General features: G+C 41.3%; 5 protein-coding genes and 1 long non-coding RNA gene across 8 annotated transcripts in view; 2 read left to right on the top strand and 4 right to left on the bottom strand.

The window, feature by feature from the left end:
* The window catches only part of LOC104256336 (WD repeat and coiled-coil-containing protein), a 9,557-nt gene extending 5,698 nt beyond the window's left edge, over positions 1–3,859 (top strand). Inside the window, exons 3-4 of the mRNA XM_009810722.2 lie at positions 1,009–1,126; positions 3,256–3,859. Coding sequence (XP_009809024.2) covers positions 1,009–1,126; positions 3,256–3,527 — 390 coding nt within the window. The 3' untranslated portion in view covers positions 3,528–3,859. The remainder of the gene's footprint in view (positions 1–1,008; positions 1,127–3,255) is intronic.
* An 11,574-nt stretch (positions 3,860–15,433) lies between these two features.
* MFSD2B (MFSD2 lysolipid transporter B, sphingolipid) lies at positions 15,434–53,528 on the bottom strand. Its single transcript, XM_059835584.1, has 14 exons — positions 53,481–53,528; positions 47,954–48,070; positions 44,014–44,138; positions 40,395–40,518; positions 38,281–38,359; positions 34,091–34,260; positions 29,283–29,373; positions 29,067–29,188; positions 26,619–26,702; positions 24,881–24,961; positions 20,674–20,783; positions 19,308–19,451; positions 16,538–16,714; positions 15,434–15,491 (listed from the first exon to the last, which is right to left on the bottom strand). The coding sequence occupies exons 1-14, from the start codon at positions 53,526–53,528 to the stop codon at positions 15,434–15,436; spliced, it is 1,530 nt and encodes a 509-aa protein (XP_059691567.1).
* Positions 53,529–54,887: 1,359 nt separating this feature from the next.
* UBXN2A (UBX domain protein 2A) lies at positions 54,888–71,180 on the bottom strand. Its single transcript, XM_009821712.2, has 6 exons — positions 71,125–71,180; positions 69,542–69,677; positions 67,631–67,740; positions 65,909–66,049; positions 60,744–60,908; positions 54,888–57,825 (listed from the first exon to the last, which is right to left on the bottom strand). The coding sequence occupies exons 1-6, from the start codon at positions 71,163–71,165 to the stop codon at positions 57,537–57,539; spliced, it is 882 nt and encodes a 293-aa protein (XP_009820014.1). The 5' UTR covers positions 71,166–71,180; the 3' UTR covers positions 54,888–57,536.
* Positions 71,181–79,234: 8,054 nt separating this feature from the next.
* Positions 79,235–82,312, bottom strand: LOC132321987 (uncharacterized). Its single transcript, XR_009484984.1, has 3 exons — positions 82,177–82,312; positions 80,371–80,403; positions 79,235–79,469 (listed from the first exon to the last, which is right to left on the bottom strand). It is a non-coding gene; the product is annotated as an uncharacterized LOC132321987 (long non-coding RNA).
* A 955-nt stretch (positions 82,313–83,267) lies between these two features.
* On the top strand, positions 83,268–158,129 carry ATAD2B (ATPase family AAA domain containing 2B). 3 transcript variants are annotated; one of them, XM_059832451.1, is made up of 29 exons: positions 83,268–83,423; positions 98,339–98,493; positions 100,012–100,058; positions 101,105–101,258; positions 103,484–103,586; positions 104,142–104,250; positions 105,561–105,677; positions 107,099–107,174; positions 108,959–109,057; positions 110,223–110,334; positions 111,095–111,210; positions 112,000–112,174; positions 112,968–113,056; positions 114,062–114,221; positions 115,187–115,277; positions 121,218–121,529; positions 125,186–125,318; positions 127,259–127,445; positions 128,121–128,306; positions 128,950–129,085; positions 129,395–129,591; positions 132,172–132,331; positions 135,975–136,097; positions 140,770–140,907; positions 149,814–150,506; positions 152,147–152,274; positions 153,408–153,536; positions 154,918–154,973; positions 155,114–158,129. In XM_059832451.1, exons 1-28 carry the CDS (start codon positions 83,268–83,270, stop codon positions 154,957–154,959), a joined length of 4,323 nt encoding a protein of 1,440 aa, XP_059688434.1. In that variant the 3' UTR covers positions 154,960–154,973; positions 155,114–158,129. The 3 variants fall into 3 exon arrangements, with proteins under 3 accessions (XP_059688434.1, XP_059688439.1, XP_059688426.1); XM_059832456.1 differs by adding an exon at positions 92,981–93,002 and having other exon boundaries at positions 83,268–83,437; positions 154,918–158,129; XM_059832443.1 differs by having other exon boundaries at positions 154,918–158,129.
* A 10,584-nt stretch (positions 158,130–168,713) lies between these two features.
* KLHL29 (kelch like family member 29) lies at positions 168,714–416,623 on the bottom strand. The gene is made up of 12 exons (XM_059835718.1): positions 416,363–416,623; positions 306,871–307,012; positions 305,574–306,116; positions 241,581–241,719; positions 225,958–226,157; positions 219,258–219,517; positions 205,092–205,290; positions 202,243–202,425; positions 199,283–199,463; positions 189,696–189,889; positions 181,460–181,604; positions 168,714–168,897 (listed from the first exon to the last, which is right to left on the bottom strand). The coding sequence occupies exons 1-12, from the start codon at positions 416,621–416,623 to the stop codon at positions 168,714–168,716; spliced, it is 2,631 nt and encodes an 876-aa protein (XP_059691701.1).
* Between the last annotated feature and the right edge of the window lie 160,093 nt (positions 416,624–576,716).

The raw sequence follows: 576,716 nt of genomic DNA, 5'->3' as shown, positions 1-576,716 counted from the left end.
GACTTCTGAGTTTGGTAAGTCTGGCAGAAAATGCTGTATTTTAACTTTAGTCAGAGTATATTCGATTCAGAAATCGTTAACAGGCGAACAGGGATCTTCACCTTGTGTGCTGAGCCCTGATTGTTCTCTACTGCCTGAGTTACTAGCGGTATTTTACAAAATGTTGAGGAAACCCCAAATATCCCAGCGTCTTTGAGAGGGCAGAGTTTATCAGTGCAGGGGGCACGAGAGCACATGTGCATCTCCAACCTCCCCTCTACCGTACGCCCTCCTTGCGGATGGATGGGTCTGTCCACAGCATGGAAAAGGAGTCAGAATTTACTTTATCCTGGTTTTGTCATGACGCAGAGATGTTATCAAGGCTTCCCTGGGAAGTGACATGGTTGTGTGAATTTTATCCTACGCAAAGACAGAGTTTGTATTTTTGGTAACAACTGATCTTTTGCAGATTTTAAAAATGTTTTGCTCTGCCCCGTGGGGGATATTCTTCGAAGATGCTTTTTGGATTTTAAGGCTTGGGGCAGTGATGGTCAGAGGTGAGACAAACAAGCCCTTCTGATTTGTTAGTCCGTTCCTCGTCCCAAACATTCATGGGCAGCAGCTCTCACCTCTTCTTAGGTTGTGGATCAGGAAGGGCGGAGGATGAAAAACCTGCAGCTTTACAGACTCCCCAGGAAAATGTCCCTCACAGGTGGTAGGATGAGAGTCAGGTCTGCACTGTGGATGAAGCTCATGGCTTCTTCAGCAGCAGTGTATGATTTCCTCTCCTGCTGTTCTGACACATGCTGAATTAGCACAGTTACTTGCTGCTATCACTCGCAGATCATCTCTGTGAGAGCTGAGACTTTAAATCTTGCAAATGGGTCTGAATGAATGAATGTAGCATTTGACTTTCTGTAAATGATGTAGTTGAAGGCATGTCTGTGATCCTGTTTTGATGAATGCCATTTTGATATCTCTGCTTAAATATACATCACAGTATCTAATGAATCTTTCTTGAATTTACAGAAGCAGCTTTCCAGAAGTGATTCAGATGAAAGACGAGCTGTTATTCTTTGTGGTGGTAAACTCCGCCTAAATATAGTCCAGCAGATGTTCAATCTCTCTCTTGTAGAAATGCAACATGGTATGTTGTAATTATCCAATAATACAAACACTTCAAACATATGCGACATTCTTAGTGAGCAGTAGCAATATGCATAATCCCATGTGGAAAAAAACCCAAGGAATAAATAATGAAAGATTACTAATAAAAGTTTGCTCATTTGTTTTATAACATAAAGATTCTTCTCTGGGCTTTTACTGAGGAGAATCTTTACATTAAAGAAAAAAATTATCAAACTTTTCCGTATTGATACCACCTTGTCAAGTAGCTACTTACACAGGAAAATTACTGTCATCCAGTGTTTTATTTATGTTTTCGGCTATTCTAAATAGAGAAGTCTGAGTAATGAGGAGGTTAGAGGTTTAGAAACTGGTGGTTTTGGAATACAGTTTTCTGTATTTTAATCTGTAGTTCCAGCATCTGGTCTCCTTTAAGAAATCCTATAGTTTTTTATAAACACAAAAGTAGCTCCATAAATTTTAGCAGTGCATCTGTTTTTGCTGCGAAGAAAGCTACCTTTCTTAACACTGTGGTCTTCTTTGCTGTTATCCGTTCATCCTGTGCACATCCTGTGTGCCTGTGTATGTGTCAATTCTAAGTGTCTTACTTTTGGCAAAGGCAGAAAACACACCTTTGGGATATGATCTCTCACTGCTACATATGTTCTTGGTACTATATTACAGCTACTTGCCTGCTGTGTCTGCTGTCTGCCTACTTGTAGATTACTGAGCAACTATCCCAGCCTTAAGGCTGCCGTTCTTACCAGTATGCAAGTTTTGTTTTTCTTTAAATAGTTCTTAGAATATGTTTAGTATTCCAATACATAGATAAAACTGTAGTCGGGTAATTCACTAGCAATTGAATCTTGAAAAGGTTCTTACTGCTATCTTACATTAGTTTAGTAGTTTTCCTATTACAGGATCAGTTACCTCCATTGAAACACAGTGACTATTTTAGTAATGTTAGGACACAACCCAGAAACGTGTGATATACCCGATGATAACAGTAGGCAGTTTTGTAGATACTGATCTCTTAATTTTTCAGACTGGAATTTTATTTTGAGCTGTAAGACTTGAACAACTTCTTCTTTCTGGCAAAAAACGTCCCCATTACCTGCGTTAGTTTCGACTTCTCATTTTTATCGTAGAAATGTAAACTTAACAGAATTAGTTGCCCAGGAATGAGTGATCATCATGCTTATGGCTAGCCTTACTAGATAGATTTTAAAAGCAAACAGTGTTACAGTAGGTTTCTTTGTTAACTTTACAAACATTACTAGATGAATGGGCAAAGTGGGAATGGTATTTTCAAATTCCTGAATTGTATTGATTTTAAAGTTTGGTCCAAATGAGATATTAAGCCAAAAGATTAAAGGGTTGTGTGCTTTGAAGCTATAATCTTCTCACGACCTTACTTGTGACATGAAGTTACATAATGTAAATTTACAAACAGCTGGAAATAGTTCTCTGAATTCCCTCACCCCACATGAGCTCTATTTTATTTCTTCATCAACTTAAGGGATACAAGTACGAAAATTTTCTGGTTTATATGAATTGGTAGAAGCCAGTGTTTTGGATTCAGTAAACGATTTCAAATTGTAAAAATAATGCTAATGATGATGTAAAGTCAAGTAGCAAATGGACCAGAGACATGGGGTTTGTACAGTGTAGTACAGTATTTCTTCCTTGTATTTATTTGAATTAATTATATTGAAATTACATAATAGAAACAGTTTCTGAATTGTTTTTATGCTACTAATTTGTCATTTAATTTAATAAATTCCTGCTTTTTTACAGTATCTGCACAGCTTAAGCACTGTGAAGGAGCTTATGAATACCTAATTAAAACCAAGTCTGGATGCTTATGAATTCTGTTCAGAATTTCATTCCTCCTCCTTATTTGAAGCGTGCATTTATTATAGTCTCGTCTTCTAGTGGCAAAATTGGTCAGAAAGCTGTTTTGCATCGTTGTTAACTGTCATTTATTTTTGAGATTATACAACCTGTATCTCCCCATACTTTCTTTTTTTTCTAGAAAAACTGTAAATGTACAGAAGCATTTAACTTTTATTTTAGAAGAAATATGTTTTGTACCTTAAACATACCTAATTACAGGAAAACTTATAAACAGATGTTTATGTGTCTTCACAGGTTCATCTTGGATTGTTCTCACAGCGGACAGCGAGGGCTTTGTTCCATTAACATTTACATCCATGCAGGAGATAGTCGTAAGAGATGCCAGTACGAAAGGCTACAGCGCCCGTTCTTCCAAAACTTTGGACATCATCAGTTCTACAGAAGGGTGTAGACCCGCTTCTTCTGAAAGTCTGGATATCACAAGTTCTTTGGAAGTCCTCAGGGACTGCTCCTCCAAGACATTAGACGGCAGCAGTCCTTCAGAACAGCCCAGCAGTAAAATGTAATTTTTGACAGTGATTTTGTAATGCCTGTCTTATGATGGGAGACTTTTTAAATTTACTGTATAGGACTGCAAATTCTAAACAACAGTCTGTCTCAAATCTCTGTTAGATTTCCATAGCTTTTTTGTTGCATATCACTGTAAATTATTTATTTGATCCTTGGAACCATTAACTTTTTTTTATACTGAGCAGTGTTTTTTAAATATGCCTCTTGCAGTATAGACCAGGTCTTTGTATCAGTGATTGAAAATAGGCATTCTTACAAGCTCCTGAGCTAAAGTTGCCATCTTGGGCTTTAATATGTTGGTGTTTTTAGATGACAGTAAAGTTGCCTAATAAAGAAAACCTTGAAAACACCATGTTTTTTCTCCATTTCCTCATTTCTGTCAAGTCCTGAAATATTGTACCGTTCTTATTCAGAAACGTCCAGATGCTCTGCTTGCAGAAGTACATGTGTTTTTGCACTGCCTAAAGTAAGGGTGTAAGCACTAGTTTAGGTATATGGAATTTGGGACAAAGCATGGTCGTGTGGAATATCCATGGTGTGTAGAAAAAGGCCCTTTTCCCCTTCTGTGCCTGCCAATAATGCCTCTGTGCTTGCCTGTCTGGGTGGATTTGGGGAAGTGGTTGTCACATGTGTCATCTTCTGTGGTGGGTTGAGCCCAGCTAGCAGCTGAGCCCCCACCCAGCCCCTCGCTTGCTCCCCTGTGCAGGACAGGGGAAGAATCAGAAGGGCAAAAGCAAGAACAACTCATGGGTTGAGGTGAAGACAGTTTAATAGGTAAAACAGATGCTGTTTTGCGTGCAAGTGCAAAATAAGGAGTTCATTTAGTACTTCCCATGGGCTTCTGGGAAAGGAGGGCTTTATCATGTAAAAGGGTTACTTAGGAAGACACACCATAGCTCTGACTGTATTCCCCCTTTCTTCTCCTTTCCCCCAGTTTTACCTGCTGAGCACGACATCATATGGTAAAGAATGTTCCTTCGGTCAGTTGGGGTCAGCTGTCCCGGCTGTGTCCCCTCCCAGCTTCTTGTGCACCCCCAGCCTACTCACTGCGTGGACAGAGCAGGAACCAGAGAGAGCCTTGCTGCTGTGCAAGCACTGCTCAGCAATAGCCGAAACATCCCTCTGTTATCAATGCTTATGGTCACAGATCCAGAGCACAGCACTTAACGGGCTGCTGTGAAGAAAAATAACTCCATCCCAGCCAGACATCTTTATAGGCATAAAATGACTTTAGTTACGTATGAGTAACCAAGCATTTGCTAGTTAGTATTTCTAAACAACTCTTGTCTTCATACTGAATTTTTTCCCCATTACCTATGAAACAATACTGTTAATATTAACAACATGGCCTTCAGTACATCTGCTTTAATTTTCATAGGTAATACGTGCTGAACCATGTGCTGGTTTTGGCTGGGATAGAGTTAATTTTCTTCATAGTAACTAGTATGGGGCTGTGTTTTGGATTTGTGCTGAAAACAGTGTTGATAAAGCAGGGATGTTTTAGCTATTGCTGAGCAGTGCTTACACAGAGTCAAGGCCTTTTCTGCTTCTCACACAGCGAGCAGGCTGGGGGTGCGCAAGAAGTTGGGAGGGGACACAGCCGGGACAGCTGACCCCAACTGACCAAAGGGATATTCCATACCATATGATGTCATGCTCAGTATACAAACTAGGGAAAAAGCTGGCCGAGGAACCGCTGCTTGGGCTGGGCATCGGTCAGAGGGTGGTGAGCAATTGTTTTCATTTGCATCACTTGTCTTTCTTGTTTGTTGTTGTTGTTATTTTCCTTTTCATTACAATTTTTATTATTAGTATCATTATTATTGTATTTTGTTTCATTTCACTTATTAAACTGTTCTTATCTCAACCCACGAGCTTTCTCGCTTTTACTTTTCCTATTCTCTCCCCCATCCCACCCTGGGGGGAGTGAGTGAGCGGCTGTGTGGTGCTTAGTTGCCAGATGGGCTTAAACCATGACAAACCGGCAGAAGGGAAGTCTGATAACCCATCACCTTGAGAACATCCAATTTAAAGGCTGACAGAGGAAAAAGTTACATGGGCTTTTGTAGTGAGAGAGAGAGAGAAAATGCAAAGGTGAAATATAGAAAACAGCATGAGTTTATGTAGCATGGATTGCAGCACTTAAAAAAAAAGACAGTAATCCAAGATTTGCTACCCATAAAATTAAAGCATGGTAACATTAAGCAGTTTATCAGGCTTTCACAGTGGCACCTGCTGTGTGAGAAGGAATCAAGTGATGAGATTATAGGATTGGAGCTGCTGTCTCAGAACTAATATAATCCCTTTTTTATTGCCTATTTGGAAATTTAACCACTGTCAAAAAATCATCTGTCCACAAAATACAATATTGAAGGTACATTAGCGAAAGCTGCCAAGAGGACTCAGTTTTGTGCGGTGCAAGTAGAAGTTAACAGCTTTTGATGAACAGGGGAGGAAGCAAACAGGTAAGATAATTTGGTGATTGTGGGCTTCATCCTGTACATAACAAGCATCTGTTCTCAGTAACTGTCACTCTTTAATCAGGAGGTGGTCCACGATCACCATTACTCTTACCAGAAGTCGTTGAATTCAGAGCCCCAGTGCTGGGTGCACGTTCAAAGCAGGCTGAATGCTGGGGATGGTCCAGCTTTCTTCTCAGCCACCTGATGGTCCTTTTTCATGCCAGCTCCTGGTTTCAACGTCCCACTAACTCACGGGAGGAGAGGGTGAGGGGTGAGTGCTCTTGGCTCTGCAGGAAACCTCTGCCACCTGCACTGGCCCGTTTACCCCGAGAGGGTGCCTTGAATTGCATGTGCCTCAAATGCTGCTTCTGTAATTTTGTTATGCAGCCAAACGGTGTATAAAAATTAGCTGCTTATTTTGGAATTATTATCTATTATTTGTGTTATTTCTAGATTGACGAAGGACAGCGTCTCCCACCAGAAGCATGCTCAGCCTCAGGTTGCACCAGATGGATTTGTAGGACTCTTCCAGCTCCCCAGCTGAGCGCCAGGAACGACACGCACACAGGGCACGGCCGCGTCAGGCAACTAGAGCAGGCACAGCGGGTGCGAGTCATCCACTAATAGTTAATAGTTTGGTCAAGGGATTACACTAGTTCTTCATGGTGTGTTATGTGCATGTGGACAAATACTGCATTTGAAATACAACCCTAGGAATCTCAGAAGAATTAAATCCTTATACTAAGGGAACTGCTTATTTCTGATCAAGAAGTCACTTCTAAACCTATGGGCTGGTCTGCATTGAAGACAAACATTCAACAAAGGCCCAAATCACTGAAGATGTATCAAGCATAATACTAATGGTAATGAGACTTTACTTTTCAATGTTGAAAACTTCGGAGAGGGATGTGTGAGCTGTTGGAAGTCACCATGGTCTAATGCAGGGGGCTGGGGGCAGGAACTAGCAGAATCTGCAACTAAGGCTGTTGCTCTCTTGCTAAGATACCGTTGCTAAATTAAGTAATTTTTCTATTTCAGTTGAACTGTACTATGGGTTAATAATAACCTTTTGCATAGGTTATACGTAAGGCATAATGCTATAAGTGTACCAAGTATTATTTATGAATAAATTTAGTGGGATAACCAGCTTACTTCTTCCAGAAAGTTCATCAAAAGGGTTAGAATAGATTACATAAAAAAGACCCCCACACATACACAAAATCTTAGAGGTTTTAAACTTTCTTTTAATTAACACCTCTCACCTGAAAAAAAGAGCGAAGAAACTAGGGCAAAACTGATCAGAGCCGTTATCTTACTCACGTGCATTGTTACTTACCTTCAGGATAACTTCAGGATCACTCCCGCTGTGTGAAAGCATGAGTTCTGGGAGTTGCGTCTGAAGTAGAGTTCCTAGTTTACCTGGTTTTAAGTCTTTTTCGGAGCTTGGTTTTCATTGTGGCCAATTTCCCTGTGTCCACAGTTGCAGATGCTACAAGTTGATACCATGACGATGAGGAATGGTGTGTCCGATGTACGTAAGCTTGGGGATGGGGACACGTCTACAACGGGAGATAAAAAGCACTTGCTGGAATGTTACACTTGGGTTTATGTCCAGAAATGCGTAGCTAATGGTTTTCCAGATATCTTTGATGAAATGTTATTAAAAATCTTGTTTTTGTGTATTGACTTTTCATTTCATCTTCTTTTACTGAAACTTCTGATGGTTCTTGATTGAATGTGGATTTTATTCAAATCCATACAAAGAAAGCCTGACCTCTCAGTGCCTTTGAAAAAGATAAAACCTTAAATCAATCTTTTTCATCTCAAATCAGAGACTTCTATTCTGTTTACAATGTTCCCAAACTTTAAAAGATGAATTAACATTCATAAACCACATAAGAATGTGAATGTCCTTTCATCTGTTTCATCTTTAGGTCTAAAAGCAACCACTAAAAGAACTTGCAACTTATTGAAATAAAAAGGTACAATAAAACTACCGTTTCAATGTCACAAAAATGAATTATCCTGGTATAATGTGAGTTCCCTCATAAGCACATTTTCAGATGTACACATTGCTATGCTGGTTGTACACTAATATAGTCATTGTATATAATGTGTCTAATTGTCATGTGTAGTTAGTAGCTTATTACTTCTATCTTCTAATATATCTTCTAATTACAGGTATTATCCATATGGTCCATGGAATGTATCTGGAATTTCTTTCAGCATTATCGTGTTCTTCGTACGTATAATATTCATAAACATCCAGTAGTAGCACTGAGCACCGATGCCGACTGGACAAAAGCAGCTTCCCAGTGAAGGTCCGCAGTTCAGCAGGGGTCTCAGAGCCGCGGTCTCCCATGAGGTCAGCCAGACGCTTGGGTGAAGTTAAGGAGCCGATAACCATCTTCACTCAGAGTTCTAATACTTCTACCTGAGGTCTGTGCTCATGTTAGTCCTCTGGCTGCTGGCCAGCGTTAAGTTGGAGACGAAATTAATGGCATTGAAAAGCTGCCGTGGGAGCTCTTAAGCAAAAATTTGAAGCCTCGAGGGATGATGTCTTCTTTACATTGGTCAGCTGTCCTTGGTGCGGCTTTGTTGGTGGCTCTGCTGGGAACCTCTATGAGAAGTTTCTCCCAGTAGCATGAGACTCCAGTCCTCCTGTTCCCATGGCCACTGAGGAGCTGCACAGCAGTTGCATTTAAAATGGACTGAGCTACATGGAGGTTTTCTTTCAGTTTTAAAAATCACTTCTGTTGTTTTCAGGAAAAAAACCACCTTTTCTCAGGTGTTCTGAAATTCATCTTGGATGGTTTTATTTACTTACTGTCAGCACCTCTTATTTTTATTTTTATTCTTATTTTTTGTTGCTCTTTCTTTTGTTAGCAAGCAGGAAGGAAAGGGAAGAAAGCCAAAGCCACAAAGCCCAGTGGAAACTATCACGTAGACCAGTAGATGACAAATCACCTCATCCAAAGATCCTTGGCTCTTCCATTCTGCAGAATGCATGAACACAACACCAAGTAAATGGTTTCTCACAACCAGGCATCAAAGACATAAAAGAATCAAAGCTTCTTGAAGCCAGAAACCTTAAAAATCAAGTATAGCTTCTGCTGCCAAAGTCCCACCATGTTCCGTTGCTTTATCCCCAGTGGGATTTTGCTTCAGGAGCAAATCAAATAATTAATCCTCAACTACCAGCTGTAAGTTTTCCAAATGAAACAAGTGGAGAGGAAAAGTGGAGAGGTACAGGAGCAAGCTGGAAAGTGAGGGTTTTTTTTCCTCCATCCTATTTCTTCTAACGCAGGCAGGTGCTGTGCTTCCTTTACCCCTAGCAGCTCCTTTTTTTTTTTTTTTTTTTTTTTTTTGTGTTGTGGATTCCAACCCCAGCTGGTGGTGGGAAGAATCATCTTCCAGTAGTGGTCTATGCCCAACACAAAATGGCTCTGATGGATTAACCTTGCTGCCTACTCTGTCCCCAGTTTGTCCCATGAGATCCAAGTCCCTCTTTCCTATTAGTCTTTATTACTTCTCCAGGAACATCTGGCTCTCCAGGGACCCTGAGCAACCACCCGAGCAGGGGCCACAGGCACACCAGTGTTCACCAAGTGCCACCACTGACTACTCCAAAACTATGTCCAGTTTCCATTAATTTCTGGATTAACTCAGCCTGCCCTGCAATATATCTCAGTCCTGGGTTTATCGTTCATTTTCCTTTACTCAGGTCCACCCCACAGGCAACAGCACAATGCTGTCTGCTGGCAGCCAGAGAGAATGCAGCGGGGTCTGAAAAGAAAGGTGAAGGACAAGAAAGATTGAACTCTGGTTCCCTTTGTGTATCTTGCGTGAGTTCCCGTGCGAGTGTTCCCTACACTCGCCTACTGGTTCTCCTCGTTTGGAGCAGGTCTATCAGGCACTTCCTAATTGCCTTGTTGCTGTCCGCAGACACCAAGCCTGCAATCAGTACTCACAGCACCAGGACCAAAACACATTTCTTTCTGTGCTATGACACGGAGAAGGCTGACATCCCAGCATGTTTTCTGACTGTGCTCTCTATCAAGCTCCTCATTATTTTGGTTGCACAGCCAGAATAATTAAGATACATCTTTCTTAGCTTCTATAGCATTGCTTCTGCTGAATGTCCAGCTTCTGGGAATCCTCCAGCACTGAAATTCCACCCTGTTTCCTGCAGTTTCTGACCATCTCTTGGGTCAAGTTGCTGTTTTCTCCATTGATCTGCTTTTGTATGAACACAGGCTCAGGCAGGGACTCAGGGAGAGACAAGCTGAGCATGTGAATGTCTGGTAACCAGAAAGTGTTCACTGATTCTCCGAGTCTGCTCTGCATGTGGCATTTGGGTCTCCACATCCAACATCTTTTCACCCGGTCATTGATGTCAATCCAAGAGCCCTTAGGAGAGGATTGCAGGGTGTTTTTAGGGAACTTTCTTCTCTTATGGCTCGTCTTTCACCCCTACAAATCACTTCGGGAATTCTGTAGTTGCCCATTCTCTCTGCCTGGCCAGCTCAGCACAGCTGAGACTTTGCCAGGAGTCTGGAGGTGGCCACAGTTTTGCATTTATCCCACACTGATGTCAGCAGGTACGTCTATGCACCACCACTCTCAATCTGACATGGCTGGCACTGGCAGAATTGCTGAAGCTGCTGGATGTGGCAAATGCGCAGATTCTTCTTGATGACTTTGAAGGTGACCAAAGGGTGAGGTTGTTTTGGAAACACAAGGGAAATACTTCCTCATGGGCTGCAGCCAGTTTGGACAGAAACTTCTCAGCCAGTGTAAACCTGGTCCCATCATCATGATGACAAACTGGTGGCCTGAGTTGGCCCTAGGCAGGTAAAACCATCCTTTAGGTAAAACAGAGATGAAAGCCCATGATGGAGGTTACTGAGGTGCAACAGAAATCCTTTTGATCCTTTGCTGAATGTAGATGATCCCACATGTATCAGCAAAGACGAACTGGCAGGGGATGGGTGCTGGGTCTCCGAAGTGTACCTCCACCAGTGAAGCTGAGCAAGTGACCGTCAGTTCCAAAGGGTCAGTTCCAGGGCAGCATAGACTGCTGCTCTGTAAACATCTCTGAAACGATACTGGGGACCCAACTTTTCTGCAGAGTGCCACGGCTCTAGGACCATTCTCCCTCTGTTGTTCAGCTTTGTGTCATGCCTGTTTGTCTTCAGAGACTGTGAAGTCTCAGGTGCAACATAGCAAAAAAGTCTCCTCCTCTGCCTCAGAGAGAAAGACACATGCTGCTGCGTTCTTTTGAATGAAGATTCCCAGTGAGTTAGCATCTGTTTTATGCAGCAGATTTGGTGCTTAATGATGTGAAAGCTATCTGATTTCATACTTTAAGCCTATAACGTATACACATTTTTGTAACCATAATACTCAGCACTCTTGCTAGGTATCTGAACCATGGTCTTGCAGAGAGCGAAGGTAAAAAAAAGCATTCAGTGCAGCATGAGGAATTTGAGATCTCAAAAACTGCAGGAAAACAAAACTCCCTCCCTCACCTGCCGGTTGTATGAATCCAACTGACCTTTCCATCAATCCGTCTAGAAGTTTTCTGAAGGGGAAGACTCTATTGTAACACTTTGAGATTGGCTTTTACGTAACTATGATGTACAATTCATACGAGGTATGTGACTGACCACTATACACTAGAATGCTCCTGGCTGTACCCTACTGCACGACACTTTGAACTTGCCGTCTCTTCCTCATCTTTGAAGAGCTGGACAACAAATACCAGGTCTTAAAGAACCTGAGTTTCCCTTAAGGAAACTCCTCCTCTCAAGAAGATTGATTTAATTTTGTGTTTTCTATCTACAGCCCAGAAAGGCAAGCAGAAAAGGAGATGAACAAGTGATATTTGGAAACAAACTATGAACCCAGAAAAGCAGAGTTTGGCTTTAAAACATTGTCCACTTCAGCTATTTTACTTGGAATGCAGAAGGTGAATAGAGACAAGAGGATGCAGCAGGGATTGAAGCTAGCAGCGATTCTTATAAGGTGCAGGAGTGACTTAAGGAATTAGTACTCAAATCTACAGAGCCCTTCCTGAAAACCCGGTGACCTGACACCGAAGAGCCCAGCCTTCAGGGACTCCCCAGGGACAGATGTCCGAGGGGGTATTCACCTATTAAAGTGGGGGACTCAGCACAAGTGATCTAATCCACCTAAGCCGTGGCAGGTCGGCAAGCTCAGGGGCAGACAGGATACAGCAAGGCGGGAGAACGTGGTTAGCAGGAGACATGGCTGGGGGCGGTGGCTAACAGCAATGCCCTCCTTCAGTGCCTGATGGGGAACAGCAGCTCGCCTACATGGTTAGCTGTGACCTGCAGTGAGACGGATCACCAGCAGTAACACTCAGGAAGGTGATATAACCTTGGAAGGTTTCCACGTTATTTTTAGGCAGAAACTACAAGGAAGAGAAGACTAGTGACTAGCCCAGCTACTGACTATACCAGCAATTAGCTCAGCGTAGAAGATTTGGGCTGCCATCACCGTACTTCAGCAAGGGCAAGGAATGGGCATGGTTTGCCTTACGGGGCACTACCCAGTGACACGCAACTCCGTTATCCTTTTCTTTTCTTCCTCTACTTGTGTAAATCTGTCTGTTGGAACTGCTTGCGTGCAGGTGGGGAAGTGCTGTCCATTAGGCACCCAGCTGGTTTAATCCAGTCTCCCATATTCTTACGACTGTATTTGGGTATTACTTGAATGAGAGCCCCTGGGGATTGAACCTGGCCCTTGTTACTGCCAATCAGTGCAAGGCAGGAGGTTTACATTAGATTAGTGTTTAATCTGAATGGTTGTCAATATAAGAATCTGCTTCTTTCAATCACATGTTCTGAACACACATAAGGCATACACATCATTTAAAACTGACAAGGAGACATACAAAGATCATTCATTTTACAGCACCAACACTGAGCCCTAAAAAAATGAAATTACAAAAAAAATGTTATGGTGCACTTATTCTTCCATTCTTTTTACTTACAAAAATATACATTCATTTTCTTAACAAAAGTACAACTCTGATAATCAAATAAAATAATGAGATTTTCAAAATATAAAAATACTGTGCTACATTTCATCTATGGAAGCTTTCTATTTTATTTTGGCAGTTCCCGTTATTGCTACCGTATGCAAAGTGAGGACCGAGTACTTCTCTGTTAGATGAATATCACATTGTCTCTCCGGAGAAGAGGAAAACAGTTTACAATCAACTAAGTTTACCTTGCAAGAGACTGAATTCAGATTGGGTGTTCTGCAATTTAGAGGCAACTGCATGACTGATCTAGAAATAGTATCTTCAGCCACATTCAAATTACTCTATTCAACCACAGCCAGCAGTTTCTGCAACCCTTTTATCACTGGGCTAAGTATTCAGTTTATGTAAACTGACATGGATCCACTGCCTTGTAGCTACAGATTTATAGTAGCTGAAAACATAACCCATTAAAAAACATCAACAGCCTTTACTGGGACTTCTAGTTGTTTTTAAAGACGACTATTCAGAAAAACACAAATATTACAGAATAAACCAAACACCCAAAACTGTTTTCTATGATGTTTTGGAGCTATGTGATATTACTACATAACTTAACTACTTCAAAGTGCAGTAAATCTGCTATTTCAAATTCCATCAGACTCAAAATTGTAAACAGGCTTATGGTTTTTATTGTTGTCAACACATATGCCCCAGGCATACAAATCTTGATTTGTCCAAGAACCGAAACCAAAACAACCCCAGCCTTAGATGTCAATTCAACAGAAGTCTTAAACATAGTTAACTCTTGTCCATGCACACTCAAAATATATCCTTAAAAACTCAGTTATGATTAAGTGTTTTGATGAATTAGGACAGTTCATTAGGCCTTAGACTTCAAACTTGCCTGAAAAGGTTTCAGTATTAAACTTAGACACTCAGTGGATGCACTGATTTTACTTCACAGTGTCTTTCAGTAAAAGCTTTCCCAGTTTCCAGTTCCAGCACTGTGAGTCACTTCCCAGATGGCCCTGAGCAAATTACTTGTGGTCGCTGCCTCCAGAGACACCTACTGCAAGTGCTCCCAAACGGCGGCAAACCAGTCCTCCAAAGGCACTTCTAGTACAAAATAAAGGCACCCTCCCACATACTCACACAGTGAAGCCAGTGGGCTGTAAATTCGTGTCTTGTCTTGCATAGTGCTAATTTCTTCAAGGCAAACAAGCCTTCAACTCTTGGATTCATCACTCTCCTCTCCAGATTTAGAGATGTCTTCAGAGTCCAGTCATTTTAGCTTAAGCTTGGAGCCAGCCTCTGGAGGTCTCTCTATCTCCACTGACTACAGAAGAAGCCCAGAATGACCAGGTCTGAACTTAAGTGCTCCAGAAAGTGCCTGAGGTTAGGTGTGTCTTTCATCTGCAAAATGTGTTCAGCAGTGTGAATCTATAGTAGAAATGAGGTTTCAGTTAACATATCTAAAGCATGATGACATCCCTGACTGAAAAAAAAATAAATCACCATTTAAAAGTAAGGTGTAGCCTCATTATTAGAGAACACTGTGTGCAAGCTGAGATTAACAGCCATGCTATGGTGTTTTGTGAGGCAGAGAGCCCACACCATATGCAAAATGGGTGAGTATGATGATTACGTAAAGGCCAAAATTTACAGAAATTTGAATGGCATAGTCTAATTTTTGGAAGGGACTACTGATTTTGGGTATCCAGAGTGGAGATGTTGTTTTTGAAAATGTTAAGTACTTATTCTCTGACAGAGATCAGTTTACATGTGTCAGAAGCAAGGAACTCCAGTAATGGGAAATGTGAAGTTCTGTTTCATATAAAATCTATAAAGTTAAATTACATCAAGATCTCTTTCAGAAAAAACTCTTCGTGAGAAAACCTCAAAACATGTCTGCATCAGTGATCTGCTTAATTTCAAAACAAAGCAAATCCTAGCTTTATATAGTATACTTCAGGATTCCCAAGTGCTTTCCAAACACACTAGTATGTAATTTATAGGTAGAGATTATGTTCAAAATCCACCCAGCCTCTAAGGGTGAAATATATCACGAGTTAAAATTTGGGTGGTGCACCACATTTACAGTTTTTTCCCTTGACCTACAAGTCCGTAGAAACTCCTGTCGCAATGAGACCACAGCTTTCCGTTAATCATTGAAAAGCAAACAAAAAAACCCCAAGCCTCCAATAGCTTATATTCCTGAACATTTGTGATGTCTTTTTTATCACAGTGCATGGAGTTAGAGATATCTTTTGCACAGTGGTGTCCTCTCTTGATTTCATTAGTGACTGTGTCAGAATCACCCTTTATCTTTTTTGATAAAATGTGAGCAGAGAAATGACCCTGAAGACTCTCACAGAGTTTGTGCGTGGGATGTGAGACTGTATTTGGAAAGTCATTGTATTCAGAGCTTTCAGACCGAGGTGTCCTCTTTGTGGTCATCCAGGTTCTCTGTGCTTTGATGGCTCCTTCTGTTAAAAGCAGAACAAATGATATGTGAACAGACTTCTGGATTTTATTGCTAACTAATCAAGCTACAGTTTGGCAATCTCAAACAACTGAGAATGACCAGCAAGGTGTGGTTGTTATGGACAGTGACTAAAGTACCTAAACAGAGGGACCAGTCCATTTTAGATTGTTTAGCCTGTCCCCTCCAGTCTGCAGCTGCCACTCAAGAAAGCAGCTGGTGCACAAGAGGCCTGTGGCATATCTGCCAACCCCATGCATGTATCTTAGATATCTTAGGGCAATGAATTGGTCCCACATACCCATGCTTAGGCCCTGGTATTGATCCCTTAGCATGGAAATGAGTTTCCAATTCCAGTAACTTGGGATAATAAAACCAAGACAAAGTAACAACGTATTTTGATATTTAATCCACCAGTCTGCTAGGATAGACTGTTCTTATGTAAGTCCTCAGTATATCAAAGCTTCATTTGACAGAGGTGGATGATTTTGAGCTAGCCAAGATTTTCTTTGGAGAGGGAGGAAAGGGGAGGAAGGGAGAGTGATAGGGTAGAAAGGGAAAGAACAGGTCAAAGCTGTCCTTTCTTTTTCTCCCACGATCTTTCCTGCCTACGCCTCTAAATGGTTTGGATGTTTCTTATACGCCATATACACCAAGAATGCAGTCAAGAATCCCATTTTCTTCTATATACAAGTAAATTGTAACTATTCACATTTTCTCCAGAAATCTAATCTACGTAGAATATTCTTCATTTCTGGCTTGAAACACTGTACCACAATAGTGTTTTGTGTGCCACCCCGGAGAAAAAGTAAAATATAGCAGCCGATACATCTGATAAATGGTCCTCTAAGCAGGTAGTACTACACTACAAAAATAAGATACTGGAGCATGTAATGGTACCATTCAGTTAATAATTCAATTAATAGATTGTTGTTTTGTTTTGTTGTAAGGAATATAGAGGTGTATGTTGGTAGTTAATAATTTTTTGCCCAGTATTATTAAGAGCTGCTGCGGTGATGTTACCACTGTTTGCTGCCAGTTCAAACCTACCTTAACACTTTAAGCGCAAGCTTTGTTTCTTTCCGACTTTCTTCAGTGATTGGGTAGAAAAGAAGAATAAATAAACCTACAAGGATGAGGATAGCAGGGACTGCTCCAATGAGGATTTTAAGTGTGAGGATCACATCGTCGGATTGTCTGCATATCCCTGGCTTGTATCCAGTAAACCTAAACAAATTGAAGTAATAGTGGTGTATGTCCAAAGCTAAAAGGCAGTTGTTCCTCTGAAAGCTCCCTTCTTACCCCCAACACTCTTCAAGACTTTTGTCCCATTATTCCTACACCTCTCTTTTTTCCTTCCCCCCACTACATGTTTCAAATCTTGTTTTTTAAAGCTTATTTTTGTGCTCGATTTCAGATAACTGCATTACCTCTGTATTTTCTCATTATTATTATATAACATTTAACTACGAAGAAGAGCATGGAATCCCATGTAAGGAAATTGATCTATTATGTGTCTCCTATTAATATCCAGCAATGTATTTAGGCTCTGCTTTAAAAGTATGCAAGTAATCTGACCAATTTCAACAGCAATAATTAACTTAAATTTAAACACACACTTAAGCACTCTTTTCAAGATAGACAAATTTACTCAAGTGCTTAGAGTTAGGTACACACTTACCGTTCATTGACTCAGGGCTTCCATACAGTCCCACAACTGCTGATATACTCAAATTCCCATTCCCAGTTTACGGAATGAGTTTATTTTTCTCTGAACATGCACCTATGAAAGCTACAGCTCATTTGGCATCACTCTGTCTTCTGTGTTCTCCCACAAACATCTGCTTTGGCAAATTGCTGGGAGCTAACTGGAATGCAACTGAAAACGGGCTAATTTGTGAACAGCAATTTGTTTGAGGGTGTTCGCAGTAAGCATCTAAAATTCCTAAGCCCAAAATGTTCAGTCAAGCACTGCTTGTCATTTAGCAATTTCAGCTGAAGGCCCTGAAGCAAAATATTCTGGTTACCAAAACCTAACTTGGAGCCAAGGGCTAGAGAGTATTTCAGACAAGTTCCTTTCTAAGTGTTTATTGCATGCTTGTGTGCTGTAGCAGCTACAGGCAAAGGTCCTTTCTGCTAGGTCATGCACAAAAGCAGGTCAGGAGATGGCTGACCACTTTCTCAGCCTGACTGTCTAGTCAAAACAGACAAGGCAAAAGTGGAAGGAGAACACAAAGCATCTTGATGGCTGAGCCCAGAGAGTCATGGTGAATGGAGTTGGTGGCTGGTCACAAGCAGAGTCCCCCAGGGCTCAGTTTTGGGATCGGTCTTGTTTAATATCTTTATCAATGACCTGGATGAGGGGATTAAGTGCACCCTCAGCATGTCTGCAGATGACACCAAGTTGAGCGGGAGTGTTGATCTGCTTGAGGGTAGGAAGGCTCTGCAGAGGGATCTGGACAGGCTGGATTGATGGGTCGAGGACAATTGTATGAGGTTCAACAAGGCCAAGTGCCAGGTCCTGCACTTGGGTCACAACAACCCCATGCAACGCTACAGGCTTGGGGACGAGTGGCTGGAAAGCTCCCCCGCAGAAAAGGACCTGGGGGTGTTGGTCGACAGCCGGCTGAAGATGAGCCAGCGGTGTGCCCAGGTGGCCAAGAAGGCCAACGGCATCCTGGCCTGGATCAGAAAGAGTGTGGCCAGCGGGAGCAGGGAGGGGATCGTGCCCCTGTACTCGGCGCTGGTGAGGCCGCACCTCAAATCCTGTGTTCAGTTTTGGGCCCCTCACTACAAGAACGATATTGAGGTGCTGGAGCGTGTCCAGAGAAGGGCAATGAAGCTGGTGAGGGGTCTGGAGCACAAGTCTGATGCGGAGCGGCTGAGGGAACTGGGGTTGTTCAGTCTGGAGAAGAGGAGGCTGAGGGGAGACCTCATCGCTCTCTACAACTCCCTGAAAGGGGGTTGTGGTGAGGTGGGTGTTGGTCTCTTCTCCCAAGTGACAAGCGACAGGACAAGAGGAAATGGCCTCAAGTTGTGCCACGGGAGGTTTAGGCTGGATATTAGGAAAAATTTCTTTACTGAGAGAGTGGTGAGACACTGGAATAAGCTGCCCAGGGAAGTGGTGGAGTCACCATCACTGGAGGTGTTCAAGGAACGTGTGGACGAGGCACTGTGGGACATGGTTTAATGGGCATGGTGGTGTTAGTTGATGGTTGGACTTGATGATTTTACAGGTCTTTTCCAACCTTAGTGATTCTGTGATTCCGTGATTCCAAACTGAGACGGTCTAGGTGATGGGCAGAGCTGTGAGAAAGACTCTGTTCCTGACCCTGATCAGTGTCCAGTTCCCTAAAACCATGGGAATCGGTGATCCTTTTATGCTGAACAGGCCACTAGGCATTCCTGAAATCATTCCAATCCATGTAAAGACTTACAAGCTCGTGTACAGAGTCCAACCCAGACGCAACATGGAATGCACAAAGCAGCTGTATCACTTGTGGGAGACCTTCATCTGCTGAGCTTTCATGTTTAGTTCTTTATTCATATACGCCACTAGAATTTACATGAGCAATTTCAAAAAAGGAAAATCTAAAGGGAAGTCAGATCTTTCTGAACTGAAACATGTTAGGGCAGGCAACTTAATGCTCAGTGGTCTGGCTTATGTGATAACAATCCCATCTTTAGTGGTCAGCTGTCTGGAGCTGCTGGCACTTTCAGGCTCAGGGCAAAAAGGCAATTAACTCCACAGGGTAAAGGCAGAGCAACCTCAGAACGCTTTCAGAGTAGATCCACTAAATCGAAACATAGTGTTACTTACTCCAGGCCTGCTGCAGAAATTCCTAAGCCAATTCCTGCTGACATCTTGGTAAAGAAAACGTAAGAAGAATAGAAAATGGTTTCATGTCCTTTTCCATGAGGATTCTGCAGGCGAAAGTTATCAACAACATCAGGCAGCATTGACCTAGAGATGAGCAAGATAAAGATAAAACTGGAGCCAAAATCTCTTCTCAAAGTCCAAACTTACTAAAAGAGTACACCCCTCCTCCCTTTTTAAGATCTGACTGATGTAGTTACGCACATGAAAGAATTGAGTTCAAAAAGTCCTACTGCTGGACAGGAAGGCAAAAATCCATGTAAGAAACGCATGGCCACATATTACAAAGCAGAAAACCAGCTGAAAGACTATCAAACCCTTGCTGGGAGGTGCCAGAATTCTTTAGACTGACTGTCATTCCAGTCAAAAGTTTTGATATTAAAAAAAGAACAACAAAACCCACGTTTCTTAAGATTTCAGGGGACTCTGAATCTTTGACTAGTTTTAGTCCAAAATAACTCTTTTGACAAGCTAAAAAAATTTTCAGAAATCAATAAGGCCTATTCTCTCTCTACTTCAAAGAGACTGAATTTGGTAATGGGGAATCAGAATGGAAGCTGCTCAAATGTCAATTGTGAATTGACATGTTATTTCCAATATATTTCATGATTTTCTGTTGGAAAAAAGGGCTTCTCACTCTCTGTGCAGAAAAGCTTATATAGTCTGATAGCTTACTTCAAACCACGTTTCCTTGTTCTCTTGGAGTTTTCAGGGCATTGTACAAACGAGCAATGCAAAACAGCTCTCTCAGTAACAGTCTTGCTTTCTGGTCAATTTGACCTGAATAATAATTATTCCCTCTGGAGAAGAAATCTCCCATCCTGCTCATCCTTGAGTAGTTTTTTCCCCACATATTTTCAGTTCTTAAGCGCAAAGGACCTTGAATTATCAGTTTATTTTAACCATATCCTTGTGGCATTTGATCTATAACAGAGGACTGCTCAAGCAGAGAGACATAGCTTGTCTTATGTTTCCTCTGCTATGTTCTTAATTGCTCAGCATTAACTGATTTATCCAACTTCATCATTCCTATAGCTCTGTTAGAAACCAAACCTAAGCAACTGATTTACTGTTATCACAAGTTCTATAGCTACTTAGACTATTGATTCATCTACATACTCTTATGTAAAAAGAGTAGTTACAGTAGGCATAATCTGTTAACAACAGGGCAACCAAAGCAGAAAAAGATTCTTGGAAGAAGTGACTCTTGCCAAATTCTGCCTCTTTTGGAGGCAAATTCCATGCAGTAGTACATATATGTAATGTAGACGTTTACCCCTTCCCCACCTCAAATGTAAAATTCTCCTACCATGGCAACAGAAGAGATGCTGCAATGCTCAGACCAGAGACGAAGGCCACAAAGTAAGCCAGGATGAGGTTTGGAATGGTCACTAGCATGACTGCAAAAGGAATCATCCACTGAGGAAGAAGGAAAACAGTACGTATAACTTACAGTATGCACTGCTCAATGGTATATACATTGTTCCCTTCAAAATGCAAGACTGTGTTACAGAACTGTTCACACATAGCAATGCCTAATGCTTAAGTATTTTGGAGAAATGGCATTTCCAAAGAGCCCTGAGCCAATCTGTATTTACCTATCCAGTGAAATCAGAGAAAAGTAGGACAAGCAATGTTAGTGCCTTCTCTGTTAGCAGTATTAGGGCTATAACGGCAGTAGTAAATTAAACAGTCCCAAGAGCCTATTTATCAGTCATGAGGCCAACTGGCAGACCCTGGCCACATTCATACTACTAAGCATTCATAGTGTCCAAAAGAAATACGTATAAATATAAATACTTTTTTTGAAGAGCCCTTAAGTGGGCTAGTTCCCAAACTATGCCCAGATACTTCTTGGGAGATTGCTAACCAGCTTGGGCTAAGATTTTTCTGCCAATTTAGTAACAGAGATGACAGAACACCAGTTTCTGTTCTAGATGAGTGGAACTATTTAATTTGCTATTAGAGACAAAGCCTTGAAACATCATCACACTGCATTTCAAGGGGAAGAATAGGGGTTCAATGGTAATTTTAAACTGTAAATATCCCATTTCACAGATCATCTTGAGTCTTGAATGAAGAAGAGTTTGCTTACACCTTCATTTCCAGTGACTGCTTTAAAGCAATCTAGGTATTTGGCAGTAACTAAAACCGGGAAGGCAGTGTGGTTTACTGCCAGTCCACACAGCCAGATACACTCATGACATTGCACAAGTCACTAAGGCTACCCTCAAAACCAAAGTCATTTGGGATGCTCAGGATTTGCTTTCTGGCAGTACTTAAAACCACCAGATTTCCTCAACTTCAACTTGAGGCAATAGGCTTACAGGATTGAAAATCCACTATTTTAAATGCTGATTGAATGCATACAGCCCAGCTGTCCCGTACCCATCACATGCTCCATCTCCCACGCCTGTGAACCATGGCCACAGCACATGTAGAATACAGAACCAGGGGCTTATGTACAGGGCTTTTTAATGATGGGGGATTAGTTTAACATTAAGTGTTTCAATCCTCTATACTTGCAGCTTGGGAGCTGAGGGTATGAGAAGAGCTTTCACAGAGAGTGATTCCCCTAAGCACTGCTATTTACAGTTCTGTATGATAAGTGATTCTGGGACTCCTGGAGTCTAATCCATTATGTTTATGTTTTAAATGCATTTCCTATCTGAAGCATTTGCTCCTAACCTAAGGAGGCAGAAAATAACCTTTCCTGACTGCAAGTTCCCAGCACAGACAGATAATCCTTACATTAGCTCCATGTTGTGGCAAAATCATTATTTCACCACAAGAGAGCACTCCAGCAATACCAGATTTTATGTTGCCTATAAGCAATTTTATGGCTGCCTTATGCTCCACATGGGGCACCCACTCAGAAACCAAAGCACTTAAAATTCTAGATCGATAATAATAATCATTGTAACTGTAATTTTCTACTGAAAGAGAAGCACGACCCGCAGGACTGAGGCTACAATGCCCTGAAGTCTCACTGATGCAATGGTAGTGCAATCATGGGGGCAGTGTTCCTGCTGCAGTAAACAGCTAATGCATCTCCTTCTTTTCTACTTGTAAAGCAAAAACTCCATTATTGGCACCCTGCTCCCTAGTCACAGGGCTGCTGCCCTCCAAGTCATAAACGATATCCTACAGTTATCACGTGTCTTCCATCCATTCCCTGACAGTACTATGGAAGGCGACCCTACTGGGATGCTAAAGGTCGTGCTGGCCTGTGCAGCAGCACATTATGAAGAGCAAATCAGGAAAAGGTGCAGCTAGGATGTGAGTGGAAATGGGGATGGGAGTGGAAAAGGGGCTGCATAGCCAGGATTCACCCAAGGGCATACCTCCATGCTGCACAGTGCTGATAGATAGCAAACAAACAATTGCATATGTGTGAGGAGGTGAAAAGATTGGGGGCATTTTTGGATTTTTCTTTTCATTTTTTACTAAATCCTCCAAAACCCACAGCCAAAAGCTATTATTGGCTAGGATGGAAGCTAGAGTTGTGAGAGACAGATCTTCCATTTTTAGACACCTTGACAAAACCATGAACCAACAAGTTGCCATGCTTCTTAAAATTTCTCATGACAACTTCACCTCCAGTCACCAGCTGAGAGACTTATTGATTGTGAGTTCAATGTTTGCCCTGTGAGGGCAGAGCAGACAATCTAAATGAACATAGCATGTGGGAGCAGAAGCAAATAAACAGAAGAGAGTAATTTCTAGCCTGTGGGCTAGATCAAGGATCCTGCTTGGGAATGACCCTGTACTTCCAGGGAGTCTGGGCTCTAAGCTTCTAGAAGTTTAGATACTTACTCAGCACTTAGACTGTTGGTCATCTCTTGTGGGGGAATGAGTAAAAAGGGAGCAACATCAGCGGAAGGAAGCTGCCTTCTATACTCTTTCAGGGGTCTCTTCAACACAGAACCACTTTAACAGGAAAGATTAGTCTGGAGTAGTGTGAAATTTTTTTCAGGAAACTGAATTTCAAATTACATCTTCACCCTGAAAGCTGAGTAAGGTTTTGGAGAAAAAAAACCTTTTTTTCCTCCTGTCTCCTTCCCTTCCAAAAGAACATTCCCAGTGACAAACATAGGAGCCTTAAATCATGTGATTTTATTTCACAGTGAGAGAGGACAGATTAGTTGGACAGATCACACAAGGTGGTAGTATAGGAAGCCCCTGTGATGCACTGCCAGACACAAAATCCGTCACTGAGCACACACTGAGTCCCTTGAGAAATGTCTACAAGGTGAAACAGAGGTGGCTTTTTTTCAATCCAGCCCCCACTTAGACCATAATACAGTCAAGCAACTCAACTGTAAAATTAAGTTAGAACATGTTTACAGAGGTGCTGACAGGCTTTCCAGTCATGTTAAACTAAATTTATAGAGCCAAGTTGGTTGAAGAAAGCATTTTTCATTGCCAAATAGACAGAGGAGGAGATTTCCCAAGGAGGAAATCTGCATTCCCTGGTCCAGTCAATGGTCCAATACTGCTTTTGGCAATTGTCTTTGCTTAAGTGCTAAAAAGAAATGAGGATGGGACTTGGATTCCAGATGCCTGCTTCAAAACACATTAACGATTCAGCATATTTGGAACTTGGGTTTTAAAGTTACTTCTGATTCTTTGGAAGTCATTCCAACACACAGATTTTGATTTCAAAAATTATAACTATTCAATTATATTCGAGAATTGTCACCAGACCTAAACTTTTCAGCTTTGTTCAGATTTTGACATGTAGCCTCAGGCTTGATTTTCCAAGTCCTCATGCTTTGCTGTGCACAAGGCAGACAATTTCTTTCTTTCCTCTTTCATAACTAATTGAAGGTAAACAGGGGAAAAATGGGGAGGAACAGGCCTATACAATGACTTGCTGAGGATGATGACAGAAAATTGTTGCTGTCTGCACTAAGTGAAGGACTTAAAATAATCCATCAGAGATGAGGGCAGGCTTGCTGAGCTGGCTTTGCAGAGCTGTGTCAAAGTTAAACTAGGCTTCTTTTCTCAGGTAGGTCACCTATTTATTTACTTTGCTAATAACTGTCCATCTCTGTTCAGAGGGATGTGGGCACCCCTGCCTTTTATGTTTCTAGAGGAGGATGTGTAACAGACTTCTGTTTCCTCCTCTGTGACTGAATTACAGATGGGTCAACTCAGCACTGTATACAAAGACAAAACAAGCCTTGTACAACAGAAGACTTGTCAACCTGAGGCAACACAGATCTGAATTTATAAAACCTCATTGGGGTTCAGTTCTGAAAGCAGTGAAATGCGGAGGCTGTGCAGATTCTTGAAGAAGCTGGGACCTCCCTTCAGCATCAATCCATTTCTTAAGTTTCTCTTGGAAACTTGGAATCTGTCTGAAATTTGGTATAATGATTTAAAACAAACTCTGAAACTGAGCAAGTTTCGTGTAGCTTGAGGTTATAAGCACTTGAAAGAGCTCCTGAAGTGGCTCCAGTTGTCAAATGAAGTGAGCACAAGCAGATTTTTTTCTCAAAGGATTTGCTTACCGAAATCCCACATGCTGCACACTTCTTGCCAAATCGCTGCAGAAACTTCTGCCAGAAAGGAATGCTCACAGCTGCTGACACCTACAATTGACAAAAAAACCTTATCTGTACCGTGCTTACTGCCACTGTCTTCTTCAGCTGTAGAGCTCAGATGTCTTTTTGTCTAGTACATTATAGTCTGAAAGGAAGATGAACTTGCAGATTCCTGTTTCTCCTCATCCCTTCAGTGATTTTTTTTTTTATTCACTATTATATACTAAAAACAAAAGCTAGCCATGAGAGGTTTTTCCACAGAAGGCAGTATCTTAAAATTTCCTTTTCCTAATGTAAGCCACAGCAGTTAAAGCTATACATGACACAGTCATTAAAGTTCAAACATATTGCAAACCGTCATACTTTGTGCTAATGCCTTTTGCCTCATTATCTGAACCTGACAAAAAAAAAAAGTGAATTAAGCTCTACTCCATCGTACAGGAAGAAAGCTGAAGCACAAGATACACTTACTAAGATATACTTAGAGTACATATCCCATACTACATGTTTATTCTTAGGAACAACCTGTAAGATAAATAGTCACTTTCAGTCAACACTACTGTTTCATATACTGTAATACTCACCTGGTAGCAGCAACAAGTACAGGCAACATAGTACCAATGCACTGAAGTATTGCTACTAATGACAGTCTTACAATTGACCTAAATTCAAATGTAATCTCATTGTTACAGTTATATTCCACTCTACTGACTTGAACTATATGGCTTCTTGTCTCTCTTCTTGATGTCCATTACTTGCAGAGCCTTAAAATACCCAACAGTCATCCCTCGCTCTCCAACATTTTGGTTTTAATCATTGGAAAAGATCTGTCTTATACTGTGGGAAATGAAGAATCAAAAAGGAGTAGAAAGGGTGGGAGGTTGGGACCAAGAAGTGGAAATGAAGTTCCGCTAAGATGGTTCCACAAAATCTCTGTGCCAAATGGGTCAGAAATCATGCAACAGCTTCCCTGAAAATGACTGCTGAAGTATTCTATATGGTAGACAAATTCTCTACAAAATATTTCAAAAGTGTAGTACATGCACATCCCAGTAATTATGCAATATTAAATGTTCTACTTGTGTTTAAAGGATGTTGGTCAGAAGGATGAAAATGGCATTTTTCAACTAATACTACTTGTAATCATAAAGTAAATCATGCAGTACAGGAGCAGTGTGTAACTGAGTTATAAGTATCATCTAAGCAAGCAGAATTCTACCTCTGCATGCCAAGAAAAAAGGTTCTGTAAAAGGATCTTTTTATCACAATGCCAATCGCTCTAGAGAGGAATCTTCACATGTCTGGATATTTTAAATATTTATCCTTGCAAGCTGCCTAGCCCAGAAGGCTCATGTGTATGAATACACAAATTAAAGTTGTTTAATTTTTGGCATATCAGACTGGGGAAAGGGAAAAAGGAGCTAAAATTCCAGACCTCCTTTCTGGCAGCAGCTTTTGCCTTTTATTAGAGCAGGAAGTGACTTACAGGTAAAAGCAACAAACAATGAATTAAAAACTCCAAAGCATTAATTTTTTAGAAGTACAGTAGGGAACACCAGCTTTATTTCCAACGGGCAATGCAAAAGACAGCGTAGTTTCTTAACAGCTCTGCCTAGACACAAAACTCTTGTCTTCTGTTATTTTGTGCCAAAAAACAGTGAGAACCAGCTATCAAATAAAAAGATGGGAGAGAAGTGCGACTCACCAAGATGGTCACCACCAGATACTGGAAGTGATTGCGAAGATCAGCAGCATGAGTGCAGAATAGGACGAAGTTGCTCTGCTCCAGCTGTTGGATTGAAGACATTTGGTGACCACCGAAAAAGAAAGGAAAATTTAAAATGACAAAAATGACGTCTCATTCCATACTAGCCAAACATAGTTGGTGACTGATTTGTTAAATGTAGGATTTGGGAGTCCCATTCTTCCCTTGTTTGCAACAATTTAAAGAAGCAATAACTATCCTGCTGTCACTGGAGTAATATGCCAATAATATTGGGGCAAGCAAGAGGTAAACCATGCACCTAATACAGCATAAAAATGACCAAACCAGGAACTGCTTTACGAGACGATTCTGTCTAAAGGCTTTATTCCTTATGTTGCAATTGCCTTTTGTTGTTGTCACGGCTACGGCTACAGACTACTGCAAGAAATTGCCCTTCCTTTTCCATAGCCATGCCATTAATCTTTCACCAGAAGCTCTGACTCCGAAACAAGTTACTCTTCCGCTAGAATTACGCTCATGCCAACCTTCTGTAGTAAAGCAGCTAACTGCTGGTTTCTTATACAACCTTGGCTATGAAGTGTAGTTTTGGGTCAGCTATCTTTGTAAGTCTGAGTACTCACTGGATGGGAGGATCTAGGTGCACTGTGTTATAATGACAGATGAAGCCACTGCCACCATGCTTTTGCAGAACTCAGGGGGGTTCTGAACACCAGAATATGGTTCAGGCCCAGCTCCAGCAGTTCTGCAGAAGTAAAATTACAGGGGAGGATTTAATACTCATGCCACAGCAGTATGATCAACTCTTGCTCTTTTGTGTGCTTGTAGATTATAAGCGGCCAATCATCTGCATACAAATTAGGATAAAAATTATATCCTTTCTCCATTGCCACCAAAGCCTTCCCTAGCTTGTGGCCTTCAATTTAGATGTAGAATATCACACTCTGGCATTATGGCCAATGCATCTTTACCTGCCTATTCCTTTGCTCATCAGTAATCCACTCACTAAATTCCACGAAGTCAGTGTCCCTCCCTTGAATAATAATAGCAAGGGTTGCTGATGTTGGCTGAACTGGAGCAATACAACTTCCAGCTTCTGCCTCCCCTCACACCTTCCCTTCAGTCTGTACAAACAGAAAAACAAAGAGATATGGACTGACAGAAGATCTTTTCCTCTCTGGGTGTTGTCAGCAAGTAGTTGGCTGCCAGCAACCAGATGTGCACTGTATCCTTACTTACTGAATGGATGCTGGAAGGATCTGGACCATAAGGGACCTTTCATCTTTCATCTTCTCCCTGTCTCTGCTGTTGCTCACAGTACCTGCAGATCCCAGATGTAAGCAGAAATACTTCTGCTATTGTTTCTCACCCTTGGGCCTTCCAGCAAGGACTGACATGCTGTAAAGGACAGTCTACTAACTGTGCCCAAATCCAGGCCAACAGGAAACTTCAGTACTTCTTTGGAAGTCTTTGCAGGCTTTTAAGCAGCCCTTCCAAGGAATTTACTAATTCACCAGGGCTGCTGGTGAACACAGCACTGCTCTCTTACATGCCCCATTCTTGCCCTCTGTCCTGATATTCACTTCATCAATGGCTGATGCGACTAAGAGTCTGTTGACAAAAATGTGAATATTATTTGCTTTTCAAAATAAAGCCAACTTCAATTGATATGTACAGGTTCATATTAGAATAACGTATTTACTGAGTTGAACATAGCTCAAAAATCAAGTCTTAAAAAGACTGCTGGACTTATGGGGAGTAAGGGTTTCTTACTGAGTGGCTTTAAGTTTTTCTACAGCTTCTCTCTATGGGAGGACGTATTGCATCTTTTTGTGAGAGCCACATTCAACTGCAGGTCCTCATTTAAAAATTAGCTCTATCTAGCTCTGAGACAGGTAAGACCTCCTGCCTCTGAACATCATCTTGCTCTGACCTAATGCCTTCCATCACAAAAGAATCCATAAGAACCAGTTCAGCCACTATCTGAGAACAGTCACCTACGCAAAGGAAAGGGGCAGTGGTTTGAAGCGGCACACACTATAGAGAAGAACAGAGAGAAGAGAAAAAGCATTCTCTAAGCAACTGAAACCACAGGAGACTGTAGATGGATAACATATAATGACCCAATCTGGGTCACTAGGACTAGTTCCTCACCTTTTATGGGAGGGGGGAAAAAAAAAAAGCAGCCTTCTTTAAATGGCCAGGACTTTGGTTTTGCTTCTCGTTTGAAAGAACCGTCTCCAGCCACACAGGACCCCAGGCACCAAAAAAGGACTCTGGTTCCCTACTGATTTGTAGGGGAAGGCGCCACCCCCTAGATCACCACCTCCAGTCACCAGCCACAGGTTATTTGCATTTTAGCTGCCGCAGACTCTCCCATGCTGGGACTGGAATGAGGCCAACGCACAGACTTAGAGAGTCTGAAGTTACCTGAACTGCTGTCGAGATGAGAAGAAATGAAGCAGTAAGCTTCACATATGGACCGTGCTTCATGGTGAGTCCAAGTCCCTTACAAAAAGGAATTGCTCTGTCTGAATTCAAGGCATAAGGATCTAAGAGGAGCAGAATACATAAAATAACAATCTTTTTCAGAGGTGAATGTGAAATTATTCTTATTAAATCTAGGCATACTTAAATATATCTTACCATCTTTTTCCTTTACTCCGAGAAAAAGAATGACAATTCCAAGAAGATACACACCTCCTATGACCCCTGCTGCAATCATATAAACTTTTGCCTTTGGAAAGAAAAAAGACATCTTTGAAATTGCGACAGGAGAATGACAAGTCATAATGAAAATTTCAGTCTCTTTCTGGTGAGTCATCTGCAAATGAAAAAATGCCCATCTACATACAGTCAACTGTCTGTCTTCTACCTCTGAAAAATGTTCACTTCTGCAGTTCATTTATAAACAACACCTACTTTTGGATAAATCCAGGGCACACAAGTATATATCTTGCAAAAAAAAGAAGCTGTGAACAAAAGGGCTACTGTGTTGGCAACCTGAATGTTTTAAAAATTAGCTTATGTTGAGACTAGCTATAGACATACACAGTCATCTATAAAAAACATGCAGCATCCATAGAGTGATTCTGGTTTTTAGTAAATCCAGTTGATCTAGCTACACAGACTGCTATCTGTATCTTCAGGCGGGGTAGGAAAGGTGTCAGTACTGATCTAAACATAATTACTACTGTTACTGCATTTATACATAATCATCATAAAAACTTCCTTTAATGAATTTTAGAAATCACACTTTCACATGAAAGTTTTGACAATATGGTAGCTTGCATGCTTGTTTTCCTGGTTACTTAGTGAAATACTTAAGCAAATTTAGAAATCTTTTCTTCCTATTAGCCAGGGGAACAAAGCCTCCAAGGATACCTCCCGCATCATTAGATCACATTTATTGTTTCTAACTCTGATTACACTGACTCTTGAATAAAGCTTTAAAAATTATTTTCCTTTAGTATTCGGTAATAATTTATTTTATACTGTGTTCTCAAATATAAAATAAGTGCTGGTTATAAAGCTTTATGACACAATGATTATTTGATAGGAAAACTTAATTCCAAATTATCAGTAATATGTTGCAAATGGAATTAATATAAATCTAGGAAGCAGTTGGTAAATAGGCATGCAATTACAAGAATGTACTCCCAAATATAAAGTCAGTATAAATGCAAAGGTAGTCAGATGACCTATGCAAGTATAGATAATCTTCAAGACAACAGCTTTTGTTAAGATATTTACATTTTAGAAGGGGACATGGTGAAATAAAGGAATGCGGGACTATTCTTTATTTGGCACAAAGGTTTGGGGTTTTTTGTATCAGAGATATAAATTAAGTCACAGAGTACTTTTATACTATTGGTTATGGCTTGCACAGACAACAGGCTGCAGTATTGTAGATACCTGAATTCACTTAGAGGAGGTAATTTCAGCCTCAAAAGCAGCCTAGCCAGGAGAGAAGGGACTGAAAAAAATTATAGTAACAGGATTCCATTATGTATTTTATATCTCACGTCTATTTATTTGTTAATTTGCTTGAAGCAACTGAATTAAATGCTTTCTTTCACAGGTCATAGTCAAGTGTAATTTGAGCTTAAACTATCAAGAATATTCGTGGTAGGCCAAATAAGATTCTCTGACCCTAAACAAAACTTGTTAGCCCATCGATGAACTGTATCAATATCCATGCTTGGTTTCCAGTAGGAAATATCCAATCCTAAGCTTACAGTAACAACTTCAGAAGAGCTTAGAAATAACTATTTCTTCCACTTCCTTTCCTCAATAATGAGCAAAATAGTCATTCACCAGGTCTTCTTTTAAATTAGGTGTGCTCTTGAGCAGCTAAAAAATTAGTCCTTGTGACAAAAAGGCCATACTCCTGAATGGCACTAAGAGAAACAGTCAATATTCGGCCTCTTCTAAATATTTTTTTTTAGACTGATGGAGGTACTTCAGGTTCATAGACCCTAATCCTGCCCCAATTTATAACTCAATGTCCATCAGTCATACAACCAAAATTCAAGATCCAACATCTCCTGTTGATCGTGCAGTTAGATACATAATCTGTTGTTCGTGGTGTGAACAAAAGGCAAATGCCCTGTCATACGATGCAAGCAGCTCCCCCACGTGGCTCGCTGGCCATACATGCTCCCATAATCCAACCAAATTGATGCCAGGTTATGTGAATGGCAAAAAACTTTGGTCTTTACAAAACAGGGAGTGAGGTGGGTTGCCAGAGCAGTTCATTCAGACTATGGCCTCTGCCCAGGCCTGAGGGCTCTTTGGGAAAAAGGGCAGGAAAGAACAAGGAGTGAACAGAACCTTACCCATGGAAAAAAGTTGGATATCATAATCCAGACTGTTCCCAATCATGGGATACTACTCATCTACAAAACCTGAGAAGGTGACACACAAAACAGTGGAAGAAGGAAAAAAAAAAAGACCAACTCAAATAAACAGGAAATCCTCACAAAAAATGAACACATGGCTGCTTGTAAATAAGAAAGTGAAAAGAGGAATGTAATATCTCTAATTAAATCAACCCATATAGTTGGCGAAATAAAAGACAAGTTTCCAGTTACACTGCGACTTCTTCAGATCTGAAAAATGTTTGTGTGTCTAAAAGCTTTTCCATTGTTTCCCAGCGTTAGTAGCTAGTTTAATGGAAGACATTACTTCTATCTACAAGCTCTGGCTTCTTTAGGCTATATATCTTTACTATTTCTTCTGAATAAAAAACTACTTGACATTCAACTCATTGTGAAGCTTCTTTCTCCATCTCCCTCCTACCTCAAAAAGGACAGGAAAGCACATGTGGTTAGTCAGAAAATAAATAAATCCAGATCATGTATTTTTTTTCCTTGAAAGTCATTTAAGAGATTTGAAAGTAGAAGCTGGTGATTATGGCATAAAGCAGATTCAGACAGGGAATCTGCTGTACAATGAAATTCAGCTTGCTCCACAACTGTTCAAGCTACTCCTCTTGACAATTCACAGAGCTGCAATAGCACAGTAGTTTTCTACATCAAGCCATTGTCCTAGAAGCTAAAAAGGAAGACAGGATGATGTTCTGTGTCTTGTTAAAATATACACTAGAAGTTACCTAACAAGCAGCTTCAAAAATGCTTTAATCAGCTATAAAATGGCATGGCCACTTAGAGAAGCGGCCCAGCTCTCCCCATGCAGTTTCCCAGGTAGCTCTCTGAGAAGTCTTACAATGGCCTGTGCCAAAAGGATCAGGTAGCACAGAGGCAGAGAATAGTGTCTGGGAGTGGGGGCAAGCAAGGCTTGGTCCCCTTCCTGGACTACCGGTGCTAGTGCCAGGGTATGCAAATTCAAAGCATGCATAAAAGCATGCCTTTGGCTTGTGATTTTACTTCTGCTGGAGTGGTAATATGAGCTATTCAACTACAATAAGCAGAGCACGAATACGTACGTCCTGATTTGCACCAAACACCTGAGATTAGACTCAGGTCAAGGAATCTTCTTCATGAGGAATTTTATATATCAGTTAGTACATGCACTGACAGAGAAACAGATGAAAATATAAAAATACTGAATCTAGTAATTGGTAAAATGGAAACAACAAACTGCTGATTTCACAAATGACACAGAAAAAAATGTTACACAGGTAATTGTTTGATTCAGGGCCTGTTTCAGGACCACTGGAAACAATGGAAGACTATCAAATTGTGTTCACTGATGTCTGGATCAGGTTTTGGGATTTCTTCCCAGATATAAAACCTTCTCTGTTTCTCAAAAAATAGCAAACTGAAGCATGAAGAGATTAAATTACTTGTGCAGGATTACAGGAGAAATCTGCTGTGGAAAATGAAATAAACAAGCATGGATCTCTAGGTTTATTCCACATGTTAACCACTGAGCCCTGCTCCCACTAATTGCCTGTTACCAACCATCTACTTTCAACAGTGCTTTGTACCTTCACAAGAATACAGATTCCAAGTAGGACTTACAGTTTCATTCACATAACGGCTGTTAATTTTTACAGGAGATCACCTAGTGATAACTAGTTTGAAAAGCAGTGTTGCTGAACCGAAAGATCCTGGTATAGCCACCATTTTTTCATAGAATCATAGAATTATTTGGGTTGGATGGGACCTTTAAATTTCATCTAGTTCCAACCCCTCTGCCACGGGCAGGGACATCTTTCACTCGATCAGGTTGCTCAATGTCCCATCTAACCTGACCTTGAACACTTCCAGGGATGGGGCATCCACAACTTTTCTAGGCAACTGGTTCCAGTGTCTCACCATCCTTATCATAAAAAATTTCTTCCTTATATCTAATCTAAATCTATCCTCTTTCTACCCTTCTAACTATTGTCCCTTTTCTTGTCCTACAGGCCTTAGTAAAAAGTCTTTTTCCATCTTTCTTACAAGCTCCCTTTATACATTGAAAGGCCACAATAAGGTCTCCCTGGAGCCTTCTCTTCTGCAGGCTGAACAAATCCAACTCTCTCAACTGTTCTTCAAAGGAGAGGTGTTCCAACCCTCTGACCATTTTTGTGGCCCTCCTCTGGACCCGCTCGAACAGGTCTGTGTCTTTCTTGTGCTGAGGACCCCAGAACTGGATGCAGTATTCCTGGTGAGGTAAGGTAAGCTTTTCTTACTAAGCTTCTATTTTAAACTGTGAATCAGCCCCTAGTAAAAAAAAAGGATGGCCATATACCTCGTAGCTACTTTACAGTTTAGCATCTTCAGAAAAGCTCCTCAGTGTAATTCTGCTGTCACGCTGAGAAGTGGTTGCAAAGACAACAGATGGGAAGCCTTGTTTGCAACAAGGCAGTTGTCTCAGCTCCAGTATTACTGATTTCAAGGAAGTCATGTTTATGCTCATCCAGCTGGATGATATGATACGGTATTACAGAAGAAAACCACACCCCTCTCCCTAAGAGATTTTAGTGTGCTGCTATAGACACTTACTTGATGAGACAGGGGATCTGAGGGGTCTGGAAAGCTGGGAGTGTCATGCCAGGAGTCGGTTGTGTTTACTGGGGGATTCATAGTGCAGTGATGAGAGACGTGAGCACTGGCCACAATCTGACCCTGAAGAGCAGCTCCAATCAAGGTCCCAAGCACCTCCATGGTCATTCCTAAAGAAGGAAGCACAAATGTGCACTGAGGATGAGAACTTGATTCCTCCACTGTCTGCAAGCCTGCTCATTTATCTCACTGAAGAGCAACCTCATCAAGCCATTTTCTTTTACAGGGAACAAGCAGAAAAAGCAATACCAAGAACAGCAGAACTGGAGGATCAGAAATAGAACAGTCTCAAGGAAAGAGAGTTTTGTCATCTATTTTCTGATCAGATTTTAGAAGCCTCCATGAAAGAGCCTCTTTTATACAGGCTGCATGATGGATGTGGCTGAGATTAAGAGCCACAGGGCAACAACATAGAAACCTTTAATCTCGAGGACCAGAGCAGAACTACACTTCAAATGTTGAATGCCATTTTTCCAAAGCAAGACTAGGAACCATAACATCAGACTTTTCATCTCAAGCTTGACAGTAACTTGTGAAACATTTTTCAAACCACTTACCTGATCAGACCTCTAGGTTCTCCTACTGTAAAACAAAATGATGCTTACCTCGGACTTACGTTGGAAATAGTACAGTGGCAAAGCTCCTGGAAACAGCAGATGCTGTTCTTAACTGCCTAAGGCCACAGTCAGGCAGAACTAGGTACCTCAGCCTCAGAGCATGATTCAGATCACTAACACTCCAAGTAACATCAGAACAAGGGATCACCTAAAAAAACCAACCAAAGTTTCCATTTGGGAAAGCAAAGATCTAACCATGGGCATCCAGCTCATGCTCCATGTACTCAAAATCAGTCAACAAGGTGGCTAGTTGCTACAGCTCCATTGAAGGCGGGTGGTGAGTAATCTGAGATCTAGACACTTCTCACCCTGAGGGATTTCAAGCGTACCACTCCTGTTTCCACGCAGTATGGCCATACCCAGCACCCCCATGGCAGGGAGATAAACTGAGTTCCTGCCCTAGCTCCAAGGACTATTTATGCATTTTGCATAAAGATTCATCGGATTGAATACATGAACAGATTAGGAACAGGGACAGGGACCAAGACTCCCTGTTTATGAGGGAATGTTCTTCTCATTGACCTAAACATCAGGCTTTTTTCTACTTACTCTCTCTCAGTGACCCCAGGAGTCCCAAGTTCCTTTCTGAGCAGCACCATAGGGGATTTTAAGGGCCACTTCCAGAGCGGGTTGTGTCCTGGTGGTTATCATACTCTCCCTGGGAAGTGACAGGTGTTTCAAAAGCTCCTAGGTTCAGGCTTATTCAAGTTCCCTGCTCTATAACAGCCTTCCTCGGTGACCTTGGACACGTGCCTTTTTGTGTATCCTTGTAAAGGAATAGAAGTACTTCTCCACCTAACGGGAGGGCAATGCACACAGACCGCAAGATGTTCAGACAGTGCAGTAACAAGGGCTGTATGTAGTATGGAAGATCAAGTAAGGAAAAAGAAAGAGAGGCTCGCTAGGACACTTGGATCATTTAAACCATTGCTAGTATGTTTCCAAATGGAAAATGCTTCTGAATGGAAAATTTGAGGCTTCATGTAACATTAATTTAAATGAATGGGAGGTAAAAAAACCAAAAGCTTCCTCCCCAAACGTCACATCCAGTCTTACCAGCAATGTTCCAGTTCAGTCCATACACACAAAAATGCTGGCAGATGGTGGAAATCCTAACCTCAACCTGATCTGAAGTGTTTGGACACAAACTAGTCTCAAATGGGCCTTGCAGAGCTTCCAAACTGTTGACTGCTCAGTGCAAAGGCAATGCACCTCAGTCACACCTTTCATTCAAAACACCACCTACACATTTATAACCTTTATCTAGGGCTCTATATCTGCATTTTACAAAGCATTTGCATAGAATAAAACTCAGAAGCATTATTATAGGCAACAGAAATACAACCATTATAAAACCTTATTTTCTAAGAAGTAGCAAGAGCTGAGAAACAGGCATTTTTCAAAGTTCTTGTGCACTCAGAATTTATAATGTATTACTTTCCACCTCAGCCAAGAAAGCCGATCTTCCAGAAAGCAGATTGTACCTTGAAGTAGGTTATATTTTGCCCAGAACGTAAGTAGGATTTATGTTAAAGCAACTTTGGAATCCAGTATTTCTATCTTGCACTCATAGTAAGGAGCAGGACAAAATTTATAATAAGCAGTTCTGCTTGTCTCCAGTAGAGGGTAATGGATCCTCTGATTCCAATCTCTTTTTAAAAGTACATTTCATATTACACAGCTGTTTTTCTTTAAACTGTTGAAGAAATGCCTGAACAACTGACTGCATCCAAGAAAGTCTATCAACAAGAATAATTCTCAATGTAACCCAACGAGAGACAAGAGAAAAACTGTTTAAGTAAGGCCTTGTTGTTTAAAAAAATAAAAAAGAGAGAGATTCTCACATAATCATAATCAAACAAATATAATTTCAAAATATACAAAAATACCAACATTTGAAAAGTCAAAACTATGGCTCATTCCACCACCCTAACTCGGCTTAGAAGAACTGCTGCACACTCAAAAGTTAAACCGTTTCCTGATAAATGTATAACACCTCTTAGCCATGGAGTTCAACAGCTTTTATGAGCACAAATTTCACATGCCTGTGAAGCCTTGCATGGGACTAGCAGAGAGAAAAGCACATTTATTTGGATCACAGCCTCTGAAGACATAAAACCAGACAATAGAAAACACTAGGTACATGGATTTAGTTAGAATTTAGGCCAGATGACTCAGAATACAGTCAGTGCCAAAGAATATAACACAACTGGAATCTCCCACTGTTTAGTCCTGTCCTATGACTGCTAGCCCAGACTTTCTCTTGAGATACTTGATGATAATGCAAATTACAACTGCTCCATGTGGCTGGAAAGGGATGGGGTTGCTCAGGGGATATTGTATCTAGAATTCCTGACATGATATTTTTAACACTGCTGGACATTTTGCTATAACTCTGTGGTTTAGTTTTCAACATACTCAAGAAAGTATGTTGAGGGTTAGAAGGACTAATGGAAAAGAAAAGGATTCTTGCCCGGAAGAGAAAACAGACACAACAAAAAAATTACAAGTTATTCTAAAATAACACTGAAGGACAAGTTAGGACACAGAAAAGTCTTTCATGTGACACTTGAGCACTCTTTTCTCTTTACCTTGCTTAATGCTGGTGGCCATGAGAGATAGCAGTTACATAATAAAGAAAGGGTGAGAACAGAGCTGAAGAGAGTAGGAAGGGAAGAAACTGTTCTTACATTGAATTTATGATCTATACAGGAAATCTTGAAGAGATTTTCATTGCACTTCTTTGGTCTGATCGATTTGCTTCAAAGCAAAAACTTTGTCTGGTTTTGATTGTTGAAGAGCCAGAGATATGGTCTGGAAGCCCTCATTCTTTTAACTAATACAGCCAGAGTGCTAGTTATTTTACAGCAAGTCTGTCCTTAAACTGCCTAGTATATGTTAGAATTAAACAAACACAGATGAAATAAAAAGAGACATTTCAGTTGGTGTGAACACGCACACAAAATTACTTTCCTTTTTTGGTGGGGTTAACTGTCTTGGTTCTATGAGTTCTAGAATTTTTTTCAGAGAAAACAGCTTGGAGATTTGAATTTATAACACAAACCACATAAACCTAAGGAAATCCAAATTTAAAAAAAAAAAAAAAAAGAAAAAGAAAAGAAAATACTTAAAATTACCTTCAGGCTTTCTTTAATTGAATGTTAACGAAGATCAGCACTTTGTTTTTTCCCCCTACAAATCACCTTTAAATGAAATCATTATTCCCTACCCTGGCTTGGGTAAGAGTGATTTTTATTGTTTCGTCTGGCTAGCAATAAACTGAAAAGAGTTTATAGTTAATCAGACAATTTGAGACAATAAAACATTAATATCGCCTATTTAGCTAGAAAAATGGAAGCATTTACAAGACAAAATATATTTCATCAGATATTAAAAATCTCATATAAAAGTCCAGTTTAGGGATACAAACTGTTAGGAACTTCCTATAGACAGAGAATGATTTTAAATAAAACTCAGCCCTAATCCACATGAGAAAGCCCAGATCATACTCACGGTATGCTGTTGCAGAATCTCTCTCCTTCTGGTCTGTGCTGAGAAACATGGTGAGGGCAGAATATGGTACTTGGAATAACTATGAAAGGAAAGAACAACACTTAGGAAATGTCAGGGTAAATGCTGTATTCCTTTGATATCCGGGAAAATGGTTTAATGTGACCTTGGAATTCACTTATTTAGAACATTGTATTTTTTAGCACAAAGACTTGCTTTTCTTTCTGATTTGTAAAGCATATAACAGGAAAAAGTATCTTTCATAATAAGACTAATAAATAATAAATTACCAAGAGACTTTACCTTAACGCTGTGCTCTTTCAGCTTCCTTGGGAACATGTCCTTCATAGCGAGGCTATAAAGCATCTAGTTTTCCTTGCACTAGGAGACTATCATGTTCCTAGCTTGAGTTAACTAACAGGAAGCAAAGCCATAATGAAGACAATACAATTTTCCACTTTATTCAAGCCAGAACACTGTATAAATCCCCAAAATATTTCAAATACGTGTCTCACTATGTAATTCCAGGAGATAACAGTGAAAACTACTTTGTCTTCAGCACACACTCCTTAATTTCAGTTAAGAACAGGCAGAAACACCCAACTGCTATGTCCAGGCACTGACAAAAAGGTAGATGAGGAGTGTTGCTTGTTTGTTTTTACAGCACTGTATCTAGCATGTGGTTGATACCTTGTTGTAAAATCTTGGTGGAAACAATGCACTGGTAATATTTATTGCACTACTGGGTAAATGAGCCCCACTTTTACTGCAGGAGAGGCCTTATTTCCAGTAGTACTTCATTGAAAATAACTATTGAACAGTAAAGGCTTCACCTTTTGGATGGTAATGATGTGAGTGGGATCCTGTCCTCCTAGTGTTGAACTAAAATAAAAATAATTTCTAAAATCTTGGAACAACATACAGGCCAAAATTTCAGACTATTGTGAAGTGGAAGTAGGACATGAACCTGCTTGAACAATCAAGTTCTCTGTGGTGTTTCCACCACCACAGAGATCTGTGGCCAGGCAAACTAAGTCTCGCAATCTGCATCCTACTCTTCGTACAGAATGCATTTCTATTCACGTCCATCAAACATGCCAAGTGTATATGTTTTCAAAGCTCTGCCACGGAAAATCTGTGGCTTTCCTTCAAAAGCGAGGGGGAAGAAAACTATTTTAAGCTATTACGAATGTTTTCTGGACTCTTTTTCTCCAAGGGAAACACAAAGGACCTAGGGAAACATTCCAGCTTAACACAGGAATACAGAATTCCCAGGTCCAACAGATCTGTAAACAGGAGAAAAGCCAAAGTCAAACAAGAAATACAAACATTTTAAATGCCTGGGAACCACTTTTTCAAAATGTGATCCAGTGAAATTCAATCAGCCAGGATACACCCTGCCAAATTGCAATGCAGCTGTCTTACTTCCAGTCATAATCTGCTGTGTGATACTGGTCTGCATGGAAGATTTTCCCCTTTTTTCCCCTTGATATTGGCTACAAGGCAAAATGGGGTGATGCAACCCCTACATGCACAGTATGGAACGTGTCAGAGAAGTTCTTTGGGATCCACTGAAATTATGTCTTCTGCATAAATACTGCAAGTATTAAAAAATTCATGTGCTCAAACTCTTCTATCCAGGCATAAATATCATGATGACTACTATCAGTACTATTTCAGCTCCAGTACCCCGACTTTTCATTGCCTTCTAGCTTAAGTCAAAACACCCAGAACTAGAGCCACAAACCTACTTGGTCTCCTGATCTGCTCCTGAACATAGAAGTTATGAGAAGCTAGATGTCTAACTGGAGTTAGGAATCCAAATGTCTTTATGGATCTATACAAGAATGAGTTGAGTATCTAGGGCACTGCCAATGAAAATGATCGGAGGTAATCTGTCTGAATTAGCAGGTCATTTGCCAGAGAAAGCATTGGCAGAAACCATCAACCAGCACAGATTTTGATAAAAGGACATCTGCCTATCCCTTAAACTCACTAGAAGTTGAAATCAAATGTAAAGTTTTGGTAAATCTCAATTTACTAAATCTGAATGCATTAATATAGACAGAAAACAAGCAAGTTACTGCTGAGAATATCATGACCTGTAATCTACTTACTGTGGTCAGTGCTTGGAAAAGGCAGTAGAAAGTCAGGTACCATGCAACTCTCCCTGATACAAAAGGAGGCAGGTACCACATAAAAAAATAGGACACCACTGTGAAGGGTGTACACGCCAGCATCCTGCAAAGAAGATTAACACGTCAACAATCTCAACACAATGACAGCAAAACACATTGAATTTTCCTGCTAATAATCAATATAATGCAATTTATTTTATGTGCAGTTTTTCTAACTACCATAATGTCATGTTTTTAAGTATTAAACATTAGCATGCATTAAATGCACAGGTTAATATAAAATGTATAAAAGTACTTCCATAAAATGGGAAAAAACCCAGCAAATCTGAAGGAAAAGAGCTATACTTACATTAATATTCCACTCAGAGCAGACACAATTTCCTTGCACGTGCACTGTAACAGCATACCTATATTGCCATTCCTTAGTACATATCTCAGACTATACTTTTATTAGAAAGAACCACTGAAAAACGAAGCCCTATTGTCACATGTCTTCTCATACTTCAGCAATTTTTACATGAGCCTACTTATTACCAAGGATTCCCTCTTTTAATTTTAATGCCTTGAGTTTTCCTCTCAACTTAGCCTCTTCATTGCTACTTCAAGCAAGTGCATATACGTTGATACACTTAAAAATGCTGAAAACAGCATAAAAGATAATGGACAGCCCCCTGCAAAAGTTCCTACAGTCTGTATCTACTTGGGTATATGATAATTTGCTCCATTTAACTCAGCAGCAAAACTCCTAATCACTTCAAACACAAAAGGATCATCTTGTAAGGAAGGTGGCTTAAAAAAAAAAGAACATAAATTTAAATTCCAGGCACTGCCATTAACCAGCAATTAATGACATTAGTCTACAAATTATTTCAGGCAAACAACACTTGTCAAAGTCCATGATATGGAAGAAGTGATCAGATGCTATTATTTCCTAAAAGTCTGAGCTGCAGCAGCATCAGGGCTCTTCTGTATTCTTGTAAATCAGACATTAAACAATGTAATTAGATGACCGAGATCCCAACAAAAAATATCCAAACACATAAAAGAGAAAACAGATTAATCCCTTCACAACAGCACTACGGACATTGGGGGTCAGCTGATTATTTTGCAATCGTGAACTGAAAACCTGAAATACAAAAGAGTAATGTGGGTAAATAGTTTAGTAAAACAATGGCTTTCCCACACTGCTCTTTGGGATGGACAGTATCACTGGGAGCTAAACATTAACAAGGAAAGTGCCAGGTTCTGGTATTATCTGACCCTCCAGTCCCCAGGCCACAGTTCATCTACAGCTGGTCAGCAATGGAAAACACAAATAAGGGTAAAATCCTAACACATCTCAGGGAATCTACCTTCCTCTCCATAAGTGTGAGCTCTTCCAGAATGGTGTCCAGACAGAGTCAACACAGTAAAATATTTTCATAGTCAATTTTTCATGCAACTTTTCAGCAACAACCCTCTTAGTATTCTTCCCCCTTCCATCCTCTTTCCATATTTTCCTTTCCTCATTGAAGTCAGTGAGTTTTCAGAGCCTTGCTGAAGTTGCTGAATACCTCTTTTGACAAAATATTTGACCAGGTTTGTGTATTTCAAGTCAATGTCTGCTTGTGCCTTTTAAAGGTAGAAGAGATCAATGGGGATTGACGACTTCGTATTATACTGGGTACAGTATTAAGCTATAGTTAAATATTCACCTTCTTTACTAATGTTTTTGCTTTGCTGGCAAGCTTTTCTGACTGAACCAATTCCATTGCTTCAGAAGTCAGAATAATTTCAAAATACTAAAGCATTTTTAAGCTAATGGAAGACCCATTTTTTGCTTTGTGTAAATATGGTCTGACCTCCAAAGTGTAGGAACAAAATTCCCATGAAAAAAATTACCATTACCAAAAAAACAGACAAAATCCTTATGGAAAGAAAGCAGCTGTTTGATGAATGCATATAAAAGGCCAGGTTAGATAAGCACTTCTCCTGTAAGAAGTGCAAGTTGTACAGTAGTTGGTTTACAGTGCAAAGGGCTGATAAGTTCATGCTTGTGCTAGGATGGGAGTTACTCTAACATCGGTTTAACACTAACACTAAACACATGTATTTGCAGTATTTTCAGAGAACTGGAAAAAAAAAAGGCATCAGAATACATCTAATGTCATTTGTATAAAAATATCATTATTTTCTTTTTTAATAACTTTGTTACTCGGTTAATTCAGTGCTCATTAAAAAGCACTCCATTTACCTGACCACAAACCAAATCCTGAAAAGAGAAACAGCAGCAAGCTCCTCTTTTCCCATGGGGCTCTTGACAAAAAGCTTAACTTTGACCTGAAGGCCCTGTTCCTGCTGGGGCCAAGAGCAGCTGATCTCAGCCTTCTTCCAACAGGTACTTGCCTTCTATTCTTTGTGAGATGTAAGCTGCCCATGGACAAGTTTCTGTAGCCCTAAAAGCACACGACAGCAAGAGAACCACCAGCTAAAAAGACTGGGCTTATTTTCCGTGAAAATTCAACTTCTTTGCTCAGGATACAACATCTAGTCTTAGATTTTTGTTGTGAATCAAGTTTGGGGGTTATATTAATTCAAAGTTCATAATTAATTCAAAATATCTTACAATACATCCTTATAATGCATGAGATAGAGCAGTGAATAAAGAATCCCTATTTCACAAACTACTCAGTCTCTCCTTGACTTCCAAAATATAAAAAAAGAACCAAGAAAAAAATGCCCTATGGCATAGATGAGCTTGCGCTCTTCTAACATGGTCCAATCCTTTCCAATTTTCTTGCTTCACACCTGTCAATCTCCTTCCTATACAAGTAACATTCATTCTTCTAACCTCTCCTTATAGCACATGGACAGCACCTATACAAGTGTACTAGCTGGCGTGCTTACAAGGGATAAGTATGTCACAGTGAAACATCACACTGTCCCTTCAGAAATGCTGATGAAAATCTTACAGCATCTCATTCATTATAAAAGTTATGGTGATTTTTTAATGAAGTATTTTGATTATGGGGACATAAGAGAAGCTGGACCAGAATGACTGCTGTAATGAAGAATGTAATTGTGTCAGGGCAGTGCTGGCTGCTGGGCCCTTCAATGCCATGATGTCACATCTGTTCCACATGTATGCACACATCCTTTACTGAGGCCTAGAGAATTAAAGTTAGCAGAGCTCCTGTCAGGCTGATGCAAGAAGTGAAAGCACACTAGGACACTAGCAGAAACAAGTTCCAACTTTGTGGAAGAGTGAAGCCAGACTAAAGGAATCTAGACAAAATTGAAAATTCAACCACATATTCAAGAAAGTTTTAGATCTGAGCTTCCAGTTTTGTTAACAACACAGTGTCTTGGCTTTATTTGTTTGGATCTCCAGTGGTAGAAAGTCTCTTCTGTGTTTTCATGGGTGAACAAGTTAAAGGGAAAGAGATGACAATTTTTCTTTTTGATTTTATATATGTAGAATGAATACAATCACTGTTGTCTGGGAAACAGGAAAAGAAAAATGAGTCTAATTCAATGAGGTGACTGTATGATCACAACACACACACACAATATTCATATATATATATGTATGTAAATATATGTACACATTTATGCTTACCAAGGCATGAGCCGGCCAATTTTTGTCCATCTACTTTTGCTAATAAAAAAGCCAGCAACAGGATCAGTAACTGCACCTGAGGCTTTGCCGATGAACAGCACCAAAGAGGCATGAAATGGAGTAATCTGAAAGTACAGACAGAATACTGTAAACAAGAGTCATTGTTTCACAATACAATGAAACAGCATAAAGCAACTTTCCAGAAAAAAACCTCAGTGTTTTAAAGAATAATGATAGTTCATTTACAAAACATGTCTGCTGCTGTCATAGAAATTACTATTAGTTACCCATCGCAAACAAATGAGACACTGAGACAGGCACCACACAAGAAGGGATTAGAGGGGAAAAGTGCAAGGAAGGAGAGATTATGAATGTGGTTAGAACTAGGAAAATCAGATAGTCAAATAGTAGACTAAAGTCCTTGTATAGTCATAAAACCTGAGAGAGTCCCTCTGTAATTATCCCCTCACTTTGTTCCCCACATAGCCCCATTTCCCCATATCTTTATCTTGACCTGATCTAGAAAAAAGTAGAGGGAGCTGTTTACATGCATTCATGTTTTTTCATCTCCTGAGACTACCAACAAGGCTGCCAACTGGTGGCATGTGGCTGTGGAATAGGTTGTAGCACAGCAGACTTTATCCACTCAGAACTGAACTATGACAACTGAACTGCATAAGGCACATCTGCTCAAATCAAAGTTGCCGGCACATGTCCAACAAATCTCACTTGAAAAATGTAAATGGATTACATAAGAATAAAATGGCCAAGCAGAAAAACCTTTGAAGTTAACCCAGGAGGACCATACTTAAGTGCCTATGTAGGAAGACACTTTATCCCAGGCAACGTAGTTATTTTTCACATATATCTGAAGAGAACTTAGGAATTCATATCACACAATGGTTAAAAAAGGTGGGTTCTCTTCCAAGTGTTCAGTTCATGCCACTGAAACTACAGGCCTGAAAAAAGTCTTTGAAATCTCTATAAACATGAATGTTCCTCAAATCAATTATCAAGAGAGAGAGAGAGACTGCTGAAACAGCCTATGCAGCTTAAACAGCTACAGTGGAAAAAAACCCTTCACCTATATGCTTCTTCATGCTATCAGTGCTCCAATGCAACAGGAAGCCTGGCGAATGCAGCTGATACAACACCAAGCCTGAGCTAGTATCCCCTGCCTTTCTGCAGAGCTTATTGCCTCCTAGGCAGCATCACATGGCCTCCAGCTGGTGCAGGTCCCCTGCCCACAGAATTTGCTGTAGGTATTCCCTCAGAAGCGAAAGAAGGAAGCAATAATCTCTGAATGTCCTGAATGACCTTTGTAAAAGGCAGATGCTATGTGCTTTTGTAATCGCACCTGTTAAATTTTAGCCCAAATGAGGTGAAATTGCAGGGGCAGACAATCTTCCTGACACCACCAGCTCCAAGACATGTACTCGACCCTAGAAAGCTTATGAAGAGGGAAGGATTGGGAATGGTAGTCTCCAGCAGGTAATGACAGTGGCTCTCCAAGCATCCTATTGCTGCACTGTAGGATAAGGCTGGGGTGAGCGTTGGGCTGCGTCCCACAGCAGTTTGCTGATGTTCACCCCATCCACTTTTGTGGACTTGTGCTCTCCCACGGCCAGGGTGGCAAGAAACCCACCAACCCTGAGGCAGGCTAGCTATGGGGGCTGCACTGGAACTGCTCAGAAGTCACTACTGCTTCTCAAGAGACAGGTCAGCCAAAACAAGAACAAAATAGCAGTCAGAAAGATACAGGGGTTGAAATACTGCAGTTATGAGGGACACAGGGACAGAAAACTTCAAACTAGGTGGGTTTCACATTGGTATTTTGGAGTCTGTATGGTCACCCTGCCTTCATCATCGGTATGGGCTTACACATCCCTTGGCTGCATTTTCCTAGTCCCTAAATCTAGATAGTGTCTGTCAGCACCAATGCCAGAAACATCTCAATGTCAATAAAATACAAGATGAAACATGCTAAATTCACCCATCTCAAAAGGAATAACGATCAGAATCCTATTATCAGAGGTTTTGGTGTTTTCTAATAATTTGATCCTGTGTGGTTTGGAGTTACATTTATATGTCTGTAGTTTATACAGGTAATTTAGGTGGAACATGGAATTCAAATGGAAAAACTGTAAGGTATAGAAAGTGAATACAAATGTAATTTTCTTAGAAAGGATCCAGATTACATATGAAAGACTACTCCTAGCGAGTTTCACAATCTCTCAAAGAGCTAAAACAGTTCTGCCCTCTAAGTGGGCAAGAATTAAATCCAGGTAGTGACTGTAAAATTACATGCTCTCCCATGAAAATGTGTGGAAAAAAACACAGGATTTCAGAGCTGTTTATCAGGCCTTGAAATAAATCCTGTCCCTGCAGAATTACTTCAGAGAACAAACTAAACCATCAAGGAACAAATAATTAAGCCCCTTAATGAAGTAGAAAGTGTATCGTTACAAACATTAAGCAAAATTTTTGGGTTTCAGTAGGAGCCTGTTAACAAAATTATTATGTCATTTATTTAGGTAGTGTCCAAAGAATCGGACCCCAGCTTTCTGGACACTGTACACAAACACATGAAGAAATAAGCAGTCCCTAGCTTCAAGAGTTTTCAATTTCTGTTGTAAGCAGAGAGTGGAGAAATTGCCATATTTATAAGCACCCTGGGAAAATTGTATTAGTGTCGTTCCCATTCAGTTCATGCTTCATTAATCTCCAATGGCTTGTATTGTCATCCTTGATGTAGGTGTGAAACAGCTGTAGTCAGAGCTACATCCACCTCCAAGTTACCTGTTCCATCTCAAACTCCTCAGACTCCACACCATCCACTTGACATCTTTGACACTGCTGTCCAAAACTGGCCCCTTTTCTAGATCTTGTGACTTTGATCTCAACAAGACACTCAAGATCTCAGTTTTACACGCCAGTCTTATTGTGCTGCCAGTTTTATCAAACAAGTCACACCTCAGCTTCTGATATCAGACTTTTATAGGAAAACCATAAACCCAATCTTTCAGATACCTCCACTCCCCAAGCCATGATATCCTGTCTTTCTACATCTTAAACAGCAAATGGATAACGATATCTGATACGGAGCCTCCTATTCCTTCCAGCAAATAAAAAGTCATCAGTGCTGAAAGCCACTCATGTAGTTTCAGCTACAGCTGTTCTCACAGTGCCTGCAATTTGGCCTCATCTTCCTAAAATCCTTTTTTCTATCCTAGAATACTTTATCTGTCCCACCTAGTTACCACGCAGACATACAAGACAATCCAAAACAGTAAAAAATGCTAATGCATTGATTTTCTTTGTTTCTCTGCTGTCCTGAAATCTAGCTGCAGCAGCTGAAAGTCAGATGAATGGGATGACTCCTACTGCTTTGTTTTACCAGGTCTGCTTCTGCACCAGAAAGACACAGACTGGAAGCAAAGAACCTTCGGGAAGGATAACTCAGCTTTCTTTGCACAGAAATTATCCTAGACAAAACAAATAAAATTTATGTGAAATTGTGTTGACTACAGAATGCAACTGCAGTGATTTTTAACTAAACCAAATGAACTAAACTTCACAACCTCAACATGGTGCTATTAATGTTTCAGATGTCTCTCTCTGACTCTTGACAGAGAGAACTGCTTTTTCTTGTGTCTGCAAGTGTTTAAATTCTACAGTGCCTAAAGCTCTACTAGTGATCCCAAACTAAAAGCAAACAATGGCAACTTCAAGACATAAAGGAAACTAATGAAACAAGAAGGAAAAATGTTTCTGGACAAGTTTATGCAGTTTCCAGGACACTGAACAGCTAGAGGCAATGATAACAAGACAATTTAAAAGCTTAATTAGCTGATTCCCCTTTTATCATTCCAGGGACATTGTTGACAACATCAGAGTTGATGTAAGTCTACAATCTGTAAAGGTTTCTTGTGCTACTTACATGGGCTATATCTAGCAGGTAGATCTGTAGGAAGAAAGCAGCAGCACTCCCTGCCACTTGGTTTGGGGCACCTCCTATTGCATAGCATAACTTGCCGCAAATCGAGAGCCTGTATTCCTGTTCAAGATGAAGCAGAACAAATGATGACAAAAACAAGGTACACAAGTTAAAAGTTACAGAAGTCATAAGGTTAAAGTCTAAGGTTAACACAAAATTCAGGTATTTGCTTCACTGGTATTCCACTAATAAATCCATATGCCCTCAACCCCTACCATCAACAGGCATTTGGATGCTCATTGCTTTGATTTTTAATGGTTTTGTTCCTTAATTCAGCCCCTAAAAACAGATTACAGTATTCCTACTAGGGAATCTAGGCTTACATACCTGCTTCTCGCAAGCTATTAAAAAGGAACAAGTCTACAAACAAGGAAGAAGCAGCAAAGAAGTGCACATACTGTTACACTATTTTCTGAGCTTAGTTTTGTCTTTGAATATTTGAGATCTTTTTAAATTTGAAAACTTTTTTACTTTTTAAAAAAATGTTCTTATTATTAATCCTTCAGACCATAATAATTGATACATACTCTCATACCATAGTAATTAGACAACATTCATAGAAAGTAAGTTCCAGTCAAATGCAGACTGAATAGATCCCAAACATTTATGCTCCGTTCCTTCGTTACTTTGTCACAAAATGCTGGTGTGACCCTGGCAAAGTCACTTGACTTTGTACATCTTCCTTTTAACTTCAACTTTCTATATCTTTTGTGAAAGTTGGCATAATCGGGAAAGTTATTTTGGGGCCCAAGACCTCTTTAGGAAGGACTCTAAATCATTCTAGGCACGTTTGAAAAATTTTGCAAAACTGTGCTCTCTCATTTGCCTTTTGATGTTTGAAAAGTACCGTAAGCATCCAAGAATATTTTTTAATAGAATTGCCAAATAAGAGTAAGATAAAAGCGGAAAATAAGGTTTCATAACAGTAATTAACAGACAAAAAATGCATAGGCAGAGTCTAATAGGAATTCTAATGAAGAACACTGTGTTCTCCAATAGTAGAAGTTCCAGGATACTGGAAAGCCTTTAAAAAATCTTAAGACTTAATTTCATCCCATAAAATTCAAAATACAGGAAGAAAATGACTCTTCATTAATCTTGTATTCCTTTCAAAGTGACAACATATCCAACCCAAATTTAGACTTCTAGGCTTTCAATCCCTCTTTAATGATTGCTGTCAGCAGGAACCAGGAAACAGGAAGAGGAGCAGCAATATTAATCCTGGGTCTGCCCTCTCTCTGAACTGACTACCCAAGCCCTTAATTCTTACATTAGATCAGGATAAAAAGAGAGCTATGGTAATGAGATACACCACAATGATAATATTCTGATACATTACCTAATTTCTGAACATTTTTAAATTTACTAAGTACCATCATCTTTACTACCTAATAGAGTTTTGATAAGTTTTTGACATCTAGACAGAGCCTTTCATCATCTAATCATTTTCCTTTGAACTGTTTTATCTGACTGGGCGCGAACAAGCAAGCATGAGTATCAGGACTCTTTCCTTTTTGTGTTTCCCCAGAGAAAGACGGGGTGGCATCCTGTTACTATGCCCAGGTAAAGTGGACAGTGTGAGGGCATGAGCTGCAAAATGGTACCGCCACAGCAGCCCTCACTTGCACTTCGCATTGGCAAATTTCTTCTTTCCAGGAAAAGAGAAGAGTGGTAAACAGTCACAAGACAGACTTCATCAGAACAGTATACTATTTAATTTGATAAGAGATTTTAAACACAACAAACAGACTATATGCATATTTGCTGTACAAAGTAACTCTCTATTTTTCATACATAAGTCCTATTAAATGTGAGCTTTACTAGACTTGTGCGGTTTACAGAATCTTGTTCGCTTGACTCACAACACAGTCCTCTTCAGCTTTGCTGCAGGGACTGTGTACTTTTAAACTTTACCACACTTTTATTTTTTAATCATTCCCTTCTCCTAGCCTCACTTCCATCCTCCCAGAAATAAAATTACTTTAAGAGTTTATTTTCCTTTGATACCTTCCCTTCTGTTCTCCAAGCACTGGCAAGATGACTTCCAGCTGAAATCAAGACACATAAACCACTGCTACATAAATCCTGTATCTCATTCCACCCCCGCAACAAGCTGCGAAAAAACTTTTAGATCCATGATGCTGCTTTCCCACTTATTTACCCTAGTAGCTGTGATAGAATCACAGAATGGTTTGGGTTGGAAGGGACCTTCAGAGATCATCCAGTCAAACCGCCCTGCCACGGGCAGGGACATCTTCCAGTAGATCAGGTTGCTCAAAGCCCCATCCAACCTGGCCTTGAACACTTCCAGGGATGGGGCATCCACAACTTCTCTGGGCAACTGGTTCCAGTGTCTCACCACCCTCATTGTAAAAATTTCTTCCTTATGTCCCTCTTTTAGTTTAAACTCATTGCCTCTTGTCCTTTAAATAGCTAAGGCCATGATAACACAGAAAAAGTAAATGCCTCTATATAATATACATGATTCCAAAATGTTTTTGTAACTCAAAGAATGTTAAGTTCTTAAGAATTAGTCTAATTAAAGTTATGGTACAGGAAACAGTCAACCAAGATCTAAACTTACAGGCTGTAGGCAGAACTCCTGTCTTTACATCAGTTTCATGGTTAGAAAATTTACAATCTTAATACTTTTTTTCTTTTTTTTTTTTAAAAGTCTGATTGTGATTCCACACACCCAACTACTTTCTGAACCATACTCCCAGATCACCTTGAAGAAAAGTTAGTACTTTGGTCACAGCAGTAGTTAAGTTTTCACTAAATTTTATTTATGAATGTTATTTTCAGAATAAAACAAGCTTTCAGATAGATATAGCATACAGAGGTGTCCTGTTTGGTCAGCCACAGAAATGCAGGGAATCAGCAGTTCATGAACATCCTGAAATGGCAGTTACATCCTGATCACTGTTCAATACCTGTTTTCCTTTTATTTTGCCTAGTTACTTTTGGAACTCATTCGTACATTAAGCCACAGCAGTTCTACACATGAAGGACACGTACCATGAAAGGAAATGCCACTGCATTCATTGCAGATCTGCTGCCTGGTGTACCCCTGAGTTTCTATCTGCTGAGAAATAATCATTCAGGCTCTACGTTCTGGTGTCTCTTTCCAAAAGCAGCAGCCTATAATCTATTTTGACTCTCTGTATTGAAGTTATATGGTAATCACTATTTTTTGTACCTCAGCATCCTATGAAACACTGGTAAAAATGAAGGCAGGTCTTTGCACTAGTGAAGCTGAAACATGTCCTTCTTTCTAACTTCCTGGGCTTATAGTTAAGAGCAGAAAAGATACACGTGGCAGCAGAAACTGTCTTGAGAAGGATGACATCGCACTTGTGCAGAGCAGTGTGACCAACGGCAGTGCATTGGCTATGAGCAACTAACAGGGTTTTTCTCTTCAGGCTGCATCTCCCTGCTGCATTGCTTCCTCAAGCAACAGAAATTGTCTGATTTCTGTGAAAACTGGTGAAAGCCTTTTCACCTGTGTAAGTTTGTCAGTGAGCTTAAAGTACTCCAAAAATGCACTAGAGATCTGAATGTGTAGGCAATGGTCAAATAAGGAACACAATACAAAGTATTTACAATTAAAATATATTTCGAGATCCCTGTAGTGTAGTTGAATGTCAACATCAAATTGCTTCTACAAGCTTCAGAAGAAACATGAGAGATTGGGGTGGGAGGTAAGAGAAAGCAAGGTCAAATGAAGTTATAAACTTTTTTTGTTCTCAGATTAACTTGACAATTTTGTACTTACACATGACCCCATCATATCAAAGTTAATTGCATTTCAAAGTAAACCAAGAAAGCATAATAGCTGAGAGATTTGATTTTGCTCCTTAAATAGAAGAATAAGTTTAAACATTGTTATAGAAAATTAATGCATCTCACACACTGTAGTTCCTTTATTTTTAATGCTCTTGTAAGTTAAACCCATACTTTTCATTGCTTGTAATTTTTCCCTTCCACAACAGAACAGAAATTGAATAGTGTTTATAACAGATCATCTTATTTCTAAAGAAAGTATTTAAGCACATTGAAAAAAAACTCTTTGCAACTGTGTGCAGATATTGCATGAACATTACAGGCATAGGGAGCAGCCGCATTTTGTCCTCAGCTATTCTTTATCAGTTGAGCCCAGAACTGAACCAACAAGTAATTTAAAAGCAGTAAGAAGAAAGAGCAAAACCTGTGACTCAAAGATAAACGCTAGTCTAGGTTTATCTGAGAAACAATGAAAACATAACCAACGAGGAGCAGCTTTTGAGTCAGCTTTTCTCTCAATGTAGAATTAATACTGGTAATGTTTCTGCTCTGTGAGTGACCATACAACTGCCTCTTAAAAGCATGAGTGGGATAGTCACAGGTGGCATCCCAGGTCCCTCATACCAAGTATCTTGAGGACTGTTTTCAGGTTTCTTAGCAATGTCAGCCCACCCCTGAGTGGAAGAAGTAACAGGAGCAGGGCTTGGGTGCAGACACCTAGAAAGGGCATACAAGCAAGGCAGGATACAGTGGTGCTTTGCCAGGATACTCTTCCAGCAACGTAGCACTGAGGGGCTCTGTGAGCCAAAGACAGCATATCTCTCAAAAATCTTCAGATTTCTCCCATGAATTCACCCAGATGCTTTCTGAACACAAAAATTCAAACCCGAACAGCATGTGCCCACAGCGTCCAACGAGCTCCATGGCTTGAACACCTTCCACCACATTGCGAAAGGTTACCTCAGCCCCTCTCTTTTGAAGCTGCTCCTTCCCAGTTTTACCAGATACCCCCTCAAGAGCCGGGGGGGGTGTGTGTGTGGGGGGGTGGTGTGTGGGGGTGGGTGTGTGTGTGTGTGTGTGTGTGTGTGTCCGTCCGTCCGTCCTCACTCACCTCTCACCTGCCTCTCCACTCCCATCTCGGGGAGCACCGACTCTCAAGAGGACGCATTTAGACACTCCCTCACTCGCAGCGCTCATCTGGAAGTTAGGAGTTGATGAGGCTTCCTGAGGAGAGTGAACCCCCTCCCGCCAGCACCTCTCCCCTATCTGCTTTGATCGCAGAGACAGCCCCAGAGGGAAGAGAAAGTGGAAAGCGAACAGAGCTTTTTTCCTGCCACTGAAGTGGACAGTAAATATCGTATAGTGCACTCGAGGGAAAATAACCAGAGTTCCACGGAGCTTCTTGGTGACTGAGAGCGGAGGGGGCGGTGAGGATGTAAGAGCTATTTCAGGTACCTCGCTGAGATAGGCACCGCACAAAACACAGCAGCTCAAGTTCAGGCTGTCCCAAACCCCCTCGAGAGTGCCCACCCCCCGCCCCGTAACCTACCGGCAATGAAAGTAAAAAAAGAGCGCGCCGGAACCGGAGCAGAAGGGCGCGGGTGGGAGCACTCCGCACGCCCGGGACTGTGGCCGAGGGCTCCTCAAGCCCCGCGACGGCCGCCTTTCCCCCTCCCCAGCGCCTTACCTCCTCCTCCGCCGGGCGCTCCGGGGTGTCCTTCGCAGCCCCCGCCATGGTAAAGCGGACAGACCACCCCCGTTCAACACCTGCGCACCCAGGGCGGGGCGGCGGAGCGAAGGAGAGGGAGAGCGGGTGGCGTCTTCCCCCACCCTCACGCAGCGCGTGGAGGGGCGAAGGCGCTATCGCTGCCCTCCAGGCTCGGGAGAGGGTATTCCCCGCGAGAGGAGCCCTCTCCCCGCCTCGGGCGAGGGCCGCATAGCCGAGTCCCCGCGGGCGGCAGGAACACCCCCTTCGCCCTCCGTCTCCACTTCCACTGTGGAGAGGAGCGGGACAGCTCGCGGCGGTGAGAGCAGCAACGCCGCCCGCGCTCTCTCCTGCGGGGCTGCCCCGGGAGCCGTCCGTGAGGTAAACCGCCGGCTTTATGGTACGGGAAGCCTGCTAACCGGCCGGAGCGCCCAGAGAAAGGCCGCCCCAGCGCCCGCCCTGCCGCTCCCCTCACAGGCGCCGCGCACCCCGACAGCCGCTGCCCCCGCCTCGACCCGCTCAACGACCAGGTGTATGACGGTGAAGGTTTCTGGGGCCGGTTTCATCCAGAGGCTAAAAACCCCAGCTTTATCCTTTAGAGGAGATGCACTGTTCTCTGATTTCTATGAATTGATAACCACGCCAGCCAGCAACGCTGTCAACTGGCCGTGAGATCACACAAAACCCACACTTGACCCAGGAAGCACGCTGCGGAAAGAGCTGCTGCGGCCCTCAAAGGCCCTGGAGATGACACCCTTATTTACGCAGTACAGGTTCAGCACCACCACCACTCTGCCCAGAGGGAAATGGTCTTGCAAGCATGCTCCGCATCAGAGGGAAAAAAAAAATATTGCATTTTGAAGTATGAATTCTTTCAACAGTGAGACAACCTGAGAGAAGAGGGTTTAAACAAACCAACAAGCACACGAGGACTCGGTGGATCTGCTTGTCTTGGGAAGATGATGACTAATCTATACGCACAGGGCTTCCTGGCTCAACTGATTCAAAGAGCTCTGCTACTGACCGGGTCACTTGGTGGGTATTGGACAGCCACTGCAAACTACGCCATCAAGTACTGATAGGCAAATCCTGCGCAGCCTCATTTGAGAAGAACAATTACAGCAAATTTGCAAAATTCTGAAAGAACAAGGCATTAAAAAATCTTCTTAAAAACAGACCCCCAACGCAAAACTAAAATTGTGGCTGTAATAGGCCTTGTTGAAAACACTCTGAAGCTTTCAGGCTCCAGGCGGTCCCTAAAGGCTGAGGCCAGATGGGCTTCAAAACAGAGGTGGACTGCTCCATCCCTCAGCCTCAACACGTAATTTGTTCTGAAATACCAAGCCAGATACAAGATACGCAACATTCAAATGCGACATTTAGGTTCTTAGTTTTCTCTTCACACAACGTCCTCATAACACATTAAATCTTTGTTACCTGCATTTGCATGTTTCTTCACGAAGGAAAATACTACAGAAAACATTTCCTTTCTTTGTTCTTTTCTAGGCTATTTCAATTTTGCTGTAAATTATGCTAATGCACAGGCTTTACTCAAAACAGTGAAGGCTTGTGAAGAAACAATGAATAACTGATAGTATTTGTGTGTTTCACAAACTCAAGCATTGATCAAGCTAGTTTTACTGTTGTTTGACCAATGCACAATAGCCATCTACAGCGCTGAGCAAGAGATTAGGCTGTCCAGACACTACAGGTAGCTAATCAGTCTTTACAAATTGACCAAAACCAATTAGATTTAGGAGAGCCCTGTATTCACTCCAAAGATTTTCACCAAATTAGGAAATAAGTTGTCCAATCACAGTTCATTGCCTTTTTTTAAAGGCTCTTTCTAGTCTAACACAGGATTAGTGCAGTCAGCATCACTCTTGACTTTTTAAAGATTTACTCTCATTTTGTAATTAAGATCATGGCACTTTCAAACTGCAAATACACACTCAAGTACACCAAAGCTGTAGCCAGAAACAGTTGATTTCAGTAAAGCACAATATATAGCCAGACAGAATCAAGCTATCCAGTCTCTTAAAATACTGGTAGCAGACATGAATCAACATTGAAATACTAAATACTTACTGCTCCTTTCCAAAAACATGACCTTTTGATAACAAGCAAAATGGATTTACCTACCTTAAAATTTGACACACACCCCCCTTTCAATTTCAATCAATCTTACACTAATTATTTGAATTTCTATGTTGCAAATGCAGGAATAGTATACTGCCATTTTGACATTTCATGCACCTTTTAGATAAGAACAATCGAGCTTACAGTCAAGCATGTGTGGTTTTCTAATACTTAGTTTTACATTAAGACAAATTGAAAAGCACTGATTAATAAAATTCACTGTTCAGGAAGCTCTGCAAACTGTGCCTGCAGGTGACTTGTCTCTTCAATTTTACTAGTGGATTTGCCTGCACACTTCTTCCTACTACTAGAGATCTGGTAGGCTTTTCATATAGTAGAGGAGTCAGTGCAAGAGCAAAGATAATTTAGTTGTATTATTTGCTACATAAACCTGAAAGACACAGTAGCACATCAAGTTTATAGCACTGAAAACAGTTAACTGCATAGTTTTCAGAGATTTGCTTTCTGAAGACATTGAATAGATATTTGTGCAGTTGACTCATTTCACTACCCGCAAACATACCAGGAGAGATGCTGAAGCAAAACGGTTTTACACGCCTTGGAATGAAGTAAGTGTACCCCTAGTTTGAAGTAACATGACATTGAGATAGAATTCAAGTCATTCCAGTTAAGTAATTTTCTACTTAGAACAAAACCAGGAAATCCCAAACCCATCTTTCATTTAACCATGCAAAAGTACAACCCCAACAATCATCCCTTTCCGTAGGTAGCACAAATTAGTCAGCACTCACTGAAGGCCCCAGGATAAGTCTTACCTAGAGACTCTAGTTCCGTTCACAAACCCACATGCTACTTTGCAAACACAGTACAAAATATTTAGTCTTTATGTTGATTTCTCCTTTAGCAAAACATGGAATAGCTGGCTACAAATTTTATACCTCAAGTACATGAATAGCAAAATAAAGGATTTGGATGAAATGGGGTAGAAGGGGGAAGAAACCTCAGTTTTCAGATACGGATTTTCAACATCTTTGAAACTTGGCCACATGCGATTAGTGTCTCAATCAGCTGGCCAGTTCAGGACAGAGGCAGATATCTAGTACAAAAACAACTGTATCCGTCTAAGCCACTATTCCTGTATGGTAATCTCCAGAAAAGTTGGAGTTTTTGTGTGACAAGGCTAAAAGTGGATCTCTATCCTAATGAGCTAGGTAGTTTAACATCACCCTGTCTGCAAGACACCCGTAGCAGCACAAGAGAGGCAGAAACCGCTTCCACCACTAGTAATAACAATTCCTTCAGAGCTAACTTTGAGGCACTTCATATGCAGTATGCACCAGACTACCTCATTTCTGTCTTCTCACACGTGCACCTACCACCATGTGAAGACTTGATAGAACATTACACTGTAGATCTTGTGATAAAAGTTAAATCCTGAAGATACTGATATTGAAGATTTTCAAGTTAGTTGAGTTCAAATGTGAGCTTCCCTGCAGCATCTGTTGCCTAAAAGTTACTGTGGTAAGAATGCAAACTGCAGCAGCTTACACTGAAATGTAAGTGAAACCAATCAGTTCAGTTTCACTTTAGTCCAAAGTGCAAAAATAAATACTGTTTTTCCTTAAAAGGTGCTATCAGTAGTAATTAAGTCTCACAGAACTGTTCTGCCTAAATACACTCATTAAAGAACTAAGAAGCTTTCTACCTAGGGAAATTTGAAGGATGACCTGTTGTACAGTTACCTCTGCTACATTACATAGCCAGGCTCTGACCACCAAATTTAGTTGAAAATACTTCTGTTATAGCAGATGATAGCACAGCACACATTTTGCTCTCTAAGAGCACAGTATGTGAGGATGAGAGTGCATCCAGATATTGCTGGTTACATTTTTGGTTTTGTCTAGTTCCACCTGTATGTAGTTTTTGGCCAGTTAAAAGCTAATTTGATCTTGTACTTTTGATAGCATTTTTTTGTTCATTCTTGAGCTGTCCATTAGGTGTAGCAGCAGTTTTATAGTCATTGTCAGGTGCTTTTATCACTAAGAGTCTGAAAGGTTCAGTTGTTTTCCGAAGTCTCTGAACAACAACAGCATTTTGCAACTTTGCTTCCTCTAGTGTGAGTGTCTCGTCTCGCAGCTCTCGAAATGGCAGCGAAGTAGTCAGCGTGAAGGGAACACTTCCCTCTGATCCTTGGTACTTTGTTATGAAGTCTCTGACATGGCTTATTCTGAGAAGAAAAAAAAGAAAACTCAGCATTAGAGCACTCCAACCCCAACACAAACCATATGCACAACACACATAGCCACCACAAGAAGAGAATGAGACACCCACTTCACATAATAGCTGATGGCATAAAAATGGAGGAAGATAGATGGGGTGGTATCCTGAGGTGCCTGATCAACTTGAGAGCCAAGGATGAAGGTTTGCATGCTCCGAGAGCAGTCACAAGGGAAAAGGGATGAGTATCTTATTCTGAGCACTCAAGCACTTCACTATGGCTCAGATGGTAGTTACACAAGCCTACCATCTCTTAACCAGCTGGTGGAGCTCTTACCTGGGGTTTCTGTAGCCAAGAGCTAGAATAAAGATGCCTCCAGTGTGTGGTACATATAGCAGAACCACAATAATAAAGAAAAAGGGTTTGCAAAGATTGTCTGGATAGCTTATGAGTTAACTAGGTCTAAATATAGTCTCTTCCTACCAAAGCAGGTGCAGCAGTGAATTCATTACAGATTCAAGCTGCCTGTTAAAGTGTGAAGAACCTTGCAACAAGTGAGCAAGACAGAGGTTTTGCTGTGGAACAATCAGGATTGACCAATTTAATTAGAAAATGAAGATGACAGGATACATCTATACCAGTAAAATAAGCATAGTGTCAATGCCCATTCTCTGATCCTGAGGCCAACTGGTAGACACTGGCTGCTGGCAAATTATTAAACTCATCCTTTCTCTCTCCCATGCACAAGGTGGCCCATGGGGTTTACTACCTCCTGGGAATGGTCTGTGACCTGAGCTAACATCTGAACCAAGCCTAGGTATTGTTACAAAAATTGCTACTTGACTTGGGGGAAGGCCATCCTAACAGTTTAGCAGCACAGATGACCAAGTTTTCATGCCTTAACCATACTTAGTAGGACAGATACAGCCAGCATCTAATTCCTGTGCACGCAGGCCTCAATTAAGAGACAGTGCTTGGTCTTACAAGCCTAGAGCCTGAATAACCTCAAGCAGGAATAAATTTTTGGTTGGCCATTTACAGGTGTCTACATGCATTATATCAATGTTCGTTGGGTCCTAAGAGCAACCCAGGCCATTAACCACCAGCTATCTGCTTTAGGATGAACAAGTTCCTTTCCAGGCTCCATACCCAATGCTCCAGGGTCACACTAACTTAGCAACTGCTCAAGAACGGACGCAACTCGATTCACGACACAGCTATGTGTGCTGTTCCTACAGCACTGCTCTGCTAGTTGCTTCACTTTCATGTCTCCTCAATTCTCCATACTGCAGAATTACAATGCTACCTGCACTTTTGCTCCAATGCTGTAACTTCAATCTTTCATCAGTACAGTAATCAAGTCATATCTAAACTAGTAGTTACTGTGGCACGTACACATTCTACCTGCAAAAGGGTAAAAGTAATCAATTTACCCAGGCACTGCAATATATATGCTATGGGTTACTTACCTATGGTTTGATTTAACAAATAGTTGACTGTTTTCTGCTTCTCCACTGAAAGGAGTGCTATATATGCAATCACAATGCCTAAGGACATATACTCTGAAAGGATTTCCCCCTATTTCTTATTAGGTCATACACAAATACTGTATACAGCACAAACATGCTGGTCTTGTGGCAAAAGGATATATTATGATGAAATATTTATTGCAAACTACTTCAAAAAGAGCATCAGTAAGATCATCTGATCAGATGCAAAAAGATCATCATCAGTAAGGCTGTTCTTCTGCTTATCTCAGACTTTTTTTCCCTCCAAAAGCACTTAGCAGCTGTTCAAACTGCTACTTACCATGAAGACAAAAAGCTTCTAAATATACTTAAATGTGTGAAACTTGGAAAAATTAAGATATTAAGCCCTCCAATGAAGTATTTATAATTAAAATAGCAACTGACCCTTCAGCAACAGTGTTTCAGTTCATACCTCAGGCCACTAACAGTAAGAAATTAGCACAAGTTAAAGAAAAAGTTACAGTCGTTAACCTTCAACTGCTGAGCTTTTCTTCTGACCAGCCACAAAGGCATACATGGTTTATCTTGACAGAAGCCTGGGTTGTATTAAATCTATGATCACTTTAAATTGCTTCACAGGGAAGCACAGGCAACAATGAACTTTGATATAATGCATGTAGACACCTGTAAATGTCAGACTGTATAGTACTGGAGTAATTTATCAAATTACAAATTTGAGAAAGGTCTCTAAAGACAGTAGTTCTACAGTTTAATGTTAAGTTACTAGTTAATCCTACATTCTCAAAGCTCCTACATAAATATGCTGCTCTGACACCTTCTGACATTATCCTCATTTATAAGCCTCTTTGGGAACTGGAAATTTTACTAATTAAGAATTAAAACACATTGGATGCATACTGTTCTGTCCATGTTGACATGCAGGTGATGGACCTCCCCTACCTAGCACACCAACTCTGGCCCTCCTTAGAGGTTCTTCTGGCTCAGCTCTAAGTCACATCCCCCAGCTCCCAGCTGTAGTGCTGTCTATGCCCAATGACTAGCAGGTTTTTTACTAAGCAATTTGCTCCAGATGTAGTCACTTTGTGAGAGATCTGTCATCTTAAAAGCTGTTTCCTTTAGTAATGTGCAATACACACGCCTTAACTTCCACGAACCTACAAAGAACTCCTACAGTTTCCTCAGATTTTCATTTATGCCATTATGTGCTGACTATTAACATCTGTTCACATTCCTCTGATGCTCCTCTCTTGTCAGCCAAAAGACAATCAATTTCTCAAAATGTTTGAAAGCAGGTATTCTAGATACAGCTGAACAGCAGTCCAATGTTAAGTGAACTGAGGAGGTAGATTATTCACAGAAATTAAAGACTTATGAGTACAGGCATAGGACAAATAGTTCCGATGCAAATACGTAAGACAGTGCTAAAATAAATCTTACCTGTGTGAAACATTGAATTTCTGAATTATTCTTTCCCCATCAGCTAACCAGATTTGGATGTTAGTGATAGGCTCCGAATCATTTAAGGGTACTAAAGGCAGGCGTCTTTTGTTGTCAGCTCCCTGATGTTCATCGCTCACTTTAGATATTATCCTTGGAGTAGCACTGAAAAGAAAAGCCATATAAGGTTATGCCTTCTGTGTATGTCTAAGCTTGAACCTCCCTCCAGACTTCCACTTCTGGAGCTTTCTGTCTTGTATCAGAGTGCACTTTTTTTTTCAACAAATACAGGAATACTGACATAAATGTCAGCTTATTTTTTTTTAACCATACACCAATACTTTCTCTTGAAGACTTCAACATTCTATAGAATTTCAGTCTGCTCATGTTAAATATTTTTATAAGATGGAAGGGAACTTAAATATCAAAGGATTAAATATAAATACACAAGAGATTAAATAGTCTGAAGATTCTTCATGCATTTTTTGTACTCTAATCACACAGGTGAAACTTTAAGGGGTTTGAGTATTGAAACTGCATACTCAATGTTAATTTTCACTGTAACGTGATTACAGTAATTCAATTTAACTGAATGTTGTTAGCCTTGATTTAGGCTCCAGCATCATGTATTTCAGCTTAGAAGCACTGCTCATTTATCAGAGGAATTGACTTAATATGAAAATCCAGGCTGATGCACACAGCACTTGGATTTTTTTTTTTCTAATGCACTTTCAACAGCTGACCCTATACCATAAGGGCAAAGATCCATAAAATGACTTGACAGAATACAGGGATCTCAGTCCAAGTGCACGGTCTTAAAAAAAAAATTATATAAATCACTGGCAAAAATTTTTATTCTGAAGAAATACCTAGAGCTTAGTGCTTCTTTCAGGACTAAGATTGTTCAGCATGTACTGTCTAAGTCATCATAAGGCCTGATCCAATGGGCACATCCCTCAGCCCACGCGAGTATAACCAGATGTTTGACTGCAAAACAATAGCAGTGATTTAAGGAGCTACCATTTGTTCTCTGAGCTCAGCTGTGGCCACTGACTATGTGAACACTTCATGGGGGTTTACAGAATACCTTTCTCTTTGCACAGAAAATTGATGAGTTACTGTTTCTTGAGAGAGAAGCTGGTAACCAATGGCCATAGAATAACAGTCTTAACAGTACTACATCTGCTTTGTGGACAAACCCCATCCTTGCATCTTTATGTTCTTCTAACTGTCTTAGTTTAATCATAAAGCAGAATAGTCACAGCCAGTCTATTATTAGAACAAAGATGGCTAATGACTTACTATATTCAGGCTAATAGCGTTAGAGTCTTGGACTCAAGTCCTTCTCAGTCTGAGGTATTTCAAAAATTCTTATCACCCACTCCCTAGTTAAGTGCCCTAACTTCTAGGCTATCAGTCAGTAGAGGCACTTTTTATTTTTTCCATTGAAACTCTGCAAAAAGAATGAGGACCAAGGAATCTCATTCCCAAGTGAGCGATAAGAGATGTTCACTGCAACTGGAGGCAGATGAGAGGGACAGAACTTACTGGTTCGGATCACACAGAAATCAGTCGGAGCACAAGAACTTGGCACCAACAGATTCCAAGAGGCACATCTGTAAAACATTCTGGTACTCCAAATACAGGTAACTCACTATCACCGACCTGCCTCTACTGATTTACTTATCTCACGCCCAGCTTCTGTTCATGCTTGACCTCAATACCAAATAAACCCTAATTACCCTCCAGATCTGGAAAAAATCTTGAGCAAAATAATGTTAAACAGTCTCAGGAGCAGAGCACAAGAAGTGTTCAAGTCATACTTCAGTCCAGCAACAATCAGCTTTTGCTGTCTACTCGATCAGTGGGGTTCGGTTCCAGGTTTGGACACTGAGGTGTAAGCACCCATGTGCGAGCCGGCTGTCTCCAGTACAGCGGAGGCTGGAGAGGTAGTCAGTCATGCAGCTGCCAGCCGTCTGGTTTAGCCTGGGCTGAAGTACATTTAGCCTGTCAGTCACAGTTGTAGTTCAGACAACTGTCTCAAATGGATACAGGTTTTGGTGTCATTCTCAGACCAACTTCCCTCATGGTCACATCTCAGAATTTGTGGTAGGCACTGGAGGCGATTATTTCAATAGCAAGTATGTGTGACACTGAAGCCAACATGTTAAGCTAAGCTGCAAGAGAAAGACGACCTATATGCACCAAGGTTTAAAGCATTTCTATACTTAATAACTTTGCTCTTGTACAACTGACAGATAAAGCCATCTAGTGGTGGGAGCTTTGACTAAAGCCAGAAACTAAGAACCTAAGTCTTTTATTAGCCTGAGATCAAAGCATTATCACCCCTTTTAAAGGCTTATTCCTTTTATAAGATTATCAAAAGAAGATGTAAACTAAAGATCGAAGAGACACAAGAGCCTCCTGTCAATTTTCTGAAAAGAAAGAGCCCAAGAGTTAGGTATCATGGCTTACCCTGACTAATGGTTAAGCAGCTTGACACACAATGTTTTACCCTAATGAGGTTATAGAGCAAGCCCACTTTGCTACAAGGGTTTTCAGTCAATAGTTTAATTAACATGCTTCTGAGGCAGTCTTTAAAATGCATTGATAAACTTAATAGAAAAGTGCAGTTGCAAATCTTGTTACAGTCCCAAACTATTAAATGCAGCTGAATGATGGTAGATAAAACAATATGCCCAACAGCTATATAGCTTCATAAGGTATATTAGAAAAGTCTGATAAGCCTCATTTGTTTCTCCTGTACAACAAAAAGGGAGAAGATCAAGCTCATCTGAGTTACATCAACAAACATATCATTTCTAGTTCCTCCATTTTTCCTCCAACAAAAGTTTTAATGAGCCAGCCAGTCAACAGACCGATTCGTAATAGTTCATCCACCACATAATCCATCCATCTGGGGACACTGGCAGAAAATCTATAGACTATTAAAAAAATGTTTATTTGATAAGCAAAAGTTTAGCTAGGTCATAAGCTGAAGTAAACGTTTCAGTCATTTGCCTCTCATCTATGATTAAGCACACAAATGCAACTGTGGAAAGGGAGTTCTATAGCTTAAAACCTGTTACAGGTCTCAGACAGCCCTACTATTTCCCCACAAAGCCTTTCTGCTGACAGTAGCATATGCATGCAATGGACATTTATTAACATCAGGAAGTGAGCACTAGTTTATGGAGTAAGAGCACTTACGGCTCATGTTTCCAACATCAGCAAAAATATTTACTTGTCTTTAAAGAAAAGGCTCTGATAGCATAGCACAGAATAGACTAGCAAGAGTAGAGAAAAAAAAAAGGCATTTTTTCCAGTCAATAAAGAAAAAAAATGCTGAGCAAGTTGTACACCGAGACATCCTACAAGACCAGTCAACCGAAATTCACAGAATAGCATGTTTCCAGAACCTAACTCGCCCACTGGGAAGCAAGATCATTACTTGCTGTAGGCACAACAGAGCATGACAAACAACTGAACAACCTACCATTTAGCACTGGTTAGCAGCAGAAACCCAGCACACTGAAGATCTTTTTGCTTTTGCTACACAGGTCTACTTGTAGGTAAAATAAGGTTAAGTTCGTGACCCTCATTTGCTCAGGATTTCAGTGCTACCAAAAGCAAGTCTTGCAGCATCTCATCCATCTCTCAAGGGAAGATTTTTCCCTATTGACCGGATCTACTCAAGCATGTAACAACTGAATGGACTGTGCTACAGAAACAGATGAAACTGGTAAAACAGATACTTGCTCCTCTGAGGCAGCCTGGAACCACTCATCCTTTACCATTACCAGTCTCTTACTCTGCACATTATCATCTTCTTCCCCTGCCTCATCTGTTCCTACCTAGCTCATGCTTTCCCTCAGTGCTAGCACTGGGCCTTAGCAGCAAGCCCTTTCCACTTAAAACAAGCTGTTCACCTAAGTTTTCGCCACAGTCTACTAACCCCAGTTGGCAGGTCACTAAGCAGTCCCACTTGAGAAGGCTTCTTGTAGGCTGAATCCTGGTCACTGAATGTGTTCTGTTCCCTAGGCTGAAGACTGCTTTTATAGGCATGTAGGTCTTACACAACAGGGATATGTGAAGCAGGTAATTTGGCTGGAGTAAGCAAAAGTCACAGGGATCAAATACATGAACTCCTGGCCCGCCCCTCCACAACAGCCTTCCAAAATGCAGTACCATTTGGTTATAAATCAAGTCCAGTTCTAGCACTGGCATTAGTGGCTGACACTCTCCAACCACAAGAGAGTCACGGAGTAAAGGAAAGAGGATCACTGTAACACACTAAAATATCTTCCTGCAATAAATGCATGGTTAAATACTGAGGAATTATAAGAGAATGCAAAAAAACCTCTTACTTCTTCAGTTCCCTTTATGGGATTCTCATACTCCCCTTTTCTCACACGAAGTATTGCACATAGAACTTTAAAAAAGATTCTTTTCTCTTAAATCACAGAATAGAATATTTCAGCTGTTTCAGCCAGAAACAGTTTTGCTAATATTGAGACCCTGAACAAAGAAAGCCAACTGCATCCTGGCTGTATAAACAGGAACACAGCCAGTAGGTTGTGGGAGCCAATTATACCCCAGTGCAGCACTCATTAGACACACCTAAACACTGCATTCAGATTTAGTACCCAAAATAAAAGAGAGATGTTGATAAACTAGAGCAAGTTCCATGGAGGGCCACCAAGATGGCTGCAGGCTGGAGCATTCGCCCCATGAGGAGAGGGGCTTGTTCAGCCTGTGGAAGAGATGGTGTTGGGGAGGGGACATGTAACACCAGCCTGCCAGGGTCTACAGGAGGCCATCAGGAGGAGGAAGCCAGGCTCTTCATGGCAGACATAAACTGAAACAAGAGACATTCAGACTAGATATAAGGAAAATTTATTTCCCATGAGGACAGTCCAGCACTGAAGCAGGCTGTGCAGTTTCCACTCTTGCAGGGTTTTAAGGCCCAGCTGGATAAAAGACTGAGCAACCTCTCCTGTCCCCACAGCTGACCCTGCTTTGAGCAGGAGCTTGGATTAGAGAACTCCAGAGGTCACTTGGATTACAGAACTCCAAAGGTCACTTCCAGCCTGAATTACGAGATCCTTTACCATAGGTATAGTTCCCTTCAGCTACTCAAACATAGATCACATCAGACTACTCACCTTCCTAATCTGTAACCGTGTCCAGAAAAGGGATGAAACATTGGCTTTTTTGATGACAAATACACCTTATCTTTTTTATCTTCCACTTTCACGTCTACCTCCTCCTTATCAAAAACTTTTCGTAGCTCAAAAGGCAGTTCCCTTAAAGAGAAAAAAAAAATACATGTCAGAAAAAGAACTACTATACTGTTTTCAGTATACAAATTAGATTAATACCTGTTCTATGTTTATCCTTCCAAGGATGATGCTTTTTAAAAAAAACTTCACCAGTATTTACTAAGAGTTATGTTAAACGCATGACATAGAAACAACTTCAAGTTCCTGAACTGCAAATTAACTAGAAAGTGAACAGTAAAAGAAAAAAGACATCACGCAAGTTGTTGAATGATGTTCAAATTTACTCAGCAGTTACCACTCCAAAGCACATGATGTGTAGGAAGTTCGGTATTGCCATACATTGCTACAAAAGGTTCAATTATTTTATCCCCATAGTAAAACAAGAAAAAAAAGACAATAGGCTTTCAAAGAGAAAGAACTGAGTTTAGACACAATGTGTTTAATTACAAATAAACACGAATCTCAGCTTTTAAAAATTAGATCATCACTAATAGCTACATTCTTTAAGTGCAGTAACATCACCTCGGTAATGCTTTATTTGCATTAAGGAGAACACAACAATGCTTTTGTCTATGAGCTCTGATGCAGATACATTTTTGGGTGGTGGGGCTCAGCTGGCACAGGGGCTGTACCAAGTGCTTCTCTACCATCAATGATTATGCAGGAACCATCTTGTAATTAGCATCTTCACAAGCAAACGGTGGAAGAAAGGTGGCAAACTTTTGATGCATGCACACAAAGAAAGCGAGGGCTTTAAACAGTGCAATTAATTGCTATTACAATTAACACAGGTGACAGCCGTAGAGGAGAAATACAGTGTAAAATTAGAATTTTTGATGGGCTAGCAAAGTATGGAAAAGAAAAAACACAATGGATTAGTAATTTCACCTACTTGAAAATGAGTTATTAAATTATATTCTCCATAAAATTATATTCTCCTCTCCCTTTGTATGAGATGAGGAAACAGACTACATATTAAAGGCTCAAAATTTCTTTGGTTTGTATGGTCAGACTGCTTTTTTAAAGCAACACTGCAAACACTAGCAGAAATCAGGCTAGCTTGCTAATTTTTAACGGAGGATAAAAGTAATTTTGCTATATACACACAAACAACTGAAACAGCAAGTTTGTACTAGGAAAAGTGTCTGAAATTTTAAGACTGGTCACAGTTTTCTGATGTTACATGGAGCAACTGTGCCCATTTAAGGCTTTTCATCAATCAAATGAAAACAAAGGCCCTAAAAACAGAAATGCTCAACCACTTGTGCATTGAGTTCGTTAGCCAAAGCACCATTTGATCAGTAACTCTTACTGGGCACTCTGGTATATTCTTTACTTCATTCTGCACCTGCTGTGCCCCCTACCAACATTCACTTTTATCTATTTCATCAGCAACTGTATGACTACTGCAATTGAAAGCTATATTAAACCTGTTGATGTTAAAACAGCCATTAGCACCGCAGGAACCGAGACAGGCAGTGGCCTACGGTCCTACAGGGATACTGCAGTGCAGCAAAGCCAAGCAGCTATGTAAAAAATATAGAGCATAAGCTAAGTGCTATCCAAAGCACATTAACTCAGCCTGATTAAGAATGCAAAACTCACCCTTTTTTAATGGAGTCCAAGAACTGCTGGTTTGCAACATCAGTGTAGCTCCTAAGTTCACTGTCGTTTACTGTAAACCCATTTTTCCAAAGTTTAATGATTACATCAACCTATAAAGTAAGAACAATTTTCATTATAACACTGATGTAAAACCAGCTTGGTATACCCACAGTACCCTATGATTGTAAATCATCCACTGCATGGACTAAAAATATTGAGAGAAAGCTCATTATAATCTGTTTCAGCCCTGTGCCAACAGGCAGAGCAACAGCAAGGGGTAAGTGACATTTCTAAGTATCATGTGTCAATCAGGGTTAGAAATAAACCTTCCCCCAATCATTTTGCTTTCGTAGGTCAAGAACACTCCTTCAATTCAGCAGGAAAAAAAAAAAGAGCTGGAAGATCCCAGCCAGCTGCAACTCTTCAAGAGCTAATTTGAGAGCAAACATGCCTGGTGTTGGAACACCAGCTACCAGAATAGTCCAGCTGGGGATTCATTAGGGTAAAGCCTTGTTCTGATCATTCAGAAGGATTTTCTGAAAGTAAGGCATTGAGGTAATCATACAGAAGCCTTTCACTCAGGAAATGCAGCAAATATCAGAAAATTTACTTTCAGACAGTCATACATTTATGTTACCCTGGAATTCCTGGGTATATTCAAAACCTTGGTGTTAGGGGAATGAAAAAAATAAACTTTGCCAGAGAACACCCACTACTTCAACTTGTAGCCTTCACACTGTCCACTGAAATCTCTCCAACTTTAACATGGATATATTTTGGATTGCATTTTCATATTTATGCATCATGCCATTTAAGGAAGCATTTGATCATCCAGGTCTGATCCCTGAAATAATGTTGTCTTGATAGCTACTTGGCCACATGTGGGGTATATGAAGCACATACAAATGCAGAAGTCACCTCAGCTGGAAATTAGTTTGAACCAGGCTTGATAGTACTTGACAGTTTTTTGTTTGGTGGTTTTTTTTTTTTCTTCTTTGCAGTTTGTCTTGTTAGATGATGATTGCTACATAAATAGACAGCACGTGCAAAGTGCTGAATAAAATTCCTTCTCTTTTGGCTGGGTCATCTGTCAAAAAGTTATATAGCACTCAGCAAGATTAGATTCCTTTAAAAAGTCTTGTGTCTCATGGCACCAATGCATATGGAAAGAGTTCTCATCATGGGATGGTTCCTCTACAATGAATCAGTATGCAAGTTTAACATGGACTAATTATTCTACACCAACTTCCTGTTTAGACATTGACACAAGTACTGCCATGGAACACTATTTCAGAACTGCAATTTAAGGTATTGCTCCTGACATTCCTTTTCTCCCAGGCTCAGTTGGGGATCCATGAATGTAAGTTCCAGCAATGCCCACTCCAAATTTTTCCTTGACATCTTTATTCTACATGGCCTTTTCTCCAGTCCCTTACCAGTCTTGGAGGAGTAACAGAAAAATACAAAAAGGACAGAATCACTGAGGTACAAACCCATACTAAACATCCCACTACTACCACAACTATACAAATGAGAGCAAATGAAAAAAAATCGGGCTATGCCTCTGCATAAAAAGGCTGCAACTCTTTAAACAACTTCTTACGTAACAGTAGTTGTCATTCCTTGCACCTCATGATCAGCTCACTCTCCTTCCTAATAAAGGAGAGGTGCATTAGCCAATGCCAGCGTAAGTCCTAGAACAACACTAAACCCACTATAAAATAGTAAGAGACAGAAGCACAGGCCTAGTTGATTAAGAGGTGGGAGACTGTTCCTACTGCTGTCTGAATTCTGTGTCCATTTATTTACACATGTACCGGATGAGACTGCTGGACTTCTTGCATTTGTCTTCCAGAGTATGCCTGGAGTGCTATTATGTTAAACATGAATATTTTTTTCTTCACTGCCTACCTGGTTCTTCACTGTAGTTGGGGGCATACATATAGCACCAACCTTCTGAGCTTCTTCAAAAAGGTTATCTACAAAGTAGTCACAGTTTTGTTCTGTACCATTCAAAATCTGATCATCCGTTCCCGATTTACACATCCTGCAGAACAAAGACATAAGTAAAAACGACGCCTCAGACAACACATTAGAAGACAAGCAGTTACACTATAAGTTCAGTACCAAGAGATGTAAAAGGAATGCTCCCATACACCCAGCTGACTCGGTTGCTACAAAACATCAGGTCAATTTTGCGTTATGCCTTTTCTAGAAACTGCTTATGAATCTCTAACTGCTACTATTTGCATTTCAGAAGCATAATTTAAAGAATGACAATAGAAAAGGTGAATTCATCTATGCAGAAGCTTCTAAACTTGGTATCAGAGCAAGGAATGCAATTTAGATGATTCATACTTCTAATTCAGAGCATCAAACATTTAACTGCATGCCAATGAAAGGCCTTCCTTAAAGCATGTCCACGATATAGGTTTGGGTGACTTCCTTTGCCATAAGTTTTAAAAAACACATACAAGACAATTGCCCTAGGATTTATTCCCCCATCCCCACTTGAACCTCCCCATTCCCAGCACCATGACAGAACCACCACTACTGTCTTTGAAAGCACATTAGAGAAACTCAGGAACAAGTGACTCAACACCACTTCAGCACACTGAAGAAAAAACAATAGAAGATTTCAATACTGTGGAGACTGCCAGAGTATTAAAAAAGATGCATCAACCACATCTTTTTATAGAACATTGTATATGTGACATCTGTTTCTGTTAGGTTTTCACCAATCAAAATGCAGAAATATGCAACCTGAATGAATTATTATCTTTCAGGTTAGGTTCTTTGCATAGTAAGAGGATTATGCAGCTTTTGGTAAACATTGCAGGAGTTATTCCTATTGGAGATTCAGAAAAGTGTATTTTAAGCTATTAAAAAAAAAATCCCAGCTCTTGAAAAGTATGCCATTTTACATAAAACTCTGCACTGAATTCAAGAGCAGCAATGCTTACTTGAATGGTAATTAGATACATTTGCGAAAAAATGAATTGTTTGCAGTGCATCTATGCAATGCTATGAATCCCTACGGATTAACATCTTTAAACAGAAGATAAATTCAACAATGTTAAAGAAGAAATTTCAAAGTATGCTGTCCCCATTTTAGTTTTCTAATATAACAAAAGAAACTTGAAGCGTTAATCTAGGTATTCACTGTGCTTTACCTTGGAAACATAACTGGAAAACCAAACACCTCCATATTAAATGTAGAGGTGCACAGTGAGTTAGCAATTTGTAAGGCTGCCTTTAAGTAAAAATATTTACACAGCTTCTTGCATCTAGGAAACACTCCAGGTATGAGAAAAATCTTTTAGCAAAACAATGTAATTCTTTTTAAAACTTCACTATATGTGGAGCAGGTGGGTTCAGCAAAGAAAACTCAAAATTTTAAAATTTAACATGAAGTTTGCAAAGTCGTGACAGGACTCACAAGCAAGCAATAGGAAAGGCAGAGGAAAAAAGAGTAGGGGGGAACTGGCACCTACCATTCTTTCTTCACAGTTTTGATATTGTCCATGTCTTTCATTCTTGTGCTTCACCTAATTATGAAAAGAAGATGGTTTAAAAAAACCAAAACCAATCAGACAAAATGCCCAGTACACTTTGCCTCCTTTTGTAGCTGAAACACTCTTTATATTTTTTCCTGTGTTGATAGTACATTTAACCAGCAACCTCAGCCTCCCCCCCAGCAAGTCTCCAGATGGTTCTTTGTTTTCCTGCAGTTTCTAATTTAATGACACATGAACCATGCACTGGTTTCAGACATTCAAAAGGAATGTTACTTTTTCATAAATGTACAAAATAAATTCCACAATAATTATATGAATTGAAAATACACGCCCATATTTATGCTAAGCAAGGAAAAAATATCCCATTCCTTTTCTGAGCAGCATGATTTAAAGTCCCCTGATTTTTCACAATGCTATGAAACAGTTGCAGAAAAACTGCACTGCCACTGCAGGCATTCTAATGACCTTCACCTTAATAGTGTGCATTATCAAAAGGCGCAAGCTTTGTCAGGTTCCTCTTCCTGCCATACCTCAACATATTAGTGCAGCATCCCAGAAACTGTGAATTATCATTTCTGGTCTACCGTTCAGTTGGAAAGAAAATCCTGGATTTGCAAGTACTAAATATACTACAGGATTAGTCTGCCGAGTGCGAAGAAATGAAAAATGCCATACTGATCTCATTACACTCACTTCTGAGCTCTCTGAAAAAAGTTATAGGAAGTCAGGGACCCCCAAAAACACTCTTAAAAAAATCAAAATCACTCTAAAATTAGACAAGCCCCCAAGAGAATAGAAATTTTAAGTTGCAACTGTGTTTAAAGAGTTATTCCTGAAGACTGCTGGGTACAGGTTACACAGATGATGTTCTGCTCCTGGCAGGTTTGGGACTAAGTCATGATATTGTGCATGGCTTTTAGAAAGCATCAAACTAAGCAGTGACAGGCATCATACTCCTGAAAAAGTAGTATGCACAGCAAGACTAAAATAAATTTTATGTGGTCTTGACATCTAATTTAACAAGATGGAGAGGTTACAGGGAAACCAACATTCACTGAAGCACTAACCCAAAAAAAACCACCCCACATTCACTTTTTCAGTACTAATTCATGTTCCTCGGGAGGTTGATGTTGGTATTCTTTCATCTTGAAAGTTAAATCCTGGTGAGAGATGTTCTGTAGAAATGTATACAAGCTTTCAGAAAACCCCCATAACGAGCAAAAAGATTCAGTCAATACGTCCATAACAGGTTTTAAAGTTTAGGCAGCCTTCAATTTACCCGATGCTGTTATGCATTAGGTCAGAACATTATCCTTAGCACACCTTTGACATATCACACAAGATGTGGTACAGTCTTTTTTTCTTCCCCCCACAAATGTTCTGCCAGAGCATTACATATATCAGGCAAGCCTGTGCTGGTACATTATGACCTTATAAGCGTATCTGATCGCTGTACTTGGAACTCTGCACCTGCACTTGGAAAAAATGAACTTTCAGTATCAAGTATAGTGAATTTAAGAGTGCTTAAAAAATATAGTTTTTTCAAACTTCTCCCAGATTTTTAATACACTTTAGCACAAAGTAATTTTTTGTGTTTTGTGTTAACGTGCTTATCTTCCCATCTTTCACTATTCAATAGACTGCTCCCCAAAGCAACAAAAGCCACCTCCAGCCATCTGCTTTTGTTGATTCTCTGTGACTTATCATCAGAGCTGTTAAAAAGAGACAGACATAATGAAGCAGCTCTTCAAATTCATTCTTTTGCTACATTAGGTTGACCTCAAGTGTGCATGTATAGTATTCAAAACTGGTCAGCTGTGAAAGTCGCTGTTCCTTCTAAAAAGTACAACAGCAATCACACTTAGAAGAAACGTTTGTGTTAATATATCAAGGTAAAGAAATCGGCCTATGCAGCGTAATGATATTATGACCAAAAAGCCATTGGGACATAGCCGTCAGACTGCACTGCAAGCACTTTAGCTCAGCAAGCCAACCCAACTAGCACAACCAACCTCTCCCACGAATGTCTGACAGACATCCCTAGATTTCACCTAAAACATTGAGAGTTTTGGTACGTATTTTTTGTGTTTGTGATAAAAAGTAGCACAGAACTGAACTTCCACCTCCGGAAATTTGAAAAAAGGAAGAAGCTGAAGCTGCCAGCAGCCCACCACAGCTACATCGGTTAACTGTGGTAGGATACTCCTGGCCCTTCCCAGCACAGATCAGCTTCTCCTGCCTCAAGGGCTCTCCACGCCCCGAGGCTCCACGGGGGACAACGGGCCACTGACCCGGCGGTGGCCTTTCACCGCCACGTCTTTGAAAGAAGCAGCTCTCACCTACACAGTTATAGACACGCTAGTTTCGGCAGGTACTTTTGTGCTCAGTATTGTTGAGCCCACACATCCCGTTACTTTAAGGCACGAAAAACAAAACAGAAACTACCTTTGACGTTTTCTTTGCTCTGAAGGACAGAAATAGGCAAGCAAGCGCACACAGCCCCCTCCCCCCAGGCCAGCCTGCTGTACTAACTTTGGCAGAGAGTGCACTTCTCAAGTTGAAAACTGTTTACGGCAGAGCGAAGTCTATCACTACACGGCACAGAAACGATGACTGAAAACTGCACTGTGCCGTGCGACAAAGAAACGCGCAGCTACAGAGACGTGGCAAGTACGAATGAAAAGCGAGATGAGCATCAAATCTAATGGCCTGAACGTGACTGATACGCTCAGGTAAAAATCACAGAATAAATGCTTCCTCCCCGGCTGGCTTGAAGGGCTGTGCCTTTTGGAGAGAAACCTGACCCCCCCGCGCTGCCAGCCCCTGAGCTTATCTCCACTCCCGACCACCAGCCGGGCTCTGCCCGCCCGGCGCAGCGGCACACGAAGCAGACGCTCCGCGCCTCCTGCCAAAACCCTTGCTCAAAACACGCGCTGCCCGAGCGCAGCCCACGCCAGCACCCCGACGCGGTCGGTAGCCAGTGAGGTATTTTTAGAGACGATGAGACAATAACGCGGAGGAGTGACGCCCCGCGGTGCCCGAGAAAGGGGCCGGGCCGGGTGAACCCCCCCCCCCGCCCTGCCCGCGCCGAGGGCCGCCTCACGCTGACGCCCCGCTCCCCGCCGGACGGGACCGAGGGCCGCCAGCGGAGCGGAGCGGAGCGAAGCGGCCAGGCGGCGGCAGCGGGCAGGCTCAGCCCGCCCTCCCCCTCAAGACGGCCCCAGGGACGGCCACGGGCAAAGTTCAAGCCCCGGTCGGAGCTGAGGGAGCGTCGGCTCGGCGGAACGCGCTCCCCCGGCCCGGCCTCTCCCCGCAGCAACTCACCCGGCCGCCACGGCAGCGCGCAGCCCGGCGCCGGCCTGCCCGCCGCGCCAAGTCGTCAGTGTCCCGCGCCCCACCGCGCACGCGCGGCCGCCAACGGCCGGGGCACCCGCTGCCCCCGCCCGGACGGGGCGAGGCGGGGCGGGCGCAGAAGCTCCGCCCCCGCCCCCCGAGCGGCGGGGCTGTGGCCGCCATGTCGCGGTGGGGGGAGCGCGGGGGCAGGTGCGTCCCGTCGCGAGTGGGGCTCTGTGGCGATCCGCGCCCGCGTGTGCGGGGGGAGACGCAGCCTCCTCAGAGGCTGCACTGTCCTGCCCTCCCGGGGAGCGGCAAGGGCTGGCGGGGCTTACGGCCCGGTGCTTCCCGCCCGAACGAGCCGGGCCCCTTTCGCACCGCTGCGGCTCGTCCTCTGAGGGCAGGGGGCAAAACGTCCGGGCAGGGACCTGGTGCAGCACCGCGGCCCGCGTCGCTGCGCAAGGGGCTGCTGTCGCCCTTTGAGGGGCGGGTAAACCTCTGTATGCCAGGCCAACGCGTTCTACTGCAAAGGCGGATTTCTCCTCCTGACTGAAGAACAAAAGATACAGTTCATGTGTCTGTGTGCACGCGGGCAAAGGACAAAAAGCGGCATTCAGCGAGCGTCCACAATAGCGGAGAATAGGCCCAGTGTCTTGGCCAGACGGCTGCGCCCACACCTCCGCTCGGCCCAGCCGGGCTGCTCTCGCAGCACCGACGTGGAGCTGCCCCGGCTCTTTGTCTTTCTGCGTAGACGGCAGGAGCAGCCGCACACTGAACCCTTTGGAGACAAGGAATGCCTCATTATGCTGGAGGGACTAATTAAGGGCGAGTGTTGACATATTTGAAAAGGAGCTCTGCAGAGGCCTTGCACCGAGGACAAAAGAGGGGCATGGTGGTTTGGAAAGCAGAGCCCCCAAGTTCCTGAGGGTCCATTAGAAAGGAGAAAATGGGACGGGATCCTCGGGGAGGCAGGAAGCATTCAGCGGAGTCTCCCTGCTCTGTGCCGAGCTGTGACTTCGTGCTGTGCTGGGCCCACGCCGAAGTTGCGTTCTGCGGGATGGGGATGCTAGGAGCTATCCAAAGCAAACACGCCGGCGGAGCCGCCAGCAGAGCAGAGCGAAAGTGGCGATTCCCCACAATTCCCAGCTTGCACCTGCGTGCTTTTTAAGAAGGGTTTTTTTTTCCCAATAATTAGCAATGCACTGTAAAACATTTAGAATTAACGTAAATTGAACAGCCACAACTCGCTAATTCACATTGATTAATGGGAAATCCACAGCGAATTTACAAGTGCGATCAAAGGTAATTCTAAAAGCAAAGGTAATACTTCATTGAATGTCATCTTCTTGCAGGACCTGCTTCTGCAATCCTTTAATCGTATCCATTAAAATCACATTCTTCAAAAACATTGAAATAAGATGCTTAATCTCAGAGTTCAGTGAAGTAAAAGATGTGAAGTCTGACCCTTGATAGTTATAATTTCTTCCTCTTTGTAATGTACATCACAATGCACTATATCTTTTGAAGGCACTTTGGATTAATCATTAAGTTTTAACTGGATGAGATCTAAATACAGCTCCTGCCTACAAATCTTCAGGGAAAACAGTAAGAATTTTGCCTTTTGTTTTGGTGTAAAATACATGGAGTCTTACATTTCAAAATACGGATTTCTGAGATTTTATTGTCCCTGTTTTTTTTAAATGTTTTAAACAACTTTGAAATATTTGGATAGAAGACATTTGTTTGTTACAAGTGTTACTTACTTATTCTATTAAATGATGTTTTATGTATTTACAACTTAAGACTATCATAGCACTGTTGAAAAGTTCAAGGAATTTACAAAGCTCTAGATAAAACTTCAGAAGGTTGTTCTGCAGTGCTGGACTGTTTCATATTTTCTTCCAATATTTTAAGTACATTGGCTCCATTTCATGAAACACAAAAGTTCAGTAATATGCTTAACCCTCGCTTGGGGGCCCTTTCTGCAAAAGTTTTATAGACCCAAAAGTAAGCATAGAAGGAGGCAAGATTGGACTTACCTGGTGTAATGATGCGGGCTTCGCAACTGCAATCACATACTGATTTAGAAGATTAGATCTATTACTGGAAATCAGGGTACAGCTGGAGACGTGCTGATCTACTACAATAGGAATCGGTGTCCTAGTGAATTCAGTGGCTTCTTAAAAGCTCTTCTAAGTACAGCTGTTCTCCCTCAGGACTGAAACTATTGATAAAGCATAGGAGTAAGAAAAATCTTAAGGAAGATATTACTGTGTCTTCAACTCCAGTATAATGTAAAAAATCAGTTCTTCTTAAAAGCTGGAAATTTTCAAGTTAGAGTATTGTTACAATCAAGATGTCACTAAAATCCTTTTAAACTCTGTGCATTTCATAGAGCTTATTCTCTGGTAAGAAATAGTACAGGAGATGAACAGAAGCAAATGGTCCTTTTCTTACTGTGTAGTGAATAGAAGCAAACAGCCCAGACTGAGTTCGCTGAAAAAACTCTTAATAGGGTATTCATGAGATGAATACAACCATCTCATGCCCCCTTTGTCAGGAGAGATCAGATGCACTGGTGTGGAAGATAGTAACAACCCCTGCACTTGTTTTATAATGTAGGAGTGAATCTCAGCGTTGACAAAGTAAAGCACTGTTTTAGCTGTCACCACCCATCCCGTCAAGGTCACAGAAGAACCAGTGCACATAGTATATCTAAAAACAAGCAGAAAATTAATTTTGAAGGGATATTTATAAACTGTATATTTAACAAGGTTAACCCGTGCCAGAGGAAACCATCAGCTACCTATAATTAAACATCAATGCATCAGCTGTATCGATTGACCTTAACTTGAGATAGCAGTTGTTGCCTGAAGCCATTGTAAGCGTGTGCATACAGAGCTGGGACAGAATGGGAGGGAAATGGGACTTTAAAATAAGTAGAACAGAATCTGTTATTCTGTACTTGGCAATTCCATTGACAAAGACAGCACATTCCTCTGCATAGTGTCCTTTTCCCACATGCTCCTTGCAGGAATGTTAAACCTTGTGGGCTGCCACACAGGGAGAAATCGCTTAAGGAACCGATGTTTCTGGAAAGTTAGCTGTGCAATGGAAAAGTGAGTCATTGTTTTATGGGAGATGTTGGGTGAATCAGCATTCATGAAGAGGGTGTTACCCCATGCCATGAAAAGAGTATCCACACATGCTGCTGGACTCTTGAACTATAAATCCACAAGAACAGTGAATGTAGCTTCAATTTTAAAAGTAGCGTGGAATGCATAAAACCATGAAAAATTCAAAGACAGTCTGAGCAACTGTTTGTAGCAGATAACACACATTTGCAAATAACATGTGATGTGAATTCTCAAAACAAAGACACTTTTAAGTGAAACTAGAATTATGATATGGTAGTGTAGTTTAGGAGATTGTTTTTGGATATGTAACAAGAAAATATACGTCTAAAGCTAAGATTATGTGTGAGGACTAGGGAGATTTATGGGCAAATAATGTTTCCGATGGAATTCCCATGTGGCCTTAATCAAGCCATTCTGTGTTACTATGCTCCTCAAGTTTATCTACAAATGTGTTAATAAATGCCTATTTTTCTTGTATGCATTTTAGGACAGAGCCTGTTTTTTACTACAAAGCTATACATCACCCAGCATAGTAACAGGCTAGCAGTACTACTTTCATATGATTAATGATCATAAACACCAAAGTGAGATGATTTGCCACTTTTGTCCAAGATGGAAGCAATTTACAGCCTGAATGATAGTGAAAAACAGATCCTGCAGATTCCTGGCTTACAGTATCATCAGCCTGTGAGTTTCACACGATTATTAGTATTAGAAAACCCATCTACTGTAACTTTAGCTCAATGGGAAAAATGTTATGGAAGCTAATGGCTAGATGTGATGGGAAGATAATTTTGAAATACTAGGAGGTAAGTCTTACCACTCCCATTTAATGTCATCTAAGAAATCTACTCTCTGATCCCGCTCCAAGTTGCAGTGATGTTATCTACTGTAGTGTAGAAAACAATCTTCAGGTAGCTGTGCTGATAACAGGACTGAACATTAACTATTTAATTCTAAACCATAATTATTATACATTTTAAAATTATAATGGTAGTCATCAAATAACGGTCCATCTTTAATAACATTGGAAAATGCTTGCAATGTGGAGTGACTGTATCACCTTATGTGTTCAAGTTCAAGGTAGTACCACTCCTGACTACTGGACACTGCTTGTTTGATGTTTCCAGACTTATATCCCATGGGCATATTTCTGTAATGGACAATTCTCAAAGGAGAAACCACACAATCTTAATTTCCTAAGAACTCCTCGGGAAAGGACTTAGGGCAGGTTTACCTAAGCAAGATCTCTTTGGAATCTTTTTTATTTTGAGATTCAGCTGAAACCAGGATGAGTTGACAGCATGACAGAGAGGGGCACAGGAGAGCTTATAAAGAGAGTCCTGAAAAGATGATTTGATTTCCATTCTTTGGAATGGTATAGCTATTCAGAGATATTGCAAAGTAATCTCTGGTAAATTACCCATGACTGAAGCAAATGGTAACTCACTGAATAGAGCCCTCTGGTCCTTACTGGGCTGAAAGTCCCTACAGAAGTTCTGAATAAGGGATGAAGGACTTTCTCTCTTGTTGTAACACGTCCCTAATTTCCTTGTAAAATAGGGACAGGTAGCAACAAAATCTTCCATCTCCAAATATTTATTGTGCCATTAAATACTACTCACGGAGCAAACAAGGCTTTCCATCCTGGGTCATTTTTTAATGTCTTTTTACATCGCGAAGTCCAAATAAGATTTCATTCCCCAAGTCTTGTTTAATGGAAAGGGATTCTTTTGCTCAAGTACTTTTTCATGTTTTTCCGATTTCCCAGTGGTGTACCTGCCACAGCCAGCAGATATTGTGGCTTCTTCTTAATACGTTTCAGATATCTTCATCTTCTTTTCTGAACAACTGGAGATAAAAGGGTGTCGAACACTGCTGTAAGCTTCAGCATTTGCTATAAATTGGTTCCATTTGAAATACAGTGCTTCCCAATGGCTTTTATTTTGAGAAGCATTTAGACATCTGTCTGTAAAACCAAACTACAAATCTTGAAATTGAATCTTACTGGGAATGAGCTCTACAAAATTTTTACGTAATACTTGTGGAGTGTGGCTCCAATCCTTCTTCCCTTCCTTTCTTCATTGTCTTTTGTCTTTCGCTACTCAGAGTTCTTATTTTTTCACAGTTCTAATTTTTTCACAAAGCTTTTCTTGCATACAGAGTGCTAAAGAGGGTCAAAATAGGTTTTTAATTCTGTCTTCATATGACACTCAAAACAAACAACAGATATAAAAAATGGGAACAAGTAAATTCTTGGATTAGTGAAATTACTCTAAATCCATTTCTACAGTAATTCATCTTTCATTGTTAAACCACATTTAAATCTTTAAGTATGTGTGATATACAACATTAATCCTATGTTAACATGTCCTCTATATTACAAACAAAAATTCCAAACAAAACTAACAAGCAAACCTTGTAATTTATGATTTATTTATTTATATTGTCAGTACTAAAAATGGCGATGGAGCTCACATAGAAGCTATAATGCCGTAAGCTGTTCGAGTCAAAGTAACTAGTCCCACCTTGTAAGAGGAACAAGACAACTAAGAAACCTGAAAATAAAACCATCTGTGAAAAACAGTCTAGGGAGTAAACATCCAAAATGAAGCATGTCTTTACATGTTCCCTACTATGCTAATATAATGAGAATGAAGCAGTAAAAATGTTTAAAGCAGTGAGCAGGGATTTTTAACTACATCAGTCCCTCTACAAGAGTAGTCACTCTGGTGTCATAAAGAGTACTCACTTGAGTATGGCTCACAGGAAAGAGATCAGAACACTAAAAAAAAAAAAAAAAAGGACACAACTATGGTAAAAATATTTAGTAAATATAAAACGAATAGCTTTTAAGTTGTGGGTTTTCTGTTGCTTCAAGCAGATCTGGATAGGCACCCAGGAAAATCAATTTGCTTGCATAACGACCAAGTTTATTTTACTTTTAAAAAGCCATCAGCGTTCATGAGAGGGGGAGTGCTGTTTTGAATCAGGCATGTTGCAAACAGATGTTATGCAAGCTTCCCCAAACAGTCCTGCCAATGTATTGCAATCCTGAGTTATGACATTCACTGTAACTGCTGCAGTCTGGGCCCTTTTTTGGGCCACAGATTGATCTGTTGGTTTTCCCAAAATGGGGATGATATTTTTGTGATGCATACAAAAACTTGAAGAAGATCAACGTATTATTTTTCATTTTCAGACCAACAGAATTTGGACACCATATCTGAGTTACACAGCCTATTGGTAGTACAGGACAGAAATGGGAAAGTACATTATTTTTCATCATTTGATTGTGATACTAACTCTTAGCAAACGTATCTCCTGGTTCATTCCCATAACATGTTTGGTAAGGGAAAATCTCTTGCATCAGTCTTTCTATTCCTACTTTTGAAGGATAAAAGGAAGTGATTTCCAAATACCATTTTCAAAAACCATCCTAGGTTTTTAATTAAAATACTCCTTTAGCCTACAAGTGTATGAAATGGCTACATCCGTTCATAACCTTTAAACAAATAAATGAAGAAACAAAGGATATGAAATGTAACAAAACTAATCTCACTGAGCAGAGCAATGATACTTTTGAAAGACCCTGCAGATTCTTGAACAGGAGATGAAGTACTGTTGCTAATACAGATTAAAAGCTCTAAACAGAGAACGTCAGATGAGAAAAAGTCCACCATTCCTACTCCCAAATGGACTGTATTTTGGAGTATCTCATAAAAATGAAAATTTGTTGCTGTTCACAGTAAGAAAATTTTTGACTGGAAATCTAAATAGCCCATTTTCTTATTATATATCCCAATGTCATTGTTGCATATTTTATATTTTTAAGTACATGCTCTACTATACTTTTTCAGATTTTAATCTTGAAAAGAAAGATGTGGGAGTACGCAGGTAAAGCCGAGTAACAGATTTTACATTTATTGTTCTTTACTAAAACATTATTGCACTTTCCATCTTAAACAATAGAAATACTTTGATAAAGCTTGTTTGAGCCTAATGGCCTGAGCCACCTGATCAGTAATTGTTATACTGTTCTTTTTTGTTAAAGCAGCAGAAAGCACTGAAATAACTTGCTCAGTGATGCCAACCAAGTCTGTGAAAATTCAAAGGCTGAGACTTTGTCACCTACAGCTCTATGCTTCCATTAGTTGGCTACATTTCCTTCACAAAGCTTTTGGTTTCAGGGCTTATGTGCAGGCACTGTGATAAGTTCAATGAAGGGCAACAAGTTGCCGTGAGAGAGGAGCGATTCTTACTGCACATCAGCCAGAAGGGATTGGATTGTAGTTTGTGATAGTCTGAAAAGCATTTAGGCATCCAATGTACTGTAATACATGCTATTCTTCCCTCTAAAATGTGTTTATTTGATCTGTGATAGAGGGAGGTGAGAGAAAAATAAGCTTTCCAATAGCTGAGCAATGAACATCAAACACAAGCCGAGGCTACCGGGCAAGATACAGAAGATGTTATCGGTGACTTGTATGGCAGGTGAAGCAAGGGCGCATTCCTGATAGCCTGGATATCAAGAGGGTTTCTTAATAGTGAGACTCACCGGGCTGTGGAATAGTTTTCCACGGAAAATGGTGGAGATCCTATCCTTGGAGGGTCTGTTCGCCTAAGCTGTCATGCCAGTGACTGGCAAGAGCCGACCTTGGCGAGCAGAGCCGGCAGGCTCGAGTCCCCCAGGTCCCGGGGCAGAGCGCCCTTCTCGGCTGTAAACGGTGCCACCCTTCACCCCCCGCGACCCCGGGCAGCCGCTTCTTCCCTGCCCTTGAGCTCCTCACCTAAGCGCACCCTCAGCCCTCGGCTTAAGCCTTCAGGAGGCGGCGGCGGCGGCTCCACCGGGTTGCGCCGGGTCAGGCCCGTCCAGCGGCTCGCCAGCTCCTGACAGGCTTCGGGCAGGTCACGGCCTGGGCCTCAGTGGCCGCTCGGGCCGCGCCGCGGGGCCGGCGCCGCCGCCGTCGCCGCTGCCCGGGCGCCGCCGCTCCCCTCAGCCTGACAGGACAGCCCGCTCCCCGCCCCGGCTCCCCCAGAAACCGCCCCGCCTGCTGCGAAGCCGGCAGTCGCCGTCCCTCCGGTTCCGCGCGGCGCCCCCGGCCGTCCCCTCCCCGAGCAGGGCGGGGGAGCACAGCCAGGCGCCCCACCGCCGCCCCGCTCCCGGGGGACCCCGCCGGGGGCCGCCGGCCGCCACCTCCCCCGCGGCGGCCAGCGCCAGGCCCATAGAGCGCGCCGGCGCCGTGCTAGAACGTACGCAGCGGGGGCCGCCTCGGCCTGCGCGCGGCGGCGGCGGCGCCGCAGCGCCCCCTGGCGACAGTTGACGGCCTCGCCGCGGACCAAGGAGAGAAAGGGAGAAGGGACAGTAATGGCGGCCAGTTAGTGCGAGACTGAGCCGAGGAGGCGGCGGCAGCGACGGGAGGAGCCGGCGCGGCTCCGTCTGTGGCTCTGCCCGGCGGCCCGGCTTCCCCAGAGGACTTTTTTCCCCTCCGTCCGTCCCCTCCCCCCTTCCCCCTCTCCCTCCCCTTCCCTTCCCTTCCCCTCCCTACCCGAGCCCCCGCCTGCCCGCCCTCCCTCCTCCCTCCGCGCCGGCGGCGGCAGCGGCGGCGGCAGCGGCGACGGCCCCCCGTGTCCCCCCTCCCCGGGGCCATGGTGAACACCAGGAAGAGCTCCTTGCGCCCCCTGGGCAAAGCGGCGGCCGCTGCGGCCGGAGCCGGCAGCCATTTCATCTCGTCCCGGACCCGCTCTTCCAAAAGGGGCACCAAAGCAGATGCGGCCGGGCTGGAAGAGACGGCGGCAGCGCGGGTGAGGGCCGGGGGGTTCACGGGGGACGGGGAGGGAGAGAGGCGGGGGGGCAGCGGCGGCGGTGAGGGCCTTGGCCGGGGAATCGCTGGGGACAGCGCCGCTGCTGCCGGCGGGGGGGTGCCGCGGGTACGGGAGCTGGCGGGGGGGATTGCCGAGACGGCTGTCGGTCTGCGGGGAGGAGGAGGGACGGCGGAGCCGGCAGGGAGCCCGGGCTGAGGAGGGACCGTGGCGCCGGCGGGGAGCCCGGGCACGCGGGGGGCGGCTGCGGAGAGCCGCCCGCCGCGTCCCGACTGGGTTCCCTGCTCGGCGGGGAGAGGGCGGTCTGCGCCGGGGCGGCGAGAGGCGCAGGCCGCTGACAGGGGCTGGGGGCGTCGGAGGGGCGGCCGGGGACACGGGAGGCGAAGTTGCTGCCCTGCTGCTGCCGCTGCCTGCGCCGGGCTGGGGCAGGCAGGGCCGGCCCGGCAGCAGCAGGCGGGGGTCCGGCGGCGGCGCGGGGCTCCCCCTGCGGCCGCGCCCGGCACTGCGCCGGCTGCCAGACAAAAGTTCGGAGCTGCGCCTGCAGCAACTTCGCAGTCCTCGTGTCCCCCCCCCTTTTTTTTTTTTTCTTCCCCCTTTCCCTAAATGACCTCAGTTCGGCTGAAGCGGGTGTTCGCGGCGGCTTCGACGAGAGCAAGCTGATGACTGAGAAAGGTCCCCCGTCTTTGTGACATCCCCCCAAGCGGGGAGGATGCAATTTTGCCGTCAGGTTTAAGTTGAATGCTTTCCCGACGTAACTTACTGTAATAGCTTTGGTTGTACGGTCTAACGGCAAGTGAATTCTCCAGCCTGGTTTGGAAAATTAACATTTGGTAAAATCTAATTGGAAGAAAGAATTCGGGAGTCTCTTGTTTTCCTCGTTGTCTCTAAACAGATTTGTTGACAACAACTGCATTTTTTTAATTATAGGCAGGGCTTTTTTTTCTTGATAAAACTTCACGTATTGCTTTGAAGATTTAAACTAGTGGTTGTAGTTGCCTGATCAGCATACGTATTTTAAAAGCAACGCAAATATGGAAGTGAAAATTGAGTCTGAAAGCGTTTGACAGTCATGCACCAACTGACCAGTTCCCAGCCTCTGCTTAGGAGGAAGTTAATCGGACAAGTAGAAGAACAGCAACAGCAGCCAGAGGCAGATCAGAAGGATGACACCTGGAATTGTCAGAACGCCTTTTGCCCCATTCTTTTAAATACTAAAAAAAAAAATAAAAAAACCACTGACCAGATACTCTGTACCTTCTCTGCTTCTCTTTCAGTTCTTTCATGCTTCACAGTTCTTCCCTTCCCCCCATCTTACTTTTCCTTGTCCCCTATTTCTTCCTTGTTTAATTTCATTAGACTCGTGGGGATGCAGCACCGTAGCTGTAAAAAGCTGTTCTGCTTGTTCTACTATGCAGTTTCTATTTATTCATATCCTGGGTCTTGTGGTTTGTCAGGCAAAGTTTGGTGTAACTCTCATTGGCTTACTTTGCAGGGAGTTTACTGCTGCTAAAAAACTAAGTTGGGCTTCTTTCCAAATATTTTTCATCTATGGATAGTATTTTTATACTACAGATCATTTAAATGTTTAAATTATGTTATTGTCATGGTGTAAGGAAAGGATATTGTGGAAAATACTTCATAAAATCTGTAAATACATCCCAGGATATTGCCCATGCTTCTAAAAAAGCATTTCTTCTAAAGTTAAGTGTATATTTTGGTGTATGGGAATGGACTTGTTTCACTTCACAATGAATCTCATGCGATTGAGGTAATAATTTTTTTTTTTTTTTTTAAGATGTGATTGCCAAAGATGAGCAGAAGTTAGCTGGGAAGGGTTCCCCCCCAAGTGAATATTGTAATATATATATATCCCACTGTATTTTAAAGTTGTCTTTGAACAACTGGTTTTATTCTTCAGATGTAAGTATTTGTCAGCGATACAGTGTCTTTCTGAGCTCCTGAATCTTCTTGAAGTAGTGCCAGAGAAGGATTTCAGTGATTAGAACATGAATAAGTATAGCAGTAGGAAGACAAAGCCTTTTCTTTTGGAAGTGACTGGCGGCAGATAGCGAAGCTGTGTTTTGTGCAGAAAGCGTACTGGGATTATTTTCATGCAGTTGTATGTATTTTTTTCGAAGTTGACTGGAACAGCGTGTCCTTTTGAAATCTTTCGTGTGTCATGTCAGGAAACTGGCCTTACTACCAGCAGTTAATCGGGTTAATGGGCAGCTAGAGTTTGGACCTCTGGCAGAGATGGTACACTTCTTATTTGCGCTATGTGACTTAGTTTTCTTCCACGGAGGTTCTGACTTGGACTCCCAGAGAAATGCTCTTCAGTGGCAATGCCTGTAATTACGTTTCAGAATGTATTTTAAAAGATCATCTATTTGTTCCTTATTAGCAACAAAAACTGAGTTAATAATCTAATGGCATCCTGTAAGATGCTGATTAGACCAAATGAGGGGTTAGGAGTTGCCTTCCACCTCTTTTATATCTATTTCCTTTTTCCTTCTTCTCCTTTCTTCTTCTTGGCTTTTTCTGGTATACATAGGGGGTTTTTTTTGCATACATTTACAAGGATAGGCTTGAATCTCTCTTCTCCCAAGAACTTGAGTTAAGTTTCTAGTCTTCCAGTTCAATATTATGTTGAGTTACATATTAGTAGTGTCCATTTCTGTTTGATGTGAATCTGGAAGCAACACACATTCTGTGGAAATGGGCCATAATAGTCTAAATGCCTTTGTCGTATTCTCTGTATTCCCTCTACAGTACTTGCTCATCTTAGAGAAAGCAGTGACGTCAGTCTTTGAAAAGTAAACTGTTTTGAATTATTGACTGGCAACCACGCGTTCAGCAATTGAGATGAATACATGTGTGTCCACTGACCAGAAGCCAGATTAAAATGAACAAAATCCCTCTCTAAATGGATCAAGGAGCCAAGAAGTTTATTCTCTGAAATGATGTCATAGCAGAGTGCATAGAGAGGGTACGAGAGGCAAAACTGGGCTATGTTTTTTCCTGTTTCCAGGATTGATTTACACACTATTCAATAGAAGTTGAAGCTATCCTCACATAAATTTATATTCTATCTTTATATAAATTATATGTATTTTTTTCTTTCTAGCATGAAAACTTGGCAAGTGTTACGGCTTTATATTAAAGCATTCTGACAAGAAAAGTGCATCAAAATCTTCCAAAGTTTTCAGAAACATAGAATTGTAACACAAGGCTTATAAATCCAGTGGACTTCATTCACACTATGAAAGAATTGAGGACACTGTGACCATAACTGGTTAAATTTGTGCTCTAGATTTACTGATGTCTGATGTTTTCAGATACTGAGTTGTGATTGTTGGTAACACTTATTTGGCGAGCAAAATGATTTTTCTCAGTCATCTCAAAGCACAAATCAGAAATGTTGATCAATGAATTTATTGTGAAACAAACACTCTTAAATCATGTCAGCATATTAGTTAGACATTTTAGAAATGTATACAAGATCAGCTTAATTTAATTACCCAAGAAAGCATTAGCAGTGCCTTAAGAGCTACTTGAGGGCACTGTGGTAATCGTAACACGCGATCCTAGCTAAAAGTAGTACTGCCAATACCGTTCAACTTACTCGGTGGCAACCTAGAGCTCTCCATTGTACTTAATTGCTAATAGGAGCAAACACGGACTTGAGGACTGACATCGAGTGCTATAGTGTGGGGAGGTATAAAGCTAAGCAGCATTTTTGTGCTCTGTAGTACCAATATATTTCAGTGTCTCTTACTGTAATTTCTCAGTCTGTAACAGTAAATATTTTTTCTGATTTCCAGGTGATAATGCAGCTTTTGTAGCTGCGTTTTACTCCTTAGAAAGTCTTTAATTGTCAGCTATTGAAAACATAGAGATGAACTTTAAAAAGATTATTATTTCTCTTAAAATACTAGCTTTAAACATAACCCTTAGAGCTTTCTAAAAGTTAAATTTTCCTTTATGAAAGAGCCTGATTCAGATTAGCATATTTTCTTTGTCTTCTTTGCAGAGTGTCTTACAATGTTCTGGATGTTCTGCGGTTTAGAATAAAGCTATAGAAAAAAATCAGTTTCCTCCTTATGCTGGAAAAATTACACTTCCTGGCCACCCACATGTAAACCTCTTCAGGGAAAAAAAGCCCCTCTCAAATATCTATGTTTTAAAAGAACTGCATTGTCTTACTGTTTGAGTTTACAGTAGCATCAATAAAGGTGCTGAGGCTAACACTTTTACCGTTCTTTGAAATACATCCGGAAATGTAGAGCCGTGTGAAGTTATTCCAAACAATTTCATTTAAAGGAAAATTCCCAAGAAAGCTCATCTTTTCAGTGCGCAATAAAATGTCGTGTTCTTTCTGGTTTAGTGGTCTGCTGCTCTTTTGGGACTTAGCAGGAGAAAATCAGTGATCTAAAACGAATCATGCAGTCTGTTCCTTGGTAGCCTGGTATTAATACATCTGTGAACAGTGGGAAATTGAGCAATTGTTGGAAGCAAACTATGTCCAAGTTTGTGTCAAAATACCATACAATCAGCATTTGTAATCCTTCCATGTTTCCAAAGGGGTGTCCTGGGTTTGAATTCTTCCTGTGTATCTTGCTAAATCAGACTGGGCCACTATCAGAAGTCAGGAAACCTCTGAAGTGTACATGGTTTGTTTTGGGAGGCAGTTGTGCATCCTGTTCGAAGCTGGCTATCTTTGCCGTCACACTGTTACAGGGCCTTAAAAGGAAGCAATCTAAGGACTAATCCAGTGAGTGAATAAGACCTCCAAAGAACACTCAGGAAATGGTGTTGATGTTTGATGTGCTGCATTGCTTCCTCTGAATATTGGGCTTCTCCCAAAGTAATATTAATAAAAGCTGCTTCTCCAACTACTGTCTCTCAGTTTAAACTTAAAGCAGAAGGCTTAACCTATTGCCGTGAGAGATCCCATGACAATTTTGCAAGAGCGGCATACAGCTTGGGGTTATGCAAGATAATTAGCTTAGGTAATTACATTCTGATCACCTGCATCCCCCTGTAGTTTCAGTTGAATGTGGGATAGTTTTGCACATCCTGCCCTAAATTGTCAAGTATTTGCTATACTGTGGAAAAGTTTTCATTCCAGTCTAATGACGCTTTAAACGATTTCTGCGTAAAACTTTATAAAACCCTTCTCAAACCAAAGCATCCAGCAAGTAGGCGTCGGTGAGCTGAAGCTTTCACTGCTCTTATTTTGTAGCTGTGACCTTTTTAAAGGTTGTTGATCGTTTATTAGATGGTTTAGCTCTAATGTATTACTTTGTGTGTGGGTAATACCAGTCATGAACCCACTTACTGCACAGGGAGCTGACAATATATTTACAGCCTTTTTCATCCTATCTTTTTTTCTTCATGCTTTGCTGCTTTTTGCTGCTTTTTCTAAACAATTTTTCCATCTCAGTTTACTCTTGAAATACTGTCTTTATTACCTGTGATGGAATTTTCGTGGTTTATTTTAACCATTAATTTTGCTTTAAATTGTTCAAGTGTTGTTTGGCATTTATACTTGCTTGGACTCTCTTCCTGAATAAATTCAATTTCTTCTTGCTTGGTAGCTATTAAAACAGGCCACTTTTCAACCAGTTGTAAGATTAATGTATTATCTTCTGTAAGCTTTTTCATTTTGCACTGCTGAGTATGTGTATGCTGTAATAGCTTCAACTCCAGTTGAACTAGGTATAAAGGTGGTAGCTTTATACTCCTACCAGAAATACAGAATTTACGAGCTTGTCCAAGTTCTGTGGTTTTTGTAGCCTGTTCTGAATTTTGTGGTTTTATTTTTATGCTTCTAGTAGTGTATATTAAGGACCTAACTAATGTAAAGCTTTGGTGTAAAGTTTGCATCCAGTTGCACTTGGAGCAGATGCTTCAGTTTGGGCGTTTTCATAATCTGGGAAATGGGCTTTTTGGTAATCTGGGAAATGGGTTTTTTGCTCTTCTCCAACCTCCAGTCAGTTGCTTAATTTTAAATGGATAGGTAGTTGAGCCGAGCTATTTAAATAACCTGAAATGAAGAAGCTGTTCTTTCTGTTCATGTGGAAGAGATTACTTGCACTGAAATTTGTTGCCATGCTTCAGCAATCCCTCATTCCAAATTATTAATAACTACCTTCTATTATTTCTCTGATTTCTCTTTCAGACCTTGAATGTTGTTTTTATGATTTAAATTTCAATACATTACTCTTAAGATTTCATATTACAACTTTGCACAATTTTAATTTGTTTTTTCTTTTGAAATACTGTCTTCAGGTGCATTGTAGCTAGAGATAACAGGAGGGTGTTTAATTCCACATTTTTTTCCACACAGAAGGCCACCTTCCTGTTAGCTTCACTTGCTACAGACACTTCCTTGCTTAGTTTACTGAGTCAAGTACCTGGTCATGTCCAAACCTTGGGGAACCTGCTGGTCCAAGGGTTCTCTCTGTTCTCCTGCTTGCTATCCTCATTCAGATAATTCTGCTTCTTTTTTTTAGGTTTATAGTAGTACTAAAAGGAGGCCATGTCTTCCAGACTTTCTTTGGGGTGGGATTGTTCGGCAGGAACAAGATGGATTTTTGAGGACTAAGGGTAGGAAAAAAAGTTTTTGCTTGAATGTTTCAATTTTTTCCACTTCTGAATTGTAATAATTCTCAAATGTTTACATAAATACAATTTTTGCTTTAAAAGTCTTCATTAACAGAATCTAGAAACTCATGGAAATTGTTACTATGATTCTGACTAAAAATGTCTTGCTTTTAGTATTCCTTCAGTGTTAAATTAGGAAGATCAGTGGTTTTAAAAACTTACGATGTGTGGATCTTCTAGAAAAACTTCTGAGTGAGGTGTGGACCCCTGTACAGCAAATAGAGACTTCTTCTCAGTAGACTTGCTCTTCTGAAGGTGTGTGATTTCACATGAGCTGCAAGCTGTTAACTCTGCAGTTGTGAAAACGAATAGACTTGCCAATATTAATGCTTGCCTGGTCATTTGATCAGCTGGATCAGGTTACTGGTCCAGCTGAAACTAACCTTTGTCCCCACATTCTCCTGCTTCCCCTTGCCTCCCCTCCATCCCTCTGATGGGATTATCAGCTGAAAATTCACAGTGTCACCCTAACATTAGGGAAGGCACAAAGGGGAAAGGAACACTCATGGTGGAAATGCTTGGAGCTGGGCAATGACGATGGTGTGAGGACAAACCTCAGCTCCCTATTTATGGGCTCTCTCATAGTTTGGCAGAGGCTGCTCTGTAGCTCATTCTCCCTTTCTTTCATGAACCTACAAGTAGCCCATAGATTGCAAGAGTTTTTTGAATGTTAGATCAAAAGCCATTGAAAGGCATTCAACCTGGATACGAACAGGTGTCTTTTTCTATTCTAGGTGGGGGGAATGGTTGCAAGTGTGAAAATACACAGTAAACAGTGTTGTAGGTAGTGGTTTCTACTTTTAATTTGTAAGCTTTTAACTTTTCCAAAAGCTTTCACATTTATTAAATAACCTGAATTCTAGAATTGAAGAGTTGCAGGAAATAGAACAGAAATCTATTGAAAAATGAAGCAGATCATCTCATGCAAAAAATATGTTTTTTCACCTGAATGAGTTGGGAAGAATTTATTCTTCTGAAAAAGTCTAGATGATGGTATTCTTTATATTCTTAATGGCTATTATTGATGTAAGCATTGTTTACTGAAAAAAAAAAAGGAAGTTGAATGTTAAAAGAATTTAGATCATCCTGCAATTGAGGCATTCTTTACTATCATTATCACCAACAAAATACAGCATTAATAGTTGTTTATTCCAAGATCATCAAGCACTTAAGCATGAATCTTGTTATTTTTCCTTAACACCTGTGGAGAGCCGATGTCTGATAAATGACTGTGTGCAAACAAGTGGAAATTAGAGAACTTTGACGAGAAGATGGGTTCTTTTAAGCCAACTTTGTCTCTTTTCAAGCTATTAGTAAGGTTAACACACGAGGTCCTTAATGAAACTTGGAAGTTCTTCTTAAGGTAGTTAATGTGCTTTAATCCAAATACATTTTTTCCAGCTTCTTGTCATTTGAAGGCACAGGCAATACACTTACACTGGATTTTTAGGACACAAAGGTAGATGTTTAGCAGGCAGCAGTACATGGTGTACTGACATTAATACAGTCTGCTGTATTATGCTGTGACCTGGAGTTGAGTCATGTTACCTTCTTCCCCCAGACAAGTGTATCAGGTCTTACCTCTTCCCACCAAGCAGGTAATCAGTCCTCCCATAGAAGAGGGGCTAAGGGCATTTGCCGGAGAATGTGGGATGGGGTGGGGAGGGGAGAGGAGGTTGTGAGGATGTGTTGGTGCTGGACAGAGTGGGTAGTGCAATCTGTCATCTTGAAATTAGGACATAGTGTAGGTGCGTAAGGCAAGGTGTGGTCTCTAGTTTGAGCATGCTGATGAGGGTGTTTCAGCTACTGAAAATTTGTACTGAGCATAAGGACTGTTTCAGTCCTTTTTTTTGTTTTGTTTCTTTGTTTGTGAAGATGCTGTAAAGCAAAGTGGTGAACTTTAAAAAAATTGAAATAGGATTTGAAGGGATTTGCTAGATTCCGGTCAGATGACATTATCGCAGTCATGGTAGAAAGTTCGATCTAGTTACTAGAACTTGGAATCAAATAAGAGCAAAACTTAAAATATCTCGAAGAAATTGTGAAGTCTTTTGCTTTTTTTAATTGCTTAGTATGTCTAGCCCAAAAATGCATTAGGAAGGATACCTAGCTCTTGCCTAACTTTCAACAATAGATCTTAACATAGAACTTTAATGCAATAAATTTGTAGTAGTTAATGTTTTAATCCATATTTTTTACCTTTGCAGAAACTGATACACAAGGGAGCAGGTGGCTTATCCAGAATCACTGGACAGACAGATAGAGAGTGTTTTTGGTGTATTTTATTGGTATGTTTGAAATGATGTTATAGTTTAAATGCAGAAGGAGCAAGTTATTTGTTAACTGAATAGTTATCTGAGGGCAAAGATAAGTGATCAGCTTAATTAGTTGGTACACTGGGGACACAGCCACATTTTTTTCATGAAAAGAAGTTTTTATTGTGGAAAGACAACTTTCATCTTTTTATACCAGTGGGATAAAAATGTTTATTAAATGCATTAAATATCACTGAGTATGTATTTTATTTCTTTTAATGGGCAGCCCATTTCCGCAAGAACTTTGCATGAACTGGTAGGGGAAAAGGTAGATCAGATTTTTTTCACATGTACTCTTAAAATATTCATCCAGATTATTAGTATTCTGGGACATCTGAGAAGATGTGTTGTTAATCACAAGATGCATTTTGAATTATGTTAGAAGTAACTGGAGGACCTGGATTCAGTTTCTCCAAAGTTGGTAAAAATAAGATTCAGAGATGTCTGAAGTCATTATTGTCTTTTCAGAGTGTGAAATGGAGAGGAGAAAGTTACTTTTAAATATCAGAAGCTAAGAATTAACTAAAGTTAGAAGTAGAGGTTTTTGAAAACCTGTAGTGGAAACAGATGTCTTGAAAATGTTTATTTTGTTATTATTAAGACAAAATCAAATTTCAGGGTGTTTCATGCTTGTTCAGCGGTTCAAAAAGAAAAACTAATTAAAATAGTTTGTGCTTTTAACAAAATGTGGAGGAATAGGGTTGATCAGTTGAAGATTGAATTGTGTCTTAATTTCACGTCTCGGACATGGGAAGAGGTCATAGAAAAGAGGAGAATGCAGATGCTGAAAGGTTTAAAACACTGGGTTGAAAACTCTCATGTGCGATTTGTGAAGTCGTATGAGCAATCATGCCAACTTTCTAGGTGTGGCAGAGAGTTAGTCAGAAGAAGGGTGTGACCCACAAAATGCATGGCAAGGAGAGCAAGTTTGACCATGGTGGAAAACTCAAATACTCATGTCTGCATGCCTGTGTTTTAAAACAGCTGAACCTGTGGCAAACCAGATGGAGTCGTCTTCAAAAATTGCAAGGTGTGGTTGTGGTTTGGATGTTAGGTCATCCCTTACTCAAAAACTCAGTGAACTTGTGTTCATGTACTTGGAGATGACCGTGATAGAGATGGTTCGTACTCGTCCTGTATTACCAAGACTGCTGGATTATGGTTATCTTGGGATGTTCAGACCAGCAGTGTAGTGAGGAGTTCTTTAGACATTGTCTTGGCCAGGAGATTCAACTTAAAAACAGAAGAAACAAAAAACCCTACCCCCTCCCCTTCAATATGCTAGAAGTAGTCTTTGTATTTTAACTTGAAAATTAATCAGCTGTCGTGCTTTAGCTAGCTGGTCCGTGTGATACACTTGAAGGCAAGCCCCTCTGGGTGAGGACTCCCTTGGAATGTGTGTCCTTCAGTCATGCTGAAAGACTGTATCAGTGTAGTCACTTTTTTCTAAGAGGATAGATTGAGAAGGAAGAAGTCAGTTCTATTCATTGATTTCTAGTTTGTGTTCTTTCAAAATTTAAGGACTTGTCTCTAAATGTTATAAATAAAGCTCTATTAGTATCAAATTTATTATTTTGAAATTTAGGAATGGATATGGAAGAGACTACAGGTAATACTGTATATCAGTGTTTGTGTAACTTTTTCATGAATGTGTGTATTATAATAAACATGTTTTCCATCTTTCTCCTTTTCATACAAAGTAGAGAAAACATAGAGATAAGTATGCAGCTATATTTATTTTATTGCTTTATTTACTTAGTCATTTTAGATTTGGTTTCCAGATTTATCGCTACCATCATTCAACTGCTTTCAGTGAAGGTATGTTACCAGTTTGCCCCACTACGTCCGCAAGACTCTCGCTGTTGAATCTTTGCTCAACAGCTAATTTGCAATATTCATTCAGCTGTCACATTCCATTTTACTGTTGAATCCAAAGATAATGAAGACTATGTTTTGCCAGTCTCAACCATGGATGGTATCCTGTTAACTCCAGTTCTTGCCTTACTTATTATTAGTGAGAGTGCTTTCCATAAGAAGCTGTGCTAGGTGCTGGTTGTGCTGGGTCACAGCTGGAGTTTGGTGGGTCTCTCATTTCTGTTAGATCAGTACCGTTGCACTAAATTTTGTTTACCTCTTTGTACTTCCTGACACTATGTAAACTAATTTTTTTGATTCCTCTGTGCTTACTTTTTCTTTGTGGCTTTGGTATGCTTTCAGGCAATTTCTGACATGGTTAGGATTTTATTAATTCATATTCTCTGCATTCTCTCAGCATGTGAGTGCGTTTGCCTCAGTGCCAGTGTTTCATTAGGAGCTCTGAGTTCAGTGCATTGGTTCCTACTTCTGCAATTACATTATTCATTTCTCAATTTTTAAGTTTGATGCATGTGTTATACATTTCTCTTTCTGGTCCCAGAACATTTTCATGGTGTGTACTGTTAAATAATAAGTTTCTGGGTTGAAACTGAGGTACTATTTTTAACCATTAAAGGTATAAATGGTTTGAGACCCAGTTACTTGAGGGAGCAAGTTGAGTACAGTGGAATAGTTAGACCTCTTTTGCTATAAATGGGAGGAAGGGGTGGATAGACTGCTCTCTGTAAAGGCTTCTCAAATTGAAATTAATTTCTTTTCTTGTTCTAGCATATCCCAGTTTGGCTAATCTCTTGAGTGTAATGAAAGCTCCATCTCCATATTTTACTGTAGGTAGGTGAAAGTTCTGGATGGAAGTCTAGGTGTGATTTGATTCCATAGAGCTTGAGTTTTTAAGATTGTCTGTTAACTGGAAAATGGAGCTTGGATTCTTGTTAATATATTTAAAATGTCAATGATTTCGCATTGTAGTAGCTTTGTCACTACTTCACGTTAAAATATTTTGTATGTTAGTGCATCTTCTACAGTGGGTGCGCTAACTTAAGTTAGTATTTGGGCTTGACTATCTTAAAGTTTAGACTTGCTTTGTACTTGCTAAGTTACTGTGTAGAGTTAATATGCAGACAAATGAGGCTCAGCTGAAAATAATATCCTAAACAAAGAATAACAAGAAATTATTGCCTCTGTTAAGTAAACCCCTTCATTGCTAGTCTAGTTCCTTAGGGAACTGCACTGATCTGGTCACGTTGACAGTTAGCCTGCCCTTCCAGTTTTTGAAGCTATTGGCCAGTATCTGATCATTGACAGTATTAGAGATCTCAAAGACACTCAGCTTTTATAAACTGTGAATATTAGTAACTCAGTAGCAGAGGGAGACCTGAAGTAGCAGTTTTTGTCTCCAGGTTAATCGCTAATATTTTTTTTTACCTGCCAGCTGACCACTTGGCATGCATGTAGCTCAGAAGTAACTACATAGCTGTATTGCATTTGACCAGTAAGTAGACAGGACAAACAAGGAATAGTTGCTAATTTTGAGACTTTGGGACCAGAGGCAGGGAACTGGAGAAAATGCAGAGAAAGGTGGTCATAGGAGGCCTGGGAGGAGGTAGGATTTTTCATGGGAAGAGATAGAAATGGAGTATAGGAACCTATGCATTATTAATTTCACTGCTTGCAAAATAGCTTTACTGTTAGTCCTCGTAAAGCTTCGTCACATGCTTGTTCCTCTTTCTTAGCTTCATTTTCTTTGTCTCACCTAGCCGGTTTAAAACTGGTTCTGTGGCTTACCTTGAAACTCTGCTTCTACCCTGCACAGGGTAGCTTTTGTAATTTCAGAAAGTAGTTACTAAAATTGACTTAGGAATGATTTATTTTTGTAAGTCCACAAATAAACTTGTGGCTGATTAAGGTAAAAAGTACATGCACAAATGCTTACAGTATTCAGAAGTGAATATGTACGCTATTAAAATTTTGTGAAAAGTTGGTATTTTGTAGTTGCAGTGTGTTATGGAAAACAGCTGGGTGGCTGCACATGTATTTTACAGTGCTATGCAAGGTGCAGGTGTTTTTGTGTTTAGGAGTGGTGGTAGTTACCTCTGCTACAACTTTGACTAAGTTTTAGTTTTAGATCCCAAATTCTGCTTCATCTAATTTAAAGTTTTAGTTACGATCTTCTAATACAGATATTATTTTGAGTTACATTGTTGTGCTTCCTGAAGAAGTGAAATAATGAGGAAGAAAAAAGTGTGGGTTTTGTTTTGCTTTTTTTACTAGGATTAAATGAGTCCTAAGATTGAATCTTAATATAGACCTCTTTCTTTCCCTGGATTTACCTTGACAGGCTAACAATTACCAAAACTACTTTTAAAAAGAGATGTGAACATGGGCTGGTTAGCATTTCATACTAGTTTTTAGTATTTAGTATTTTTTAGTATTTTCAAAAGTATTTACAAGTATTTATAGTACAAATAAGAATCACAGATAACATATTCAGTAAATAAATACTATGTCATAACAAATACCATATTAATTTATTAGTAGTATTATAAGTACTTAATATTCGTTAATATTTGTTAAAAATATATATTGGGGGACAAAATATTAAGGCATGATGCAGACAGCCTATGTCACTCGCAGCTTTCTGTTCCTGCAGACAGTGGTCCCGTCCTCACCTTGTGTTTTTGCTTGCATTACATTTTGTACTTGTCTGATCCCTTATTGAAATGATTTAGCTCACTAACTAGGTAGGAAGCTAATCTAACAGAAGGAAAGTGAACTTTTGAAACTTTAGTGAGCTTATTTGGTTTATGGGTGGGTCAGGGAAACATCGGATGATGATCAAAAGAGTTTGGAGTTGTGCTGTGTAGCCAGGCAAGGGAGTGCGTGGGCCAGCCCCCAGGTTCAGTGGTGCTGAGTTGTCTTGTTGAACTGCACCCGTACATGTGGATTTCTTCAGGCTTTGCCACTTTCTAAATACTGTGCTTTCTTCCTCTCTTTAAGAAAAAGCCTTTTTTTTTTTTTTTAATTTTCTTGAGTATGTGAGACATGATGATGTTGAATTATCTGGAGTACAAATCAGATTGTTGTTGTTGTTAATAAGCCTGATGAACAAACAGTGGTCATCTCCTTGCATATAAGTAAAAGTATCTTCTGTTCTTAGTTTAAGTGCTTACTAACAACACCTGGACCAGAATATTTGGAAACTGGTTACTCTGTGGTTGCAAGAGAATATGTTTAGTTTTTTAATCAAGCCTGTTTCCATGAGCTGAATTTGTGGTTTATAGAACCTTGATTTTTTTTTTTGTAGTTCACCTTAACAGAAGCAGATCCTCCCAAAGTTTGCTGTCTGTCCACTTGTTATGTACAGCTCTGAAGCTACTTGCTACTGTCTTTGAGTTTCTGTCTGCATTACCTCTGATAAGCACAACAGAAAAAAAACCCCTCTGACAGTGTTTGGGTGCTTCTTAAAGGTGTTAAGACTAATGTTGCTAGTGTGTATAGTGCTGTTAATGAACGCACTAGACAAAAAGTGCTGTAAAAGTATAAAGTCCAGTTTCAGTTACTCCTAGCTGTGTGTTCTACAGCCTAAAGAAGAGAACAAGGGATTGCAAAGAAGGAAGAGCATAATGTGACTGTTTGAGCATTTTAAAGATAATGTCAGTAGAATAAATTAATGCTGTATTTCTAAGTATCTTAATTTTCCTCAGTCCTTTTTTCTCTTTACTGCGCTATTAGTTCTTTTGCAAGTGGGGTAAGAGTAGCAGTATCATCATGTATGATGTACAAAATACAGTGGGTTAAAGAAACAGAATGCTTGTTCAGAAATAAATGTAAAATATTATAGAAAAGTTTAATATTAAAACCTAAATATTTTCATAGTTTCCAGTAATGTTTTCAGAATAAACATTTTAGATATTTTATACAAGCTGGTTACTAAGAGTTTGATAGAGACTTCCCTTTTACTAAGCTTAAGTTTCCTGTTTTTCTGTAAGGATGTATATAAGTGAGCCAATTAAGTATGGTCTGATGCTTTTTTCTTTTCAGAAAGATGAAGGTAGTGATGGTAGTTTGAGTGATAGCCACATATCTCCTCCCGCCAAACGTACCTCAAAACATGCTGATCCTGTGTGCAAAGAGAAATCAAAATCACGCAGTACTGGGCAGCGAGAGGAATGGAGCATCTCAACTGGACAGTCCAGGTAACTTGGTGCCAAGAGAAAAATGAAGTCTTACCAATTTTTCCTGTATCGTTAACCCGCTTACGCTATTTCTGCTGTGAGCTGCAGCTCACGTTCAAAAGTGTGTTTTTGAAGTGTGTTATTTTCATACAATTTTCTTTTAGTTTAAGACTTCAGGAGCATGGTTACATCAATCCTCTCATCTCTGTGTTTCCTTTCTATGCAAATCTGTGTAAAAATGGAAAATAATTTTATTTGAGATGCAGTCTGAATTCTAGATTCTTGATACATCCAAGTTTAGTGACTTAATTGGTATTTTTATGTACTCAAGATATAAGAAGACATGACATTTTAATTAGGAAATCAATGTTATCCTCATCTTTAAGGAATGGATAATGGTCAAGTTTCTTTCTTTCCATTGTCATTTTCAGCCTCTCTTCCCTGTTTGGTTACAAGGACTCAAGTTAAATTACTGTATTTTATTAAATATAGTCTCAATCCTGCCACATTTTTACAACTTAAAATGAAACTCATTACTTCTCTTTCATAAGTCTGATTAATAACATTTTACAAAGCATTCTTGTGTTCATAAGGTTCTTCACATGATTACAAGTAGTTATGAGACAGTATAGACAGTATGTTCCTGGGCCATGAACTTTCAGTTAATACTCCTTCTTTTGTAGATATATATTTCATATTTATGTACAAATCAAAATTGTTCTTGCAGTGCTTTGTATGTAAGAATGACTGTAATTCAATACTGGACTGTCGTCTGCTAGGATGAAGTATATTTAAAAGCTATGTAAATCTTAAAATATCTTTTTTTGTTTGTTTTTCCCTTTTAAAAAGAATAAATATAACTTTTTATGTGCCAAGGACATCTGGGAATGTATTGAACTCATCCACCTTCTATTTCTTTTGTTTATAAGACTAGACTTGTACTGTACCTATTAGAAATGCTAAGAAACAAGAAAATATTTAATGTGGCTGGGAGAATTTAGATGACTGTGTCAAACGAAATTTGGCCAGGATACTGAAACTCATGTTGTTACTCATGTAGAAGCAACTGCGACATGTCTTTGCATCTGAGGATTTTTTTGTTGTTTTCTGCCAAAATCCGAAGCGCTGGGCCTAATAGTGATCTTGAGTCACTAAGACTTTTCCCAAAAGTTTTGCTGCTTCTACTTGTTTATCCAAAGTGTTTGAATGATAATTACCTTTGAAGAGCTGTATCAAGCTTCTGTTCTGAAACTTAAGGGGAGAGTTAATAGTAGGACATGGCATGAGGGAACATTGGAGGGATTAATAAAAGAGTTGTTCAGATAGTTGGGGGGGGATTCATAGAATTGCTGTTTGGCAGTTCTGTTCTCATTCCAGAGTTACAATGTTGCAGACTCCTAGGAGGCTACGTGTCACAAAGGTTTGGAAGCCATGGTGCATCTAATAACATTCCATGTCTAAAGTTCTATGGGCAGTGGGTAACTTGCTGGGCTAAGGGGTGTTAACATTATTTGTGGGTCTAATGTAATTGTTTCCTAGGTTAACTTCTCAGCCTGGTGCTACACTACCAAATGGACGTAGCTTATGTAAGTGTATTACAGTGGACTTTTTTGTATCTACTTCTACATTTAACAATTTTATGTCAATGATTTTCAGTTGCATATATTTTTGGTAACTTTGCTGATTACTCTGACCCTTTTGACTAGAAAAGTTACTGTTTTGGCTCAGTTTTCTTCTGTCAACATCTTGGATGCTCTCTGTGGACATGGGGAACATTCTTAGATGAAATTCCATTTCTCTTCTCAATTCAGACCTCTTGGCCGTGATCTTGATGTTCTCCTTGATTCCCAAATTTACTGTTACGAACTAATTTTGGCCTTCCTCTCTCAGCTGGTCTCTTTAATTTACTTACTCTCTTTGCTCATTTAAAATTTGGCCTTCTGTGGTTCTTAACATCACTTAATTCTACTAATGGTTTAGAGAGACCTGCCTTGTCTGCAGCTCCTGCTACCTTGAACAATTTTCCTATATGCTTGTACCTTACAAACTTGCCATCTCATTGATATCTCAGCTAAAACCACTTTGTCTTTTGTGTCCCTTTTTCATCAATTATGTCTTGTTTAGTTCTGTGTTGACTCTATGTGAGTGTTAATCCATTAAGCATATTTGCTCTGTTTATTATTTATTGTGGTGCCTAAGGAACAATCAGGAGGGGGATCTCTTTTTGTTTGGCATTGTACAGAGCAGCTGATACAACATACTGATTTCACAAGCAAATCTGTATCTGACCTTTTGATACTGTATTTGAAAGACTAAGAATTGAAACTGTGGACCAAGTGTGCATTTTAGTATTGGTGTTAACTTAAAAATATTGAATGGATATTTGAATGCCAAATTTTCATCATAAAGTAAGATTATCGTATAAGGAAACAAGCTTGAGTCTGAAGAAATAGCTTGTAAAACCACTTTGATAGGAATTTATAAAATATATTTTATTTAGTGAATACAAGGGTGCTCATACTGTGCTCCATAACTTTTGGTTTATTGTCCTTGCTAAGTATTCTCTTATTAATTCTTGTTTGTGAAAATGTTGTTTCCTGCATTTTGAAGTAGTAATACAAATTTCTCTTAGCTCTGAAAAGCCATCCCCTTCGAGGGGAAAAAAAGGGAGATGGGGACCATGCTTGCATAAACGGAGATATAGAAGTCAGAAAAAGTTGTCGGTCCAGGAAAAACAGATTTGAAACTTTGAATCAGAGTTTATTGTTTGATCAGCTAGTAAACAGGTATGTGGGGATACTTCAGTTGTATTCACAAAGCATCTCAATGATTTTTTAAAAAGTTAGAAAAACCTGTCTTCCAGTGCCATCTATGTGTTTTACTGTGGGAATGTATTAGTGTTGAGGCAAGCTAGATTGTGGTTTGAGTTACAGGCTGGGTCCTGTGCTGTAACTGCCTATATTATCCAAGCTCTAAATGCAAAGCAGCTTTCCAGACTTTCATTGAGGAGTAAGCTACTCTGTGTTTACACCTGGATAAAGCTGTGTATGTTGGCAGTTACTGCAGAGTGGCTGACGTGCCGTAAATCCACACCCTAGTTTGTTTCTTAGTAACCTGTTTCCGTAGTGATACCCTAGATGTGAAGTAAATTGGTGATTAGCAACAATGCTTGGGAGCTTTCTAGATCTTGCTTGTATGATTTTGATCATAAAATATCAAAAGTTTGTAGCTTTCTTTTTTTTGTTTTTGTTTTTTACCATTTGTTAGTAATTCACATAGGGTGGGTGTCACTTTTTGACATTTACTGTGCAGACAAAGTAGGTCAGAGGGAGGCATGGTCTGGTCTGAGCATAGGAATGGGAGCCAGAAATACTTTTCTTGAAATATTATTTCTGTGTGGCCCTGGGCAGGTCACTTAATATGCCTCAATTTTCTCACCTGTAAAACAGGTTTTAATAGTCACATCTGTGAGAGACTGCTTGCTCTAGTGCTTGGAAAATGATTTAAACATAAACAATTAATTACCAAGTATGATCTTTATTGTTAAATGTATTCTGTTGAATCTTTTATTAATTTAATTTTCTTTTTCAATTTACTCAGTAACTACTTGGTATCAGTTTACAAATTTATATTGAGTTACATTTATTTTTCTAGTTGCAGTTGAATCTCCCTCTCCTCATCAACAATAGGAAAAAGTCTACCATGAAGATTGTAATTTGATAAGATCATGGTACTGAAGTCTATATATGAACTTATACTGATAACAGTGTGTCCTGTAATCATTGGAGGTTTTTAAGAACAGGTTAGAGAAATGTCTGTCAGGAATGATTTAGATATTGTGTAGTTTGTTCTTGCCTGGCAGAGCAGGTGGATTTTTCCAGGTCCCCTCCAACGCTATTTTCTTTGATAGTAAACTATAGCATGATTTTACTTGAAGTGCTTATTTCGCACATCACAGATATTTTAGAAGAATTGTTTAAAATTGAAAGGAACGCTCATAATGGAACCTTGACTTTACTGACTTCTGTGACCAGAACTTCCATTGACTTTTTTCTAGGCTGGATTTCAGCCTTTAGATTTACATTTAAACAGCTTGAAAGAAAGGAAGTGAAAGTTTCTGCCTTCTTACAATTATTATAAAATTATAGTAGATTTCCACTGGAATTCTACTATAATCACCATAGAGAGCAGTAACTAGGTGTTCAGGCCAGGTGGCCAAATAATTGACTTGGCCTGGCGAATACCCTGTTGTTTTCTTCCTTATCAATGAAACATCTTGGCCAAGGTTATTATTTATACACCACTATTGTTTTGTCAACTGTTTGCAAATACTTCAGATAATGAAAATATAGGCTAATTAAGTAGTAGATGAGAAATGGTAGAGTAGTGAGCTCAAATAAAGAATGATGAAATTCTAGTTGTTACTGATACAACATTTTTAAAAAAAATAAAATCCCTTATGTATTAGTGTCTTTCTGAGGCCAGGGTAAGAAGCTGTAAAGTGTATGGGGTGGAGGCATTAATTGCTTTCCCAATATTATAATTAAGTAGGTAAAAAGCTTTACTTTCTTACTCTGCAAAGTTAATCTTATCTGACACCCAATCTAACATCTAAGCAGTTACAAATTTATATACTACAATTTACACTGAGCAAAAAAAATTTTTTAAAATGTTTTTTAAAATGTTAGAGCCTAATTTGAACCCCAAATTTTAATAGCATCAGCATTTCTTCTTTTGCATACTCTTTAGTTTATATCCTGTAGGTTCATCTTTCAGTTTTCTTTATTATGGTTGGTTTTGTAGTTAACTGGTAGATTCAAGAAGCTATCCTAAAATTTTCAGATTTTAATTCATTTGTGTATTTAGATGACTTATAGACCTTGGAGTAGCCATAACAGACCATAGAACTAGATGTGTTAGGTTGTTGGATGATGTGTAAGAAGTTCTGCATGTCTACTATTTTAAGACTGATTTTTTTTTTTTTTTGTGTTAACTGTTGCATATATTTTAGTACTGCTGAAGCTGTCTTACAGGAAATGGATAATATTAACAGCAGGAGAAATAGGCGGTCTGGGGAAGTAGAACGGCTACGAATGTGGACAGACACAGAATTTGTAAGTGTAGAGTGTCTCAGATCTTGAATAAAAGTGATATCAAGGGGGGGAGCGTGTTTGTTTTTGCAATCTCTGTGGATTTGTCTGTAGTTCTGTCACAAGGTTTCAGATCCTCTTCGTGGATAATGTTAAAGACATTTGATAAATTCAGAACAAAATTCATGGATGTATACTTTAATCATGTTTTATTTATTGATGAATTGACTTCCATGCTCTCTTGAGGTACTGTGGTGGTTCTCCTTTGGTTTGAAGCACACTCTGGTAGTCTGAAAACAGGACCAGGGACTATCATCTGCTTTTTCCCCTAAAACAGCTTGATACTGATGTTAACTATGTATTAGATGGACTAGGTACTGAGAGACTTATTTTATCACCTATTAAATGAGACTGCTTTTGTAGTCTTCCTGTGGAGGGCTGTGTTGGAAAAAGACTTTGCGGTTAGGGATTGTGTGGAATTACTTACTGAGCTGTGGGCTATTACTTACTGAGCTGTGGGCTAACACTGTGAGTGACATGGAACAGTACTGATAGGAGTGTATGTGAATTTTATTCCAGGAAAACATGGATATGTATTCTCGAGTGAAAAGAAGAAGGAAATCACTGAGGAGAAATAGCTATGGGATTCAGAACCATCATGAAGTGTCCACAGAAGGGGAAGAAGAAGGTATGGGTTGTAAAGAATTCTAAGAGTTTGTCTGAAATACTTAGAAAACAAAGCTTTCCTTAACACAAGATAGCAATATATTGCACTACAGGAAGTAAGCTGGTTTTGGATCTGGGTTTTGAGTTATTAAATAGACCAATTAACAAGACTACTGCAAATAAGTACACACTGAAGGATTCCTCCTCTTTAGAAGGAGGAGGAGTTTTAGGAGGGATATATACAAATAGTTTTCTTTAAACGAAAGCAAGTTTCTCTGAAAGTAGCAGACCAAACCCTGGTTTCTAAATGTTTATATACTATGTTCCCTTACTCCTGTTTTCTGTAACACTAAGTAATTGGAGCTTTCCTCATATTCCCTGTAACAATCCTCTGGTGCAAGCTGGGATGCGATGCATGTAGTCTACAACTATACATGTTCTAACTGACTCGCTATTTCTCATATACTGGGTGGCAGTTACCAGAAAGAATGTGTAATAGCCAGTTCTGCATCCTTCCTTTGGAGAAGGTGATAATTAAAGTCTCTGTTTTCTATCCATCCGCTGAATTTTGGAAGGCTTGTAGGCACACAACTGTATTTGAAATTCTACCTTCCTTTAAAAATTTGGATGAAACTGGTCAGTGGGTTCAAAAAGTATTGAGAAAGAAGGGCTATGGCTAACGGATGGCATGATCAACAGCATGCTTGTTTTCCTTAAGAAATTGGACTCAAACTTCAGGGATCCATACAGAGTTCAGCATAGTGTGTCTCGATTTTGAACTGAAACTGCTGTAGGAGGTATGGTCTGTCCCAATTAATAAGAATGCAGTCTTAATTCTGAGATCCATGGGTGGAAATACTGATCCTGTTAATAGATGGACCTAGGTGGTACCTTTGTACAGTGTGTTTATTTGCTTTGTGTAAAAATTACATTGTGAATCATAAAGTTGTACTTATTTTCATGCTGTCAAATACTTGATTTTCTGAGGCTCCTATGGGAAAAGAGTGAGAAGAAAGGCATTATTCTTAATTTGAAGGATAACTATTGAAGGAAAAAGATAGTGGATAGAAGTGATATTTGAACTAAAATTAATTTGACTCCATTTATTTTTCGTTCTGTTGCTTTTCCAGAACCTTCTGTGGGAAACTAGAAGGAAGTTTGACAGTGTGCTGTAGATTTATCTTGGTCTTCAAATTTCCAGTGACTTGCCAATGAGTGTTAATTAATAGGAGGGGAATAATTCTCAGTGGCCATTAAAATGTTAATTTTTAGGATGAAGAGAGCTCTGGCATCAAGTAGAAGTGTTCTGAAAATATTTTCTGTCCCCAACAGAGTCTCAGGAAGAAGATGGAGATATGGAAGTAGAAGAGGCTGAGGGAGAAGAAAATGATCGACCATATAATCTCAGACAGAGAAAAACTGTTGAAAGATACCAGGCCCCTCCAATAGGTGAGGAATTAGACAGTGCTCGTGCAGTTCTGCTCTACTGACCTCCAAGAATATCATGGGTGTGGGAAGGGAAAAGTTGGATGACTACTCCTCACTCCTGCCAGAGTTCCCAGGCAGCACTTTGTGACTTCCATCCTGCCTCTGTTTCTGTTCACCATGTCAATAGGACTACTGAGATACAATCTACCAATTTGTCAATGGTAGTGGCATTGCTAGTGCGTGCTGCCTCATTGAACTTTGCAAGTACTGCCATGTACTGGTCTCAGGGTTGGAGGTGAACAGATCAAGAAATAGTTGTCAGAAGTTGAATTCAGAAAGCAGTCTAATAAATTAGGTAATTACATAGAAAAAATAGTTACTGTTATGCCTGCTGTGATAAGCCTAATTCATAACTGTAGATAGATTGCATAGCAATCAATTACCACATTTTGCCTAGATGAGAAGTTTAGAATAGAAGAGTTCAGTTGGAAGGGACCTGCAACGATCAGTTGAGTCCAGCTGCCTGACCGCTTCAGGGCTTGACTGAAAGTTAAAGCGTGTTATTAAGGGCATTGTTCAAATGCCTCTTGAACACTGACAGGCTTGGGGCATCGGCCACCTCTCTAGGAAGGCTGTTCCAGTGTTTGACTACCCTCTCGGTAAAGAAGTGCTTCCTAATGTCAATTCTGAATTTGCCCTGATGCCGCTTTGAACCATTTCCACATGTCCTGTCACTGGATACCAGGGAGAAGAGATCAGCACCTCCATCTCTGCTTCCCATCCTCAGGAAGCTGTAGAGAGCAGTGAGGTTGTCTCAGTCTCCTTTTCTCCAAACTAGACAAACCTGTGTTCTTAGCCATTCCTCACAGGACATACCATCAAGCATCCATACAGGATTCAGTGTAGTGTCTCTTGATTTTGAACCTTTTAATACTTCTGCTTAAAATAATGTATTTTGTGCATATTTGGTTTAGATCAGTGATGTATGCAGTGTGCTATATCTTAAGGCAACTTGGAAATTAAGACTGTGATAGAGAAATGCTGTGGTTTATTTGTTAAGAGAAATTTCAAGACATCCCATATTATCAGCTGTGAAGAGGTTTCTGTATGGAGTTTCAAGTTCTGCAAATAAACTAAAAATGCTAGCGCCCTGGATGAATTATATTCTGTGCCATGATAGCCATAGCTGTGATGATTTGACGAGGCTGAGGGTGGAATTCCCATGACTGTATCAAGCCAAGTACAGTGATAGTGAGATAAAGCATAAGAGGTTTCATTTCCCTCCACCTTGACAGTTTTTTTCTTAATTTGAGCTTTCGGAGAAACCAGTGATAACATTATTGGTAAAGCAATAATCTAGCACTTCTGCGCTGCATTTAGATTAGTTTATTATTCTTTTGTAATTGGTTTGGTGTTACAAACCTGTAACTTCTCTTACTCAGTGCCAGCTCATCAAAAAAAGAGGGAGAATACACTGTTTGATATTCACAGATCTCCTGCAAGAAGAAGCCACATCAGGTAAATGTCAGTCTTTTGGTACTTAGTTGTTTGCTTTCCCTCAGTATATTTCTGTTAGCTTTTGATTTTCAAAACATTCTTGAGTGAGTTGTACAGTTCATTCACGCATGTGCATGGGTCTTGAATTGGATCTTAGGTTCAGAACCTGGTCGGCGTACAAAAATGAATTTCATAGCACTTCGCAATACCAGCAGAAGCTTTGTGATAAACAGAATGGTGCTGCAAGTACTGGAGGGTTGCACATTGCACTGTAGCTTTTTCTGTAAGGGTGTATATTTAGTGTTTAAATCCAAAGCAGCAGTTTAACAAATATCCCATTTCTATTCGACAAAAATAAACAAATCAGGGTAACGTTTTTTTGTTTTCTTCCAGTTCAAATTTCATCCAAGTAATAATAGCAATTTAATAACATACTTACCAAGCATAATTTTTGACTCTTTTGTGTCAAAGAAGTCTGGAATACACCAATTTGTCTTTGAAACTGTCAATAGGCTTTATTTAACAAAATAGATGAGATCAGAGCTTAATACATTTTTTTAAAAATAAACTTACTCAAGACTTCATGAACAGAATCCAAGTAAACGAATACTAGTCTCAGCTGAAACTCTTGTTTTATTGCTCAATTTAATGGGGTAGTGAAAATATGAAAAGTAAGTAACAGCAGAATCTTATGATTCTACAAGTTTCTTTGTAATATAAATAAAAACATTTAATTTTGAAGAGCTTTTTTAAATTTTGCTTAAAGTGCGTATGACATTTTGTTGGATAATCTCAGGACTTGTACTTGCTAGTAAGATACGAAGAGTGTGAAAGCTATTATCCCTTCAGTTTTAGCATGCTCATCGCGCCACTCTCATTTTATCCTTTCTTGTCAGGACACTGTCATAAAAATTCCTCCTAATTGCATGATATTCTCTTTGATACATTTAAATATGTATCTAATTTTTGGTCATTGAACAGTAAAACTGATTAACCATGTTATCCTTCGGCAAAAGACAGCTTGTTAGTGCATTATCATGGTCATACAAATGCTGCAGCTCACTATTTACTAAAAATACATCAATTTTTTTCTAGCAGCTAACTTTTTCATGCAAAAAAGTGCTTTTTTCAAACTGATATCAAACTGAACACCTTTTTGTACAGAAGATGTAATGTACATTCTCTAATATTTCTGAAACACTCAGTTTTCTGAAATACTGTCATACTAAAATAAGAAATGGTTCATACAGTCTTTGAATAGTAATTTTAATTAAATTCAGATCACAAGTTAAACTACAGTACACGTATTTTGTGAAACTGTTCTGCTGTTCAGAATTAATGACCTCATAAAAAGAGACCATATGCTTTAGGAAGTATGGAATTTTTTCAAAGAATATTTAAAGGGGAGGCATCAAACTGAGTAAGGAGATCTATATATTTCTGTTGTATTAGAGGTGGCTAACGTGGTTGGAAGCTTTCCTAAGTACAGTTGCTGCCTGATGAACTTTAGCAGCTTATTGGTTGAATACTCAATCACACTTGCTGAGGTAACATGGACTGGACCACATATCTTACGGGGATCTGTTTTAGTAATGTTCATGTTGAAATCGGATATCCCTCTGACAGTAAAAGATGTTGTTCCCTCCCAGATTATTTTGATACTTAATAAAACTAAAATTTGCATGCATCTTAAACTTGAACAGTACTGTACTTGCTGTTTCAATTTTCTTTTTATAAAAGAAACAAAACATGCCATTCTACTGCAAAAAGGACTGAGTGTTATGTTTATTTTGCCACTTCAATAGGAGAAAGAAGCATGCCATTCACAGCAGTGATACAACCTCTTCAGATGAAGAACGTTTTGAAAGAAGAAAATCTAAAAGCGTGGCCAGAGCAAGAAATAGGTATCAAAACATCCTTGGTCTTTAGGAGGGTTTGACTTTTTATTCATCAGAAAACAAGCAGAACTATTCTATAACGTTCTATCAGTTCTGCAGACTTTTGATTCTGCCTGTAATTACCTGCAGACACAGTTTTTTTGAAGTGTCATGACTAGATAATTAACAATAGTGATAAAAAGATGGAAAGATAAGAATATCTGTTTGATTCAGTTGGGTTGTGAGACAAACAACTTCTGTCGGTAAAAACAGATTTTTATTCTTGGTGTTACTTGGTCCCAGTTAGTTCAGTTGTACTCCCAATACTAGCTCTTATTCTTCTCTCTTCCTGTTGTGTAACAATATGTGCATTCTACACACCCAACACATATTTTTTTTGACCTTACATTTATTCACCAGTTATCTAAACATGGAAGGTCTATAAGGTATATTAGTAAATTTACTTACTGCCACAGATACAATACATTGGTTGGAAAACTGAACAGAAAAAAGAAGTGTTTTCTCATCTTTCTTTTTCCGCCTCTTCCTGTCTGCCACACGATTCCTTTTTCCAACCTGAGAAATTCCAAAGATGTACAACTACCAAAAGTGTAGTTCCAAGTGTAACCTGCATCTTATTGGTACCCTTCTTCCACCTTTTAATTGTATTTGACCTGATGTAATATCTGTGTAGGGGCTTAAAGCTTCTTTGAATACAAAGCTTCTTAGGAAGCTGGAACAGGTGGATGTGAGTTATGGCTGCAAGAAATATTTTTTATTTCCTTTCTTTGGACTCTAATGAGCTATATTTTTTTAAAATTTGTTTTCCTTGTACTGTTAATCCTTTTCTTACCATACTGAACTTACGTAGTTCATCACTGCCATTTGAGTGTGTCCTGTTATTTTGGTCAACGTTGTTTCCTCTGTGTTTAATCAAAATAGTCTGTCCAGCCTGGTTCTCCAGTTTGAAGTATCTGTATGGAAGCATAAAGCTATCTTTATGTTTAAGGAACTTCCAGATATACAAGAATAATTACCACAATAAAAAGGTTAGTTTTGATTACCTTATCAATCCAGGAAGGTCATCTCTTCAGGTAGCAGAAGGCATTTAATCTCTTGTTTCTTCCCATTCCAGCAAAATGACCAAACCAGAACAGTATTTATTTGGTGGGTTTTTTGTGTTGTTGAGCAGGTGCCTGCCTTTAAACTTCAGAGCAGAAGACTTAGCTAGTGGAATCCTGCGAGAACGTGTGAAAGTTGGGGCAAGTTTGGCTGATGTTGACCCTATGATTGTTGATAAATCGGTAGGTTTTGTTAAAACTTTTTATTTTCCTTCCCCCAAGTATGCATAAGCAGAATTCACCATGGCCTCTCATTAGAGTTGAAGTAAATTCATAATAAACTCACTGATCTTTTTTGACTGTTTCTAAAGCTGTTTTCTGTTTATTCCTTTGGGCTACAAAGCACTTGCTTTTGGCCTGTAGGTAATCAACAGGCTGCATACATACTGTAAATAAGCCAAAATATCAATTGCCCAACTATATTTCTTTGTTTACAGTCAGTTTGCGATTACTTATAATAGTAGAAACTGGGATATGCTGAGCAGTGCAGAAAACAGAAGTACTGACCACCTGGGTTGGTTAGCTTGATTCTAGCCAATGTGGGTCCTGTGCCTACTGAGAAACAGTGATGCACATTAGCTTATGGTGTGTGTTGTGCAGAAGCTGCTGAATTATTACTACAGCTGAACCATTGTCTAGAAGTACTTTGACTATATTCATGTTATGCTGTGCCTGAGCTTAAAAATGTTCTCAGACTTAGGCTGGATCTCTGTAGATGTCCAGGCATCCCTGGCACAGTTAACTTGTGAACCAGATAAACCTCGTGGGCAGCCAAGAGTTGACTTTCTCAACTTTTTTTACACTTTCAAAATTCAGGGAACTGCTGTTGACCAATGCAATGTTGTTTGTAATTTGTTTTCAAATATGTTGTATTATAAGTAAAAGTGCTTTTGTGGAAGGCTGTTACAATATGTGCTTTGTGTGCTTTATTTTTTTTTCCAAGGTGCGTTTTGATAGTATAGGGGGATTGAGCCATCATATCCTTGCACTTAAGGAAATGGTAGTGTTTCCTCTTCTCTATCCAGAAATATTTGAAAAATTCAAAATTCAGCCACCAAGGTAGGTGTATTTACTGTTATTGTTGTATTTTATTTTATTAAGCTCTGAAAAATGCTTCACTTGAAAACACACATAGGAGATTGATTCTTTCTCTGAAGAGTTTACAGTTCAAATAGACTTAAGTGTTTGCTACCCCACTTGTCTATCAGAGTGTAATAAGCGGGATAAAGAGTTACAAAAATCTAGTTTATTTTTCTTGTGGTAGGAAGGTAAACTTCGTGATTTGGTCAAAGAAAGAATTCTCAAGTGTTCTATTTAGTTGTACCTTGCCTTTTTTTCCATTATGTTATCAAATATTTTACTATATCAAGCTAAATGTTGATGTTTCTTTTATAGAATTATTCTTGATAATGTTATATTATGGTTTTAGTAGTTATTAATCAGGCATCTTGGTGTGTGATTTAAATGGGTGCACATAATCTAAAGTAAATTGAACATTTTGGGATATTTTTGTCATTTAAAGCAAGTACGTCTCTCCAAAGAAGTAACAAACACTGATTAAAGTATTACCTAAGATTTAATATTTGAGCAGGTATTTAACTAGTGTGAAACAATCGTTTGGAAGCTTAATAGGCCTTTGATTAATGTTCTCTACAAAGCAAAGATTTACTGATTTGAAAGCATAAAACAAACTTAGGTTTTATGAAGTCATGTTGAATATGCTAAATAATAATACTAGAACTTAAGTCTGTCTTCTTCAGGCTCCCTATCTTTATTATAAAATTTGACTTGGAGTTTTTCAGGAGACCTAAAATAAGTTTGTGACTGTGTTGATCCGTTTTTCTTCAGGGGCTGTTTATTCTATGGTCCTCCTGGAACAGGTAAAACCTTGGTAGCTAGAGCTCTAGCTAATGAATGCAGTCAAGGAGACAAAAAGGTGGCTTTCTTTATGAGGAAAGGAGCAGACTGTCTCAGTAAGTGGGTTGGTGAATCTGAACGTCAGCTTCGACTCCTTTTTGATCAGGTTAGAAGAAAATACATATTTTTTGTATAATTTCTGTATGTTGGGTTTGTTTGTGTTTTAGGCAGCCAAAGTTATTTGCAATTGAAACTAAATAACTGTAAATTTTCGTAGCTTGAGCAGGATTTGTCCAAACTATATATTTAGATGAAAAAATAGAAGAACGCTGACAACAGTTTTTCTTGCTCTGAAAACTGAGAGGAAGAAGTCTCTTGACTTGTACATTAATGAAGCAGACAAAGTAGTTTAGGTACAAACTGAAAAAAATATTTAAATCAGTGAGTTTGAGTTTGACTAGCGTGTTCAAGGTAAATGCTACATAGAGGAGGATGCAGGATTGCATCGGTTGTGTGTATATTTTACTGTCCTTATTTGGCTTGGAAGATGATGGACAGAAGAGAGAGTCACATGAAGCAGTGAAACACAGTTGTTAAACAAAAGCTGTTTTCAGACACAGATGTCTAAACAAACAGATTATGAGCAGATAAGATGCTGTTTTCTATAACTGAGTAGAAGGTGTCTCAGTTTGTCTTTAATCTTTCCAACACACAGTAAAACTGATACACTGGTGCCATCTTGCTTATTCAAAGGACAATGCAGTCTTTTTTGCTTTTGTCTGAAACAGTACTGTAGTTGAAGATTCAGTTGTATTTTCAGACTATGCACTTTTTAACAAAGGTGTCTCAATATATGGGTTAGTTTAGCATGTTAATGCTTTGTAATAAAAACAAACTGTTTTCAACGTTGATGGATAAATTATGAATTAACAATGAATTCAATTTTTTTTGCATACCAGGCATACTTGATGAGACCCTCTATAATCTTTTTTGATGAAATAGATGGCTTGGCTCCAGTTCGTTCTAGTAGACAAGATCAGATTCACAGGTAATATTTCTCATATGCTACCATTATCTTGGTATATGCTACATGATCTTGATAAACTCTTAAGTGAAATTTTACTCAGTTCCCAAGAAAGGTTTTTACTTTTGCTTAAGCCCACTTACACTAGAAAGGACAGATTATTGCATTTTTTTGGTGTCGGAAGTCATCTTTTCAGTTCTTCAGACAGACTGTAATTTGCTGAGAATCGAATTGTAATGGAGGTTACCCTTCAGCCCCATTATTAACTTCAAGATTTCCACAGCCTATCTTTTGATTGCTGGTTTTGTACTGTAAACAGATTGTCTGTTACCAAGCCAATAGAATAACGAGTTGAAAAAAATTGTATTCTAAAATGATGAATTGTAATGTTTTATGAATGAACTGGACACCCTTATAATTTTGATTGTGGATGGCGTGGTGTGTAAACTTCTCTTGAGTTGCTATTATGTCATTTTTTTAAAACGGTTTTTGCAACAATTTACTGCTGCCTGAAATTTTTCCTGGCTGCCTTCAATCTCTGTTTTGCTGTGCTTTTTATGGCAATGCTCATTCTATAGGTGGAGGCATTTGTGTGTATATCTCCCCCTGCTCAACTGAGGGGGCTAGGAGGGAAATTTTGGGGCCAGCAGACTAGGAGGTTATGGGAACATGTGGCTTTGTCTTGATGCACCTTTCTTCTGCCTGGTGCTTCAATTGCTCTAAACAGGACAATGCAAACACTCTTAATGGAAGAAAACTTTTCAGAGCTGCAGTAAATGGCTCCCTGAGCTCACATTCCCCAAAACTTTTAAAGGAGGAAGTTTGAATTTGATGTAATCCTTACTGGAGTCATAAAACTAAGTATAATACAGATGATATCAAAAGTTTCCTTCTTGTTTTGAGACTTGAAACAGTTATGCAACTTCTTTTTTTAACTTGGCTTTTTTGGTTTGAACTTATGGATGTTGCAGTTGAAAAAGTAAAAATTCTTGCTGTGTTCCCTGTGCATTCTTTTTTTGAAAACTCTAGCTCTATAGTGTCTACTCTTCTTGCCCTCATGGATGGACTGGATAATAGAGGTGAAATAGTTGTTATTGGTGCTACAAACAGACTGGATTCTATAGATCCTGCACTCAGGAGACCTGGTCGCTTTGACAGGGAATTTCTTTTCAACTTGCCCGATCAAAAGGTAAAACTTACAAAGGAGATTTATTAATAAATGTTTCTAGTAGATTAAACATTTGAATGTCTGACAACCAAGCTTATGAAATAAAAATATGCATTCTTACTTTTAAGAATGTTTAATTTTAGGAAGACATTTTTAGTAAAAACACATAGTATACATAAAGTTGTACTGAACTTCAAATCTTCAGACTATAGTTAAAACTAAACAGAGAGGTAAATTGTTTGCATTAAACTGAATTGCTTATCTAAAAACTGTGGTTTTGTATGGATTTGTATAATGACCCCTAACTATTGGGGTTTATGGTAAGAGAAAATAGCTTTCTTATCATGTAGACTGCTAAGCACATAAAAATTGTACATGCAAAGCCAGATATTATCTTGGCAACAGGAACATTTCAGTTCCTTGTTCTAGACTTCTGTAAACTCAGCTATAATATTTAATGAATTTATACTTAAAATTAAATTTACTTTGCATATTGATAGGTGTATTTGGATTCTCTAGAATTTTAAAATGAAATACTTCTGGAATTCATGTGTATGTACTGTGCTACTCAGCAATAAATGAATTGGTGAGGCATTTGACAGTAGAAGCTGTTAATCATAGGTGCAGCAATTAAAAATTAAAATATAAAATTATGATAATTCCTAATAGAACATGAGTTTTGATCAGTTTGTGTATAATAATGTTGTTGATTTAAACAGCAATTAAAATGTGTAACTGGTATAATGAAAAAATTATTGCTTATACATGAAATTAAAAAAGAAGGAAAAACTTGTGCTCTTGAGACTTTTGAGTCCTAACTTCTATCTTATGCATCTCAGTGACATATCAAAACCAGGTAAAAAAACTTTATATTTTCACATGGATAAATAATATTTTTGTCTAAAATCTTATGACATGGATTTGGCTTGTTAATTTTGTTCTCTTTTTTTTTTTCTTCTTTTATTTATTTAATTTTTTTAAATCAGGCACGAAAGCACATTTTACAAATTCATACCAGGGATTGGAACCCTAAATTATCAGATCCTTTCTTAGGCGAACTGGCTGAAAAATGTGTTGGTGAGTGTTATGATGGTAGTATTTTTACTATAGATGCTTTCTCTTCTGTGTAAAACTTTGAAGGTATGTTAAATGTATCAGGATATTTTATTATTTTTACCTTTCTAAACTTCTGTACTTTCAACAACATTTTTTTTGTAATAACAAAATGTGCTTCTGCCTTACTAAAACACAAAATGAGTAGCTAGTAGTTGTTTGAAAATACAATCCATGTTTCCTTTCTGTAACATCACTGTCCTTATATAGGATGCATACACTCAAAGAGAAGCAAAATGAAGTGGGAATTGGAATCTTTAGGAAGACTTCCTATTAAATTAGTATATTACAGAAGAGATAGGGAGACTTGGGGATTTTTTTCTACTTATGGAGGGAAAAAAATCGGTACTTGTGTGGGTTGGGGTTTTTTTTTTTTGTTTTTGTATTTACTGACTGGCATGCTCTCCTCTGACAGAAATCCAACAAACTAACCAGCCTTTCTAAAGATGAATTTTTTTCCAGATTGCTAGCACAGAACAACCTCAAAGTTTAGATATAGGCAGGGGGGAAAAAAAGCACCACACCATGAATACATTAAATATACCTTTGGAGCACCCAAAGACCTGCTGTACTGAATGGAGGACGGTTGTTCAAGATAAACCTGCTCCTTAAAAGCTAATCAGAAATAAACCCAAATATTTTCATTGGGTTTGAGAGAATTTAATAGAGGAAATGACCCTAAAACACGCACCACAATCTCTTCTCAACAATTTGTCATGCAAAGATACATCCTCTGTCAGTCATCTGCTTGGACAAACACTGAAGTTCTCAGAAAAAGGACAGTTTCAAGTATCTGTGCATTGGAATCCATCATCAGAGAAATACAAACCTCAAATTGAACATCAGTCCATTCAGACAGCTACAGTACATCCGAATTATCCTCTTCAACCACAGGGACATCTATCATCGAAGCAGCATCCCTCCGCTTTTGATGCACAAAGACCTCAACATGTTCTGGTGAGGAGAAAACATAACTATCCAGCAAACTCCAGTTTAAGCTTTGCCGGGTATAAGACAGCATGTGCCAAACCCATTTCATGTAAATTCTGCTTGATTTGTGCAAAGATGTGGTGCTGCTTAGTGGGAGAGAGGGGAATAGATGGGATAAATCCCCGTTGTTTCTTTGAAAATTCACCATATTTTTGCATTGAGAACACAATTATGTATTTTAAAATTTCAGACCGTAGGGAAAGCTATTTGTACGTTTGATTGGAAGACATTCTTTGTGCTCAAAAAAGCCTGTCAGTTCTGTGGAAAAGTCAGCTAAGAAAAAGAAATACCCTTTCCTGTTTTCTTTGGCTTTCCTACTGTCCAACTACTGTGCACTTGGTTGTCTCCATTCTTTATCTTGGAATTTAAATGTTTCCATACATCCAAGATTAAAACCTTTTGACTATTACAAGGACTTTTTAAAACAGCTGAAGTAAGACTGGTTTATCTTCTTCGTCTTGAGATTGCCTCATCATTTCTATAAGTGAAATCTGCAGCAACTAATTATTTAAACAGACTTTCCAGATTCTTTGTGGCCATTGCAAATCGGACTCATTGGTGTACTTTTCACATTGATACAGTATATACTTTGCTATTTCCTCTTGTGTGCAGGTTTTCTTTTTTAAAAAAAAACAAAACACCAAAAACCCCCAAACCCAATACCCACTCTTCCCCAAGTAAAAGCTGTCTGGACTCGACATGCTTTTCACACAGCAGTGTTTATACCTCTCTTCAGTTCAGCAAACTTGGCAACACTTAACTACAAGCGTATGGATCCTAATGAAGAAAACTGCTGAAATACTACTAAAGTAAATGACTTTGGGGAAGCAGGTGTATGTGCGACTCAGAACTTTTTAAGATCCAGGGGTGTAATTATAAGGAAATTAGAAGGAAAAAGCCCCAGGACTTGCAAAAAATAGGTTATTTCCTGAGGGTTGATTTTTGTCCCAGGTGTTATGGATTACATACCTTTTAGGAAGTTTCTATGTATGTGAGAATTAAAGAGCCCACTTCAGTGAATGGCCACATGACTGCAATGTGTGAGACAAAGTGAAGCAGCTTGGGGAGAGCATGGAATTGCTCAGAAGACCACACACTGATGTCTTATTAGTACCTTCCATAAACACAAGTAATTATTATGTTTTTTTCTCCTTACTGGAGATGAGCCCCAGATATCCTGAACTTTATAAATCCTTTCTTATCTCTTGTGCTTACTACATTGCTCTGAATGATAACTTTCTGTAGGTAGAGAGACTGTTACCTATTAACTTATTCTTGTAGGAAACAAAACACATTAGCAACTGAAAAAGTGTGAATTCCTCCATCTGTCATCTTGCAGATGAATCTTTTTACAATGTAATAAGCGTTGTTTAAATAATGTTAAATAGAATTGTAAAGTAGCAAGCCATCAAGCTCAAGATGCTTGTTAAAAATTCTCTTATTCTGTGCTTATTATTTCAGGAGCATTTTGTGGCAAGATGATATCTTGTTAGATTTTTCATTCCCATCCTACTGTAATGATGGAGGGGGAAGGTTTGGCATTAGTTCATGTTTTCCACAGTTTTTTAAAAAAACATAGTAATTTTTCATTTCTGTCATCAGGCTGAGTTGTTCGCTAACTGCCTTTCCCTGCAGTCCATTTTAGGAGTTGTAGGGAGTCGCATGACATAAATTGCGAGAGGTGGTCAAGGTTGTTCATCTAAACGTTTCACCCAGTTCAGTAGCAATTTGTTGTAGGTTTTTGGGGTGGATATTAGGCAGAAGAAATTTTAAAGAGGACATATTTTCTGCAGAGTAGAGATGGGAGAGTATGACTTTAAAATTTCAGTGATCAAAGTGCATTCTTTGGAAACCTACGTGGGAATGCACTTGTTTGCTGTCCTGCTCTTTGAAAGTTGTACTTTGAAAATGTTTAGCAGAGTGTGGTAATGATGGGTAGAACAAAATGGGGGCCTATTGACAGGAATAATTGTTTAGTGCTAAGTTAAGGTGTGCCAGTACATTTTGCCTGCCAAATTGAACATCCTTTGTGAGATGCTTCAAAAATGGAAGCAAATGCACTGAACCTTGGTTTTATATTACAGTGTCAATTTGGGCAAAAGTAAATTCAGGTTATTTACTGTTGGCATGATAGATTTTATTTTGCTTTGACAATACTTTATTCATATTTTTCTTCCTCTTAATCAGTGTGCACTTACTTCTTAGAAATAAAAAGCGCTTTAATCTTTCACAAGATACAGGATTTTTGCAGTTTTCCTGTCGCTGAAATGGATGTACAGTATGCACAAGAGTCCCTCAAAACGAGACACCAATTATTAGTCTTCAAATGTCATTGCTCCTGAGAAATGAGAAGTAGAAATGGAGACTAATTGTGTATCTGATCACCTGAGAATTTAATTTTAAAAATAGGCTACAGGCTATTATTTCCTAATTTTGCAATTCTTTGGAGATGTACAAGCGGTGATTAAAATGACTGTTAGAAAGTGATATTACAGCATTTATTAATAGAAAAATTGCAAAGGATATAGCTCCTGAGCTGCTGAATCTTTCGTCACGAAGAAACTAAACTAGTTTTTAAGGTAACAGTCATTCAGGGTGCTATATATCATAGAATGGTTTGGGTTGGAAGGGACCTTTAAGATCATCTAGTTCCAACCCCCCTGCCATGGGCAGGGGCATCTTCCGCTAGACCAGGTTGCTCAAAGCCCTGTCCAACCTGGCCTTGAACACTTCCAGGGTTGGGGCATCCACAGCTTCTCTGGGCAACCTGTTCCAGTGCCTCACCACCCTCATGGTGAAGAATTTCTTCCTGGTATCTAATCTAAATCTACTCCCTTTCAGTTTAAAGCCATTACCCCTTGTCCTATCACTTAAATGCCCTTGTAAAAATATCTCTAGCACATCTTTGATTTAAGCTTTGGTTTAGTGCTGTCCAAAATTTTTTGTTCAATCCAGTATGCTTGTTAAATGGGAATGTGATACCTGATACTGAAAGAACAAAGCAGAATTTAGAGGAAAAACCTTAGTTTTGATTTCTCTGATGCAGCTGTAGCTACTGTCTAGTGGGTTCACATGGTTGATGGAGCGTTGCCTGCATGGTTTTGATTTCATGGTGGGGGTTGATTAAAAAAAAAAAAAAAAAAAAACCCACAAAAAACCTCAGTGCTGAAAATAACTAGTTGCCTATTGATTAATATAGTGGATGTATTTGAACATATTTCAAATGTCACATGTATTTATTTCAAGGTAAGTTCTGAATGTGAATTGCTACATACTTTTTAGATAAGTCACATGGTGTGCTCATCAAACTTACACATTTATAGCTACTAGCCTCTTTGTAAAATTGGAAAGCTTAGTTTAAAAGTTGCAGAAGGAGTTTGATATTTATGGTGGTCTTCCATCTGGGTTTAGTTTTTTTTTTGCTTTTTAAAAATTATTTTCAAGTATATATGAGAAACTCAGGTGGAATTTGAAGTCTCAGCCAATTTAAGCTTTGTATCTTAAATTCTTTATAGCTGAAAAGTTGGTATCTTATTATTATCCCCCAAATTTATGTATCTGAAACATGGGGATGGAAAATTGTCTGTGTTCTGTACTAATTGCTTCCTTTTTTATTTTTCAACACTGTGTATGGAAACAGCTTTGTTCCTTATTGCTGTACGGATCTTGTAAAAACATATGTGCCAGCAGCACTGAAAGAACATCAGAGGGTAAAGAGAGAGAAACAAGGCAGGCTTCAGTTTTGGGACTTACTGCTGCCAAAAGACCAATACAAAAATAGAGTAGAAAAAGTGCAAATGGTGTAAGACCTGGCAGGGAGGAGGAAGTCTGGTTAAAAAAAAAGTTCATCAAGAATAATGTAACTGAAGCATTGATTAATTAGCTTCTATAAACACTTCAGTGTAAAACTGTGAACTTTATGTGGCAATACCTGAGTGCAACACGTTTTCCTATAGTGACTATAATTATCTAAAAGAGTTTTCCCACTGGAGTAGTGTCTTACATTTTTTGAAAGATGGAGCTATGGTGCTACAAAATACAGTGGCATATTAATGTCACTTGCTGAGAGATACGGAAAAATTTGAAATCTAATTTCTAGCTCTGGGGAAAAACCCCAAACTATTAGTACTGCAAAAGACACAGAGCTATTAAGTCTGTCAGTATTTCATAATTATCAGATCTGTGTTTTTCAGTAAGGATGATTAAGCACTTACAGGTAGCCACCTGTAGATATTTACGAAGCTAGGCTAAATTAAAAATCTAATGCTTTTTAATAGTTTTTCTACTCTTTTGGTTATATTAGTAAAATTATGAAACTCTAAGAAGTCTGAAACATTTTTCTTTACAGTAAAAGTTCACACTTTTCCAAGAGTCCACAGTATGCTTTTTTAACAAGAGATTTCATCTCTTCCCTATTCTACTCATGAAACATTTTTCTTTATACTGCTCATTTTTGCAGTCTGCAAAAGTTTGAAGTCGGTGATGTTCATCCAGTATAACAAAATTACTTTGCTATTAAAAAATATATTCATGTACAGATACTAAAAAAGGAGGAGAGGGGCTAGCCTATTAAAATTGCACACATACATTAAGACAGTATTAAGGAAAAAAAGAACGATGACAGACCTATAACCCTGGGCTGAAAATACGCTATATACCGCATTATATAGTGAAAACGTAGGTAATTTTAACCTCAATATGGGATTCATTTCTTACTATATTTCAATATACCTGTACATAATTTCTTGTTACACAACACTGTCACTGGATTATGACCTGATACCTTTTGGCAGATGCTTTGTGAACTTCGACAATTAAGTATTGCTGATTGTTTTTAGCTTTAGGCATGTTTGAAATATATGTAGCACAGCAATGGTGTTTCATGGAAGATATTTTTGTTTTTGTGTGCACTAGGGTACTGTGGAGCTGACATAAAAGCACTTTGCACTGAGGCTGCCTTGATTGCTCTGAGACGACGCTATCCTCAGATTTATGTGAGCAGTCAGAAACTACAGCTTGATGTTTCTTCAGTAGTTCTCAGTGCGCAGGATTTTTACCATGCAATGCAGAATATTGTGCCTGCTTCCCAACGTGCTGTGACATCTTCAGGACATGCGTTATCTCCTGTGATCAGACCACTGTTGGACCGTACCTTCACTAACCTTCTTGAGGTTTTACACAGAGTGTTTCCTCATGCTGAATTTAGCCAGGGTGACAAAAGTGAAGGTATGTGGGTTGGAGTGTTTTTTGTTTTTTGTTTTTTTTTTTTTTTTTTTTTTTTGCAAATGCTGTTTCAGTTTGGAAATATTTCAGCTGGCTTTCTTGTACTGCTGGCCTTAAAACTGATGTGTATTTTGTTCAGTGTTGTTAGTAAGTAAATACAATTTGCTCGGATGTTGCTTAATTATTTTTCACTGTGGAATTTAATAAACCGACCTATATAGACCAAGATCCCATAGGTGTGAGCGTCATCTGAAAAAAAGGAGGGTGCCCAAGTAATTTACAATTTAAATACGAGAAATAATGGGGTCTAATCAGATGGTGGAACAAAAGAAAATAGTGAGATAATGTTGCTCAGTGTGTTAGGACCTGAAATTGGTGCTCCTGTCCTGAGTGTCAGTTAGCTGTCCCCAATCCTTTGCTGCTTGATGGTGCAGGAGCAGGCTGCAAAGGAGTGCTATGGGAGCTCGCAACTCAGCCGAGGTACCTGGGGCTGTGTAACGGTCATCTGCTGGTTACGGAGAAAGTCCTGAGGCTTCCCTCCCCTTGAACTGGCCTGATGCACTCCTGATCCTCTGAGTTGATTCTGCTGGCTTAGCAAGTGGAGAACTATTTGCTGTTTTGTCAAGTTAGCTTTTTGTTGAATTAGTGAGTAAAATCATCTCACTAAGGGGTTAGATGTGTGCCAGAGCCCCGCTGCAGTGGGAGCAATGTGAGTGCATTGAGGAAGCAGGGAATAAGAAAGAATGTGACTGACTGTTTTGACTGGCAGTGAATCAATAGGTTCTGGGGTTTTGTACCCAGCTGTTCTCTGAGACTTACTTTAATAGTTACCATGGTCATTTCTGGGAAGTTAAATGTTGAACAAGATACCTTGTTTTTGATACTTACTTATTCTGGGATACTATTTCCTACTGTTCTTATCTGGGATCGCCACCACCTCCCCACCCCCCACCCTGCCATGTAAACAGTTTTTGTGGTTGTGAGTGATTAACTTGAAAATAGCCCAGTCATAAAACAAATCTGTGACAGCCATGACTTTCTTTTAATTCCTATTCCAGAGCACGCTTTCAGACTGCAGCCCAGGCAGCTTAAGCTTATCCTTGTGCTGGCTGCTGCAGTTCCTGCAGCCCAGCTGTGCATTTTTGCTCTATCCCTTGCACTTACTTTAGTATGTCAGGCCCTTTGTTAAACCATTTTAGCCAGGAAACTTATCCAAAAATGATGTATTTTTGTCAGGTTGGTTTTCTGCTGACTCTGGGATAGCTGGAGGTTTTAACAAGTGCTGGAGTTGGCATGAGATGGGGCCTGGGAGCATGTGAGTGGTGGGTGGGGGGAAGCAAGCTGGCTTGCAGCTGCAGTTAGATTGTATTAGGCTCCCTTGATTGTATTAGGCTCTCAGAACCAAAGTTGTTTAGGATGCTTAGGTCTCTCTGTATGCTGTTAACCTGTTGGTAATGCCCGATTAAGACATTGTCATTATTGTAAAGTTCCAGTTCAGAGTATTTTCTTTGGTTACATTCTTTACATGCCTATTTATTTATGCTCGTTATTGCTAACAAAGTGAGTATGGAAGTATTCATTGAGTTAAATAGTAGTTTTACTAGATAATTCTGCTGTTTTGGTTACTTTTAAATGTTTGTAGAGAATTGATTTTGAAGATATAAGAACTAAGATTTCTTTTGAAGTTTCTCCTGTACCTTGGCTTTTCTTCGTACACGCTTAAACCCAAGAAAATACTGAATAATAAGCTTAATCTGTTCCAAAACCAGCAAAATCCACTTTCACGTACAATGATTTTAAATGTAAATGCAGGTTATACATTAGGGCTTCAGTTTTTCTTGAATTCAGAGCCAGGTATATGGCAGATGCTTCCTGGTGTACTAGACTGCAAATCTAGTTTTCTACATGTCTTTGCAGTTCACTAATGATTCCTGGTTTTTGTAATTCAGTGACTGAGATGCTCAAGTGATGACACAGAGGCTTAATGCTTCAGATTAAAAGATGGGCTGACTTTTAAAATAATTATATATTTTAGGAAGTGAAAGCTGTGTCCAGTGTATGAGCACAGGACATACCCTATGGCTCTACGTGTAGTATAGCAAAAGTTCTGCCTGTTCAGGGACTGCAGTGAGCCAAAAATTAGGATGTTGGTGTCCAGTGGATTTGAAGGCCTCTATCCTTGCCCAGAGCTGAATGTCCTGCGGTTTCTGATCTGCTTTTTCTTGTTATGGACTAGCTTTTGGCCACTGGTTGGGGTCTGCAAGCTTTTTCTATCTTTGCCCCCTGAGGAGTGATTGTCAGGTGTGTGACTGAATCATGCCTTGCTAAGGGATGTGATACGTCCTCATCCCACATCAGCAGAATATTATTCCTGCCCAGCCTACTCTGAATCCAGTTTCTTACATCACACAACTAACTAAGGGAACCTTTACTGTCTTTTAACAATTTTTCCTGGGATCGTGTCTAGATGCATAGTCCTTAGAGGGTGTCTTTGTCCAACATTTAACCCTGCCTTGAAGTTGATTCTTTTTGTCCTGTGGTAGTGGTTTGATCAGTGTAGCAATACCTGTGCTATGGCTTCATGTAAATCAGGCAAATCATGTGGTGGGTCATATGTTTGAGAATAACACTTAGATTTCTGTATTTCACACTTTCATTTCACAGCAGTCCATTTTTCTAAGTGGCTGTGGCCAACCTGAGCTACTGTTAGGTGGCTGTGACCATTTTCATCCCGTCGTTGCAGACTGATTTCTCTATGGGAATGAGAATGAGTGGCTTGCTTAGGGTAACATCAACTAAACTCCTTTCCTGGACCAAATAAAGATCTTGTAGCAGTTTATTTCCCATTATCAAATTGCGGCAGTCTGCATTTAATCCCGTTGGAGCTCTGATAGCTAATTTAGCTGTACCTGATTTTCAGCTATCAACTGGTTGCTTTGGGTTAGTGCCATGTTTGTATTTTTTGCAGTTGTTTGTCCCTGCAGTCTGTCTTGTGAATGTAATCAGTTTAGCTTTTTGTTTCTGAATGTCTATACAGAAAGTAGTTCAGTTCATTATGCTACTATATTAGCAAAGGAATTAAAATAGATTACGGTATAGTATATGAACATGGAGTGAATTGAAATGATTTTGATAAAATGTAATTTGATATTCTTTGGCAGATTATCAGAAGGTGGAAAACAATTCTTCATAAACATACATTATCTAGGTAGTCGTGCTGAGAATAATTTTCGAAGAAGCGTACCTGTAAAAATTTGGGTACTTAGAACAAATAAATAAGTACAAAATTCTATATAGTCTGAGGAATTAAAGATTTTATAAGTTTATCCTTCAAAAACCTCTGGCTGTGAAATAAAACCAAAGGAACCATTTCATAACAAGTTAAACATTTGTTGTAGTCATAAAGTTGTTCTGCTTGATGGTTTAAAAAAATAAATTGTAATTATGATTAGACTTCTACAGTATTTAATTTGGTTTGGGTTTTGAAGTAGTAAGTACTTACTATTCTGTGTTCTGATGTTTAGACAGTTTTAACTCATTTTTTTCTATATTTGAGAATGTGTTATAATTTACATGAAGAAAATTGTAATGTCTTTTCTTGTTCGTTGTGTACGTACTTAGAAGTGATAAGGTTCTGATTAATATATTTCTTGGAACAGATGTACCAAGTCTAATATTAGATGATAGTGAAGATGAGAATGCTTCATCAATTTTTGAGACGAGCTGTCACTCAGGATCACCAAAGAAACAGTCATCAGCTGCTATACATAAACCCTACCTTAATTTTACAATGTGAGTGTTTCTTGAAATGCATATAACCAGATGGATACATATAGCCATGAAATTCTTACATCAGGAGTGGTAACAAAAATGATCTTTTGCTTTGTGGTGGCAATGGTGTTCTGTAATAGAAACATGTAAGTGTATGGACAAGAGTCTTAGATATGTGAATGGGCTTAGTAAAGGCCACATCCTAGACACAGTAATCAGAAATATTGCGCAACAGACAGGTGTAGCTTAGAAATAAGGATGTTAACAGCAATTCTTAATTGTAACAAGCCGTTTTGATTTGAAAGATTAAGAACTGGGAAGAGAGGTATGTAGGAATATTTTGGAGGGATTGTTTGCTTTTTCTTGGTCTAAAGTATTGTTGAGCTTTAGTGTATGCAGCTGTTTGGATGCATTATATAATTAGTGCATGCAGCATTTCTAACATCTTTTTAATTGTTTTTCATGGAAAGTTTTGGGAAAATGGGAATTTAGAAAGTGTGTGAGATTTGGGTGAGTCTTTCCTGTATGAATTGGACTGGCTACAGTAATTAACAATAATAAACTAGCATTTCTTTCTTTTGTATTAAGAATAGTTTTAGACTACTTTATGTGATGGATTCTGCAGGGAGTTTGCTAAATAAAGAAAATGAGGTTAGGAAAACTGTTCCGTAGTAGTGCTGTTTAGTAGAGCCATCTTGTGGAAAACTGCTAAAATTTTTGTGCTAAAGAGTGATGCCAGAACAGCATTCATGGAAATCTAAGCTTAAAAATAATGATTTAAGTTCAAATAGTTGAAGTACATAGTCAAGTATTTTAATGCCAAATTTAAGCTTTTGTTGTGAGGGCAGGAGGGGGAACCCAAACCCAAACCAACAATATATGTTTGTGTGGATGTGTGTCTAAATAAAATAATCTCGAAGAGTATGTTTATTTTTTTAAAGTATGTAAGCCTCCCTTAATCTATCTTTCTGAGCATTTTTGATTGCTGTTTGTGTGTGTAACCACCACCACCAGAATTGAAAAGCCAAAGGTCAGCTGTGTTCATAGCTGTTACAAAATGCTTAACCTGAAGTAAAATCAGCCAATGGTGTTCACTGCCTGAGCTGATTGATGTGCAGATAAAAATGCCTTAATGAGAGAAAATGGAAATTAATTAAAAAACTTTCTTGTTTCATAATCAATTTTCTATAATTGGAAAAGACTTTTAATGGAAAAAATCTAATGCTTCTCTTTTCATGTCTCACTCATCCCCAAAACAGGGCAAAAACCCCCCAAACAAACAAAAAACCAAAAATCCTTGTATGGACTCCTTAGGATTTCTTCTCAACAGCAAAAACAAAAAATAAGTTTACCTTTGCAGTTTTTCCTTTAAAATCTTTCTTTTGTCTGGAAATCTAATGGATAGAAGTGTATGAATATGCTAAAATAGAAGATGAATAGTGATTTTATTCAGTCCTACTTCAGGTCCTATTTCTTAAACAAGCAAAGTATTGAAATGTTAGGTGGTTCTTGGAAATCCTGGGTAGCACTTTAAGGGATGAATGTATTGACCTGGGATTCCTGAGGCTACTGAAGAGATGCTTTGGTAGTCAGGACTGAACTAGATGTGATTAAATAGATATCTTCACTGGAAGTCCATTAAGTCTTTTCATATGATCAAGGAATTGTTTTTAAATAAGCTGCTTATAATCAAAATTTTTGATGAATTTTATATGTGCATAGCTTTACACAGATGAGTTTGAATTAAATTCTAATATCAAAGAATAGACAAAGCTTGGGTTACTGAGACTCGGAGTCGTGTTGAGGTATACTAGAGTTAGTTGAATCTTTTAAGGCTATTGTAGGAAACTATTATCCATTACGGAAGGTCTTTTGGGTTCTAAAAAAACCTTATTATAGATATCCATCCATTAATAACATCAGCATGTTAATTGTATTTTGTGACTGTTATTTTGCTGCAGGTCAGCTTATCACCAGCCAACCTCTTACAGACCAAGATTACTGCTATCTGGAGAGAGAGGTTCGGGTCAGACTTCGCACCTTGCTCCAGCACTATTGCACGCTCTTGAAAAATTCTCTGTACACAGGCTAGATCTGCCTGCACTTTATTCAGTCAGTGCCAAAACACCTGAAGAATCGTGTGCACAGGTGACATTTCAGATTCTCTTGTAATGGGTAAATTATGTAATTCTGGAACAGGATTAGTTGCATCAATATAAAAGCAGCTAACTGGAATGTAACTTAAAAGCCAGGTTTTCATACTCTCTATTTTCATGTTTAAAAGAAAGGGGTCTCTAGAGGGTGATCGAGATGTCTCTACTGACTGGTGAGAGTAATTACATTTTTAACTTGCCCCCTCAGTCACATACCTAATGTCAAGTACACTTAAGCTGGGTATTCGGTTCTTGATTTTCATTTTATTAACTTATGTATGAATTGGTGTGCTGTGGCTCTAGGTTCATTTACTTAGTTTAAAATGGTTTGGGTTTCAAAACAGTCTGTGGTGGATATTGCATGGATTACAAACCAGTTTTAATTTTCATCTTGATTGGTCAGTCTTAGCAAGTTTTTAAAACACATATGATAAGTAGTTGCTTTGTAGTCTGCCTAGCACATTGATGTAAAATAATGGAATGATACAGCTAACAGTCACAAACGCTTGTTTAGAAAGCCTTTATCATTAGATAATTTTATTTTACTGGAACATTTGTATAAAAAATACCACAAACATCAGTCATTTCCTAGTCCACAAGGATTTTATTACTTGCAAGTGATAATAACAATTAGTTTCTTAGTTTAAATACCACTGTTTCTTTTAATTAGATCTTTCGTGAAGCTCGACGAACAGTACCAAGTACTATCTACATGCCTAATATTGGTGATTGGTGGGAAGCTGTCAGTGAAACTGTGAGAGCTACTTTTCTAACGTTGCTGCAAGACATACCATCTTTCTCCCCTATATTTCTGCTGTCTACCTCTGAGTCCATGTATAGTGAATTGCCTGAAGAGGTAAGTTTATTGTGGAATGAGGCATTATTAGGGAGGTATGTGCTCTTCAGAATATTTTGATTATGTAAAAACATTCTGGTTTGCACTGGTTTTCTAACTTCCTTCTAAAATATGTCAAACTGAAAACATAATTAAATGTTTTTAATTTTCTTTAATGAGGGATATACGTCCATATTACCAGTTTTCATAATCTCCGTGCTACTTTGCTGAGAAGACAAAATTGTTCATTTTGTTAGTTGTTCATTTTGACAAATTACTCCAGTGTAATTAAATGCAGATTTAGTCGAAGGGCCTAACCTTTAGCTTTATATCTTCTGAGGTTTAGGATGGTGGAGGGGAGTTCCTATTTTTTCCCTCAATATTTTCTTTGATTTTTTTTTTTCTCCTGTCCATTCTCTTCTTTTCACTGCAGAGATGGCCATTGTTAGGATCGTGGGATACTGCAAGTTTAGTTACTACAGAAAATTCAGTGAGAATTACAAGTATTTGTTTTTCCTAGGCTGTGTACACAGCTTTGGGTGGAGTTTACTATCTTCTCTCCCGTGGCTAATTTTGAAAAGTTTGTGACTAGTGTTTTAATATGGTCATTAATCATGTATTTTTGAGCGGGGGCTCAATTTTCATATGGCTTTTTTTTTTTTAGGTGAAATGTATTTTCAGAATCCAGTATGAAGAGGTTTTTTACCTTCAAAGACCAGGTGAAGAAGACAGATGGCGATTTTTCAAAGGGTTAATTCTTGATGAGGCAGGAATGCCACCACCAAGAAGGAAACAGTCTGGTAAGCTAAATTCCAGTAAAATGGATAAGAATGTGATCTGAATGTTTTCTTTTGTGATACTTTCTTTTTTCAAAAGGTGTGGGTACATGGCAGTTAGTTTAATTAGCATTTTACAGTAGTAATCGGTGCCCAGAATCAATTTCGTGCATTACAGTTACCAGTTTTGGAAAATGGAGAGCTGTGGGGTTAAGGATGCAGTGATAGATCGATGAGGCAGATTAAATATATAATGAAATTTGCAGTGGCATAATCCCAAGAGCCACTGTGTTGTTAATATTTCCATTGTCTGACTTCTTGTTTTTTCCCTAGCTCTTCGTGCTCTGGAAGTTCTTCCTCTTGCACTGCCATGTCCTGCCCGTGAGCTGTCAGAAGCAGAAAAACAGCGAATGGAGGACCAGGAAGAGAACACATTGAGAGAACTGCGGTTGTTTCTCAGGGATGTTACCAAGAGGCTGGCCACAGACAAACGCTTTAACATCTTCAGCAAACCGGTGGATATTGAAGAGGTCTTGTTTCAGTAATGTGCAAACAATGAAGTTGAAACTATTAGAAAAAGAATATAAATTTAAAAAAGGATATGGATAAGTTAATAAGAAAAATAGATGTTTGATCCATGATCTTTCCAATTTAAAATGCTGATTTTTAGCTGGTGAGATAGTCACAGTCTCATCTATGATGCAAGGAGTTGGAGCATGTTCTTTGGCTATACAAGTAACCTATTGAAAAACCTTGTGCATTCCTGTCAATGTTATAACTGAAATCAGCATTTAAAAATGCCACCACTACTATCGCTACCAGTGCTCCTGAAATATTTGAAACCATAAATAGAATTCTTTAATAAAAGCTTTTACAACATTGTAATCCTATAGGCATGCCAATATTGGGAAAGTGATCTGTGTTCTATAATGTATTGAGCATTAATGTTATTGTTGAATAATTTCGGCAATAATGCTTGTGGATGCCATTAATCACAGATGGTAGCATATTGTAAGGCATTAACTGGTCGATTATGGAGTGTGCACACCTAACTGATGAGACAGTTCGATCTGCAAATATATTTTCAGGTGCTGCTATATGAATAGGATTGTGTTCGGCCTGACTTTGAGATCAGATGCTGGCCCACTGCACACTTGGCAAGCTTGCCAATTAAAAAAAAAAAAAAGCTTAATTGCTTCTGAAGAGAAATATCTCTTTTGGAAGACATTAAGAGATGAATATGGGACATTAAAAGTACAGCATTGTAAAAAGCAGATTTACAGTGTAAATTCCATGCAGGATCGAACAGGCATCTTTTATGGGCCCATGCAGTCCTCTCTTAATTTGAGCTTTCCATAGTGTTCTGTAGCTGACCTTTTTTGAAAAACTGACAAGAGCTCTTTAATGCGGCAGCTTACAGTGTGAGCATGGTCTGAGTAGTAACTTACTTGGATTTTTTTTTTTCTTTTTTTTAATGAAACTGCTGGGAGGTCCATTATTGTAGGAAACTCTTCATACTCATAGGAACGGCAGTTTCTTTCCCCAAAGAAATTGTGGTCTAAATTTACGTGAATAAGGGCACGTAAAGAAAGAATAAATTGCCTTCCTTGTTTTGTAGGTGGAGCATAGAAATGTGAATTTGTTATTTCAAGACTTGCCAAAAACCCTGCTAATGTATCACAGCACTAGAAATTAAATATAATCCTTTTCATCCCACCTGGTTCATTTAAGCACAGGACTATCCTTTCCTTTTCTACAAAAGCCTTTCTGCTTGACTTTCTGAGAAGACGTGTTAAGTTCATTTCAATCCTACTTGTGTTGCAGAGAATGCTGCCGCCTGATAAGTCAAGGATTTTCCTGACTAATTCGGCAGCAATGTTTACAGTTGCCAGTGAAGGTTCTTTCTGATGATGTGCTAACGAGAAAAGGAAGCCTGTGGCTTGGCTTTCCAATCACTGAACCAGTTATCATCATGGTTCCATAGAGGGGGACAAAAAGATAATTTTTGCCATTTTAATTTTTCATCATAAATTTCAATGTGTATATTTAAGGAATTAGGTGATAGACTACTGTCTACTGAAGTAATGCAGTAATGTTAGTTTATGTTGTAATATATTTTTGTATGAATGTCCACAGATACTTTATTTTAAAAAAAAAAAAAATCTTACAGAGCCATTATGGCTTATCTGAATATGTATTTAACTCTTCAGTATTTTGGCAGCTACCATCATACATGGATGATTTCAAAAGAAAAAAATCAATACTGTATCTGAGGCTGCCAGTATTTTTAATTGATTGTTATCTTAATCACATTGAAACATCAAGTATAGGGTTTTTTTTCCTTGAAGTAAGTAACAAATGAATAGATCTTTTTTTTTGTAAACTTTGTTACAGCAGCTGTGCTTATGCATTTGACTATCAAGCTTGAGCCCCTTATGGTACTATTAATTATGTTAAATACTTTTTAGTGTACTCTAGTGGTTGCTAAATCTCCAGTTACAAGCTAAGCTCATAGTCAGCAGTGAACTCTGACACAGGGCTTTCTCTTTAGACAGCCCTTCTGTACAGTCAGTTTAATGTCTTCAATCAATAAAACCTCACTTTTTTTTGAACAAGTGATTGAAGGAACTATTCAATAGAAGATATTTAAAAGCTGATAATTTGACTGTTCAGTTTAATGAGAACTTTACCTACAAGGTGAACAAAATACAGCTTCCCTAATTTTTCCTAGCGTTTTGAGTTATACTGGGTTTTTTTGCCTTTCTAACCCAAGGCAGTGTTATAACACTATTTAAAAAAAAAAAAAATCGGCTAAATAAAATTGGAAGTACATTTATGTTAAAATGTTTTGCCTCAAGAATACCATTAAATTAATTTTGAGAGATAAATTGGTGAGCTACTGAAGAAAAAGTAGCTTTGGAAGTCCTGTGTTGTATTTAGTCTGATAAAACTTCCTTTTTCAACATAAATTTGTTTAGAAGTCAAAATGTTTAGTTAATGTATTAAAGCTAAGCATGTGGAATGAATAAGAGTATAAAGATGTGAAACTGGCAATTTTCAAATGGAATGCATATGGTCCTGTGTAATTTCTGTATGCTATTTGTTTATAGGTTTCAGATTACCTTGAAGTTATCAAAGAGCCAATGGACCTATCAACAGTAATAACCAAAATTGATAAACACAACTACTTAACAGCCAAGGATTTCCTGACAGACATTGACCTGATCTGTAGCAATGCATTGGAGTACAATCCAGACAAAGATCCTGGAGGTAAGGACCTACTTCGTTTTGGCCTACCTAAACCCAAAAGCCTGGTATTTAAGCACGTATTTGGTTGCTATTCAGGCATTTAAATAAACTGCATGTTATGTGATAATTAGGGGATAAGCAAGTCCTAAGGGGCTGTGCTTTTAGGATGCTGAGGCATGTGGTGCACTGCGGGACATGGTAAGAGCAGGAGAACTACAGCACTCAGAGTTGTTTTCTAATAAATTAGATTTTGTAGTTCCTTTTCAAATTTGATAGCTCCTTTTCAGTGAATAGACTTTATATATGCAACAAAACCCCAACGTAATTTGGAGAGCTCTGTAGAGAATCCTGCACACAATCTGGCAGTGGTCTGCTTAATTTCTGTGTGTGAATTTCATATTCTAAGCCAATGTGGAAATAAAGAACTATGTATTTGGGGATAGAAAGAAAACAGGATAAATCATCAGGCAAGGAAGTCAGTTGCAGCTGATTAGGAGAGATTAGAAGGTATTGTCTTGACAAAGTGTGATGGGATGCTTTCAATTAAAATGGAATTTGTAGATTGAAATGTATGTAAAAACTGTTCACACTCAAAACTAAGGAAAGAACATCTTGTGTACTCTTCGCTAGGGCTGCCTTATAATGTACATTGCCAAAAGAAAGCCTTTCCATTGGCAGCTTCCAGAGTCACCAATAAAACAACAACAAAAAAGCACCCTTTTAATGTAGTTGTACTTAATATAGGTGGTACTTGGAAATCTCAGTCTATCTGCAAACATAGTCCAATGCGTTAAAAAGTTTTTCATTAAATATTGTGAAATTATTTTACCAGGTTAAAGCCTGATTTTCTGTGTTTTTCTTGCTTCTCAAATTTTTGATTTTCTGAGGCATTTGCAAATGTGTCATGGGTGGACTAGATACAGTATAGTCTGGTCAAGTAGTTACGCTTGTTTTTCACATTTGCCTTTTGAACCCAGTGCTGGTTCATATCTGCAGAAAATGAACTCCTATTTCTTCAATTTATGATGCATTTTGTTTTAGAACTAAAAAAAATACTTTGATAAAATACAGCAAAAGGTCTTCTGTCTTCTTGATAATGCACTTTTGAGGACTTCTAATGTGTAATTGATGTGAACTAATCAAAGCCCTTGATGGACAATTGGGATTCTGAGTGTTGCTCAAAAGCACCTGTTTAGAAGATGAGGACTATGAGATATACCTTCTGCATGCGACTGACATATATTCGTGACTTAGTGATGGGCTTTGGGAAAAATTGGCATTAACATACACCCTTTGTTCTTATTTTTAGGTCATTTGGATCTGTGGGCTTGGTTGTTTAATTCTAGGAAATGTAGTCTGAAGAGATTTTTTTTAAGTTTTAGAGCAGATATTACAGGATTACAAACTTCCAAGGTCAGATCTGCTCAGGATCATAAACAACATGAGTCGCAGCTTCAGTGTGGTGGAAACATAAAATAGCAAATATGGCTTGGGGAAGATTTAGTGGCAGAAGTTTTCCCTGAGCTTGTCCAAAGAGAAATATATGTAGGGAACCAAAACAGGGACATTTTGGTTTCCTTGCTGTCAGGACTGAGCTGGGATAAATGGATCTGGCTATTTCTAGGTTAAGTTTTGGATTGAAGTTTCTCATCATTGAGTAGGTAATGAAAGATAGTTCTGTCCTCTGCGTTGTCAACAGTTGATGATGTATTGCTCTTCTGGCATGCAAGAATTCTTGAGCCTGTGTATGAATACACTGCTGAAACAGCACATCATGTCTATTCTGAGTAAGCAATGCATGTGTTCAGATGCATTAACTGAATATTAACCTATAAACGTTCACATTCTTTAAAGCTGGGCATATATGCTTGCCTCTGCTTCATGCTTGAATTTGCAGAAGAATCATACTGTATCTGCTTCTATCCTGTTGTTCAGTTGGAAAGGCAATAGGAGGAGTACCAGATTAGCTGATTTTATATGCAGTACAGATATTCAAAACTGGCATCTTTGGGGTTTTTTTCCTGGTATTTTGCTATAAAATTTCAGATAGGTTGGTGTTTTTTTTCTTTCCCTCCGTTGTTTGACCAGGAAATGTTCTTAAAGGCATGGAAACATAACCATTGTACATTATAGATATAATAGTATTTGCCTCCTTGATGCACTGTCTGTGGGAAAGTCTTGTCCGTCACAGGTTGTGAGGAAAGTAGTAGTTCAATCAAATACTCTTGATTTAATTTTTCTTTTTTTTCCTTCTTTTTTTTTTCCTCTTTCTTCTGCGAGGGCGTCTTTATTACCTGACCAACTTTCTAAAGTTTAATATTGCAAAATTACATCTGCAAAGAATGCAGTGTGTTTTTTGTGATCATGAAACATAATGCTTCACAAATATATGTGGGTAAAAATTTCTAGTTTCCAGTTGATTTAAGTGGTGGTAGATTACCCCAGAAAACATATGTAGGGCTCATTTGAGCTGGATGCTGGCTATTCTTTTTCACTCAGCAGTTTTTCCATCTGCAAAATTTATTGTTTCTAGAATTATAAACCTTGTTTAATAAGTGTTTAATGAATATGCTTAATTGTTGTCTTTAGTGATTATTAAAACAGATTAAATCTGCTAATTGTATAATATGTTGTAGACATTAATGTTGATGTTTGCTGTTGAAGTACCTCCATCAAATGGAAAAAGTAATTCAGTATGGATGAATTGACAAATTAAATATGTTTGTACTAAAAGCAAACCGTGAGTGTTGTAGGTTTCATTGAAAAGCAACATTCTAGATGTCAATTTTCTCCACATACGGGCTTACTTAATAAGTTACAATTACTTTTCAAATGTCAACAGTGTTGGAATAATTTCTTTTGTGTGTTTCAAAGGTATAGTAACTGGTCTTGTCTGAAAAAATGTTTTTTCATGAGTCACATTTAGGCTTCCAGTGTGGGCAATATTTTTTGTCCTGTTCCCTGAATAGAGATGAAAATGTAGCAAACTTAGGGCTTGTTTCTTGCCAGTTTTTCTGAATGGATTAAAATGAGAAATAGTTATTCAATATAAGCAATAAAGTGATCTTTTAGCACAATTTTGAATTTTCTAGCAGGTGTTAAATAAAAATTAAGCTATAATTTAAGGTTGGAAAAAAAAGAAGGGGAGGAATATAAGCAAGCCAGGTCTACCTTACAGATTCAGGAGACGTCCACTATGATTTTGCAGGCAGTATAATTGTATGAACGTTCCTAGACCCCAGTGGGTAAATTCATTCCTGGACAAGTCTCTTGCTACTTTTGGGACTCTCTGCACTGTACTCCATTACACTGTGTAGATCTGCCTGTGGGAAGTGGCTATAGCTGCTGATTCTAGCAAGTTTCTAAAGATCACAAGTTGATTTAGGTGTGTTCATCGTTCACTGTTTGTATTTGTTTATAAATGCCACTATTGATTAAAGTAATAATTTGTACTTCTGAAAACTCCCGTATCTCTTAAATAGCTGGGTTGTGATTTCTGAGCATGCAATGGTATTGATCCATCTACATTTTCATACATTTGTAATATTTCCCAGTTACTTCTGTCTATATCAGTGTTGTAATATACAATACAGAACAACATAGAAATGGTAAATAATTTACATAATTGTGATAAAATTAACAAGTGTGCTGTTCTGTTTTCTAGATAAAATAATTAGACATAGAGCTTGTACTTTGAAGGACACTGCTCATGCTATCATTGCCGCTGAGCTGGACCCAGAATTTAATAAGATGTGTGAAGAAATCAAGGAAGTGAGAAAAAAGAGAGGTATGTTTAACTTCATTTATCATAACACAGCATATATGGGATAGAAAATAGAATTTAGAAGTGTCCACATAGAAATTTAAATTTAAGATGAAATATACAATGTGTGTCAGACTCAGGCAGTGCATGTTAAAGGATGACTGAGCTTGAAACTTGTCTACTTTTTCTAGCTATGTTAGCTGGTCCAATAAGCACCATCCTTCTTTACAAAAGAAGGATGCATTGCCTGTTGGTACAAAAAGTATTGTAGAACATGGTGAAGAGATAAATGTTGTGATTGCTGAACTAACTGAAGATGTGGTGAAACCAGAGCTGTATTCTAAAAATGCCATGTAATGCAGTGTAATAACAATTATGATTAGGGAGAATGGCATTTAAAACAGTGGATTTTCAGTTCACCCTAGCATGTGCACAAGTGTACTTTTGGTGATAATATGTTGATTTTTTGGATTAAGAAACAGCTATTACACCCACATTGAGGATGACATGAGGTTGATATTCTAGTAGTCCAGTATCGGGAAATACAGCCCCCTACACTGGAGGACATTGCTGACTTAGTTTTGTTTAAATTAGTGCAGTTGTTTTCAACCTATAGTCCATAGACCTCTAAGTCTGTGGACAGCTTCTAAAGTGACCACAAAAGGTAATCAAAAGCCCAGACATACTCCCAGTAGGGCTCTGTTTACATGAAAGATTCTGTATCTCCATGGAAAATCTTTAAACGTCTGAAAATTGAAAAAGGTTGAAAATCGCTAAACTATATAGCATTAGAACAAAATTTCATGCTGATTTAGGGATTACTGGTTTCAGTAATTCGAGCTTCACTTTGGTAAGTTGTTTCCTGCTTTGCCTCCTGCTTTGGTAAAAAAAATGCATTATTTGATTTCTAGGTTGAATTTGGCTGGTCTTAACTTACAGCTGCTGGTTCTTGAAATACTTTTGTCAGTAGATTGAAGACCCTTTATTAATACATTTCTTTGAACTATGCAAGTATCTGTAGGCTTTCTCTTCTTCAGGTTAAAACGGATACAGTTCCTTTTATTTTCCCATTCAGTCATGCATTTTTTTTGTCTAATTCTGTACAAGCTTCCAATGTGTGTCTTGAATTGTGGATAAGAGACCCAATTGTAATTCACTATGGTTGTAAAATAGAACTAATATAATGCCTTCATTTCTCCTCTGTACTTTTCTATTAGAAATATAAGAATATTCACAATTCTGGCCTTAGTGTCACGCTGTGAGCTATGCTCAGTTAATTATCCATTATGAGTCCCCCACGATTGTTAAAGGTTATTGCTTCCGAGGTTAAAGTAACTGCAAGAGCTTTTTGTTACAGAGAATGACTATATAGCTTGTAAGTCCCTCCTTGCAAGTCTCCCAAGAGCTAGCTGGAATGCTGCCCTTCTTTTTGTGTCAGTGACCAAGTAATATATATTTCTGTGGGCAAAACCTGCAGACCCTGTTGAAAGATGTGGGTTTTCAGAAGTCGTGATTAAGGCTGATGGTGTCATGCAATGAACTTGTTAAATCAGAAAAAGAAGATACTCTTGGTGTCAGGTGCTGGTTAGTGGACCTTCAGATATAGGTAGGTGACTAGCAGTACCAGTTGTTTGTGAGTGGCAGCAGCTCACATACAACAATCGACAGGTTTCAAAGTGCATTCTATGCATTGGCACGGAAACTGTTACAGTGTCATAGATACCCATAAGTCACATTTCAAAGAAGCTCATGCTTTTAGACCACATTGTGGTGGTTACAAGAACAAATGAGCTCTCCAGTTGGTGCAGCTGCAGAGTGTAGAAGGCTGAGATCACTTGCAAAGACGGAAGATTTGGAATGCATGGAAGAAGCTGTGTTAGATTAACTGGTTATGAACAAAGAAAAATATATTAAGCTCTTGAGGTCTGAGGAGACCTCATGCTGAAATGCAAGCACAAGAGATTGTCCTATACCTGGATCAGGAGTTGTGCCAAAGATTGTCGTACAGAACATCAAGAAGATGGCACTTCAGGCATGTAGTCTTGGCACTGGTCGTTGTAATGGATGGAAGGGATGTGAATGCTGATCAACCTTGCTATTACTCCCATTTTGCTCTACAGAATATACTCAGCAAGACAGCAGATCAGCAAAATCACAGTGCATCTGCTGGTCTAAACTTTGCCATGTACCCTGTTTTGGAACATATTGGATGAGGGATGACAAAGGCATATACTTGCATTTTTTTCTTTTGATTGGATGTCCACAAGGTTATTAAGGGATTTCTGGTTTCTTCTTTGGATTGATTACCAGATGGTCAGGTATAGAAGTGATCCCCAGATCCTCTTTCTTCCCCTCTGCTTCATAATAAGAGTGTATTTTGAAATAATGGAATGTTTCAATGAGAAAATACTTGAGGAAAACTGTGTAAGCAGTGTAAACTGTGCGTTTTGCTGTCCAAAAGCTTTGTGCCACTGGTCACTTAAATACAAGGGTGATTGCTCATACAAGGCTATTTGCCTGAGTGGAGCTACCTGATGAAATCATGCTGAATTGGGCAGACAGCCTTGTTGCCTGGCCCGTGTATGAGACAAAGTGGTGGGGAATTGAACCCTTAAGTACTTCTTTTTCATATCAGCAAGAGATGTCCAAGCAAGGCCTTAATGAATGTTGAGGTTGAAGTCACAGGGAGTGTGCTTCACTGTGTGATGCAGGCTTTTTTTTCCCACTCAGAGTACCCTAAGCTGCTCTTTTCATCTTCCTTTGAAGTGCCAGACTGGCATGTAGACAGTCTGATGGGGGGGGGGGGGGGGAACCCAAAACATTCAGTGTCCACATTTCTCTGCATATATTTCTGGACTCATCTTGATAAAAGATCCTACCTTCAAGCTTTCCCAGAGTTAAAATTCTTAGCTTGCCAACAGGACTCTTGTGAAAGAAGGGCAATAATGCAAATAGTGTACTACAGGGAAAAAGAAGGCCAGGTTTATCATGAGAATCTACTGGCGGTTCTTGGACTGAATATAAACCTTGTATTAATACCTCCTCAGAAGAGGTCAAGGTAGTGTTGCAGTCACAGATTGAGTCAGTGGGTGGCTGTGGCCATCAGAAAGGAAATTTGTCTTCTGACAAAAAGAACATGCCCTGTACTCGGTTAGATCTTGGCCAATATTTTCTTTGCTACATTTGGAAAGACTTCAACATTCAACATGAGATTTGGATGGAATCAAACAAGCTGATCTGCATGAGGCTTCTAATAGATTCTCTGGAAGTATTATCAAGTGTTTCTGTCTGGAATCACAGAGGAGTTTGAAAAGCAAGTGACACATACTGTAGGCTTTTTAATCTTTACCCAGTTGAAAAGCCATTGATTTTCTGAATTGTGCTGTGTATTAGCTCTTAATTCATTTCCAAGATACTTGGAAGATGGGGTTTAAGGCTAAAAAGCTCCATATCAATTTTCTTGACAATTCTCTTGGCAAGCTATTTAGCAATCTTGCATAGTCTTAAAATGGAAGGTATTTTCTACATCACTTTCTTTTTCTACAACTTTTCTGTTTTTTTGACAGACCTGCCATTTTTATTTAGTACTGAGACAGTTGACCAATCTCAAAAGATGTACTGCAGTGTAACAGAATAATAAATGGTATAATAAAATTAGTATCAAGAATCTAATCTAGAATTTCTTGTTCTTGTATTACTGAAATGAGGTACTGTTCTCGAAAGACTGTACATCTAAGGATAACAAGTTCTAAGCTGTTAAATGAGAAAAACCACCTAGATTATTGGAATTTGCAGCTTCTTGTTGAAACCAGCAGATAACAAGGTAGAAGTGGTGGATGTTTCGAGTAATGAAATATGTTTGATATGCAGTTTAAAATATTTGTAATGGTACCTAGAAACTTATGCTGTAACTGTTAACTGTTAGGTGAGAGTTCCTTTGTGCATCTTTTAATTTCTGCATCCATCAGTTCTAGAGCTTCTTGTCATCTCTTGATCACTTGGTTCTGGTTACTATTGGAAAAATGGTATGACATTTTGAAGACTGTTTTAGTGGATGGATAGGAAATTCTAGTTCACAAATATGAAGCTTCAGAGATTTGTTTATGTCTTTAAAATGTGCTTAACCAATATGAAAGTTTGCAGTTTTAGAATTTAATTTAAAAACCTATGAAATAGTAGAAGCTATGAGATGAATTTATATTACAGAAAGCAAACCAGACTTTTTGTTAAAAGCAGAATCACATTTTCTTAATCTAAGAGCTCATATTGACTCTGAAATGGATCTGTTTTACATAACATAGATCATGGTGACAATACAAGGTTTTTATTCAGATACTCTTTTTGATATGGCATACAGTGCCATTACGAATTGCTACTTATTTTAAATCACCTGTTTAAAATTAGGAAAAATTAAAACTGTCAATAAGAATTTGCTTTGTGGAGGAAATACGGATAGAAGAGTGCAATCTTTGGGGACCCAAGAGTCAGATCTGACAGTTTTAAGACTATGCAACCAGTAAATTATTTTGTCAGTAGAAAACAAATATTCTCTGATTCTAATCTTTGTTTTGACTGTCCAGCTAAATATTAATTGATGTGTTCTTATTGCAGCATGGTATTCCAAGTTTCTTTTTAAATTCAGTAGTTTTATGCAGCTTGGTTTATTTAAATAGCTATGGTTATCTTCTGTATACAGGCTTATCAGTAACAGTAGAACAAATAAATCCTCATGGTTCCACTGTACGGAAAACAGAAGCTAGAGCTGAAGACGCTTTTCGGAACAGACAAAACCCCACAATGGCGTTATGGCCCAACTCTGCGAATAAATGTGCGTGTGAGTACTTTGGGTGATAATTGTGCAAAATTAGAGGTGCTTCCAATGGCAAACATTTCAAATGTGTCTCTACTACTGTTTACTGATTATTTCCAGAAGTAATTTTAGGCATGAAACATGTGGAACTTTAGGAAATACTCTTTTTCTGACTACATGAAATCTCTGCCCAAGAAGTTGTAAAGAAGCAGGATTTCTGTTTTTGTGATAAAGAATAACTTTTTCTAATGTAACATGAGTATTACATTTTTCTTTGTAAAAGACCATTTTCAGTATAAGTCAGCTCTGATCCAATGAGAAGATCACTTCTATCTGTTTGATAAGTGTTAAGATTTGTTTACTCTGTGTGTGTATTCACAGGTACATACATGCTGTTTTCATACTCTCTCACATGCAGTATAGTTACTTACTTCATATCTTCCGTGCATACAGTATCATGTGAAAAGTTAGAAAAGAGATTACAAATTTAACTGTATTTTCCTTTATGGCACCGGGTTTTCAATAATCGGTACCCATTATTGGAGAATGTTAAGATACTCTTGCTGCTGCTTCCTGGATTAGTCCAATTAATTGATCAAAATCTCTATATTTGTGAGGAGTGACTGTTTAAGTGTGGTGAGGTAATCAGAGGCACTGCTAATTATTTTCAAGAGGTAAGTTGATTAGAACAGGGAAATACACAACAGATATTTTTGTTTTAAGCAAAATAAAGATTGTAAGAGAAAGTGAGTATGAGGAATATACTGATAGTTGTGCACGGCCTTCCTGCTGAAGATGTGGAATCCACTGTTAATATATTATTAATAGCATTATCAATTATTGCTTAATAGGCAAACTGATAGATTGGAGCTGACAGATTTTCATTGGTCTTTGTGCTCTCCTTCATGGTGCTTTTCCTAGATGAGAAAGAGTTTTCTAGGCATGGTGATAGTTGCCCAGAGATGAACATTGTTTATGTATGAATGATAGTGTTGATGTCAAATAGTTTAATTAATTAGAGGTATATGGTTTTATTTCCTGAAACTGTAATTTCTTCCGTTAAAGGAATTAAAAGTCAATCGTACAGAGTTATAGCTTAAATAAATTGTTATGTAATAAATTGATGATGTGGATCCAAGCTGTTTATTCATTTGGCAGCTTGTGCAAAAACAGAGAGAGGAGGGAAAGGATTCTCAATTGTTTTTTTTTAGTTTCTGATGAAATCCAAGATGGAGATTCTCACTCTGGCTGATCTACAGAGCACTTTCCCGGTTCTACATGCTGTTCAGCAGACGGTGCGGTTTATAGACCTCCAAGCCAGACATCTCTTAGGAAGAGAGATAGCTGTTGCTGGTGACTTGTATAAAAAGAAGCTCCGGTACCTCTGCTCTCTTCTCCACCTAATGTTGTGGATGCAGTGGCAGTCATTTGAAAACTAGAGCCGTCAACTGAAGGAAACTGCCAGCATTTGTGTGTAAACAAAAAAGAAGTTAGTGTTAAGGCACTGATCCAGCTAGTATTTTGGTGATTTAGGTTGGAAGCCAAGAAAATTTGAGACTTAGTGGTGTTTGGGACTATGATGAAATGAAAATCTGCCTTTTAAGGCTGAGTCTAGGAAAGGTAGCTAGTCCAGGAGGGATGTGATGCATCTAGTAGTCAAGAGAGAGAACCAGGAATTGATGAGCAATCAGAAATCTGCAGAAGAAATTCAAGTAGTACATGGGCACATTTAAAGATTGATGTGGTGTTAGGCAGAGACTAGAAATTAGGAAGAGATACAGTCTTAGAAGGGTGTTTGGAGGAAGGAGCTGGAGTAAATTGAGAGCAGAACTGAGCAGATTGTAGGGAGCTCGTATAGCAGCAAATTCTATGGTGGATTGTGATTGTATAAATGGAAGAAACACGTTTAGAGAAGGGATTTCTGAACAGAGTGGAAATCTTTTATGGTCAAGAACTGAGATTTTTTTTTTTTAAGACTAAGCACAAGTCTGATGAGGAGCAGCTGAGGGAGCTGGCGTTGTTCAGTCTGGAGAAGAGGAGGCTGAGGGGAGACCTCATCGCTCTCTACAACTCCCTGAAAGGGGGTTGCAGAGAGGTGGGTGTTGGTCTCTTCTCCCAAGTGACGAGTGACAGGACAAGAGGAAATGGCCTCAAGTTGTGCCAGGGGAGATTCAGACTGGATATTAGGAAAAATTTCTTCAGTGAGAGAGTGGAATAGACTGCTCAGGGAGGTAGTGGAGTCACCCTCCCTGGAGGTATTCAAGGAGTGTGTGGATATGGCATTGTGGGACATGGTTTAATGGGCATGGTGGTGGTTTTTTTTGGTTGATGGTTGGACTTGATGATCTTATAGGTCTTTTCCAACCTTAGTGATTCTGTGATTCTGTGAAATGTATTACACAAGCCGAGTAACAAGGACAATGATTCATGTATTTTAATTACACAGGATAAAAACTGTACTTTCCAATTAATAGTTCTAAAAATCTTCCATTTTTTCTGCCATTTGAACTTGAACTAATTTTTTTCCTTAGATAAATCTAAGGAAAAAAATCACCAGTCATAATATTATTTTCCTGATCAAATTAATTTTTTTAGGAGCTTTGTTTACAGTATTTTAGTTACCTATTATTTTGTGATTAATTTTATTTCTCTAATATATTTTAGATTTTTTTATTTATTTATTTTATTAGCCCAGATAGGTGAACAGAAGTGTGGCACAAAGTAGTTGTTCTATTTGAAGGCATGGTGATATGCGTTCCTGACTCAGATTTAATCTGCAACTTCTGTTTCCCTTGTTGAAGGTTCACCTGTGGTGGATGGTGTATCAGAGTATAGGTGGGTTTTAAATGTATTGCATTACTAGAAGTTGCTGAAAATCCATTTGGGAGAGTTCTGCCACAGATAATTCAAAATATTTCCATATTGACTGTGTGTTTTGAGAAAAGTGCAAGTGTTCTTGTGGGAGCTTAGAATGGGACATAGGTCAAAAGTCTGATATAAGTAGTTGTAGGATCATAGAATCACAAAATTGTTGTGGTTGGAAGGAACCTCTGGACGTCATCTAGTCTAACTCTCCTACTCAGAGCTGGTTGCTCAAGGCTGTGTCCAGTTGTGTTTTGAATATCTCCAAAATAGACGCTCTGTGACATGCCTGGGAAACCTTGTCTAGTGCTTGGCTACTCTCAACGATAACTTATTTTTCTTAATTTTGATTTGAATGTCTTATATTTCAATCTGTGCCCAATACGTCTTGTCACTGGGTGCCAATGAGATGGGTCTCGTTTCTGCTTTATATGTACATGTGTGGAAAAGGAAACTACCAGCAATGTGCAGTTTGGTGTGTCTGGTAAATTAATCATCGCTAAGTGGTTTAGATACACGTTAGCGCATAAAACATTAGCATCTCTTTAATTATTGGGACGCTGTATAGTAAAGCTTTGTCCTACTGCTCTATTTTGCCAGTAGATGGAGTATGTTGCATATTATTTTACTGTCTTGCAGTTGCTTCTTTTAGTGTCACATACAAATAAATTGTATGGGGAAGATTTGGTTTTACATTCTTACCTTTTTTTGCAGTATTTAACAATAATATATTGTAGTGATAGACTGCAGATTTTACGTTTTCTTCATAGAGGTCTTTTATGGTGTATGACAAGTATGATAGCTGTGAAAATGGCATTTGGAGCAAATAAAATATTTTGTTATGTGAAATATTAAAAATATAAGTTTTATATAAAAGTCATTTTATGAAATATGAAGTAAACACTCTGCTAACTTTTCTCAATAATTGAAGTGATTAGTGGTCTCTGTAGAAAGAACTGTAGTGAGATCCAGCAAGGATATGAAAAACTGCTGCAGGAAATGTAGTTCCTAATTAAATAATAATATTGTGTGTGTTTTTGTTGTTGCTGTTTTTTTGGTTTTTTCTTTGCTAAATGACGATCTTTGCTATCATACAAAACTATTTGTTTCTGCTTTATAATGGAAAGGAGGTTTTGTTTTGGCAGGAGTATTTTTAAAAAAGATTTTTAGAAAGAAAAGGTCTTTTGTTTATGAACTTTCTCAGAAACCATTTTATTCTCAGTCTTTGTCTGATTTTCATCTGTTTAATCTGTTTTCTTTGACCTTTCTGATATAGTGGTGTCAGTGATTACTGTACTTCAGGCATTCATGTGACTACAGTAATGTCTTATCAAAGGACATGGCAGACCAGATGTCATATGGTTTTTATTATTTTAACTATTTTCTGCCTTTTGGACTAGTTCTGAATTTGGATTCAGAATTTGGATACTGGCACGTTAACAGTCATCCAGATGCTAACATTAAAATCCTGGTAGCTGCTGATGTTTTGTCACAAATCCTACACTTGCTTCTGTTTTCTTTTCTCCTCCTGCTCTTCAGAAAAGGGATTTGACTTGGATTAATTCTCAGTTGAGATAGAGGCAAGTACTGTAGCTTGAAAACAACATTAAAAATTATTTTCTGGAATTTGAGGACACCTTTACTCAGAGCTTAGACAACTGTCTCTCTTTATTTCTTTATCATTTTGTTCTGGGTAGTGTAGGAGTTGGCATTCTGGATGAGAGTAGTTTGATCTCCTGTATCTGATGCTGGCTTCAACCAGATGCTTTAAAAGGAAGTTGCAAACATTTGAGAAATAAAAATTATTTCTTTCATGCGTGATTTTGAAGGAAACTTAGCTGATTCTGAGTTGATTAACAGTTCTTTTAAAACCTATAGGCTTTGTAATTCTTCTAATTTAAAATGCCATTTAGTGAACTTGTGGGAGTTCTAATAAATCCTGACTGCCTGTTCTTTTTTTGGGATCCCATCAAACTTCTGGACTCAGTGATATCTAGTGGCAAAGAAATTTTCTTTCATCACTATTAAATACCTGCCTCTTGAATTAACCGAATGTCTTTTTTCTCTAACAGAGGGCAAAGAGGGTCCTACAATTTACCTGATCAGTGACTTTTTTTATATTCTCTTGTTTTTAATCTCCTTTCTAACTCAGTGATGCAAGATTGCTCAGCCTCTCTTAAGAAGGTTTTCCCGAAAGCATTATCGCCACATTTCTTATAAACATGGTAAATAGAGAGACTTTTTAGAAAAAGTTTTTTTTAATGACATCTTCTAAAATATTTTTTTTCCTCTAAGTGGTATGCACAAGTGATGTAACAAAAACCAGTTTTCAGACCTTTAAGATATATCTTACTCTTCCTCCCCTTTGAAAACTCTGGCAATGTTTGCTTTAAATTGTTTAAAGATTTGGTGTAAAGTTTTGTCTGCAGAAGTTGTTGATTTTCTTGTGTTTATTACTGTTTGCTTCGTATTTTTTTTTCTAATTTTACCTCCTTGACACAGAAACCAACCAGCAGCCATGAGCCTTTCAGATATGTGATATAAATGAATGCTGTAAACTCTATTGAATGTAATTTTAGTTAGAGCGGGAGCCTGATCTCTGCTTGTGAAGTTGCAGGTGAACCTTGTGTTTGTTCATGGCTCTCTTGCAGCAGGGAAGGTGTCATTCAGTAGTTCTTAAGAGCCAGCTGAATGTACCAAAAATGTAAATAGCTGTAATAGTTGCTATTGTACAATAGCAACTCAGCAGAGGGAAAATGAGCAGATCTATAGAGGTGGAAGATCTAAGACTGATCTCCACAGGTGATATTAATCTGATTGTCTCTTCTCTTTTGACTTCATTTTTCTCTTTAATTTTCCTATGGGACTGTCTTGTCATGTGCTTTACTAACATAATTACCCGGGTTTCATGTAAATTATATTTTTAGCTTGGTTTCCCAAGAAAATAATACCTGTGCTCTCTGTCCAACTCGGCTCCCCTAATAACTTCTGAATCATTTAGCTGGATTCAGACAGATTTGACAGGAGTTGAGGGCTGAAAGACTATATTGCTGCAGGTTTTGTTAAAAGTGGTAGCTGGATAAATCTAGGCATCTACTGAAGGAGAAGGCTATAGGTTGAAAATGGTAGTTACGTGTTCTACCTGGCCTTGTTAGCTGATCAGTTACAACATTGTATTGGCCAGGCATGGCATGCACACCTCAGGTGTACTGTATCTTGTGTCCTGTTCAGCTGGGGTGGGGAGGAACTGAAGGTATTGGGAGAGTTTTGTGAGAAATACTGGGAAGAGCTTGAGTTGAGAGCATTATAGGGGATGGTGGGGGAAAGCAGTTGACTAGGAGGAGAAAATGCTGGGGATTCTGCAGCCAAAGTTTTTTTTGAAACATACTTCATCTCCTTCTTATGGAACTTGACTCCTTGTTGAGTAGAAGTGCCCATGTTCTTCAAGTATTTGTTTACATAACACGAACTGTTATATATGCTGATAAAGATCATAAATATGTTAAGTTGTTGCATGCAATTTTTTCTAATGCATTTGTCAGGTCTGTGCCTTGAGCACCTTCCATCTAGGTGAAGAAAATGGCATGTCTTTTAGGTGTCACTTCAAGCTACTACTTGAGGTGCTGTCCTGCACCTCGTTACTAAAGGCGCTGTCTTGCCTTTTCACTGGTTGCGTATTCTGACCATCTCCCCTGTGCCAGCACCATCATTCATGACTTTGGAAGCTCAGTTGGGGAACTGAAGATGTTGAAAACTAACCCAGAAAAAAGCCCATAATGTTTCGGATAGATTTAGTTCCCTTATCTGTTTTACTGCAGGAACAGTAGTGCCGGCACAAATGAGGTAGTGGAAATGCTATAACTGGCTTTGGAGGGAGAAATGGCTTTGTCTGTTAGTGGAAGCTGGCACCTCATTTTGCTTTTCAAGCTATTGTGGAACTGTGCTCCGTTCTTTCTTGCTGCTTATCTCTGACTGCAGTTTGGGACTTCGTGACTAAAAACTCCAGAGACTTTCAAGTGGACTATTCAGTGCCCCTTGGTAAGGAATGTGGAGCTACTGGAAGCAGCTAAATTACTGTGGCAGATATGTAGATAACCTGGATGCTGCATAAGAGTGCAAATTGCTGGTAATAAGTGCTTTCTCAAGGCTTTGAGTTACTTAACACACAAGACATCAGAAGTTTAGGGTTTTGATCACAGAAGAAAAACTTGAAACACATGCATTGCTTCAAGTGGTTCTTGATGATACTGCAGACACAAAATCTAGATCCATGGTGATCTTGCTTGCCATGAGCATCTCCTCTGGATTTTAATCCCCAGGAATTCCTCATGAAGTAAAGGTAAAACCAGAATCTACTGTTTGATGGATGTGAGTTTTATCATTTAATGACAGAGGATTCACATTCTCTGATGGACTTTTAAGCAGTGCAGAGGCATATAAGGGTCTTCTTTTCTGCAGCATAAAGTAAACTTGTTAGCCTCCACTAATACGGTACTGCACTCAATATACTGTAGTAGTCAAACTACAGAAATTTCAAAAGAAACATATCTGCTTTGACTGCTACATCTTCTCACTAGAGTTCCTCCACATTAAGGCAAGCAGACTTGCTTGCTTAATGATTGACAATCTTTGAATCTTCTAATTATATGTTTCCTTTTCCAACTATTAACTTTATTTCTATATAGTCTGCAGTTCTGTAACTCTGCTGCTGGATTTGAGGGACAGCAACAGTGGATACCTCAACTTTGAAGCTTCTGTACCATTGACCCATGTTTTTGAGATCTGTTTTCTTGAGACCATACTAAACAGAAGGGTGACGGTTAACTCTAGATCTTGGAAAGATTACATGAGCTCTGAAAAGTTATGTGAATAGGTTGTAGTTTGTCATCAATAAAACGGTGACACTGACTGTGGAAGCCACTATCAAATCTGCAAAATAGCTGGAGAAAGCGTATTTTTTTCCTCAAATCTTAAGGATTATTTGTAACAATAAATACATGTTCCAAGTGAGACTATGGTTTTTATTGCGATGTGATTGTATCTTTTGATAGCTTTAAATCTGAAACGTTAAGATTTATTCCTGATGTAGTGGTTAAACTACCTGCTTACATATGCTACTCATGGGGAGGAAACTCAAGTGAAATTCTGCTTCTCTGAGCTTCTGTGAATTAATTCTCTACTCTTGTACCTGCATAGTGCTTGTATTTTCAAAGCAAGATCTTTGTAACTCAGTGTGAGGTTGGCAGATGCAGATCTAGGACTTAATACCCCATAAATCAAAGCAATCTACAAATACCAAGAACCTTATGGAGGTGCTCAACATAGGAGTTAATTTTGAAATGGAAGGAAGTTTGTTAATCTCTGGTAACTATTGGCTGTGATTTTCAATTATAATCACTTGGCTGCAACTTCAGCACTTTTGCAAAAATATGAGCAGTCTGCATCATTACTTGAATTTGAATGTAGAAGTTTCAGTTTTTCCCCAATCTCCTCCTTAGTCTTCTGAGGTGTGTCTTGCTAGTGGTCTTGAAAAGGATGTTGACAGTAGTATTAGGTTTGAATGGTCTTCCTTCTGTATTCGCTGATCATATTGCAAATGTGTCCCAAAACCTCTCTTAGATTTGTGTCTTAGTTGTATCTCACTGCAAATAGGTTAGTAAAAAAAAAAAAAGCTCTTTCTGAAAACAAGTTTATTATGTGATTTTTCAAAGGCACTGAAAGTACAAATAAGAAATGTATATACAAGAATGCTTAGCTGTTTTCTTTCAGTGTTTTACCTACAAATGGGTATATATAAAACACATTAAGTAGGAAAGGCTAGCAAGTCTTCCTTGTTTCCGTAGTTTAGAGTAGGAATTGTGTACACGACTGAGTGTTCACTCCTTATACTTCTAAAAGTCCTTGGTATCTGTCATTTCCTCACATTGACATCAACAGGCAGCTTGCTTTTTCCTTGAAATGTGAACACATTTGATTGCTTCACACACTACAGCACATTCTAATACCCTGGTCTCTTTATGGAGGGGTACCTGTGCATCTAAAAGTTTCTTTTTTTCATTGTAATTCAGTTCGAATAAGGAGAAAATCAAGACGGCGCTCACAGTGGGGCAAAGGCATTATTAAGAAGAGGAAAGTCAATAATTTAAAGAAAGATGAAGATGATGCAAAGTTTGCTGATGATGAAAATCATGGAGAGGACAGTAAAATGGAAAATGGAGAACTAGATACCAGCCCTGACTTCCTTGAGGAGAATGGGGAGGAAACAGGAGATCTCTCTATGACAAACGATGAATCCTCTTGTGATATTATGGATATAGATGTAGAGCAGAGGCTTGACAATGGGACATCAGGAAAGGAAAACAATTTTGCATCCACAGAAGAAGAGAGCTCAAATGAATCTCTGTTAATAACCAACAGTGTTACCCTGAGTGCTGAAAAGGAATTAAGGAAGGACTTTGCATCAAAAGTGGACCGTGTGAATGGAGAGACAGCTGTATACCGCTCAGAGGGTCTACGTGTTCCAGCATGTCATAATGGTAAAATGGAATTAGTTGATGCTGTTCCACCCTGTGACAACAGCAATGGGTCTAGTAACAAGCAAAAATCTTCATCTGAAGATCAGCCAAAGGAGAAAAAGGAAGCTTCCAGTGAAAGTCATGGAGCTGATCTAGTGAAAGCTGAGTTACCACATTGCAGCAATAATGAAAAAACACTACAGAGCACAGACATTGAAACTAAAGATGCTGAAGCAGATAAAGAAGGTATAGCTTGTTTTCAGTGTTTCTGTCCTTATCTTAGTGTCCAAGTTCATATGTGTATATTTTTAATTGTAATATCTTATTTTAAAATTATTGTTATATGATAATATTTTGTGAACTGCTGTCTATTTATTTGAAGCTTTCGGTATGCTTACAACATTTAATTCCACATAGATAAATTAGAAGTCCACCGTTGACTTGCTGTAATGTTTTCTTAGGCAAATAAGTGTATCTCCATGCTTACACTATTATGTTTATTTTTGCAGGCTTTATGGGAAATATTGTAAATACTGAGATAACATTTAAACAATGATTAAAGAATTAAAAATATTATCAATGCAGGTGAATATGATATATGTTTTGGTCTATATGTTCTGATCTATATTTTGATCTATATGGTATGTTTTGACTTTTATTATAAATCTCTAACAAAACATCATTGACATTGGATGAAAGACTATAGAAATACAAAATGTATTCCTTGAAAAACATTTGTTCATAGCAAAAGTTAAAGCAGTTTAACTCATAGCAAAAGCCAGATAAACCATTGTTTATCTGTTGGAGAAGGTATCTGCCTTTGGAGTTAGAGTCAACACAGTAACAGTGCAGCAAAAAGATAAGAGAAGGAGAAGGGAAACCCTGGTAGTGCATAAAAGAAGGGGCCACGTCCTTTGAAGACAAGAGACATAGTTTCCTTGGGGAAGAGAAATAAAAGTCTTATGCATGATTGCCTTTTTAATTAGCTTTTCAGAATTATCTAAAATAATGAAATCTTTACTTCAAAAGTTAGCGCTGAGATTTACAAAGTAAATGAGCTTTAACAAGAGATCTGAATTATGAGAATATCACTATATACATGTTGACTGTGTTTGTACAGACATATTTTTCTCTAAGGGGAAGGAGAATAGTAGAAGAAAGGTCCTAAGAATATCAGAAGAAGAGTATGATGTATGTTAAGAGCCTTTACATTTCTAAATTTAGTAGTTTAATTTTAGATACATTAAGGATGGTTATAATAACAGGGCATCCTCAAAACAAAAAGGCATTTTAAATAGTTGAGGAGGAGAAAAACAGTGAATGAATGTAGGGAGAGAATCAGGAGATAGAAAAACATTTTGTTCTCCACAACAGGATTGGACAACAGCTTTAATACAGAGGTGGAAGAAAACAGAAATGTGTCACAAAAGCATGACGTTTCAGGAGTAGAGCAGATGTTAGAGTTACTGTGTTGATGAAGACATGGGATGCTTTGGAGAGAAAAATGAGGATTTAATTCACTTAGGCAGAAAGATTTTGAGCGTTAGCTTAATATCTGAACTTCACTTAAGCTGTATAATTTGACATTGCTAACTAGAAATGATACATTGGAAAAACTCTTTCAGTGACATTCAGTTTTCTATTGGGACATTGGAGTTCAGTTTTAAGGATGACCAGTTTCATGTGTGTTTTCTGAACTGTGGTTTTGTGCACCTGTAAACATTTAGAGTTCTGCAAAGCTGATGAATAATGTGCACTGCTACAATCATGCTTGCTTGGTTCAAAAAAAACCAACAAACCAACCAAGCGAAATCAAACCAAAGTGAAGAAACAAGCTGTTTGTTTTGAGAGACAGACAGTGCTGATAATTGTTTTTCAAATTACAGGTGTATTCAAAAGCAAGAAAGCACGAAAAGTTGCTACGGAACAGTCAAAGCCCACAAGTTTGGAACAGGTCCCAGAGGACCCATCGGATCCCTTACCCTCTGTAGTTGTTGACCGTGACAGACTAAAGGTAATGGAACTGAAAAATGAGTTTGAACTATTAATGAAACTGTCCATGAAAAATGCTTCCTTCCTCTGTTCAGAAGCAACATTTCTTTTATTTTTGACTGCAAACAAATATTATGGCAGCAGTAACTTTTGAAGATGATTTGTCGATCCGTATTTTTTGGATGAAAAGTTAAAACTACTGAATCCTTACTGTTCCATCATTACTACCTTTACAAATCCAGTAATGGCACAGCAGTCCACTATTTTAATTGCAGTTTTTGCAGGTACTCTTATGTGTTAATTGGACATGCCAGTTACTGAGGAACTGCTGGGTGCCTAGTAATTAGGAGTTAACATCATCTTTTCCCTTCCCGTGTACGTATACTTGGTGGAAAGAACTGTTAGTAGATTGGAAAACAAATTGGAATTTGTGCTGATGTTTTGGCGTCACAGACTGAACCCCTGCTAGTTAATTTTTTTCAGTTTTGTCTCTTTTTAAGCAAAGTTACAATAAAATTCGCTGTCTTCTGTTGCAGAAACTAGCTTGACCTACTATGAAATTTAGATCCCACTTGCTGTGTAGTACAGATGATAATCTCTTCGGAAACAATAGAAGTGTTATGAGAGGAAAAAAATTCTTAAAATTTACTGTATGCTATTATGTAAAATGAGCAGTGTTTCATGTGTTGTCCCCCACTTCTTTCATTGTACCATTTTTCAACATTTGTGAAATTCCAAATGTGTTCTCATTTGGCGGTACTTACAATTTCATGCCAATGCAAGTTCTTCAAAATGCCTGCTTTAGCTATCAAGGCAGTTTTTATGGTTTGCTTTGTCATAATTATTGACCAAGGTGAAACAGGATGAAGCATCATTCAAACAGGACAAACATGGCTCCAGCTATACGGAGTATAAAATCTAAGACAAGAAAAAAAAGTGTGGGTATAAGCAGAGAAGTAAAAAGAGACATTGAGTCCTTTTGGATCTACATGGAAGCAGTGGCCTTACTGACAGCCAGGTGTGGTCCATTTTATTTGTATGTGTCCCTCCAAAATAGGGCTTCAGAAGGAGATTGCATTTCTGATTTGTCCTTTATAATCACTTTTTATTTTTTTATTTAAACCCTCTTAACCTTTCCTTCCATTGTTCCAACAGAAACTCCTTGATTTGGTGGTTAAGAAAAGTGACAACCTAACTGTTGACCAACTTGAGAGATTGTATTCACTCCTCAGTCAGTGCATCTACAGACATCGTAGAGACTATGACAAATCACAACTTATAGAGGTGATGTTGTACAGTTTCTTTTATTCTTTATCTGAATGTTGTAAGACTGTTTTTTCAAGAACTAAGTTTAATCTATCAATTTATTGTTGTGCTAGCAGGCAAAAGCTTTAAATAGACTTTGAGGAAGGTATCTATAAACAGAAAAAAGTTTAGTGTAGTAATGACTTAAAAAACAGAGGTTGTTACTTTCCTCAGAAAAGGATTAAATATTTAACCTAAAAGAATGGAGGAAAAAGAGGAGAGAATACAGCAGCATGGAGAAGCACATGGTAGCAAAGTAAAAATGGAATAAAAGGAGTTTCCACATTTGTGGCATAATAATAGTGGACGTAAAGTGGCTACTTTATAGGCACACGGAGCCAATGTTGCTGCGGTTGCCCTTACTTGCATTTGCGTAACTAGGCCAAAAAAAAATTATGTACCTCTGCTCCATGCAGTTTGCCAATTGTGACTTTCATACAAGACCTTAAAAGTTTGCAAACTTTCTCTAGATCGGTAAGTATACCCTTGGGACAGTCCAGTACAGCACGATGTAAGCCAGTTGTCTGCTTTGCTGTCATCCTTTGCCTCTAAAGTGTTTGCTGTCAAAGGCCTCCTGTCTGCATCAACAGTAAGTTGGTCATTTCACCATTGGCGTAGGCTGATCATAACTCTGGACATGCATTCCCTCCAGCGTAATTGTTGTAGCTGTAGAGGGGTTTGAATCAGTTTGCTGATTCAACTGATAACCAACCCTGCTGAAAAAGGACAGTGGCTAGTTTCCAGTTGGGTCACTGAACACCGAATATTTTTCTCCATGAATATTTTACAGCAAAATCTGGAAAGGCCTTAGCATAGGATATTGTAGAGTTCCTGCAAAATACTTTTCAAACCATTTTCATGCTATTCCTCTGCCATCTTTACCTAAAAATATGTTGAAAGTCTGTGCCAAATGTTAGATAGATTAAAAAGACATTTATCCAGCAGGGGTATGGAGAGACCGATCTTTACTTTGATTCTCCAAACTGTGCAGGTATGTGTTTACAGCTGGGTCACCAATAGCCTAAGTGTGCAGTCAGACTTGAATTCATGCAGTGTGCCATTGCAATGCTTTCTTAATACCTATTGAGTATATTAATTACATAAGTGACCCTAATACACTTGGGTTTTCTCATGGACTGTCATAATGGAGTGCTTTTCTGTATTAATACTTCTTTAATTAGTTTCCTCTTTTACCATATTTTGCTAGCAGGTAGCAGCTAATAAACAGAAGTGTCTATTTTCCTATTAATTATTTGTTCAGATTTAAAAAAAAAAAAGCCCAGTAAATATGATTATGTAATGTAACTTTATTTCTGTCTCTGTATGTTTATGTATAATTGATGCTCTGTGTCTCTTGCAGGAGATGGAAAGAACCGTTCATGTCTTTGAAACATTCCTGTGAACTCGTCAAGATGGGTGGGTTTTTCCTCTCAAACTGCTCATGGGAGAGCAGTCCTCTGAGCCATTTAGTTTCCATTTGCACCAAGTATGTGCAGAGCCTTGGTCTTAAGTGCTCTCTCTTTTTCTTTTTGTTGAATTTGGTGCTATTGTCTCAGGTACCTGAAACCAGCCAGCCTACAAGAACCAAACGGAACTTCATATAGTTGTATCTGATTTAAATAAAGAATACAATGCCACAGCTTGGAGATTTTTGGTGCTACAGAAACTGTTCTCATTTCTGCTCTTGTTCACTCTACATGCATTATCTTTGGGGAAACTTCAGGCAAAGTGGAGACCAACACATACAAGAGAACTGGAAAGAGCAGATCTAAGTTGAATATTTTTAAACAGGTGATCTTTTTTAATTTTTTTTTTCCAATTTTTCTCTTCTCTGGGGTAACGGACAAAAAAATCTGTTCTAAAGAAGGCAATGATGCATTGTGGTAGGAATCTTGAGTAACTGGATGTACAGTAATTTGAAGATGAGGCTCTCTAGAACTGCCTTTAATGTGCCTTTTAGTCAATTGAGAAAGATAAGGCTAATCAATTGGTTTGGATTATAGCAAATGGCAATGTTAGAAAGCTGTCTTCAGAATGAAGATCTCCAAAAGGATGATTTGTATTCTCTTCATTGGATGGCAACCAGTATTATGGTTCTATAATGCCTGTCTTACTCTACCGAACTAAACTAAGACACACTGAAAAAGCCACATACTTTACCAAAATGGTGGAATTACTTTTTCATTGGTATATATTTGTTTTAGAAACAAGTTACACAGTGAAACTCTTCTGTGTTGCTAAAAATGAAGCATTTTCCCACCATCTCTTTGTTTTCCATTTTGAGTTCTTTAAGAAAACCAAGTTTAATACTGGCAGGTTTCTTTCCGAAGTTCCGTGTTTGTAATATAGCTTGGACTGTGCAGTGCAGGTAAGAAGACGCTATAGTTGATCAAAGTCCTGGAGCCCAAGCTCACTTGAAAATAAAACTTAAACTAGGCTTCACAACTCGGTCTGTGCAAAGCACTGTTAATCTAGGGGGATTGGAGGACAGCCTTTTGAATCGATCTGTTCGGACCAAAGTTCTCTGGGTCTGAATTGTGTAGTTCAAAACCTTTCCTTTCTGGCAACTGGAGAGAACAGTCTAGGCAGTTTCAAGAAAAACATGTTTTATCACAAGCTCAGTATTAAAACATTACTTGGGCTGATTTATTTCAAACCTACGTGGAAAGTGTTTTAGAGAAGTTGGCTGGTGTTACCATCGTTAACCATTCATTGTGACTGTCCCTACGTAGCTGCGGAAGTGTCTTTCCAGAAATATGCAACACAGTGTGATTAGTTTTTAATTAGAGAAAACAGTCTTGGACTACTGCAGAGATACTGAGCTACCTCAGCTTTTTATATTTTAGTTACCAACAGTGTTTATGGAGGACTGTAATCACTCTGCTCCCATTTACAAACTGAAGCTAAGGTACTTGTTTCCACCTCTACGACTAATAGTAGTATAGTGCTGCAGAGAAACAAAACATGGCCTTTGGGCTATTGCAGTAATCCAAAGTGCTTTGTATATTGTGGTTAAACATAATTCAGTCTTAGATCTTTTTCTCCCCCAAATGCCACTGTTTATAGCTAATGGCAGAAAAAGGTTTTAAGCATTCATGTACATCTAGTTACACCTTCTAAATGCAACCCATGCAGAAACACTGTATTTTTTAGGTGGGAAAGTGCGATTAAAACCAACAAAAACAAGCAGAAAATACATTTTAAATGAGATTCTTTGATCTCAGATTTGATTATGGGATTTTTTTCCATGTTTCATTTAGTATTTATTAGCATCATACCTGTTTGAGATATTTTTGTGTCTGGTACATTAACAGCATTTTGTATTTTAATGGAAATTGTTACAAACTTTAAGATTTGATTAAATAAAATGTAGCAGATTTTTTGTAGCAAGTTTCTGATAAAAGGGGTTTTTGCAAGTCTCAGGTTCTTGCTGCAGAATTTTTTAAAAATATTTATTCCAGTTTCACTTACTCAAAGAAGTTTTTGTTCAAGTAACAGCAGCACTTGTGGAAGATAAAACTGCATACATTTTTAAGAAGATAATAAATTTATATGAATTAAAACAGTTGAGAATTTTAGTCACCAGTGAGTGTGAAAAGCAAGTTCAAGCTAATGCCTAGCATTAAAAATGGTTCTAAAAGGTCAGGTTTCTAAAGGAAAATTTTTACTGTCAGTTGTTGATTGGGAGAAATCGTAAGAGGCAACTTTACTAACTGAGGAGCTGCCATGTTGTTTTAGAGAAAAGTAGCTGATACCAGATGTTCTAGTGGACAGCTTACCTAAAATGATATACTCGCCTTCCTAGCCCAAATAACCACACTTCAGTTTTTGTTTTCCTTTACAGATGTCTGGTGGTTATAGAGTTAAAACAGCTGTTGATCTATCCATGTGGTCTAAACTTGTTTACTCTTTGTATGTTTTTAATTTTTTTGCCACATAGCACTGGCAAGAGTTTGTACAAATTGACCTCTCTTCCTTGTTTCTTGTTGTGAAAATTGCAAATAAACTCCTGTGTGAGTCCTTGTGCTGGGGTCAATGCAATGTGGCCGGCCAGAAGAAAGGAGGTTTCTCTGGGGGGCTGGTGGGGCTGTTTTGGAGATAATGGAGTTGCTCTGGGGTGAAGTTGATGGCTATGGAGTTAATTGTATTTGCAAGCTTGAATCTCACCTGTGATTAATTTTTTTGTTTTGTTTCGTGTCCTCTGTATTGTTACTTGATTTCCTCATATGCCAATGTATTTATAGGATTACTGTTTTTTGTAATATCTTGTCTTCCTTTTTTTTTTTTAATTAAGTTGGTGGGTCAGCTCTGGTTTTACCTTCAGTCTCCTGAACGGCAGGTCCTGTAGCTGATAGTCATTTATTTTGTTTTTGTTTTGTTTTGTAATCACAACATAAGCTTGAATTTGGGCTTGTACTTGCATCTTTTGTATCTTGTACATTGGGTTATTTAGACATTGGGGAGTCCTGTTTGGCTTCATTAACATATGTCTACTTTGTGGATTAAGTAGACTTCCTTCATCAACTATGGTATATTTTGGATTCTATAGTTTTATTCAGAACTGTGTTTAAATTGATGTTTTGCATTTTGACTTCATTTTACGTTAGTTTGAAGTAAGTTATTTAATTTTTTTGAACTTCTGGAAATTTTGGACATTTTACTGTAATTTGTAATATAACTGCTGTGAAATACTTGAATAAAGATGACAAGAAAACACAGCTTTAGCTCCTTCAAAAATGTATTTAAAAGAAATGCTGCCTCCTGGCTGATACCGGTCTTTTTCTTTCCAGACCTCCTTGACTTCGCAGTTCAGGTGTTTTACTCTGCTGTTTAGTTGTTTAAGGTGTAATTTTGCTTTCAGTGTTTGTCCATTAAAGAAAAAAAATTCTATTATTATTTTGACTGACAAAGTGAAATTAGCATTGTACATTGGCGAGTGAATAACGTAGTCCTTAGGAAGTTCTGCTCTGTGCTTAGAAAATGTTTTATGTTCAGTTGCAGGGTTGCACCCGGGACTGCTTGTAGTACGTCAGCATCCAAGTAATACCAGAGTTTCTCATTAGAGGTTTTTTTTAAAGAAACACTCTTTTCTTCCCGATTTATCAAAGTTCTTCTTACTTTTTGTGTTTTGTTGGGGTTTTTTAAAGATAAACTTCTAATATATCTAGGAATTCCTTTAGTTACACCGCCCCCCCCCCCCCCCCCCCATAATTCATGCATAGCAGAGCAAGCTGCTGGAGGTTATGCAAGTGAAGAATCAACCAACATCTTACTCATTGGCAATTTATCCGGAGCTAACTGCTCCGGATGTGGTGTATATAATGTGGTATATACACCACTGCATGTGGTGTATATAATGTGGAACAGAGTATGAGAAGCTGTTTTATAGATCTGTTATGGCCTCTCTTGAGGTGTAGGACGTATAACACACCTGCTCCTTTTCCTCTTTTCCTTTCTGTGTGCCTTAAACTGTAGGGCTCCTGGGCAAAGACTAGTTGAGAAAGAGGGTAGTAGTAACTTACTTCACATCTGACTCCAATCCCACTTTTATATGCAGCTTTGAAAGCACAATTAGATAGTAAATAAAATACATAACTTATTATATAAATACAATAATGTAGTAATTGATCAGTGAGAGCCTATGCTCATTTTGTATCAGCATGGTCAGGTGTGTTGCTTTGATCTGAATGGCCTTGTGGATACCAGTACCTCACTTAACACCATTCAAGGGATTTGCGGTCTGTGAATAAAAAATGTAGGGTATGAGGTCTTGCGTATCTGTTTGTCTTTTGGGAGTGGTCATGGCCATGTTAATGGAGAGAACAGTTTCAGCCCTGATTTCTGACAGTGGCTGTAAAAGTGATCAGTCAAAAGGGACAAAACTGTGCTTTATTTGAGCATTGACAAAAGGATTCTTGTAAAAATACTTAATGAACTTTGATTCTTCAGAAGCATGAATTAGTGAGGAATAGTTGGATTGCATCACGTGTTGGTAATAAAGTCTTAGTTAAAAGCTCGTGCAACACTCATATTTGTCAAGCGTTCAGTGCTTAACGCCGCTTCCTTCTGCTGTTGGTTTCTGCCTTGAATGTAGTTTTGAAATGCAATTTCCCTTATTTCCTTAAATTTGCAGTGTTGCACATCTTCTGTTTCCTCCTTTAAGCCCCTTAGATAATTTGTTTAAATAAATTAAAAGTGAGATCCTTTTGTTCTGTATCTTGGGTAGGATTTGGATTTGGACTTGTAATATATGGGGTTTTAAGCTAGCACTGCATGTGAATAAATTCTGCAAGCTAAATCAGTAAACTGATTAATGAAGCCAAACACTTCATTTTTTTTCTTTTCCTTTTATGCATCACTTGTGGCTGTGTAACTATTAATGTAAAAATGAGGGATTATAAACTTTAACACTAATTAATTCAGCCTCATTCCATTTCTAGGTGAGTAGTTTTTTTACAGTGTGATCATTTGCATAGGGAGTATATTTCAGTTGAACCCACTGCCAGTAAATGGCTGTGACTACTACTAAATTCCATTTATTTTAGGAATGCATTTGAGTTATTGCTATATTGAGCCTTTCTTTAATACTAGGGAAAATAATTTTCAATTAAAAATACAATAAGCTGCTAAGATTTAAAATGGATTCACCACTTTTAGTGGAGTGTTCGTGTAAACTGGCCATCCCTATTAAGGTTTGCTGATACTTGGATGCTGGTTTGGAATAAAGCTGCTTTCAAGTTTCAGGTACAAAAGCTATTCTGTAGTTAAGCTATGTTGGAGGGCTCCTCACATTCAGTTACAAGAGTGGGGCAGGTTGGGAGCAGAGGAGGAGGTGGTTCAGGCTCTGCATTTGAAGCATTGCTGCTGCAGCCCTTAGGATGTGTTGGCATACTGCAGAAGTTGAGTGGGTTCTGTTGTGGTGGACTCCTCTCACTGTTTTGTTTTGTTCCTGCTGTCTCTCAGCAGTCGGGAATTTGGCAGAGTACGTGTGAGAAATGTACAGGTCCCTGAGACTGGATGGCTGCTGGGAATGCTCACACCGTTTGTCATCCCGATGAATTACATCGTAATGAAAACCCCTTTGCGTCATTGTAAAACTTGGATTGTGCTGTAACCCAGAGATGTTCAACTGCGTCTGCACGGAAGGAGGTGTCTGTAGAGGATGGCTTGTCAGCTTTGGGGCTGTGGGCTGAGAGGAAGGAAAGACTTGGGGAAATTTCAAAAGGGCTCCCTTTGAAGTATTTCTTCAGCAGAGGCAGTGAAGCAGAGACCAAAATATTCATCCTAGAAAATAATGTTAAATGCAGACTAAATGAATTTCCTAAGAAATTGAGTCTTTCTGCTGTAGAGGGAAAGAAAAGAATGTTGGTTTAGTTGATCAGTGTGATACCTGATTTTTGGTGATAGGGAAGGACAAATTGCCAATCTGTTTTAGGTTTCTAATGAATATAATTTTGAAACGAGTTTTGAAGTGATGCCCACTGCATTCTCTGTGACATTACAAAAGGTTTAGTGAGATAAAGGAAATATAATGTGAATAGTCAGATGTTGTATGTGACTATTAACATCAGTTTAGTAATAAATTACTGTTTTGTGTAGACATTTTAAGTATCGGAAATATAAGCATATAAGACTACATTTTCATGAAGCACTGGAGATATAACTGGTTTAAGATTAATTAATCTAGCCTTTATATTGGGGTTAGAGTGCTTCAGAGTCGTGCTCTAAAATTTAAAGCCTGTCCCAAAGGCAGAAAGCTTTTTTTTAATATAAAAAGCTTCGTTTTGACAAGATTCAGAGGACAGCCCTGAAAGCACAAGCTGAGAATAAATTTTACAGTGTTAATCTTTTCAATAAATGAGAATAAATTTTGGAACTGGAAGTGAGCTGACACCTAATGATGATCTAAATGTTTAGCAGTTTGTCATAAAAATTCAGGTTTATTCACGGAGAATAATGTCAGCAGAAAACACTGTTGAATCTGATGCTGTGGCACGTATGATTTGATCTTATGCATGCACAGGGTCTACGAACTTACGTATGGCTTAACAGTCGTTTCAAGAAAGGCATCTAGTCTTGATCTGCAGAGATAGTACATCTATGCTGCTCTTTGAGCCTTTTCATCAAGTTAAGCTCATGGGTAGAAACATGTGCCTCTTTCCTCATTTTTTTTGGTCTGGCTTCTACTTCCAGGCACTGCTTCTTGTCTTGTCTTTATGTTCCAGACTCTTCATACATAGATTATGTCGGGTCCCATCCCCCATCCATTCCCTTCCCCCCCACCCCCCCCGAAGATACTAATGCACTGTGATCAAGTAACCTCTCAGTCTTCTTTTTGCTGAGCAGAATGAGCTCTTTATAGCTTTCACTGTATTTTCTCCAGCCTTTAAGTCAGTTTTGTGGCTCTTTTCTGCAGTAGGTCAATTTTTCAACATCTTCTAAAACATTTGTTCACAGAGGAAATTGATGTGATATCCAGCATTGGTCCCACCAGTGCTATATATAGAGCTAAAAATCACTGATTCCTACTCACTCTTCCCCTTTTTACACATCCAAAGATCAATTTAGTCCTTTTATGCCATGAAATTGGGCTGGGAGCTCTTGTCGCTTGACTCTTCTCAGACTTGCAGCTTTTCGCGATGCTGTTCTCCATCCTGAATGTCAGCCCTCCCTCATTCCCGCCTCTCTGAGGTCCTGCTTAGCTTTATGAAAAGAAGTTTTGTTTAGTGGTGCCAGCCAGCCAGAGGAGCCAGCACGTTATGTGTGACTTGTTCGGTCGCCATTATCTTTTCCTTTGCTAATCTGTGTTTCCACAGGTCTGTGACTGGTGATTTATGTCGACATTTTCCTTCAAGAACTTTGGAAGAAGAGGATTCCCCCATTAGAAATACTCTGATAATACCAAAATGAGAATTACTTGAACAGATTAGATATTCCTCAATTAATCTGCCTATTCTTAGCCTGTTTAATATTTGCTGTCTGAATACTGTACAGTGAGAAAGTTGAAGTATTTTGTCACATGCTGTTGAAAATCTATTACCTTATCAATCAAATGTGTAATCCTGTCAGAGAATGAGATCAGGTTTGTGTGATACAGCCGATCTTCTAGAAAATCGTCGTATTTAGTCTTATCTCTTTGATTCATGATCAGTTTAGTTAGATATCATCTTTCCATTTTTACTTGGGATTGATGTCAGGTGAGTGCCCTGTAATTACCTAGTCATTTCACTTGCCCTTTTGATAACTGTCACATCATCAGCACTCTTTCTGAAATACCCACGTGTTATTAAAAATGAATGTCAGCAGGGCAGAGACTTCTGGGCTTTCTGGAGATGGCTGAGTGTTCAGACAGCTTCTGAATTTGAAAACCCCTATCCACTAGGGAAAGGCTAATACCCTCTCCAGGTAGCATGCGGTCTGGATGTCTTAATTCCCATAGGTACTTCTTGCCAAATAGAAAACAGAAATGTGAGCCATTCCCAAGCACTCCCTGCCACGTTTGCACTCTTCATTTTCCCTGGAAAGGCTGTGTGTGGCATTTATATGTTCCAGTACATACACAGGCGGCCTGCAGAAAAGCTGGGGATAAATGGAAGCAGGTAAAACTGAACTTGGTGTCAACAAGTAATGGAGCACCGCATTCAGTGGATATGAAAGTAACTTATTAAAAGATGATCTCTTGTAACGGAAACCGAGTGGCTACAGAAATTCCAGTGGGCTTGGGAATTTAGGCTGCTTTGTGAAAGCTGAATATTTTTACTTTGGTGGAGGGACAGTGTTTCTGGTAGAGCATAATGCTCATTATACTCTTAAAGCATTTGGTGCGTCACCTTCACTACTCAGTTCGCCGATCCTTACTCTGATGCTGTTCGCCAGCACAAGGACATTGTATTACAAATTAGGGACTGCTTTAAGTTCCCAAGATACGGAGACGAATTGGTTCCTTCCTACCTGTAAGAGCTATTACTTTTATAAACCTGTATTTTTTAGTGAGGTGGGAGGAAGGGAGGAGCTGAAGCTTATGTAGGTGTGTCACCAGTGACTTTAGATGTCTGCTCTTAGACACAAAAACGTGAGAGAAGGTCACCGATGCTGGATGATGGAGGAAGCATGTGTATTGCCTGTGGTGCGAGGCATGACTTTAAGCAATCTTCAGCTTAGCCCCAGGTGTCATCACAATTCCTAGTTCTGTATCAATTTGCTTACAAGCTACATGCTGAAGTTGCCTGTCAAGCTATTAAAAACCCTGGGTTACTAGTGCTGTTCTCTGGACAGGTCGTGAAAGATTTTGATAACCATTGCCAGTCTGAATCTTGCTGTGTAAGATTGGGGATAGGAACTCTGAAGCAAAAGAGAATGCTGTTCAAAAATAACAGATGATGAAATTAAAACCAGCAGGCAGCCTTTCAAACCTTCATTGTATAGACCACCGCTAATGAAAAATTCAGAGGCAGATTTGGCTTGATGACAGCACTGGAGCTTCCTTCTCCCAGGTAGTGACTGAGCCAAAACATTTAATTCTGTGTAAAGCTGCTACCGATTGAAGTAGAATTTGTTTAGATAAAGAAAATTGGAATTTGTTACTCTTTAAGAAATCCACTAGCTAAACAGGAATTACTAAAAGTAGTGTGTGTTATCGAAAGAAAAAAGAGCAGTGACTAGCAAAGGGAGAGTTGTTTTTCAGGGTAGTCTGCCACTTTCTTTTTTGTTCGCCGTCTCCAGCAGCTGGGGGCCGTGCTGGTCTGCTTGTCGTGCCTGCACAGCTCGGCTAAGGAGCCCGTGATGGCAGCTCTTGCTTTCATGAATTCTAACCTCAGCGAGTGTTTAATCATGCCTCAAACAGATTGGTTTTTCAGAGGAAAAACGGTGTTTCTGTTCTGGTATCGCTGTCCAGCTTAATGTAATGAGTGATGGAAGCACTGTGCCTGAGACACGTCCATCTGCTTCCCTCCAGACCGTTCTCTTTCTGGCTTTTTCTGCAGTCTTAAGTTTATCAACCCAGAACACTTGCTGATGATGGGAACTTACCGCTGCCTTTCCATACGTGCTGGCATCTCTACTTCAGCCGAAAGCATGTTTCAGCTCCTGTTTTTGAGCCGACTTGAAATGGGGAAGAAGGCATTAAGGGGTGAGCCTAAGGGTCTTATCCAATTTAAAAAGCTTGTATTAGCATGACAAGTTGTAAAAATGTCGAAGTGGATACAGAGCCAGCGTCTTCCTAGGGACCTGGCACAGGCTGCAGCCTGCCAGGACTGGACTGCATACGCTGTTTGTAGGTCAATCCCCTTTTATATTACATTAAGTCACCTTTTTCAGTTGGTGATGGGGAGGCAGTATGGTTCCGAGACCTTGCCTTTGCATTTGAGACAGCGGAAAAAAGCTTTGGGATCGGTTCCAACTTCCAGAGACATTCTTCATGAGAAGCTGGGCGGGTGGGGAAGTACTTGAAGCAGTTTGTGCCTTTGCTGTCTCTGCTGATTAAACATAATGGTACTTGTGAAGTCAGGCAGAAGTGCAGGCTGCGGCTCCTCTCCCAGCTAATCCCCGCAGCTGCGGAAAGTGGGTGCTCGTGCTGGTGTTCAGTTTGTCTGGACTCCACCAAGGGCAAGCTGAAGTGTAATGAACGCCCTAATTAGCTTGCTCCAATTGCACTGCACTAAGCTCAGCCTTAACACCTAGCTGCAGTTAATTAAAAGACGGGGTTGCTGAGGTTTTATTAGTACAGTGTGTTTGAAACTAGATGAAATGACGGGAGAACGGCGGATGACTTGTGTAAACTGTCAGGGATAGGCGATTACCCGAGCGCAGTGAACAGCCCCATTTGGAGATTGCTTTCCTTCCCAGGTGAGCCAAGGGAGAGTCAAACCAGCGAACAGAAGAGTTTTTATCATTATCAGGTTGCTGAGCCAGCCTGTCCCCTGAATTTCTTAAAGCTTTTAAGAAGAAAAATCTCTGAGCAGATATGTGCACATGATTCATTTGGCAAAAGCTCTCAGCCAACTTCCCAGAGGGGAACTAAAATAATTTCCACATACAAGTAAAGCAAATAGCCTGCGTCTTGTTCATCCTACCAAGTATTATTGACTAGGGCCGAGTAAGAGATCTTTGCAGAGCGTTGATGAAAAGGTTGGCAACTCATTCCACTTGGTCTGGATTATTGCAGCATGGTTGTATAATATTGAATTGCAAGGCTTTTAGTAATCTTCGCAGGCTGTTCAGCCTGAGCCACTAAGCCTAAACTAAAATGTTTAAAAACTGCAGTTCACGCTCTTAAATACTTGCATAGATGTACTTTAAGAACCAGAGACAATTTCAATATATGTTAGATTCTTCCTGCTAATGTGTAGAACAGGTACTGCCTCCTAAGATCCAGCTGCAATGTTCCACTGCAGTGGTATTTGAGACTAGTTATATTTGGCTCATCTTTGTTCCATATCCAGTTTTACAACTACCAGATGACCCCCTAATGAAACATCAAAGAAACCATGAACGGTTGCACTTCAGTGCTCTCTGAAAGATGCATCCAGTGAGTTACAGAGCTCCCACTCTGGTTACGACGGCATTTTGACCATAGGGCAAAAGTGGCTTTCATCTTTTAGACATCACAGCGGCAGTGCAGTACAAATCCTAACTTTCATTTAAACCAAACCAAAAACAACAACAAAAAAGAAATAAACTGTTTATCAGTCTTTTTTTCAAGACAGTTTCCTAAACTATCTTGAGCCCTTTTGTTCTTAATAGTAAGTTTGGGAAAATAGGTGAAGAAACAGTCGTGCTGAATAAAATCCAAAATCCCTTCTAAGAATTTTTTCGGAAAGGAGAATGGATGTACTTTGGAAGCTTCTGAGCATTGACATGTTAGCAATACATTTTTGGATTTGCCAGAGAAGCTAGCTGGATGGAATGAACATATTTTCATCCATGGCTGGGATGAAACCTGAAGTCACCGTTCATGCAGTGTTGTTTCTTGTTCAGTCGTCACAAAATTAATCCAATCTGGATGCTGAATCTAGATCTATAAATATATTTATTATAATATAACAAGAACTTAACAGTAAACATAAACTATATACAATACCATTACAGATAACCCTGTTTTTAATATTATTCACAGAAATAGCCAGTTCTGTTCCAGTGTGAGAAATGAAGAAATAAGCTAAATTGGAAATGTTGAATGTGTTTAGGTCTTGTTGACAGGTAGCACCTCCTTTGGAGGTAGACACACACCAACACTAAAATTAGTCCTGCCCCAGGCAGTTAGAAACTTGTGCTCCAATCTTTAGGTTCACACTTGCACCCTGTTTGACATAAATACTTTAAATGACATACTAGTATATAATTTTGTTGTGCTTATTATTTTTTTTCCTTAAAGAATAAATAAACCAACTGCATAACAAAGGCTGGAACCTCACTGTCAAAATGAGAGACTTGAGTCACCCTATAGCTTGACTCAGCTGACTTGAGCACTTTTTCTTTAAATACTGCAAGATACAAATTTCATTTTTTTTCTTTTATTTTATAAACCATTGTTAATAAAATAAGATGATCAGCTAACCATCTGCATTGATTTCCCCAAAGCCGTAGGCAGACCTCCCTCCGTATAAAAAGGCTAGCTTATTTGGTATGAAATCCAACTAGATACTGACTGTAAGATCTCACCTACGCCCTGTATAGGACCCTCCTTCTTGAATTACCTGCATGGCGTTTGGGATTTGAGTCTGCAAAGGCAAGTATGGCAACTCTTTTCCCTCTGCTTGGAAAGAAATCAGACAATCCTTAGTTTGGGGGTACTTCCTATTTGTGAATTTTAAGATTCTTTCCCCTGCCCCCTCTATGTTACCCAGTCCGTCTCCCATTTGATCCTTTTATGTATAAATTTATAAAGAATTTCCACATCACAATGCTCTCTGGATAGACAATATTTTAATATATATAAAAATATAACCCCTGTGCTGTGCATATACTTACAACTCTACATAGTAATCATTTTAAGTCTTTTATACTGGGCTTAAGTCTATGCATTTTTCTACCATGGGATTTAAACTCGTGTGTTTAAAATCTGTAAATAAGAGAAGTATAAGGTTTCCACACCTATGGGGAAACTTGAAAAATAAAATAAAAAACTTCTCAGACTTTATGTAAAAGATAGTGGCGTATATCCCAACGTAAGGAATTTTGGTTGAGCGCCAAAACTGAGTGCGTAGCCACAACAGGAGGCATCTTCTCCGTTTGATGAAAACATGGAAACCCCACACTACACTGTGTGTTTTAATGTGATCCCAATCAGAAGTGAAGAGCAAGTTTATCAAGAGAATGCCTCTGGAATTGAAGCTGTTTTCATTTTGCATTATGGGAATTGAGCACTGCCAAGTTTGCCCATCAGCCAAACCCGTCAGGAAAAGGTTTAGAGGCCCCCCACCACCTGTGGGCATGGCCACCCGTGCCCACACAAGTATCACCGGGAGCAGAAACTTACCCAGCCCAACAGACCTTTTTGTTTTTCATCAGTTTACATGGAATTTATTACCAATGGCTATGCTGCTTCTCCCCAGTCCCCACCTCACCCCCCTTCTGGGCTCTGCTCTAGAGAACTGAAAGATTCGTTTGATCTGATGGAAGACTGACATCAACCTAAGCCATCTGTCACACAAGATTTCTCTCAGTCATTGGTATTGAAAAGCATGTATTTGTAAAAACAAATGTAGGAATCAAAGTGGTAAGGACACTTTGACCTTTCAGATAGACTGATGCCTAAAGTGTAATAGTAAAACTAATCTGCATGGTTATTTTAAGAATCAAGCTTGAGCTCTAAAGTAAAATGCAGATTTTTTTTTTTTCCCTCTCTTCCCCAGCTTAAAAAATACGTGAAATTCTATTGCACCTGGGTTGACCAAAAGCCGACGTCCAGAACAAGTGCCACTATAACATCTAGTGACACCCTTGTATTAAGTTACAATATCTTACATAGCACGGAGCTCTCTGCTCCTTGTTCACCAAAAGGTGAGGATGATTTTTCTACATTCAATGTAGACACTATTCAAGACTTTAGAGCAATATGTTCACTGGCTGGCTTCGCTGCTTTTGTTTCTTAAGTAGTAGTATTCTTGCCTGCTTGCAACAGGTACGAAGAGTTCTCCATCCAACTCCTGGGTAACATCAGCCGCTCTGAATGTACTTCTTGATTACTACGCAGCCGTGTCGAAAAACAGGGCAGGGCATATTTGGTAGAAGTGTCCATGTATTTGTTTTAGGGTCGTAGGCTTCCATGTTTCCCAGGGCAGGTCCTTCGCTGCTAACGATCCCACCAGTGGCATAAATTTTTCCATCCAGAACCACAGCACTGTATTTTTTAAAAAAGAAAGTTTTAGTTAGTCTTCTTACCCAACAATTTTCTTTTTAGGCTTAAAACAAACCCAATCTTTTGTAACAAGGGGTAAATGATGAATACACCTTTTATTCTTATCTATATAAAGCTGTGTGGGCTTTTCTCTTCCCTCTCCCTTTCTCTCCCCCAAATTAATCCTTTTTGCGTTCCTGCCAGTTAGGTAAATGTTGTCTCTGATTTAAACAACTGAAATTGGTCCAGGTAAGATGTTTCTCCAGCCCATGTATGGGATCTGCAGCAAATGTAGCAGGGCAATGCGTCCCTGTAACACCATGCACACGCAAAAGCAATCCAAGCAATTTGGGGTCCCTGCTGCCTTGGTTGGAATAAACCCTTGCTTTGAGTTACTCCTCTAGTTATCAATGAATGCTGCAAAGCGGAGAAAAAAATCCTCCAAAAAATGCTCTGTTGCTTCAGCGCCTTCCACGGTTGCGCTCTAGGCGGGAGCCTGGAGGTCCTGCTGACTTGTCCTCCTTGCACAGCCCGGGGGGCTGTGTCAAGGGGAAAGCCAACCCGGGGCACACGAATCTGATGGTTGGGGATGTGCAGCTGAGGGATTGGCAGGGGAGCTGTGTGTATGTTGGCATCTGAAGAAGACAAAAACCTTACTGCTTTTTTAAAATGAAAGTGTTCAACTTCAGACACCTCTTGCAAATCAAGGACAATGATGCTGGCGTAATCCCGTGGTCCGTAGGCTCTTGAAAGGAGAGAAGGTGCATTGGTGTGGAAGGTATTTGAAAGAAAAATTGCCCTTCGGCCTCATCTCTTCCTCCTCCTTCTGCTTAACACCTTGGCCCTTCCAGCAATCGTGTGCAGGGCATGACACTTGCTTTGGGCTAATGAAGATGAACAACAAGGGGCTGGGCTCCCGTGTGTGTATTTGGAAAGGGCAGAAAGACGACAGAAGCAGCAGGCTGCTGGGTGGGAAAAGCGTATTCAGGGCTGCCCCCCAACGTTTAAAGAGGTTGTTAAGCTGGATGGGGTCGGCGGTGCCTTTTCTGGTGGTTGGGTTCCCTTCCAAGAGGTTTTCTGGTGGTTGGGTCCCTTCCGAGAGCAGTCGGTGGATGGTTGTGTTGGGAAGGAAAAGGGAGATTTGGAGCGTGAGTACACACCAGAGGATAGCAGGGAGAAAGTGAGGGAGGGGAAGATGCGAAGTTAATTGCAGCCGAGAAGGTGGCCTAGATCTAAGAAGATGGAGAAGGGTAGTAACCCTGTAGGCTTGATAAAAGCAAAATAATTTCTTCTGGCTAATTTTGGAGCAGCGGGAAGAAGGAGGATAAAAGTGATAAAGGCAAAAGACAGAGAGCGCTGGAAGACCTAGGATGAACTGAGACTAAAATGGCACCGACAAAGCCATGTGTTTCTGAAGAACACAAAACTCTGATGTCCTTGTGGAGAAGCAGAGCCTGAGGTTAAAAATAAACCCACAATGACAACAGTGAGGACTCAAATAAGCCTAGTCCCTGGGTACCGCCAGGAAATAGGAAATAATGAGAATCTTGTCAAAATAACTGTTAATCTGAAAGGAGGAGGAAGGAGAGAGAGAGCCTTGAAACACTTGATTAGAGCCAATCCACAAATCAGCAGGGCTGGATGATACATAGCCCAGGGTCCTAAGGGAGTTTGCTAATGAACTTACTGAACCACTGGTAATTATTTTTGAAACGTCAGGGAGAAATGGGGAAGAACGAGGACTTGAGTAAAGCAAGTGTCATCCTGAAAGACAGCTCTGAAAGAGAACGAGCCCACCTCCGAAGGGTGGGCTTGGGTCCCCACCGCCAGGAGGGAGCGGAGGTGGCAGGACCCGCTGACCCAGTAAATCAGACAAATTAAACCATGGTTTAGGACTAAGATATTTGTTGGGGGGTGGGAAGCCCATCTCTGTACTGGAACAAGTTACTATTTAAAAGCAAGCCAGGCTGGGAATTACAGCTTGCAAACTATGGCATGGGGTGGGGGGGAGGATGGTCCCACCTCATGCTGAAATAGTCCCGATGTGGTGGAGGGGCTGCTGAAACCAGCAAGGTGAGAGTTTAGAAATGAGGCCGTGGGGTAGAGGTTGCTGTTTGTGTTTCACTTTGTTCTCTTAATAGTGAAGCTGAAGGAGATGGAAGCTTATTTGATTTGGGATATGCTTTGGGATGTGCCAGGTGGAAGAGGGTCCAGTGTCAGAGATGGACTGCGGTACACAGTAGCTTTGCTGCCTTGGTTCTCTAATAAAATGCTGATCAGGCATTTAAAAAGTACCCCTACACAAAACGTGACCAAAAAAAAAAGCAAATGGATTAATTTAACAATTTTGTTGGGTGAAGTGGGAAAATATAAACAAACTCCCAAACAAAGAAGAAAAGATCCCCAAGAAAGGTCTGGCTGCAGAACTATCAATAATGGGTAATTAAAAGAAATGCTAGCATGGAGCCTGGGGCTTGTTCCATCAGTGTTGACGATCAAGGTCCACTGCCCATGAATGGCCTCAGCTAGGTTTTAATTTACTGGTGTGGACATGCTGGTGTAGATGACAGCACCTCACACCAGCACAGGAGAAGAGGACCTTGGTGGCTGTTACCCCTTACATAGAGGGGTCTGTCTAATACGTACGGCTTGTTACCCGATGAGACTGCTCTGCATGGAGCTTTTGATCTGGATGGGAAGAAGGGGATGGACAGAGGGAGGACTCAGCGTGGAGAGGTTTCCACCTACGCTGTAGGTGACTCTGGGAACAGGAGCCAAGCAACCACCAGCCCTTCCTCACTGGCTGCGTGCTGCATAGCTGAAGTCTGGCCTTAAGTGCCCAGTATCGCCTTGGGCATCTAGTGTTAGATCTTTAAACGGGGACGTGGGTGATCTACAAATTCCTGTGTAGTATCTTATCTGCCCACATCTCTTCGAGTAAAGTCTCCTCTGGGGCATGTTTAGTGGCAGCTACTCTAAGCCAGAGCTGCTGCGACCATAGAGCAGCTGAGTAGCCAAGCACACCTTCCTGAAGCGATCTGGGTCCAGGTTCCTCCCCAGCCCATGCTCTGGATTAGGGGTTACAGCGGGTGGGCAAACCCTGCTCTTGCTCTCCAGCACTGAAAGAAATTCCTGGCCAGTGGCTGAGACAAGCAGCTCAATACTGTAGCCTCCCATCATGGTGCTGATGCCTTGGGGAAGAAATGGGTGCTGAATCCCACCCTCTGAAAGACTATGAATTTTAAATGGTGACCAGAGTAGCTTCTGCCCCCTCCATATGCAATTCCCATAGAAAAGATTGGCGTAACGCTTAGCTTGTGAGTCATGCCTAAGGTTAAGAAAAACAGCGAGCTACTCCTGCTATCAAGAAACAGGCAGTTCTAAGTACGCAGTGGGTATTTATGTGTGCAGGGGACTTTGGAGACATTCAGGCATCTCTGAGGCTAAAGTGGGAGGTAGGTACTTAAGATCAATTAGGAATTCAGTCCTAGATTGCTGCTACTTTGGTGTATTAGGAGAATCACTGCTAATTTCTGGGACCTTAGGGAATAGGAAACTCAAGTGGGCTCTAAAACCTGGAGGAAAGTGAGTAGAAAGGAGTATGCTCATTGCTCTCTCTTCATTACTGTGACAACATTTCTTTTCTCCCCTCCCTTCCATCCCATCAGCTGTAAAAACATCGTTACCAAGGCTGACGTACAAAGAAAGAAATAATTACAATAATTAGGATGCGAGTTTATTGCTCGGTGCCATTAATCCTGAGAGATAAAATGATTACAGGCTGTCAGAGCCTGGGAAGGAAGGAAGCTCCACGCCGCAGAGCCTCGCTGCGAGGACAGAAACCCTCCGGCAGCTTTGGGGGCACCGACCTCCCCAGCTAAGGAGCAGCCGGACCTCCGTCTCTCCAGCAGCACGCCCAGGGTGAAGGTAAACGGTGTCAAAAAGGAGGTCACTTCATCCACTCCTTCCAGGAAAACACATTTCAGCATTTTGCAAATTATTACCTGGCAGGCTAACGACCCTGCTTTCTACTCCCTGGGTAATTACTGCAGTTTACTAGAGAGGCTTCACCTATAGCCCTGCAGCTGAGTCACCGGCGGTGCCAGCGCGTCCTTCATTGCCCAAACCGTGAGCAGTGTCAGAGGATCACGCTGTGACTGTCCCCCCACACTGCCACTGCTAGTCCGCTCCGTCTGCTGACCTCCACGAAGCTATGAATCATGCTCCTAAGAAAACCCCAACGAGGCTGAGGGGCACCAAGGGCTGGTGGGGACCTGGCTGTCCATGGTTGGAGTGCTTGTGTAATCTGAACACCCTTTAAATCTCTTCCGTGCCTATCCACTTTGCAGTCCTTCCCCAGCTTGAGCAAACGGGGCAGAGAAGATCCCGCTCTGACAGCTGGACTTTAAAGGACTTGATGGACAAAATGAATCATTGAATCATAGACTCGTAGAACAGCCCAGGCTGGAAGGAACCTCGAAAGATCATCTGGTCCAACCTTCCGTGGGAAAGAGACACTAGATGAGATTATCTAGCACCCTGTGCCATCACATCTTGAAAACCTCCGGTGATGGGGACTCCACCACATCTCTGGGGAGGTTGTTCCAGTGAATGATTGATCTCACTGTAAAAAATTTCTTTCTTACATTGAGATGAAACCTCTCCCAGTGCAACTTGTACCTGTTGCCCCTTGTCTTCTCCACGTGGCTCCTTCTGAAAAGAGAGCCTCTGTCCTCTTTGTAGCCATCCTTTCAGTACTGGCATACTGTGATGAAGTTCCCCCTGAGCCTTCTCTTCTCCAGGGAGAAGAGACCTAACTCCTTCAGTCTTTCCTTGTAAGGCAGGTTCTCCAGCCCTTTGATCATCTTCATGGCCCTCCTTTGGATCTTCTCCAGTCTGTCCACATCTTTTTTGAATTCTGGGGATCAACACTGAACACAGTACTCCAGATGCAGCCTTACAAGTACTGAGCAGAGTGGGATGATCACATCTCTACCTCTGCTAGTAATGTCCCTGCAGACGCAGCCTGGGATCTGATTTGCCTTTGTTGCTGCATTTGACTTTGAATTGCTTTTTAATGAACTTTTTTAATAACATATGAGCAAACCTACCCGTGCTCCAGCTCAGACGTGGAGCACCAGGGCTCAGCACACACGAGCTGGTCCTGCTTTCGGCTGGGGCCCTGCTCAGGCAGCTCAGCTGTCATTTGCTTGGTGGCCACCTTCCCACCAAGACTGTTATGAACCCTCCACTTTGCGTTCAGTAGTGAAAGTCCCCTGATGGGCAGTAATTTGGAAGCAACCCAAAGCTGAGGATGTCAGTGCCTCTTTGCTGTAGTGTTTGAGAGCCAAGTGCCTGGGAGCTCCTGCTCCAGCCCTTCCCTCTCCCAGTCGTGATGGGCAGACATAGCTCCAAACAGTGGGAGTACCAGCAAAGTTTGTTAATTTTGATTATTATTATTTTAAAATTTCCTGCTTAGTCCTAAAGATCACATCAGCCTTACCAGGAAATGTTAAAAAAGAAAGAAAAATAATCCTATATTGTAATGTCTAGGGTTGTAAAAGAGATTTGAAACAGCTGAATTAGCATGTTGTTTTGATTCCCTGAAACTTAATATCTTCTGAGTCCACAAACAAAGCTCCTCTCCCTCCTCACTCCTGCCTATGCACGCACACGCGCTCACTAATTTATTTGGAGCAGTTCCATAAAGGTTATTAAATATTATCAGTTAGTCAGACACGGAATCTGCTTAGAAGAAGAAAAAAACCCCTGCACTTTTTAGGGGATGAATTTCTTTCCTGCCCTAAGACTTCACAAGGACTTTACTGGAGGTGGAACTGACCGATGCTTGCCAACTGGGTTGAGTAAGCGCTAGGACAGGAGAAGGCTGCAGGGTACCAGCTACTGCGGGAAGTGGCTGCGTGCGGTGCTAGGCAGAGCTGCAAGCACCCCGTAAGCTTTTGCTTAAACCGGGGACCTTTCAGTGAAACCTGCACCGTGGTTTGCAACACCAAAGTGAAAGGCATTGCCGCTGTCTCTGTGGGGGGTGGTGCTCAGGGTGCCAAAGCGTCGTCCTGAGTTCGGTAGCGGTGCTGACAACCTGCGTGGCTGTTTGCGGCCGGGTTGGCAGCCAGGGTGTTATGTTGGAGAGGGCTCGGGCTCGGGTGCTGCCAGAGGTGTCATCTTTACAATGAGATGGATAAATGAGGGTCCAGATTAGTCATGGTCAATTAGGAGGATATCATGCCACTTCTTGGAGCTGGATTATTAGTGTGGGTGTTTTGGCCAAGCTCCAGTTATATTCTCCCCTACTCTGTGAGCACTTTCCCGTGCTAATGATCCAAAATCATCATGTGGCATTGTTACTTTTTGCTGAAAACCAGCAATGTTTTATTCCAAAGTCCGTCGCACATCAGTAACGGCCTGAGTGCTCTGTCTGTATCAGTTACGCTTTAATGCACACCGAAATCCTTCATGTCATCAACTGCTACAGAAAATATTGCTATTAGTCTGGTGCGGCAGTTCTCATCCGCTGTCCGTGCAGCATAGTCCCAGCCACACGTCTCCTTCCAGATATGCCGGAAGATTTCAGTTTTCCCTTCTGGACCACAAACACTTCCAGCTGCAAATGCTGCCTGCTGAACAGACCAGCCTTTACTTCTGTGGGCTCAAGAAGCGCGAGGCTATTAAGGAACCATGCTCCGTAATAGCTTCACCTGGGAATAGCCATCCAAACAAGCTGTGCTCTACCCCCTTCCAGTGCCTGGAGTTACCACAAGCTTTGCAATGAGGAAAGGAATCAGCTGAGGGAGTCTGTGGCTGGTGCTGTACATTAGCAATGCCTAGTAGTTAAGCACAGGAGTCACTGTGCTTCGCTGTTCAAGAACAAGGGCTTATTTAAAAAGAAGAGGAAAAAAAGAAATCCACAAACTGACCCTGGTTTTGTGCTGTTCAGCCTGAGTCGAAGTTTTATTAAAGATTTCCATTTGGCAGAACCATCTAATAAATCTTACTAGTTAACAGTCAGAGGAGGAGGAAGAAAATGCTTTTCTGGTGTCTGTTGGGAATTGCTGGTACTAAATTAGCTGCTCTGGAATTATTGCTGGCACCATCATGCTGCCGCTGTTGCCCCGTGGAGGCTCTCTGTAGCACAGGCCAGTTTGCACGCCGCCTGCATCCTAAGCAAGCAGAATATGGAATTTTTAATCATGAACAGAAATGCGTTTAGTATTCTTTTTGCTTGTGGAAAAATAAACCCTTGAAGGGCATGGCGGGAAGGGAGAGCGCCTGCCTGCAAAGGGAGGACTCTCCAGCGCTGGAGGGGAGGGATGTCTTTGCAAGTCTTTCTGGAGGGAGGTGTCCAGGAGAGCAAGGTGTGATCATCTCAGCTCTTCATCCCTGTTGCCTGCTGTCTGCTGCCTCTGCCTCCACAGATCCCGCAAACTTGGAGCTGCCAAACCGAGACGGGGTCCATGTGGCAAACAGGACACATTTGCCTGATGTTTGGGAAATGTCAAGTATTTCTCTCACCCTCATGTGTCACGTGGAAGACATTCAAGACCTGTGCATGAACTCTCAGAGAATTTTAAAACGCTTCAGGCCTATTATAGCTCTTTGCCCATTTGGCACCATTCCTCAAAGGGTTAATTCTAGGTCAACAAGAATTTCTTATTGACTTCTGTCAGGCTGGGCTTAATCTGAACATGATGCTCAATTTGCTCTTCTGTTGATTGTGAGCTGGAGACCTGAACCATTTATTTTTCATTTTTCAGTAAAAGTAATTTAACTTGATCTTAAAACCATGCGAATGGACCTTTAATTTTGCACATGTGGGGAATGTCACACACATTTCTTTTTCCCCTGCTCGACGCCATCACGCTCCCTAGTCATGCAGAAACAGTGCGGATAAAAAAAAAAAAAGTGATGTGGTCAAGATTTTTCCCAGCAAATTCGGTATTGAGTGATTCCTGGTGAGAGGAGATCAATAGCATGCAGTTAAGTTTTAAGTTGTTTATGTTGCTGCTTTTAAACCATGTTTTTTTGTGATCCATGCTAATGAGTGGAATGAGGCATTTATAGATTCATAGACTAAGGTCAGAAGGGATCTCTGTGCTTAGTTAATCTGAGCTTGTGTATACGCAGGCCATGGACTTTTCCCCAGGCAGCATCTCTCTTGGAAACATATCTAATCTCCTCTTAAAAATCCCGAGTGTTGATGAGTTCGCTCCCTCCCTTGCTGGTTCTCTGTTTAACTATCCTTGTTGTTGGGAAAGAGCCTCACTTCAAGGCTGACTCGACTTTCTAGCCCTTGTAACCTGCTACACCTTTGTCTGCGAGACTGAAAGCTTTTCCACTTCCTCCCAGTGATCAAGTCACCTCTCAGCCTTTTTTTGATAAGCTCCTTAAATTTCATGTCAAAGATTTGATTTGCAACCTGGGGTCATTTTAGCAGCTTCCCTTTGAACTTCTGCTGATATATCCACATGTTGATGCGTGGACCCAAGACCTGCATTCAACCCCCACTGCCGTATGCAGCAGCACTCTCTTTTCCCAGCTTCAACTTGTTTTCATTTCGGTGTTAGGGCTCATATTATATCTCCAATATTGCATTGACCTTTTATCCACCACAACGCGATGAGAGCTCATCTTGAGTAGCTCTGAGTGGCCTCCCTTATGCCCTCCTCTGAGTGCCTGACTTTCTCAGGGGAGGAGGGCTGCTATGCAGGTACAGCCCGCAGTTGTGCTTCCGCCATGTATTACTTTGCATTTAACACACTGCTGCTAGCTTGAGACTGTCTAACTGAGACATGCAGATAACTGGCGAGAATAACTCCTTCTGTAATATTTTTTACCCACCAAGTGTTATGCCACCTGCAGCCTTTACCAGGGGAGATTTTCTATTATCTGGGTTGTTGGTAGAGATATTAAATAGCATTGAAGAAGAATCAATGCTTGCTACCGGTGGCCTTGCTCAATGATATCTTCTCATTAACGACTACATTTTGAGATCTGTCAGTGAAGCAGATTTAATCTCTCTAATGTGTGCCTTGTTAATTCCATATAATACCAGCCAAATACCTTGGAGAAATTGCAGTATATTATAGCATCACAGTTGTCTTTAGCAGCCAGAACAAAGATTTATTAAAAACCAAAACAAGGAACACAATTTCCCTCCAAAAAAGCAAAAGATGACAGGTTGGTTTAACAAGACCCATTTTCCAGGGAAGCGCATTGATTGCTGTTCATTATATTATTAGCATCTAGTTATTTGTTGATGAAATCCCAAATTAACGACCCTGGTATTTTGCAGAGGACCAACATCAGGCTAAGAGGTCTCACTTAGCCTGATGTTGGTACTTTGCAAATTTAATTGCTGCACTAAAATTCCCCCTTTCACCTTTGCAAAATATGGAAACACTTTGGTAGTGCCCTGATCCATCCTGAACTGTGAGAGTTATTAAAAAACAACATTAGTGGTTTGTTCAGCTTCTCAGCGAAGCCTCTACAGATGGCTGTGTCTAAGATGGCCAGGTTGCCTGATTTGAGAACTTGATTTCTGACCTTTTTCGTTCACATCCTTCCCTGCTGACATCAGTGACCGTTTTTGGTCCCTCACAGCAGCATATGGAACCAAACCTTCTTGCTCTCTTCCAAATACAGCTGAGAATGAGGGATATGTGGAAGAGTGGATGAGGGAAAGGCTGTGGGTGTTGTCTACCTGGACTTTAGTAAAGCCTTCGACACTGTCCCCCACAGTATTCTCCTGGAGAAGCTGGCGAGTCGTGGCTTAGACAGGCGCACTCTTCACTGGGTAAAAAACTGGCTGGATGGCCGAGCCCAGAGAGTTGTGGTGAATGGAGAGAAATCCAGTTGGCAGCCGGTCACAAGCGGAGTCCCCCAGGGCTCAGTTGTGGGACCGGTCTTGTTTAATGTATTTATCAATGATCTGGATGAGGGGATCGAGTGCTCCCTCAGCAGGTTTGGAGATGACACCAAATTGGGTCGGAGTGTTGATCTGCTGCAGGGTAGGAAGGCTCTGCAGAGGGATCTGGACAGGCTGGATTGATGGGCCGAGGCCAATTGTATGAGAACTACCTGAAAGGGGGTTGCAGAGAGGTGGGTGTTGGTCTCTCCTCCCAAGTGACAAGCGACAGGACAAGAGGAAATGGCCTCAAGTTGCGCCAGGGGAGGTTCAGGCTGGATATTAGGAAAAATGTCTTTCCTGAGAGAGTGGTGAAGCATTGGAAGAGGCTGCCCAGGGAGGTGGTGGAGTCACCACCACTGGAGGTGTTCAAGGAACGTGTGGACGTGGCATTGTGGGACATGGTTTAGTGGGCATGGTGGTGTTGGGTTGATGGTTGGACTTGATGATGTTACAGGTCTTTTCCAACCTTAGTGATTCTGTGAGAAATATCCATCCGATCGGTCTGTGTTACACTTTGCTACCTCATCAGCCTCGTCAGCGATAGTTCTATAACTGATTAAAATCACAGATTTGATCCCAAAAGGTTATACTGCCTTTCTTTTTACTCCTCTTAGCCCTTAGTACTTCACTGGTTCCCTCGGCCCTCTGTAGCAGCAGCCAGTTTTTAACCTATTTGTTACTGCTAACCTCCCATTTTCCCTATTTCTATACATACTGATTTATTTAGTTTTTGTCAAAGGTTTTACATTTCCTTTAGGCTGAAATATTTTCCCCATTTAAGAATTTTTGAAATTGTGCCTTCTTTGGCATCCAGTTGCAATGTATTGAACTATTCCTTTTTTTGGTGAGTATCCCACTATAAATGTAGGTTTCCAGTCCACTGTTGCTTTAGGCTTTGAAACTAAAAGTTTGAAGTTACTTGTTGCTGACGGGTGTCATATTCTACTTAAGCAAAGCCAGTTTATTAGGGTGCCTAAGCAGCAGCTAATGTTTAGGTCACTGGTTTACTCTCCTTGGTCCATCACAAGGTCATGTACTGGATTCCCTTCTGTGGGGTCCAGAGCAAAGCATCCCTCCCCAGGTTAGAGACCCTGGGAAGTTTTCGGGTGAGATGCTCAGCCAACAGCCCCTGGTTGAAATCACCCATGACTGTGCAATTTCTCCTGTAGTGTATTCCAGATACATAATTAACAGATTTTTGTTATGTTTTACAAAACAGAGATGTTCAAAGAGCAGTTCAGCCCTCTCTATGGGAAGACACAGGCATGTATCGAATGTACAAGTCCCTCGCTTTTACTGGTTAGGGCTCTAATCCTGAGCTGCATCGTACCCTTTATTTCTGGTTTTCAGGGGAAGAATATCATTAGCAACTGCCTGAGCGCTGCAGGCTCCTCATCCTGCTTTGCCTCCTGCTAGAGCAGAGGGACAAGAAAGACTTGACCTTAGTGCAGGACACAGACAGCCACAGCCGCCTGGGACGGACCCGGCGGCTCCGACCCCTTTACTTACAACAAAATATGCTTCAGCAGCCAAGAGAGGGCGCTCCTTAAATTAATAAAAGGGAAAAAAGGAGAAAACTAGAAAAAAACAGCAAAAAGAGAGAAACTGGGCATGCTTTCTTAAGAAGGAGGCTTTTTCCACCAAAGCAAAAGGTTAAATGCAACAAGTTAAAACACGGAGGTGTTTTTCAGCCATAGGATGGGGCGTAGGGACACCCCTGGGGCAAGGAGCAGAGCTTTTGGCTGAACGTTTGGAGACGCGGGTCCGTTGTGGGCCCGGCTGCTGCCCTGTCGCTGCAATTTCTCCCAGCCCAGCCAGCCTCTTGCCTGGGCGCTTGCCCGGCACAACCCCTCCACCCTGGTTTTGCTCAGTGCCTCAAGACGCTGCTGCAGCGGATATCGATAACAAACCCTCACCCAGCGCCCACCGCAGCGTTTGTGGACCAGCGATGGCTTTTCCCCGTGAAACCGATAGCTCAGCCAGTCCCCAGCGCGGGGATCTGCTCTGCGAGGGGCTGGCGCTGTATAAAGCCTGAGACAAGCCCGTCTTTCTGGAACAGCCACGTAATACTTTCTAAAAGGCCTTTAAGTTCTGCCAGTACCTGCAGTGGGTGCCAAGTTTTATTTTTGTCAGCCAATTTGGGAAGTTGGTTAAACCTGTGACCAGGATCGGGGAAGCGAGCCCAAAAAGCAATCAAAAGCACGTAATAAATAATAATTAATATTGGTGCGTGGTGCTTACTCAGTAATTTTTTTTCTTTCAAGGATCTTTTAGTTAGTTAGGAAAAACATGTTCCACATTATGGTGGTCTCTCCTACAGCAGATATTTATCATCCTCCGATTACACATGGCAAACTGAGGAAAACTGCATTCCTGTAGTCACTGGAGGAGCCCAACACACGTCCCTCCCTGCGATCCATCATGCCTGAACGTGAGGAGACACATGAACTATAGTAGGGTCCTGGATGTGCACTTTGGGAAATGCTGCATCCCTTAACATGTACAAAAAAGAGATGAGGAACACCCCCAGATGGTACACACCTCCCTTTCCCTCTCCCCTTCACTGTTAGCTTGTATTAGCTTATTTATCAGCAGAAAATGTTAAGGCACCGGTAATTCAGTTTTAACGGTTTTTCTCACCTGCAGAACTGCCTGGAGTGGTTCATGTTGGGACCTGCTTTAATATTGCCTTTCTCTGGGTCATAGATGGTGGTTGCTCGTGCATAAGCTCCTCCAAGAATAAAGATGAACCCATTGAGAGTGACTGCAGGAGCGTATTTGTTATCTGTCAATGGAAAGCAACACTGAGATCAGTTTTAGGCTCAGGTTTGGAGACTCTTTTTTTATTTATACATTCCCCTTATTTATAGATAAGTCACGTTTCTCTAAACCTCCAAGGCTAGCAAAAGAAAGATGAGGAAACCTTTCCTGGTTTTGTTCTCCTCTCTCCAAGTTCCCAAAGGCACTTTTAAAGTTCATCAGTCCTTCATCCCCCAGTACGCATCTCCCTCTAAACTGGTGAAGTACAATTATCCTCTCCCGAAGCCTAATGGAGTCACCGTGAAAGCTCCACTCTTACATACGAAATTAAGATGTCAAGTTGTTGCAGAATTTTGAATTGCTGCAAATTTTAACTCAGATGCTTCCCATGCCTGCGCAGGAGCTAAGTACAGAAGAAACCCACAGTGCAGAGACTCACTTAATAATATCCAATAGCTGATTCTCTTTGTATTCTGCTTTTGCTTGTGGGAAGGTCACCCACATAATCCAGAAGATTTTCTGAGACCCGATTTTTTTTCCCCTTCATCTGTCTCGTAAATTCACCTGCATTTTTATTTTCAGATGTGTGTGTACCTCCAAGCAGTCCTGTATTTTAGCAACGCACTGTGTGAGGCTGGAGTTTGAAAATAAGCAAGTCCCTTATCCTAAGTCAAGTTCAATCAGAGTTTCCAAGAAAGCTTTAAAATTCTTGTGTTAGCTGCGGCATTATTAGAAATATTGGTAAAACTAACCATAAATTATTGAATAAAATAATGCTAATTTAATTAGTTGACTTGTCCCGTATGCTGCTAGCACGCCATATGCACATTATTAAATATGAGCCAGTTGGGCTGAAATTTCTCATGATGGTGTCTGTCTTGATGTGATACAGGTTTTTTTAATCAACGTTGCAGTGAAACCAATCGACAGTGTCTGGGAACAAAAGATAGGAAAATACATTGCTTTATTTGAGTCAAAATAAGCCTCACAACCAGTTCTCTGAGAAGCAAGAGCCTAAGCCCTTTGGGGCGTGAAGCAGATGCTTTCTGGGTGGCTACTCTGGTGTGAGGGGACACTTTTATAAAAATTATCCATATGTAGCTATATGTTAAAGCCTCTCCAAAATCTGCATTTTTATATGCTCAGAGAAGGATGACTCTCGTGCATCTCCAGTGGAGAATCAGCCTGGACACAGTCCTGCCGGCTTCAGCCCCTGCAACCCTCCTCCCGGGTGCGGGGAGTTGCGGGCAGTGCACCAGAGAGGAGGTGCAATATTATCTTTACTGTGCTCTTACATCTCTGGTAATGGCCTCTGCATAACGTTGAAGGGGTCTACACGTTCCTCCCAGACCTATAACTCTATGACTGTGTTCTTTTAGGAACACAAAAAGAGATGGGCTTAAACTAGCCCCAGCAGCTTTACTTTTGGCATTTGCTTACCTCTTGCACGGCTGGCGTTGTAACCCTGAGGTTCTTGTAAAATCACCTTATTCCATTAAATATTTAACAAGAGATTTAATTTGACATGAGTTAAGCAAAAGCTGATGAACTTCTCCAGAAGAGAGATAATTTCATTAAATGGGGTTTGAAATGGTTAAACTAGAAGGAAAATAATGGGTTTGCGGTGTCTCCTTCTGTTCCAGCATGGCCATGGGGTGGTCTGGCTCAGTTCATCTCACCCCACATCGGTGCATGCCCGGGGGACGTATGGGGGTGCAGCACCCGGTGTGAAAACAGACAAAACATGTTACGGGTTAAAGCTGGGCTCCTATTATGCTGAGTATCTACAGTCATATGTCAAAAAACCACGGATGTATTAGGAAAATGTCACTGATCCTTGGGAACAGATGGGAAGAAACTAATTCATCCAGAAAATAGAACAAGGAGTATTCAGTTTCTTCTCGGTGCCACTAAGCCACTATAATTCATCAGAAAGACTTATCTGTCCTAACAACCCGTCTCGCATCCCTTTCCAAATCAGACTTGCATATGTGACATTTTTTCCAGTTAAGACACTCATCAGAAATTTTCCATATTTAATTATCACATCGTCCTGGGTTTTTGTCTTCGACTAGCACTGTTCTGCAAAAGAATGAAACTCCTGCATAAAAAACCCCTCTGCTCCCAAATCTCACAGGAAAATTATTTGGGGCTCCCTCAAGGCAGAAACAGTGACTTCTCAGGAGACTGAATGACTGACTTCACATTCCTTTTTGTTAAAGAAAGAGAGGGAAACCCCTTGGTTATTTTTATAGTGACTTTTTTTTTTCTTTTCAAATAGGCAGACAGTTTGATATTCTTTTTCTTTCTTTTTTTAAGAGGCAATTGTTGTTTGATTCTCATCAATTTTTCAATACATCACCTATCTGTTGTCTTTTTACTGCTTTTGGCTAGGTGTGGATGACCACCTTCAGTCTTTAACCTTACTTCATCCCAGGTGCTACCCACACTCTTCCCTTGTTGTTGTCCTTCCCAGGGCTTGGTAACCTCATGCAAACACTCAGGAGACTCCTTCTGTCGCTGCTCTAAGTCCTTAACATGCCCATAGTGCAAGGTGGGTGACGGGGGAGCCTAATTTTACAAAAGCATGTTCTGGTTGGGCTTTTTGGTCAATGCTACTGGGTGTGAACATGAGCTTCTATGGGTCAGAGGCTTACTGTGGGACACAGCGGGGACATCGGTGATTTCAAAGGTCTGCTGGAGGGAAGGAAGAGAGGGGAGAGGGAGCATGGAAACAGAGAAGCAGCCTCCTTTCCCCTCCAAAATTCAAGTGTGGGGGCTGTTGGATATAGTAATCCATTTCAGGCTGGAAAAATCTTAAGTAGGATTTGTCCAGGACAGCAAGCACACTTGAGATTAAAAGGCAGAATAAATGTAAAGGAAATAATAGATAAAAGGTACTCTTCTCTCCAAGTGGATAACACCATAATATCACTCTCCTTTGCTGTTGCTATAGGAAAATACGCAAATATTTCTATTGTAGTGACAGGTCATTGCGGGAAGGGGTATGCACTCAATGACAATCTTTGAGCCGGAGGTGTACTTCACATGGGGTTGATAATTTAACCTACTGGCGTTCTCCTCACTTAGTAACGACAGCGTGCCGTCTGTGATGTGTTTTGTGGCTCCTGTATCTCTTGGTACATTATATGGTCAAGTAGCGCAGTGCTGCTTTCCCTTCCATGACTGCCTAAAGATCTTCCGTCGCCTTCCAGTAAAGCACTCGGTCAGAGCCTGAAGTGGCATTAAAATGAATGGCAGCAGCACTTCGTATGGAAACAGGTTATTAAAACCAAGCTAGTCAAACATTTTTATCAGGAGGAAGAAATAAGGGCATGCCACCAGCCCAGATATAACCCCAACCGAAGGGTGTCCCTGCAGGCACGGGTGGCTGGCGGGGTGTGTGTGGGGGTGATGCACATGATGAAGCAGACTGGAGAAAGGAGACTAGTTAATAGAAACTAAATCTATTTTAATAATAAGTGCCTATCCTCCTCCCTGCATACTATGCAGACAAGCTCAAGAATGGCATAGTAATGGATAAGATAATGTCCCTCAGCCGCCGGGAGTCTGCGGTCTGATCCTTCACACAGCTTGTGAGGCCGAAGTGCAGATACTGCAATTAACAGCAAGCTCTCAGATGTCAGCCCTTCTGGCTCGGTGCTCTCCTGCTAGCTGATTTTTCCCAACTACACAGCCGGTCACAGGGCCCTACAGTTTCCCCAATGACCCTTGAGCAAACCCTCCCCAGAGACCCTGAAGTTGAGCATCCTCACTTGCAAATGCCACATTTTGTGTGGAGGGGATCACCAGTGCCAAAGCAGAAGGCTTCATCTGCCATAGTGGGGCAGTTTCAGCATCAAATTTACCGGCAAAATGTTGATGAACTGAAAAGAGTTGGACAAAGCATGGCCACACAGATGAAGCAGAGGTAGGAAGTGAAAGGGAGGACATCTGCTAAAGGGCAAACACAAAAATACTGACTTTGCTGGGCAGAGGGCAGAGTAAGTATGTGTAGGGAGAACGCATCAGTGAGTGGAAGAAACCATTCTGAATGGAGGATATGGCATATAGGGAGGAGAAATGGGTGAGACAAAGGAAAGTAAAATTCAAGCTCACTAGTGGGAAAACCATTAAGAACTAGCCATGGGAAGAAAAATACGTTGAAGGATGAGATGAACCACTCACTGCTTTTGGACTTCTAGGTGAGAGCTGGCCAAACCCACACACAGGTACTGAACTATTGGCCTTGGGGAGAGGGACAGGCCAAGACATACATCTGATTTTTCTTGTAAAGTCCAAAAACAAATTCATGGGAATGATTATGCATTTTAACCAAAATAAGCCATGGGACAGTGCAGTAAAAATGCACAGATGCTGCTAATGCTGTTTTCCAGATATTTCTTGCATTCTTAGCTCTTTGATTGTCCCACTTTGGCCAGACATATCACTGCAGAAGTAAATGGTATGGTGAGGAACTAGATACTTGGATTAGAAACCAGAAATGCTCATAGATCTTTGACCTCTGTGTTCCTATAGTCCTCACCAGATTTTAAAATTTAATAGTGGTGATGATTAAACACTGGTTTTCTTACAATCCAGAAACATTAATAAAAAGTTGTAATTCCACTAGTACAGACACTGACTGTAAGGATATCAAAAAAGGTATATTTTAGTGCCCTGGCATGAAGGCACAAAGTGAACTAAAAGGCAGTGACAAGATAATTAGGCTTACTTATAATAACTGACTTCAGCATGTCTATGGCCATCTTGTTAAATAAGACAAACCTCAGGAAGCTGGGCATGAAATACATTTTTAGCAGAGCTATATAGGACAGCCCGGCAAGAAATGGAAAGGCAGGTGCTGCAAGTACATAGCCTGGGTTCATTTACAGTTGTAGGACTTTGATTCGAGAGCAGCAAACTTCTTACAGCTCAAAACACAAGAAGGGGATGTGCAAGGTGGTTTACCAAAACCAGGTAACGTGAAAGCCCTGGGAGGCTCCATTACCGCAGTAACATCAAGCTGTGGGCTGTGCTGCTGCAGGAACATCTGCTGACTCCAAAGGTGGGGAGGACAGATGTGGGACAAAGGATGGGGCACTGAGAAAGACCCTCTCCTCACCAAACATTGAGGGGGGGGGGTGTGTGATCAACATCTGCCCAAAGACTACCACAGCATCCATGTGCAACATGTTGGTGACTGTCATACCCGGTACACGCAGGCATCCATGCCCCAGCACCTCCTTGCAGGTGAAGGCTAAAGAACAAATGGAAACTGGGACTGAATTCACTGCTTATTTCTAGAAGAAATCCAGGCAGAATAGAGCAGGGGCTGAGCTGCGTGGACATGCTATCAGTCCCCACTCTGTATCTCCTCTGCACAGCCAGGATGTCAGTACCTAGCCTGCTTCAGCTCCCTTCAGATTAGCCAAAAAATGACCTTCCCCCTTGCCATGGTTGATGCCAGTGTTGTCTTGGGTTAGGCTGGCACTTGACGCTTTGGAAGAGATGGACCTGTTTGGTTCAAATGCATGCCATGCTGCATTCAACTCACTATCATAAAATACCACAGTGACTTGAAACAGGTACTACTGGTCTAAAAATCTCCAGAGACCTTGGCTACTGTCAATACCTGCATCTACTGTTGCATATCTGAGTATGCTTGAGGTGTTTCTAACTAATCTGTTGTCCTATTTGAGGTCAAACAGGTTTCACTGATCTCTGGGATGACCTTAAACAACACAACTCGTCGTCAGATATCTCAGTTGACTTAGCTCAGAGGGACACCTTAAGAATTCACAAATCAACACAAAAAGGCTCTGTGGCTGTCAAAAGCATCCCAGCAGTGATCATATCAGGGTTTATCTTAGCTCCATTTCGTAAAAAGCACCCCAAGACTCCTTCTACTCCCTCTTTCTTTTAGACTGTAGTGCACTTGCAGGAACATCCAGTTCTTGGGGGGATACTTTACAAATATGGGTGATACTAAGGTTCTTGTAGAGCTGGAGAAATTAAAGTATATTTCCAATATTCCCACAGGCTTTTAGTGAAGATCAGGCATCACTTCAGCTCAGTTTCGCAGACATTCTCCACCAGGGTGCAATTTTTCAAGCTCTGTATTATTTTACTTTATTTGCAAATAAATTGATGTTATACATTTCCCAACAAAGACACACAGCAACTCCACATTTCATCATATATTTTATGCCTTCAGCTTGACTAATTAACTTTGCTTACACCAAGAAAACAAAAATACCATCTTTTAACTTCACTGGTGTCTTTCATGTATTTTTGTTAGGAAATAATAGTACACATCCATTAGAACAATGGGTGATGAACCCAGCTCTGGACGGTTTGGTCAATTTTTTCCAAGCACGCATGGTGTTGATGTGTGCTAGGCAGTATAACGAGCCCAGGGATGACTTCTTAGCTCCTGTGGCACTTTTACTATTTTGGTAAGGAAAAGGAATACCTCTTTGCATAATGCATTCATATTTGCAATACGCTCTGAGTACAGGAAAACCTCATACTGTCAGTCAGTGGATTAAATGAACAGCAGCAGCTGTAGCCATGTGATGGAAAAAGCCAGGCAATAGGGTTGTTTGCACTGCTGTATTACATAAACATGACTTGCCGGTTAACGCCCTCCCGCTGGGCGCTCCATGCTGCATCATATGCATGTCATGTTATGTTAGGCTGGACACAAACAGCAGCAAGGGAGTTGGAAAGCAGCAGCGCTGCCTGCACAGGGGAGGCTACAGCCGTGACCGTACCAGCTCCTCATGACCTTATCTACTAGGGAACCCCAAGAAAAGAGTCATAATAATTATGACAAGCTACAGTAAAAAAACCAGCTTATTTTAGCTTTCTGCATATGCTTAGGCCTTACCTGAATACCTTATAACTGTGCTCCTGTAATTTATTACTTGTTACTCCTATTGCTCTACCACGCTCAATACTGAGACCAGCTCTTTTTTTAAATGAAGCACCTCATGTCACAGTTTCAACGTGACTAAGAGGTTTAGGATGGTAAAACAGTGGAACAGGTTGCCCAGAGAGGTTGTACATGCCCCAAACCTGGAAACATTCAAGGTCAGGTTGAACGGGGCTCTGAGCAACCTGATCTAGTTGAAGATGCCCCTGCTCATTGCAGGGGGGTTGGACTAGATGACCTTGAAAGGTCCCTTCCAACCCAAACCATTCTATGATCCCATGATTCTAAGATGCAAAAGCAAGCCACCCCAAAGCAGCTTCTCTGTGATGACTTTATGAGTGTTGTTTCTTCAGCCACTCGCGTACAGCCAGACCGAAGGCTGCCCACAGCCACTCCGCGCAGAGCAGGAGCCCAGGTCGGCTGTTACCCTGCAGTAAGGTCCTCATGAGATTGAACACTAAAGCCCATTTCCAAAAGCAGCCTAAACATTCAGGGTGCAAATTGCCACAGAAAGAAAGTAAGTTGCAATCTTCTGAGTGCTATCCTAATTTTGGGAGGAAGTCTGCACCTCTGATGTTGGCTGGTACAGTGGAAAGTTTGGCCTCGTGTCTTGCTCTTTATTCTGTAAAATGTTTGGTGAGCTCGAGGGCATAATAAAATAATAAACACAGTTTTAATAATCTACATGTCTCAGAGACTTCAGCCTCTGAAGCACGTATGCTTTGGACACCGCTGATAAATCCCAGCTAAGAATGACTGCCACTTCCCGCAGGACAGGAGGCATTTTAACAAAACCACAAGTGATCTATTAACTGAGCAGTGCTGTAAAACCGCATGGAGCAACACATAATGCCAGAACAAAGTTTCACTTCACTTTGCGATTTTTTGGATCTAAAATTACTAGTTGTCCATACCTAATAACTGCTTTCCTTTCTCCTCCACTTTGAACTCGTCAATTCTAGCCGATAACTAGCTGTATTAATGAGTGACAATTGCCTTCAGTAAAGATCCAGATAATTGCCTCTCTGGTACAATATACCATGCATTCCTGCCAATCTGTTGTAAAAATATCTCCCCCCACCCCTCAACTCATTTGCTTTCTGTGAAGGCATTAAAATACCTGTAGCACAGAGATTTCTGTTGTAATATGGGTTTACTCTGACACCACGCATCCCTTACCGATCATCGGAGACTCTATAAAACTCCACGAATTAGTCTGAGGGATGTAGGACTGCAAGACCCCCGCAGCTCGGCCGGCTTCGTTCACCCCACCGAAGACGTAGATCTTCCCACCGCAAACGGTTGCAGCAGCCGAATGGACGGCCTTTGGCAGAGGAGCAATGGTCTCCCACTGGTTGGTTATCGTATCGTACCTAGGGCGACAGCAGCCGGAGTGAGCTGAGATGATGCAATGCTGGGTGAACAGTAAAGACAGGATGGACAGGCAGAGAAAGCAGGCTGGGATATAACGGAAAGGCAGCTTGACAAGCAGGAGAAAAGCAGAGGGGGAAATGTATTTTCTAACATCGTACAAATTCAGCCACTTGGTAAACAGTGTAATTAATGCTTTTTCTAAGCTTTTAAAACATTGAGAAAAGCCTACAGAAAGCCGGTTCTATTTTCTGTATATGCCTCTCAAATCTCATTATAGTCCAAGCTAAAGAAACTCTGGACATCTTTGTTGAGATGTCTTCCACTAATTAATTTCTATTAATGAGTATACAACGAGATTATTCTTGCAAATCAGTGCAGTGATATCCAATAGCAACCGCAGGCAGGCAACTGTTAATATACTTCAGTTGTTCAGCTTGTGGAACACATCTCACCTGCAACATAATGCAACATGATAGCTCTTTTTACTCTAGTTAACTGACCACATTTTGTGACAGAATAAGTTGCTTCCATTTAATTTCATTGTGCAAACTGAACTACTATGCTCCATTGCAGAATGCTGCAAACGTTAATGCTGGAATAAGATTTCTCCATCGCATCCATATTTGACATGAAGCAAACAGAAAAGAGTATGCATGGAAATGCTAAATTAGGTTTAAAGTCATCAGTATCTGATTTAATTAAGCCATTGACCATAAGGGATGTGTAGTTAATAATCCATGGATGAAGATTCATTTTAGACAATGTCACAAGCACAGGCGTCAACTTTTTTTAAAGATAATGTGCCAGGGATCCAAATAGCTGCCTTAAAATGAGACTTGGAGACAGTGGAAAATAATGTGATTTTTAGGCTTCTATATTTCCATGTAATGGCACATTCAGTCAAGTAGGAGTTTCCTGCATAGTGATTATTCAGAATTGTTGACTGCAAGAACAGAAGCCTTCACCACCCATTCAGGGCTTTTGCTCTTAATATTAGTGATAAGCAATATGCAAACATGAAATGAATCCATGGCCATGAACCCATCTGTAAGAAATGATTTAGCAACAGGGGAATTATCCCATTGTAACATGTCCCTCAAATTCTCACTGCCCAAACTTGGGGAAAATAAAAGGGAGAAAGCCTATAAATGGTGGAAACAGCACAAAATAATGTGCTTAATCAAAATGCATTAATGAGTTTCCAAGTAATATAACTGAAAGTAATTAACACACTCATAAAACTGAAGCAAAAGCAAGAGGGAGGCAAACTTTAACTAAAAAAGATGAGGAAAGTCCCTTATAATGAGCACAGAGAACTGCCTTGTACAGTGTTCTAAATTAGTTACTGAGAAATTAAATTAATCTACAACAAAGTGATCAAAGCAGAGAAATATAACGAGATGAAACAACATGGTGCTGGGAGCATTCAAGGCGACACACCTATATTGGTCTGATTCTTAATGTTTGGGACCAAATCTGAGCCTGCAGATGCATGTTTGACTGCACAAGCAGCTCCTCCAGGTAAGGCACCATATGCTGCATCTCCTGCATTTGCCCACAGCACTCTGGACGGCACTCACGCCCACCCTAGCAGATATGAAAAAATGTTGCATAATATAAAGTTTCATACACTGCTTTTGGGTTACACTTTGCTAACTGTAGTAATGTGGGGCTTGGTAATTCAATGTCTTATTGTATAATAAAAGCTGGTTAAGAAATTGGTTAGAATTGGTGAGGAACTGGGCAAAGAAACAGAGCTGAGAAGAACTGACCTAATGTGTCTTTTGTGGCTCGACGGGTGTGGTGTTTGTTGTGTTGTGGGTTGGGGTTTTTTGGGTTTTTTTTTTTTTTTTTTTTTTTTATGGTTGGACTTGATGATCTTACAGGTCTTTTCCAACCTTTGTGATTCTGTGATTCTGTGATTTAGTTCCTTGACTTCCAAGATATAAATCATATCTGTCACCTGATACCTATTGTCTCACACCATCCGCTCTGACCTAGCACCAGGAACATTTGTGGCCAGTCTAAGTGGGCTGAGAAGGGACGGTGAGCGGCCGTGCTGCCTCCCCCGGCGCTGGCAGAAGTACCTGGCAGACCACAGTTCCCAAGACAGATACGTTCCTGCCAACGACTTTCTGATTCTTGTAATACACTTTTGGGAAGGAGGAGTTATACCCTTCACATTTGCTGGGTGTTGGGTGTCGTTGAGGACCATGTCTATAGGGATGCTGGAGAGAGGTTCACATTACAAAGACAATAGTCCCTTTTCTGGACGAATTTCACCATTAGGACCTCAGATCCCCTAGACCCCATTTTTCACTGCTCTCTGTTTATGCTATACGATGACAGAACTGATCTTTCTTTTTTCTACCCTCCTTCATCTGCCAGTGGGAAACCAGAAATGACCAGTTACGCTTCATCTGCCAAAAACCAAAGGCTGCAAATCTGCTGGCTATAGGTGCAAGTGTTGCAGCTTAAAAAACCACTCCTGTCTTGAGGGTCATTAGGTTTAAAAAATCAGTGAACCATAAAGCAGGTGGAAGCCAGCCCTTGTCCACCTAACACAGGCATCTAACGTGGGTTTCACATAGGCTGCTCAGTGAAGCAATCCTCTTAAGTGCCTAACTTAACCCTGGGGCTGAAGAAGAGAAATCGGTGCCTTCAAGGCCTCCTGACACCTGTTCATCAAGTCCCTCCATTCCCCAGGAATTTATTCCTCTGCTTCATTCCCTCCTTGCAAAACTGTAGACCTGATTTCTAGTCTTTGTTTTGCTTCAACTCCCACCCACCAGGAAGTAAGGAGTTTCTTCTGTTGGATTATAAAGCTGTCTGCTATCAAATCTCTCTCTTTCATGTATGGACTTGCAGAAAATAATAAAGTCACCTCTTCACCTTCTATGGGATAAACTAAGTAGTCTAAGCTCCTTAAGTCTCCCACTGCAAGGCAGGTTTCCATCATTTTGGTGTATCTCAAGTCAGCTCTTAATGTGTTCACACAAGGATTTGCACCAGATTAACCAAATTGGTTTAAAAATGAGTAAAGTTGAATCTTTGTAACCTTCCAGGACAGGAAATAATGACACCTGCTTCACCTTTCTGCCCTAGGGCCTCTCCGTCTGTCGTGTCATCTCCGTTGTTGCCATCACTCCACCGCCACTAGTGCTAGCGGGGCTCCTCGGCTGCCTTTAACACCGGCTCTGCTCAGGGGCCAGCGGGGAGGGAACTGATTTAAGGAATAATCACTCTGATCTCTTTCCATTAGTCAAGCTTTGCATTTGATTCCCCTGTTTGAAGCCATAGATGGAGACTTAATGGGAGCTGGCTTCAAGCCAAGCAAAGGTTTTTCTTCCCTCTCCTCCAGTGCTCCCTCCAGTCCCCGTGTGTCCATGCCTGTCCTTGGTTATGGACCTACCAAGCCCATCCAATTTGCTGAACTTGAAACGTCAAGTACATGCCCTTTCACGTGATTGACTCCTGGTTTTGCAATCCTTGCACGCTACGGATTCACGCGTGGTTTTACACGGATGCCCTCGCACGCCTTCCTCTGCGCCCAGAGCAGTGCCTGCACCCCCACGGTCCATGGCCCTGACGTGCTCCGGACATCAGGCTTTCCATGCATGCAGGATAGGTGTGTCCCCGCCTGTGTCCCCACCACGCACCGTTGTCTCACCTGACCCTTGTGCAGTCACTATCTTCTGCTTTATGTATTATTTATATACCCATGATATGGCAAATGATCTGAACCCCGCAGAAAATACAGCCCAGGCTTGAAGAGAGCACACGCAGAAATAACCTTGCTGGTTTTCACAACTCTCCACTCTTCGGATTTCATCCGTGGGCCTGATCTTTCTCTTCCTTCACTCATTTCGTTCAACGCCTCCTTTCTTGCTCTTTCCCTACCACCTCAGCATTAACAGCAGAAACCCCTTCATTTCAAGCTGTACTGTTTGCTTCTCTGCCTTCTTGACTTTTGGTCTCTTCAGCACCTGAAAACAGTATTTTTTTTTTCTCCTCAGTCTCTAAATTTCTCTCCTTCTAGGTTAAACAGCCATATGAGTATCTTTATTTATTCACATTATAAAATCCTTACATCACGGTCAGTTGCTTACAGACATGCACCCTCCAGTTTCTTATACATTATTTAATTCTGTTTGCAGGAAAGCTACTACTTAAAATAAAGCTGTACAGTGTCATATTGATCTGCTCTTCAGATGATTCACATGTTGTTTAAAATACATTAATGGATTACTATTTTTTGCCTTTTTTATTTTCTTCTGACTGTTCTGAGGGGCTTAAGAAACTATCCTTGGACAAGGCTATATATTTAATTTTCTTAAGATGTCAATAAAACAGTAGGTTCTGAAGCAGTTTCTAAAGCTTATAAAGCTTATTCTTTACATTGAATTTTTTAGACTGTCTTCCAAGTACACACTGCCAGCCGAAGTAATCTCCCAGTTTTAGACAACCCTATTGTAAAAGTGCTGTCAGGTCAAGGGGATTCATCTTCTGTCCTTCAAACAGATAATAACCACAAAGCACCCACATTTCCACACTTTTAGTCACATACATTGTCTTGTCAGCATATGCAGTCTTCTCAGCTCTCAAATTGCATATATTACAGGGCCCATCCATTATCTAAAAACCTAGTTCATGGATCCACTTCATTTCGCTGCCTCCCAACTCAACTCATATCTCAGAAGAAGACAGAAAATGTAATACCCTCTCGCCTAACACCTAATGACTCGCTCCCTGTCACACGGAAACTCGCCAGAGGGGCTTGATGGAGAACTGCAGTCGCACCGTTATTTCCCTAAACACTCATTCCAAAAACATAACTCTCCCTGAACATATACCCATGTACAGCCACAAAAATGGACTTATAACTCAGGCCCTCTGGCACACGCATATTGTTCTAAGATGAGTAACGAATGACTCCGACTCGTCTGTTTGTGATAGTCTGTAATAGTATCCATTGAACCAGAATTTTTACTGCCTCTTTACAGACAAATGGCAGATAAAGGGTAAAAAATCTCAGCCCTATTGAAGCTGATGGGAAAACACCCACTGATCTAAGTGGCACCAAAATTTCTGGTTGAGGCTGCACCCTTCAGCAATGACACAACCAAAAGCAAGGAGAGAGGAGCACAGGAGCTGATGCCATAAATCATGAGGAGTCTGGCGGTCCCTACTTGCTTTAATGCTTTCTAATGGTGCAGCAGATGTATTAGGTGCAGTCAGGTGGTAGCATGTATAGCTAAGATAGTCTGACATCTGTTTTCAAAAAACAAAATGCAATAAAATCTTTGTAAGATTTTAATCATTTAGGATGAAACATTCCAAGAATTCCAGGAAAAACAGGTAGAGAACAAGAAGGAAACTGGGAGAAAATGTTATTTTCTCCACCTTTGAAGACCCTCTGTGGTGACACCCTGCGGTATCCATGCTCTGGGGCCACTAACTGGTGAGGGCAGGGTAAGTCACCTTGGACTGGAGACGTGCCCTCCGTCACGCCAGCAAATACGCATCGAAACCTGGCCAAAGCTGGGCATGGTCACGCTTGAGCTAACTGAGCAAGCGGAAAGCAAAACGTGGTTGGGAAAGGTAAGCTGCATGTGCACGAGGGGAGGTGGTAGGTGGTCCAGTGAGGGCAGGTGTCCAGTGCATTGTCCTTCACACTGGTGGCACAGCCCAGGACCGCATCGTCCGTCAGGCCTGGATGAGCCCCCACACCTCCATCTGGGTGGGTACCAGGGCAATAATCTCAGATGCTTCCTTTGGGGTGAAAAAACCCCAAAACCCAAGAGCACGCGATCCTGAAATTCAACACTGAGGAGAACAATGTTAATCTCAGTGGTAAATGTATTATTTTTGGCATCACCTGACTTGGAGCACGTGATCATGTCACCTTATTATTTTAATATAGTCCTTTTGTAAGAGCTGCTGGAATGACAGGTTTCCACCCTCCCGAGAGATGGTATCTCAGGGTCCCATCCAAAGCAACACAGTATTTGAAGAGGAATGTGCACCCACACAGAAATATGGTGGGAGAAGGCTGGTCACTTGCAGCTCTTGAGTGGGGGGGAAAGAAAGAGATGGCAAAGTCAAGAAGTGACCATTAACCGCTTACGGACGCAGAGAACTGAGCAATTAAAGTGGCTTTACTCTGTATTTTAATGTGGGGTTTTTTTGGAGTTGCAACCCAAATTCAGAAAGCCTCGTTGCTTGCAAAAGTGGGTACAGTGAGTTAAAATTCCTGAACACTTGCAAAAATTAGCAGCCTAGTCCAAATGGGGAATGCTTTGTCTGAAAAGGCCTGATTTTGCTCCGTGCAGCTACGATGGTCAGCTTTTTCTCACCTGCATTTCTAACAGCAGACCCCGAAACATCCCTTCCAAACCGCACAGCTTCAGTCATGCCATGCTTTGCCTCTGCCATCCTCACTGTCATTTTAATGCAAAGAATAGAAAAGGAAACATCCCAAAACCTCTCTCATTTCTTGGCATAACCCAAAAGAGGCCATGTTGCACTTTTTCCATGGCTGCGTCTCACAAGTCACTTTATAGACAATAGCAGATTAATTATAACCACGGGTTTAGCAAATCCCCATGACAAGGCATCCTTATTGCGGTTGAGACAGCGTGCGCTGAAATGATAGGGAGGAAATCTGCTCCTTTCCCACATAAAAGTCTCTTGGTAGGCTTGTTACAACTGCAAACCAGCATGGCTGCTCTCGCTGAGCCATGCAGGGTATGCCGAGGGCATACCGAGGGTATGCAGGGTATGCCGAGGAGACTTTGCTTGATTTGGGATTCATTCAACTGACCAATGTTTGGGATACTTTGTTAAAGAGAGACCATGAGAATCAGAGCAGAGAAAGAAATGAGACTCTGGGAAAAATTAAAAAAATATCATTCAATCAACGACATCCATCAAGACACCTATCTGCAATAGCATTATTTTGATGTTCCTCTTTATCGAGAGATGGAATGAAAGACTGCATCTCTTTCCTGGGCTCACTCCTTCCCACGTTCACAAAACCATTTCTGATAGTTAAAAATGTACTGACTTAAATTACAGGACAATTCTGCCCTGCTGAGGCCGCATCTGGAGTACCGTGTCCAGTTCTGGGCTCCCTGGTTCAAGAAGGACAGGGAGCTGCTGGAGAGGGTACAGCAAAGGGCTACGAAGATGATTAGGGGACTGGAACATCTTTCTTATGAGGAAAGGCTGAGGGACTTGGGTATTTTGAGTCTGGAGAAGAGAAGACTGAGGGGGGATCTTATCAATGCTTATAAATAGTTCAGGGGTGGGTGCCAGGAGGATGGGGCCAGTCTTTTTTCAGTGGTGCCCAGTGACAGGACAAGAGGTAACAGGCACAAACTTGGTCATAGGAAGCTCCATCTAAACATGAGGAGGAACTTCTTTGCTTTAAGAGTGGCAGAGCCCTGGAACAGGCTGCCCAGGGAGGTTGTGGAGTCTCCTTCTCTGGAGATATTCAAAACTCGCCTGGACGCATTCCTGTGCAACCTGCTCTGGGTGACCCTGCTCTGGTGGGGGGTTGGACTAGATGATCTCCAGAGGTCCCTTCCAACGCCTTCTGTTATTCTGTGACAAATACCTTCAGAAATCAGAAAAAAAAATCTGCATAAAATGGTGAGATTGCCTTCAAAGCAAGTCCCAAGGGCAGTGCCCACCTTAAGCTCAGAGTAAGGAGGGAAGCAATGCTCACGTGTTGCATTCACTGCTATTATTCTCATTCTTCATTCATTCTTTGCTGCCTGCATTTCCCTGACTTGCTGAGAGCACCATCACCAACGTCAGTTCTTCAGCCCGTGCGTGGGCTTGGGGGGAAGGCTACCTGCAGACCTTGTCCCACAGCACATGTCCTTTCCTTTTGTCACATCCTTGTCTCCTACGCAAAATAGTGCCAAATTTGTGAACACAGAGGAACACAAAACTGTATGTGAATGGTGATCACTCCACACCAGATAGGATCTCCCTGGCCACACGTACATTCCCCAAACTGGTCTGTCCCACGCACTGAACTAGGCAGAAATCGTTTGGAGAAAAAAACGATCATATGATTAAAGATTGCACCAAAAAGTAGATCTGCAGAAGGAAACTTGATTTTCAGGATTTCCTAATTTCCTGTGTGTTTGACTTTGAAACATTATTTAAACCTTTAATACAGGTTTTGGTATTCAGTATTTATGGTATCCACTTAAATAAAAAAATAAACACCCCTTGCATAAATGGAACATAGATGTTGCAGCACCAAAATCCAGAAACAATAGATTGAAAGCATCTTTAACACTAATCTTTTGAAAAATGTTAGGTTTTTTTTTTCCCAAATCTTTCTTTATGACCTACCCTTTCTGGGCTAACTTGTTAAGGCAACTTTTACTGGAAATTGCCTGCTTCAAAATCTTGCCGAAGAAGTATTTAAATTCAGCACTTAAAACTGACAAAAAGAAAAAAGCCCATATTTTTGGTTGCCAGATTCACTAAGGAAAAACATTTCACAAAAAATGTATCATTAATCCATTGTCACAATGCATTTTTAAGTGTTTGGGTAAGGCTATGGCCATATTGATCTTTTTGGAATGGAATATTCGTATATCCTGCATTTCAAAGCAATTTCTATATGCATATCAAACTTATGGTTTTATTGAATGCTATGGTTGACAGGAAATTAGTTGGTTTGGAATTCTACTTTGTGAAATGTTTCTTTTGTGCTTTTTTTCCTTCCTTTTTTTTAAGTTCCATGTGAGAAAAGGAAAACTTTTATAAGTGGAGTCTTCTTGAAAAGAGAAATTTCCATTCTTTCCCATCCCTATTCAGCCCCTCTCGGCCAGGAATTCAAAACTGTTTCCATTTATCGGTTGTTTGACTCGGAGCTTGGCAGGTCCCAGCCCCAGGCCAAGAGCACTGAAGGGAGGATCTTCTTCCAGCCAGGTCAAGGCGGAGGTGCTTTACCAGGAGAGCACATGTGAGAAACTTACTTTGCTGTTGATTTTTTTGGGTTTTAAAAAAAAAAGATGGTTGTGGTCTGTAAAGCCTTTCATCAGTACTAAATTCAAAGGAAATTTATTAGTTCATTGTATAATATGTGTAAAGTGTCCAAAGAAGCTTAATTCCTCTCTTCCCTCCCCCGAGCAAACTGACAAACAAACTGGCAGCTTTCGTCTTTGGTTTTGAAACAATGCTTTCCACTGAAGCTTTAAAAAGAACTCTAATCCTGCATAGTTTCCTTCTTTCTTAGCTGTTATAAAAGCTTATTTTAACACATACAGCCCGTCTGATGTGTCCTTTAAAAGGGAAATGGTCCTTTAGCATAGCATGAAGTAAAAGCTCCAGCAAACAGCATGGTTTTGGGTTTTGGTTTTTTTTACCTTTCCACATGGTCAACGTTGCCTGCCACACCGACCCCTCCAATGGTATAAATTTTCCCATCGTACACCAGACTGTTATGTCGACACCTTGGGACTGTCATGCGGGACACGAGGTTCCAGTTATCGAGCAAGGACATGTAACACCAGACATCAGCGAGCGTGACACCCGACTCCATGCCCCCTGGCACCGACATGCGGGTGAGGGAAAGAAAAGGGGAGAATTATGTGAGATCCTGGAATGGCAGCAGCTTTGCACACAGCAATCAAAGCCAGTTACATAGTAAAAACTCTTCAAATGACATTTGACTAATTAAAATAAATCACCCTCAATACTGAGCATCTGTTCCGATGATGCATATCTGTGTCATTTATTCATGTGCCCCAAAGGCTGGGTTTTTTTTCAATAAGATGACATGAAGAAATCAAGATGTCAGACTACGAGGGACATGTACATAAGGGGATAGACCCTTTTCAGTGTTCATAAATAACTTCCAGTTTATTAAATTACTGCAACACTTGCAAGAAGGTGTCAGGAGGCAGAGCCCATCTTGGCTTGCAAGACACAGGCCAGTCTGAAATATAAAATCCTTAATACAGTGATGGATTGAAGCAAAACATACATGGGCAGAATAAAGTCAGTGCTTGCATTGTAAGCTTAATGTCTAATTTTCAGGGATAAATTTCTTATTTATTTTCATTTGCTGATAAAGGAAAGAACCAGTTGTATCACTACTGTAAAAAAGTTTAAGATGCTCCAGTGGAATATTTATATTGGTCATTTTTTAACTTCTGACTGAAGCTTCCAAGGTAGCCACTTAGTGGGTGTCTTACTATCCCCATTTTGAAGCATGAAGAGGTGAAATGATTTATTTGAGACCACAGTAGGAGTCAGTGGTTGAGCCAGGAAAGGAAACTAGCCTCAGTTCTGTGGTTTAATGAGAAAACCAGGCTTCCTCCTTGGTATTTTGCTCTCCAAACCTATGCTATACAGTGTGGGGTCCAGTACTTGGAGCTTACAGGAGTTCATTCCCATTTCTGTTGGTTCCCCTTCCCTCTTTCCTGTGTCTTGTAAGTTTGAGCAAAGCAAAATATCCACTGACACTCAGCTAGGCTTCCAGCCACGAGAGACTTTCAGCTCTCCTACTGTAGCCACCAAATACCATCAGGTCACTTATCCAGATTCAAGGGAAAGAGCTGAAATAAGCTTTGAATTTAGGATTCAACGGCTTTTGTTAGCAGGCATGGCACAGCCTAAAATGGCTCTACATATTGGAAAGTAACTCAGCTAAGAATAACTAAAAGTCACCATCTCACAAAAGCCTCCATAGAAGGCTTTCACTCCAGCAGCAAAATAAGCATGGGCAAAAAATGTCAAGAAATAATTTCCAATCAATCCTTAGGGCCTCTATGCAGTATTAATAGGATTTAACACCACAGGCAGCAATTTACTGTGGAAAATGCAGTGAGGAAACTCGGTAAGGGAAAGGCAACAGCTGTAATCCCTTACTGGTATTGCCTGGAGCGTCCGCGCTCCCAACTACAGCCTCGGATCTCACACATCCGCACCTCCCTGCCCAGGCTCCTCTTTTTATCATCAAACCTCCACTCAGCTGCCACCAGAGCAACCTTGCATCGCCTGGTGGGAATTGATTTTCCCCCTCGAGCCAAGCAGAGGTACCACCAGACTGCAAAAAACCCAGACACCGTGATGCTATGGGCACAGCGTAGACAGCTACTTGGGGAGTTAAAGCCTTTCAAGGAGCATGGTCTCAGTTTCATCGAAACTAAGAAGATTATAGGGCTAGTGACTACTGTCAAAAGAGAGGTCTCAACAAGAAGTGCAAAACATGAATGCTCCTGTAAGCAAATACTGTAAGTGTAGGTCACATATTCAGCAGTTCAGTCTGTCTGTCTCAAATTCCATAACCCACCATTTAGACTCAACTACAGCCAGTATTTTAAATTGTGTTTCTACGGCAGTGAAACCTCTTTGCATGCTTGATGGTTGTCAGACCTATTTTCTTCACGTTGCAACTGCAAAATATTGCTGTTGACTGCTTTGAGAGAACGTTAATGCCGCAGAGAAATGGAGAATGATAAAAGCAGGGAAATCCCTCTCTCCCAATCTCCCTCCCACTTGTCTTTTTTTTTTCCCCAGGAGCAGCTGGGTAAAAATCCAAAATTACAAAAAATTGTAAGGAGGAAACTTTTCTCCCAGCCCACTAACTCTGGGGGATGAAAGGATTAAGAGCAGTCCTGTGGAGAAGGACTGGGGGAAACTGGTGGATGAAAAATTGGGTATGAGCCGGCAGTGTGAGCTTGCAGCCCAGAAAACCAACTGTATCCTGGGCTGCCTCAAAAGAACTGTGGCCAACAGGTCGAAGAAGGTGATTCGCCTCCTCTGCTCTGCTCTCCTGGGACCCCACCTGGAGTGCTGCGTCCAGCTCTGGAGTCCTCAGTGCAGGGAAGACATGGACCTGTTGGAGTGGGTCCAGAGGAAGGACACAAAAATGATCAGAGGACTGTAATATGTCTCCTGTGAGGACAGGCTGAGAGAGTTGGGGTTCCTCAGCTTGGAGAAGAGGAGGCTTCAGGGAGACCTTATTGTGACTTTTCAATATATAAAGGGGTCTTGTAAGAAAGATGGAGAGAGACTTTTTACCAGGGTCTGTGGTGACAGGACGAGGAGCAAGAATTTTAAACTGAAAGAGGGTAGATTTAGACTGGACACAATTTTTTACGATGAGGGTGGTGAGACACTGGAACAGGCTGTCCAGAGAAGCTGTGGATGCCCCAACCCTGGAAGTGTTCAAGGCCAGGTTGGAAGGGGCTTTGAGCAACCTGATCTAGTGGAAGATGTCCCTGCCCATGGCAGGAGGGCTGGACTGAATGATCTTTAAAGGTCCCTTCCAACCCAAACCATTCAGTGATTCTATGTTTCTATGAAATCTGATGCTTACCTGAGAGATAGATGTTGTCCCCAGCGCTGACCACGCTGAAAAACTCTCGATCATAGAAGGGCAGGCTGGCCAATGGGTACCACTTGTTGTTTTGAGGATTTAAGCAAGTGACTGCTGTTAGAGCACGCTGATTCATGCCAATCATCTGACGACCCCCAACTAAGACTATTACCTCAGCTACACCTAGGATTCAAGTAAGAAAAATAATGTTATAAAAAAGTGACACGTCTCAACCAGGAAGGAGCCTATCAAAAAATACTCAGCAGTCAGGGTAATTTTAATGTATCATATATAAATCTGTTTTAGACTGCGCAATCAAACCAGGAAGGGTGAGAAAAAAGGGAGCGTGTGTGAGGAGAAGAGCAGTGGGTGAGGAACGACACTATGAACATGCTTGGGAGAACTTGGGAGGGAGCGTGCTGTCTGGGCAAAACTTGAAAGGGAAAGAAATAAAAAGGCCTTTCCATGTAAAGATGTCTGTTGACTTCAGTTGGACTTCAGTCTTTGAGTGAGATGTGCATGTAGCAAATTCCTGTTCCACTGAAGAAAATGGGAATTTTGCCAAGGATTGTGATAGCTTTGGAGCTTGGCCATTATCCAGGGAAAGCATGTTTGGACTTTAACATGAAGAAGGTATTCTCACACTAAAAGCTACTGTCTGGAGATTTAGGCTATGGTTATGGGTCTTCATCCTGATTTCCTCTCTCCGTATTCTCTATGAACAGATAATTTTTTTGTGCTTTTCCCAGAGAAAGCAGATTTTCCAGATGTAGATAACATGTACTCAAGCCATGGATCAAGATCTTAGTGTACTAGGTGCTAGGAAACGCGACAGAGATAGCTCCTGCCCTAATATAGTTATTAACTGAGATTTATCTGTGCTTGAACAGCTCCCCGAAGCCCGTAACACATAGGGTGTACAGCAAGCCAAAATTCTCTGTTCGTGCAAATGGACAAAACTTTTGCAATCCACATCTCAGAGTTTTTATTCCTCAGCCAGAGCTGAGTCAAATCTGATCTGAGTGTTACTCCTGACTCATCTCCACAGTGACAGGTTGCAGTTTAACTCTGGGACGTTTTCTGGCTCCAACCCCAAGAGTCAAGCGCTGGGGATAGTTTGGGTTTAGCATTTAGCAGAAGTGTTAAAAATCTTTCTGCAGCAACTGTAAGTCCCAGTGCAACCTGTTGCCAGGAGAGGTAGGCTCAGAAGCAGGACCGTGAAGCTGGAAGGAATCGCTATTTCAGGAGCTGTGCTAGCAGCCGGACCCGTTGCGGTGATGTGTTACGGTGCCTAGCCTAGAGACAAGTGTGCACGGGCGGGGGGGTCAGAAGCACAGAAGTGAGATTGCCAGCAAGAAAGATTAGGAGCTGCAGCGGAGAGAAATGCGTCCTCAGAGTAATGGATTATCGTCATTCTTCATTAGCTTTTTCAAAAAATATATTTGTGTCATTCAAGCAAGGTTACTCTCTTAAAAGTTATTAAGTTAAAGTGCTGTACAGTTTTAAATAAATATTTCTCAGTAACAAGAGATCATTATTTTTGTGCCACACCAGAAAATCTAATCACCTGTGCAAGACATAACTTGATTATAATCAATGACCTCGAGAGGGCATGTGACATGCTGCAGCGAGTCCACAAAGGGTGTTTAGAGATCCTTTGTGCCTACATGAATGCCGTTGATATGCAAAATAACATGATTCTATATAATTAGACTCTGACCTAAAAAACTATAATCACGCTCTCTTACCCCGAGAGAATCACTTTTCCCTCATCAACAAGCTTCTGGAAATGGTTCATATTACACCTACAATTTTATATACATAAAATAAGCACTTTTCAAAAATCCCTTCAAACATCACACCATTGGTTGTCTTCAATGAAAGACTTTTTAGGGTAGATTGTTATTGAAAGTCCTCTACACTTCATCCTTCTGAAAGGTGCCTTGATGAGGCAGTCTCCAGAAGCTGCAAATGCCGTGGTTTGATATGCCATCTCCGTGCCACATTAGCATTAGTGGCAGCAACAGAAAGTTTTGCCTGGCTTTGTGATTGTACTTACGGGAGGCAGAAGTACAGGCAGCATGTTAAAACAATTCACCTGTTTCATCTGACTCCATCCTGGCTGCGGTGTTCCTACATGATATTTGTACTGCTCTCTGTTCAACAAATATTTAGGATATTTCTCACATTACCATGATACGGGCTCTGCTGGCAAGTTGGGCACTTGGGGTTTTTTCATGTATTTTTCCAAAAAGGAAAATGCACACGTTCCTCAGGCGAAAAACTTCTTGAAGAGAGATGGTCCTCCATAGCTGCTGGGTTTTTAAAAGGGAATATATCATGTGTGATCCATTTGTTGTGGAGGCAGCAAACAGCCTGAACTGGTACTGTAGGACTCACCATATGAAAATAATACATTTACATAGGGCTGTGAAAGTGAAGCTGTTTTATGATTATTAGTCAGATCCTCCCCACAAGAGGCTGAATGGCAAAGAAGCAAATTATTCACCTATTTTTGCAGCTACAGAAATTGAAGCACAGAGGGCAAGGGGCTCACTTTCAGGACAACAGGGGAATGTCACTGTCTCTGCCAAAGATAATAATTCCTAAAAATTAGGCTCCTTCTAAATCCTGTTTCAGGAGCACACATCTAAACACCCACATCCGACCATTGGGAGAGGCTCCTAAATGCTCGAGCAAAGCAGAAATGGAAAATTGAGCTTGAAATATCGAACTCCGAGAAGGAGCCAAGGGAAGGAGCTGAGGTCCGTGCCCCATCCCAGGGCATGGCCATGCCCGGGAACTGCCGGACCAGGGGGCTGGTGTTGTTGAAGACACTTTTGCTTTACCTGCAGAGAGCCTGGGCCGGGTCCTCGGCGTCTGCATCTCTTGTCGGGCGTGTGGCAGCATGTGATAACGTTTGGCTTCGTTCACTAGATCCCGGCAAGCCTCCGAAGACTTTATCAACTCCTCATTGTCAACAACATTTAGCAGATAGCTGGGATGGATGAAGGGGAGACGCACCACTGCCAGCAACTCCGCAGCATACTGCAGGGGGGGAAAAATAATAACACACTGCAGCCTTCGTGACGGAGTTCAGCCACTCGGCATCTCTGCCTCCTTCCTTGCAAACCGTCCCCCGTCACCCAACCTGGAAAGACTCTTGTCATGGGTGCTGCATACAAGCCCTGCCTAGTGATTGGGTGGGATAGAGACAACGCAGCCCTCAGTGCTCCCCAACCCAGGCTGGTTTTGGTCCCAGGAGACTGAAAATAATCTTCAAAAGGTGGCAACTCTTGTTACATAGCACTGTGTGAAGGGACTTTTGAAATAAAAGCTCATTCTGAACTCAGGCTGAATATAACACCTTATGCACTGGAGACATGAGTAAGTTTTCAAGTTTTCTGAATTAACCTTGAAATGTGAGCGTGGTTGTTGCACTGTAAAAAAAAAACCCAAACAAGTATTTTCTGGCACTATAAATGTGAAACAAAAGCCGGTAAATAGGGTGGATTTCAACAACTGCTATGGCAGAGACTGAATAATATCAGCCAATTTGCTAAAAATCTTTTAATCAATAGGGTTTATTTGTTGGTGAAACAAATCATGTACTTCTAGATTTTGGGGAAGTCAGACTCCAGAGGGTGCTATACAAATACTGACAGTAAGTTTCATCTTCTAAATAAATACATTAAACCTCAGAGGGCAAAGGACACCCGAGCAAATGAAGCTGTCTGTCACTGAACACGGCTTAAAGGAGAACAAAAACCCAAGAGAGAAAACTGCAATCGAAAAACCAAGAGTCCATCTCCAGATTATTCTTTTTCTATATAATTGGTTATATCACAACACAGCACAAGAGTACAGTGAAAAGCAGAGTAATAGGGAAACGTGGTTCTCGAGAAGCAATGCACACAAACAGGATGCAAACTAAGGGTGCACAGCAAGAATCATCTGTTGTCATAAATATTCATATAGCGGCAGCATCCAAAGATCCAACTGGGATTGAGGCCAGGATGCAAATAAATATTCCTGAGGTCTGTGCAACTGGTCCTGAGAAACGCTGGGCACCAGCAGCATCTGCTGGCCTGCAGATGCCTCCGGTCTTCCAGAAGCTACTTGGCTCTCACTTTCTTTTTCAGCAGCGTGCCTGTCCCTGCAGCGCGCGAGAGCCAAGTCACAGCAGGAGCAGGGATGGGAATGGGGCTGGGGCACAGCGAGATGGGAGGGCAGCTAATGGGCTGGCCAGGCAGGTGAGGGTGCAGTGACACCCGGGACTGCTTCCAGGGCTTCCCCTTCCCCACCCAGATTCACCTGGGAGGAAAACAGAGATTTTTCCTCGCAGAAGGAATTCACACCGCTTTCCTGCCAGAGAGCCACGTCAGCCTGGTGCAAGCTCTGTGTGGTGGGCTGACCCTGGCTGGACACCAGGTGCCCACCAAAGCTGCTCTATCACTCCCCTTCCTCAGCTGGACGGGGGAGGGAAAATATAACGGGAGGCTCATGGGTCGAGGTAAGGACAGGGAGATCCCTCACCAATTACAGTCATGGGCAAAACAGACTCCACTTGGGGAAATTACTTTAAGTTATTACCAATTAATATCAGAGTAGGGTAATGAGAAAAAAAGCCACATCTTAAAAACACCTTCCCCCCACCCCTCCCTTCTTCCCGGGCTCAACTTCACTCCTGATTTTCTCTGCCTCCTCCCCGTGAGTGGCACAGGGGGACGGGGAATGGGGGTTGTGGTCAGTTCATCACATATTGTTTCTGCCGCTCCTTCCTCCTCACACTCCTCCCCTGCTCCAGCGTGGGGTCCCTCCCACAGGAGACAGTTCTCCACAAACTTCTCCAGCGTGGGTCCTTCCCATGGGCTGCAGTTCTTCACGAACTGCTCCAGCATGGGTCTGTTCCACGGGGTGCAGTCCTTCAGGAACAGACTGCTCCAGCGTGGGTCCCCCACGGGGTCACAAGTCCTGCCAGCAAACCTGCTTCAGCGTGGGCTCCTCTCTCCCCATGGGTCCACAGGTCCTGCCAGGAGCCTGCTCCAGCGTGGGCTTCCCACGGGGTCACAGCCTCCTTCGGGCATCCCCCTGCTCCAGCGTGGGGTCCTCCATGGGCTGCAGGTGGATATCTGCTCCACCGTGGACCTCCATGGGCTGCAGGGCACAGCCTGCCTCACCACGGTCTTCACCACGGGCTGCAGGGGAACCTCTGCTCCGGCGCCTGGAGCACCTCCTCCCCCTCCTTCTTCACTGACCTTGGTGTCTGCAGAGCTGTTTCCCTCACATATTCTCACTCCTCTCTTCCCCAGCTGCTGTTGCACAGTTGTTTTTCCCCCTTCTTAAATACATTATCCCCGAGGCTCTACCACCATCACTGATGGGCTCGGCCTTGGCCAGTGGCAGGTCCATCTTGGAGCCGGCTGGCATTGGCTCTATCGGACACAGGGGAAGCTTCTAGCAGCTTCTCACAGAAGCCACCCCTGTAGCCCTCCCCACTACCAAAACCTTGCCCTGCAAACTCAATACACTCTGTCAAAGTGAGGATGTAACTACCCATGGGGAGCTGAACCCCATGGGTGCCTGCGGGGCCGTGGGAGCAGGGAGACGACCAGGGTCTCAGGCTGACTCCCAGCCCCCTGCTCACCAGCCCTCCTCGACACCAGGGCCAGCAATTTTAGGTACAGCCCAAAGAGTTTAGGTCTGGCCACCCTGCAGTTGTCTGGGGATGAAAATGAAAAGTGATGCAAAAAGGAATGGAAAAATGACAGCGCTCCTGTTCTGAACAAAAACCCCCATGTGAGCAGTGAGTCCGTGGCTCCTCGCTTCTACCGCTGGCGCAGCAGGGGCTGAGTACAGCTTGAGATCACTTCATCAGCCTCCAAACCAGAAACGAAGACACTCCTCTCTTTTCCCTTGCTGAAATCCATCTCTTAGGCGCTTTCTAGGAGGTAAAACAGCTGCTCCCCTTCCCCGGAGTCACAAATGTCAGGCACTTGGCTGCAGATAACTTAATGTCATTAAACGGTACCTTGTAGGAGAGGGAGCAGTGGACATATGGCAGTGGGTGGCAAAGCTCTGATTTCAGGAAGTGCTTTTTTTAAGAAGGTTGGGGGCGTTTAACCTTACACAGGAGCCAAGATGAAACGTGGCATTGGGACAAGGGAATAATGTAGAGAGCGGGTATGGCAGAGAAGAGCCAGACAACCCCCAGAGGGGAGGTTAATCCCTGCTGCAGTCTGCTCAGGAAGCAGAACGAGTCACTAAAGGACAGTTTAAATAAAGTTGTAAAATATATGGAGTATATAGCAGAACCAGCACCTTCCCTTGGCATGGTGGGACACGCCAGCGCTGCCCCTGATGCTCCTGAGGCTGGTCTGCACGGAAAGCATCCATACCATGAACCAAGGCAAAACACAGGAGCAAACAGTTGTGCCACTAAATTAGGACACGAGGTTTGGCCGGCACCAGGATGTCCCGAAATCGAATGTGAATTAGCACTGGGAAGAGAGCTCCCCTTCAGCAGGGACAGACAATTCCCACGGGCCCGGCAGAGCGACCGCCTCCATCTCCCACCTTTCCCAGAATAAACAGGGCAGCGCCGCTGCCTGAGCACGGCGAGCTCTCCCTCTCGCTCGCCCACCTTGCTTTAATTAGATAAGTGAGAAAATGTGATTCTGTTTCTCTCCTGGATTTCCCCCCCCGCCTTTCTCTCCTCTTTTGTCTGAGCTCGTGGCTTATTTTGAAGGGGAATAATAATTAGAACATGTTGCTCCCTTTCATCAACTTGAAAGTTAATGTCACATATCAAAACCGATGTCACTTTTCACTCTTATTCTTCCTTTTGCTCAAACAGCTAGAAAAAGCCAGCTCTGTGTGTGTGTGTGTGCACGACTGCGTGCAGTCGCGACTTGTGCTCATTGCTGATGGCATTAAGGGTACATATAATAGCAGTGTTTTTCACCAAGGGATTTGAAGAGTACGTACCATCGCAGCGTCTCTAGAAGAAAGGAGAGGCTTTTATAACCCAATGGCTTTTCGCACCAGCTCTTTTAAGCACTATAGTCAAGGGTGAATTTCATTTAGACTCGCTGATTTAAGAATATTCAAGTGATTTAGGCAATCAGCAGCCTCTTTCTTTTGGATTCTCCCTTATGAAGGCTTCCTAGCTCCGTTAGCTGTGATTGTACTAAATATCCTTTTACTATTATCCTTTTCATTTAAGACTGGAATAAGCACCGTAAAGCATTTCAACCTCCTTACCATCAGTTATTTGCTCTCCATTCTCTCTTGTCTTTGCCTTGTTCCTTATACAGCTATGAAATATCTACTGCACCTACTGATGTTACCAGTTTTTATTAAAACAGCAGAATACCTGTGCAGGGCACATTGCCAAATTCAGCAGACAACAACCTCGGGTCCCTGGAGTTGCGGTTTGCGCCTGTAACTCTGCGGATGTTTTCTTCTCGCTACTCGGCTGCAGGCGCTGGCTGGACAAGTAGAAATATTTCTCAGGTCGTTGCTGGGAATCACTTAGGACTACTCTACAACCTGCATCACATGCCAGGGTGAAGCAGAATGCCCATTCTGGCCTAAAATTAGGAGTTATCAACTCGTAAACATGGGATACTATGCCTCAGCTCCTTGAAAATGGATTTCTAATGGAAATCTAATGAATTTATTGTTTAAAAAGCTAGGGAAGTTTTTGAACACTGTCAGGGCTGGTTTTTCAGGTGACGTGAACCTCAGCGTAGCTCCTGTTGGATGAAGGGAGCTGCTCGGTTTTTGCACCAGCAGAAGATCTAGTCCGTAAACTCCTTGCTGAGTGGTGATGCTGGCGGATACCCCTGCGGTACTGTGCACGGCCAGGGTGATTCTGCAGGAGCCAGGGCACCACTGCCACATGAGCAAAGGCTTTTTGGACAGTCACTAGGGACGCAGTAAAGGAGCAACTTTTAAGAGATGCTATCTGGCCTGCTTCAAGGCACTTATTTCACCAATACCGATTTCAGTGGCTGAACTGAAAGCAGGGTCTGCAACTAGCCTGCAATCACAAGTGTGTTTCAAAAAACAGGGAAACAAAAATCTTAGGCGATCTTATCTTTCCTCAATTACCTAAACATTTCATGGGAAAGATTCAGCTCTAGATTCAGACACCTAAATAGGTACATACAAGCAAGTATTTACTTGTCAGCTAGACAGGTGTAAACTCATGTTATAATTAATAGAGATTTAGTCAAGACAACTTAACACAGTCCCCAGAGCAATCTGAACTGAAAGGATGCATCACGCACCAGGGGAATATCAATCTCCCCTCCTGGCCTAAAACTGTGAGCCATCAGCTCCTGGGAGAGGGAGCGTGTTCCTCAGACCGTGCCTCAGACCATGCCGCATTGAGATGTCTACAACCAGCCGTCAACCGAAACTGTATGGTGATTAATTCTCCCCTCTGGTGGGAATTTTCACGTTCATTTGCCCTGGGCGCTGTGCTCGGAAGGTCACGATCATGCTATGAGGAAGCCTAGATGTTATCATTGGGTCAGCGTTCACTCAGAGGAATATATGATCAACACAATCCGCTATACCTTGAAGTAGACCCTTTCAAGCCTTTCCCGATAATCTGTTCATACATCAGTTGCTCCCATATTGCTAGGCAGGCCAGAGCTTGAGCAAACTAGACTACAAAACAGTTGAATGCGATTTTTTTGTTCCTGGCTGGTAGTTTGAGTGAGGACATTTACTTTGCTAAACTTTTTGTGACACTTCTCCTACTGATTATATCGGTATTATGAACGCTTGCTTGCAAGTGGGCTTTGTTCTGGTATCTTCTAAGTCTCAGTTAAAAAACCCTCTTCAGTATCACATTAAAAATAATCTTTTATTCTCAAATCTCTAATCCAGTAAAATCCTCACAGGTATTCTCCAAAAGGACTCTCAGTGTGCTCCTGCATAGACTTGGGCTACAACAGTATACAGTTAGTTTTAAAAGGAAATATGTTTACTGCTACAGACTCAAATTTCCTGCTCCTTAAATGCTACACTGGGAATAATGCCCAGAGAGGTTAAAACAATGTTTCCCTTATGCCTTATAACTCATCTGTCTCTCTAGTTTACTGTTCTTCCTACAAAGGACCCTTTGTGCTCTCTGCCTAAAGAAACAGGCTTCAGCTAGAAATACAAATACCGAAGTTAGATTACCCACATTACGATAGGGTTTTGCTCCAATGAACTGCTGTTTCAGCTCTTTATGCATAATTCCAATAGAGCTTTTAAAAACATTATGAAGTAGGAATATATTTGATTCATCTGAAAGCTATGAAGGAGTTTTTTGTCATCTCACATGAAGCCTGGGTTCAGACTCGCCCCATGTCTTGCACCGGCCCGATCTGAGAGCTGCAGCAAGGACGTCCTAGGACGGAGGAAGCCATCAGGGACAGATCTGAAGCAGAATCAGTTACCCACTGCACAAAACTCCTTCAAATGAGAAGGGGGCACTGTCATTAAAAAACACCACCCACACCCCGAAATGGCAGATGCTAGCCTTTGATGCCTATCCCATGGCCAGGTAACAGACCCCGCAGTGGGCTGTGCCGACGGTGACGGCTGGGGATGCGGCGTGGTGGCAAAGCAAGAAGGCGCACTGGAGCGGCGATGTGAGCGGTCCCTGCCTGCAACCGTCTCCAGCCCAGCCCAGGGTTCCCCAGCAGGTTACCCAACCTGATATTCAAAATATTGCTGCCTCCAAGTTTCCAAGTGCAAGTCCAGCTGGGAACTGGCTGGTTTGGGGAAGTCAACGCTGTTGGTGCACTGCTTTGCCATTCTCAGAAATATGTCTTTTTCGGCTAGATTTTCATGGCACTGCCCTGCTACTTGGTAATGAGGGTACTTGCTTTGATAGATCTAACCCCTGGGTGTTACAAAGACACGCTCTGTTCCCAGTAACCTCCTGCACATTCCTACACCCGAGGTCACATCCAAGCCCAATCTAAGCTCCCTGATGCACGCTGTGTCTTTATTAATCACCCATATTGACTTCTTGGAATTGCAAGGCTGCCTTCAGATTAAACCAAAAGACTTGGTAGGATGTCAGCTGACAGCCTCATAAACACGTGGCAGAAAATCTGGTTTGCAGGCGCTGGCTTCACCCGGTGGCTCGGTGGCGGGATGCCACATGCATAAATCTCATGCCTAGCAAGAAGGAAAGAGCAGCCCCTCTGTCTTCCTGAAATAAGGTTTCAATGTGACATCTTTATGGCAGCACAGCTGACTAAACACTGTAATGTCATCAGCGCCACATAAAGTGAACTGCTGTCCTCTTCTCTGAACTGTTTGCAAAGCAACACACGGGTAGGTATTTCTAGCAGTAATATGATGAGAGCTTTTTAAATACGCAGGAAGATAAATCATTGATCCATCATACATGGAATTTACCTGATACTAAGGCTTAAAAAAACTTCACTCTTACTATGCAACCTTGATCTTGCTGACTAAACTCTATCAAATAATCCCCCTGAATCCCTCCAAAGGTTACTACAGCAGTGAGTGGTGCTTCTTTTGTTTATGGGCAGTCACCTATTCAAACACCTGTATGCACACTGACGCACCACAAAAGCATGCTGCCAACAACAAAACGGCTGAAGCTTATAAGATGCTTCACAAAACCACATGAACTCCTGATACATCCATCCCTACAGCACACTGATGCATGCATCCGTGCACAATAATACTCTGAGATGCTTCTTGCCTATGGTGCAAAGCACTTTTATTTCTGGAGGTCCACCCTGAGTGCTGGGGCCATGTGCAGCACAAGGCAACACAAGTGAGCACGTGTGAGGAGCTGCTTGCGGACATGTGTCTTTGTAAGGCCGTTGCTCCAGCAACAGCAGAAAAATATTTTGCAAAAAATAGGAAAATATATTGGAAAACCCACAAATTATGAGACTGAGAGGACTGGGAGACAAGGGAGCTCCTCAAACCAATTTAAACTTCTGAGAAATAATTCAGCAGACTTCCAGTCAAGGGTACCCCTTTAAAAAAACTTAAAAGTTTAGTACGGGGGGAATTTAAGGAACAGCTAATGTCACCTCCATCCTCTTTTTTTAAATTTAATGCAGTTTCTTCCTCCAATATATAGCAGGGGGGGGGGCCCAAAGGTCCGTGCTCTTCTGTCCTGATTCTTCCTCTGTTCCTCTGGTGCCTTCTCCCCCTGTAGTCCCCCTTGTACAGGCCTGTCTGCAAAAGCCTCATTGCATCTGAGCTCTTGAGCAGTCCATGCCTGGAAGAGTCCATGCCTGGGAAATCAGAGGGGTTACTGCTCCTCCCTTGCGTTTTTCACTTTCAGAGAAATTGGAGCTTCTTGCACTTTCATTATGGCATCTTTTTGAATTTGTCTGCTCTTCCTGCAAATGGATTTCAAAGCATCAGAGTAGTCTGGGCTTTTCAAAGAAGCCTAATTGAACTGTAATAGAGTGTTAGTGCCTAATTCACTTAGGCTTCCTTGGAAGCTTCCTTTTCATACTTCTTCCAGCACTGCTTTCCTGAAGCTTAATGCCCTTAAGTACAGTGATTGATCAATTAATTTCCTATAATGATGAACTTACTTAAGTTGTACATGCTGGTATTGGGTATCAGCATCTGAACACATCATTGCCTCTCTGTTGCCACAGAGCAGAGCTGGGATTGTGCTTGTTCCCTGTCAGATTCTCCATTTTCTTGGAGCAAGCCACTCTTCCACGTAACTTTGGAAACTTTAAAATGTGCCTGAGAAATTATGCTACCATCTCAACAGCCTAACCACTGACCAGGGATCTTCCACCTGCTCTCACAGTTACTGACTCCTTCTCCTCTGTCAGATCTTGCCTCTGAACTGCCATTCTCTGTCACTGCCAAAATATAGCTCATGGGCATTTGTAACTTTTTTGACATAAATCCTTTTCTTCTCTCCATCACCCGTCCTCACCCTCACTGCCAGATAAAGGGCTTTCACGTGGGCTTTGTGTTTGCTTAGACTAATTTGCCAAGTCTCAAATTCATCCCAGTGGTCCTTACTGTTGTTACACCCCTTGCATCCTTCCAGGCAACTCCTCTCCTTCGGGCTTCAAACACTTGTAGACGTTTATCCCTCTTCAGCTGTCATTAGGCCAAGTCATGCATATTCACATCTTTTAATCTTTTTTTTTCTCACATCAGTTCCTTCAGTCTTTTAATCATTTGTTCTTCTCTAAATTACCTCCAATTTGTCTACGCATCTCTGGTTCTCAGGCACCATGAAGATGCTGTTTAGACAAAACTGCCTCTGAGGGCACAAGCTCATAGAAGGCTTGTTAATGCCTTTACGGTTGAGACATTTCATTTTGCTGCTGGACACCAGATTTTAAACAGGGTTTGAAAAAAGGGCACATGATTATATCCTTGCAGAGTGCAACAAAAAGTGACTGCCATTCAGCCGAGCCTCATGGCTGCAGTACATGCACTACTCTGGGTAACGTTGAAATGTTTGTCCTCTCCTCACTTCTTGTCTCTCCTCAGGGTGAGAGGGAAGCTTCATGTAACTGGGAGTCTTGTTTTGCCAAGGTTTCTGTTATTAATAAACATGTCTTTATATTTTTTATGTCAGAGAAAACAGATACAACTTTGGACTTGGAGCAGAAAGTGGCAAGGTTTCCAACGAGCTTTGGTACGTTGTGCTCTGGGCAGGCAGCAAATTGCTGCACATCCAGCAACGTCATAACTTCCCCATCCCGCGCTGACGCTGGGCACAACTGCAGCTCTGCGCAGCTCCAGCAGTCGTTAGTACCAGTGGAAAACATGGCTCGTTATCCACTGGATCCTCCCAACAGCCCACATGGGAGGCATCGCTTCCCTTCAGCTTATAATGTTAGAAATGGGGGCAAGAAAGGTGAAAAAACCTGCCCAAGGCCACGCAGAGCGCTGGGGGATGAGCTCAGGTGAAGACTGCTTGGGGCCTGGCAGAAATCTTCGCTTGTTCGGACGGCTCAGACCGTCCTGGTTTCCAGACAGTAAAGCCTCAATTATACAGTACATTTTTTGCATGAGTTCGCCAGAGTTGTAATAAGCTTATCAAGGGGATAACTGTTAAGATAAACCCTACAATCTTGTCCATCAGTCAGGAAGAGAAATAACTAGAAAAAACAGTAAATTCAGCTTTTCCAGATGCGTCAGTCAGCCACGGGCTTTCCACTCAGTGACAAGCAATCGAGAGGACTCCTACAACTAGCGCTCTGTGTCCGCTGGTACAGGAAATTACCTACCTAGTCCAGACCTCACATCATAGGTTGCTTCTTTTGGTTAGACCGATTTTACGTGACCGCACTACCAGCAGCACTAAAATAGCTCCATAAACATTACCATATGAGCTGGTGCGCTGCTCCAATGCACTGGATACAGTTTTTTACCAAATCCCAGCTTAAGACCTGTCATTATCTGAACTGCCTTTCTGTCTTACGTAGATGGATCAGTAACTTTTAAAGCACTGTTATTCCCTCTTTGTAACAAAGCTCAGCTATTGTTTTTTGTAAAGCCACAGAGCACTTTTATAAGCACCGTGAGACTTCGTATGAGCACAGTTTGCAAAATTAAAAGTCAGCCAGAGCACAGCTTTTCAACTTGCCTTGCAAGCAAATCCTGGTTCCTTCCCTGCCACTGCCCTTCAGCCTGGTGGAGAGAGAATTAACAAAACCAGAAACAATTAGATACCTGAAGAAGAGCTTTTAGAAAGGCAGAGAAGAGCAAGAAGATAGCAAACTCAATGCCCTTCCAGGAGAATAGGATGATCTGTTGAAAATCTCCTTCCCAGAGGCTCTCAGAAAGGGATCTGGACAGAAGGGGAGGCAGTGATGGATAAGTTGCCGTAAGAGTGCGGCACAAGGAGCTGTGGTGTGGGGAACACAAGTGGCAAGATTTACTGTCCCCAGGCGTAAGCTTGCACTCTGGAGTGACACAAAGCCATTAAAGCACACGGAGTTTTGGAGGGCTGCAGCTGCCCAGGGGGGCAGAGGGTGCTGATTTAGAGAAGGCTCCTTCTCCAAGTCCTCTGCGCAGATGTCTCTGCGCAGAGATGTCTCTGCCAGCCCCTGCCAGGCTTTGCCAGGGAAGATGGACATGCAGGTGAGACAAAGAGCACAGACCTTTCCCTGTTTGTGCTAGGCATCCACCTTTGGGAGAATCACCACTTCAGCGTTCGGAAGAAGCTGCCAAAGAGGCATTTCAATCACTTGCTGTTGGGGTTACTGAAAATAAAAACATGATGGTAGAGCCTGGCCTGTCAGGCAAAGGGAGATGGGGAGAGGGGAGATACAAAGAAAGTGCAGACCCTGGAAATCCAGGCTCTGAAAGATTTAACTGCCAGGACTGCCTTTGGGAGAGAGAAATAAAACCAGACCGGTCACCCGAGGAGTGCAGTAGAGCAGGAGTGGTGGCTCGGGGCTGTTGCAATCATAGCTAAAACCTCTCCAGCAACCCTCCCAGCAGATCCCACCGGCTGGGTGCAGAATCAACAATCCTGTTGCTGCACTGGTGTCCTCCACGTGCTGGTTCCCCATCCCAAAAAGTCTAAAGAGAGCTGAGTGAATCCATCTCACCAAACTGTGAATAAAGTCGAAATATCCACGCACAGCTCCTGCAAGAAGGTTCATCCCACGTTCCGTATTGCCATGGTTGCCCAGTTCTGCAAAGCTCTGAGCAGCCTGGGCATCTCACGGGAGCTTGGGCAGTTCCTGGCATGGTGGGCCTTGCTGCACACCAAGCCCAAATTTTCACTCATCATCTTTATCAGAAATAAGATTCTTTAGGTCTATCTTCCTTCCTACGCACTATCAGAGCTATTTGTTCCTGGGCTCTGAAAATGCAGAAGTCATTATTGTGAAGATGGTACTTTTCATGGTAAGTATGAGTTCCTACTTTTGAAAGTAAGTACCTATTTAACTAAGAGGTTTATAATAGATCAAGCAGTTCGCAGAGTACAAAAAAAGTGAGAGCTACGATCCAAAGAAACTAGTTTAGTGGTAGGATTGGGCATGAAAATAGTTATCTGCTTTGTATCTTTAATATTAATTTATTCAAGACCCTCATCTCTGGATAAATACAAATTAAAAATTAAAAGCCCTTGTAAAGTAGTGCATGAAACCAAAGCACCACAGAAAAATTTGGAGAAGCAAATAAAACTGCCATAGTAAACTACAAAGGCGCTGCAGAAGCAGGGCAGCGGGGAAGGCAACCTGGAAATAAAAAAAACCCAGAAAACCAACCCAACCGCAACACGAAAGGAGGAGAGGAGGAGATGGTGGTGGTGGCAGCAGCGAGAGGGGGGCAAGAAAAACCACCACTTAAAAAAATAAATTCATATCATCACCGCAGCAGGGCTCAGAAGGAAATATTTAAACCAGCAATTTTGAAAACGTAACCCGGACTGCCTGGTGAGTGACACCTTCTGTTTGCACCAGGCAAACAGGCTCCTGAGGCAGGGCTCCTGTACGCCGGCCCCTGGGAATAATCCCCGAGGTTGCATTAGGTTCAGAGCTCAGAGCTGCACAGAGCTGACTGCTGTCATCAAACTTTAAGGAAGCAGGGAAACACTCTGCAGAACAGTGTCTTTTTCAAGGCCAGTGAGAGCCAAAAAGGGGCTCATTTCAATAAATGAATGATATTGTGTAAATGTTTTAGGCGATAATAATATCGGGCCATACTAAATGGCATCCCTGGCACGTGCAGGAGGTGGTCAGAGAGAGCGGCGGGTCCCCAGCACAGGATTACCCTGCTGAGCTACATCACTCACTTGCACAGGGCAGGACAAGTTTGGAGAAAGCCCCTGGGAGCTGCAGGCTGTCGGCAGGGACCAGGGGCTGAGCTGGCAGCAGCAGTGCAGGCAGCACAGGCAGCAAGGCTTGCCCTGGCACGGAGTACCCCACTGTCCTTAACTATCCTCATCCAGCAGCCTGGTGAGGTTGGGAATTGCTATTTCTCCCACTTTCCAGGTGAGGGGCAGAGGTGCAGCTGCTCCGCATCACATCCAAGGACGTATTTAATATCCTATGGCACATTCAGGCACTTGAATTCCCACTTAAATCAAGAAGGTACAGCCTTTCGTGATTTGGGACAGCATCAAAAATGTGTGGTGAAGTGTTTCCTTGAGTCCCAGTCTGGTCTGTAACTGTGACCAGGGATCAACAGAAATTGGCCTTGCCAGGGGAGGCCAGAAACTTTAGCCTCCAAAGGAGGGGAGAGGGGGAAAACAACCTTCCCCTTCTGGGGGCTGTGGGGAGAACTGGCCTCCAAACTGAGAGGTTTGGGGTTCAGTTCACTAACCACAAAAGCTGACTTGCAAGAGCTGCACCGAAGGCAAGTGGCATGTTTTTAAATACCACCAGGGAAGTCTGGTCCCAGGAACAATCATCAGCCTCCAAACAGTCATCGCTTCTAGCTTTTATCTGGAGACAGTGCTGGGCAAAGTAACACAATTAGTCTCATAAGTCAAGAGCAGACTGCATAGCTCAGATGGTTGAGGAAAGGCTAACTCTAATAAATATATAATACCCAAGGGGTTATCTAAGCAGCGAATAAAGATACAGGATCTTTTTTTAATGTACTGAAGTTACACTCATTCTGTATGTGGCATCAAAAGAAATACAGATTTTCTGACAGATTTTTATTTCCCACTGTTACTAAAACACATCCCCTTCTTAAAGCAGCATCTCACACAACTCTAATCCTTCCCGATTTATCTCCGACCAAGCCTGCAGTCAACAACTCGAGGCCCTAGCTTTGTACCTTGCATGTTACAAATGAGATTTTGATTCTAAATGATCAGATACGGGGATCAGATTTTGAAATAACATACATTTTGTGCATAGCCTTCATTCCCTTTCTCTTTTTTTATCTGAACTGCCCATCCCATCTCCTACACACCCTCGTGTTTAAAATTGCACGAGGATGGTTTCTATTTTAAAGGAGGCATTCATGGGAACAGAACAGAGTGAGGCTGCTGAGATTTTTTTTACCTGAGCTCTGATTGCAGCGTCTTTCTTAATCCACTTTATCACTGTTTCATACACCAGCTCCTCCGCTTTGGTGTTCAGGCTGTCATTGGACATGTAAGAAATGAAGTCGTCTTTTGAGATATTAAGGATCTCTTCTTGGTTTGCCACCTCTGGGAAAATCTGCAGGGCATACGCTTTGGCCATGTTGTATAGTTCAGTGCACTGCATGGCTTCAGCCATGGCTAATATTCCTAAGCAGTTGCTAGCAGTCAGCTGTTTTTCTAAAAGGAGCAAGAAAAAAAAAGAAAAAAGCAAGTGAGAATTATTAAAAGCAAGATTCACATTTTTACCGAGAAGATGAAAAAAAAAAGTGCCACGAACAAACCTCCAACCCTAATTAATTTGAGGGAGTTAATTAGAAGCAACACCCTCGTTACTTTAGGATTGGGATTAAAGTACGTAAATCAAAGTCTGTCTAACAACTGAGCTGGGGATGGGGAGAGAAATGCACTTTCTGAGTTTGCTTTTCGTGTAAGCCTTCACGAGGCACTGGGGAAACCTACTGACATAATAGTATCTGGGGCTTCCCAAGGGACGGGAACCCTCCCAAGAGACTGCTGCTATTTCTACCGCCTACAATGTTGCTTTAAAAAACAGCAAAGATGTAAATGCCAGTGCAGACACTTAAGAATAAATGCAAACAGCACTAAGGACATTTCTAAGGATGCTGCAGTCACTTCATGATAATTTTTGCCCTGTTCAGCTACTAAGCTACTTCAAATAAAAAAAATCCTCCCCCCCCCCTTTTTTTTTTCAAAGGAACTTTGTTGCTGCTGAATGTGATGACATCCCTTATGCAAAACACAGATTATACTAATGCCTTCTGTTAAATGTTGTGTAGTGGGTTTCAAAGAAAATCATGCACAGAGGAGACAGCATTATCTCCTACCCGGCAAACAGAAGTAACGGCACAGTGTGTAGCTTTGCGTTAAAAGTGTGCTACACCATACATTTGACTGTACTTCTTTCCTCTTCAGCTATTCTGAAGAAAAACCCACCAGTTTCAGACATTTATAAGAGGAACTGGCAGATTCTTCTCAGCTTTTGTTAACCAAGCCACTACTAATAGGCAGAATATATTCTTTTAAGATACAAGACCAAGAAAAAAAATAAAAATAAGAGAGACAGACTGCAATAGATGACAAAAGCATCGATACCAGTGGCAGGAGAAGTATATCACATTTGGGCAGTGTCACATCCTAGCGCACCATTTCAGAGCACTGGACAGAAATGTGCAGTAGCCCCACATCTCTTCAAAAAAGACTCCCATCAGATTGCTGCTGCTGGAAATGCTCGGGGATTTTTTGCCTACACCCAGCTTCTGCCTTCATCAGATTTCAAACCTGCACACTATCTATACATGGCTTTTATTAAAATGGGATTATGACCTACTTTTTTTTTAACCTGGCATGAGATTAGTTTTGTGGTTTTGTTTTTTTTCCCCCCCTAACTCTTTTTATTTTCTTTTACAGATCCATCAATCTTGAAACTAGGTTATCTCATTTTGCATCAGTTGATTGTACTGACTCCAAGGAGCCCATTTCCTCAAGCAGACTGCAGCAGCGGCACTGTTTGCTGTCAGTAGATTTTGTCACTCAAAGACTGCCCAGAGACAAGCTGCAAACTGATAGCTATGAAGCACAAAGCTCCCAAAATGTCTTCTTTTCCGAAAAAAAAAAGAACCAAAACCCTCTTCCAGGTTCCTTGGTTCTGTCTGTTGGCACAGTTTCATGTATACGTATGGCTGGGGGTAAAATAATCTAACAGAGCCCCAAACTCTCATCATCGCTTGGCAAACTCTCAAGTCAAAGACAAGTCTTACACTGCTCCACCTTATCCTCACAGGGTTTCTAATAAAGGTAATAATCAAGTTTGACTCATTAAGCAGCCATTTACTAGCAAATGATGGAAAAGACTTGCAAGAATGAGTCTTCACCTTCAAGGGACTGGGTCTGTCTCTATCAGGAGAGATTCCCATGCCATCCCCACCTGAGCCTGTGGCGTGGGGCAGAAAAAGCACTGGTCACAACTGGTTTCTTCTGATCTGGACAGGTTTTTCTACCTCTAACAATGCTGTGTGACTGATGCAGCCTGGTACACTGGTGTCCAAGCAGTTCCACCTTGCCCCTTTGAGCTTCACTCCTTCTTCTTCCCTGAGAAACCGCTCGGTGGCAGACCCAAATGACCTTATCCTTGTCCGATTCAGCAAATCTGATTGATAAGGCCATTTAGAGAGGAGTCTCGGGGAGATGCAGATGGCGGTATGTTCAGGAGGCTCCTGATGCACTTTTTTGCACTTCGTCACTTTTGATGTGATGAGCACTGCAACAAGGTGGGCGCAGTGATGTCTTTTTAAGATGAAGGCTGGCATGTGAACTAGAGGGATTCATCGCAGGTGAGCAAGACAGAGGTTGGGACAACAGCTATAAGAGGTATGGAAAATCTCTGTCCTGTGAACAGAAAAAACGCACCCTGCATTTTTCACCTCTGACTTAAAATTTGGTGGCAAGATTGATCTCTCTTGAGTCCAGCAATCTATGGTGCACATAGTATCCCTGTATACTCATAAGCAAACAATTCCAAGAAGCAATCTGGTAATATTCTGGATTAATCTTGTAATATTTTGGATAATGACTTCAGGATGAGCAGAACAGTGCCTTACCAATGCCTGTTACTCTTCACTGACTATACTGGGAGCCTACATGACTATTTAGATACAGATTTCTGCTATATAATATAGCCCATCCCAAGTGACTGCAATCTGGGGGCGCTTCTGGATGCCGACATGACAAAGATAGCTAAGGACCAGTTCTGCTCCATCTGTTCCTGAGCCATTTTCCTTTGGACACTGACATGTTTCCAATAATTGCTGGTTTTGCCACAGTGACACTGGACTTGTAACAACACATTTTTGTGGAGTTTCACCTTAAGTTCGTTCAGAACATGACTGCTAACTACTAAGCTATTCCCAGCATTCAAGGACAGTTCATAACAGACTTTTGAGTGGACTTTAAGGATATCAGATGTAATCTAGAAGGTTCTCACTGGTTTGACAGAGTGCTGGATAGCATATTTTTTTCTATGTACATCACAATATTGCAGATCAGCAGCTGGTATTCTCCACTTGTGTTAGACATGATTTTGGAATGGGATCCTGTGCAGAGTCATCATGAGATAATCAGCCAGGCAGACTGCTAAGACAGCACTTCTGTAAGTGGGATGACTTGAGATAAAGTCAGAGATAGATGGTATGTAGGAAGGACTACTCAGTGAGACTGCAGTAACAGTATCGTGGAAGCTCAGTGGTTGATGTAAGCCCACTCTGTGTGCATGAAGTACTGTATTTTCACTTACAGATGCTTTCTAGATGATGACTTGGATATCACTAAAATTGGCTTAAAACATCCATTTCCTCATTATAGTCTGTACATTCTGATGGGGATCTTATTCCTCAGGTATTCCTACTAGTGTCAAAAGCATGTGAAGCTGGGAGATAGACTTTCAGATGTATTCATCATCCAAAAGATTTCACTTTTCCTCTAAGAGTGTTCCTCATTTCTCCTATCTCTAGATATGGTTGATACTTCAGTTTCTCCAGAGCTGGGCAGTGTGGTTCTCCAGCTGGCTCAAAATTCTCTACCTTGGCTGAACAAAAAATTAGCCATAATACTTTCTCTCAAATTCATAAGGACCATAAAGGCCTCTTCTTCCCTCAGGTGCATATGCCTGTTCATGCAGGTCTCATCACTGGTCCGTCATTCAGTTTTTCTCATAGCTCCCTCTCACACTCTTTGCAAACTTTGTCTTTGTGCCCTTTGCCCAGGACACTAAGAAAATTCAGAGCTCCTGCTCTTTCCTGTTCTCCTCCACGAATCTAATAGGTTCCACTAACTTCTTTAGACTGATGGAAGAATACTTTTATTTTATCAGCAGAAGGCTGAAGTACACGCTCACAATTTGTTCACTCCCGTGATGAGGGTCCCTGCATCATGGACCCAAACCGTGATACTGATGAATCACCTGAAACCCGATTTGAGCCATGACAGTGATAATAGCATAAAACAAATATGAAAAAAACCACAACCCAAAACCCCCTCAAGTCTTCAGCCATATGGATGGAGGAAATACCTATGATGTCCTGACCAGTTTGCAAACATTTGCCTAGTTATCATATGGTGCCTGCACGAACTTGTCAGCATCGTTGCATCAGTCGGCACAAAACTGTTGTCATTTCTCACGGTCTAGACAAAAGCAGAGGAGACAGCATGTGGGGGAGAGAGAGAACGTGGCTATAATTAGCCCAGTGAAGCTGGTTAAGAAATCTCCTGTTGAAATGAAACCATTTTCCTGATACATTTGCAGCATGTTTCCACCAGAAAGTGCAAGTAGAGTTGGGGTGCCTCTGCCCAACGCTGCTGAGAGGCCCAGGTTAGAGACACAAGAGCTGCCTGGACACCAACCACCCAGGACCCTGCTGGAGCTTCACGGCTGAAAAAGGATGACCTGAATTTCCCCTGAGATGGTCCTGTGCTGTGCTGAACAGACCTATTAATTCGGGGCTTTTATTTCTTTGGGCCTCCTTGGACTTCCCTCCTCTTCTGTCCCTATTTAGCCATGGCCACTGATGGGAAAGAATCACTGTTTATACTGGTGAATCCTCCAGAAACCCTAGAAACCCCCCTGATTTTTACCATATTTTTGCTTTGTGGGGAGCAGAGGTGACTGAGATGAAAAGAAAACACATAGCCACAGAGAAGACAAAACGCTTTTCCCTGAACTTTTTAGATGGCAAATGCTCTACTATCTCTGCAGAGCAATCCAGTCACAGCTATAAATAAAAATAAGCAATTATACTCCATGAATTCTCCAAAGGAGAATATGAAATTCCAGTGACTCCCCATATATCACTGAACTTATAACCAACTCTACTATTTCATACCCTAACATGGTTCACTGAATTCAAATACTAACTATCGGAAAAGAGAAATCTCACATTGATTTAGTGAAATAAATGTATTTTGGTTTTGTGGCTGAATCTTTAGAGACAGCACAACTTAAACTTATCTGTTCCTGGAAAGGCCCTAAGATCTAATCACTTTAAAAGGTGGTGAAGGGGAAAGCAATGCCAGAGCCAGAGCCCTCACTCAAGCTGCACAACTAACACAGTGGGATTGCAAAGCATAGCTTTCATTTCCTCATTACTCACTTTTAAACAAGGGACATATAAAAAGCTGGAAAGAAGAGAAGAGTACAATACCACAGATTCTTTACTGATGCCTACATTGTACCAGCTTAGTCACACCACTCATCTTGTCAGCAGGTCAGCTTAGCAGTGAAAATTAACACAGCAGTAAACTGGACTCATTTGAGTTTGTTTTTGTTTTTACTTAATGAGTGCAACATTTTCTAAACTCTCATCTTCCACAGGCTGTAATTCTAGACGTCAATTTTAAATGAGAACTGCCCAGGAAGAATCTATGGTTCATGTGGGTTGAAGATATATTTGGGGTCCAGAGAGAATGGCATCTCCCATACTAAGTTGAGGGAGCTTGAACAGAAATCAAGATGTCCAAAAAAAGATATTTGGAACTTGGACATGGGAAGTAAGTCATATAAGATCAAGGTCACACTTTTTGTACTAATAAGTTTGTGCTGATAATTTGTAAATTATTACTGTCTCATTAACTGATATTATAGCCATGTTAGTGAAGGAGTGGCATGTGATACATGCAGGAATTTGAACCAACATGTGTTTCATTTGAGCTCCAGTTCTGTCTCCTCTTCTGCATGGCAGAAATGGGGCTGGATGGTTCCAGTTCAGACCAGTAAAGCCTAGTTAACAGAGCTGGTCATCTTGGACTGTTCTGAAATAGTCTATATTGGAAAATATATAGCAAATGCAAGGAGCAGGATGACACCGTGCTCTGGACAAGAAGAATGGGCTTCTCATGTGGCCATGAGAGGGTGCACAGAGGCACTGGTGATGATGTTGATCTCTACACCCTCGCTGGGGCAAATGCTCCCCATGCACACAGGGCACACCAGTTACCAAGGGAGGGCACAGCAACGTTTTATTTCCATCCACCATTTGTGATGATAAGTATCCATCAGACTGTAACTCTGTGTGAAAGAACTCCATGAACATTTAACCTGGAGTAGTTCAACCAGATCTTGTTTACAAGAACACTGGACATGTGAAAGACTTTCTCATGGATGCAAGAAAATTCCAGATCCTGACTCCTCTGTGGCAGTCCACCTCCAACTCTTTCAGCACTTGACCAAGTTGGCCTGGTGTAGCATCCAACATTTGCTGTCACAGTCAGAAGCAACCTGTGTGTTACAGCCTGGTATCTGCAGTGATCAACCTCTGGGAAACAAAATGTCATCATGATACCAAGTATGAATCAAGAGTCAAGAAAAAAGTCTATCCAAGATGTGAAAGGAGTTGCCACTCAACCACAGGCTACACTTCTCTAGATCATTTTCCACTGGCCACCGTGTCAGCATTTTAAATTCAAATCTCAACCCAAATAAATACTGTTTTTTAATTTTATTATATTTAATCTTGGGTTTCCTAATTATCTTTTAAGACTTGTTAGAAGGAAGGCTTACAAACCTTAAAATGAGATCTTAAAACCTCACTAGATGGAGCAATTCTTACCTAGAAACGAAACGCAGACTTTACAGAAAGTATGAAACTGGAACTTGCTGGCAGCTTCCAGTAGGGTTTTTGCATTGGCTGAATCTATGATCAAAGAACCTGTATAAACAAACTCCAGGAGTAATTCCAGGACATCCGCAGTGAGGTTCGACATGGCCAATTCCAGCTTCTCCCCGCTTCTGCTACTGTCTCGTGGTGACCTGGTAACAGCAGACAATTAAATTATGGACATTACACCATCCCCATTTTGTTGGCATTTATTGCTTAGTGAGGGCTAAAAAATTGCTTTGCACCTCATTATATTTCTCCATTATTTTTGTTTACGGAACTGAAGAATATGAATCTTAAAATAACTGAACTTAAAAACTTTAACCGGATCTGAAAGAGAAGAGTCTTAAAGCAAGTCTTACAAAAAATCTGTTTATTGCTACTCTGCATTTTCATGCAAAAACAGTTGCAAAAGAAAAGGAAAGGAAAGGAAAGAAAGAAAAATAAAAATGAATGAGCCAACATTAATGAAAATGAGGAACAGGATTAGCTTTCAAAGGGAAACAATACATTTTAACATCTTGGTTAACATCTCATCTTCTGTGCATAATGTAACCGTTAAGGAAAAAACACTCTCCAATTTCAAGAGAAAAGGTCATCTACTTTTTCAGGACTCCAGCACTGCAATAATTTTAAATGTCATGTGCATTTAAGGATGCATTTAAAGACCTTTTCATAAAAAATAACAATAATAAATATTAATTTCTGTTTAGCTTGTACTTCTCAGCATTTATATTATAGATATGATAGATATGATATGCATATACAGACGGTCATATAAAAATATATCTATATGCGTATTCTAAAAATCTATTGTTCCCTTTTAGGCACTGAAAAAAGGAAGCCCTTCATGGCAATTGCTTTGAAAACTGAATACAAGACAAGATAGACAGACAAAATGGTTAGAGCAAAGAAGGGAGAGGGGGAAGGCAACAACCAGCTCTGCCACAGGCAGCCAGCAGCCATCCTCTAGGAGTTTCATGACTGTGGCCTACGGTTTTTCCTGCATGAAGTGCTGAACAATTTGGGGATCAAAGTATCTCCTGCATTTGAAGTGTGGATTAGTGCTCGTGAAATTATTGGACAAAAAGAAAATTATACTGAATTAAAGTAAGGGCCCAGTTCTTAATGCATGGTTGGCTGATGTGTCTGCAACACTAAAGACAGGTTACACCTGAAAGGCAAAAGTGATAATAAATTTGGTAACATCAAGGAGGGGAGGGGAATCTGTTGGAGTAAGAAAATAAACTCTTTTAATGGTTAGGACCATCCAGCACCTTCTCAAAGAAACATGAACTTCTCCTAGTCACTGGACAGTCAATGTCTGCTCGCTCCAATTCTGCTAAAGTACTTGCAAAAGCCATTGCACAATTGACACAAAACCGGCAAACGATGCTGTGTGACTTATATAGACTGGCCGAAGCATCACTATTCACAGGTGATGCCAGCTGTAAGCATGAGCAAAAGCACTACCAACCTTTTGGATTCACAGAGCTGCCTAGAAAGGTGATGGTCAGACCTCTACTACCATAATGGAGGAAAAGTAAACAAATTAAGAAGTTCAATTTTGTTCCCTCATAAAACAACATGACACCCCACCCCACTCACCCCAATAACCCCTAAAATAATTTGGGGAAATGCTTAAAATTTGCAGCGGATGCTTTGTCACTGGTCTTCCATTGACTAGCCCTGTTCAAGTCAAGGGCACAGCTTTAATTTAGACGAATCTTTGCAGGATCAAAGCTTTGAACAGGTTTCATGTTTGTACTGAAATTATTTAGATGGTGTCCGCTATCACAACAGAGGAGCAGCTACTAGTCCTTAATTCCATATGCTTCTCTAAGGTAGTGAACAATGGTTGCTCCCATTCACAAAAGGAAACTGAGGCACAAGGAGACAAAACACTTGCCTATGATCATAGAGAAAGTCAGGGGCACAGCAAGGAACTAAACTGCATTTTTTTATTCTAAATATTAGAGTGTCCCTCTGCATGGGAATACAGGTGGGTTAGATCCTGTTCCACAAGCAGATGGATAAGAATACATACCAATCACGATACCTGTGGTACCCCTACATGCACAGATGTGTACGCTACCCTGAATCCTTACGCTTCACCACAATATTCTTTCTGAATCCTTGCATATGGGTTCAATTTTGCACTCAAGGCAGAAAACCTCAGGTGTCAAACCAGAAGTGTTGCCATTTCTTAGATCCTCAAGAGGCTGTCACAAAAAAGTGATTTTTTTTCTTTCTCACACTCACATACCACTAACATTCCCCATACCTGATTTATCTCCAGTTGTGCACACATCCGGTGCTGCACCCTGGGCTATCAAAATGCCTCCTGGTACCGATGTAATTCTTGCTGAATTGTTTCCAGAAGCAGTTTGTACCTGACAGCGAGTTCATATTCACGTGGGCCGGTTAGTAAGGACATAATTGCCTAAAATTTAAGTGAGATTTGGAGGTACCCAGCAAGTGAAGAATCAGGCTCTTTGCACTGTGGGAAGCCTGACTATAAGCAATTATTTATTTAACGCCACTAATTGCACTGTGCTTGTGATGGCTGCGGGATTGACTGCACATGACCCGGCAGGAATCGCACTCTTTCTCCCAGCGCAGAGATGAGGAGGCACAAAGGAAAGAATGACGTGACACCAATGTCAGCGTAGACACATACCCATGTTAGCAACAACTGCAAGCAGCTATTTTTCAGAATAATTAAGTAATAATCTCTTTTACTTTGTAATACACCAAGCAATAAACTGCTGCTGCAATTGATTAAATGCCAAAGAAAAGCTAAGGTGTTTAATCAATCACCAGAGCCACTTACAGCAAGTATAATACAAAGCTACAGAGATTATTGATACTACACAATGAGCCAGAAATGGGAAAGAAAATTATCCCTATTCCTTCCTCTGTGATGCCTTGAATGTGTTGTGCTGCTTTGCTTGTGCTTTCTAAGCAACGAGCACTTGGGTTTCACGTTTAGCTGGACCAAATACTGAGCCAAAAGGAAATCACAGCTACCCTGGTTTCCATGCTGGGGATCTGGCTTGGTACGGGCTGGGGAATGAACGGGGAATGGGCTGAAACAGGTCCTAATGGATCAAAAACAAGTTTTTGAGGGACTGGAAGAAAATAATGTGGGGACACGGACTGATGTGACTGAAGAGGGAAATGCAGTGATGAATTTCCATAGATTTTTTCTCTGAAAGTATTTCAGTGAATCAGGTTGTGGCATCCTCCTCCAAGGCTGACTAAAGCTTTCTGTGTTCCTTGTTTTCACATGTATTAAAATATCAATATGCTCTGTGCGGTTGTAGTTCATGTATTTGGGATAGAGCCTTCTCTCAGCTACTCTAGAGAAACTGCAATGAAGTGGCTAAAGCAGTATTACAAGAACAGAATTTAGCCCCGTACATGCATATGCAGTGGATTGGGGAAAATCTGTATGAATGTATAGAGCTGTGCCCCAAATAGCTCATCCTGTACCACGTCAGGAGGAGTTTTGTCAGTAGCATTGGTAGACGCAAGCATTTAGAAAAGTCTGCTCTCAGAAAAGCAGTGACTTCTTGCCTTAAAAGCTGGGAAAAGATACAGCCCTACCTGGTACATACACTCCTGTTCCCCCGCTCCTGGCACGAACACGCAGTATTTTGGGAATGGAGAGCATGCCTGCTTTGTGCTTCAGTCTCACTTGAAGCTGGGCAATGTACACTTATCGTCCGTGGACATCATTAAATGTGGCACATTCTGCTATTTGCCCTGAGAACTCTAAAGTTTAAACAGAATGATGTCATTTTATTGGCCTTGTAATCATTGCTCATATTATAAAGGTCACACATTTCACATTGTGGCAGAAAATCAATAGCTCTCCCAACAGCCTCTGGGGGAAAAAGTTTTGCTTCTGAAGAATAATATATAATAAACAATTTTAGTCCGTACTTTATCATGGCTGTAATCTTGGAGAACAGCTACAGTAAAAATCTGGCAAAGGCTGATATATAAACTCATTAAAATTAGGAAGTGATTTAGAACAGGACTTTTAAAAAGATTTATCTTGAGCTAAACAGCAAAGAGGTTTGTTTAGGTTTCCATTTAAACAAGCTCCAAGAGCTCTTTAACAGCTTAATTTTATGGTAGTTGTTGAGGAATTCTTTCAGATTTACAAATCATGTATTTCCCCAGCAAGGTGATAGACCTGAGCAACATGCAAGCAGAACTGAACCCGCAGATAAGCAGGAAGCACGGATACACTCTGCATGGGTAAGGGGGGCGTTACTGAAAAATACTTTGTATTGTCTGGAATAATCAGGTCTAACAAAATAAAGCCAAGGCCTTTGAACATACTCTGGCTATTTATCCTTCAACTCAATTACTTAAACTAGAGAAGACAAAGGCACAGGGAACCTTTTAAAGCAAAAGACGGCTCGACTACACTCTCAAATAGCAAATCAAAATTGGTGTCCCCTTCTGTTAACTAATATATAGAAAAGAGCTAAAGTGTTTAAATACTGATAGCACGAAAACTAGCCCTAAAACCTCATCTGCAAGATTAGAAGTGGATCTGACAAAAGAAAAAGTAGAGAACTTTACACTTTTGGTATTCATTTGTCCTTGAAAATAATTTCCATACATGTAATACACACAGCCAAGAATCAGCACTCTGTTTTCATGCTTAATAAATAGTGATGCAGCTGAGTTTTCTGCATCTTGAGTTATAAATACATGTGTATCTATGCATTTTCCCTGCATTATTCGTATCAACACGTTCATGCAACAGAACTCCTGTGTGATTCAGTTCAAAACATTTAATAGTGAGATGCCTTGATTTGCAAAGCTGCCTTTAGAGTCTGGCTAAAGTAGCTGTGTAAGTGAAACACCGCTAGCACATCAATTTGTCAATTTATGGACAGCACTACTGCCTCTAATTCAGGTTTCCCTCCTGGTTTGGATATGCTGCCTTTAACCGGCTTGCAACATTATTTTGACTGACTAATGGTTTGGCTACAGCCTCACTCAATTTTACATCAAATGCGAAAAGCTACCTATACCCGGTACAGATGCCAGCCAACTCTCTGTTTACAAGCTATAGTCAGAAAGTCAAAACAAATTCTGGATGTTCAAAATGGAGCCATCTGCACGGAATAAACATGAAAAATGTGAAACATTTTATGTAAATGTACATTACTGCCTAGGAACAGTTGGTTCAGCTTCCGCCCAGGCTGCCTGGTTGGGAACAGGAGGACTGACAGAGTTTGTGACACCTATTTACATTCAAAGCCATATGACTCACTGTGCCGTAGACTCAAAGGTATGGTGTATATTTAAGCTTTTTGCTCCAAAAGGGCACTGAAATAAATGATTATCTTTTAAAATAAAGACACATTCAGAAGTATTATTTGCGTGCTTTCCCTCGGCACGTGGGACTTGGTGTGTGTCTTTTTCTTTCTGTCTCTTCAAGGTCCATCGCTTCTGCTTGTGAACCTGCTTCTCCCAACAGAAGACAACGGCGAAGAGCTAGCTCCATAATATAGGCTCAATTTTGTTTATATTTCACTCAGAATTTATTTTTAACAAATACAAAATCAGACTGATTATGGTAGTGTAATAAAGAAAAATGTTGCTAACTTTGACTATCTATTGTTTGGGATCTCATACAACACAGGAATTTGAGTATCTTCCACTAAAAGCACGTGTTTGAGCTACCAGGAGGCTAGAGGACTGCCGGCACGCAGGCAAGACCTCCAGCTCCAGCCTGGACTGAGGCATCTGAAGCCCATATTTTGGCGCTGGTCCCTCCCTGCATGGACCAAAGCAATGGCCTGTCCCACCGGCCAGCTGCCTGCTGGCCTCTTCACCTCGCGCCTTCCCAGGATCTGCCTCATCAGCTCAACAGGCTGATCTTGCTGGCTTGCTTTCATAATTAGGAACATAAATGTTTACCCTACATTAATTGTGTTCCCATTCCACTAGAGCAAAATATTTGCTACCAAGATAGATAAGGCAAAAAAAAAAAAATTAAATCACTTTGTTCCCTGGCCAGTGTTTTGGTCTCCAGAAAACAGGAAATCCAAGATTTTTATGTCAGATGAAGCACTTCTTAAATGAAGAGAAGCTACTTCTTTTTATCTCTGTCAAATTATTTTGATTACCAAAGAAAGGACTCCAGACTGGGATAGGCAGCTTCTCATGAGGCTTAAGAGTCTGTTAGCCATGGGCTCATTAAAAACTCCTGTTCAAGTCTATACAATTTAGACTGAACATCTTGTTTACTGTGGAACATAATCCTTAAAACATTGAAACTCCAGACAAAGAAGAGAGTGCAATGTTGCTGCATCTTAACTGTCCACTATTTGACTTTTCATCATCTTCAGAGTTGTTAATGGTTCAAAACCCACATGTCTATTTATCTTGGGAGAAGCAACAAAGAAACTTTGTTATATTATAGCCAACCTTCAGCTATGAACAGAACAGACACGACACTCTACATGGAAAGTCGTATTTCATACCGAAGAGCTTGATTTATCATAATTACACGCTCATGAGATATAAAAGCATAGATACGCAAACATACCAACATACATTTCCAGGACATATGCACCAAGATGCATGTGCATATTGAGGTAACAGGTTATTTACTGAGTTATTCAAGTTTATGTAGCTGCAAGGTAATCAATCATGTAAATGATGACAGGAAGGGACATTTATAGAGCAACAACATTGCAATATGTATGTCATAAGGCACTGAATGTTCTATTACATAGGATTTAAAAAAAAATAAATTACACCCTAGCATTGCTTCTCCTTTGGAATTATTTTATCCGCCTAAAATGTATTAACTTGCAAATCTCTGCCTTCGTTATACTATCTTGTAGATAAATATTATCTTTGAGCCTCAGCCACTATCCATCTGTCTCATGAGAGACGAAAACATATACTGTAATGGTGCTATTGTGCGATTACGATAAAGAACTAGTAAAATCACAAGATTAAATAAATTACATTGTTTAAACACAGGCTTGCAAATTTGTTATGAAAATTTACCTGACCGACAAATCCATTTGCTCACTTTTTACCAGGATGTTGATACAAATAATGTTCCTTGTTCCAGGCAAACAAAATTTGGCAAGACTAGTGTAACTTATTGGGTGAAACGCTGCCAGGTTGCACCTGCTCTATCAGAAGAAAATCAGGAAAATTAATGGCTGTAAGCTCGGACATGCACTAGCAACTCCTGCTAATTCACCATCACAGAAATGATCATTACAAACCAAGACGAGCAACGGGATTAACAGCAAATGCTTTTGTTCACGGACAACATGCCCAGAATAAAATAAAACAAACAAAAGAGCCACATCTCCTATATACCCTTAATGCTATTCACCAATGGAACACAATCTAATTGCTCAGTCAAGACTGTTTCTAAAGGCGCGGGATCAGCGGCAGCCTGTAACGCTATAGTGTCGGAGATCACAGTCGGAGGCACAAATCTGCCTCCCTGCTGAGATTTAAGAAAGAAGATGACGAGTTTGAAGATGCTGGCTTAAACGACTAGCAAGTGAATGAAGAAGTGAATAGCAAGTGCCCTTAGAAGAACAGCATTTCATGACCTAGACTTTCGCTAGGGACTGAGAATAAACTGAATCTCACAAGGTACTAGTGGGGAAGTAAAAAAACTAGGCCAACTTATTATCAACGCAGGATCTAACTTGTTTGCAAGTATCTCTGGCAGCCTAATTCAGCAAATATGTGGCAAAATAGCCTGGGGTGAGAGCAACTATTTGTTAAAGGTAAATAAAAGATGCAAGCAGGTTTTGGTGGATTATATGGGAAGAAGATTAAAAGTAAAATGACAGAATAAAAAATTTATTCTCATCAAATTTAAAGCTCACCCCCTTAACCAACTGCTATCATCTGATTTGTTTTAATGATATTTATTACACCATCAAAAACCAGCTTAGCAGAGAGCTGGCATTATGCAGCTAATAAATCTGTTTCTTAGGAATGTGGTGAAATTTATACAAGTAATTATCTAGGTAAGTCTATCCAAGGCTTTCTCATCATTGCAATGTCTAGAGGGAAACCAATAATAAAATAATGATAACCACAATTATTATTTATTACTACTACTATGATTATGGTAGTGCCCAAAGATCCCAATCAGCATTTCAGTAATTAGAATTAATTCTGTCAGGCACCGGTTCGTTCTCACTCAGCTACAGGGTGTTGCTAGTGCTTTTCTACGGTATATGTAGAGCCAGCCTGTGCTCTGGACATCAATGAAAGGTAATATATCGCACGACCTATGGCCACAGTATATGTGGGAAGGGCAGGTAGCTCTTCTCACCCCGTCAATCCCTACCCACACCACCCCACAGAACCACTTGGAGTATTTCAGTCACCAAAGCTTAGCGCTAGGCAAGCAAAAAAGAGGGGATTGTGATCTGATGTGACCATAACCTGGTCATACTAATTCAAATTCATTATCCCAATCCAGCAGTGGCTAATCTTTGATGATTTAAATGAAAGGAAGTGAACTGCTGATCCCTGGAGCTACCTGTGAGCACAGTGGAGAATGAGATTTGATTACCCTCGTTTTAGGGCAAGACTTACTTTTGGAAGCGGCCCAAAAATGACAGCTTTCAAGAACAGGGCTCCAGTTTCTATGCTGTGAAAGTTTTTTTCCTTGTCTTTGATCCATTTAGCTCGAACTGCACCTCATTAGATAACTGTTCCCCTTCACCCCTAAATTTCAACACAGTCAAGCCTAGACAGGGCTGTGAGGTGGAAGTAAAAATGGGTAGGTCACCCGCACCAGCATCTTATGAGTGGTTGTATGACAGCTGCATGGCTTGCACATCGGTCTAGCCAGAGCAAGAGAGGTGATTAGTCTGTCATTCCTTGGATAAGATTTGCAGGATTTGTAGTTGCGTCTGGAAATTGTGTGAGCAAGAAGCCCAAACTACAGCAAATAGAGATGCTGTCAATGAGGGAGAGGAGCGAGAGGTTAAGAGATTCTGCTCGGTGCCTCTGCAAGCTGCAGCCATTACGAGGCAGAAGCTTAATTTCTGCGCTGCACCTCGAGGCTTGAAAAGGAGCCCTTCTGTCCTCCTCACCACTGTTTCTCTTCAGAGCAGGGCACATCGATCTGTCCCTCCTTTCAGAGCCAGCATCCAGCCCTAGCCACTCACCCTCCTAACCCACGGCCACGCTCGCCGGGCTGGCAATAGCTGGGCTGCGACGCCTGCTTTGGGTTTTGGGGCAGTTCCTTAGCCTGACAGCCCAGCAACACCACTGAATGTTTGCAAGCTGCAGTTCGTTTAGGTAGAAGACCATACATTTTTACTTGATGAAAACATGTTTTCCAAGGCCTGGCAGCTGCAAAATTCGAAACCCAGCAGGCAGCTCTGACAGGCGGGCGGGAGCGCGGCTGCTCGGCCAGGCAGAGCAAGCGAAGCGCGCTCACGGAAAGGGGCCACGGAGAGCGGAAAGCTGTTTCCCATGCCAGGATTTTGCGCCCAACACACAGCAATTATCAGTCCCTCGTTTAAGAGAAAAATGTCGTCCATAGCGTAATTTACACCTGCACCCTGGCAGTAAAGGCTGAAGAATATTTTATACTCTCATGCAACCTCCCATTCTCACAGGCTCCTTTATATGGATTAACCGAAACGACTGGCGCTGTCTGTCTAGGCACTATACACCTCTCCTGGTACCTGAAACAAACATCGCATTTTTAACTCCCTATTTCTCTGTTTTCAAAGAAATGTTACAATTTGTTTCCACATTCATTCTGTTCTAGAATGGAGCTGAAGCATGCAGATGTAGAAATGCCGCCTGCTCCTCTCCCGGAGTTAAAAGCAAGGTTCTTAATAAGCAGGGAAACACGAAGGGGTCACTAAGAGTAGATTTTTCTTTCATCTGCTATTTCTCATTTTGGGCTTTTTACAACGTAAACACAAACCAGACAGTCTGTTTTCCAGACACCTAAATGCTTCTGCAGTTTTGTCAGACTGTTTCAGATGGATAGTGGCAGGTTTCTCTGTCTTGCATCCAAACGCTGCCTTTCCACACAATGGTGTAAAATGCAGAATGACACCTCTGTCTTCAGTGTAGGTGTAAGGCAAAAGGAATTGGGTCCTCTCACCCTAAATGTTTTACTTCTCCTGCCTTCCTACCCAGCCTTCAAGCCCTGAGAGAGTATATACAGCCCTATTTTAGGAAAAAAAAAAAAAAAAAGAAATCAGAAGACTTGCAAAAAGAGGCAAGGTATCGTGGAAAAGCAATTTGGCTATGAAGTCACTGGCTCTGCTCCTTCGGAAGAGAAGGATGAACGTAGCATTGCCAGACTACACTGCATCAAAAATGCCTGCTTCTTGTGACCAAATCTCTTTGTGTATGCGACTTACTGCTCTGTGCTAGTGAAATTAGGCAGCCAGGATGACTTCAAGATTAGGAAGCATCACTAAAATCAAATCTTGAAAAGATAAAAGCTTGTAGGACAGGATCTGTGTATCTTTAGTAACTGACCACAGAGAAATAAAACTAGTGTCTGCTTATAAAAGCCAGCATTTCGGCCAAGAAGAGACTTTTATGTTGTGTACTTCCTATTATTAATGTCATATTTGGTAGAGGTTCCAGCACTTTAGGTTGGATTAAGAAGAAGAAAGCAGCAAATTAAAATGTTCCTGTGAAACTCTCTTTGTTATGGAAAAATCAGACATTTCATTTATCTAGCAGCTGTATTTGTCTATCCCAAATGCAGCTGGAAAAAACCAATGCCTCTTCATGGGATTTTCCATTCCTTCCTTCCTTCCTTCCAGAACACACACACATCTTCCACCATTTCTTCTAGGGCAGATGATACAAAGACACAGAGCTCACTTCTCTCCTCCCCCAAACCAAGGAGCTACAAGATTGACTTAAGTAAGAAAATCTGTGCTCTGAGAGAGGGGCATTTTAGATACAGGGGTTTTGATGGATCCTGATCTACTTCTTTCTTTCTGTGTACATATACAAGCATATATGTGACATTCAGACAAACACTAGTTTCAGGAGGAATAATTCACGTACTTTTAGCCAACTATGACTCAGGTGTCTAATCAGAGCTGCATGACTAGCCCTTCTCCGTGGGCAATGAAAAATGAGCACTTCCAGAAGGCAATTCACATTATTTATCATAAGGTGGGATGAATCGCCCTACGGACATTCCTGTCTTCCCTGACAACTGCAGAGGAAGCCTAGATAACCAGCTTAGGCTGGACCCCTGAAGGAAGCAATGTAACACCCATCGTAAGTTTAGAGTCTAAGCAAATCAGCTCGGCTCTCTAACAGTAAAGAGGGATGGCCTCCTCCTTCGTCCTGTATCTTTGACACCTATTTTACTGTGAGAGTATTTGCCTCCTGGAGAGGTCTGTCTCCCTCTCTGTAGACTATAGCAGCGGTCTAGAAGGCGAGGTTAGACTAGATCTGCCTTAGATGCCAACCTTCAGCCTAAATGTTGGTTGACTAACAGCCAGAGACAAGCGCCTATCAGTGCTCCAAAGGGATCTCCTACCTGCCTACACACAGGTAACTGAATTAGGAGAAAAGGCTCCTTCTGGAAGCCTTCAAGGTGCTTCTCTTCATTATCTGTATCATAAATTAAGCCCTTGCTTTGGGAAGGCTCATTTCTTAAGTACCTAAAATATAGGTGCAAATTAGAGGGCGAAGTCAGGCAGACTGGAAGCAATTGTGATTGGCGGTGCACTCAAAATACCTAAGATGGCATTTAGAGGACAGACCCCTATTCCAGCTGCTATTTATCATCCACTTTCTCCTGAAGTCCTACACTGCAGTAATCTTGTATGGGTCACAGTTTGAAGAAGCTGACTAACCACATGACTTCCCTAAGCAGAGGTAAAGTATATCAACTCCTCTATATGCTCTATGCCTGAAGGAGTAAGCAGTAAGGCCAAATACTCAACCCCATACCTGTCATAAAGTAGGCTCGAATATTCACCACAAAAAAGAACATACTTTAAAGAGGATCTTATGAAGAGAACTTAAGGAAACCTAGCACTCCCCAAATATGTTTAATATTGTATAAAATTGTTCCTGACGTTGTTAGTGATAGCCCCACAGCCCCTGAGGTTATTGCAGTATGTCCTACTGCCGGACCAACCTTGGGCACGCACCCATCTTCACACATCCCCATCCCTCCCCTGCACCTCACTTTCCTCCCTTCGTGGGCACAGCAAAGTGGAACAGATGTCAGGAACATTTCACACCTGCTGTTCCCAATACACCTAATCCTTTTCAGATTATTTCAGTCCTTTTCACTGAAAAGGACTAAGAGTGGTTTTATGGTCAGCTGCTGTTGGGAGGAAGATGAACTGGCTTAGGCTTGAGTGCTGTACAGCTCCTGAGGGGGACTGCTTAACCCGTTTCCAACAGCACAGTGCTTGGTATGGTGCTGAGCTTAGGCTCAGGACTGGACTAACCCATCCTCAAAAGGGCCATGCTCATATATTTAGAAGATAAAGCACATTGAACCAGAACTTTTCTGGACGAGGACCAGAATGCTTAGCACATTGCAGGATTAAGCATTTTCTGAGAAACTAAGGGTGTCTTAAAGTGCGCTCTCATTACCAAATTTGTTTCATAAATAATAAATCACTTCAGAATTGTTTTGGTCAATCAAACCTGGTTATCATCTTTTCATTACAGTGCAATAAAAACAACTTTTTTTTTTCCCCTGCTATGATTAATTCTCATCAAATAGCCTTCTTCAAAATGGGCAATAACTCTAGTTCTATTATGCTTTTTGTCTGTATTTTGTTTTTTTTTGAGGAGGAGATAATTGATCTTATTTCTTTTTGAACATTTCACTTTTATTCTTTTGAGACACTACTTGCTATTTTACCATCAGATACCAACTCCAACACACAGTGGAATCAATGGCAGAACATGAGATTAACAATAACTAGCCTGTGGCAAAGAACAGACGGAGTAAATACTCTGAAAGATATTCTTTTTCTGCATGTTCATATAGACGCACATAGCACCTTCATTAATAGATCATCTTCTCATTGACATTTCTGATGACCTGTTGGTGCCTTTGGTTGGAATGGCATTAGAGTTTAAACCTAGCACACACTGATTGAAATGGCCTTTATATTATACTTAACATAAAGAGATCTCCTTTATTCTTCAAGAAAAACTGCCATTTCTTGTTTTGATTTCTATAATAATACAAAGATAAAAATCCCATAAAGCTTAAAGTGCCATCTCAAAGGAGATGCTAACAGGAGAGGATACTGGATGTGTTGTATTTATAAACGTACTGACTCTGTGAACTATAATGATTTTGTATTATTAAGGGCATGATCCTACAAAATACTGAGTACCTCTTGCAACTTGAGTTCTTGACTTTCATTGACTTCATGGGGTTTCTAAAAGGACTAGGCTTTCCACTGCAAGTATCATCTAAAAACCAAGTCTTTAGAAATTCCACCCCACAGCCCTGAGTTTATTGTCTCGCAAAGACACATTTGCTCAGTTTATGGGTGAATATTTATTTTTCTCACCTGACAGTTTTGCAAACTCAACTAGACATCAAGCTGGATTTTTCCCTATTCAAGCATCATCATCAGTAATAAAGGTATTTTTGCCTTGGATACACCTGTGCAACTCCATTAGCCTTCATCAAGGTTATGTGTGTGCAGCTGAGGTTATATATGGAAGGCAACTGGGATGGAGAGGCCTGACTGTGGACACAAATCGACCTCCGGAATATTTATTACTGCTGATGATGTGAAAGAAGGCAAAAAGTGGTGAAGTTGGCAAATGGGCTAAACCTTTCACTGTTTTTTTCTTGTAACACATCTGAGCCTTATGTGAGCAGCTGAAAGACAATAAATGCTGAAATCTAGGGTTTTGCTTTCATAGTCTCTTTTCAGAGCATTTAAAAAGGTTTGGGGTGGTTTTTGTTTTTTTTTTTTTTGTTTTAAATGAGTTCATATCAGAGCAGTGTTCAGTCTAAAGTATATCTCCATTTGATAACTAAATAATAAAGCAGCAACATTCCTCAGTGTGCTTCTAGAAATAGATGCTGCCTGGTGACTTCTGCACACTAGCAGATGTCTTCGCAGCAAAATCCAAATGACAGTCTTTGCCCAGTCAGTTATTGTATTTCCGTAAGTTGATTCTAAGATTTTCTTTCCCTAGAGACTCTACTCCTTATCACCCTAAAAAGCATATACTGTAGCCTTAACAATTAAATGATAATGAGCAGACAGAAGAGAAAGGACAGGAGAGATCTGGCATAGCTACAGCTAGCAATCATTAGATTTACAGAGGGGAAAAGACATGCTTCCTAGGCCAACATATTTTTTATGAATAATTGATAAGGCAGTCAGCACAGTTATATCATAGAAATGTAATATATATCCATAATTATAAAACCAGCTTTGTGCAAAAGGACATAATACACTGAAAGGAGATACCAGCCAATATGCCATCCTGAAATAAAATACAGTCACTATTGTGTTAGTTGGCAAAATTTAAATACAGGATTTGAAGCAAGCAAAATGTTCTTTAATCCCATTTTTTAGCACAGTCCAGGCTCAGTCTGCTCAGGAAAATACTGCAAGGCAAAATCAGCAGCTGCATTAATTTGCTGATGATTGAGAGAAAAATGAAAGTTATCCTCATGGTTTTTTTCTCCCTACTTGCTACTCTAACTTACTAATAATACGAGAGCACCAATTTATTCCTATGCGAGTATATGAAGCATACAAATTGAAAAATCAATGTAATGGAAAAAAAAGATTATCATGCACTGTTTAGAATCAATCAGCTAGAAACAGAGGGGGGAAAATGTGAAGGCGGAGACATGATGTTTAGAAAATGTACATATTGTACCTACCCTGAGCTAGAGTGTTTGTAAGAAAAAACTACCCTTACTCTAACATGCAGACTGAGCTATATTTTGACCAGAAAATCATCTTATTTCCAATCTTTTCTAGAGAAATTAGTCAGTTGTCTTTTCTTCTTTTAAAAGTCCCCAAATAATAAAAATATCAATCCCTTTGCCCATAAAAGCCACACAAAAGCATGTAACAAAGATTGCAGGGTGAAGGGATCACAATCTCAAAATGCTTTATTAGCACCATGTCTCAGCATCGTTCACCAGAATGCTGATGGCTTATTGTAGCCCGAAGGACAGACTTTTGTCGTATGTGACAGAGTCCCTTGAAAACATCGACAGCAATAGTTTTTATAGTTGTGGTCTGAATCACCATTAGCAATTGAGTTTAAAACTTAGGTCTCTCAGTGGTGGAACACTTTCTTCGGCCAAAACCGGCCTCTACTGATCAGAAATAATTACACTGTACAAGTCAGATGTGTAACAAATGGGTCTGAGTCTCAGTTTGGAAATACATTCAGAGGAGGTGGAAAGAATGGCTACTGGCTCTGTGACAGGAGATTCAATCTTCATAAACCTGCAAGAGAGGGGAGGAAAAAAAAGCGACACAAATGCGCCCTACAAAAGAACAGAGCAGATCACAGCTGGAAGGAAGGCAAACCTTTTAATCAGGTCCTTGAAATACAAGCTGCAGGAAGCTAGAACATTTTGGTGGACTTCAAACTCTTTGCCTTCAACAATAATTTTCAGGTCTGTAAACTCTTTCGCTCTGCGTTGCTGGTTCAACTCCTTCAACATTTCTGCAGAACAGAGAAGACAGACAGTGCCAGGGTTCCCATTAAGAGTTTTTTATTTTTACTTTTTACTTTTCATTTTTTTTTGTAAAGAAGTAGAGAAACAGGAAACAACTGATATTTTTGTCGGTAAGATTTGGCTCAACACAGACAGTCAGAAGTTACAAACATAACATATTAAAAAAAGAAAAAGAAAAAGCAGGAACCAGTAGGTCTAAACAACTGAAATATTTATACAGAAAAAAAGCAAAACCGATCCTAAATTTGGAAAGGTTAAAAATGAAAACAAAATATTTCAGCATCAGCAAATCAGAAACACAGAGAATGCATTATCACAGAAAAGTTAAAATAATTTGTTATAATAAAAATCAAGAGCTAATGAATTTCTAATCAAATGCAAATAAGTTTTGAACATACTAGAATAATATTAGTAAAAATATGATATTCTGATGCAATATGAACTGGATATGGGTCAAAATAATAAAACCACAAAACCTGCAAAAATAACTTATCCTTAACATAGTAAAAATGTGTTAAGCCTCTCAGTTAACAGAATAAAACAGTACTTCTAAATAATATATAAATTACAGTGCATAAAAGATTAGCCAAATTATCAATGCATCTTGCAATATACCTCAGCTATATAGACTACAATTGTATGTTTCAGAATTAGCTTAAAAGCATCCTTATGATAAAAAATAATCTCACGCAGAGAATAAATTACTGCCTTTTATAGCAATTCCCATTTTTTGCACTCCAAGGATTTTTACCATCACAGCATTTTTATTTTTTAGCCTTCAATGGCTTCATTTACAGCAACAATCAACTTTCACACATCATGAAAGAATCGTAATGATTAAAATAACCTATGAAAGTGTTTCCATCCTGCAATAAAGCACCTACCTTGCGTGATGCCTCCTTTTCTAAAGCCTATTGGTACTACCAGAATGAAATAATAGCATGCCACGTCTTCACATGTGGATGTGAACTACTAAGCAACCTACACGTTCTATATACTGGCTGGACTTCTAAGGCTAAGGCTTCCCTCCAACTTTGCAGACCAAAGTGGTTATCAAGATTAATAACACTTTTCACCTGGGCAATAGTCTGGCGGTTCAGAAGCCAGTGATCAAGATGATAGAAGAGCTGATTTTAAATACTAAAGGATTTTGGTTTTATTTTATGTTTGCAATAGGTCAAGGTTCTCATTTTCTCAGTGTAACACCCTGAACACATTCCTCTTCAGACAGATCTGTAAATCAAGAACAGTTCTTTACATGGAGTCCCTCCTTACACCAAGCACAAGGGACCTGAAGAGAGTGTAACTATAGCTGTGTTTAAAGCCACTGTTGGGCTTGGGCACTGGGCTGCCAAAGCATCGCCAAAGGGCCTTACGGTGAAATGAAGACCCAAATAATCTTTGCGTTCTCCTGCTTCCCCAATGAAACTCAACAGGAATCATTTCAGCAAAGCACTAGTGGTTAAACAGCATGAAAGCATGCAAGTATACAACTGTTGCACAAAAATAAATTGAAGTTCTCCCAAGCCCCAACATCTGTGGTGCACATTTTTCAGGCCTAAGTAAATACACATTTACGTCTATTTAATGGAAACACAGTAGTGTCTGAAAGGCTAATGATTCTGTGGTGAAATGGGTCAGTGCTCTCCAGAGAGCAAGCAGATCATTAGAGAGGGCACAGAAGTAACAGCAGGCTTGTGTCAGATCTATAATAGGGGAAAATAAACCACTCTGTCCTGTGGGTGCTATCGCAGGGACTGTTTTTAACAAATGAATCTGAGCTAAAGTACAATGATACTTTTCGAGCAAAACTTAAAACAGGATCCGAATGTTCACTCTTCTGCAGGGAAGTTTCAGGCTTTTGCTGGAGGTGCCTGAAGTCTGACTTGACCATGAATGCTTCAGGCCTGGGTTAAAGACCAAGGATGCTTTGGACACGAGGGGTGTTTTACCTGATTTAGGGTTAAAGTGACTAAAGTCTTTACTTTCACAGGAACAGCACCAGGTGCTTCCTTAGTTGCATATTTTTGGAGGTGATGGTGGAGGAAGTATTTTTCTGTCCCTTTTCACATACGAACGACTTTTTTTTTCTGTCTTGGTCCATTTTCTCACTTTCACATACAGTAACTACATTTTTTCCTGATCAATTTTCTATTATTTCATGCCTTAAAGACAGTTACTTTTCCCTCTAAACTTTCTGATACTCCCTCAACCCCTACTTAATTTCACTCTTGTTTTCTGTCATCCCCCTTTTCAAATTTGTTCAACTACTGTCCTCCATCCCCGTTTGCACTTTTGCTACATTCCTATTCAAGATCCTTTTCTCTGTGGCTTTGCAATCTTCCTTGCATAAGCCTTTCAAGACAAGGGCTCCAACCAAGACTAAGTCATACAAGTTTAAGATTACACTTACAAAAGGGGTCAATCTCCTTCTCACCTCATTCCAGTTCCTCCTTTTAAAGCTCATGATCAATTATTCTTAGTATTCAAAGAGCACAACTGTATAAATAGCTACTGCATGGATGGATCCTGTGCTCCAGGAGAGGAGAGGAAACAGAGTTTAGTTGCACTCTGAATGGGCTGGGGGTTTTTGAAGGTGGGCTCAGGGTAAGCAGTATAGTAGAGACCACCCGAGAACTTGTGATTATGACCGAGATTGCTGAATAACAAGACACAAAGTTCAGCCACCGCAGTGATGGATGCTGTGCTCTCTGTGCTATCTCCAGTATTGTGAGAGCTTGTTTGAGCATCTCAGTCCCCAGATGGCTCCCCCAGGTAATGAGCTTTTTCCTTGGACTTTACTAAGCACCCTTTAATTACATCCAGTCCTGCAGTTCCTGGGCACGGTTTCTATCTATGCTCTTTACACACTTCAGTGTGCTTTATACTGCACGCATTCATTAAGGGTTGCAAACCAGAAAACACAGGTCTGGAGCAGTGGTGCAATTTGGCTCATAAAAAAACAGAAATCAGAACAAGCCCTAATCAGAAACTGAAGCGTCTCTTTTTCGTATAGCCATTGGGAGGCCATAATTCCCTCCTTGTCCCCCCGACTTGTACTGTCCTCCACAGAGAGATGACTACAAACAGTCCTGTATTTTTTGTAGCTCAGTTTCTGAACTAGAAAGAGGCGAGGCAGGTAGAGAGGAGAAGGAAGTCAGGAGACTGCATTGATTCATCGATCTTCCTCGCTGAGGCCCCTTTGTATTACTAAATAACTAGCAGGCATTAGTATTGGACACAAGGTTATATCAGAACGGGCCCTCATTCTCAGAGTATTTGTAATGCTCACACTGTGCTTAGCCAGGCATTAATGATTTATGAGGACTCAGGATGAGTTGCAAAACAAATTTTTTCACCAGGTAATAATGCCTGCTGATGAGTTGTAAAAGGAGAGACAACACAGTGCAGTCCTGGCAGTGAAGAATTATCTCAACTGTCTTCTGCTAGTCTCTCTTCTGGGCTCCTCCTAATTTTCAGCATTTCCTCCAACAAATGGAATTTCCTAAAACCTTCAGAAAGGGATGTGCTGGGAATTTCCTAGTGGTTATTTATTCCTCTGGTTTCTTTGTTCTTACAGAGGGTTTTTTCTTTGTTTGCTTTTTTTTTTTTCATTTTTTTTTTTAAAGAGATCCGGGTAAAAATGAAGTGCAAGGACAGTTACGGTGCAAGGTTTCAGCAGGGTGGGCACTGATGTTCCCTCTCCTCAGTGAATCACAGCAAATGCTCTCACATCCATAGTGCAAGGGTTCTCCTTCCTGCCTCAGGTGCACACACGCCTTAGGAGTGCAGAAACCAAGCCAGTCCTTTCTGTCCTCTTCATCATTACCGATGCTAAATCATTCTCAGTCAAAGACTGGTTGAATGTTTTCTTCAGAAAGATGTACTCAATAGACACCCCCATATTCTTCCATAATTACATGAGCCATGTAGCGGTTGAACCTAAAGGGGATTTGACCTGAAACCTGCAACTGAACATCTCTGTGGAGCTTGTGAAAGGAAGCGCTTTCTATCTTGCCATTACCAGCCTTCGGATCATTGCTTGGGGGCATTTAAACATAATTATATTGAGACTCCCAGAGACAATATGGGCCAGAAGGTGTAAGTGACTTTCCTCCGGTCAGGAACAGAGCCCGAAAGAACTCAGAAGCTTTGATTCCTGGTCCCCAGCTCCACCCATAACACTACCTTTTCTCCCTCTTAATTAATGGACAAATTACAAATTCAAATGAAGAGCCCATAAGCCTTGGATCAAATGTAGGACCAAGAACAACTGTGTAATTGTGTAGATCAAATAAAGGGAACAGAAATTATGTAGTGAATCTTTTATTTAAATTACTTACGATCAGAAATAAAAATGAATGAGGAACGTATTCCCAAGTTTATTTGTTCTGTATTTCAAGCACAGTGGAGACTGGATACCCAGCCAAAGGTCCTCTGTAATGCACATTCCTGTGGCACAATGGAAGCTCTCAGGTTTCTTTCCACTTTTAATATAGAACTCTTCTTAAATTCTAGTAGATAAGGCTTTATAAGGGGGCAGCGAGAGCTAGAATATAATGAGCTGTGAAATATGGAACAACACTTTTTACAAACAATTTTTTTTAAAATTTGCTTGGAAAAACTAACCTGTTATAAAACTGAAAAGGCTAATTGATGAAACATCACTAATTATTGTTGTGAAGAACATGCAGAGACTGGTGCTTGCCCGGACAGCCTCATGCTTTCATGATTGGGACAGAAAATGTGGGAAAGCCAAGAAAAGTTACCAGAAGGAAAAGCCAATTACTTTCTCGCCTTAATAAGTACGGAGATTAATTTCCAAGGTTATGCTCTAGTTATGTAAAACAAACATTTTAACCATTAAGTGCCAGCATTGCACACACTTGCTCATTTTGATAGGGGTAGAGAGTGTGTAGCTACAAGAAATTAAATTATGAAGCAAAAGACCTAGCAGTTGAATAGGAGTTGCGAGTGACGGGAGAGTGTGTACTGTGGCAAGCCTGTCCTATTGAACCACATGAGTACTCATGATTTTTCACCAATTTTGACCAGTCTTTCTTTGTCCTCACCGCTATACCCACAGACACACCGAGAACTCCAAAGCCTGCAGAGTGTCACAATAAACTGCTCCATCTACCCTTGCGCTGTTGGTATGTAGCTTGAAGCAGCTGCATAAAGAGGTAACAACCAGATGCCTAGTTGCCTCATTAGGCCAGCCTGATGAAGGTATGCGGACACACTTGGCGTGTTCTCTGCTCCCCTGGGGTGTCTTGACACTGCAGACCAACTACCACTGAACATCACCCCTTAGGGTCTCCCATGATTATCAGGCAGGGGGTTAGTTATTTCCCAATACACCATTGACTACGGCAGCTTCCATGTGCTGTGAAGACAAGTACACACCTCTGGAGAACAGCTTTCTTCTTGGGTCTGAGGACAAGAAATAGGTCCCTTATTCTCTTTTGGCCTGAAACGAAATAGCAATAGAGAAAAAGGGGAAAGAGCCAAGCCTTGTTGGGAATCATTAACAGCTGAGGATGTCTCAGATACTACCCTTCCTGGACCCTAAAAATTATATGCCCGGTTATCTGGACTGCCTCTGCAGTCAAATAGAGACAGAAGCGTATCTCATGCACAGTCCAGCCCCTTCTGCATGCTCAGCCAGGTAGGATGCACTACCACGGGTGTCTCTCCCCAGGGATTACCAAGGGAGGTTAGATAATTAGTTGACACCAGATGCACTATTTTTTGGCACAAAAGGTGAGAATTAATCTGTGGCAGATAAATACCTTCAACTTTTTTTCCTATTGGATCTCAATTCCAGTTGAACCTCTTCACAAAGAGCAGAAGGAGAAGGGGGTGTATCAAAGCTGGGACTCGCCTATAGAAGGATCCTTTATTGGTGAGACGGGGGAGGTAGACAAATGGTGAAACACTCTCGCTCTGTACTATGAAGTGCTAATTGCTTGGGATGGAGGTGCAAAATACTGCTATATGATAGTGGTGTGTCCAGCCCTCCTCTCCCAGTTTGTACTGATTACAGAGTTTCCACAGGACACCAGCCTGCTCCAAAGGCATCTGAAAATGCTTGACTGCTTGTGGCCATCTCCTGAACATTTTGCTTTTGTAAACCCTTAAGCCAGATAAAATGAACTGAGAAAAGCTCAGTAGTGACTATGGGAGCACTACGGCCCCAAAGCAGAGGCTCAGCGAGGCCGTGCCCTACTGAGTCTCTGCTACCCACCTACACTCCGTAGTGAAGATGGGGCATATGCTGGTGGAGCGGTATCACTGCTGGCACAGCTACACCAACCTCTGAACAAAAGGCAACGAAAGTCATCTTCTGCTGGGTTTTGCCAGCACAGCAATGTGAAATGCAAGGTGTGAAGTTGTCATACGGCTATGGCAGTAGGACTTTGTAGTGCAGACCAACCTGTCTAGATCTTAGTCTTGTTGACACTGTTATACACCTGTGCTGCTAAAGAAAACAGTAACAGATGCTGGAGATTGGGAAAATATTTTTAAATCCCATACCAAACAACACATATGTGGCAGTATATGATAATTCTACTCAAAGGATTGTTGGCAATGAGATGCCCCATTGCACTAAATAATTTTTCATTGTTCACATAGACAAATTCTCGCCTTATTATGATGAGAAAGGGTCAACAAAGTCAGCTGCAGTGATTACTCACTTGAGGAAGACAGCTACAACTCTATGTGTAAATGGAGTCTTTCTAAATATATTAAAAACTCAGGGAAGTCACAGTATCGTGTTTTGAAACCAATTTTCAGCCCATTATCATCACTAGAACTGACCTTAGGAGGTACCTCAAAGACGCATTCACACATTACAGAATTGGTATTTCCCTATATTAGGCCATACAAATATTTCAACATATTTTCTGACTATACTCAGAGATTAACCACACCCCTAATTTCTAGAAAATCCACGTTAAATGCAACTTTGGAGAGATGTTGGTATCACAGCTATGTATAAAAGTAATAAAACAGGGAGTCTGGGGGCTAGAATGCCTTTGCTGCTTTGATTTATAAGCTGAAGTCTTCTATGGTATCCATGCCTGCTAATTTATAATCATACAGGGTTACAAATGCACAGTGAGCGTATGTGACTGGCTTTGAAAATGAACTACATTTACATTACATATATGGATCAACAGAAAGAATGAGAAAAAATATGGAGACAATCTGATCTCTTTAGTTTTCCAACACAGGCTGTGATCCACGCAAGGACAAGCAGCAAGACCAAAGGATCCAACATAAAAATACCCCCTGAGACATTGAGATAAAGATGCAGCTTCCTATATCAGGATCTGCTGTTTTTTTGTTTTGTTTCAGGATTCACCCCTGATTAAATATAAAGTTGGCTGCAGCCTGTTCTATATCGGCCAAGGCAAACAAACCCCAGGGGATCCCAGCAAATTGCCAGCCTGGCCCCCTGTTCCATATATAAAATGCCACTATTTCAGTTAGCACTGTAACTTGATTTCCAGGCAGACAATAATTTTCTCTGGAGACAAAATGAGAGAGACAGACAGAAAGAGAAGGAAAAAAAGAAATCTGTGCACACTGGAAACGCAGAATTGCCCAGATTCAAAGAGAAATTTAGTTCTGATTGTTTTATTTACCAGCAGGCAGCCTTGAATATCAATACACACTTAAGGGAAGGCTAAAATATTTATTACTACGTGATCTGGGATGGATTCAGTATTACCCTAATTGCTTGTAGCAGAAGACTAGCAGACAGCTTTTAGACCTTTTTGATCTCTTTATGTAGTGCAAGGCATTAGCTAAACGTTTCCTAGTTTTGAAGGCTTTGAACAAGAAGCACCCATCTGTGAAACCGATAGGGTAATCAACAGGCTCCCCGACATGTCAGCAGTAGTCAAACGCTGACCAGTTTTGGTGGTGTAAGTACAAAAGCTGTGAATTGCGTATTAACAGCGATCAGTCACAGGCGTGTGCATACGTACAGCCGGCAAACAAAACGCTTGCCTTCCAAAATAAGAAAGTAAGAAAAGACAGGTTTCTGAAAATCAACCAGTGATGCATCCGGGACAAATCGCATGTATTAGCGTGAAAAAAAAATATAAATACAACTGTAAGGTGTAACACCTGACAATCAAAGACTTCAAAGCACTTAACATCCATTAATTAGCAAGGGGAGGGGTTCCTCTGCCCATTGCAAACAAAGGCAGTGCTGCCCAGTTTCAACAGGGGCAGGACTTAGTTTTTTCTTAAAATGTGTGTAAGTGTAATCAACACAATTCTTTGAAAGAAATCCTTCTTTACTGACCAGTGGTAACGCACGTATTTTCTAGCATTCATATACTGCAGTATATGATGCCTAATGAAAGCAAATAAAACCAACTCAAATCTTTGGCATTGACATCTCACCCTTTCAGAAGATATTCTACATCATCTATAAATAATAAAGTACTAAATCTAAGTATTTAGGCCTATATACTCAGTGGATGGCTTAGCACCAGGCATGTTACGCACTGGGTTAAATGCATGTGACAGCATCTCTTGGTCCAGTGGACATCTCGTATGATAGAGAACTGTTCCTTTGGTACAGACTGTGTCTCCACAGTGAGTCTCAGTGATTCTTTACACTATCAGAAGAGACAAGTGTAATCAAATATTGCAAAATAAAAAAATGCAAATGCTGCCAATCAATTCTAGGCCCTCCCTTGGGATAGTATGCAACCCAACACTCCGCTTCAACAACTGGTTCCCTGCTCTACAGCTTCAGCATGCGTCGGTGGCTGCACTCATGTCCGCTCACAATTACCCAAGTAATCGTATAGTTAAACACAAGGCTGTTAACTTCCCTAAGAATCATAAAAGACTATGGCTTTGGAAAAAAGATAAATAAGCTAATTTTTGTGCCCCGTGAGCTTTAAGAACGTGGTATCATATGTTAAAAAAAGCCATAATTTGTGTCAAATTTCCTTTGAACATCTCCCTACTTATAACATTTTCAAATCTCTAGATTCTACCTGTCCTAAAGATGTGAAAGACTTTAGAATTGTTTTTTTTTTTTTCTTCTTTTATAAACACCGTAGTTTTCAAAGTCTAACAGTGTTGCAGCTGTTCAGGAAATGTTCTGTAAAATGTCCTCCTCACATCTGCCTAACTCATGTTTCCCCTTAATAGGGTAAACCTTGATATTTAAATCTTTATTTTTAAACAAACTTTTTGGAAGGGATTGCTGTTCATATTATGTATTTTTTGTACAAACCCTAGCAAAGCCACTTCCTAGTATCCGTGTTGCCTGAATAGTGAGTTTGTACAGTATGGCAAGAGAATGTGAGCTGTGACTGGCTGATAATGTAAGAAACCGTTTAACTGCAAATGTTATTTGTATTCGTAGAGGAACAAGTTATCAGGAAGTGTTTAAGTAGCTGCCTTACCAAACTCAGAACAAAAAAAAAGACACTTTTAAGAAATCCCATTGAGATTAAAGGACAGAGATTTATTTAATGAGTATTAAAGTTTATGGGCTCTCTAAGAATTAAGCAAGCTTATAAAGACTATTTTGAGAGCTGAGTGGCTTTCACATAATGAAGATGGTTGATAAGGCTTGGCTAAAACGTTTCAAATACAAACGAAAACAAAGGGACACCTCAGAAAACATGGTGATTAAGTCAAAATTTCAACCGTGAAGGCAATATACAAATTTCACAATCATTTCATAATCCAAAAATGCTGCTAAGACCAACCCGCAAAAGTGCTGAACCTATGAAAGGATGACAACAGGCAATTTTGAATCTAGACAAGCATGAAAGAAGCATGTTTTTCTCCTTCTGTGTAGTTATGGAAACAGAGATATAAGCCCCCTCCTAACCGAACACGGGCTTTTTTCCTCTCTCTGCTCCCATCCGCAACTTTACAGCTGTCACCACAAGTCATCCCGCTCGCCCCTGCAAGCCAGCAGGCAGCAAGCAGGCATCTAAGGCGAGGAGAGAACAAAAGAGGCTGCAATACAGCTTCAGTTCAAATGACAGCCTCACCACGGCTCCAGCTTGCACCGGGAAGACAAACTTGTAAAGTTTTACGAAAGAATTGAAGTAAATTTCTTTTCTAGAGGTCTTAGCGGGAAATCAAAGGTCTATTTTAATTTAAGATACTAGCAGCTTCTCTTGCTAATGACCAAAATATCTAGTCCAACAGCTCCCCAACGGTAGTTTGCAGGATAACAGGGGTCCATAAAGCCACTTGCACTGTTCTGAAAAGCCATATTCAGAGTAAAACATTAACTGTTTCCAGTTTTCAATCTGAGCATTAAAGACAGTGAAATGTAAGAAAAGTCTAGGGCTGACAGGTATCTTTGAAAGATGTTGTTGAATCCGTGCAGACCTGGAGAGGGGACATGCTACAGTTTTAGGTAAACTGAAAATAACGGGATCTAATTTAGATACAAGATTTGTATGTCTCACAATGAAAATGGGAAATGCGCTGACGTAAATGATGTAGAAACTTTCTTTGGTACACTGGACTTCGGGAGAGTCACATTAGTATTCCCATTGATTCATTTCTTGGGCTTGAACTAGAATATAATCTAGGGTGCCAAATTTAAAACGGAAATAGATGTCCATACATAAGCTATTTTACTGATCTGTAATGCACAAAAACAGGGCTTACTACTAATTTGGAGAAGAGGGCTGCCTTTGAGGTCCTCTCAAAGGGCAGATGCTTTCTTGCAGCCTTAAATTCAGTGATGAGATCTCCAAAAAGGAACATACAGAACTGGAAATGAAATAACTACTGCTGATTGTCTGTGCTCTTTTTGATTTTTATTTTGCATTCTTCAGGAACAAACCAGTTGGTGATTATTTACTTTGTCTTCAATGATATTTTGCCCTATGACACAGACTAGAACTTGGTGTCTCTAAATAGTGTGAGCTGTGTGTCTGAAGTAGTTTCAGGAGAGATAATTATTATAATTCTATTTATTATTTCTCCTTTCTCTAGACCATTAATTTTCATATATCATATACATATTTATGAAAATTGCAGTACTTTTAATTAACTACATGGTATTAGCAGTTTATATGTACAAATGAACAACCCTGGGAACAAACTCATTAAAAATCTATGGCTAAACTTCAAAGGTTTCGGGATTTCACCTCTCGCGTACTTGCCCTCTCCCCGCTCTGGCAGCAGAAGGCTAACATGTATTTAAAAAGAACAAATATCTACCTGTGCAAAAGTTGCCCTTTACATTTCACAGGAAATGTCAATATTTCAAAAGTTGGTTTTGTCTTCCCAAGCATCTGTGACCCTTTCTGTGGACTGAAGATTTCATATACAGGGTTTTAAAAATGAAAATTGTTCTAAATTCTTTTTTTTTTTCCATTTGTATGTACATTTCTGCATTGCTTAATAAAATGTCATTAATAGTGACAATATGGCACAACTGTCATGTCTCACTGCGCTGACGTCTTTAGGTTAGTTTGGAAGCATTTTTCTAGGTCATTATTTTTAATTAATAGAAGGAATTAGTATATTTTTATTCAAAAATGTCAAACTGTTTTAATCATAACACAAATATAAAACATTGACCTAGAAAATAAGACGTTTCTCTGGTACTAAATAGCAACAGCGTAATTAAAAGCATGACATTCTAAAATGAAAATAGAGTATTTGGCCATTTTACATCTTAATGAACTATCATCTACTTGCTATTTAAATTTTATTAAGCTGGATAACAAATATAAAATACATTTTGAAACAACAACAGCTCTTGTAACAAATTCTGGAAATATGTACCTTGTTAATGATGGTTAAATGACTTTTCTAATTAGTGCGATTTGGAAAAAAACTCTGAGTGAAACAGTGTCTTACAGCAAAAAATAGTTTCAAGGACAACTTATTTCAGTGAAGACACTGTCAATACTACATCAGGCAGTAGCTATTTATCGATAATCAGAGCTTGCTTTAACTCACTTATATCTGTGCAGTAACTAGGAGAGTTAAACTGATGCAAAGCCCTTGTAGGTGACAGTAAGTGCTTACCAGTTCTAACCAACACACTGGTTTAACTGAGAACAGAATCCAGTTCCCACCACTGTACTGCAAAATAAATACAGTTATACAGACACACGCTTGCAATACCCTCAAAGGAGCATTGTTTCTTGATTTCCTGACACTTCTTAATGTTCATTTTCTATTCAGCTTAACTTATGTCTTGGGTTTTGTTTAGTTTTCCTTTTTTCCTTTAACTGTTACATCTTTATTCTTCAACTCCCTCTTGTACACTTCCGATTTTCTCCTAGCAGTATTTTTTTAAAGGTAGTAATATATCATTGAAGAATGTGATTAAGATAATTTGGTGCATTCCTAAGGACATTAAATTGCTAGACTGAGTGTAATTTGGGTAGGCTGCAACTTTTTTTTAAAAATACATAATGCTGTAAGTGCAAAATAAAGCTGAAGATGAAGCAGCAGCTCTGGGGTCCTTATCTGCAAGAACTCTAAGAAATGAGAGAAACCCAGAAGATTTAGATTAAATTTTGCAAAATGCCCAAGTAACTTTTAAGTCTGTGACTTAACAGCTCTTGAAAATTTAACTTATCTATAATTTGTCATAGAGAGAAACAATGATTTCTTCTGAAATAATAGGGTCAAACTGCTTTTGACTAATCTAAGTAATGTCAAAGGTTAAAAAGATAAAGCTGGAAGGAAAGTAAAACAGCCATTCATCGGAGCTTTAAATCTCTCCTTGTTCTGCAGGGAATAGTCTGCAATGACAACTTCACACAGAAATAAGACATCCGCTTTTGTAGGGAACTATACAATTCTTGTCTTAATCACACAAATTTTACATCATTTTAACACCAATCTTTAATACTTGCTTAAGTAAAAGAAGTCAGAGTTCAGAACTGGAAGTGTAAACTCTAGCTGTTCTTATGTTTTTTTTCCTCTGTAGTTGATGGACCCAAAAAGTAGCCCAAACCAGTTCTTTCATGGTCTTTAGTATTCAATCGATAAATGAGAAAAATGAATATACTTCTTTAAAAACAACTGTGGACTACTGAATAGAGCTTCTAGAAGGGAAAAGGACATTCAATAAATGACTCGGTTTGACTCTACTTGAAGAACAATCTTTGTCAAGTCTTTTTTGAAAGCAAAAAGAGAATATGGTTGCTGTACACTCACACAGTTGGTGGTGCACCGAAACAATGTCTTCCCTATGCCAAGAATTAGAAAGCCACAAAAATTTCTAGTATGTTGAACTTCTTAAAAGAAAGTAATTTTTTTTTTTAATATGTAACAACCCAGCTGCTGTAGATTTGTATAGAATCTACTGACTGCTGAGTATATTTTTGGGTTATTTTCTTTTTTCTTTTAAGAAGAGGGCCAAGTAGGCTTACAGGCAAAATTCAGAGGAGTAAAGCTAGGAATAAACCTAATGAAAAGACATCTTGGAGCACGATAACCATAAATAAAGTAAGATTGTAAAGCAAGAAAATTAAAAAAAAAAAAGAAAAAGAAGGGACCCGGAGTTTCAAGGGACTGTGCCAAGCCATAGCAAATGGAAGGCACATGTTTGTAAGTGCCCAATGTAGACGTCAAGACCGTAATGAAAATCTGATACTATTAACTGTGCAAAGCAGGGTTGTTTCAGGACTGTGCCAGTGCAAATGATGAAAGAGGTTGTTTTACATCACGAAAAACACATACTACCTCACATGCACATACTAAAAGCGATCCAGGAAGATTAATAGTTGTTATGCTGGAGTTAAATCCTCATAGACCAGGGTAACTCTAAAATAATGGAAGTATAAAAGATTTTAAAAAGTTACACAACTTCCTAAGTGACAGGTATGAAGAGAGAAACCCTCTGCTACTTTGGACCTTCCTCAAAGAGACTTTTTTCCTCCCATGAAAACAGAATTATAACTCTGCAGCTGTGGCAGATGTTAGTATATGAATATTTATATATCAGGAGGATATTTTGGTCTACCTCACCAGGCATGTTAATATTTGAATAGATTAATCAAAGCACTGAGTTCACGAAGCAAAGTGCCCCCTCACCTCCTCATAGATGGATGCGGTTCATATTCTGAGTGATGTGATGCTCCTGATGTACTCAGCCCCAAAGCTCCCGCCTGCACCATCTCATCAGGTACCTCCAGACCACAAAAGGGAGTGCAGGGTAGCAGCGCTGGGTTTCGAAAGGACCCAGGGTATGACAGAAAACCAGCACAACACAGCGCAGTGATGTGTGGGAATCACTAGCTCAGGACCAAATGCAGACTGGTCTGACGGTGCTGTGCTTAAGCTCATAGCTCATCCCTCTAGGAAGGACTTCCAGCTGTCCCAATGGTTCACAGGTGTAACTAGCCCACACTCGGACCTGTGACAACAAAGCCCTCCCGGCACAGAAGAGCAGGGTTTGCCCCATCAGCTTAAGTCTCCTTTAACTCAACTGCTCTAAATCACTCTTCTGGCATCTAAAGCAAAGCACCACACATGTCCCGAACCATTGGCCATGATGGGATGGTGGAAACTTCAGCAATAAACCTTAAATGCATTTTTGTCATGGAGCTATAGAAAATTTCGAGTTTGCATGAATAGTGGTAACACAACAAAACTTTTTTAACCAGAACTGAACTAAGTTTCTTTTTTAGAAACACATTATGTAGACACACACACGAAAGGCGCTGACATTACTGTGGGAGGAATCTAAATGGCATTAAAGCAAGACTACACTTTAAATTGCTTTTCATGCCTTAAAAACCAGCAAAGGAGAACAAGGTACTGTACATGCCTATTCATTTCTACTAGACTGGAAAGTAACACAACTCTTGCCCTTTTATCAATTTCAAGCTGAAGTATTTATTTTGTATATCTATTTTCAAGTTTATAATTTCAGATATATGCTATACATGCACTGACAATATATATTGTTAACTCAGTCTTATTTCCCAGTATTAATGGTATCGCATGCGGATCAATGTTTTTAATAAGAAGAATCACAGCTGTCCTTGAGTGATGGAAAAATAACTGAGCTATCTTTATTAAAATCTTTATTCTTCTTTTCTTTTTTAAATGAGAAGTGGGGCATTCTTGGAAAATCTACAAAATATTTAAGGAAAACATCTGAGCAGGTTGCTTTTTCTTAAGGCTGGGAAATGCTAGAAAGATCTTTTTGATGTGTCAGCTTTGACAGTTGTTTCAGTCCACCTCTGTTAGCATTGCAGCAGACGGCTGAGGATGTGATTGCTTTCGTTGCGCTCACCAGTCCCTCAGGTAGAGGACAGGAGAGCACTCCTCAAAACACTGCTTATTAAAGTTGAATTGTGATAAACACATTTGTGTACTTTTACACAGGGTACGTATTTTGGGCGGAAATTAATCAAATCTACATTTAGCTATGTAAAAAGCATTTAGCTTTAACTTTGTTATCCAGGTTCCTTCTGCAGACAGAGACAGGCCTCTCCAGAGGGAGAGTCTTCCCGCTTCCTTGGACATCTGTTTCAGCACAGCTGGGTTTCCCCCAGGATTGTCCATCTCTATTAAGTACAAAGGAAGGCTAGCTGATTAGCTTTGATGAACCATCCACATTTTTCAACTCCTTTGATCCAGCTGGGTTGACTCTCATCCACTAAAAGGCAGAGACTGCTGAGGGCTGCCTGCGTCGCTCCCATGCCACTGGCATGAAGGACACCATGCATATGCTGGCAGCTGATTAGGACAAAAAGGTCTCCTGGTCTGGGCAAAATCAGCACATGACTTTTTTCACTATTTGGGAAGTCACCGGGAGGAACTGAAGAGGCTTCTGAAGCCATAAAAGCTCTGAAAGCTCTGAAAGAAAAAGCATGTGAATTGAATGCAAAGAAGGAAAGGGGAATTCAAATAGAAAGAGAAGGAAGTTTAGGGTTTACTTTTGACAACCAGGCCGTTGGTCTGGGCATAACTGAGGTGGAAAACAACCCAAAGGCTGGATGACTGCTTTTGAATAGTAGCTACATAAAAGCAAAGCTTAATTGGTAGTGTTTTGTTCCTGGCCTATTCTAGTGCAACTTTCATTACAAAATTGCCGTTCAGAGCCTAGGAATATTCGCTATCCAAAATCATGTTGAAGAAATAGAGTAATAATCCGTATATCCATAGAGACTGAGGAACCACAGCAGCATATCAAAGAGAGAAAGAGAGCTAGATATGCATAGGAGGCAATTTATTTATTTAAAAGCATTCAGGAAAGCTTGTCTTTAATCTGAACTACTTCTGCCAAAAAATAATAATTTGAATGAGCACCGAATCAAGGGCAACTTAAGACTTTGATCTCTTTATGTGTTTACGCCACCCCACTGCTTGATGGCTTCACCATCCCCTGCCACACGCGGAAGGCCGGTTTTCTTAGGAGCCACTACTCATCCCTGGTTGCATCCTCAGCTGTGGTCGGGCTGTGATCCTTAACGCGCTGCTATCCCGGAGCCCCCGACCCTGCTGGCACAACAGCCCTTCCCACGATGTTTCGGGGACAGGCACAGGGCAACCTCCATCGCCTCATTTGATGGTGAAGTTGACAAACGACGTGTTCGATTTGGCTCTGGAAGTCCGAACGCACCCTCTGCGATTTTGATCAGAGAAGCAGCGCGGCTCCGTTTGCCTTAGAAACCACGCATACATCATTTGAAATATTAAGAGCCACAGCTAGGCTGGGACTTAGCACTCCAGCTTTACGCTGCAACCCGAATCTTCCGGCTGACAATGAAATGCTTTGTTGCTGCTCTGCCAGGACGTAATTTTCTTTCCACCCAGCAACAGGCACGAAGGCATTTGAAATCACACTGTAACCCTGACAGGCGCTCTGAAGCCTTTCAAGGCCGGCAGAAAGAAAAGACAGAGAGGGAGTGAAAGAAAGACAGAAAGAGTATGCAAGGATGGGGAAACTACACTGAATTAGAGTTAATTAAACCCAAGCTTTGACAACGTTTAAATAACAGGATTCTACACCTAGCACTGGAACGCCTGTACGAGCTGTCACTTAATTTAAAAGAGCACAATAGCTAAATGCCAGTCTCCAGGCAGATCTTTTGCATCTTTCTGATACTGTATTAAAAAGTTATTATACAGCAGAAGTTCAGAATTTTTTTCAGTTTGATAATAGCCTTCTCAAACTTCATATCGCAAACACTTGATATGGCACTTGTTCTTGTGAAACCGGGAGGAGAGTTATCCCGGATAGCTCTAGAAAACCAAAAAAACCCCAAAATCTCGAAGTTAATCCCCTAAACTAAGTCTCATTCTAATCTGAAGATGAAAAAAGGAAAGCATTTTCCTAGCAAGACAAATAATCTAATAGTAACATGCCCCTATAATAAAGTAAGTTTATAAAAAAGATCAGAATCCCCCCCACATTTGTAAAACGTGATCAAAACTTAGTGAAAACTGTATTGCATGTTTCTGAGTAGTGCTACACTTGGCAATGCTATGTTCAACTTTTCATTTTCAACATGCTTGAAGAAGGATCTCATTAATTTTCCCATATCCCATTTGGTGATGCTCACAGATCTCTTTTCAACTGCAAGTTTTCAAAAATGTTTTCTCAGCTTGAATTTATTTGAATTAGCATTTCTCATCAAAATCAAACCAATCAGAAATCAAGTACCATATTTTAATATAAATGTTGATAAAGAAATCTTTTATATTTTAAGCTGCTTTCTTGAAAATAGTGTATTTTCAGTGAAATTTGGCTACTATTTCTTCAGCTATTCAATATTTAAAATTTTGCTATATTCATATTGGGGTTTTGGTATTTAATCTCATATAACTCACAAGACACTCAAAAGCAAAAACATGCAAAATGACCAAAATTGTCAAATCAGTGCACAGGAGTTACGTGGAAGAAAAATACAGCAAGTCAGTATTTAGTCTCTTAATAATGATCATGATGACCTATAGTATATCAAGAATAATATTAAGGGGTCCTGATGGCAAACTTGACACATCCATTTGAATATATTTTTGACAAAATTATTACAATAAAGTAAGGTCACAGAGGTAATCCACAGTAGAGGTAGCAATTTCAAAGAGATGCTAATTTAGAAGCCAATTGCTCTCAAAAAGCAGAAAACAACCTTATTTTGCACTAGTCAGCTGGAAATACCACACTGGTGGGTGCCCCTCCAGATAGGACATCAGAGGATGGCAGCTGAGCTTCAAGTGATCTTGGTGTAGGTAACAGAAATAAGATAGTCAAGTTCAGCCAATAGTACAAGCAGAAAGGTAATCACCAAGGACAAGATTCAAGTTGCCGGAGGTCTCAGGTGGACACGAGCTTTAGGGTAACCTAGAAAGCATGTGCATCAATACTGGCTGACAGCGGAGCACCCAAAAACTCACTGGACATCATCTCCGTTGTGAGGCTGCAGCTCCCTGGACACCAACCCTGCAGCTCTCAGTCCAAAGTCCCAGCTCACATCAAACTCCACTGCAGTCCAGAGTACGTCATCAACCCTGTCCCAGGTCCAGAGGAGCAAAGTCTGGGGGATACCTTCTCTAAAAACTAAATAATTGATTTCTGTCTGAATGCTGGAGCCTGAAAGCTACATTCAAAGGTAGGGCAGACTGAAAGTAGGACTTCTGTAAGGGTTGGTTTTGAAACTGTTTAAATACTAGCAGAAATCAGCCAAATGAGATGGATGGGTAGACTGCCTGACTGCAATACAGGCTGAGTATCTCCCTTACAGAATGCATTTACGTGTATGGATAACCCTCCCTTCCTTTTGGAGGCTGTCAAATGTTAAATAAATGATCGGCTGAAATACAGAGTGCTCTTTGTGAGAGAATGCAACATCGAACTCTTTTAGCGGTTCTCCCTCTCATGTGTACCTGAAAGAATTTCAGTGTCGTACTACAATATGATGGGGTCACTGAGACACAACATTATCCACACTGTGAACCGTGGAGCCGAGCAAAAGGTGCCAGGAAATCAAATACTGTGATACAGGACAAATGACATTTCTAAAGACAACAAATAACTCTTTATTTCAATCTGGTGGAAGCAAAAACAGAAAGGGACAACACACTGTGAAAAATACAGGAAATGAGAAAAGCCTGGGCTATTAATAGTTTCAGTACAAATTAAAAGAGCACAGAGAGAAATATTCCTTTTTTCCCCTCTGTTGGGCTCTACTGCCCTACTAAAAATCTTCTCTCTTTAAGCAGTAACCTTCACGGATCCTAACATGGGTCTAGATTTGCTTGCGTGCCTCTCTCTTGCTGAGAAATCGGTCCTTCCTAATTACTTCTAGAGCAGTGACAAAAACCTTGTTGATCCGACCGGACAAATTCTGGCAAGTAAACCATTCAGAACTGTAACTATGAACACGCCGACTGCTGAGAGACGGGGATGATAATAGCACTGTTGATAACAATAAAAGGGACATAGGGAAGGATAAGAACTTAATTTTTGGCCATGTTCCATTTAAAGCAACTACAAAAGACATCTAAAAGAGATGTCAGAGGCAGAGACTCTGACAAGCTATCTAAGAGAAGATGTCAAAGAGGCAAGGGGCTGCTTACAGAGATTTCACTACGCGGCTGAAATGATACAATCTTCCTTCTGGACTGTCTCCCCAGAGACTGAATACAGGTATAATGATAATTTTTTTTTTTTTTTTTTTAATTGAGAAAGCAGGACAGCCTTAAAGGATCTTGATATGCAATATATTTTTGTTGCAAAACCTCATGTTAGGAAGTGTGTTGTCATCAGAAGCAAGCACTCTCTCCCTTTTCTTGAGGGAAAACATGCAGCAGTTCTGTGGTTTACAGTGGGCAGCTACACTAGTGGAAATGTTTTTGTGCTTTACTATTTGCGCTTTAAATACAAAAGATAAATTTCTATCTCTTTACACCTTTGAACAGTGGGACACTTGTGCTTGGTCTATTCTCTGCAGTCTGTTGTAGCATTGTATGATACATGCTCAGATACAGGTCCTTCTCTAATAGCCCTGAAGATTTCTTTTCTTTCGTTCTTCTTTCCTATTCAGAGGCATCATGGCTGTTGTCACTTGAATATTGACAGCATTTCAGATGACTCATCATTCTAACTGATCGATAGCATGTGTCTTCTATTTAAAAACAAATGCATGAGTACTACCACCCTGTTTGAATGGACTTGCTGCTCTTCCAGGTCACCCGATGGCTATCTGGTTTTTAATTTCCCCCCTGCTCTCTATCAGTCTTGACCAGTCTGGGATAATTCTGAAAAGGTCTTGATCTTTATTGGTGAGGAGACTGAGACCAGGGCATGGACATGAAGGAAGAGCATTAGAGAGGCTGTTTGTGAACCCCACTGTATTGCAAGAAGCCCTCATCATCAAGAGACTCAGGAAGGGCTTGACTGGAACAGAGACTGAGTCATGGATCAGTGATTTCTGGTTTTGCTCCTCAGACTTAAAGGCTTTGTAGTGACTGGTGCCTTTCTGTATATTTAACTAATACTTGTTTGGAAGATTTTGAGTATTTCTTTCCTCCATTTGTTCTGGAGTCAAGTTTGTCTGTTCCCAGGATGAGGCTGATGCCTTCAAAAAATGCAGATTAAGCACTTTCTGCACAAGAGATGCTGGCATAACCTCGCATCAGTGTCTGTGTGCAGGCTAGACTGGCAAGCATCGGTATCGGTAACAGTGCCAAAGACAAGGGAAGCAAATGTACCTTCTGGAGCATGAGCAGTTAGTGATATAGAGCTACATCTTCTACATGGCTATATTTAGGGGAACCTCCCCTGCACTACAGAGCCTTTGTGTGCCCTTCACGTACCTAAGGCAGGAACCCTCTACCCTTTCCCCATCTCTAAAAGGGTCTTCCTGTATAATTTCTGTTTCAGCTTCTCCTATAGAGTTTCTACTGTCTTCGTCCTTCACCAAGGTCCTGCTGGGCAAAATGTTGATGCCTGCTGGACTCTTCTGCAACGATAGTTTTGCCAGGAAGAACAAGTTTCTTGGAAAAGCCAAGGAAAGCACTCCTACTCTCTGTTCTCCAATCGCCAGATCAGGAAACCGTGCGACTCCCACTCAACTCGCTCTGACAGAGTTTTCCACATAGTATGCATGTACTATGTACAGCACACAATTTTTTTTATTAGAAAACTGCCTTTATTTTCAAATGGTAAAAATATACACCCATATAGCAGAGTTTCTGTTACTACCCATACGTATGTGCAGCACATTGGGGAGATTCGTATCACAAAGAACATTTTTTGTAGTTTTTCTTTTCAGTAATTCTCCAGTTTCAACACAGAAGTCTATTTCAGAAAATGCAAATGCTGCTGCATTAGTGGTTCTGTGGCACTTAAACCCCCCTGAGCAGCATAACTGAGAGACCCCCCCCTGGATTTTCAGTGACTATGTTTTACAGTAAATGAGTGATAAAAGATGCACTGCTTGGATTCTTGTCTTTGCTAATAATTTCCAACATATATGAAGTGAATGAAATGTTTAAACTCAGGGATGGGGGATTAAAGGATATCCATGATGAATGAGCTGTAGAGCTGAAGAGAATTTGTTGTACATCCTGACCAATATAGCAGTGAAAGTAATCAATCCATTACCTCTCCACTGAGAGAAATGGCAGAGAGATAAGAGGATAATGAATGCCAGGCACAATACTGATAAGGAAGACACTTAAAATGACCAGCCAGAATATATTCCACAGTTAATAGTGCTGACAAAAACAGTGACAAAGTAATAATTTATTCATGGAATAAGAGCCATTCCTGTGAAAATCAAGGTAGCATTTTAAATTAAGGCAACTATTGAAATTAGAGTAGCCTTATTAACCAGTAGCCATTAATGAAGTATTGTAGAAAAGAATACTTTTAAGGGCTCATTTTACCATTAACATATGGGCTAAATTACAAAATCCTGTTACTTACAAACGCAGATATTTTTTTTTTTCTCCACCAAACCCTTCTGGCTTTTTCCTTAACCCTTTTCTTTAATGCAATAAAAATTCATATGAAGCTCTGCATATTCACATGCAGCCTGAATGGATAATGCTTTTGCCCAGTGCTGACATGTCCCCTATCCCACAATCTTTTAAGAGGCTGACCTAGATTTTGAGTCCAATAATAACACTGAGTACTGCTGAGACTGAAATTTAAATGCATTTGATGATTCAAAATGCAACAGTTAATTAAGAAACCACACCTATCTAAAAACTGCAGGTAATAAAAACTGTTCATTTTTCTCTCTCTGTGCCTGAAGATTGTGCTGTATGAACATACTGTGCAACATAAAGTGTTGGGGATATATAAGGAACAGCAGTGACTGTGTTGAATGAAATAAAATCTGCATTTGCTCCAAATGGCTAAGGTTACAACTAAAAACCAGGCTGTTCAATCCTAATTTTCTTTTCAGATTTCATTATACCATTTCTTAAATGCTTATACTGTTTCTAAGACTGTTTGGGGTCATTATCCACTTGGAAGCTGAACCTGTGGTCAAGTATACTGGTTTTCCTGGTACACAAACAAGCTGTCTAACCACATAACCTTCTGACCCAAAAGTCTATTATTAAAACTTTAAAACTTCTATTTTCAACAAAAATATCTTCCAATTATTCAAAGAATCTCTTTCTCATATTTCAGTCCTAGTGCTAGACAGAGATGGGTTTAGTGGGTTTATCACTTCCCACATACAATAATTTTCTCCCTGTATATCCATGACAGATACAGAGCTGTACTGTCAGATTTGTGGTCCCATCTTAGATAAAATTAAAACATAACTTTCAGGGACTTAATGATATTTTGAGAATTCTATTTTTATATAAAAGCAATTTTATGTATCCATTATAGTTAGGAAATTATCTATGCTAATAAATGTGCCCACCAACAACCCTAACGGGGCAATTACATCTTTCCTCCTTCTTTCTAATAAGGATGGTGAAAGATTTTCATATGCTTCAAAGTATTAGTTACTTAGGTCCTTGACTAGAAAGTGTCTGAGGGAGAAAACAGTCACTAAACTAGGTAAAGGTTTCTTTGGTGGGCAGCACAGAAACGCTTAGGGGACAGGGAAAACAGGTCTTTAATGTACATACACAATATCTTCTGTTGCAATTGAGCTCACAGAGCAGACGGCTGCAAGACGGAGGAAACAGGCTTCAGATCCCCCAGCTGCCTGTATTAACCCACAGTCACCGAAAGCAAAAAGAGGGCTCGCTCAGTACTATGAGCACAAAACAGACTTTTATTCAATTCCATCTGAGCTCACGCAGAGATAGTGACAGTTTTCTCAAAAGGGAACACAGCTCGCCTTCTCAGCTCCTAAGCGTCAGTAACGAGCCGCTCTAATCGCCTTAGAGTGGCTCAAAATAGCTGGGCAACGGAAATACTGCTAAAAAAATTGCTGCAGTAACCCCTGTTTTAGGCCAAAACTATGCTGTTTTGTCGGGTTCTGGTTTGGGTTTTCCAGGTGATATTCTGCCACATTCCCGTGGGTAGATAGAGAATTTTGAGAGACCTGATAATTTTTTTAGGCTCCCAATACCCTGACTGATCACTGGTCCCTATGGCTACAGAGCCTTCAAAAACCTGAATATTTGGGCCATATCACCCCCAATACTGGGGATTCAGAAAGCAGATGATACATCCTTCCCCCCTTCCTCCCCACCCCCTTCTTCTCTCCCTCCCTCCCTCCACTGACCTTCTTTCCTTCCTGCCCGCCTTTTCCTATTTTTCCAAGAATTCCATATCACTTTTGGAGGACTTGTCCTTTCTTTCAATGTCTGGAGTTGGCAGTAGTGGATTTTGTGGATTCCCAGGGGGAACTCCGTCAGGTTTCCCTGCATTGTGTGAATACTCCCTATGGGTTCTAAAGAAGCTGTGACCCAACACCATGATGACCACTGTAAGGAGATTCTGTCAGGAGCCCATGGCAACTGTCCGCCTAATACAGAGACTTGGACTAAATCATCTCTTTGAGGATTATTTCAATTCATGAGAAACGAAATCACTTCTCTAAATGAACGTGGTCTTTTCTGGTTTGGTATGATTGGGACAACAATGTTTGAAACACTCAGTGCTCATCAACACCAATCCAACTGACAATGGTTTCCAGCTTACAAAGCAAGATGAGGAATATGAGGAATAAATTAAATGAATAAAATTAAAATGTCAGCAGAGAAAGGAACTAATCTCCATCAAGTCTCTTATGTAATCCAGACCCTTTTGCTGCTGTTATTATTCAAAACCCTCAGGGAACTAAGGATCTAGGTCATCTGCAGGATAAAGAGTGTACTATCCAGGAATCAATATTCACAGTAGTAAATTAAATTATAGTCCTCTCCATGCAAAGGGTTTTGTTATTACAGGGAGTGTTGACAATTTAAACTCAACAGGAAAAAATAAATCTAAGCTATCAGATAACTTTTTCACTATGGTATATCCCTACATACCATGCTGTCACCTAAACTGTCAATAATTCTTTAACTTTCCAGGAAGTAAGATACTGCACTTTCCCAGTAAGCATATGGCTGCTATAATAACAGGCTTAGATGAGCCACTGCATCTGTTGGAAGGACCATTTCAATTAATAATGACAAAGTTACAATGCCATTAACACTAAAGAAACATCAGCACCACTGAAAAGGCATTTGAGGAATCTTACAACACGCCATTGCCATCTGCAACGTGATTTTTAATGACAGTGGTGTGATAACAGAATTTCTGATGCCTAAAACGCGTTAGAGAAGTTGATTTACAGGTATGCTGGTAAACCAGCCTGGCAGCTTTGCGAGTTGCCGTTAGCTGCAATGTCTCAGTGTAGTTCCTACTGTCTCTTCCACATGTTTTTGGTGGTCAGATTGCATTTACCTATGACCAACACCCCAATTTAAGAAACTGCCCAGATGCGAAAGTCAAATCTTATGGTAGTTTTCAACCTAATTGAAGTTGATAGCATATGATTGGGAAGTGAAGGCAATTGTATAGCATTTATCTAAGCAGTCACATTTCTGTTTTTAAACCTCCACAGAAAAGCTTCTAATTTCATGGTACATTATGAATCTCATTCATTGCATTAACTGATGAGGAAGGCAGACTGGTTTGATTGATTGCTTAAACTGGCAGAGCTCAACTCATCTTAACCGCACACTCTAGGGCATTCATGTCCTGCTCTCTGCACTGCGCCGGGTGCTGGCACAACCCCTGCAGCCTCCCTTGATCCAAAGCAAAGGGAAGTGGCCCAAGCAGAAGACACAGAGCTTCCACTTTCCATCTCTAACAACACGCCGTTTCCTTGTCTAGCACCGGCCATGACTTTTTTGACTCAATTTCTCTTTGTAATCTGGTGAGAAAAATGAAACGTGTATATCAAGGAGAAATGTTGCTGGAGAAATGCAGCACTATTCATGTAGGAGAATCAGCTGATTCCTTTTCTCAGACGTATATAATCCCACACAAAAGACTCTATAAAGCCACATAACAATGCTCCTTTGGGAAACTTCAGAAACCTGAAATTCAGTAAATTGTGCAAGTAAAGCATTAAGATCAGGATTAAGGAATGAGAGAAAGAATTGGTTCATTTTTAGCTCACCAGTCATGCAAGGTTCAAATACATCCAAACGCCGAAGTCACAGTTTGCTAGTTTATTACAGAACACCCGAGGCTCAGCTTGCACAGAAAATTAGGAAGGTTTTCCCTAATTGTTTCCCGAGTGTACAGATGACAACACATAACTGCAATTAATATATTCTTCTGCTTAACTTGGGAGGTGGAAGGCATTACTACGAACCAGTGCTTCTCTTGCCAAATGAACCAGCAGATGCAGCAGGCCCAAGAGATGCTGAACCTTCTGATCCCAAAGACAGCCAAGTTGTCATGATGCTTCAGCAGCATCAGATGCCTTTGAGGAACATGAAAGCACCAGGCACTGCAACGGGTTTTCACGTGCCACTCCAGCTGAAAGCGTGTGGGGAAAAACCGCGCTTGTCCTTCCAAGTGTGCGTGACATCTAGGTGAGGGGAAAGGACCTCCTGAGATTATCATTTCGCTCTTGTTTCTGTAGTGCTCCTCTGCCATTCACAGCCAGAGCGCCGAAATCACAGGACCCACCACGCCTGACAGAACAAAGAGCTTCTGTCAAGTGCCTCTGCTGATCATAATTAAAGTGGCACAAAAAAAATATTTAGAAAAATAGAGAAAGGAGGGAGCAGATGGATGGAAGTAGGAGCTGGTGGTTCACTTCTGGCTGCTTCTCCTCAGCAGTCAGATTGCAGCAATAACAATGGGCTTGCTTTCCTGATCCTGTCCTAGCCAGATGATTAAATACCCCTTTTTGTCACTGCAGTCTCCTGGTGACTGAGATCTGCTCTGGTTATAGATGAACTATTCCTTAATCATAGTGAAAAAAATCACCAAAGCTGCTGCATTCTGTAGCACTCTGCATTCACCTATTTGCTGAGAGCGAAGCAAAAAAATAGTAAAAATAAAAAGCCATTGCACATTAACCTACCTGGCCCAGGAAACACATGTTTAAAAGACCATTACAAAGGACCGTTACTATGTTTGAGCGTGCAGCACAATGTATTGCCAGAAGACAACTGATGGACAAAGCTGAAGAGCAGCCAGATCTGACCAGAATCCAAATCCTGCCCCTGTTTTATCCCCTCTTTATCAAGCCCAAATCACACTCCCGCCAGCTCCTCTCCCTCCCTGTCTCTTTACACACTGAGTTAACAAAAAATTTCTTGTAGCTGTTAATGAAAGCTTATAGCCTGCAATATACCGTTGAGCTGCCCTGATTCTATCTAATACACATTTTATTATTTCAGGATTAATAACAAGAACAACCGACAACACTACAATATACTTACATGGCACCTTAATTTGAAGATTGCAAAGGATATTACAAAAGACTGAATAAGTATTAATATGTCTTTGTCCCTGGCTAGCAGAAAACACTGATATACACACAAACAAAATTCATTTGGGATCTGAACAAAGAATCCTCAACTCTGAGTGAGGAGAGCGTCCATAAGCCTACTCGTATGCATAACTTTAATGAGATATTAAAATACACCGCCGGCCCATGACCGAGGTCAGTATGCCATGCAGCAGCTTAGCAAGCTTGAAGGCAGCCTCGGATGGCTGCAGTGGCTTGTGTCCCACGGCAGCCTGCACAGTGCAATGTTGTGTTCTCCAGTACCACGAGCTACTGTCGGGCTCACATTTACTGTGGTCACTCTGGTTTACATGTTTTTTGTATATTTTATGGAACACACAGTTGAAACCAAGGCTGTATTATGGCTTTACAGTTAAGAGTTAACTGTGTGGCATTCATTTATTCTTCTGTGCTTTAGATCTTATCAGAAAGGTCCGATTACTTATCAGTGCTGATGCTATATGAATTACATCAAGATGAAGAATTTACATGAAAATAAGTCATCAGCACTTCATGCTGAGTTCCATATGACTTCAGAGAAAATTATAACCTTTCTATATAATTTGAAATTCCTCCTTTAAAATTTCTTTACAGTATTCTACAGGAGGGATGAAAACCTTCCCCCTTTCTCCTCCCACTCCCCCACCACAAAAATCCAGTAAAGGATGCTATTATCTATTAAATTAGGTATCCAGATGAGTGTACAAAAGTATATATACTTTAAAAACAATCTCATAATGCTTATAATCCAATTGGACTACAGTAATTTAAAATTTTATAGGCCTTATCTATATGATGTTATGCATAATTTTAAATGCACAAATACTTGCAAGCTAAAATGACCATTTTGAGTATACAGATTGCAATATATTAGTATATGCTTAGATCATAATATGGCTGAACTGCAGTTTCATTCACTGTGTGTAAAAGAGAAATGTAACTTATGTTCAGAATTTGAGTGCAATGTTGAAATGATCCAATATCAAATTGTACACGTGCATACAAATATACAGCTTCATTATTTTTACATTGAATTTCTTCAGCTCTAACAGCATCTATATGAGGTTTAAGCCCAGGTAATTTCTGACTATTTGGAAACAGTATCCCAGTATGATGAGACTCAAACATGTGTTTAATTGTGTGCTTTGCAGCCCACTTTAAGTGAGCATTTAAAGTTATTGTTAATTGTGGCTACTCTTTGCTAAAGCTTCCCATCAGCAGATCTCTCTCCAATTCCAAAGGAAGGCAGAGCCATAAAGCACAGACTCCAGGTCCACTGGCTGCTCTACAGGACACATTAAATATGTGCATAAAACATTGCAGGATTAAGGTCCAAGTCAGTTTGGAGTTACTGACTGAAAGCTTTCCTTTCTGCAATAAACTAACACTCAGCTCATCGAAAATGAACCCCAAACCAGACAAGCCACGTTTGGAAAAAAATTCAGCTGGTGTAAACCAGTTGTACCACAGTATGGTAACTCTAAAATGGCCATAGAGAACACGGCCAATTTTAAAATGCACCACTGTAATGAAAGCAAGCACTCGCTCTTCCAGTCCAAAGCCCTGAAGGGATGTATTTTTTTCCTGAAACAATTATAAATAACTAAAAAAAAAGGATTTGGTATGAAAAATGCCTCCCACACAGCCATCTCCACAGCACTGCTAATGTGTTGCTGTAACGCTTTCTGTGAGTGATTATATATTTCAGCTTTCGCATACCCACTGAGTTCAGTCATTTTTTCGATTAATTTAAATGTAGTTACAAATAAACATTCAAAAAATATAGGTAAAATGTAATTCTATTTTATTTTTCAATTTTATGTTTTAAGAAGCATTTCTTCACGTCTTCCTGCTCTTCCCCTGCAGAGACACAGCTCCCTCTCCCCAATTTTCAAAGACGAGCCGTGTCACTCTGTTACTCTTAGTCTGAACCTGGGAGATAATAGGGCAAATTTGACAAAACCTGTGCAGGTAATGAACACTCATTCATTTATTAGTGAGTCTCACTGGGCACTATTAAACTTGTAATAAAAAAGTTATCGAAAGGAAGAGAACAAACCTACTGAATTAGAAACCCAGACACTGGTGATATCTTCAGCTTTTTCAGTAATTCCCAACAGGTGGTTAATGGACAGCATTGCTCCCAGCTACAGGGAATTCAGGAGTTAACACTTAAGGCTGACAGGGAGAACAAATTATGATCCCACTGTACAACATTACGTGCTCAGTATTGCTACCACGGGGCAGCAAAGGTTGGGGACCAGTGCACTAATCTTACTGCATAATTATAATATTACCTTTCAACCCATTTCTGGGAAATCCCGAAGGTCCGCGCAAAGTGTGGGTGACTACGGCAATTCAGAGATAAGCAACACTGACTCTGGTAGTCCCATTTCCCTAGCCTAGAAGTGATTACACAGGATAATTGGAGATGGTTAGTGGAGGTGTATGCATCTCTGGTAAATTCTTGATATGGTACTTTGTACCCTGCATTTTCAATTTATGGGATAAGTACGTGAAATACTGAGACTGGGTATCTTGGGAGATTTTATGAATTTAAATAAACAAAATATACTTTGGAAAGCAAGTTTGAGAATAGTTTTCATATTCAAAAATAAATTACTTTTCAAATGTTCATGAGTGTTATGATTAATGCTACTAGTAGTTAATTAGCTAAATAAATATGATTAACTGTGTGAATTTCTCAACTTTCCTATCTGTTGCTTAGATAAACAGTTCATAGTGAATGCTTTATTACATACATAAAAATGTCCCATGTTATAATGCATAAGTACATATTGATGTTACATTTCCTTGCTGTGATATATGCATTAAGTCCCAGGCCACTTTGAAAAGAAACTACAGATCTTAATAATTTATGTTCCAAGTTTTAGCCAGGATTATCAATGGTAGCTTTTGAGCTTTTTCTTTTAGTAACATAATATATCATAGTAAAAATGCACAGACAAGCGATGTGTCAGTTTGATTTTTTCCACCTGATTCAGCAACCCAAAATTCAGACACAGCAGTTTAAGCAGAGTTGCACACTGAAGAATTTAAGTCTAAGCATTTAATCTGTTCTTTCCATAAATTTCTGCTGCTTGTGCTATTATAATGATGTTACCAGAGGAAGTTTATTTATATCACAGATTTTCAGCATCAGCACATTCAGAATACAACAGCAATCATTCATTCAATAGCTAACAGCAATGTAATAATATCATCACTAACACTAAATATCAAAAGAACATTTAGAGAAAAGACAACGGAAATAAAGTCACTTTGAACAATCAGTAACGCAGAATTCACTAAACCCAAAATGTATCTTTTAAATACATGTACACACAAGCCAGCACAGAAATAAATAGCAATTATGCACAGCTATTTTGCAGCAACAGGTTGCATATAATTAAACAATAATAAATAAGGGGATCTTTATGGGCCCATTAATAGGAACATACACTCTAGAGAGCAGCATTTTAAGATCTTAAGCCTTGTGCATCCCAAAACACCTAAAGAGATTTTGTTCATGAGCAAACTACAGCCAGCATGGCTGTAAAGCAGCGGGGGCAAACCTGACACCGCTCTGTCTAGACTATGCACAACAGGATCGCGGTATGCAAGCATGAAATGCCAAGACCGATGGTGACAGATATGAACCAGCCCCTTTTTTTTTGAGACTACGCACCGTAACTTCTTTTTTAACAGGCTCAGATCTACCATGAAAGCTGTTCTCCCTGCTGTTCCTAATGTATATTGTAAAGAGCTACTGAGAACAGCACTTTAAGGAGTCACTTGTCATTCTCTCTTCCCTCCCCTGCCTGCTTCCCCAGTATTTAGATAATAATGGATCTGGTTAAAATCATAAAGTCCAAGAACATACTGCGGAAGCTTAAAAAGGCTAGACCTGTAAAAGCACAGATAAAGACTTCTATTGAAAATTATGTTAACAAAGCGATACTCTCAAAAGGTGAAGAATCCTGTGTGTACCCACGTTTTAAAAGAAAAAGTAAATTATTTCTCCTTATTTTTGCAGCGTGTGTGGGTGTGAGTGTGTGGTGGTGGGAAGAAATGCAGCTTCAGAAAACGAATGGGTGAGCACTGGGAAGGGGAAAGGCAATGTCAGAATAGTTTGTTCAGGCAACAGGAAACGTGAACACTGGGCTTGTAATAGGTTCCTACAGGGCTTCAGTTAAAATGGAAGCGTTGATGAGTACCACTGCATATGGCCAAAATGCTGCCTGGCTCAAGGGGAGAAATCACGATGACATTACTCTTCCATGGGGACAGGCAGCTCAAAGGTACCAATGTGTGTGTGATGCAGCTTGTGTCTAAGTACAGATCTCCTAGAGCTACCTGTGAGCCCCTGCTACAGCGTGAAGGAGGAGAGTTTTCCAGATGGACTGGAAGGAGAACTACGTGGTGCTCTTAGAGATGCTTATAGGCATACTTCCCCAGCATAAGGAGCAGCATGGGAAGAGAAAGTGCTGGGTTGAAAAGGAAAGAGATGGTCTCCTAAGCAGATATGATGTCTCAGGTGTGATGTCTGAGAACAGCAGCTTCTTCTGTAGTTAACAGTAGTGACTAAAAATTGGTAGACAGGAAAGGCATAGACTTTTAAGGACCTTTAATGTGAATGCAGGTAACATATTTGATGAAACAGAATAAATGGGGGCAATAGAGAGATTCATAAAGTTGGGCAACCTGAAGACAGTCTACAGTCTTTCCAGTAGCTTCCTTGAAAGTTCTGAAAGGAACAGGACTGGTCATGTCAAAGCCAAAGAAAATGAAGCTGTAGTAGCTGACATAGGAGATGAAGAGAGACAGGAAAAGAGCTTAGGCTATGAGAATGACCTGGAAAGCCCGTATCATGGAAAAGGAGAAAAAGCTGCAAGACTTGTGCATTCAACCTGGCTGTGAGGAAGGAGACATACATGTTGAACAGGATACCTGGAGAGGGCAGGTGAGATGATACTGTTGCTCACAGCACCTGAGTAAAGGAGGTAGTAAATCATTGGTTTTGAGTAAAAGGATCTTGAGCTGATGGTAAGACCTCTGCAGAGTCACAGGCTGAGATTTTAGTAGGACATTAAGGGCTGGAATCCATCCGACTTGGTGTAAATGTCCCTAGCTGGGCTAGTCGTTCATGGCTCTCTCAACAGACAGTGGAGATGTAGTCAACAGAGCCAATGGATCCACATGCGCAATTCACTTTTTGAGGATCAGACTAATTGCCCCCGACTCTCTTCATGCTCTTGTCTAGATCTCCACTGACTGGAAAAAGAGCCCATGACAACTACCTCAGATGTCAACATCTACCTGTAGATTGCCTGAAGTAAGGTGAGATGCATCTTACCCTAGGAAACTGGAGTAGGTCTGGAGCCCAGGAGAGAACTGAAAATCATTAGACTAGATACGTCTCTCAACATAGTTTTTCAATCTTGCTGCAAAGCGTAACTCTCTTCTTGGGAATCTGGGGAGCAAGTGGATAGTTATACATGGGCTCATTATTGTAGAGGGCAGAGATGATAATATATAATGTTAGAATGTGTGGTTCAATACATTACTTGTGTCTACTTAAATAATATGAATAAATCAGCCTGGCCTAGCCTAGGTATTTAAAACTATAGAACAAAATAAATAAATATAATTGTGGTCAGAGAAAGCAAACTGCCTGGAAAGTACAGGCACAGTCACATTGAAAAATGCCACCTCATAAAGGCAGTAATCTCTCTCAGACAGATCTTCATTATAGCTAATCACTATTTTGCCAAAGGCACTTACGGCAACGTATTTCTAGGGGAAGGAACAGGAAGGCAGCAGGAAAAAGGAAGAAATTTCTCAAGCCCCTGCCCTCTCACCCCAAAACTGCAGCCCAATGCGAAAGTCAGATATTTCACTTCAGCTGAAAAATTCTAAGAAAGAGTTCAAATGGAATATTGCAGCAGGTGAAATTGAAAATGGGGCAGATAAGTGGTTGCAAGGCATATACTCCCCTCTGGCACTTTTTAATCAGGAATACAGGACTCTTAGGTGGAGGCAATACCGCATACTTACACTGGATTATATGGTCCAAGTAATAACCTTGCATTGGTAATAAATTAATTTTTTTCCTATAAAAGTTGACTTCATTTTAACACAGATATCTCTGCTGAGGGGTATGGTTGGATATTTCCACATCAGCACACATGCTTAATGCAAAATGAACAACTGTGCTCTCCCCCTCCCTCCTGATGAAGCAAAGATAGTCCAAGACAAAGCCTGGTTAATAAACCAGTTGTAAACAATCAGAGAAGACAGGCAATGCACTGAGCTGTGAATTGCCTTCATACAAACCAGGGGATTGCAAGGTAGATATGGTGTGAAAGCCATCGCAGAACCAAGATAAAAGAGATAATAAAAAGAAAAAGATAGAGGACAGCAGACAGACAGAAAGCAGCAGGAATATAATTTCCTTTAAAAATAATTGCATTCAATTTATGCTCTTACCTTACACTCCCGGTATTAAGTAATCTAATCAGATGCATATGGTTTTATTCTCCAAGGTACACATGAAACATGCAATAAAACCCCCATAAAACATGACCTGTGGTGACTTACTGCAGATTTAAGAGAATATGTCTATTTTTTTCTCCTCTTGCTTCACTTAGCAAAGGTCTTGAGCAACTTTGTGGTCTGCTTCCACACCCCACCTCCCATGTAAATCTCTCCCCTTCGTTTTAGATATATTTTTGCTTACTTGCTCCCATCATCTTTTTGGTTTAGGGGCACTGGAGGTGAACCTTTCTCTTTTCTTTAGGCACGAAGGTCTAGCTGGAGGACCTCCGCTCACTGCTGTGAAGTAGCCATCCTTTCTGAATCTTAATTTTGCACAGCTTCCTATGACCAGCTATTGACGACAGTGAAAATTCCCTTTTTCCTCCCCTAACCCAGTCTTAATGTGGGAGAACACACAGACATTCACAAGGGACTAGCAGCATCTATAAAACTTTCTTCCTCTTTGCTTTGACAGTCTGAGCAGGACAGTTTCTTCAGTAGCAACAATAAAATCCCAAGTTAATGTTTTCCAGCAAGAAAGCTGGACAGGTATTTCATGCATTTGATTTAGAAACAGAGCTTGAAAGTAGTCAGGGCAAGACAGATACTCTGTGGAATAAAGGCAACGATATTGTGGATTTACTCATTTATATATCTAGGTTGTGTATTATATGTCATTAGCAGATTTTGAGCCTTAAAAAAAGTTTAAACTATAAAAGACTATTCAACAAAGTATGCAGATCAGGCTGTATTTCATAAATTGACTTATAGTTGTTCTCTGATTGCCATGCAATTGTTCAACAAGCTTTGTACCAGACCCATTTTAACAGCTAGGACCTGAAATCAGCCCAAGTACAACCCTATCATGCAGAGACGTGACATTTTGATCTCCAGCTGATATATTCCCGAAGGCAACGGTTGAGGCAACCTCCAGCGTGCCAGTTTTCTACCTCCAAAATCTTCACCAGAAATGTTTCCCCTAATTTCAGCTGTTATGCCCATACATAAAAGAAAGGTCTCCTTTAGACCTGCAGAACACAAATCACATAGGGCATCACAGATCACTATGAATGTCTTAACTCAGCCCTACGACCAAACAGAAAGCCCGGGCATTTTTCAGGGAACTCGTAAAATCCGATTCTTCCAACTGCATGTGCAGAAAGCTGCAGCCCCCTCCTTGTGTTGCTTTGCAGTTCTGTTTATGAGTAGCCCCATGTGTTCATTTTATTTATTAATTCGGGTTATTTATTAACTTACACAAGACTCTAGACACCCTAACATTATAAATTTAAAACAAAAGGAGACAGCCGAGAGATAACGCAAGGGAAACCCCACGGGGAGAGCAGATGTGCCATGGACATGACTGGCCACTTTGTACTCCTGTTGCCCTCCAGTAAGAGAAGGCTGAATGCATTGTTTTAAATTTCTGAGTAAATATTGGTACTTGTAGAGGTTAAACAAGATGCTGTACTAGAACCTGCCAAGCCTTTATTTATACCTAGCCAGGGGACAGGGTAGGCAGTTACAGGATGAGCATGCACTGACAACCTCTTTTAATCCAATCACACAGAAACCACCACAGGAATGGAAAGTAATTTAGCAGGCAGGCTTGTCTGACTTGTCCTCATTCTCTACACTGAAGATTTTTTATTTATTGTGGTTTTAGGATAAGTATATAAGCACATGATAACAACATAATACACTAGCATCACAGGCCAGCAGAAACTGTGGTATCAAACCTCAGAGAAAACAATTTCGGAGTCAGGATAACAAGAACTCATTCCACATTCAAGACCACTCAAACTAATGCAACCTCCAGAAAAATGCAGTATGATCCCGCTGGGTAATTTGCAAAGGCAGCTTGAATCATTCGGTCAGTGAAATCATGAAGTGCCACCTACTTCAAGTCCCTAATCCTCCATAAACATACGTCCCCTGCAGAACTCCCACATGTCAAGTTGAACGCATGCAGAGCTATTCAGGGTTTAATGCAGGACTGTGATGGTGCATGACTCTGTCCTATATGGGGGAAAAAAAGGAGCATGTGTAGGAATAATGGGAGGAGAAATTGAAATCCTGTTGGTAAATCAACATTAGGGACTGAGATCTAAGTGAGTATGTGTGTTAGCATGTGTTACTCTCATTTCAGAAGAGAGGAGCAGATTGCCGAGAGCAAGTGTTGTGATTCAAAGCTGTGTGACAGATATGCTCTGTGAACCCTAGCGAGTCACCACAACTTTGTGTCTTGGCCTCCTTGTCTAAAGGGTGGGGGAATGAGTGGGAAGGGACCTGTTCCAGCCAGCGAGCATGTTGGGGCCATGCACAGTGTCAGCCCTGTCAAACTGTTTGCCAGCTAAGAATCTGACGACCCATACAACGGTGAAATATTTTCTTTAGAAGATACTTAACTTTAAGTAGCTGCATTGCTCTAAGCAGCCTCCTCAGGTGAGATTTCTCTGAACCCTTGCAAATAATTGTATTTTATGCTTATTAGTCAACAAGCCAAATGCTTAATTCAGTTATATCAGCATAATGCAGGAGGGAGCAACATTTGGCCACCAGACATTCATCCAAGAAAAACAAGTAAGTTTGTGAGCATGCGAGGATGGTTTCCTTGGGAGGAAGTCTCATGGTTGCATCTTCCGGTTTTCAGGAAGACTGAGCTCTGATAGAAGAAGTGAGGCCTTCCTAACGCTCCTGAGATGTTCCGCGTTTCTTCAGTGCAGGTAATGTAGAAGCCTCTCTTCTGTACTCATTAGGTATTTAATGAAATTGGGAGAAAAATTACAGTCTTTGAGAACAGTAACCCTTTGTGAAATCTGGCTTATATGGGCTAATCAAATTAACAATAGTGAGACCCACTGATATCAAAATACTGTGATCATACAAGCTTCAGACCTTTACAGAAGTCTTGGATATCTCTTTCAGTTCTCAATACAAGCTGAACTGATTTTGAATGAAAGTGAACACACTGAAGTGACAATAACATAGAAAACCTTTGTAAAGAAATCAACCAAAGCCTCCCTACTCCCAGAGAAACCCTACTTACCTTTCCAGCTACCTTGCATAAAAGGTAAACAAAGAGAAAATCCTGTTATTCTCATCCTTCTGCCATATGGATTTCTTTCTACTTTGAAATTATGAAACACTGACAGAAGGAGATTTCAAATGAAAATGATGAGTTATATAAGCTTAGGAGAGGTCCTACAAGTGCCTCCTGCAGAATTTCGTCCACTTTTTTCTAAAAATCAGATCTAACCACTGTACAAGACACGATGGCAAGGCAGGCAGCTCAGAGCACTGTTTCAATTTAGCTATTTTTACTCTCTTTTACATTTTTATGTGTAACACAGGTTGATGAAAAAGAATGTTTGTTTAAAGAGATTGGAGAAAAACCCTACAGTATCCTCTAAGGATCTCAGTTCCACAGGGGTGGGAGTTAATCTGATCACATCACAGTGTAAAAACTGGGTCCAAAGAATCAGTGGATAATTTTGCTTATGCAAGTGACCCCTTAGGTCTTTAGTCATCTGCACATGCATTACTATCAAGTTTACATATATAATTGCTGTAAATCATACATATATTTTTGTGCACATCTGTTTCTGAGACTCATACTCATATATGTCTTGCTTCCTTCAGCTAAACAAAAATATAATGTTTGTGTCTGTAGTTTTTTCCTCTGCCTCTCATAATCATAAACAGTATCACCTGCACAATTAGATAGGACTATAATAGTCCTAAGCCTTATAACATTATCCATTAAAATGGTCCCTTTGTTTCAATAACCATAAATAATTTGGCAGAAAGACAGTATATTTATTCATTCAGCTGAATCTCCAGTGTTATATGATGAGTTCCTATCATGTCTTTGTGATCTGCTTATATCCCGCTGGCATTCCTGAGCCTCTGGTATCCCGACAGAGTGGGGCCCTCCAGAAACCTGCCCCCATTAGTTTATTTCTGGTGACTTTTATTGCAACCTTTGATGAACAATGACATGGAAACTGTAATCTGAGAACTATCTCTTCCAAATCTCTTTGTAGGAGGTGGCATGATGGGTTCTACCAAAGTAAGAATGATGGTATGGAAAGAGAAGGAGGAGGAGAAGGAGGAGGAGGAAGAGGATGAGGAGGATGAGAAAGAGGAAGACGAGGAGGGGGAGGAGGAGGACGACAAGGAGGAGAAGGAGGAAGAGGAGGAGGAGGAGGCGGATGAGGAGGAGGAGGAGGAGGCTGTGGAGGAATCCACTGTCAGAACCCTCCAAATTAATTCAGGAAATATCCTGGCACTCCTCTGCTGCCGTGCTTCAGGAACGTTCTCCAGGTTGGGGGAATCTTCTTATCCCAGGCCCTACAACAGGCATCCGGGACTGGTAACATTTGAGAAGTTTGCCTATAAAAGCTTTTAATCCACAGTAATGAGGCAAACTAAGGCAGCAGCAGAACAGTCTCTCCATGACAGTATATTTAGATTTCTAAGAATCTGATGGGCTAAAATGGACGGCAGGTGTATCACATTTCACCATTTACCTGTACTTTTCCAGCCATGCATTACTACAATAAATGCTAATACCACTGCTGATACACATTCATTTTCTCTTAAGTCCTTAGCATGTTGACCCATGAGAGTAAACCTCTCTGTGTTTTAAATGCTTTTAGGTTTGCCTTCTCATACTGGAGCGTACTCAGATGGCCCAGCCTTCTCAAAAGTTCTTTGTAATTTTCCCAGTTGGAAATGGCTGTTTATTTTAGACTAACGGCTGTCTTGAAAGCTTAGTGGATGGGGAAAGAAAGCTGTTTGGGCATACGCACAGATTACAATTAGTTATTCACAGAGTGTATTTTGATTGCAGAACATTTTATATTTTATGTTCATTAAAGAAGAAGCTTTACTTATGTTTTTCCCATGTACTCATAGACAAATCTGTAAAAAATGAAGTTATTTTCTAATAATATCTAATTGCTACAGAAGTACCAATGAATGTGCTTCTAAAAGAGTAGTCTTGATTCACAGCCGTAGAATGTTCTTACTATTAACAAGGAAAAATTGTTCTTATAAAACAGTTCATTTGTCTGATATGAAGTGGAAGACTACCACACTGACACTAAAGAAAACTGAAGGTGTTCTTCAGGCAAATTTTTAGAATTAAGATAAAGCAATGATAAGAATTATTTTTTGGTTCAAGTGAAAAGTCAAGTTCACCATAGGAAGGGAAATAGCAGGAGCTGTCAGAAACTGCTAATATTCTGAAGTTTAGGGATAACCCTCTAATGACCCTTCTAAGTATAAAGGTAATAAAAAAAAGAAACTTTAATGCAAAACAAAAATGAGAGTTAACCCAGAGATTCAAAGGAAGAGTCACTAAAGGGGTTCTGAATCTATACTGAGAAATTCCAAGAGTTGCTGGATCTTCCTTTCAGATGTAGAAAGATCTAAAGGTCTTTAAGGCTGTATGATAAAACCTCTTTGTGAAGATGAAAGACATGTACTTTATATTACATTTTGGTTTGTACATGCATCATCATGGGCCATGCTGTGAAGCTGAGAGCCCTCTGAAACCCCACCACACTTTCAAATGACTGCTTCAAGTTTTAATGAACTGGGTGGACTTTCAAAATTTGTTTATTATCCATTTGCCTCAAATAACTTGGGACTAACAAATCACAACCCAAGCTTGCAGACTTTTTATCTATCACCAGCACTAGCCCAGGGGAAGCAAGAGAATGTCTTTGAACAAGGATTGATAAGATGTCTATTGACTGAGGATAAAGCCGAGCCATGCTGAGAAAGCAAAGCAGTTCATGGTGATTTTGTAGAGCTAATGTCTGATTGGCGAAAAGGCGCTTCTGAAACATTCTAAAATTAAATCTGTCTCAGTGGCATAGATGGAGGCAAAGTACCATTAAACACAAGATCCAGGCAAAGCAACGTACCCCCATAATGGTTTCCATAAAAGAAAGCACAAAGTAAACATACAAATGCTTCGCCTTAGGTCAAAATTATTCTGCCTCCAAGCCCTGGATTCTGCTGATAAGTAATGTAGCAAGATTGGACTGGGATCACCAAGTTGTTTTCACTCAACATTTTTGCTCTTGAGTACTCATGTACTCTACTGATACAAAGCTCTGGCAACTTGAGTATTTATTGAATATACAAGTTTCCAAACACATAGTGTTGCCATCTACATACTTAAATTATATTTTCACTGGTGCTGGCAAAGAGAAAGAGGACAAGTGTTATTTTTGCTTTTAGGATACGATCAGCAGTAGAAGACAAAAGATAAATTGAAAAAATGTGGCATTTGGGAGATGCTCTGTAGCTAGAACACATACGACTTCCTGACTTCAGGCTGTCAGTAACCCATTAACTAAGAGAAAACTGAATCTGACAAAGACATGAGACAGACTTAACTTCAGGGACTGTCACATTTAAAATTGTAACGTATTTAACTTCTAGGAACAAGGAAAGCCCAAAGGAACAAAGCCCTGAGTGTGGTCACCAATGTCCTCATGCTGAAAATGGGTGTTGATGACTAAAAGAAGAATTTTAACATCTTTTCAAAGATAAAATAATGCATCAAAGACTTTTAAAAAAGTATGCTGGAAGAACCAAATGAGATGTTAAGATGCATGCACATTTTCCCGTAGAAAAATCCCCCAAATCTATTTTCTCTAATGACTTTGTCCCACTTCCTCAGGGTTGGTGCTGCAGTACTGTCAGCAACTCCAGCGCTGGGGAAGGAGGGGAAGACTAAGCCCAGGCTGTGCCTGCTTTTTTCCTGACGTGGGCACTGAAGAACATGCTGTACTGGACAAAGCTACCTGGAACTCTGGTCCCCTCAACCCCAGAGGCAAATCTTGCTGTGTACTTGACACCGACTCCCATGTCCAGCTTGGGTTTCACTAAAGGGATGGTGGGAAGGAGAATGAAAAACAGCCTCAGCCGTTTGCCAGTTTTAAAAATAAAAAAAGATAAAACGGATGAGACAGGTAGGAGTAAGCAAGCCAAGTCAGTCCCCATTCTGGCCTTTTATTGCTAGGTTTATTGCCTTGGTATTTCATGAAATGCTTTTGAAAGTGGTGTACTTTAAAGTATAGCAAAATAAAAATGCTAATCAATAGTCTCTCTATAGGAGCAACTACCTTATGCCAATTAAAGTGCCTTAGAGAAAAACAGACTTCTAAAAACCAATTTTATATCTTACAGTGGGTTTCGAGGTGCGAGAGGGGCTGAAATCCAATTTCCCCTAAGGGAAGATTAGCCAAACACGATTTAACAGCAAGGTCTGCATGTAAAAGGATGCGGCTAATATGCCTGTCTAGCTGCCATGTTGTAAGCCAAGCTAACGGCATTATAGAATCTATTAGGGCGTCACACACAAATGTTACGGTTTGATCAATTCCCACTGCTGGCAGTGGTTTTTTAGTTTTGAAAGCAGAAAAAAAAAATCCTCACATGAAATAACATGCCATTGCAATGTTTGACTGCCTGCTTCTGTTGCACTTAAAACTATGGAAGAGGAATGTTTGGAGAATTCTGGCTACTAAAATGAACTACAAAATCCACTATTTCATACTATGCTAAAATGCAATATATTTTGCAAGCACAGTGACAGTTTACTTGATGTCTCATAAAAATGAAGCCATGAGACAGCGTCTGTGACGAGCAGCCCATAACCAATACCCCAATAAGGATGCAACAAGTGAGGGTTGTATAAAAACTGGCTTTAGTTTATGGGAAGGAGAAGGGCTAGAAAAACTGGATGTGTAAAGTATATAAAATTGTGTACAGTACAAAGTCTGTAAAAATAAAATAAGCTTAGTCTGCCATGCCTCCCTCTAGCAGTTAATTCACAGAAATGATGGCGGACAGTGTACGCTCATTTGTTTAATTTGGGCAAAGAGCCAGGATTTGAAGTTGAAGGTTCAGCTTCTCTACTGGCAGCTGATATTACAGAGGATGTTGTCCATCTGACGCTGTCCGTATGTGGGCTGAAGGAACAGCATGCTGTCGTTCCTAGTCCTAATGAATCAGGAAGATTTGATAGAAAGCATCATAGAGACCCTATGAAGTAAAGGGTAACAAGCAGAATTTGCAGCGAAACAAAAAATAAACCATTTTAAGAGTGAGTATGGGAGAAAAGCAAAAAAACCTCCCAATAAAGCAACCTGCAAAACCATGCATTGAGAGGAAGGAAGTCTGTACATTTACTTGGAACTCATGAATAGTAGTTTGTAAGCATGGGTTCCCTGAGGATACATCTGCACTAGTAATTTCAACATTGCCAGGGAATACCCTTCTGCACCAGAACTCCGTTATCTCTGCCACTAAGTTGTCACTCATTTGGTTTTGGTCTGGGCCAAATAAAATTCTCCCAGGGACCTTTCCCAATAGACTATTCACACACAGACACCCTCTCTTGATGAGTAGGTCAGTTTGACAAGAAGGATGCAGGCTGTTCTGTGCCAGCTGGATCTCTGTACCAGGGACCCATCTCATATGTACTTAATTTATTAGTGTAGATGTGGTCTGAGAGGCTTAATTCACCCAACATATCCAGGTAGTACTGACTTCAGCATCAAACATACCAGCTTCTCATATGGGAACATATAGGATGTCTGACACATTCCATGCACACCAGAAAAGAGTGCCTACTAGATCTGTGTTCTGGACAGGAGACTCAAGAAAAAATATTCCCAGAATTCTTTTCATCTCTCTAAGAACCTTATTTGCCAACAAGGAGCAAATGGGTCTGGGAGGGCAAACTGTGCACACTTCAGACAGCAGCCAAAGGGAAACTTTCAAAGAAGAGATTTAAAGTAGCTCTGTGACTAGTTGAAAGTTACTCTTTTCCCTACCTAATTTTAATTTTAAGGAACTGTTCAAAAATTTAGACTCAGAACCACAGAATAATTTAGATTGGAAGGGACCTCTGAACTGTTCAAATAACTTCTAACAGAAACACAGAAGCCCAAGCCTTGCATTTTGGAAGAAGACCTTGAAATCCAAAATAACCATAACCACCTCTTCCCTTTAACTATGGAAAAGATGAATGAGGAAATGGAGACCTGCAAGGCAGTCTGCAAGAAGTACCAGGCAAATGACTCAGCATCCAAATGTCACATCCCTATCCCAAGCTAGTTGCTAAAGTTTGCTCTACAATCAATAGAAAAGGTGGCCAGCCCTCTAGCAATGCCTCTTTCTCCACTGATGATAGATGGAGACCAGTTGGTGAGCTATTCAAGAGCCAACAGTATATGTGGAAAAGCTAGGACCAGCACTTAGATTCAAGGACCTAATTGTAATTTTCCCTGCTGTAGCTGAAATAGTTGAAGTCTCATGTAACAGTGTGGGTCCTGGCTTTGCAAAGGCTTTTGACCAGGTATGGCAATTTAGGAAGGATATAGTCCCACTGACTTTAGTGAAAAGCACTATTCCTGGCTGCAAGACCAGGGAGGTACTCGTAAATCACAGACTGCTTGGTGCAGCGACCTTTTACTTTTTCTTTTCTTGTTATAAATGTAAAGTATTTGCATGTAAATAAAAATAATGTAGCAACAGTATAACAGAGCAGCTGTACAAAATAAACCAAGGTAACTTACAGACAAGGTGTAAAAGTTGGTAGAGGCTGCAATTCTGATGGCCCTGCTAGGGATTATTATATTGAAGTTTGAGTGGCTTCATAAAGAAGCTCTGAAAATACGCTAGTTTACTGAAGTCCTTATTCCTTTCCTTATACGTGGCTCAATATATAAAGTTATAATTTAACTCTTTTTGATGTTGTTCATGGGGTCTCTGACATGATTATGCTGGAGAAAATGGAAAACATTACAAATATCAGAGTTAGAAACCAGCTGTTTTACAATTTTGCAGGCCGGCATCCAAGATATCAAAAGATTAAAAACTATGTATTTTTAAGAAGTCTTGGGAGAAAGACAGCAAAATGCCATTCTGACCAACTGGGAAGTATTTTACACATTCTGGAAATGAAGCTGATGAATCAAGCTTGCAAAAGCAAACAAACCTCAACTGGGTTTATTTAAGCTTCCAAGCAGACAGACACATGCAGGCGCATCCGACTTTGGAGGAACAACAAACCAGAGATTACCACTATTTGCATATGGCAGTGCCTTGAGTTTCAGTCAAGGATCAGACGCCCACTGCGGGAACTCCTGTCAGGACACACCGTAGGAAGGTGGTCCCTTCCTCCCAACATTTGTGATTTATTGGCCCAAACTTGCAGCAGATGCTGAGGTTGCGAACGGAGAGCACAATGCTTGCGCAGCACTGCCTGTTCCTGCGCCTGGGTTACACTCAACAGCAAGGTCAAGACATAGGGAATGAGGTAAGGGTAAAGTGAGATGGTTGCTGTATATTAAGCCGAGGAATCTTTATTTCCATCTAAGTGTTGTCCTTGAAATGGAAAGGAACACCCTCCTCTTGAGCTCTGGACGCTATCTTGATTGTATGGCCAAGAGGTAGTTAGTGAAACCCTGTATGGATAGCTGGAGACAGAAGGGATCTGTGTGGTGTTGTGATGCTCCTGTCACCTACAGATCCTCTGTGTTAAACAGAACCCTAAGCCACCTTTAGGACCATGCCCACTATTCCCTCTCCTTGCATGCTGTTTCACACCTGGTCTGTTTTTCTCTCTTTCCCAGCTTCCTTTTTTGTCTCCTGTCTAATTGATTCCAAGCTTGACCAGCTTTGGAATTAATTTAACTGCATGATATCATCACCATGACAGGCTCAGCCAGCTTGTGCTGCCATAGCCCAGTGTGAAGGAGAAGGGGTGGGAGGAGAGGAGAGTGTGCTGGCCAGATGTCCTCCCAGAACGGAGAGGTAAGCCGGGGCCAGAGGCTGTGGCATACCTGTGTGCCGTGAGCCTCTCTCTTGCGGATGTGTGCAGCATGCTAATAAAGCAAAACAGGAGTTTCTCTCTTCCTCCCTGTACTTTCCTTTTGCCTTCTTTTGTTGTGTTTGTCTAAAGAATAGGAATAATCTTCCAATCTGTAGCTGAGCCTCCTCAACTTCACATTGTTCCCTTTCTCTGCAAGGATGTCTGGCACCACCTGAAAGGTGGCTAAGCAGAGGGTTTTGCTTTTTTGTTCCTTTTTAACAGTCCTCCAGCTAAAGCAAAGGAACACTCAGACTCTTCAATAAAGGGGCCATGTAAATGCCTGGGCAAAATTAAAGTACTGCAGATTATCAGAATGAAAAATATTATCTTCCAGGTTGTCCTTCCTTTTGCTGTACTTGCTGATCTCAGTAGAAGATCAGAGAAGGCTGAATGTACTTTTCAAACTCCATCTGTTCTAACGCTGTATTGCTTCATATTTAAGCTTTTCACAGCATTTTCGCTATTAAAAGTGCTACAAAGAATCAAGTCAAATTAAGGACAACACGTCTCAGAAACGATACATGACTCGCAGTGAGAGGCAGGGCCCTTACATGCTACTCCAAAATATTCCAGAAATGACACTTATTAATACAGTCACTGCCAACCAAGTGTCCGGCATTATCTGAGGCTGATGTAGTGTGCAACTGTAGGTGCAGTCACAGACAAGAGAGAAAACAGAGGCTATAAAAGCCGCGGATTCCTGATCACCCCAGGGCCCTTTTCATCCAGAAGAATTTTCATTGCAGCTAAGATTCCTGTCTCCCTCTCTCCCATTCCAGTTGGATGTGGCATTCTCCATTTCCTATATTTAACCACTGCTGCCCGGCAGCTGCTGCCTTTCCCCCAGGAGCCTGTCAGCTGTGGGAATTCTAAGAAAAGTGTTTAGAGCCCAACAGGTGCTGGATCTCGCCAATTTGCATCCTTCGGTGCCAAATGGCTGCAGGCTGCTACCCGGCTCTCTAGTACAGACGTTTGCAGAGCCACTTTGATTTACAATTCTCGCAAGTCGGTTTCGGTTTAGGTAGGCAACTCAACAAAACTGAACAAATTCCCAGGTACACAAACAGAAAACTCTGAGGATGTAAGTTGCTGGTGATGCCCTTGACTTTTCTTCCTGTCTTCCTTTGGCACAGTGCAGCTATGACTTTCCGTCTTTCACTACAGGTCATAAATTTCAGAGAGGAAGTATTCTGTGGCCCCTGGTATGTACTGGCACAAAAGGCAAGTGATTCTTGGACTCTCCTAAACGAGATGTTTTCATACATGTTTACCTGTGATTGCAGAAGGTTGGACACAATGACCCAGGAGGCCCCTTCTAGCCTTGCATTTCTAAAAGTCGCTGCAATCCAAACAAGTGAGAATAATAACTTGGCAATCTTGCAGCTTCCTCCAAAAGAAGAAAAACAAAAAAGGTTCTTGTACCCTCCCTCTCCTATTCGTTCTGTTTTCACTGGATCCCTCTTTAGACACCTATGCATTTTAATATACATACGGTCTTTTAATGAAGATTTCTGTCCTTCAGCCGATTTCCAGCATCTGCATGTTTCCCACAGTGTCACCAGCTGCTTCCCCAGCTGCTTAAAAGCATACATATTTGGGGCCACCATGGCTATGGTCCTCCCGGCCATTTCCAGGATCCACCACAGTGGCAGTGGCTCTGAGTATCTGTTGGTTTCTGAGATGCTACGTAAGGATGAAAAGAAACTGTTTGTATATAAGGGTCATTTGTATGACGGTAAGTGAATCAGCATGCGTGGTTCAGAAGAAACTGAGGCCAGATAGAGGCAGTTTCACAAGGGATTCCTGGAAGTCAAGCTAGGGAAAAGGAATTTCAAGTAAGACGAAACATTTTTCATTATTAAACAAGTTAACAATAAAGCATAGCCTTAGGAAGGCGTATGTTTGAACAATTTGGAGCAGGCAAGATTCTCAGTGCAAATCAGTGAAGGTTCATTGCTTTCATTACACCGCTGATGGTTTGCACCAACTGAAGAGCTGCCCACTGTGCATAATTTCTCTGGACCGGGGTGGAAAAACCATTAGGTTACATGGTCTTTTAATTGCTAATGAAACTGCAATCAAGATTACTTCCAACCAGATTTTAAAATTATCTGGTTCCTTTCTAAAATCAGCAAGGAGCTAGACTCTTCTAACACCACTGAGGAAAGGTTTTATAGCACCAGTAGGTTAGTTGCAACAGATATTACACTGCCAGCCGCAGCAAAGATTTAACATAGGATAAATGCTAATAGGTCTGTAATTCTTTGAGGTAAAAGTCTACCATCATTTAATAAGAAGGTGATGTTATTGTACGTACTGACTGCAGCTCCTTCTGCATTGCTATAGATAGCTACTGTACTTAAAAGTGGACATTAATGCTAATTTACAATGAAATGCTGGCTGAATTACATATCACATCCCCATGAGACTATAATGAACTCCCCATAATTAATATTATTAATCATGGGCCTAGCACAGGGGGCACATATCATGCATTTCATGTCAAAGGTTCTTATTAATAAACATTTCCATTTTCCCAGATGATGAGCGCTAACAGCCTGCCAGAACTCCTTCTATCATTCAAAACTGTCCCAGCTTTATAACCCGTAACAGAGCTCCGCGCAGGTATCTCTTCTCTCAGACTTGGGGTGGTCAGCACTTTGCAGGAGCCACTAGGCAACCTGCACGACGTATCAAAGCTCTGTTTTCACCGAAACAATTCTACAATAAATCTGCATGGGGTCAACGGGGCCTGAGAAGCGACCCCTACAACCACACGCAGTGAGACATGAAACACTGAAGATCTGACTCAAACGCTGTAGAAAAAGGATGTTCAAAACTGAGGTTCTACTTTGATTTTAACTCTCGCTGATACGCATGGTCTGTGCAGTAAGTCAGCAGCCTGAAACTATCATATCATCATGGCTATACTCATTTTTGAGATCCAGTTTTGCTGCAACAGATAACTTTTAAACTGCTACTATCAAAATCTTTCAACGCCAAGAACTGAACAAACTCCGGATCCTTTTCTCCCAGCTGCCTGTATTTTCCATCAGAGGTGAAAAATATTTTTCATGTAAAGCTTTTTGTACTTTATCCTTCCTCTGGCTTCCTCTTTTTAATGGTGATGTGATATCTAATAATAAAAATGTCACTAAATTCCCTGTTCTTTTATGAAAAATCATAGTAACCTCTGCTGAAGATAGCTCTATGCTCCACATCATTGACAAGATAATGGTTTCATTAATGTGTACTTCGGGACCCTACACTTATGTGTCTGTGGCATGGCTCCTCTGGAGTTGCTATGGTCTGTGTCGATGACTGCTTGAGGAGCTGGGAATCTGTGGAATCCAGAAGAGCCCTGCGCATCAAGACTCTTCCTTATGTGAATATTTACTTTACAAGACTAATTTTCTTTTTTTTCCAGTCAAAGTTATTATTCCAATACAATTCCTAGTCTGGACACAATTATACCAGCTTACAGGCGTGATCATACTATCACTCTCAATTTTCCCGCTTTACTCCTTCCAGAATAAGTTATTCTAAGCATCTTTATAACAGTGCAATTGCACCTACACTGAGGAGCTGTGCTCTTCTCACTACTCAAATTTAATTAATCCAAAACTTCTAGAAGACAAGTCCTAACAGCCCTTCTCAGCACTTGAATGCCAGGGATGGAAGGAGTGTATTTTTTTCAGTGCACTGACTGGGAAAGATCATTCAAGCTCTTACCTGAGCTGCAATAAACAAACAAACAAACAATTTCATTTCTGAGCCCTTTTTTGTGTCTGCTATCCATCTCTAAGATGATATGTTTTCAGCAGCTGAGAAAGGCTGTCTGGCTCTGCTTCCCAGTCCTGGTTTTAAATGAAGAGGGGCCCGCTGCTGAGAAACAGGAGAGCTCTGATCTCATGCCTGCTCTATCTGAGGAATCTATGATGGCTGTTAACTGCTGGGACTCCTGCATCGGTGCTGAAAATGATCTGGCAGGATAAAAAAGCAGGGCTACAGTGCAGTCAGGCCCAAGGAAGTACAGTCAGTTAGGCTCAGACTTCATCTCAGGCGTGCATTCTCTCACGGTGTTAAAAATGGCAGCAACCCAACGTGTGGCGAGCTAAACTGTCTCCGTAAGGACCCATTGCTGACAACTGCTGTCACCCTCCCGTAATGCAAAGCTCCTGGCCAGCACTTGCTTGCCTGTTGCTGCTGACCACCGCAGTTTGCTCGCGAGTTTTTGGGGGTATTTGCAGTGTTTCAAGCGTTCAAACTGACCATTTTCTCTACTCTCTGACATCCTTCCAAAATCCAAGAGGAGAATAACGTAAAATCTGCCAGAATATACATAGTTTTTTAATCTGTCCTACATCTCCCAAAATGCCTCACTGAAATAAAAACCTGTTTACGTTAAAAAAGAAAAAAAAAAAAGAGAAATCCAAATGTTGGCAAAGGAAAGTGTGAGAAAAGGGAGGGAGAGAGGGAAGTGGGTGAAGACAAGTTGTCTTTTAAAAAGTACAACTGTTGTTCCCTTTTCCTTCCTTCCTTTATCCTGTCCTGTGGGCATGTGGGCTAATTAGCATGACTCGTACATGCCTGCCATCGTATTACATAGGATTTATTACACACAACTCTTTGTTGAGAATTCTGCCTGTGTGGGAAGTAGCTGAATAAAAAAAATAATGATGAAAGTCACAACTTTCAAAGTCTAACTTCTCCTGCTTTACTAGGAGCTAGCACCAGCTGTACAAGTCAATGAAAATTAACCTTCCCCCCTACCCCTTGGATATCCAGTAAACTCGGATTTGATCCGGATGTTCTGATTTCCACGAAGTTAAAATGCAATCAAATGCCTGATTTTGGGGGATAGATTTGCTTAAATTGTATTAATTCACAAGGATAAACACAATTAGTAGAGCTCATTAGCTTGCAAAATGTAATTTATTTTCTTGAATATACCCATTTCCTTGGATGAAGAGCTCCATTAGCTTTATTATATTTGCAAAGCTTATATAAAAATCCAAACCATGGCAACAAAGAGAAAATTGTTACTACACAGTCACAGCAGTCACTTTTCCATGTTAAATAAGTTTGGCATTTATTTATATTTAAATGAGTATATCTACCACTATCAAGACCAGGATATGGTGCAAGTGCTTATACAGAATATAATTAAAACTAATTCAAGCAACAAATGTGGCCTGAAATTAAAATACCCCCCCAACTTCTTTAACTGAAAAATGATTCAATGTTCTCCCTCAAAAACCCTGTTTATAATCGCTTAATTGTCATAACCAGCAATAGTAAAGGGACTCCAGCCGTTTACAGTCTCATAAGATGGGTCTGCATGTAGGCACGTCTGGTTTGCTTAGTGATGTGCTTTAATTTTGCTGTAATATAAAGGCTAGAGAGTGGAGAAAATGAATACATGGCAAAGTACCTGTCATTACTTGTATCATATCACCGTGGTATTCTACATGCACAATATGAAAGCGACCGGTGCAATTTTCATACTGTTACCATTTTTGATATTATACTGTCTAAAAGCAGTGACACACAAAAGAAATGCTTTTATCATTTTCAATGCGGGGATGATACTAATTACATCATCTGTCATCATTACACAGCTAAACAAAACTTTTCTTTCATAGAAAACTGCCATTTAGCAAATTAACGGGTAATGACCCATAATATACAGAAGATGATAGAAATTTGGGAATTACATTCACATTACTTTGTTTTCTGCTTTCCCCTCAATTTTATTCCCTCATATATCACGAAAAGGAAGAGAGATGGAGAATTTCTCCAACTATCATCTAATTTGCCAATAGCCCTACCGTCCTTTTGGAAATTGGTGCAGGATCATCTCTGTCCATATCAGTGCATAGTTTGGTTCTACTTAATGATACAGACTGTCTGCCAGGCCAGTAAAAGCCAGATGTTAGTATACTGATGCACAAAAAAACTGCCGCTGGGGCCAGATTTTAAAAATTAGACATGAAACAATGAGCCTACATTCGCTTGCAAATAATGGATGGATGCTTGGAAAGCAGGTACTGGAATGTGTGTTGCCTCCTAAAGTCTGACCAGGTCACATAAGATGATGGCATGTAGGAGGTACCTGAGATGTTCCAACAAGGAACCCAGCAGTAAGGCAGGTAGGGTAAACACCCCTCCAAGGGCCCTCCTGCTGCCTGCACATTACTTCGTGCCTGGTATAACCCTGCAATGAGCTATATTGTGGGAAACGTTTAAGTGCCACTATTGAAAGAGAGATCTGTAGGGATTACAAGAGGCACAAACCATTGTGGACGAGCCCTTAGCTCAAAATCCCATGCTTTTGGAAAAGAAGAAGAATAAAAAGACTTCATTTTTCATTGTATCTGATCATGCTATGTTCCTCAACATAGAAGCAGAAAGAAAATGTAGGACAGAAGGTGGATTATAGTACAGATTTCAGATGTGATGTACTTACTACCAAGACAATGTAGCAAATCCATCTAAATCCAGAAAAGTACATTTTAGCCAGGTCTTTGCTCAAGGACTTCTGTGGCCCAGATCAGCAACTTCCTTTCATCATGCACCGACTACAATGTGAGGAGAATTAAAAGGGGAATTCCAGGGTGAATTAAGATAACAGCAAAGACCAGTGAATTTGCTATGAACTAGCCATACTTTCAGTCATCAGTAGGTGCTTCAGATACCCAGTAAGAGCAATTGAGCATTTGGCCTTTAATTCTCATCGTCCACATCGCAATGTTTTAAGACTTTTCTCTTGCCCGTAAAATGATTTCCTGACTTTAGTGAAATTCTGAACTGAATGTATCTGTAAAGTAAGGAGGAGTTCTCAGTTCCAATTTATCATTGTTAAAGTGGATTAAAGGATTTTTTATTAGTAACACTTAGAGCTCACTTGTTCATGTACCTGGAGACTTCTACCAGAGCAAACTGTCCCCAGCAGACAGCCTGGCCAAATCAAAAGCTGAAAATGAGTGTGTGATGAGCACATTACATAGCCTGATGAGAACCATGATGAGCTGGGAATTAGTGAGGAAACCTTTGAGAAATGACCAAGCACTGGTGGAAACAGCGTACATGGCAGTCTTTTTTTCTGAGTCACTGCTGAACCAAAAAGCTCAAGCACCCTGCGGGACACTGCATTACTGCAAGTGATGTCTCCTGAATGAGGTATGTAAGCCTGTCTTTTAACCTTAACCCTCTTAGTAGGCCTTGATAGGCCTAAGCAGTGTAAGACAGCACTGAAATTATGTGAGATAACAGTGTAAATAGCAGTTTAACAAACAATGAATCAAAACTGTTGACAATATATGCCCAAATCAGCTTTAGTTATGCTAATGAAAATGATGCCTGGTAAAACACTGGATGTATGACATTCAGAAGTAGCTTTCCATGGGCAGATGAGGAAAGCCAGCTTGAGCACAAACAAGGACTAGACGTGTTTGCTTACCCCACCTAGATCAACATGTTTCAGTGTTAATAGGCAAATATTGTATTAATTTTAGGTAATTCAACCCAATAATATCAAAATACCCTCTTAATACAATGACAGCAAAATAACACAAGGGTTGTACTTTGTTACGTTGTACTTCTGCTGGTGAAGCTGTGTTCGTGCTGAGGTGTCCATCTGCTGAGACTCTTGACCCTATTCCTGAAACTTAGGGTGGGATTCAGGTTATGATGAGATATTTAAATTCAAGTGCGTTCAAGTTGGTTAGGTGTATAACCTCATATAACATCTATGGAAACCTAATCAGTGCAGTCAACAGAGCCAAGAGTGATTCAACTGGGCAACCACAGGAGCTCAGTGCAGTCGCTGACACTGGTCCCTGATGCCCTTCGACATGTTCTGGGATAGCCAAGACCCCTACAAATAGCCAGCACCTTTGGGAGAGCTGTGCCTTGCCAGTACCAAGAGACCACATAAGATGTACTACCGCCCTAGGTAAACATGGCCCTAGCTGCCTGTGTTTAAATGACTGAGTGACATGCTTACTTTCTAAATTTAGGTAAGTCAGGGAAGAAAACCTACCTAACAGACCTGACTGCTTGTTAGGGTTCTTTAAAATAAGAATTCAGTTTTGAATATAAATGATTCTTCTTTCTCATTTACTAACCACATAATAACATTCAAAGATGTCATCATGTCTTTTCCTTATTACGATGTCTTTTTTTACATATTCTGTTGTACATTTAAGATTTTAAGTAAAAGTCTCTTCACCTGTTTTAGGAAGGTAGGTTCAAGGTTCAAGGTAGGTTCCTTGAACTCCCCTAGTTCTGAGTTCATGGCTGAGAGACAACTACCAACCCAGCCAAACACTATCTCATTTTTCTTCCCTCCAAACTCGAAATACTAATTTCATGTCTTGGCATAGTTCCAGACTATGTAATTATAATCTAGATCCAGAGTGGGTAATTATAAATTATATCCTTAAAACCACCTCTCTTATTTCATTTGGATGCAATATGGCTACCCCTTTTTCTGTCATAAACGCACAGTGCGGTCCCACTGTACTCCAGGGCTGGCTGCCTCCCACTGCGGTGTGAAGCTATCTTAAAAACCCAACATTGCTCTCAGTGCGTTCAAAGGGGTAGGAACCAGCCAACGTTACTAACTCAATAACTGCAAAAGGACTTTGTATTTTTGAAATAGGCTCCTTCTCTTAACTGTCTTGTTTTGATATTTAGAAGTTGTCTTCTAAATATGTTAACACATTATTTCCAGACACTTACATAGATCGTCAGTGTATAAATAGCCCTTCTCTACTTTCTTTAAAACACTAAAAGAATACTCAGTCTCAGGAAATACCAAATCTCACTGAAATACTGAATCTAACGCTCCAACATCCAAGAATTTGGACAAAAATACATGCTAAAATAATTCCCTGGCTTTAGTAAAATTCTTGATTGAGTTTACCCTTAAAGCCAAGAGGTGTTCTCAGCACCACTTTATCTCTACGAAAGGGAATTAAAGCATCCCTGACTGATAACACCTAGATTCACTGCACATGGTTTGCCTATATGGCAGTTTTGAGAGAAATAAGAAAAAAAGAGTAAAGTAATGATGGCTTATCCAAAGGCATAAGGGGCTCTTCCAGGGAAGGGCTGTGGAACTCGTTTAAGTTCTCACAGAAGAAAATCTTATTGGTGCGGGGCTTTAACAGATTGACTATTCTTGTAATGTACTGAATTTCTATTCATGAGCAGATTTGACTGTCCTTGAATAGCTGATTCTTGGACAGGATGTCAAATTTGCTTTTACCATTCTAGCAAGTAAAATACATAAAGAACCGTGTTATTCTGGAGCTGAAGGAACACAAGCCCCTGTTCTTGCTACATTTATACAAATTAAAGAGAGATTCCTGTATTTCTTCAGAGTGCAAGGATTCTCTACATACTGGTGTTTAAATATCTGCATCTGTCTATAGCTGAAATCACTTGACTGATTCCTGCTGGAGGTACTTGCTATCCATTTAGCAAAAGTTCTTCTGAAATGCTCCTGAAAAATGCTTTTCTATTTGGATGCTCAATATGGCTTCCAAATCAGAGCTCTAACCATCCTACAGAAGTATAAAAAAAACCCTCAAAAAATTGCACTATTCATAAAACAGCACAGTTTGGCCATGATAGGAGTATATCTAGCAGAAAAACATCTAAATCCCAGCAAATTCAACCATCTAGAAAATTCACATCTGTAACAAAGTCTGCACAGCATGTACAAGGCAAGAGCGGAATCTCCTATTTCCTAGGTTACAGGCAATAGGAATCTACTAGTACTGCTCCTCCATCTGTTTTCCACAGGATGGTAGTGTTTTGTGCAAAATGATCCTTGTTTTAAAGAACATCCACAGCTTGGGGATGCAAGGAACATTTCCCTCTTCATTCACAAGGAAAAGGTCATGCAGAGGAGCTGGGCTTGACGTTGGATTTGAAATCAGTCAGACTGAACAGGAGTGTCAGCCCACATTTCTCTTAAGAACTCTTCCACTTTAGACAATTTTGTCTTTTTCATACCATTTTTCTCATCCTCACCCAAATACTTCAGTGTGCAGATTGATGGACAAAACACATTTTGTCTTCCTCTGAAACAACAGAGAAATAATGAATAAAAACATAAATGTTCTCTTTAATCCTATGTTCTTGGTTTTTTTTGACGTGCAATGCCAATGATGAGCACTGTGCAAAATAAAATGTACAAAGTCTTTAGGCAAACCCTCCAATCTGTTTTAGCTCCTTGGAAAGTATTACACAGTCATACTGTGCAAACTTGACTAAGTATCTTGGCACCTTGTCTAGTCAAATGCTTCTGACTTAATTGCTGGTACACATAGGTGTATTTATATGTTACTGTCTATGTTCTTGGTCAAATATTTATCATGAACCTCCTGATTTTGTCAGCAGCCCAAGGATTTTTCCAGTACAGTAGTAAGCATGTACAACGCTACATGCTGTAATCTTCTGAATTTAACATGACAAAACTTCATGCTGCTTTTACTCGCACATCTAGATGATGGAAGTTTTGTCTACGAGTAATCATTCCTGTAAGCTTATGTACCTCCTTCCTAGTGATGATTTCATCACTTTATGATACTTTCCAGAATATCTAGTCTGGGAATCTAATGTAATGATTTGTAAATATTAAGATGGAACTATATACAAATACCTTGTTACCCTCACTTGGTACAACTGGAAACCTGAATATAGGCACAACACAAAACAGACTGAATGCAAGAAGCTTAACCATCCTACTGTGCAGAAAGAACGTAGTAGCATATCTGTGTGACAATGTACAGGAACACAACATACAGAAACAAGTATGTCCATTGCTGGGAACAATTTTCCTGCACGCACCATTCAAATTGTTGCCCAAATTATTTCCTACTTAAACAATGAAAGAAAAACTAAAGAAAAGAAAGCATTACTACAAATGCTCATAAACTTACAAAACACAAATCATTCCTCTCCTCATAGTATGTATCCTCTGAACATAGAAGACATCTGAAACAAGCAGATTTGTGGGACGTTACACCAAAACTATTTTCCTGACAGTTATTCTTGCTTTTGCTTCAGCCAAAGTCCTTGTATCGTTAGTCTTATGAAATATGTACATCAATTATTTAAAGACAAACAGTTAGTTTTTTAAAAAAATTATGTCCCTAAAAGCACTTTGAAGATGCAAGGTGTTATGTAATCCCATGTTGTTATTATTATTATTATTGACTGCAGCTTAATGCCCAGCCTTGCCGTAGGACAGCGGAGCTTATCATCAGCAATCTCAAGGCACAGCAGGGTAAGAAAAGTTGCTATTTGGAAATGTTTGTATTTCACAAATCTGTTTAGACTTTTTTAATCTCACATGGGACAGAATCATTCTCGTTCTGAATGCAATGAGACAGAAATGATTCTTCTTCATTCAGAGTTCAGACACTGCATGGAGGACTGCTGATTACAAAAAAAAAGCATTTCCACTTTCTTGTAGCGAAACCAAAAACCATTTGCAATTTAATAAATCCACTTGTCTGGAGATCTCCGGACTGGAGATCACAGAATAGCCCATCTTGAGAACATTTAAGTGTATATACAAATGCACAGTCTGGCTCCTGATGGACCCAGCTTGTTCAGTTTGGACTGAGCGTGAAGTCCCCATTCTCTGCTGACTCTCCATAGTAGATATAACTTGACTGTCCATTTTTTAAGTCATGATGGCAAAAGAAGTGGAATTATCCTGCTGTGAGGAGGAAGAAATCTTAGTGGGAAATTCAAGGAAAGGCCAAACTTGTGGAGAGAACTGAACGTACAGGAAAGGTAGCTCTAAGGTGGCTCTAGGCATATGAGGACAGCATGAAAGGCAACAGGTATGTTTCCCGTTGCATCCAAAGGGTTGGATGCAGACAAGGGTTGCATCCAAATATGTGTCAGGAATTGAACAAGACAGAGGACCAAGGGAAGACAAGGTCACAGAAATCAGGAATTAAACATAAGGAGTTCTGAAAGGAGAACAGAGACTCTGCAAGTGCTTTGGACAATTAATAAGTTTCAGAACATCCAAATGCAGTTCTAGCTCTCTGCAAGGGATTTTTGGAACAGCATTTGAATGGATGGATAGGTAGCCTGCCTGGAAATCTGGGTTGTATTTACAAAGAGTTGCCACTTATGTATTCTGTGCCAAAAGGGAGCCTAGATTTTGGTTATCGTCCAGCCCCTGAGAAATTTTGCACTTTGTGAGTATAGTGTTGTGTGGACGGGAGAGAAAATAGTAATTCAACAGAACTCTGCCACCTCTCAGACTTATTTTGAATGCATTTAGTGGCCACTGTCGTGGGCAAAACCATATTTGTTAAGAAACCATGTTCTAAGCAAACCATGTCTTAGACTTCAAAGTGGGAAGAAACTCAAGACGTCTTCAAATGTATCATTGTCTAGTTACCTAAGTGGATCTGCAAGTGATGACATAATATCACATAACAGAGTAAAATCAAAGTTCTTCAGCTCTATACTTTCAAAACCAGATGAACTACAGCTGCAAATCTGGTGCTTATTTAAAAAAACAGGTATTAAAAAAAGCAGCATGGAGCACATGAATTTTAGAAGCAGTTTCAGGGAGTTTTAACACACTTGGGCAACCCCACACTTTTTTTTGCAATAATCCTCATAAAATATTGTTAGTGGTGAGAGGCTCCTACTCCAGTTGAAACCTGGAAATCTCAAGTCACTCACATGCTGAGAGCTGTCAATCAAAAGAGAATTCGATGACCTTCTTTATGCTGTACATTTAGCAAGGCAATGTTCTAGGACTATCACAAGTCCTCCTTGACTCTTCAGTGCACTAAATCACTGTCTGGCATGACCTGACTGATAGTGGTTTTAAAAGACAGGGCAGGAATTACTGAAAATACTCCACCTGGAACACAAAAAGGTGAAATGTATTTCAATCTCGCTCAAGTGATGGCTTAGATACCCTCATCAACTTTGCAATTCCATTAAGATTATTCTAATGACAGAAGACTGTAATTAATCTTGAAAAAGATTTGATTTTGGAGGACCTGTTCAAGCAGTTTGCTTTAAGTTCATTACTGTACATGAACATGCTAAAACATGAGCCAGCAGTGTGCCCTTGCAACAAAGAAAGCTAATGGTATCCTGGGCTGCATTAAGTAAAGTATTGCCAGCAGGTCGAGGGAGGTGATCCTTCCCCTCTACTCAGCACTGGTGAGGCCAAACCTGGAGCGCTGTGTCCAGTTCTGGGCTCCTCAGTACAAGAGACATGGACATACTGGAGAGTCCAGCAAAGGACCATGAATATGATGAAGGGACTGGAGCACCCCTCCTATGAGGAAAGGCTGAGAGAGCTGGGACTGTTCAGCTTGGAGAAGAGAAGGCTCAGAGAGATCTCATCAATGTATAAATACCTGAAGGGAGGGTGCAAAGAGGATGGAGCCAGGCTCTTTTTGGTGGTGCCCAGTGACAGGACCAGAGGCAATGGGCACAAACTGAAACACAGGAGGTTCCCTCTGAACATCAGGAAACACGCTCTTAACTGTGAGGGTGACTGAGCGCTTGCCCAGAGAGGTTGTGGAGTCTCCATCCTTGGAGATATTCAGAAATCATCTGGACACGGTCTTGGGCAAACAGCTCTAGGTGGCCCTGCTTGAGCCGGGGGACTGGACCAGACAACGTCCAGAGGACCCTTCCAGCCTCAACCATTCTGTGATTCTGTGAACTCTTATGCGACATTACCAAGTTGAGCTTACAAACGATCACTAGTCATCTGTATCTTGGTACCACTTAGGATGCCCCAGAAAATCAAGACTATCTTAAGGAAAATACAGTGAAGCATGTACAATGCAAAGAGATCTCCACGCTAACCTAACCCTCCTACAAGAAATAGGAGATAGAATGCACTATTATTTCTATTGTAGACTTGCTTCCCCACAACCATGTGCATACATATTAATATATATTATGTATATACATGTACACACACATACTAAAATTTTATGTATAATTTTATATCTGTAATTTCGCATAATCAATTTATCTTTCTACCTATCTATATTCTGTGATTCTATAGGATGTGTGGATGAGGCACTTAGGGACATGGTTTAGTGGTGGACTTAGCAGTGTTAGGTTTACAGTTGGATTTGATGATCTTAAAGGTCTTTTCCAACCTAAATGATTCTATGATTCAATGATTCTATGATTCTATACATGGAAACAAAAATAAGGGAGATTTTGCTAAGGTGACACAGGCCATGTATTCTGGTGCAAGGTAGAGAACTGAAGACAGGCTCTCTAGAGTCTTCATCACACAGTATCCTTTAATTAACGTTATTAAAATTCCAAATGCTAGTTTGCACTTTGAATTTAAACACCTCCCACCCCGCAGCATTCATGTCTACAACTAGGTACACTCACAGAATTGCAGGTCAAGCTGAAATCCCTTTGAAAATTCAGCCCTTTGTGAAGAAAAAGTTGATGGTTATTGACAAAATGTTGTAGTCTACCTTGTTACTATTCATGATTAGGGAAAGTAAATATTGTCTGAGGTCTAATGAGAATTCCAATGCAATAAAGACAAGTGTGAAAGGTGCAATCAATAACTGATGATGCAACAGTACTCGTTTGTAGTTTTGTTATTGTTTAGTTCATGGTATTTGGTGATGCTTGAAAATGAAGTGTTAAGAAATTAGTGTTACAAGGATTAACATTCAGATTTTGTTTCTGATATTGTTATGTTTCTACAGTCATTACATTCTGAACACTAATTAGCATCTGATTTCTTTTCCTACTAGTTAACGACTGCAAACCAAAGAATTATAGAACAAAAATACTATGGAAACAAACATCAATATTCTCACAGAATCACACAGAATCTCACAGAATCACTAAGGTTGGAAAAGACCTGTACGATCATCAAGTCCAACCATCAACTAACACCACCATGCCCACTAAACCATGTCCCACAATGCCTCGTCCACATGTTCCTTGAACACCTCCAGTGATGGTGACTCCATCACTTCCCTGGGCAGCTTATTCCAGTGTTTCATCACTGAAACACACATGAACATCTACAAATTAAAACCCATGATGTCCATGGCTAATTTTACACTTCAGGAGAAAGTACTGCAATGAAGAACTGTATTTTCCTCATTTTTTTGTGTTCGCAACTATGCTTCAAAGTGTATCAAGTTTATGAAGAAAGTGTCTTTTCAAATGTATAACACATCTCAGGGTCCAAGCTGGAACGTTTATGTCCTGCATATGCAGGGCTATCCACCAGGGGTTCAGTTTTGGATTTACTACAAGTCTTGGCTATAAAGAAGCATACTGCCTTATGAAAAAGTCAAGGACTAAATCTCAGTTACTCAGTTATTTCTACAGGGAAACCAATCTCTTCTAGTCCTTCATTAGACTGATTAATCTCACTCTGTTTGGGCTCTACTGGATTGGCAGGCACATAGATGTTGGTCTCTGTCACTGCCATGGCATGGCATACTGGTTCCTTGTGCCAGAAACTGAAGGGACAATTTCCGTCCCTATCTCTTCTCTGCAGGCATGTTGTGCAAGCAACAACTTGTGCTGGCCCATCATGTAGCCTGAAGATACTGAAATTATGTTTGAGTATTATTTGCAACTCTGTATTTTCTGAAGAAGCATATAAAAATTTGTCTACGTGAACTTCAGTGGATCTTCACTGAATATGCTCAGAATGAACATCTTCATGGTTCTCAATATTCTGCTTTATTAATTCCCCTGGCACTTAATCTTTAGATTACAGAGCAAGACTGAGGACATGGATAGAAAACAAGGGCTGATTCTATTCTAAAATACTAGGTTACGTGTCTGTGTTAAGGTGACATGGCTTTTGAAGTCAGCTAGGAGTATTTGGCATAAATCCTATCCAAAGGGCAATTACAGGCCAAACCAGACACCTCTCAAAACTGCTGTTGATTGTGGATGGTGAAAGATCCCATGCATTTCATAAGGCAGCTCTACAGTTCTTCACACATTGCTAAAAGCAATAATTACTTTGAAACATTATTTATGTCTCTCATAATGTGACTGCCTTATAAATTCACTAAGTAAACGGATCATGTAGCTAAACTTAACATTCATATTTAACACATTAAAGCAAAAAAAATCCCTTCATAGAATATAACCCATCCAGACCAAGAAGATTCTCTAATCCATGCAAAAATTATTTTCTTACAAGTAGTTTCAATGGAATTAGGTGGGAATTAGCTGTGACACTGTAAAGAGAATGACATATCTGTTTAATGTCACGATTCTTGTTTATCTAAATGTATTTTTTGCAGAGCCACTGAAATGACTCAACTCTTTCAGTCACATAAGCGAGACCTCTTGACCTATTGCAAATGAGACGGCATACTAGCAGTGCCTTTAGCTCTTGGCAACTTATTTGTTTACTTTTGTTTAGAAACAGCCAAGTAAAAACCTAGTTCTTCATGAGTACGGTATAATATGGCCCAAACACATACCCAGCCAAATGAAAGATAATTATAGGAAATGAAACACGACGTTTCATATCAGCTATCTAATAAAGTCTAAAAATATAAGAAACCCTATCATATTAACCAGCAAGAACTGCGCTTTCACTTAAGGGATAGTTGGGTAATTATTCAAACCTGTACAAGACTGGATTGTCAAGTGAAATAATAATACAGAGTATCTCAGGATAATGAGATAGAACTTAAGGCCATTAGCAGTGGCTCTTATTATAATACTGGCCAAGGTTCCCCAAGAAAGAGAGAGAATATTTAAATGAAACTTGTAGAGAACTAGTTTGAACTTGTCTATTTGAAGAGCTTAGTACTGTCTCATAGTTTCCATTCCTTCCTGGAGAGAAAGGTGCCTGTCGCGTAAGACTGTGAAATCAGTCAGGCTTTAATGACTGAAATCCCTGAGGGCAGAAATTAAAACAAAGAATAATTTGAAAATTGAGCCACATTGAAATCCATACAGTTTATATTAAGAATCTTATCCTAGCAAGGTTTTAAAGTCTGGTTAGAGACCCACTTGTCTTCTCTTTCCTCTCTTATTGAAAACAACCAAACCCAACATACATCTTCTCTGACTTCAGGTTTGACAAGAAGAATTATAGCTTTAGACTAGGCTTTTTAAAGCTTTTTAAAGGGCTTTTAAGATTGGAAATGGAGTAAAAGATTACTTTTTCTCTATAAAATAGGTCCTGCTTGTAAGACATTTGTATATGCATGCTTCATTATCTTAACGTTTGTTTGTTGAATAACTCAATAGCTGATGGTCATAGACAAGCTAGCTAACCCCTGGGAAAACAGTTGTCTAGCTTGCAGTTTATAAGGTACAGTACAGCTAATGTGCCAGCAGTTGTCATGGATTAGAAACACTGCTTGTTTTAATATTCTTCTTACGAGTGTCTCCTAGGTACAAAGGTTTCCAAATACCACACCAGAGCTAGGACTGGAATGCCTGGCATTCTCTAGTGAGGAACTCTCCTCCTCACCTTAATGAACGCCTCCTCAGCTGACTGCACTCAGTGGCGCTTGGACAATTAGACTAAACTAGGGTTTACAGCAGTTTAAGCAAGAATGCTGACTAAGGCTTTGCAAATCAAATATTAAAAGACTGATTAAATATTTTATGATCTTTTTACTTAGGCTCTGATTTGAAGTTTACTTCATCTGCTAGCTAGATATACGCTGAAGGTTAATTGATGGAGGATGAGTAAATAACAGCTGATGGTGCTGGCTCTAAGTATGCAAGGCATTTAAGAGTATTCCTAACCTCAAGTGTGCAGTCACTGACGTGCTCATTTGTCTCACTAGGTTAGTGTCACTAGAGCTCAGATATGTGATCAAATTACCGCAGTGAGAGTGGTTTAAGCTTATGTGTTTTTCCTTGTATTGTATATTTGCACATCTCCAATGACACCAAGTAATCCTTTAAATTGTGTTAATTTGATCATGTATCCGAGTATCCAGTGCAGTAAATTGGGATAGGTGGCTACGAAAAGTGGAGATGATGCCTTTTAGAAGACAAATAGCTTCCACAAAGAGAGACATCCAGCAGAACCACTACAGCTCAGTCTACCAGGGTTAGAGTATAAATCTCTCCCCTTTCTCCTTCTACAACATCAAGGGTTTGTAACTTATAAACCTGACCTAACAAATTGCTTTTGTGGATTTTGATTTTTTTTGAAGGGAAAGAATCAACAAAACTTTTATAAAACAATTTTTGGTCAATTTTTGGCTACCTGACTGGGCTGGTATCACTTAAAGCCCATCTTAAAGAAAAATCCAGAAGCTCACCATCCAGCAAGCGTTCTCATCATATTTGGGGCTTGGAGTTGGAAACTTAAAAACAGTCCAAATATTTAGCTTTAGAAAAGTATTGCTGAGCTTGTGCCTGAACTCCTTTTCAAGAGATGTTTGGTAAGGATTTGCACACACCAAAGTACAATTTACGTAATGAGCAGGAAGAGTTATTGGACTAATAATTTTTAATAGAGATTCCTTGTCTTTAATACAGAGCTACACAATAGAACTTAATAGCTTGTGGCAAGTAAATAATTTACACATGGATCGTGTCTGAATACAAATGCATACATAAAACATCAGAGACTTAATGAAGCCTTTGGGGTGGTTTTTTTAAATCAATTTAATTGATTTTGCTGATAGGTCCGCATTTATATTTTTGTAAGCTACATTTCACTTTACCTGCACATGTGGCACAGTCATGATTTTTAATGAAGGCATGGAAAACTCTGCAAATGAAATTAGAAACTAGGTACACAGAGCATAGGTATTTTTGAAGTGTCTAAGGTAAGACACTCGGAAGTAACACTCCAATGTGACCCAACGGTGTGGCTCATTTAGAAACTACTTATCACAAAAGGTCAACTTCTCAGGAATGCTCATGACTACTATGGGTGTTTTGCAGCATTTGAGCCCAATGAAGCTGGTAATGAAGAGTTTTCCCCTCAACGCTGAACGTTTCGGGTTGTTCAGCTTCAGTCAGCAGGGTTACTTGCATTTGGCTTGGGCTCCTACTAGAGGGGGGAGAAGACAATGGTTGAAGAAGAAGGTTAGTGTTGTGACTAATGCACAACTGAAGCCAGAAGGAAAGTGGTCAGATGGAAACATGGGTGTGTGTTTCAAAGGGAGAGGCATGGGATGATGCCTGCTTTACCAGTGGGAGCACCAGGTTATGTGACAGGCTAGAAAACTGTTTTTCACTACAAAATACGCCCACAGCTCGTCCTCCCTCTTTCTAAAGCACTGCTTTTTGTTGTTATTAACTCATACAAGCTATGCATTAAAGAAAAGCACAGAGATAGACACCGAAGCTGGACCAGCGGGCCTGAGGAGTGCAGTGGGGAGGCCCGGGGGTCTGCCGGTGTCCTCAGCCCCGCCACCCACCCCCTGCCCTGTGCGCCCTGCAGGTCCGAGCCGACCCGCCTTACCTTTGGGGTGCCAGGGGTCCGTGAACTCGTACTTCCCCACACCAATCGTCCGCAGCATCTGCACCCCGTTGGTGTTCTCCGGGCCCCCTGCTGCGTTGGGGGGCAGTGGGGCGGCCGCCTGCCCGTTGGTGGCCGGTGCGCTGCTGGGCAAGGTGGCCGAGGGCAGGGCTGGTGGTGGCGGTGGCAGCATGGGGCAGGCCAGGTGGCCGTTGCCCACTGCCCCAGGGCCCGGGTGGGCCACTGGGCCCACGCCACTCATGGATGACATGCTGAGGGGCTGGCTGTTGGTGTACAAGGGCTGGCTCTGGAGGTTGACCACCATGTTGCTGAGGGGCTGGGAGGGCTGCGGCTGGAGCTGGTAGTGGGCCGGCATCAGCGGGAGCTGGGGGGTGACGTGCGGAGGGAGGGAGGGCGTGACACCGATGACGGGGGCCTGGACGTTGGCGGCCGGGCTGAAGGTGGGAGGCTGCGTCATCCCGTAGGAGTGCGTGATCAGGGCGGGCTGGCTGCCTGCCGCCACCGTGGTGACCCAGGGCGCTGCACCTGCGGCACGAAGGAAGGCCGGCAATGGTAGTGGGCTTGGCATGGAGGAGACCAGAACAAAAATAAACACCCCCAGCCTCCCCCTCCTGCACCCACGTCCGCCACCAAATTGCACCGATGTGCCCTTTTCCTTCACAGTATCTAAAGCGGTTCAGGGTCTGGAACCGTTCCCAACTGGTAAGTGCATAAAATCGCTACAGTGATGTGAGTGCAATTGTTAAAATACTCATCAGGTGACATGCGGCATGTTTGCGGTTTTATGTATTTTGCGCTTTATGCAGCTTAAGCGCACGCTTCCAAGAAAATTAACCTCTTTCCCCACCGTGCTTTCATGGCTCCCTGACAAACACTCTGTGTGTATAATAATGGTGCTCCAGCCACTACAAAGAGATTGTAATTAGGCGTCTGGCATAGCAGCACAATGTATGATATGTGTCTGGAAGCTGGAAATCATTTCAGGTAGTTCTGGACATAAAAGAGGTCTTAAAGTATTACAGAGTGCCTTTTCCTCTAGTGAAGGCAGAGAAGGAGAAAAAACCTCACTCTTATGAACTTGCAGGCATCTTAATACATTTATATTAGCCCCAGCACAGAAGAAACTTGAGGGGTCTTTACAATGAGAGAAAAACCCTGCTAAAGAATAAAGAAAGGGCTCACAATGAAGTCTAATTTATGGAAGTAAATGGAGATAGTGCATTGAATTTGCTTTGAACGATTTTCCCTTGTAGAATTACAAATAAGATTAGAAACATACCTGGGTTTTCATTCTCCCTCATCTGTTTAGATGGAGGCTCATCAGTGTCCCAGGGCGTGGACTGATTGATGGGTGTCTGTCCCCACCTGACGCTCGTTGCAAGCCCTTGAGGCTGATTTTCAGTCTTGGAAATGCAAGGTGCCTACAAGAGAGAGAGAAAAATAAAGAATAAAAATGTTTAGACTATTGAGAATAGTTACTATTCCTCATAGCTAGTAGCTTGCTTGTTTGTTTGTTTGTTACAGTCCAAGAGCATATCCTAAAATCTTTAAATAACATTCTCCTCCAGGCTTGCATGACATGTCTGTATGGAAAATACCATATATTTGAAAAAAAAATACTTCAGGAAATTTAATAGATCCACCTTTAAAAAGAAATCCACCACGAAGTAGCATTTTCAGAAATACGTTGCTTCTCCTGCCTTGAAAATAAAAAAAAAAAAAACACAACCCACATATGGTAATATCCATTCAGTTACAGCTTACATAAAATGGGACAATCTTCTGTTTGCTCAATCTCTCCCAAAAATGGTGAATTTTGTTTAGCAGACGGCAGAACAAGAGAGACTTATTTACAACCATAGGACAAATTACTGTAGAACAGTAAAGAGAAGTCTTAGTATTTACTGTCTGTCAACCCTTAAAATTGAATGCCAATAAAAAAAGCAGCATAACAGTCATTGGCCGCTGAAGTGGGTATGTTGGCAGTTCTTCAGAGATGTTAAAATAACTGTAAAGTACAGGAAGTATCGGGGCTGAATAATCATCAAAGGGGATATGATCTGAAAGAGATTTCTTGATAAAGAAACTATCACGTGGATTTAAATGCTAAGCCAGCTCACCCCCCCGCAGTTTTAGGGGATCTTCCCAAACAACCATGCCTTTGCTGAGAAAAGGCCTGTAGAAAACAAGGGTGCTCCAACAGGTCTCCTTTATTTAACTCTGCAGTGCATTTCATTGCTGGAAGATTAGAAGTTTTTTTGTGTTGTTTTTACCGGTGTCAGAACCTCTAAACCAAGAAAACGGAACCAGCTGCCTATTGCTGAATGAGTATTGAGGACTGAAGCTATAAAGAACAGGAGACCAGTCTGAGCAATCGCTTGTTTGCCTTACATCTGGGAAGTAATTTAGCTCTGAGACGGGGGTAGAGCAGCTCCATAAATGCCCTGGGTCACGTAGTACCAATGAAATCTCTGTCGACACCAGCAGCTTTTTTTCCCATCACCAGTACCTCAATCACCCCATGAAAAGAAGTCATTACCAAACCCATTTATGCCCTCTGCAAATACATGCACACCTTTCCCAAGCCTGTCAGTCATTCCTCAGCTCCTTAAATCCACAGGAGGTGCCTGCATTCAGTGGCTTCCTCCCGCCCTCCCTTCTGCCCCACTGATATCTCTGCTAGCTCTTCTGCCCTGCTCCAAGGCTCTCTCCTTCATCTAAATGCCTTTGACATCTGCCACCCACTCCCTTTTCACCCTCCTTGGGCTCTGGGAGTTCGGAGTCTTGGCTGCAGACCTTGATGGAGGATAGGGTTTTTGCTGTGCTGCTCTCTTTGCTCCCAGAAACCACAACGGAAATATTTTCCCCACTAGAAATGCTATACTTTGTTAAATGCAGATGGTCACGGGGAAATGTGATTCTTAATGTCTTTTTTTGTACAGAATCTGGAAGTGAGAATTTTCAGCTTGTGTCCAAATTAATTTTTCTTTTTTTCAAGATGCAGCAGTTAATATTTTTTTTTTTAAACTTCAACTTCTCCAGTTTTTTTTTCTCTTCTGCTGGCAACAAGGACAATGATATCCAAGTTTTAGATTCACATTTCCTTCTGCCCCCACCATTTTAATTTTCTTAACTTTTCAAACCTTCTACAACTTTTGCAATTGAAATAAAAATAAGAGTCAGGAAAGGCAAAAAGGGAGGACATGCAGACAAGCAAGAGCTTTAAGATTCCTTCTGTTGTATTCACAGCAAAGAAAGGGCAGGAGGGGAAATAATAAATCTCGGTTTTGAAATGCTTTCTATTTATAAATTGTCCTGAGAAAAGGCTTAATCTGTATACCTTTAGCTTTTACATTGTACCAGGTCTTTGACACAGGAGGATATAACACTGTTGGAGGTTTACCAGTTCATGTTAGCAGTATCTAGCTAAACTGTTTAACAGTGGCCAAAGCACTCTGCAGTAGAAAAAGGAAGAAGGAAAAAACAAAAAAGCACCACCAGCATTCTCTGCCTATAAATCAGCTAAGATACTTCCCCCAGAAACACTACTATTTATCCCAAAGCAAAGCTTTAACAAACAGTAAATGCAATATAGAGAACTGGGCATTTTTATGAATCATCAAAGACAGACAGGAGGATTCAAGACTCAAATCATGCCCTGCGCGTTCCACATGTGGCATCTGTGTGTTGCCTTTCTTTGTTGTATGAACTGGGTCTTATAAGCGGGTTTGAAATACATACTTCTCATTATTTTGTGGCATTGTCAAGATGTGCAGCATCTTGTGTAACTTTGTTACATCCCCAAGCTGCTTAAAACAGTGTCGATCTAAAATAAGAAAAAAATATTCCTGTACCTTAAATAATACAGAACCACACACATGCTATAATTTTAAAAGAACCCATATGTTCTGTACAGAATGGTTAAGAAAGGGAGTATGTGACACAGCTCTCCTAAATTCTACAAAAATTCAGTTGCCTATCTTGCGACTGAAAGCTTGCTTTCCAAAAAAACTAGAGGACCAGATGAGACACATTGGAAACCGGTGGAGTTTGCGCCCGAACCTAGACCTAAATTCCGTACTTTGAGCATTAATAAAAAGGAAGGAGGTTTACTGTCAATAAATATTTCTCCTCCCCTTCCACAAAATGCTATTTTCCTAATTTTTTTTTCACTAAATGTGCTCACAAACCCTGCTTCTTAGAGGCTGAGTGGATTTAAATGCACAAGTCCAGCATGTTGCTTTCAAACTGTACCCCTGAGCTTGTATTTATTTGATCAGAAAGAGCTGGAGATTAGTTGGTATGAAATCAAAACACACATCCATGAAACATAGTTTAGACAATAATGGTGGTGGAAACAGAAAAACAGCTGATTGATTGAACTTTTATATATATATACATATATATATTTTTCTGGTCTCTGATCTAATTTCTGCATTATTTTTCTTAATACATGAAGGATTACATTACAAGCGTTACATGTCTCTGATCTGATTGCAGCAATTACTGATTTGCGTATCTGGAAAGCAAAATTATTTCCAGCGTTATCAAACAGAGGAACTTTCTGTCCATGCGCTCAGGCACATGGCAGCAGTCTATTTGATGCTTTTAATGTACAACACAAATGACCAAAAAATGGCCTGTATTATGCTAGTTGTGCAGGGGGAAGAGATGGGTTCCATTAGTGATCCACAGACTTCACAGAAACTAATTGTACTATGTTACACTTTTATCTTTAGCTTTCATGTCAGATGCTTGTTTGAATTAACCACGAAACACATGAAAAAAGGCAATGCATTACAAAATCTACTGGGCATACATTTTAAAATACTGCCAAATGTCTATTTACATGAAAAGACAAGAAGGTTTCTAAAAGGTCTGTTGAAGCCTGGCTAGCCAACAGCATCACTGTCTATTTAATTGCCTGAAATTCATGGCAGACTACAAAGATTACTAAGCAATCATCAGCATCTTTGCAGCACCCCTAAAATGCTCAATCTGTGCTCTTTGTCACAGATAGAGTACCCCAAATCCAAATCCAAATCCGAGGACTTTTTCCTCTTTCGTTTGAAATAACCATTAAGAACAAATGCAATTTTCAGCTGAAGCTTGCATTTCACCTCATGCCTGCCACTTTGAACTCCAGCAGTGAGCAATCTCCCAGTTTTAAGGAAATTAACTGCAATACAGATGTACAGGCAGAACAGAGCAAGATGGAACAATTTCAGAATTACATGAGACTAACACAGACAAGTTGCCAGGTTGTCGATTTTTTGTAGCTCAAACAGTCATAAACCATGGCCCATAGGCAACAGTAATTGGTGTACAGCTGGTCCACTGAACCTTATTAAATTAAAACATTAAAAACCTTCAGATTCATGGGGCTTTGCAGAATATCCACAAGAAAGTTCGCGAGTTCACAGCAATCCGCTGGTGCTCAAGATTGGGAATTAGTGATTCGGTCTATACTGCATCAGTTTACATGGTTACTATCAGGTGTTCAGGAGGCATAGCTACAACTAAGTCTGACTTTAAGTCCTAAGTTTTACAAATCTTTGATGAAATGAGACCTAAATTTTTAGTAAGACCTTTTTTACACCAATGGCAACATAAAACCTACTGCACTACTACCAGCGTTACAGAGTATGTTAGTGGAATTAAAAAAAACCCCAACCCAACAACCAAAATTCCAATACAATTTCCCTCAGGCTCAACACCACCAAATGCTTCCTGGGAGGTCCTTATGAACACATCTGAGCAATTTCCCCAAAGGCTTGTAAAACTGCTGACATACATCCTGCTATGGCTCAGAGTGCTAAGACCTATTCAAACAGTTTCATGAGCAAAAAAGAACTAATCTGGATAGAGGGATCCTATTTGTGGTTCCCAGCGACCAAAATTATTTCACTACGGCCTTCATTTAAAGTGATGGATGAGAAGTAGCGATTCTCTGTTCCAATTATCCAAAAGAGATTGGGAATGGCAGCTTAATACTAAGCTAATGTATCCAATATGCAACCCACTCTATTTTCTCTCCCCATTGAAAATAAAAAGGCTAAGACACACGCATGCATAGAGGCAAACATTCCCTCCCACGGATTCAGGTTTTATGGCCTGTCATGGGTAAAAGCAACTGCAATTTAATGAGGGAATTCCTTTTAAAGCTGTTAGCTATGCCTCGCTCTAACAAGTAATGACTGGTGGCCCTGGTTGGATTTTAAGCCTGAACGTGTCTGGTGCTCTAAAAAGCTCAGTGGTCTCTGCACCAAAGAGTTTCTGGTCTAATTTGTAGTTCACGCTGCTAAATATTGCATGAAACAGGTATTACTTGTGTGCATGAGGCATGCATGTAAAATGTGAACCACACAGGGTTAGACCTTCATCTGGGGTAAATTCCTATACCGTGTTGGACAGGATCCCAAGCATATTTCTGAGTCTAGTCTATAGCCAAAGAAGCTCTTAAGGATAGATGCAAAGCTTTTAAAGATGCAGTGATGACAGCAATATCTCCCTAGCACCGGCCGTTGGGCTGGGCCACAGAAATGAAACTGTTGTTTTAAGAGAGGGATGTACTGTAATGTATTTAAAACCTAAGAGATATGGACAGGCCAGCGTGCAAGAGAAACAGAACGAGCTGTCCTGCAGTAAAATCTCATTCAAGAACTTGCTCATGGGTGGAGAGAAGAACTCATCTACCTTACAGTTCCCATCACCAGGCAATTCTGCGATGACACAGCGTTGTTTTTCTCTTTCCAGAGCTAATGTGGGAGCAGCGAGAAAGAGAATAATACAGTTAACTCATAGGAAGAATGTTGCTACCCTGCATAAAAGACAAAAGAAGTCTTAGTTCCCTCTTGAGTGGAGGGAATAATTCAATACTGGCATCTTAAACACCATCCAGCGATGAGCCACCTGCCAGCGTGAGCTCTGGAGCATTGAGGTATAGCCTCCAGGAGAGACACGTGGCTTAGCAGTGGGGTACAGTCTGCATCCATTCCCATTTTTCAGAGAATTTAAAGACACCCCCTACCTTGAGGTTAATGACACAGGCTTGGAGAAGCCCATGACTGCAGTGGGGCCCATGTCCCAGACAGGCGCAGCACAACGGCCTTTACCCAGCCCTGATCCCGGCTCTGTGCGTAGCAGAGCTTCTCACCACCCAGTCTGTGAGCTGCTAAGGAGGCAGATGTGTAAGCATGTCCAGCTTCTTCCCCCCACCAACATCAACCCAACCTTTCCTGGACTGAGCCTCTTTGCCACCTGATTTGCATTTGTGCCTCCGTTACCCTCCCAAATAAGGCAGTCGGCCAAATTCCCAAGCTCTGACAATGCAATGGAAGATAACTCCATACCGGGAATGGGTCAACTGCTACTGTTCCGTTAACACTTTCTAAGGCTCCCTATCCACACTGGCTGCAGGTCTGGGGAGGCAAGAGGAGGAATGAGGTTATGGAAAAGGAGAGAGAAAGATGGGATAGGAGAAGGTTGTGAATTGAACATAAGTGGTATCTATTTCTTTCTGGTGGCTGCACTGCCCAGGACAACCACCGCTCTCACACTGGTGCTCCAGTTAGGTGCTCAGCATTAGGTGGGAATGAATGTGGGACCATGGAATGATAAGAAGCGCTTCATAAATGGCACTTTGTATTCTGCCTTGGCAAATTTCACCAGCAGAGGCTCAGGTACTCACCCAGCTGCCTTCGTTTCTCAGCGAGAACATCAGGGAACGGAGCTGAGGTATCGAACCGAGGTCCCGGCTGCGACACTTGCTGCTCCAGGACACCAGGGACATCAGCGCACGACACTGGGTTCGAGCACAGAAGCCCCACTTTAGCCTGAACAGAACCTCCTCAGCTAACACGGTTGGCATGCAGATCAACCCCAAATCAGAGCAAAGCTACAAATGCAAAATCATCTCACAACGGAGGAAAACGCGCAACATCAGGAACAATGCGGCAGCACGTACTACAGAGAACATGCACTACACAATGCAAGAGGGCTCTTAAAGATCCTGCAGGCATCCCATGGTAGTGGCAGATAAATCCAGTTCATCATAAGTGCTTTTTGTCAGAGGGCAAAAGGAAACAGGGGTAATAATGGAATAAGTGCTTGTCAGACCAGAATCCCAAGGGCGTACAAAGGATGTAACCTTTGTGTACTGGCAAAGTTACTCAAGAATGACCTAATGGCAGACTGCTTGAAAACTAAATATTTATCTTGAATGCAAATGCTGGCCATTGATAGGTTCAGAAGTTGCTCCGTATGGCATTTTTGTCGCAAATTCCACATGGATTTCTTTTAATTATCCAAACAGGACCATGAATTTCATTCTGGATCACAGCCTAAAGCATTAGAAATAAAGAGAGGAACGCTTAAAAGGTAAAAGCTATGTCATGTAAGGCTCCAATCCCTGCATTAAGTTACTTTTATAAAAGTTCCCTTTTGTATTGGATGCCGACATTTTACATTCAAGCCCTCTGAATTCAGTGTTTCAATTGTAGTACACGCTCTGTGGCAGGAAAGTGCATGTTCTCTGCCTACTCAGCAGGCACATTAAAAAAAAAGAAAAAAAAGAAAACCAAGATAAGCTTGTGAGTGTTGAACAGTGCTGCATGATATTACTGATTTATTAACTTGGCTTGATCAATAAGGCTATCATCAAGGGCACATTTAGTTTGCACATAAATTTCACTTTCTAACAAGCACTTTTGTGTGCTCACGTTGCTTTCCATAATCTGATCCAGGTCTCAGGAAGCTTTCTTTAAGGGAGAACAGAGAATTCTTTTTCTAAAAAAAGGATCAAAGTATACTCGTTCAACTCTCAAACAAAAGGACAGTCAGTACTGTAGAAACAGCATGCTTACCTTTCACAGCAAAAAGAAAAATAAGCCTATAGTCCAGATTTATCACTGCCTTAAGTTCATCAACATCAATTGAGCTATTAAATCGTGGCTGAATTTGGCTCATAGCAATTTAAAAATTTCAACTTTCTTTGAGAGTCTTCCATCAGTAAGATGCTAATTTAATGCATAATTTAAACTCCACTGTCCTTTAACTCAGCGCTTGTAAATAATTAAAAAAGAACTAAAAATCCTTTCACATTTATAAAGTTGTCCCCCTTTTTCTACTGCAAAACAACAAAGACTTTCCAATCTCGAATTTATTTATTCTTTAAATCTGAGAGTAAAAGCCATATAAAAGATGAGGAGAAAATGATTTACAAGATAAAACAATTAGCTCTGGGATATGTACATTAAGACTAATAATTTTCACATCATATTTTAAGGGAGTGGAGGAGGAATCCCAGATATATTAAACTTTATTCAAATTCTATTGAAATGTTCAATTAAGAGCATCTTATGAAGGTAAGTTATGCAGTCACTAAAATTAAGATGTGAAAAACAGGATTAGAGAGCTGCATCTCTCAAAGAGGCTATATACTTTAATAATCCATGCCTTTTCCTATGCACAAGATAACATCTAAAATCTGGCTATTCCTGTAATTGCTCCAGTCTTGTTAAAAATTTGGGTTGTGCAGGAGAAACACAAATGTATTCCACAGTAAAAAATAATAAAATAATATACTGCATCCCCTTTTAATCCAAAATCACATATCTCAATGGTTCTTATTAAAATCTTTTTTTTCTATGCAGACAGATGAAAATGCATTTTAAGACTCAAACAAGTCTGTGCAAAAACAGCTCGAACCCATCAATCTCCCAGTTGGTTCTTAAAAGAAGCTAAACATTCACCAAGCTGTTCCAACCAGACGTGACTGGCAGATCCTTTTTGGGAATGAGGTCTCAAGATGCAACCCTGCTTCCATTCAGATTCACAGCTTTAATAACACAAGAAGTTCAGTGCAGGATCAGGCAGTTGGGCAGTCATTTAATTCAATTTACAATAGATTGCTAATATATGGGTATTCTGGAAACACAGTCACTGTTTTCTCCAATTTTTCCACTCTGTAGATTTTACATCAAAGCATTCCTGCTCATTTTGTTTCCACATCTCCATGCTACCAGTAGGAAGCTGCCCAGTTCTCCTATTTTCCTTCGACAGAAGTGTTTCGTGGACTAGCATGAACGCTTCAGCCGCCTCAACCATCATCCTTTTAAAAGATTTATGGCAAACACATTGCAAACCAAGCTATAAATCTAGCAAATGGCTACAAGGCAAACTTTGCTGTCCACAGCCACACAATTTAAAGTAAAACAGATAATGGTATAGCTGTGGCTAGTGTTACTAGTAGCCCTGCCAAAATTGTGCTACATCGCCACCCATTTTTTCCAGGCACCTCACTCTAATTTTTGGGGTGTGAATCAGATGATCCTTCAATATTACTCTGTGGCAACTTGTGATGCTAAATAGTCCTTCATCATCCAAGGATAAATGGGTACTGTTAAGATTAAGCTCTATTTACATTTCCTTCAACAACAAATTGCTTTACATTGCTTTACTTTTCATTCCTTTAAGATGAAATTCTTCTAGGTGTCCAGTTTGGGCCATTGGACTCATTAATAAGAGGAAACCCAGCCAGGTGAGGAGTTTGGCCAAAGTCTGTGCTTTTGAAAATCCTCTGTTACGTACCTTTTAAAGAAAATTTATGCTACTAAAAACATAAAACCTCCTGCTCTCTTTGCTCCCGGGAAGTTAACACAAAGTAAACCACCTCTAAAAATAATCTACCACTCAAAAAACTTCAGGGTGACAGGGAGAGAGAGAAAGGTTATTGTGAGCCCTAAATAACGCAGGTTGGTTCTGTAAGCCATGTAGGGAAGGACAAGCTAAAATTTAATGACCTTTGGTAGGGATACCTCACCTACAACAGGAAGTCGTGATCTGATCTTCCTAATTCTCCTCCTCCGCTGTTGCAGGTCGTGGTCCATCAGAAGTTACTATTTCTGCTAGGATGGGTGGAGGGCACACAGTGCCCTTGTAACCCCCCAGGATGAACTGCCAGGGAGACCAGACTGGGGTCTTTGCAGATAATACCCCTTAAGAGGCAGCGTGTCCCCTGCTGAACTTGCTGTGGCTTTCAGGAGAGGCAAAGGGAGTTTTAGCTGTTCTTTGTGCAACTATTGCCTCCAGAAAACAAACTTGGTTTGCTGTAATAAAGCTTCAGTTAGAACACAAATCTATAAATACCTCACAGTGCAGATCAAAATGGCCAACTTTGGTCACAAGTATTGATCAGAGTGAGAGAAGAGTCAAAACAGGACCAAACACCTACTTTTAAAAAAAAATTAAAAATGGGATACTTTCCTTTCCACACAACAGGTAGAGATCAAAATAATCTTTGTTGCAAATCCAAAATCTCCTTTCCCACCCATAGCACAGTTTTTAGAGTAACTATTAGCTTCAGACAAGCACTGACTGTACACCAGACTATCCAGACCTTATTAGAACAAAGCACAGAGCCTTATCTGTTTTTTTTTACATTTATTGATGATTCTGTGCCAAATCCAAACATAGATCACATGCTGATCCCCTTAAAATCACTGAGTCATTAAGAAAGTTGAGTCATTAAGCAAGACCCTCCACCTAACAGCTACCCAACACCCCTGCCTCAGAAAGGGTCACAGAGTTTGAGAGATTAAGATGCTTTGAGAAGAGATATAAAGTTGGACTAGATGATCGTTGTAGGTCCCTTCCAACTGAACTACTCCTGTTCTATTCTATTCTATGCTATTCTAGTCTATTCTGTTCTGTTCTGTTCCATTCTAAATAAAAAATCAAATAAACATATGTATATATACATATACACCTCTCCCCTTGTACTACTGAAATGTGGATGCTATTAAAATGTTCATCTCTGCTTCTTTCTAAAGGAAGTCCAAACTCCATGTACTGAGGAAGAAAACCAAGAGGTAAAAGCTAACAGACTCGCTGAGGATCTGCTTTTCTAATGCTGCATTTGATTAATCATGTGATTTATTTTCAATGACTGGTTCAATCAATCCTGATCAAATTAACAAAGACAATGATCAGAAATACCAGACTAAAACACAATACAAATGATTTGGTTCCAGGGGATCCAATCAAATGAACCAGGATTAAATTAACCAGTGATCGGATTAAGAAGAAGTTGTATAAAGTCAGAAATGTATCAGTACTTCGGGCCATTTGCTGTGTCTGTAGGTTGCCATTTCCAGCTCTTCCTAGAGCTCTCAATAAACTTTAAACAAAATTGGTTTTTCTAGGTATCACACAGGTAATGTGGAAATAATAATGATAATAGTAATAACAACAAGAACAATTATTATTATTAATACTACTACTACTACTACTACTACTACTATTACTATTATTTCACAGTACCACAGTATCTGGGGCTCTGCCATACTAGGCACTTCTCTAAAGAAAAAATACACTGCCATGCACACCCACCCCTCCCCATCAGTCTGTACCTGAAGGAGTTTACAGTCTATGTGCACGACAAGAGATCAAAAGGTGACAGAATATCAGGATACAATCAAAAAGACAGAAAAACCCATTTAATTCTACAATGTTAGCAAAGCACAAAGATGAAAAAGCTACAACAAGGAGCATTAATGAAAGTTGCCAGTGATACAGCTGGAAATGTAGGTCTTACCTAAAAATCACAGTAAATGCAAGTATCACAGGAAAAGTATTTCCATTTGCTGTGTACTGACCTAAACCTTGAGCAGCCAACAAGGTCCTGGAGCACTGAACAGAGACGTACCTTCAAACGCCTTGACCTCACCCTGGTTCAGCTGGATCCATCAGTAACCAGCTGCAAAGGAACTCTGTGTCCAAAGCTAGGCAAAAGAAAGGCTGGGGACATCAGAACCCAGCTTATTTGGAAGTAAATAGGAAAACGTAAATGCTGAGAGTTAGAGAGTGAAACCAAACTCAATTCCTGCCCTATTTTCCACTACGAGAATCGTTTAAAAGATAAACTTGAGGGATGTGGAGAGGTATTCCCTAAGGACTTTTAATAAAGCGGCTTTAAGATGCTGGCAGGCAGTCCTGCTTGTAAATCCTGGCCCCACATGCTACAGTGGGCTGAGGAAGGACACTGGACTGGTGGACGTGCCACTCACACAGCAGTGGTCACAGAATCACAGAATGACAGGGGTTGGAAGTGACTTCTGGAGATCAGCTAGTCCAACCCCCCACCAGAGCAGGGTCACCTAGAGCAGGTTGCACAGGAATGTGTCCAGGTGAGTTTTGAGTATCTCCAGAGAAGGAGACTCCACAACCTCTCCGGGCAGCCTGTTCCAGTGCTCTGCCACCCTCAAAGTAAAGAAGTTCCTCCTCATGTTTAGATGGAACTTCCTATGACCAAGTTTGTGCCCATTACCTCTTGTCCTGTCACTGGGCACTGCTGAAAAAAGACTGGCCCCATCCTCCTGGCACCCACCCTTCAGTATTTATAAGCATATAAATAACAGTAACTTGTGTCCTCAGGAACACAAGACAAAGGAAAGCTACACAGCCACCAATCACGCTGTGCACATTAGGGGCTAAAGGAGAGGGTTCTTCCCAGCTTTCCAAAAAAAATAAGGAGTGTGCCCATAATCTGAACAAAGGCCAAAGCACATGTAAACGGGTCAGATCCAAATCAACTGTCCCACCCATTTTGTGTCTCTTACAGAAGCACTCAGGAGTCATACAGGAAGACTCCTTCCCTATCACTTGGTACAGTACCACTTCAATTTCTAGGTATACATTGCCCAGTAACTGTAAGCAGACATCATGTCCATCCTGCGAATGCGTATCTGTCACGAGACAGGATTTAGTCACTTGTGATCACCCCAGGACTTTTCATGCATGCAGGGAACGGACCAAGCTAAGTATTTTGGCAATCGATAGCTGACCTCTGGAGTGTGGGTTGGTCTTTGTCCCAAATGAAACAACTGGAGACATCAGACTAGCTTCTGATGGTCAGCAAGCTCCAGGCTCACCCACAGGATCTGGTTTGTATGGCCATGGCCATGTGTCCTATCCTTGCAGCGCGCCGTTTGCACCACAGATATTGATAGTGAAGGACTATCCTTGTAAGACTGAACGTTTGAGGAGCTGCTTTACTTACTGAGCTTGAGAAAGTATTTAGAGAAACATTCTTCTCTCCCTTCCCGTAACTTAAAGACTTAATATTTTATCTTTGTTTTCAGCTACCACAGTGAGTATATTTTAAAGCACCAGCTCTTTCCATGCTCTATCTCATGCTCTATCTTGCTACTTTTTTTTTAAGTCTCTATGCAATTTTTTTCATGAGTATTCTCAGTTTCATTTTCTTACTTTATTTTCCCTATGTCTCTATCTCTCTCCTCACCCTTTCTATCACACTCTCTCCTAAGTGAAATGAGAACCCAATTATACTCCTGAACTTTCAAATCCGTCATGTGCTAGTGGGCTCAAAATTAGGCAAATAAATTCCCTCAACCCTACAAATTAAATTGAGTCTTTGCATATGTTCTTTTAAGAGCACAAAGATGTCAAGTATTCACCCAGCTGTCACAAAATATGATGAGCAGGCACTTTGCATTCATATAGATTTTCTAAATCGTTTGTCAGATTTAACAGAAATGCTAATGGATCCAAAAGTAAATTCTAATCTATCCTAAATATCTGGTTATTATTTGTATTACATTAGGACTCAGAATTGTCAGTTGAGGATCAGGGCACAATCGCAATGCATTTCGCACACAAAGATAAAGATCATTTGGATGATGTGCAGGTATTATTTTGCACTTTCTCAAATTTTATTTCATTATTTTATCCAACACCCTCCTCAGAGGTATACTCAACTTCATTTAAGGACAAAAGTACCATCAGCTTGCAAACATCATTACCTAATGCATCTGCTATTGAATCCCAGGTCTTACATTTGCTAAAGCCAGCAACTGTCTCCCAGGTGTAGATTTTGAAGGAAAAAAGCTATCACGGAGGTCAGACTTTGCTCATGCTTCATTTCAGACAAAGCTCGTGATGGAAGTGGGGCTGAGCAAGATCAGCCTCAGCATGTGGAACTTGCACAGAGCTGCCGACGCTGGCAGGTTGGACATTACACAGTGCACGTGTAACTGGTCTGTGTAGGTCCAGCACGTCCCAAACGTGTAGGACTTGCTGCCCCGGCAATAAACGCCTGTACAATATTTCTCATGTGGTCAATCCAACACATTCAGGGAACCTGTGATATGATGAACATATCCTGGAGAGTTGTTCTCTATGTACTACCCTGGCTGTTTGTCTAAAAACCTATTAGGGCACCACTTAAAGCAGGAGGGCAGCAGATCCTGGCTGTCAGTGATAATCCACTGCCAAAATCAATATCGTTGGCAGGCTTGCTTCATGGATATTTACAATCAAAGAGCACATTTTCCAAGAATGTATTGTCAGTCCCATTGTGTTGGCCCAATTTCAGCCCCAGTAATTACATTTCTGCCTGCCTAATATTCCCCTGCTGCTTCGAGGAGCTGTGGGAGCCCTCTCATCCAGTCCCACGTTGCTTCACAGCATCACGGCCACGTTCAGCACCAAACCGGACAGACTTTCCCTGTATTTATTGTACCAGCAGTTACTACCTAAACGGCTTTGTGATTCTTAAAGAGGTGAAAAGTGTAAGATATTGTTGTTGCTGTTATTTAAAAAAATGCTTTATCTGCCTCTGGAACTAGTCATCTTGAGACATCTTTTAATTTCTTTCTCTTTCATAAGTAAATTTGTACATTTAAATTATTTACCAAATGTTGAGCTAGATAGGTCTCAGTCTGTATTTTTTTTTTATTTCACTAGTAAAAGTAAAATATCTATAAAATGTGCCTGTCTACAGCTTTTCAATACCCAGCTTCAGGGAGTTCAAGCCCTTTCAGGTCTAGCCAGGAGAGCTAACTCCACTGGCAAACTAAAAATCTGCCTTTCTCAGTGGAATAAAACTCCTGTTTACAGCTGTATAGGGCATAAAATGGGAGGTTTTAAACTTGTGACATTTCCATGTCTGGAAAAGCTGTCACATGCCCAGCACAGCATCTTTCCTCGAGCTGTAAGCCCAGGGGCCTTAGTAGCATTAGCCCAACTGTAAGAGTACCAGAGAGAAAGAATGGTGTAACTAGAACACTTTCAAAACCTCCTAAAATCTTTCCTACAGTCAGAAAAGAGAAGTTTCCCCGATGGGAAGGAACTCCTATTTCCAGCTGTACGTGCTTGCAATCTTGCTTCTCAAAAACTTCTCGGTAGTGCTCAACTGACTGACTCCTGCCCGTTGGAAATCCTGGCTCATGTTATTTTGGGAGAGATCTCTGAATGCACAAAGTGAGAGAAAGCACTGTTCTTTAAAATTTTTTATTATTATTTTAGATTTAAAGACTAAGCAACTGTTGGAAGCTGCTCTGAGCTAGAAACTGGTCAAATCAATCCTGTAAACATGGTTTTGTGGGCAAAGGAAGATGTGCTAAATACAAGTCACCGTCAGCCGCCTTCGTCTGCATTCCCTGCACTCATCTCACTTCCCAAAGGGACCATTTGGAGTGTTTAAACAACTGCGATTTTAAATAGAAACCGTTAAGCATATTTTGTATCAAAATGTAAAAAGAATGGCAAACAAAACAAGCCCAGCAAAAAAAATGAACCAGAAAAGTATGCATATGAGAAAGACTAATAAAGTATGAGTGCATGAATGTATTCTGGAGCATTTGCATGTGTCAGAGGGAGTGGAAAGGAGGTGAGCGCAAGATGAGAAAATATGAGATGAGACACAAAGTGACAGAAAAAAGCACCAGTTCAGGAAGAAAGAAGCAGGCAGGAAAAGACTGTCTTGCAGATAAGCAAAGACTCTGTGTATAACATGGGGAGAATTTTTAAAGGCTGAGCTTTTACCTACTAACATCAATAGGGTTATTATAACTAACTTGGTAAGATCTAGGGGCAGCAGTTAAACGATGTAATACAGGTACCTAATTTAGGTGTCATGCCTACTTCTCTCCATTGGCTCTGTTAGAAGCTGGAGTCTGGCAGCCCTGGATAACAAGTGGTCTAAATTACTCATCGCTCTCCGGAAGGTAGGAGCCATTGTAAACTCTCTGACTATGCCCCCGCGTGCACTGCAGCAGAACCAGAGTGAAAGAGGGAAAAAAAATATGACAAAGAACATCATGCAGCTATATTACAAGCAGAAGAAAGAAATTCAGGAACTCTATGAAGAGAATGATGGCCTAAACCAAAGAAGATGGGATACTGGAAGTTAATCTATCTGTGCAGAGAATTTAATGTAAAAAGATTCAAAAGAAAATACAGTCTATGTAGCTGCAGCCTGGTGCATCTGAAGGGAAAAAAGCCAAAAAACCCCAAACAAACCTGAAACAAACTAAAAAAAAGAGAATGCATAGGAAGGAGAGAGATTTTTTGTTTTGGAGTATCTAGTTCCTAATTTAATTTTAATCCATTCTGACATTTATCCTCATGGATAATTCAGCACACAAATATAGGGCAGAAAAAGAATCCATAAAAAAAATAAAATAAGAGCTGCTTGCAAGGGCAGTATCAGTAAAAATTGCCCTTGGGTAAAAATAGTTCCTACTGCTTTGTGTCCTGCTCAGCTTCAGGCGATGTACCAAGATCCCAGGAACAACTTTTTTTTCCCCTGTGCCATCATTTGTGGCTCTCATCCAGCCTCTGATTATGCTAATTGTATTTGATGGAATTTGTATGTACTCTCCTTCGCTCTCGTCTCATCTGAACATACACAAGATGCATTTTTAACTCTTCAAAAATAAATAAATAACGTAACTTTCTCCCCAAGGTTGTGTAAAAGTCATCCTTATTACTAGTTCTAAACAGCAAATATACAGCCTTTATTACTAGCAAAACAAATAACCCTTTCTATATTAATATGTTGCAATGAAGCTTTTAGTTAGTGTGAGAGGAATGTCATAATGTAGGAGTTTGCATAACACAGTCAGATCATGTCACCTAGACACAATTTCGTTTGCATTAAATTAAATCCATCATCATAGGAAGTGCAACTTTAATAAAAAGATACAGTCAAGTTGGCTAGATCAAAAGCCTACATCATTTTGAGACAGACACTCTAAGCAAGAGAGATGGTGAGCTGTTGTAAAACCATTCCCAAGGGTTAGCAATAAAACCCAGGACTTAAATTCCAGAAAATATGGCTTTTTTTCTTTTTCCCTTTTAAAACTGTTCCTGACCAAGTAACTAGACATCAAAACCCACTTGATTTTGGTGAGAAAAAAAACAAATGACCTTAATGGCCTCAATCCAGGTTCCTTGACTGTCTTTGAGGTCCCCAAATGCAGCAGTGACTGGGTTATTTCATACTTCATGGAGATCCTTCGAACCTCTAAATTATTCTTTAATTCTACTAACTGGCAGCTACAGAGAAATACAATTGCAAGAGTAAAGAACTTGCTTCCCCTCCTAAATCAAAACAAGACTGGCTTTTCATTCTTTATTTACATTAATTTTAGTGAGAACCCCCCAACGGGCTGCCCTATGCACCACGGTTCTGCTCTTCCGCAGCTACAGCCTCCCGTCGCTTGTGTCCCTCCCCAGCACGCTCACCTCCCAAAGCACGTCGCGGGAGGGACCATCCATGCTGAACACCACAACTGCCAATGCCTCCTAGGGACAAATTTTCAAGGGTATTCAGGTGTCTTAATAAGACAGGTAGGCACCAAAGGAATTTCCAAAAGTGCTAAGGCAGAGAGGGCACTTGATTTCTGCTAAAGTCCAGAGAGATGGAGTTAGGATGCCCAAACCTGCAAGCCTGAAAATCCAGAGGCATCTAAAGGCTTTTGAAAGCCATACTTCAGGGGCTTGTCACCTCCAAAAACGGGACACGGGCGCATTTGGAAACGTGAGCTGCTATCTGCATTGGAGAGTGTTGGCAGAAATGAAGCAGGGGATTCAGGCTGGTCACCCAATGTCCCTGACACAAGGCTCCGAGTCCCAGGCCACAGGCTTTACCCATCCTGCAGAGATGCTGCGCATGGTACCGGCCCGTGCAGCAGCAGCAGGGCCAGATTCTGACCAGCTCACCCGCCTGAAACAAAACCAAACTCTTCCAAATGCAACAATGCCAGCTGAAACGGCTGAGGAAGGTACAAGGCGCATGTGTGAGAGAGAGGGACATTGTCCATTTGTGTAAGGGACAGAAAGCCCCTTCTTTGGTCACGCAGGTCCTGTTTAGATGCACAACACCCTTCTTGTTGAAAGGTGAGAGTTTCTTAGAGAAGAGCTGCAGAGGAAAAGCAGACCAGGCTGCCTAGTTGTGTGCCATCACAGCCGGCGTGGGTTTTGGTCATGTTCCCTTTCACCGCCTAGCCCCAACAGGTATATATGCACACACGTTTTGATGGTGACATCTGAAGGAGGCAATAGTGAGCCACTACCCTGTACTCACGGCTACTCATACTAGAGCTTTCTCCAAATGTGTTTTGATTTTTTCCAGGCATCTGAACGGCCTGCACAAATTACTGGTGTAAATATTAGATCTGGAAGCTGGGACCCCCTGCCACCCCCTATTTTGGACCCTGATAGGAGCAGTCAGCCTTTCTGGATGGGCTCTTTGAGCCATTTGCTGGGAGTGAGAGTTCTCTGCATGGGAGTGCAGACAAGAAGATGCTGCCTGCCGTGTGAATCTATCTGCGGAGGAATTGGCTCTCTGCCTCAGCCTCTGTTTCTCCATTCTCCACCTTTGTGCAATGAAGTGACTGTAAACCGCTCCTCTTTCAAGGGTGGCTGCACGTCACTAGTAAAATGTGTATCATTTATTTGGAGATCAGTCTAAAAGTAACTCTATTTAAAAAAAAGGGGATAAAAAAGATTCTTCAAAGCTCTTGGCATCCCTGACATACTCTTAAAACACAATACCACAGGAATTACAAAACATAAATCATCCATATGAACAGAAACACTTGTCTCCACTCGTGTCTGCTACTACCTAAATTCTTTCTGATTCTTCGGCACAGTTGTTATATACATGCAAATTTTAATTAAGGGAAAACTTGGCTGAATACTAGATAAAATTATTTGTTGTATAATATATTTGAAAAGCAATGCATCATTCTAATAGATTATTCAATGGATATTTGCAACCTTCTATAGAAGTGTTTAGGTAATGCAAAAAAAAGATTAATTGAATAATTTATTTGATGGACAACAGCATTATTTATCAAATACATTATTCAACTAATAGTATTCAACCAGTACTAATTAAAAGCAGAGAAGCAATTGCTTTCAAGTACAACTCATTCAGATTCCAGTTTTGGCTCCATTAAGAAAACGGACTTTGCAGGGGAATGTCTCAATGCAAGTGTAGATAGTGCAGATATTCTTTGTGCTAAAGGAGCTACATCCTGCACCACAGTGTCCTTGACCAAATATATCTGCATGACTGTGGTAGGATTGGCACCTCTGAATGAATTGCTTGCCTGTACTGGGGCTGGATTTGAGTATCCTCAAGCGTGGAGGTATTTTAGCACATGGAACAGATTAAATGAGTATATTTAATTTTTAACCGGCAGGGTGGATCCAACTCGCTAACTGCTCCAACAACACTCTTACGTGGGAACTTTCAGATATGAGAAAGAAATAATCTTGCATCTCCTTTGTTACTTGATTTCCCAAGTTTTTGCAAACCCTCTTCCATCCTGTGACTAACACCCATCATTACCTGATAAAGGTACCCAGCCTGGTGACACGCCATGCCTATGTCCCATGATGTTGCAGGACCATGTGTGCAAGCCAAAGATCATCAGAAGCATTACTGACACAAGCTGTCGTGCCATCAGGCATGCACCCAGCAGAGGCTGCTCAGTTTTGCCCTGTGAACAGGGCACTGCTGGGACAAGCCAGAGAAACCACCTGTGCTTCAGACACATCAGCTTCTTATGCTACATTAGAACAAACTTTTTAACATTTTTTATTTGGCAAGGAACAATGCAGAACATTAGGCCTTAAGAGCAAAAGGCTTGACAACAGATGAGTCCGATCCATCAAGGGAAAAGGCAAAGACTATCCCTTTAGTACCAAGCAATGACCTCCTAGCAGCACACAAGAGTGGAGAAATGCTCATTATCAGACGGTGTCACACAGCTCACCCAGTCACCCTCCCCACAGATGGGAAAACCACCATCGAAATAAAACCAGCTTCATGATCGTGGCAGAAGGCACATTTAACATAGCCTGCACATGACAAAGAATAAATACCATGCTAGGTCTTTATAGGCATCATAAACTCTTGTTAAGTTCCCGTCAAATATACCGTGGAAAAGGCAGCCGTAATGGTTAGCAAATAAAGACCCTCTTAAAGTTTAGTAAGCCTTTAAAAATATTTTACTATTTCACCAAAAAATGTCTCCCCTATTTTGAGGGGGCTCTAGGATAATTTTCAGGGAATAAAGTTCAAAACAGTAAAAGAAGAGTTTGGATGACACTGACTAAGTATTAACTGAAACTATTTCGCTAGCTTAATTTACGTTACTATTTTAAGCAGTGTTACTTTTAATGATTCAAGACACATTTCCACTCTAATCCCCTACTCCCATTTGGAAGGAAACAGACGAATGTGATGAAATGCAATGCAGATGATAAATTCATGCCACTAGAAAAGTGGCAAATGACATTTACTGGTCTCTCAGTTCCCATTTCATGATTGATATAGAACTATAAACAAGAAAATAAGTACTGTTAAAAATCTTTCTATACAGTGGCAAGTAGGGTTTTAATGGTGGTTTGCCTGTGCTTATTAACAAGGCATGGCACTTGCTGCACACTGATCAGTAACCGCGTAAGAGCTCAGCCTACTGTAGAAGTCCTGAGTCTATGTACTTTCAATTTTAGAGCATAACCATCATACGCTCCACAAACCAATGAAATTTCTAATAATACAAACCAATGATGTGTTAAATTGAGACACTTCTAGCTTGAATGCCAAAAACTTCACTATGATTTAAAGGATCTGTGCTTACCTTTCTCTATCAATTTACTGTTAATTTGCTACTGTTGGAGCAATTTTCAAAAAAAAAGAAAAGGGTAATATTTTATTTAATTTCTAATACCAATCCTGGTCATTTCAAATACACACTCAAATGCCTTTTATTGTACAAAATGCAATATAGTAATTCAAGAGGAGTAGGAGATGGCATGAGATGTGTTGGGGGGAGCAGGCAAAAAGAAATCACTTTGCAAAATATCTGCATTTAGAAATAGGTGGCAATCCTCACTACTCCCCTTAGAAGAGGCAGAGGCATTAAAAAAATTTTAGGCTATAAACGTTTGCCTATTTCAACTGCACCAAGCATTGCATATTTTGTTTCTTGTTTATTACATGGTTTTGCTACTGTGTTGGTTATCATCATAGTGTATAGCTTTACATATAACTTGCATCAAACAACATGAGAATGTCCTACAAGTGTCGTTTTTTTCTAAATGTGCCTTCCACCTTATTTCACCCCAGCTCCTCAAGACAGCACCTAACCATTTATTTATGACTCTGTTTGCACTTTATACCAAAATCTGACATACAGCAAGTTTTTTTTTCAGTATCCCGTTCCCACTTTCTACTCAGATACAAAGATAAATTGTAATGACCTTGCATGAATCATACTGACGTCACACAGTCTAGTCCGTGGAATAATTATGAAAGCACTTTTCGATCTCTGTCTCCAGGGGTTCTCTGACAATCCCTTAAAATCTTTGCCACATCTTTCCACTCTCCAACAGGCTGCTGGGGCAAATATAAAGTCACAGCTTGAAAGAGAATGGCAACTGGTCAGGGTGACTTCAGGCACGTGTAATAAAGAACAGTTAAAATTGGGTTCGCGCTAAAACTATTGCTTAGCTGGGTTAGATCTGGCCTTCAGCAAATCAGGATACACTGAAACCAGTACAATTCTTTTTGCAGCAGTTATACTGCTAAGCAATTCGAGAAATTTCAAGCTTTGCTACTAGACAACAGCAGAGCATAGCTCAGGTCAAACTGATCCCTAGTAGAAACCTAGTGAAATGCAGCAGCTCTACCAAGTATAGATTTGCTCCTCAGAGTTCAGGTATAAGGTTAGAAATTGGTAAGTTAATTGTCCAACATCAGGACCTGCAGCAAAAGCAGTTGCAACAATTAAATGTTAACTTTATATATCAGGGGAAAGCAGGAAAGATACCTTGCCCATCAGTATCTCTTACTGACCTTCAGTTGGCTGGATATTATCACGCTCAGACTACCTTGTCCTGTGCCACATTCAGTGCACAGTGGAGAGAAAGGTTAACCAAACAAAGACTTCAGACCTCGTTTGTGAGTAGAAGGTGCTAACCGCTCAGTTCGCCTTATGGACATGGTATTTAACAACCTGCCCTGGAACACTGTTTGCTCCATCTATCCTTGGTCCAACATCCATCCCCTGCAACTGCTGGAAACCCCATTAAAGCAGCACCATTTACTGCAAGAAGGTATCTGCAGGCACTGCGGCCCCAGACACAAAAGAAACACAGAAGACACTTTAAAACAGCACCTGCATTGTCAGAAAGTCAGTGTTAAGAGTGTTACATTGCATTGATGAGCTGGACTACTGAAGCTGTATTTAAATTATTTTTGCCTTGTGATTTATAAAATCACAGCATAATTTAAGTTGGAAGGGCCATCTAGAGGCCATCTGGTCCAAAGTAGGGCCAATTTCAAAGTTAGATCAGGTTGCCTGGGGCTTTGCCCAGCGGAGTCTGAACTATCTCCAAGGACGGAGATACTACACCTTCCTTAGGCAACCTGCTCCAATGACTGACCACCTCATTTTGCTCTATCTAATTGGAATTTCCCTTGCTGCAACTTGTGTCTGTTGTCTCTTTTCCTTCTGCTGTGCTCCTCTAAGAAGAGTCTGGCTCTGCCTGCTCTTTACCCTCCCACAGGTAGCTGTACACAGCAAGAAGAGCTTTCTCTTATTAAGGCTGAACAAACCCCATCTCTCTGAGCTTCTCCTGTGCCACGTGCTCTACCTCCCTCAACAATTTAGTGGCCTTTCATTGGACTCACTCTGGTACGTCCACATGTTTTTTGTACTGGACTATCCAAAACTAGACACATGAGTGCTGAACAGAGAGGAAGCATCACTTTGCTGGACCTGCTGGCTACACTCGACTAACGAATACAGCCCGTATGCAGTTCACTTCCATTTCCAGAGGAGCACACCGATGCCTTGACATTCAATTTGTCCTCAGGTCCTTTTCTGCAGAGCTGACCCCTGGGGAACCCCCAGGAACCAGTCACCGGCTTCATGCCACAAACACAACCCTTCAAGACTGGTAGTCCAGTCAATTTTCCACCAACCTTTCAGTATACCTATCCAAAATATACCTCCAATTTGGAAATACAGCTCCAATTTGCATAGAAGGGTACTATGGGAGACTGTCAAAAGCCTTGCTTAGGTCAAAGTGAATGACTTCCACTGCTCTCTTCTTGCCTGGTCCCATGGACTTGTGTATGTCCAGGTGACTAAGTGGCCCCTAGGCCAGTTGTCTTCTACCATGGGTAGCACTTTAGTCCCCCAAACTCTGCCACTAGGAAGGGAGCCAGAGACACCTGAGAGGAAGCCATCCTTGGATGATAATGCTAGTTGCTCTGCTACCCATGCTCCAAGAGTATGTCCTTGTGTGAGAGTTTCTTGGGGAAAATTTAAGATCAGGTTGGGCCTGATGAGCTCCCTGATTTCTAAGGACATAACACCTCTGTAGAGATAAAAAATGTTGGTGTTTATATCTAAAGAAAGGCACTACCATCTGCTGTCTGCTGAAGAGAAATAAGCACTATGGGACACACAGGACCTCAATTCTTTCATCGAATTGCTTGACGATAAGGTAAATTGGTGAAAGCTCTTTGTCAGCTGGTGATGTCTATGCCATGGGCAATGCAGGCCCTGAGGCATAAAGATCCCATATGCTTTTCATCAGTACTGTGCCGTTCCTTTGGCAACAGTAAGGCCCATCCCAATGGGACACTTGGGCCAGGTGGGCTCAGGACCGAGTGGATGCAGCGAGGGAAACCTGAGCAGGAAAAAATGCGTGACAGGTTCTTAAAACTGAGGTAATTTGTGGCTGCGAATTTCACAGATGAGTTGCATTTTAGATGACCTTACCTGACCTTTCGTGAGTTTTAGATGATCCACAATTTCACTGAAGGCTCCCCTGCTCCTTTCAAGAGGAGACACAATTAATTTCTCTGTGCTGTTTGCTATTGCAGTTATGCACACACATCTGTATTTATACACGCAAATGTCTCAGTGACAAACTTGCAACTACCGAAGCATCCATTTCTGACCAATTTCTCATAATTTAACACAATGGTTGTGCTGCCTGTATTGCATTCGTGAACTGCCAAATTTTTCTTTGGAAATGTAAAGACACAGAGGAGAAGCCAAAATCAGTCACCTGCTGAAAAATCTTACTGTACCTAATATTTTCTTATTTGTCTTTTTTTTAATTGAACACTGACAAATAACTCTGACTTTTTGCAGACAGGGAGGTGATGTCGATTGCCTACTGTAAACCATGATGCAACAGGTTTAACTTCATGCTCCAGCTAAATGTTGAGATCTTTCACAAGCTTCAGCTTTTCAATGTCAATGTTTGTGTTTTGACACACATTACTACAGATGAAAGTTTAGTCACAGATGTATAAACTCCTAAATGGTTTTAGTTATGTTATAAACTACAAAATTTACCACTACAAAAGCTTCTCTATTGTAAAAATAATATCAATGAAAATGCTGAGAAAAAAACTGGTGGTTGTAATACGATTCAACATTTCTTTCCATTTTTTAAGAACTTAAAACTTCTTTTCATTCCCAAGGAACTTTTCATCCATGACATACCCCAAAAAATTTCAAAGTGACTTTGAAATAAGATCAGCCACATATATATATAAAAAAAAATCTTAACATTCTTTGAAAGAGGAAAGAAAAGTCCTTATTTCCAATATCTTTTAATGTATTATTTTTTTTTACGCCATCTAAAGAAAGCTACCGAGGAACATGGGTGTCTTGCTCAGCAGTGATGCCTGTGATGTAGAAAGAGAGAGAAAACATTCAGCACTTAAGCAGAAATACCCTGACAATTCTTTGAATGCCTTTCGCACTACTTCAATCAAATACATTTCCCCCCATTCAGAACAGTAAGTCGCCTTATAGCAGGTCTTGTTCCTTGCACACAACCATCCAGTTGCCCTGACATCCCTCCACTCTTTCCATCCCACTTCTGTAATAGGCTATGAAAATGAGACCAGGGAGACTTGGATGTGTGTGTGGGGGTCAGTTCACTGTTCTAATTTGTTTGAAAAAGTTTCCAAGAGACATATTCTCTGATTGAACCATTTTGGGAGCCCTCCCTTCATGCCGAATTGAGTCTATCCTTGGGGACGTGGACTCTGAGCACCTGGGCACAGGGGGAAGCTCAGGCTCAGAGCAGGGAGCCGGGGGTGACACGGTATTCCAGGCTCCTTCACTGTGGACTGTTCGGAGATGCCGAGCCTTCCTAGAACTCATCATCCTTCTGGCCTCAGCCAGCCTGACTGTGGGAACCATATCAGAAAATGACCTGGAGCTGCATCTTCTCTTGTTTTTTCATGGAGGTGAGAGAAGTTCAGATACAGCACAAGTTCACAAATAGCTACCTTTGAAGTAACCAGTCCTTATTAAACGTGTCTGGTCTAAAAGGTGATCACAGAAAAAGCTAACACCAGCTCTGAACTATTGAGGTACATGAATTGTTTTTGATCTTAATGACCATAAATACAAACTACCATCTGATCCACTTTCTCCTTTTACACTGCTGCCCTGCCCTCCTCTCGATCACCACTTTAGTCTCTCTGGATACTCTCCTTACCTTGATAAGCATCTCGTTGATAAGCAGAGGAGCTCTGCTTCTTCCCTATCTTTAATATCAGTGTCCATAGATTGCCCCATCTTGTCAATATATTTAGAGACAATTTTGGAAGAGTATATGCAAATCTGTTTTTTGGACACTTTGCTTGAGTACTTCCCTCCACTCACCGTCTTTTGCTTTGCCACACACACACACCAGTTGTCACTCTATTTTTGCATAAATTGGATTCAACACTTGCAGTGCAAAGTTCTCTGCATCACAACAGCACTGACCTCAATTTTCAGTTTCATGGCATTGTTTGGTGACTGCATGTCATCATGCTGTCCAGTAGTAGGATGTAGGACAAGATTAAGATCAGTAGCCTAGTTTATCTATACCAAACCTGTCTTGGGCAGCAGTTACTATTCACGTACTCATCACAGAGCCAAACACAATTTACACGTGGTAGACCTCACCTGAGTGACTACCGTCAAACTGCATTTCCTTTGACCCCATGGGCATTAAGGCTGTATCTGTAACAGGGAACCACGTAGTGCCAACTTTTGCAATGCAACTGGGAACCATTTGGGAGATTGTCAGTTGGGTCAAGACAAAATGTACCAAGAACCATTAACACAACTGAGCATTACTGGGTGTCAGGGACCCTGCCTGTGCCCGTTCACTGACACTGCTTAACTTAATGGTATACATGCAGCCTGTACTTACTAAAGGAGTACCTTTGCAACGGGGCAGCCTTAGTCACTATACACAATTTTTACCATGAGACTGTTTTTTCTACCACAGATACTCAATTGCAGCATCACTGGCATTTTCCAAAACGTTAACTCTCAAAATGTTAGCTGCTGTTAAATTCTAAAAATGCTTTAAATGATACCTGTGTTTGTAGACGTTCAGCTTCATTTATGGACTCTGAAAAGACGATGTGTAGACTTACAGCTGTCTGAAGTGACAAAAAATAAAACCTTGAAACAAACGCATCTGTGGATTCTCATTAGGGCCCTAACAAGTGAAAAGACTGTAGCGCCGGCACATCTGAGGTCAGGGGAGACACAAAGGAAATTCCTCGTGAGCACAAGGGCCATTCAGACTCTCCAGAACAACCACAGTGCTGAAGAAGCTAAAAGAGTTTTATTATAAGCAGCTAAAGACTTACTGCACAGAGCCTGACAATGTCTTCCTAAGCTGAAATGACAGAAGGGCAGATAGTTTATGCAGTGTGCAACTGAAGACTAATTCAATGCCCCAATTTCTTCCCTGTAGCCATTTCAATGACTTCAAGGAAGCTATTTTGCCAAAGGTATTATGAGAATATTTTTATTTCAATAAAATGGCTACTTTGGTGTAATTAATTCCGACGGATGTTTTAGCAATTACGTAATCACTTAACTAATTATCTCAAATACCTTTTTGGCCATCTCCACTAAGATAAACACCTCAAACTAAATTATACTGAGTAAACTGCAGTGGGATTTTACAAAACCTTGGCTTTGGGAGAGACAGGATGGAAGTTAGTGCTTGGCACTTAATGTCATCAGCATTATAATGATTCAGCTAGAGTATATATAATTTTGTTGCTGACCTTACATTATTATATAATTAAGGTAATTTAAGTAATTACTTGCTAAAAAGACTAATTTTGTTCATCAACATAAAGACTCTCAAAGCACAGCAATATGAGGGAATTAGATTCCAATACAGCAATTTGGGGAGAATTAGAACCTCCAGTGAATAAAGTGAAACAGGAGTAAGCAGGAAAACAGAAGAAAGGACAATAAAAGTTCATGAAACCTGGTTACTACTCTCTGTTCTGTCACAGACATCCCCTGAAACTCCCCAGTACTGTAAACATAGTAAGGATTTTCCTGTTGCATGTAAAATATTCACTGTGAGGCTTCTACCTATAAACTTAAATTTAGTAAGTAAAGAAGCTAAAAAACTCTTTCCCAAGCCAGACAAGCAAAAATCTTTCCTTAGAGATGTCTGTAATCAGAGTCACTCCTCTGAAGACAATTTTGCTTCTCTCCTTCAAAATAAGATTATCCTAGAAGAACCTAACCAATTAACTCTTTAATTGAGTACACCGAGTATGCAGCAATCTCAGTTATTTCAAGCCATAAGCTCATCCATAAAAATAGACCACCTCATTCCTGCACAATAATGTAATTTTAAACCGTGGAGTTTTTCCTCTGGAGACATGTCTTATAATAAGTGATCATATTAAACACTGGTGTCTTTTGCAAACATACCAAGAGTTAAAAGGAAGACTTTGATATCAAGAGTGTTACATTTGAGAAACTTCAATAAAAGCTTTTTGGATTACTGTCAATTCACTATTTCTTTTAGAAACCTGCTTGTTTATCTGTATTTAGACACTGTAAAACTTTCTTTGTCTTTAAACTTCATAAAAATGAAATTCCTATAGCAGAAAATAATTTATCCAGATTTAAACCTTGTGGTTGTTCCTGATGTTATTATTACCCGGATGATGACATGTACCTTCTTTTATGACAGACAGAATATTCTGTTACAAGTAATCAGTATTTTGTTTGTTTAATAACTAAGAAATTGCTTGAGTATATAACTGAGGAGTTAATTATTTGGCAGGCCTATGAAACATGCTAATTAAAATTTTAAGTTACGAGAAGCCTACAGAAGTATTTAATAGAAGAAGCTACACTTGAAAAGACTATTTTAGTACTTCAAGCAAGTGTGCCATATTAATAATATAAACTTTCAAAGTGCTTTATCTATAAAGCCAGGAGGCTTTGATATATACAATCTGTATTTTTAATGCAAGTGAAAGAACTTTGAAGCACTCTTAAGAAAGTCAAGCTTAAGACTTACAGGAGTGCAATGATATTGTGAAGAATACAGGTTTTCCAAAATAAAATTTCAAAGGCATTACAGAACCTGATGCATTAATAGTGGAAAGTACTGCCAAGTTCAAAAACATCACTGCAAGCAGAGAAACTCACCACTGACCATATACATAAGAGAGACAAAGCAAAAGGAGAATCCCCAAAGAATCTGATAGCATTTTGGAAACAACTTGTCACCCAGACTCAAACATTAAGGGATGAGAGAAATTACGTCAATGGCACTTGCAGAGGTTTACTTGTTATTGATGTTGCTTTTATTTGAACATTGAAATGTTGTTGTAACTTGAGCTTCATTAAAAGCTCATTCCATTAAATCCCAAACAGTTAGAAAATGTAAGCCAACTAAGGTAAGACAGAGTCTGTGAGGGATTTAACTTGAATTTAAGATGCTTAATTTTCATTAAACTTTTTGTCTCAAATTATTCTTTAAACAAACTGGAGGTTAAATGACATTGAGATTTTAAGTGAATACTTTCAGAGCTGCTTCATCAAGTAATTGAATTAAAGCTTTCCTCCAGTTACAAAGCTTCCTGGGATTTACTTTTGTCTTCTCGCAAACATTTTTAGTTTTGCTAGGTCAAAAAAAAGACTTACCTTTCTAAATAGACTTGTCATTAGAACTAGCTGGATTATGTATGCTAATTATCTGTGCTTCATCTTAGGATTTAATACCACTTGCCTCCATAATAATAGTAGGTATGATTTGCATGGATGATGCAGTTTGCATCTTCCCCAGGGAATAACGGAACTAATGTGGAGCTTTATTGCTTATTTTTTGACACCATTTTTTATACGAAGAAAGAAAAAAAAAACAGATTGGTGATTAATAACTTCCATTTCCTCTGTTTGCTTACTTTTGTCAGGTTTTCCTCCAGGGCATGGTAAGAATCTTTACAGTATGACACTAATAGGACCGTCACATCCCTGAAATTGCATCGCATAAACAATTACATGTAATTCAGTTCATGGTTTCCTCAGAGGCTTCCTCAAAGGCTACATTATTTGGTTCCTGACTCTAAAATATTCTCTCCTTCATATCTACCAACACTAAAAAGGATAAGAGGAGACTTCATCAAAGCCTAGTGCTACCCTACAATGGGAAAAAACTTCTCATTCTTTAACATAATGGACAAAGACAAAAGGGATCCAGTTACTGGGACCTGTAGCAGGGTACATTCAGATGGGAAATAAGGTGAAGGTTTTGACATTAGTTAACCACTGAAACATCCTGTCAAGGAACAAGGAGGATTGCCCATCACGAATCAAACTAAGGGTGAAGGGGATTTTCAAGTCATGTTCTTGCTCCACCATAAAGTATGGGATCTGTTCCAGGATCATGGGGTGAAACTCTATGGCCTTTCAGAAGGTAATCACAGGCCATCATCTGTGGCCTTAAACTCTACCAATATATGAATAAAAAAAATCTCTTGTATGTTGGCTGAAGGGGTTATGAAGAAAAAAAATGTGTCACGTAAAAAAGAAAGCCTACAGAGATATTAAATGGTAAAAGGAAAGCAACAAACTACTAATAAACAGCATTGACTGGCTTGAAGAGGGTTCATCTCCAAGTGCTTTCAATTGGAAAAAAATGGTGGATAAGTTTGGCTTCGGGCTAATAAAGTACAATGGAAAGTTGTGATAAGTCTGAGGAGTAAAAAGCCTGGAGAGCTGTATTTTAGCAATGGAATACTAAGGGATGAACTTCTGCTCTGGAAATGGGACCTTTTCCTTTCACACCCAAATAATTTTTAGCAATTTTAACAACTATGTGAAACACAGCTTATTTTGTTTGCCATAACCTAGAGAAGTAAATGCTTTTGTTTTTATCGTCTGCTGGTGAAATAGCGTTACTCATTACATGCAAACCCCCCAGAACCTGTCTGAAAGGTCCAGCCCTTTCATATACGAAGAAGAACTCAGGTGGTTTGAGAAGTACAGCTAGGTCTTACGGCTGTAGGTTTCCTGTCAGCCATCTACAAATACTTTCATACAAGTAAACAATAGACAGCATTAAAGAGAACAATGAAAAAAATTCTGTACATGCACTCTAGGTTTTCAATGTGAGAGTATTAATGTGCTCATCATTCTTCAGAATTGAGCCACTTCTAGAGGAAGTTCAAAAATAAAATAGAGTAAGCAGGTTGAAACATTTTCAGTGATGAAATATTTCCATTGCACCTTACAACTTGAGAATCCGCTGGATGAAAAATGTCATTTCCAGGAGTAAATAAAATAATATGACAACATGAGAAAACGATCATTGTAAAATATTTACTCCCATCCGTGAGCATGTAAGCTCTTGCTGTCCTTGGTGGGGATAAATTTGATAACCACTCTAACAGGTAATGTGAACAAAAGGTGTATCATATCCACCAGTGTGAAGAAGAGATCTTCATGACACATAGCCAGCATGTCTGCTGATGCTGATTTTTTCATCTAATTCTGTATTCTCCAATTGACCTGCGGCTTCTTTATTTCTGGAGCTATTAGCATCCTCCCTGTGGCTTCAAGGCTATTTCCTGAAATTGTCCTTTTTATAATATTAGTATAGCAAGACTGGCATGAAATAAAACCCTGACAAGCAATCAAAGACGAAGTTATTTTCTAAAGGAGTTTCTCTAGAGAATCGGGTCAAAAGCCTACTTCTAGCCTTGAACACTTGGAAGACATGAAAGAAAGCTTTGTTTCAGAAGCTTAGATGTCTACACACAAAGTTGATAATTGTTTTCTCTTTTTTTCTGTTTATTGCTTTTGAAGAAATTCAGTCCGAGACCTGGGATGCATCAAAGAAAGATGTGTATTCGGATGAGCTTTGTTTGATGGCAAGAGCTTTTCCTTATTAAGTCATCAAAACAGCCTGGAGTGAGAAGGTAGCAGAAGCCTTCTGGAAAAAAGTACCAAGCATCACTGAGGACAATCACAGCGCACAGAAACTCGACTGCTTTTATATTCTCTCTTTTTATGTGCACACAATTAGGGAGCTAGATGTCACGTGTGTGAAGAGCCAAGGTGTCTGATCCAAAACTCATCAAGTCAATATAAACATGCCCTTTGACTTCAAATGAGCTTGGGATAAGCCCTCAAAGATTTTAGCACTAATGAGTCAGAGCTTTTCCAGCATCACTTGGATAATCTTCCAGGTGGGGGTGGTGGAGGGCGTTTTCAAAAGCAGATCTGAGCTCTGTGTATTGGTTGTGATCCATCAAAGAAAATACTTTCTTTGGTCCGATGGGGGCTGTTTTTCTTGTACTCTCTGTAATGGTGCAAAGCATTCTGCAGGAATACCAGCACATACTCACCTACCAAACCTCTTGCTGCTGCAACAATGTAGGACGCCGATGATGTACTTCTGTGTTATAACATGGTTTATGGCTTTTGCTCCATTTCAGAAAAGGCCTTAATTTGTACAGAATGCTCAGTATTTCTTATAACCTATGGATATTGCCTCTGGAGTGAACACGGACATGCTGCCTATGACTTCATTGCCAGCGTACAGAAGGACAGGGCTACTCTGTTGATTCTCTCTGGTCTCACATGTCTTCCATATTTAAAAAAAATAAAAGGAATTCTATGCCCCAAACCACCAACTTTCACAGTTGCATCAGGACATTTGTTTTTGTTGCATTCAAACCTGAGCCAGCTCAGCTTGTATCAGTCAATGGCAGGCTCCAAACCCCGTCCATTTTAGGGGCAAGTAATGAAAATGCTATGAAGTCCTGTGGGACTGAGCCCTTGCCCTGCCTGCCCTGCTCATACCCTCCCTCCTGGCTCTCCCTCACTTGCCAAGAAGCCACTGCTGCTGCTCTCTGACAGTAAAGACTGGTGTAAAGATCCTGGAGCACATTTAAGTTGCTGGAAAGTACACAGACAGGAAGAGGAATGGCAGGAGTGTAAAAGATGAACCATGGAATGAGAGAACAGCTCAGGAGCCACCAAGCCATCCCCGTCACTCCCTTTCTGTCCTTTTCTTCCATCCTTTTGCTTTGTTATGTCTAAACCATGCCCCTTTGGATACTGATTTTCAATCTGTAATGCCATGAATTTCAGACATTGCCTTCTTCTAGTTATTTGGGCCTTTATACTATTGCATTGATTACAAAGCCAGAGACATCACTGGATTATCTGCTCTTATCTCCTGCATAACAGAGTTAAAAGACCTTTTCTAAAGTGTTTGAGTAACAGCATCCTTTTAAATGGCACGTCTTCCTACTCCTTTCTATTTTTGATTTCTGAGATGACATGAATAGAAATCTGCCACAATTCTTCAGAAATTTTCCCCAAAATAATGATGTCCACTATGGAAGCAATGTATTTAATTTCTATACAAAACCAGTGCAGATTCAGATTTCATCCCTCAGTATCTAAGAAATCTTTGCCTGATTGACTATTGAAGTTACCTTTCCCTTGCAAGAGTTTTAGAGCTTGATTCTTGGCTCAGTCTCTGGAGAAAGAAGGAGGCAGGAGATCCAGGCTACAGACGTGCCTTCCCCGTGAAGCCCTCGTAGGCATGGTTCCACAGAGTTTTGTTCTTCACTCAAAGGTCTTATTTTTATTTTCTGATTTTGTTTTTGCTTTTGAGAGATAATCTCCATTATCACATTCTTTCCTGTTCAACACTTTTTAATGCATGTATTATCTTAGGAAGGTCTTTTATGCTCTTGTGTGAATTCCAATTGTTATGGCTCATTTTAATTTCCTTTAAGGCCCTTGGCCATTTTTCTGTTGGAGTATAGCTGGTTCCACTTAATAAAACTTTTGCTATGCAGATACATGAAGCTTCCATGTCCCACCTTTGAACCTCCGAATAAACAAGACTAGTCTATCATCTGATACATTTCATACAGTCAAATTCAAAAGAGGTGACGGAGCCTAAAGCATGGGCAAGGTCATGCTTAACTCTAGCACGTACAACAATCAAAAGAATTGGGAGTATGTGTCTACAGAAGGTCAAGCAATTTAATTTTCAATTTATTTTACTTTTGCCCAGTTTGGGTGCTTATCTGTATCAGTAGTGAGGAACATATATCTATCATATGGCCATATATTTGGTCTAGATAAATCCTGCTGTACCTGGAAACCTTCATCAGGGGTACAATTAGCAATAACAGAATTACATAGCAAAGAAAGATGCTTCCCAAAGTCATCTCAAGTCAACGCCAGAGGATTTGTTCTCAACACTGCTTCTGAAGAATACTGTTGTCTGAATGTTAGCTATTTTTGAAGCAAATGGTACTGTTTGACAATACCAATAGTAATTTCAAGTGTTTTCTCATGTGTAATTTCTTTTTCCGCAGTTTATCATATCAAAAGAGTTTGGATAAAGAAAATAGCCGTGACTTCTCTATTTAACCAAAACCTTGTTTTCTCTCATTTATTTGTTGCCTCTAATCAGACACAAAAAAAGTCAAGTATTTGGGAAAAGGCCCTTCCTTTCATTGTGTGTAACATCATTAGGGACTGTGTGATTTGGATTTCCATGTCTGAATAGAAGTAATTGGAAAATATAATTTAAGTATTTTATGTCTGGGAAAGATGCTGGGATAAATTCTGCCTTTCTCTGCGTGAGGCAAGGAAAAGTAAATTGAGTAAAGGGCTCCAAAGCCGTCTAGAAGGCTGTATCCAAAGTAGTGCATGGAACAAGAAAATGGAAGCTTCCAGGATATGGCAGAAGGCAAACCAAGAGAGGGTCCCTAGCTGATCTGCTGAGAGGTACATCTGACATTGCTGCTGTATGCCCAGCAAGAATTGCAGTAGGTATCTGCAAATGGCTACCAGCTCTTCACATGGTATCTGTCCGTGGTCTACAAGGGACAAGCCATATTAAGTATGCTACCCATCCAGTTAATGCCATCAAGGCTACCCAGAGGCACAGATATTTTGGGAAGAACAAGGATTCATTTTGGCTTCCATGGGTGCTGCAAGACTCAATGGTAGGGAGCTAAGCAAGGTTCTCCTATTTTTAAAAGCACACACAGGGTTGTGGGTTGTGTATCGCCAATGGTGAAGGTCTTTCCTATGGACAGTGGAGCTCTAGGATAAATAGGGTCACGTTTGCTCAGTTTTTAGGGTAAAAATTATATGATTTGAGACCTGAGCTTTTTACAGCCATATGCCTGCCTGTGCATGAGGAACCAGCCAGAAGGCAGATGTGTTGCTATGAAGCATCTATTCCTTCTCTAAATGTGTGCAAGTTTGGAGCGTACACTTATGTTCTCCAAATCCACATCTAAAATATTGTTACAGGTGCCTCAAACCAAAAAAATGAATATATATACTTTGTTCACTGGCAGAGGCCAAATTTAATTCAGTGTGTTCTTTATGACCTTTGAACACCACAGTCATCTTGCACCAGAGCAGAACAAGAAAAAGTGTATCATACCTCAAATCCCTGGGACTTCATCAGAAGGAAAAAGATCACAGCACTACTGAGAGTGACTTAAGTGCCAAAGTCGGGTAGAAAAGATCCCTCTTTGGGAGCCTTCAAAGCAACTGTTTCTCCCCAGTGACTTTATAAGGAATTCATGCACTTACTTTACAGGGGCATCTTCACCAGGCACCTGAAACTTAGGTGCAAATTAGGCACTTACAATCCTACATACGATGCACTGGTGACTGGCTTGGAATAAAGAGACTTGCAAAGGATTAAATAAAACAGCCTGAAGGATGTACAAAATGCATGCATACAAAAATATACAGATAATGAATGTTACAGCTTTATACACAGACTCCTAAGACAAAACTGACTGCAGCACAAATGCTCACAGCAGCCAGAAGTATGAACACTCAGATTAGGAGTGAGACTGGACATATCTCTATCCACCCTGCACGTGGGGATGGGTAACACCGAGTCCTTCACAACACTATCTGATATTCCTTAAGTCCAGATAAAAAAGAAGGATTTGAAGTTGGGGACTCTACCCTGCTCTCATGCTCAACCCCAGTGCTGCTGATTTTATAAGATATCCAAAGACAGATACTAGAGTAGGAAGGGAGGAACATGCCTCAAGGCTACTGAAATGTTCTCAGTAATAGGTTAAAAATGTGAAGCATTTAAAGTGTCTGATGTTCCCTTTTATATTCTCCAGGCGATTTCCTAAATCAGCTTCCAATTTTACTCATTTTCGGCTTTAAAACAAGCAGCATCACAAATGATTAAAAGAAACAACAACAACAAAAAATAAACACACACCCAGATGGTAACTATTATCTGAGCCAGAAAATAGAGACAAATACATCCACTTAGGGCAAACTAGCATATTGTATTATATCACTATGATATACTGTAATGGGATGTGATTTACATTAAAACTTGTTGTGAATTAGAGATTTAACTTATGGCCTTTCTCCACAAATTACAACAACAAACAAGAGCACGAAAATAAGCTCTAATAATGGCATGCATCCCATCACCATTTGCTGGATTATTTCTAGACGGATAAAATATTCAAAAGTGCAGTTTCATAACATTATTCTAGAAATGGGATTCAAGCAAAAAGTCCTGAATCCCTGTGGTCAGCAAAGGTTTTATGGCAATATTCCCAAGAATTGGGGTGTTTTAGGTGAGATTTTGACTACGGAACACTCCAGAACAGTTAGGCAGATGGTGTGACCACAGCTTATAACGTTAAATTGTCATGGTCTCACTTGTGCTGCCTCCATCTATTTGCTCTATCCACCTCTTGACTTCTACCATAACCTTATAAGATACTTATTTTAGGGACCGTCTTTTACCTATGTATGTTGAAGCATCCAGCACAAAAGGCGTCAGCACTTCGGGCTTTCCTTTGTTAATGCAACTGAGCTAAACAGATAAACAACTTGTCAGGGATGAATTTGCCACTTTTATTCTCTGTAGCAAATTGTACTTCTAATTGGATAAGGTTTTTTTCCCCGTGTGCCGTCATCTGGTTGGTAATGTGGTGCACCTTTAAGCACTGCAAAATCTCTTGCTGAGACAGCTGCGTTTTGTGATGGATTCTACACAAACATACACATAAACACAACACATTTCAGTTCCCTAATTTATATAACTGCTTCCTACAAAGATCCTAGGACTGAAAGTTGCTCTGAGAGGGAGGTTGACACAGTAAGTGGATTCCAAAGATTTGAGGTTTCTTCTCCCTAAGTAAGTGACTTGCTAGAGCCAAGCTCATCTGTATGCGCCAATATTCTCTAAATAATAAAAAAAGCAAAATGTTTGCTCTCCTGACGAATGTGCACTCAACTTTATCCACACGGTGCTTTAACAGCTCTGCAAGTATGTAAAAAAGCTATCTAATTTCCTGTTTAACTTTGTCTAGAAACTCTCACTGAGATCACGGAAGGCAACTTCTCCCTGCTGAACGTGTGCCTGCCTGAAAGCTTGAGACTGGAAGCGGAATGATGAATACCCACCTCCAAAGTTAAAATAGTCCAATTCCTTCCTGCTCTGTTGCAAAGAGGAAAAAATGTTTGAGCCAGAATTGGTAAGCAAATACAAATGTAGCACCTCCAGCAGTACTGGAGACAATGTTAATCCCAACAGCCTTGGGCACCAGCATGAAGCCTGGATCCTCACCCACATGGTCAGCCACAGACAGCATTTATTCTGCTGCACCTCCTCTGTTTTTGTTACAAGCTACTGTGATGAAGGCTAGGATGGCGTCCTGACGTGTACCATGGTTGCAGCTCTGTTTACAGCACAGACTGACCTTTCCTTACTGACTGAAGAAACATGAATGACGTATCTGTAAATGTTAGCCTTTTTTTTTTTTTTAAAAAAGGAACGTTATTATCTAGCCATTAACAATAGGAAAGTAGGAGCTGAAAAAAAGACAAAATTTAGCTGCTCGTGTCTCCTTGGCTTTGGGAGAGATTCTCACATCAGTAAGGAATTTCTGAAATGAAGAAGAAAGCGATGTGCAGAGAAGGGAGAATGAAAATCCCATTCAGGATGAGTGTATCTGATACCCAGAGTAGTGTGACTGCTTGTCTCGGGGAAACAGCTGAGACAGCTTGAATTTTTTTGAAACTTCTGGAATTTGTGTTCACTGCCAAAGGAAAATAAGGGAAACTACTAGAAACAGAGATAACAGTGTTACGAGAACTACACCAGCAATGAAATGTCAGAGAAAACAGTAACGGGAAGCAGAGTATGTCAAGGAGAGATAGCATATGATGTCACCATGGTTTATTCTGCGGCGAAGGAGAGGTCAAGTTTTGTAATGCTCAGGGTCAGGCAGTAATGAGGTAGGAGGCAAAGCCACAGAAGTGACTCACAAGCAGGAGGTTACACTCTTCTATGAAAACTAGAAATTCTCATGAATTTTGTAATGCCAAATATGTTTTTAGCAATTACCCTACAGGCTCATTTCTCCCTCATTGGCAACTGCCTAATATGTTTTTAGTAACTGCAGCTATCCCTGAGTTAAAATAGTAAAATAAAGAAGGCAGAGATTTTTCTTGCTACCATTTTTAGCATTTGTCCTTTTTGGATGAAATGAATCATATTGTTTACTATGGTCTTTCATTTTAGTTCTCTGTCTTATACTCCAGCTGGAAGTGGGAAGGATAACCAGCACTGTGCCCAGTTACCTCACAGTTGGTGTTAGGAGAGTACTAACACCTGAAACGAGATGGAAAACATACGTAGGAAGTCAGAAAGACATGCCATGGGGATTGCTCCTTTGCTGTTGTGCTCAGAGGGACAAATTACTGCTCAGCAGAGCAATGCAGACCCACCAGCTCTGCCAGCGTGGCACCTGGTAGCCCCAGGTCTGAATGTGGACACTTGCAACCGCCCCGTGGCATCAACCTTACACAGGCTACAGGAAATTAAAAGGACAAAACCCACATCAAATTCAGCTCCCACACAGCGTTAACTGTAAGCTCATACTTTCCCCCATAACCTATGCAAGACGTTTCTGAAGAGTAAGGAGTGATGTGCCATGACAAAGCTTCAGTACAGAAATGAACCTCCAGCTACACGTGAGCTAGGAAGTATCAATGCCAAAGAGCTAAAGAAAAACAAACAGAAAGCAAAGCGATCTGAAAAAGAAACAGTAATGGTAACATGGTATAAAAATATCAGATGTAACTGAGACGAGCAAGCAGGATTTAATGCATGCTAGCCTTGTTGGTGCTGTATAAATGTCTATTTCTGTTCCATTCCGCTGTTATTCAAGGGTCAAGCATATTCAGTGTCCTTTATAATCAAGCTGTCAATATACAGTCTTGACGCTATACATTGATTTTCTGCCACAAAAAAGAGGAAGTTATCCCTTTGTGTTCAGCAACGCCGCAGCGACTTAGTATTTCTTAGACCACAACATTCAGTATCACCACAAAGACTAGGGCATCCTCCTGGCCCCACACATTTTATCTGCAGTTTTTAGGCATGTAAGTTCTTTACAAACATGTCGACAATGTAAGGTAGCAATTTATTTAGTAGCAATTTATTTAATAGCAATGGGAAATCTGTGAAGTTCCAGATTGCACCAATAAACTAGTTATGCAAATTTCCTTGAACTAAAGGGAAAAGGGCAAGAAAATCCCCCTGAAATCCTCTTAAGGAAGATATGAAAATATTAGGACTTTAATAAAAAACTGTTCACAAAATAAATGTTTGTAACAATAACATTTAGCACTTAAATAGTTCTTTCTCCCTAAGTTTCTACAAAACTTCACAAAAGAGATCAGACTGAGCCTCACAGTGGCTAAGGAAAGCGAAGAGTGTTACGTGACTTGCCCAAACCAGTATACAACACAGCTAAGAAAATTTTAACTTTCAGTCCCATTTCTCTGTATTAAGCATATTCTTGTCTTGCCAAAATCCCCATGTCTTCTTAGCCATGAGCAGGGATGATACAAGGGCTCTTCTACCTGAACTCCCAGCTACTTAAAATGAAAATGAAAGCCCATAATGCTTTTTCTAAGGAAATTTAAACGTTAGAAAAAGCAGCCGTTGTCAGAGCGGTTCTACAAGCATAAATATCCCATCATCATAATTGTCAGGAGTATTTCTTCTGTGTTCAGATAGTATTTGTCAAGAAATATGTTACAAATTACAGGAAGATGTATTCAGCAGGAAAGGAGGTGGAGGGCTGAGCTCTCACTCTGCCAATGCTCTTCCGTTACAGGATATTGATTTGGCAAGATATGAGCCCACCCTGCAAGACATTATCCAAAAATGGAATAAGTAGAAAGCTGGAAGGAGCTCTACCAGCCACCCCAAAGGTGATACCCACAAACACAGCCTGCCCCTGTTGTAAACATCTCATTAGTTTTTAAAGGTCTCCTAAGAAGACGATTCAAAACCCTGTCAAGGAGTCAGTGCTTAACTGTATCTGTCACCAGAAAGATTTTCCTACCAGCTGACTTAAAGCTCCTCTTTCAGTATTGCTCTCCAGCCAGCGAGCTCCCCTTTTATATTTGTGCAAATTTATTTTATATTTGTATTTGGGTGGTTTTTTCCTTCCTACTTCCACTTCTATTTACAGAATTGTATTACACTGATAAACCGTGCAGTCGACTGAAAGCAGCCTTGGTTTCCTCCAAGCCCTTCATCTCCTCCCTGTGCATCGCCATCCACACGCGCCAGCACTGTGTGTGCCAGTAAGGCAAGCAGGAGACAGCCTTGGCACAGGCCAGCCTATCCAAAGCCTTGTCTTGGGCTACCTTCTCAGCTCGACCACACTTCCCTGGTTTGCTTAAGAAAATGTTACATGTGACCATACCAAAAACCTTACTCAATTCCCAACATACCACCTTCACTATTTCCTTCTCACCTGTTGGACCATTTTTGACACCCTGCTACATGCAAGCAACAGAAATTGGTCTTTTACTTTGACAATAAACACCAATGAAGTACCTTTAAATTACTTTCAGTGAAAGGCTTCTTATCACACTAAATATTTGCTTTTTTCCAACTTTATTTGCTAGCCTGAAAGCTTATGATTTCCTCTTTAGGGAGCTGGCTGGCTGACAGTCGTCTTCTAACAGGATCCTGTAGGTCTCTGGATACTTGTCATAGGTGGTTCCCATTTCCAAAATAGACAGGGAAACTGTTTGAACGAGATCCACAGAAGAGTATGATTCATCTGTTTGAACAAGATCCAGCGGAGCTGTTTCAAGTGATTACAAGATATTTCAGAGACATTTAGTGGCCAATTTTACTTGGCTTGCAGCTTAACTTTGAGGTTGACTTTTTAAACAGGAAGATTTTAGATCACAGATTTTTAGAATTTTGCTGAATTATGAAGAATGCTGTGAAAAAAGAAAAGTTGGGAATATATGTATATATATGTCATAAAATAGGACAACACACTGGTAGCATGGGATATGAGACTTCTCGAACTACCAACTGCTGACACAAAAAACGTGCTGCTTCCCCTGGGGCTGTTCTGACCAGAGCGGGAGGATGCTGGTCCCCAGGTGCCAAGTCACCCATCCCGTCCTCCCTCAGCACATTTCTCATGCAGTTTTTTGACCTAAGCTGCAGTTTTGATCACATTTCCATTAGGCATCACCAATTGTGAGTACCCACGCATGCTGAGCGGCACATTGAAACTACTTTTTAATGTCTCACTATAAAACTTGCTTTCAATATCAAACAAAACATTAAAGATCCATTATTTCTCCATACCAGCTAAAGACTTTTTAATGAGATTAATTACAAGAAAAGAAGAACGTATTTTTCAGAAGATCAGCTGAATAGCACAACGCCTAATGTTTAGTAACTTTAAATAGCGTCTATTAGATCTGATGTTATTTGTAAAATGCCTGCGAATATTTATAGCATTTCAAGTTGTTAAACTGGACACATTCGAAAACTGCCAGAAATAAAACTGCCTATTTTTCTGTTACGTGCCTGTTAGAGCTCACTACACTTTTCAGAGCTCTACAGCTTTCATATGCCTTTAAGAAATCTATATGTGCCTTGAATGGGAAATCATTCGATTTCGCAGAAATGAGTAAATGATCTATACATAAAATCTGAGATAAAGCAGAAGTTATCAGCATTAACCTCTCTTATTCTGCTCCCAGGAGTCAGTAAAAAAAACGTGTTTTAAAATGGCTTTGTAGGACGATGGCTCTGTCACGATGGTGACAATCTTCCCGCATAAAAGACCAAATAGCAGATGAGGGGAGGTGAAGAAAGAAATTATTACATAATGAAATTTAAAAATACTATATGCAGGCAGCAAAGAAAGAATATTTACTTATGAATTTATTTTTTAATCTCAGTTCAGGCAGGAAGAAAAGAGACCAAGGAGAGGAAGCGCAGGGGAGATGATGCTTCACTTGCTCACTGGATCTCTTTGAGGATATTACAGACTTGACAAGGAAAGAACAGCAAAGATTACCTATCTGGATTTCTGAACCCCCCGACCTTGTTTCTTGTTAAAGGTTAATGTCTAGGAGAGGAAGAAAATTGACATACTTCTGTAAAAGCCTAAAGGTAAAAGACAAAGGGCAGTCTCAAGTGGATACTTTTCCAGCTAGAAAAAGCTGTCGCAAATCAGCGAAGGCACCAAGACTTAGTTTTGTTGCTATTTTTATTATTAATATAAACAATCTTTATTTGCATCAAGAGTTCTAATTTTGCAAGAGATGCCAAGTGAGAGGCAAAGGAAACTACTAATTCTGAAGGACTGGGATATATCAAACACCTGAGCATAGGAGCTCCATGTGAAGCAGGAGGAGACTCTGCCACAATTCCTGGGAAAAAAGATCCAAGGAAAGTAGCCTACATCCTACGTGCACAACAAACCAGAAGATGTGGCTAACCTGGCTGCTCTCATTAAGATACACAACTGAAACGCAAGTTATACGAGGAAGACAAATGATATTGCTGAAATGCAGTAAGAAGATAGGAAGCACCAGTTTGGGTTTATCTGTGCAATCAAACGTGTACCTGTCCTTGAATACGGGAAGAACAGCACAGCTCTTTGTAAGGTGCTTGGCTTCAGACCTTGCAACACAGCCAGAGGTGATGGGCCCATTGTGCTCTCTGGTACCAATCCTGAGCCACAGAAATGCATTTCTCAGCATATGCAACTGCTTCTCCTAAGTATTGCAAAACCGAAATACATTTGGGACACTTTTAATAGATCTTCAGTATTAGCCAAGGTAAAAAACCAAAAAACATTCACCCATAACTTCATAATTTCATAGCTGAGGTTTTCAAGCCAAATGAAAAAACAGACACAACAACAACAACCATCATTCTCTCATCCCCTTTCCAAATCACACAGTACTGCAAAACTTGCAATCAAAAAATCACAAGAATTGGCAAACTTGATTTACAACATCATGAATTACATTATGTCTCAGAGATTTAAATCCCTGGGAGAGGCATGTATTCCACAGGCTATGGACGTTACGGTGACCTTACTTTAAGAGAAAGGACAGTGCCAAGGTTGACAGGTCCCCAAATTAAAATCTAGTCCAGAAAATACATTTTTCAAATGTCCTCCTGATTCTGAAAAAATCTATCAGCCTGCCAAAGCAAGGGCTGCAAGATTATTAAAGTGCCAACTACAATTTATGCCCAAGATACCCAGCTGGCCATCTCTCATGTTACATACTGCCAAGGCTTTGGGTTGCCCATCCTTCAAGGCCCCCCATTTTATTCAGACTGAGGTCAGGTCTTCTCACTCCAAGGACTCTGACGGCAGAGCCCCGTCCCTGACCACACTTCCCAGCTTCTTGTTGCTTTCTTCTCCAAAAATTGAGTGTAAGATCAAGCCAGGTGGGCTATTCCTGCGTATTTTAATTTTCTTTCTTCATTAATGTCCCACTGCTCTGTTCTGGGGAGTTGCAAGAACATCTGCTACAAGAACAGACTTGTTGTAATTTCTACTTACTGCTGTACAGTGGCATGTATACGTACAGCATGTTTTGTGTGTTTGGTGCATAGCAGAGCTGATGTGAAACGGGACAGATTAAGAGAAATCAACTTCAATATAGTCCTCTTGAGAGGTGGGAAATAGGCTCAAGCCTTGCCACAGCCTGGCTCGGGGGCGGACGCAGATCAAGCCCTCCACTTTTCAGGAGAAAGCCCAAACTCCCGTTTGGCTGCAAGTCACTCGGTGCAGCCTGCTGGGATGGAAATATTTTAACTATTCATCAGGAGACAGAAAATGAAGGTGTGAGCAACACCACGGCGAGGACACCCCCCCTCACTGCTGCTAGCCCCTAGCAGGGACGATCCACCCAGGAGGAGGAGCAGAGTGGGTGCATGGGGCTGGCTGTTCACAGAGGGACAGATCCAGGCTGTCCCAGGCAGAAAAGGGATGGCAGCTCCCGTCAGTGCCACCCCGGGTGCAGACTCGAATCACTGAGCTATGAGGTGGAAAGGGAGCCATGCGCTTCTCCGCCTCCGTGAAGTCTGCCTTTCTCTCCCCCACTTTTCTTCCATGGACTAATGCTTCATTTTGAGTGCATCTGACCCCTTCATTTGACACTAAAACCTTGTTCTCCTTTTACCTTTTTTCCCCTCTCCATTTTGCTGCTGCCATGTCAATCAGAAGAAACAAACCCAGTGCTGTTTAGCCATCTATGAGCATTTAAAATTACACCGGTGATGATTTTTTCCAATTTGGCAGACTTATAGACAGATCAATTATTTGCCGAGCCCTAATTTTAAACCCATCCACTGTACAAACCGCAGGTCACGACAGCAAGGGTTTGTTTTGCAATCAGCTTCTGTGCAAGAGCAGGATTCCTCTATATTACAATACTCTGGTGGCTCTTGAGCAGAGAAGGGGGTGTGATGTGCAGACACGCTCACGAGCACAAACAAACCGAGAGCCCTCGGGCGGTGGTGTTGGTTGGTCACCTCGCAGATTAGTTGCTGTTTTAACTACGCAATGTCCCTTGGAGAGAGGAATTTTTCATGTACCGAAATAACCTGCTTGTTCAAGAAGAGCAGGGACAACAGGCAAAAAAGCAGGATGGTGAAATAGGCACGTAGGCATCTCTAGCAACACAGTGCCGCTTACAACATCCCTCCTTTCAAGTCCCCTTGGAGCCCTGTTTGCTTCCACACACACCTCCCTTACAAATACAGACACTTTTATATTAAAATCAGCAGACTCACAGATAGATGGACCAGAAGGCTGTCTGGTTCCACTGCAGCTTACACTATTCTGATACTGCTGTGGTGTTGCTTTGCTGATTTCCACAATACCCCTCATTTCATTGCAACAGCTACCCCAGCTCCTAAAATCCCCCATTTTGCTTTCTTTTATTCCCATCAGGCAAAAATCCCAGGATGCCTCATGCAACTCAACCAGTGGAAAAGGGAGACAGCAGGGAGCCAGGTGGGAGGGGAGGAGGAAGCACACAGTGTGGGGCCGATATGCCATCATGTTGCTCAATGCCCTACTACTGCAAGGAGTTTGGACACGGCAGTGATGAACATGGCATGAAAACGGGGGAAACAGCTACCTGATGCTCACCTAGTTTAGCTCTGCTTGGCCCAGCTCTACGTCAGAGAAGGACAGGCCTTTCCCTTCCTTGCGGGGATGGTGTGAGATCCCCATCCATGGTGGGTTCAGCTCATATAAGGTGCATCAGCCTTCTGCTCCTAACCTCCCCCTTCATCTCACCCAGTCTTCAGGCTTAGAAAAAGAAAGTGGCATTAGAGACCATAGTGTCACCTCCATCAGAAGAAATTCCACTCTTCCCAGGAAGATTCCCCATAGCAGATCTGTAGCTGAGTTTTAGCCCAATTTTGTGCAAGGGGGAGCTCTCACACACTGGAGAATGCAATCGCAAAAGCTTAATGGAAGCACAGCAAAATAATAATTTAAAATGCAGGGAGGAAAGCGAGGAGAGACAGTCCTCAACTGTGAAAAGTTTGGGTTTATTTTCCAATTTTACTGTAGGATGCAGCAGACAAATCCGGTGCTATTATTTATTGAGAAGTGTCCCATGTGCGCGGTAGGGCTTTGCACACAAATGAGACAGTGTCTGCTCCAAGCCGAGACACGAACAGTTTGACATCTGAATACGCCAGAGACAAGCTCTCCGTGAAGTGGTGTGGATATTTTCAGAGATCATTGCTGGAAGTCTTAAGGGAAACGGGGTGTTTGCAGGCAGAAGGCGTTTCATAGAGAGAGGCATTTCTTACTGAATACATAATGCAAAGGAGTTTCAAACAGTAAACAGGACACAGAATGGGTGGGCAGAAGACAGATTTAGAAAAATGTAAAATATGAATACGAAATTGTTAAGAGAGGGAAGTTAGGAAAGAAACTACTAAAAGGAGCTATGAATAGAGGGCAGAATTGAAGGAGAGATTGGAGAAGTCAGTATGACAAGACTCAAGTGGTGACCAATGCCGACCATGGAGCTCGATTCAGATCAATGGCAAGCCAAGTGTGTGATGGGTGAACACCACCCCAAGACCTCCATGACAATGCGCTAGTAGGCTTTGCTATTAATGAAGCTATAACTCCTATGTATGGGGTACCACATGGGAACATGGATCGCACCAAGAGCCCCAGTACAGTTTAGGAACACTCTGGAAACCAGGATTTCATTAACACCATCTACATTTAAACAAGGAGTATATGGAGGATGGCTTGAAAGCCCTCCATCACCATTTGGTCCACAGTTGATTTGCCCGTCCTGAAGCAGTTAGCCAGTGACCAAGAGGAGTTAGGGGTTGCAAAACTCTACAGTGTAACAGCCCCTCTCTTGAGCCTGAGTTTGGCTTCTTCAAACTTCAAGTGAGGATGGTGATAGCAAAGGCATTCCATGTCTTTACTCTGGGCCTTGATGCCTCTCCACATACAACAGCTCTATGCCAAGCGCTGGCTATCCTGTGTCCTAGGATTGATGCAGTCCCACCAGCCTGAGCTTGTCTCCATGCCCAGACCCTCTGGTGAACTGGGGGCAAAGGAACTGCAATGACAAGGACTCCAGGGAAGCTATCTAGGCTCACCCTTTTCTCAGGGGAAACAAGGTGCAAGAGGCCGAACACCAGTTTGTAAGTGGTCTCCACAGCCTTGTTCTGCAGAACTAGGGCTATTTTGGTGCCTCACAGTGCACCTTAGCCAAACCTGGAGTGGTGAGTTGGGTGGAGCAGCAAGTACCACCTGGAAAACTGCACTAGCAGGAACAATGAACTGTATTACGAGTGATGGTGCAGTGCTGATGGGTTAATATCACCCATGTGAGACAGACAAAAGGACAGCATGCTGCTTCCTGGAGCTCTGCCATTGCAAAAGGAGAAGTTTGTGGGATAGCAACATCTCAGTACGCTTCAAAACCTGGATAGACGCTGCCCTGGCCAGACCCCAACTGCTGCAAAATACTCCCTCCCGAAACAAGAAACTGCAAAAGTGAGGAGCCTCAACACAACCCTGCTGAGCCACAGATTCCCTCCGACTGCCCACAGGGGACTGCCACAACAGCACAGCCAGCGTGACCGTCAGCCCCAACCCAGCAACATTATGGGGAGATTGAGACATGAGTCCTGATGTCCACTCAGGATCAGGTCTGTTTATGGAGACAGCAAAACCGTCTCCATTTTGGAATTACCGGGTACTTGCAGTGGAGGGGAATGCTGGGCGAGGTTAAGTTGTTTGCCCAAGGTCGCAAAGGCCAGCAGTGCAATGAGCTAGCACGTGCCAGAAATTGCTTGCTGACTCCTCGGCCTCCAAGTCAGACCACCTGCTTCTTCCTGAAAGAAGCTACTTGCGCAAATACTTCTTTCCAGCGAACTCTTTGCCAACCCTCGGAAAAGTAACTCCCAGAACTAGCTGGATTTGACAGGGTCCGATGTGGTGCTGACGCACGGGGAAGTGAGGGCAGCCCCCTGCCAGCCACTACCATCCATGGAGGACCCACTGTTTACAGGATGCACTGTCAACAACCTAATCTCTTTAACCCCATAATAATGAAACTAACACACAGAAAAAGAACACGGGAAATTCTTCTCTCGGCAATGAACTCCCTTGGAAACACACGTAGTCTTAGCTCCCATTTGAATTTGGCCAGTGTGTTTATTAGCCATAATGCATACAAATGCACTTTGCAGGAGAAATGCAGCGTAAACAATTAGCTCATCAGGCTATACTATTGGAATGGGCTATACTATTGAGTTATGTCAATTAGTGATTCTGCTCTGCCTGTGTGGTGCGCTCAGGCTCCCCCACCTTACATCATCATCTCCAGGGGTCTGAAGGTTGCAGACATGGGTATGGGGTTTCAACCCAAAGAGCTGCTTCCTTGCTACTTTTAAGCAATCCATGAAACCAAGGGTGGAAAACCTCACAAACCGACCTCCGGCCATTAACCCATTTCAGTGAGTTGCGTATTACAGGCTTTGCAAGGAACTGTTCTTTAGGGTAAAAAACAAAGTGCGTGTTCTTTTCTGTCTATGTTTCAGCAGGAAAGGCTGCACATCACAGAGGGACCTTTTGTTTATTTGGCTGGGCTCTTCCTTCCTATGGGACAAAATCTTTGATTGATACAGGCAATTCCTACATGTCAATACACACTTTCAAATGCATGGCCCACTTCAGTGTCAATACAGGGAATAGACAGGACATCCGATATTAATGAGTATTGATTGACGTGTGAACATGTGCACACACACAGAAACATGGTGGAAACCTGATGGCATGAAGCTTTGAGTAAATGTGCCATGGTAAAGAATAAATTAATATTTAACACAGAGAAAAATTATTATGGGTCTTTTATCTTGCTACACCAGGAAGACCTAAAATGCATTACAACCCAAGAGTGACTTTGCTCCTCCTCCTGGTACAGGCAGGACGGGATGTGTGGAGGAGGGAGAAGAGGGGAGGAAGGCTTCTGGGTCACCAAGAGGCAGGGGAAGGGGAGTTTTTTACCTTCTGGAGGGTGGGAACAATCTGGGCATCACTGCTGTGTAAAGCAACAGAAGACAGTTACTAGGCTGAGGGTGTCGTCCTTATGCAGAATTTGTGACTAGTACTGCATAAGAGTAGTGAAGCCAAGAAAAAGGGGAAAAGAAGTGTAAATGAGTTGTATGAATTAGAGCTCTTGGGCTAAAAATATCCATGTTGGAGGGGGAAAAAAGAGAACACAAAGGGTCTACAGGAAGACAAATGGATACAAGCAGGATTTTATACTTCATCTGACAAGCAGATCTAACCATGTCATTCAATACATCCAACAGGAACAGGGCATCCAACAGGAACGGGGTTTTCTATGAGCCAGAAACATAAAAAGCATGAACCCTAAACCATGCACATGCGCTAGCATGAGAAAGGTTCAAGAAAGACATCTTTCTTAAGGTCATGCAAGTGTCACTTGCATTTTTGATTTCACAAAAGAATTTGATCAATAATCAGATACATCCTTCCCTCTTCTTGGAATACATTGAATTGCAAGAAATAACTAAGACATTGTGAGGAAGTCAGGCTGTACTGTGGGGTCGGGTTGTACTCTGGGGTCGGGGTGTATTGTGGGGTGGGGGACTCACAGCACGTATGGACTCCTGCAATGAGAAGCCACCTCTTTCCTTAATCAAAACACAATCACTGAATACGAAGACTTGCACAGCCAGTACTGCAGTGATAAAATTGGACTTCTCCCGTACTGCCAGCTTCATGTTTGCCCAAGAATGTTTATTTTTTAATACAGTACTTTTTCAGACTCAAAAGATATGGTCCAAAAAATCAAAAACATTGCCATACTGCCAGCTGTAATAATCCTAGATGTGTCTCCAATCTAGTCGTAGTTTGTGTCTTCCATTGAGCCCTAGCTCTTGGTGTACCAACGACTAACGAAGAATATGACTTTCATTAGTGATTTCTAACTGCTTTGGTTGGAAAGAACTCAGTCACTGAAGGCTCAAAACCCAGAAGGTAAACACCTGAGCTTCAGTTTTGGGGTGTGTTTGTAGTAGCACAAAACCCAGTATCTTTGTTTTTAATCCTCTGTGTGTGTCAAAAGGATTTTTTCATCATTTTTAATAATCTAAAATTTATCAGACCTACTCTGGGGGAAAAAGGGCCCCCAGTTTCATCAGTAACACCAGGGTATCTACAGAAAGCAATGTTTGCTCATTTATGCTAAGAATTAATATATGGTTCCCACATTAAATGCCTATAGTTTAGTGAGTCCTATAATCTGTTTTCCTCCAAGACAGACCATTTTTGCTTTAGTTGACTATCTGGAATACGGAGGAAAACCGACAATTTTAAGGTTGGTCACAACTCACGTAACTGGGACAAGAATATCACTTTAGAGAATTAATTTAAAATAGAGAGCCTTTTGTCAAACACTCTTCAATGACCTCAGGGGCTAAGCCCCCCCAAATTTAGAGTTAAAATATAGCTTAAATAGACATAATAAAAGGCAAAGTAGGCTAGTTTGCCTATGAAAACTGCCCATAGGAAGCATGAACCAAAAACCACGTGTGCGCTCAACTCTTACCATCCCGACTGAAGCCAATGCCAAAGCTCCCTGATTGCAGGGCGAATCCTGCCCTCAGTTTTTATTTAAGCAGCAAGATTTCTGTACTTGCTGGGAACAGAAAGAAACGAAATAGAGAAGAGGAGCTCTCCTAATATATACACAGCACGTCTCATTCCTCATTTTATGGCTGTGCAACTGGAAGCGGAGAAAGTTCTTCTGAGGCCCAGCAAAAATCTTCCATTCCCTCTCATTTTGGGGCTTATTTTGGGCTGGGGAAAACATGGCCAAGGAGCTTGGCTGAATGAATACCTTCAAGCATTTTCCGATCCTGCCACGGCACTGCCTTCGCAGACCTCAAAATCCCTTCATCCATCATTTATAAATAATCCTATCCATTGCAAAAGGCAGCGAGCATTGCCTCGGTTACACACTGGGAGCACACTGACCAGCTCCCGGCCTTCTGCGTTGACCTGGCGGTTAACTCGGAACTGCTGCTTGCCTGGAGCATGCTCCTCCACGCTCCGTTTCACGTGGAGAGTAGAGAGAGCTGAGAGCTTTCGCTTGGGTTTGCTTTTTCCTTTTTTTCATTTCTAGTGCACGGGGTGGGAAGAAGGACAATTGGGATTCGGGTTCACAAGCCAGGCTGTGAGCAAGCGTATTTCCACAACGCTGCAGGAGTGTATGCAAGTGAAAATGAGATGGTGAGGAATATGACAAGGCACTTTTACCTAGAACAGCTCCTTCCGAGTACATCCATGTGCCTGCTGCATGATTTTGCTTCTGCTTCTTTGAGCGAGCCATCCTACAGCTATGCTAGCTGGTGTGCACCTGTATTTACAAGGCAAACTTAGCAGGACGTTAAAAGTCAGCGTTGGAGGAGACAAAACATGAGAGGACACGCTGCCTGCTTCTCAGCCTGCTCTTGGGTAATTTCAGTACTTTCCTCGAGCACCTAGGTGGCACGATGACTTCAAACTGTGGCCACCACTGTTAGCACAAAGAATTAAGTACATAAACAACATTAACTATAATAGTGTTATAATGTACGTAACCTCTTACTAGGGAATTGGAAATTTAAGCTGATGTTTTCTTTCGCAGCAGAGGTAGGAAGCCAAGACAACACGTTAGGTGGTGAAAGTTAGAAGGGAAAAAGAACAATTTTTTTCAGATGCTTACTGTGGAGTGCCTACAATATTGTACAATAATAAGCTGAAAATGCAGACTTTATTTCCCTTTGGAATTCAAATGCTTGTACATCAACAGGGCACCTCTAATATCTAAGTAATAAGCATAGCTGCTCCGTAAGGACACTATTGAAACTCAAATTCCCTCAATACAATTTCAGATCAAGAGTGTGAGCTCAGGGAAGGAGAACTTTATTACATTTCATAAGGTTTTCTTAAGCATTTTCTGAATTTAAAGCTAAAACCACAACCTCCAGTGAAAGAAAGTACTGCACCCTTCTCCTTTAAATCTGTATTCATTTATCTGATAAACTTGCCACTGGATCAAGTAAAAATGCTTTTATTGTTTCTGCAGACCTTGGACATTACATTGAAGAGTTCACGGAAGCTGAGAACCATGACTGTGCAATATATATTTATAATGCAACTATTAAGATGTTCTGATTTGTTTGCTTCACTTTGGTACATATAATACAGTAGCAGAGCTGATAAAAATTGTATGCTTTCGCTTTCTTCTTGATAGCTGATTATACCTGGCATGCCTGGGCAAAAAGCATTTGCTACACTGCTTGAAGAATCCAGGTACAGTGCAATTGGCTGGCAATTAGTTTATGAGATATGCTAGTGAGCCGCACCGGTGAAATGGCTGCCCGCACAGTAGTCATTGAAGAGTTAATGTCCCTGGATGAGTGCAATATTTCTGCATCTTCTCAAAGTTTAAGATTAAACAAGTTAGGAGTTCAAAGCAAACAAACTGCCTAATCAAACAGCAGGCGCCTTGTGAGGATTCTCTAAATAAATACTATTGCATTTCATACCACTACCTCCAATTGCACTGAACCTCTTATTTGTTTATGGTATCCCTGGTTCAAATGGCAGAACCTCCAGATCCAATTTAAAATGCTGAAGAGGTCACTTAGAATTGTTGACTGAACCTGGATCAAACCATAAAAGAGACTTTGTAACGAAATAAGTATTTACTAATCAGATTATCTACCCAGAGCAACGATCTTTGTTGGTAGGCTGCCATTTATTACGCTTTCAATCAACCCCGTGGCTTCTAATAAGCTGTGTTTTCATGTTTTTCTTAATATAGAACTGCTTGTCATTCAGCGTCGTACAATGCGCCATTGTGCTTGTGCTCCGGGAGAGACGCGATGCCCGGGCCGAGGCGAAGGCTGACGGTGCTGCCGCAGAGCTGCTCGGCTCTCTCTTCTTGCTGACTTGCTAGGGGCAGCAGGCAGAAGCCAGCAGCAGTGGCGGGCCTCCTCGCCGGGGTTCGACAGGACCTCCGGCGCCCTGCAGCGCGTCTCTGTGGAGCTCAGGGCTCCGTATTGAAAACCATCATGACAAAAATTTGTTAGGTCATTTTAAAGATGCAAAGGGAATAAAAAGACTGCTGTTAAGAGACTGCTTCTACCTGTGTGAGGATGCAAGTGTTATTATCCACACGTAGAAGGCACGGGCTGTTAATTAGGAAAATGAATAAGAAAAAAGGTTTCATGAGGTGCACAGGTAATGATCCAGGTGCTGCTACATATAAAATATGCTGAGAAAAATGAGCCCTCGCAGAGTTTGAGGAGATGGATTATCAAAAACACACAGTCATGCTGACAAAACATACACATCTGCTTTGCCAGTACAATTAAGATGCCTGTGCTCATGAAACAGGGAGTGGGATAAATAAGTGCTTGGCTGCACGTGTTTCTGGTTGTTGCTGCAAGAAAATACCTAATATTTGGTGTCAGTACCACATCCATGGTAAATGCATCCGTCCATTACATGGCTGCTTGCTTGAGTTGGAAGATGCAAAACAGGCCACCTGAAAATGTCTAAAGACACAGGCCTGCTGGAAAAATATTCCCTACCAAGATAAAGCACTCCCTACCCAGATAACTTACTATTTTATGCATCCACGATTAGTAGTTTCACGTAAATTTCCTGCATTTCTAAATCTTAAATCTGTGGATTTTAATACTGCCTCATAAACCAACCACAGTTTCAGTAACGCAGGATGAAGGCTATAACCATGTCCTTAACTCACTGCCATGCGCATAAAAAATCCTACAAGCTCATCAGCAGTTAATCCATCCTATCAAAAGTGCCGCAGTCCGTTGACAAAATTAGAAATACAAGTTTGTTATTTTAATGAGTCACTGACATCTGCTGCTTATTCTTAGTTTTCAGTCGTACTCCCCTGCTCTGACATCACGGTGCATGTGATTTTTATTTGGTTACCGCTCTTAGCACTGGATCAGTCCTTTATATTACTTTGACAGCATTTCTCCTCATTCATTATTTAACAATACTTTTGCTTACCAAGCACATTTCAACACAACTAACTAAACTAAAAGCATGTCCTAATCCTTAATGAAGTCCAAATGCTTCTCTTGGGAGGCAGGTAAGTATCATCATTTTCTGGATGGGAAAGCAGATATTAAGTAATTTGCCAAGGTCATGCAGCCTGTCTGTGGCACAGCTTAGAAAAAAAACACTCTCAGGAGCCCTGACTATCCATCCCCAGGTATAAGTAACAAACTTTACCAGCAACGGCTACTCCGTACCCAGGGCAAAGGTGCAGGGAGAGAACGTGAAGGCATGAACAGGCATTGCAACCATCCTCCTTAGCAGACTGCAGCAGAAACGGCAGCAAAGAAAAACCAGAACATGAGGTTTTTGTCCCACCCCTGATGTCTTTAGGGTAAAAATACAAAGAAGAAGGTCCTGCAAGGGGTCATCTCATCACCAGAAGGCTGTGAGCCTCCGCAGTTGGCTGACAACAATGTTCATTATCAGATAACGCTGAAACAAAAGCGGCCCAGTGTCCTGCTTGGGAGCCCGAAGGTCTTGAGATATTAACAGTGGATTTTTTTTTTTTTAATTCCTGCATTTCTCAGTCTCTTTTCAACTCCATGTTTTTAACAATGATGTTATTTAACACATGCCAGTATGAATAAGTTTATTCTTTCTTCTGATCTGCTCCTATAAAAGGAGATTGTGTTACACAGACTGCCTATAATTCATTAAGCCAAATTCCCTTCCATCTGGAGGCTTATACAGTTGTTGAAAAGCTGTCACTATAACCTATTGTCACTGCAACTTTTTATGACCCAACCTACATTTTTATGTCAAAATCTATCTCAACAGTTTTGCAGTACTTACTTTCAATTATTTCTGTATCATCAGCCTTTAGGTAATGCAGCCTTCAAGATAATAAACTGGGATAAACTTCTCTGTCTGGCTCTGTTCATACTGAAAATAAATACGGTTTTGTATTTTAACAAGAGCTACACAGAAGGAGACATGGCTTCATCTGCACATCCCAGTGGACGCACAAACCAATGACATTTATGGATTTCACCCACCCCCAAATAAAACAATCATAAATAAATGCAATGGTCTATGTTAGAAAGAAAGGATGGCTACAAAAAGGGAATTCTCCTCAATGAAAGAAATGGAATTAGGCTGTCCTCATTTCATTTCACAAGAAAAAGGCACATATGCATGCAAATTCCGCATGTTACAAAGGGCAGATACATAAAATGATGCATAGAGGTAACAAGGCCAAAGACCAACAGCAGCTGCTTTATTTGTCTCAAGCCACAATTTACAGAAAGATATGCTTTCCTCCTAGCATCCCACCCTCTGCCAGATGCATCTGATATGTAAAAGGAGATTAAAAATCCAGCGTGCAAGGAGTCAAAACATCCTCAATTCTGGCCAACTTGGAAAGGAGCCTTACTGTCTGAAATTCCAGCAACCAGGACATGTCCCAAGTCCTAAAACTCTGTAAGAAAGTCCTTCACACCACCTTTTTCTGACCTTTCATAATGGTTTTACAACGGATTATGGCGTTGCCTATACTAGAGGGTTGTACCGGCATAAGTCGTGCCGATATGACCAGGACTAATTCTGCAGCAAAGAAAATGCCAGAACGCTAACAGACAATTAGAAACAACACAGGAATATACCTGATGGGTGGAAAAACAGGTTTTGGCAAGCTATTCTATCATAAAATTAGCCAAGGGTGTATCCGTGTTTGCAATATGGCTTTATACTAGCACCACTATGTTTTTTAATAAAATGAAAATCACAACCTGAACTGTCATAGTTGGATCAGTAAGATTTAAGGCTTAACTAAGCCCCTGAATTAAAATACTCTTTCAAGAGGGAAGGAAATATCAGCATTTTTTGAAAGCTCGGTGTTGTCCAACTGAAATAGTTTAAAAGGCAGGACTGGAAAAGGAAGTGTCAGCTTTGGAAGCAACTAAGATCAACGTGTCTCCAATATGGTATATCTGGCAAACTGCTGTGCAATAAAATAAAGTGTGACACATAACTGCTGAAGCAGTCTCGGGCCAAAACTCACGATTCTTACTCATCTCGCACTAAAGCAAAACTCTGTCTAATTGAAATGATGGAGAGAAGCTGAGCTGAGTAGGAACAGTAGGGCTTGGCTCATGCAATATATATATGTATGTTCTGTTGGTAGCTCGACTGCAGACCATACAAGTAATTTAAGGTTTTATCTCTTTGGTAGAAGTATGCATGTTTGGGTGGGGAACTGAAACAGATGGAATAAAAGCAATCGCTGTCAGGTCTTATGTTCATAAGACTATCTTTCTGAATATAGACAGACATCCTCCCCATGTACCACATTTTCTTCCTGTAGCACCTACCACCCGATGAGCTGTGGATCAAGGATGTACTGTGTGAAGTCCTACAGAAATGAACAGCAGCAGGATGGCCTCATGCCCCCATATCTTAACTGAAAGGAAAGAGGAGGGCTGTTTAATCTAAGTCTCTCTACCAACTGCTATAAAATGGTGGAATAGTCTGTAAGGAAAAGGCAAAAGCCCAGTGGCTCAAATCTTATTAAACTAGGCTGGACCAACACTGCAGGGCTTCATTCTATCAGAAATGGGAATAGAAATTCCTTAAATTTGTGGATCAGTGATATCAGCCTCTCGTGCTTACTGTGGTATTGGCTATGTGTTCAAAGGCCCTTCACTTTGTGCTGCCTTGGGCTTAATTGCTGTGTTTTTGGAACTACTTTAAATGCTGAACCTAGAGTAACCATTTCAAGGACTGATTCAGCTACAAAAACAAGTGGGACTGTATTTGTAATCACGCAGGTACCAGCAGTGTGCGCACACACCCCTTTTGGCCTCGTGCTAGTTCCCCAGCTGGGCAGACTCTCCCTCTCTGTTCTAGATCTTGGCACTGGACATGCCATGGGTCTGCTTGGGTTTTGCATTAAAGAGAACAGCAATAGGGAAGGGAAAAATATCTCAGTGGTCCCGAAAGTTCATCCTCCTTGTTTCTGGTTTTAGGTCCTAATTACTCTCCATTACAGCCCTAAAAAGTTAATGCTTCTTCACCTTTTAGCCGTGTAGTAATCCAAAGAAGAGCACACTTGAAGTGGCACAAGCAGATTTTTCTCCCTCTGTCTTCATCCAGAGAAATATCTAGCCAGGATATTCTAAGCAGTTTTCTTACCTTCTTCTTGACATGCTGTAGCCTGCATGCTGTGGTCTCCTTTCAGGTCCAATTTTCACAACTCAGACTAACAACAAAACTGAGAGGATGCCGACAGGAGGAAGAGAAACAAACATATTAGATAATCTATTTAATACCCTCCTGGTGAGCTCACCAGGTCTGAAATAGCAGTGTTTTATAACAGGTATAATCTCAATTTAAAAGCTACAAACTGTGTTCTCCATCAGAGGTAAGTTCATGGTTCAATCTGGCACCACAGAAGGTGGATCTTCTAGGGAGCACATGGACAGGAAAGCCAAGAGGAGAGAGGTAACAGCATGAGGATGTATAATTGCTCTCTTTTAATACAGAGGGTAAACACAAAACCAGGTTTGCCCAATAACAAATGGCCATGACCTGTCAGTGAAGTCACCAGCAGAAAAATAAAATTCTGAAAGGGCTTCCTTAGACAGTGACGGGGATCAAAACTTCGTCTGGTCTTTAGGTAGTGCTTCGTATATTTATGAATCCACTTCAAATAATGTGATTTCATGCAATGTCAAGAGTTTAGATTCAAGGAGCAGAAAGATCCTTTCCAGGTCTACATCTTATGGGGGCAAAAAATCTAGTCCTTTAAAACACTTTCAGACCAGTTTCTTTATAAATAAATGCAGGTCCATGACCAAGGAAACAACTCCCTTTAGATGGCTTAATACTCTCAAATGCTGCAGGAACATCAGCTTGGATGTAACATGGCTACAGGCCAGTGCAATAGGCATATTTAGGATTATTCCTCAAGCCTTTTCCTGCTAGTTCATCTCAACACAGAATTTTTGCACAGTTTAAAATAAAAAGACATTACAAAAATCTTCTTTTAATTAGGGTAACTGATGTTCTGTGACCACAAAACCCACAGGTTTCTAAAGAATATGCAGACCTTTTTAGAAGTATAAGGGAAAAAATCCAGCAGAGGAGTTACATGTGCTCTCAAGGGAATGTCCTTTCTAGCAACTTAACTTCAAAAAACCAAGATCAAGTCCTTAAATGAGTATGAGGAAGCCATCATCCACAGCATTCTCAATGGAGCAACCTTACCTCCAAAAATATACGATCATTCTGCAATATCTGAAGGGGATATTCAAAGCAAATAGAACAGAAAGATTTGAAAAATTATTTTCTTTTGCTTTAATGATGGGAAGATCAGAAATGATGAGGATCTCTGGGATGATCCCTGAAGGCCAGGAGCTGAAGTTGGAGCTTCTGTTGCTACCAAGAGAGAATCCTGCTCCTCTGACAGTTCAGAATGAAAGGTCCATTATGAAATGGATATTTGCCTTTGGCACTAGACTGAGTGGCTCCTCTATGTGTTCTCTACAACTGCCAAGTGGACCTGCAGTCCTCACACAGACGCTGGATCTTGGAAGGAGAAAAAACTGATGAAATGAAGATGATTCAGAGTAGAACTGGTTTCTTTTTATGCATGATGGCCATACATCAGGTCCTGGATGCTTTAAGAGAGCATTAATTACAGATTTTTTTATCCCTTGTATCCTGTCTTCAGTGGCTGCTGAAGGGTGAAGAAGTCCTCTGCCAGTGGGCTCTGTTAACATCTCTTATCTTTGGTGATACCTCTGCTCCAATGACCAAAATCTAATCTTGTCTTGTCTTTTGGCTAAGACTGTGGGACAGGCTACAATGAAACTATTCTGGCTTCGCCAGCATCCTCTGTCCTTTGTTGCCCTGAGTTTCAACTTCATTCCATGCAACCCATTACAATCCCCATTGCAATCAGGCAGCTAAAATCAACTGCTGCCAGCCAAACAGATCATGAAGCACTAACTGTAGAAGGAGCCCAGAAGGCAAACCTTCTGCTTGATACTCTCTCATGATTAGGCATAACCCCACTTCATTCAGATGCAAGGGAAAATGCTGTGAGATTTAATTAGGAGACAGGAACAGAGCGAATTCAGGAGGCTGGCAACATGTTTCATGTAGTTCGAAGAGACTGTTCCTTGTGATGTGTCTCCACTGACTACCTGCTGCAGGACGGCTCAGTTAGAGGAGCTGGTATTTCCCTGTAAATACGCAAATAGTCCAGAATGAATGAACTTGCAGGATGGGACAGGATTTCTTCAACTGGTTACCAAGAGGAAAAGCTGCCCAGCAGAAATTTGCCTGAAATGGGAGCATATCTTATATTTTCAGAGGAGAGGACCCTTCCTTCTTCCCCTCTCACAAGAAATTTTCCAGGAGAAATGTGTAATAAACATGATTAACACTAACTTTTATTACTACTGAGGAGGTTATAAAAAGAAATGTCTTCCACATAAGCTTATGAGCTAGCCACTCTCCTCAGTTGCGACTGAAACAGCTCAGATCTATTCATCTTCAGGGCATACCATACACCCCATCAATTTGTCAGGTAGTTTCCACAGGCATCTCAAGCATGTTGAACTTGGTTAATTATTGCTGCTGAACAACTCTCCTCCTTTCTCCTGTTTGGAGGGAATTTGTCATTGTTTTTGCTTTATTGTTGTTTTCTTTGCTACAGATTTTGCTTGCGATGCCTGCTGGGGTGCTTCAAACATTGAAGACAATTTTTAAAATGCTGAAAGGAAACTAATAATCATAAATAAATAATTCTTTAATTTCTCTGAGGAGTTGTCCAGCAAAAAGAGAAATCGCTGAAGTAGTTCAAATGTACAAAATAAGACAGGAGGAAGAAAAATGCTTTCCAGAATCTCCCTTCAGGCTTTCTTTCAATGACCTATTGCAAGAAAACCAGAGAAACAAAAAGAGGAAGACAAATCTGACTTTTCATTTATACTGCAAAGGTGATCTACTCAAGTCAAAACTTAGGCTTAGCAAACTGAACCCCAAGATCCCTTTTGGCTTATACCTTTACAGATCATGTTTGCAGCCAAGGCACCAATAGGACAAAGATACTGTGGATTTGAGGGGAAAATAAAGCAACGAAAATACAGAGATGCTGCCTTCCAAATCCCTCTGATATAAAGGCGATAGGAAACATATATTATTATTACTTCATTTGATAGTTTTTCAACACAGGTTTCTTGTTTTCTAAATTCCACATCTATCACTTTAAACTTGCCAAAAAAAAAAAAAAGCATGTCAGAAGTAAAAATAGTCTCTTGCTAGGAGACTTCTACTACTGCCCATCATTCAGGTGGACATCTGTTTACTTCCTTGCTTAAGGATGAGCAAGGATAGGACATGGGTTAAGCTGAAGAGGCATTAAAGAGTCAGCGACATGAAATGAAAGCATACTTCTCTTTGACAGCTGTAGGCCGTTATAATTTTTTTTTTAAATTGTGCATTAAGTTTTTGGTTAACATATCTTACATTCCATGTAATGTAGATTTTACGGCACTCAACTTCCACTAATAAGGATTTTTTTTACCCTTGTAACAACTTGAGTTATGCCTGATAAACATTACCAGTACTTGTCATTCCAGTTTAATTTTTCCAAATCAATCCTCTGGTTTCCTACCCAACTGACAGCATAGGCATGCAGTAAAATTAAAAGGGGAAGACCTTTGGACTGACACAAAATACAAGCAGAACAGAACCATAACCAGGTCTACAAACGCCAAACTGAAATGTTAATTTAATGGCATTTTTTGGGATTACATCAAATTCTTCTACACAGGACTGAAGTTATACACAGATGACCACAAGCAATCGAGTTACTGTAAAATACCAATAACCAAGCTGCAGTAACATATTGTGTGTTTTCTCTTAGTGTGCCCCTCTGGAGAAGCAAAATGAGCTTAAGCCACATGTGTACATTTGAGACTTAAGCTAACATGTTTTTCTTTAGAAGTGAGGCAGGTTATAAGAAGGCACACAGTCCATTACCGCAGCTGAGCTGACAAAAAATACCTCACCACATCATGGTATTGCTGCCCACTGTGATCAGGGGTCCCCAGTGCTGATCAGACTCAAAGTGGCTTTATAGTCCCAAGGGAGCTAAACCAGCCTCAACAGAAAGCCAGTGGAGCACTGAATTAGGAGGCTCCAGTGTTGCCTAACAAACTAACTCATTCATTTAAAAAAAAACCAACTTCGTTTAAAAAAGTTTGCTTACCTGCAGTCTCTACATTTACAAGCTCTTTATCTTAGAGGGCTCTTAATTTTTTATTTATACATGTGCCCACAGCTTGAAAAACTGTGAAGAAGAGCATCTCTAACAAAGGATCTTGTCACTAAAGGGAATGGACTATTGTCTTTCTCTTTGGAGAACAATGACTAACAAAAATCAGTCCAAAGTAAACAAAACAAATAAGCCAAATAATTAAAATATGCCTTCCCTAATTCAGGAGCTAATTTCTCATTTTGCTCAAGTTCTCCCAGCTCCACATTGTGCTGGTGACTTTTTCCATCTACTCGGGGGCCAGATCTCACTACTGAATTTCAACAACCGTAGCAAAGATGCCTTAACAGCTTTGGAGAGAACATTTAATTTTACACGTCTCTCATTGAGACGACTTTATAGTTGGTGTTGAACAATTTTTCATTTCTTTACCAGGCAATGTAGACTTAAGAAATTTAAGTCTGACCAATCTGATAGCCTTCTACAATGGCAAGACTGGATGGACAGATGAAGGGAGGGCAGTGGATGTTGCCTACCTTGACTTCAGCAAGGCTTTTGACACCGTCTCCCACACCATCCTCACAGGCAAACTTAGGAAGCGTGGGTTAGATGAATGGACAGTGGGGTGGATTGAAAACTGGCTGATAGAGCTCAGACAGTTGTGATTAGTGGCACAGAGTCTAGTTGGAGGTCTGTAACAAGTGGTGTTCTCCAGGGGTCAGTACTGGGTCCGGTCCTGTTCAATATATTCCTCAATGACCTGGATGAAGGGATAGAGTGTGCCCTCAGCAAGTTTGCGGATGACACAAAACTGGGAGGAGTGGCGGACACACCGGAAGGCTGCACTGCCATTCAGCGTGACCTGGAGAGGCTGGAGAGTTGGGCAGAGAGGAACCTGATGAAATTCAACAAAGGCAAGGGTAGGGTACTGCACCTGGGGAGGAATAACCCCGTGCATCATTACAGGTGAGGGGCTGACCTACTGGAGAGCAGCTCTGTGCAAAGGGACCGAAGAGTCCTGGGGGCAACAGGATGACCATGAGCCAGCAATGTGCCCTTGGGGCCAAGAAGGCCAATGGCATCCTGGGGTGCATCAAGAAGAGTGTGGCTAGTAGGTTGAGGGAGGTTATCGTCCCCCTCTGCTCTGCCCTGGTGAGGCCGCATCTGGAATGCTGTGTCCAAGTCTGGGCTCCCTGGTTCAGGAAGGACAGGGAGCTGCTGGAGAGGGTACAGCAAAGGGCTACGAAGATGATTAGGGGACTGGAGCATCTTTCTTATGAGGAAAGGCTGAGGGACTTGGGTCTTTTTAGTCTGGAGAAGAGAAGACTGAGGGGGGATCTTATCAATGCTTATAAATAGTTCAGGGGTGGGTGCCAGGAAGATGGGGCCAGTCTTTTTTCAGTGGTGCTCAGTGACAGGACAAGAGGTAACGGGCACAAACTTGGTCATAGGAAGTTCCATGAGGAGGAACTTGTTTACTTTGAGGGTGGCAGAGCACTGGAACAGGCTGCCCAAAGAGGTCTGGAGATACTCAAAACTCGCCTGGACGCATTCCTGTGCAACCTGCTCTAGGTGACCCTGCTCTGGTGGGGGGGTTGGACTAGATGATCTCCAGAGGTCCCTTCCAACCCCTGTCATTCTGTGATTCTGTAATTTCAAAACAGTAACGAGACCAGGGCCATCCTAAACCTGAAATTTTATACCCTGCTTAAGAAACCTAAAGTAGTCACTCTAAAAATTCCTGAAAACACTCAATCTACTTCCCTAAAAGTGCACTCTTTAAACATATATAGGGCTCTCTTTTTTTATTGCTATGAACAATGAAATCTGTAAAAATCTAAATTAATATTTCAAGCTTCCAGAATGTTTGTCAAAATATACAATAAAGTTGTTTACTGTGTATTTGCAGTAGTTATCTGCAGCTTATATTGCGTTTATACAATTTTTATAGAACGATATTATTTAAAAATGATTGAATTTAATTGCTACATCTTAAAAACACTGTAATCAAATTAACTCCAGCTTTATTCTTCAAGTGCCACCGAGATTTTTTAAGTATTCTAAGTAGGTGCAATAAAACAAAGCAGGTATGAGGACATTGATCAAGCAGTAGGATTATCGTGGTAAGAACAGTAACAAACAAGAAAGTAAATAAGACAGGTGAAGCAGACAATAGCAGACGACTTACTACTTTTTGCATTTCCTGAAAAGTGAATCATATGAAGCTGATGGTAATAAAAATAACATTTCTCCCATTGTTTGAAGTCATTTTGCTGCAGCTTACAGAATTCATGTAAAAGAAGTCTTTGTAGCCTAAAGTTGGAAGAAAAATGTTCCCATTCAAAGAATTAAGTGATTTGCTGAATTACTGTTTTTTGTTCAACATAATCTCAGTTTTCATTCACTACAGTGGATGATAGTGTTGTTACTGTAAAAAGCCTTCAGGAACCTTTTAAAGTCACGTAACTTTTCCACAAATGTACCTCCAATAAGACTATGAACAGATGTATTTTATATAGGCAAGAAGCAGAGGCATTCTTCCTGCCCTGGAGCAATAATTCACACTTTCAGGGGTCTCTGATCGTACCCAAAGATGTGGGATGGAATTCTGACTTCTACCAAGCCATTAACTTCAGCTGAGTTGGGACTGTACTCCTACAGGTATAGCTTGCTTTTTGTCTTAGTCTGAACAAACCACAATGAAAATGACAATGTACGCTTAAAGCCTTAGAGTTTTCAACTCATCCCAAAGCATCCCAACTATTCATTAATCAGCCTGATATACTGTATCTATCTGAGCAGCTCCCAGTAGAGCACAGCATTAAGCAGTGACTCGTATTTGATACAGGTAGATTATACATCTCAAGTAAAAGATGTGTGTACACTGGTACAACTTTTTTCACTGTGAGCGTGGGAGGTGGTTTGGGGAGTTTATTTGGTTTGCTATTTCTTTTTTTCCTTGCGTTCAGATTTGTTGTGATTGTATTTATTGCTACCTGTTTACACTAGAAAATGCAAGCAAAAGAAATGCACCTTGCACTGCAAGTAGAATAGTGAAGATGACCTGACATTTATCGCTAGGGAGGTATCACCTTCCAGCTATTGCCAGCAAACCGAGCCTTACTGATGGATTAGAAGAAATATCCTTCAGGGCTACCTCAAACTTTTAACTCCAGCTTGTAAGGAGGTCTGGAAGTTCTGAGAAGACTCCCAAATGGATGAGGACTACAAACGGGTATTCAAATCTCATTCCTGCAGCACTAAATCCACACACAATGACCTTTAACTTTTCAGTAGCATTGAAGTGAAGGCGTATTATTGCTAAATAAATACACAAGCCGAAAGTTCTCTGTGCATTTGCAGCAAACACCATCTGCCCAAGACTGTTCTTGCAAACACAGGATATCTTCTTTATCTTCTTGTTTGTTTTGCATTATATAAGACGAAGCCAAACAAGCCTATACCCTTCCCAGAGGTTCACTATCTTACCTATGCAAGCGCTTTTGCAAAAAGGCCAGGCAAATTCCAGCAGAGTCATGCTAATAACTGAGATTCTGGCAGAAACCTAAAGCTTGAGGGGCATTTTTGTTTCTAACATTTATGTGCACACTGCATTTTTGCAAAATAAAACGCAACAGAGGGTGTAAGGACAGAAAGATGCTCGTTTAAGTGCTGCTCCTTCTGCGAGAAAAAAACTAAATAATCACAGGGAAAAGAAAAATCCAGAGTGAACTTGCATTAGACTCCTCCCTCCTGGAGCTAATGGAAATGTGTGGTTTACAGGTAAATGTATTTTTTAATAAAATTATTTTTAATTATTCTTATATTGTTAGGAAATCAACACTGCACTAGCACTTTCTCATGCATCGCTGGCCTCGTGCAGACTGGCTTTGTTCAGTTGTATAACGTTTAAGCTATGAGGATGTCTTTCCACTCAATTGAGATAGACCACAAGTGCCAAAGACGATAGTGTCTCCTTTAACCAAAAAGACAGGTTTCTTGCTACAGCATAAGATTACAGAGGATCCCAAATGTAATTTTGGAATTAGCAGTTAATATACTGTATCTTTTTATACCTGACCTTAAAATACTTACATGTCCTTCGGTTACCATGGTGCTTTATGTAGATTACTTCACACGAGGCATCCCTAATTACAAATCATACAATGTAGCAGGTTGGGAATCCAGAAATCATGTTGCCAATAAGCAAATAAACCTACAAGGGCATCTTATCAGAACAAAACCACACAGCCCTCATGCACAACATACTAGTTTGGTGGAGATTATCATAAGAACTTTGTAAGATGGCTGTACTTTTGGAAAGTGCCTGGTAATGAGAAAGAATTGTAGGATCTTGTTTATACAGTATTAAAAAAGGGGGTAATGCACAGGATATACCATTAGAATTATAAACTATCTGGTCTTTTTGCCTCTTTTCTATCAGCAGGAAAAAAACCCCCACCTTTAATTTAAACCTCCCCTTACAAAAGACTAAAATATTCATATACAAGCACTCTAAAGTGTTTCTACAAATATTAGGAAAAACATTTATAGCCGTAAAACTGTACCTCTCAGAGGATACCAACTACTTCTACAGTGTTTGCAGTGCTTAGGACTATACAAGTTCTTCCTGAGACGCATATTTGCAAACATTTTGTATTTGAATACAGTCTTTCCATATTATAACTGCTTGATTACACTTACACGAATGCTAAGATGTTTTATGCACATTGTATTTGATGCTATAACCTATTTCTAATATGAGGCACCATCTGAGCATGAAATGTTGTGTTAACTGGGAAACTAAGACGAGTTAGTTCTGCATGGACCAGTAAGGAAAAAGGATATTAATTTATTGAGTAAATACTTGAGTTGAAATGTAGAAAATTTAGAAATCTTATTTTCAGAGATGTGTGCTTTAATTCTAGGGAATAGGAGTGGCTTTTGATTTCAGTTAGCCCTGACAGAACTTAAAGGATAGCTCTGAAAATGACTTGAACAAAGAAAAGATTAAAAGTTTTCCACTGTAACAACAAAAGCAATCTCAACCCTGCCGCCAACCTGCTCTCCAAATTTATATTCAGGAGTGGAAGAAGCTAGCAAAACCAAATCGGAGAGGTGCGGAGTAAGAGAAAGGTGGCACTGGCTGGCATCTGGATTCAACCACCACCTTGACAGATGACTTTACAGCAGAAGTTTTCTCTGAACTGGGGCAGTGAACAGCAGCTGCCTCATCAAAGCTTTCGCAGCTTGTCTCACTCCAAGCAAATCTTCTGCAGCGATAAATTGTTAGGAACAAAAGACCCAACGGCGCTACCAAGAAACAGCAAGTCCAGCACTTCTGCAGCTCCATAACAACATTTAGGCTTCAGCATCACTGGCAAGAAGGCACTTGCCAAAGTACTTCTGCTTAGTTTGGGTTTTCTTTGCTTCCTCTTTTTTCCCCCCTTTTTACAGCTTTATAAGCTCCAATAAACCATCTAATTTCTTTTTTGCTGCTTTTATAATGGCATACTGAAATACAGTTGCAATTTAACAGAGTAAAGGCTTTTGTTATTTTCTGTCAAATCCCAGGTTGCATAGACTATTATTTCTCCGAAAAAGAGAAGGAGCAGGACCTATTGATAAGATTGTTAGTATTAGCATATTGACTATCTCAAAGGCTTCTTTCAGTGCTTTTCTTGAAAAACTTTCTTCGGTTTCCTTAAGTTAGCTTATCTTTACATGTTTATAACCTGTTTTAAAAAAAAAAAATCTCCAATGAAAATTAATCTGAATTAAAATGAATTTGATTTAGAAAATACTGACCCAAAGGCAAAAACAAAGTGAAATTCCTTTGTCATGCTTAAGACTAAATTAATAACTGTGAGTATTCTGTGGTGGCATTAACCACTGATTTTGGAAATAAGATACTTTGATCTAATAGAAGTTAATTTAGACTCTGCTTAAGGTATAATCTGTATTGGAGATTTTTAATAAGGATACATAAAGTGTCTCCAGTAAAGAAATGGCAATGCAACAACCTTCTGATCTTCCACTTTAAATCTCTTTTCCTTCCGTTTTTAATAATAAAAAGCCACAGTTCAACCTGTGATCAATTTGCTGTCCTTCAGCCAGTGAGTGCACAGAAGGATAAACAGATATGTGAGTGACAAATAGTATGAATCACATCTTTTAATTATTACTAGTAGATATAATAATTGACATTCAGCTGACCATGTCTCCTACCTCTGGACCACAAATGTACAGAGCAGTAATCTGAGGGGCACAATTATGGGGCACTCAACAACAAAGAAGCTCCTAACATCTCACACCACCTTACTTGCAGAGGGAACATTAGCTGGAGTCTGAGATCAATAGTGAAAATACAGTTTCCAAAAGAAAATTCAGTTCACATGTCAGTTCTTCCACGTTCACTCATGATGAGGAGTAATTCACCCCCCCAAGCATTCCTGCTGATTTCCAGAGTGATTAATTCTACTGATTAAAACTGTATCTAGCTGCAAGGGCTACCCCTTGGTGCAAGAGATGGAGTTCATGCATCCTGCTAAAATGTGTATTTTTAAAGATGCAGAGCACCATGTTATCTCTTGGGGTTGTGGAGACACGAAAGGACTGAATATTAGATCAAAAGGCAGCAATGTTTATGTTAAGGAATGTAGATTATTCTGGCAACCTGAATTAAAAGAAAAGTGGATGCTATCAAGACTATTAATGTTTAGGCAATGGAAATATTTTTGTAATTAAACCTCCTGACATACCTACACAGGTAACTTTGATCTGATAGAAGTGGGTGGTTAAAGTGGAGAACAAGCATATCACCTGGAATAAATGTGAAACGGACTCTCCCAGAGTACTATTGAAAGCTTCACTTCTGCTGTAAATGACTGTTTTAATTTACATGGAAAAGCAGCAGTGAATCTTCACAAAATTAAAAACAATACTTTATTAATAACACGAATGAAAATGTAAAAGTTCAGTTGCTAGCAGCTATCCAGAATTACAGGAGTAGCACCAAAATAATTAAAACTACTTGTGTTTCAAAAATAATAAATACATGTCATGACCCTAAGCAGCAAAACAATGTTAAAATCCATTTGGTATGTAAATTCACTCGAAAGATAACAAGTCACATATCTCAAAAAAGAAATGAAAAGAAAAAAGAAAAAGGGAAAAAGAAGAAAATATTTACTACATAAATTATGAAAGGAAAATCAAAGAATGTAAAAAACTCAGTTGTGTCTCTACTCATTATTTTGCTTTAATTTCATCTAACTTTGTGAAAAGACCCATAGGCTAGGGACATTAATTTCTTGCTTTCGCTGTTTTACTAATTCCTAATGGAGAATTACAAAAGAATTTCAATCACATGAATTGGAATCTTAGGAAGGAATGGGAAAGAAAATTGAAGAAAACTGCAGGATACCCAAAAAGCTAAAAATAAATTAGTATATTCTAAACGCCTTTCGAAAAAGAGTAAAATTGCCCATGTCACAACCACAATCCGAGCTGATTTCAGCACCGGCGAGACAGAGAGAAAATAATCTAGAGGAACTTAAAAGCAACAAATCTCTAGGACCAGATGGAAGTTATCCCTGGGTATTAGAGAAGATCAAGAAAGAAACTTTCGGGCTACTGGCAGACATCATGGAAAGGCTGATAAGTTCCAGATGGAATACAGAAATCAGTAAATATGGCACCAGATTACGAAGCGATATGAAATAACATTTTAGTGTGAAATTAGCAATACATACGGTTTGTAACACGGCAGCATATCACAATTTTGACATAATTTGACAAGTCGCAATATAAGACACAGTGTCAGAAGCTATCAAAGCAAAACAAACCAAATCTCCCAGGTGGTTTGCTGGGAGAAATGCAGTTATTTCACTCAGAGTTTTTACACAGTGGTTCCCGATTTCTTCCTGCCCAGGCTGGCAGTGTATTAAAGTATTATTGCTTTTAATATGGCTAGAGGTCCAAATGGGAGTCCAGCTGGGCTGAGCACTGGCCCAGCACTACAGGAGGTTGCCCGACTCCGGTAACCCTATGTCCTAAACGGGTGAGATGGATGATTCTGAGGAGATGTCAACGCCAGAAGTCAAGCAAATTTTTCAAGGTCACAGAGCTGGTTTGAGGAAAAGAACTCCCATTTTCTCAGTCCAGGCCCTGGCCATTAGATTACGATACCCGAGTGCCATTGCTTCTCTATGCATTCAATGACGGTCCTTAAATTCCTCCTTTTTCATAACTATAATCATATCTCACTTCTCTTGGCACTGTTTCCACCTTAGCAACTTCTACTTCTGAATCACTCCACTTGGAAGAAAGATGGAATACTAAATAATGTTTCCAATCTTTGGTTTTTCTTGTTTTGTTTTTTTTTTTTTTTTTCCCCTTGCAAAATAAGCCATTCCCAGAAATCTACTGACTTCCTTTTCTCCTGCTGGCTTCCTCATCTCTTCCTCTGCTCATCACCTGCCATGGTCCCTGGTACCATGAGGATGTCACTGGTTCCATTCCTTCTCACACCAAGGTCAAACTCTTAAACAATATAGAGTGTCCACCGTTCTCAAAGGCACATTTGCTTAAGTCATTGAAGTCTGTAACAAAATTGATGTGAATTTAAGCTGAGGGACATTTACTTAAAAGGAGTGCAAGCACTCAGGTAAACAATCAAGATGATACACAGCAATTTCATATACTCCAGTATTTGAAACTGGGAAACTTTAGCTTGGATTCACTTTCTAAGCATCCGAATGAGGTGTCTCAGGCACGTTGTTCCCAAAGCTCCCTCTGTGGTCAGTGACAGGGTGAGTAAGACCTTCACTGGGCACCCTCCTCTGATTCTATGGGGATCATCCTAACTTTGGTGTCTCGTTTAAGTGTCTAAAGTTGGACGGGATGCATCTGTGTCTCTCTAGGCATACTGTAAAATTCACACCACAATACGACATGAGTCACAGACAAAAGCATTAAAAAATAAACTCAAAGCAATTATTCACCACGATCATAACAATGAGGTATAGGTGTTTCATCCTAAACCTCTACTCTAGTCTGTGATTGATGCCATATATATTAAAAAAAAAAATTAAGGACTGTGGTGTTTGGCAGCAGAAAGAGGGACAATGAAGAAGAGTCATAAAGTTTTTGTGAAACAAAGTTTGACAGAAATGTAAAGCAATGCACTGTGGTCTCTGAAGTAGAAAACACATGTCAAAAATAAATGAAATTGAACTTGACCACAAGACGGACTTTGAAAACACCCTGGAGTAATAGTGGAATTCACTCTTGAAAACACCACGACAATGGTAGGGAAGAGTCAAACAGCAGAGCGACTGGGAGGCAGAGGGCTTAGGCACCAATGTCAGAACAAAATAAAAGCCAAAAAACTAGTCCATCACAAAAAGGCACACTCAGGGTAATGTTACAGGCTATGTTTAAAATGCAAGAAGAAATCCAGAGTTACGGATGATAGTCTTGCTCTCATACCAGTTGGAAGTCACATTTTTCAATTTAGAAATTTTGGGACAGACAAAGGTAAGATATGTACCCTAATGAAGTGAGTTGCAGTGGTAACACTGATGGATGCATTAGCTGCATGATCTAGCAGGTCTATCTTTTTCTTTTAATGACAGCAGCTGTATCATATGACATGACAATATTAAGACAAGACCTACTGATCAAACATTAGTCCCAGCCTTGTTTTCAGTCTGAAATGTACCTCCTTCCCCTCCCAAAATATATTTTAACTGAATTTAAGGTACAAGAGAGAACAAAGCTGCTTTCAGGATTAAAGAACAGAATCTATGAAAATCACTCCAAGAAGCTTAATTCATGTAGCTGAAGAAATAAATGGAAAGAAAAGATCTACTTAATTAAAAAAGTCTTCAGTCCCAAGCCTGAACCACTGGAAGGCTCTGGCAGATAATACATAAGGAATATACATGGAACAATATAAGGAAGGCACTAGCAGATACTGTATAAGGAATATACAAGCATCAATCAACCTGCTAATAAACGGAAGTGTGGTCTGCATAAAATATCTTTTTCACTGGTGGCAAAGTAAAGAAATCATGACTGATTGAAAGGAAAATGCAAAGGTTAGGTCATACCAACCCCCTCTTCTCTCTTTCCATAGGAAATGTAGGGAAAGTTACAATTTAAATGTTCATCTGCAGCAAGAAATCCGTGTTTGCTGGAAAAGAAAAAAATAACTCCATAGTTATCAGGAGGTTCTGAAAAAGTGAAATGTCCATGCTGGGAATAACAGTTACAGCTTCAAGATCTACCACAGCTACTTCCAAGGCTTTTTAGTCACATTCATAAAAAAATCACATGCAGCCATCTCATACTGAGCTACTAAAATGTTTTAAGTTTGTGACTCCATTAGAAAAACTGCAAGTACTGCGTAACTAATGTATTACGTACTGATAATGTGTTCAGTGCCTCATGTCAGAGCATCATAAATATTTACTTAGCTACAACAGTCATTCTGAGCTTGGTTATGCTATGCAATATAAACTTCGCCTTTTCTCAATGTAATGTTTATTCTTGGGATATATATACATATTTTTCATGCATTAAGCTTCAAGATTTTCTTCACACTTCTCAATTAATGTATTTTATTAATTGCAGTTTTCTCAGAGGCCTGTAAATTTGGCAGCTGAGCATCCTTATTTATTTTCCTTCAATGACCTCTGTGTAAGACTTGCTTAGTTTTCTCTCTGTCAGGCACCTTGGGATCCATATTTCAAGCTGGATACTTTTTTCTTCTTATCTCTAGTTATTATTATTTGTTTGTTTGTATTACAGCGGCATCTTACAATCCCAGCTGAGGCTAGACACGCCAGGAATACATAAGAAAGAGTACCTGCCTCAGGAGAGTCTCTAGCTCAAAAAAATTACAGAAAAAATAGGAGATAGGAAAAGGATGGAGGAGAAAGAGATGCAAAGAAGTGCTGTGACTTGCCTAATGTGATACACAGATAAGATATGCCTGGAGCCCATCTATCGCAAATACACTGCACGATGAACCATTGAAACCAGCAATAAAAATAATTAATTTTTTGACATTTTTTGAAGCACAAGAGAGAAAGAAACTCAGCTTGGCTGTTCTATAGCACTAAGTCTTGAAAAATCAACACAGGAGGCTTGGTATTATCAGTCTGGACTCATGAATGGGCAGGAATAATCATGATGTCTTTACTTTACTGGTGATAACAGTCCCTAATATTACATATCCCTGTTACTATACCAGTGTTAGGTCTTTTGTCTCCAATAAATACAACTCATATCATGAGCCTCAGCCTACATTGCTCTCAGATTTGAGGTGGGGTTTCTGCATTGTCTTCTGAAGCATCACAAAATTGTCTCTAGAAAATATTTTTTTGAAGGACCACAAGAACAAAAGGACAACTGGAATGAAAATAAAAATAATTCCGCATTGCCTAACCTATTAGGTGACTACACGGTTATATAGGTGGAAGAATGAAAAGGAAGAACTTGAGATTAATGCATCAGCAGCCTAAACTCTGGAACAGATATTAAAAAAATAATTAAGAGATGCTGGGGCTGTAACATGCATCCTGTTCTTTTCCATGCAGTATTTTGCTGGAGCTGCCATTGATTTCCAGCATAGAGTGACACTAAAACCACAGGGAATTCTGCCAGAACTGCTGTCCTCCACCCCCCTGCTCACTTTCAGGGCCTCCACACCATAGGGCAGCAAGGACCAGAGCAGGCACCTTTGCAGTCACTACGTGCTTTGAGTGATCTGCAGCAACACAAAATATTGCCTGCTGGAGACCAGCAGACTCAACGCTCTTGGGACATGGTACAGTAGTCGTGGCTACAGTGAGCTACAACTCAAGTTGTTGTGCATACCCCCAGCAACACCAACCAACCGTCACAAGGATGGTCCGACATATCTTCTCTGTGTCTCCTATTTTACTTTCCTAGCAAACTGGACTTTTAATGCAAGGTCTTGGCCTCTAAGCTGTTCCAGAGCCTTGGTCCTGAATACTTTAAAGACTGTGCCAAGGTGTTGAATGAAGATGACAGTCAACAGCTCAGCTCTTCAGGTGAAGGCAACATGCCGTGGCCAGGAAGCTGTGGAGGGGAATTCTGCCCCACTCGAGGGCAGTAAGAAGCATCGCTACACACCTCACAGCATGCTCCATGTCGAGGGCAAATTTCATTGAGCTTATCATCACCAAGAAAGATTATATCAAAGTAAACAAAAAAAAAGTAAACAAATAAAACCCACAGTACTGCACTGTGTATGCTTCCCAACACACTAATCTACAGTAGACACTGCAGTGTGACCTGTACAGGAGAGAAAAGAGCAATTCACAGATGGATTAAGTGACACAGGACTTTGAATCTCTATTCTAAAACGGTGTTCTTGAAGTCATAGATAGGGAGATACATTATAACCACGTGGGTTATGAATATATGTTTATCCAACTAGAAACAAATTTTATTTGCTTAACCTCAAAATACAGTGTGTCCCGGTCTCCAGCGTAGCTTTGATTTCTTAATCATGTTCTGAACAATCTGCCAGATTTCTTGAAACATGCTTTTGCAATTCATTTAGCATCAGGCAAGAGGAGAATTGTATTTTATATAAATTGTGATTTTTTTAATGGACTTTTTTTCATAGAGAAGGCCAGAAGGGATCTTTTGAAATTATTCAACCTGACCTCTTGCATAATAGAAGCCACAGAACTTCCCTGAATGGATTATTGTTTGATCTATAGCATAGCTTGTAAAGAAGCATCTAATCATATAAAAATCAACAGTGATGGAGATTTAGTGCAAAAATCTCTTGGCATGTTGACCTCTTGGTCAATTGCCCTCACTGTTGAAAATTGAGGCTTAATTTCTGAGTTTATCTGCATTTGTCAAGCTTCAATTTCTCAACACTTTGTTTGGCAGACATATTACTTTTGTTTCACAAGTATAACGTGTATTGTTTATAATAAACAAGGCAGGCAGAAAAATGCATCTTATTTCCAAAAGCAATGTCAGCAATGATTAAAAATGAATACCTGCCAAATAGCTGACTCATTCCCACACTTCAGTCAGAGCTGGCGCTACCAATTGCCTCCCTGATATTTAATGTCAAATGATCTGCTGTATCAAACTGAAGAGATGGCTCCACTGCAGTTATAGTGCCTTTAAATCAGCTAACTTAGTTCTGGTAGCAGCCTGGCCGTTACAAATCAGGCTGATGGAGAAGGGAGGAAGGGATTGGTTGTCTCAGACCAAATGCGGATTCAGTGCCCTGTGTGGTTGCAGAGCATTGCATAGCAAACCAGAATAACCCAGGAGGCTTTTCTACAACCCAGCTCACACAAAACCCATCTGAGAAGGTGGCAAATGCTCAAGAACTCGGCAGTGGCTACAGTACTGAATACAACTATAGGGGAAACCTCTCTCCCTGCTCTTGGCTCCTTCCAACTTTCTACTTCAGCTACAGAAGACAAAGGTCCTTTGGTCACGGGATACAAGTCCCAACTCTCCTCACCATGGAGATTTTCATACGCATGAATAGAGCAATACCAAGTGGAACTGGTCCGGCAAGACTCGCTGGGTGCATTTTTTCATTATCCTTGGAAAAATTCTTAATGGTTACCAAATTGGTACCTAAATAGCAACATCTAGTATAACAATTAACAAGCTGCAGTGGAGAACAGACCTTTGATCTAGGCCATATAACTCTTGTCCACTGTCCTAAAAAACTTTACAATTAAGTCTGCCTTTACCCAGTGCTTATCTTCGAGTGATAACTGCTCTCTTCTTCCCTCCCTCTATTGCTTTTATGCAGTACTTCTTTGCTGGTTTTTTTTTTTTTCCTTAGTCGGAAATCTCTTTTATTTTCCAGGATTAAAAGGTGAACCGGAAGGCTTTTTTACCTGCCCGGACCAGAGTTCAAGTTTCTTTATTTCCCCAGAAACTACATATGAATCGCTAGCACCTGAAAACAAAGCCTGATCTGGATTCTCCATGCAGCCTCAGGCATCAGTGATTCATCAACCCCTGCACAAGACCTGACACAACTTTCAAGTCAGTACTTTACAAATGCAGAAAATGCTGTTTAAATATTTTGTTTTAAAACACACTTGCAAAGTTCAAGGCCGCACAAATATGCTGCTAACAATCTGGAATGTTAAAGTATTATTTAAAAAAAAAAGTTATTTATTGAAGTGATTTCAGTGCACTGCTAAGGTGCTGGTTGGCTGGTTTCAGTGAAGCTATTTCTCTTTGTGGATGTGCTGTTTTATAAATCGCTCACTCATCGTGAATCCTGCTGGATACCAGAGGAATCCTATTTAAGCTTCTGGTAAGCAATTTGCTTGGTTTACTAAATTTTCCAGTCACGCATCCATGCAAAAGCTGCGTTCCCTTCCCATTCAAACTCTCCTTTCTGCCCGCTATTTGTCTTTGCCACATCTGTGTTTATTGTGTGGCCGTGGGCGATGGCATGCCTTCGCAGCTAGGATCTGCCTGATAACCACTGTAGGACTTGGCTGCCTCTCAAAGGTGACCTGCCAATCAAGTTGCCAAATTTTTTCATCCATTTTAAGCCACGTGAGCCAAATGCCCCAGCAGAGAAACAAGAGGGAGGAAGGCAGCGCCCCATTTCAGATTCCCTTCTCCTTTGGCATTCACTTTGCCTGGCTATGGGTGGCTGGCTCCGGCTGTGGCATGCCCCAGAGTGCACGAGACAAAGGCTTGAAAGTACTCTGTGGCCAAACTTTAAGTTTACTACTTAAGTTTTCTCCTCATGCTGCGTGCTTCAGTGTTGACAGTTAACTCGCATTTAAAACAACCCTCTGCAACAGAGCTGTCAGACGGAGATGTATCTGAGCCACACAGACCCTTTAAAATTCTTCCCTGGCTGAAGGGACATCAGTCAGCCAGGAGAGACCCTTACCTCTGGGTTAGGAGTCTGAGGGATATACGCAGCATAACCTTTTTTTCGTGTTTTTTTTTTTTTTTCCAGTGTTGCTACGCAGAAAAACTTGAAAGCAAGGAAAATCAGGTCATGGTGTGCAAAGGGAAGGGAGATCATTGACCAGGTTCCTGGAGGAAGGCTCTGCACTGAGCCCACCACCTTCACCCAAATGCTAGTGACTGGCTGCAAGCCTGTCTATGGCACGTGCAGCAGCTGGGGGCCTCTTCAAAGGTGCTTATTTTACTGAATGGGGACATTTTCAATCCTGTTAACGCAGATCACCTCCACAGCTAGCCTTCAGTCAGGGTTCACACATGTAGCCCAGAAGCAATTCACAAAAGGGACCTATTTTGAGAAAGCAGCTCAGAAATTGAGTAAAAAAGTGTTCAAGAGGAAAACACATCAAAAACATCTACTACAAATCACACTGGCCACATTAATAATTAAATATAGGTTTTTCCCTCTCCAATTTTACCTAGCTGCTGTGAAAACAGTTTGATAAGATAACTCTTTATGAATAATCAACAGCAACAACATTAAGCCAGCAAGCTATAAATAAAAGAAGGAAGTGAAGACTATAGGGCTTCCTCTGACACACACATACGCAAGCCACCTGGGAAAGACAAACTAAGACAAAACTGGAATATATATATTTCTCTATAAGAATATAACTAACTGCATTAAAAAAAAAAAGAGAATAAAATCCAGGAAAACAACAGAAATACTCTTGCTATCTCGCACGCCAGGTCTTATCTTGTCCCTATACAACAGGTGGCCTCATGCATATCATCAAGCGTCCTGTAACCTTCTCTGACGTCCCATCCCTGCCACATCAGCCAGCAGTTTAATACAAAACAGTACTGACAGATACTGTAGGCATTTGCCAAATGCAATGAGAGGCTCTTTGGAGCATCTGATCTACTTAGATCAGGGTTTTGCGCTCTGATTATTACTTCACGTTGCTTCATCTACACTTTCTGAAGATTAAGGAATAAAACCGAACAAACGTCCCTTGCACCCTCAGGAAAACAAATTCCTGCATCATTGTTAAGCTTAAAAGGAGAAAACTCCCATAGCAAATTTTTGACAGTGCTTTTGTCCGTTTGCTTTTGAACAGTCTTTTCTTCTTCAAAAGGCAGGGTGATAATAACTGGGTTTGATTTTTAATATTTCCGACTCTTTGGTTTATTTTAGATGTGTATTTGATAGTTCAATGTAGAGTTGACCTATTCTCATATCAAACCCCAATCGACACCCTATGAATCTGACCTGACTGAAACCATTTCCCCTGGATTTCCCAGCTAACGTTATGTTAATTTGCCAAGCTTATTTCTAAGAGTAACAGAAAATTTCCAAATAGGAAACACCATTTTATTCCCTGTTCGCCAATTATATTCCAGAGCATTGCTGCTATACACAGTACGGACCGTACAGCACAACAGGAGCTCTGCCAGTAAACTAAAATATTCATGAGACGTAGGGTTGTGCGAGACTGTTAACATGACTTGCCTCTCATTTAGCACTCCATCGGGCTGTACCGATGGCAATGTCACCAGTTCCAGACGACTCTTCCAGGCTCCAGCAAACAAGGGAAGAAGGCAAGAAACCCGCCATGCGCAAGCACAGGGCATGCGGAGCAGACTGGAGGCAGATGGGCGTGCGAGAATATTTAATGGCTGTCTCCTCCTCTTGGTACACGCAGACCTGCAGCCACAGATCACCTTAAATGGCATTACCCAGAAGAATTCCCTAACTAAACACCAACAAAGATGATTAGAGGTGATAAACACACGACAATGACAGGGTATCAGCGTTTTGAAGACTGCAGTGGCACAAACAAACACATCAGCAGGAAACGTTGTGGGGAAAGCAAATGTCTATAAAAGCCACATTCTGCTGCAGACATAATGGAGGAAAAATAAAACAACTGAACTGCTGGCTTTCCCAGTTGGCAGGTATTTTAGAATCTAAATGGCCCTGAAAACTTACTACAGTATAAAATTGCTGTAATTTAAAAGACTTCTAATTAAAAAGCTATAACATTAACTTTTGGTCCTCTCCCAACCCCCCACTTCTTTTCCTTAAATATTTGCCTCAACTGTACAATAAAAATGAAATAAAAAAGTGTATCTAATCACTGAAGAAACTATATCAGGCTGAAGATTTAGAAAGAGAAAAGTAAAAAAATGCCAGAAAATACACACAGGTTTAGATTTACTCAAGTCTACTGATATGTACAGCAACCCGAAGCCTTTATTTTCCATGAAATCCACTATGTAATTTCTTTTTTGCTCATTCCAGCTAGATTGCCATTCTGATTTGATCACAGGCACTGCATAGGAAAAACAGCCATTAGCTCATCCAGTTCATGCTGATAGTGCAGGATTGTCCCCTAATATGGTTTCTGCAGTGATACCCCATCCAATTATGCAGTCAAGAGTAATAGGCCTTCCTCCACATCACCTAGCAATACAGTAAAGCTCACTATTAGCAGCTGTCCCCCTGGCTTAGTCTGAAGCTGTCCTCTTTTCGATTTTTGTTTAAGTCCTCAAAATCCCACCACTCATTGGGAGGAATCTCTGCTGCGCCTCCGTGAAGGACAGTCATGCCCACGGTTGATGGCTGGAAGACAGGACACACAGGTACCTCACTGCTGCATGACTCACTAATCCCAACAACCTGCTGACTCGTTGCATTTCTGCTGCCTTTGCAAAAAGGCTTCGCAATTTAGTACAAAATAAATTAACGGTGGTAGAGGTTCAGCTGCCTACACTTTAGTGTCTAGCGCTGATTTATTGCCCGAGGTAACTCAGACATCTGTACCAGTCTGGATGATACAACAGAGGTCCTATAGGAGACCTATGTCCCATGAAGCCGAAGACCTGGTGGGGTACCCCACTGCATCTATAGTATCTGTAGTAACTTATTTTTAAGGAACCTGAGTCTCATCCTTTCTACCTGAGGCCCAAACATTTATTTTCAGTGAAAACCTCAACAGACTATCTGTTGAATACAGCCCACAACCGAGATTAGCTACATTTACAGGTTGGATACTCATCATAGTTGTACACTGCTTCCTTTCAAATGATTCATGGGGTTATTCCTCTGTTCACACTTACTCAAAGATACTTGTGTTACAGTGCACTTTCTGACCTGTCCAGGCACACCTCCATTAATTAACACAACTGTGTTACCAGCTCTTCAGTGTCACCACTCCAAATACTGTGCAAGTCCTGCTGCTTGGGAAAACAGGTGTCTAGCTTCTGCACAAATAGTGCAGAAAGATGCCAATTTACATTCCTTACTGCTTTGTCCACCTCAGTCCTGCACCAAACTTCTTGTGTAGTCCCTGGTCTTTTCACTATGAGAAACCATAGGAAATTGCACAGGATAGTATTAACCGGGATGATGTAAAAATGCTAAATGTTTTCATTTAATGTTGCATTTAGATGGGAGGTTCTGGAGGTTGGATACTACAGCCTGGATCCAGAATAATTGAAAGACAGATTTAGGTACCTAAATAAATAGTATTCTCAGCATGCACCCATCTCAATCTCATAACATAAAAGCCATCTAGAGTGAGATGCAACAAATTGTAGATTTCTACAGTGCATAGATTTCTCTGCATCTCAACAAGTCACCCTAGGCTTCCTTTGAGCTCCCCCCAACCCCTGTCTATACAGTATATTTATTTCAGTTATTTTCAGCTGTAGGAAAAATCTTTTAGTGAGCCACAGACTATAGCTACTTGCTTGGAGAATTTTCCATTTATGAAATATTGTCCATGTCCCTAAACCATTTTAGCTGCCATATGTGCTCCAGACAGGAACACTGGTAAGATATCTGTATTATGTGGTTCTGCTAAAAGTTTGTTGGGTTTTTTTACCTATTGCCCCAGACTTTTATTGCCTGACAGTCTGCTGTATATGGGTTGCTTTGCCAATCATATTTGTTCATCTGCTTCTAGAGCAGGACTGCCAGTTGCCACCATTGATAGAGATGGAAGTATTAAGAGTTGTAAAGATGCAGTAAAAACCCCACACAGTCAGGACTTCAGTTTTACAACGTTCTTTAAAATGCAAATAGAAAATCAATGAGAAATTACAGTCCAGTTAATTTCTTACAATCAAAAAATAAACAACTGATACTGATAAATCAATTCATATTGTATAAGCGGTGACAGTGGAAGAACCGAGGGCTGAATAATTAACCTGCACTTGTAAGGTAACTTAAACGCCACATTTTGGGGCTTTGAAAAAAGACTTAAAAAGTTATTTCCTGTGCCCAGAAATATGGACCAAGAAATGGATCTTCTTAACATCCAATTGAAAATACCCTCAAAGAAACCCTCCAGGTACAAATAAATCCAAGAAAGATCCAAATGGAAATTATGTAAAAAAAGTGTCAAAAAGTCAAAACTCACAGCTTTCCATCCCAAACAAGCAGAAATTAAAAGCCAAAAATATTCTTAACCTGTGGCTTCACAGCAGCAGCACCATTAATCCTTGTCCATTCTCCCCTTCTGCATCCGATCCCCAGTGGCACATACTCACCTGCCCAGCACCATGACCCACTACCCCGTGGTGGCATGCACCCACACAGCTGTCGGCAGGGTTGCACTGGGAACCACCAACCTCCCTTAAAAAATATTCTGATGCTTGTTTCCAGTCCCCTTTAGACAGTGTTGATACTGCTGCAGACTTTGACACTTGAAACCAGAGCTTTAAAATTTCATTGCTGAAAATGTACAGGACTGGGAATTGGAGAAGACTATTTCTATGTCTTCATCTTATATGGGGTAGGACAGGATTTTTGGACCATTTTTGCTCTCCTCCATGCTTTCCTGCTCCAAGAAGAAACCAGAACTCTGTGTCAGGTATTTGGACTTGATGTACTATGCACCGTGCATATGTACCCTATGTCTCACAAAAGCCAGCAAATTCAGCAGAAAACTCCCTAAAGGCAAGAACCTAATTAAGTATCTTCTGCCCAACAGGAAGGCTGGGGGAAGGAGCGAGTCTCAAATCCTCCTGCACTGCACTTAGAGTTGTCTGGGTCTGCAGCCCCACGGTGGGATGGGGAGATAAGAGGCACGTTTGTATCCCTGCTCTTAGAATACTGAATATTATTCAGAAATGTTAAAAGTGTTATAAAATAGTCCTGGAGACTTAGGAAGTGTAAGTCTGAATCTTCTCAAACTAAGGAGGCAACTGAAGTAGGTGTTCTATTTCATAGGCTAGTGGTCTGATACTGTGGTTACGTTATAAAATTAAAGGATTTTTTCATACTGCTTCAGACATGTGACAATCTGGGGCTTGACTGGTGCACTGAGAACTTCTCTGCCTCCTACAAGAGCAGCCTGGCTTATATCTACAGGGAAATGCTTCTCTCCAGAGCTCAGCAACTTGTGATGCCAGCTCTCTTACAAACGCTCGTTATTCAGATCAAGATAAACCCACCTCCCAGGCTTGGAGGTTCCCCGAAGCATGCGGCTGTAATTGGATTTTTCACCTCCAAAGGACACATGCATCCTGGATTTGCAACTTCAGACAGACTGACTTTTAATAACAGACTGACTTGAGAGTGAAAGCATCACATTCTTGCAAGACCAAGAGTTATTCCATTATTTGCAAAGTTAGAATCATGTTTACAAAAACCCCATCCAACACACTAAAATTAAATGTGTAATTACAGCAAGATCCTTTCTTAACCATAACATTATGAAGTGATGTACTGTATCAGTTTGAGAAACAACTCAGTCTCCAATACTTCTACCTTCATTTCACTGTCACAGAATCACAGAATCTCTAAGTTTGGAAAAGACCTCTAAGATCATCAAGTCCAACCATCAACTAACACCACCATGCCCATTAACCCATGTCCCACAATGCCACGTCCACACGTTCCTTGAACACCTCCAGTGGTGGTGACTCCACTACCTCCCTGGGCAGCTTATTCCAGTGTCTCACTACTCTCTCAGTAAAGAAAGTTTTCTTAATATCCAGCCTGAACCTCCCCTGGCACAACTTGAGGCCATTTCCTCTTGTCCTGTCGCTAGTCAGTTAGGAGAAGAGACCAACACCCACCTCTCTGCAACCCCCTTTCAGGTAGTTGTAGAGAGCGATGAGGTCTCCCCTCAGCCTCCTCTTCTCCAGACTGAACAACCCCAGTTCCCTCAGCTGCTCCTCATCAGACTTGTGCTCCAGACCCCTCACCAGCTTCGTCGCCCTTCTCTGGACACGCTCCAGCACCTCAATGTCCTTCTTGGAGTGAGGGGCCCAAAACTGAACACAGGATTCGAGGTGCGGCCTCACCAGCGCCGAGTACAGGGGCACGATCACTTCCCTACTCCCACTGGCCACACTCTTTCTGATACAAGCCAGGATGCCGTTGGCCTTCTTGGCCACCTGGGCACACTGCTGGCTCATCTTCAGCCGGCTGTCGACCAACACCCCCAGGTCCTTTTCCGCCAGGCAGCTTTCCAGCCACTCGTCCCCAAGCCTGTAGCGTTGCATGGGGTTGTTGTGACCCAAGTGCAGGACCTGGCACTTGGCCTTGTTGAACCTCATACAATTGGCCTCAGCCCATCGATCCAGCCTGGCCATAGGATCTGAACCCCAAAACTGCCCTGCAGTTCTGAAGCCTTACCCAAGGACCACGTGTTTGGAGACTACTTTTTTCCTTCTCTTGTTTTAACGAAAAATAATTCTTCTGTTTTTGTTGATTCTTTCAAACAGCAGGATGCATGCCTTTTGTCGAATACAGGACAGAGCCCTTCCTTCTTCAGACCTCAGCTTTTTTCTTTCCCTCTTAAATATGAGCAGAGCATCCACTGCCAGGTCTTGAAGGAAAAAGCTTCTCAGGAGAGCGCACACCTGACCCCAGAGCAGAGATGATGAACCTGCCACTTGGAATGCTCTATCCAAAAATCCTCGTTCCCCACAGTTTTTGACAGTTTTAAGATCTCCTGGTGCTACACTGTTTTTTAAAAAAGAAAGCTGCTGCTGATCTTATGTCTTGTATTCAGATTTCCTTAAATCCTCTTTTTTTGTAAGGCATACTCTGAGAAATGCCGCTCGGTGGATTTTGGTAAAGGAATACTTGGTTTCTAAGTCCCAGACAGGTTTAGCTGTAAGCCAGGGACAGTTCTGGCACATACAGATACACAGCTGAAGATCCCAGGGGTATTCTGAACTGTCAAAAAATAAGGCACCTATGGTGTTTGTAGGTACCCCCAGGGTTAGGCAGCAGGGATTTTTAGGTTTACAACTCTGGATTTTAGTGTTTGAATTTTGATTCCCTCTCTCCCCCCTTGGGAGCACCCTGTTTTATGGCTGACTTGAAGTGATGTGGCTTCAAATGATTCACGGAGTCCAGATCTGCTTTCATTTAAAAAAGATAAACATTTTCTAATGCTGATTGTTACGGGGAATAATGTGAAATGCAGCCTGACCATACTCCAAAACCTCAGAAGCCATAAAGGAAAGCAAAGCAACCCAAAATTTATTATGTTGTAAAAGTCATAAGATTTTGGGGACTGCGGCATGACATCGGAACATCTGGAGTTGGCAACACTAGAAGGCACTAATGCCAACAGGATGAAAAATGTGATAAAATAGATAAGCAATGTGTACCACCACAGGGCAGATGCTTGAGTGTTTTATAACTACATAAATATTTCATTGTTATGAGACTTAATGAGATTTGTCATGACTTTAAAGTCTGTATTTCTAACACTGTCATGATAAACCTACCTAGAAGGCTCTCAGAAGTTTGGACCTGAGAAATGTCAGGCCAAATATAGAGAGGTAACAAGGTGAAATCCAAAAGCTGAATGAAGCATTGTGAGCCCCAAACTCCACTAACCTGTACGGACGCCTGTACTCCTTTCATCAACAGCTCATCAAGATCACCAAATGCTTTTGACTGCAGCCTTCAGTGATGTGACAGTGACTAACATCTGTCATGCAGTTTGTTTTCACATCCCTCTCCTTCTGTGCCCACGTCTTACAGAGAGACCTACATGGGTTTACATATTGCTAGACACAAGAAATGGTCTCCCTGGTGCCCCATTGTTGAATGATCCTAAAATACTCAGTGCAATCTGGTTAACTGCTACATTATGTTAACAACTGAGTGTAATCCTAGTTACCATGTCATTGCTATTTAGATAAAATGAGCGATATGATTAAAGGAAATATTTAAGAGCTACAAAGGCAGGAAAAAACCTGGGTAGAAAGCAGTATTATAAAAATAAAAATGGTGGAACAAAAGAAAGAAAACAAATGTGGACATTTAGCATCGCAGTCTAGCTGAGGCCCTGACATTTGCAGTAGACCTGACAAAAACGTGGTGAAGTCATAAGTAGGATTAACACAGCAAGCATCTTTCTCTAACCATAGTTTTAGATCCCAAACAGTGCTGCAGCTACAGGAGTTTAATTTTCAGTCATTTTCTCCACAAAGACTTTCATGTCACATCATCCAAAAATTTTGCATTAGAAGAACTGTGCTCTAATGCATGCACTGAAAGCTCTAGAAGGAACAGTAAGAGGTTTAAAATCAAGAGTCTTCATGGAAAAAATATATAACTTGTTTTCCCCCAATTTCTGCAACTAAGAGAATGTACTCCAAATGAAGCAGCTAAATACTTATGGCAACTGCAAAATAAATCTTTGGAGTGAAGACCTACTCAAGTCAAAACCTTTCAAGAGGATCACAGAAGACACCACAGTATTTAAGTGGAAGTTTGTGGTCCTTTAGTAATTTAAAAGTAGTTTTTATCAAGTGTTCTAGGTCTTCTAGATTCACCACCTAAGGCTGGAAGAACTTGTAGGGTCATTTGGGATGATTTGATTTCCCAATACCATCTAGCTGCTCCTTACAGTCACTCAGTATTGTTTGTAAGAGTTACATGTTCTCCACTTCAGCTATTTTCCCATGTGTCAGCAACTAAGCAATCATCCTCCAACCTTCCTTCAGCAAACTGAATAGACTGAAACACATTTTACGGCTTATTCTCCAGGCCTGGATAATTTTAATGGTCCTCCTTGCTTTAATATTTTTCCATCTTCCTCAATCATGGACATTAGAACTGAGCAGAGTATTTAAGCATCAGTCTTACTAATAGAATAGACTTCAGTCAAAATACTTTCTCTGCTTTTGCTTGATATTTCTCCTTTTATACAACCAAGGTCTTTGCTGACTCTCTTAATTATGCTATTTACTGACAGCTAATTTTGAGGTGACTTTCTAGGAAACCCTGACACCCTTTCCCGAGGGCTTTAAGAGATAAGTCCTGGTGGTTAAAGCCATGAGGCCTAAGACATTGCTGGCTCCCAAAGTCCATTCCATGGGACAGCAGAGCAGAAGGTACATCCAAGCTTCAACTGCAGCAGTTGAGCAGATCAGCTTTATGCAGAAAGTCATTTTTCTATTCATAAGCCAAACCAATAGCATGGGCAACCAAGCTGCAATTGCATATCCTCATCCTGCAGTCCTTGCTGTAAGTGCATCTGTGGCAAGGGAGTAGACAGCTGAGGCAGTTGTGTTTAAAAATGATGCCATTGTGACTTCCAGAGTTTGCTTTTAGAAACTCTTTCCAAAGTCTCTAAAGCCTAGAATCATGTTTTTGCAAACAGAATCATCCTATAGGCATGCCACAGTGTCTTGGTTTCTTGCTGTCTTATTTTGTGTTTTCCTGGACTGTGGAGTACTCCAGATCACCTTTCTTTATTTTCCCCAACTGCCTTCAGTCAGCTGTAAGTTTTTTCTAGCAATGGTGATATACTATCATTTGATAATATTTGGTAGAATGTACAATTTGTTCTTGCATTGCTCTAAGAATTTTAAAACATTGGGCCCATGCCCTGGCTGTTCAGGGTACAAGTATGGATGTAGCCTTGGAGTACCTCATAATCTTTAATATGTTTACCCTCAAAAATACCTCCTCAATGTGGGTGCTTTCCCCTCTTTCACAGTTACTGAAACAAAACACTGAAGTCCAAACCCACAGCTGTACACACCTAAATGCTACCAAAATCAGGAGGCGATAGAGATTCAAACACCTGGATGATCTGCCCAAGACCAAGACCTCTGTGAAGAACACAGCCAAGAGCTAAACCCAAACCCCTCAGATCTCCCATTAGTTCACTCACCACTCCTCTACTGCACCATTCAGGGTCCTCCACTACCAGGTAATGGAGATGGAAAATGTTTACCTGACTTCATAATCATAAAGAACAGACATCTACAATAGGGACAGCACCTCCTGCATGTGTTATTCAGCGTGGTGGGCCATCAGAGTACAGACACTGGAAAGAAACACAAGGTGTGGGTTGTTACAGCTGAGTTCCTCCCCTTAGTGCTTCAAAGCCAGCCCAAGGGTCTCGCTTATTTTCGTCTTTTCTCGATTTGAAAACAGTGCCCCATCTCCTCGATAGCCTCAAAACTTCATTGTTCTTTGTATTCATTTTCCAGCTCCCCATGACTTCTACAGATACTCCATCATATTCCTTTATAGTCTTCCCACATAACTGAAAATGAACAATTTGATCAGAGATGGTAAACTGCTTTATTTGTGTGGCTTTACCTCAAAATCTTGAGGTTGAGTGTTGTCTCTACAGAGAAAATAATTTGCCGTAACAGCAAACTCCAGTGTGATAATGTCACCGACAATCCAGAATGAAATTTTCTGACACTTTTCTGTTCATAAGAAAGAGCAAATACCTTGTTTACGACTAAGCTATATGTAATGGGCCAAGTGCTTCCTACTAGTGTCACAAATGAGAAAAATTTGCACTAATGAAGAACAGCAAAAGGAAAAGCAAAATAAAAAGGGGAAATAAATGTATGCAGTGAAACATTGGGCAAAGTTTCTGCCACTCTAACAATTCAGTATAATCAAGATGTGACGTTTTTCCCTCAGCAGGTGGATGATAATAATAATAATGATACTTACAATATCAATAACCATTAGCAGAACACATATTTTTTTCACATTTACATCTTTAAGTACTTCTACAGCTTTTGCTGACACAGAATGATAAAATGATACAGAATGTGAGGACAGGCTTTGTTTCAATATCAGATATCCCAAATCAATCTACAGGGTCCCTCTGTAGCCAATGGGAACAGAAAAGCATGTCAAAGGAGAGCTTCAACCCCCCTATTTTAAGATGAGAAAAATCATGTTTTGGAGAGTGCTATTCCTCTCTGCTGAACAAAAAGGGAGGCTACAAGCTATCTTTAAATAGATGCCTAACATTTGGATGGATAAAGATTTACAAGGTGAATCAAAGCCTCAGTGATTCATCACAAGCTGTCAAGTGAAGTAGTATCAGGCTTTTTCCTTGTGCCTCATCTGCTAGACTTTGCCTCTTCCCAGGAATGCAACAGAGACCTTCCAGGTACACAACACTGTTGGAGGTAAAAATAAATGGAAAGGTATGAAAATGGATGAGAAGCAAAAAAAAGTGAATTCTATATGACAAATCTGTATAGTAGGCACAAAAAATAAAGCTTTCAAAGAGCAGGAAAGAAACAAAAGTTGAGACAGTTCATTTATGTCTCATCTATTTCATTTTTAGTGCTTAAGTAATAAAACAAACCAAAAAATGTCAGTGAGAAAATTTGAGATTTTCTGTTTTCATATAAGAAATTTCATTAAAAAGAAACAGCTTTTTCTATTTTCTTTTTTTCATTAGGAAGAGTGCAAATACAGTTGAAAGACTTGATGAGTCAGGAGAAAATTCAGCAGAGAGAAGGAATGTTTTGTCAGGATCAGGAGAAAGGACGCAGATGTGCAGAATGGCCCAATGAGCAGCAGAAAGATTGCTGTCTTCAGAAAGATCGCTTTTTCAAGGGAAATATTGCCAAGTCTGTTCTTTCGTTCCTACCACAAGACACAGTCCATGAGCTCAGTCTTTCAGATGACTGATGTCGCCTCTCAGCCAGGCCTTCAGGGCTTGGTCTTGATGACACTGTCAGCTTCTCACAGTTTGGTCAAGGACCGACAAGCTCAACTTTGGTAGCAATGAACAACACAGAGCACTGCGTCTTTGCCACTGGCCTGACATCATTGTATTTCCCCATAAAAGGACAAATCAAAGACTGGCTGCGAACTTGCACTTTTACAGACATTTTTCTTGAAGCATCTCCATTTAGTTTTAGACAAGCCAAAGGTAGGCTCCAAAGTCTATAACAATACCTAAATATTCAGATAGATTAATATCTAAAATTATGTGACCACGGTTCTGAACTACGTCAAACAGAAGCTTGCTTCTTCCTCAAATTAATTTTTCAAAACACTCATGCTTGTGCCAAGTCACTCCTCAGACTCTTTCAAGAGACCTTCCAGGATGGAAGCACCCCAAAATGGTCTGAGTATCAGCAAGAACTGGACCTCTGCCTCGGCAGGAATTTCAAAGCTGTCCATGTTCAAATAGCTCATAAGAGCTGTTCAAGGAATCCAACAGAGTCAGAATAAAGAAAGTTGAGTAATAATAGTCCTGTATCTGTAGGAGGTGAATGGGGAAAAAAAATAATTAGTGGGAGTCCTGAAGCTAAGAGTAGCCCAGGAGTCCTCAAGGCCAGTCGCTAGCCAGTTTCCCTGAATCCTGCTGCTCCAACATTGCGTTGTGTTGCAAATGCCATGGATTTTTCATTTTCTTCCTCTGAAACCCCAAACCTGTAATATTAAATAAGATTGAGGGAATTTCATTTTGTATCCAGAATACACTAAGCAGACAGCAACCCACTATTGTCTGTTGTAGCCCATTAACTTTATATAAAAATGCAACGGAGCTGATTTCTGAAAAAGCAATTTATCAGTCTGCAGTACAAATATGGTAGCAGTTGAAAGTTATTTTATTTGAATTTAGGTGTTCGTTGGCCAGGATGTACCATCATACTTTCTTAGCTTGTCAAGACCGATAAAAACACAGGTTGAAAGTGTATGATAGGTGTAATTGCCTTACTCTTCCTTATCTCCCCTTTAACCAAAATGTGTAAGCTTGTATTGCATTTCTTTACAGAAGAAGATAATTATTACTGTCACTGTCACATTTGTTTCTCGGTCTTTATAACAAATGAATTAAACCTGGCATCTGACCAAAGATCCTTCAGTTACCCTGTCAATGCTAATTCATGATACAATACATTTTGCACAGATTGGTGCAGTGAAGGAAGGATGGATCTATACTGTATAAAGTTCAGAATTTGTTTAACATGGAAGACTGGTCCCTAGTTACACTATATGCTCCAACAGAGTAGGTGTGTCTCCAGATGGAGGGGGAAAGAATTCAGATGACAAGATTCCCTGGAAATTAATGGATATCATATCACCAAATCCTGAAACTCAGTTGATAGAATTTGCCATCACACTATTTGACCTCTTCATGTTTAGAGTCCAACAGGTAGGTTTCAGATTTGCAAAAGCAGCCAGATTTCAAGAGCAGCTTGAACTGTTTTATGACTTACTGTGGTTACAACAGCTGAAATAGACTAGAGACAGAAATAATCACACCTCATGCTTGAGACTACACATTAACTTGAGCAGGAATTCTCCCTTTACTCAGCTTGCTGCAAATTTATTGAAAATACTGAGTTTTTCCCAAAAAACGTGCAGCTTCACATACAAACAACTTAGACAAGATATCGCATCTAGTGTGTCAATGTTCCATCCAATATATGACAAGTCCTAGTTTACAGAACAATTATATATAAGCTTTTGGCAGTGGTAAACTTTGTAGGCAGCTGTAAACTTTATTGACAATGTAGAACCAAATAAAGGTTTGCCTAAGAACTCTAATTCATAGCTCAATGCCAAATTAGCATAAGTGAAATATGAGTATTTAATATAATAAAGCATGAGCTGCAAGCGTCTAGCCCATCCCAGGAAAAATGTGAAACCAGAAGGTATTTTAATGAAAAACTGGAAGCAAGTATCACAATCTAATGTTTAAAAGCCATAAGAGTTAATTTTAGTTTGAAAGGAAATCATTTTTCAAAGTTCTGTACTCTGTTTAAAAACAGATTGAGCAAGTTTATTAAATTAGCAGACCACTGCATTTATGAAATCCATAAGTCAGATCAATGGTGCATAGTCAGCTCTAGAAAGTAATTGCTGGCTTCTCTCAAAATGGACAATCCAAAAACTTCCAAGGACTAGTTTTTCCCTCCATTATTTATAACGAGCAAAACATGGTGCAATAGATTGTAATTCATAATGCCTTTTTAATGTTTTTATAGCACAACGTTTGGACTCATTTCTAATCTCTGTGGATGACAGGTTGCCATTACTGAATTTCCATTAATATGAATTATGGGTACAATACATTTTACCCAATATTTTCTACCCCAGAACTAACATGATTCTACAATAAAAAATTACATGGTCAGCAATTTTTTCAGAAACAGAAATCACTAGCAGCCATCAGAGATTAGTCTTGCTACAACCCTATGCATCTAACCTTGACCTTGCATCCACCTGACTCTACAGAATCACCAGCCATAATTTACATGCACATTTATGGCTGTTAAAATGCCAGTATTTAGGTAAGTGTCTACCTATGGCTTCCAAGGAGCAAGTCAAGGCTTACTCAGCGGGCTTTCCCTCCTCTGCACAGCTGGAAATTACTTGGTCATTTGGACCAAGTAATGCAAGATGGATGGACATGAGCTGAGTCCTGTCCCTCCTGTGCATGCCTCCAGCTACTGATGTGTGTCTGAAGAACTTATTCACCCTAATGAAAACAGCTCTTAAGGACCAGGCAGACTCAAGCACACTTCAGCTCTTTTTCTTTTGCTCACCAGCAGCTACCTGCCATGGATATCTCTCCATAGGAAAGTCTCAATTCATCTAAACGATTAAAAACATACTAAACAGTAGGCATGAAAATAGCCATCCTGAGGTCAACAGGGCTACTTGCATGCTTGAAGGCAAGCATATACTTCATGTTTTACTAGATGGTTGAAAGACAAAGATACAACATATGGTTAAAGAAATCCCCAAGCTGCAGGCTGCGGGAAGTGCATACTGGCTGTCGTGGTTTAACCCCAGTGGGCTACTAAGCACCACACAGCCGCTCGCTCCCTCCCTCCTGGTGGGAGGGGGGAGAGAATCAGAAGGGTAAAAGTAAGAAAACTCATGGTTTGAGATAAAGACAGTTTAACAGGTAAAGCAAAAGCCCTGCACGCAAGCAAAGCAAAACAAGGAATTCATTCACCACTTCCCATCGGTAGGCAGGTGTTCAGCCATCTCCAGGAAAGCAGGGAGGGCTCCATCACACGTAATGGTTACTTGGGAAGACAAACGCCATCACTCCAAATGTCCCCCCTTCCTTCTTCTTCCCCCAGCTTTATATGCTGAGCACAACATCATATGGTTTGGAATATCCCTTTGGTCAGTTGGGGTCAGCTGTCCCGGCTGTGTCCCCTCCCAACTTCTTGTGCACCCCCAGCCTATGCTCTGTTGGGGTGGGGTGAGAAGCAGAAAAGGCCTTGACTCTGTGTAAGCACTGCTCAGCAATAGCTAAAACATCCCTGCTTTATCAACACTGTTTTCAGCACAGATCCAAAACACAGCTTCATACTAGCTGCTATGAAGAAAATTAACTGTATCCCAGCTGAAACCAGCACACTGGGGAAGTATACACATAGCATACTTGCAATGTAAATCTCCCACTGGAGGCAGAATATCAAGCTGTATGAACGCATAGTCTCTCCTACTATGACTGTTCTTATCTTTTATGGACTGAGCTAGGATTAGCAGCATAAAACACACTTTAACATTATCACTAATACCAGTAAAGTATGGCAGCTGCTTTGGAAGAAATCTTTTTTAGTGGTCACTAATGAACTTCCCACAGACCATGCTGCACCAGGGCAGAAAGGCAATATAGCATTTTTCTTTGATTTTCAGAAGACATGTAACAATAAAAATCTATTAAATGGAATAAAGAACTTCCCAAATGCTAGGAATGGCATGGTCCCTGCCCTGAGGAGCTCACATCCAAAAATGACAAGAAAACAACATGTGAAGAAAGTAACACAAGAAGCAAGTAAGTAGAGGACAGGTAACAACGTCAAGTAATACCATATGTGTTTCGGCACACACACTCCAAACAGGTATTTGGCAAAGTCTGCTCCTAAATACAGATGCATTCAGAAATACTCACGGCCCAGCCATAATCAGAGGATTAGTTTTTGCCAGCGTCATGGTGGTAAATAGTTCTTTAGGAGAAATCCACGTACAAAGAGGGCAAGGGGCTTGCAAACAATCTCTGGAAGCACATGCCAGGCATAGAGGATAAACAAAACATTTATCAGAAAAGCAAACAAAAAGGTAATCAAAACCAGAGTCCTTGGGATAACAGATGGCAGGATCGGGGACACAAAAAGATACATGGGTGGAAGCCGAGCAGGAGGTTGTTTGAATGCTTCTGACATTTCTTTAAATGTCAGCTCATAATTATGACGTCTCCACCACCACCTTGTAGGTATATAGCCACTTCTAGCAGAGGCCTCGCAGCTCGCAGAGAGCTGCACTTTAGCATTTCGAGCTATCCATCATGTTCCCACCTTTTATTCTGGTGAGAATGAACAAGCAAACACCAAACTCCCACTGAACACCTACTACTTCAGCTTTAATTTCAAGGTTTCCTTGCTGTTCAGTTAAATCTCTGGGTGTATTATAAGATTTATATGGAGTGCTACACACTGAGAAGCACTGTGAGGTAAGTGGGAGAAAGGGCAATATTTAAAGAAGTTTGGAGAACCCTGCGCATACAGCGTACTCTATAAACACTCTGCCAGAGAAGGAAAAGTGTGGTATAATCTTTTACATAAGTTTACATGTGTAAAACCTACGTTAATAAAAATCAATCCTTGTTCACTATTTGAACACAAATCCCATTAATAATTCCATTAAGCTACCACTTCACTTCATTATTTTACCCGTTTGCACTTCACTATATTCACTGTCAACATCTGCTGCCTTCCCTGAGAAAGAGGGCGAACAAGGCTACGCAATCGCATTTATGTTCAACGCTGTACCCTCGGCTTGCTCGCGAGCGGTGTTGATATAAAGGGCATTTCAACTCGCTCCTACCCAGAGACAGAATACATTGCCTTCCAACACAACCAGCCTCCATCCCACGACTTAACATCTAACATCCATCCCCGAATTCAAATTACCTAATTATCACAGCTACTCAGCATGCTTGTTCAATACTTTACTAAGCAGAAACTTTAAAGAGGAAAGGGGGGGGGGAAGAAGAAAAAGGAGTACAGACACACGGAGAGTAATAGATAACAAGCAATGTAAGTTCATATTTTGAACGTAAAAGCTTGGGGGGGGGAAGACCTAGAGAAAAAGAAAAACTTCCCCCAAAACCAAGCCCCACAAGACAACACTTTGATCATGTTAAACATTCAGGGATGCAACAGATAACATAATCACAATGCACAGCAGGGTCCTCAGTGAAGAATGGGTACACGACTCTTAAAAGGTTGTTACAGCAAATTTAAGCAAACCAATTGCACATAGACCAGAGAGCAGCTAAACAGAGGTTTTCAGGACTTCTGTTCTGATCACTGAGGCTCATTCCAACTGGCTCAATTTGATCTAACAATCAAAAAGTCAAATGATATGAAGAAAGATATTTCCTCCAGTAAATTGAAAAAGGTGGAGTGGGAGCTTATTTAGATATGCTTCCTGCAACTGCATTTCTTTTTCTTTCTTGCTTGCTTTCTTTCTTTTTTTTCTTTTTCTTTCTTTCTTTCTCCAGGCAGTCTAGCTCTTGTAAAAGGGTTTCAGCAGCGGTATGCACATTTGCACATTGCTCCATCTATGTCCTTTTATTCGGTCCAGGAACACTCACCTCCAAAGGAAAAGCGAACAGCTAGGGCACTAAACACAATGAAGCAGAAACACAAAGGGAAAAGCGCTGAGAAACAGAAGCTCATTTCCAACAGCACTGAACAACTACCCGGTTCTAATAGCGTTGCATTTGACTGAACCTGACTGGCAAAACACCCCACTATTAACCCCTAAGCTGTTCATCAAATAGACTCCTAAACTGTTCCTCTATAAAGGTATGGTAGATTTGGCAGATTTCATGGTTGATGGGATGAGGAAAGTGAGTCACCAGAGCTATTCAAGAAATAACACCGCAGGTGAGATGCACCAAGCTTTGTTTCTATGGCCTCTTCTCAGGGGAAGTATCCCAAATATAACATATGCTCATGGATTTCTGTCCAGGTGCCATCATAAATGGACCAGTGGACATATCCTGCAATAAATACTTCAGGTAAAATATCTGGCACTGAAAAGTCTCCACATTTGTCAGCACTGACTGAAAATCAAGGCCAAATCCACTCCACATGGAGACACACACATTAACTGTGCTACTTTAATTTTGTTTGCACAGGCTGTGGCATCTGCAAGAGGGGGTGTGATCTCTGCAAGAGCCACGTGTGGGCACACTAATTTTAGTTCATATGATAACTGAAATGCTGAAGGTAAAGCAAATGTCAGGTCTCCCTTCTTGCAGCTCTAGAAGGATGCACCATCAAGGCAGTTTGGGGCTCTCTGCTCATGGAATCAGGCAACTTCTGTTAATAAAAGGCATTCATAATTTATCTCCAAAAAATCAAGATGCCTACATAATTGTACCTCAGGCAGCTGGAAATGGAAGCATGCAGATGAGAACAGGGCAGGATAAAAGGATATAACCATACTCTTGGAATTTCCCCAGTCCTGGCAACTATCACAGGTTTATTGGGCCTTCATTGGCAGAAAGCAATATTATTTTTTATTCAATGCTATGGTCAGGACGGAAGAGAACAGACAGTCTACTAAGTGAAAAATCAATTGTGCAGGTAGCGAGAGGTGTTTCTACTTCAACACTTAATGGTTAACATGATCTTTCATACCAGCTGTATGCCAACACCCCTCCAATATCTAACACAATCTCTTATTTCCAGATCCAACAGAAAAGATAAAAAACATTCCCTGCCACCAGGAACGTCTGCAGAACATATTCTTCATTCCGATACAGGAACTGAATTCACCAGCAATTCGTGGCCCACATGCAAAACCGTAACGATTTCTGAAAAATGGCTGAAACAACTCCCTAGAAGATACACTTCTAGCCTCCCTTAAGACTATGTATTTCTAATGGGAAAGTGGGTTCACAAACCATTTTAGTTGCTGTGACAATTGCAACAGGGACTGACCACACCACCTTAGTGCACAGGTACACTGACTGAAAGAACAGACAAAGTGGACATGTGCTCGTGCTCAGTCAAGTATGTACCCGTGTGTACTCAGTCAAGTATGAAAATGTAGAGTCAAGTAAAACCAATCACACTTGGCTGAAACACAAAGCCATTCCAGTAACTAGAAAACTAAACAGGGCCAGGACCTGTTATATGGCTCTGAGGCCAAATGATATGGCCTGGCCACATTCACAGGATTATATACTTTTACCCTCCAAAACAAGGTGGCTATATCCAAACTACCGATTGGGAATGGCTGCTGGCCCTTGCTAATCCCCAAGCCATGCCTGGGAATTGTTTATGACAGCGCTAGCTGGCCCCGGCAGAACGGAAGGCAGAGCCTGTGCTAACAATTTAATGCTATAGATGGTCAAGTTCCAGCTCTTGGGCCTGTGCCCTGGCACCACTTAATCTACTAGCATAGACCTAGCCAAATGCAGTTGTATTGTGAGCAGAGCTGGCTGGAAAACAGACGCAAAAAAAGAAATAAGAGTATCTGACCAAATTTAAAATCTCTATGCGTTTTCATGATTCTCTTCTTTATTCTTCTGGTTTTTTTCTGAAGTTTTAAGTTTCCAGACAGCCTTATTTCAGCAGAGGTCTTCTATTTGCCAAAACAACAGAACGTCAAAATAGTTGTGGTAAGTGCAGAGTGTGTTTTATTTCTTACCCATGATTTGCTGGTAGTTGCCAGCAAGCTATGGCGCTTCCAGTACAGAAAGATATGCTGTAGGAAGTGTCAGAAGAGTTTAAATCAGGTGTCTGATGGAAAATGGGAGAGAAGGACAAAGATGTCAAGAGTGAAGCAGAAAGGCGAAAAGATAAATGAATGAAAGCTTGGATTGCTCCATAAACTTTGCAGCATTGCTTAAGTTTGCTTTAATGTCCTAGTTCAAAGAGTTAGATGCAAAAAGGCATGCTGCTTAACAACTGCTGCAATTGCCTTACCTCTCTCTGTTTTTGAACCACCTTCTTTGTTCTGTATCAAAAGAATGACCCAAAAGGCCTTTGCTGCAGAGCGCATCCCTTTCCTTGCCAACCGGTCATAAGGCTTGGTAAGGAAGATCGGCTTTGCAGACTTATTGCCGAGGTCAAGGTAACTTCCATAACTACCTTTGCGTGGCAAGTGCCACCTCTCTGTTCTCTGAAGGAAACCTTTTAAAAGAGTTTAAACTGCTTTTTCTCAGAGAGTCTTCTGCACAGCTGTTTGCAGGCTTTCACTGCCAGAAAATAACCAGACTGGTTTCATTCGAAGGGGCTCTTGGAAGCCACCAGTTACACCCCCTGCTCAGAGAAGGTTAACACAACACTGGATTGCCTGAGGCTTTGTCCACTCATGTTTTGGATAACATCAGGGTATGCAACAACATCTCTGGGCACCTGTGCCAGTGTTTGGCTACTCGCAGTATGAGCAATTTTTTCTTTCTTTCTAACCAGGATTTCGTTTGCTGACTTTTGTGTGCATTGCCCTTTGTCTTTTCATTGCGCCCCCCTAAGAAGACTCTGGCAGCATCTTCTCCATAACCACCCACTAGGAAGCTGAAGGGAGAAATCATACCCCCCTCAGCCTTCTCTTCTCCAGGGTCAGCAAACCCAGCCCTCAGCCTCTCCTCCTCCACCACAGGCTCCACTGCCCTACTGTACAGGACAATCACCCAGCACAACATGAGGAGCGGTGTGGCCCACAGGGAACCGAGGAGGAACACAAAGTGAAGTGGTCAGCTTGGGTCTGTCTGGATGAATTTATAGGTGTCTTGCTCTCTTCTTTCACTTCTGGTTACTTTAAAAGGGTCCTCTCTCATTCCACTCAGTTCATTGCATCAAAGAGCATGCTCCAGTCTTTACAGAGCACTGACACTGAGCTTTTGCTGTCCTGTCCCTTTACAAAGCAACCAGTCAGGGAAACAATGGCAACTTACAGCAAAACTCAGGAATTATCTACATAATGTGAAGATGGAAATGAAGACAGATCTGTTGAAAACTTGAAATAGCTGTACAATTCATAGCTTAGATGACATCTGAAAAAACTTGAAATAGCATTATCCTGCACTGCTCCAGAGCTAAATGTTATTGTAAAGCAGTTCACATTTCTAAGTATTTCTGAGAAAACAAGGTGAATGGCAGCATTGTATGGGGCAAACAAAGTATCTGTGATACATATCTTCAAGAACTGTATACATGTGCATGTCTTAATCAAAGCAGCACATCTGAGATAATTATGCATGTGTATGATGACCTTAAAAGCCATCAATTCTACACATCAGACACTTTGGTCACAGGAAAACTACCAGAAGAATTACTGAAATCAGTGGAAAAAAATTTTATGAAATGGAGGTTAAAACTTCATGAGCAAGAATGGAATTAATACACTCAAATTTTCCTCTGTAATCCAGCTTGAAGAACCTTGCAAAGATAAATGCTAGACCTTTAAAAGCAGGGATGATAAAGATAATTAATGGAAGCTTAGAAAGAAAATAATGTCTCAAATCCATGTAGGGTATAACTATTGCTCAGTTTTTGAGGACAAGGAAGATAAATTATTCAGTCTTACTCTATCCCAGCATGAGGCAGAAATTCTAAAGGAAACAAGCTGTTCAAAAACAAAACTGTGATGACTATGCCAAGATAGGAGTTAGGCTCAGAAGACCTAAAATAATTCCAAAGTTCTAGTATTTATAGGGCGATGAGGATTCTGGGTATTGTTTTAAAGCAAACTGACAACACCTTTGCCTTGTGAAGTATACTTAAGTGGTGATTCAATTCTAGGATGATGTCAGGATCATATCATAGAATGCTGTTGGTTGGAACGGACTTCTGCATAGGCGCTTGGTCCACTCCTGCTCAAAACAAGGTGAACTTTGATGTTAGATCAGTGTGCTCCTAGTCATGTCCAGCTGAGCTTGCAGTGTTTCTGATGGTGGAGATTCTGCAGCTGTTCTGGGCCTTTGCTCCAGTTTTGGACCCTGCACTGAGAATTATTTTTTTTTTCCTTATGTGTAATCAGAATTTCTCTTGCTACAATTTCTGCTCATTGCTGCTTCTCCTTTCACAGGGCACTTCTGAGAAAAATCTGGCTCTCTTCTTTATACTGTCCCAATTAGACAGGCATAAAGAGGAAATAAACTCACCCTGAGCCTTCCCTTCCCCACGCTGAACAGACCCAGCTCTCAGCTCCTCCTTGTATGTCTTGTGCTCTAGTCCCCAAATCATCTTGGTGGCTCTCCACTGCACTCGCTCCAGTAGGTCAGTGTCTGTCTCACACTTTGGAGTCCAAAACTAGACATGGTACTCCAGATGTAGTCACAGAAGTGACAGACAGAGCACTTTGCTTGAGCTGTTCACTACTCTCGTTAATACATCCCAGCACTTGGTTGACCATTGTAATAACTTGGTCTCCACCAGGACCTGCAGGTCCTTTTCTGTAAAGCTGCTTTCTACCCGTTTGCTGCTCAGCCTGTACAGCTGTATGGGATTATTTCATGCCAGGTGCAAGGCTTTGCGTTTGCTTTTGCTAAGCTTCATCAGGTTACTAGCAGGCCATTTTTCCAGCTCTTTGAATGGTTCTTTTGAATGGTAGCACTGCCCTCTAGCAAATTTATTGCTCCCCTCAATTTGGTATTCGTGTATTCATTGCAATGCCCAAGTTATTAATAAATATATTAAATGTTATCAGCCCCAATATTGACCACTCATCCCACTGCCAGTGGGACTTTGAACTATTGCTGTCTACTCTCCCTGAGCCTGGTGGTCTTACCAGTTTTCCACCTATCTTGTAGAGAATCCATGCAGTACATATGCCTCCACATTAGTTAAAAGGATACCATGGGAGACTGTCAAAACCTTGCTAAAGTTAAGTAATAAAAGCCCCAGGCACCCCCCTTATTCACCAACCAAGCCATCTCATCATAGCAGACCATCAGGTTGGTCAGGTATGATTTATCCTTGGCTGCTCCAGTCACCTTCTGGTCCTTTGTGTACCTGTAAATACCTTCAGACAAGATTTGCTATACCATCCTCCTAGACATCCAGGTTGGGCTGGCCAGCTCATAGTTCCCGGAATCCCTTTTCTTGCCCTCTTTGAAGATGGTCTTCTCCTGTCATCAGGAACCTTCCCTGATCACCATGGCCTTTCACGGATCACAGCAAGTGACTTCAAAATGGCATCAGCTCATCTGTCTCCCTCAGTATCCCTTGACGTATCCTGTCTGCTCCCACGGACTTGTGTATGTCCGGTTGGCTTAAATGGTCTGTAAGTCCATTCCTCATCCTCCAGCCCTCTCCTCATGGCTGTCGTCTACCATGGGCCATATTTCACTCCCCCAGACTCTGCTGCTAGGCAAAGGGACCTGGGAGAATCTGAGAGCAGATCTTGCCAGCAAAGACCAAGGCAAAGGACGCATGAGTAACTCTGTTTCTCCTATGTCCATTTGGGACTCTGTCCCTTTATCCACTGAGCGGTGGGCCCACACTTTCCTTTCACTGCCAGTGTATTTACAGGCACTCTTCTTACCACTCTTCACGTCCCTTGCCAATTTTAGCCACAGCTGATCTTTGGCTTTCCTAATTTTAAGCCTGCACAATAAAGCAGTGTTCCTAAATGCCACCTGGGTAGCCTCTTCTTCCTCCTATGAGGAAAGTCTGAGAGAGCTGGGACTGCTCAGCCTGGAGAAGAGAAGGCTCTGGGGATCTCATCAGTGTATATAAATACCTGCAAGGAAGGTGCAAAGAAGATGGAGCCAGGCTGTTTTCAGTGGTGCCCAGTGGCAAGAGGGCAAAGGCAAGGGGCACAATCTGAAACACGTGATGTTCTCTCTGAACATCAGGAAATACTAGTTTACTGTGAAGGTGACTGAGCACTGACACAGGTTGACCAGGGAGGTTGTGGAGTCCCCCACTTTGGAGATATTCAAAATCTGTCTGGACATGGTCCTGGGCAACTGGCTCTAGGTGGCTCTGCTTGAGCAGGGACCAGATGGACCAGATGTCCTCAAGAGGTCCTATCCAGCCTCAACCATTCTGTGATTCTGTGATTCTCTCTGTTCCCATACACCTCCTTTGTTTATTTTAGCTTGCTCAGGACTTCCATGTTCAGGCAGGATGGTCTCCAGCCGCGCCTGCTTGGCTCTTGTACACTAGCTAAGCAATTCCTTTGTCACCACTAGGCTGTCACTGATGAACTTCTGGATCATTCTGCAGGGTCTTGTACAATACAGCTCCTCTTACAAAGACTGGCATTTCTAAAAAAGAATATGGATTTGCAGGGGAACACGCGGTCAAAGTATGCCCAGCATTGCTCTTCGGGAGTGTTCCACTTGCTGGCTGACAAATGTACCTTGATGCATTATGTCAGTGGTTTTGAATGCATGGGCTTTGTATAACACTTCGTGTTTCTTTGGGATAAAAGTATATCTTTAATTATATATAATATTATAATATAAACAGCATATAATCTTAAACATTCAAATTACACAGCCAAAAAAGCTTCTCTTTCTTGACATGTTTGTGCAACAACTTAGCAGTAGTAAATATTATTCACATACTTCTCAGTACTTTGTTTCAGGATTACCATAAAAAACCTGGTATCATAAACAGTAAGAAATAACGCTATCATATGAAGAATTTATTACTAGTTACTATTCATTATTTATACAGTGGGTGCATATCGCTTTACACACAAACACCACTTTACACACTGCATATATTTCTCTGCAGAACTTCTACAAGCTTTGTTTTCCAAAGTGAATCAGTTTGGTGACACTAAATTGTAGTGGGTAACAGCCACATACGTTTGAGCTTGACAGGAGCAGAGAACAACCAAAAACAGAAGATGCAGACTGACTTCTGGGAGAATTCAGAATAGTCATTTCCTCCAAACCAAAGTAAAATGTGCATTTTCTTTAGTGAAAAGCCCCCATTTCATCCAAGAACAGAATGTTATAACAGTTAACCAACAGTTGGACATTTAGTAATGCTTAAAATTCCAAGAGAAAACCTAACAAAGTAACTTGGGTACCTGCAAGTTTATCCTTCTTCTACGTGCTACTCTGAAAAGTAATGGTCAATTATAAATCTCCATCAGAGCTGCTTCTTGAGAGTGAAACTGGAGTCGAGAAAAAGGGTGAGGAATTCCTTTTGTGGTCTCCCCTACAGTACTCTTGCAGGCATTGACAATAAGCCTGTGTTTTGCCCACTCACAAGATAGTGAGTCACTGTATTTCCATTTATGCAGAAGATATCTGCACCTTGTGTGCATTGTTCAGATGGGATGGAGCGCAGATTGGTATCGCTGATGCAACGTGACTCCTGGCATTACTTCTGTGGCATCGACAGAGCAATCATCCATTGAAACAGCACAGACTGCCTATGTTTCATGCCATCAAGTCACAAGATCCTTGTGCTCCTCTTAAAGGTCTGGGCAGATTTCAAGAGGATTTTCAGGATTGTAGACAGGGCAGTGGTGCTGCTTTAATGTCACTTTGGCGTGTCAGCTCTGGGTGATCAGAGCTTCCCGGTATGCCCAGAGCGCATCAGCCTGTGTCCAGCGTTTGCAGGTGCAACATTCAGCAGTACAAGGAGTCAGAGAGCAGAGTTTAATATACTGTTTATCACTCCCAGGGCCAAATTTATTTTTATGTCTATATCAGCTTCATAGACAACTGTCATATCAAGCAGGAACTCAAGGCCCATAGAAATCACAGGGAGAGGTGAAGCTTGGCTCACTTCTATTTCTTTCTTTCTTTTTATTCATTTGGTTCATTTGTTTTGCAAGCAACTTCTAAATTGAAAACGGCAAATCAATCAGCAATGTGAGGAAACCAATGCCATCAAGAAAATATTATATGTTTGGAAAACAATTTATTTTCCTTCTGATATGCATTAAAATTGTGATTTTTAATATGGCCACTGTTTTCCTGTTACCTATAACAAAAATTATGGTATAAAGACATCCCACCCAACCACTTCTGCAGCCTTCTACAAACTGTTTGCATCAGGCTCCTCTGTACCTAACATATACCTTAATCCACTTATCCTCCCCTTCAATGATTTCTCTGACATTACCCTCCTCATGCAACACCAAAATCAGAAATTACCTAGTTGAGAAAGGATCAGCTTTCTTCAAAATAATTTCCAGGGCCTACCTGGCAAAGTCAAGCACTGACAGCAAAAATAAATAATAGGAAACCGCCAAGTGATTCCTTGTAAAATTCTTTTTGTAGCTATGTTTGATGGTGACAATAGCAATATGTTCCTAAATGACAGTGACCAACCTTAGGATTTTATGCATCTACAACTCAGATAACCTGCCTTCCCTCAGAAGTACTGCTCCTTGAAAATAAAACCTCTAGTAATCAACATCAAATCATAGGCAAGGAAGCTCTCAGGCAGGCTTTTTTAGCCTGACAGGAGGCTGGGACAAGTTCTCTAATGAAACACCCGTGCCTCCTGAATGGCAGAAGTATATACACTGCTGCATTTTTAATGAATAATGTGCAACTAATACATGGGAAAACGAAGTAATGATGAGGAAGAAATAGGAAAATAAAAAGAACTCTAAATCATTTCAAGGAATCAAACAATCAAGCACTTAAATCCTGGCCAACACACATTTTGTTTAGGTTACTGTTATTACTGATATTTATCCCTTTTGGAAGTCAAGATAGTTTTTGATCAAAGTGCCAAAGCCTAGAAATACTCCTTTTTCTTTATCTAATGCTGTCATGTTTGTGACCTTGTAAGTACTTGGCTATGTCAATTAGTGCTTCAAAACCACTGCCTTTCATCTTCAAATGGAACTGGGCCTAGAAACTGGCCAGACCTCTTAGCTCTTTCAACAGATGATAAACACATTGCAAGTCAAAAAATCCAAGCAGCTTTTTATGACTTTACAGATTAATTAGCATGCTAAGGCTTTCAGACCAATTTCAGTCCAATAAAGTATCTGCAGAAGCTGACAAACTAAAACCACATTTTGTATGTTCCAATTTCTGCACTATTAAAAATATGTAAAAATATATCTGAGAAAAAATACTAAAATAAGATAGTAAGAGGAAGTGACAGATGATCAACACAATTTAAGGCCTCTCTAGGGCCACAGACCATTAAGAACAGCCTTCTACAGAGATGCCTGAAAACTGCCCAAGGCCTCTCTCCAGTTTGTTCAAAGGGAAGAATTGGTTCCTCTACTTCAAGGCCTTCAACATGTCAATTTTGGAACCCACCACTGATCTCACTTTGCTCTCTTGTCCCTCAGTGGCACAGTTACCTCCAAGCAGTTGTAACTTTTTCATAGTAGCTTAATATGATTACTTCAGCAGAAGTAATTTCTGAGTTCAATTTACAGACATTTTTGGTCAATCTCTAATTAGCAAAAAGAAAAAAAGTCAAAAAAAGTCTCCTGGGAGTCAACGATCAGATCTCCTCTCATTCGTGGTACAAGCTCTGTCTATTCCTCAAAAGCAACTCTCAGAATTATTTGATGATACTAGGAGGATGCTATAACGATATTTTTTATGGTGAACTCTGCTGGTTTCACCCTCCCTGGGCTGGTGCGATGGCACGTCATCACCAACGTCATACGCTTTGGCTGTCTATCCTTGCTTGCAGACTCCTTACAGAAGGCACAGTCTGGAAGCTGCACTCCAGTTAAATGGTGTGTCACCCCAAAAGGTAAATTGTGCAAAATTTATTGAACTTTCCAACCTAGAGAACCAGGAGAATGTGATTTGGGTGCCAGGGAAAACCTGTCCTTGCATTCTTTTACAAACCATCAATTGTTACATACTCTGAGCATGGCTCTGATTTCCTATATATTCGTGTAATATTCTGCCCTAATTAGAGCTTCATATACACCAGAAGTCTCTGCATAAGTGTGAACGGGCTTGCATCTCATTTACCAATGAAACTGGACATTACTTTATTTTCAAAATTTACCCATATGTAAATATATGCTCCTGGAAAAAAATCAGTTGCACTATTTGACATCCAACAACTGAAGCCTCACTTATCACAGTAATTTGCCAAAAGAATCAGGAGGATCTTTAACACAGCTTTTGCCATTATTGCACTTGGGCTGGACTGCTACATCATGTCCAGATCAAAGAATTGACAGGCTACTATCTGAAATGGTGACAAAAATATGCCAACTATCAATACAAACCCTCAGGGGAGTGGAAGAGTAGCTTTGCACAGAGAAGCTGGAATAGCAAATCCTATATACTTCATCACTGCATGTTTTGACCGTTTTCTAGCAACTGTTGTATTCCAGTATTTATAATCTCTCTCTTTATGCAAGCCTCTTATATTTTATAATAAAAAGAGTACATAAATTTCAGTTACCATTGCAGAGCAAATTGTTGCATGTAATTAGTCATGTACAACATAAGGCGTAACTTGAAAACCAATGCGTGTTTATTTTTCCTCTGCTTAATCAATATTTTAAATATTTGTGGAAGCCATACACCAGCTTAGCAAATCATCACCTCAGAAGCGAGAGAAAGAGAACAGACAACACAAATTCCACAATGTACAGCAAATCATCTACATCTGACAGACTGCTGTTGAGGAAACTACATTTTTTTGGACCTTAAAGGAAAGAAGCATATAACATTTTACTTCTGTGCCGTTCCACTTTATTCCTTTTTACCGTGCATTCCTCAGGCATAGTGACTTGTTTTTCCTCTCACATAATTATTTTTTCCCCTCCCCATGCATTTTTTTAATGCTATTTAGTTGCAGCGATGCACAGAGACAAAGACAGTGGGGGCAATTTTTTCCCCTGCAAACCTTGCCTGACTTTCCAGAGAGGTTAACAAACGCTTTACCATCTCTGTCTTCTCTCCCACATCATAACTGTGGCTATCCACAGTAGGATCAAATCTACAGTAGCAACAACACACAAGTCTTAAATGCTGCGGGAGTACTGTAAGTACAGGAGGCCAAGATCGTATCTCAGTTATGCTATTTAAAGACTTTATACAGTTATCCCTGAGCTCAACTAGAGAAAATCTTATCAAAACTGAAGACTGGCATTTTTATAAGATTTGTCATAGGTTTAACCTTGAGAATAACAAATCATTAAGTGTGTGTGGGCTTAAGAATCAATTTATGTTCCAAGCAAAGGGTTTTTAAAATTAAGGTTGGAAAAAAAATTAGATCTCGCCTCGTGTTGCACAGATTCTGTTGATGTATCAATCTTTTCAGGCATTTAAAAATAATATAGAGATGATAAAAGTAAATGTTCTATAACCAAAAAATCTCTTGGTAATAAAATTTCAAATTACAGCCCATGACAACACTTCTAAATTGAAGCTGTGATAGAGGAGCTTTGATGGAGAAAATTGTACAAGTAACTTGCAACGTAATTCGGAAAAGCAACAAAGAATGAAGGTGCTGCTGAGATGAACAGAAAACATAGCTGGAATGGTGTGCAGCATCTTTAAATGAATTTTAGACTGTTTTCTTGCCAATATCTTAAGCAGTGCTGCAGTCTTATATGGATTTCTTTGATAGCTTCCTTCTACCAACAAATAACCTCACTGCAGGAAAAAAACCCAAACCCCCACCGCACACAGACAAACCGAAACCTGAGCTCAATCGTCATACATGACTGGGCTCAGAGTGTGACAAACGGAGCTGAACGCAGGAGTTTAATGGCAGGAATTGCACTCTCCTATTGACTACTTCAGGCGTTCAAGGGGTTGAGGAAGTATCTCCAGTGAAGGACTCATCCCTTCAAACTGCGCTGACTCTGAGTGCTGGTCTGGCCCAACGCTTTGGATACAGCACAAGGCTAGGAAAGCCAAATTGACTAAAAGAGCTGGAACTTTGCTCACAGAGGCACAGAATGAGCAGAAAAAACAATAATCACTACCTCCGAGTGCCTCAGTTTCCCTGTCGGTATACTGGGAGTGCAACATTAAACTATTTCTTATAGGTTGTTGAGCTTTAAATAGTTTTTCTGATGTCTTCTGGCAGCCTCCGATGAAATGGGCTACAGCAGTGCAAAGTATCATTGTCATTTTGTTTAGCAAAAAATAAAGCTCAGGAAAATACAGCTTTTTTGTTTAAATAACTCAGATGAAACATCCGTAACCACTTAAATGTGGCAGATCCACTAAGCATGATTTGTACCAAAGCATCTGTGGTAAGAAGGTTACAGGTACGCTTTGAGAATAAATTTCAAAGGTCTGCAAAGTATAATTAGTTCTAAAGTTCTCCTACACATTAATAATTAGTAATAAAATCCTTCTAAAGCCCTCCACAGAAAGATGTAAAAAGCTATTCCAGAAGCATAAAAACACAGATGCAACCCAATCCCCTCATAGTCAGTGTTATATATCTTAAGCTTCCCTCTGAAGATGGTTTCACCTCTCTCCAGCAGTTAATTTGATCAATTTTTTCTCTCCCATCCAATGCTTTTTCCGTTCATAGCACATAACTTGGGGTGAAGTCTTTAATCTTACATACATCTACATAATAATTTAAAGACTAAATGGTTCAGCCAGATTAGATAGTCTACCGGTCCTTAAAACCATTTATCTATGAATTCCCTGACCAATTTCATCACCAACACAGCAAGTTTCACAGTCCAGTTACACGTCAGAGAGAAAAGAAGTTTTTTCCCCCATTTTGAAATTGTCACTTTAAGATTCAGTTAATCGGGAGCTGAAGGACAGGAATATGACCAATGTCTGCCAATACAGGTATCCAGAAGACAGATCTTGTCAAACAGACTTCATTTCAGTCTTTGACAAGATTATGACTCTGTTTGATAACGCGTAATGGAGGACGATGGCACGTATATGTATTTTTAATAACTATTGACTTAGCACTTTGGCAAAAAAGTCTGGAGCAATTATTAACTGTGCAGACATGGGAACAGAGAAAGGGAGCAGTTTTATCGCCATGCAAGGGAATGGTGAGTCTGGTGCTGAAAGAATGCATATGGTTTTGGTACCTATATTTTCAAAGGCAAATGAAGAATGGAGGGGATGCAAAAGATATACAGTTATTTGGAGGCTACTAAAACTGGTAAACAGCAGGCAACTAGAGAAACCAAGGACCGAAAGGTTTATAAAAAAAATGAAACTAACTTTTAACTGGGATGATAATTAATTAGTAGGAAACAAAATGAAGGGAGATGGACGGTTGGCCTCTATGTGTTGAGATCTTCAAACCAGCTCAGGAAGATACGCTAAAGTCAAAAGTGGTAACTTCATGACAGTGATAGTCCTTTCAGCCCTCAGCCTCGAGGAACATTGCTGTCTGTACTCATATCCTGAACAATGAGACAAGGAGAACCAGGTTCTCAATCTTCTTGCTCCATAACACCATGATTACTTCCTTTATTCACCATGTCACCTCTTGTGTGAGGCACCCCCTTGCCATTGAGTTTAATGACATCTGCCATAATGTTGGGGAAGGTTCAGATTGCAGAAGAGGAGCTAAGCAATCAAATATCCTGCTCCCGACCACAAAACAGAACTAAGAAATTCAGCTTAAGATGACACCTGCCCACCATGAGCTGGTACCCCATAAACATGCTCACAAAAAGGCTGCAGAGGGTATACTGTGAACTCACCACAGCTCAAAGCAACTCAGCACATTCCTGTTTTTTAAAATAAACCAAGCAACTGCGTTGTTCTTCTGACTTGTGATTTCCTCATTATACGGATTTAATTTTTTATGCCTAACCATTTGCTGGATTCTACACAGGAAAGACTCTGGCTGGTTACATTGCTAACCACAAGTGTAAATCTGCTGTGTGTGAAGGAGAGAGACAGAGTCAGGCAGGGTGAACATGAGTATGTATGAGCACCTGATGTTTTCTTCTGACACCGTTCCACATCATTAATTGGAAGCTTGCTAGGCACCATATCCTTACATCTCTGTTCATCCTACCTACCCCACTTCCCTTTCAAAGATTTTTCCTCTTTAGTACATGCAATTTTGAATTTTTAGAGCTGTTTAGCTGATTCTCGGCAGAAGAGGCTGGGGCAAAGACTGTATGCATTTTTACACATTTATTTTATGGGAGATTACACAGCTGATTAACAGTTCTCAGAATAAAAAGTGTCCCATGTTACCTCCATTCTTGTCTATTTACTGCTTTTGATCTATTCATGCCAAAACATTCTTACTAATGAAAGTAATCAGAAAATTGTCTAATAAGGTAATTTAGAAGACAGTTCACATTGAGCATATGATCAAAAGGCATTTAACTTGCTGTTCCTGCCTTCTCTCCCCCAATAAACACATGGTTTACTGGCACTGCTATGCTTCAAAATGGTTTTGAACATCTGGGAGAAGGGTTGATCAGCTCTAGACAATCGTTGGACTCTAGGCAGACCCAGGAACAAAGGTCGTGATAAATGAAATGACTGCTTTGGCTCCAAAATTGCCTCAATCTTCTCCAGACAAAGCATGATTGAAATGCATCTATCTGTGGACAGCATCTGGAGAACTCAAAATATGTTTTGATCAGAATCTGATTGGCTGCTTTCAAATGAAAATAATTTGAAGATGCCATGGAAAATTTTTAAAACCAATCACACTGTACACTTTGGCCTAATGTTTCCTTCTGCAGCATTGACCTTGTTTTTCTACAGTGTGAAAAAAAAAATCAATGTAATAATGGTACTGCAGTAAAATTTCAGCTTGCTCTTGGCTTACTTTAAACAACTTTATTGTCTCCTTTCCCCCTGTCTGCGTCTGCTGCATTTGGCACTTGCAGTTATTAAAATGAAACCAAGTTGAAAGAAAATGTTAAATATCATAAAAAGAAAACCAGCAGTGCTTCTGGCTCACTTTGCTAATGCTGTGGTCACCTTTACAATTTGCCAGGGTTTTCTATTCCCCAGCTGTTCTACCTGAATTTGCATGCAGAAAGAAACCCCAACTTTCTACTGGAAAAACAACTTGTACTTTGCAGATTTAAAAGAGCTAAATGTTTAAAAAAACAAGGAAAAGTCACCCTCTTCCCTCCAATTATATATTAGAACAAAGAAGCCCAATGGTTTACTAGTGATTTTAATTCTTTGCCGCTTAATGTTTTCTTACTCCTTAGTGTGTATTTCTGCACAAATGAGAGAGCCTAGTTATAGCAGTCCCACTGTTACACTCCAATCTGCACTAAGAACGAGGCTTTGAAAACCTTATAGGAAAGTACCAACTAAAGAGAAGTAAAAACACCATTCAGCCAAAATTATGCCCTTGGGTCACTTTCCACTCCCTCTGGATGAAAACCACATCCACTTGTTGTCAACCACAGCTCTGCCTTGGTCAACAGACAAGAAGAGCATTCCCAAAAGCAAAAGTGGGAACCACACGTTCCAGGGAAAGCAACAGAAAACCCAGATGTTGGCAGTGCTGAAAGGAAAGAAGCATTTGCTCTGCTTGGGCCTCTCAGGAGCATGGGAACCCTCAGTCTTGGAGCAAGAACGACCTACTCTAGTGTATGCACAACACACAAAAGAATAAAAAAGACCTAGACTGCCCGTAGAAAATCTTTCTTCCTCCTAGTAGCTATACCATGAACGCAGATTTTGCAAGGGACAGATGAAGCTCCATCTCTAACATCCCTTCAACACATCAAACCCAGAAAAACAGCTAAATTCTTACTTTGGTAGTTGAAGCTGGAGACGAGTTGGCCACCAGGCTTGTGATCACATCGCTGTTGACAGTGGTGCAAGCGGCGGTGGCCGGGGTGGGGAGCCGGGAGGGGACGATGGGCAGGGGCAGCAGCCCGGGGCGGTTGTTGCTGTTGGTGCTCGCGGCGTTGCTGCAGTTGGTGCTGCTGACATGATTGCCGTTGGAGCTCCAATCCCGGCGATCCCACCCAGCCCGATAATCTCTTTCAAACCGGCTGTGGTGCCGTGACATCTCGATGGAGGGCAGCTTCTTCTCAAAGGGAACTCGAGAGCTTGCCTAAAAGATCAAAACCAAAGAGTTGTTAGGAATAAGGTCCCAGCACAGCAATTGTACTCTGTAATCACTAGGGCAAGTCCCTGCCATGCCTCTTCTGCTTTAGGAGAGCACTGCTTCTCCCCTTTTCCCAGCTGAATGTCAGGAGGAAGAGAGCAGTGTTGTAGTAAATGTTAATCTAGAACACAAATGAGAGAGTTTGGACAACTACAAGCATGTTGTGGAGAAACCAATCCCTCAGACCTGAGGAAACACCATCTGCCCAAACTCTCCAGCAGAATAACAAGCAACAGCACACAAATCATGAAAAGCCGAGTTAGAAGAAAATCATCACTCAAATATTCTGATAGCAGGAAAATGTTACCAATAGCTCCATCTTGCAGTTTTCTCAGTAGCCTTCAGATCATTTCTACAGCTCTTTTCTGCACCTGATGTGTGACCAAATATTAATCCTAAATATTAGAGGGAGAAAAATCTACCTGCTAAGTCTATCCATTACTTCTCTATTTTCAAAGCCAAATACTGCTTTAAGCAGCCCCCTCCCCTCCTTTTTGCTAGACCTCCTCACTGGAAACTCCTACAGGAATGCTTCACCTTGTGAGGCCTGAGCTCTCCGCAGTGTGGCTGGTCTTCAGGGTAGGCCAACATGTCCTGTCTCTTCCCATGCTTCTGGCTAGACTTAAAACACTTAATATACCTAAGGTGATCAAATGACCAAGTCATTTGTGCGATCATCCCATCCTTATCATTCTCCTCAGTCTTTGTTAGCCATAGATTTTATCCGTCAGGAGCAAGACGTCTGAACACAACACTGGGAGTTGAGACTCCCAACGTCTAATCCTAGTTCTGGTAATTATATGCTACATAGTCTAGAGCAGTTACTTAAGTCTTCCTGCCAAGGTCTCCTAACCTACAGAATGGTGGCAATAATGCTATCTTCCCAGCAGAGTTCAGAGTAAGTGAAAATTTACAGCATTTGAAATTGAAGAACAGTATAAATAAATGCTAAATATATTTATTCCCATAAATAAATAATGAGTATCTAGGTCACTGCAGCTTCTGATTTATTTTATTTACATCACACGATCCAGTAAGTTCTTTGTAATAATAACATCAGGTCAGATGAAGCAATTTTGTTTCACAAATTCTTAGATACAAAAATGGACAGTAAAAACATCTGCTTATAATGGCTGAGGAGGGAGCTGGAACCAAACTTACCCAGAAACTTAAAGATAAGAAACTACTTAAGAGAGATATTACTTAAAAGTGGTATAAAACAGTGCACCTATCAACAATGTTAGTTATTCACCTGGTAGAAATTTAAAAAAAAGGCAAACAAAACCAACTATTATGACTAAATAATTAAAGGTTCACCTGATTCACCAGAAAGCTACTAGCTTGAGACAAAGAAAACTCTTCCCCAGTTAAAAATTCAATAAAATAAATGTGTATTAAAAAAAACCCCCAAATTCCCTCCCACAATCATTATCTTCAGCAAAAGGATGAACCAAATCTCCCAAGAAGCTGCATTTGTGATGGTTATGTTCCCCTCTGCAGGAGTGAGCACCTCCAGCAAGAGCATACATTGGGGACTGCACAGCAATGTTGCAGATGCTGACCACAAAATTAACATTCCTCTTAATCCAACAGAGCCAGCTATTTTTCCTCTGGTGGGATCTGGTGCAAGATTTGACTTGATGATTTGAGGGTTGAGGATTCACTGACATTCACTTAGATTCCTCTTTCTTCTATTTTTGTGGCCATCTGATACTTTAATTCAGAAAGCTCATTTTATATTTTCTAGAGGACCATGTGGACATGACAGCTATACACTGAACACGGCAAAAACCAGAGACACAAGTGCTGTGAAAGGTGCTGTGGTGAGAACAGAAACTTTTGTTTTAGTAGAGGTGAAGAAAGCAAGTTTTTCCTCTAGTGGCAACCATCTCAGAATAAAATCAGTACCTAAAGATAGTGTCTTTAAAGGTTAGAAATTCCACGGTATAAACCCCCTGCGTTTTGTTTTATAAACCTTTTGCAAAGCCAGGCAAAAAGGGAGACTGTAAACTGCAAGCTACAATTTCAAAATATCCTTTATTATTCCTTGCCTTTGGAAAAGTTTCTTTTTAAATCTGCACGGTCTCCACCACTGTATGAAGCTATCTTTTTTGACTGTTTGGATGGTGGCTGTCAAGTGAATGCCCTTCTCCTTCCGAGCTCGAGGATCTCCATTAGTTGTATTAGTGTACTTCTTGACAAGGCAACTAGAGAGAACCAAATCACATATCCCCCACCCACCCACACACTTGAGTATATCTGACATTTAATTCAGCAGAGAGCAGAGGCACACATGCACACAAGTCAATAGCTAGCAGTTTTTGCCACACGATCCAAGACACCAGGCCCCCAGCAATTCTACTATCAGATGAGACTGACAGGCAATTACGTCAATAACAAGCAGGAAAAAAGCCTGTGACTAAGCCACACATTAAGAAGTTTACTTACAAGCCACCAGCCTCTTCATGAGCAAATTCACTTCTTTGTCCAGGTACTGTATTTCATGATATTTCCAATAAAAATTAAAAGCCAGGGCTGACTGTCACCTTTTTTTCTATGCACCGCATTAAATATACACTACTTGTTTCAACATGTCATTTTTGGCTGGGTTCAGAGATATTTGACAGCAACAAGATGTGCAGAAAAACCGGAGGGGATAACTAACTAATAAATGAGTATTCAACTGCTAGTGCTTGCTATTAATTGTTTAAAATTAGAAACAATATAAAATGTTCTCATAAATAGCTGCTGGGTGAGGTAAGAAATGTTTTGTGAACAGGCTAGCTAATTTTTAAATATATTTTTGGATCCAGAGTTTATGCTTTGTCTAGACTATTTTTGTCAAGGATCATAATCATAATAATAATGCTTTAAATGTATTTTGTACTCATAAGAAAAACTTCTCCAACAAAGCCTGTCCCAAGCCAAGCATAATCATCACATTCCTCTGCACAGAACTTGACACAGGGCAGCAGAAACCATCTTGAGAAACGGCAGTGATGGAGGCCAGTGGAAACCACACACGAACAGCGAGCACGACAGCAGTCACTGTAATCAAAGACGTATGAGCATTTTCATCCTAACCCAGTCATTACCAGTTCCAAAAAACCCAATTTTAGGCTAAGATTTTCCAGACATGGGTTCTTTTGGATTTTTTTTTTTTTAAGAATAAACAGAAAACCCCTCCTTTCTGTTGGAGAGACAGGGAGAAGGAGAAAGACCAATACCTAATACTTACAAATAACAATATCAATACCTACAAATAATTAATGTTTCCCTTATTTAAGAGAAGTTTTCCTCAACATTCATATGCATGCATTTTTCTCTTAAACAGCTTTAGGTCCCTCTAAACAGCACTAAGGAAGAGAAAGAAGGTTTTTACCTTGTTTTTCAGACTTGGGGAATTGCCAGTGCTGTCCACACTGAAGTCACCGCCCCAGCTAAGACTGGGCTAATTATAGATCTATCAACCTCCGTTTTGGGCCGATTTTTCAGCTAGCATGAAGCTCCCCGCTGCCGTGTCTAGAAGTCAGTTCTCGAGCAGATAAGCCTAAAGCTATCTCAGATACGTCTACCCTACATCAGAGCCATAAAACCTCAACATAGACATAGCTGGCAATAGAAAGTATGATTTGCGTATCTCAGAATAGATGTCCATGAGGAGGCATACTGCATGCTGTTACTGCTCAAAATCACTCTATACAGTTAATTCAGCTGACATACTATCTTGTGAAGGGGGTAAAGTCAATGAGACAGGCCTTCCCCCACTCTCTACTCAAGACGTAATCACTGGAGTCGCCGGGTGTCTTTAATCTCGACTAGAAAGGAAACATGTGTTCCTGTTTGTCACATAGAATCAAAGGATTTTATTGTGCAGCCAGAAGGAACAAAAACTCTCTTAGAGGGAAAAAACCCCCACCCTACTAAAGACAGAGAGGAGAAGAGAGAGAAACCCATAGTTGTTACTGGATGAACTGATAAATTCAAAGCAAAAAGGAGATCAAATTGGTATTAAGGGAGAGCTGTGGAAAAGGCTATAAGCGAAAGAAGAGAGATTGAGCAACCAGAGGAAAATAAAAATCCCACGGCAAATCTGAAACGAGATTTAGTGATATGGCAAAGCAAACAAAATGCCTATCTCAGTCCCCAAAGACTAACATCGCTGTGTATGTGTTGCAAAAATCATGCCAAAACACAGACAGCCCTCTCAGTTTCAGAGAAGGTTATGCAAAGTACTCTGGAGCCGGGCATGAGGATTATACATGCACCCAACCCTTTCCTCCATAGTTTACTTTCACAGCAAGGTGGGCTTGGGAGGGTAGAAGAAGGAAGAGTAACAGAGTAATGAAACAACACTGAATGCCCTTCTGAGGAAGGGTGACAGGTATCTCTCCTAGCCCTCTAAGGCCAAAATACGCAATGCAGCAGGTGAGAAAGTCCATAAAAAGAAATTACTTTAAACCTATCACTCTTGAGGGAAAGTAAAACGTGAGAGTACCCCTGCTAGAGAAAATAACTTTTTCTACAAACAGGAGTTTTAGAAGTGTCTCATATAAACAGTTTGCTCAACAATAAAATTTGAGAAAGTTTTTCTGCAAAACGTGAGCGTCTTCGGGACTAAAATGTGGGGCTCCTACACAGATGACTACATCCAGCCTCCAAATTTACCCAAAACACTTTGGCCATTTGGAAATCCTCCTACCTTCTTAGTTTAAAACCACCTTCCTCCTGGTACTCATTTTTCACCACATCTCTTATACAAGCTCATTTGTTCCTTGTTTCCACAGCTTCAACATGCATACACAGAGGCAAGAAAAAGACCAGGGGCGTTTGAGATAGCAGCGTGCTAACTACAGGCCTCTTACCAGGTTCAAACAGATCATTGCTGCAGATTTATTAAACTTAAGTGATTAACATTTCATTTTATGCTTGATACATTTAAACACAGCCCTTCTTCCCCCAAGCCCAAAACACTCACTGTTCTGCAGAAAAAATGTTTCCTATTAATGTTCCTCTAAATGGCAGTCCGGCTTGAGCCTTAGAGCAGCTTTTTCCCTGCTCTCCATGCTTATCTAGTCAAGGTCTCCTTAAAATGCCTGTCCTCACAAATATAAGGAAAAACAGGCTTTCAGCCAGTCTGAAGCTAGAGAATCAGATTTCTTACACTGTTAGTCAACTTCATTAAGCGACTTCAAAAATAAAGGTCAACCTTTTAATTTAAAATTTTCCTGGGTAAGCATTTGTTTCTAAATTTACCTTTTAAATAATAACATTAGAGAAATATGATATGTGAGAGGTTGGAAGACAGAGCAACGGAAGTAGATACATGGTCATTAGGGAAATGGAAGAAAAGAAGAAAGGAAGAGTTTGAAACATTGAAATAAGCAGCTAAATAGCCTTACGTTTTTCAGACTGGATGAACGGAAGAACAGATAGAATAGCCTAGCAGAGAGCTTCAGAAGCCGTTAAATGCATGTAAAGCCTAAGTATTTTATGAGATCCACACAAAAAAATAGATGAGGAAGAAGACAGAGATTTGCTGTAATCAGATCTAGCATGAAGAACTGTAACTGATAAAGAAGAAGATGTCTAAGTACCTAAGCTTGAATGATTTCAGATATGTGCTTCAGGGAAAATGTTACTGGATGCAGTTTTATCAAAGCATACTGACACAACCACCTCTTCCTGAGGCACAGGACTGAAGATATAATTTATGCATACGGCACCAAAATCACATTGAAATGTATCAATGTTACCATAAATTCCGGATATAACTCAATAGTAAGGTCATACATGCACACATATTACAAACATGTTAATGTGTCTTTAAGGAAATCTTACAAATAAAATAGGGTGCCAGCACACCTGGCAGCTTCAGGAGCTACTCTTCACTTCAGAAGTGTGACAAATAAAATGGTTTTTTTGAGCTCAACATTATTTATAACCTACAAAGACTTTCTTAGACACATATGGAATCACTGTTATAAGCCTACATGGATCTGACTAATCCATTTTCACAATTTTTACTTAACTTCTTTTTTTCCATTTGGGTGACTTCATTGAAAGACTTCTTTGTTAGACAAAGGCAGTAGGAATCCAATCAAGAGATTCTGTAAAGCTGAACTACAAGCAGCTGTGTAGAAAGATAAGGCCCAGACATATTTGAGGGGCAAGGAAACAACTTTATTATCAAGCAAGGTCTACTTTTGTAAACCCCTGATTTAGTCTTGTAAACAGTTGTAAAGCTCTTGTAAAATCCAAGACAAGGCAGAGAGACTTGAGCTGCTTTGCTACAATCAGATCTTCAAAAAAAAAAGAAGGAAAAAAAGCCCAAATCCTAACCCTGTAAGTGATAAAGGAGCAGTAGATTTAAGAGATTATATAGGGTTTAATTTTCCAAATATATGCTGAAGGAGGCAACGCTTTGGGACGTATATATAAAAAAAAGCAGAGCAGCAACACAACAGTGCCTTCTCAGCATACAGTTCACTATGCAAAAACCACAAATGAGACTTTTGCTTCTGTGTCTCGAAATACTGTAGAAAAGTGTGTACCCTTATTATTTCTGAGTACTTAATATGGATATGGAAATCTTCTCTTTAGATAAGTAAAAAGATAAACTAGACTATCAAACTGAAAAAAAACCAGCCACAATGAGAGTGGAACCACACCTTACCAGTCTAGTTTCTTTCTCTCCAAGTTGGGAGAATATGGTCTTCCTAAATAAGGGATTACTAAAATATCTGTATGTGTATGTTTTATTACTAAGCTTCATGGAAGTTTATCTTCAATATGATCATTGCCTATATTTTGTCATTTGCTTCCAAATGCTAATTCCTTTACAACCTGAGTGGAGTAGATAACACATCCTGCAATTCACTGATCATGAGCATTGGTAGGGTGAGAAAAATTCACAGGGGTCCAAAGGCGTCTGTGGTCCTGCTGCTCACAGTGTTGGAACAGAAGATGAAGACCAGTCCCACCCTGAACCCTGCTGCACACCAAATTTGGACACACACAAAGTTACGGGGTTTACATCAGGTGTGGGGGTTTCCTTCTGGGGAAGCCTGCCATCATCCAAGTGTCTTGGACTATTTTGAAAGGCCTCCTCAGATGCGCTTATTGTCAATTATAAATTGATAGAAAATATGTGAAAATACAGTGGTTTGGGATACGTATCTGGAGAAAATTCCTAACTCCATTCCTCTCTCTTCAGGCTTTTATCGGAAAGATCTCCCACTTGATCTGTTTCTCCCCCTTGGCTTGTTGCTAACACCCCCCGAAAAGCTCAGAGCAGAACTCAACCCTCAGCACCCTCCATTCCCAAAAATCAATTCTAGCTGCCATTTGCTGAAGATTCTTGGGCTTTTCAAGGTCCTTCTGCAGCAACATGACTGGAATTTTGCACAGCAGTTTTCTAAATGAGCGTCCACCAGAACTTTACACAAAGGCAGAATAACTTTCTCAGATGTTTCTACAGGGTCCCAGGTAGCCGGCACTGCCTGGAACCCAGCCTTGTTAAAACTGGGGAGAGAGAAAAACATAATGTTCCTCTGTAACACTCCTGCTTGCAGAACACTGCCCAAAACATTGACTTCGCTAATTAAATTATCTCATTAGCATGAAAAGCAAACAAAAGAAAACCAAATGCCAAAAGCTGCTGTGTTAAAGGCCAGTTCATGGAGGGTTTGTGCAGAAAGACTCACATGGCAGAGCCGGTGGCCAGCACCCCAGCTCCCGGCACAGGGACTGACTGAACATCAACTGGTGGCCAGGGTCCAAAGGTGTCCGCCGGGGAGAGGTAGAGGAGGGATGGCAGGGACATGACTAGATTTCTTCCGGGGAAATGTGCCATCTTCTTAAAATGCATTAAGTGGTTGCCAGCACCTGACATACCTAATCTCGCCTAAGACTTCATAGTTAATAAAGCATAAATGTAGAATAAGCTACTGTCAGTGTTGCCAAATGTCACAAATTAAATCTTACAAAATTTAATTAACAGGATCTTGGCTCTTTTGGGGCTGGTTTCTTGCAGGGGAGGAGGGGAGGACTAGGTCTTCAAATTACATTTGGACAAGGCAGGAGAAAATTCCTTTGATTTACTGCCATTCTCAATTTTCCAGCCCTTGGGGAAGACTGATCAATCAGTCAAAACTATCAGAGGAGAAAGCTCTCTGCCAAGGAAAGGGTTAAATGCAGCATATTTTACAGCAACAGCTCTCTGGATCACCCGTATAGCTGCAAAACTGTCTAATAAAGAAACTGTATTTGAATTTCCCTCTTAGAGGATACTTTTGGGTCATCCCACCCCTGTCATTGTTCACATTTAAAAAGCTTCAGCTAGCACCAGGGGAAGTAGTAAATTTTCTCTTCCAGGACTAATGCCCTCTGACCACACAGAGTTTTCTGACATTTTGTTAAAAGGAGACATATATCACTCCCCCAAATCAAGACCACATGTACACTTACAGCATGAAACAGTCACTAAGCATCTGGTATATAAAAAGAGCTTACTAGATGCAAAATGCCTCAGAAAAAAACAAGAAACATTAAATCTACTGAACATTAGGCTAGCACAGTCCATATCAATGTGCATCCAAGCGCCTTTGAAGTTGAGGTAGGAAAGTGCACTTATCCTGATTCTGCAATAAGAAACTGAATTTCCAGAGACTCTGCAAGATCCCTACACCGAGGGGAATAACTACAGTTTTTCCCGTTTCTGGTGTCCTAAACGCAGGACTGTTGCTAACCTCCACTCACATACACTCAAAAGCTACCTTGCTCTTCATTTAAGGAGCCACAAATATTCTTGTCACACTTTTGGAGGTTGTGAAGGGCCTGGAGAGGGGAATTTCTCTACATGTTTCCATGAGACGTTTGTTTGCTTCATGGCAGCAGTACGATCAGTACCAGTACATCAGTACCAGGCGCCCCTTCTCCTGGCTGGAAATATCAGACTTCTAGCTCAGCCGGCAGACACTCAGGGCTTTCAAATCTAAATGATCCCTTCCTGGTGCATGTCACTGAAGTTGGCCAGAGCCCACGTTATCTGTCCATCTGCAGTCACAGCTCATCATCTCTGTATGGCCTAACCATGCTTCATAAAATGGATTGATTTTATTTTCAGTTGGTTCAATAGAATAAGTATCACTTACATCCACTTGGGTTTTTTTTTGAAAGGCAATGCTTCAAGAATTAGAGGGACAGTGCCACCATCCTAATGAATTAATACCACACCCAGTGTCAAAGTTAACTATTGCTCAGCTTGCTCCTGTGCCTCTTAAAAGCTATCTATTCCTGTTATCACTTCTTCCACCAGCCTTTCTTGCTTCTTACTTAAAATTGCCACCAGCGACTCATGTTTTACGTTTTCAACTGTCGGATGAAGACTGTTTGCTGAATGCAATAAATCAGCAACCTACCTTTTCTAGGCCAGAGGTCTGAAGCTTTTAATTAGTTGCTTTAGAAATAACATGATCAAATAAGAATCAGCTCATTTCTCAAAAGCATGAACCACTCACCATGTCTCTCTCAAGATATGTTAGGTGATGTAGAACCTTTAAAAATTACAGACAGAAATCGAATCATGTTTGGTAAGCACCTACTTAAAGATGGATTTAAGAATACCAAGAATCTAGTTAAGAATATAACTTTAAAACTCCTAGATTTGCAAGCATTGGCCAAAATGTTTGCATTTTATCCTGAATAGCAATCATTCATCTTCATTCAACCAAAGCTGTCAAAAACTGTATATGCAGTCTTGTAGCAAGACTCTTATATACATGCCAAATGCCTGTATAGCAAACATCTGGCCTCACTTCTGTTCCATGGATTTGCCAAAGCTTAAGTCCATCAGTTGTTTTTTTCTTGTGACTTTTGGGTTTTTTTCTCTCTGCTGTGCCTCAGGTCGTTTTTCTTAAAATGAAATCATTAAAACAGGCAGAAAGAGCAGAGGAAGGAGTAGTAAGAAGAGCTGTAGCATCTGAGTAATCTTCCAGTGGGACTAATTTTACTAAGTATTTGTGCTACTGCTACCAGTCAATCACTACAAGTATTATTGAGAAGAAAAAAAAAAAAAAGAAAAAAAAATTAAACTGCATTTAGCAAAGAATATTGGCATAGAAAGAAGGAAAAACACATATGCTCTTCTATAAACTAGAAACTCAGTTTACTCAAATGTCCTCAATATCAATATAAAATGTATTAACACAAAAAAAACCCCTTGCTGTTCCCTTACTTTGCATTCATTTTACATTCGTACTTCTCCGAGGCAACAGATCAGAGTGGTGCATTGCCTTCCCCTCAGGCCAAGTGTAATAAACAGGCAGGTGTAATATAAGGCTGCGGTGTCTCAGCTCTCCTCCCAAACAATTGATCTTCCAGGCCTACAGTGTAATTCAGTCTTGGTAGCTCCCTTCACATGCCTCATTCCTGATCGGTCAATTATTTCAAATCAAGCAGAATTAAAGTGTTATTTTTGTGAGGGGGGATGATATTCACCAGTGACCGAAGTGAAACTAATAAACTAATTTCCCTTTACTGCCTTGGGCAATACAGAAAAATTCAAGTCTATGAAGGAAAGACTGCAGCTGTTTCATCAGTCTGTTGCCCACATGCGCTTGCAATTTACTATCTTTAAATTCAATTTTTGTTCACAGGACAATTTTGGAAACAGAACACAACAAAAAGAAAACAGCAAAAAAGGAAGCAGCCAGGGTATATGACTCTGCAAGACAGAGCTGGGCAGTGCAAGCTTCCTGAGAGGAGGGGAACAGCACTCTCCTGTTCTTTGAAACAGAGCGTATTCCTCCTGCCAATAGCAAATTTATCCAGTAGATGTCAACACCAGCAAAAAATATGCGCAAAGCCCATCTTAACAGCAACTGTAGTCACTTCAATTTACAGGAGTGCATCAGAGGATAGTTTAATATTTGGAAGCATCGCATACTTATTCTCTACCGTCCCATCCCTGCATCTTCCAGTATGGATCCAGGCTGGCCCATCTGTCAATAAATGAATGTGGAGCAAAATAATTTCTTTTTTTCCTTTTAGAATAATTTTGTCTGGTTTGCTGGAAAATGGAAAAATTGCTCATGAGCATGTGATTACTTTCAGATTAGATCGGAGGAAATTTGTCAGAAGAGGAGCAGGGAGAAGGGTAAGCAAAATACTATACGGTGCAAAGTGACTACTACAAGCAAAATCTTCATAGTTACTAAATATAATCTGAAGAGGTCTGTTCCCTTCTGACCTTTCACTGCTTGGTTAAGCAATGCAATGATTTCATGGATTTTGCTCTTTCCTCAAGAAGCTTCTCAGCCTACAACAGTGACCTGAGATTCCCATGCCGACCCCAGGTCAACAGATACTTGTTGTTCCTGTAAGGGTTTTTTCTTTTTTGCAATACACCAAGGACAGTCTGTTGTAAGCCTTTTAGTGTTATCACTCAAAAGACTGAATTTGCTGACAAGTTTTAACCATGCAAAAAACCAAGGCCATTGCTGTTGACACTTTTAAATCTACTATTAAGATCTGACTGTTTGAACAGCTTGTGTGCAGAATCTGAAGTACAGATTTCTGTTTCCTTTTTGTTTATTTTTAGATAAACCTTGTGTTTCTACTCTGCAATGTTTGCATTTGGCTGCTGAGCATGCAGTAATCGCATACATTATATGCATTGCTTAGAGACGCTTTGCATCACAGCCCATCAGGTGTTTTTGGATAGATGAAAAAAGGGAAATAACAGATCATTTTCCTGATTGATTAATCTTTCCTCACATTGCCATTTCCTTGTAAACATGAGGAGGAAAACCAAAAGTATGTTGTGACATCTAATAGCGAGACATTGAAGCAAATTATTTCATTACTGCTGCAAAACTTAGTAAGGAGTTTGTTTTCACAGAGATCTAAAACATGGCAAGGAGACATAAATGAATATATTACAGAGACATCACTTTGAGCAGAGTTATTCCTCACATGTAAACCTTGCAGCTCTTACGAGAAGCATCCATCCCATGTAACAGCAAGGATGTAGTTGCAGCTTATCTAACCAGTTTGGCCAGAAATTCAGGCTCTTTGAGAAAGCCAGAACAGTGGTCAAAAGCTGAGACTGTGAATTACCATCATTTAAGGAATTCTTAGGCATCAACAGAAGCTGGCACGGGAAGATCAGGCAAAGGTACTGCACTCCCAGTAAATAATCCTAACAGATGATGGCATGTGAGAGAATAAAGTCACAGCTCTAAACACTGGGGAAAGGCATCGAATGCAAAATCTAGCCCTGTGCATTGCGAGGCACCAGCAGCACACCCCGTGTCGGGAAGCCGCATCCTGCTCCACAGCTCTGGGTGCAGGCACGTACTACCCATAAATAGTTTGGAGATAAGACGCGTATCTTATGAGGCACACCGGAGTTTCGTAGCCTTGTATGAGCAATTCTTTTAATTACCGTCAACATTTTCTCTGAATCCCCATCTCAAAGAAGCAGTGGAGCCTTTTGATTTGCTGTGACACCTTGATTGCCGCGTGGATGAGTCACTGCGCCATTCCTGTTAGTCTTACGGATTTATAGATTTTAAAGGCCAAAAAGCACAGGAGGCTGTTACGATGGCTCTGCTCTGGCTCTGCGAGCAGCGCAGCCCCGCTGCCTCATCCGGCAGCCTGCCTGTCTGGCAGAAATAGGGACGAGGTAAGTCACACATAAAATTATAATATATGTCTAAGCTTGCCCATAAACACCTGAACCGTTCCCTCTCAAAGAAAAAAAATAATTATTGATTATTGCAAAGAGCTAACATACTCCTCTCATCAACACCTTTTTTGCTGGTAGTTTCTCCAAACCGGGGAGGCTGCAGGGCAGCCTGTGGGAGGAGGCCAGGGGCTGCCCTGAGCCGCTCACAGCCGGTTCCCGCCGGTTCCGCGATGGCCCCACCGCAGGGCACAGCTGAGCCCGCCAGCCAAACCGGTGGCGCCTCTGTGAAACATGTCTCAGAAGGGGCAAAAACACTGCACAGGCAGTGAGGAATGAGGAAAAAAGTGTGAGAAACAGCCCTGCCGACACTGAGGTCAGAGAGGGAGGAGGGGGAGAAGGTGCTCCAGGCGACGGAGCGGGGATTACCCTGCAGCCTGTGGAGAGGACCACGGTGGAAGCAGATATCCACACTGCAGCCCATGGAGGACCTCACGGTCCTCTCCTCTTGGAGAGGAGCCCATTCTGGAGCAGGCTCCTGGCAGGATCTACGGCCCGTGGAGGACCCATGCTGGAACAGGCTTATCCTAAAGGACTGCAGCCCATGGGAGGGACCCTCGCTGGAGCAGTTTGTGAAGGACTGCATCCCGTGGAAGGGACCCATCCTGGAGCAGGGAAGAAGCACGAGGAGGAAGGAGTGGCAGTGAGGAGCCGTTACGGACTGACTGCAACCCCCATTCCCCATCCTCCCATTGGGGAGGGGGGAGGTGGAAGAGTTAGGAATGAAGGAGTGAAGTTGAACCTGGGCAGAAAAAGTGGCTTGGGGACATTGTTTTAACTTTTCTCTTTGTTTCTCAACATCCAACTCTTTTTTAATCAGCAATAAACTAATTTTCCTCGAGTTGAGTCTGTTTTGTCCGTGACGGTACTTGGTAAGAGATCTCCCTGTCCTTATCTTGATCCATGAGCTTTTTCATCTTATTTTCTCTCCCTGTCCTGTTAAGGAGGGGGAATGAGACAGTGGCTGGGTGGGGTCTGGATGCTGGCCATGGCCAACCCACCACTGTGAGCAAAGACCTGCAGCAAAAAAGAACTATTTTTTTTTCCCCAGAATCTCCCAAGGCAGTTCACGCACTCATTCTCTGTAGTAGTGGGGAGGAGGGACAGAAAGAACTGAATATTTCTGTATCTGCAATATTTTCGTGTGTTTATGAAAGGCACCATGGGGAAGACCTCCTACATTATTATGAAGGCTGGGGTTTTGCTCTAATAATTGCTTTGAAGACATGTGCTTTATTCCCAGGTTCTTATAAAATTTTGCTCCATGCATTGTATCATTGTATTTTTGCCTATCCACTTGTAAATAATTTCTAAGCTGACGTAAGTGTATGAGCTGCTTGGAATGATCTTCACAGATGGAGTGCTCTACCCATTGCTTTCCTAAATAAAGTACATATCCATTGCATTTCCTTGATCTTTTAGGTAAGTAATAACATCCACTGAGGATGGATTAGACATACACTTCGAAATAATGCCTGTCTATAACTAGATGTCTTATTTCCCAGCATTCACATAATGGCCCCATTACATGCTTGATTACTGTGGCCAGGCTAAAAAGAGTAATCTGTTTAGAAGTTTCCTTTCTTTTTTTCTTTATTAGCAGAAAAGTCCAACTTTGTCTATTTACTGAAACCCGTGATTTTCTGAAGGTTATTTTCAATGGTCCCGAAGACTGTCTCTGCTAATTCTTTAGAGACAGACTCTCCGATGCTTTTCATTCAAAATTCTTAATGCCCTTTCTTCTCTCACTTTGCTCTTCATTCCGAAAGTTACAGTTTCTAGCAAAATTTTCATACACAAGGTTATCCAGTTCCTCATATTTTAATACAATGATAAGCATTTATGTGGCACTCTTCGTCTTCAAAGCACTTTACAAACATTAAATATTTAATGCTGATGGCATCCCTCTTACTCTCAACCCCATTTTACAGGTAGGGAAACAGACTCACAGGTTAAGTGATTTTGTTTCAAGTCACATCACAAGTTACTGGAGGATGTGAGACCAGAATATATGAGCTCAGATTTTCAGTTCCGTACTCAAAACTAGACCAGCCTTGTTCCTTCACTTAAATAATAAAAATAATAATGAAAAACCTTGCTCTTGTTCGGGGAGAATTTATCCATCTCTTTGGAGGTTCTGAACACAACCCAAAAAAACACAGGAAAAGGACCCCAAAATGATCCAGAAGGTCAGCTACCAGCTTTGCAATCCATATCCTCTCTTTCCAGGGTTCTAGAGGGAAACCCACAAATGTACGTTATCAGAAAAAGGGACTGTATGTTTATCAAGTGTTTATATACAGCCACACACACACATATATATATATATATATTCTCAACCACTACCTAAACGAGAACGGAGACCTTCCAGCCAGAGAAGAATTTGCAATTTAAAAACTGAAGTATGTTTCAAAATGGCATCACTAAAGAGCTTTAGTATTTGATAAGAAGATTACAGTATATTAAATTGCACACAGCAAAAGCCTTTTAAAATAAAGTGCAGGAATAGTGAAGTTAGGCATTTGCAACAAGATAACAAGAAGCTAATCGGCCAGTGGAAAAGGTGCGTGCTGCAGAGAGTGTTCAGGAGCCAGTCAGGTTTCAAAACTCAAGTAATGAGTGGGGTTTTTTTTAGCTTTAACATTTTTCATAATCCAAGCGGGAGGTCTAAACACAGGCTGTATGCAACATTAACTGTATTTCCCTTTAGCAGGCTTCTATGGGAACAAATGCTCAGTGTCAGGCTGGTACTATACGTCCATTTAATTGAGCTGAGAGAACTCTCTTGCCCCCGAAGAAAGCTCATCTCTTCTCTCCATGGATGCAACTATAGAGCTAGCAGATAGTATCTGGCCCTCACTCATTATTTATACAACCACCTAATTATCTCCAGAGACTCCCTGTTTTGTAGAAGTTTCTTTTTGGAAACGTCATTTGTTGGCTGAATGGAAAGCCAAATCCAGCCCTAGATACCGTGACAGTGAGTGCCGTATCCACTGACAGCTGACACTAGAGCAACCCTTGCTGCGGCACGCAGGAAGCGGCACAGGAGCCTGCAGTACCACTCGCCAGAGAGATGTGCTCCTGGTGTTAGACTCGGGCCTGTTTAAGATTTCTCCTGGGACATACACGCGTGCAAGACCAACAGTACAAAAACACACTTAGACTTTAAGAGAAACATGGTATGGGTAGAAGCCAAAGAAAAACAAAAAAAGTATCTGCATATTGCACAATCTCCTCCGCTGTGCCATTGGGTTCTATCTTATGCTTACATTGCTCCAATGCCACCACACCCAAACACCCTTGATACCCGCTTAACTGTGACAAAATCCTCTGAGGTCAAGAACTGTTGTTATTCCCTCCTTTCCCGCTGATGAACTGAGAATGGAGAAAATATGGACCAAAGCTAGAAGCAGCCCTCAGGTAAGGATAGCAGAGCTCAGACACTATATCCAATTTCAACATGTACAAAACTCCTCAAGGCTTAGGTACCTCAGAGTCTGCAGGAAACCACATTTTTGCTAATAAAGCTATTTAGGTGCCCAACGTCCTGCTGTTACATATGCCAAAGGAAACATCATTTGGACATTTATCACTGCAGGAACATTGGAAATTCCCAAATGAGGCAACCACTGCCCAGATCCTGTGGTGTCATGTAATGAGCCCCTCCAACACACATGGATGCTCTTAGCTGAGCGCCGAAGGGAGGTAATACAGTGTGACTCGTCCTGCCGAGGGATCTGGTTTCCAGCTTCGGCTCCCTATATAATTCAAGCACAGGGCATTAAAGAAATCTGCTGGGCTCAGAGGTTTCCATGCCAGGAGCTGGATGCTGATGTGCCCAGCATGGCTATGTTCAGCACAGCATTGGGGCTCGAGCTCTCTTTTAGGTGGTAGCGTCTGTTTAACTCCAGCTTTAGACTGAAGGCAAGGAGTGGGTATAATCCTCTGCTCTCTTGAGAAGTCCTGCGTGATTCTGTGTTCAGCTCAACAGAGCACTGGAGCTCAGTGGAAAGAGATAAGAAAAACAACCAAGGACGTGCCAAATGAGCACCATGCCCCCTCTGCTCTGCTAACAGAGCTTTTGGGCAGACTTAGCCAAACCCCGCATCTCAGCTAAAGACCATGAGGGAGGGCACTGGACTTTCTGCTGCCACCACTCCACCACTCTTTGGGACCGAAACCGCCAAAATTTAGCAAGAGTGCCATTATCTTCCTCAGGCACTCACATGCTCAGCTACTGCATGAAATACATGCTTCTGCTTTCCTGGTCAGATGGAGCCTTTTTTTTTTATTTTTCCCCATTTCATTTTTAAGATTACAGGATTTACACAGATGCTGGTAAAATATTTTGTAGCACTGCCATAAAACAGCAGAGTGGAGGCAACACACACGTATTATGAAAGCTATGTCTTTATAATATGCAGCTTTTCTGTTATAAATTACATTGACCGGCTAAAGCACAGGTTACAGTGAAGTCTACACAAGTCATGTTGTGTCAGTAATGTGCATATGGAAGGAAAAAGAAACAACAATTTCCCCGTGGATTTTAATACACTTAGCAAAATGGCCAAGATCAAATTCCTCAGGGAGGGGGAGCCAAACCCTATTCATGAAGTCACTGTGTTTTTTTGAAATGAGAAATACAACTATGCAGTTGTCACAACTATGGAAATATCAAATAACGTTGAATTAAAGCCCTTTTCAGGAATGTATAAAACACAGCTTGCTGTTACTGTCCATTTTTTAATCTTGCACTACTGGCTCTCTGAAGCAGACAAGAAAACTTGACTATCTTATTCGCTTGGCTTACAAGCCATTTAAAAGGTACCGTGCCCATCCCTCCACCTTTCTAATATCACAACTCGGGGGCATCTCAGGGCTCTGTGCCCTGGCAGCAGTGGGGTCTCAGGGTGATGGGAAAGGTTCGAGGGAAGCTCAGTGAAGGAGGTCCTGAGTTAGCTTGGAGGAGGATGAGGAGGGAGAAGGGGCAACAACAGACCACCTTCAGATGCAGCTTAAAGCTGGGACTCTGCAGCATGGAGGAAGTCCCCTTGCAGCCTTTCCCAGTTTTCTCCCCCAGTGTTGATCATTCTTGTCATCAGCTTTTTTCCTCTATCCTTACCACTTCTCCATTTTGTCTCATATTTCTACTCACCACCTCCCCTTCCACTATGTGCCCCTGTTCAGGTCCCTTTCCCTCACTGCTTCATGTCAAAGTAAGAATCCATCCAAGACCTTCCCCTGCCCCCAAAACAAGACTGACCCAAACAGGCAGTTTGCAAAACTTTGTTTTCTTTACTTGGCTACTCTTCTCTTTTTGACCTTTCCTGTTCCATCTTAAAATCCCTAAATTAAATAATTTGGTGAGCAAGAGTGACCTGATGTACCAATAGTTGGGCAAGCTGACACCATTAAAAAGAAACAAAGGATTTGTACTCTATTCTCAGATGCAGAGAGGAGAAAATAGAGGTGAAAAAGCAGGTGGGAATTTAGTGGTGATGAAATGGAAGTGACAAACTTATAATTTATTAAGCTTCTAAGCATAGTTTTATCCAAAAAACAGGGCGGGAGGGAAGTTCCCTCCTAAATAAGGTATTTAGCAGAAACCTTTAAAAGCACCAACAACCCCTTTCTCTCCCATTTCAGCTATCCACTGCTAACCCCTCACAGGAGACTTTAGTTTTGGACAATTAATTTTATTAGCTTAGAAGGGAAAACCTCAGTGGCCAGCAGGAAAACCTGCCAATTGACCAACCATTTCTATTTGCAGTGGAATTCATGGAGTTAAATCCCACGGTGCAGTTTGTTCCAGGAGTGTCCCTGGCACATCCCAGTGCCTGGGTGCAAAAGTTGGGCCAAAACCAGTGATTACAATTTTGTAAGTAAAAACAAAGTATTGGCTCTCAATAGAATCGTTCTAAGGCTGGCATACATTAATTTCTTCTTTTCTGCGTTGCCTCTGCATACCCGCTGCTGGCAATGCGACAACATGTAAGCACTGAATGTTGTGCTTAGTAGCTTAAGAGCTCCAAGACAGATTGCCATTTTGCTCATTCTTCCTGGGCCAAAATGTGTTTTCCCAGAAAAAAATAAATAAATCTCCTCCTCCCAAAACAAATACAGCCCGTTTCCCCCCCGCAGTTGTCTTCAAATTTCGAGAAGAATTGGAGTGGCACCACCCTCGGAGGAGGCAAAGGAGGGAATGCATCCTCGGGAGGTTTTCATTCGAGACAGAGAGGCTCTCCCCGAGACAGCTTTTTGCCAACTCATGGAGAGTTTGGAAAATGAAGGCAAAAGCCTCCCATTTGACGGAATTCAATGGGAAGGCAGCGTGGCGCATGGAGCACCGGGGCAATTTGCTTTTGGCAGCCTATTTTGCTAAGTAGGTGGGCTGCATTCAGGGCCAATTAGAGGTTGACGTTTTCTTCCTTAGGTACAATGCGCTGCGACACAGCTCGGACTATTCTTCCCTCCCTGCGTCTGTGTTTACTGTGGCTGTTCATTTTTACTGTTGGCAAGGGGGATGTTTAATAAAGCAGGCCATTCCCTAGTTACAAACACGGTATATCATCGTTTGGTGTATGTACACATATGGTATGAAATAGAACGCTGTTAAAAGTCAAAGCAACTCCTGCCAGAAATTTTTGATGGCAGCGTTGTAAAAAGAGCGTTGGGGCGCGATGCAGTTCTCTGTTTTCTGATACCACGGGAAAAGGGGAGAGACAGAATGGTGGGTTTAGATCTTAAGTTAAAAGGGGATTGTAAGAGTGAAGAAAAAGGGGCAATATCCAGATTGCAAAATTCCCCAGTCCCAGTTCAAGGTCTCAGCTTTGTTTTGGCTTGTGCTGCTCTACAAATGGAGCCAAAGAGGTTCTTGATCCAGCTTTTCATTTCCTGCAGTGCTAAGCTACAGGAATGTTCCCATTTAGGGTCTGCTTTAGTCCCGTCTCTAATTAAGGTAGTTTATTTTTTCAAACATGCTACCTGAGACCTGCTGATGTTGCTTCAGGTCATGCAGCCATGCTTCAAACTGCTTTCTAATATACCTAATAGTGCCACAGTGATATGTTCAGCTTATTACTGTTACAGAAGCAGTAGGGTCATGGTATTCTCTGCAAAATACTTCTGTAATGGAGTGGATTAATTTAATGAATGCCATTTACCGCAGCAGAAGTGACAATGATTTGATGTTTTGTTACAATTAAGACTCATTAGCCAGTGACTTTTTTCTTAGTTGTCTGACACCATAATAGATATAACACATATCAGATACAAAAGTTCTGAACTTCTTTCTAGTCATTTTTAATAAACGTGAAGGAAGTGCGAATGAAAGTCTCAGCATTCAGCTTAAAAGATGCCTGCTTGAGGGATGTCACATACACCTCACCGCTCAAACTACGGGGAGAAAGCAAAACTGCACACAGCTTCTAGGAAATCACTGGATGAAACCCGGCATTTAAGCTTTCAACCAAACAACTGGAAGTTCAGTCCAAGACATCCCATCACCTGGCTATGATGCAAAAAGACTTTTGAGAAAGCAGGCAGAGCCAGTCTTGATGCTTTGCTTTTAACAAGATCCCAGAGCATCGCCAAGACGGGAAACCCTGCATCCAAGAAGCTGCTTGTGGAGAGACTGATGGAAGAGTTTTGAAGGAAAACACAAACCCTGTTTTAGTAACGATCCCTTCTTTCCCAACCAGCATTTGAATGCTGAGGAATGATCCCCACATTCTTCTACTAATGCAAAATCTTTTGTTCCTTGGGAACACAACTCGTTTGCTTTTCACAAATCTTGAACAGCAGTATGCTGAACACTCAGAAACCGAGACAAAATCCCCTACTAAATAAAAAAATGCATTGCCAAGTAAAAACAATATTGCTCAAACCAATGTCACTAAACTCCAGGTTAAGTTTTCAGACTACAACAAGTCAAAAGCCAAAATAGTATTTTTGCGAATGCAGCGTTCCCCAGCATCGTTGGGGACACAAGATCACGCTCAGCTGTACAACCTGCAAACACATCTTACTCAGCAAAGAAGTGAAGCTACCAAACTAATTGAATTGTCTAAGTCAACAGCATTTAGAATCTGGATTGCACAAATGACATATATATATATAAAAAAACCCAACACTCCACAAATATCCCCCAAATCCTCAGAAAGACCCACAAATTTAAAAGTTTTCATTTAAAAAATAAACTTAGCAATTAATTGAAGAAAAAAAATTTCTTAAACATGCAAATTATAAACCATTGATTTAATATTCAGCAATGATGCTTTTAAAAAATGTTCTCTAAGTCACCGGTACCTTTTCTTTAATCAAAAAAGGAAACGTAAAATTTTTAGCTTTTAATTAAACCTAAGTCATAATCTGGTCACGCTAGGTGCTGTATAGAAAATTGTTTCAGAATACAAGGTTGTGAATGAAAATAATTCAGCAATAGCAAAATGAACACCCCAAAAAACAAGTCCAAAAGAAACATGAAAAGTGACTTCTTTGCCTTTGAAACCTAGAATAAGAAACACCCAAAAATACAAAAACAGGGAAATCAAGAAAAAATCAATACCATATCTTACTGTTCTTGCGCAAATTCAGCATCATTCACTTCCATTCCGCCTGGGATGGACGCACGTACACTTGCCAAGACAGACATAAAAACAGACTGTATTGACAAAATTTCCAGCTGATGCTGCCGATGACTTCTTTGGATCAACAGATCAAGTCATGGCAGCCTTAAGATGTAAGAAGAGAGCAAAAAGTAGGAGAGGGAGGAGGTGACTCAGCAGGCAGGACTGGAAGCCCGAGACCCAGACGGCTGAATGCAAAAAGCATCATGGGGGGAGTCCTCTGAAGCTTCCCCCACCCTTAGGCTTCTCCAGCTCTTCTGAGCACATCTTTGGTAGGAAAGACTTTCCCTAAAACTACTTGTAGAACCTGGTATTTAGACACCACTGACTGCAACCTGAAAATGAGCCATCCCTGCAAATTCCCAATTCACTCCCACCTATATGCAATCCCTGTTAACTCTCCCATGCAGATGCAAACCTGAGCAGTAATGCGCTAATGAATGGAATACAAAATCTAGTTTTCCCTTCTATTGTAGAGTGAGGATAAAAATCACACTCCTGCTCCCTTATCCCATGCCAGAAGAGTTATAACCCCATGAAAATCACCTGAGTTAAAGATAAGCTGGGAGCTTCAACTTTATATTCATTTTTATCAAATCCTTGAAACTGCTTCATGGGGTTTATTTTAATAGGTATTTCTACTAACAATAATAACTCCCCTTATCTCTACTAAAGAAGAGAAAAAAAGCAGATTGCATCATAAATCTTAGTCATACCAGTTAATAATCTTCAAAATCATCCTTTTAACATGGATGGCACCTGTTAAGTCAAAGCACTTTTTTTCCTGATGGTTTAAGAATACAGTCTCATCCCAGCTCTCGTTATGAAAATGGAAGGTTTTCAACAAACTGCACTGGCAGCTGCAAGATCATAAAATCCTTCAACGGTCTCTGAAGCCGAGCTGTAAGCATGGCACCCCTTATCTATAATTAGGGAAAGGGGAATAAAATCTCTAAAATGCTGTGTTTAACCCCCCAGCCCCTCACTGCACGGCTTTGTCCCTGTTTCAAGTGTCAGCTGCAATGTAATTTTGTTTATTAAAAGCAGAGGAGTTACAGCAATGATTATGTCAAACCTGAACTACAAAAAGGACCACGTATTTGCAATCTTTTTACATAAGGCACACTGATAAACATCATTTATTTCACAATTGCCTATGATATGCCATACAATGCACCTTTATATATATTTAAAGCAATTTTATTCCAAGAGATGCACATCTGATTTCAGTGGAGGGTACGTTTTCCCAGATGCATTAAGGTCTAACCAAATTTATTTTTTAAAAGAAGAAGTGTAACTTATTACAACAATGCAAACTATTATTGTCATAACAATGTAAAGTACCCATGGATTTAATACTACAAATGCTCTATTAATCACAATCTCATTTGGCAATAGTGTCATTTCACAGTATTTTATTATACAAACATTTCTCCAAGAGCGATGCCATCTCATAGAAGAGGTGCAAAAACCAGGGCACTTTCACTCCAAAGTATCTGAATTGTAGTTCTTTATCAAATTCTTTGAAAATAAATAGAGTCACTCCACTAGCATTTCATTCTTCTTCCAAATATAGTAAGGATGCAAAACTTTCAGCTCTAGAGCATGGAATATGACACAAAACTAGAGTAAACTATAATCTTGGCTGGACGGGGAAATTGAGGCAGGAGTGACCTACTCAAAGTCACAAACTATGTCATGAACAGAGTGAAAGGAAAGGTTTCAGATGCTGATACAGGTCTGTGGTCCAGCCACCGGGCCATGCAGCTTCTCCAGCTCCGAGGTAGCTCTTAGACGGTACCAGCTTCATTTGCATTAACTATTTCTAATTAATGCATTAGCACAACGGACTAACATCAAAATCTTAGCTGTAATAGGGTGACCTTGTATATGCAGGTTAACAGGTTATACGTGACATCATTATTATCAAAACTTTCAGTATTTTGATGGTTCTCTGACCTTCTCCCATGCCACAGGATGAGATATTCAGCATCAGTATCAGAGTACGGAGTAGAAATTAGACATGACACCCATCCATCCCCTTGGGAATTACCACAGATGCTCAGCTCCTGCTACACCCTAACTACAAGTCACCCCAACCAATAAAAGAGTCTAAACACAAGGGAGCAGTTTGGGAGCAAATCTTTAGAGTAAGCAGGCGGGTGGTAACTCTCCATCGCCTACCTAACTTTCTGATGTAACAGAGAAGTCCAGTATCGCTCGAGGGTAAATCAAACAGTACCGTATGTCGCAAGAGTTATTCCAAATGATTCAAAAGCATTTTCCACCATCAGGGAGAAAATTTGGATCAAGACATACTGATAGCAAAGTGAATGCAAATACCTGAGTCTGAAAGCATAAACTCCCAGATATCTTCTAAATGCACCTTTTGAAAATGCTGAGTTTTTAATAGTTGAGGCACTAAGAACTGTAGTGCCTAAACTATATGTTCTTACCGCCTTCCTTCCAGCCTTAAAAATCCCACTGACATACATCACACACCTCGGACCATGCCACCCTCTCCTGCAAAACCCTCCACAAGATTGTAGCTCCCCAGTCTCACCTTCGGGGACCCGCACCCTTCGCCCCTGCCTACGACTCCACTTCTTTCCCTTCTCGCTGGCTGCCGCCGTCTTCGCTGCTCTCCTGCACTGCCCTTCTCCACGTTTCTCTCTTTCAAATCTGTCTGCGATCATGGAGCCTAGCAACGTTAATCTGCCACTCATTTATCATATTTCAAGCTCAGATATACAAATCCGCTTCCCTTTGTCTGTTTGGATCATTGTGATTCTGTTTTATGGTCTCGATTCCTCTTTTCTGGTCCTTTGCTTACGGGCAGTTGTTTATTATTATTTGCCTATCTGGACGTTAATCTCTCTGAAGCCAGAGTCCTTGCCGCTGCCTTCCTCCGGTCAGCATGAAGCCGGGTGCTCTGTCAGTGCTTGATAAACCATTTGTCATTCAGGCAGCGGATAATGCGGCGGCACACATGTCCATTTTAAGCAGCATATACGAAAGTACTGAGAATAAAAGTGTTAAAATAGCAGTGAATGATTTATAAATATATGTGGGGTTTTTTTTCCTCCATGAGAAACACAGAAGGCAGGAGTTGCATTCCTGGGCCAGGCTTGAAGAGGTACTGAAAACTTGCAGATCTTTGCTATTTCAACAAGGGCTTCAATGACCCTGGACTTCTGTAGAAACCCCCTTTCTGATTTCTTCAGCTGAGGAACAATAATTAAGAAGACACATTGAAAGCCAGGGTTTTCAATTCCCTTTCTCGGCTTTCTCACACATGCTATAAAGCTAAGACTTTTGATGAAATGGTTTGGAGAGGACAAGCGTTAAGAACCAAGCAGAACTACAGCCACTTCTCCCTCTACGTCCTGGCAGCAGCGAGGGTGATAGTGGTAGCTACCTGCAGGTTAAATAGAAACCTTCCTTTGGTACAAATAATTCAGTTGTTCTCTATATTCTTCGGACTTGACACTGTGTGTCATGTCACCCTCTAAGGAATTATTTTTACTTTCACACCATCTTATCTCCCATCTGAGGTGGTCAATATTTGTATGTTAAAATCTCACAACACAGGAGAGACTGCATAGAGAAGATGAAGACCTCCTTGCTTTAAATTCCTCCTGTGTAGGAGAATTACGGCTCCATTTGGAGATTTCCGAGGTGCCAAAAAAAGGGAACTTTCCAAATCACTTGTTGAAGCCTTTCCTAGCAGCTCAGCGTGGGAGGAGCTGGAGCTGAGCCATCTTCCCAGCGGGGCTGTCCCCAGCAGCCAGTCCAGCTAATGGGGTTTTAAGATACTTTTAAGAACAAAACCAACCAAACAAAAACCCTAAACTCAAACCAGAGGCGGCTAAAGCAAATGACGTGTTTTAAACCAGAGTTTTAACTTGAGTTACCTGGTCACTTTTGCACAGGCGTGTTGGGACGGCTATGATTAAATACTGCCGTAAACTAGGATACAGCTGGACAAAACAAGTAACTTCATTTTCAGAGATTTCAGGAGGTTCGTGGTGAGCAGAGGCTGCTCAAGACCTCCAGGGAGAAAAAAACTACAAAAAAACCAACTGCGTTCACGTGTTACAAAGTTCTCCTTGACATTATCACCTACAGGCAGAAACCTTCCCAAACCAGAGGCTGTGGGGAAAGCCCTGTGGGCTCTAGAAATAAGGGAGACCAGCGCAAGTGCAGAGTAAGCAGGCGTTTTACACCGGCCTCTTTAGTTTCACTAAGCAAGAGTTTGGGATTTCATCAAAACAAGATATGCAATACATTCAAGTAATTTTTTTTTTTTTTTTTAAATTTTTAGTAACCCCTGGCTTTGCTTTTTCCTTTTTTCTTGTGACAATCTGAGAAAAATGACAAGGAGGTCCAAGGCTGTTTCTATGTGCTTGTAACAATTTACCTGAGGGACTAAAACTGCCAATGTTTGAGACAGGTTTTTAAGTTAATACATTAGAATTAGTATAGAAAAAAGTTATTTGAAAATAAGCAACCTCCAACCCCTATTACTGCCATAGAAACTTATTTGGACCTTCAGGTTTCAAAACCAAATTGGTCACAATTTTTTTTGTTTGGAAAGTGGATTTTTGCTACCTCGATATAGGCTATACTTGTTCTGAAATTAAGGCCATCTGTACACAAACTTGCACAACAATAATTAGACTGATTTTTTGAAGTCCAGTTTAATTACTTTGGTGACAACACTTGCATAACAGCTTTTAGTTTTATAACTAATTAAAAATGAAAAATTTACCTTTTAAAAAGCTCTTTCCTTAAGGTAATTCACATTTACAACAGGTATCCTGTTGGAGTTTCTAGTGTGGCTTAGCTACCCACTTCTGCCATGGGAAGACTTTAAAAATACCTGCTTTAAACAAAAATGCAACCTTCCCCAAAACCATTCTTACATGCCTTTTCACACCATCATTAAATTATCCAGTTTTACGTTGTATCTATGACATTCCCATATATTACAACATACGTCAGGGGCACCCAGAGCTTTGGATGGCCACTCTGGTGTGACATTTATATGAGACCGAAAGCTAAACAATAAAGCAAATGAACAAGCAAAAATACAATGTATATCCCACTTTATCCTCCTTGCAGGTTTCACTGGACAACTGGAGTATAAAACCCAATTTGATTAATTTTCTTTGAAATCTGAAGACAAATTCTAGTAATTTTTCAACGTGAGCCTGGCAGTTTTCACAATAATCATTTTTTTTCCTTAGTAAAAGCTACAGGAGGTTGTGGAAGAAGAGGGTTAGATTTGGTCTGTGGAACCTGGATGCAGCTTTGGTTGTAACAAGTCTACTTCTCTCTCTGTATTATACCAGTATATCTCACAGTTCCTTCCCTAAGTGCATTAAAAATTAGTCCACATGCTACCACTGTACTGTGTCAATTATATGTATTTTGTCCAAACGTTGTAAAAGTGATACCGCTATTTCTGATCTGCTGAAAGTGTTTTTTAGTTTATTCTCTTCAAAGTAATTTTATACTGACTTCTCAGTTAGTACTTGTGAAACCTAGGGTAGGAAAGGCTGGGGAACAGGTCTAATGTATGCACATCAATTTTTAAATAGTTTTTTTATGTTCCCTGAGATGAAAACGCATGCAGCTTGGCTCATTTAGGAAAGTCACAACATCCCACAAAGTCTCCTTCCCCATCGCAGACACAGCTGTGTCACTTGGGCTGTCTCACTGGAAATCTCAAACCTTATTGAGGTCGAGTGCTGCAAGGAAGGAGCCTGGTGACCTCTGCAAATGGCTGCTACAGGGATTATTTTCCTGGACATTTGTCCTCTCCCTTCTCCATTGCATTGGTGTGTGCGTCTTTGCCCTCTGTGCCCTTTTGGACTGTCATCCCTTCTGTGCTCCTGGCACGCTGACTCCCACCTTTCAGCAGCAATGTCAGCCCTCACCATCTCAGCGCAACGCTCCAACACCGCTCATCTGTAGCTGACGCTGCCTGTAAATATTCGCAGAACAGCTTGTAAGAAGGGACAACAAAGCAAATCTCTCCCTCCTTTCTAAATATTTGGTGCCACGCACAGAAGATGCAACCGTTTGGCAGGGTGCGCTCTGACTCCTGCTTACCCCTCTGCATAATTGCCTTGCTGTGTTTCACAGAATCACAGAATCACTACGGTTGGAAAAGACCTGTAAGATCATCAAGTCCAACCTGGGGGGGAAAAAAAAAAAAAAAAACAAACAAAAAAAAAACCAAAACAACAACCCACCACACAACAACAACAAGCCACAACCCACCCAACACCACACAGCACCATGTCCATCAAGCTACATGCCACAATGCCACATCCACACGCTCCTTGAATATCTCCAGGGAGGGTGACTCTACCACCTCCCTGGGCAGCCTATTCCAATGTTTCACTACTCTCTCAGTAAAGAAATTTTTCCTAACATCCAGCCTGAACCTCCCCTGGCGCAACTTGAGGCCATTTCCTCTTGTCCTGTCACTTGTCACTTGGGAGAAGAGACCAACACCCACCTCTCTGCAACCCCCTTTCAGGTAGTTGTAGAGAGCGATGAGGTCTCCCCTCAGCCTCCTCTTCTCCAGACTGAACAACCCCAGCTCCCTCAGCCGCTCCTCATCAGACTTGTGCTCCAGACCCCTCACCAGCTTCGTCGCCCTTCTCTGGACACACTCCAGCACCTCAATGTCCTTCTTGTAGTGAGGGGCCCAAAACTGAACACAGGATTTGAGGTGCAGCCTCACCAGCACCGAGTACAGGGGCACGATCACCTCCCTACTCCCACTGGCCACACATTTCTGATACAGGCCAGGATGCCGTTGGCCTTCTTGGCCACCTGGGCACACTGCTGGCTCATATTCAGCCGGCTGTCGACCAACACCCCCAGGTCCTTTTCTGCAGGGCAGCTTTCCAGCCACTCGTCCCCAAGCCTGTAGCGTTGCATGGGGTTGTTGTGGCCGAAGTGTAGAACCCGGCACTTGGCCTTATTGAACCTCATACAATTGTCCTCGGCCCATCGATCCAGCCTGTCCAGATCCCTCTGCAGAGCCTTCCTACCCTCGAGCAGATCAACACTCCCGCTCAACTTGGTGTCATCTGCAGACATGCTGAGGGTGCACTCAATCCCCTCATCCAGATCATCAAGATTTCATCTCAGGTGCCACCCTTTGCCACCATCTAGCCCACCTTTCCTGCGTTACGCTTTGCACGCATGATACTTGGAGTGAGTCTCTGAATGCTGGTTTTACTCTGTGCACACACACCACCTAACACAACGAGATCTTAAGTGTATGACCCTGGCTTGGGGGATTTGCTGTAGGATTAAGTAAAGAAAAAATACAGTCAATTATTCAGTCGTTTACTGCTAATAAAAAAATGTTAAACAAGAACACATGACACCCTTCTCTGACCCTTTCACACAACACCATTACTTTTTTCTCCGGACTCAGCATCCATTCTGGCAATCGGAGTTTTGGCTACTCCAATTCCATCAGCAACTGACTGAATACAGTGCGCTCTGCTGCTCGCCTAAATTTAACTTCGTGCTGTTCCTCGGCATTAAGCAGCTGTCTTATTCTACCTCAGGAGTCCCTGTGTGTCTGTGGTGGATGGAGAGACTCATCTACAGAGTTTCCAGAACGTGCTGGGATCTCCCCTGAAAAAAGAAAACAAAGAGGAGCTGGAGAGCTCGGGAGCGGGGGGACCGCAGTGCCTCCCACCGCAGCTCTCCTTGGTGTTACACGGGAAGGTAAGAGATTTGGGATGTGACAGCATGGGGTTCAGAGGGGTAAGATCAGCTTTGGGTAAGAAGATGAAGAGTTGGCGCGATACTGTGTATGGCTGCGTAAGAAGTGAACCCCAGTGCCAGCAGCTCTTGTCAGAACCGAAATTCAAAGGCGACTACAACCGCTGGCTTCTTCAACAAAAGCTGACTTTTATCCTGTTGTAAAAACTGTGTATCCACCTCTGTACTGCCAACCAATGACAGTGAATCCACCTACACCACAGTTTTATCCAAACAACACCGAGGTCTTGACTTTTTTCACATTGAACAACCCTCTTGTAAGGAAGAATAGCTGCCAGCCAACGTATACCACAGCACTGAGCAGCCATCAGGCCAGCATCGTCCTACCTCCAGCATGCCAGGTTAAAGTGAAGGAAAATAAGGATTAAACCTATAAAACATTCTGAAATACAACGACTATCTGCTGCACGTTAAATTCAGTTCTGTCATACTTGGTTTTCTCTTGCGTGAAAACAACCCCTCAGAAATATGCTCCAAAGCAGAACCAAACTCCCATCACTTCTGAGGCTTCCTACAGCTTATTTGGTGTCCTGCTTCAAGGTGAATAATTGCAAATCAGAAATATCTTATTGCACTGTTAAGTGCTGAAAGCATCTAAGCGTTGTACGCTTGTCATCTAAGCAAAGATGGTATAGCTCCTGTCTTCAAAATAAAGTCAAAAATTAAAAAAAAGTGGAGCAGAAACTCACATGAAGCGAAAGAAAGCTTGTCTGTCTCAGTACTATACGGTCGCATCCAAAACAAACTCAGATTTACTAAATACATATAACATCAAGTTCTTCTAGACATAGTTCTTTCTAGAGATAGTCTCTCCTAGAAGAAAACTGGCCACACCAGCAACACTATCAGAGTTCAAAATTTGTTTTGTCTCATTTGGCAGGAAAATTACAACACTGACAAATTATACTGAATGGCAATTTCAACCGACATACATTTTTGCCCTCCTTAAAGGGAAATAGATGAAAAAACCCTAAGTTCTTTAGAAAATGGTCCTGAACTAAAAGCTTAAGGAAAAAAATAATATCTTCTCTGGATGAAAGTTAAAATTCTCATCTCAGTTTCATATGCTCAGTTTCTCCGGGTAGACTTTGAGAGCAAATTATGTAACTCCTCTAGTTTTTACTTTTTCATTTGGAAAGATGTGAGAGGTTTACATTTTCATAAATGATTCATGATTTTAAGTAATCAATTTGATGGACTGGGTTTTCCAAATGTGATGGTGATCATTCCTTTGGAAAGCAAAAGCATGCCAGAAGTGATCATCCAGAAATGAAGGTACCTAGAAGTGACTACTCGCATGATAAAGTTTAGATCTGGAGTACAAGTCTGATGAGGAGCCGTTGAGAGAGCTGGGGTTGTTTAGCCTTGAGAAGAGGAGGCTCAGGGGAGACCTTATCGGTCTCTACGATTACCTGAAGGGAGGTTGTAGAGAGGTGGGTGCTGGTCTCTTCTCCCAAGTGACAAGTGATAGGACAAGAGGAAATGGCCACAAGTTGCACCAGGGGAGGTTTAGATTGGATATTAGGAAAAATTTCTTCACTGAAAGGGTTGTCAGACATTGGAACGGGCTGCCCAGGGAGGTGGTCGAGTGACCATCCCTGGAGGTTTTTAAAAGATGTGTAGATGAGGGGCTTAGGGACATGGTTTAGTGCTTGATGTAGCAGGGTTAGGTTTATGGTTGGACTTGATGATCTTAAAGGTCTTTTCCAACCTAAACGATTCTATGATTCTATGATTCTCTTTAAAAAACTCTGAGATGTGTACACACAGATTATTAAAAGTAAGCGATTCTAGGATAACTACTGATCAGCTGGTTTATTTCTGCATTTCACCCTGCTTGGAAAGTACACTAGGCTGTTCCAGTTCTATTCTTAAGTGGTTTCAGTTTCTGTCTTTTATGCAGTGGCACAGCAGTAGTCATTAGTTTTTTCAATATTTAATGTAGCTGAAGTGCCATAACATGGAAGAGATTTCCAAACTGAAACAACAATTGTAAATATTTTCCGAAAGGAAACTGGAGGAGAGCTCTCCCTCAATCAGAGAAGGCATTTCTTCAGTATGTGGAAAAACTGTTGAAGAACAAACAAAGTATCTTCCATTGGGTCAATTTTTCCATTTTGCTAAAAATCTGTTTTTAAAGCATGAGTGGGAAGAGGAACTTTCAGTGACGAAATGTAAATTTGGAGGCCAAAATACTGAACAACACTGTTCCAATACTCCAGCGTCGACATTTGTTTGCCTCCCCCGCTAAACGAAGGAAGGCTCTGCTGGATTACGTGCGAAGGCATCGCTAGGGAGCGAGAGAAGTAGAGTTTCTCCAACTACAGCTTACACCATTTGTGAAGAAGAGGAGGATCACTGCAATTCCTGATGCACGCCACAGATGCTGGGAGGGAATTACACCAAAGATCACAGCATGTTTTGCAGAAACTGAACTCCTTACATCTGGATGTAGAAAAGCTTGAATTGCTGCCACATCGCTGGAACGACCTTTGACACAGGGCAGTAACTGTTAAACTCCAAATGCTTTATTCAGTTAAGCCTTAAGAGTCACAGAATCACACACAACACAGAACTGCTGAGGCTGGAAGGCATCTCTGGAGATAGTTTAGTCCAACCCTGCTGCTCAGAGCCAGGTCACCTACAGCAGGTTGCCCAGGGCCATGTCCAGTCAGGTTTTGAGTATCTCCCAGGATGGAGACTCCACAACTGCTCTGAGTAACCTGGTCCAGCACGTGACCCTCCTCACAATAAAAAAGTTTTCTTTTATGTTTAAATGGAATTTCTCACATTTCAGTTTGTGTCCATTTCCTCTTGTCCTGTCACTAAGCATCACAGAGCCGAGTTTGACTCTGTCCTCCTTGCTCCCCCCATCAGGTATTTACCCACCTTACTAAGATCCCTCCTGAGCCTTCTCTTGTCCAGGCTGAACAGTCCCACACCTCTCAAGTCTCTCCTCATTCAAGAGATGCTCCAGTCCCTTAACCATTTCACTGGACTCGCTCCAGTAAGTCCACATCTCCCTTGCACTAGGGAGCTGAGAGCTGGACCCAGCACCTCAGATGGGTCTCACCAGGGCTGAGTAGAGGGGAAGGATCACCTCCCTCGACCTGCTGGCAATGCTCTTCCCAATGCAGCCCAGGTGGCTGGCGGCCGCCGTTGCCACAAAGGCACACTGCTGGGACGTGGTCAGCTTGCTGTCCACCAGGACCCCCAGGTCATTCTCTGCAGAGCTGCTTTCCAAATGGTCAGCCCCAGCCTGTATGGGTGTGTGGGGTTATTTCACCCCGTGGGGCACACCACTGGTTTTCAGTTCACCACACTGTCCATTTATCTAGCCCGTACTTCAGCAGCCTGTCTTTGAGGATGCCCAAACCCTGCCCAGAACCATAATAACACTTGGGTGGTTGTAGGACAGTGCTTAAGCCTGGGTCGTGGCGTTGTTCAGTTTACTGTACGGATATAGCCCCTGATGGGCAGACATGGCTCTGTTGTACCTCCCAGAGGAAATCATCCAAAATTAACATTTCACTGGCCAAAAGCAGCTGCCAGTAATGTGGACCTGAAATTAGAATTAGAAAGTTTCCTTTATGTTGAGTACATACAAAACAGCTGAGACTGGCTGTACTGCTCTCCAACACGAAGGGCTGATTCAGTTACCTAAACACAGGCATTTAGCACCATTTGAGACCCAGGGTATACGAGACATCTTCACAGAGTCAGCAAGGCAGATATGACAACAGACCTCCAGGAAGCCCATACCCATCTGGCATGGCAAGCTGGAGGCACAACGGGAGACCCTGAGCATCTTAAATGGCACTGGATGCCGATGTTAAGCCAACTGAATTGAGACCCACGCATTCAGATTCAGAAACTTTATTCATTTATTTATTTCAAATGCTCTTATGCTTATAATATTTACAGGGTGACATTTTCAAGTTCCACTCCATGACCACATGGCTACAAACCAACAAGCCCAGCTTTCACCAATACATTTTTAGCACCAAGTCACAGGAATCCAGGAGAGTGAACAACAGCAACAACAAATACACCAAATATTGAGACTTGGTTAAGCATCTTGAGCCGGGTCCTCCAACACATTCTGCTTAAAAACATTGACTAAAGTTTATCACCACTATATTTCCCTTTAATCAGCTTTCTGCAGATTGCCTTTTGAGCAAGTGCCACAGGCTACCGGCAAGCCCAGCAGCCCTTACTGCAAGTATCTTGTGATTTTTTCACTCATTCCCTTCAGGAGCAAACATCACGGAAACCTGTAACACGATTAGTGTGCTCCGCGCCGGGTAAGTAATATTTATAAGCCTCACGACCTCACCTTCAAGGTAATACACATCTCTACATTCAGAAACCATGGGTCTACCTTTCTTTTTGTTTCTGCACTTTTAAGTCAAAACAATGTCTCTGATCTAATGGATAAAATGGTTGTGCAAAAAAGAAGAAGTCGCACAGGAGAGGTGAGAGGGCAGAGGAGGGAGGACAGGCTGTAAACTGCAAGATAGGAGCTGCAGGAACCTCTGAAACCGGGACTTCTCTAGAGAAAATGCAATGCAGAATTACACCTTAAATAATTTTGTAGGGCTTAGTTAGAGACATATCTTATCTGAGTTTGATTTAGAAAGTAGGCTTCTTAGGGAAGGGCTATGCTTTCCTCTGTAAAACACATACTAAATGTGTTGCTCCCAAATTATAGTATTTGCTTCTCAGTTGGATGAAAAGACTTTTTTTACTATGCTCCTGCCTGGAGATATTTTTCCCTCCCTGCCGTGCTTTCTTTTTAATGTAAACATTACATGAAATTATTGCAGTACAGATGAACAACTATTAATTAAAAGTGAGGAAGATTTATTGCATCACACAGCACTGCTGTAACAGATCAAATAGCAAGAAGGATACGGAGCACAATATGTGCTGCAATTAGCTGCTTAATGCCTCTTACAGCACAGCCCTATATGTTTCAAGGCATCATGGTGGTTTTGCACCCCACCATGATTCGGCTGGTTGCCTGCGTTTCAGGTGTACCTATAACATAAGATCATGATTTTTGAAGAGGAGTCAGATAAAAAACACAGTCTTGCAAGGAGGCTGCAAGAAAACGTATCCCAGCTGCTACTGGAGGGTTTTTTTGTCCTTGTGTTAACTCTTACACTTTGAGTTAGAAGGCATTAGCAGTGGGGCCCACGGTTTCATTACCTGGGGTTTCTCTGCAGCGTTACCCACCCTGTGCTGCAGAGAGCTAAGAAAGATCTGCTTTCAGCTCAAGTGACAGATGCTCCTAGCCCAAAAGCATGGGGCTTTGGAGTTGTAGCCCTACTGCTGCTGTGAATTTGCAAATAGCTCCGTGCACAGGTAATGAGAACTTGGATGGCACAGGTTGGCAAGATTTTTTACTACGTTGTTTCTGCAAAACTACTGCAAGATCTATCAAGAGGTGTTAAGCAGCTCCAATGCCTGCAAACATACAGGAGTGCTGGCACATGGAAGCAGTCCTCTCTTGGCAAAAGGCAGAACGTACCTCACCGCGAGGAATGCTGCATTACCTCAGTGAGACCTGCGCACAAAACCTCAGAAACAATCATCAAACTCCTTCTGCACAGAGCATGCAGGACAGAATAAAAATCCCCAACTTAGGTATTTATTAATCAACCAAACAGGAATTCAGATGATGCAGATTTCTGATTACATCTCATGTACAGAAGCAATAAGCCACGTGGAAAAAAATCAATTCCCCAAGATTAATAAAATGATCAATTGAGGTCATAAGCAGCAGTTACTTCTTTAAGACAGATACTAGGAACTGAACTGAGACCAAACTCATTACCCAAATGGTTGCCTATCAACCATGAAATGGCAGCAGCCTATTGTTGATTCAGTTCAGATCTGGGGCTAATGATTTTGGGGTAAACAGTTATCAATCTCACGATGAGTTCATTGAGCCATTCTTTGACAGCCATGCGTGTGGGGAAAACACCTCTGTTTCTGTTTCTAATAAAAAACAATGGAAGACATTTTCTACAGCTGATATGTTATCCGCCCTTTTTCCCCTGACTAACGCCAAGTGCTGGGAAGCCTGGACCTGTTTCCAACCTGTGTGCTCACATACTTACTGCGGTTACAACTCTGAAGCTCCTTTTCCAAGCGTAAGAAAATGTCTGCACATATGCGAGGCAAAGAGTTATTAATTCTTCACAGCTTCAGTTTCGCTATTTTAAAAAGCTCACACCAGCTTCAAGCTTGGGCATGCTGATGGCAAATGAGAGTTACATTTCTAATTATCTTCTTCCTTACCAAAATAAATAAAATTTACAGATTCAGGGCTATGTATGCACAAAAAAGATACTGCTATTAAGAGACAGGAAGGCTGTGCTAGAACACCCCTAGGCAAATGAAACAATTCCTCTCTCATCCCCCTCTCCTCCTTCCAAAGACCTTCCCATTTATAGCCTGTCACTTACAGACACACTTCCAGCATTTAAAAATACTCCCCGTGTTTGTGGAACCATTTTCCAGAACAAAACGTTATCATTCATCAGGAGCAGAGCTGTTTGCAGTGTGAACAATTCGCTTTCGTTAAGTACCATATGGCCGCCCGTAGGAAAATGCCAACATGTTTCAACTCTACAGCTGGGCCACGGTTCCTTTATTCATCGTGCAGATGGTTGTAATTGACACCACTACTAAAACAGGTCTCGAGCACTTCTGTAGGATCATTAGAGTAATTAGTTATTAAATACAGTTACCATTTTTAGAAAGAAGATTTTAAGGCTTGGCATGTAAAATGCAATATTTTGCTATAATGAAATAGACAGGCTAAATGTTACGGGGAGGGGTAAAGCTTATGTGATCTTTTCTAGTATTTTATCGGAGAGGCTATGGAAATTGCTAGAGCAAAGTGAAGCACACAAAATTATTTGCTAGGGAAATCAGCTGAAACCAGGAGTATTCTTAAATAACCTCCTAGCGCAACTGCATACTAAAACTTCTGCAGACAACAAATCCAGAATTCCAGGTGGGGAAAAGTGAAACTTCACCTATCACCAAATTTCAAGGCTGAATCCAACCTTAAATGTGGGATGTTAACATTTTTGTTAAGTAGAGAAAAGATGACTATTGAGTCCGTATTCTTGATACTCTGATGCACATATTTTCAGGATCAAAACCTGAACACATGGTTTATTCTCATGGAGTTGCAGGGTCCAATTAATACACGTTATTGCAGGGCTCCTGCTCAGCACTGTGAATTCCAGGTACTATGTAGCAGGGCTGCAACCTGGACTGTGTAGCAAGACAAGATTGGCTAAAGCACCTTTTACTCGTAGAGCAGCAAAGAAAACTCCTCATATTAAAAACAGGGTTTGCCTTTGAAGAAAATGTTTGGGTAAAGCCTTACGATAAAGCTCAGTGTGAAATGCCACCGTTAGAGTAATAAAATCACATCTGAAAACTCAGAACTCCAGCAAGGAGACATTCAGCCTTAAAAAGCAGAATTATACATGGCTTCTGAGTGCTGGTCTTCAGAGATGAGAGGAGTCAGAACAAGCATGCTAGGATAGCAAAACTGTTCCTGGAAATTGTAGTAGCTTCTACTCCAACAAAACCTCAAGTTTTGCATTACAAACCGAGTTTCCAGACTCTATTTTAATAAACATTCATTGCAGACGTAAACCTGGTAACGATTATCAGACATAAAATGGTATTTTCTTTCATGGCTGATGAAAATAATCTAGACTTAAGGTACCCAACAGCAGTCTACAAGAGATACCGAAAAATAACATTGATGAATAACGGTATAAACCTCCTCTGAATAGAATTGGGTTAGAAATCAGAAAATTACTTCTAACCATGAGAAAGGAGAAGAGGGGCATAGCTTTCCAACAGCACTTTTAAGCTAAAGGGTTTCACAAGGGACCACGGTAAGTTTACAACACGGCTGTATCTCTTAGCTGAGACTCGCAGACTTAGGAGCTCTCCTTGGCTTGCATGTTCCCATGCATTTCACTCCTCAAATTAGATTCGGTTAAAATACATTACATACAACTTCAATAATAAATATCAGAAAGCCTTTATATAGCACAGCAGACATTAAAGCCATTTACAAAGAAAAATAGATGCCATTAAAGTGAAGTTATTTATCTCAGGTGGCTGCTGTTGTGTGCTTACAGCTGAATCGGTTTTTACGACTCTTTTTCAGATGAGCTGTCGAGCAGAGAACCTGCACGCTACGGTCAGGCTGATGGCAATTATCCCGGGAAACAGCAGCACTAACCCCAGCTATCCTGGCCAAATTTCACTTCTGATGATAACCTTCTGCCCACCTTCGTTCCCCACGGAGTTTCAATTAGAGGTGGTGTTTCTGCGAGCCGGCCCTCGGGAGCGTGCAGGGTGGCTGGTGCTGTTCCAGGGACTGCCACGCCGCGCCTCGACGGGAGCTCCAAGTCTCCCATGTTATGCTGCTGAGCCAAATGATTGCCACCTATACAATTTATACAGTCTGCACAAATTTTTCTTAAAGTTACACATTCACTTATCAAAAATTACTAATTTTTTGTGTCTTTGCATAAAAAAGACTTTTAAATTTTCAGCCTTCCATATTAAACTTTGTTAGCAAGTCTTAATTCCCCAAGCAGAAAATTATGGCACGATTTTTAGCATAAACACATACTTCTCACATGCAGGAGTTGAATCGCCTAATCCAAGAAGTATCAGTTCTGGGTATTCTACTATTTACTTGGAAGCTATTATGTGTTTTTCAAAGTTTCTAGCAACTTTCTATCAAATAGATCTCAAGAGCTTATATGGTTATGATAATCAATATTAAACAGAGCTACTGTGGTAGGAGAATTCTAATATTCAAGCCACCCTTTCTTCCCTTAGAAGAGGCTAGGGAAATCAATACACCATCGCTAAGAAGGAGTTACCATAAATTACCAACTGAGCATTAGATTTCTATGCAGTGTTGCAGTTACGAGGTTGAATAAAACCGTCCAGTATATGGGAAAAGCGTAGACAATTAGTAAAGCCAGTACTACCGTCTCTGTTTTAAAACAGAGAAACTAAAAAGTATCCACTAAATAAAATCTGCAAATGCATGGAAAACTTGCTTTATAATTCGACAGACTTAAGAAACGCAATCTATCTTATCGAGAAGAAGGCTAACAGCGGAGTTGATCGCCATCTCTAAAGACAGCTCTTTAATCTATCAGAAAATTCAACGGGAAAACAAAACTAAAATTAAAACCAAGACAGAAATGGTTAATACACATTAAACACCAGTTGGTTTCATGGGGTAATTAATCACCAGGAAAAAACCCGTGAGGACGGTGTGAATTTTTGATCACTCAGAACTTGTAAACCAGACAAGTTAATGTCCTAAAAAATCTGCTATAGCTCAGACAGAAATTAAGGGTTTGAGGCAGAGATTACCAGGAAAGTACATTAGACTTTCTAATCATTATGAAGTTGATTGCGTTTGTGCTTTGGGATTTGGATCAGGCCCTCAAAAATAGATTGTGAGGCATTTTGTTGTTATTGGGGTTTTGGGGTTGGTTTTTCTTTTTGGTCTTTATTATTCCTATTGGGAAGTTAATGTAGAAACTTGTTAAAAAGCTGCTTTCAATTCCTATTTCCCATTTCTAGTCTGAACTTTACTCACGATACATTTATATGCATTTGTGTACCACTAATGTAAACTTAATTCACACTCTGCAAAAATAGCTGAGATAAAGAGGCAAAGCAAACCAGGCTGTAAGATGGAATTTGTACAGTTTATTAAAGGATGGAGACCCACCACCGGACAGAGCGACCCGAGGGCCCTGCCCAGCCCGGCTTTCCAGCCTGAAAACTTCATGAAGAATTTAAACATCTCTCTGCTCTCTTAAATTTATGTCTACCCTATTAGACACAAAGCGCGAGGTGTATTCACCTCTGCATCTTCAGGTTGAGGTATAATTGACAATTAGACTACCTGCAGAACGGCACTCAGACCATGGAGGAGGAGATTAGAAGGGCAATGAAAAAGATAGCGTCTCAAGCAAGCAAGGTAGTATAGGAAATAATAGGGAAGAAGTCCAAATTTAGCCCCTTGTTACCTGAAGATCCAGGCTTAGTATTCTGACATTATTAATTTCAAATTCAAGGTCTAATCGACTCCCAGGCGATGCAACCTTCTTATTGATTGATGGAGTGAATAAGGGAAATGAAAGAGTTAACACAAAAAAAGCCAACTGAAAAAAAAAAAAGTATAGTAGCATTATGGCCCCTTTATAATGTCAGAAGGAAGTTGTTAGGCTGTCATTCCACAGATGTTCATCCACACATATACAAGAACACAAAAAAATCTCACGGGATCCCTAGCTTCATGTGTGGCATACATAAACGTTAAAATTCTTCCATCATCACACATTTCCCCTTCCTCCTGCTGCGATAACAACACGGGGAATAAAAGCACGCCACTTCCAAAAAAAGGATTAATCGGGCTCAGGAAACATGGACTAGCCTATGAAGAAGCTTTTGAAAAAGCACTGCTGTCCTGGAAATGCACAAGAAAACCTACGCTGGAATTACAAAGGAAAAAAACCACTAGCTTATATTGGGTACAGCAATTATTCTTAAATACTACAGGTCTACAGATTCACATCTGTTCTGCTGGATTTTTCTTTGTCTTTAAGAGTAGCAACAATTTTACTATATAATTATCTTCTTTCCCTTCAACAAATGTTGATTTTTTTTTAATTGCAGGTAAAAAGACAAAGCTCAGCCATTTACGCAAAATAGCTTAGAATTAATTTCCTATTTTAAAACACCAGCAAACAGTAATAAGCTTCTCTGCAAAAGTTTCCAGAGACTAACGTCTCTTTGTCCTTGCTGCGATGCTGCAAAGATCACCTGAGAAAGAAAATGCTTCTCATTGTACTTAGGACACAAGTGGTAGAATTAAGGAGAATTTCTCATCAGGAAAAGTTTGGAAGCAGTTTTTGTACTTTTTAATGCAGGAAATTAGGGAGGACAGTTGTAAATCCTATCTCCGAATTCGGCCATTTCATCAAGTTGTGTGGTTGCTCATGAGAGCAGACTGCGAGAGTAAGTCCTCAAATGACCTCTGCTACCCTGCCGTAAACCCCCACTATTTCTAGAGAGCAAAAGACGCTCTCGTCAGTGAAAGAAAAGCTGCAGCTGGAAAAAATTTCCCTGTAGGAAAGTTCAAAGAAAAGACTGTAACAACAGTTGACTGCAAAATGAGCAATACATTTTGGTGAAGAAAAATCTCCATTGCCTGGGATCAAAACACAGCTGAACCCCAAACCTGTTTGCTTCTTTGGTTTACATATTCCCAGTGTGTTGCTGCACGTCATTTTGATCCGGTACAAATTTTGCACTGCCTGTCCTTTCGAGTTTCTTAAGTTCAAATCTTGTAGCAGTTGGGGCTGTATGATTAATTGGGCTTAGAAATAAAATTGGTGGCTGACCAAAATAAAACATGAAATATAAAGCAAAAAAGTATTTTCCTTTTTATAAGAAAATGTTCAGTTTGGGCTCAGTTTTAGTAAAAACAGATGCTCCCGGATAACTCCCACCCTTTCTTGGGTTGGTCCTTCCCAGTTCTCTCTTTTGGAAGCATCTCTGCTCCATATAAAGCAGGGAGAAACAGCCAGCGGCACCACTGACGGCCCCAATCCTGAAGCAGTGAAGTCTCTCATTCGCTCTGACCCTATAAATGGAGAAACACCTTATGGGAAGTGGAACAGCTTTACCGGCAGAGATTGACAGAGGCTGCCTGGTGCTCGCGATGCTCTGCCGAGAGGCGTGACATCTCCTTTCACATCCCATCACAGACCCACGTGGAGCAACCACCTCCGTCTGGCTGTTTGGGGTTTTTTATGAATGGTACTGAAACTGCCTTTTTGTTAGAGATTTTGCTCAAGCCAGTGGTGTCGACAGTATCCACACCAATTTCTAGAGGTGTGAGGCCAGGCGAGGAAACATCGGTGTGCTCTGCAACATGAAAGTCAAATTTGTAACCTCCCTTCTTGCAGCAAGAGCGTAGAGATGCCATACTCTCAACAGCAGGTGGAAAGGTGGAACATCCAACCAACCCAAAATCTCTAACAAAAGCTAGTAAGGCCTGGAGAAACTCTGACGTGAGGCTGGCGGTGTTGTCCAAGTTTTTGTCCTCGGGGAAGTAATAGTCTTGTAGACCAACATGTAGAGGCACCGTGTGAATTTTACTCGGTAAGAGGTTGGACTGCAGAGGAGCAAACCCTTTCATAGTGGCTTGTAACACTGAGGTAGGCTTGAGCAACAACGGTGTTTGTTTTCACGCCTTGTGATAAAATAAAAGACCTACTGGTCCATGTCAAACCTGTAGTTTGAAGTAGTGAAAAGGAAAAAAAAAAAACACCCAAGCCTGAAAAAGGGGATTAGAAACTGCAGTCCTTCTGCAATATTGCCTAAAGCTATTTGGAAGTTACAGTTGTAACTAATCAATGACTGCAAACAACCTTCTCATTAATAAGAATGATGAGCTTAGGAGAGCTAAAAAACATGCTCAGATATTTTAAATCTGAATTTTCACTTTAAAAGGCCATTACCTGAAGCCAGCACCACACAGAGCAGAGAAAAATCTTCACCCAGTCTAACAACTTGATGAGTCTTTTAACGAATGATCAAGCCTACTGTTCGCTAGAAATTAAATCTTCCTCTTAATGTCTGGCTTTTCTTGAAGCAGTGGAGATGAGACTGAAAATAACAGTAATAACAAACAAAAGGCAGACCAAAAAAATATCTAGGAAACATGAGTAAGAGAAAAACTACTGGATAGCTGACTGCTTTTAGTTCGCAGTGAAGTATTTATAGATGCTAAGGGTCACTGGTAGTCTCACTAGTAAACAACAGCAGCTGGTTGAAATTGTACCTCTAGAATTTCATTCATTTTACTGCTGACAAATAAACTCAGTGAATCAATGCCAATGTAATACAGCGTCTGCACAGAAACATTAAAAAAAAAAAAAAAAACCAGTTAAAAACCCCTAACTCAGGAATTACAAAGGGAAAATGCCATTAAAAGCAGATCTGACCCCATCCACGTCACTTGGATTTGACTCCCTCTCTATTTAAAGGCTTTCTGGTAGCCAGTTGCTTTGTTTTTTTAAAGCAGTCACAAAAATAGGTATTTCTGCCTGTACTTTTTTGTACAAGAATTAAACCATCAACATTGCTGACCGTTACCTCTCTGCTTACTCACTGGTATCTCCTTATAACCCGCACTCATGAGCTCATCATCTCCCTCACACCCAAATTAGCAGCACAATGTTACCTGATAGGGAATCTCACGTTTCATTACTTAATAGGTTTGTGTTCATCATCCATTACAGCCACTTGCAGTAAAGCCCCAAGAGCAGTGATCCAGTCCCTTCTGGAAGCACTCAGCCTCTCACCAGTGAAAAAACCCACCCTGTAACGTACATCTAAAGCACAAATACGTGACCAAACAAGTAGTGAGACTGGTGGCTGCCATCACTGCCATGCACGTAGCTAAAGGATGGGAAGACGGTGGCTTAATAAATATGGGATACCTTACTCTGATGTTGATGCTCATGGGGTCTTCTAAAAATGACCTGCAGCCTAAAGCACTTGTTTTCAGATGCAGGAGAAAAATAACCATTGGAGTGTCCCTCTCCAATGTGATTTTCTTGGTAGAGTTGGTTTTTTTCTATGTATCTGTGTGTATATGACAAAAAGAAAACTAAAAATAAATAAAAACAGTTATTTATACAGCTTGAATCAGTTATTAAAAAGCAGAAATCTCCTTTGCGTGGCTGTATCACCACCTCCGTGAGAAGCAGCGATGGAAGTCTGACCACCACTTAGATCCTCACTCAGCTCAGGGAAATCCGATCCAGTAATTTGGCATCGCTGGAGCCCATCACAGGAGGTTTTCCTCTGGAAGGAGCTTCCCTGCATCAAATCACAGCGCTTCATGGCAGGACAGCATTTATCTGTAAGATGCTGAGCAAATGGATACTTTTCTTTCACAGGAAAAAAAAAAAATTATGCTTCTGTGTATGTGAATAAATGGTATGTGAATAAAGGTCAGATTACAGATACAGTTTGCAGTCATCAAGCTGTGAAGTCTCGCAGAGCACTGAAAAGGTTTCCTGGGATGCCCAGACCAACCCATCCTCTGCCCATCCCATCCCACTAGTTTGAGGCTGCCACACGCATGGTTTGGCAGGAGGCAGAGTGCGGCCGGGAAGCTTGGCACCAGGAAAACCTCATGAGAAAGTGGCACAGCAGCACTGTGCCACATGTGCCCCGGCAGCTCTGACCTCTCTGCATCGCTCCCAGCGGTGCAAGGACCAGCGATGCCCTGACTTCTGCTTTTACAGGTACCAGCTTCTGGAAAAGTCTGGCATCATTTTCCCATCCTCTCACGCAAGCCATTTTTGGGTGTGGAATTTTTTTTCCTTGCTTTGTTTTTATCCTGCCCTTCCCAGAGCTTATATCTAGAGATGTGAACCCAAGGTTTGACTGCTCCCAAACCCACGCTGTGCTCTGCCCCAGCCGGTAGGCACAGATAAATGGGTTTTACAGGCGCGCAGCCGGGGTGGTGCAGGGGGCAGACCTGTCGGCTCTGCACAATTCGGGCCATCCCTCTAGCCCTTCTCTTGTGGAAATCTGGCAGAGTGAGAGCAGGCAGGGAGCGACAACGGCGCTGCTGGGCTCCCCATGGCTGCGGCACAGCAATCCTCCCTGTGCCACCAGGGAGATGACAGTGGGAACAGCAATGGGCCACTCCATCCCATATAGGCAGCGGCTGCCCCACAGCACCCACACCTCTTCGCAGCAGTAAGCCCACTGCATCGACACCGTCCTCTCTGCCAAGAGCGAGAACCGGTCCAGCTTGCGCCAAGCAAGCCCTGGGGCTTCCCCGCATTCCCACGCAGCAAGAGCCCTGTAAAACCAGGCCCTGGGCACAGGCAAGCAGCAGTGAGCTTAAAGGCTGCGCAGCTGTGCTACAGCCATATGGCGACCGGTCCCCACCGCAGAACAGGCGGCAGGACCTGATGGGCGCAGAGAGAATCAGCGTCACGCTGCAGATTATTCCCTGGCTCGCAGGATTTGAGGCCACTAGACCATGCTGTGCCTGGTATTACTAAGCTGTTCCTGAGCTGGCCCGAGGTCAGAGGGTGCACCGGCTTCTCAGCCGTCCCAGCGGCAGCTGGTATGGAGCAAGCACCAGCTCTGCACCATACCCAGCGTAGGGTCTTCCCAAAGCGTCATCTAATTTAAAAGACCAAAGGCAAAACCCTAAAACCCACTCTTGGGTAGCCAGAAGTGAGTACCGAAACAGAACCACTGCTGAGGAGTCATTACCTGGCCCAAATATTGTGCCAGCCACCTTTTGAAAGCATACATGTAAAAAAAATAAATTAGCAGGATTCTCATTCCCTCCTTTCTCCCTCTCCCCTGGATGATGAGAAGCCCCAGGTCAGGACCAGCCCTGCCCACACAGCAGCCCTAAATGCAGGACATTAGGCTGCTCGCAGAAAATGGGGTATAGACACTTTTTTAAAAGCACGTGCCATTTTTTGATCACATAGACCTGCTGAAGACACAGATTTGCTGCACAGTGACTCAAATAGACTTCATGAGATTCCAGTGTATGTGTTGGGGGTTCGCTCTTTGTGCATAGGGTGTTCAGCTTGACTCTTATTTTACCTTAATAACTTGATTGAGGTACAAGAAAAAGAACCTGGGATCCTCTTTATATATTGTCTCCCTGTGATGCAAGACAAAACCTACATTAGCATGTTTCCTGTTATAAATTACTTGGCATGATGGTTTTCACAGAATCATAGAATGGTTTGGGTTGGAAGGGACCTTTAAAGACCATCCAGTCCAACCCCCCCACCATGGGCAGGGACATCTGGAGAAGAGGAGGCTGAGGGGAGACCTTATCGCTCTCTACAATTACCTGAAAGGGGGTTGCAGAGAGGTGGGTGTGGGTCTCTTCTCCCAAGTGACTAGTGACAGGACAAGAGGAAATGGCCTCAAGTTACACCAGAGGAGGTTTAGGCTAGATATTAGGAAAAATTTCTTTACCGAGAGAGTGGCGAAGCATTGGAACAGGCTGCCCAGGGAGGTGGTGGAGTCACCATCACCGGAGGTGTTCAAGGAAGGTGTGGACGTGGCATTGCGGGACATGGTTTAGTGGGCATGGTAGTGTTAGTTGATGGTTGGACTTGATGATCTTACAGGTCTTTTCCAACCTCAGTGATTCTGTGATTCTGTGATCTTCCACTAGATCAGGTTGCTCAAAGCCCCATCCAACCTGGCCTTGAACACTTCCCTCATAGCAACGGTCCTGTACCTTTATGGGTCAGATGTGCATATTAGATGGGCTAGCACGTACGAACAAGGTTATGTCTGATAAGGGTTAATCAAGAACAAAATTTCTCAATTGCAAGACTTTTCCTATCTTTTACTTAGAGAAGCAAAGTTCCAATGCAATTCTTCATTTTCACGCTTCTCAAACACATTATCAGCTGCATCACGTTCTACAGCTGCCTCTGGACTGCAGAGCAGCTCACCATGCCACCGTGGGTCCCCAACGGGCATCCACTGTCAGGGTCCCTGTTCCTGCGCATGGAAAACACGGCACACGAGGGATGGTGAACACAGTGCCAAGCCACTTCCAGGACAGGCACCGTATGTGAGAGCTGGGAAATGCTACTAAATCCTACAAAATACATAGTGCCCAAGACAGCTCACCGCCCATCTAAGCCACGTGTGTGTTGGCAGCAGACCGGGGACTGTCACTCAGGGGACCAACCCTGACAGTGGTACTGTTCACCTAGAATCTGCCGCTTCAGGTGAAAAGCAGGGTTTTATAATTGGATTCCCCCTTGTACAACACTCCCATTTGTGGAAAAATTCAGGTATTTTCTATTTTGCAACTCTATTATATTCACAATTCTGCCATAGGCACATTACTTATTTATTTGTTTATTTATTTACAAGGTATAGCATGTGCTGGAAGCTCTCTGGCCTGCGTCCTCCCTCTGGAGAAACACCCATCACAGTCTCTGGTGTGCTTTTCCTGGCTACGGCTGAAAGGCTGTAATTCATCCCTACTTTTCTTGACCCTTCTGCCACTTCACTGCCTCTGATATTTTCCTCTCCCTTGTCTTGCTTCCCCTCCCAGGACTGCTTTTTCAGCATCTTCTCAAAGAGAGAAGATGAGCAGGGGAGGCTCTTCAGAGCCAGAACCCAGGGGGACTGGAGGGGACCAAGAGCAGATCCCAGGCAGCCCCCACGGCTCGAGTGTGGGCTCAATGCTTCCAGATGATTAGAGAGGGGATGTCTGTAGCCACACAGATGGGGTACGGGATGGCTCATGCGTATGCGACTCCCGGTCCGCGTGCACAGCAGCCAGGTGTGTGCTTCAACTTACACTAAGGAGGACTTGAGCTCAAGGACTCTCGTCTTTTATTTCCCACTGTGCCTAACCTCAGCAAGGCGAGTGCCACCTTCTCGTGTTTACAAGGGAAAAGAGACAACAGAAATACAAATGGCCACTTGTGGGATGCTTCAAAGCTACCAGACTCTGCTTTTATATGGAAAATACAGAAAAGAAGACAGGTCGAAAGAGGACAATAAGTGGAAGGTAGCAAATTCAGGAGCAGGGAAAGAAAAGGAAAAAAACGTTGGGAGAAGGGGGTAGAGAGCAGAGCATGAACTACAGCTGGGTAAAATCCTCTCTGAATCCGTCAATGCACTGGGCAAGACTGTAAATTTGAGAGAGGTTATCAGAGATCGCTGAAAGTGCAGGACTACATGCCAGGAGAAAGTAAATTTGTTGCTAAAAGTAGCTACCATTGTGCAATGGACAAAGTTACAAGAAAATGAGAGGGAAGAGGAACCAAGCACAGTGCTGAGGAGGAGGAGAAATGGGATGCCAAAAGCAAGCAGCGGCAAGAGCTTCTGAACAGAGCAAGAGCTAGCGAGAGGCAGATGCTCACCAACATCTGCACACAGCACAAACCTCAGCCTGTGCCGGAGAAATATTTCGTTGTTCCAGAAGAGAGAATTTCTTCTGGTGCCTGATATTATTTCCTTCCTTTCTGAATACAGAATAGAAGCACTTTTAAATAGGATTTAAACCTAGCAGTAGAAAGCGTTAATATTTATATAACTAAGTGGCCTTAAGCCAATGGAAAAACTATACACCGAAAAATGTGTGATTATCTGATATTTGATAAAGATATTAGAGGTTACCAAGTTTTTAAAATTACTTTATGTCGTTAAGTAATGATCCTTTCAAAATCAATGAAGAGCAGACACTAGCTGAGGGCATTAATTAGCACGGCCTTCTTTGAAGTACAAAAATAATCCCGTCGTCCACCTTCCAGAATTGGCCGTGGGTACTTACAGACTAACCTGCACACAGGCAGTAAGTAGCTCCGGTGGCAATTGGCAAGTCCGCAGCAAAACCCAGCCAGGCTCGCTGGAAACCGGACAAGCGGCAAGCCTACTTTTAGTTCTCGTACTAGACTGCATTTTCCAAACCACCTGTATCGTCCAAGAACCTCGAAGAAGAGACCAGGATCTAGAGCAAAGTGCTACAGCAGCAACACAAGCTTGCGAGTCTATGGGAACAAGAGGAAAAATATCTATCTTCCGTAGCTTCTGGGAAAATAAAAAAGCTAAATATAGCAAAGGAAAAGAAAGAATGAGGATGTACATACAAGAATATGTGGGAAAATCTTGCCATAAAAACTTTTTTCTTTTATTTTGTTAGTAAGCTATTTCTTTCTTAACAATAGACGTGATTTGGATGAAAAGGCTCTCAACCTGCCCATGGATATCCCTCTTCGTCTACTGAGTAAACTCAAGCCCCTCCATGCGTACGCTCACCAAAATGTTTTGCGGGAGGAGAAGCGCAAAGTGCTTTGCCTGGAGGGACCGGGGCTACAGCTCCAAGTCAGAACCCCTGGCTCCGGCATTGTGTTTCCTTGTCACAGCGCTCTGCTCTGCTAGCAGCTGAGTATAATGCACTAAAATCCTAATCTCTAAAGCACTGTGTGCCAGTGCTTCAGAGATCAGCGTTTCAGTCGATTTTACTTTGCTGCTGCCGTTGCACACAGGAGAGTGGCACAGCGGGGGAAAAGCAACACAATGTGCAGAGATGGAGAGGCACACACAGCCGGGGAGGGGTGGGGGGCAAGAGCGCGGTAATGCCCTATAAAGCGGTGGGAAAAATAAAAGAAAGAAATGGGGGAAAATAGGACTATCGTGCATGAATAGGAACCTTGGGGGCCCTCTCCTTCCCAGCAACCCTAACAGCAGGATGTCTCCAGCCACAATAAATCCGCCGTTTTCTGAGCGAGGATTTGAGCGACCTGCAGAATTTTTTCTACTTCTTTCCTTGAACAGGGAAGGATTAGGAAATCTCCGCTACAACCCTCCTGTGCATCTGAATATCTGTGAATATTTTAAGATGACTTCCCTCCTGCTTCTACCATGTGCTTTAAAATTAACCCCAAAATGACACTGCAGAGGTTGGAAGAGCTGAAATCTGACCCAGTACTATCTGAGTGCAGGCTACACCATCCCCTAGACCCACTCTGGCATGGCGCACACAGGGACACGAGCACCCGACTGACCGAGCAGAGCACTTCCAAGTTCAAGGCACAATGGTCACAGCTAAAGGAAAAAAACAACCCCTCCAAAAAATAAAACAAATGCTACAACCAAACACTACCAAAGTCAAGAGGATCAAAAGTAACGGGGCAGTAATTTTAATATTACAGAGTTCACAGCATGTTAACTATTGATAACCGCTCGGGGCAAAGACTCGCTGCCATCAATCAGAAGAGCAGTGTATTTTAAGGAAGTATTTTGGCCTGTCAACTTTGACAGCATCTTAATGTCTTTGCTAAACCAGTAAGGGCAATCTAAGTCACCAAAATCTACTTCACGGTACCTGTGTCAGGCTAGAGTACCGTTACATAGGATTAGTGTTATACACTGATAATGCTCTTTGGAGTGAAAGCTGATTGAACTTTGCCCCTTAAGAGCGTTTAAACAGTCTAGTGGTCTGCTAACCCACATGGGTTTGCCCATGGTTCTTCCATTATCAACAGGCGGAGAGCATCTCGGTCTCCTGAGCCTCTTCCGCAAACTCCTCCTCATCCTCACCTATCTGTCATGCAGATAGGGAAATACTCATCATCCTCACCCAGAAGCCATTTAGTCACTGATTTGGAAGTCGCTCTGTAAATTTGGTATCAGTCGATGTCCCTTTTGAGTAACGCTGCAGAGGGGAAGCTTACGTTACCTTTTATATTTGGGTGTTTTGACAGATGTGCTCTTGCAGATTTAGTGGCTGTGGTTTAATACTTTATTGCTCTGGCCTTCTGCAAAGGTTGCTGTTCTCAGATCAACAGCGACCAAATGGGATGTGTGTCTCTGCCTCAGCAACCACAGCAGCTGCTAGCGAAGGTGGGCTTGCATTAACTTACCGACCACAGAGCGCCGGCACTGAGATACTAATATGGTAGCTGCTGCAAGAGCAGAAATTATTAGAGATGCATGGTGGAAACATCTGAAAACCTTTGCAGCAAGGTGCATCAAAACGCAGCTGCCAGGTGGGAAGCCAAAATTTCTAGGGGAAAGCTGGTTTACGGAGTTCCTACCTCTCCCCAACCTCTAGTGTCTTGTTCCCATCCTTGCACATCACCACGATGTCCCTGGGTTTGAGCTGTTGCAACCATCTGTGGAGTCATCCTGCAAAGTGGTGAACTGAGGCAGGTAGAAAAAAACCCACCAGTGCTCCCCTCCTGCCTACGATGAGGGATTATTTTTAGCTCAGACCAGCTGATAATCTGGTTCATGGCATGGCTCTCAAACCACAGCATCAGCACAACTGAACAGGCAGCCTGAAAAGGCTGCAGGGAGAACGAATACACAGGAAAAGGGTGAAGTCTTTAAAGCTCTGCTGCTGCCCAGGCTTTTGGACTGCAAAATCGTAGTTTGACTGGTACCCCTAAACTGCCAAATAATCCATTATCCAATGATAATCTAAACAATCCAATCCAGAACTCCAAAATTTCCTCAACTCCTGGTGCTCTTCATTCCACGTAGATGTTTTTGAGATCAAGACTACAACCAGTGGTGGAGACGGTAAGCACAAACCGAGACGAACGTATAGGGAAAGAATTAGCCAGCAGTCTAACGCTGAAGGAGATGGATTTACATTTGAAGGCGTCCCACACATGGTATAAACGTCACTCCTTCCTTGTGGCCCCCCTTCCTCCCAAAGTCACTGGAAAACAAAACAAAATACACAAAAAATGCGAAGAAGAGAGGAAGTTAAAAGTGGAACCAAACCAAACCAAAAGTAAATAAAAATGTTTTACCTGCCTCCCCTGGGCACGGCATGGCAGGGCTCGCAATAATGAGAGTGAGGAATGAAATTTTAAAATGAATGCAAGTGGGAGAAACTGCAGGGAAAATTGAGACCGAGTTTCACTGTTATTTATCCCAGACAAAGCGTACATGCTCAGCTCTGAGCAATCCATGGCACGGGAACGGCACCAGGATGGAGCTCCGACACAACTAATCTTTCTTTTCTATTCCCTTCTGTGCTTTTGAGGAGGAAAAGGGAAAGAAAGCAATTTAGTGTAGTGATGCAAGTTGTTTACTTCTCTGTACCTGCTCAGATATGTTGGCTGAAATATATTTTGGGAGGTGCAAGAGGGAAGGAAAGACAGAGGGAAGGAAGGAGAGAGGGAATTGCAGGAGTAGAAAGAAGACAAAATTGTAAGGCAGACCTCCAAATTTTGCCACTGCCCAGTGGTTCATGCAAGTGGCGTCCGTATGGCGAACAGCATGACAGCAAAATGGCATGGGTTACCCAAGACTTACTGTGCTTGAACCGTTTACGCTCTGCCTTATTTTAACGCAGTGGAAATGCTCAAATGAGCAGCGTAGATGGCAGATCTAATGGGGCACCGCGTGCCTGGCCCGATTTACCACCACGAAACGCCAGCCCGCTCCACCGCTGAGGTCCTAACTCCTTCTGCCGAGACGGAACACGCTCAAGCAGTTGGGTAATTCAGCTTATAGCATGGCCGTACGCACGGGCATCCTCCCCCTTTGCGGCTGGGGATATGGAGGGAGGCTTCGGGTCACCCTCCGCTCCCAGCTCAGATCCCTGTGACTGCAAAGGGAAGAAGAGGATGGAGAAGATGGAGGAGGGAGACGTTTATTAGCAAATACTGGCTCATTTCTCCTGTCACTCTGTAAAGCTTTTTCCTTGTCCCTAATGAAACCTAAATGGTATTACAAAGGCAGAGATGGTCTCTTAGGTTCAGAAAACAACAAAACCTAGCAAGTCACCAACTTCTTACTGCTTTATAACCCCCTCATTAGAGCTGATATATCAACATTTACATGACAGAGCCCTTTTTATTAGAAGCAAACCGTTCTTAAAATACATTAACAACCATCACCTACATACTCAATAGCTCTTTGTAGTTTGCCTAACACTTCAAAATGTGTTAAAATCACACATAAAAGTTATAGTAGCCTAACACTCAGGAAATAAGAGTCTTTTAAAGGTTTAATCCAACCACTAATGGATTTTCTCCCAAGTTAGGAAACATTTATATATTGCTGATTTACTGCAGGTGTGGTAACTGAATTTGGACTTACACGTACCAGCTGCAAGCAAATCAAGGAAAAGGCTTCATAAATCAGTTTAAGGCGCTGTAGGCTTCATGGTGCTTGGACTGAGACAGAATTTCCCCACACAAGCACACAAAACAAATGGGAGTTTATAATTTTCTCTGTCACAGCTCATAACTTTTAAAGGTTAGGAATCAAAGCATCACCGCAGTGGAATTTCATACATTTGAATAGGACGGACATAAGGCATCCCAGAAAATGAATTATATCATCCTCTCTTCACACAACAAAAGAATGAAGAATGCAAGGGTTGTGACAAAGGCATTGACTAATTGCATTATTTGGTAAATACCTTCCCTTGAAATTTCTCTGGATAGAACAAGATTTTTTACTTTCTCCTTGTTTTACAGAGACTGTTCTCCAGCAGCTATTCCGCCTTTTCAAATGAATCTTCCAACGCACGCTGCGTTTTGCAGATTTTTTTTCAACAAGTTGCACTGGTTCGGAGTCAGACATTGTAAGACAAGAAGCCACAGTGACTTTATCCGAGAAATATGAGGTGGCAGAGATCCAGTACGCCCAGCACTCAAGGTGAAAGAACAGCATGGAAAAAGATTCACAAATTAATTGTCAATTATGGAAGACTGCCGGAGTGAATACTAGATGCATGCATGGGATAATTTACCCAGGCACCTGCACGACTGAGCTGTGGATAGTGCTGAAGCAATTACTCTATTTATAAAAAGGATGAGATATCACCGTTGGAAAAGGACATAAAAAAAGAGGAGCGGGTTTAAGCGTTACCATACACATAAATTCAGCGGAGTTAAGCACCGAAGACCCGAACGGACCATGGTCCTCTGGAAGAAGCGGGGCTCAGAGTACCTGACTGAAGGAAGCTGCCTGTAAGGAGGGCACGGAAGGGAAACGAATTGCTCATACAGTTTTTCCACTGCGTGCAGGCAACCAAAAGGTGCCGTCGTACCCATACCCACGATTTGGGCATCCTGCGGCAGGAGGCGGAAGGTACTAAGCATTCATTTCCCACGCCGTGTCGCAGGGAAGGCGCCAGCTGGGGAGGACTTCACCCGCTCTGCCACAGGTGCTTTTGACAAAGACCCCGGGAGCGTTCCATACCCGGTTATCGGCAGTTCCCCAGAGACGCTGCACAAACTCTGGATCCTTCCTGAACAAACACCAGCAAACCACTTCGTGGCTTGGGAGACTCAAGGATGACATAGCAAATTCACTTTTCCATCTGTGTTCTCCGCATGCCTCCTTGGTCCTAGCTCCCACCGGCATGCCGCAGGAGCGCGGGAAGAGCTAGAGATGAGAGTCGGCGCAGCAGCTGCTCCTCCTGGCTCTTTGAATAGAGGGAAAACAGCTTTTGCCCAATGCACGGGGAGTGATATCATCAAGCTAGCAAGCCAAGAACAGAAGGGATACATCAGAAAGGAAACAGGAACAAGAGCTTCCCCTTACAAAGCAAACAGTCGTGCTTTTTTAGAGCAAAATCTTCGCCTAAAAAGCTCTCACAAACTACCTCATGGGAGGTTCAGACCATTTTCAAGTGCTGGAAGAAAAACAGTCCTGGGGTTAGAGTGGTAACCTGGATCTGGGGAGACCCACTTCAGTTCTTTGCTCTGCCAATCGCTCTTGCATGACCTTAGGCAAAAAGCTGTAGTTAGCGGATACCTTGGCTTCAAAAGCAAAGTCAGCCCTAAGAAGTTCTTGTCTTTCCCCTGCCTGCCATTTGCTGCCTCCACACTTGCGCTGCCCTGAGAGCCCACAGGCACTACCCTGGAAACTGAATTACTGAACGGAAAGATGTTAAAAGCAAGATTTTTGTTGTATTTGGAAGGGAGGAGGGTAATTTTGCATTGGACTGCTTAAAGGAGCCACAATCAATCAGCTACAGCAGCAAAACTGTAGGAGAAGAGGGGAGGCTGGGGAAGCCCGTGGCGGCACAGGGGCTGGAATAAGTAACCAGCAGGAAGGCTGCAAAGCCAACGTGTTGTCCAAGCCAGGTGGAAGAATCTCCTCGGCAGTGCCAGATGCGCTCGGACAGCGTTAGCCGCTGCCGTTTTGAGATGGATGCAGCCCCCTCCTCCCCGGCTGCCTCTCCAGCCCCCTTTGCAGGGCGGCTGCCCTCCTAGCAGGGGCGGCAGAAGGAAACGTGTATCAGCACTTCACCTGCTGCTGGAGGAAGAAACGGCCAGGAATCTGCTTAAGCCAGCAGCACCACCAACGCAACACGCTGCTTAACCTCCTCCCTAAACCCCAGACTCCCAGGCATTATCTCCTAGCCCGGGATGGCGGCCCCACTCACGCTCCCGGGCCCCACTCACGCTCCCGGGCTGCTGCGAGGATAAATATAGCAAAGGTGCCGAGACACCCCAGGTAAATGGGGGCCACGGGGAGACCGACAACAGAAAGCAGCAGCCAGTCTCATTTTAGTAAGCTCCAATCTGAAAAGCTGACATGCAAATCTCTGCTTACCCTACATAATATGAACATTCTCCTACAAACCCCGGCTCTGATTAACTCAGTGCATCACTTGCCAGCGCTATCTGAATGAGCCTGGGAGCCCAATTAGCAGCAGATGCAGCACTAACGCTCCTCACCTGCTGTGCTTACCAGTCTTCAGATCAGGAAGGGAAGGGAATATATCAAAGACTTGCGGAGGGAAGGAAGCTTAGAAAAGGGCTCAGAAAGGATGAGGGAAATAGATGTCTGCAACTGTTCCTCAGGCAAGGAAGCAGAGCCCTATACAAAAGGGAAAACATATGGGCCTAGGGAAAACCTTGCTACAGATCATGAAAAACATCCAAAGGGCTGCTCTGGCACGCGGGAGCGCGGCGCAGGGTGTAGACAGGAGTGCTGCCAAGGCTCAGGGGACTCCTGGCCTTGCCTGAACCCCGGGGAGCTCTGCCACATGCAGAGCTTCTCTCTACATGCTTCACTACATCAGCACAGGCACCTAAGTCATCCCATCTTTTCCATGAACTCTCCTTGACCTGCCAGTGTTTCTTTAGTGCGCCGAACAGTAAGGAGCCTCTCCAGTCTACAGCTGCAATACTACGACAACCCGGACAGAAGCCGCTTAACTAAACTTGTCTGATCTCCCAAACTCCACAGCTACCTCTGACTTTTACCTCTGCACCTCTATACTAATGAACTTACTGCTCTTACCTATCAAGCCATCTTTTACTTCAACTGCGGGCATTGTTTTTAACAATAGAAAGAAAGAAAATCATGGGCCAGTTCAGATTTTTCGTCAAAGGAGCAGAGAACCTGCCTTTGCAGGAGGTCCTAAAATAAGGGTTAGGCAGACGCGAATCTCTGAAGCTTTCAGTTGTTGGGAAAAGTGGATTTAATGCTATATTTAATACTATAATTTTCTATCAACCAGTGGAAGGCAGCTGAGTACCGTGTATGCTGGATGCTTGCATCTCGTTCCAAGAAGGCTTAAATCTCTCTGCATGTTGGGGAAGGAGAGTCTGGGCATAGGACATAAACCAGTGGCCAATTCAGCAGTAACTTCTGCATGTCCATCTTTTCTAAACTTCAGCTGTCCCAGCAGTAAAAGGATAATGGATTTTTTTTTAGAATAGTAAACATGTATCTTTCACATATATAGCAATCACGTACTTGGAGAACCTTTTTTGTTGCTATCTTCAAGATAGTCATTCTGGCTGTAGGATATAGATGTAACAGAAAAACTTTGAAAGAATAGTCTTATTCAAGGTATAGCAAACAGGCCATCTAGGATCCTGTTTTTGTACATTCTTACTAGTCTCTAGATAGTAAACTTGTGGCCTTCAGTGACTGCTGACCACCCTGCAAGTGCCACCCGCACATCACCCACTGGCTTGACAGCAGTCTCAGTGGACAGACACCACCCAGTCTGAGCCAACTGGGTTGTGCAAGACAGAAAAGCTTCCTGAAGTTACCGACAGTGGTTCCTATGAAAAGTCCTTCAGTCTCTAAAATATGTCACAAATGGCCAACATTTTCAAACAACGCTCCTGACAGAAACACAATTAAATAGATGGTTTTGTTTTCTATGGACGCATTCCCTTATCTTTGAAATGGGAATGATGATGCATTTTCAGAAAGAGGAAATTAATGTCTCTTTCACTGGGCTTTACAACTGTATTTGCTTTTCAGACGTTTACTCCTCATCTACAACATGAGAAACTACTGCTACAGGTTGACACAGAGAGCTGTCAGTGGTGACCACGCCATCATGGTGAGACACTCAAAACTACGTCCAAATTCCACCTTTGCAGGTCAGGTACACAGATCAGAGGCAGAGACATAGATGCAAAAGACCTGGAGCAAACAAATAGCGGAAGATACTTTTAGCCAATGCAACAAAGAAGTTTTTAAATTACTTTTCTAATCCAGCCTTTCAAAACAGAAGGGGGACCGAAATCATGCAAGAATTGCAAAAGTGAAGGAAAAAATCTGTCCTTAATACTGAAAATAAAGGAGAAGAGTTGAGGTAGCAGCCTGCTCTTCGGTTCTCTAGAGGACAAATAATAAAGCAGCATACAGCAGGTCCAGCCCCAGGTCTGCCACGGGACCTCTGGTCAGCTCCTGGCTATTACAGGAGCCTCGAGGCAATGCCCACGATGGCTCCTCCTCTTTCTCAAGGGCATGCTATACTTTGGCTTTTAGTCTTCATGTTCTTCCAGAGTACTGGGATACATTTAGTAGCTCGTGATACAGAGAGAGGGACACAGAGCAGACATCTGTGGGCAACTCTGGACCACACGTGTAAGACAGCTGCTGCCTGCCCTTGCAGAGAACTGAAGGTACATGGTGTCTTGTGATCTTACATTTCATGACATACCTGTCATGTACCTGAGCAGTCTGTCATTTTAAAATCCACCAAATACCATTTCATCATGACAAGATGCATAAGCGTCTATGAAGTGAATTCCCTCCAGTTGAGCAGATATCATCATTGTGCCATGCATCTATCCTAGACCGTTAGTTTTAGCTGGAAGAGAAGGAGCTGCAATTTCAAAAGACGTTAAGTAAGTTAGTCGTTCTTGGTAAGAGTCCAAACCAAGATGCTCCTTTTGCTCTTGGACATCCTGGTACATTTTTCTTGTCCCAGCATCATGACCATATTTATTCAATATAATTTGTGTTACTACAAGGCATGTGTCTTGGGAGGGGAGGGTCTAGGGAACAAATACTGGAAAAACAGATTTCACCGGTTTGGCATTCAAATTGCGTCAAATATGCTGCTACATGCACATTCTATAAGACAGTGAACATTCAGATTAAGTTCCATCAAAATATGTCTTTTTAAGACAAGCAATCGCAATGGTCCAAAGCTTATAGCATGATAAAGTATTCTGGGTTAAAAGGAATTTGGGTCATGAAACTCTGAGGAGGAAAATTTTCTTTCACAGGGCCTACCCTCCGCTGCTTTTGATTCAAAAGCAGAGAAGTGCTTTCGGTATGTTCCCAAAATGGTCTTTTCAAAACGGATCCTCCCCTTTCCTCCCCTGCTTTTGCAGAGGGTAAAGGTGTTGCCCTTGTGACTGTCCAGCATTCACCCGCACCAAGGTTAGTTCCTACCTAGTCAAACACACGTATCCTGACCTCCCCAGTGCTGATACAGCTTTAACAGATGAAAATCACAGATCAAACTCCTCTTTTGATGGATAACCTCCTTCCTTGTATTACAGGGATTGCAACATGCAGGCGTTACCGATAACTAAAAGCATTTCTGCTGGCCAACAGCAGGCAGTTCTCATTGAGTAACACCTCAAATTCTCACGGTTTCACCTCCTTGGGTCTAGATGGTATGAACATGGATGACGGAGGCAGGCAGCAGAATTGTCACAGCTGCCCAACCTTGGCCAGCACCACCAGTACACAAAATCAGAACGGGGCAGCAGTGAGGCTCACTTACTATCAAATCAAAGCCTGCCTGTGGTGGATCACACTTGCCTCTTCTTCACTCTTGGGACTGCTAGGAGGATTGGGCTGTCAAGCGCTCTGAAAGCATGAAGTGTGACATTATTTGACAAAATCAAAAGGTGTAAATAATATATGCATATTCTTCTATCCCCAGAGAAAACGTTACCATATTATAAACTGTAAATAAATAATAAAGACATGAAGCCAAGAGCACCCAAAAATATACAGATTAATGTATCTGAGCTGCGACTTTACAGCTGCAACTTGGGATTTTACACATACTTTGGGGTTTTCTGTTCTTCATTCCTCATGTGGGAAAAAAAAGAACGAGCTCTAAGGAGGACTGACAGAACATGGAAAAAAATGAACTGTAAGATCCATTTGCACTTGGCTTGTTGTTTGTTGGGTGTTTTTTTTAATCAGAGGGGGAAAAAAGACCCAATTACTGTGCTGAAATGAAAGATTCACTCCAGATAGTCATTGACACTTGTCAGACTGCACTTTATAGCTTTCCTTCATGACCACCAGTACAATAAGCACCCAGTGTTTGACTTTCAGTGCAAACATTTCAAAACATCAAGTACATGAAAACAGTCTGTACAGAGTATCTTCGTGATAGTCCCTGAATGTCCTCCAATGTTATTCAAAGAATGAGAAGAATATTTGTTACAAGATATGTAAAAAAGTGGAAAATTTGATGTGATGCTACTTCAGATTAAAACGAAGCAATTTCATTTTATGCTTTACATGCTCTCCAATCCCACTAAGTATAATTATAGACGACTGTCTACTTACAAATCTCTCTGTACAATAGAAAAAGGAATACAATTTTTAGTTGTCCAAATTACAAGAGACTGTAATACACAAAAGCAATAAACACAGGTTCTGCCAGCAATCAGATAACACTTATTGTAAACAATAGCTTTTGCAATTTATTTGAAACAGGTTCAGCTGCTACAACTTAAGATTTGGTTATTCTTTTTTTCACGTTGGATTTCCAGCAGATGGTGAGGACACGATAGAAGTGTTTAACCACAAGAGATTTTTCGAAAAGAGACTAGTATTGCATTGCATATAAAATACAACAGAGATTTATTTTGCGAAATCAGTTTTCCATCTCCCAGTGGCCTCTGCTAGTTTGTAGGGGCTACTTCTGAAACTTTCTTTTTCTTGGCTCTCAGCTCTCCCAGCACCACGTACAGCTTGATGCCACACAAAAGGTGGCCCACGTTCAGAAGTGACTCCAAACCTCATCAGTTCTGTGTGCTGGTTTCTTATGCAAGTTGGAAATTGTCCAGTCCACTGAAATAAATGTTAATTGTAGATATGAGCCCAGAAAAGATGGACTAAATTTCTTGCAGCAGTATTCAGAGGAGTATGATTTATTGTAGCTCTGGGAACCGGGGAAGGAGCCTTCAGAAGTCTTAACATCCCGCTTTCAGCAAATACCGCATCGTGAAAATGCGGCACAACGCCGCTGTGTGAGTATTATATCAGAATAGTGGTCCCTGCACGTGTTTGGTTAACATGATGGTAATGTATTTGCAACGAGGATGCAGACTTAGTAAGCATCTTAAAGGCTGTAGTTCCCTCCATGGATCCTACCTCTACAGAGGTGCAATGGATCCACCTTGCTCCACACAGCTGGGTTCTCCTACCCATCTCCTTGCTCCCAGCGTCCCCAAAAGCTGAGCTCATCCATGTGGGACACAGAAAAATGCTTTACAGACTCTCCAAATTAGTAACTGTTTTCTGTCCCATTTTCCCAGTCTCAGGGAGATCAGATCCAACAGGTTCACTGATAATTTCCATGAAGACAAGGAATGTTTTAACACTAACATCAGCGGCCAAGGATCCGACACCGATGAAGCCGCAAAAAAATTTGCTTCAATCTAACGTTATCTCTCTCCCTCCAGGTATACATCACTTTGAGTTGCAAGATACTTAAGGTTTGTACTTTGTTTATTTTCCTAAAGCAGATTAGCAAGAAAATGGAAGATTAACAGAACATTAAGGTTGAGAATTTAAATGAACTAGTTAGGAAAAACAAGGCTGTAATTCTCATAACCGCTTTACGTCAAACATCTTGCACATATTCAGAATTCGATGTTGTTGTACAGGCTGGGAAATTTATATTGCAGTATACCTGTAATATGACAGAGTCCCATTTATTGCAGGAACTTTTAATTTCCTAACTTGTACATTAAATTCTCAATATAGTTTCGCGCTAACTCTCTTCTTAGTGGTGGGGTTTTTTAAACACTAATTTCCCATGCTTTAAAAATAAACGAATGAAACAGTGTTTGAATACCGAAATAAATGCAGATGACTTTTGCCAATTTCTACATACAATTTACAGACTAAATATATCAATCCACCTCACACCTATACCTTTAGAATCAATTACTGAAATAACCATATTTAGTGTGCAGAACCCAACCGCACATGTAATTGGAGCCTTGCGCATTAAAAGTTTAGAGAAACCTGATGTGTGTGACTAGAATTTCAATGACCTACAGAAGTGCTTCAAACAGCTCAAAAAGGCACAATATAGCTAAGGTTCAGGGTGGGAGAAGGGGACTTGGAAGTCTTAAAAACTCTTCCCAGAGGGAACTGGTTTATGTTGTGTTAGCCTTCCTCCCCGCTCTTCCAAGAACCCCTCCTCAAAACCATGACTAATACAACTCCATTTGACAAGTTTTTTCTGTAACTGAGTTAATAGAAGTCTGTGGGCCAAGAACACAGTGGCAGCCATCCCAGCCAAGATGCCACCTACGCTTGCTTGAGAAGCGTTCGGTGCCTTTAGTGACCATAGCTTTGACTTGAGTTTTTCCCATCCAACTTGAACACAGCCCCTTCCTGAATGATGCACTTAGCAAGGAATTTCTGCCCTGATTAAACTTCTTGACCCTCCTGCAAATGGCCAGAAAAATTCAGTTAAAAATACTCCTTACTCTACCAACTCAGTAAGCAGGATTTCTTCAGCAGCCATCAAATGCGCTTGTTTAGCACAAACCTTTTTTACCCTGACGTGCCTTAGCAAGGGGAGAGAAAGCACGGCGGTTCCCGCAGCCGAGGCTGCCTTTGGGTTAGCGCCTACCGGTACAGCCCAAGTCTTCTTCAGTTCACACATTTCTTAAGTTCACATTTGTTTTAGGGAGGGAAAGACTCATTGAAAGAGAGATCCAGGACAAACACAAGACCTTATAGCTGATGTAACCCAACTTTATCTTCAAAGCTCTGTCCTACCAAAATTGGGACTGAGGAACAAAACTATTTCAAACTATTTTTCTTCTGCCCAAAATTTGCAAGCTAGTCCAAACAGCAAGAGCAAGATGACCATCTCACCTCTTGCAAGAACACATTTCAGAAATGGAGGCTAGCAAACGACAGACATTATTATTTTTGCAGCCTCGAGATGTAGAGCAGATCCCAACCACCGTTTAACATTGCCACATTCGTTCATTCATAGTGCAGCCCATCTTCAACAGAGGCCGAACCTTCGAAACGGCTGCTGCGGCTCATCCCAGCAGATGTATTGCACTTTCCCAGACCAAAGTTTAAAAATCTCAAAATAGCTGTAGTGAATGTGCTTGGTACAGAGGCTGAGGAAGGGCAATCTGGGTCGTCTTCTCCTCCCAAAACTATGCTGAAGTCTGGTCAGACTCCAGGAATGCGTATTTCTCTGCAGAAGGCTAGAGCAACATTTAAGAGTAGGAACCATAAAAGACTTCAATTTCTGATTATGTATATTATGATTTTTTTTTTTATTTTTTAAAGAGGGTGGGCTTCTCTTCTCTCCCCCCTCCCCCTTTTTTTAAAACCTATTTAAAGGTAGTCACCACATGCTTAGATTTCTCCCTCCAGCATTTCTTTAGCTTTAAGCTACCCCAGGCCAGAATTATTTTACCTGTTCAACGTATTACAGTCTGCTACACTGCAGAGCTGACTGAATTACTGCCAGAGTACTATGTAAATCAAACCCACATGTTAAGTAAAACAGTAATGCAATGCAATGAGTGCCTGTCCACAATCATTCAGCTATAGGTGTCACTCCCACGTTTACCATATGAATAGATGAAGATTCCCTCAAAGCAACAGAATCTTAATTCTCCCCCCAGATTCAAATGTATGCATTAAGGAAACACTTCAAACATCAATATCTTCTTCTCCTAAGGCACACTTCTTGTCTGTAATTAGTTTCCATCGGTCAAGTGGTTTTGCTTCTATATACGAGGCTATAGTAATGTTTTAAGTGATGCTCTGTGATTCATCCTACACTGTCTAATATGTTTTTTCCCCCCTTAACCCAGAATAAGAAGGAATAGAGAGAAAAAGGAGAGAAAGGGGGGAAAAAAAAAAGATTGCCTGCAATCATATTGTTACACCGTGCACAGTTTATGGCTGGCACACATCCAGTTTGCGGTTGCGATAAGAAATGTGTAATCCTATTATACGGAGAGGAGTCAGAATGTACAAATAGGTCCTGGAAATAGGAACTTCTCCTGTAAGATTATTCTTTTCGCCATAATAGTTCTGCAAGAAGGTCTAGATGGTAGCTCTTCGCTATTCTCCCTGCTGCTAATGGAAAGCCAACTGTCAAAACAATTCGCCACAGACGAGCTGGGATTTTTGCAGAAGACAAAAAGAAGTGGTGCTGTATGTTCACGTACAAGAGGAACGTTAATTAGAACAATGGCTACGAGTCCTCGCAGCCTGGCATGTGAAGAGCGTATCGCATTGCATAAAGAGAGCCCGGGTTGCTCTGATGCTGCCACGCTCTGCGAGGTTGTCAAATCCTGCACACTAAGCAGTTTTTAAGAAACTTTAACTGCTTACCAGTGACAAAAGCTGGTTCTCATGGCATTTTACATCACGGTTTCCTTAATAAGACAATACAGAAACCATTTCCCAAGCACAGGGTTATTGGGCTGCTAAAAGCACGTTTTTGCACTGAAGGTAAAAAAACAAATACCACCTACCATGTACGTCAGCATCCCCGGGGAGTTAAATTCCTAGATAATTCCAACCCAATTACCTATTTTTCTCATTTTCTTCGCATGACAATACTGCATTACAGAATCACAGAATGATGACTACTGTGGTTACGATTCAAAAAAGTGGCTATGCATTCCCCAACTTCACCCGTGTTCATAAATGCTTTTGACTTGAGCGAGTTAAGTTAAAATACAGGACAATACTCTCTTGAAAGACAGTTATTTTCTGCATAAGGACCCTTGCAGCAGGGAGGTGATGAGATCCATGCCAGAAGCGGCTGCACTCCGCAGTGAACCAGCCCACCGCTTAACCTTACTCCTGTCTGACCAAAAAATAAGTTCCTCAGAGGGAAGGGCTTTTTAAGTGCAAAATATTAAGTAATAAGGGCTTTTTCCTAGGAAAAAGAATAAATAAAACCACCCACCCACAAGCATGTCATGCAGGAGTAAAGGACGTGGTCATATGCTTGCAAGGTAAATACTAGCACCATAAATCAGCTCAAGCAGCAGCAGGGTACATGAGCTTATTACGAACCCCATCACACTGCGGCTAGAGTATTATCAGCTTGTGAACAACCTGGTTTGGTATATTTGTATATATCAAGCTAGATTGGGTATATTTGCATGACACTGCAAATACTTTGTGACTGCAACATAGACATACTCAGTAAGTACCAACAAATGCCTTTAGCATCCTGTTTTCTTACTTGCTGCAGCAGCAGAGCTCACAGGTAGGAAATGTAGTTCTCTCCAGGGCAGAAAAGGGAATCGGTGATGAGAAAGCAAAAAAAAAAGGCAAAATAAATAGTTTTATTAAAATCAAGATAGTCTACATTTACAGGCGTACAGAGACAGTGACTAAATGGTGTCCTAGGTCACAGGAGTACACACATTTCCATTAAGCTCAGCGTGTAAACCAGAATTTAAACATACTAAATAACTAAGGTGTGTTGTTTTTTTAACCTTAAGTAGTACTCTCCCATTAAGACCACTGAATTCTGGATCTTCCCAGCTACTCTACGATCTGAGCATCAGGCCCCACGGAGACGGAGGGCAGCCTCAGGTCGGACTGGCTGACTCACTGGTTCTGTGAGTTTGTCATAATTAAATAATATTTATTTCTTGCAAAAAAGGTGGAATGTCACAAATTCTAAGTGTAAAATAACAGTGAGGAAATCAGATTAAAATGATTCTGTTGAGTTAAAGTGGGCAGTAACACTTGTATTGCAATCCAATTAGCAAAGAAGCTTTTCCACATGTTATTAAAGTGCCTTTTGCACTGAACTACCTTAACCTGACCTGACAAGCGGTGAATTATCTGTTGTAGCTGGACTCTGATGCAGATTAATTAGAAGAAAACAGCAGAAGAAAGAGATGGCAGGGAACTGTACAAAAACTGCATAATTTTCCTATTAATATGAACCTAGCATGTTAATACGAACCTAGCAGTTTGGAAAATCCTCTCAACTCCTGGAGACCATTATGTAGCTTCAAGAGGCACTGTCATGATGACAGGGAACAAGTTGTCACCTGGGAGGTATGTACAGAAGTATTTTGGATGGAAACCGCAGTACTTTGCTGACATATTTTCTTTAAAACACTTCTATCCTTGCCTGGGACATGCAAGCATGATTAAGGGCCATCCTCTGACTTGTGCTAGTTTCCGCGCTGAAATTGCATTGCTGTTTTTTGATATCTGGCTGATGTGTGAGTAACTGATGTCCTTATCAACTCAGAGCTACAGAGAAAATGGAATCTGCTCTTTTGCAAAATCCTTCAGCTAAGATAAATCATATTGCCTCTATAGTCTACATTTTACATAACAAAATGCCCATGGACAAAAATAAATCAGCAGCTGGGGCTTCAGCATAGTCCACTCATGAGGGAAGATCCTTCCACATCTTCTCTATCATCTCCTGACAAACAGGCAGGCAGATTACTGGAAAATTTTGTCTGCAAACGTCTTGATGACTCAGAAGGGGTTCCTGCTGCCTGCAACAATGCTTAAACTGTGCAGGAAGAAATACCCGCCTTGTACAAACGTGGCTGATGACATTACAATATACCTTTTCCATGTATGTTTTAGAAAAGACCCTTTACTTAACTTTTAGTCCATACAAAAGGCTAGAAAAGATGTTTGCGTAGCCACAGGCCATTCAACAAGTCACGTTACACCAGGAAAGCCTGAAGAAAGACCAAAAGGAATTACATACTTTGACAGTACATGTGACGCTTCCCTCTTCTGCCATTTGTTCCCTATTTTATCTCATATTCTGTAAGCATGTATTCTGATCTTTGTTTTAAGTGTACAGAAAGGAAAAAGGAAGGGAGGAATAAAAAGCATGACATAAGTAAAGGGTGCTGTACTAAATGCGAGGATAGACAGGTAGTTGCTGGTGGAGGGAAGAAGTAAAAATTGTACTGATCTATGAAAAAAGAACACACATGAGCTAAGAAAAATTAAAGATGACCAAAAGGAAGACAGTAATTAACAGCACATTTCCCACTGACCAGTTATGATCTGAACAATTATGGTAGTCAGAGCCAACTTCATTAATTTTATATATCTATATAGGGAAAAAAAAGATTAAAAAAGGCAGAGAAATACAGGAAAAATCTTCAGATGAAAGCACTTTTTTTCCAAGTTCTATTTCCTCTGAGAAACTAAAAACAGAGGTAGCCTATTAAAAAGCCTACTCCTGTTCAAATTGCCAATGTAAAGAATTTGGTCCAAAAAACCTGAAGTATGAAGAAATGCCTTCCCCCCTGCAAGCCTGACAACTCCTCTCCCCATCAGTCTTCAAACCAAATACAGTACTGCATGAGTCTATCCACACGAACATATCAGTTGCATTAAAGTCCCAATACAGTTTACATACGGTTCATTGTTTGAGCTAATTTAATTAAAAGAGGGTCCAGATGATTATTATCCTGGCAAAAGGAAACTGGGTAGACAATACATACAATAATTGAAAACACAGGTAAAAAGGAGGAGGATAAAACAAGCCCACTTTCCTAACCGTCAAAAAAGCAGCCATCTTCCATCCATCTCCACAGACTGGTAGAAGACTCGGGTGCCGTCCAGTCTGCCAGCTTTCGGCAGTCAGTTGGGTGCTGGGAACATGACCGTGATCGGTTTAAGCAGGAAAATGTACCATTGCAGTATGCTACAAGGACAACTTAGTCATCCCTCCTGGCAATGAAGAAGGCATTATTTATGGTCTAAACACCGGTCTGAGGCTCAGGTGGTCTGGGCTCCACTCCCAACACCATCATACAATTTCCTCGGGAAACGCAGTGCTTGCCTCCATCTATAAGGCTGATGTCATATCAAGTTGATAAGGACTGTATAAATATCGAAGTAGAATGAAATTATACAGCTTTAAGGAATATATAAACAGCTGTCTACAGAGCTCCACTCAAATCAGAAGCAGCAAGCCTTCTATGGAAACCTTTCTGAAAACCACTTTTGGACTAGGAATATTCCTTACAGCTCTGTAGGGTCATAAATCAGTGCTGCTGATCTGCACACTCTTATAGTTTGAAGTCTAGTAATACTAAACTGAATTTCACTGGCTGAGAATAAATATTTCCATGAGCAGGCATTTCTAAATTAGGGATGCTTTTGGTTTTTTTAATGACTCGAAGATATTTTTGTATGCAATTTCAATTCTGATCTACACATTCCCAACTGAAAGTTTTTCTGCTAGTATTGTGCAAGAATATAAAAAGAAAAGGGATAAACAAACAGATTCAGACTCTGCCCAGTAGATGAATGTTTTTAATAGAAAAGCAAAAACATAAGGAAGAAAGGTCAAATGATTTGACCAAGGTCAAAAAAGCAAGGCAGTGGGAAAGCTAGGAGTAAAGTCAAGCACATGCTTTCACCTGTGGATTTCAGAGTTTGAGGCCAATGGCTTACCTGATAGACCTCCTCTTGTCTCTTGGGTGGCTATGTATCTAAATGCATACTCCAACCTTAGGAATAAATACATTTTCCTAAACTGGAATGAAGACGCTTTGGTTTAATGTCCGAGAGGAAAGATGTTTCAGTGACTAGGGAAGTCGCTGTTACAGGTGAGATGAGGCTCAAACCCATCCCTTTTCCAACAGCCTTTGAGACACCACACAAATGACGGGACGTTAGTAGCCGAACAGATTTCAGTACGGCAGCCTCTGATCAGTCTTCGTCTCAGTTACATCTCTGAAACAGAGATAGAAGTCCACTATCCCTAGATTAGGTTTTACAGGAGGTACATTAAGCGAGTCTAACATGATTGTTTCAGAGGGCAACTACTCTAAATGCTGACAGAGATTAAAATAGTACTGCATGATTGTGGCCAAATAAGGTAGAAGGGATGCATTTTAAAGCTAAAATAGAAATACAGTCCTTTCAGATTGGTGTGCTCGTCCTCTCTGCTCATTTCCAGTTTGGAAGAACACAACAAGTGGAAGAGAGACCGTAAAGCACCAGAAGTAGCCATCGGTTGTCTTCACCTCCAGCCATTCCCCCCTCCCAGTTTCAAGTGCTTTCTGCACTAATGCACACAGGCGCACACCCCAGGCAGCTGCTGTAGCCGCTACACCATCATTAAAGTGATTATGGGCGATGGGAGAAGAGCCTCCTGCAGACGTGCTCTTACCTGAGCGTAGCTTTCACATTGCAAGAAGTTTGAGAGTTTCCCAGCTCAGACAACTCTTCAACACGGTGTAATAAAAACCCGTCCACACAGCCAAGGATCTGCCCTCAGCCAGCAGTAATTAAAATTAATCATTCACAATTATTTTCATGGGCATGTTCAAAAAGAGACACTGCCAGTTCGCTGAATCCTCAAAGTTGACAGACCTTGAAATAGGCTGTGGTCAGGTACAGTGCGTTCCGGGGTTTCAAGCAGTTAAAAACATGCTTTGCATAGCGATTCGCCGTCGCACTCGCAGAATGCGCAGCACTGACCGTCAGAGGCACCTCGGTCCTGCGGTCAAACACCTGAGCTGGCATCAACGAGTGGGATTGGTAAGGAAAGAGGTTTTCCAGATAAATATTGCTATGTCTATAATTACTGCTGCCCTACTGGGATTCGGGGCCATATCAGCGTTAAAATTTCTTATTCGTGAATCTTAGTGTCTTCTGAACTTGAGAGTCTTCCCCTGTTTTCCACACATTTGTATTAAGTTTTTATTCACTATCTTCTTCCCTTTCAGCTTCACTGGTCACTGCTTATGCTATTTTGAGGGAGGTGAAGAGGTTTCTAAGGTACAGAGTAGCCTGAAGGTTATCAGTTTCCAAGCTTCAAAAACTACTGAAGAAATTACATTTACAGAGATAAAAGAATGAATAAAATTTGATGTGAGGGATTAGGACTGCCACTTTCTGGAATGCTATTTACTTATACAAGCAATTTTTATGGGAATGAACATCTACTATTCATGATAGCAGCCTTGATCAATTCTGTCCCTTTGAAACTTATCATAAAACGTAAAAGCACATGTCTTATGTATATAAACCTGAAATTTGTAGGCAGTATGTAAGACCAAGACTGTAACCATCACAGAGAAAGCAATCTCACACCTAACATTGCAGATCCCTAGGTATCAACCTGCATACCGCTCCTTCCTTCCTATCAGCTGGAATATTGATTTTTTACAATATATACCGGGGAAAAAAGTTTTCACCGGATATACTGAAGGAGGAGCAGGGTAATGGGATCGTCTGCCTCCCACTGTGTGTGTTCTGTAGTAGGAGCTCAAAACTGGAACTAAAAGCAAGAGATGGTGGAAGACCCAACTTCTTAAATTCATCAACTCTCAGCATGGCTTTTGGTCAGAAGACTTCAAAGGAACAGATATTCTCTCTTTGCTGAACTAGAGAAATGCCTGATAAATATGTTTTCCTTTTTATCTTTATAATCTAGAGTGATTTTTCTACACTGTATGTAGGTATGATGCTGTGCAGGAAACAGGAGCACGAATGGAGAGGGAACAGTTACACAGGCAGGGCTCGGGAAATCTCAGCCAGAGAAAAGGAGGTAAAGAGTGTAAAACACCTGCAGCACTCAAGCTCAGAAGCCTCCATGGCCATCAGCGACACTGCAGCAAGCCTGGAAGTGTCACCCCGGACTTTACATTTTATGCAGGGTGCCAACTTTTTTTTTCCCTACACTGTATATCTACCCCATGCCTCTTGTGTGTTGTTCACCCCAGGTTTTAATCATCATAGTTTCCTAATTCACAATATATCCCCACTAAGCCAGTTTCCCACTGAAGGAAAGGCATTAGGACCCTAAAATTTAGGGCTTCCCCCCCCACACCTCCTTTACGCGCCATGAGCCCTGCATTTGCAGCGAGGCATCCTGAGATGTAACTTTAGACCCAGGGTAAGCATTGCCAGCTCCCAGATCAGCTCTCACTTCATCCCCCTCCTTCCACAGCCACGAGGGTTTGCAGCTCAGAGGAGCAGTAGGGATCAGTGTCTCCTGCTGAGCTGCCAGGGATAGGCCAGCCTAATTTTGACTTGTGCACTTTATATGCTTTTTGCTCCCATACCCCTCAAAGTTTCAAGTTATCTGGAGGAAAGACCTCAAAGGCGTGCAGCAGAGAAATAATTAAAAACGGTGGCAGCCCTATTTCATCACATATTATGGCCCCTTGTCCCTTTGGAAAGTCAAACCTAAATTATCACAGCTAAAACATTTTACAAGCTTGTACAAACTCATCAGGGACCTTAGCTGAACTCTGGCATATGGGGGGGGGGGGGGAAGCAAAACAAAACACCAAAACCAGAGGAAGAGGTAAAGGGAGAAGGAACTGTTAGAAGAGGCATGAGGAGCCCCAAAACCACCTTGGGAAACCAGAAATAGCCAGAGCAGGCAGGGACAGTGTGGGTGTGCATACCTGTGCGTGGGGATGATGCAGCTCCCCGAAATTTCCTGGCTGTTCAACACAAGAACAGCCCAAATGACCAGGCATTGACATGTCCTCCCCTGAGCAGAGATGGGGAGCAGCTCGCTCCGAGCAGAGATGAAAGCCCAGTTTCTTCTTCCAACCACCAGCCAATCTTGCTAGTAATGGCTTAAAGCAGTTTAAGAAACTACACATTTAATAAGGTCAGAAGGGCACAGACATAGTTACATTTTGATTGTTTTGAACTTCATATCACTTTGCATTTTTGCTCCTGTTTTAAATGCAGAAGTAGCATTTTATGCCAGAGCTGATATTGTCTAAGGATATAAGCAAGGCAAAGATCCCAGGGAGAAGTACCATCTTTTATTAGTCCATTGACAGGGAAAACAGATGAGCTTTCAGACACAGAAATCTGTAGACATGAAATCTTCGCAAAGCCAAGACCACTGCTCTTTCAATACATAAATACACATGTAGATATACACACACACACATATAAAAACTTCCTACCTTGCTTTAAAATCTGAAAGACTTTCTCAAGCTTGCACTGCCAGGAACAAATACAGCTTGTCTTTTCTTTGGATGGGGAAAGAAAATCACAGCTGAATAGAACAGACCTTGGAAAGACCCCAGCAGCAGAAGATGCAGTTAGCTATTACCTACTGTGATTACGGAAAAGTGCTTTCTTATTCTGTGCCTCGCTTCTCTTTGCCATTCTTTTCATCCACCCTAAAAATTATTTTAGGATTTAGGCAAATAGGGTCATTTGGAGGATTGTAAGCTCCTGGCTAAAGCCTTCCCTGCCCCTCCCTTGGGGGGAAAAAAAGAAAAAATTCAAGCAGCAACAAAAGAGAAGTAAGTTTGCAGTTCTTCAGCATTCCTGTTCCCTTTCCCCTTTTCCTAATGCAAATTCAGAGCAGTTCCTGTAGAGACTGTGAACACCCACACAACTTTCCAGCTGGAAGAAAAAAAAACCCACATCAGTAAATATGTAAGAGTAATTTCTTTACCCTTTCTTTGCTAAGTGACTGGATATGAAATCTGTTGCTGCCTCGTGGACAAACACACAGAGAGCTTTCAGGAGAAAGGAAAGATGTTTTGGGGTACTGCGAGGATTTGATGGCTGTCTTATCTTTCTTTGTACGCTGAACAGTCTGCATAACCTAATAGCATTAGCTTACTAACAGATATATTAATAGGTGTGGGGGGAGGGAAAGGGAGGTGGGAAAAAAGCCACTAAAACATATTCCACCTACACATCTTGCTACTAATCATAAACTCAGGTAGAAAGCAAATTACGTCTCCCGGACCAGGACGAGAAAAAAAGAAAAAAGACTAAAAGAGAAAGAGAGAAGGGGAAAAAGCACCCATTTTCATCTTTTTCTGGAAATCATCATATGTATAAAAAAACCCCCTTATACTAATTGCAGCATTTATCAATCCATGACAAGGAAAGAGAAAGTAAAAAAAAAAACAACTCAAGAACTGCCACAACATCTTACAGTTGGTAATTTCAGAGTGATAAATATAATGCTGGCCTCAGACTGCTAGAAGGATTAGATTTAGCTGTAAAACAAGAAGTGCACTTAACAGTTGGTGTTGGGTCTGGTCTTAGGATTAGAAAGCACTGCTAATCAGAAGAAATGTAAAAAGATTAAGAGGTGACGGTTGCCAGTAAGGTTTTTAAGAGCATGTAAGTGCCGGAATTCATTTTGGGATTAAAATTCCTCAAGTGGAAAAATAAAACCACCCCAAAACACAAAAACACAAAAGAAAAAAAGGATAGGTCATAAACACAGCAGCCAGTTTCACTTACACTGTCCACAACCCAACCCCAAGGACCAGGAGAGTTAAAAAGAGTGGGAAAGCAAAATGTATGCCATGGCTTACACTGAAGGGTCCTAGGAGGGCTTTAGCGAGGAGAAGCAAACATTTGTATTCTGGTACCTACAAATTAATGACTGTAATCTAAAACCTATTGGAACAGTGGGTTTGGGTTAAGAGATTTTGCTTACCGAAAACCCGCCTGAACACAGTGGAGTCGCAGCTTTCGAAAAGCACTGTAACAGAAATGATGACGGCATCTAGTATCTGCACCCTTTCAGTAGGAAGAATAAGACAAAACCTTAATTTCCTCGTTTACAGCTGGTTTGGATTCACCTATAGGATCTATTTATGTTATTAGTTATCAAGGACAAGTTAAGCTTCCCACATAAAATACTCTGGAGTGTGCAAAAGAATCTCCCCTCACCCTGGACAAAATAATAACAAAATGCAGCTTCCCCAAGCCTCACAATAAATGCTATTTAAAAAAAAATAAAAAATTGAATTTTGGATGGAAATTTTTGCTAAATAGGCATTTTAACCAGTGCAGACCACAGCATGACGTGGTCAGATTCCATAGCTTGCTTATGACAGACAGCTCTCCATCAGCAATGACTGCAAAGGTCATGGCTGTCACCCTTGGCCACCACCATCCCAAACTGCACAGTAGATAGTTCCCCCTTGGCCACCACCCTATGCCTCCACACAGCCCGCAGTACAACAACCCAAGGAGAACATACACCTCTGCAAAGCCCATCGGTTCTCCCGCAGGCCTGATGCACGAAGTTGTTTAGTGGTGAGGCCACCCAGAACTTGCCTCTCCCACCGCGTCCCAAATTTATCCAATGATTCAGAGTAAAATTCAAGTGCCACCATGTGATTTCATGATCATTCACTCTGCTCAGCTGCGTTTCTTCCTGAGCCTCCAAGGAGTTCGAATGAGGATTCGAACCAACCTCTTTTGCTCATTAATTGACCTTCTGCAAATCTGGACCTTGTTATTCAAGGGGTTGCGGAGTAGTGTGGAATAGACCATTTCATCTTTTTCTAGCATGCCTTTCAGTCAAGTGCTCCTGGTGCATCTGTCTGGATTTTCAGCCTCTATAAGACTACTTTTCCCTTCTGTTCCCCCCAAAAGAACATTTTTTCCAGATGCCTGTAGCAGAAGCAGAAATAATCATCTTCCAAGAGTTATAAAACAGTCGTATTAAATAACGGAGGTGAAAGCACTGTCTACGATTTCTGCAGAACTCTTTTCAGTAGAACAGATAAATTTATTCACTGCATTATGGAACAGTTTGAGAAAACAAGATCATACAATGTACACTGCCTCTATTTAAATTGTTTCATTTCTATTCATGAGTGCTCTGATTAGATACACGGAAAATATCATCAGTAAGAAATATATAATTCTGCCAAATTAATAGTTGTTGATTTCTTTTACCTGAAAACGTAAGTAGCATCTCATTCACACTGGATAAAGCTGCTATAATTTGGATGTATCGATCTTGTTGGTTCAAGCCTACACAGCACACCGAGACAGGTATTCATCTACGTTTTCTTAACATTAAACACCTTCTTTCAAAATAAGTTCTTTACCGAGTTAAGATGGGCTAATGTATGCTTTGCTTGGAGAGGTTTAGTAGCCAACTAGGGGTTTTTTTCCTGTAGTTTTCCCCAAATAGTGGGTTGAGAGAAATAAATTGCTCCAAATGTAGAAAATGGTTTAGAAATGTTATTTTGGAGAATACCGGTAAACTTTCCATACCGGACAAAATTCATCTCAAGGTCAGCAAATGCTCTTTAATTAATAACACTTTTCTGCCTCAGAAGGGAAACGGCCAGAAGAAACCATCACTAACATCATTAGATGACGGGAGGTACTAACCAGCCCCAAACCAAGGGCTCTCCAGTACCTCTCTCCCTGCAAAGTTTTTTGCGGAAGAAATGTGGGAAGGGGTGGATTTGTGCAAATGGAGCAGAAAGTGGTATTATTTAGCAGAAAGGTCAGATTAATATTTTGTTCGGAAAAAAGAGACTAAAAACATTGAGCTAATATATGTTTTAGACATCGCAGAATGATGAATGCAGTATGTCTGCTCAGCTTATGAACATCTGAGAAAAAGCCCTCTACATTTTTGAAAAATTCATCATTTGACTCAACAATGAATTCTTCTTCTAAAAATCAACTATAATTGCCGCATTTTGAAAAAATCTGAATGCACAGCTAAGTATCTTAAGAGCACCCTGTTTTGCAAAGCAGCCAAGTGATACACCTCAGAGAGCTACTGTTAGCTACTGCAGGCAAGATAAATCGAGAAAATGCTGAGTTGAGGTGCAATTTGACAGTTATTAGCAGAACAGGGGTAATTTGATGAAGAAAACAAATCTGACAAAATCTCAGCTCACAGCAACAGGTTTTGGAAGCCTATTTGCACATAAATTGGAAAAAACAATTCTTGCATTAGAAACTGATGAAGATGAAACAATATACCCTAAATCCTAACATATTTGAAATTATTTTCTTTGATTCAAAGCTGATAATCCTGTAACAGGCAGTAACTAAACAGGGGCTTACCAGACTTGCTCTGCATGTTGAAGAGACTGCACAGTCAGATCCTGATCTGGGGCCATTTCAACTATCAGAATAACCGGATTTACCACTATACGCACCTTTGTTTTTGCCATTTGAAAGCATCTACAGTGCACAGAACACTCGGCTGTGTTTTAAGCATTAGCGGCATAAATATCCCCTCTTGTACCGTATACTTCACCACTTCTGGCTTCCCATAAATCAAGCATACAACCAATCATCTTTATGTTGGACGTTAATGGCAACTCTATTATTCAAATCCAGGCTGTGCAGATTTGCCTTTCACAGGGATGTAAAGCAGCTCACGAGCAGGCTTACGACTGAGCAAGAGACGATTCAAATCTGGTCATGAGCTTCCAACTACCGTCCCCCCGCCATCAGAGATGTGGTGTTCTGCGTCTTTCAATTTATCTCGTCTGTGCAAAAGGCTTTTTAAAAAACTCCTAGAAGCAGGAAAAAAAAATTAAAGCCTTTTGCGCTCTTCAAGAACTGCCTCTTTGTGTCCCCATAAACACTCAGCGTAAATGTTTTCGCTCACATACTCGTAAGTGAAGATGCTGTTCTTTACTGCATTACAATTAGACGCATAGATTAAGAGAGATCTTTCACATCATTATATCACACTCTTCTACAAACGTACAATGGGTTTTTATAGATTGTTGTCTTTTCTGCTTACCACTGAATTTTCACACTCAGCGCGAAATGCAGTAAAAGTGAAAGATACCTTCCCCGTGTTCACAGTGCCCACCAAGAACCATTTCAAAACCAAATAAAACTTAGCTATGATTTAAGCAGCACAAACTGTTCTCCTACAGGGTTTCTTTTTTTCTCCCCCATTCCCCTTGTCTTTCAGTTCATGGGGATAGGGAACATGAAAACTAAATGGATTTATGTTTAAATAATTCATCTTTTCAGGCACATCAAACCAAGTACTAAAGTTCATCCACGGGGCTGGCCAGATTTAGCTGATTACAGCGGTATTTTAAACAGCGTTCTGGAGAGCTAGTCACAAAAGGTTGTGAGGAAATGCTGAACAGCTGTGCTGACAGAGATGTTTTGAAACAACATGTGTTGAAACTCTACCTATTCTTACCAAAGACAGCTGACAGGGAGACATTACCAGCCGTCCCAAACTGCCGCTGCATTTTGGAGACTCGCTCCCGCACAAGAGATGCTTTGTGAGCGGGGTGAGCTCTGGCACGTCCCTGGAAGAGGAAGAGAATTACAAAGGCTGAGCGTTGTTTCCCTGCCAAGTGGCAGGCAAACATGTGGCAACATAAAGCATCTTTAGGAGCACAAGTTCCCCAGGGTAGACATCCACACTGCTGACTTGATCCTGCAAGCCAAGTTGCCTTCAACTAAGGTCCCATGGGGACTGGGAAGGGAAGCGATAGCAGTAACTCTCCTCATCTTTAAGCACTGGAAGAAAATAGAGAGTTTTTTTGTATATTTTTAAACACCCTAAGAAGTACAAATGATGGATTTACTCTTGCAGGAAGTCTAACAATATTCCTCTGTAGCTTTTACTACACTTGCACTTCAAGTCATGGTTATTCTGCTAAATAAACCATACCAAATTCTTGCAGCTAAAGAGGAAAAAAAAAAAATATCTAGGGACTGGAGTTTTGTTTTGGGTTTTTACTCCCTGAAAAGCCAGAATCTAAGCCTTTTAATTCTTAATAGTACCTGTTTGCTTTAATTACACAAGTGGTCTCTCTCCTGCATGTGGGAATCAACATGACAGAAGAGTCTGCAAAAGGGGACCAGAGTAACAGGTCTTTCACACGACTAAGATCTGTTCCCTGGATTTACACCAACAACTTCTCCTTGTCCAAACTAAATTAGAAAAAGCAGCAAAGAAATAAAATTAAATTTCAAGATCTAACAACAATTGCCAACAATTTTAGCAACACTGCTTTGACTGTGTAGGAAATGGTTGGTTGAAGAGAAGAAATCATGTTGGCAGGTGGAAACCTTGAGCGGGTTAGTAACCCACTACCGTACCAGAGATGAATTTTTGCAGTCAGGTTTATATCTTCAGTTTCACTGAAGTGGAGATTTATTGCAACCAAAACAGAGAAAACCACTGGAGGGATGTTTTGGAAGTGGAGCAGGACAAAAGGAAAACAAACACAGAAAATACAATTTTCTTGGATTTGCAGTGCAACCGTCACTGACTTATTCAAAATGACTTTGTTTCCAGTCTAGATTAACATGGTTCATAATACTATAACCTAAATCACACAGAGATAAGATTTGGTAAAGGGTTTACAGAATGTGTTTAGGAGGAGTTTCATTAGAAATAGCTCAAAATACCTTTAAGAAGTATCATCTTAATGATGTGCTTACTCTTGAGGGTACATTTTGAGCCCTTCAGCAGAAAGCAATCTCACTGCAAGCAGGACCTTAATGGCTTAGAGCCAGCGTTTATGCAGTGGGAGCCCTCTTTAAATCAAACATGTTTAAAAGTGTCCTTGTTCTAACTTGCCTGTACTGGGCATCCCATCACAAATTTATGTCCTCGTGCTTTACAGAGAAATGATGTGCGTATACCCACATAAGCTGTCTGTGAGCGACACAGGCTCTTCCACTTGGCTAATCTTCCCACATTAGGTGGGAAGATTAAGTGCTTCATAGTCTTTGTGTGTGGAAGCCACTCTAAACCAAGACGTGCAACATTTTCTGTCTATAACATGTGCATATAAATACATGTATGATAAGAAAATGTGGGATAATTGATTCTGACAAAGAACCGTCACAATAGAGTCCATCACCATAACAAAATGCTTACAGTAATGCCTATCAAATTATGAGTTCTGACCTTTGGTGATGTGGAAAACATTTCCTTCCTTCATAAAACAAAAATTTATGTAACCTTTTTTTAAAGTTTAAAACTGAAATTGCTCTTACTCTAGCCCAGCTGACAGCATTAGTTGTGGAGAAGCTCACTTCCAGAGGAAGTTGAATGTAAAAACAAAGTTGCCGTGACCTTAACAATAATCCTGTTTGCATATTACAATACATTTTCCTACTATAACAAGGCAAAGTCCCTCGTGTTCCGGTCAGAAAAAGTCATCTTCCAGTAAAAGCATACTGTGATCAATAACATTTTCTTAATATATTATATTATCTCTCACTGAAACACTTTTTCACTTGGCATTTCAGGCTGCCGAGTAGGGGAAATTCATGACAAAACTCAAGATGGTAAATGAGATACTGCAAATTAATTCCATCCAAGAGCAATCCTTTTGTTCGTGAACAGTTTGACAAGCCTATGTCGTCTGACTTCAGCAGAAGCTCTCTCAGCTTTCAAATATACATGAAACAGAAGAATCTGCTCCACTACTATACCAATCTCCACTTTAGCCTGCATAATTTTGTGTTGAAATACATTATATTTTCAACAACCAACTTTGAAACCAGAATTGGTGGGGCATACTTTTAAATATTAGTTTAGAAAATAGATTCAGAAGTCTGCAATATCAATTGTGAAATCCTATTTTCAAGTCACAGCCCAGAGCACGGCCGAGCGCAGGAATCCTGCACTTCTGAAGCCGTTTTGCCACCAAGTCTCCTGCAACCTGATCCTGGAAAGCGATGAAAATGCCAGCTGAAGGATCTCAGTTCAGTACCGGCAAAGTTCAAAGAGAGCCTTGTCACAATGGGCGTTACAGTAAAGTACTTCTCTAGCCACATGTCTGAAATTACTTTTGCTAGAATGAGTAGCAGCTTCATTCCCCCCTTGGAGCTCATAGAATCACAGAATCACTAAGGTTGGAAAAGACCTGTAAGATCATCAAGTCCAACCATAAAAAAAAATAAATGTCCTTCCGCAGGCTGAAACCCTGACCCGGAGGCACGCAGCCGCGAGCAGAGCCCACGCTCCTCACCTTCAGCATGAAAGCCCATTACTGCTGCATTACTGAGAGCAATCGGTGTCCAGCGTGGTCCAGAAAGGCATGATCCTGCAAAAAGGACTGGGTGCATGCAGGATATTGTCAGCAGAATTACTTACACACACCCGACCTCGGCAAGATTAGGTGCAGAAACACTGCTGTATCAGTATTTCGGCATAAGGAATAAGGGGCAGGCAGTTGTTGAATATTCATGCTGTAGCAATGCTCTCTGTATGAATTCTCTAGCAGGAACATGTAAAGGCTGTACCCATACCCTGAAGAGTTTACCATCCAACACCCCAATTAAAGACATATTAAAGTATGCACCCTGCTTTAAGCTCACAGGGCAGGCTCATTGACTAATTGTGTTCCTACAGTGAAGAATGTGCTCAACTTCTTAATCAAGACTCATATTGAAAACAACATGAAAGAAGTGGGAGAAAATGGATGAAAATTTAATTTACATCTGCAAATCCCAACACCTCATGAGATCAGAAACATGTAAAGGGCCAAACAACTCATCTACCTCAGAAGTCATTCATAAAAAATAAACATCCTTTTTAATTGTGGAGGAAATGCATGCAGGGGAGGATGCACAGTACTCAGCTGATGGAATAAACCCACAAAGCAGCAGATACATTTGTAAGAGAGAAGGGGCAAAAATAAAATTAGCCTCACTGATAAGCAGGGGCACAGGTGACATTATAAGCAAACTGGATGGGAAGGACAAAATAATCAAGGTTTTGAAGGACAGGACAAAGTTTGTGGGGGTTTTTGGTTGGTTTTGGTTGGGTTTTTTTTTAAAAAACAAAATAAATTAGGCAGCAAGTCTTAATGTAAATGAGCACTTATAAAACAGCCTTTCTAGGTGAATAATTTCTTTTACGATTAATAAAATCTGCAATCTGAGTAACAACGTTCTGATGACTTTTTGCCATTTGCAATTATCACTCATCCCAGCACCAAAACTTCATTATTATTAAAGCTGAGGAAAAAAACCCCCTTAACTGCTTCTATGAAAGGACTTAATTTTTAAAAGAATGCCAAGTTTCTAAGCTTTGTTTCTACTTCCTAATCTTGAATGTGAAAAATGAGGCCATCCTAGCAACCCTTGTGTATGTCTCCTCCGATTTCCAACAAGTAATTTGGATAAAAGCACCTAATTTGTATGGTAACACAACGCATTATAAAAGCATGCTTCCTTGGTTTAAAAGCAACCTACAAAGAGTATGGAGTTAACATAACCCTGTATAACTATAAGCACGTAGTTTATACTATAAACATACATTTTTTTGCCTTTTTTATAGCAGTTTTCTCCCAAGGAACTAAAAGCATTTAACAGTCACCGTAGGACTTGCCGCACTCTCGTGAATAAGAGCATATAATCTCCATTTTAATGGCATGGAAGCTGAGGCACAACTATTACAAAGGCGGCTGCGGCAAAGATAGGAACAGGAACCATATCCAACGCCGAGCTCTGTGAGTAAATCCAAGCCTACCTGACATGTATTATCTATGGGCAGAAAGGAACAAAGGTATTTTTGTGTTGGTGCCTATACAGATGTTAGTATGACCGTTGCCTGAGCCTCACTCCATCCTCGCTCCCTGATGTAACAGCACAGCAAAATCAGCCCTATTAAAAAAAGCCCAACACAGATGCTGTTAAATGGACTCAAACATACAAAAAATAAAGCCTGATGCACAGGTGCTTGACAAACATTGATCCGAGCTCTTTATAAACACAGATCTCCAGTTTGTCATGATTTTGTGGATGGTTAAAGGTCTGGAGCACACAGCGAGGCAGACTCTTCCCGGGGCACGCAGTAAAAGAGGCAACAGGCGCAAGCTGCAACAAGGGAAAATCTGGTAAGAATAAGGAAGAAAAATTCCGAGCGGGTGCGTAAGCGGCAGGATGGCTGCCCAGGGAGGCTGCAGAGCCCCCGTCCTCGGGGGTGTTAAAGGACTTGCCTGGACATGGACACAGCCCTGAAAAAGCTGCTCTGCCTCTGCAGTTGGCCTGCTTTGAGCAGGAGGTTGGATGAGATGACCTCCCGAGGTCTTTCTCAAACTGAATTATTCTATGAATATCATACCAAAGACAAGTGAGGTTATTCCTTGGTTTCCCTGCTGCATCCCAAAGCTTATCACAAATTCATACCAAAAGTGTGACCTCGGACTTCTGTGACTAACTTTTTCTACTTCACTCGGCTTGCTCCTTCTCCTGGAAAGGATGAAATGGAACAAACCCAAATCTTTGTTTTCACCCACCTAAAAACTACAGAAATGAAAAGCAAAATGCAATCATTCTGTTCAAGCACCTAAACACACGTGGTCATTGGAGGTCTCGCTTTGAGTTTACATACCTTCCTGACCCTCTCTCCTCCTTTGAAATACTCCCAAAAGCAATCAGTCTCCTGTGCGGAGAGACCCACCGTTATTAAAATAACTGCATCACAGAAACAGCTCTCAACTTCTTCATTTCAAATTCCTCCCCCCAACCCGCACGTTCGTAAGAGGTGCTGCATATGGTGAAAGCTAATTCAGTTTGAACCAGAAAAACACTGTATTCCCCAGTTGGAATACAAAAATTGCAATCACACGTGATTGTCAAGATACACAGCGCTACAGTCAACATGCATAAACACTTTTTATAACCTTCAGAAAAACTAAGTGAGTTAAAAGGCCTTTTAAGGGGAACGGCTAGGAATATCCAAAAATGGGTAAGACAGACAAGTGTGCAGCTCCTACATACAGCCCATTCCCAGAAGGAGACAAAGTCCATCCTGGAATTCAAGCCCCTTTCAAACAACTTCTCAGGAGTAACAAAAGCGTTCAGGAGGAAGCCTGGACACAACTGGCTTCTCATTTCCAAATTTTTTTCTTTTGTTACAACCCGATCACAGCCACGGTGGCAGAAACACCCACAGGCATACCATAAGCTAACAGAATAACTTTGCAATAATTTGATATTCAGCCTAAGACTATGCTCAGGATTTCATGTTGATGTGAACTAGGCGATGCTGCAACTTATCACAAGCTGGATTTGCTAGACATTCCCCACCACAGAAAGTGAGTTAAAACTGTCACTCATCACTGTATGAGTCGCTCTGATATAACTACTTCTTCATGAGTTGGACAACATTTCTCTGAATTAAAAACAAAACACTATGTTGCAAGTTAAAGTCTTCATCCTGGTTTCCGTACATTTTCTTTTCCTTTCCGCTTCTCTTAGCTATTTTCTGCTCAACTATTTTTTTCCTCAGTATGTTTAACCCTCTGTGCTCCACTTGCCCGCTCAATGCTTTCTTTTGCTCCTCTCCTTGGTAGATATAAACCAGGGAACTCGCACGGGAGCTCCAGCCACCCTGGCCAAACTATTAATTATGATCTGAGCGCTGAACTACTGACGCCCTCTTGGTCCTTTCCCTAGTCCACTTACAAGTGAACGAGCCAGGAAAGCTTGCAGGAGCACGGGAACATGTCTCCCTTCCCCAAGGACCATCTGATCAGCGTGTCAGGCTAAGGCTGAGACTGTATTCCTCAGCGCCTGTTCTCTGGCATATCTCCCAACATACACGCTCTATTAAAATATAGGAAAAACAGATTCGTTATTCATCGTGAGGGCTACTAAAAAAAAATAGAATTTGGAGAACGTTTGATTTCCCTACAACTACAATTACAGTTGTTGATATCTGCAATTTGCAGCATTACACACACATGCAGGGACAAACATAAAGAAGGAATGTAAAGTAAAAGCCTTATTCATAATTCAGACTCAACTCAACAACAACCATTGTTGTTTCCAGCAACAGTTTCATATATGTATTATTATATACACTATTTATGACTGTGTACTGGCAGGACAGAAAAAAACGATTAAATACACTCTCCCATACACACTTGTACACACCCAAGCATACACACCATTTCCTATTTTACTGCAAACATACTAATGACAGGAATTGAAAAATACTTTTAAATTATCAAAGCTACATTGAAAGCTTTCAGCTAGTTGCTCAGGGTAATATGCCCATTTCCAAGAGTGAAAGACTTGGAAATGGGCTTTCACTGTTTCCAAAGTGTAGTTCAAACCCATTTACGGGAAGAGGCTGCCAGAAACGTTACAATCAAGATGCGCTGGGGATACTGAGGTGTTCAATAAGAAATCCTGTGAAGGAACAGCAAGCGCTGGAAGTAAGGATTGCACAACAGTGTGTAAGAAAGATTAAACAGATTAAAAAAAGGAAAAAAAAAACCCCAAACCATAGGACTTGGTGGTCTTGGCAGACAGCAAGGAGAACCTGAGCCAGCAATATGCCCTTGCAACAAAGGCCACGTGCATCCATCCTGGGCTGCGTTAGCAAGAGCACAGCCAGCAGGCCCAGAGAAGCAACGCTTCCCTTTCACGCAGGACTTCTGAGCCCTCCAGGACAAGAAGGCTTTGACATACTGGACCAAGTCCAGTGGAGGATATTGGTGGCTGGAACACCGGCTGAGCTCCTACAGACCTCACTGTGTTTCCAGTTCCCCAAAGGGCAGGTGCAGAGAAGACAGAGTGAGCCTATTCTTGGAAGGGCACAGAGATATGACAAGGAGAAAGAAGCTGCAACAATGGAAATTCAGCTTATAGTTGAGGATAATATCCTTCATGGGGTGGTGAAACATGGCAACAGCGGGCCAATAAAGTTTTGGAGTCTGCATCCTTGGACATATTCAAAACCCAGCTGGACACGGCCCTGTGCAACGTGCTCTAGGTGACCTTGCTTTGAGCAGGAGGTTGGACTAGATGATCTCCACAGGTGCCTTCCAGCCTGAATTATCCCACGAATCTACATATCTGGTTAGGAGAAGCTAGAAAGCTGGCTGAAGGAGGCCAAGAAAGATATCAAACAGCACCAAGGGCCAGGATTAGCTCCATGAAGGCAAAACACAGAGAGGATTGCAAAAAGAAGCTAGGAAAGTGGTGAGGCAGGAAAAATAGCAGGTTGAAAGAGAAGGTGGAAGCAGAGGATCAAGACTGAGGAAGAGGTAAAAAAAGAAAACCAAATCTGTGTCCACTAAATTACACTTTCCTCCAGTAGCTGGGAGGTGAAAATCCCACGAGTCATTCAGTAATGAAGTATTTTAAGTTTCTACTCTGATATGCATAGTAGAATTGGATAAGAGAGGGAATCAGTTCCTTCTTTCCCCTCCCCATGCCCCCAAGAAATCAAGTAACCTTTAATCTCCCTTTTCCAAATATTTAAACTTGATCCTGCAAACTTCACAGATATTTATAACTATGTACGTTATGAAGAATGTTTCATTTGTAATACAAAAATACATGCACATTTACGTATGGCCCAAAGGGTCGTGGTGAATGGAGTTAAATCCAGCTGGCAGCTGGTCACAAGTGGTGTTCCCCAGGGCTCGGTACTGGGGCCAGTTCTGTTTAATACCTTTATCAGTGATCTGGATGAGGGGATTGAGTGCACCCTCAGCAAGTTTGCAGATCACACCAAGTTGGGTGGGAGTGTTGATCTGCTGGAGGGTCGGAAGGCTCTGCAGAGGGATCTGGACAGGCTGGATGGATGGGCCGAGGCCAATTGTATGAGGTTCAACAAGGCCAAGTGCCGGGTCCTGCACTTGGGTCACAACAACCCCCGGCAACGCAACAGGCTTGGGGACGAGTGGCTGGAAAGCTGCCTGATGGAAAAGGACCTGGGGGTGTTGGTTGACAGCCGCTGAAGATGAGCCAGCAGTGTGCCCAGGTGGCCAAGAAGGCCAACGGCATCCTGGCCTGTATCAGAAAGAGTGTGGCCAGCAGGAGTAGGGAGGTGATCGTGCCCCTGTACTCGGCGCTGGTGAGGCCGCACCTCGAATCCTGTGTTCAGGTTTGGGCCCCTCACTCCAAGAAGGACATTGAGGTGCTGGAGTGTGTCCAGAGAAGGGCGACGAAGCTGGTGAGGGGTCTGGAGCACAAGTCTGATGAGGAGCAGCTGAGGGAGCTGGGGTTGTTTAGCCTGGAGAAGAGGAGGCTGAGGGGAGACCTCATCGCTCTCTACAACTACCTGAAAAGGGGTTGCAGAGAGGTGGGTGTTGGCCTCTTCTCCCAAGTGACCAGTGACAGGACTAGAGGAAATGGCCTCAAGTTGCGCCAGGGGAGATTTAGGCTGGATATTAGGAAAAACTTTTTCACTGAAAGGGTTGTCAGACACTGGAACAGGCTGCCCAGGGAGGTGGTTGAGTCACCATCCCTGGAGGTGTTTAGAAGATGTGTAGCTGTGGCACTTAGGGACATGGTTTAGTGGTGGACTTAGCACTGTTAGGTTCACAGTTGGACTTCATGATCTTAAAGGTCTGTTCCAAAATAAACGATTCTATGATTCTATGGTTTGTCAGCTTAAAACTCAAAATGTTCACTACACCCAAATAAGTCTTATAGCTTTCTATAATTTTATAAGATATAGGCCTATCAGTCTGTAGACATACAAACTTTGCTCCCTCTTGGAGGTATAGCACCAAATTTAAACACTCCTAATCAGGTTTACAGCATTAGCATTCACCCTACTACGTTATTTTTCTATTGTAACACAGATGCTCAGTTGCACATGCTCCGATAGGGACTTGCTGCAGTCACTGAAAGGGAAAGCATAGCCCAAATCACATTCATGTAAGCAAACAAGAGACCATGAAAGAAAAACAAGCCACAAAAAGAACAGATATCTGCACACTTACCCTGTGATATCCAGAATCTGTACCAAAATCAGCCTCAGGTGTAACAGTCAGTAAACAGGACAGCAAACCCTTGCATTTAGCAGGAGGTTTCTGGGAAGCCAGATTACCTAGAAAGAGTTGAAAAGTGTTACTTCAATACATGAAGATGAAGTCACCTACGCTCAGTAAGAACAGGCTTCAAATGAGCCACAGCACAAGAAAAAAAAAAATAGCTGCACAATGGGAGACGTTACATGCCACCATGATCGGCATGGAGAATTTAATCCCCTGAAGATCTCTTTGTTACGAAGCACAGAGAGTTAGATGCTGGTAGATACTTAGGGTTTAGCAAAGAACTTCTAATACCCAAGATAACACGGTGTTAACCCTCTAATCAAGGATGTGGAGGAGACCAGAAAGAGCACAGTATTTTGCTTAATTAGTTGCTATCAAAGAGGATGAGTTCAAGCACTTGCAAAAACAAGGCAATCCAAGATTATTTAAAAGTTTAATAGTGTCTTTGGTAACACAGGGTTTGCCTGTGAAAGAAAAATAATCCCTAGAGATAAATTTAAAGAAATATATCTCATTTTAATGCCCAGAGTTAAATGTCTATTCATTATAGCAAAGCAGTTTTATACCTATGTTCTCCATCTCAGATGTAATATATATGAAAGTAATCTTTACGACAGGAAGTTGCAGCAAGAATGAACTGCTGTCATTATCTGCAAATCAATACAATTTTTTTTAAGTGGATATAACAGTACCTATTGATTTCATGTTTTTAGCACTGGAGTTTCAGTTTCTACATAATGACAAGAGAGCTGCATACAAGTAATTGAGTTGATACAAACTAATTTGAAGTTTACAGTGCACTTCCCTTGAACAATGCAATCAGGCCGTCCCTCCTATTACCTCACCTTAAGCTTTTTTCATTTTATATAAACTTTATGTTTTGTGTAATTATAATAATTTCAAGGTGGTAGAGTGACACTTCACTAATCCTACCTGCAAGCTGTAGAAAGTTTACCATGCAAAATATCTCCTTGGAAGATATCTCCCTATCCTTCTAGCGTGTCATTACAGAATATTTTTATGACTTCTGCTATGTTTAAATAGCCTGACCACATAATTTCCCCTGTGAAAGCCTAAAACTGGCTCAGCGCTGAAAAGCTTACAGTCCAAAGAGGCGTGGTGAAGGTGAGGATGGTTAAGGAAGAGGAAACAGAAGCACATGGCAGAACTAAATGACTTATCCAAGGTTACTTGGTAGATCAGTCAAGCAATGAGCTCCACTGGGTCATGCTCTATTCCTTTAAGAGAGTTTTATTGAACTGGTAAATTCTTACTATATTTCTGCAAATGAAGCATACAGCAACTTTGGCTTGACTAGCTGATCAAATGGCTCATGCTGCAGTGAATGATCTGTAATGAGAGCTGGCTGCAAGGCAAGACGTACCATCACAGAGAGGAAGAAAAAAAAAATCAGACCACTATAAAAAGAGTTTAAAGGGATGGGATTAGGGCCAGCTGACATCCCAAAATTAATCTCATAAAGCAAACAGACAAAACATTTACAATTTTTAGTCCTTACTTAATGCAGAAAAACCAGAGCCCTGCCCAATCACTAGCCAGCTGTAGGTTAGTTTCTTAAAAATGTAAAGCAAGATAATAAAAGGAAGAAGTACATGAAAGGCCCAGGGAAGGCACAGATACATAAACATCTCGCCCACATTATCCCCCATCATTCCTGTCCTCCCATACACAACTCCATCTTCCTTAGCCTGCTTTGTTCACAGGGTTAGACTCATTTTGGAGTTAAGGCTTTTCAAAGAGCTGGTCTACTTATTTATTTAATGCGCTGTTGAGACATTTCAACTGAGTATTTCTGATTCTCATGACATGCCTAAAGAATTTAGCATGGACCGCCTGAAAAAGCTCAAACAAAAATAGAACCTTTTTTTGTTTTGCTTTTTGTTTGTCAGAAAGAGCACTGTTTTCATGAAGCAGTTTATGGAAAGGAAAGAAGAAACTCAAGGGAGTAATTTCTCCTTTGCATAGTGACTCATCATATCATAGTTACCCCACGATCTCCAAGGGCAACACTAGGCCAGAGCTGCACTTGGAAGATCTCCTTAGGGAAACATCCACTTTTCAAAGCCACCTCAGGACTCTTGTTCCAGGACCTTGTAGAACAGAAGAGCCTTTGATAGTAATAAAAAATAAACTGGGTTTCTGATAGGGAAAGAAGCCTGAGAGGCCAATGACAGTTTTACATGAAGGAAACCTTTTTTCTTTCCCACCTCAATAATGAAAGACGTGAAGAATCCTGTGAATGTTTACAAAGTGTATTGTAGACTCTATGGCAGTGCCATAGGGAAAGGCAAGGCAGACCTCACAGCTGGATACGGGACATCTGAAGAAAGAAGGATCAGAAGGAAAAAAGGAACAAGAAAAGCAATAATCCGTCACCATGAAAATGGTACACAAAGACAGGCTTAAGTTAAAAATCTGTTTGCTTGCTCCTGGACATGCAGTCCCAAAGAAGAGTCAAAATTATTACTTGGGGCAACACAAAGACAGGATTAATGGTCTTTACAGTTTAACATACCGCAATTTACATTATTTTCTAGCATTTGGGGGGGTTTTTCTTTTCCCGCTTTAGAAAACCTTGGCTGTTTATAGGAAAGGATTTTAATCCTAGCAAAACTTTACTGCAGTTGCCATTGAGGGGGAGCAAGGAGAGCAACACCTGCCAGGCAGCTCTGAACCACTAGAATAAAATACTGAAACTGGAAGAGGCAGAAGCACAGCAGGGAGCTTTAAACACCAAAACCAAGAGTTGCCATCTCTTATCATAGTGTACTCTCTGTAAAGGTAAAGCCTCAATTCCCTGTATCAATAATCATGAATTTGAAGGTGCCTTACAGAAGCCTATAGCAGCAGCCCCATCTCTCCTTTGGGAGCCTAACAAGCTCAATATGGACAGGTCATATATCCTATATAATACCTAAGCTTCTAAATTAAATGACTTGAAGCAACCTGATGGAAACAAAGCATCTGCTTTAGATACTGCATCATTGTAGCAGCAAGCTTCATGAAGTAGGCAGCTCATTCTTCAGGGTAAAACTAGCAGGAGGCCACACAAAACATGATACAAGAAGTTGTTGTCAGCTCACCTGACATGACATGGACATCTTCATGAAAGAATGGAATAATCAGAGTTGCCTTTGGCTCAAAAGACCTGGTCAGTGAGAAGCAGGTCTGGATCTTTTGGGGAAAGCAGCTATATCAGTTGGATTCTCCTGAACTTCGGCAGTTCTGGGTTGGACAAAGTAGAGTTACCCTGCACCAGCAAACAATGAGATATGGTGACAGCACAAGCAGTTAACGGAAAGCTCACCATGCTTCAGCTTCAAGTATTAAATTAGAAAAGAGGTTTCCAAAAGGCTAGGAAGGATAAAGGAGAGAATTATTTCATATGATGTCAAATCAAAAACATAATTTTTTTATGCAGCAAGACACCGTTTCAGAACTTCTCTGCTACAGATAAAGTATCCAGCAATACAGCAGATCAGCTCATCCACCAAGAGCTGCACAGCGTGTGAGAAGTGAATACAGATTTAAACAGCATCCTCCTGATCTAAAGCAAGGTGAGGAGCAGGCAGCAACGTTCAGCAATTCAGTACTGCAATGAGAGGAAACCTGGAAAACCAGCACCTCCCTGGGTCAAGTGGGATCAGCCACCAGGACATGGGGACTTTGTGCAGCATTCGCAGAACTAGGAAAACCAGAAGGAACGCAGGGCAGGATTACCAACTGACTTGTCTACTGCTATACAACCACATCTCCCAGGAACAAGCTGAACACCTTCCAAAGTGCAAGGAAAAGCAGAGTGGAAGGCAGTATCTCTAGAACAATGCCAAGGTTTGAGCAACAACTGGTGAAATTAAGGGATCAAGAATAATATTCTTCTTGCAGAAGCAATGGTGCTTCTTTGGGAAGGGAGCAAAAGAATAAAGAAAACAGACTACAGCTGTTATATCGGTCCCTGGGTAGGGAATGACTTATGCTTATTCTTCTGCATTGTGCAAACCCCTGGAAAGCAGGGAGCAGCCCAGGAGTCCTTTGGGGACTGTTCCAGAGCTCCCTTGAAGCAGAGTTCACCCAACAGCCTGCAGCAGAGGTGCGTGACACGGACCTCAGCGACAATGCAATGCACCATGCAGCACCTGCCCGCAATGTCTCGCTCAATTGGAAAAATGTATTTGGAAAGGAAGCCAAGGACATGGAGACAGTTATTGTAGGTTAATTAATCCGAAAAAGTTCATTGCAGAAGTATTCTACGAAAGCCTGCCTGTGCAGACAAGCTCTAAATCAACTGTGAAGCAGAAAGTGCTTTAAGAATGCCCTTTACAAGCTGCTCTGCACTGCAAACATAACCTCCCCCATGTCACATACCGCAGCTTGGGGCAGGGGGTAAAGAAAGGGGAAGAAGCACTCAGAGGCACAGTTGGAGCACGCACTCTTTGCAAATAAACATTGTAAAGGAAAGCAAATCAGAAGAAAAAAAAAAAAAAAGACTCTAGTGTAAGGTATAAACACTTACTAGGCCGGCTAAGTAGATGTTTCATAAGCAGTAAAAGAAGGGTGCTTACAGGCAGTATATCTGGCAAATCAGAATCAGTCACCGTGCAAACAGCCGAGCTGAGCACAACCGGGAAGCTGTATGGACATGGGAGTTAAGAACGGACCAACGTACCCAAAGCTCTCAGAACTGCACAGGTTAAGGACTATTGCTGTGGTGTCCCAGTATCTTTAGTGTATTTAGATTGGGACTATTCCAGCTCTACAAGCAAAATACCTATAATGCCTGGTGTGACCTGTTGCCCTAATGTCCATAAACTGAGCAAGTGGCCTGAGAAGGGAGCAATGATGGATCCCGCAAGTTGCTCCGCAGGCTGTGAAGCTGGGCATAGCTACAGCCAAGTGTTGCAGGCTGGGAGAGAACAAAATAAAACCCAGGGCTGGAACTGAAGGACGCGTCCATGTTCACAGCCCCACTTGACTTTATGGAAAGGTGTGACTGCTCTGCACAGTGACGTCTGCAGAATGCTATTGTGTATGTTGACCTTAATCTATTATTTATTACAGAATTTACAGATCTCTCTTTTCCCCAAGTGACAACCAGTCAACTACTAATTTTCAGGCTAAAACGCTGCAAGGTCTGCAGACCCCAGAGCATTTGTTCTGGAATAAGGAATCACCTGAGAAAGATGACCAGAGAGGAGGATGTCTGCACATGCCTAAAGTGCAAGTTACTTAATATAAATCTTTTAACAGCAACAAATGAGAGCATCACTGGATGTACTGTCTAACAGCTCCAGGTTTGAAACGATAATTGCTGGATTCCTAAGACTACTTGGTATGTTTTACTCATAATGTTTCTCGCACTCACGCTCATCTCTCTGAAAGCAGGCTGGGAACTGTTAACACCTCTTCATCTAAGATTAGACAGACTGACAGTAACCCTGAGGTTATTCTGTGCAATACTTTTTCAAAGTCCCCCAAACCCAAATGCTGTCCTCTGCTTCAACGAGTTAAGCTGGGGAAAGGGAAGGGGAAAATAATTTTAGCTCAGTACCCCTCCATTCCATTACATCAACGAATTAACTCCTCCTATGACATTACGTAGCTTTTGAGAAAACATTTGTGGTTTAGAACTGACTGTTCAGTTTGTATTCCTGCATGGATAATCCCTTCTTTAAAAGGAAGTATACATCAATAATATTCATGGGGAGCTTTATAAGAGCTTGGCAAACGTTACTGACAAAACAAAAAACTCAAACAGAAGGATTACTCATCAAATGCTACATCAACAACACTTTTGACAGGCATCTGGATTATGCTGCTCTTTAAAAGGGAAAAACAAAGATGTCACTTCGAAGTTTAAATGGAAACAGTGAAATATGCCATTAAATATATCAGCTCATAAACAAAGCTATTTTTGCAAACTGAAATGCAATGAGCAATTATGACAAAGTTTGCCAAGATAATTTACAGGCACTCTTTTTTCCAAAAATACTTTTCAAACATTGCAAGATGTACAGAGATCACAGGTTAGTAATGAGTTTATAGACCTAGAAGAACAGACATCCAGCATTAATAGTCTATCAAGTCCCATCTTTTTCTTCAAATGGCCTTTAGTTGATGCTCTAAAGGAAGTGAAAGCATACGCACCTGCCCAACTGAACAAAACTCCAGAAGAAAATGTAGACAGACACTTTAGGAGCCCACCCTCAAAGAATGTATTTCACTATCCTTCCCCTAAACCATGTTAAACATAGAATTACATTAGCACAGAAACTGATGTTGTCTGGATATTCTGGAGCAAGTCTCACAATCAGATGACTGTGATGATGCAAGTGGGAATTTCTTACTCATTCTAAGTTTATTTAATTCTTATTTCCCAGGAAAAGCTCAAGGAAAGCTACTGAGATGTGTGGAGTTCAAAAGAGGTATGCAAAATATTCACCTGCAAAAAGAGACTGCTGAAAAGACTGCTTATTCAAACGAATGCGGAGTTCTAATGGATCTGCAATGTTCAGTTCAAAATCGTTCACCCGCACAGTGAGGTTTCTTTGAAGACAAATTCATACAGTCTAGTAAAAGGGGTAGATTTCCTTAAAGTGGAGCCAGCTTCTTCACAGTTCATTGAAGTCCACTGGCTTTGCCAGAGATTCAATGAAGGTAATAGGCAAGTACACGTGTTGAAAGGTCTTTTATTTCTTTATTGAAGCAAAGCCTAGCAAAGATACCTTCTGCTGAAATGGTTTGAAGGCATTGGGATTAAAAAGCTGAAAAGTTTTAGGACAGCTTGACTAACATATCTTCCCAAGTCCATTGCTTCACCGAAGCAGCTGGAGAGACTAGCGTTCAAAGCACCGAAGCATTTGAGGCTGAAAAGACCTTAACTTCTTTGACATCATGAACTGACTTTCTGTGGTTTAAGGTCTTTTCCAGATTTTTGTCAAAAAAGTTAATAGAAAAAGTAAAAACAGAACAAACCTGCTGGTTTGCCATTTGCAGATGTTTTTTACTAGAAAGTCCTACTCTTCTAGTAAGACTCTCAGGGACTATCATGGAGTCAGGTAACATAACCAAGTGCAGGTGATGTGAAGACAGCCACATCGTGCCTTTTGTAGTGTGGGAGGAATGCTATTAGGCAGCTGGAGAGCAGCCGGATAGGAAAAGGCTTCTGCAAAAGAGACAGAGCAGCGGCAAAGTACCAGGCTCTTAGAGTTTTCTATGTCCCTCCTTGTCTTACGTGAAGCCTTGCACAACACAAACACAGACTGAATGGAGAACAGGGACTGCTCTTGGTTCACAACGTACCAGCAACAGCAGGGACGAGGGGAAAAACCTAAAAGCTCATTCTGTTGGGTCTGATGCTGCAAAATGGGAAGGGGGAGCACAGTATCATTAGCTTGGAAGGAACAGCTTGTGCGCGAAAGGGCAAAACCACCCGTTTCTCTTACGATCTGAACTGACTCCGCCATACCCTACGAGAAGCTAACATCCTTATGCAATATTTAGGTACAAAGTAATCTGAAAGGTAAAAATACAGCCAAGGTGACAACACTGCTACAGTGTGGTATGGCCAGCAACATACTGCATCCCAAAAAGGTTTTAAAAGCTATGAGTGTCCACCTAGAGGAGTTACCCTTTAGGTATAGAGGGACTGAAAGAAGTCACCTCTGATTCCCCAAATACAGTCTCCATTTTCTCTCAGACTCATTTTGGACCGACAAGTTGACCACTGCAGGGGAAACCCTATTCTCTTCACAGGGACCAACGCACTATTTACTGACCAGATATCCTAGTGGTCCCTTTTTGACCTTAGTCTGATTCTCTTGCATATTATAAGGCACAGGACTTCCTTGCTCAGGAGGAAAAAATAAAAATCCTGTCATGATTACCAAATTTCTAGTGATGCCTTGGGAGTGTTGGTGAAAGGTTTTAGTAATTAATTATTCCTGCTGTCAAAATCTATTTGTTTTTTCTATTATGAATTTTCTTGGCTTTCATTTCTAGACAACGAATCTTGCTATATTTTTGTTCAACAGACTACAGACTCTTCCTTTCTTAAAATTTCCCACATAGAAAAGCTAATCAATTCTTTCCTTCTCTTGGATTAGGGTAATGACTGCAAGAAAGCCCAGTGGCTTAAAGGCACGTCTTTCCACCCCTTAGCCACCATGACCACTCTTCCACCATCTCTCCCTATCTCATCAACCTCCTTGAGGTGCAGACGGACCTGAACACAATATTCTGGGAGTGCCGGCAGTAGGGTCAGACCCAGATTTAGCACAGCCTCCCTGAAGGCTTTCCTATCGATGTACACAAAGATTGCCGACACAGGCAACACAACAGCTTGGTCCTACAAGCTCACGTTCCCCTGGTGTCAACTCAAGGGTGTAGCAATAGCCCTTTCTCCTCCGCTCCGTTGACTTCAGAGGGAGCCTAGGACAACTAGTTTAGAGTAGGACACCAAACTGTAAATGGCTGCAGTTGGGCAAGCTCAATTCCCATCCCTCACATGCGCCAAACTGAATTGTTTTGTTCTAGTTTCTTAATCAAAATGGTGTCACCAAGTCAAATGCCTTGTAGAAGCCATAAATATCAAACTTGCAATCACATTAAAAACACTTAATAGATATCAGATTGGCTTGACAGAATCTATTTTCCATAAGCTTGTGTTGATTGGCATTAATTATATTTCTCCTACTCAATCCTTTATCAGATGTCCCATTCATTATACCCCAGATCAATATTAGAATGACAAGACTCAAAGCCTCACACCTTTGAGGCACAGGTCTTGGCCACTTTTCCAAAGCAATGAACCAAATTTCCAAAGCTGACTGCCAGCAGCATACTGGCATAACAGAGCTCTTAATCTCCTCTCTCCACCTCCCAATTACAACACTAAAAAAAGATCTGTAGCTTAATTTGTCATTCCCAAAGAAAAAAGCAGAATAAACAGATCAGTTACAAAAGATCTCCTTTAGATGAAAGAGAAGAAAGCAAGCAAAGACAGAAGAGGAAGTGTGGGAGGTGAGCAGGTTACAGTCAATCAAACTTTTGATTCCGTGAGAAAAATTAGAAAAAGAAGCAATTCCTTCACAGTAAGAATGTGTTCTCCTGATGCAAATTGTTGATTTTAGCACATATGACCATCACAGAATTCATTCAATTGCATGAGGAGATCACGCTGTTAAAATTGAGCTGCTAGATTTAAGTTAAGTTATACAAAAACGTAGGGTTTATGCTCTTTACATATGGTGCTGAGAAACTTTCATCCATGGGTGGCCTGAGCACTAACCTTCCCCAAGAAGAGTCAGCACTGCTTGCAATCGTCCAGATGCCTATATGTCAGATAAGTGAAGAGAAAGCATTTTCCTAGAGGATTCATATTTTCCCGGCAATCACGTCTTTTCAGTTGCATGCTTGGTGGGTGGCACATCAGTGCTACCTCCAGCACCTCCCAACTAGCAGGCTTTCTCAATAAGCTTGGTGGACCATCTCCACACAACTACTTTGAATGAGGCATTACAGCGAGTCATTTCACATCATTAAGTTACTACCATCTTTGTGATGCTTTGACCATATCTGGAGAGACATGAATACTCCTGGTGAAGAACTGCAGTGCTTCCCTTGACACGCTGCTTCACAGCTCTAAAACATGTGCAAGTTCAGCAGCTACATAGATAGCAGAGAGCTTGCTTGTGTCTTACTAACCAGCACAGTCAGAAAAGTATTCATTTTTAAAAAGTTAGATAGCACCCATGGAGAAGACTACTGTTATTTGTCTTACAGCCCCAGGCAGTGTCCTGCAGCCTGACATCAAAGGCTTTGAGTAAGACTACCACACAGCCATTTCCTGACATAGAGAATATGCTGATGACAGAGAGTATGTACAATGATCATGCTCCAGCACCAGGGATGCTGCCGTTTACTTCCACAGATTTCTCCTCATCGCCTAACAGTGATGTCAGGATTAGTCCAAAAGCCTTCTCCACAGCTCCAGCCCTGATGATGTACTTCCCAGGCGCAAGCTCTCCACCTCATCTAACACCTCCATTCAAATTCTCCTCACTCAGTGTCCTCTCTTACAGTCTCATTTTTCATATGTGTAATTCAGAGACCTTCGAACCTCTGACTGCCTTCATGTGATTAGTGCAGACAACTGCCTGGTCCTAGACCACGTCCACAAGTACGCAACCCAAATGCCACGCTACAGGCACACGCTGTTGAGGAAAAGGTCTATCAAAATGGTTCTGCTGTGCTGCACGGCTTCTGCAACGACTCAAATTCAGAGATGGGCAAGGCCCGTGCAAAATAATGAAGTTTTGTAACAGTCCAGGACAAATCAACTGAAGATGTCCATGCTCCAAAGAACTTCAAATATATTGGTCTCTCATGATCCATCAAATGGGGAAATCAAGTTACTAGTATAAAAGAAAATGCTTATTGTCACATGTTTAACCAATTCTTCCCTCCTTTGCAACAAATCCCAATAGGTGTGTCATCACATTAGTTACTAACTTCTGACTACATTACTGCAATTCACATGGAAAACGTTGGCACGACCTAACACCCAATGGGAAAAAGTCAATTCACCGTTGGATTCGCATGCATGGTGGTTACAGTCCGGCATTAGGCGCTCAATGAGGGGCAGGTAGTGTGAGCACCCCCTCACCTTCAGAGAAAAGCAGTCTTGTTCCAATTGCCGGAACTGTGGCTGAAATAAATGGCCATTTTAATCAAAACGCCAGGGATAGCGCACGATCTTAATCTATAGCTCAGTCTGTGCGGATCTCTGTTCGGCACTTAACACGACTCACCTGTTTCTTTGGACTCTTTCTCCCAAACTACAATAGACAGCCCCAGAATTAATCTTTATGATTGCAAGGGTAACTTCTCACCACGAGAATAGTGTGGCCATGGGTTATTATTAATGAGGGTCCCGATCAAGTGTACATTCAGTCCACATCATTTGCTAAAAAAAGTTATCTTCCTATAGGCTACATAAATACATAATACATCTACATTAACCTGTGTGACACTGAAGCAGCCTTTCCAGCAATCCAGCCTACTTTATCTCCAAAGTAGACTCTTATACCTCATTTGAGTGAGTGAGCACACATTTTAAATAATGATGAGAGACTCCAATTTTCACATTTTCATGGATGCGGTGTCAAATTTATTTGTAATAGGATCATCTATTATCTGTCAGTACTGAGCAAACTAGGTGAGAAGAAAATGGTTAGTAGTATATTATCTGGAATCCTGATGAAAATTAGCACAAGGTAAGTGGAGTTGTGGAAAACAAAAAGGTTACTTGTTGATTGCTTAACGCAGCCTGCCTTGACTTAAGTTATTTCTAATATGAGATCAGAAGTTGTTGAGGGTTTTTTTTCCGTTCAATTAAAAAAAGTTAATTTCCTCCACCCATTCAATTTTAAACATAGAATATTTAATCAATGAAGCACTCTTGCTACAGTAGATCACAGAATCACTGAGGTTGGAAAAGACCTGTAAGATCAAGTCCAGCCATCAACCAACACCACCGTGCCCACTAAACCATGTCCCACAATGCCTCGTCCACACGTTCCTTCAACACCTCCAGATCTGTTTACAGCAAAACTTACACCAATGCCAGAGAGAAAGAAAAGGAAATGTTGTTACCAACTCATGAGAGAGGTACTGAAGCTGGGAGTTTCACCCATTTGATCCTGACTTTATGGCTTCCATGCGGACAGATATGCTGCCCTTTATCCAGACACCCCAGCGATTACAGGAGGAGCTGGAAGGCTGGCATATCTCCTTGTTCATTTTCTCATCTCCAGCCTATAAACCAAGGTGAACAAAACCCAGTTAGACTTACTGCCCCAAGGTTTTCCTACCTTCTAAAGCAAAGAAGCTTTTCCTTCTTGGAGGAAAAAAAAAAAGAAAATCAGCATGTGTGTGTGTATATCTGGGGATTAGCAACACAACCAGATTACGGACCACTACAGTGCTCAACATAGCAGCAGCCTCTTCTGAAACTAGATGGAAGTAATGCCTGGTGGTAAGGATATCACCTCTCCATAACTCGCTTGGTCTCTTATCCCTTCACTTCTCCAAACTGTATTCAGGTGTGAGTTTCAGAACGCTTCTGTGGCAAGAAGACACATTATTAACCACCGCCGCTTCTTGCCAAGTCTGTTGTGATACCACAGCACAAGGCTTCGGCAGCAGATGCCTTCAGTGCCACTGCTGAAAGAAGCGCTGGAAAAGATGCTGCACGCCAAACGCAGACTGAGGAACTGAGATTTGCTTCACCAGATCCACCCAAAGCTTGTGTCGGCCAATGGAAAGAGGATGAGGAATCAACACTGAGGGGGAGGACAGGTCTTTTGTTGAAGTTACAAATTGTAACAATGGAAACAGTACCCAAATACACCCGCATGGTCTTTTTTTCGGTTTGCTCACAATATATTCAAGGGTGGGGAAAAAGTGAACAAAAAGAACTAGATAGCAACTGGAAACATCATGCTTTGAAGGTGATATGAAATTTTAATGGAACTTTGTTTGTCAGGCCCATTAAAATGATCCTTTGATTTATGGAAGAAATACTTTTATTTTTAGTGGCTATAAATGAAATAGTTTTAGATATCCACTAAATGGAAATAGTCTTACAAGAGTAAATTTTTTTTTCCCTTAAGAAAGCATAATGAAACTCATAACAAATTGTATTAAAATAAATATTTCTCAGTTATATGGGATTAAAATGTAGTAATTTCAAATTTAATTTTAAAAACAAAGTATTAAAACCTAGGTTTAATATAAAGGCTTAAACAGACTAAGGTTTAAAGAAAATGTCAAATGATTATCAGTGAATTCTCTTCAAGATATGAATAAAAGGATAACACCTTGAAATTATACAAAAAATATCCATGGAAGTTCTCCTTGCCATCTGAAGTCAATTCAAGCATGTTTGTGTATTTAAACACTGTAAAGCTCAAACATATAGCTATATTATTACTTTTATAACTGCTTAAGTGCTACTATTTTTATCTCTTCCTCTGTAACCTTTCCCAAGAAGTCAGATTTTTCTGACTTGGCTGTCCAGAATTACATTTTTTCTGTGTTTGTTTCAACATAGCCAGCAGTTACTCAGAAAGTATTTTCTTTACTGGGACCAATTCACTGAAAATAAGACCAAGAAAAGTTAATTTCTCAGTCACAGGCTGGAAAAAGAGAATGAAGTGGGAGAGAAAGATATTATAGCCTAATATTACAGCTGTATAGGCACGGGGCCATATAATAACCAGTTTAGGTCCCTAGAAGTACATGCAAGCATTTTTGGAAAATCTCATCAAGCACCTAAGTGCATGGACACCAGAAGTTTGTGTATATGTAATTCTCTTTGAAATCAGTAAAACTGAAAAATTCTAAAGCCTAGATACACACAGGTTATAGGGTAGGATGTGACCAAAGGAGGACATTACTATCCAGCACAGTTTTGGCAAGCTTAATGAGCTTTCATCCATGGTATTAACGATATAAAGGCCACTTTGTGTGGGTTTTTCTCTACTTGGCCCGAAAGCTTTCAAGCCTGTTGTGTTTTCATACATACCAGAACTGTGCTAGTTGGAGTAGTGAGGTTGCAGTCTGGCTCTGCAATCTAGAAACTAACTGAAGCAGCACCCAAATGCTGCTAAGCATGGAATAATTGCTAGAGGTGACTTAGAAATTACATTTATATTCGCATTTTCAGGAAAGGTACAGCACTGAAGAAACTTTCAGGGTGGAGTGTGGCGGATATGCAAGGAATCCATCCCACAGAAGTTCCCTAGGCAACCTCAGATGTTGGCAACACCAGAGGAGCTTGGTGTGCTGACTCTCAGAGAAACTGCACGGAGGGTGGAGCGGAGTGGAGACACCGCGGCCATGCTCTGTCATAAGACGGGAACTGGAAGGTACTATGGAACTGATAAGCCACATATTTACTACCCTGAGCCAACAGTCTGTCATTTTTTGACAAAATACTATCCTTTGGGTGAACTTTGCTCAGTATAATCTCATTATAATACCAACACCTCCATCCAAAAAGCAACCCACCTCCAAGGTGCAACCACCCCTCACTGAGCTTGTGCTCTGAAGTTTTCCTAGTCTATACCTTTAAAAGCAAAGCGAGAAACTTTCACACCAATTACAAAGGTATGTATGATTAGAGCTACTCAAGCTCCATCTGAAAAGTAAAAATAGTAAAAAATGGCTTAAGAGAGGTGGGATGCCAGGGAAGATACCACCGCAGACCACCTCTGACACCTGGGATCAGTCGACGGGCTGAGCCTCTCTTCCCCCCCACAGGGACGCCTTTGGGTAAGATTCGAACACTTGGTTATGCTGGGTGCTTTTCTGGAAGGCTTAGACATCTCTGTAGAGTTGTTTTGTAACTTAAGGCGTTTGTAGCCAGGCTATATTACTTATATTCTTGGTAGCTGCACATGCTTTGCAGGCAGTAATTTTATCACCGGCAATCCAAAAGAACTTGTGCATCTGTTGCTTCAATAAACTGCACTATTCACTAATCTAGCCGTGAGAGTTCTCATTGAACACCACCAAATTCCTTAAGCGTGGCCGTGCTAGTTCATGGAACGTGACTAGACTGAAAGTGTACGGTGTTACGAGTGTATCCGTAATCGTAACAGTTCAATATATTGCACGCGACCGGACTTGTAGCACAGAGAATTGGGCATCACTCAGAATCTAAGCCCAGCCGCCCCCAGCCCCTCTGATACCTGAGGACAAGCTGGAATGCAAGGGGGGGTATTTTCTGCCAAATTGCTCAGCCCTTTAACGCAACACAAAGGATCCACCTTACTGCGCTCTGCATAAAACACCAAAAACCCTCATAAAAAGAGGCCGCGTAAGATACCCTACGGGTAGAACACACAAGAGAAACCAGGGAGCAGTACAGTTCTCGTCCCTCCCAGGTGTATCCCAGAAGCAGGGACCAGCCCCTGGCCTGTGCTCTGGCGCTGTAACCATCAGGTCCTGCGAGTCATAACCACCAGTTCTGCCTCATTCTGCATCTCTCCCATCTCCACTCAAAGCAAGGAGCTTCGCTGATCAGAGGTGTTCAGAAAAATATCTAAAGTATGGCTTGCCATGAATTAATCAATCTGTTAAAAATTTAATAAAGCTACAATACTTATTACTTAACAAAGAATATAAAGCTTTAAAACCTGGTAGTGTGCAGAAATAAGAGTATATTACTATGATTAGCAAAGAGCAGTACAAATTTAAGGTATTTAGTTGCAAGTTACAACATTTCAATTTTTAGTAACTGAAGAATATTATAGAAATAACTTATAGGCAATACAGACCAAAAATAAATCAATTACTTAAATGAGTATTCCTCATTTTAAATCCTAAATAATTTGAATCCTAAAGACTGCAGTCATTTTGATTTAGAGCATTTCACCCTGACATACACTTGGAGTAAAAATGGAAACATGTAGTAAATCACCTCTAAAATAACTGGGTATATCAGGCCACAGTGAGAATGGCGCTACGCTAGAGATGGGAAACGCTTCAAGAAGCCATCAAGGCAAAGAAGAAAAGGTTGGACAGGATGTCAATGAGAAGAGTCTTCGTGCTAAGAGGTACAGGAGCACCTTAATCAGTGGAGCAAGGGTGGGAGGGAGAGATGCTTCTGGATGAGCTGGCACTGGAGCACAAGTGGCCCGTGTCAAATTCTTGGGGTTCATCACCCTCCTAATGACCTGCCTAAGAGGAACAAAATGTGCTTTTGCTCAGCGCACACCACAACTGACAGGTGAAAGGAGGTATGCAGCTTTATTTTGAAGGTTTACATGAACGCTTAATGGGCTGGAAAAAAACCCATTCGCGGAGTTTTGCATTATTCAGTAATTTCTCTAATTATAAAGTGACTTGGAGCACCTCTATTGTTACAGACAGTCCTTTCCTATTAGGGCCTATTGTTTAAGAAGCCGTGTGTGAGCACCAAGAACCCCCGCACGCCCAAGCGAGCATCTCCTAAGTGTCACTTCTACCCAACCATCATTCCTGCAGCAGGTAATACGCACATTATCTAAGCTGACCTCTCCTTAATTTATAATACCTCTATGTCATAAACCAATTATCAGCATTTGACACGAGCAGCACCTGCTAGTTTGAAAAGCAATTAAAATTTAGGAGCTGTCTCTTGCAACAAGGAAAGCATTCACAGAAGTAGCACTAGAGAAAAGTTGTGGCATGCAAGCCATCAGTCTAATTCTGCCTCTATCAATCACGCTAGGTCTCACTGAATGGTGACGCGCAGGCGAGCAAACAGCAATGTTTACGAGGTGCAGCTGGTGGTACTTACGTTAACAGCAAAAGCAGCATCAGTTAAATTAACATTCTTCATTCTTTCATTGCTCATTATGGTTTGACAGACATACCCACAGTCCACATAAATGACTTAGAGCAAGAGAGCTGTCTAGCATCCTGCCATGAAACAAGACCACCTAATGGGAGCAGCCTCGGTAATTAAAACTCTGGAAACCAAGATTTATACCAGTTTAAGGATGCAGTGGTGGGTATTATGACCTACTTTAAGTTTATTAAAGGAATTGTGAAAGCCCGTGTCATTACTCAAGTGAAAAATAAGAGCCTACCGTTTGTGATATTTGTCCGATAAAAGGGACTCAAGCGTTCTTTTGATCTAGGAATCGTTTGTGTTGTTTCAGGCCTGGAGATGCAGGGGGAGAGGAAAGAAAAAGATATTACTTAAGTATTAACTAATCAGCTTCCCCAGGAGAACACTCTCCCTAAGTCTTACTCGTTCAAGTCCACAAGATTTTCTTTGATGGGGAATTGCAGCAACTGGTTCTTCTTAAAAATTTACAGCCCCATTTAATCTCTTGGATCAAGAAAAGTTAATTTCATCAATTCAAGGCTGTATTTCATGGAACTGTAAGCAGCAGAGATGAATATGGCACCAAAAAGAGGGTGAAAACCCACAAGTATTTTATAAAAGCATCTCCAAAGCCCCAGAATTAGACTTGATCAAGTAACAAAATCTGTTGAGAATGGAACTCAAGTGCATTAAGGAGGCATTGACATGAACATCAGAAAAAGTATGTTTAAAAAAATAAAAAACACATGGACCAGTAGTTATACACCACCTTTAAAACACTATGCAAATGAGTCTTCACACTCTTAGTTATTAAGCACAGATTAGATCACGGAAGATGATTCGGTGTTTGCAGAAGGTGCTGGAGAAGGTGGGAACCACCGAGGAGCATGCCATTGGCAGCATGGTGCCCCCGCTCCCTGCCGGGCACGCGGCACGGTGAGGCACACCAGGAGCAGGGCTCGCTGAAGATGGGACGCTGGGCAAGCAGGAGTCCACCCTAAGCCTGGGAAATGCTGTGGAGAGGAACCGATCTTAAAATCTGGCTCTCTGCGGGATGGTAAAACCCTCACTTCAGCTTCCCAGGCATGATCTCCCTTCCCCTCTGCTAAGAGCAATTAAAAGAGGGAGCTTTTTTTACCTCTTCCCCTTAAGCACTTCGAAAGCATTGTTCCCCTTCCCTCCCATGGCTCAGTGGTTAAAGCTTAAATACAGACATCTGTGGTTCACTCCCCTCCGCTGTCTGAGATCTGAAATCCCACCTTCAGCCCCCGGGAAGCAGCTGTAACCACCAGGCTGTCAAGGCACAGGCTGGGATGGGAGCATGACCTCTCCCAGCAGGGTGGCCCTCCTGCTCCCTACTGCGGCACAGGAGGAAGGCAAGCCTGCTCCCCACCACCACGCTCCCATATGGGGCAGAAACGGCTCTGCCATCTCATACCACACATCTGTACGTACATACAGACGCTTGTGAGCACCAAGCATCCAAAAAAACCAAAACAGAACATCAAAAAGGCTCTTCACCTTAATAAATATACCAGTACATAGCTTTTAGCAGGTCAGTGCCAATTCTCTAGCACAGCGCAGCTCCCACCTATGTGCCCAAACTCCCTTCCAGAGATGTGTTTCTGTCCATCCTGCCTCCAGAGACATACCCTGTGAGGACCCCATCGCTCTCACCCACCACCCCGGCAGCCTGGGGGCTCGCTGCTCATTGCCGAGAAGACACTGTCTTACAACAACCAGCTTCCTGACACAGAGGGCTGAGCAAAAGTCCCCTCAGGAACTAGTTAGCACCAATCTTGTTTTCTTCCTTGGTATCTCCAAACAGCTGGGCAAGGGCTCTTCTTGTTCCCTCTTGGGCAAGGGAACATATGCAGCATCTCCCCAGCCCCCCTGCGCAGGTACCATGCTCCCAACCTGCCAGCGTGACCGCCTCTTATTCCCAGGCAGGAGTCCCGGCCGACCTCCCCATGAAACAAATACACAAGTTAATTTGCCTAGAAAAACTTTTTTTTTTAAAGGAAGTTCAGCAGGTGCTAGGAAGTCTTTTACAATATTCACCCAAGGGCTTGCAAATGAAAACGGATCCACAGTTCTTCCCTCCCACTCATGTCATCAAGGGTTTTGTTGCATGGAGGTGTAGTTTTGCTTGTCCCACAATGAAATTACTGGAATATCTACAGAGGAATACCATTTGGGACACACATGGGGGGAATGGCTGGAAAATACTGAAGTTTGTGTTAGTTTTCCTATATAGTTCATCCATAATTTAATACAGGTAATTCTGTTAGAAGGATGTTGCCTATCACAGAAAGATAGGAAGAAACAATGCTCTCCATCTGCTTTATGATGTTGGGTTTGGTTTTTGGTTTGCTTTTTGTTTCGTTTTCAAAGAGATAGTTAAGAACAACTTAACCTGAACAACTGACATGTATTCAAGAGGAGTTGTACTTCTTCAGCCAGAACAGACACACTCCGCTTCCTAAAAACATGTTTACTTGGAACAGTGCTGGAACACGGAGATGCTACTTATTGTCGACAGGAAGACTAAGCACAAAGTCAGATATGTAAACACTTGAGATTTAAGTTTTCTGCAGATGACATTGAAATTTCAGGGGTCATGTGCCAGAAAACCATTCCAGTTTTTTTTCCTCCCTACAATTTGGAACATTAGAGTCCTCTCTAAAACTCTACCTTGCTGGCACCTTAGAAGCTCATGGAAATACTACCACAGACAAGTAGCTCATATAAAGGCAATATGTTTTCTATCAGTAAAATTACAATAGTCCAAACCGAGTGGTGGGGTGTGTGGTAGGGAACAAGCAGAACACACGCTGAGTTGTTGAATCACCTCATTGTTTCTGGTGCCGTAGGACCTGATCCAAAATTCACGAACTTTAAACACCGTTTTCATTGGTTGTAAGAAATGTTGGATTCAGCTTAAACAGTCCTTTTTTGTCTGCAGAAGAGTTGCTGGGAAGGACCTCAGTAACTGCTTCATGGATACTCACATAGTTGATTTAATAGCTCAAGTTCTAATCAAGCAGTTAACTGATTAAGGCTACAAAGATCCTCCATCAAGCAAACTTTATTTCTTACAAAAAGGTCTTATACCTACAGTGGCAACACAGCTTCTGCCTTCCATTCATTATGACTCTAAATCATTACTGTTTAAACAGGGGCAAAAATCTCTGCATTTAAAACTTCTCCAGGTTACTTAATTTAGTGAAATGCAAGCCCAACAAAACACATTACAGCTTCTCACAGAGCCAAAGTACCAGGTATTTAAGTACAGAACATGAATCAGCTACTCAAATTGAACCCGTATAACCTAAGAGACAAAGCTTACGTGCAAAGAAGCACACGCTCCTTTTTTTAAAACCAGGTGCAAGCTTGTGAAAGCGTGTTATCTTGTTGCTAATAGCGATCACCAACTGGGATTTAATAAAAGGACAACTAGGCTTAGCCTACTTCAGAAAGGGACTCATTAAAAAACAGGAGAAGAAAAGAAAAAGCACTCAATGTAACAAACAACAAGAGATTATCCCTTGCAGCACAGTCTCCACCTGTGATTGCATGCGGTAGTAGTAATATGTAACACTGTCCAAGATCCCAAGGAAAGCTGGAGATGCACACCTGCACATTTTTTCACTGTAATTCCACGTCACACAAAGATGACATTCAAATAATACTCATGTTGCATTCAGAAGACATGCTTAATTTATTTCTTTTTTTATGTACAGTTACACATGTATAGTTTTATATATTGTTGCAGACATAGGAGGAAGGCCAAGAAACCTACACATGGTAGTGGACTGAAGATTACAGGTCAGCATGTCGTACTACATGACAACAAGTTAAGTATAATTTTGGACTTCCTACACAGACAAATTTCACTACTGCAACAGAAAGGAGTATTCCCCTACCATGTACACAGAGCTGGATCTAAAAAGATAGAAATGAAGTAGAACAATTTTATCATCACTGGTGTTGTTCAGTCTGGAGAAGAGGAGGCTGAGGGGAGACCTCATCGCTCTCTACAACTACCTGAAAGGGGGTTGCAGAGAGGTGGGTGTTGGTCTCTTCTCCCAAGTGACTGCCGACAGGACAAGAGGAAATGGCCTCAAGTTGTGCCAGAGGAGGTTTAGGCTGGATATGAGGAAAAATTTCTTTACTGAGAGAGTGGTGAAACACTGGAACAGGCTGCCCAGGGAGGTGGTGGAGTCACCATCACTGGAGGTGTTCAAGGAATGTGTGGAGGAGGCATTGTGGGACATGGTTTAATGGGCATGGTGGTGTTGGGTTGATGGTTGGACTTGATGATCTTACAGGTCTTTTCCAACCTTAGTGATTCTGTGATTCTGTGTAAAAGGACTAAGCACAACTAGGAATGGGAAAGCATCCATCTCGTTAAGTAGAGAAAGATACCATTAAAATTGAACATCCACTAGTCTCTTCCTTAGGATCTGCACGTTGACAGAGCAGAAGAGAGTTGAGAACATCATGGGAACCTTGCGAGCTGCACCAAGAGTTGCAACTTTCTCCAGTATAGGCTAAGCCAAGACAGACAGGTCTAGAAGAGCAAGGATCACATGAAAAGCAAGTCATTTGCTGTGTTACAGACCCACATGCTTCCCAGTTACCCTCGGCAGTAAACTGCAGGCTTAACAAGCAAACAGAGGTACCCAATTAGGGTGGTTAAGTCAATAAGCCAAACAAACGAGGTTGCCACTACAAAGTGTACACTAAAAGAATGCCTCAAAAATTGAGCCTTTAGAGAAATTATCTGGACACCGAGATAATTGGACAAGCCAGCTCTGCCCACGGATATATTGGGAGGAGCTGAAGATGGCTACTACCCTCTGCCAAGTAGTGGTTTCAACTCTACTGCACTTTGCCAGCCTCTCCTTGCCTGGGTTAGTCAAATCTCCTTCTCAGGGGGATTGATGACTTCTCAGGCTAGGCTGGCTGGGCTGACTGACGAAACTGGATACTGGAGTGCTCCCATCTCTCCTTTTACCAGCAGCACAGCACCACACAGCTGGAGAAGGCATGGAGGAGTGGCAGTAACATATTCCAAATGCAACAGCAATTTCTAAAATGAATGCTTCTCTACTGGCTACAATTATAGCTCTTGGGGATACTAGAAATCAGCAAGGTCAAAAGCTATACAAGTAACAGAGAAACACAGATGAGCGTGTTCTCAAAATCCACAGCTTATATCGATGTTGAGGAGCGGGTTAAAAGATAGAACTAAATATAAGAATTCATCATAGACAAGATGAACCAAGATGGGAAAACGGTTCTCCTTCCCCACAGAAACAGCAACATTAAATTAGGATTTCTAATGCTGAAAAACTGCTGAAGGACTGGGAGCCAATTAACAGCCAATTTCTGCAAGCTGCATTTCAAATGTGATATAGGAAAATGACAATTATAGGATACTGCATACCAACAGACAACTGTGCTGCTGAACTCGCAGCTTTCTACAAACTGTGACAGTGTCCCCAGCCATGACATCTCCTTACACTGGACAGTGCCGACAACAACCAGAGAGAAGAATGAAATTGGTAAGCGTGCTTGGAAATAAATAAATAACTAAAAATAATAATAAAAAGAGTCAGGATGGCAAAAGACTGACAGAATCGCTCTGAGGTTTCTTGTTGGTAGAATATTCATTCCCCTAGTAAGATATCTACCCATAGATCAGATTAAAAACCTGCCTACTGGAATGAAAACGTAGCTCAACTTATCCAGGATATTAAAGTCTGTAGTGCAGCTGACATCTGATCTGATCACTTTTCATGCAAAGCAAGAACAAAAAACAAACTTTAGAAAGGCAAAAAACCAGAAAGTACCATGAAAAAATTCACGTTGGAGGACTAAACATGATTACAGTGGCAATTTCAGATCATTATCAATAAAAGATTTTATGGACTGTAAGACGCATATCCAACACAATTCAGAATTGACACGTTATAGGCTATACACCAACCGCTTCCCACAATGGAAGGTAATTTTGGAGACGCAGAAATCAGAGGCAGGGGATATTCTCTGTAGGAAAGACAATACAACATGTTTAACTTCTCACACACAGCTTCACAGAAATAAGCTGCTGACATTAGGAATAGAATGAAAAGTAAAACACAGTCTGAAAATAAGAATTACACAGTTAATGATAGTAAACTGGTAGTTTTTGAAAGAAGCTAAAATAAATTGCCTTCTAAGTTCAGAGGCCTGACCCAGAAAACTGCTATCACACCTACAGACAAAGTAAAAACCTGCACCAAAAGAGTACAATGGAAGGATATTCACAAATTTTGGAGAGGTGCTAAGCAGGCCAACTCTATTTAAAAACACCGGCTTCAACAGAGAAATTAAACAGTCATGGCTAATCTGCTTAACATTTCCCCCCACAGACAATGGCGTGAAAGATACAATAACAGCAGCTTAGGGGAAAGCTGCCAGTGAAAACCAACTTGGAGAAAATGTTGAATCTCTGGGATAGAGAGATGACTGATAAAAACGTCCCCAAATTCTTCCAGACCTGGAAAAGCACACAGAGGAAAAACAGGAAAATGAAGTTATACTCAAAATACCAGAGAGCTGATAGATGACTTAAAGAGACATTACGCTCCTTCCACCAGCAAACAGGAAGTTTCCTCCAGCATCACCTTCACCATGGAAAAAGGAAGCAGCAAACCTGTATTTAACCCACAGTCTTCCAGCTTGATATCTAACAATAGCCTGCGGAATGGAAAATGCTCTCCCAGTCGCTTTTCCTTAACCACAGGGGCAGGATAACCCCTCTGGTGATGCCCTCACAGAAACCTTCCTAAGTGTTGTAACATGGAACAAAGTAAAACATCACCACCCTCATGTATCCTGCACAGTTAAATGGTCTTAAAACAGTTACCAGGGCCAAAACAAACCAGAGAGAAAAACCACCACACAACAAACCCAACACCACCTTCTCCCACCAGAAATGCACTATTACCACAGACCTCAGTCCAAAACACATGAAGAATTACCCACTACTGCAGATCAGTAATACATTGAGTGAGACACTGGAACAGGCTGCCCAGAGAAGCCGTGGACGCCCCATCATTGGAAGTGTTCAAGGCCAGGTTGGACGGGGCTCTGAGCAACCTGATGCAGTGGAAGACGTCCCTGCCCATGGCAGGGGGGCTGGACTAGATGGTCTTTGAAGGTCCCTTCCAACCCAAACCATTCTGTGATTCTGATTAGAAGAATGTAGTTTGCTGATAAACATACCTTCTCCAAGTAGTAACTCAGCCAATGTACAAGTAGAGATTGAAAGTATGCAGGGGAGGGGAACCCATCCAGCATTAAGAATTAACTTAAAATTATTTTTTAATTTGGCTTTTGAACACTTTAATATTAACTGGCTGTAAAACCCAAGGCTCAACAGTCCCAACTAAAACATTTTTTAAGAAAGGAGAAGAATAAAAAGACACAAACAATTCACCCCACTTGGCAGGAAGAAACAAACCCTTGGAGCACGCACAGGACACATGCTGGCATGATCTGGTCACGGGAGGAGGGGTAAGAGAGACGACTTGAAAGCTATTTCCAGCCCACTGTCTGGCAATGAAAAAATCTGAAACTGCAGCTGGACATTTGAATACCTTCAAAACAAATCCTCTGGGGAAGACCCAGTATTAAAATAAGTGAAGTCAGCAAATAAATAAGAGTCATCAAAATCGAGGTTTCCCAGGAAAAGATGAAAATATTTCAAATCTGTCATATTGATGAGGCCAAAACATCTGCCAATATCTACATGGGCATTAAGCCACTGGACAAAAATGCAGAAAAGGCTGGAAAAAAAAAAAATCCCGTGGTATTTGGCAAATAAGTGAGACTAGGTCACATCAAATACTGCTGGCCTTGATGGCATAGGAAAGAAGCAGGCTTAGATAACCCAGAAAGTATGACAATTAGATTCACATCAGAAAGATGTATCTGGAGCTTCAGGTATGTAGTAGGTCTCTGTTCCCTTCTCCATGCATTTAATTTGCTCATTTAGGGGAAGGATTGCCTTCAGGAGCTGGAGCAGTGCTTAGGTCAGCTGGACCCACAAGCTTGGTTGTGGTTCCTAACTGCCATTCTGATACACATCAAAATATTAGCCCTTTGCAAAAAAGAAAAGCAGCAGACTCCAGGATATATAGCTGATGTTCACACTGGAAGAAAAACTAAGAGTGTATACTTTCTAGACTAACTTATTTTGAGTTGTCAACAAGAGGGAAAACATAAAGGGCATTTCTTTGCTTCCAGAAATTTCAGTTCATAATTAGTGAGCAGACACCAGATCGAATTTAACAACTTTCTTTTAAGATTTGACACAACCCTTGGCGTTTCCAAGGGTTGTTCTACTTCTTACTAGGCCATCTTTGCCAAAACAAAATTATGTTTTCATATTAATGTGAGAAGGTCTTTCTTTTAAAAAACATCCCAGGCCATTTCCTAACTAAACAGAAGATGCTGGGATCAGATAACATCTCTCATCACTGAGCTATATCAAGTGGTGAATGAGAAGGGCAGATTGCTCAGTGAAATTACAGAGTGCTATGTTAGAAGAAAGCCAGTTGTAAGGAAGTGTGAGCTCTCATACCTTTCAGATATTGGTTGCACATTTATTTTTTTTTTAGGATAAGAGACCAACAGCAAAACACTTTTCTTTTCTGCTTTAACCCTTCCCCTTTCTTTCCTCCATTCCTCTTGCATCAAAGTTACAAACTGGAAAGCTGGAGCTGAACTGCAGGGAGGCGCATCCTGCACCCGTGTAGAGCCCGGCAGCTGACGCACTGCTCGACGTTCATCAGTTGTTGCTCAGTAGCATCAGTGACAGGACTCTGTTTCCATCCAATGATTATTTATTACTGTTGAAAATTATTTTCAAGAAGGACAGGTAAAGAGCAGACCCAGGTGTTGTCTGATAAAGTTAGTACTTATAAAAATGGATCAAAAGCTGAAAAACAAAAATAGTTATCTGTGACAATACAGTGGCCCGTTTCTACAATTTATATAAGCCCATCCAAAGATTTCCCTCTGAGCATCTCATTAAATGTAGGCTCAAAAGCTAGAACTGAATGCATTTATATATTTCAGCTGCTGAATGCTGTCAGGATGTGAAGATAAACTACTTGTTTCAGACAATTTAGATTTTATAATATTTGTTGGCTTCACCAAAGATGAACGACTGTTGTTGCTTTAGTTCATTGCTTTGTACAATATGGTTTGCATACATTTAACAGAGAACCATTTACAATCCCATCAGCGTTTGGAGTGTAGCAATGGAGAGGTAAGCCACAACTGGGTACTTACCCTGTGACGCCACAGCTCCATTTTCACGCAATCTTGTTTTTCCTGCATTCTTTTCCCAATTAAATCATTTGGGGGCAGGGAAAATGTTGTTTTAGAGTTCCCTACCCATCTGCCTTACTAAGAGTATGCTTCAACACATTCATCTCTCAGTCCCATAAGCTCTTTACAGCGCTCCTAGCAGGTACCAAAACAAAAAAAATACACATACACACCTAGAGCTCAGAGTATTCTCTTACAAAAACAGGACTGCAGTTCAAAAATCAACCCATCAACGTATCACTTGGACATCTGAATAGCAAGCGACAGGCAAATTTAATTGCTTTTCAAAGGACTTCAAGTCTGCTTCCTTTACTCTATGTGCCCAATCCACCTCCCAACTACAGAGGTTGTCCAGAGAGCTCCGTGCTGAGCCACAGGTACCTGAAGACAGGCAAGATGAAGACAAGCCATAGGGTACCAAACCTTTTTCCTTCTGCCCCTCCGAAGGGAAGTGCAGACTTAATACTTAAATCTTAATACTGCAGACTTAATACTGTCTCATCACCCCTCTGTAATGACACTAGCATGAAATGATGATAATATGAAAAGAAAAGGAAGGAAGACCCCTCTGCTTCCCACTTCTCACATTATGTTTCTCCAAACAGTGATCATACACAGGGAAACACCACTTCACGAGCACTCCATCCTTGCTTGTATCTTTTGCCTACAACTGCCAGAGACAAATCAAAGCGTCAAAACACAGGATGCAGAAAACTACATCTTCACTCTATTTGCAAGTGGCCTGAAAGCTGGGCTGGTGGCCAAATTCCCTGCAACTGTCCACTTTTCCTCAGGAGCATATTTAGGGCCAGATTCAGGCAAAACTGCTCAAGGAAAACCTCCTGTGCACTCATCCTTTCAGGGACACCTGCATTACCTTCGCTGCCCAGCCAGCTGCAAGGCTGCAGCACGCTGCCTGGGTCCCTTCCGCACCGATGGCCTCAGATGCCCAGGAGCTCACATAGCCCCCTTGTCTGGGGACAATGGGACAACACAGCCATGCAAGCACGTCTTCTGGCCTGACTTAACCTTCCCTGAACTGGCATAGTCACCACATCTCAGAGAAGGTCTCTACAGGCCCTTGAGAAGTGGTACCAGCAGCTCCCGGTTGCTGATGAGCACTTACCCATGAGCCAAAGTGTAACATTTGATAGTTTGTCATAGAGAAGAGATGAACTTCTTGATTTGACCAGGTGCCTCCCTGGGACTCTCTGTACTCAACTGAGCCCTCATCTAGGCCAGTTTTTAACATTCTCTTTTGATACTGCACAACTTCAGTGTAAACAAAAAAACCATCTACTTACTAATTCTTACCAATTTCTGTGAAGCCATTCCTAGGCTTTCAAAAAACTCTTTTCAGGATAGGAAAAAATATTACATTCAGAAAGGGTTTTATGTCCACAGGTCTTGAATTTCTATTTATCCTTGCAGATCTCTCAGCATTACAGTGTGCGTATGCCTCCATGGCATATGCAGCACTTCCCAGCTCTTCAGTCCCAAAGATTTTGGTTATCCACTGAAGAGCTACAGAGCCTCTACTGATGGACAACAGAACTATTAATTTTCCTCTCTAGTTCATTCCATTTAAAAAAATTTCCAGCTTTAATCTTCCCACATGCATTGGATTTGTGTAGCAAGGTTTTGGTAGTGGGAGGGGGCTACAGGGGTGGCTTCTGTGAGAAGCTGCTAGAAGCTTCCCCTGTGTCCGACAGAGCCAATGCCAGCCGGCTCCGAGACGGACCTGCTGCTGGCCAAGGCCGAGCCCATCAGCAACGGTGGTAGAGCCTCTGGGATAACATATTTAAGAAGGGGGAAAAAAACTGCACCACAGCAGCCAGAGAAGAGAGGAGTGAGAATATGTGAGAGAAACAGCTCTGCAGACACCAAGGTCAGTGAAGGAGGAGGGGAGGAGGTGCTCCAGGCACCGGAGCAGAGGTTCCCCGGCAGCCCGTGGTGAAGACCATGGTGAGGCAGGCTGTGCCCTGCACCCATGGAGGTCCACGGTGGAGCAGATATCCACCTGCAGCCCGTGGAGGACCCCACGCCAGAGCAGGTGGATGCCTGAAGGAGGCTGTGACCCCATGGGAAGCCCATGCTGGAGCAGGCTCCTGGCAGGACCTGTGGCCCCGTGGAGAGAGGAGCCCACACTGGAGAAGGTTTGCTGGCAGGACTTGTGACCCCGTGGGGATGCGGTCTGTTCCTGAAGGACTACACCCCTGGAAAGGACCCACGCTGGAGCAGTTCGTGAAGAACTGTAGGCCATGGGAAGGACCCACGCTGGAAAAGTTTGTGGAGAACTGTCTCCTGTGGGAGGGACCCCACGCTGGAGCAGGGGAGGAGTGTGAGGAGGAAGGAGCGGCAGAAACAACGTGTGATGAACTGACCAAAACCCCCATTCCCCGTCCCCCTGTGCCACTCGGGGGGAGGAGTTAGAGAAGGGGAGTGAAGTTGCGCCTGGGAAGAAGGAAAGGGTGGGGGGAAGGTGTTTTTAAGATTTGGTTTTATTTCTCATTACCCTACTCTGATTTTGATGGAGTCTGTTTTGCCCATGACTGTAATTGGTGAGGGATCTCCCTGTCCTTACCTCGACCCATGAGCCTCCCGTTACATTTTCTGTCCCCCGTCCAGCTGAGGAGGGGAGTGATAGAGCAACTTTGGTGGGCACCTGGTGTCCAGCCAGGGTCAGCCCACCACACCACATTTACTTTTCTTGGATGGTTACTTCTCCTCTTTCATAGAAAATATTACTGGTTCATTCACATAGCCTAATATGGAAACCAGTGTAGTGCCACATTGTTTTAATTAATAGCTTAGCTAAGCTACTCGATGTTTTGTACTGTTAGAGGTGACTATTCTCCTTCTTTTATAACTGTTGCTATGATATTTACAGTGTAGTATTTGAAATAAGCCTCCAACAGCCTACTTCATATGACCTAAATATTATCCTTTCTCTATGAGATTCTAGGAACTAGCTCACTGAAAATAGCTGGAGGAAAGAACACTTTCCCCACTTCCAAAAAGGAAAAAAAATCCAGACATTAAATTACAAAGAGTCTGTCTTTGAAAGAGTTATCTCAAAATCCCCTTAAAAAAATTAACCCATGATTCTCTTCAGTGTAATGCATTCATTTCAACTTGCACTTCTGGTGAGAAGTTGCTCTCTCTCCACTATGTGCATCAACATAAATATAAATATATTTTAAATCAGCATTATTTGAATCCAAAAGAGAACCAGTAGAAGGCTACCAGCCCTAAAATAATGCTCATCTAAAGCACTGTTGAAGAATGACAGACCTTAAGAGCTCCAGTGATTTTGCTGCAATATACGTACGCATAAAAAAATTCCTAGAGGAAAAAACCATACAGAGCAATCAACCAGGCTCACTGTACATTTACCACCTGTATTTCCACTCAGACTCCATGTTAGACAGATATGGAGTTCACAGATCCAGCAGGAATCACTCTCAACAGCCACAACAACAAAAAACCTAAACCAAACATCTAGACAAAGTTAAATTATGAAATTAAAGCCAGGATTTGCAGATGAGCAGGAGAGGTTGAATTGAGAAGTGGCAAACATCACCTGAGAAAGAATAGCCTCCTATTCTATGGGTATTTAGATTTTAGTTAGCACTCGGCGCTTATTATTTTCATGTTAAAATCATTTGGGACCAACCACTGTCATAGCTCTATCCGCAATGCACAACTGGCACTGCCTGCTCTAAAAAGCCAGTCAAAATAGCAGAGATGGAAGCAGGTAGAAACAAAAAGAGGTAGACCCTACAAAGAAATAGCAACAAGCATTATGTGGGTGACGCAAACTTTGCTGAGGCAAAGATAAAAAGGGGAAAAAATGACACAGCAGGAGGGTGAGGGAAGGTCTGAAACCCTGGTAACAAATGAGAGCCAGCAAAGGACATTGTGTGAGGAGAAGACTAGAGAAAAGGACTCCAGAGCAGCATCCTCTCCCCTGTGCACAGCCTCCAGGCAGCGTGTCCGTCTGCTCTGTCAGCCCATGCTGGGCCAGCCCACCCCCAGGATATGTCTCTATCCACAACCTACACACTTCTCTAGTGGACTGTCAATCTCATGTAGTTCTTGGTGCTCTTCCCTCTTCTAAAGAGAGAGTACTTCTACATGCTTTGGGGAAAAAAAAGAATGTCACTGCAGCATCCTTGCAACAAGCGCTTCCCCTGGGACCTTCCAAGGGTAGGATTTAATACCATGCAACCCTTCCCACAGTTTCCTCTGGAAAGGATTACGAATTTACCCATTTCACAGCTTCAAAGGCAGACAGACTGAAAAGCTAAATGAGTTTTCGGAGGCAACAGTGGATTAAGACTCATGAGCTAATGTCTCAGCTGCACACTCGTTCCATTAAAATGCAGAGTCCTGTTTAATATTAAAACCAGCCTCAGCCAGAGATTTATGGTCAGCATCACCAGAGGTGGATTATGGAGCAAGACCCACACACTTGCTCCCATTTAATTCCATTATTCCCCTCCATAGACATTACGCTTGGAGTTTGTTTGTTGAAATAACATCACAAGTCTATAGGAAGGGCAGTATGTGTTACTTTAGTTCTGTAAGAGTTGAGTATCACTCAACTCATTACTAAGACTCTGGCTTCACGTCCCACCGTCAATCCCCCAAAGTTAAGCCTGGTTGCTTGCCAAACTGATATCCTAAGGTAGAAATACAAGAAGGTGGCACCTGTACAAAGAAAGTCATGAAGAACCCTGCCTGATCACTCACTTTGCAGAGAGACAGCATCTCCTCCATATGCTTCCCAACAAGCAAAACCATCATTTTGTAAGTGGGTCTCGCGCAGTCAGTTTTGCAAGGACTCTTGCCAAAGAGTCCCATCAAATTCATGTCAATCATACCACAACCCTGCAGTAGCTGCACACATGAGCTTCGCCACATCTCCAACAGCAATTTTCTACACAGAATGACTATAGAATCTACTTCTCACACTTTTGAAAATTATTTCAAGTCCCCAGATGGTGGTATAATCAACAGTTTTTGAAAAATCCTTTAACAGAATGGGAAGACAGAAATCTCGTGTTCACAGCAATGCAGTTAAGCTTTAGAAGCTGTGCATGCCTCAAACAATAACTCTTCTCTGCCTGAAGCTTTGATTAGAAATATTCCCTGCCACATCTTCAGGTGCTCTTCCGCAACCTGTAGGATACCATTAGTGTAGGCGTGGTGGGCTGCCCCTGGCTGGACACCAGGTGCCCACCAAAGCTGCTCTATCACTCCCCTCCTCAGCTGGACAGGGGAGAGAGAACATAACAAAAGGCTCATGGGTCGAGATAAGGACAGGGAGATCCCTCACCAATTACCATTACAGGCAAAACAGACTCAACTTGGGGAAAAAATTAATTTATTACTAGTCGAATCAGAGTAGGATAATGAGAAATAAAAGCTAAATATTAAAAAGACCTTCTTCCACCCCTCCCTTCTAACCAGGCTTAACTTTACTCCTGAATTCTCTATCTCCTCCCTCCTCAGCAGCGAATGGGGTTGGGGAATGGGGGTTGTGGTCAGTTCATCACACGTTGTCTCTGCTGCTCCTTCCTCCTGAGGGGGGAGGACTCCTCACACTCTTCCAGTCATCCGGCATAGGGTCCCTCCCATGGGAGACAGTCCTCCACGCACTGCTCCAAGCATGAATCCTCCCCATGGGCTGCAGTTCTTTACAAACTGCTCCAGCATGGGTCCGTTCCACGGGGTGCAGTCCTTCAGGAACAGACTGCTCCAGCGTGGGTCCCCCGTGGGGTCACAAGTCCTGCCAGCAAACCTGCTCCAGCGTGGGCTCCTCTCTCCACAGGTCCTGCCAGGAGCCTGCTCCAGCGTGGGCTTCCCATGGGGTCACAGCCTCCTTCAGGCATCCCCCTGCTCCAGTGTGGGGTCCTCCACGGGCTGCAGGTGGATATCTGCTCCACCGTGGACCTCCATGGGTGCAGGGCACAGCCTGCCTCACCATGGTCTTCACCAGGGGCTGCCGGGGAACCTCTGCTCCGGCGCCTGGAGCACCTCCTCCCCTCCTTCTTCACTGACCTTGGTGTCTGCAGAGTTGTTTCTCTCACATGTTCTCACTCCTCTCTTTACAGCTCCCATTGCACAGGGTTTTTTTTTCTCCTTTCTTAAATATGTTATTCCCGAGGTGCTACCACTGTCGCTGATGGGCTCGGCCTTGGCCAGCGGCAGGTCCATCTTGGAGCCGGCTGGCATTGGCTCTATCGGACACAGGGGAAGCTTCTAGCAGCTTCTCACAGAAGCCACCCCTGTAGCCTCCCCCCCCCGCCCCCCCCTCCAACCTTGCCACGCAAGCCCAATACAGTAGGCTAAAGTTAAAAAATAAAACCAATCAGAATTGGTAATTTCCAATCAAACATTGGTAATTTCATGGAACTGTATTTAAGTGAGATGATAGAATCTAGAAAAACTGTCTTTTTAAAAAAAAGACCAGTTATTAAAAAAGTTTCCTTTACTTTTTTTGTACAATTTACAGCATTTAACGTCAAAATCCTGTAAACACCTATCAACTATCACTGCTTGAAAAGGTGCTTTCTTTCCCAGTTGAAACATGGACTTTCAAATTCTGTTTATGCTTTCATTTTGACAAGTTCTGCAGGATTATTTTATTTCCCCAGTTACCACAGCAGTGAAATTATTCCAAGTTAAGAAAAAATTTCCTATGCTTTGTCTGAAGAGGAAGTCCTTCAACCTTCCCGTGACATTTTAATGTAAGAACAACAGATTTTCTAAATAACAACTTCAAAATGGGATACTACAAACTAAACCCCATGTATCAAGGGGGAGATGGGGTGAGAAAAGGGTATTGACAGAGGTAAATGCAACAATAAATACCTATTTAAGGCTGTGGTTGGCACACAGCTAGTAAAGGGCCCTTAAAATCACAATCTAAGGGCTCAACTTCTTCAGTTACCTTGAAAATCTCAGCTCAGCTCCATGACATCCTTTTCTTGTCCTAAAGTTGTGTCCTACTTAAAAACTACTTTGTTTTGCCCCGGAGACATCTGTATTTCAGTTTTCTGGCTAATGACCACAGGGACTGGGTTGTGTTGTATGACCTCCATATGTAGCCTGCAAGGTGCTTTGGGCTTGTTTAGAACAGGTGGAAAAAATAAAGGGAGGAAGGGGCTCTGTTTAATTACTACACCTAAGTTTTCAAAATTCCAATATTTAATTGGATGGCTGGGTTTATTTTTATTACTATTTTCTTTGCTTCTTGAGGGAGAAGTCTTTAAGGCACAAAATGGCCTGAATTCACAGAAAACGTGTTCCACAGCCTTATCGGTTTAAGCTAATTTTCACAAAATAGAATATTCCATATAGAAGAAACTAGAGTTGGGGGTTTTTTTCTGTTTTCTTTCCCATACTCCAAGCAAGCAGCTTTCTTCTAAGTGGACTGAAAACAGTATTTCCTTTGAGTGGATATGGAGGGGAAGGGGAAGAGGAGGTAAAAAAGACTTTAAGAGGTCCTGTGATATTCCAGATTTACGGTGCTTCCATGGTTCTATCTCAAGTCTCAGTTTACAAATAAAAGATGTTCTCCCAACATTCCTGGCTGCCAACCCCACAATATACTCCTGAATCATCCTGGGTTCTTTTCTCACTGCTCATCACTACCAGTAACACCAGGACCACAGGCCAGCCCATGCCCAGGGACACCTGCACATTCCCACTGTCCCCAGTGGGCTTGCACAGCTGTCAACCAGACAGAATTTGGCAAAGCAGTTGATAAATTCTGATTGCTGTGTCTGCCAGCCCCCCTCCATCAACACCGGGCTAGCTCTGCAAAACCAATGAGAGCAAAAGCATTCACCAGGAGGAAGGAAGAAAAGAAAATAAAGGAAAACAGACCCTGAAATACAGGCTAGAAACAGACCTGCTGAGCAAGACGTCACCTTTTTACAGTCACTTTTCTGACAGCAGAGTTAGGGTAATACTTGTTTTCCAATTCCTAGAAACTAAAGCTATTTTTTTTTTTCTTTTTTGCTTCTAAACAACTTGACCATCTGGTTTCTGAGTATAGGCTAAGCAATTTTACCAAGGGCTTTTTAATTTTTATTTTGCAACTTAAAAGATACGCTTATGCTACGTTTTCTTTCTTCACGTGACTTGGGACTTCAAGGTACAGACTCATTCTGTTAAGATTTAAGTTTATCAGCATTTCATGTACAGCAAAACTAACTTTATCTTAAGAGTCCTTCATAAGTCAGCAGGTAAAACTCTGCTTCGATAGAAGTAAACAACAGTACACTTAAAGTTCTTTCTCCCTTTAAGGCAGTAACTGAATTATGTATCAGGGAAAGATATTTATCAACATTACAGACCAAGAATATATTTTGGTACCAACTAAATAAATACCATTCATTTTGCACAACTGCTCAAACTGAAATACCCAGAAAGAAATAAAAACCCACAACCACCACCATTTTCACACCACTTATAAAAATATTATTAGCCTTGCAGTATAAACAACTTGATTAAGAATCTGAGTGATCAGAGAAATTAAGTCATCACACCACAACAAGTCACCATGTGTCAGCAAGGCAGAGTACACAGCTGTATCCCCTTAGCTTGCAGGGAATAAGGTGAGTCTTTAACTGCTTTCTTTGAGCTTAATTCCCTTGAACACACTGCAAGGGTCTTGCACAGCCAACTGCCACAGGCCAGATGATACGTCACCTGGCCTTGGTAACAGCCAGGATCACTTGGCCTTTGAGACATCATGTCAACAAATGCTCGTGATGTCTCAAATCCATGCTCCTCTGCACACGCGTGAAAGTTCTGTGCCCAGTTTCCAAACAGCTTGGTAGGGAACAGGACTCTGATTCAGTAGGACTGGGCTCTTGCTTACCAAAGTCTGTGGGATTTTGGGCCAAGCTACAGTCTCCCTGTGGCCCCAAATTTAATTAGGGACAGAAATACTTCCTTAAGGTCTCAAATCAAAGGATGAGCTGATGTGCTTATATACTTAGCGATGCTGACCTATAAATAAAAGCACCATAAAAGTCCCCATCATCCAAACATCTTCTAGCATTTCCTTCCCCACAAATGCACATTTTTAAGGCAAATCAGATCAAACATTTCTCCAGACATTACATTCTATGCCTGCATTTTAAGATATGTTGCTCTTTAGACTCTGTAGTAAGGATAGGAAATGGAAATAACTAGTGTATCATCTCCTGAAGCCAAAGGACTAGGAGAGACAGGTTCATATATTGTAGAGACACCAGCCTGCGAAAGTAAGAATGCTTGCAAGTTACTGTGTTTGGCTTCCTCATTAGTTAAATTGATAGCATTTCCCGCAATAAGTAGAGAGAGACGGGAAAATGGATGCAGCAGTCCTATTAGGCTGTCATACTGGCATGTAACAACATAACGTGGTAACATTATTTTTTTTTTTTTTTAAGACAAAACACTGATGTTAATTCACACTGCAGGCAGAGGCACAAGCTGGAGAAACTATTTACACACACACTCTCTCCTATTGAATTCAAAACATCAGTTTCCAGCACTTCTGGTTTTGTTTAAAATGAAGCGTCAAGCTTTTACCCAGCAGAGAGCACCAGGGAGGCTCGCTGGAGGCAAGCAGCAGCACAGAGGCAGCCAGAGCCAAAAATCTGAGGCTGAAGTTGCAATGAATGCAGCAGCAGTCCTACACCCAGTGCAACCACAAACCAACACCAAGTGGTTTTCTCTGAACCCATCTAAGCACGTACATTAAGGTTATGGCTGGCAAAGAACCGCCAGCAGCACAGCTATCTGAGAGTTGGACCCTCAGCCTTGGCACAGAGGGTGGGATCTGTCTCACCCATATTCATTGTCAGGGAATCACAGAATGGTTTGGGTTGGAAAGGATCTTCAAAGATGATCTAGTCCAACCCCCCTGCCATGGGCAGGGACATCTTCCACTAGATCAGGTTGTTCAAAGCCCCATCCAACCTGGCCTTGAATACTTCCAGCGATGGGGCATCCACAGCTTCTCTGGGCAAGCTGTTCCAGTGTCTCACCACCCTCATCATAAAGAATTTATTATTTTGCCCAATCTAAATCTACCCTCTTTCAGTTTAAAACTGTTACCCCTTGTCCTGTCACTACACGCCTTGGTAAAAAGCCTCTCTCTCTCCATCTTTCTTGTAAAAGCCCCTTTAAGCATTGAAAGGCCACAATAAGGTCTCCCCTGAGCCTTCCCTTCTCCAGGCTGAACAACCCCAACTCTCCCAGCCTTCCCTCACAGGAGAGGTGTTCCAGCCCTCTGACCATTTTCACAGCCCTCCTCTGGACCTGCTCCAACAGGGCCGTGCCTATCTTGTACTGGGGACCACCGAGCTGGATGCAGTACTCCAGGTGGGGTTGCCATGAGAGCAGAGGGGGAGAATCACCTCCCTCAAACTCCTGGCCACGCTTCTTTTGATGCAGCCCACGATAAAAATTGGCTTTCTGGGCTGCAAGCACACATTGCCGGTTCATGTCCATCTACCATTATCTTCAAGTCCATCACCCAGTCTGTACGGATACTGGTGACTTGCCTCAACCCAAGTGGAGGACCTTGCACATGGCCTTGTTGAACTTCATGAGGTTAACAATAAGGCAACAAGTCATAAGCACAAACCAGCCAAGAGAGGAGCTAACCCCAGCTTAAGCTCAGCACCTATTCAAAACAGGCACATTCAGAGGGCAATTTATTTCTTTCTCCTGACTGTACAGGCACCCTGGGGCAAGGAGCTTAAACTTAGATGTTTGAAGTAAGGAGAGATGAATCCCACCCTCACTGCCACAAATGCAAGCAGCTTTTATTTTAAGAAAGGCAATCAATGCTAGAATGTGCTTGAGTCACCCTCGCAATCTGCCACGGCCACCTCTCAAATTCTCTTCTGCACCTCCAGTGTCATTACAGACCTCCCCCAGCCTGCCTGTGCTTCCTACCACAAGACATTATTCCTACCCTGTGACCATCGCCTGTTTTACCAGGACAAACCGTCTGCAGCTGGTGCTGAATGCCAGAAAAAAAATTTTTTTAAAAGTATTTTCATTTGAGATCTGTCAGCTACAAAACTGTAAGCATCATTTATGTGCAGTGCTTACCTGAGGCATCAGAAGAAGGGAGCAGGCTCTCACTGATACACAATTTTGAAGCACATTACTTACCACTAGTGATACTTTCATAGTTCCATTTCTAGCAGAGGTTTAATTTCTTTGCCAATTACAGAGATACATGCTTTCCCCAGGCAGGTCCCTATAATCTAGGCTGTGGTTTGCACAACTAGCAATGTAAAAGACTCGGCTCCAGAATAATATTGGTGAGACCAATCAGGATGACTAAGTATATCTGCAAGACTTCATTCATGCAGAAATCATCAACTACTGAGGAATATATTCCAGGTATCTTTATTTCCCCAGGAACAGTACCAGATTGGTTTGTTCTCAAAAGCCAAGTAGGAAATACAGGCTTGCTCCCACTTCTGTGCAGGTTTTGGTCAGAGTGCAAGTCAAACAGGAGCTTAGCAGGAAGAGGTGCTGGGGAGCAGATGTTAAATTTTGACTTAAGTATTGAAAAATAAATGCAAAAAAAGAAAATATAAGAGTTCTTATTGAGAATTAGTACAGAACTAGCCTGAAAAATGGCTAAAATCTAGTCAGAGCAGCCTGGATAGCCAGTGGGACTGCCTGCCTGGGCACAGGGAGTGCATCTGAACTAATTCTGCGGAGCCTTTGCACTAGCAGTACCCCTTTTGGGAGCAGCACAGCATACTCGTATTTATATATTCTATTTACCCACAACCAAAATCACCAATACGTCTGCCCTGCTCTTTGCGCCACTACTTCACCACAGCAGCCAGCAGTCTGCTGTTGCAATCCTAAATCTTTACAGGTATTTCTGATCATTTCGTTCGGCTTCACACTCTTGGGGTGGGGGGGTGGTGGCAGGAAGAGAGATGAGGGAATAAATCTACAACCTGAATTGTGACTCAGTGAAGAGGACACTCTAGTTTGGATTGCTGTTACCACTTAGGAAGCTCCATGGCAGGTGGAGCTGTCATTAATCACATGGAGTGACAAGCTGCTACTCCCAATCATGCTTTCTGATCAAATTCTGCACTAATCAGGAGCTTCAGAGCAGGCTGGCTGTTCAGCAGGGCTAAAAATGCAGATGATATTTTCCTTAAGCTTACTAACAGTCAGCAACGGAAACACAGAGACAAACAAATGCCCAAACAACCCACCACCACACTGATAAACATCCTACATATGAAAAGGAGCAGCCACACCACGTGCTTTCAGCTGGACTGCTTTCTGGTCCATTTAAAAAATTCATGTGCAAGACAATTTGTCTTGTCATTTTAAGGGTATAATAATCAATCTCCTTTCAAAGCTGAATTACAAACAATACAGCTGCACTTATAGAATACGTTTGCTTAAAAACACCTCAAAAAAATGCCACATTCTTAGAAATCAAAGTTGCAACAAAAATATTTTTGGTCAAGGCAGTATAAAGAGCTGTTTATCTGCTAGTTCAGGATAATTAGGTATGTCATGAATCATGCTTAACACAATGCACAAATACACAGCTAGCAAGTTAACTGTCAAAAGGTATTTATTTGCCTCGGGGGAAAGAGAACATGCTAGTCTTTGCTGTTCTCAGTAGAGGGCCACATTTTAGTTGACAAGATGCATACACCGGCAGGAACAGCCCTGTTCAGCTTTCCCATCAAAGGTGGTTTACAGAAACTCAGAGCATACAGGTTTTGATAGATCAATACCAAAGTTTCAAAGAATAGCTAGAGTAAAAAGCAAAAAAGAAAAAATATCAAGATATCTTAGCGTGTGGAAAGCCAACGTAACACATCCTCTGACAAAGTCACTCAGGTGCTTGCTTTGCCACCTGTGCCAACCGACTGCCTGCCTGTACTGGAAGACTGGGATAAGCTGAGCCTTCAGCGAAAACAGAGCTTTGTTAACTAAACACACTGAACAAGAAATCAGAAAGGCAACTTGGACATGAATGCCATGATACCACTGCTGCCAAAAATCACCTTGCAGGTAGAGACAACCCTTAAGGCATAACTCTCCTTTTTGCAGTTCTCTCTGCTACTGATTTTGGGCCCATCACTGATGCAAAGCAGAAGGAGCCCAACATCTCTGAACCGCTGTTCTCTCTACCCATCCATCTAAAGGACATGACGCCCCCATCCAGCCCCTGACACCCACACAACTCGAGCAGGAAGGACAGAAAACTTGCAGCTTAAATAATTTTTCTGCTCATTAATTCTCTAAGGAAGCACAGTTCAGCCAGAGACAAATTTTAGAACAGACACTGCTGAGGTTCCGGCTATTTATTATCTCTAATTTAACTGAAAAGGCAGAAATTGAGTGACTTAAGATTCATTAACAGCTTCCTTATAAAATTTAATTTTGGCTACTTACTTCTGTATAGGGAACATAAAGTAACATAATCAAAGCAGATGACTGCACTGATTGTAAAAGGCTGCCTGCTCCGTTTTCACTGATCACTCCACCTCGAGCCACACTAACAAGTTGTAGGTTAAAACCCTCTGCAAGATCTTGAGTGACCACTCACTGACTCTTCTTTCAAAGTAATTAAAGCCCTCCTCCAGTGTATTTTCTCTTGAGGGGAAAAAAGCGAAACAAAAACACCACAGACAGTAATGATATGAGGACAGGACTTGAGATCATTGACCTGATCAGCTAGTTATAGTTACTGTCAGCTAACACAGCATACAGAGTACCACAGGGAAAATAAAACCCTCGAACACTCAATGCCAGCACTTTAAGACAAGAAAAAAAAAAAGAGAAAGGACTGTGACTTCGTTTAACACAACACTCACCCATTTGGTTTGCAAAGCAGTTGTTGGTCACATCTTGTTGGTTTTGCTCCTTATTTCAAGGTACAAAATTACATTTAGACACTTAGCATGCTAGCTGTTTGTGCATCCTCAGTAGCTACAGACACATTCACGGATGGAAGGTGACCAGGACAACAGGGCTGCAGAAGTGAGGAGAGTCTACACCACACACTAGCACAGAAAGAAAAAACAAACTACAGAAACACAGGGTAGAGAGGAAGACATTGAAGGAAAGAAGCAAGCATACAGCAACAAACAAAACCAGACAGCAAGAGATATGTGAGGAAATAAACACCTTTGGAAATTCAATTCAGCAGTGATGAGTTGATGTTATTTAATTATTTTTTTTAAAAAAAGCAGCTGGCTTTCTGGCTCCATGAGCAGAGACCACTTAATTCCTGAGACCCAGACAGCTTTTATTACAGAATCACAGAATCACTAAGGTTGGAAAAGACCTGTAACATCATCAAGTCCAACCATCAACTAACACCACCATGCCCACTAAACCATGTCCCACAATGCCACGTCCACACGTTCCTTGAACACCTCCAGTGGTGGTGACTCCACCACTTCCCTGTGCAGCTTATTCCAGTGTTTCACCACTCTCTCAGTAAAGAAATTTTTCCTAATATCCAGCCTAAACCTCCCCTTGAGGCCATTTCCTCTTGTCCTATCACTTGTCACTTGGGAGAAGAGACCAACACCCACCTCTCTGCAACCCCCTTTCAGGTAGCTGTAGAGAACGATGAGGTCTCCCCTCAGCCTCCTCTTCTCCAGACTGAACAATCCCAGCTCCCTCAGCCGCTCCTCATCAGACTTGTGCTCCAGACCCCTCACCAGCTTCGTCACCCTTCTCTGGACACGCTCCAGCACCTCAATGTCCTTCTTGGAGTGAGGGGCCCAAAACTGAACACAGGATTCGAGGTGCGGCCTCACCAGCGCCAAGTACAGGGGCACGATCCCCTCCCTGCTCCTGCTGGCCACACTCTTTCTGATACAGGCCAGGATGGCGTTGGCCTTCTTGGCCACCTGGGCACACTGCTGGCTCATCTTCAGCCGGCTGTCGACCAACACCCCCAGGTCCTTTTCTGCGGGGGAGCTTTCCAGCCACTCGTCCCCAAGCCCGTGGCGTTGCATGGGGTTGTTGTGACCCAAGTGCAGGACCCGGCACTTGGCCTTGTTGAAGTCTTCATGCAAGTCTGATTGATGTAAGGCTTGGTAGGGCTCTGTTCTCCGAACTGGAAGAGCTTCGGAGACCTGCTGGGGGAGGAAATGCCAGGGAAGCAGTGCAGGAGGCAGGAGCCAGCCTGGATGCGGCCTCTTGGAGAGATGAGCAGACCCATTTGCACACACTGCATACACAGCTCTTCCACGACGGATTTACATCTTACCTGACAAGTAAGTTCTGCTAACTTGCATTTTCAGAAAGCCTTAATTCTACTTAAGACATTTGGCTTTTCCTTCTATTTTGGGGGAAAATTTACTACAGATTGTTTTCGAAGACATGGAAAAGGGACAGACATCAACAAATTCTATGGTACCAACAAGGACAGTAACAGTGACATTGCTAAAATGCCTGAGGGAATTCGTAAGTCAACAAGATACCAAGAGATGCCATAACAGACAGAGGACCAAAATGTCTTAACTCATTCCTGGGACAAAGTTTCCTTAAGCCTCCTATAAGCTGCTCTTGGGATCATGTACAATATAACACCGATGCAGGTCTCTACATGAAGCCTCTGAAATATGTACAGGCACCTTTCCACTTTGCAGAACTCAAATTAGCATCTAATCAATAAGTTTATTTGCCTGCATAAAAGTATGATCCAACTTCTGGTTTACATGGGAAGCATTTTTAATCAGGCAGGCTGAGCAGGTACTCTTTCTGGAAGGTAAAATTGTTCTTGGAAGCTTTCCATTAAGAGACAGCAGAAACTTCACCACTAACTCTTAATTAAGTGCTCTATTGCTTTGGGTTTGTTTTTAATTATTTTTCTTCGTAGATAAGTCATTAATAATTGAGTATCCGCTTGCCTGAGTCATGACACTGTGAACGTACTAAGAAGAAAACCAGTGGCAGTTGTCCATCCGAGCAGCAGGGAGTAAAGCTATTAAAGTGGTCTAGAAGGCATCTGTTCCTCCAAGCTAGTTTTAATAAGCTTTCCCCCACCCCCCAAAATAAGCAGCATAGAGAGGTTGTGCTTTGAAAACAAACTCACCTTGTCCAGCAGCACACGCTGCCACAACCATATGTTTATTTTTGCATCTATACAACAACAGGCATCCACAATCTGCCAAGATACCAAACATGCTCTGAAGATAGGGGTGCAAGCACAGTGACGTCCCCATGTCAGCCATCTGAGAAAGACATACCCCCAAGGAGCACATGCTACTGCTGCATGAACAGAAGTGGACCCTTCTCATATTGCACCACCTCCCTTGCTGTCTAGATTAAAAAATAAATCTCTGATTAGGACCTAAGCATCTAAGAAAGAAAACCATTTCTTCTCTTTAATAACCTACTTCCAGATTTTAGCCTATGCAGGACTGTACATGCAGGGCTTGATCACAGAATTGCTGCACAACAGAGAAAACAGTGATGCACTCCCTTTGTAAGAGACAAAGTGAATTTTGGGTACTGCTGCTTTTTAAAAATCAATATTCTTCTGTAAGTAAAACAGTCTCCCTCTCCAACAGACCAAAAAATATTTTCAGATCACCTTTTCTGGTCAGCCCTACTAAGCTGTTGACTCTAACAAGTTTAAATAGCCTCCTGGAGACAGGCTGGGGTAAAGGAGAGGGAAGGGAGTGGAAGATGCTGCTTCAGTCACTTCATACTGGCTGTATCATCTGACACGTTGGTACTCAAAACGCTATCTATTCGACACAGTATGCAGCTAATCTAATCTAAAGCAGCACCGTGAGCACTGCTGTGCTATGGAAATGTTCAACAATGCAAACATGATTAGCCACATAGGTGGAGCTTTACATGCAATTGTTTTGGGAGAGAGATTTAACAGTACCACAGTGACAAAGTGGCCTCCCTCTTCAAATCTATCTTACCAACACTCACTTCAGACTGGGCTTTAATCTTCCCAGCTGCAATTTGCTTCCCCCTCTTACTAAGGTGTAGGCTCATCTTGCACCAATTATTGCAATTTAATGAAGAGAAGAAAAAAATTGTTAATAAAAGCATTTGCTGTTTGTTACATTTTTGGCCAGTCAAATTGCACTAAAGGATGCTTAGATCATACAAAGAAGCTATAAAGTACACACATGCTAGGAACAAAAATATTTTTGCCATATAACAGACATGAATTGAAAAAACAAACTAACCCACAACTCCAAAACCTCAGACCTAGAAATTAAGCAAATAAATATATTTAATAACACACTCAAGGCTCCAATTCAGGAATATCCCAGAAATATGGGAGAAATGAAAGATTTCCTTCCAAAAAGTTTGACCACAGTAAGGCAAAACCCCAAGGATTTCCAAAGTCAGAAGTGTGAAGAATTACAGCGTCCCTCTGCAACTGTGCTCATCTGCCACCATTTCGGGACGTGCCCACTGCCTGCTGCGTCTCCGAGTTTTCTCAAATTACTTTTGTAAATAGTGCCGGAAGGGTTGGGTGGCATTTAGCTTAGTCCACTTCAGACCAGCTAAGGCAATAGTGTTAGTCAACCCAATACTATGTAATGCCAGCGTTAAGCCTTTTGGCATACCCGCTGTGAACGAGGTATTTCCAGAAGTACAAGCAGCTTTATACAAGGTGAATGCATGTGTATTTAAGGGCTGTTCCTAAGGTCCAGCCAACCTCTGTCCTGAGGGCTTACTAAATACACCAGCATCCAGATCTCAATCATCATGAAACAGGTTGTGCTCGCCTTCCTAAAACGCAAGTCTCTCTGTAGTTGTAAGTAGTGTTGTGCTGCAAACCGACTTAAAAATATTAAATGAAAAAGATTAAAAGTTCTCCAAGAGGATTTAAATACAGGCAGCAAGTCAGCACTTCACTTCCTACAATCCCTTCCGAGAGAGATTAGGGCACAAGGGCTCAATACCTTGAAAGTAAAATAGCTACAAAGAATGTTGATTTTCTTTCTTAGAACAGTGGCCGCAGAAGATAAGAGGCACAAGTACTTATGTTTTAAAACCAAATACAGGAAGTATTTAAGAGATATTGTCAGTGCAAGTATTACAGCGATACCGTCAACTTCACACCTAGATTCTTAAAATAAATCTGAAAAACTTTGAACTAGAGTTTGGCTCTTTTATTATTAATTTTGTGGGCCTTCAGTAAATATATACCCATATACATCCCTAAATACATGTATGTGTATATAGAAGCATGTAAATATGTATGTGTATATACACACACACATCTAAGTTGGCATCAATAACGCCTGCAATATAAAACCAAGTCCTGAAGCAGACTGGCATCGCTGGGGTTTGAGTCTTAGTCCAAACAAATAAGTCTTTCTCCAGAATTTCCACAAAAACAGATCTCAACAATATCAATGCTGACTGCTTTATTTTTGTTGCTTATCAAAAACTGGGCATAAATAAGAAGTAGCCTATCATCTTACAGGTTAAATGGGACATTTGTGTAAGATAGGAGGCAAGAGTAGCCCCTGAATGTCCAGTGAAAATACTTTAAAATATTCAGAGTTCTGCCAAGCCAGCATTAATACTGAAGTGGCATCCATGAGCAGCGTGTGCTTTTATTACTACTCCAAATCCTCCCTGGAGACCTTTGCCATTCGAACAGCCCCGTTCACTATCCTTTTATGCCAACAGACCCACAGGAGGGCAGCTTCAGGAAAACGGTGACCTAAAACATCCCTCCCGTTTCTTCCGTCTGCACTTCCACGATGGCCCGGCGCCAGCTCCTCTGCCCCCGTCCCGCAAACAGCGGCAGCAAAACTCCGACCCCTTCCCTCACTCACGCCACAAAATAAATAAAGCGGGAATTACGCGTTCCCTCTGCCACCAGACTAAGCCTGCAGCAAAGAAGTTCTAAGATACCTTAATCCTTCTGGCTGCCCTCCGTCACGCTGTGCCTCCTCGATGCTCACAGCTCTCCCGTATTACTCTGTAGTAATGCCAGCTGGCCTCTCTTAGCCAGCCTCTTTTTTTTTTTTTACCAAAAACCCCACACCACAAACAACTCACAAATTAAAAAAAGCAGAAAAACAAACCCCTGGAATATTATATTTCATTCATGGGTTGGTTCTTACCAAGTTGTGACTTGTATAATTAATCATAATTCAAGAAGGCATAGCATACGAACAATTATTTAAACATTTAAAAACAAAGTGGGTTGCTGACTCTTTACAACGCTGACATATTTAGCACCCAAAACAAATCCTTTTACTGCTGTCTTTGAAACAAAGGCACACATTTTTCTGCGAGCGAGATCTCATATTGCAGCACTCTCCATCATTCTGCAGGAAAAAGGCTATTTTCAGTACTGGAAAGTGATGGGACAGACAATTATAAAAGTAGTTTTACTGGCCGGAAGAAATACTTTTAGTAGCATACCTGTTTGATGACAATCCCCTTCCATCATTCAGTAAGAAATTTTAAATCAAATAATGGGGGAAAAAATAAAGTGGAAAATTGATTTCCCTTCTACCCCCCATGCAACATTAGGAAGGGGCAGACTTTTTAGCTGATTTTCTTCTAATACCGATAGCTCTTTGAATATATATCCTAGTGGTTAAACTACCATTAATCCAGCTTCTTTGCTCACACTGGCTACTATTTATTTAGGCATTCTGTCACCATGGGGAGGTCAGATCATTGCATCGCAGAGCTTTCTGGAGTGAGTATGTTTATTTTATATCCAATAGGGCACAATCATGTAGGAATAAAAAGTTGTGGGAGGGGGTAGAAAGGGAAGAACACACCACACGCTCCTGCAGATAAACTCAAAGCACACAGCAAGATTTAAATGATTGTGGAAAAGTCCCAGGCTTGGTATTCCTGGTACAGGGGTTGAAAGCATAATTTTAAAAGGCCAGCAGCACTCTGCTCAATTCTACAGGGTCTAATAGTTTTCCCAAAACCAGTTTGGTCTCAGTTTTGTTTTTTATTTACACAGAATAAAGTCAGCTTAAAAAAAAATCCTGAAGACTAGATCAAGAAAGGAACTGATGTGCCCCTACTGAATGGGGTTTAGGAGTCCAAACTCCAAAGGCATTTATTAGAATAATCCAATGTAATAATTCTTGAAATTAAGTCCCTCTTCAATGTTTAAGTTTTCAATGATAGGCATAAAAGCCCAGCCGAGTCCAAATGCTGACAAAAGGATGATGCTACAGTGCACACCACCCTAGAAGAGTCTCACCTCTACCCTTCCACTTATTGATTGGACCAAGCTGGGTAGCTTCAGCGCTTTCACAGCACAATGTGAGAACTTCATATGTAACTGTTCCTCTGCCCAATTTATCTCAAGGACCTGAGCTCAGGACTCCTTATGAACTGTATTCAGTACGAAGGCATCTAATTTGAATCTTTGTACTTTAACGGTTGGCAGTGCACCTGACAGCTCAGCATTCAAACATTCAGCGCTGCATGACCAAAGATGCCTCACAAGCTTAACTTAACTGTGTGTCTAATTGCCAGGTCGGCTAAGTGCATCAATCACAGCAAAATAAAAATACTTACATGGAAATAATGCAAGAAACCTTCTCTTACGCAGGAATATTAACCTTAACACAACGCTTGGCTTTGCTGATAAGCCTTGCTAAATGAACCGTATTTCCAGCATGCCTGAAGAAATTCTCAGCCAGAGACCAAAAGGGCCAAGTAAGTTCCAGTCTGGAGTTAACCCAGATAATTCCCCGTGACAAAAGGAAAACCCATCTCCATAGCCTTCAGTGGTCACAGAGTGGCTTGAGATTGACATCACCTCAAGGTCAGTTAGACACAGATGGCTCTTCCAGAGAGTTATGACACCCCATCGGCTCTTTGTGCTCTAGCTGCCCCAAGTTACTAATCAATCTGCTTTACCACAAGTTCTAAAATTAACTTGCGTCTCTTCTAAAACCGCTGGAAGTACTTCAGCATTTTAGAGTGAAGTTGTAATACCCTGAAAATAAGGGGTTCAGCATGAAATATAGCTATTTGTAACCCTCCAAACTCGCCAGCAGTACATAGTTAATGGAGCGCTGGAGCCCAAGCATAACCAACTCCTTCAATCTGGTTTTGCTTATCGTATTTCTCTGGATAAAGAAACTTCTTTAAAAAAAACAAAACAAAGATACCGCTAAGTGTACATGCCAACCATATTTCCAACAGAAGTAAAAAAGTTTGGGGACAAAATTTAGAACAAATTTATTAGAAGCACATTTCAGATTAGATTAAGTTTAAAATACGCAGGAAGGCACCAACTCTGCATCAAGCTTACCAGGCCAATATAAAGGAATAGACCTCTGACCACAAGCTTTGCAAAAATTATGCCAAGCCTAGGAGACCCTGATTAACAGGTGCTTTGAAGAGAAGAACAGGCTCTTCACCTAAGATGGAGTAACATTCAGGTACAAGAAAAAATGGCTTCTTCCTTGGCATCCTGCATGCTAGAAATGCTAAGGAGCTGCTGCTACATCACATCACCAGGGTTTCTTTCCCACTGCAGTCTTTTCTCAGCTATAAACCTCTGGGGCTCTTTGGCTCAGTATCACTGTAACTGACCTCCTCGTTTGAGTCCTGCTTGGTGAAGCAAGAAGAGGTAAGAGTGACATGATTCGTGTTTTGCTGTTATCAAAAAAACTTGCTGAGATAGCCAGGAAGACACAGATGTGGAACTGCAAAGTGCTAACATCTGATTAAAACACAGTTCAACAAATTATGCAGTTTCTTTCTTGTACCTCTTACTCAAAATTCACCAGTCAGGACAGAAACCTCCTTTGATACGGAGGGGAAGAACCCTACCCCACACACAGTCATTCTCTAAGAATTAATGAATTTGCTAAAACATCTCCTCTGCCTCCTTCATGCAGGTGCTGGAGCCTCCTCCACTGCAGGGATTTGGCTTGTGACTGTGACACAAACCAGTGCTTCGTTCCTGATGTTGGTAGCATGGAAATGCTTCAGACACAGCCATTAGCTCTCCCAACAGCAACATGAGAATTTCTTCTACGGTCAGTTTTCACTAATGCTATTCACAGCCTCACAGACAGCGAAGGAGCTGGCAAGACTCACCCCGATTTCATTTTGTATCTTCTGGGAAAGCTATGAGTAACAGCGGAGGCAGCTGCAGCTCTAACGGGTGGAACATGAAAACAGCCGAGCTGCACCGCTCACCTCCCAGCAAGACAGGGAGAGACAAAGGGCGGACTGTGGCCTGAGTTTGGCAGCACAAGAGGGCATGCAGTACCTCGGACATTCTCCAAAAAGAAAAAAAAAAAAAAATCAAACCTGAATCACAGAGCAACTGGGCTGTGACTGACAACACAACAAGTTTGCTGCTGTCCTGGCAGGTTGCAGGCAGCTGGTTCTCCCCTGCCATGAGAAAGCTTAAATTATGCCTTTAAATTCAGATCAAGTCAGCAAGTGCTTAACAGTGTATTGCTCCCGGTCCCAACAATTCTTGTTTCCTTTTCTTTCCCTATTCTCAAATTTGCCAATAAGTAATCACAATAGAATCTAATTAATGCTCACTAATGAGTGGGAGACCAATTGCTAATCCAAAAGAATTTGGTTATGTGCAAGTAAGCAAACAAGTTAACGTACCATAAACTGTGTTTTGTTCATTTATTTTGACAACTATAGTTTGCTTTTAATTATGATACTTCCTAGCAGACTAGTTTGCCTGTCTATTTTGCAGGAGTACTGAACTCTTTTTCATGCTACTATGTTTTTCCCCAATGCTACTATTTAAAAAAAATAAAACACAAACCCAAAACCAACTGATAGAGCAAACACTGGCTGCCCTCTGTCACTGGAAGTGATGAAAGCATAGTAAAAAACCTCAAGAAACTTGCTTGCTGGATGATCCATGTTTTCTGCTCCTGAACCTCCTCGTGGGGAAGGATCCACCAGCAGTACTTCGTGGTGCTGGAGAAGTTTTTGTTTCAGGCATCATTCCAGTGGGACTAACAGCTTTTTGCAGAACAGATTTGGTATCTACCTGTGTTGCTGATTTTCTTTTCAAGCTAAAGATGTCCAGCCGGATTCAAAAGGACATCCCTTTCTATACCACATCTGTAAGCTAAACACTTTTCAACATTTTTCCCTGAATTAAGTTACAGATTTTCAGTTTAAGTCTTTAAATAGTTTAAGCAAGCTCTCCATTAGTGGGAGTTTCCCTATTATTGCCCTGCATTCCACCACTGCTCAGAATATTGCTTAACTGCTGAACTTGCCAGAAGTAGTATGAGCCAGTAATACATGCAGCCATTTGTGAAAACACCCAGCACTTTCTTTTGTAAGTGCGTAACAGGCTTTTTTTGACTGTCAAACATGTTTTTAAAGGATACTTTCTCACGGTGTTGAACTACTGATTTGTTTTGTTGTTTTTTTCTAAATAAAAGCAAGCAAACAGTTGACTTTGTGTAATCACAAAGAGTAAAACCTGACCCTTCTCATGTTCAAAGCACAAACCTTTGCCTCTTAGGTGAGATGTAGGTGAAAGCTTGCGTAGATCAATTATTAATGATAAATGTTGTGTGCACTTTGCCAGGATTATTTGCCAGGCAGCAGGTAACTATAGAGGAATCCCCTCAGTTCCTGGGATTGGTTCCCATGCTAAGAAAAGATTGTGGTCTGGACTCTGGAGCTACCAAACAAGCATATAATTTGGTGCATGCAGCTTCACTGGATGGGCGAGATGTCAGTGCCAGATGAAAGAAGTAGGTCACTTCAAGAAAAGCTGCTCTAGAACAGCCTCTCAGTCTAGTTCTCAAGTGGCAGTCAAATACTAAAGCCAGAGACTCCTCATTCCTAAAGCAATGCCTACAAAGAGCCAAAAAGGGAAATGGGAACTCATGACCTCTTCATCCTCAGGTCAGAGCAAGTCCCACCAGACCACAAGCAGGGTTGGCTTGGTTACAGAAAGAAAAAAAGAAAGTGGCTCATCCAGTTTGTTAGGAAGTACCATGTTCCCCTAAGGGGCTGAATACTTTTAACTCTTTTCTGCCACAACCACCATTCAAAGTTTAAAGACTTGTCCTACCACCTGCATAAGTAAGTTCGTGACCGACACAGAGAAACCCCATCAAGGCGAGAATTAAGAGATAAGGCAAATAAATTAATTAATAACTAAGAAGAGGAAGGTAATTGACAACACATTCTCAGGCTGGAAGCATGGTCAACCTCTATGAGAATGCAACTGGAAGATAGTTGGACAGTAACTTCCTTCCCAGATGGTTTTCAAATATGGAAATAAAACACCAAGAACAATCTGAATAACTCAAGGGCTCAAACACCTAACAGCTCTCAGCAACAAGATCGGTACATAGAACTTTTTCAGTTGCTACTTCCTGCTTTCTCGAAGTTTTTCAGGATTGCATAAGCAACACCACAGCCTATCTTTAACTGGTAGTCACCTATTCCAGCAGAAAGGAAGTATTTTGCTCTCTGTAATTGCTTTCCTGTTCCCCATAAGTCAAGTTCGTCCTTCTTCCACATGGAGGGAATGTCTCCACTTGGCCCATCCATGGCTGCATCCCTCTATCAGCAGCCAGCAGCTGCGGGCGCTAGGAAAGGACTGGTGCCTCACTAACGCAGCGGTGTAGTAGATACCTGCCAGCTGTCACAGCAGATTAGCCTCTTAATTCTCCTTTAAGCTCAAACAAGAAAAGCTCTATCATCTCCTTCCTGCACATCCCGCTTTCCTTCCATGGATGTTTCCCTTCCAGACAGTGCTTCAGATTTCCAACACCCTACTTGCTCTGATACCTGCTGCTTATACCACTCATCTCTGCAGCAGCATTACCCGCTGCTGCTCTGATCCTGGCCGGAGCCCCAGCTCTATGCTCAAAGGATATTCTCCTACTGAAGAGTTTCAGTCCCACCCCACAGCCCTGGCTTCCCTGTGCTACCGAGAAAGAGGTATCTGACAGCTATTGACAGTGTCTGGGCACCCGATGCCCAGAACAGTGTAAAAGGCTCTTCCTACCTCACGACTCAGTGTTTTCACATGCAAAAAACCCCATGCAGGCAATATAGAGTAATCCCCACAGCATCCAGCAGCAATAGGACAAGGACTATCCATCAATATAGCCTTTTGACAGATCATGGCCCTACACAGGTGTCTATCAGCTCCATTCGTTGCCGTGCCAATGCAAAGGCTCACTGCACGGCACTGATATCGGAGGTATCACTTTGCACTGTATTGCAGATTAGAATTACCCACGTTCTTCCAGGTAACCAGAACATTGCTGCCTCCTGCTACCCAGCCCTACAAGAGGCATCTCATTTAAGGAAGCAAGCAGTTAGGAGTAGCTGCCCCTATTCAATTACTCACACTCACCAAAAATCAGCACAGATAACCCAACCATTTAGGACCCTACAGCTCTAACCTATGCTAGTATCCCATAATCACCAAATCAAAGACACATGCATTTCCCTTCAGCATGGTGGTTCTTCCATCTCACCTAAGCCACTCGTATCACCTGCAGAACCTCAACCTCTAGCCTCCAAGTAGGCTGTCACAAGGCACAGCCAACTTTATTTCTTCTCCCAGGTTTGCTCACATGAACTCTCCTGTGTAAATTCCCAGGTGGCTCTGAGGCAATCCCCATCACGGCCTCCTTTGCCAGGCTCAGAAAACCTTGCCTCAGTCTCAGCTTTGAAATAATGTCTTTGTTAGAGCTCCAGTCCATTCTTTTTGCTACTCCTCTGCGTACCGTCTTCACCTGCTCCCTGGCAAGGTCTCTGGGGCTGTCAGCCATCACGGAGGCACACTGGAGCAGACTGAGCGTCTTGCTAAGAAGCCTACAGTGTTCCACGGCCAAGTGTACAACTGAAATGAAGAACAGATATTTTGCAAATGAAAGTGGCAAATTCAAGTGCTGAAAGCCACAGGCACTGCTGTGGCAGTGTATGAAAAAGAAGACTTCTCAATCTTTTTGAGGTGAAGGACTATTTTGCCTTTGGAGGGAAAGAAATTATAAAATTTCACTGCCTTATCTCTATCTGTTCTATGAGGACTAGGATGGACAGTCATACCAGAAATAAATTTTACCTTTGTAAGACCAACCAAGTCCTTAGCAGTCAGGCAGACATGGTTTTATTATCACTACTACAGCCTGCCCAAAGCACAGCAAAGCTTCACCTCCCCACTGCTGCTGAGAGCCACCAACCCACCCCTGAGTGCAGGTCACCCTTGAGACTGCCCAGGCACAAATAAATAGTGCTGGCCTACAAGACAACAGATTACTTGAGCCTAGAAAGAAATATGCTATTTGCAATTTTTGCCACCAGAACTGGGAATACATTTGATCTGAGAGCCTCAGGCAAATCCCTTCTCCTCTCTGCATCTCAGCTTCCCCATCCACACAGCTCTGCAAAGTCTGACGTACAGGAGTGAAAGGCACTGCAGAAATGCAGAGAGTCACTGAGCAGATTGGCAAGACAGGGGCTAGACACAATCGCCTCAGATTTTCCGAAGATGGTTATTTATTCATTCTCACATTGTTTCGGGAGCACTGAGAAGCCTTAACTGTGATAAAGGTCCAATGGTTGCCAACTGAGAATTTTCTTTAATCACATTTGATGTTGTTCTTAAAGCAGTCTGCCAGCTTCTGGAGTCATTTGATTATATACAAGTATTACTTCAAAGCAAACAAGCAAGGGATACATTTTTATTTGTTTGTTTCAGTGTTTGTAAGTGATATTTTCTTAGAATTTGCAGCATGAAGGAAATTCACAGTACTTATGTTTGGATCTAATTTTCATGAAAATTGAATAAAAACAGAAAAACACCAGCCACCCAAATCTTTCCTACCCCCCAGTAATTAAGTTCCCATGAAGTGAAAAAAAAAAAGCCTTGCTAGTCAGCCAACTTTGTTTAGGATGTATTTCATAAATCAGCCGTGTTCAGCTTAAATCAGCACAAACTAACAGAGAAGTAGAAGCCTTGCAGCAACTGTTCAGACACCTGAGAACAACCTGAGAAATGACAGCCAGAAGCCAAAGCCACATTTGTTGAGAGGAGGGAAGTTGGGTTTGAGGGGTTTTTTTTGATCAAGTTTTCGAAAGCAATTTAACTTGACTCATTATAAAGGCAGCATGGGAGAATGGGTGGGATGGGGATGAGAGACACAAGCAAAGGGCATTGCTCAATTGGGGGAAATCCCAACACACCGGCATGCTGCAGCGTAGACCTGAAGGACTCAAAGGCAAGACTGGCAGCACTGAAGATACTGCTGCTCCAGCTTAAGCCAACAGATACCTCAGGGGCTGTATAGCTTGTCAAATGGAGGGGGCATGATGTACACTAAGTCATACTGCTCGTTCTTCCCCTCATCTTCATGTTCTATTCATGAGACTAAAAAAAGAAAGAGATGAAAGTTAGCGTCTAATCCTGAGGCCAGTAAGGGAACAGCTAAACTTTAGCAAATCACCATCTCCTACTGATATAAGGCTTGGTAAAGAAAGGAAACCTGTGCAACTGCAGGACCCTTGATAGAATACACATCCTTGATACACACATGAGAAACCAGCATCCATCCACAAATTTCTTGACATTAGCCTAGTCCCAAAGATGGATTCCCAAACATGTCTTGATCTGCAGGACCGCTCAGAAGAGCCACTGATCGAAGAAAAAGGAAACTCCCATCCTTAAAAACACCAATGATAACCTGTGCTGAAATAAGCAGAATAGATTGAGTCATTTCATCTCAGGGAGAGCAAGCTAGACTTCTTTTAAGTATTTCAGCTAAATTCATATGGGGACCATTCCAGAGAGGTCATGGAAAATCCTGAAACAACTGCTCAGTGAGACAGGGAAAACAATACCAAAAAACCATCAATGTGTTAGCTTGAGCAATAATGCAGCTTTGAAGTGCCACTATCCAATCAATAGCATTGCTTCCTTGCTCTCTGTGCTAGACACCCAAATCCAAGGGAAATACTGCAGACTCAGAGAGGGCTCAGAGGACTATAACAACAACATTTTGGATGTGGAGACAGTTATTTGAAGGCAGACTGAAGACTGAATAGCAGACTTTAGAGACGAAATAAAAATGTAAAATCGTGACTAGCAGAGAGAAGTCATAACTTCAGTTTCTCTCCTCTTGGTCTCATAACAAAGGGGAATTCAATAAAAGCTACAAGTTATAGAACAGATAAAAATAAGATAGTCTCAAAATGTCTAGCCAGACTGTAGAGCTTGAAGCAAGAAGCAGCTGTTAAGGCCAGAAAATGCAAGAATCCCCCCAAAGCAATCAGACACATTTATATGGTTATGAACATCAAGAGATTTAAGAGTCCATGATAAAAACTCTTGGTACCAGGTATTTGACTTCTAGAATAATCCCTGAAAGACAGTGAGAGGCAAAGATAATTACAAATGCCCAAATGAAAGCATCAATCATCCTTTCATAAATGGTTGGCCATAGGAACTCCTGGAAGTAGGTACTTCATTAGATGGACCAAAAGTCTGGCAGCTCCATGGTCAGCCTGTTTTTAAGATTCATTTGGATACACATTTAGCCCTTGAAAATAGTGTTTTTCAGAAAAAATATTCACTAAGTTAAATGAACATTCTTAAAAGAAAGGAGTATCACATGAACTTAAACTCAGACCAAAAAAAACACACTGTCTTATTTCCCATCTTCTTTCTGAGGGCACAACAGAACCATAAGATCCACAAGATGAACAAGCTCTTCCTTCCCTAACACGTTACCAGTTAACTACCTTAGCTGCTCAAAAGGGCACAAAAAATGTAATATTAAAAACTATGTCCTCAAACCACACCCAGTTCTCCAGAATAAGAATTACTGTGTCCTAAAATTACATTTTATTTTAGCAGTCTTAAGCCCCACCAAATTCCTACAGTATTTACATGGTGCTGATTGCAGGCACTGTCGTTATAAAGTTAGTTACTTTCAGTGCAGGAGAAGCTACAAACCAACCAACGTAAAAAAATTCTTGGCTTTTTGGGTTTTTGGGGGGTTGGGGTTATTTTTTTTTAAATTTTGGGGGTTTCTTAGTAGCTACTTGATTTAACACATCAAGCATCCAATCACACAATCGATTTTCTATTTGCAATTGATAAATATGCTGATCATAACTTCTTAACCCACCTACTAGCAGAAGCCCCATCAGAAGTAAACCTTGGGGGAGCTGAACAGACCCACTGAAGTAACAATGCCTCTGAACAGGCTTGTTTGTTGTTTTTAAAATACTAAGGACAGATTCAAAACCAACCAGGCCATTTCCTAAACTCCCAGCTGGATAAAGCTGCCAGCCAGCATGAGGCATTTGGCAGCTGAGCAGGAGCTTGAGGAGAGGAGTCTCCCGCTGCGGAGCGGCATGCCGCCAAGCGAGCCCTCGGGCAGGGGAGAAATCCAGCCCCTTCCCGGCGACCCACGCTGCTGTCTTTAGGGCAGGACACGGGTTTCAGTCATGGGTTTCAGTCAAGCACAGAGGGCCACCAACTCCGCCATTTATTTTTAGTCATCAGTATTAAGAAGGCCCAAAATCCCAGCCAGCCCAGACCAAGACAGGCCCTGGGGCCTGCCCTCCACTATGTGAGGCCCCGGTTGGGCCCACGGGCTGTTTGGATCAGCCGCTCGGGGTAAGAGAGGATCATCCTCATTTGGGTTTTGGGCTGAGGGCAAGTTGAATGTAGTCAGCAGTGTGCCCTGGCAGCCAAAAGGGCCAACCGTGCCCTGGGGTGCATCAAGCACAGCATAGCTGGCTGGAGGAGAGAGGCGGTTGTCCCGCTCTGCACTAGTGCAGCCCCACCTCAAGTACTGTGTGCAGTTTTGGGGACCTCATTATAAGAGGGACATCAGACTATTAGAGTGTGTGCAGAGGAGGGCGACCAAGATGGTGAAAGGCCTCGAGGGCAAGACTTACAAGAAGCAGCTGAGGGCACTTGGCTTGTTCAGCTTGGAGAAGAGAAGGCTGAGGGGGGGCAGTGCCCTCATGGCAGTCTACACCTTCCTCAAGGGGGGCAGTGGAGGGGGGAGATGCTGATCACAGAATTACTACAGTTGGAAAAGACCTGTACGATCATCAAGTCCAACCATCAACCAACACCACCATGCCCACTAAACCATGTCCCCCAATGCCATACCCACATGCTCCTTGAACACCTCCAGGGATGGTGACTCCACCACCTCCCAGGGCAGCTTATTCCAGTGTTTCACCACTCTCTCAGTAAAGAAATTTTTCCTAATATCCAGCCTGAACTCCTCTCTCTGGTGACCAGCAGCAGGGCACGAGGAAACGGAATGAAGCTGCATCAGGGGAAGTTCAGATCGGACATTAGGAAAAGGTTCTTCACTGAGAGGGTGGTCGGTCACTGGAACAGGCTCCCCGGGGAAGTGGTCACAGCACCGAGTCAGAGTTCAAGGAGCATCTGGACAATAGTCTTAGTCATATGGTTTAGTTTCAGGTAGTCCCATGAGGAGCAGGGAGTTGGACTCCACGATTCTTATAGGTCTCTTCCCACTTGAGATATTCTACGATCCTCCACATCACACCCTCCAGCACTGTAAAACACCCGCCACCTTCCAACAGGAGACTTAAAACCTACAACTATGGGCAGGGGGGAGACATTATCTATGGAGGCGGCACTGCAGCTCTGGTCCCAGCTCACACAGTTAGCTCTGCAAGCCTTTGTTTCCATAAAACACACAAATCCTATAAATCAACCTTCATCCCCAGCTGGTGACGTCTGTTACCCCCTTTCTGCTCCTTGCTGGTTCACATCACCTACCAGCCCCCTTCTCCCCACTCCGGGAGAAGCTCACCTCCTGCACTGTCCGTGGGCTCTCCTGCTCACTAAGGAGAGCACTGGCTGGACAAAAAGTTGAAACAGCTGGTATTGCACTTATGTCAAAATTAAACCACATGGATTTTCCTCTGTTCTGTTCAAAGCTGGATGTCATGAAGGTATTCAAGTTTGTCCCCCTTCCCCAGGCACGTGTTGCCAGCTCCTCTGAATATTGGTGGGCAGGCTGCCTCGAAGTGCAAGAACAATAACAAAATAGTGACTTTTTTTGGTTTATTTTGGAGTTCAAAAAATGGAAAGACAGCCTTTCTCTGCTCAAAAATATTTTTTGAGCAAGGCAGTCACCTGGCTCCAATGCGACCATTTCTTCCCCTGGCTCCAGAGGTGCCTTAAATCAGTGTTCAACACCAGGCTGAGGAAAAGAGCGAAGTTAGCAAAAGGTGACAAGTAGTTGTTTTTGCTATGAAAGGCTTCTGCTGAAGCATGTCAAAATACTAATTCAAATACTGGATAATCAGCATTTTTATAATATTTCAGTCCAGTGCAGGCTACTTCTGTCAAAGAACACTGTTGGCTGCATGGTCCTCCTAACTGAGGAAATAACTCCCAGAACTTTGCCACAGACCTATACACCAAAATGAAGATATATTGAAATTAAGTATGTTTTTGCGTATACTTTGGGAGCCAAGGAATTGTTTCTGATACAATAGCGATAGCGCTAATAAGTTAGCACCAAGATACAAACAGCAGCCAGGTCAAATCTTAAGTCACTCCGTAGGAAACCTAGATGTGAGCTTGTTTTAGCTCAGAATTACACCGAGACCTCATATGGTCCTTGCTAATGAAATGAGAGGAAGCAGTAGTATCTATTCCCAGTGTAACAGCAGGGAAACCAGATTGCAAGGTTCTTCTGCTAATATGAGTTACTATAGTGTTGCGGGAGCTTTGCACTGTTGCAATAATTGCAGATTTAACAGGCTTTTTCATCCTTCTCACCTTCAAATCCTCTCTCCCTCAGAACAGCTTAGTGCTGCCATCTACTTTTTTTATCCTAACAGGGTTGGGTTTTTTATCCTAACAAAGTTCTTAGCAGACTAACTCACCTGCTACAACAACACTGACTCACTGGGTCTCTACAGTTGGGTCCCCACATTTATACTTAATCCAGCTCTTCGCCACAGGCAAAGTTAAAAGCACAGGAAACACAATACAGGATCAGAGCCAAACTCCTTTTAATGCTAATTTACAGTTGAGCCCTCAAATATGAATAAAAGGAAGACCCAACCTCCTCAACTCTTAACCACAAGGTCTCTCTTACAACCCTTGCAGGTATTAAGCTAGTAAACTCAAAGATGACAAGGTGGCAGAGACCTAGGTTTTATCAAATCATCAGGACAGTTCTGGGAAGCAAGTCTATCTAGCTAAAAAATGTTATTCAAAGTTTCAGTCCTAGAGGATTAATAAAATTCTTCTCTAAGTCATTTATTTGCACAGACACTAACACCGCTGGAAAAAATATTTCCTGGCTAAAGGATCTATCATCTGAATAAAGAGGCTGAAAAACATTCAGGCATTTTACTAGGAGACTGCCTGCTGCTGATCAGGCAGGAGCGAGTCTTGATTAATTCTCCACCTCACTTTTTCATTGCAAGCATTTTAAGGTCTGAGCAACTGCTTCCACACAGTTCCCCAACCACTGTTTGTTGAGGGTCTTAACCCTATTTGGGGGAGAAGGAAGAGGTGTTGAGACCATGGTGCTGCTTCCACTCTTCTCTTCCCATGAATGACCAGGAATAAGGGGAGACCACAGCACCTTCTGCCTCCCCACTAACAGCAGACAAGACAGACAGTGCATCCATCCTCACTGCAACCATCTCCCCAGACATTGTGCTCCAGAGAACTACACTGTTGGCTTGTATCTTTGCTTCCCTTCATCCCAAACAAGATCACTCTAACCTCTGTGGATTAGAGCCTGATTCTCAAAGAAATTGCAAAGCTTCTACGTGGACTTCATTCAGGGTGGGGTGGTGGGAGGTCTGTGCTTGCTTCACCCCAGCAAGATGCAGCCTTTTGACCTGAACAGTTTGGAGAACAGGAAAAAAAAAAAATCTACATTTCATTGTTATCCATCCTCATGACACCAGCTACTTTTGGCAAGCAAAAGACATGCTCTGAATAGCTCCCATCTTTATCCAGATGGCCACAAACACAACATGGGGTCCTAACCACAGGTCCCAGCGCTGCACTTATGATGGGTATCCAAATCCCTACTCAAATCATTCCCAGCATGTCCCACAGACATGCAGAGAAGGTCCTGCATAGGAAGGCACTTTCCACTGCTCTGCCTACATGTCACAGGCTGTTCAGATCCCTGCCCAGATTTGCCGTTTGGTCTCCCTTGCTCATATGACCCCAGGCCTCTGCTGAGGCTGCAAACAAGTCAGGGGGGCTCTGGTGGAGTGAATATATTTGTCCACAGGGAACTGAAGGGAATTAATCACATTATGTGTGCTGTACCAGGCTGACAAAGGTCACACATCTGAACTGGGGCAGCCCAACCTTGAGCGCAGATGTCAACTTTACAAGGAAGCATTCTGAAAAGGGGCAAGAGAAGATACTTTCAGCAGTGGGGTTTTTTCCTTCCTGCAGAGGCTTTATTTTGTAACAGAAGACGGATGGGAGAAAAGAAAAAACAAAACCAAAATACCATTTTTAAAATAAAAATTTGTTTCCTAGCTGTCATTCCTGGGTTTTACATATCATGCCTTAGCATTAACTGCTGCCAAACGCAAGACGTCAGGTCCATCTGGCAGATGTATACTTCCCCGGCTGCCAAGTGTTTCCTTAAGATTCAGGGGCTTCACTATTAAGGATATTTGCAAATTCAGCCTCCTAAATGAGTAGGGCTCCTGAACAGCAGCTTCTGCTTCAGAGGGCCCTGGAAAGGGAAGAATAGAGGTACACTGCAGTCATCCAGAGTATCTGCTGCGCTTGTTTGGTAGGGAGGCCAGTTTCCTGGTAACCGATGGCTATACCAGCTGTGGGAGAGCTTTAAAGAACTCCTTTTTCTCCAGATTATCCCTAAGTAAAATTAGAAAGTATTTAGGAAGCAGAGGGGAAACCCAACCATTCAAGCTGACATCATTACTTATTTACATATAAATACAGCCAGGAAATAAGCATATGTATTTATATATAAACAAAAAATCTATCTGTACAATGTTTCATACACTGCTTTTCCATCCAATATTTACTACTTTATTCATGACTAAGTAAAAACTTTCTCCCCAAGAAATTGGTGATAAAATGCCCTCTGGTGGGCGTGACTGTGGACCTCTACAGCAACAACCACCTCCTAAATAGTTCAGAGCCTCCAATATATTCTTGGGATTACTATTTTTAATGGAGTGAGACAAAGCACACACTTGCTTTCCAGAAGAAACAGATACACCCCTGACTAGCGAGGCCATGTTTTACTGCTCAGTATCCCTGGGTTAGAATGAGCTGGAAGATAAAAAAAATCCTACTAAAGCATTCCACGACTCCTACAATTATTTTAATGTTCATTTTACCTCTTTAGGATACTCCTTCCTCCTCAAAAATAAGTGAGAGAAACAGAAAAGGAAAGTGGCATTAAGTTTTGCTTTGCCTCAGAATAACAGAATCTTTGTAGACTGAAGTGGAGAAAGGAGGGGTGGAAAAGAGCAGCATTTTCAGAGCTTATGAATCATTTTTGTCCTCTTGGAGCACAAGGCGCAGCTAGGAAGGAGGCCCTAATTGTACAGGCAAAAAATAACAGCCCTTGTCCCAGAAGAGTTTACTGCCTAAGCAGAAAAGGCAAGGATGGAAAAACCCCTCAAAAATAAACTGAGGGATGAAACATGTCCTGTTAACTTAAGATGCTCAGTTATTATGGGTGGTGCTTTCACTAATCAGAAACCAGATAAATCTAAAAAAAGAGAACTGAAGGCTTAAGATACAGAAGAAGTAATTCAGCAACTTGGGGGCAGAGTGCATGTGCAGCTCCTTCAAGAATATATATGTAAAACCGACTGCTTTGACAGCACAGCCGAAGTGGAAAAGGAGAGCCACCAGGCAGACTGGACTATGCCAGCCTGACCCCAACGCGGCCAAAAGAAGCTGCAGTTACACACAGAATTGAAGTTGACCCCACATAGTTTCTGGGGATTTTTTTTTTTTTTTTTTTAACAGAGACGCTTCAGAGTCACAACTAAATAAGGATAAACAGAATAACACACTCGCATTACACGAAGGAAAATGAAGAGCTCCACTGCTTTTCCCCGAGTTCCTTGGGAAGCCTTTGTGCTTTCTCTGTTCACCTGGATGGTTAGAAATTTGTTTCCAGGTTCCACAGTACAATTTGCAGTTAGTTGTTGCTTTATGCTAAGAATATTTGCGAGTTTGATCTAGATGTGGAACATGAAGCATTGCTGTCTTTTTAAAGATGTTTCTGGGCAACAAAACTTTGCTTGTGAAGTTGTTCTTGGGTGTAAACAATGGTATGATTTAACATTCACCCTCTCCTTTTCTACCCTTAGAAAGAAAAACAAAACTGTCAAAACCCCCTCATTTATTTGAAATCTGCTCTTTACGTAAGTAAAGCACCCCTGCTCTGTATAGAGCTCCGTCCCTCTCTAGTGGCAGCCAGCTCACATACCAATGGGAAAGCCTGCTCCGGCCTTGGCTAACAGACTGTTTTTAGCTCAGAAACTTTTAGTTTACAATTCAAAGATCCCCTGTTTATTCCTCTTTGGCAACAGCCCACCCAGAGATTCAGAGTTACATTTACAATTTTCTCTGAAGACAGAGGCTAAGGATTTCACAGAGCAATGCTGTCACTTGGTGTTGCGTTGTATAAGCTCTATCACCGCTTTACCATCATCATTCTTGCAACCATCTCTAGACATTACATTGATTGCAGTGAAACATATTTCTCTTATTAGATACAGCAAGCCAAGATTAAATGGTGTATTTGCGCACGTAATAGTTATACACGCAATGCCTATGCTCCTAAATTATTGCCTAAAAGTAACAGATAAGGTAAGGTAAGATTAGTAAGGTAAGATTAGTACTGACATTTCTTGCATCTTATCCTGAAGGCTAGTGTCTTCCCAACAGAATGCTACTCTAACAGCAAAGCTTAACAGGTGAAGGTTACACTATTTCCATCTCTTCCTGCCCCCTTAAAACAAATATATATATAAAAATATTTATAACATAGGAAAATAAAATACATGCTACCATGCCTGACAAGCACAGAGAAGAAACACCTTTTTTCTTATCTTTCAATTTTCTAATCAAGATGGCCCAAGACTGTAGAGTTGTGATTGTTGTTAAGTTCACAATCTTTACATATGCAAATAAGTTTTTTGCACTTTAAGGGTAAAACCATCCTCTTAAGCAAACTTAGAAATGGCTATAGTAAAATTCAAGAGGTTACAGGTCTACTCAAAACCAAGAACTGATACGTTCTAATTTTATACGGTAATTTAGATGGGGGAAGGCTTATAATCTGCTGTCATCCGCAATGCCATTTCAGTAAATACCTTGAGGAAATCTGAGCCTGTTCATGTTTTGCTGAAGATGAAAAACTGCATGATAAACAGCACAGCCCAAAAATAGGAGGAAGGAAATGGTTAACCAGGACTTCCACTCAGATTACATGCAGCTAGAGTCTAACCAGCCTACTGGCTTCTCCAGATGAAGAGTAACTAATGCCCTCATTAATCATCACCTCAAGCAGTAGATGCCTAGGCTCAAGCTGCACCTGAATTTCCATCATAAATTAGAGTTAAGCTCCTCAACCTGACCCAAGTGGGTATCATTCTTGATCTCCAGCCCAGACCACCTTAACTCTGCCATCAGAGCACTGCAGCTGCATGAGCTTCTTTGAAGAAAGAAGCCAGCACAGCACAGGGTTCTGGGTTTTTTTTTTTTTAACTTGTATTATTCTTGAAATGAAATACTTCAGTAACTTAGCTGTTGCAACCACAAGATTTGTCTAAGAACAGTTTTTAGAAGGCTTGAAGGATGCTGCTGTGAACTGTTCAAGTGTGATATTGAAACAGTGAGTCTAAAGAAAACTTGCTGCAATTTCTCTTTTAGCAAGAGCATCCCCTCCTCTCCCCACACACACAAATGGGCTTTCAAAATTTCTATCTGAGACAGAGGAAAAACAAACAAACCAAAATAAAGTGTATTATCGCAGCAAGTGAACCACAATTCTCCTCTTCGGCTGCATTTCTGTATTTGAGTACCACTTTTAAAGTCAGTCCTGTATTTTATAGGCTTCAGGCAAGCCTTTGTTTCCTTACTTCCCATCATTTCTATACCAGTATCATTTCTATACTACTCTATTTTTTCCTCCTATAAATAACGACTCAAATATCAGCCACAACTTCCCATTGCCATTTAGTTCACAGAGAGATAAGGTTGTGATGTTGCACAACTAGAACTGCCCAGAAGTTTAATCACAAAATTACATACTTTTCCAAAAAGAAAAGTGTACTAGAAAATAGGCTTTATTTTGGGGATTTGATAATCTTAAAGAACAGGCAGAACATTTATCTAAGATTTTCAAGGTACCAGATGTAACTTAATTTAACTCAACAGATTTGGGCCAAGGACAAATTTGGCCCATTTTATATAATACAGAACTGTGAGGAGGAAGAAAAAAGGTACTGAAGCACCCAGACCACACAAACCAAAGACCAAAAAATAGGCCTACTCTTCAACTGTCCGCCCCGCTCTTTGGCAGCTGCTGTCATCTACCGAGATTTGCAGACTCGCTCTTGCCCTTAAGACCCTCACAGTTGAATTTCACAAGTGATTTGTTCCTCAGGGTACAAAAACACTGCGCAACATCAGATATATATTGGGAACATGTCAGCTCCCCAGGTGTTAACTCGATCAGGATTTGGTCCACCATTCAGCAGCTCTTGTGACAATTTACACATCAAGATCAACGGAGAGGTTCCCCAGAAGGTCCCACACAGCCACATCCCACACCTTGTGTGCTACAGGCAGCTTTTAATCAAATCTCGTTACATTTCTTTGCGGTCTCAAGGCTTAGGCTTCAGAAAGCAAGAGGGTGGGTTTTACTTTCAGACTTATACTGAGCAAATAAGGAATAAAATGTTGGCACAGACAGACAAAGTCTCATGACTTCTGAATTTGAGATTGGGCATTCAATCCAGCCTGCAGAAAATCTAGACTAGCATCAGTGTAAATGAGATAAGAGTTAACTCACAAAAGATCAAATCCAACTTTCAGTTATGTCTATGCAACATTGATTTCTGTTAGCTACATGTGTGTAACCAAGAGCAACATTTGATCTGAAGCCTAGTACCTTGATGTCCAGCTATTGTAAAACAGAAGCAAAAAAGTAGCTACAAACATTTGACTGATGTTGCCTGCAAGCAGGGCATCGCAGAAGGCTGTACCAGCAATTCATATTGACAGAATTAAGACGGGGCACAGCAAACCTCGCTATTAGAAGTAATTGCACAAATATTTGGAGTGTTCTTCAAAAAAAGAAAGAGATGACATGGGGGAAAGGTAATACAAAGCCACAGACCAAGAAATAAACTGCTACATGCAAATACATGCAAGCTTCTCCCAAGTTAATTCTCCTCTTAATGGAATATTGATTGGTATGCTCAATGTTTAGAAATGTGAAATAATGAGGGGGAGAAGGAAGGGAAGACAAACTTAGAACAGTGACTTTTGTTTAAATAATATATACTTCTCTAATTTGATCAGCCAAAAATAGCATAATAAAGAGGGCCGTACAGTATATTTAACATTTTGCCTTGCATTGTATTAGCAAATCTGTCAGAGATGACCTGGAAGTGTTAACCACACAATTTTTTCACCCTTCTCCTAAAGAAGAAAGTACATCATTTTTCATAACCTCTCACCACACAATATCCTTACTGTATCTGGTATTTTTCTGCTCCCAATAGGATAGACTACAGAGTGCCCATGGTAGTATCTAGGCTTTTCAGATGTGATATATCAAGATGTTTGTGAAATTATGGCGAGGGCAAACACCACTGTTTGGGGGGGAAGCAGAGCAGTCCACAGTCATGATGGAGAACATCTGGATAAGCTTTGTTGCATTCGTATCCCCAAGTGAGAAGGGAGAGTGAGGAAGAAAAAAAGTTGCATCTTTGAAGCAGTTACGATTTACATGAATCTCCCATTTCTTAAACAGAACCTTAAGATATAACCAGTGTCATATAATCAAGCAGCTACTTATTCCTACCTTCCAGAAATCTCTTCCTATTCCAGGGACTACTACCACCTGTACAATTTTAGAGGAAAACCAAAAAGTTTCTCCTACCCTTTTCCTTCTGTCATTCAGAGAGTCCTTCTGAGATACCCCTTAGAGCCTCCAACACATTTTACTGAAACAAGCCATTCAAAAAAGGACCGAAGGGAAAAAACCCAACCCAGAAGAACCAACTTGCATTGCCAGAGTTCCTAGCCTTGATACTGCAAGCAACCACAGCATCATGCTCAACAGCTCTTTTGACCCAACCCACCACCAATTTATTAAGGATATACTTAATATAGGCACTGTCAAGGAGCTGTTTCATAGTGTATAGGTTGATACAGTTGAATTAGTTTATATTCTACACATGTACATTTATGCTCTGCCCCTCATTTCAAAACACAAGAAAGTTCATCCAGAATTAGCAGCCTCTCCCCCCCTCCCCTGCCTCCCAAACTTTATGAAGGGGCTAAGGAGTAAGCTCAAAAAGATACTGCTTAAGTTTCGTTATTCTGTAGCATTTCATATAGTTTCAAAGGCATTTTCCAGACATTTATACACCCGACAACATTTTGCAACATGAAGTGTTCCAATTTGGCATTTTTCCACTCTTGGCAAGCAAGAGACAATAAAAATCAAGAGAAAGTTGAAAATGAAGTTTTTTGAAGTATACAATATGTTAGGAATCATTTAATGAATTCAGGTGTTCAACAAGCTACAAGTCAACTAAAATTTGCAATACGTATATATTTCAAAGCACGGGTAAACACAGCTGCATGCACTTTAAAGTTACCCCATGTCATGTGATTATTATGATGACCTTCCTGAACTCTTTCACCTCTCTTCTTTTGATCTGTGGTTTACCTTTGGGTGGAAAAACTAACGGCATTTAAATTCTTCTCCCTCTAATTAAGGGAAACAGCATGTTTAAGCCTCAGACTGAGAAGAGAAATTTTTCTTTGAGCAGTTACATCATGCTGCGATCTGCAAATCCACCAGCATCGCATTCGCAGACTAAAAAACAAAATCCTAAAAACAAGGCCTGACAAAGCATATCTCAGAGCAGAATTAGCCGATTTAAATATTAATTACTCATCAGCATGGACTTTAAGAAGCATCTGAAGCAAAAGCTCTTAAATCACACTTTAAATCCAGGATTTCTACTGTCCGCATTGTTATGCAGATCACTGTTATGGGGTGGGGGGGGTTAGTTTGTTTTTTTGTTGTTTTTTTTAAAAAAAGGAGGAGTGAAGACTGATAATGAGTGTCTCTCAAGGTTCAAAAATATCAAGAGATGTACGAACGAAGTCCAGCTCAACAAGTTAAGCACATCTTGAGTTTATGAGACCTGCTAGAAGGACACCATTATTGCCTCAGATACCTCTATATGAACTTGAGAGATTCTTCACAGTATCTCTCAACTACACCAGGAGTCCAAAACCACTCCTACCACACACACGCCTAACAGTTTTTAGTTAACAGCAACGTTGCAGAGGAATTGTATCAGCAGCAGATTTTCTTGCTAACTGCTGCACTGAATGAGTTCCAGAACATGCCCCTAGAAATAATCTGGTTTTCTCAATCAAATTGTGTTTTACCTGTGTTTATGTAGAGTTTAGTCCTAGAACTGGAGACAAATCCAAAAACTGAACATTCCTGTCTTCTAGTAAGCTAAACCAAACCTGAGCAGAAGTCCTAGCATTTAATATCACCTGTCATATAGCATAGTGTAACGGATGGCAGCAAACTAAAAAAACAGTCACAAAACACAGCAAAAGGAATGTTGAATTAATTTTAAAAGTCTGGTTTTGTCTGTAGTTCAAGCAGACCGCTTCAGTGAATCAGTATTAGTATTTCAAGCCAGGTACCTGAAGTTTAGGACTACCAAAAAATTATGTGTTTTTCTGACATTAATGCCAATTATAGCAAAGAATCCAGGTTGAGTATATTTGAAAACCTAGACCTAAGCATCACTGATGAAAAAAACACAGCACATAAGATCAAGGAAAATGGTCCCATGTTCCAGATATTCTAATCCACAACATAAAATTATTTATGGAAGAGTGTGACTAGGAATTCAGTTAGTCATTTATCAGACGGTCAAGACAACACAGAGGTAAGTGGCTGCATGACAACAGCACCAGGAAGGCTTCTTGGGGCATTTCTTGTGCCGGGTTTAACCATAACAGGTGAACAGCACATATTCACAACCTGCGAGGTGCGTTGACTTTTAAAGATCTGACAGAAAGGCGTTTCCGTAAGAGATTTCTAATCTATTTCCTTTTAATCTCTTTATAGCTGAGGAAGAGTTCTTTGTACTTCTAGTAACAAAGGAAACATAGAAGTGACAGAAGCATGTCAAAGCTGTTTAGGTTTCATACAACCTCGCACTCGGAGTTAGTGGTGGCAGGTTACTTCTTGAGAAGAGGGTCTTCAGCCTTTGCATAGGAGCTCCATCTTCCTACAAGTAACTTTATAGAAGAGCTAACGCACAGAGGGATGCCAAAACTCTTCCCCACACAGGGTAAGCCAACACAAAACCAGAAAGGAAATTAAAAAAATGAGACAAAGGGTTAATACAATAATTTCAAGTACCCACAAGTATATTCAAGGCAATGTTATCTAATCTGTATGTTTATGGACTTTAGGATATAGGTATTTATATAGTATTTCTTCTGTGGAGAGATGACTACATCGAAGAAGTGATTAGATACACAAATAAATCACAGAATCTAATGATACTGTGTCATATTTAGGGTTATTGACTCAGCACACTGCGAGGCCAAATATTGCCAAATGGAAGATCTGGAGGGAAAAAAAAAGCTGAAGGACCAAATCAGTCACTAACCCATGCTGAGATTTTAGCTAGCTAAAAGCCTCAATTAGGGCACAAAGAATTAATGATCTGAAAATGATGTAGACCTCTGTGGTGCACTATGAAGTTGATGCTTCAGGATCAGGCCTTCCGGTGGCTGGGCTCCCTGGGTCCGCAGCCTACGGCAGCAAATCCAAGTGGATCGGTGTAGTTAGCGGAGAAGTCACTGCGAGAGCCTTTGTAATGCTACGCTCAACCTGAAGTTAGAAAGAGGATGCTAAAAAAATTAATAGAAATATTAAAGAGATCCCAAAACTTGGAAGTGCAGCAAAAAACCCTCCAGATCAGTTCTAAGATTAAAAAAAAAGAAATCCCACAACAAGTAGTGGAAGGGACGGGGGTTAAGCAAGACAGGACAGACTGCAATATCTCTCTCCATTTACAGATCTAGGGTTACTTTTTCCCCCCTGAAAAGCTGTGTGTGTTTCCACCACAGCACACAGACTCCACACACAGAAGAAGGAAAAAAATGTATATATATTAATTTTTTCCCCTCTTGATTTCTTTTTTCTGTGCTTCAGAAGAACTGGGTCCATGGGTTTTTGGAACTAACTTAAAAGGTCAGGAAAGCAAGTAGGCATGGACAAGACTGAATTGCAGATGAGCATGGAGAAACAGAAACAGCATTGGGATGAGCGCCAACAACCACAAGTAGTTAAGGCCCCGATTCTGGTGGCCATTAGCACAGTGCTGAACTGGAGCGACTCCAATAGAAACAACGGATTGCAACCTGGGAGAAGGACGCACGGGAGCGAAACAATATTGCTGGCGAGGTGAGCGCAGCGAACCTGGGGATAATGAATTCTCCTCACAAACAGGCACTGAAAGTGATAGCACCAGATACGGCGCACTGTAAACCCCCAAACCATATCTAATTTCTAGATCTGTGTCTTCCTCTCCCTTCTTTGAGAGGACTTCCAGTCAACACACACCCTATATACTTTGTTATTGGTTGAAGAGGAGAGCAACCCTGGCAGCATGCTAATCCAGAAGAGACAAAACAGAGGTGGTTACTTCCTTCCCTCAAGATTTCTGCTTCAAAAAAACCAAATGAACAAGGAAGGGTTTGCTCCAGCACACCCCCACTTTTTGTTTCGTTTCAGCAAGACTCTGACAAAATCTAATTCACTATGCTGGGTATCTAATATATTGGGTACTTGAAGTATGACCATCACTCATTAGAAATGTAATTAAAAAGTGACAAAAGTAGATTCCCCCTCCCCAGCATGCAGATGAAAACCAGTAACCCTGCCTCTATTTGTAACCATGACAACTATAGAATATTTTATTTCAGTAATATAATTCACGCTGAACATTTGCTCATAGGTTTCGTTGTTAAGGGAAAGGTTGACACACCGTGCACTCATTTCATCAGCTACCGGAGACAACAAATCCGGGGAAGTCAGGCAGTCTGAGACCGAGAACCTGGTACGTATTGCAGAGTTCATTTAAGACCCTCTGCAGGAAGCTAAATGAACATGAACAAGAATTCATCCAAATTAAGTGTTACTGGTCATTACTTGCAAGGCAACTACTTGGTATGGCTGGATGTTTTCTGACTTTTAAATAAACCACAACGATACTCTCATATTTTAGAAGAGGTAGTAACTCAACCCCCAAACTTCAATTTTCAATTAAAATACCATAGGCATTATTCAGTTTCTATTAGGAAATATCAAAATAGATGTTACAGGAAAAGATATCTATATGAAACGAGGCAATGAAAGACGTAGTTTACGTACACTGGCTAAGTCTTATTCTGGACCGGTCACTAAATTATTTGCATAGCTCCCATATTTCATTTTAAATTGAAGACAACTTCCATAAATAAAACACAACGAGGACAGGTTGTAAGAACAAAAAAACCCTGTATGATATTCAGAGAAGATTAAAACAACCTCCTGAGCATAACTGAAGTTTGACACAGATAAATGTCAGTGTAAAATATGGCTGTACTTTATTTTTCTCCACACGGGGAAAGAAAAAAATAAAGCCATTAGCAGTTTAAACCAGAATACAACAACAAGAAGAAGAAAAGACACACTGTTGCTTTGTTTTGGAGGCAAAAAAACACAATAAAAAGACTACAGCTTGCTGGAATACTACTCCTTCTCTCACACAGATCATCATATCTATCAAGGAGGATTTAAAGTTTCAGCAGATTGCTAATTATAAAAGACAGTAATTCGGTTATCTGCAGTCACCTTAAAGCTACAGTAGTTTGCTTTAAGTACCTCTAAATTGACCTCGAAAGGATAGCCCGAGAAAGGTGCTTAAATAGGTGCAAGAGCCTCACACGTGCCTACACGTACACACACTCGCTCAGTTGTTTTAAAGAATATCAGGAAAAGGAAAGTTTGGTCATTTATCAGAAATATGCTCTATATAATCTTCCGTTAAAACAAACAGTAAGCCTGCCGCAAACACGCAGGGGTTTTTTCCTTCATTGAGGGAAAAGTGATTAAATCCCCCTTAATCTAGTTAGCAGAACGCAGTGTTTTTTCTAAGCAGTTTTCATATACAATAAACTAAAGATAAGCAGCCAACTACATGACCAGGGCTCCATCATTTTTGGTGGGGGGGAGGGGGGAGATGGATTTATCTCCAGCGTTTTTGGAATATTTTCAGTTTAATAAATGAAAGCAAAGGGGGGAAAAAAAAGAAAATAATCTCAGCGACTCTGAGCACACACTATTTATGAAGTGCATGAAAAACACCGCCATCCATCCCCAGAACTCCCTTCCTCCAGACCTTTCTCCACCCTCCGGGGAGGCAAAGGAACCTGAACCCGAAATCCCGGGGACCACAGACCTGCATCCTCACACGACAAGGACGGCTAGGCTCATCCACTCAATGTCAAAAAAAAAAAAGTAGCTTTTGCCCCCCATCCTAAGCGAGACCCTCCGAAAACCGGTACCCAAGGGATGCGCCTCTGTGCTCCTAACGGCACCAGCCGGCGCTTCGGCTCGGAGACAAGTTAAACACCCCCCCCAAAAAAAAAGCATCCATAGAAAACCCCAGCAGCAGCAGCCAAACAAAACCTCACACCGGCGAGGAATGTCATACGGCGTGGCAAGGCACGGCGTGGGAAACGCGTACGAAGTGCTTTTTAAAATATATATCTATATTTCAGCAATATTGTGCCGAGAAGTTCCTCGTTCGCATCACGCGGGGGGGGGGGGGGGGAATGGAAATGTATTCCAGGCACAGGGAGACGACGGGGCTGGCAGATGCATTTGGGAAGGGAGGGAGGGAGGGAGGCTGCCCGCCGGGGTGCGCGCCGATCCGTTCCCAGGCAGTTTCGGGGGCGGCTCCGGGGGTGGGAGGGGGGGATCCACCGGGACAGCGGCCCCCGGGAGGGGGGGGGTCCACGGGGACAGAGCCGCCCCCGGGGAGTGGGGGCTTTGCGCCGCCGACCCCGCTCCCCGCCGCGGGCGAGCGCCTGAAGTTGTGGGTGCGCGGGGGGGGTGGGGACCCCCAGGCCAACATGGAAAAACCCTGGAAAAAAGGAAAGTGATCGTAACAGCGCTGCCACCCCCCGCCGGCTCCCCGCACGGCACCCCCGGCAGCAGGAGGCACGCAGGAAGTTTTTAATGCGGGCAGCGAGCGCAGGCGCAGGGCAGCCGCCAGCCCGGCGATGCGCGGCACGGCTGGCGGCGGGGAGCTCCGCGGGCGCGCAGCCGCCGCGCCGCTTACCTCCCTCCGCGGGGGCGCAGGCGGCCCTGGGCCGACAGCGCGGGTGCGCGGCCGCGTCCTCAGGCGGCGGGAGGATGCGCGGCGGCGGGAGGCGGCGGCTTGTGCATTGCAGCCTCCGCCGCTAACGCAGAGCCCCGCGCGGCTGCGGGCGCCGGGAGCCGCGCTGGAGGCCGGGCAGGGGAGCGCGGCGCGGCGGAGGCTGCTGCGGAGCCGCGACCATGCTCCCGTCTGGCCGCCTTCCCCTCACCTACTGCCCGCTTTAGCCGGGGAGGGAGGCGGCCTGGGCGCCGGGGCGAGGGGCGGGCCGGGCCAATCACCGCGGCGGCGGGAGGCGGGGGAGCCCGGCCCGCCCCGCCCCGCACGCCGCGCCGCCACGCCCCGCGGCCGCCCCCGCGGGAGGCTGCCCCGGCCCGGCCCCGCCGCCGCCGCCGCCGCCCGGGCCCCGCGGGGGCCGCCCCGCCGAGCTCCCCCCGCCGCGGGTGCAGGTGCGGGCGCGGTGCCTCCGCCCCGCATCCCCGCAGCGCTCAGCTGTGTGCCGAGCGCTCCCCCTCGGTAGGCGGCAAGGACGTGCAGGGGGGGAGCGTGCTTCCGAAAAGGTCATCGGTCTCCCAGCTGTCTTCCCAAGTAGCCGGTAGTTGAAAAGAAATATTACCCCGCTTTATTAAATCATCTCTCTCCGGGGGCGTGAGCCAAAGCCTCCTGAAGTCCACAGGAGTCTTTGAATAGGTCGGTACGATTCTCTCCCGACACCGCTTTTTTTTTTTTTTTTCCTTATTTATTTTTTTTAATATCCATCGTGCTTGGAGTCGCTACAGATTTTACGCGTGGAAATCTGCATCTGTCTCTCTATTCCGTATAATCTTGTATCTGTGCGTGCTGCTTTGTAGAGATCTTTCTGATGTGCACACAAGCTGCGTCTGCTGTAGTTTTAAACATAGAACACTCTGTCTTTTGTATTTCCTGTAAGCATAAAAATAAGCTTAATCAAATTCTTTTCTCCTCACTTTGCCACTTAAAAATGCACGGTGGAGAAATACATGCTCTGACGTGGTGAAAGTGAGGCAGTTGTGCCAAATGAGAGCTGAGCAAAGCAGAGGGAAGGGGGGGAAGCACGCGACCCCCAGAAGTGGGCAAAGGCGCCTTTTCGTTGAAGAAGGGGCACGCGCTGCCTGATGCCGGGGCGGAAGCAGGGCAATTTCATTTTCTCCCTTCCCAGCCTCACAAACAAATGAAAATGCGTTCTTGCAGGGGACTAAAACATTTCTAAAACTGGCCGTCGTCATTCATATTAGAATGCTTTCAGCAGAATATGGCCTCGCTCTGAAACAGGAAGGCTCCATTCATTTTTGTCGTTAATATATCGTGGATTAACATTGAAACCTCCAGTCCTGTACATCACAGTGGAGTGTGAGGGTCAGAAGTTCAGAACAGTTTAAATCTGAATTATTTAGCAAGCGCACACATGACACAGTCTTCCGATTTCCACGCAGCTTATTTTTTTTTTTTTCCTTAGTTTTCTCCCTTTTAAACACGAGAGCCCCGTTCGGTGTTATTTGCCCTGGTGCAGTGTTATTTGCCCAGCATATATAGTTGACCCAGAATCCGACAAAGCCGATGAGAAGAAGTCTCAATGGGACTGTTGACCTAACAAGTAGCATGTCAGTCTCCCGGTGGCATTTGAATGTTCTCGCAGCGAATGCTTCGAGACAGGAGAGAGCATAAAGCAGAGATTCTTTGGAATCCTTAATTAGACACAGTGATTTTGGAGTACGGGTTGCTGCCGCTATCCTCTAGTGCCTAGTACTTTGTTTTGTGACCTTGAGGTTAAGGATACCAACCAGCCCTGTTTATTTTTAATAAAATCTTACCGTTATATGAGACAGTTCTAGGTTTTATTTATTTTTAGCATAAGTGCTTCCATCTTATCTGCCTCACAGGTTTATAGTAAGGATTTAGCTAATATTTGGACAGCACTTTTAAGCTATGAAGCTCTATAGGTCTATTATACTGGCCATCTTCTGGGGTTTTCATTTTAGGAAGGTACTTTCATACTCTTTCACTTCAGGAAGATAGAGTTCAAATCTTGACCTTAGTTTTCCCTTCAAATTTTGTTAAATACCTGATTTACAAATGCTGACATAGGGTCAGATTCTGATTTCACTTACAGGTAATGAATTTCAAAGAATTCCTTGATCCTCAATGACTTTACTCTACATCCGAATCAGTTTAACTCAGAATATGAGCCACGATTTTCATTAAGAATAAGCATATGATTACATTAAATACAGTATTCTACATTAATTTTCTGGCTTGGATTTTCTTATTTTAGTAACTTCAGTAATTTAAGAAGGAAGTGCTTCATTTTGTTAATTTTTTTTTATTCCTTTTTTTCTCTGCTCTGTTTCTGAGAGAAAGGCATCTACAGGTGGGCTTTGTAGAGAGGGTCGGGTGGCTGAAAAATGCTTTGGGGGCATCCTGCTCATGGTTCAGGGGAGTCACAGTGTGCAAGAAGCTGTTTAAAAATTAAGGTTAATACCTGGGTCTGGAGAAATTCCTCTGTGCTTGGCACGCTATTCCTGGCACTGGGAACGATGCACTGCCACTCACATCCTTTCTCAGCATTTGGGAAATCCCGTCCTCTCATTTGGTGCGTGTTTTAAGGGAGGCAAACCTATGTCCGAGTACTAGCACTGAAAATAAGGATCCTTAAAATGCTAGAGAAACAAAAGATCTGTTTACAGAAAAAGAAATATGCTGTGGCGAGGGTTTTATTTGGATGGGTGGCTGGTTTTTTTTAAAGAATCTGTTACAGGGTTGTACTTGACAGGCTGAGGATTGTTTGTGAGAATCCCACTTTTGGATTAGGCGGCTGATAGCCTGCAAGACTGGTGGCTGGTAAAGCTTGCTCCACTGAAAGAAGAGATTTCCTCTTTTAGCAATAGATCGTTATGTTACACGGCGTGTATTAGAATGAGAATAATACACCTTCCCCTGTCTTTGCTGATCATATCAAAACTAATGGCATCTTGAATTGTCAGAGCATCAAGTCCATCTTCTGATAAAATATTGGAAGACACACAGATTTATTCATCTTATTGGAGATTTCATTTTAGTCTGCAAAATATTTGATGGCAATGCTGTTAGATTAGCTGTGGGCGTATCGCAGGGACCAACGTAGTAATCAGGTACCAGGATTTTGCAAAGGGGTCCCCATAAATATTTCCTGCTTTATGGTAAACTTTATCCCCTAGGTTTGGATGTGCTTCAGGCAGTGAAATTCTTATTTCTTTTAAGGGATTTAAAATATAATTCTTTAAATTGTTACTAAAAATGTCTTACTTTTTGATGCAGGTTGAGCCATTTCAAAGGTAATGAAATTTCATCTCCAAAACTGTTGTATGAGATTTTTCTAAGCTATAACCAAAGAGGAATGTCTGCTATCCAAACTTTAACTGCAAGGTTTGACTCCTGCTTTCAGCTAGTGAAGATCTCCTTAATTACAGGTTTACAACTTGGATACTAATGTCAATGGTTTAATTTTCTGCTGCCTGAAAATGGTAATAGATACGGTAGAATATCTAGAAAATATGGTAATAGATATTTAGTAGATTTCCAGGGTTTAAGGGTTCTGAAAAAGTAAGTGGAGATCAGGACGATACCTTATTTTTTTTTTCAATCATGTATTCTTATTTAT

Source organism: Gavia stellata, chromosome 2 (genome assembly GCF_030936135.1).
Source record: "Gavia stellata isolate bGavSte3 chromosome 2, bGavSte3.hap2, whole genome shotgun sequence".
Lineage (NCBI taxonomy): Eukaryota > Metazoa > Chordata > Aves > Gaviiformes > Gaviidae > Gavia > Gavia stellata.
Note: the sequence above shows the minus strand (reverse complement) of the source record. Positions and strands in the feature narration are given on the sequence as shown.

Excerpts from the sequence above, each read along its gene's own strand:
- MFSD2B (XM_059835584.1), bottom strand. The coding sequence starts at position 53,528 with ATGGCGGGGGCTGCGAAGGACACCCCGGAGCGCCCGGCGGAGGAGGAG. Across the intron at positions 20,784-24,880 it reads GTGCAGCATGTGGGATTTCG|TGGATGATTCCTTTTGCAGT; the intron begins GTAAGCAAATCC and ends CTTCTTCCTCAG. Across the intron at positions 16,715-19,307 it reads ATTTCTGCAGCAGGCCTGGA|GTTTACTGGATACAAGCCAG; the intron begins GTAAGTAACACT and ends CAATTTGTTTAG.
- UBXN2A (XM_009821712.2), bottom strand. The coding sequence starts at position 71,165 with ATGAAAGACATGGACAATATCAAAACTGTGAAGAAAGAATG. Across the intron at positions 66,050-67,630 it reads TTGGACTCCATTAAAAAAGG|GGAACTGCCTTTTGAGCTAC; the intron begins GTGAGTTTTGCA and ends TTTCTCTTTAAG. Across the intron at positions 57,826-60,743 it reads AAATTCAATGTTTCACACAG|AATAAGCCATGTCAGAGACT; the intron begins GTAAGATTTATT and ends TTTTCTTCTCAG.
- ATAD2B (XM_059832456.1), top strand. The coding sequence starts at position 83,268 with ATGGTGAACACCAGGAAGAGCTCCTTGCGCCCCCTGGGCAAAGCGGCG. Across the intron at positions 109,058-110,222 it reads GTGGCCAGAGCAAGAAATAG|GTGCCTGCCTTTAAACTTCA; the intron begins GTATCAAAACAT and ends GTTGTTGAGCAG. Across the intron at positions 115,278-121,217 it reads ACTGGCTGAAAAATGTGTTG|GGTACTGTGGAGCTGACATA; the intron begins GTGAGTGTTATG and ends TGTGTGCACTAG.
- KLHL29 (XM_059835718.1), bottom strand. The coding sequence starts at position 416,623 with ATGTCACGGCACCACAGCCGGTTTGAAAGAGATTATCGGGCTGGGTGG. Across the intron at positions 181,605-189,695 it reads TATAGAGTCTCCGATGATCG|ATAACAAATACGCTCCTGCA; the intron begins GTAAGGGATGCG and ends TTCCATTGACAG. Across the intron at positions 168,898-181,459 it reads CACTCCAGGCAGTTCTGCAG|TGCTGTGGTTCTGGATGGAA; the intron begins GTGAGAAAAACC and ends TAAAAAATACAG.